The sequence below is a fragment of the Urocitellus parryii genome, chromosome 8 (genome assembly GCF_045843805.1).
Source record: "Urocitellus parryii isolate mUroPar1 chromosome 8, mUroPar1.hap1, whole genome shotgun sequence".
NCBI classification, from domain to species: Eukaryota; Metazoa; Chordata; class Mammalia; order Rodentia; family Sciuridae; genus Urocitellus; species Urocitellus parryii.
Window position 1 is genome coordinate 9,857,042 of NC_135538.1, and position 555,172 is coordinate 10,412,213.

Genomic DNA, 555,172 nt, shown 5'->3' on the forward strand with positions numbered 1-555,172 from the left:
GCGCCGTCTCTGCGTCTCTCCATCTGCAAATCCCTCTCGTCTCTCTCCCTCCGTGTACATATACACGGAGGATTCTGCCCAGATATGTATATCTGTATATATAGACATGCAGAATCTGCAGGTGAAGTTGGTTGAACTCCGGGGTTGTTTGCAGGATTTGCTGTCAATCACATCCTACGAATGATTGACACCCATCGTCTGACTGCGAGAAACTCAGCCCTTCACTGCCTGCCCATGCAGTGGTGCCTGGTTCCTGCCAGGGTCCAGTCCTACAGCTGCTGCCCTGCTGGCTGAGTAAGGGGAACAAGCCCAAGGGACAGAAGCTTCAAGAAGGGCTTTTAGCCTCGGAATGGAATGGACATTCCAGCTCTAGGCCTGGCTTGCTGAAGGCTGCCTCCCCTCAGCCCGGGCTGTGTGTGGCAGGACTCTGGACTCACCACTGTGCCTGCCCTCCGGGCCCCGCACCCACCTGAGGGAGGAGCAGGCTTCTCTTCAGGGTCTGCCTGTCCCCTTTCATCTCTGCCCAGTACTCAGGCCAGGTTGTGATAAGAAAAATGATTTTGCCCGGCGTTGAGCTGGTGGCTTCGACTTCTCTGTAGAATGCTTGCCCAGAGCACAGGAAAACCACCCACCTGGAGAGCCTGGCTGGGCAGCCCCTCAGCCCAGCACACCTTCAGTAAGAGTTTCAGAGGCAAAATTGATTCCTCCACAAGGATATTCGTGCCCGAGTCCTCCCCTTATCCCTCCAGATCCTTGATGAGTGCACACTGCCATCACTCTTCAGTAGACACACTTAGAACAATGACCGGCCTCTGCGGGCTCCCTCTGGGGCTCTGGGTCTGCCCCCAGCGCGGAGTTCTGCTTCTCCCCTCCTGTCTTCCAGGCTGCACCCCGAGATTTGGCAGGAGGTCCTCGTGGCTCCTGGGCGGCTGTGCCCCTGGGGCCCGACTTGCAGAAGGCTCCTGATTTCTTTCTGTGTTTATTCTGGGCTCACCACTCCTGGTTTCCTGTGAAATCCCTGTGGATACAATGGTGACACAGGCAGGGGGCAAACACCACCAAAGGCTGAGAGACTAGTTTAATAACTGTATCTAAAAGTGCCACATACACAGATGGGGTTCTGGGCTGGGTCTGCAGGGAGGACCCCTGGCACGCCTGTGCACTGCCCCTATGAGTGTGCCAGCTGAACTCTCCATGACCAGGGTTAGAGACATGTCAGTCCAACGGTTCAGAGTCTGGCTGGTACCACACTGCTGGGGTCAGGTCTAGCTCTGTCACCTACTGCAGAACTGCCCAGGGGGAGTTATTTACCTGCCTAGTGCCTCAGTTTGGTCATCTATATAGTGGGGACCTTGCTCGTTTCCACTTGGACACTTGGAGTTCCTGCTGGGCTTTGGCTGGGGTTACTATGGTGATGGAGGCTGTAAATACCCGGGACGGGGACGCTGGTGGATGGCCAGAGAGTGCATCTCTCCTGACTGGAAGTCTAGAGGTCGCCAGTCCAGGATGGCACAGGTGCTGGATGACTGGTTGGCATCCAGCTCCCCACTCCGCCAACCTTAGCATGCAGCTAGCTGTCCCAGGCCTGTTGCATCACCATCACAAGCCTCTGCCACACTCCGGGGGTCGCACCATCACACAAAAGCATTTGAGGCAGGGAGGTGAGGCAGAGGAGGCCTTCTTCTTAGGTCGCTTTGTCTTGAATCCATCTCACTGATCACAGCTGACCACATGCCAAGTCATGGAGCCATCTTGGAATGACGGTGATTGGCTCAGATCCGGTCCAGTGTGCCCCAGGGGGCTGCAGTTGAGGGACTACCTTCCCTTTACCTCAGCAAATCCCCGTCCCTACCAGCTGGGAAGCATGGAAGAGGGGCAGCTATTGGGTGAGCCATGAACAGTGTGGGGTGAGTGCCACCGAAACAGGAGAAAGGCCCAGAGCCTTCTCTTTCGGGAACACGATCTTGACATTTTGCAAAACCACCAGAGAGGAAAGACTCGGATGCTTGCAATGAGGAGTTCTTCGGCTAACCAAGTAGGGCCACTGGCGAAAGCCCCAAAGTCCCCGGGGTGAAGATTGCAGAGCCTGACTGGGGAACTTGAGTGCAGGCGCCTCTGCCTGTCCACTGTCTCCTTGGTCCCAGGTGCTCCTGGAATACATCCCCTGCCCCTCCCTCAGCAGATTCCTGGGCTGTGGGGAGCCATCTGAAGGTGACCTGCCTGCACCGACCCTGCGTGTGAGGGAGGCTCTTACCTGGTGCCTTCCACGCCTGTGTGCACTCACAGACGCACACCCGAAAAGTGCCCACCGCGCCCTGTGAATGCAGCAGAACAGCTGCCACCTTCTAAAATTAATTGGTTTCTGGATCATTTGCATTTTGTATAGTTTGCCAACAAAAGACAGCGAGAGGGGAGGGAATTTGTTAATGTTTGAAGAAATCTCCAGAAGGGGAAGAAGCCAGCGAGCGAGCGTTTGCTGCAAGACCCGGGGCCGCTCGCCCCCACAGGACACGCGCTGCCCGGCGGCCCCTCCAGGCGGCCCCTCCGAGGGCGGAATCCACGTGCAGCTCCGAACGCCGCCAGCTGCCGGGCGCCCAGAGGCGGCCTGGGGCTTACGGCGCTTTATCGGGGGTCTGCCTGGTGACTTGGCCGTCCTCGGAAAACACCCAGGCGATTTCGGGACTGGCTGTCACAATAGGCACACGAAAAACAAAGTCCTGGCATAGACGGATGGAGACATTGCCTAAGAGCCAGAGCGCACGCGGGCTCCCGAGACGACCCGAGCCGGTGCCGGAGGTGGGGGAGCGCGGGGAGGGGCTCCACCCGCCGACTCTGGGGTTTCCACGCTCCCCGGCGGCCGGGGAGAGCTACCTCACAGGGACAGTCAGCGCCATCGGATTCTGCGTCAGTAGCAGCCAGCGCCAGCGGGGCACCAGGGGACAAGCAGCTCCTTGTGGGGTGCGCTGACTTTTTCTTAGCTCTTCAAAGGCAGAAGTCTTCCCGGCCAATCCCTAGTTCCGAACATGCGTCTGGACAAGGAGAGGGGCAGAACAGAAGGAAGGGAGGTGGGGAATGTTTGTCATTTAGTCATGACGCTGGGAAATGGATCTCTCTGGAAAACTGGCAGGAGAAGAAAGAAACGAACCTCTGTGCTCAAAGCTCACTGCCTCATCCGGGTCGGCCTGTGCCCAGGGAGGCTCCTCCTGACCTGGGGCGTGCAGACGGCCTGCTCACCGGCTCATCACAGGGCTCTGGATGGGGCTTCTGGGCCCCTCCTTCCACACGTGGGTCAAGCCAAGCCGCCCAGCAAGAAGCAGGCAGAGAGCTGGGACGGCCCCACGGTCCTCAGGGTCTCATCGTCATGGGGGTCCCAGACTTCAGGTAATGGAATACAACAACACACACTGTTTTTATTGGAACAGCTTCTGGAATTTTCTGGAAAGTCGTTTTCTACCAAGTTTCTTGGTCTTAGGTGTTAACTGATGAAAGAATTCTTATCATAGGTTTAAGAAAATGATGGAATTTTTAGCTAAGCAGGTGAACTTGCTTCAGGATTTCTGTCTTTACAGTGGTAAAGTGTGTTGGGGATCTTATAAAAAGGATAAAGTCCACAGCATTTTCCAACTGAAGTTTTCCAATGAAATTCCCCCTTTGTTGGGCACAGTGGTACACACCTGTGATCCCAGTGGCTTGGGAGGCTGAGGCAGGAGGATGGCGAGTTCAAAGCCAGCCTTAGCAAAAGCAAGGCCCTAAGCAACTCAGTGAGACCCTGTCTCTAAATAAAATACAAAATAGGGCTGGGGATGTGGCTCAGTGGCAGAGTGCCCCTGAGTTCAATCCCTGGTACCTGCCAAAAGAATTCTCCCCTTAAACATACTGCTGGGGTGGGGTGGGGGTTGCTGAGGATGTGCTCAGGGATAGAGCACTTTTCTAGCATATGGGAGAGTCTGGGTTTCATCCCCAGCCCTGCAAAAAAGAAATAAAGAGGGAAAGAAAGAAAAAAAGAAAGAATAATATTGTATGTGGAAGGTAGAACTCTCTGGAAATATCTCCTAGATATCAGCCACACAATTTTCAGTCCATTGAATGTCCTGAAGCCAGTGCTTTCTCCTTGAGACATAAGGATGATGAGGAACACAGCTCCCTAAGATTTTGTCTAGCCAAGAACAATTTTCTTTGAAAAAGAAAACATTTTTATTATTATTTTTTCCAAGTCAGTACCCAGACCAGTATCTACAGGGGACGTGGCTTGAAGGACAGAAGGATAGTGCTGAGCTCTCCAGGTTGGGGAGGAAGGAGGGGAGAGGAGCCAGAGGTCAGCCCCCACCTTGCCTGGTGGAGAGGACTGCCCTGCCTTCCCACGTTATGCTAGGGTTTTCGCAGACATTCATCAGAAGTCAATAAAAGTTAAATAAATGAAATGCAGCTCCGAGGCAGAGACGTTTAATCATTTCATTAAGCATCCTGTTGGGTCCAGGTGCTTTGCCAAGTGTGGAGATGGTTATGGCTTCATCGGATTCCTGATGCTGGGGAAACACGGGGCCATCCTGCCGTGCTCCCCCTGCCTCTGGGCAGCCCTCCCCGGGCAGCGGCCACCGTGGGCTGGGGTTGCTTCTCCCTCCCTGCCTTCAGAGAGCAGAGGGAGCAGCTCAGCAGTCTCTTTCTGTCCAGCCTGATTGGAAAGAGGGAAGGGTGGCGGGCAGGAGGAAGGCCGGTGGTTGGAGGGCTGGGCTGGGTGGGCAGCACCCTGGGCATCCAGAGCCGTGGTCAGGGTGGGAGTGGGATCGTAGGAGTGCTCTCTGCACTTTCCAGAAAACCTGGTGCCCTCCCTCCCCCAACCCTGCCCCCCAAGTGGACCTCTGTGCACTCAGCAAGCTGTGCTCGGGCAGGGCTCACTGGACCTCAGGCTGAAGGACAGCAGCCAGGACCAGAGGGGAGAGAGGGTGGTCCTGGCTGGGGACCTCAGGGAAGGGTTCCAGGGGATGAAGACTGGAAGCAGAGACCCCCCACTTTCCTGCCCATTGTTCATGCAGGTTTATAAAATGAAGATGGAGACACTCAGGGTAGACCCACACGGAACAGATGCAGATGGACAGCTGATTTTCAGCAAAAGGGGCAAAGGTCATTCAATGCGGAAAAGATGACTTTTTCAATAAATCATACTGAATAACTGGACATCTATCTGCCAAAGATCCAACCTCCATCCAAACCTCATGTACAAAAATTAATAGGACTTCAATGTGAAATGTAAAACCATAAAACTTCTAGAAGAAAATATAACAGAGAATGTTGTAACCTTGGCTTAGGAAAAGATTTCCTAGCTCCAACCCAAACACATTATCCATAAGAGAAAAATAAAAGTGATAAATTGGATTTCACCAAAATTAAAAACTTCCACTTGAGACAATAAGAGAATCAAAAGGAATATCATGGACAGGAAGAAAATATTTGCACAATATTTATCTGACAAAGGATGTGAACCTAGGGTACAGTTTCTAAAATTCTCAAAAATCAATAAAAATGATATCAATACAATTAAAAACTGGACAGAATATTTCAGCAATTTGCCATATGGTCAGAAAGGACCAAAGAAGATATATGGATGGTAAATGATCCCCATGAAAAGATTCTCAAAATCATTAGTGACTAAGGAAATGCATATTAAAACCATGATGAGAGCTTTCCACACACACATTAGATGACTAAAAATACCATCCATGCCACGTTCTGGTGAGGTCCTGGAACAAGATCTCAACTCTGTCTTCAATTACTTTCTAGAAGTTATTTTTTGGAAGAGTGAAATAATAGTTCAAGTGGAATTTGATATTGGGAACCTAAAACTCAGCCTCCCAGGTCAACAACCCCAGGAAGAAGGTGTTCGTCCGTCCTGTTATCCCCATTTAACAGACAAGTAAACTGATGCCTGAGAACTAGGATCACAAAATGCGTTAGTGTTGAAGACCAAAAGTAATGGGCCAATTCCCAGCCCACCGCAGGATGGCTGCCTCCTGTGACCTCCGTTAGCTACATACAGCACCATAAAGGACCCCACAAGAGGAAATCCCGCATCAATGAGGGTGGAAAGAAAGATGAGTTCCCCACCCAGATTTGCAGCTAGTACCTCCGTATCCATAGAGACCCTAACCCCGACATCTGGGTTAAAAAGGAAGGTTTGGAAAGTCTGAAAAGAAAGAATATGGAGAGGAAAAACTGGGATTGGCAATGAACCCTTCTCTGTGTGGTAATTCTCTTTTTAGCTACCCTCAACCAGAAAGGAAAAAAAGTGAAATACAGACTCTTGAAATACTTTCAGACTTGGGCAAACAGACCTTAGGAAAATTGCTGAAAGTCATAGAGAAATGTGAAGAATAATCAAAATTTTGTTCATGACTCACTTAGTATCCACCTGGTCCTCTTCCATGGGTTTTTACATGAAAATTCCATTTCATCTCTCCAGAAGGGTGTTCTTAGCCTGATTTTAGAGATGATCAAACTCTTTTTTAGAGAGGTTAAGTAATTTGCCTCAGGTCACACAGCTAGTAAGTGGCAGAGTCAGGATTTGATCCCACTGTCTGATATCAATGTCTATCTTTTTCATTCTATTCACTGCCTCTATGAATAAGCATTAAAAATAGTCCTACCTGCTCAGGCATATGTCATGTCTGTATTCCCTAGGTCTTCAGTTCTTTATGTTTATGTAGTAGTAAGAGAAGTGTATTTATGATTCTCTCTGTAATGCCAAATGGCATGTCTCCCACCTGGGTTCCTCCACCGTTGTAGATACTTCCCAGGCAGGAATTCCAACAAGGGCAGATCCTACCCTCTCCTAACGCACCGACCCTAAACTTAGTAACTAGTAATAAACCTTGGGGACCACTTCAGCCCCCAGGCCAGGGAAGCTGCTCCAGCCCTAGCCCCTGAGGCCCAGGTAGGGGCCAGCAGCACCTGGGAAAACCTGGACCGCCCAGCAGAGGGGGGCTTCAGAACTTCTCTGATCAGCAGTGAAACTGAGGCCACGTTCATCAGCCAGCACCGTCCCCTGCAAGCGGCAGTCAGCGCACTTGGCAAGAAAACACAGGCTTGGAACAGGCCAGTGATTGTTTTTAATTGGATGGGCCTCCTGGCTGTAACAAAAATCAATGTATTTGTGACGCGGCTGCAGATGCACGGATCCATCCTGGCCCTGCGATTCCCGGTGGCCAGAGGAGAGGCGTGCCATGGGCAGGAGCCCCTGGACCTTCCAGACTTGCAGATCAGGGTCCCGGGGCTCCCCACATTGTAACGGTAGCACCCTGCAGGCTGAGGGCCCTGATACAGGCTGGGGCCAGGGGGGTGGGCTAGGGGACACAGGGTAGGGTGGGCCCCAGGGGGCTGGGGAGGCAGGAGGATGCAGGAGCTGTGGGAGTGGGAGTGGCTGTGAGCTCGTCACCAACAGAGTGGCCTCCTGGGCTGGGGAAGAGCGGCTCTCCCTGCAGGCCAAAGCTCTGGGAGCTGGGCTGGTTGTGTGTATGTGTGTGTGTGTGTGTGTGTGTGTGTGTGTGAGAGAGAGAGAGAGAGAGAAAGAGAGAGAGAGAGAGAGAGAGAGAGAGAAACAGAGACAGAGACAGAGACAGATACACAGAGACAGAAAGAGATACAGACAGAGGGAAAGTGGGAGTGGGGGTCGTCTAAGAGCAAAATAGAGGAGACAGGTGTTCTGTGGAGGCTTTAAAAAATGATGCTCAGAGGAAAAAGAAAAGTGATTAGATGGGATCCCCCACCCCAGGCGCCAGGAACCCTTCAACCTGGCTTAACGGTTTGTCTCCAAAGGACAGTGGCATGGCCTGCCTGGTGTCCAGCAGGGCACTTCCCCAAGCCTGGAGCCCAGGGCCAGGGTCAGGTGCAGACCACACCCGCTGCCCACAGCTGCAGTGGGAGGGGTCAGCCACCCTCGCAGGTGACATGCCTGGAGAAGTCTTGGAAGCTGCTTCTAGACACAGTGCATTTCTATAGGACAGCAAAGGGGGCTTTCCTGTAGCATCTGGGATTTTGCAGCCATTTCCAAAATGGAACCTTGTTGTCCTCCTCGTTCCCTTACTGAAGAATTCCCCCTTTCACATTCAGTAACACCAGAATGACTTAACACACCTCATGGTGAGCCCGATTGCGGTTTCCGACCTTTGTCCGTGGTGGGTGTTCAACACACACACCCACGTGAAGAGGAACCCCAGAGGCTGGACACCCCTGAGCCCTCCTGAGCTGGTTCCCTGGAGACACCTTTGACGTCTTCATTAAGAACCTGTGCAAGCTCTGATGGCAGGCTGGGCCGCATTTACTACAAAGCCTCTGGTTTTCAAAGCCACATAAGCTATTTCTCTCTCAAGGCTTTGATTTTGTGGAGAAATTTATCACATTTTTTCCTTCTGTCCAGAAGTGAATTATATATTTTTTGAAAACCTGGAGAAAATCCTTTAAGCTGTTTTGGACTTACTCAAGCGTGCACAAAGGGCATTTTCCACCCATGGTCCAGATGCTTAGCATGTTCTCAGATAGCCTAAATAATTTGAATTTAAAACTCTGAATTGGGCCTCTTTATGCAGCATCTTTAAAAGGTGCCATTTATGAAGAATAATATGGTCATGAAATAAAGGGTGGAGGGAGCGCGTGGTCCTGCTGGTTACGGTAATAGATGGAGACTCATAAATCTTAGTTTCTATTCTTGGCTCTGGAAAAAATTTAGTGTTCGCTGCATTTGGCACATGCAGGGAGTGGGAGATTGACTGGAGAACTTGGACATGAAGGGAATATCATCCTGGGGATTAAATTATAAAATCCACGCACGAGAGACCACAGCAAGCAGGTGCAGGCCCACCTCAAAGAAGCAGCACTTTGCAAGTCCCAGGGCACCTGCTAGGGAAGGGGTGGGGAGGGAGGTGGTGCGGGCCAAGCACTGTGACATTACACCCAGTGGGACACAGTAGAGCGTCCCTGGTTGAGTGGGCATCCGGATCCTGCTTGGCCAATTACCAGCTGTGTGATCCGAGCCAATTACTTAGCCCTTTGTCCATTCAAGCTGCTCTAAAGAATCACCACAGACCGGGCGGCTTGTAAACCACAGAAATTTATTTCTCACAGTGAGGGAGGCTGTAGGTCTGAGGTCAGGGTGTGAGCACGGTTGGGACCTGGGTGAGACCCATCTTCTGGGTTGCAGATGGCCCCCTTCACCGGGTGGAAAGAATGAGTGAGCTCATGGGCAGCTCTTTTATAAGGACACCAGTCCTATTCATGGGGGTCCCACTCTCGTGGCCTAATCACCTCCTAATACCGTTACTACTACCAACCCCACCGCCACCACCCCATAACCACACGGTACTGGTGGTACTGGTGTCAGTGACTAGGAGGGTGACAGTGATGGCGTTCTTGGTAATGGAGGAAGGGATCATGGTGGTGCTGGCGGTGGGGGGACTGTTAGGTTCTCAACATGTAGGATCTGTGGGGACACAAAGCTGCATTCTCCAGCACCTCCCCAGCTGTGACAGCCTCATCAGGGAAAATGGAGATGGCAGTATTTTACCCTCCGAACTGAAGGAGGACAAGATCGCTTAGCAGGTGGTAGTGGTGGTGATGATGTCCGTGCTGGTGACGGTGGCAGTGATAGTGACGGGATGTGGTCATCGTCATGGTGGAAGTGATTGTACTGGTGGTGATAGCCACGGGAATTAACGATGGATGTGGTCATGGTCGTGGTGGTAAAGGTAGGATGACTTTGGTGGTGGGCGTCTGGGTGGCAGGGATTGCGTTGGTGGTGGCAATGGAGGCAGTGGAGTGGAGGGCCGAGCCCATTGCCATTACCAGGGCCCACCAGCCAAAGTCACCAGGAACATACAGATGGTGGAATCAAGTGGGGACTTTGTGGTACTTGCAGCCACAGAGGAGGATATACATCATGGGGAGCCTTAGTAAGGGGTCTGTTGGAGCTTGTTAGAGGATTTGGGCTTCTGGATTATTTGGGGGACAGTTGCTCTAGAGTGGATATCAGAACATTGAAATTGGGCATAGTTCGGTGTCACTAATTTTGTTGAAGGATGCAAAGAAATGGGAGGAGGCTTTGCCTGTGCCTGGCCAAGGGGGGCAGGGGTGCTAAGTTCTGGGGTTCATGCAGTGGGCTTGTTTTTGTGTTTCAGTGTGATTATGGAGGGGACTTGTTTTTGTCTCTCCCCATCCTGGTCACAGAGTGACCCTGTTTGAAGTTGGTGTTCAGTGAAATTGTGTTTGTTCAACAGGCCAACGTCACGGCTGGGCTGCGAGCGCCAGGCCGGCTCCAGCTGACAGCTGTGGGGACCTTTCTCGCGTCTCTGCATCCCGCCCCGAACCCTTGCTGCGGCCCACTGCTCACCGAGCCCCTCTTTGAATGTAATTGGGCTCCCACACGGGGGCCTGCGGGGAACAATGGCCATCCAGATCTGGGTTGTCCAGATCCCCGTGGTGAGATTAATGTGGAACCCTGTGAAATTGTCATTTTGTAGGTCAAGAGAATTCAAATATCCGCCGCTTCGAACAGTTGAGCCTCAACATTTCCCACTTTTGGTCCACGAACTGTCATCCTGCAGCCCACAGCTGTCTCCCATAAGCCTGCGCGAGGGGGGGCCTCTGTCTCTGCTAGTGAGCGCCGGGTTCCTGACCCTCGGAGAGGGAGTCCGACCTTGGACTCCAGGCAGCCCTATCAAAGGAAAGCGAGGCTCTGCAGAGAAGCCATGGTGTCCCTCGCGCCTACCTGAGGGCGTGTGCGTGAACTTCAGCTAGGCTGGAAGCCAGGCCACCTGCCCACTTGTAAAATGACTCCCCAGTGACTTGGCCAAGGCTCAGGCACCGTCCACCCTGTACCCCAGGTGGGAGGGGTGGGCACATGCAGGAAAATCAAGAAGGAAGCTCGGGTGAACACCTGGGGCAGAGGTGGAGCACGAATATTTAACTTGAAAGAGGATCTTGTCCCCTTGTCCCCTCCTCCTCTGTCCATCTGGAATCGCCCTCTGCCTCTCTTGTGAGGACAGTGGTCATTTGATTGAGGGTTCACCCAGATAATCCAGGTGGTCATTTCCTCTCAAGATCTTTAACTTCACTACATCCGCAAAGACCTCTTCTCCCCAATAAGGTTTCACGCACAGGTTCTGGGGATTAGGTTGTGGACATATCCTTCTGGGGGCCACCACTCAACCGCCATTGGGAGCAGGGGGGAGGGGGCAGGTGCAGGCCCGCTCATCCTGCAGTACCTCCTGCTGTGGCCCTTCATGAAGGGCCTGGCCAGTCTCTCATGGGCTGTCACTTCAAACACAGCAGCATTCTTGATGGCAGGTCTCCTTACCCACATCCCACCCCGGAACCTGCACCTCCCAGAAACGACTCGGCACCAGGGGCTTACCTCCCCTGCAGGCTCGGCCCCCAGGATTACCCCTGAACTTGACGGGTGTGATCCCACGGGCATCTGTTCCTCCAGCCTCTGTCCCAGTGATGCTCTGCAAGGTGCTGGGGGCGGGGATGAGGGCGCCCAGCAGGCCCTGGCACAGACCCTTTCAGGGTTGGGTCGTGGGCTCCTGTCCTGTGCATACCTCCCTGTGTGCACAGGTGTGGAGGCCCTGGTCCAGCCTGGCCCGGATACGTCCATGGCTCCCGATTCCCTCGGCAGTGACTAAGCACCTTTCAGTCACAGCCTTGGCCATTAATTCCAGCACCGGCGCGGCCTGGATGTACTGTTCTCCCGTAGCGCCAAGGCTGTCCACGCAGCCGTTGATTTAAGAGACAATATCACTTGCTTCCAAGTTTATGAGGCAATAAACAGCCCCGCATATTGATGAACGCGGAGGTGTTTGCTCAGCACATTTGCCGTGTGCATTTATTACAAGGGCTGCGCTTTAAAGCCAGCCAAACTGCAAGTGTGTACATTCCCTTCGGTAGGGCCAGGCCCCTCCCCCAGACACTGTCTTCATCCATTTGATCCCTGGTCTCTCTTCCCAGGGCACTGGGACACAATCACGTAACCCAAGGAGAATGATCCCGGGTCCTTGAGACTCGCTGTTCATGTTCCCGTGGGCCTTGGGAGCCTCAAAGGGCTCAGAACATGCTACTGCGAGGCTCTGGAATTGGAAAGGGAATAAAGAGGGTCATTTTTCTGAGCCCCCCCCCCCCCCCCCCCGCCCAGGCCTTCCCTCTAGTCTCCTCATTTCTCTGGAGGAGAGCACGCACAATGACAGAGCCTAGCAACCCCCAGCCTGGACGCCCCTCGCAGAATAACACACCAAATAAAATTCCTTTTAATCTTAAGAAGCTGGGACGCCTCCAAGGCTGGGCTGCTAGTCCATAAAGATGAATCTTCAGAGCATTTACTAGCTGGAATGCCCCGTGAATCCAAACTGGTTTATGTATAAAATATTAGGAAGGTTCTGGGGAGGTGGCAAGGCTGGGCGGGAGCGAACGGGGGAGATTGATTGCAAACTTTGTGCCAACTGAGCGCTTCTATGCATGCCAAGCGCGAGAACACCACTTGACAAATGTATTAGATTATCCAAAACACAAAGCTGATTTATAGCTGCAGTAATCCCCCTCTCACCATCCATTGCGGTAATAGAGAGAGATTAGGACTGTGCTGGTGCCTTGCTGGGTCTTTCCAGCGCGGCTTCCACCCACAGCAGCCCCAGCCCCACAAGGAGTCATGCAGGAAAATCAAGAGTTTGTACTTTCCTCCAGCCTTTGTGATGGGGACGGTGATCATTTCTGAAGCATTTCTGAATCTGGGATGAAAATTGACTGGGTGAGGAATTCATTTTTAAAAATCTAATAGTATTGATTGCTTTAAGATCACAGAATTTCCAAATGAGAGAGAGGAGGTGAATTCCCCAGGAGCAAAGACTGTTAGAATGCAAGGGGCAGGTTCTGTCGAGCGGCTGTGCTCCTCTCTGGAGGCACCTGGTGCCGAGGCACAATGAGGGTCCTGAGCACATGACAATTGAGGGCACTGGCCTGGAAGGATACGCACAGAGCCTGCCTTGAGAAGGTGATGTCACCCCTCGAGTGTCACTGGCCATTTGTTCAGTAGACATTTGCCAACACACAGTATGTGCAGAACATGTGGGATGCCAGATATGGGGTCACCCCCAGCACTGTCTACTAAGTGCTTTGGGGAGGACTTTAAGGGTGCCAGTGAGGGCCCTGCCCTCCAGAGCCCTATCTTCCAATCTCAGCCAGAACTGGGGCACAGGAACAAGATGAAAAAAAAATACAGACCACACTAAAAAAACAAGAGCTGGCACTGTGCCTACTCTTGGGGTAGGGGAGAGTGCAGAGAACACTTGGGGCTCCATGATTCAGGAGCAAGGGCTCCAGGAAGAGCTGGGTGTGGAAAGTTTTGAGGTTGAACAGGGCCTGTTCTGGAAGGGACCGTGATCCCAAAAATTTGTCTTCCCAAACCCTTCTCTCTCAGGGAAATCTCATTCCCAAGTTCATTGTTCTAAAACACAGTTTGGAAAACTCTCATCTTTTTGCCCTCCATCTCTTGTGTATGCCCAAGGCCAGGGCTGTCCCAAGACTGCTCGGCCTCTCTAGAAACATCCCTGCAGAGCCGGCTGAGCCCAAGCAGGGCAGGAGAGGCTGCCTCTGGGCACATCCTCTTCTCATCCAGAGTCCTCCCGGGAGGAAGGCCCGCTCTTAGGGTTGGGGATCCACCTCCTGAATGACTACCAGCCGCCAGGGCTGCGGTGGAGAGGGTTGATTCCTCCCCAAAGAGCTGACCACAGGAGAGGGTCAGGGCATGTGCCATTGGAGGTGACCACAAGAGTATCAAAACAAATGGCACAGACAGTAGGCACAGTTATGGTAAGAGTCTGGTCATAACACTGGGACCCAGGTGCTGATAGAGAGCTTGTATGGTGACCATCATCACCACCAGCCTCATTGTCACCCCCATCACCACCAGCCCATCTCCACCAACACACATTGAAGGTGCTTGTAGGCTAAGCACTTTGTGTGTATCTGGGTTAATCCTCTCAATAATGCAGTGCCTGAGGCCCCCTCTGATCCTGGTTTATGGGTGAGGGCACTAAGGGTTGGAGAGGTTATCCAGAGCAGAAATTCCAGACCATGTGACCTGACCCTCCAGCCTGGGCATTCACCACACACCAAACTGCTTCTTTCTGAGCTTCAGGCCCCCCTAGTTGGTGCTGATTCTCCTTCCTTCCTTCCTTCCTTCTTCCCTCCCTCCCTCCCTCCCTCCTTCCGTACTGGGGTTTGAATCCAGGTGTGCTTTACCACTGAGCTACTTCTCCAGCCCCATTTTAATTCTTTTTATTTCAAGACAGGATCTCACTAAGTTGCTCTTAGGGCTTCACTAAGTTGCTGAGTCTGGCTTCAAACTTGGGATCCTCCTACTCAGCATACTAAGTGACTGGAAGTACAGGTGTGCACCACTGTGCCTGGCATTGGTACTGTTTTCTTGAAGATTTGGCCTGGGAAGATTCATCTTTTGATCAATCACTGTAGGTTATGGGTAAGCTGCAGGTGTAGCAAGAGAGATGAGATGGCCACATTCATTTATTCTGTGTCCTGCAGGATTCCCTGCTGATCAGGGTGGAGCATAAAGAGCAAGAGGAAGGCCCCCATGGAGGACCTCATCCAGGCCCCTTCAGGGATCCTGTGTGGCCACCTGGCTGCCCCTGCCTGGGAAGAACATGCAAGTTCCCTCCTTCTCCAAGAATCTCATGAAGCAAAGTGGCAGAAGGTCCTGCATCCTTCACCTGACCCCTCCTTCTCCCACCCAGGTGATGATGATACATGCACTTACACACACACACACACACACACACACACGACAAAATCCCATTCCATTCTGCCAAAGACATTTTCTGAGTTAAAATCCTGGGTAATTTAAGAGATATGTATTCATGTGCTTCATTTAAACCATCAAAGTACTTTTAAAAGAGCTACTTGAAATCTTGGGAGCGTTTTGAACCTTTAAAGTTCTTTCTTTGAAACATGGGAATCACACACTGCCAAGGATAAAGATAGTCAAATACCAAAAGGCTAGGAGTGGGTTTGAGACTCTAAATCTCTGACATTTCACTTGACAAAACTGAATTTCGCATCTTTAACACCCACTTCCAATTAGACAGCAGGCTGCCTGAAACCTCACACCTCCGCGTGCCCTCGGTGGCCAGCTAGGAAGGACTTCCCGGTCGGAGGCCTCGGAGACCACGCTCAGCCCACGCCGGAGGCAAGGGGCGCGCCCCAGCGCTGCAGGGTGCCGGCGACGGCCACCAGGTGGGGCAGGATGTGCCCTCTCCCTCCTTGGGCACTGCCAAGGAGAGCGCTGGAGTCTGCGAAGGAGCGCGGCCAAATGTCAAGGCCCGGGCTGGTTTGAAATGCGGGTGCCCAAGTCCCTGGCCCAGAGTGACGGGCTCCGAGGGCCGCCGGGCGGCGACCGCAACTTCTACCACGCCACACGCCGCGCACCGGGCCAGAGGTGGCGCCCGGGCGCTCGGGGGCCGCGGAGCCGCCTGGCACTGCCCGGGTCGCCCCCGCTCCCGCCCGCCGCCCCAGCCGCATCTCTGGTCCCTGCGGAGCTGGCCGCTCGGGAGCGAAGTGGGGCGCAGGCCGGGCGGTGGCGGGTGCTCCCCCGGTGGCCGGGTGCCGCTCCCCCGGGCGGGAGCGCGCTGTGACCGACCCCGCGCGGGAGGCCAGACGTCTGCGCGGTCGCAGACCTTTCCCAGCCGGGAGGCGAGGTCGCGGGGTGAGCCTCGGGCCACTGGGGTGGGGGGGGAGCGCTCGGCCGCGCCCGGCAGCCAGATGGGCGGCGCCCCTGAACCCAAATCAGAGAGTAGGTCCCCGCCCCAGCCCCGCCCCGCGACTTGCGGGGGACCCAGGAGGACCCAGCCGAGAGGCCTCAGCGCCGCAGGGGAGCTGTTCCCCGGCGCGTGGGGATCCCCGGGACACCTGGTGTCCCCGAGAGGTCGGGCTCCGCTCGGGGCAGCCCCCTAGACTGCCTTGGCGACACCAGAGGCGACCCCTGACTCCCCGCCCAGGATCGCCCGCCCCGCCCTGCGCCCCACCACTCCTGCGCGGTAGTGTGCGCTGGGGCGCGGGCGGCCACACCCAGCGTCTTGGCGGAACCCCATTTTCTTCCGGTACCTAAAGTCGTGCGACTGTGGCCCGCGCTCCGCGGCTGCCGCCTGCCTGCACAGTTCTGCACACCCCAGCCAGCCCCCTGGTTCCACCAAAGCCATCAGCTAAGAAATGCTTTAGAAATAAATATATAAAAGATTGTTAAGCTTCCTGGGGCCTCAGGTGCCCTTCCAGAGCAGGTTAAAATCTCCAGGAGAAAGGGAGCCCGGGGCCACGTGGCTTCCGGTTGGCCTCCCAGCCAGCCTGGTCTGCTTTGGCTTCTGCCCAGGTTGGCTCTGACCCTGTCTGACTCGCCCTGTCTGGCCCAGTTCTGACCACCAGTAACCCAGGTCACCACCAGTGGGCCTGCCTGAGTTCTCACCAGGCCCTTCCCCTGGTAACTTCAGTCACCTTCAGTGACTGTGGCACTGACAGAAGAGGTTCACCTGTCAGAAGGAAGGTGAGCACCCCTCCTCCACCCCCTTCTCAGTTTCCTTACCAGTCGCACATGGTAGTCCTGCCCCATCTGGCCCTTGGATTTCTGGAGGGCATCCTGGTCCTGGTCCCCATGGTGGTGGCTACTTGCAAAGAAATCCCAGTTCAAAAATATTAATATTTGTCTTGATTCCAGGGAGAAATCACAAGTGCATAACTTATTATGTTGTAGGGACAGACAAGGCAAGGCACCGAAGACAGCAGGAAACAGTGTTATTTGGTTGCAGCCAGGTTCAGAGGGCATAGCTTTTGCTGTAACCAATCAATCCCCTGAACCCCGAGTTCAGGGAGTTTCAGAGTTTTATACCCAGCATGTAAGGGGAGGGACTCAGAAGTTCACAGTCCGCAGAAGTTCACATAAAGTAGCTTTTTCTTTCACTGTTTTGGGCAAGTTAACCCTTCAAGGACAACACCTGAGAAGGGGAGAGCTTCTTCTCCCCTGTCTTTCCTCCCCTGCCAGCTGTTACCATGGAGCTCAATTGGTAACTTCTCTTATCTTAGAAATGTAGACGTCTCTGTGAAGCCCAGCTCAAGGCCAGAGGCCTTGTTTGCACATTTCTACAAACTACTATACTGGATACATGTTTGTGAAAAACTAGTAAGGGGTGTCCAGCACCTGGAGTGTTCATATCTTCCTGGCCAGTGGCCAAGTAAAACAAGGCAACACGAAAATAAGAAGTTTATCTACATTGAACTCTTTTGCAGAGACTCTTTTGCCGACATGGTGAAGATTTCTGGAGAAACCCAGTTAAGATTTCCTGTGAAAGGGGGTGCCACTGCAATTACAATATATTGTTACTATTGTCTATTTTCTTATTGGCTATGGTTGTTAATTTCTTACTGTGCCAAATTCATAAGCTTTATCATAAGTATGTGTGTAGAGGGAAAACATGTACTCATAGGGTTCAGTACTGTGTTCAGGGCATTCCCTGGGGTCTTGGAACATGCCCTTCATGTGTGGGGGACAAGTGTTCTACAGCCTCCCAGCACTCCAATAGGCAAGAAACCATTGCACTATTCTGACGTCTCTCTCCCTGGCTCCTTCCTACACAAATGCAGTCTGATGCAAATCCTGCCAGTCTTCTTGAAATGTCATGTTACTCAGATCCCCAAGATGGTTGTGACACTTAAAGGCAGAGTGAGAGGAAGGGCATTCCAGGGGAGGGAACTGCATGTCTAAGGGCACACAATGTTGGGAACCAGCCACGGTTCTGGAGGCCCCTACTTTTAGGCCCCGGTCACTTGGCATGTGTTTCAGAGGTTTGTTGGCCAGAACCCCTTCTGACCCCACGTCCTTCAAAAGCCCTCCTCCTGTTGGCTCTTAGTTTTCTGGAGAGCCTGTGGAGCCCCATAATAGTTTCTGTCTCCATCATTTCTCCAGGAGCAATGAGCTTCTGACGTCCATTGCTCAGGTGAATGCAGGACTCCCTGTGCTCACCGCAGAACAAACTGAGGATCTCCCTGACTCCATTGCTTTTCCACGTGGGAAACAAGCCTGTGTCCTTCAGCCTTTGAAGTTTGGAGCCAGGCTACTGCCTTTCACCACCAAAGAGGCCAACCAAACTTTCCCACCTTGGTCTTTCTTCAAAGTCCCACAGGAGACGGGTCCCCATCCTTTCACCCAGCTCTGAACCTTGACTGGGGAAGTTTTGGCTCATGGAGTAATGACAGGGTATTAGTTCAGTGTGGCTGGGCTATCTGGGGCACTGGCCAGGTAGGAAAGGAGAGCTCTCTTGGCCTCTTCATGGAGGACATTTATATTAGTTTCAAAAAACAAAGCAGTTGTGCTGTACACACCCTGACCACACCCGCCCGCCTCTTCTTGGAGCCGGCCTGGGGAAGGCCTGCCTGGGGGTTAACCTGGGCCTGTGTTCATGGGCAGTCATGCAGCATCTTCAAATGCAAGGTGCCACCTCCTGAGGACTTGAGATCGAAGAATTGCCATGAGCCCAGAGTTCTTCACTGTTGATAGCTTGTTGATAGTTTCTAGTTAAATATAGAAATTTTGGTAGCTGCCACCAGCCTTTGACAATATCACCCAGAGATAGAGAGATTTGACCTGGGACCTTGAGGGGGGTCTTCTGGTCGCCATGGAAACTGGTTGCAACTGTAAGCATGAAGCGGGTTGTTGAGCAGATGCAAGTGTTCTGAGAGACACGGTCCCTGGTGGGTTTACATCTCTGCCAGTCTGTGCCATCTCTGTCGGGCTTCATTCCTTCTGCCGGGGTGTGTGACACAGGTGAAGCTCACAGTTCTAGAATGCTTTCTCTGGGGTCTTCCAGGGGATCTCCTGCCCCCCGCCCCGGGGGGAGGAGATGCAGGAGGGGGGATAGGAGATTCTGACTGGAACCCACAGAGGAGCTAGGTAAAGCGGGAGAAGCCACCCGTTTTCCTCAGTGAAAATCGGAATGACACTCACAACGCCTGGCCTACATTGCCATCTGCTTAAAGGAGATCAAATACAGGGGAGTGACTTGTGAATTATAAAGCACCATACAAATATCAATTACCATTATGGTCCTTGACTTCCCAACAGTCCCCAGGGGCTGGAATAAGAGCCAGTAACTTACAGAATAATGAGAATAATGACTAACAATTATGCAGTACTCACAGCTCTGAGGAGCCACACTTCATGTGAAGTATTTAATTCCACGACCCTAGCGTAGATATTGTACCAGGCCTTTCGGCTCCAGGTGAGGACTGGAGGTGTGGAGGGCTTGTGGTCGGGAGTTCAAGTTTTCCCTTCAGCAAACACAAACATCCTGCTCCAGGAGGGTCCACTCTTTTGTAGTGCTGTGGTGTGGATGCGACGTGTCCCTCAAAACTCCCGTTGATGCAGGAATATTCAGAGGTGAGATGATGGCACTGTGAGACCTGTACCCTGGTCAGTCCACGCTGGTTTGAATGGACTGACTGGGTGGTTACCGTAGGCGGTGGGTGGGGCTGGAGAAGGTGGGTCGCTGGGGGCTGCCCTGGGAGGGTGCATCTTCCCTGGGGTCCCTCCCCTGCTCTCTGACCCCGTCTTGAGCAGAGCAGCCTTCCTTGTGCCCGCCTCGGGCCCAGAGTTAGGGAGTCGAGGTCTGAGTCCACGGACTGAGGCCTCTGAAACCCTGAGCCCAGATAGACGTTCCCTCCTCCAGATTGTTCTGGTTGGGTATTTTGGTCACAGCTGTACAAAGCTGACTAAAGAACATAGCGTGTCCTCATGCCGACAGTCTGCGGGGCGCATGGCCAGGCCCTTCCTCGGAGCTCCGCGCCATCTTACTCTTCTCTGGGCCCTTGATCGTCTCCCTGGCTCCCTGGGTCTTCCTCCTGCCCAGAGTTGAGGCTGGTCTCCATCTCTGAGGGTTGGGGTAAGAAGTCCGGCTCTGGGGCCTGGAAACAAGGCCCTGTCCTCGGGGGCTGAGGGGATCTCTCTGCCCAGGTATCCCGACTCCTTGATGATCTTTTGCCTTTGACCAAAATCAACCCCAGGAGAAGCACCCCAAATCTTTGGAATGTGAGCTCTTGAGTTCTGTCTTGGGCCAGCGACACCCCCCGACCCGGGGTCAGGTGCACCCCTCAGCGTAGTGCCCCTGAGGGTCTGGGGTGGGGACTGGTGGCAAAGCAGTGCCTCCATACACCCACTGTCCCTGCTGGCTCCTGCCTTCTCACCCTGACTTCCAGGCCTTTCGAGTGCTTTCTGGTCACTCTCTGGGGCCTGTTCCTGGAAGCTGCACCTGGTGTTCCAGGCCCTGACCCATCAATCAATGCCCCTTTCCATTCCCATGTCCTCCCAATTCTGACCCATCAATCAATGCCCCTTTCCATTTCCATGTCCTCCCAATTCCAGTCAGGACGCCCAGGTCAGGGAGAGGATCCCAGCTCTCATCCTACCCTCAGGCCCTGGAAACGCCCCCAGCCAACTCAGCCCAGATCCAGCAGCCGCCAGACCCACCGGGCCCACTTTGCAGGGTGCGCATATTTTTTAAAGCAAAGCCTGCCTGTCGCTCTCTTGGGCTCTAAATCAAATGCACGTTGCTGGGGCTGTCTCCGAGGAAGCCGATTGGCTGTGTTAATAGTAACAATGCACTCATAATGCTCTTTTCAATTTGAATTAATTTTTGCAGCTAATTCTAGCTACTGAATGTCTTCATTTAAAATACACATATCCATGGATTTTGTTCAGTATTTTAATTAGGCCCAAAGGAATATACTTTCAAATTTGGGCACACTTCATTTGTTATATTAATGAAAAGGCGCCTTAAATCAAGTTTCACGCTGAGGTTTCATTGTGTGTGCTGCTCTCAGACACCTCTAAAAGAGATTTACGGTCCAGGTAGTAACCACAAATACTGGCAGTGGACATGCTGTTAATTTAAAACGCAAAGTTTTCTTTTGAGGTGCAGCAAGAAAAAAGAAGGTGCAGCTAACTTCCCCGGACAGTGGCCACGCCCCACCCAGGCACGGGATCAGAGCCCTGCACCGCGGGCCTGAGCCGCAGCCACTGACTTCCTGTCCTCCGTGACCTGTGTTGGGTGACTTCACTGTGGAAGTGCTTATGATGGAAAACAGAGATTTCAGATAATAGGGTGCATCTTTTTAAAGAGGACTTTTAAATGTGCAGGCAAAATGTGTTACTCTTGGCTGGATGAGATTCATCAGGAAGAGCACTGAAGGGCTTCTTTAGGAAAAGTTCTCATAGAATACAAGAGTGTAGTATGTGAAGCGTTCCATGAAACATCTGGGATTCACATCTGGCCTGACTTTAAACATCCTACTTATTATTATACATTAATGCACAATAACAGCAGTTTGTTGAGCACTTGCTCATTGTGGCCGGGTTCATTATGCCATCAACCTACCTGCTGGCCTCTCTAGTCACACTGGCCTGGTTGCCTGAGGATCACATCAAATTCTTTACTACCTCAGGGCCTTTGCACATATGTTAACCATCTGCTCAGAATGTTCTCCCTGGGCTTGGTGTGGTAGCACCTTTCCCGTGCTCCAAGACTCCAGGAGGGCATGGCTAACCATCCCGCCGGCCCTTTGGAATGCTCTCACAGAGCATTGTTGGAATTTTTTTTCCTTCTTCCTACCAATGGCCCCAATCCTGGAGTTATATTAGTTTTGTATTTACTTGTTTTGTTTCTCTTTCACTTACAGTTGTCAGATAAAATACAGGATGCCCAGTGAAGTATGAATTTCAGATATGCGATGAATACACTATTGACATATATGATAAAAGAAGAAAATTATTGTTTACTGAAATTCAAACTTAACTGGACATCTCCTCTACTCATTTGTTAAATGTGACCCTTCCCAGGGCCCATCTCACTGGGTGCTCAAGAATTATCCACCGAACACACCTTCGCACCCTGGCAGACCCCCTAGTTGGCGCCCCTTCCAGACACCACACAGAGGACTGTTACCGACCCGGCCACTGTGTCCCACCCCTGAACACATCAGCACCTAGTCCTCCTGATCCCCAGGTCAGAACACTGGAGCCCGGAGCGGGTCAGCAGAGCTCGGTGACCATCTGAACAAGAGGCTGGGGAGCCAGTCCGGAGAGATCAAGGCAGACCTTCAGGGTGCACGGGCAATTTGGGGAAGAGGGGGCTGTGGGGCAGGGCATGGCAGGCAGGGAGGTGACAAGTCTCAGCCGAGAGGCGGCAGGCATGACCTCAGAGAAAGGCGCATCCCTGAGAGGCGCTGTCGTCATGGAGACCAGACACATGGGCCAGGGGGCTGGGGAGGCAGGAGCAGGGCAGCTGTGGGGACAGCATTCAGGGGAGCTCTGCGTGCACGGCACAGAGGGTCACTGAGCATAGAGCACCCAGACCTGTCGAGGAGGCAGGGGCTGCGACTCCAATGGACAGGAGGTGTTCTGGAAAGTTCCAGAAAGATGCCAGAGGCAGATCTTCAGGAGACAGCATCTCCTGCCAGACAGAATCCTCCAGAGGACGCACACTTTCCTCCTTCAGGGTCCACCGAGACCCAGGGTCCCTGCTGGCTGGCAGTGCTAGGTCCCCCTCCTCAACCCTGCTGCCAGGGGGACTCCTATGGATGCACCTTCCACGAGGCCATGCTCTCTGCTGCCCCTGCCTGCTGCGCCCCCCTCCCAGAGCCTCCTCTTCCCCAAGTCACCAACACACTCGGAGGGTCTCTGGCCCCTGCAGACTCCAGAGCCACGCCAGGCCAGGTCTCCTTTGACCCGAAGCAGGGTGACCCACGGATGGGGGTGGGTTGGGAGCCACCGTCTCCTGGTGGGAAGCAGGTGGCAGGCTCGGCACACAGTTCTCAGGCCCAGAGAGTGCAGCAGATACCGGGTTGCCAGTCTTGCCCTCCCAGTCTGGAGGCTGCTGCGGAGGGTTCTCTGGAGACGCCTGGCAGAGGCCTCCCCGAGGCTTCCAAGAGCAACAGCCTCTAAACCAGTGGGGCTGAGTCAGCCCTGGGCCTCCTGCTTCTTGCTCTGGATGCTATGAAGGACACAAGCCTCCAAACTCGAGGTGGGCAGGGAGAGGCTGCGGAGGGCAGGTCCTCCCCACATGGACTCCCTGTGCGGGACAACCTCCTGGACAGCTGAGCCTCTGAGCTGCACAGGCTCTGTTCCCGGGGCTCAGCGCCTCTGGCCTGCAAGGTTCGAGACCAATGCCTGCTGTGCCGCCTGGCACCCCAGTCCCTTACCCTGGGGCAGACCTCAGACAGTGGCCCCAGGGCCGTCACGCCCTCACCCCTGTCCTGAGCTCCCACCAGTGGGGCTCCTTGTGCTGCACCAGGAGGCCAGTGGTGTGCACCCTCCAGGTGGCCTCCAGGGTGGTCTGTGCCTGGGGACATCCTTATCCAAGATGCCTCCTGGAGGGGACTCTCCTGTTCAGTGCACAGGAACAAACTCGCAGCTGCTCCAGCCTCAGGGCGCCTCCTGCTCCTCCAGAGCCACAGCACCCCCCCCCCCAGGGCTTCCCCACCAGCCCCCTCTGGTCTCAGCTGATGCCACTTCCTCAGAGAAGCCCTTCCAGAGAGATCTGCCTGGGAACCTCCCCATCGTCCATCATGTGCCCTGAGTTTTTCCCTCTGTGACGTGAATTTCCACCTCCAACTGTTCACCTGTCGGTTTTGTTCCTTGTCTGTTCCTCCACGTCTCTGAAGTTGATCGACTCACACTGTATATATAGCTCCTGGTATGGAATGGACTCCTCTCTCTCATATTATGTACGTGATATTACCTAATGTATAGATCATAAATGCACCAATATGAAACCGTTCAATCTCCCCTTCCTTGGACTCCCTATGTCACTTTGTCTGTGAGTCTATAAACATATTTTGCCATGATTATAATGATTTAACCAATTGTTCTATTTCTTACTGAACATGAATCCTGCAGGGCCAGCATATTAGTTTGTTGTTACTATGACAAAATACCTGAAGCAGGTGAGTTTATAAAGAGAGGCTTATTTTGGCCCATGGTTCTGGAGGTCTGGGCCAAAGATCTGCTTCTGGTGATGGCTTTATTGCAGAGTCCCAAGGTGGAACAGGGCATCACATGACCAGAGACAAGGCGTGCAAGCATGTATGCATGTGTGTGTGTCTCCTCTGTTCTCTCCCAGTACCTGGTCTACCTTTCCTCTCTCTGTGCTCTCTACCCAGGGCAGGTGCTCAGCCTCATCCTGTTGACCTGAATGGTTTCCTCCTGGTTCATGGGCACCTGGAGAAGGAGGCGGGATTTCCTACCTGCTCACAGTTCCAGGGCTCCTGAAACCCTGCCAGGGAACGCCACAAGAACCCCCATTTCCTGGGAGATCCGGACACAATTCCTGTTTTACAAGTGAGGACGCTGTAAAGGGAAGGTGATGTGGTTTGCCTGAGGCCTCTCTGACTCCAATTGTCCCCACTCCCACTTTATCCCCAAGTCAAAGAGGAAAACTGCATTTTCTTACCTTTAAAGAATTAAGGGATGGAAACATGGACTGGACATCATGAGCCCCAGGCGGTGGCCATTCTGAATCCTGATGATGTGAGTCTCACTTTGGAAGGACCCCAGCCCAGCCAGGATGCAGGCCCTCCCAGGCCCAGCACCCCTCGCCCTCCTGGGCTGTGCCTGCGTGCAGCCCCCGAGCTCTCAGGGTGGAGACTGCCCCCCCACTTACTCTGAGGTCACTGACTCTGAGGCTGGGACATGTGCAAGGGGCTTTTGTCTGCCCCGACCCTGGCCCGGCCAGAAGGATCCCAGCTTAGGGCTCTGTTTCAGGGCGACTTGTCTGGGATCCTCGAGAAGCCAGCGCTGGGCTTCAGGGCACCAGGGCCACCGTCCTCAGGATGGCCATGGTGACAGAGGTGTGCTGTCCCATGTCCTGAGCAGAAGTGACAGGAGCCTCAGAGCTCACCCAGCTCCGAGTGCTTATCAGATGGCAGCGCTGTCCGAGTGTGGGTCCTCTCTCACTAGCCGCCCACCCTGGGCTGCAGCCTTGATCCCACCTGTCACACTAAACAGCTGTTCTCCTGGCCTGGGAGCCAGCAAGGGACTTCCAGGCCCCAGGGTACCAGAAAGCCAGCAGGTGTGTGTGTGTGTGGGGGGGAGTGGCGGGGTGGGGAAGTGCTCCATTCCTAGACCGCACTTTTGCCTGGTGACTTGGAGAAGTGGCAGTGTCATGATTTCTGCCCCAATGCTCCTGAGAATCCCTATTTGAAGAGGTTCTGACCCCAGTCCTACAGATCCACGTGGCGGCCAGTGGGAAACTCCCCTTCCAGTACGGCCCTGTGCTGCCAGCGCATGCGCAGGACCCTCCAGGGGCAGGGGGTGCTAACCTGACAATGGCAGGTGGCCTCACAGCGACTGCCTGAGAGCCACCCACCAGGAGGCAGCCCCTCAGAGGGAGAGGAGCAGAGAGATGGTGTCGCTCATTCAACCACAGTCACATTTATACAGGAAAATGCAAATTAAAAAAGAAAGAAATGTGGTACCTCCTAGTTGGTGCTTGAAGGAAGTGCTTCGGGTCACATTCTCCCTGCAGGGACCTGCTGTGTGTGTGTGGGGGGGGGGGGCTTTCGGAGCTCTGAATCTACATTTCCTGTGCACAGGTAAATTCTTTGTTGTCACAAATGTACCCTGAGGATGTCACCATGTCCTCAACCAGTCAGTGGGCAAGGTGGGCCCATGGTGTGCTTCTGCATCCCTCAGAACTGCCTGCACCCAGCCTCCTCCAGCCCCCGGAGCCTCCCAGTGGGACCCTGGGCCTGGACATCTCCTTGGCAGGGACTGGTGCCTACGCACACCGGGCAGCCTGCTTCTCAGACCCAACTTGATTCTTCAAGGGAGAAACCCAACTCAGGCGGACATGTGCGATTCCATTTTTCCTGCCCCAAGCAGCCGAGGGTGAGGAGCCCTGTGATAGCCTCAGCTGGCAACAGACAGGTCAGATGCGCGATCTCTGGATGACTCGGGGGGCCAGCAGGTTACTCGGTCCAGGGTTTCATTTTGCAGATAAAGAGACTGAGGTCTGAAACACAAAACTGAGGTCAAAAAAACAAAGGAACTAGTGATTTTTTTAAGAAAAGGATTTTTTTTTAAAGAAATGAATATAACTCAAACTGGATCAATTTTTATAAAAGATTTATATTCTGGTGGAAAAGATCCACAAAGGATACAGGCAGAAAATTTCTAAAAGACAAAATATTGAGGGGCTAAGAACATCTTTGAAAAAGTTCAAGTTTGCTGGTAAAGAAATGAAAACGTGCCTTCTGTTGTTCTCAGTAATGTGGGGGAAGGCGCCCAGCACAGGCAGGGTTCAGGTGAGATTCTTAGGTTGGACTTTTCACAGATGGGAAGTTCTCGGAGGGTAAGTAGGCTGTGTGTCCAGTCATGCCGTTAGATACACTGTCTTTACTCCTTGGAATTTGTCTTAATGAATTAATTACAGATAGTGACAAAGATTTATCTTCTGGGGTGTTCACTGCAGCATTTTTTATGATGGTTGAAAATGTGGAAAAGGCATAAATGTCCAATGAGCGGGGATTGGTGAAATAAATGGAGCCCTAGGCAGCCACTACGGCTTAAAGTTTAGAGAAATTAATGACACGAAGAGGTTCATGCCGAAATAAATTTTAAAGTTTGCTTCTAAAATTGGGTATTTTATTAAAGTAGATATTTCTTGATGCCAGAATACAGGTAATTTTTATTTTAGATTTTTATCTTTAGGCACCCCTACTTTTCAAAATTTCTACAATGGATGTGTCACCCCTTTCTTTCTTTCTTTCTTTCTTTCTTTCTTTGCATCTTCCTCTTTTCCTTTTTTGTCTTTTGTGCTGGGCTGGGCTGGAACCCAGGCCCTGGGACAAGCCGAGTCGCACTCCGCGAGCCACACTCCCCCCTGGGCCACACCCCCGCCCTGGACACACTGGGACCACTGACTCCAGGTGAAGAACAGCAGCGCTGGAAATTTGTCCTCCTGGTGCACGGTGAGACCCCAGCGCACAGCAGCGGAGGCCACCCGTGGGCCACAGTCTGGACTGGGTTCAAGCCCTGAGGGGACAGACTCAGGAGACTTGGGTGGATTCATGGTCTCTGACGCCTTTTTCTGCCATGCCTCAGACTTCTCCCTTCCTGGGTCTGTGGAGTTTTATTTTGCCGATGTCCCAGAGCACCAGGCTGTCGAAGCTTGGCTTTACCCTGGTAGACACTGCTTTCTCCTACCTGCAGTCTGTCCTGACCCCAGCTTTTTGTCCTGAGGGCAAAGAAACCAGGACATAGTGCAGATCTGCAATGCATCCCCAAGGCCCACGTGTTGGAGCCTTGGTCCTGAGTTGTTGGGGCAGTTGGAGGGTAGTGGAACCCCTAGGTGGTGAGACCTCCTGGAAGGGAGTTGCCACCAGGGCTGTGCCCCAGAAGGGGGACCCACCCTTTTCTCTTTTGCAACCAGCCATGAGGTAAGCATCTTCCTCTGTGAGTTACTCCCACCAAGACACGCCACCTTGCCACAGACCAAAGCAACAGGGCCAGTGGATCCTGGAATGGAACCTCCACAGCAGTGAGTCAAAATAAACCTTTCCTCTTTTTGAGTATCTAAGACATTTTGTTACGGTAGTGGGAAACTGACTTGCACTCCAGGTGGAAGGGGGCTTGCCAGTCCTATCCTGGAAGGGTTGTGGTAACTGGGAGGCCCCCTTGGGGAGGTCACAATGGTCAGTGGAGTAGATGCTCCTTTATCTGGGACTGCAAGGGAAGGGGAGGGTGAAGGTGAGGCACAAGCAGCAGCCTGACCCTTGGCTGGCACCAGAAGTTCCTCTCGACTCTATTGGATTCATCCCTAGAAGGTGCATAGAGAACACCCTGAAGAGACTCCGAGAAGGAGATTTCAGGGACCAGGCTAGTGGGCGTGGTGAGTTTGACAGTAGGGCCCAACTGCCCAAGGACAGATGGAAACCAGCACCCCAGGCCTGTTGGAAGCACACTCCCCAGAGGAACTAGCTGGGGAAGCATCCAGAGGGGACGGCGCTCCAGCACTTGGCCACATTAAGTGAACACCTGTGTGGGGCCCATCGGGCTCTGAAGACCCCACTGTGGAGAGCAGACCCCAGTTTGCCCCCACGAGGCTGTGCGTAAGGTTAATGGTATCAATGCCAGGGCTGTGTGACCCGACACAGATAAGGGACAGCATCAGAAAGGACACCTGCAGATGCTGGCGGCCCCTCCCTGGCTCAGGGACAGGATCAGGCAGAGGCTGGCGCCCAGGCAGCGCTCTGGCCATCACTGGGACGCAGACACTGCTTAACTGGGTCTCTCCGTTTCTAGTGGTGCCCATTTGAAGCCAGCCATCGGCTCTGTTCCTAAGAAAGTTCCAGGAGAGGGCCCTTGATTGCCCTCTGGAAGGCTAATTAGTCCCAGGGACGGCGCGGCGGTGGGGCCTGCGGGACAGGGGAGCCATCAGTCGGCGCGAATGGCAGAGACGGCAGGGGGCCACCTTCTGATGGCTTTGTGAAGGTTGCTCTGTGTTTGACTGACAAATGCCATGTGTCCCTAGTGCTGAGGGCACAGCCTGCCGAGTCTCTCTTCCCGCCTCTGAATGGGCTCCTCTTGGCTTTGCTTTCATCCTCTGGGTTTCGTCCGCCTGTTCTTCAAAGGGAGGAATCGCCAGCGTCCTGACGCCTCGCCCTGCGCAGGCCCCGATGTCCTGGTCACTCCTGGCTCTCAGGACTGTAGCAGAGTTCTTAGCGTGTGCCACCGCAGGGGCCACCGAGAGGCCTGCTGGGCCTCTCAGCTGCTCACCACTCACCCCCTCCCTGGCGGCAGCCCCCCTGCCAGGGACGAAAGGCCTTTCAGCTGCTGTAATTAGGCCCCTACGTCCCAGGGCTCATGGGACCTGAGGGAATGCTGCCTTGGTCTTCAATGGCCACATGGTGCCACGGGACCAGGGCAGGCCATCTGCACCCGTGCCATCCCCAGGGGCTGCAGCTCCCCGGCTCACTGAGCCATGGGCCATCTCCCGGAAGCCTGGACTCGAAGGGCCGCTCATGCCTGACCCCAGTCCTGGCCACGGAGATTGTTGCCCTTCCTTCCTGTGCCCTGGCCCCGGCGCCCCTCTCAACGCACAGCCGGTCCTGACGGGTGTCCGCCTCCTCCTTCCTCTCTGGCCCCAGCGGGCCTTCTCCTCTCCAGGCAATTCCGGAAACTTCTAATTGCTTTTCTCAGTCTTCTCTCCGAGAGGCACATTCAAGACGCGGGGACCTCGTTTCCTCCCAGAGCTGCTGGCTGGAGGGCTGCACCGCAGACCAAGTCGCTCTGAAGGGGAATTGGAGAAATTAGAAGACGGTAAAGCTGTCACCAAGAGCAAGTGACAAGCCCCCGGCCATGCTCTCTAATGACTGCCTAAATGTTTCCCTTTATATGGTCAAAAATAACACCCTCGCCCGCCTCCAGCACCGTCTGTCCCCAGATTCCTTCAGGACGATGACCCACTCACTGTCAGAGTCACCCTGCTCTTGCTTTCTCCCCTGGCTAAGGCCCCTCTCACTGAGCACCCTACTGGGGTCCTGAGTCCACTAGAAGCCCCCAGGTGCTGCTCGGCCATCTCCACGGAGCCCCCTTCCACTGCCTGGGAAAAGTGCCCCCTAGGGGCATGGCAGGGGCAGCCCTGGAGCCAAAGATGACGCTCCACGCACAGCCTCAGGGAGCCCCACAGTGCCAGTGCCACGCGCCACAGAGGGCTTTGTTGCTGTGCAGCTTCCACCTTGACTCTCGCTTTCTACCTCAGGGTGCCTGGGGCCTTCAGTGAAATAAAGTTAAAATACAGAGGATGAGAGTTTCCCCACTCCTTTGTGGGAGACCGAAATACTTTAATATAGTTTTCAGCCAAATCCATCTCAAATTCAAAACATCAGAGAGAAAAACAATTGGACCTACAAAAACATCTCTGGAACCCAAGATAAGGGGCTTCTGTGAGAAATCACAGCAAATATTTTGCTATGAAGTGGATCCGAACTGAGAAACAGAAATAAAACTTTATTCTCAAAGAAACTTGAGAACCATCTGAGATTTTAAAGTGTTGTGTTTTTTTTTTTTTTTTAGCTCAAAAGAACCAGTGAACAGCATGTTGGATAGTACAGATACCTAATTACTCAAGAAGAAGAAAACAAGGTGGAAATTATGAATAACAAGGAAGATAAGAGAAAGGACAGAACCCAGAGTCCCTGCTCAGGAGACTGGGCCTACAGGAGTTCCCGAAGGAAAAACTGGAACAGAGAAGTGACCAAGGAACTAAGAGAAGAAAAATGAACAGAGGTAGAAATTGCATAAGTCACAGTCCATGGCAACAGGGCCATAAAACCCAACCTATAGCAAGGGGCAAGAGCCAAGCCACTGGATAACTGAAAAAGTTCCTGGGTGGGAGGAAAAGGAGCCACACTTAGAAATACCAACCACGGCACGGCGGAAGGAAGGGCCTGAAAAACTGGCAACGTTGGACATCTGTACAAAGTCAGCCCCTGAAAAGGAATGTTCTAGTGAAGGATGAGGCAGAGCGAGGAAACGAGGGGAAGTGGAAGGGGGGCTTGGGAGGTAGCCCCGGGGGGGGGCGGCTGGTGGAAGGGGCTCTCCCGGGAGCTGGCTCTCCGAAGTGGGCAGGAGTCCAGGGAGGCCGCCCCAGTGCCAACGCGGGCAATGGACAGGAAGAGCTGGACAGTGGACCGGGCGGGCGGGGGGTGTCGCCTACTTTTGCATGCCCGTCTTTTGCATGGGAAGTAGCTTCAGAAAAGCAAAAATCTGCTTTGTCCATCTTCCCGTGAACTCTTATGAGACAAACCCCAGACCGCTGGGCCCGGCCGAGGCCCCTGGTGGCTGCTGTTCCTGGGCTGGTACATCAGGGTCTTAGGGGAGAAGTGCTGAAGGGGACCCAGGCCACACACAGCATCCAGCCTAGGCCTGTTTGTGAACTGTCCACCGGCCACGCACACCCCTACCCCACAGGGTACCCACAACATGGAGGTGAGGGGCACCATCACCTAGGTACTTACTGTAGAGTTTAGATAGGAGGTCTCCCCAAATCTTGCATGTGAGACAATGCTGGACAGTCTCGTGGTGACCTGATGGGGCTACGCTAGCCTTAGCCTAATCAGCGCATGGACCCACTGACAGGAATCAGCTGGGCGGTGTCTGTAGCAGGTAGGGTGCAGCTGGGTCACTGGGGGTTTGTCTTGGGTCTGTATTCCGTCTCCGGTGAGTGGAGCTCTCCGCTTTCTGGTTGCCGTGTCCTGACCTCCCGCCCTTTGCCATGATGCCCCACCTCTCCGTGGGCCAGAGCGCGGGAGTCGGCCATCTCCGCCCAGACCTCTGAAACTGTGCATCCAAATCACCCTTTCCTCTTCTGTGCTCTTCTTCTCTTCTTGTCAGGTCTTTTGGTCACAGTGACAAAAAAGCTGACTTCAACACTTACCTTGGGATGTTCTGGTCGCTTGGAAAAGCTGGTCTTGAGACAACAGTGACCTGGAGAAGAGACTTCTAGAGAAATTCAGGGCCAGCACAAGAGGAGGCCAGGAGTCAAAAGGGGATGTGTAAGGTCACTTGACTCACCTGGGATCCGGCCTTAGTTGGGAGCCCATGCAAATGGGGACTGGCCACCTGCCGTACGTCTTGCATTATAGACCGCTCTCCAGGCCACTGTGGGGTGGTTCCAAATCCTCTAATGTTCAGGTTGATGGACGTGACAAAGCCCGCTCCTTCTCCTAGCAGTACACCCTGCAAGTTGGGGGCTGAGCCCCACTCCTCTGATATTAACCAGAGACCTGGGAGACTTTCATGGGGTCCTCAGCCGCCCCCTCAAGCCCCTAGTCGGTTCCTCAGGCTTCAGGATTTGTGACCGCTGATGTCACAGCCCCAGTACAGAAGCTGCTGCCGGAGAACAACTTCCAAGGTTAAGAGAAAACACCACAGCGAGAGCTGAATGTCCTTCTTCATTCAACCGCTTCTGAAGAGCAAAGTAAGATTTCTTTTTCATGCATGAGAAGGAGCGAGATTGCTGGTCACTCGGGACCCCCTGAACTGCTAATCAGCTGTGTGCCCTGGGAGGGCCCAGGCCTGAGGAACAGCTTGAGGGAGGGCCCATAGAGCAGTGCTGAAGGTGGTGAAGGACAGTCCCCTCCCTGCCACTGGGACTGCCCAGAGGTCCTCAATGCTTCTGGAGACGTGGTGGCTGCCAGCGGTCCCGAGCCCCGGGCCTGCTGAGGACTGTCTCTGCCCTTGCTCCCGCCAGCCTCCTGGTACCTTCCCCTCCCTGTGTCCTCTCCCTAGTCTCCTGTTCTCTCTGGCCTCTCCCTTCATGCCCTTGTTCTGAGCCCCGTCTTCAGGTCATCACACAGCGTGCTGAGCCTCGAGGTGACCCGTGCTCATCACCCCGCACAGACCACACCCAGCTCTCCCGTCCGTGGACTCAGGAGCTGGCTCCCAGCCCTCCAACAGGCCACACGGGCCAGTCCCCAGACGGTGTGGAGCACCAACCTCACAGCTCCTGTACCACCTCATCCTTGGGGGCTGAAGACCACAGGAGTGTGGGGGCTCACGGACCTGGAGGTGGGAGTCCCACTTGGGTCTCAACCAGGCTGTTCCCCCGGGGGCTCTGGGAAGACACTTCCCCACCTTTCCTGGCCCTAGAGTGCCATTCTTTGGTGCTGGCCCACCCCCTCCACTCCCACCAGCAGTGCCCTTTTCTGTCCCTCCCGAATCTCACCTGCTTCCAGCCTCTAGGGCCCCGGATCACCATGGTCCCACCTGGACCGTTGGTGCCACTCTTGTTACCCTGCAACCCCCTGGTGAGCGTCCCTTGCCATGAGCCAGGCCTCTGCCGAGGTTCTGCACACCTAGGGAGGCCCCGATTCTGAGACAGGTCTGTCCCTGAGCCTTGCTGTCTGGTCCCCGGCTGCGCCTTCCTCAGATCTGCCCTGACTGGCCGTGCTCCTCTGTGTGGCTCTCCTTTATTGATGGGACCACTGACCTCTGAAGCCCATGCCCAGCACGCTGAGGACTGCAGTCCTTCCTCGGCCCTCCACATCCTCTGCTTGAGTCCTGCCAAACCTGATGGCCTCAGGCCCACGCCACTGCTCAAGTCCGGCTTCAGTCTGGGTGGAGGATTTTGTCCAGCATGAAAATCTTCCGCCAGCTCCCCAGTGCCAGCTGCTCAGGAGGGACAGCTGGGGCCTGTGTCTGCCCCCTTTCCAGTCTCATCTGTGCACCCCCACCCCACCTTCTGACAGCCTCAAGCCTAGAGTTGAACTCTTTGGGTTTCTTTTATTTTTGTTTCTTGGTACTGGGGAGTGAGCCCAGGGGCACTCCACCACTGAGCCACACCTGGTCCTTTTTACTGTATCTTGGGACAAGGCCTCATGAAGCTGCCCAGGCTGGTCTGGAACTTGCCTTCCTCCTGCCGCAGCCGCCCTGGTTGCTGGTGGATGTCTGCTAGAACCAGATGCCCAGGGCTCTCACATAACTGTCCCCACGACCAGTGGCCATCTTCTTTCCTCTGGCCTGGCAGCTCCACAAGCTGTGTCCCACAGGAAGCCCTCCCAGGTCACCCCTCCAAGCCCACGGGCTCCTGTCCTGCGTCCTCCCCCAGCACCCCGTGGGTATCTCTGCAATGCCACCACACAGGACGGCTCTTATTATGTGTGTGGCCCCATTAGGCATGTGCTAGGGCTCAACATTTGTTTTTGGAATGAAAGTGTCTATTAAACACCTGTCATGTGCTAGACTCGGGCTCAGACTTTGTCCACTGTGATGCTGAGGCACCAGCACCATAGGTGTGACAGTGAGCAAGCTCCGAATCGGGGCCCCTTGTCTGGGTCCTGGGGGAACCTGCTTCCTGGAAGACATAGCTGGGCCCCGCTCCCTCTAGAGTCAGGGCCTCCCGTTGGGCCCAGGTGGGCAGGTTGGAGCTCCTGCCCTGGGAGCTTCGAGGGGGGCATCTGGGTGAGTGGATGTGAGAAGCCGCTCTGATGTCCTGAGGTGGGCATGCAGGTCTCTTGCAGAGGACGGGAGCCCTGCGAAATTCCCAAGCTGGTCTGCATCCAAGCCCAGCTTCAGATACACTTTGAAGAAGATAGAAAACAACAGACTTCCCACCCCTAGCTCCACAGAGGATGCCAGGCAAGAGGCCTGGAGCAGAGGTGCTCTCCAAAAATGCAAGCTCGTAATTCCCCCCACGAGCATCAGACTGCACAATTTACAGGCACTGACAAATTTCACCATTTAACAGCAGCCATTAAAGACAGATTCTGGGTGGGTGGGAAGAGATGCCAGTTTATATCAAGGCTTGATTGCTCAGCACTCGGAGTCCCCAAGCTAATACATCAAATTTAATTTTTGAAAACAAGAGCCCACCAAGATAAACTTTCACTAATTAACAAAACCTGATTTTTTTTTTTTCCAAGATGCATTCCAATCTCCCGTCACTACCATAGCAGCCACGGAATGTTCAACATGGGGAAAGGGAATGGCACGGGAAAAAGCTGGCTGCAGAGCCTTTGCAAGGCTCCCCGGGAACAGAAACTCATCTCGATAAATCACGGTGGCTCTTTGCCATCAGGAGCCTTCTCCTTTCAGATCTTATGGCCAAGAGAAGTACCGGCCATATGTTCACACCATTTGGTGAAAAACACACGGAACCAACAACACAAGCATTGCACTTATGGGTGATTTTTAAAAAAATCATGCCAAGTGGATTCATCCTAAACATGTGAAATATACCACGTCACTCCCCTGCCATTAGGTCTATTAGGGTTTGTTTATTTTTATTTTCATGGTTCCATGGGCACAAATAACCTCTTGCATGGGACCAGCATTTTTAGAAGTCATGAACCAAATATAAGCAACTGGCATCCTATGTCCTTGTCATTTGTCATTCCTCAGGTGTCCTCTTCTAAATCACAGTGAGTGAATAAAAAGCAAGAAAGGAAGATATTATGAAATCAGAACCCTAAGGGTTGTCCACTAGGATGTCAGCGGTCATTCATCAGGAGGAATGCTCCAGCAGCCCTGGCCAGCAGAGCTTCCAGGACCAGAGTGACGTGGTGCCTGTCGGTGGCATGCCAGTTCCTAGTGATGGGCCCACTAGGATGACTACAGATTAAGCCGTGAACACAGCTAGGGCTTGGTTGTTGCTGAACTCTTAATTTCTCAGAGTATCATGGCCCCCCAAGTACTTTGTTGTGAAGAAATTTAAATTCCAGTGAAGGTTTTGTGGTGTATTTGAAGTTTCTTGTGGGGAAATAATTTGTCTGGCATGCCTTGGGAATCAGGGTCTTGGTAGAGTACCTGTGTCCAGTAGGGACTCAAGCCCACACTGCTCACCCTTTGTACACACTGCGTGGCTTAGAATGAGAAGGGAGACTGAGGAAGGCTGTAGGTCTGAGGGGTGTGCCGTGAGCTGCTTGCCCTGGGGCTGGAACCCAGGGCCTCACACAGGCTTGGCAAGTGCTCTGCACTGAACTGCACCCTCAGCTCCAATAATCTTTCTCAACACAAAACACATGGGTGAGGGGCTTGAAGATTATAAAGGCAATAATGAGAGGAGACCCTTGGAAGGCCAGAACATTGTCCGGATTCTAATTTTGGTTTGCTTTACATTGACATTTTAATAGAGGTGCAGATATATAGTGAGCATGTGACATTACATCTAAGCTCTTCCTCTGATTTGTGGTCACTATATACCATTGGAAGCCCCTGGTCTCCTCTGGGGTTTGTGACAGGCTGTGGGCACATACATATTCTGGGTCAGTTCGGGGCCAGCTCAGCACATGACTTGGTATGCAGGCCTCTGCAACTCTTTTTGAATGGTGGACAGGATAGTGTTCTGTACCAAGGCTTCTGTGGTGAACAACTAGAAGCTATGCTACTCCTTGAAGTGCAAAAAAACGTAGAGATCACCACTTACCAGGAGGCACTGGTGTGGATGCTATGGTTGTTGCTTTTAAGTGTGTGTTTGGTGAAGGATATCTTTAAGGAGCTGTATCTATATTATAGTTCCTCGATTCTTTGGGAAAACGTGGTTTGTAGAATATTCAGAACCCAGGCCAGCTAAGAGCCAACCTTGGGTGGAAGAGCAAAGCTCAGTCTCCACTCCTTCCTTGACCTTATGCTTGTGCTCAAACGGAGAGGCCTGGACTCGACTCTACAGTTCTGGAACTATGGTGCCTCTCAGCTCAGTGTGAAGATGGGCACCTTGTTTCTAGGCAAGCTCTGTGCTGTGTGTATCAGAGGAAAAGGAGTATGACGTCAAACATCGTGACCAGTCACCGTCGTATTTGACCTTTCCTGAGTGGGGGGCAGCACAAACTTATTGCATGATTGAATTTCAGACTAGCTTCCCCCAGGTATATCAAAAAGGGGGGGGGGGGTCTGCCCCGTCCCTGGATGTCTGACATCCCAAACTGACATTCAATAAAAAAGCATCAGAATCACCCTTGGCACTGAACACAGGTGAGCAACAGGCTAGGCATGGCATTCCCCAGAACACCCCTAATGACAAAGCTCACGATATTCTCCCAGGCCTTACTTTTAAAACATGCAAAACACGTTTGAGCAGCAGACAAAGGAACCAAGTGTGTGTAAGTACATTAGGACTAACGCACGCGCAACGCTCAGTAATTGCAAGGCTTTTACCTATACTGTCTCATTTAATCTTGTCAATGCTGTGAGGTGGGGGTTAGACCATTGCAGGCGAGGAAACAGGTTCAAGAATTTAAATACCTTGCTCAAGGTCACAGTGACACTCTTCTTCAGTGAGGACATCTTTCACTTTGAGAAAGGAATGCAAGGAACATGGACATTTAGGGGAAGAGTCCGACATGCTCTCTGGCTAGCCAGTGTTGTCCAAAGCTCTGCAGCATGTTTATAAGAATTATAAAAAAATAAAATAAAATAAAAAATTCCAGGCTACTTAAGTCAGGAGATGCTTGGGGTTAGGGAGCCTCCTGCCCGCAGGCCACTTTCCTCTCCACTGTGGTACGGTGGGTTATGGAGTGCCCTCAGGACAGGACACAGGGTTGTTTTGAGATCTCTTTTGTTTCTTAGAATGACTGTAGAAAGCTGGGGTAAGCCTTCAAGTGCCTGAAGTCAGATTGGAGAAAAAGTCGCATTTGTTCATAAATGTGATGATCTCCCCCACTCCCGACTCACTCTCCAAGTTCCCATTTTTAAACCCGGTAGGGAGTTACATGGGAAATTGGAGCCTGGCATTGCAGAGGGCTGTGCACTTGACGCAGGGGCTCCAGAGCTTTGTATGGGGGACTGCAGTTTCTCCCTCCACTGTCATACTCCTAGGCCCCTTAGGGGAGACTGAGCAGGGAACTTTCAGAGCTGGCAGGGGCCTCAGAGTCATCTGCAGGGCACACAGGGAGGTCTCCAGGCCACCCTGTGTGTCCAACAGCAAAACCCATTATCAATGCCAAAGTGCAGCGGGTATTGTTTTGGAAGCAAACTGCACTGAGCAGACTTGTACATTTCTATGACTGTCTGATGTGAAAGATGGAAATGCAATTAAACCAAGGCCATTATCCACTGGTGACTCCTGAGAGCCTGGACAGAGAAGGGCACCTGGTATGTGCTCAGTACCTCTGCTGAATTAATGAATGACGTGTGGCCTTAGCAGATGTACACTACCAGAAATATTTACTAGTTTTGAGAAACTTGCCTAAGCATTAAGTTAAAGTTTACTTCCAAGTTCTCCTGGGTGTGCCAGGGGCACAGGGGTGATGGACTCAGGCACTGGGCTCCCAGAAAGAGACCTCAGCCCACCCAAAAGCAATGGGTTGTCTGGCCTCCATTGTGGCTCATTTGTAATGCTTTCTTCATTCCTCATAGGGGAACAGATAGGGGAACTGGCACATGTCATCTGAGAGGAGACGAAAAACTTTCGGCAGTTTTGGAAAGGGAGGCTTTCGCAGGGGAAGCAGCATGCCTTGTATTAAAGCAGCAGAGTTTATGCTGTGTAAACTGCCCCCCTCCACTAGGAAAAAAGCATTCTTCATTACGATTTTTAAAGTTTAACAATCTTCAAACAGGCCACACTCATCAGTAAAAACCGATTCTGCTTCCTTCTCAAACCAAACACTCCAAGTAGCTATTTCTGAGCAGATGCCACCCCATAGTATCATTTATGTGACATTAAAAAAATTCACTCAAATACCAACAGATTCAACTTTATAGCACCATTCCAAAATACTAAACTTTCTTTGCACCTTTATTTTTATCTTTTTTTTTTTTTTTTGGTACACATTTAAAGTATGGGCATCCTGTAAGTTTCTGAAAAGCCTCATAGGAAAAAAAAAAAAAACAACTAATTTTTAGGACAAAGCAATAACTCAGTTTATAGGCAAGATGATCTCAAGCAGGCTGCAATTCTTCATGGGCTTCTGTGAGTCTTGATTCTGGGGTGAGAGTGGAGAAAGGATGCTAGAATCTTCCTGGAGGAGCCTAGAGACTGCGCTGCATGTTGGCCTGTGCCCACGAGCTGCTCAAAGGTCGGACTCTGGGCACTGGCTACAACTCAAAGCATGACATTCATAGTCTATGATTTTACTCTTCTGATTGACTAGAGAATTGGGACATTAGATAACTCAGAGTTCATGAAATACACCTTTTATTCATACACTATGAGAGACAAATTAGAATCATATTGAATTCCATCTTACAAACCTCCATGTTTTAAGCTTGGAGCACTAAAATCTGTTTTTAGCAAGCAGCTGTATTTAAAGTAGAATTATAAATGGGTTTTTAATTCAACATATATTTGGCTGCATTGTTATGTAAGAAGACTGTTTGACTAAGTAATGTGGGAGTTGACAGATGAGACTGCTTGCAGGAAAAAATTCTTCTTTTTTTTTTTTCCTCGTGACTACAGAGTCATGTCTTACACTGATTCTGACTGCGTGCTCCTGTCTAACTCTCCCTTATGTTACTGTGGGTAATGTGAACCAGGAAAGCAGATGTGTCAGGGACTGGGAGTGTGGAGTACACTGTGACTAGAAGAGGGGTGAGAGGTAGAGCCAGAAGAAGAAGGGGTCCACTAACAGGATGACTCTGTAACAGTTCCAGAGAAATTGATTGTTATACAATAATAGTCAACGACCCCTGGAGAAAAAGTTTAAATTAGAACTGACGAGTATTAAAGAGCTATGTGCACCAGGTAGGAAGGACTATGAGAATAATAATATGCCCTGAAATAGAAATAGTCACTTTGCACTATGTACACCACATACAATATAACATATTCTTTTTAACATTGCACAATATAAATATTATACACGGTGGAGTAAACTAAATGCAAAATAACTTTGAGGCACACAGAAGAAACATGGGATAGACTGAACTTTGATTAAAATTACGATGGACTAGTGAAAGGCAGAGTGTTACATTTCAGGCCAGTCAGCTTCGGAGTTCTCACCTCCAGTGGGTTGGCGGCCACTTCCCGTCTACGCTGAAAATTATCATACCTCAATGTCAGAGTTAATTGCTTCAAAGAAAGACTAATTAGCTAGATAATTTGAGAAAATCCAAGTGTTGCTCCCCACTCTAGAGTAGGTAACCCTCGAAAGGTGCCTTCAGACCTCAGGGCTTTGTAATTTGAGGATGCTGCTGTATTTCCCCTATTTCTTGTAAATAACTCGTCACTATGAAGCCACTTTAAGGAAACTAGGACAGTATTCAAGAACACCCATCACAGTGCTTAACAAGATTTAATGTACATTTATTCTTAACATGTGGAACATATAAAGATTTTATACTGAATAAATGATATTCATTAAGCCAGAGGAAAAGGAGGAATTTACATCAAGTTTTTTTCTTTTTTTTTTTTTTAACTACATTATCTTGAAATACAAATGTGGATTCTCGTCACTGAAAAATCTTTGAAGTTGTGTTTCTTCCTTTTAGTTGTATTTTTTCTTTTGTCTGTACTGGTAACCATTTCTAAATCAATCCATATGCAACCATTTCCACACCTTGATTTATGAAGCAAATTGTGATCAGCTGCTCTCTCGAAACAGAGCATGGCTTTATACATACAGAAACTTGTACATTACCCTCTTTTTTTTTTGTTTTTTTTTTTGTTTGTTTTTGTTTTTTGTGTTTTTTGTTTCTTTTTTATTTTTGGAGATATGGCCCTAATGAAAAAATATATAAAATAAAAATAAAAAATTATTTAAATCTACCATCACTTCGTAGTTACCACATCATGAAAAAGAAACTAAAAACTTTGTACTAAAAAAACAAAAAAAAAAAAAAAAAGAAAAAAAAGTGAGGGTATGTTTAATGTACAACTTCTATATACATCACAGCCCATAGGCAGTAAAAAAAAATATTTAAAAAATGATTAAAGGAATTGTGAAGAACTGTCATGTGGGGGGCCAAACGACAGACAGCAGACATGGCGGTAGTGGTGAGGAAGCAATTTTCATTGATCGCTATCAGGTATGTATTTTCAATTCTAACTTAAAAGACATTGTTTTTGCTCCTAGCCTAATGTAACCACCTTCCTGTGGAGAAACCAGTATCATTCATAGTTCTGACTACTGACTGACACACCTCCTTGAGCCCCTCTACCTATATCTCTAGAAGTTTCTATTGCACAGAGCTTTGGGTGATGGGATGCAACTTTTTTTTTTTTTTAACATTCTCTGAAGAATAAAATACATAGGAAACTAATAATTTTTCACCTTTTTGACTCAGTGTGGTGAAATTTTCCCATCTTAGCATCTTTTGCCAAAACCTTTTTCTTTAAAGTCAATTTGCTTCCCCCAAAATGCAATACAACATGGAAAAAAGAACATTAAAGAGAGAATCTGTGAAAAACAAAATGTGACCTTTGAATGCACTAGACAGCAACTTTGGTTAAAAAAAAAGAAATAAAAAACCCCAAAGGATGTACTTATACACACAGACAGCAAATATTAATTTTATAACTGTTCAAATTAATTATTTAATTCCCAATTGGTAAATAGTGAATGGGGCAGAGGAGCAAAGATTTTCTTTTCCTTCTTCCTACGCTGGATAAACAAGAACAGAAAACAGCCAGTTATATGTGACGCGCTAATCTTCACTCACACATGCTTGCCTTCTCACTATGTCATAACTGCCCAATCTGAAATAGTACATCACAGATGACAGAAGCAACCAGAGAGTTCAGGACAGCTGATATGGAGATATCCAGCAACCGACCCTCGTGCAAAAGGAATTCTGAGCGGTTCTCGTCCACTCTGGCCATGGCCAGTAAAGCCTTGGCCGCCCTACACATCATGTCTACGCTAGGTGGTTCCAGAGGCGGGGGCTGCATGTGTATGAGGTTATGCTGGCTCTGCTGGTACTGCGCCATCGTGACCCCGTCCTCCAGGAAGCTTATCAAGTTCCCAATGCTTCCCTTCTGCACAGCTATTGCCCTTGCTGCTAGCGCATCCCCCTGGGCAAGGTTCGATAAAAGCGCCATGGACATTTCTCGACAGACTGGGTTTTTGCGATCCCCAACGTACCTAACTAACGTAGCATAGAATTTCTCCTGACGACTAAATGGAGGGGTGGCCAAGATGAGGTCCACGTTATTGTCCTGGATGCTGAGCTTACAGAGGGTCTCCAGCACAAGTCTTTGAGGCGACAGGACTGAGTTGGGTCCCACTGTGGGAAAGGGGTCTTGCGCCTCTGCTGATGGGCACACCATCCAGTGCAGCAAGCCATCCAGGATCGGCAAGCAGATGCTTTCCGTGTAAGCGGACAAGTCTAGCTGCCCCGAGATGTTGGCCAATGTGACCAGTGTGTTGTCCCGCAAGACCTCCAGGCAGTCCCACCACCACTCATCTTTGCTGCAGGCCACCCCCTTGTCCTCGTCCTCCTCCTTCTCGTAGGTCTGCGGCGCTCGTTTTCTCTCTGGATGCTCGTGGTGAAGAAGAATCAGCTTCCCCAGGATCAGCACCAAGCCCGGATGTTTGGACATCTCAGCGTCGTTGCCAGGCACGAAAGACAAGCTGCGCACGATGTTGGACACGCAGATGCAGCGCCTGGCCAGCGAGTCTTGCCAGTGTGCGATGGTGCACAGTGGGGTCTCGTCCCGGCTCCTGGGCTCGTCTTCCAGCAGCCTGATGTTCCGGTGGCTTTTGGCCTGCTGTATACCAAAGGGAAACTTGCTGCTTTCGGTCTGGGGTCCAGGGTTTGCTTCTTCGGGCAAGGCCCCCGGCCGAGCAGACAGGACATCATCGATGGTGGCTATGATGCTTTTCTCTGGCTGCTCTTCAGAATCACCTTTGCCTTCTGGCTCTTTCTTTCTACCTGTGGAGCTTAAAGGGGGAGGTGGGCGCCTGCGAGGAGGAATCTCCATCTTACTCTCAAAGTGGGTCTGGATGTGCTCCGTGGTGTCACCGCCCCCCAGCTGCCAGTGCAGAAGCCCGCTGCTGAACTCCTGCACGCGGCCCAGCCGGTCAGAGCGGTCCACCACAAACAGGTGGTTCTTCTTGACAATCTTTATGGGCAGCTTGTCAAACTTACTGGCCTGTCTGGGCTTCTCTTTGGGGACTGTAGTGGTGTCTGGGGCACCGAGGGTGGCACTGCTCTTTGCCTCCGACTCCACCTTTTCCATGTCTTCCTCCTCTTCCTCCTCGTCCTCCTCCTCCTCGAGACCCTCAGTGTCTTCCTCCTCTTTCCCAGAATCTTCTGCCAGGGACTGGCTGTCCTCTCCCTTCACTGCACTGTGACCTAGTGCTTTCTGGCTGGGGTCTCCCACTTCATACTCCATGAGAATTCCAAAAATGTCAATCAGGCATTTTCTAAAGTATTCTACTAAAAGTTCAAGAAATCCAGACAACTAGAGGAGAGGAGAGAGAAGAGGTACAGTCATGACATCAGCTGTGACTGGAGGGGTGAAACCCTGGGACCACCTTTCTGGCTGGGTTGGACCACATGGGTGCTGGGTGAACTTCCCAAATCCCACATCATGAACCAAGCCAACACAGGCACGCCTCCCGCTGCTGCTGACTTTCAACTCCCCCAACCTGAACCTGACTTCTTGCTCCACATTGCTAATGTCATCAATGAGGGAGCGCTCGGCTCTTCTTTATCCACCTGGTTTAGATACAGCACACTCATTATTAGAAGAGTAGGAATGTGGATTTTAAAGACTCTTTCACCCAAAGTGACTCGTTCTCTTCTATTATTTATCTGAGACTTGCCTGCTGGGATTTTTATGGTTATTATTCTTAGGATTTTATGGTTATTTTTGTCTCAGGTGCCATAGGTTACCCTAATTTATATTCACTATATATCCTTTAGAGAAGATAATTTCAACTATGTAGTAGCTCATAAACACTGAAAATTAGAAACAAATCAATTTAGTCTTTGATAAATGAATTAAAATGTTTCATAAAATGCAATTTTACATTTCAGTTAGTCACAGCTCACGCTGAAAGACAAAAGCCACTAGGAGAGAGCCACCAACTGCGAGAGCAAGCTGCGATTCCTGTGAGCCCCTGAGCCTTGGAGGGCTCCAGGACCCCACTGCCAGCCCTGCCACACAAGGGCCCTCCAAGAAGTAGGTCATAACCAGGGCTCTCCTGACAGACACCGGCATCACCACACTGTCCTGTTGGCCGGCAGTGTCTTTTGGAAAGTGGTGAGAAGCACCAACTCTGGCACAGTACTTGCTTTCAGGGTCCCAAAGAAACCATTTCCAGGTAGGAGTCTGGATAACTGAAGCTTACGTTTCCCCTGGGGAAAAGGGGAAGTTAAGAAAGTGACCTGAGTGTGAGAACATGTGACTAGCACAGCTCACCTATTATAAGGATGAAAGTTAATTACTCTAGTGAAGGCCAGATACATTTTAAAAATATTTATTTTCTTTTAAAAGAGACTTTGTGTGACATTTAAGACCTTATTAATCTGCTTTCTATCAACTGAAAATCACCCTTCTGGGCCACATTACACTGAGGAATATATGAAAGAAGAAAGGGGAGGTGGGAGAGGATGGTGCTTAAGGCGTAGATCTAGACAGAGGTTTGGCCACAAGACCATGACATTTCCAGCTGGATGTAGGGTAGGGTGGTGAGGCTCACTGACCTCCTCTCTACTTCTATATACTTCATACATTTTCTGTAACATACCATTTGTTGTTATATATGTTTTGATGACCCTTTATTTTATTCATTTATATATGTGTGGTGCTGAGAATTGAATCCAGGGCCTCACACATGCTAGGCAAGCGCTCTACCACTGAGCCACAATCTCAGCCCCTATTTGTTTTTAATTAACTGAAAGACATCACATCCCCCTGAAAAGTAGGGCAATGTTCCATTGGAACTAACCATATTTTCAACCCTGATTCACTCTTAACTTTTTGTTATATTTTGACTAATATTCCCTTTGGCCTGCTAACATTCATCTAAAGATTTAACTTGGCCACACACCCCCCCCCACCCACAGTCACTGTTTTCCTGAGAAGCACAGGTATGTGTGTGTATCACCTGACTGAAGTGAGTATCACCGCAGATCACATTCTCAGGCAGCTACATATTGATCAATGTCGATTTATGACTACAATGATTAGAGAGGTTAGCTGATCACTACCAATCAACCTGGGCATCAGATCAGGTGTGTTGCACGACTGGACTTCATTTCCCAACACTCTAATCTGGCCACTGGCTGGACTGGTGCCAGCTTGCTCACCTGGGAGAGATTGAAAGTAGCAACCGTGCTGTCATCATAGAGAAGGATGTTGATAGTGTCCAGAGCCCAAGTACTTTCAGCCAAAAGCCCTGATTTAAGGGACATCATCACACGCCATGCCTCAGGGGTAACTGAAAACAGGAAAGAACAAGGATATCAGTAAAATGAACTCTATGAATGAAAGGGCAGAAAGTAACAAAAGAAAGAGAGGAAAGAAGTGGAGCATCGGGTTAAACAGATGCTCTGAGAGCTGAACATGCCCCTCTTCTAAGTTTAAATGGAGGTGACAGGTTGTGCTAAGAAACGTCTGTTGTCGAAGATCTTTTTGTTGTTTTGCTGGTGAAACATGGACCACTGGTAGCCGAGGATGGCTGGGCTAGGCACAGGGTCCTTTCTCATCTCTAACAGTCTGTAAGGATGCATTGGTTTCCAGTAAGAATGGGCCCGGAAGTGCTCCTGTCTTCTTTTGCATTCTCTGGAAGGCTGGTAAGTATGCAGGACACAAAAGGAGAATTTAAATCCCAAATAGCACATCCTCAGATACAAAGCCTTGATTTCCCCATGCTGTCTTCTTCTGTTTTTGAGCTCCTGCTCAAGAACATGCTGCTGACAAATATCAGCACTTTGATGGTTAGATTTCAGAGTGTGGTCTGAACCAAGGAATGGGAAATAAAAGGGCTGTATTTTTTCTTGTTTTCCTTATTCCTGTTCCTGAAGAAATAAAGTGATTAGATAAAGAATTATAAGATTTGCCTATGATGGGGCTGGAGAATGGACCCATTACTTTTCAATGGGAGCTGCTCAGGAGGCCCTGCAGGAGAGCATGGTGGGAGACCAGAACTGAGGAGGAGCCCTGTTCTACCTGATGTGCCTGAGCCACAGTTAGGAGGGTAGGAGGGGGTTTCTGGGCACCCATAGTACTGTGTCATGGGGGAAGGCCCTGAACTTGTTCCTCCTTTATTTTATTTAAAAAAAAATGTTTTAAGCTGTAAATGGACAAAATACCTTTATTTTTATGCAGTGCCGAAGAGTGAACCCAGTGCCTCACATGTGCTAGGCAACTACTGAGCGACAACCCCAACCCTCCTCCTTTATTTTAATTCTATTTTTCAAACTTTCTAAGATAGATAGTCATATAGTACTTTTACATTAGAAAAGTCAAACTTTTTTTTTTTTTTTTTTAATAAGGAACAAGCAACTCAGGAGACTGAGACAGGAGGATCATGAGTTCCAAGGATAGCCTCAGCCACTTAGCAAGGCCCTAAGCAACTCAGCAAGACCATGTCTGTCTGTCTGTCTCTCTCTCTCTCTCACACACACACACACACACACACACACACACACAAACAAACAAAAAAAAAAACACCACACCCAACCAAAAAACAAACAAACAAACAAACAAACCACCAGGGCAGGGGATATAGCTGGTAAAGCACCCCTGGGTTCAATCCCTGTTATCAAACAAAACAAAACAAAACACATTTTTCCCTAGGCTTCAGACAAGTACTTATATAACATATACTAAGAATTGTTAAACAATAATAAATGTTTATTTAAACATACATATGCACACATTGTGTTTATATATATTTCTATATAAAAAATGGTGTGAAAGTGTCTGCAGTTTCTCTCCCCATGTGATGCCCTCAGATATCAAAATGCCTTACTTTTTTCTCTCTACATATATATCTTCTTCATGTCCAATGACTAAAAACATCTTTAATGTATTAATTTAGAATCTTCAATTTTCTAATTGCTACAAATAATTTAAGTCAAGTGATTCTGAAATTTTTTTCTTATACAACCAACATCTATTATTTCCCTTGTGTTAAATAAATGCAGAAAAAACTGTGTACTCCCAGACATTCCAGATCTCTAATGAGCATTTACACTCTCTTGAAGGCTGAACAAGTGACATCAGCTTCAACTGAAGTAGCTCTCTGGGCCACATCTGCCAGTGCTGGGCAGATTACGTCAAGTCTACAGAGCACACAGCAGCCCGCTCCAGGTACGGTATTTACAGATGACGGCCAAATCTCCGCTTTTTCCCATGGCAATTCACAGTGTTGTTACCAAATCAGAGTGGCATGCCTTCAAATTCTCACGGTCACCCTTAGCATTTCCATGACCTCACAGTGGGTTTGTTAGCACATGATGTAGGGATTAAGTGGCTTGGTTAATGTCAAATCGTTAAGCTTGAAACACAGTATAGAATTACTGAGGATTCCCTGACCTCTTATTTATTTATTTATAATATTTATAAATAAATAAGTATTATATTTATAAAAATCTTTATTTTTTAAGATTTATTTTTATGTGGTGCTGAGGATCGAACCCAGTGCCTTGCTCACATGTGCAAGGCATGCACTCTGCCACTGAGCCACAACTTCAGCCTCTGACCTCCTATTTGAAGCTCTAATCTCCACACAACATTCACACCTAAAAATACCACATCAACTCAAGTTCTTCTCCAGCACCGTCTTAATTTGAATGGTTTCTAACTATTGCTCTTATAGAAAAGCATTCTGATAATTTGCACTCATAAGAACTTATCTTATGGGGCTGGGGATTGTGGCTCAAGTGGTAGCACGCTGGCCTGGGATGTGCGAGGCACTGGGTTCGATCCTCAGCACCACATAAAAATAAACAATAAAGATATTGTGTCCACCTAAAACAAAAATATCAATATTTTTTAAAAAACTTATCTTACTAATATCAACAAAAATTACATCAACTAAAATTAAAATTCTAGGCCAAATTATATGGTTATATTGAGTGCATATATGAATATGTAGCAATAATCCCATCATTATGTTCAACTATAATGCACTCATAAAAACAATGTGGAAAAAAAATAAAATTCTAGACTTCAACTGAAATTCATTTCCAGAACAAATCTCTGTAATTCTTACCAATATCTTTTGAGGTAATCTTTCGCCTTTGCTTCAGGACTGGTTGTGATGCTTCCACTGAGCCAGGAGGAAAGGTGATCTCCCTTCTGATTGGGGGTGGCTGGGGGGGTGGCCCAGTGACCTGGGACGTGGGGACTGTGGGCATGACCTTCTGCATCTTCATGGTGGGCAGAAAGGGAGACTTGCTTGGAGACATGCGATTCTCCAGGGAGCGCTGGAAGGACGCCGGGCTGGGCGCCCTGGAGATATGGTTTGGCAGTGACGGTGGTGTCTGGTAGGATGACTGAGGTGGGCGCGTGATGGGCTGCATGGAGGCCGAAGATGACATATAAGGCTGGCGTTGGCTGACGTGAGAAGGCCACTGGCTCTCGTGATTTATCCTCTGATCAGGTACCATCAAGTCATCCGTGCGGCTCATGCCTGGATAAGGGGGAGCCTGTGCAGGGCCGCCCGGGCCCTGCCTGTTTGGGTAGGGGTAAGGCATATCGTTACGCGCTGCCCACATGTTCTGCTGAGGCCCTTCACCGGAGGATGCCTGCATGGGGCCGCCCAGCATCTGAGGCGGGATTCCGTGGGGCTGCATCTGGCCTGGGCCCTGCATTCTCTCTCTGTTGTAGGGGTATGGATACTGGCCCTGAAGGGGCCTCCGGTCCGGGCCAGAGTAAGAACTTCCATACTGGTTGTACATCTCTTGCTGCTGGTTGCCATACTGCATGTTATACATGTCTCCCTCGTGGCGCTTGGCTGGAGGCCCGTACATGCCATCCATGTGGCGTTTATAATTCTGAAATTCATATAAAGACAAATCATGCTGGCGTGCTCTTACAGGTATAATCACGCACGCTCAAATTATGCAAAATAGTTATTACCTGGTGGTAATGTTCATTTCAAGATGAACATGGGAAGCTCCTACATAACGAGAACTAACAATTTGGGACTGTTTCCATGTCACATAATGCCTTGTGTCACACACTCCAAAGAGGGTTTCCAAAGTTTGTTTTTACATGTTGGAAATTTTCTGTGGCAGAAACAAAAGCCTCCTCTCCTTGAAGCATGGTGACAGTGCAGCCTCAGCACACAGGCGGGTGCTGGGTGGGGCTTGAAGCCACACTGAGAAACAAAAGGCTGGCCCACAGGAGAGCACCGAGGAGCCCAGGGCCACCAGAAGTCCCAGGGCCAAAGAGATGTCTTACAGAAAGTTCTCCAGACAGGATTCAGCTCCCCAGGCTGTGACATCATGTCACCCAGTGTCCAGCCCCAGCAGTACCTGTCACTAAGCTGGGAACTCTGGGGACCAGTGCTAGTCAGGGTGGGTGGGAATCTCTGGTTGGGAGGGAGTGAGATGCTGAGATTTTAATTAGTATTTGTTTTGCCTGAAAACTGTTTAAGATCAGACAGCTCAATAATACAAGTCACTGTATGTATGTGTATGTGTGTGCGCATATATAAAATACACACACATATATATACTATTATTATTACATATATCTCTCCAAAAAACCCTAATAAATGTTTAAAAGCTGCTTTGTGATAAAAATTTAAAAAAAAAATCCTCTATTTTGCAAGAGGTCTTCCATCTGAAAGGTTGTTTAGAAATAGTGAGGTCCTATGTTTCTGAAAAGCCACCCAGAGGCCCAAGCCTTAGCATCAACTCTGACAGCTGCTGGGGGTTTACACAGCTAAACAGCAATGGCCACCACCAACTTGAATATGGGGCATTAATATCTTAGTTTTCTAAAGACAAATTAACTTTTACTATATAACATTTTGAGTTGCCTTTTCTATATATTCTTCAAAACACTGACAAATTTCTGTTTTACAACAGCTTTTGACACAAGAGTATACAGTTGTCCCTTGGTATCTGCAGGGGATTGGTTCCATGACCCTTGTGGACACCAAAATCCAAGAACGCTCAAGTCTGAATATGGTGCAGTCTTTGCAAATAACCTATGTACTGCCTCCTGTATACTTTAATTCATCTTTAGATTATTTCTAATACCTATACAATGTTAATGAATGCTTTATAAATTGCTATCTCTATTGTTTGGGGAATAATGACAAAGAAGCATGTACATGTTCTGTACAGATACAATTTTTTTTTAAAGATACTTTCAAACATTTTTGGTCTGTGGCTGGCTGAATCCATGGATTTGGAACCCACAGACAAGAAGCCAACTGCACACTATGGAACCTCTTCACAACACACCTCACTCTCCATTGGTCTTGTCATCATTTGTAAGAATTAATGTATTTAACTTCATTTAATATGTTATATTTATTTCACAATATTATATAATAAGAGCTATGTTTAATTACTGACTCCCAAATCCCAGAAGTACTTTTTAGTATTAAATACATCCTGAATATTCAATAAATGCTAATCATTTTGGTTATAATTCCTAAAAATCGTCAGAAGTAACACAAGTTGAGTTTCAGATTCTCAGAGAGGAACAGAGAACACAACGACCCACACCCACTTGCCAACTCACCGGCTGCTGGGGATACAGGCCAGGCTGGTGTCCTCCATATGGCGGCTGTCCTGCCGGAGGACCTTGGCCTGGATACTGCTGCCCATAAGGTTCATGCCTGGAACAAGGCATTCAAAGGAAACTTAATGCACAAAGGATTTCGGATGAGCACAGCATGAACAGCCCATTTTGGAGACTCTACCCCCAGTGGTGCTGCCGTTCCTCTGTCACACACTGCTCCCCACAGCCTTCCTGGGCAGCAGCTGCTGCAGCTTTTAGCAAGAAGGATGGGAACACCCATTTCGGGAGTGCTGCCAAACTCCTGGTTTGGGATGTTGCTAATAGGTGTGAGAGAAATACCGGTTGAACAGGCAGCACCTGTGAGTACCTGCCCAAGCCTTTGAGGGAGAAGCTCCGCCTCCCACTGAAGCTCACCCAGGAAGGGTCACGGACGCCATGTGAGGCACCGTGACAGTCAGAAGCAGAGGAACCTGGGTCTCAAGCAGTGTTGGTAGAAGTGCTGCCACATACAAAATGGTCTACTTTTTACTTTCTCATTATGAATAAAAATGTTTAAGTTTTTAAAGGTCAAACCTAATTCCAATGATGCTGATACAGTCACAAAATTTCATAGTTCTATGACCTGAAAGTCTACGGAAAAAAAACAACAATGACTGAAATGTACTCCTATTAAATCACAACCTGGAAATAAGTAATACATTTATTTCCAACTGCAACTACACTGAGAAATTGTAAATACCATAAAAATAGTATATTCTCAAGGGCAACAAATTTGAACTCTTGAAAAATAAGTTGGTTTAAATTAGTAAATTGAATCTTATAAGAAAGAGAGTAACAAAATTGAATATATTCCTAACATAATCAAGGAATAAGAAAAAAATAAATTTTTAAATATCAACAGGTAAAAAAGACGTAGAATTTTTTTAAACTACTATGATAATCTAGAAATAAATAAATATAATTGACATGGATAAAAATCTACGTGACATTTTTCAGAAAAGCAAACTTAATGAAGTAAATCTCATGTGGTTGAACCAGAAAAGCATATGTACTGGAAATCTTTTAATAATATATGAAAATGTTCTTGTAATCTTGTTAATAAAATCAGTCAGTCAGTTTTAACTGGGCCTTAAACTCAAACCAAAATCCCGATCTGGCACACTAAACATTATAATGGCCAACTGATTGAGGCATATATATATGGCCAGGGTTAACAACTAGAAGAACAAATTCTTCAGCCACTATGAGACAGTGTTTTGCTACTTGGGCACCACATAGCTATATACTCTCAAGAACCGGTGTGCAGAAAATGTCAGGGAGAAACCTTACCTAGTAGAACAGTGATCTTCCCAACTTCCTCCCTCTGATTAAACTAAAGAGCACCCCATGTGTGGAGGGCCAGAGGGGCCATCTCAGCAGGTGGTCCCTGGGCATATGCACCCCCAGATCCTGGAGGAAGTGGCCTGAGAGCCAGCTCTGCCCTGTGAGTGGCACTCCACTCACACTCTTTGGTTGCCTCCAGTCTCTCCTCTTTTTTTCCTTTGAAGATCAAACATGACATTAAAGCCTGAGTGCCTCCCTGGATGGGAGGGAGCGGACACTCCCACAAATGGGAGGGCATATTGAACCAGGGGCACAGGGGAGGGGTCTCGTCACAAAGAAAGCTCCCCCGTGCCACTGCTGTAGGCAGTTTGTGATGACCTCTCTCTGACATCTCAATGGCTCTCTTCCTTCTGGGCTGGCCCTGTGGCCTAACTGGCCACTTCAGTGACAAGATGGCTTCCTTTAGAGAGCTCATGCAGGCCACGTGGCGGGCTTTCTCAGAACTGTTTACCAAGGAGCACTGTGCACTCTCTTTTTAGAAGGAAGAGTGGAAACATCAGAAGGAGCAACATCTGGAAGACCTTTCCGGAACGCCCGAAGTGTGACGCTACAACCCTCAGACACTCCTTAAGAAACAGAGTGGGGAGAAGAGAGCTGGTTCTTCGAAACCCAGGAGTCTGGTAGCTCCCAGAGAAGCCACACCTGCTGCAGCCGGGCCACCTCTCTGTGGTGACAGTGACCACCTCAGAGAGGGAAGTACACGCTGGGTGCAGCAGTGTGGCATGGTGTGCTGAGGAGTGGCCTTGGGTCTTGAGGTCACAGGAGAAGCCTCTAGCAGCAGCCAGAACAGCCCCGAGTATCTTATTTATGCTATGAATTTGCTTACAAAAGTACAGAGCCATCTGGTTGCCTGGGGACAAGGTCCTTCTTTGTGGTCCTGCTGTGGCTGTCCCTGAAGGCAGCCAGCTGACACTCACCTGGGGATCAGTGGCAACCAGACAGGAAGGGCCACTGTGCTGCCCTCAGTGGCTCAGCGCCAGGGCTCAGAGAGTAAGTTAGAACAGCATTTCTCCTGATTCTTCTTGTCTTCCTTTTGAAAAATACTCACCTCCGGTCATAACTGGCCCCATAGGGAAACTGCTGCCGCTGACCCATGCTCAGGTTGGACACGGCCCCTGCGGGACTCTGGCTGTACACGTCCTGCATGCTGCTGTTGGGCATCTGGCCTTGCGTCATAAAGGGCTCGCTACTTCCAGGCACTGCAATATTTGAAGAAAAGGCATAAAATGAGGCATCTGCAAGTTAACTCCTTCTAGGAGTCTGCCCCATGTCCACATGGCACACCACAATACTAATGAGAGAGCCCAGGGTCTGAAGTCAGGTGGGTCCTGGCGGGGCAGAACCCTAAGATGTCCCCAAAGACACCTCTGCCATCCCAAAGTGTACCTTAAATGACTGCCTTGCTTGGAACATGATGGAGCCTAGGAACAGCATGGGTTATGCTGTCCCTGATTATGGTGTATTAGATGCTAAAAGGGATTTCACAGGTGTAATTAAAGTCACTAATCAGCTGTGAGTTAACCATGAAGGAGAGTATCCAGGTAGCCCTTCAAATCCCTGGCTAGAGGCTGGAGATGGAGCCAGTCTGAGACCTTCAGTTGTCCTGAAGCCACTGCCCTGCTGTGGGGAGGACTGCCTTAAAGAGAGGAGGCAGGGATCAGTCAACAAGCCAGTGGTCAACCAGGCTTTAACCACAGGAACTGAATTCTGTCAACAACCTGAATGAATCTGAAAAGGACTCAGAGCCTGACTCAGAGGGAGTCCTGGCCGACACCTTGACTCCAGCCTGAGGGACCTTCACCTGTTATGCAGCAACCAGCAACCACTCGGGGCCCAGGTCCATACCAATGAGGTCTAAGTCTTATCTATACAAGAGGCCACTCAACATCTCGTGGCATAGCTGTGAGGAAGACAATGAGATGTGTACACACAGTGAGCTCCACTGTGAGGGAGAAGACCTGAAGACCGACACGACACCTGTGCACAGACTCTTCCAAAATCAGACAGAGAAAATCACCAGAGTAAGAATAGCTCCAGATGGGCTGGGCCCTGGCCATTTCTAACAGAGGTAGCCCGCCAATAAGCCCCTGCGTGCAAATCTGCATCGCTCAGCTGAGGAGATGGGACCAAGTCCAGAAACGAGCCTTCAGGCAAATTAAACATTCTAATGCAAACTTTAATTGATACATCATGCTTTCTTCATTCTATGATGGTTGTTGCTTTTATGCCGGGCGAGGCAGAAGCTGACTAAGTTCGTGAGCTCAGGCATCTGTTAGGCCGGCACTGAGGCGAACCTGAGGCCGCCTCGGGACCAAGGCCTTCACGCACCGTGCACTTCCTCCTACTTGACGGAATGGATTACTTTCCATTTTGTAGATGTGAAAACAAAAAAATCAAGTAGCATAATTAAAATTAAATAGCTTAATTCCCGGATACACAAAAAAATTTCTTAAAAACCAATAGGAAAAAAGACAAAACTGGACAAACCCATTCAAAGAAAAGGAAAAACAAATGAACAATCAACAAGTGACATGTGAAAAGATGTGGGAGCTCACTAATAATTAAAGAAATCCAAGTCAAAACGATCACAAGGCCTTTTCCCCACAGTCTGACTGGCAAACATTAGAATGACTGACATTAATCATCCCTGGTGGGGGTGGGGGACCCACTCTCTTACACATGTGCTGGGAGTACCCGGAGTTCTCAATACCTGCTAAGGGAGGCTACTCTTCCACAACCCCAAGAAGCACATCTGCCGATATTCGGCCTGTGAAGTCTCCTCCCTAGTGACTTGGAGCTGGATCACGTGATTAGTACTGGCCAGTGGGGCCAATGGGTACAAGCAAATTCTCGCAACTGGGACATGTTCTTTTGGAAGCTCCCTTTGGAGACTTATCTTCTTGAGCCCCATCTATCATGTCATGGGGACCAAGAAGTTAGGCAAAAATTTCCTATGGAGGAGTCCCCAGCCCAAAGCTCCAGGAGTCTTCTGTAGAGACTGGCCACTCAAGAGACACCACTCACAGAGCTCCCAATCTAGCTGTCAGATGCTGGTAGCCACCTCAGTGTCCTGGCTGACAACATACGGAGGCAAGAGCTAGCCAGCCTAACACAGCCACGAGACAGTGAAGACACTGCAAAGTGGTGCTGTTGAAGCCACTAAGTTTGGGGGTGGTGTGTTGGATCGTAGATTACTGAGATACTTAGTCAAGGAACAAAACAAAACAAACAAAACTTCCTGTCCTTTGAACAATCTGAGTGAGGGAAAGATTTGCAGAAACACTGTCACAAGTGCTGCTAATTCAACAGCCACTGCATCACTGTTCACAACAGGAAATATTAGGAACTAACCCTAACCTCTAGAGCATTAGGTGTATCTATCTATTCCACTACAAAAAGCAAGTAGAGCTATGTGTTCAGATATTACAGATACTCAAAATAACTACTTAAGCCACATACAAACACCATGATCACTTGTCGGGATCGGTACCTCAGGAATAAGGCAAAAGCCTGGCGCTTGGGTTCACCATGCTGCCACACCATGGGTTGTCAACTCCCACAGCAGCTGTCTCCGGGTGGCAGCCATGACAAAGAGCATGATGTCCACTGAGAGTGGTCTGATCAGCTCACTGCCAAGTTCCCTCACAGAACGAGGCAACTAAAGAATGGAAACTGCACTGAATAGGGATTGGGCTGTAAAAAAAATCTATTTCCTGTGGATTTCTATTTATCTGTTTTAATTTGGGATTAAAATACAATTTTTTCCATATTATTGTCATATTTTCAAAGTCTAAAAGTGGGATATGGACACCAAAATTTCAGCAAGTGAGCTGAAATATACTAGGGATTGTTCTAGTCATTGTCTACATAACTGATGAAGCACATTATATATCTACCTAGTGCCTGGCAAGGTAACCCCACAATCACTACCCCAACCCCCAAATTCATTTTTATACCATGAAAAGCTATAGGTATAAGGAACAAGACAAATACTACTTTAGCTAATAGCAGATAGATAGGAGAGTGAAATGGTCCACAGTAGATTTTGAGGCGAGATTTTGAATACTATTGAGTACTATTAACCGTCACTCCTACTATCACTCCTACTACTATTATTATTTTGATATTAGGGATTGAACCCAGGCACACTTTCCATCCTTAGTACTTTTTAAAATTCTGAGATAGGGTCTCAATAATTTGCTGAGGGCTTCGGTAATTTGCTAAGGCTGGCTTCAAATTTGCAATCCTCTTGCTTCAGCCTCCCCAGCTGCTGGCAATACTAGTTTTTCCCATATTGTTCTCATATTTTCAGAGTCTAAAAATGGGATACGGACACAAAAACACTGACAAAATGTTATATCTAGCCTTTAGTATCACTATGAAAAATATCTACCTTTAACATGCACCAAGCTTTTGAATTTCTGAGCCTACAGATTATTGTATGGTCTGCAAAATGTTTACTTGGAATAAGTAGCCCTGAAACCTTTGAAAGGAAAAAGTAGAGATTATCTTTGCTTTATGTTTTCTGAAATATCATACATGAAATATTCTCAGTTGTTTAATGGTATATACCCAATATTTAAATTTTGGGGCTTCTTCATTTTTCCTTTCACTAGTTCAATACTAAAAAAATTTGTACTTTAATCCCAAATTAAAACAGATAAATAGAAATCCACAGGAAATAGATTTTTTTTTTTACAGCCTATCCCTATTCAGCGCAGTTTCCATAATACTTGTGAAAACCATAAACATAAAGCTTCAAGGTTTATGTTCTTCTCTATTTAGACAATATAACAGCACAGATTTCCTTATTAAGGGATCCCAGAGTTAAGTGCTTCCATAAAAATATCATTCACTATTTCTGAAATGTTTTCCACTCATGTTTGCATCATGTCTCAATTTCACAGGACCCAGCTGTACTTGGAAGGATGACAAAAAGCAAACTTCCAGGTTTTCTGCTTGGGGCTGACATGCTGGGGGTGAGCCAGGACTTTATGTGGACGCAGCCTGGGGAGGAACCCGCCCAGCACTCCTGGCCTCCTCCAGGGGTTCGCCGAACCCTCCCGCTCTCTGACTCTCAGTCCCACAGCTACAGACTGTCCCTGTGCTCAGGATTCCAAAGTCACACCATGCACACATCGCCACTCTTCACCACCTGGACACAGTCACAGTGATGCTGGATTTCCCTCACTGTCCTGTTCCTCTCCCAGTGCCTCCAGCCACCAGCCTTTGGCTCTCAACCCCACCCTCCCAACGGACTTCTGACTCCACTCAACTTCTCTCAATACATGCACCATGAGATGGTCAGTTATTTATGTACAATTTACTTTTACCAAAAAAATCTAGTCATGTCACTTCCCATTGAACACCCCTTACATGGCAAAGAACTAAATCTATCCATCTGCCATGAAGGCGGAGGGCCTGTCCCTGTCTGACCTGGATGCCTCAACCTGCCCACATTCACTACGCCCCCGGCAGCTGCCCCCTCTACAAATATGCCCAGCAACGTCCTGAGGGGGCTCCTTCCTTGTCCTCAGATATCTGACATCTCAGAGCCTTCAGAACCACACAATCTCAGTAGCTTTCCCTCCCCTTCATTGTCCCAACCTCTTGCTATCCTTTCTTCTTTTTTTCCCCTTTCTTCTACCAATCATGATCTTATAAGCCATTTGAGGCCTAATCTCCCCCCTCTTAGGAGTGTCAGTTCCTTGAGGGTAGGGCTATACAAGATTTATCCTACCTAGCACCTAGCACTGTGCCTGGCTCAAACTAACAGAACAGCACCACTGTTGCTAGGTAGTACTGATCGTGCTTGCTTACAGGCACCCCTTATTCCTCTACAGGCTTATGTGCAGGAACTCAATTAATCCTCATGACGCCTCTGAGGCAGGTCCTATTACTTTCCCAATTTCTAGATGAGGAAAATAAGGCACTAAGATGCTTAACATTTTTCCCACAAACAGAAGGGTGGGAAAGCTGGGGCCCGCCAAACCCAGAGAGCACTCGCTTCCACCTGTTCTCAATGGACAGGTAAGTTGGCAATGGAATAGCAGTGCGAAGAGTGTCCTTAGGCCTGCTTATGGACAGAGGCCCCTCTGCATGTACCTTTTCTCATTCCACCAAAGGGGTCCTTGTTGGGTTCATAGGGCATTCTGCCCATCATGTCTGGCATGCTCATGCCCTGCTGGTATGGGGCGTTTGGAGTCATGGAGTTCCGTTTTGGGAATGATGAATCACTCACGTCGGAGAAAGGGTCGTGCACACTGATTGTACTGCTTCTGAAGAGATGCAAACAATGAAAGCTTAAAATCAGGCACAGGCAAAAATGCAAATCAAAACTACACTGAGATTTAATCTCACACCAGTCAGAATGGCAGCCATCAAAAACACAAATAATAATAAATGCTGGCAAGGATGTAGTGAAAAAGGATCACTTACAAGTTGGTGCAAGTCATCTTACTACAGTGATATATGCATACCCATGTTTATAGCTGAACTATGGAACCAGCCTAGGTGTCCATCAATGGATGAATAGATAGGGAAAATATGGACACAATGGAGTTTTATTCAACCACAAAGAAAAATGAAATTATGTCATCTGCAGGAAAATGGATGGAACTAGAGACCACTGGTGAAATAAACCAAACTTAGAAGGCTAAGGGTGAAATTTTTTTCTAATATGTAGAAGCTGGAGAAGAAAAAGGAAAAGAAAGTTGGAGGGGATCTCATGTAAATTAAAGGGAAATCAGCAAAGGAGAGAGACTGGGACGGGAGGTATGCAGGGAGGGGTGAAGTGCTGGGGAGTGATACTGGCCAAACTATGTTGCCATTGTGTGCATGTATGAATATGTAACAACGAATCCCACTATTATGTACAACTATAATGTACCAATAAAAAAAAGTGGAAAGAAAACAAAAAGTGAAAGCTTAATGATAATAGTAGGAGTTAATAAACCAATCTTGAAATTTACCAATGCAAAAACCATCCAAAATAAATTACATGAAAAAAGCTAATAATAATCAACATCTAAAAACTCACTAGAAATACTATTTCTTCATTTGGTGAAGTTTGCTCCTGAAAAATCAAAAGATAAATCTGATTCTGGATGGGTCATAGTTCTCTGAACATACCTTCCGCCTTGCATTGGGGTCATCTGTCCATGAGGAGTGGAGGCTGGGGTGGGTGGCTTCAGGTCGCCTGGAACCTCTGCCATGGAATTGCTGCCAGTTGACTGGGGGGTCTGTGGGCCTTGCAAAGATCCTGAGTTAGCTGGCGGTGGGCAAGGGAAAATGGAGAAAGAAAGCAAAGGTTGCCAAGTGGCTGGCTTTTGCTTTTTATGTACATAAAAGAAACAATTTAAAATAAGGCACATTGATTGAAATAGTATCAATAATGTACATGTATGGATATGTAACAACAAATCCTCTATTATGTATAGTTATAATGTACCAGTAAAAAAAGGAAAATAAAAAGAAACAATATCCACTGAAAACAGTCAGTAAAATTATTTGCTTCACATTGTTTATAGTGAAAATTATACTGATCCTTGGTAAGATTATTTTTGAGTAAAATATGTGGGCATATACTTCATTTTTGAGTCATAAAACATTTATACCTTTTGACTGGGTAATTGCTTTCCTAAGCATTTATCCCAAGAAAATAATAAAAAGAAGGCTTTAGGCAATGTTTATTCCAGTGTTATCTATCTAGTCTAAATGTAAATAAAGAAAAACAGGATAAAATTTTTAGTACAACAATTGGCACACTATTGTGCTACGTTAGAAAAAAAATAAGAAAACAGTTGTGAGTCTTGGGGAAATGAGAAATTTTTAACAGAAAAGAAATAAGGAATGATACAAAGTATCAATGGGCCTTCTGTTATTTTAACACCTTCCCAACACCTGGGTGTCTAAGCACAGCCCTTAACAACTCAGTTGTTTTTGGAGTTATAAAATCAGATTCATCACGAAAAAACACAAGTTATTCTGGTTTGGAGTTCTTTAATGTTGCTGCTGAAGTTCTGAGATTTTACTTTAAAGGCTCCAGCTGTATCGGGCATCATGGTCCTTAACATGCTGGATGTCGGCAGACATTGGTTCCACATATTGACTGGGCACAGGTGAGGTGCCTACTGAACTCCAGGTCTCTTCTACACCTGGGTACAGAGTGTAGCAAACTGACAGCCCTGCCCTCACGGAGCTCACAATCAGGGCGTTCACAACTGGAACCGAGGGCAGGCAGGGTGGAGCTGACTGGAAAGGACAACATTTGCTGTTACTATTTCTGCTTTCTTTCCAATGAAACTCAGGGCTCACTATGATTAGCATTATTCACATGTCCCTGCAGAGAAAACAGAGGTGAAACAAGTACCCAGATTACAGGGCACACTGTGAAGGCGGCAGAAATGGGAACGAGTAGATGATTTCTTGTTAGAAAGCCTGTCTCTAAGCACAGACCTTCTGGCCGGATTACAACTGCCTGGCCCTGGCCCTTGGTTTGACTGGTCACAGGCTGTGCTCTATGTGCCATCCACCCTGCATGCCTGGCACACAGAGACTCGAGATTTCTCGGACATGTGGGAAGACTATCTCTACTAACACGGGGATTTATTTTATTTATTTTTATGTGGTGCTGAGGCTCGAACCCAGGGCCTCACACGCACTAGGTGCACACTCGACCGCTAAGTTACAACCCTAGCCCCTAACACAGGCATTTCGAGGAAAAAAATTAATGACTGCTTACAAATAAAATTTTGGCCAAACCAGGAAATGCATATTGAGCAGGTAGGTCATAATAAAAGGGTAAGGCAGGCTTATAAATATACCAGGGCAGTCCTGCAGACCAGCCGCCCCCAGGGCTGCGGATGAGAAACCGCCTGCTCCGTAAAGCAAGCAGGCTCCCCACGGCCTTCCCTAAACCAGGCGCACAGGCTGTGATCACAGAATGACCCTTATGTACAAGTACTCACATTTACAGCTAATAAAATCAGAAAAAAAAAAAAAAAGGAAAAATTCTCTCTTGCCAGGGTTTTCCCTTTCCTTTCAGGGGGGAAAAAGCAGCTCCTTTAGGAGGAGGCAGGGCTAGCTCTCTAGGACATCCCTACCTTTTGCCAGAAGCTACAAATGTATACTCTAAAGTAAACAATGGAAAGGTTACTGAAGGTTAAGTACATTCACAGCTTCACACAGAACAGCCAGGCTCCTAGCTGGGAAGATAATTTACACAGCATGGAACTGGTGCCCTAGTTCTGGTGGGAGGGGCGTGGGGAGGAGGGTGAGGAGAACAGCAGCTGATGTGTCCCAGGTCTGGTGACTGGAGGTCAACCAGAGGGCACCTTTGTTTATACCCCAGCCCCTTTCTCATTTATCTTCCACTGAGGATTCCCTAGTTGGATCTGTGACAGGTTTTGTGACATCACCTGTCAACTAATAATAGAAATTCAGTCAGCCACCTGCCAGCAAAGATGGATGGGTTTTTGGTTACAGCCTAACTAATTGAATGTAGAGCTTCCGTGCCTGGTTCTCCATAGAGCCCTTCAGCTCCCTCCGCCCTCTGGCCTGCTGGGGCCACCTGGTTGGTGGTTCCGGTGCCTGGCTGATGTCCCCAACGGCTCTGCGATACTCTATAGGTTCAGTAATGGAGACCCCTTGGTGCCTTTAGAGATGCAGACCACAGCCCAAGGCCTTGTCCAGGTTCATGTGGGCACACCTGGGTGTCTGGTGTGCCTAAGCAATGCAGCCCCAGAGGCGAAGAGGTCATGCCTCCAGTGACCGACTATACGGATATCTTGAGCCACAGAAGCCACATCAAATCAAAACTGTACCAATGCAATGCTCTTAGGATTCAGCCAAGTGATTTAGCTTTTTGTTTTCATTTCTTTTTCTTGGTACTGGGGATTAAACCCGGGGGCACTCCACCATTGAGCCACATCCCCAGCCCTTGTGTATGTTTCTATTTAGAGGCAGGATCTCATTGATTTGCTTAAGGCCTTGTTAAACTGCTGAGGCGGGCTCTGAATTTGTGATCCTCCTGTCTCAGCCTCCCCAGACGCTGGGATTACAGGCGTACGGCTGTGATTTAGCTTTTTCATTTGGTTCAGAGACTATTTGGACAAAAATCTAGAATGCTTCTTGGGAATCATTTAGTTTAGTTTACCTGGATGTGCTGATAGGAATAAACTGGAATCATGTTCTTTTTTTTGGTACTGGGCATTGAACCAACTGTGGCTTACCCACTGAACCACATCCCCAGCCCTTTTTCATATTTTACTTAGAGATAAGGTCTCTCTGAGTTGCTTAGGGCTTGCCAAGTTGTTGAGGCTGGTTGTGAACTTGTGATCCTCCTGCCTCAGCTTCCTGAGCCTCTAAGATTACAGGTGGCGCTAGTGCATCCTGCTATAATTGTGGGTTTTTTAAAAGTATTTTAAAAAAATATATTAAAATATTTGATGGACCTTTATTTTATTTATTTGTATGGGGTGCTGAGAATCAAACCCAGTGCCTCACACATGCTAGGCAAATGCTCTACCACTGAGCCACAGCCCCAGCCCTATAATTGTGTTCTTAATGACTTCAAAGAACACTTTTTTTTTTTTTTTTTTTTTTGCTGAAAATTAGATTAAAGATTATGGAATAATCTTTTATGAGATACTGACACGGAGAATAGTTAGGAAGATTTTTAATTTCCTTCTTTGGCAATACAAATGTTTCAGAGATACTTTCCTTAGTGGTGGCATTAGGCCCAGACAGGCCACCAGACGGGTGCATGGACAACTGATGCAAGGTCTGACTTCGGATGCGAGGACGCCACTGCTCACTACTCTCTGGCCAGTCTTTGTGGGGTCCACAGAACTCAGCAGGGTGCTCTCCTGGCTGGCCACTGACTTCACAATCAAGGCCAGGAAGCTCTGTTTTCACTGCCTCCTGTGTCACAGGCAGGACCCCAGCTCCACCTGATCCAAAGGGTGCATGCACAATCTAACCTCTTTTGTGTAGCTCAAATGTAATGCCATCCTAAAGGCAGCAGTTTTAGAAAAGGGGAAGGAAAGAGCCAGCGGTTAGAACAGGCCTCCACTTTCTGGAGGATGGACTGTGGTGGGGCTTCCAGTGCTGGGCTGAGGCATGCTGGGAGAGCAATCCCCACACAAGCACAGACTGTTCAGGGACATGCTCCTTCCCTTGGATCTTTGCAGACATCACCACTTTGTTCCCTGCACCCCACTGAGTTTTTATTTTGGAAAAATAGTTTCAGAGCTGTTTGTGGCAAGCTTCTTTCATTCTGTGAACTCAATGTAACACGCAATTTAAAAAAATTAGATTTCCCAGTTTTTCAGAAACACCCTAAGTGACAAAGGCTCAGGATTTTTAAGGTGGGGTCAGAGAGGAGGATTCCTTCTTATACTTGGAACCTACAGGTCTAAATCTAGGTGTGTTTTCTACAAGTGTACTCCAGGCTGAAAAGGTTTATGTGAGACGGCTTGACTGGCAACCTTAGATACCAGCTTTGCCATCCAGACAGCAGCTGGAGGCAATCATCAAAAGGGAACAACTCCCTTCTCTGCCTTCTAGGTATCAACCATTTATCTGCTACAAAGACATTGTCATACAAGCTGAGGCATTTGGTGGGTTCAGTGAATGAGCTAGAGTCAAACACCCCAAATCTGACCTCCTGTGGCCCTGCTGCGTGGCTGTGAGGAACTTAGCTTCTTCCTGCCTTTGCTTTCTCAGGGGTATCTAACAGCATCAAGAGCCAGGACTGATAGGAAGGCAAAGTGATGAGCATGCTGAAAGCTCCTGGCCCACTGTATACAACCAGAACAGAGCGACAGCTTTGCTCAGAGCAGGCTGTGCTTACACCAGCAGTGTGTGTAGCCTCTGTCTCCTGTGTAGGGACAGGGAGCAGCACAGCAAAGTCACTGCTGAAAGTCACTGGGCTTGGAAATGTCCTCTGTAATGATGAGTGGCCAAAAACAGAATTGGTGGGATTTTCTCGGGTGGGAAGGTCACCTAGAGCAGAGCATGCTGCCAGCTTCTTCCTGCCTCAAGTACTGCATTTACTACCAAAATAAGAGACTCAGTAACTTCAAATCTGAATCCTAAGTGGGAGAATGAAGGCCAGTGGGAGAGCTGCAAAGAAGGGCAGGCTCTCCCAGGGGCTGGAGAGGCAGGCACAGGCACCCTGTCTGCCTGGAGAGCCACACGCATGCAGGGTCCTGACTCTGGACTCCGTCTAAGCTCACCACTCAGCCCCTTTCAGAAGCAGGGATGGACGGATCTTGATGGTGGTTCACGGGATTCCTGCAAAGTGAGAACCTGCTGGGTAGGGGACATCAGAAACCAAGTACGAATTTCATTTTGCTAATATACAAACCTGAACCCTGGGAAGAGGAAGGGTTGACACTAGCTAGCTGTTATACCTACAGGTGACATGGTGCAGCAGGGCTAAATTTCGGAACAGGTGAATGTGATGTTTATTTTATGCAGTTATGTGGCGTATTTAAAAATTCTTGTATAAGAAATAAAGACATATAGCTCAGAATTGCAAAGTCCATTTTGACTAAATTAGGTAAAAGCAAAAGAGTGAGGCCTTTCAAGTGCCGACCACGGAGGGCAACACCCCAAATCTTACGCTCACTTTCCTAAACACTGCCAGTGGGTCCAATTAAACAATAAAACCAAAGGAGACACCACTTCCTCTCAAAGGTCTGGAAGGCCCCTCTTCTCCTCTCTCCCTGTCCCCACAGCTGTGCAGCCTCCAGTTCTGGCCTCTAGCACCCTGGGCTTATCCTCTGCCAGCTGTAGCGCTGCCACCTACCAGGAGATGGCGGCTGGAGTTTGGGCTGCTTCTTTGTGTCCCCGGTGCTGAAGACTTCAGGTGGGGGCTCCTCCCCTCGCTCGATCTTGCACTCGAAAGCAAACAGGTACTGGATATACTGCTTTTTCAGGGAGCTCGCTGCACTGCTTGAAGTGCCAACATTTAGGTTGGTTGCCAGCTCACGCCACTTCTTGTTTTTATTAACCTAGCAGAAAAAGAAAAAAGAGAAGAAACAGCAGGATCACTGGTTTGCAGCAAAGTGACTTGTTTAAAGCCAGGAGACAAAAAAAGCACTTAATGTCTTGGTTGACTTTTTTTCATTTGCCTCTTTTAACTAATGCTCATTACTCCCACTCGCAGCGCAGACAGCGTTCACAGTTATGAAGCCATTAAGCAACCTGCTGATAGCGACATAAAGGCACGCTCACAGAGGCCTTCTCCTGGCTCCAGCTCCTGAGGCCTCGCACAGGGTCCTCCAGTGAAGGGTACTCCTGCTCACACCTATCCCACCCCATGGCCAATTAAGCAAAAAGGGCATCAAAGAATGGCTTTAAAAGTAATAGCACCGTTTTGCAATTTAAGTGTGCTTTTCTCCAACAGCCAGTAGTTCCCAAACTGAGACTGTAACTCTGGCCATGTCCATCTGTCCACTGCCCTCTCACTGGAGGATTCTTGTGGTGTGGGCAGAAGCAGCACCTATGCAAAGGCGGTGAGTCCTTGTCACCAAATGCCCCCAACTTAAAAACACGTCGTGGTGCTGTGGCTCCCTGGCTGAGGGCGTGGGTGGGGGCCTACATTTGTAAGTACTGCACAGGATGAGCCCACTCAGGCTGGAGACACCTCAACTGCAGAAGGGACGGGGACAAGTGCAGGGACAGGGCAAGACGACAAGGAGGTCCTGAAGTGCAACATAAAGATTCGGGGCACTATTTCACCTCATTCCCTCCTGGGAGCAGGTTATGAAAGGTCAGACACACAGTGAAACGTGGAGATCTACAAATGACTTGGGGCAGGATGTGCCTTTGGTGTCTGCTGTGCTAAGTAGCACTGAAGGGTCAAGGAGACAGCAGCTTTTCATGAAATGTTGAATTTCTAGAGTCCACCTTTCTTACAGGGCTCTTTACGTCCATGCATCTAGTACTGAATGACGCAGAATAAACCAACTGTGGAATGCTAAGGGAAAAGCCTCTTCTGCCACTTAACACAAGGCTGCAAACAGCAGGCCTGTGGCTGCCACAAAACCAGTCAGCATGCTGTTTGAGGCAGCCTGAGCTGGTGGGTTTGAGCTGGTCAGTGCACGGGTGCAGCTGTCCCCAGCTACATGTGAGTAACCCTCTCATTAGTAAGCTAGCAAAGATTCTTGTCTGCAGATCCAATCTGGGTATGCACTGCTGAGAGAGTCACAATAAGGTAGCCCGACAACTGCTACATGATACCAGTTTGATGGTCTTGGTGATTCTGAAGTCTCTGTCGGAAAAAGTCTAGGTGTAGGAACATGGGGAGTGGGGGAAGGTGGTGGGAAAAGGTATCTGGATCACTCTCTCTGATGACCATCACTCACATGGGTCTGTGTCACATAACTCGTATCCGATGATGCAGAGTCTTGGAAAAAGCTTTAATAGTTTCTGTCATAGGCCTTAGTCAGGTGTCCAGGTGAAAGGGTGTCCAGTGGGAAGGCCAAGAACAAAAGTCCCCTCTGTGTCCCCCAAAGTGGTAGCATGAGACACAACAGGCCCTCAGTGACAATTATGAATGAAGACTTGCCCTTGGATAGTGATCTGGTCACCTTGGTCACCAGGAATGGAGGCTGTCTTATTTCACTGGTCTGGGGTGGGACCCAGGAGATTTTCATACACAGCTGGGGTGGAGAACTACTGGGGAATCAAAAAGGCATGTTTTGGAGTCAGATCTGGCTCTGCTACCTACTGTGGGAATGTCCCTAGGCCACTATATTATTGTACTTTATCCTGTTATTAGAGTTTCTTCTTCTATTCTACCCCATCCCCTGTACTAGGTATTGAACCCAGGGCCTTACCTATGCTAGGTAAACATTCTACCACTAAGCTACTTCCCCAGCTTTTTTAATTTTTAATTTTGAGACAGGGTTTCCCTAAATTGGGCCTGTGATCCTTTTGCCTTAGCTGAGATGCTGGGATTACAGTCTTGACACATGGCCTCCTCATCTATGCTTTGGGTCTGTTGACCCTGCACCTTGTGGGCATATAGAAAGACAAAGGCCACAGTGTGACACTAGCTCATGATTTAGTACCTTCACATGTTTCTATGACAGGACATGTCCAACCAACTAGGCTCCTTACTAAAAAATGGTAGGGCTGGGGTGAGCCAAGTAGGTGCCCAGGTCATAAGATTTAGGGGACACTTATTTTGAGAGTTAAGCAGTAGCTCACCAGGACCATGAGCACCTCCTGGAGCTCTGTACCCAGGCCGCCTCCCCTGTTCCGCTCCAGCCCAGCTCTACTACAAACCACACAGCAGCCTCCTCACTGCCCAGAGGTCATGGACGTGGCTTTACCAGGATGACTTAATTTCTGTGATAAGTTGCTCTGGACAGAGGGAAACAGTGAATGTGATTTATATCTGATCCAGATAATTAATTCAGTCATTCACAAAACATTTCTAAAGTGTTTATATGAATTCATGGCAGATTCCAGAGAATTCTAGAGCTACCGAGGTCACACTGGATTGTGGCAGAGCCACCCCTTTCCCCATCAGGAAGGTGACTTTCCAACAGGTTTAGCACTTCCTTTGTGAGAGAAAAACCTGATTCCAGCCAGATGTGGTGGTGCACTCCTGTAATCGCAGTGGCTTGGTAGACTTGAGGCAGGAGAATGATGAGTTCAAAGCCAGCCTCAGCAAAAGCTACATGTGAAGCAACTCAGTGAGACCCTGTCTCTAAATAAAATACAAAATAGGGCTGGGGATGTGGCTAGTGGTCGAGTGCCTCTGAATTCAATCCCTGGTACCCCCCAAAAGAAAAACAAACAAAAAAACCCCCCGAGTCCACATATTCAATGAAAGCTTCTGTAAGATTCCGCTTGCAATGACTCCTAATTCATTCTTACCTGGGCCAAACCTCCAATCTCTTTGACACAGACATAGAGCCGGAAGAGGTCCAGGGGCTTCTTGCCCACTGCAGGCAGACTGGAGACCGGGGAGCCCCTCTCTTCCATGAACGTCAGATACCGGTCTACCCACAGCTTCCTCTCTGGCTCGTTCCCCAGCTCGTAGACCTTTGTGATCTTCTCCCCAGTGGTGGTGGATGAACTGGACTTCTAGTGCCAGAGAGAGCATGTGGAGACGGGCAGGGAGGTGGAGGGAAGAAGGTGAGGAAACAGTTGTGAGCTCACCAACAAGAAGAGACGAGAGTAAAAACTACTGCTATCACATGACAGTCAGGAATGAAGGCTACTAGTTCAGGCACAGACTACACATTCTCTTAGTTAAGATTTTACTTTGACTTTAAAGGGCCCAAACTTTCCCTTTTAGACACTTAAAAAACTAAACCAAAATAAACAGAAACCTGCTTTAACTTATAAGCGTTGAATCCCAGAAGGCAACATTCCAATGAAGTGTCATGGCATTTTTTAAAGAAAAGGTTCTAGCTCAGAGAAGGATCACAGTGAATTAAAAATATTACCTGTCACATTGCAGAGCCCCCAAACTAAATCTATTCCTATTTTTCCTTGTCACACCAAGAATGGCTAGTGTGGGGCCAGGGCTGTGGCTCAGTGGCAGAGTCCTCACCTGGCATCTGTGAGGCACTGGGTTCGATCCTCAGCACCACATAAAAATAAATAAAGGTATCCTGTCCATCTACAACTAAAAAAAATAAAAAAATAAAAAAATAAGAAATAATAATAATAAAAGAATGGCTAGTGTGTGTCTCATGAAAACCCCGAATCACTCAGAGGAGTGACAGCGGCACTTGCTGAGAAACACAAAGTCTGGCCCTGAGCTGGTGCATGTGCCGGGCCAGGGTTCAGCTCTCATGGCTCTCCCCACTCAACACTGCCCGAGCTGCTGTCAGGCGAAGGGGCTCTCAGATTCTTCTTTTAATAGCTCTCAACTCCTGCTCCAGCCACACGTGGGCCTCACCCTCAGCACATCTGTAACACATGTTCACCTTCCCTCTGGATTGTGGATCTGGGCAGGTGGCTCTCAGTTCTATGCAGCCCTATTACATTCCTTCCTATCTTTTGTCTCTATCCTTGTAATAATGTATATGTATTTATAATATCTGTAATGCTAGGGTTATTGTGTAAAACCACTGCTAAGTTCTCAATAAAGATTTCCCTGGGGGCCAGGGCTGTGGCTCAGTGGTAGAGGGCTGGCCTGGCATGTGTGAGGCACTGGGTTTGCTCCTCAGAACTACATAAAAATAAATAAATAAAAGAAGGATATTGTGTCCATCTACAACTAAAAAAATTTAAAAAAAAAAAAAGATTTCCCTGGAACAAATAATTTATTTCATTCTTTCCTGAGTATTTATTAGGCTGTCACTGGCAATATAGTCAGAGTTTGAAACAGTCCCGTTTTTTTTCTTTTTAATTTTTTTAGCATTAACATGGTTTAAAATATATAGCTGAAATTTGGTGTGTGGGGGGGGTGGTCAATAACATGACTGACACTGTGCTTGGCTGTTACACCTTATTTCTTGACATGACCCTTAGTAAAAGTCAGGCGCTGAAAAATGATGCCTGAGGACGGAACCCTCAGAGCCTCTAGAGTGGCAGCTCCCATCTGCCATGCCACTGTCCAAAGCCATCTGGCGGCAGTATTAAGCCTTCACCTTTAGAATTACTTAGGCATAAAATCTTTACATAAAATATATAATTATGGGTGACGCAGTTGATGTAGATTAAAATGTAGAATGGTAGGATAAAAAATAGTGTGAACTTTTGAGAACTGACTTTGGTGTTGATGTTAAAACTTCAACTCACTTAGAAATTATCATGATCATTGCTACTTTGTGGTACTAGGAATTGAACCTGTTGGCTTGTTACCACTGAGCCAATCTGCAGTCCTTTTTAAAAATTTTTGAAATAGGGTCTTGCTAAGTTGCTGAAGCTAACCTTGAATTTGCAATCCTCCTGCCTCAGTCTCCCAAACTGCTGGCATTAAAGGCATATGCCACCACTCGTGGCAAGAAATTATTTTAGGTAAGAACTTAAAACATACATCCATATCTATATCTATATATATATGTATGCCCACATGCATCCAGGTTATGTACACATATGTCCTTCCTTCTGTGCTATTGTACCCCAGGATTATTGGAGGTGGAAGACAAAGTGTCTACACAGCTCACACTGGACTCTTAGACTGACTGCACTGCAGGACATGGGTGTCATCAGCAGGATGCTGCTGCCAGGTACATGCTAGTACTGAGCTGCTTTTCTTTTGGGGAGACACACTAGAAAAAAATAAGTCCTGTGTTTTCCAAAAGTGAAGTTTTGAAATAATAAGAAAATGAGGAAGAAAGTATTACCTCCTGTAATCAGTTAAATTAAAAAATGTCTTCCTTCTTTCATGTCACTTTTGAAAAAATGAGAGGTAAAGTTTGAGATTAAAGATATGAGAAATAAAAGCAATCATTTCAATTTAAAATGACTAATTTTATCCTTACCCTAAATTTAAGATCCATTTGCCATCTATTTAGTTTTTAAAAAAATTTTTTTAGTTGTAGTTTGACATAATACCTTTATTTTATTTACTTATTTATATTTAGGTGGTGCTGAGGATTGAACTCAGTATCTCACATGTGCTAGGCAAGTGCTCTACCACTGGGGCACAACCCCAGACCCTCCCTCCACCTGCCATTGGTCCTCTCTAAACTGAGACTGGGGAGTGGCTAATCACGACTGGGGTGTAGACAGGTTGCTCCTGCTATCGGAAGGCAGTGATGCCTGTAACTTGGAGCGGGCCTGAGATAGGATTAGCTGCTTAGTTTGCATATATGTATTTTAACTCTTGTCACCTTTCTTTGTTAACTTGTGCTATCTCAATATGTTCTCCTAAAATTAGAAAAAATGTATAAAGATAAAAGGTTTATTTTTAATATTAAGATCTTCCCCCAAAGTACTTTTATGGCACCATAACAAAGGACACTGCACCGCACAGTTGGGCCTCCGTCTGTGTGACACCAATCCTGGGGGACTATTTGAATCTGCCAGCACTTCATGTTTCCTTTGCAGTCCTTAGTTACACAGTTGGTAAAACTGTTTGGCGTGGGCGTGCTGGTCTGACTGCACTCTTGACTAGACTTTAGGTTGAATCCACAGCACTTAGCACAGTGGCCATAATATTGATAGTCCTTATAGACATTTGTGTATGAAGGTTCCAATGGAAGGAAAGAGTGTGAAAAGTCTGGCAGCATTCAAATAAGAACCAAGAACCGATTCAAACAGCCTATCCACAGGATTTCAGTGAGAAAGGTGTGAAGTGAATGTGGATGCAATCAGCAAGACTGCAGGCTGAAAGGGCTAGGCTCATTGCTAGCATCTCACAGCTCCACACCCAAGGCCTGCTCACTAGCCAAATTATTACCAGAGCCAGGATCTGGGTGTCTGAATATAGAAAAAGGACAGGAGGAGAAACAAGGCTCAGTAGATAAAGAGCACATGTGTCATCGCTCTCGCCACTAACCAGGCTCAACACACCTCTTCTTGACTGTAGGCGTTAGCCATGGGCTAAGGATGCGGCTCAGTGGTAGAGAACTTGCCTACCATGTATAAGGCCCTGGGTTCCTTCCCTAGGACTGAAGAAAACCAAAACAAAAAAATTAATAGACTGCAAGGAAAGCTCTAGATAAAGGTCTTTACCATAGGCTCCCCTCACCATGCCCCCAGCAATGGACAAGCGATGGCCCTTCAGGAAGACCAGGTAACTTTTCCAGGTCACCAAGGAACATCTAATGCTGCTTGAGTGCTGTAAAAATTACATCCTACTGTTCTGAAACTGTTGTGGAGGCAAAAAAAGGAATGTAAATTGCTAAAAAACTACAGCAAGACATTCTTATGGTGCCACAAATGTTTTCATTGCATATACTTTAATTAAGCCTAAAAGTACATTTCCCTCAAGCCTTTTAGGCAGATTTACATTTTCACAGTCTTTACCATATGTTTGGTGATATGTATATGTGCATGTGTATGGACAAATGTTTATTTTTATTTTAGAATGTTTTGTAACAAAACAATGTTGGTCCACAGTACACTGTCAAAGCAACAGCAGGCTTATTATTTTGCCTCTTTCAGTCCTGCTGTTAGATGGGCTTTATTAGGGACATTATTAAGAACAACTGCAAGCACAAATTGAAGTGGTATCTCAGACAGAGCAGTTAAATATTCCTGAATTGCATATATTTGCAGTGATTGGATAGTGAAAATGACATGTGGTCCTTCATGATGCCCTCCTTTGGTCCCCCTTCCTGAATTACCAACTCATTAAAAAAAGTGACTATTGCGCAATATAGAGCAAGAGTATAACAACTTTCACTTTAGCAAACAGCTTCTCTAGCACCACAGCCAAAAGTTTGCTTGTAAGATTTTAAACATAAAACAATTTAGAAGACTAAGGAATGTAGAAATATTTAGTAAAAGTTAATATACAATTTCAAGTGTAATTGTATTAGAAACAGAAAATGGGGTCAAGGATTATTTGATTTTCTTACATTTAAGTAGAAAGTGGGATTTTGATGAGCTCTTCCTACAGACTTGCTGGATGGAGACAATCTGACCAGTAAGCTAGAAGTCAGTACCCACCCTCAGTCATTCTTTGTAATTCTGAGATTAGCAAGGAGACAATTTACACATGGTCTGTTTGTAGTGTCTTTTTTTTTTTTTTCAGTTGTAGACGGAAACAATACCTTTTATTTATTTATTTCTATGTGGTGCTGAGGATGGAACCCAGGGCCACACATTTGCTAGGCAGTGCTCTGCCACTGAGCCACAAACCCAGCTTTACAGTCTGCTTTTAGTAAATTATTATTCTTAATTATTGTCTGAAGTTTTAAAGGTTATTATTTTCTACCTCTGAAATTTTTCCTCTGAGCTAATGTGCGAGTGTGTTTGGAACGTTATTTGAATTTTACCTCTTCATTTAAAAGCATTACTGATCCAAAATGCCATTTCCCATATAAAGAGAGGAAAGAAAGAAGAAAGGAAGGAAGGAAGGAAGGGGGAGAGAGAGGGAGGGAGGGAGGGAAGGAGGGAGGAAGAAAAAATAACCAGGGTGGATTATGGGAAAAAAACCCCACACAATGTTGCTGCCTTCTGAGACTCAAAGCAAATAACATAGAGACACCAAAACTAAGGAGTCAACGCTCCCTGTTCTTCAGCCCTGCTTCACACATCCTGGAGGCATTGCATGTCTCATCTCAGGTTGCAATGGAAACACATCTCCAGGGAAGGCAAGAACAGAGTGCCCTTTCTTCCTCTGAAAGGGAAAACGCTGGTTGTACCAGAGCTCCATGTGAATTTCACAAACATTTACTAGAAAGACCAACTCTTCAGCCCGCCAAGCTCTATCTATTTAACCCAGTGAGCGGATAATCAATAGCAGACTCCTTCTGGGTTCTGACTAGATTGCCAGATCCCTCATAGCCAGAGTGGTCTTCCCTCTGACTCACTTTTCCTGGGCTGTGCTCTTCAATTCGTTGCCTTACAAAATTAGCCTGTTAATTAAGCCTTCTTGGCAACTAATTACTTGTTAAAGATTTTTCAAAAAGATCTTTTGATTCCCTATATGAATGTAAAACAGAGGTTACTATAGCACATTACTCTCTCTCTCTTTTTTTTTTAATGACACAGAATTAATTTCTTTAGTAGGCCCAACTCTAAGTACATTAAGGCTAAAAGAATTCCCTGATACACACAATACCATTTGTTATTTATATATCATATGGAAATCACACGTATTTCAAGATTATCAGCAGTCTTGTGCAGAACACCATTTTCAACCTCAACTGATTGCAATATAGGTACACATTATTAATCTAAAAATTCACATGCACTAACATTTCTGTAAGTTTGTTGTTAATTCAGCCATATGATTTGAAAATGAAGCAGGGCTGATGTTATGCCACACCATACCCAGGTTGTATATTTATTTATTTAGGTAGGCAGTTTTGAAATGTTTCAGATGGAACAGCCCAGGACAGACTTAGCTGGGCCAAATGTATCACTTAGTCCATAGCTGCCATCAGTTCCCATGTAAATGGAGAAACAGCTTGTTTGGAGAATGCCCCCTGAGTTCAGGCCCAGCACGTTTTGTGCGGGGGCACTTCACCAAACAGCTGTTACCAGAAACCAACTTTTACAATGCACATAAACAGTACTCATTTTATTACAAATGCAATCATTTATAAAGAAAACCTTTTCAAGGATCAATAATAAAGAAAAAGACTTATAAAACAAACCAACAAGCAAGCATTAATGTAGAATTAATTAATTATCCAAAAACCCCAAAAAACAAAAATAACAAACAACCAGAGCCACTTACAGGGCTTGATGGAGTCTTTGGCCAGCCTGGGCTGCTAATGCTATCGCTCTCATCTCCATGAAAGGAGGAGATGCTAGCAGAGCTGGGGGACATTGGGGAAGGGACTGGCAGGTTGCCGGGGGTTGGGGGCTGAGAAATACCCTGAGAGCTGTAGCTATCCTGTGGTAGAGGAATAAAAAAAAAAAATGACAAAGGTAGGGCAAACTTTATTTAAAATAACAAAAAGCACATCCAGTTTAACAGACTAATTTATATATATATATGAGATATATATATATATATAATATATATATATATATATATATAAAGACATATACAAACACACACACAAACACATGTATAAGGTATTAAAACAACATTCTTAATTAGTATGATTTGGTAAGTTTGCTGGATGCTGGATAAGGCCACAAAGCCACCATGCTTACTTCAAGCTTACATGGAATGCTAAGCATGGGTTACCCCTTATGAAAGAAAGAAAAAAAAAAAAAAGCTGTTCACCTTATTTATCAAATAAGGCAGGAAAGCAAAATATTAAGTATGTTGTTGTTGCTGGGCGGCCAAAACAGGAAGCTACAAACTGAAGGCAGAGAAAATGGCTGCAAGGATCAAAACCAGGCAAGATCCCTCACTTCTCCCCACCCCCAAAGCATTTCTCAGGTGGGTCTTGTCCCCACCCCCTCCCCCAACATGAGTTAATGCCGTAAGAACTAGTAACTTTCAGATCCACACCATGGAGGGGGTGGGGAAAGAAAAGACTACAACATGTTGCACAAAATGAAGGCATGCAGGAGAGAAGAGACCAAGAGAACAAAAAGGGTAGCCAGCACCAGGGCAGAGTAGCAGCATGGCAGCTTTGGCCAGTCAGCGCCCACACCGCGTGCAGGGGAGGAAGTACCTTCGACTTGCTCTCGGGCTGTGGAGTGCCTTCTTCTTTGCCATCTGCTTTGAGAGGCACGGGCAGTTTGGATTCACCGGGAGACATCATATCTGCAAGACCCATAGATGCTAATAGAAAACAGGAGAAAGAGTCAGGATTATACATGTGATTTGTCCGACTGTGCTGCCAGCACTATTACTGAGTAAGGCATGGGACACCTGAATTTCCCTTGAAGGAAGAAAAGAAGAGAGAAATGGTAACCGGGAGCATTCTTATTTCTGAAATGTGAATAGCACCACATTTTGGCAATCCTTCTTGTAAAAAAAAAAAAAAAAAAAAGAAAAGTGACAACCATTCTGTATGTTGAAGACCTACCCCACCAAAGGCCAACTTATTATCAACATTATTTAGTTATAACAGAGTAGGCAACAAATGGAAATAAGCAACTGTTTACATGCTCATCAGGGGTTGGGAGCAAACACTAAGTATGTATATCCATCCATTACCTGGGTGCCAGAGGGCTTAGTGACTTCTGATATCCTCAATTCAAATAATCTATAGTTTGTGAAATTATTTGAAACTTCTTAATTGCATCATTCAAATTTTTTATTTATTGCACATGGTCTAGTCTATAATAAGGGAAGATGATTAGCCAAATGACTTCAAAAACAATAATTGGAAAAGACTTTTTGCAGGGAAGGCTGTGCATTTCTTTGCAAGGTGCTGGGGTGTCCCTGCAGCCTGGCACACTGCTTCCAGTCCTCAGCCAGCTCAGATCACCACTGCAGGGGGAAAGCCACCCACGCAATGGGCTCCTTCTAGGCACCACAACTTCACCAGAGAACACTTAATTTATACACATTCATCACAGATACTAATGGACATTTTCAGGTTAAAACGATGGGTTTCAATTTCTTCCTAAAGGAAGAACAAGGATTCAGCAGGGAATTGGTATAACTATCCAGGGAATCACAGCTGAATTTCCAGAGAACCCCGCTGTGAAAACCATCTGTACAACCCTGACTGGAGGGGCTTCGAGTGAGACATCAAGCAGATGTGTGGAGAGGACAGTGAGGTGGGGAGGCGAGGGGGTGGGAGAGGGCATGAGCCTTATAAAGGAGGGGAAACCAGAAAACGCTCCCTGTCAGAATCACAGGAACCCGAGGTCTGACGGGCAGGACCCGGTTCACATGCTGCAAAGGCAAGAGTGCTGGCTCAGCCAGGCCGCACACACGGGGCACCATGTGCCAAGGGTGGGGGTGGCAGCTTTAAAAAAGACTCCACAGATTGCCCACTACAAAATGATTATTGCACATATTCATGTATTACTATGTTTTAGAAAATAATTAGTTTTAATTATAGCAGTGAGAGAGTGAGCAGGCTCTGGTGAATTAGCTGGCAAGCTCCGTGGTGCTAATTTGCTAATATCGTTAGCATCGCTGCAGGTTGAGACCATAGGTCCTGCCAAAAAAAGCCTACCGTGCCACGTGCCCACGAGTTTACATCAGCACACTCAATAATGCACTCTGAAATCCTGTATTTTCCACCATGGACACACTGGCTGGTTTTTCAAAGCCCATTCGCAGCCCAGTCAGCCCTTAAAGTCATCACAACACACACAAATCATAATTGGGATGTTTTTCTTTTTTTTCAAATTACTTTCAATACTTAGACTTTAAGAACTGGAACAAAAAGCTTTTTCAAGTGATGCAGCTGCAGAGAAAAATCTATTGGGATCAGCTAAAAATGCTGTTATTTTTGTGAATGTGTGAAACCTCAAAAAAGCAGCTGAGAGATGTTACACCAGGAAGACAGCCTTGTTCAAAGTGCTGGACTGATTTCGTGCAGTTTTATCTCTGGGGTCTAACAAAGTAAGAACCTGTACATTGAAAAACACTCCTTCCAGAAGAACAGAAGGGTCAAAAACCGGCACAAGGTGAGGAGAGGGCCCTGTGCACCACAGCTGCACAGCCCTGCTCTGTCTCTCATGAGGGTCGCAAGAACGACAGCACCCAGCTCCAGAGAACGCCAGGAGGCCGTGGCACGTGGCTTCTGCTAAGGCCTGCTTCTCCACTGGTGACGGCTTACTCACAGCTGACAGTATTTCTAAGTCATGTCTGAATATTATTTTGAAAATAGGAATAGTAATATCATATTTTATGCATTAAAGGTGTTAAAGTACACATAAGCAATTTCGAATCATAAAGAACTGGGCTAATATGTATTATGATAATTAGTGATAATTACTGACTTAAAAACCAGACTTACATGACTATAAGCATATGTTGGTTTGAAACTCCTCAAGTTTCTTCATTGTCTATTATACATTTTAAAATGGATATTTTGAATGTGCAAGTAAGATATCTGTCAAAAATTGCATTGTTCTATAATTCTGAAAGATGAATAAGGATAGAATTTAGAGTTCTAATTTTACTTAGTACTCCTGCCTCACAATGTAAATTTTATTTTACTAAGTGGATCACAAGGCATTTCCTTATGGCTTTTACACGTCTTTTTGTTGAAATGCTTATTTTGACTTCTTACCAGAATTCTCAATGAATCACGGTGATGAGCCATATGCTTCCCCAGGCAATGTACACCAGGGGCACTATTTTTTTTCCTTTCCCAGAAAAGAAAGACCACCACTGTTCTAAGGATGTGTTAAATCAGGGTACTGTTCTCTCTCCACTGACATCAGTAATCCAGCATGTGACATTCAGATGCAATGAGGGGCTGCGAGGGACCGGCCGCTGCAGAAGGCGCTGCCTGAGCGCTATTAAGTACGTTCAAGCACTAGCCTCTGGCTCTACCTTTGAAATTTAACAGCTAGAATGATTTCTTAAAGCAAGCATGGTCAAGGTCCTCCGGTAGCTATTCTGCCCTGGATTTTATGCATTCAAAAGGACATAAAGAACATGTGACACAAGTAAAACTGAACTAAACACTCATTCCTGCCTCCTCCTGTCATCCTTTACCTTCTCTCCCTGCAGGCTCGGGGGAAGCCTTTCCTTCTCACTGGATTGGCAAAGCCCAGAGAGAATCCCTCAAACATCCCGATATGAGGCCTTCCTTGGGGGTTGCCAGTGAGAACGTGCAGGCTGGGCACAAAGCCATAATTTGCATGAGTGCCTCCTCCCCATGCAGCAGCCCCAGCAAGCCTGACGTGCACGGCTGCTCCAGGAGAACAGCAAACCTCTCCTCACAACCATACTGATGCTCCAAGAAAGCCCTGCCCCTGCAGCCTGGCACATCAGCATACACTTCCCCCCAGTTTAAGAGGTCTGATTTTGATAGCTTATCACATCCTTTTTCTGGGGAAGCAGCAATTTGTCTAAAACCATCAACTTAAAGCAAGCAAGCAAGCAAACAAAATGCCTTTAAACTACTTAGATAATTAACCACCAGTAAGGGTGCAAAGGACCCAAACCTTCCTCTATGGAAGACTGTCAGGTCCCAAGAAGATAGTTGTCCAGCTGTGAGATCCCACTCTAGGCAGCTTTGCTAATGGTACACAAAGCTGGCAGCTTTTCTACAGGTGATTGCTGGGCAAAATACCTCCAAATAATCAATTCTCAAACTTTAGCATGCATACATGAAAATTGTCTGAGGAGTTTGTTAAGAATGAAGATTCCTGGACCTACCCCCAGAAATTCTGATGGGAGCTCAGCAATCTGTGGTTTTAACAGCATTCTAAAGGATCTTTAAAGTAGGTGATTCATAAATTTGGGTAGTGTGATTGACATTTTCCCCTGTAAAGGGCTATCAGAGCTGATATGCCTTGCACTGGCAGGACAGTGATGATGCTCTGCCTCTGGGATCGACCAAAGCTCAGCTGGCAGAAAGACTCACCACTGGAATTTGAGCAGGGCTCTGCAAGGAGAAGGCTCGGCGCAGTGCCTCATGGCTGCTCATCAACCATCTATAGGATCTAATGTAACTGTGCCCATGATACGTAGTTCCAATCTTTAAGTCTACGTTAGAACAGAAGCAGGAAAGACCCTGAAGAGGGAAGTCCCGACTCTCCATCCAGCTTCCCAGGTATTCCACATGAAGAAACAGTTGTCACATTTACACCTACACTGGCTCCATTTAAATAATCACTTGTTCACTGAAGCCTGTAACAGTCTGTCACTACAAGGGAGGATTTTTTTGGCCCTGTACACTGCTGTAGCATAACTGTTCGAACTCAGTGAAGAGAATGCTGGAATGTCAGTTGCTCTGGCTGCAAACCGAGGTCAGGAAATCTACCACCAGCCCTGGCTGGCATCTGAACTATCTTCACCTTCTCCCAAAGTGCACTCTGATGAAGAAGGGCTTAGTTGTCGTCATCACTGACCTCCTCTCGTGTGCCTAAACCAACGAGACAGGTACCACAAAGGGCCGCTTTGACCCATCTGTAGTCAAGTGCACCGCGTCAGCCCCAGCCCCAGCCCCAGCAGGAGCTATGCCGCTGTGTAACCCTGAACTGCTGGCTTCCCAGGGGCTGACTCAGCTCCGTAGGTTTACTGGACCTGTTAACATACATGTGGCACAAGCTAAATGGCCAAGACTCCTCGGATGTGCTGAATAATTACTCTATATCATTATAGCATTTGACTTATTCAGCAAAGGATGAAATAAAATTATATAAATGTGCAGATTAAAATTTGATAAATGTCTAAATTATTAAAAATTCAATGTCAAAATGCACAATTCAATAAAAATACACTGCTACCCATACAAAAGACTGTGAGGATAAATGGCCATTCACTGAACAGATTTTCTCTGTATGAAATAACGAATAGCAAATTATCTTAATACTAATAATAGAAAGACACCCTCTCTATGAATTCCCATTAAACTGGTTGCTTCTCAGAGATACACACTTCGTAGGCAGAGCACTGCAGATCTGTTGTAGTTGGGTAGTTTTGTGGCTCTGGGGTCTAAAGAAAAAAGGGAAAAATGAATATTGCTAATAATAGGTGAAAATTTGTGTAATTTAATGTTCTCCAAGAATTTTAATTCAGGAAGTTAGAGAAAACACAAGACTGTCACAACCCAGGTCCTCTGGTACCGGGGAAAGTGCTGGTGGGGGAAGGGAGGCTACCTGCTGTTGGCCTTTGGTCTCTAGTACAAACACCACCTTCCTGAAATGAAATATGACCTATGTGACATCAGGAAGGCTATTTTATTTATTTTAAAACCTCCACTTTTACCCATAGTTTCTGTTTTCCTCTCTCACAAGCCTCGAAAGGGAAGTAATTGGGTAATATCAGTATTAAATGAGACTAGAAATCGGTGACTTAGAAGTTCAGTCAGGGAGTGTGTGTGGCCCTTGAGATGGACAAGACAGGACTGTGGCAGAAGGCAGCACAAATGGAAAAAGGTAAACAAGGGAGCCAGGGATCTGGCTACAGTGTTTTCTTGACATGTCATAAGGTGGTGGAGGACACAGAGCTCCTAAGTCAAGTTCTGCCTTAAGTGAAGGAGCAAGTCCTGCTGCAAGGGTCTCTATCAGTCAACTCAATTCAGAGCAATTCATCATTTGGAAAGTAGCACTTGTTGCCTGGGATGTCCAGGAACCCAAAGGTCTCAGATTCTGGGAAATGGGAGATATACGGTTTGAGCCCATTGGTGATGTTTCCCACACACTGACAGAATACTGAATGCACTGATCAGACATGACTTTGTAAGAATGCAACTGTTGAGACTACAAAATGGGCTGGAAGAGCTAAACGTGACTAGACATTCATGGCAATTTCTCAATGGAGGTGACCTGCAAATAGCACTTATGAAGCAGCTGCTTCCAGGTACACATTTAGAGGGGTTTCCCCAAATGAAAAGGTGCTTCAAGCTCTCCCTGCTCTGCCCTGCAGCCATTTCCCCTGAATATGTTCTCAAAATTTATCTCTACCACTGTCAAATGCAAAGATCTTACTTTGGGATCTACCAATACTCTTTAACAATTCTCAAAGACAGAACTTAGTGTCTGTACTTAGCAATCATCAATGATATCCGAATATGTCCACATATTATACAAGCACAGAATGAATACAGTAATTTATACAGAATATGATGTAACCCTTAAGTCTCAAACAGACTGAGCCAGTTTCCCAGAAGTTGAAAAGTAGTACTATTTCCATTTTCACCAGTGGATCCATCTTCTCAAGCTGGTTGGGCAACTTCACTTGGGAAGCCTAGGAGAGGGTAGGACAGGGTATCCCTTGGGAGCCAGAGCTGCCAGGTTACCTGTGGCGCTGTTCACCATGGTGGGCGTCATGCTGTAAGGCGGTGCCTGTGTGTTCATCAGGCCAGAGCTGTTGTTCATGGGTTGGCTGTAGGGAGAGCTGGAAGCCACAAGTCCACTCTGGTTCATGCCAGGAAAGCTGCCTTGCCTATATGAAAAGAAAGCACAGGTACACATAGACTGACGGCGCACGGCACGGCACGGCACAGCAGAGTAGACGGTCCTGGTGTCAACTCTAATAGAGCACTCAGGTGAGGGGCGGGGCTGAGTTTTCATGTTTGCTAAAACCAGACTGTTTCCTGGAGAAAGAGACTGAACTCTACTACTAGGCAACTGTCCATTACAGTGTTTAAAAATTCCAAATATCATAAGTTATACAAATAAGCTACACATTCATAATTACGACACCTATTCAGAATTATTCATGTTGAGGAATGTTAGCAAGAGTAGGGAACTTGAAATAAGAACAGGAATTACAAAAGCAAGCAAAATTAATGTCTAATGTTTAATAAGATCTGACTATTAGCACTGCTTAGTATCCTCACATCAAAACCACAAGAGGTAAAAACAAACAAACAAACAAAAAAAACAAATGGGCAGTGTGGGGATATTAAAAAAGTAATTCTTTGCCCTAAATTTTCTGATATAAAAAAATGAGAGAAAGTGCTGCTAACTCTCTCCTCAACCCTTAACTTTTTGAAGTCAGGGTGTATTAAAAACACACTGATTTCCCCTTACCAAAATTGGTAGCAGACACACACCTCCACTGCTTTTTTTAAAAAAATATATATATTTTTAGTTGTAGTTGGACACAATACTTTTATTTATTTTTGTGCGGTGCTGAGGATCGAACCCAGTGCATTGCAAATGCTAGGCGAGCGCTCTATAGCTGAGCCACAACCCAAGCCCTCTCCACTGCTTTTTGGCAGGGCTTCTTCATCACAGGAGAGGACAGGTACTTAGATTAGCTCAAGTTTCCCAAATCTGCACAGTCCCTTGCCCCAAATGCTGTTGACATCATCTCTTGCTGACTTCGTTTTACTAGATTTGCCCAATGCTTGGTAAGACACAACTTCTCTTCACCCTTAAAAGACAAGGGTCCTCTATCCAGAAGAGAAAACTGTCTCACAATGTCACTTCTCTGATGGCTGGTAATGAGAGAAGAGATTTAAATGGCAAAGTGGTCACTTCTCCTAGGGGAAATTCCAAAGCAACAAGAAAGATGGTGGCAATGTAGCAAAGGCCTTAGAAGTTCTATTTCATCCTTGTAGTCAAAGCTTTTCTTATGTAAAATCTTTTAAGAAACTTTTAAAGTTTGGGGGAGTGATGCTATTCTTAGTAGTAAAGCTAAGAAGAGGGATAAAAGATGCTTTTCTTATTTCTTCCAAACTAATTATGATTATACAATCCCATTTACCACCATTAAACTATCACTTGGTGGCTCTAGATGTAAAAAAGCCAATATTTTTATGAGACCTTTAAAGAGATTAACATAAATCATTTTTTAAAATCTATATACCGATGATTTTTCTGTGTTATGTTTCCAATGGACTTAACTTTCTTGCTTGTAGGAAAAATTTAAACATGGACTATTTGAAAAATCAGAGTAATAAAGATTTAAGTTTCTTTCTCTTTCTTCTTCTTCTTTTTTTTTTTTTTAATAACAAACCATTCAGGGAATTTCTGTATCAATACTCAATGATAACTTGGCAAGAACCTTCTTAGACAAATGGTGTGGGCATGGCTTGGGGTGTTACTTTGACCTTTGGTCCTCAGCTCACTGACGGTTCACTGCTGAGGGGCATGACAGCACCTACCCCACAGGATCTGAGACCGCTCAATGGCTTTCAGTTAGCCTCTGAACCGTCAGGCGCCTGCTCCTGGACTACTACTGCACTGCAGCTTAAACATGTGCCTCCATGGTGCAGGCCTCACTTCCTCCTGTGGATGGCCGGCATCAACTTAAGCATCCTAGATTTCCTTCTGGGTGTCCTTACCCCATAAGCCGGTCCAGGGCCAGTTTTCAGAAGTGGCTCCTGTTGGGGCTGCTTTGTTTCTTAGATGAACTTGTGAAGAGCACCCTGAGCTTCTGAACAGGCTTTTTCTGGAAGATTATTTCCAAGTCAGTAACTGCTTCAACTCACTGCTGGCCTCCCTGTCTCTAGGATGTGTTCTAGTGGCGGCTTCCCACGAGGGCCACCCTTGCTCCCCCTGCAAGGGAGCCCTGCTGGCTGGCTGTGAGCTGCACCTGTGCACAGCTCCAAGCCTCTCTTGGCTGTGTTCAGGTCACCTCTGCTCATGTGGGCTCTTCTAGCGGTGCACTGAGAGGAGGATCAGGCCTACTTAACCCCTGCATGTGAAAAAGTCCTGGTAAGTGAAATGAATCGGGAGAGAATGCATTCATCACTGTAGAAAGGCATTCTAAAGTACAGTCCACAGTCAACTTTTCTAGCTTCCACTATTTCATTTCATGTGTAGACAGCTAACATGGATGGCACTAACGCCTCCTTGAGACATTTGTTTATGCTAAAGTGGAAAAGAGAACCACAATATGCAATCCATCAGGAAGATGACTAAATTAGCAGCCATCTAACCCTGATCTGTGGCTTCTCCCCCACATCTGCACAGCCCATCTTCAATCACTATGAGATGACAAAGGCACATAATAGTTTTACAGTAACAACACAATGACAAAAAAATCAAAGATTGAAAGGTCCACGTGTTGGATGTCAACTGCTTGTTATGTGGTCCTCAAGTAAACTGCAGCCGTTGTTTTAAAAGTCTGGTTAAAAAGCCAGGGATATTATTTGGGTGGGCTGTGACAATTATTAGGAACTCAAAGCCTCAAATGTGAGTTAGGGGCTGAGTCACCTCATGGGTCCCTGTCCAGGACAGCACTGACTGCTGTATCCCTTTGGATCACAGCAACCCCTGGAAGCTCCACGTGGAGTTAGGAAAATCATGAGGTAAATCCCCACTTTCTTCAAAAGAAAATTAGGAGCAACAAACCACAAACAGGCAAAAATTCACGGTGAAATGAAGGGATACATCTAGTGTAAAACCTGCCCAAATGTCAGATGAACCCAAAAGAGCAAAGTGTCCCATCTGGGGCTCCGGGGCTGTAACTACTGGGCTGTTGCTTCTTGTGGGCCCAAAGGCTTGGGCTGTTCTGTCCCCAGTCACTGTTTTCCACAGTCTGCAGATCTGAAACCCATGGTCAGGGCCGTGAGCACCCAACATCATCTCAGAGGTCTCTTCTAAGTTGATGCACACTCTGAATGGGCCTGGTGTAGCTGTTAGGTGACCAGACTGCACACTGTGAAGACAAAGAGTCAGGGGCTGCTGACCACACTGCCCGGCCCTGCCTGGCCTGCTCTGTCCGCCACACGTCTCCCTCATCCTTTCAATAGCAAACAAGATTTGTGCACAAACATGCTGACCAGAACTCGGTCTTGGGTTGAGCCCAGGTGTGTGCGAGGCCTTGTCACTCTACGGCAGAACCCGGCTCCTACTGCGCGTGCACCCCTGGCAGCGCTTGTGCTCCTGCTTCTCATTCCACGCATGCCCACAAGTGCTGTTTTGTAGATTTTCCTTTTGTTGACTTTGGAGATTTCTTTAAAAATGCACATTCACCTGCCAACAAAGGGCTGGCTTTGGGGGAAAATATGGAAGCCAACGCCAATTTTAAAGTGGCATTTCCGGCAGATCAGGGTAAAAGCAGAAAGGGGAGCACAGGTCGCAGTGCAGTTTGAATTCTGTAGGATTCATGTGTGTGCAATCCTGAGAGTGCCACATGCTTCTGAAGATCTGACTCTTACCTCAAATATGATAGAGTTTAAAATTAAATCAAGTCTATATATATGATTTTGGAGCTTTAAAGAAAACAAGACCTGCTGAGGGCAGTGGAGCATGCCTCAGTGGCTTGGGAGGCTGAGGCAGGAAGATTGCAAGTTCAAAGCCAGCCTCAGCAAAAGCGAGGTGCTAAGCAACTCAGTGAGACCCTGTCTCTAAATAAAATACAAAATAGGGCTGGGGATGTGGCTCAGTGGCCGAGTGCCCCCGAGTTCAATTCCCAGTAACCCCCTGACAAAAAAAAAAAGAAAGCAAGACCTTACCATTTTAGCAATTAACAAAATTTTTTTCTCAACAGTACAGATGAAAGTGTGAGAGTACATCTTGAAAATGAACCAACTTCTGACACAGCTCTTTGAAGAAGGGCAGGGCAGACAGAATAGGTGCCCTGGACAGCCTACACAGCGGAGCCCCCTGGAGCACTCCAGCACACCCACGGCAGACATCATTTGAGTCACGCTTAGAACGAGCATAAAGCAACGCATGCTCAGTGGGAAAGCTGAGCGTGATTGCCGCGCACACATGCCTTCATCCAGGACTGCCAGTGCAGAGTGGGTGGAGTCATGAAGCCAGCAAGGACCGCTTACTGACAAAATACCCCAGACCAGCACTGAAATTCGAGGGCACTTTGTTACTTAGACCCAACTGTTGGAACCAGAAGTTGAAACCTGTGAGACCCCAATTCCAGCAGAATCTTTTTCTGCTTGCTACTCTGTTTCCCTGGAGAGCTACGGCTATAAGAACAGAACATCCTATTGGAAATGTTTTATGACCACAGGTGTTCTTACACTACATCCAGTATCGCTGGAGAGAGATTTCTGATGGAATTACATGGTGACTCTTCCAAAGCAGCATTGAGGAGAAATCCAGCTCAGCTTATTTTAAATCTAATATCCAAAGTGAAAACCACTGTGTGTACCCCAAAAAGCACAATCAAAGCACGAAGCTCGAGTGGCTTTGTGGTGGGGCTGACCCACGAACGTGCCTGCAGCCGCTGCTGTCAGCAATGCTGGTGGCAAAGCCATGTTGCCATTTCAACAGGCCAGTGGCTCTGGCTTGACAGCATCCCTGGGAAGGCAAAGCAGCATTTGTATCACTGAACAAAGACAAACAGCAAACTCAAGAGCAGTGACATAGAAACTGGATTCCTGCAAAAATATACAGCCACGTGCTGTTTAAAAACAAAAACCAAACACACAAAACCAGCTACTCCATTTTGCTGAGGGAAACATACTAGAAATACAAATTTCAGTCAGAAATACCTTCTGCTCAGGAGTCACACTTGTGTCTGGGATGGGGTGGGCGCGAAGCAACACAACAGTGGACCAAACACACAAGAAAACAAACAACTGGAGCAGCCAGCAAGAGCTGTGGCCTTGTGTGGCATGGTAAGGTACCTGCATTTGTAAGCTTAAGGTGAGGGGGACAGAAGTGCCCTGGGGAAGGGATGGTGGCCCTTTAGATCTGAGTGTTGGACGGGAATCCACCAGATGAGGAGGCAAGAACTGCAGGTGCAGGGCCCTGTGGCGTCTGGTGTGCACAGACGGTGTGGGAAGAAGGGGCACCATGAGGCCCACGATTACGTGAGGTTCTGAACCCAAAGAGAAACAGGAAGAGACCAGGGGTTTCCAGGAGGAAGAATGGCACTGAAGATGTGTGTGGTAAGACATCACCCTTTGACTGTGAGGGGCAGGAAGAACACGTGTGGGGCCCTCAGGTGGGAGGCCACGTGTGGTGGAAGCAGGATGAAGAGCTAGCAGCATCATGGAGGTGACACAAGGATGTGGTGATGATTAAACACTGTGGGGGAAGAAGAGCAGGCGGGCATGGCTGGCAGGTGTTCCTGTGCAGAAGAGGCTGCCTGTGCAGGAGGAGAGAGCGGGAGCTTGGCTCTGGACACCTGGAGTCCGATGGGCCTCGAGTGCCAAGGTGAGGTTGCACAGGCAGGTGGACCCCTGGGCCTGGACAGGAGAGCATTGGTGTGCTGTAAGCCATCTTTCCCCCTCTGTGAGGGATGCCCCTTACTAGACTTTTTCCCAAGCTCTTTCCTCACTGGCCAATGTGATCTCTTTCAAGGCAGCCTCTTCACTCCAGGAAACTCTCAGCACGTACGACACCAACAGACTCGCCAGTTATAAGGAACCGTTGTTTTCTAGCTACACACCGGACTCCTCAAGCCCTTGGCCTCCAGGTGTGTTTAAGTTGTACCCTTTCCTTTAAGAACGGGTGGAGGGCAGTATCACATTCCAACAGCTCCGAGGAGACCCTTTCCATAGAGCAGCACCTTCTCAAGAGTGAGCTAACGCATCGGGCAGAGCACCTCTCTGTCCTGGCCTCATGACCAGGCATCTCCCACAAGCTGTCCCAAGCCACCTCCTGGCTCTCCCCATCTGTCCAAAGCACTGTATCTGACCACGCTTCCTGGCAAAGCTCCCTCAGCTGAGCCCTGGGCGGCACTGTGCTCCAGCCGGGCCTTGGAAGCCCACACCATCACAAACAGCCTGCGCTCCGCACCACTCCCCACCAGCTGCTCCTGGGTGCTAGGCCCCGACCTTCCTTTCCTCAACACGGGCCAGTTTTGTCCCTAAAGCAGCTTACTGATCCTCCCTGGTTCTCAAAGGAACCAGAACAAACAGAGTGTGAGGGGTTTCAGGAGACAGGCCTCCTCGTCCAAGTGTGAAGAAAATGCAAGAAGAGGGTCCGACTGCTTGCATCTTGGTAACTGAGGTCCAAGCTGTCTCTGCATCCTCAAAGTTGACTTAGATTGGTTCCCTCTCCTGCTTTGTGAACTGTTTACTGGCAAGAACACAGAAGTCAACTGAAATACTGATGACATTTAACACGGAGTGATTCCAGCACTTCCTTGCTGATTCCTAGCGTCCCAGTGGCCTCGAGTGCACGGCACCAGTGTGAGCCCCAGTGGGGCTGGGAGCTTGTCCTCTTTCTGCAAGAGGAGACTCTCAGACCTCTGGGGATGCTGGCACCATGCAGCATCCCCCTGGTCTAGGAAAAATGAGACCCATACTGCACCAAAGAGAAATGCAGTTGACACTGATGTGCCCCATGGAAAGTGCGCTCTCCTAACTGCACTAAACATAAAGATCTTTAAAGTTAATCTTGAGATCATAATACCATTACAGGAGTCTCAATCCCTTACCAAGAGAATTGCTCCTTTTCAGTGCTAGGTGGGTCCATATCTTTATTCAGGACATCTTTAACCTGTCACCTGGACAGGTGAGAGAGGACAGGGGGAGCAGACCATCTGGAAGTGTCCCAGCTGCCTGGGAGCCAGGAGAGTGGAGTGAAGAGTGGGGTCCTAGAGGTCTGGGAGTACCCTGCCCCTGAGGCAGAGTTCATGTGAGCTTAACAAATGCAGAGCAGATAATTAACACTCACTGGTGAACTAATCCGAGGAGAAACGCTTTAGCAACAAGATGATTAAGAACACATACCTCTTACATGCATCCATATGTATCTCTGCTACCATAATGATAATGGACCTTTCAGTTGGCTTCAAAAAAGTATTTTGGATCCTGAGTTCTCCATCTCAAATACTGTATTGTAGCATATTTTGTAAAACCCTTGATAGGGAGTGTACACATACATACATACATACACACACACACACACACACACACACACACACTTCAGATTTTTAAGAAATACTCCTAAAACTCTTACAAAATTTCCTGAGCTAAAGATGGCCTTGGGCTGTGAAGTTATCTAACGTAGTGAAACCACACACTGTTCAAAATTAGGTAGAAAATGCCTCTGGAAAAGCCTGAAGACTGAGCAAAACTGTAATCCCTTACTAGCCCCAGCCCCTGCGAGTAGTAGAGGACAGGACTCTGGTGAGTCCCCACCTGAAGGTGTCTAAGCAGCAAAGGGAACCTAGGAGTAGTGACACTCCAAGCAAGGGGCTGAGCCTTGTGGCTGGAGCTTTCATTTGGTTTGTTATTCAAATCTATGTGATGGTTGATGTGGAGTTCAAAATAAGAAAAAGAACCAGATTACGAAAAACCTCTAGGGGGTGCGCCCCACAATCCTTACTGCCACTAAACTAAGGTGCCTGTGAGCATTCAAAAAAGAATCCAGCCCCTCACTACAGATCTTTACAAGGTCACCCATGATGGTCTCCAAGCTGGACTATACGAAGTCTCAGAGCATATCAACTTCATGGCTCCCGCTGCTCCTGCTGCCTTCAGCCCCAAACACTGCTGAGGTCAAGACTGGAGAACTTTGCTGCCTCCTGGTCTCAGTCTGCAAGCCCTGCAGGTTGGCAATGCAGGTCTGCACCGCTATCTGATGCGATTGTGATGTCAGGATCCCTGCTCTTTCCTGATTAAGTGGGACTTGCGGAGCTGTGACACTGTGTGGCCATATAGTTAGTCCTAGGTGCTAGCCTCTCTAGCATGAGTGTGTGAATGTGTGGGCAGAGATGTAGGCAGGCAGGCAGGGCAGCTTGCCTTTCTCACTCAGGGCCCGGGCTTGCCATCAGTGCTGTCTTGGAGCACAAACACTAATCCTTAGGTGTAAGCTGGCTTTCTGCTCCAGAATCACCTAGAGGATTTGTTAAACATGCAGGCACACTGGCCGCGTCCCGTGCCTCCTGTGGTTGGGTGAGTGTGTGTTGAAATCTCCAAGTGGCAATTATCTGCTGGTTAGGGTAGCTCATGGCCTCTAGTCCACTGGAGGTTTGCTGTATATTTCATACTTTGAACCTCATTAAAATAAAGTAAAAAAACTTTAAGAATTAAACTTTTTTTTAAGAATTAATATCTTAGTATATTTTGATTTGAAGATTTATAAATGTAATTTAGGGCTATTATGAATAATAGTCTTGTAACTCTAAAAGATTTAATTATGAAATCATAATCTTAAAATACCAACAAAATAACATTCAAATTCCAAATTTTGAAAGGGACCAAAAATGACTGCATAGTATTCAGACAATAATGCAAGCCTTACATTTAACTGCAGAAATAAAATCTCTATTTCAGCCTTTGAGATCTTTCTTCTTTGTCTTTCAATAACATGGCTTTTCAAATCATAGCTATTATGTTAAAACCTAGTTGTCCAAAATCCAAAGGGCTGGATCTCAGTGAATGCATCATCCCCTGCTCCTCGGCACAGGGACGCCACTGTAACTGGGGCTTGACACATTCGCAAGTTTTTTGGCCCTTCTCTTTGACATTTTAATGTACTCTCTCCATTAAAGTATTTCCACATCGGTGGCTCCTTGTCCATCATTCACTGCGTCACACTGGTTTCAGAAGAAAATAACACAGAAAAAGTGCCTCATTGGCATACTGCAGCACAGCACATGAATGACAACTGAGTCTCAGTAATGAACAGTGGCTAGGGGGCATGTGGATGTGAGATTCGCATGTGGCACAGACAGCAGCAACTTGGTGTGCCTGAAAGCCAGACCAACGGATTCGCCTCTGTGAATAGATCCAGCTGTTTCCGAGCAGGGGAGACAGCTGGCCACATCCTCTTACAGAATGTACAGCTGCTTCTACACACTTTTTTTTTCGGGGGCGGTGGGACGGGGGATTGAACTCAGGGGCACTTGACCACTGGGTTACATTCCCAGCTCTATATTGTATTTTATTTAGAGACAGGTCTCCCTGAGTTGCTTAGCACCTCACTTTGGCTGAGGCTGGCTGTGATCCTCCTGTCTCAGCCTCCCAAGCTGCTGGGATTACAGGCATGCACCACCGTGCCCAACTTGCTTCTACACTTTAAACAGTTGGATTGCTACTGATCTAGGGATCCTGTGGCTAGGACCTAGTGGAGTTCATCTACTCTGTTAATGAGCAGCTAAAATGAAAAAATTAGTATTAATTAAAAATTTCAATTTCTCATTTTACTTAAACCAAAAATATTTTTAAAACTAATTTTGGTGACCCTAGTTTTTGTTGTGACGTAAGAATTAAAATGTAGGTACACATATGCATCTTAGTGGTATTTGTTAGAACAACAGTCTTCTAGTCAAGAGTATGACACTTTATACTGGTTGACTTTGCCCTTTATTTGCTCATTTTTAACATGTAGGCAGTCTGAGAGTTTCCTTTTGTCTGATGTTTGGTTACTGCACTGGGGACAGCAAAAGGATGACAGTGCCTGTCCCAGGGTACACAGGTGTCCCCTTACCCCCCACCCAGCAGGAAATGCCCTCATCCACGACTCTCCATTCTTACTTTAACAGCTGCATGCCAGCCCCAACAGTGTTAAATGCTGCTAGGCGGGGGCAATCAGATGGGGAAAACCACTGATGCACAAACCCGTCACGTGCTGGCAAGTGTGTGTGACTTCCACTGCAGGTGTCCGGCCTGAGAAGCAAACGGCCTTCTGAGCTGCTCAAGGGTTGCCAGGGTGTGTGCAGCAGCCTTTCAGTGCAGAAGAGCAGTTGGCCTCGCCCTGAGCATGAGGCAGGGTCTCCATTCAGTTGCTCATTCTTTGCTTTCTAATTGCAGGCTGCCTTTAGGCACAAAGGAAAACTCTATAATTTAGGAGTGTTTTTTTTTTAAAGAAAAATCTAGTTTAGGAACAGCATTACAGAGGGAGAAGAGAACCATAGGCCCACCTCTGCTGTGCCCTGTCTCCAAACTCAGTGGTCCTCAGTGGGCACCCACAGGTCTGTTTCCTCCACCAGAAAGTCAAGGAGCACAGGCTGGAGCAGTGTCCAGACGGATGCCTTCCAGCTCCAGGGTTCTGTCATTCCCTAACTGAAGCTCTGTGTCTTCTTGGAAGTCGTTCTTATGAAACAGAATAAAGATCCTAAAGACTGATGCCAGATTTCTCTTCCATTTTCATGTCAAAGACTTGACTCTAGTTTATATTTGTGAGGAATTAAAATCTGTTTACTCACATACTCTAGTTTAAAGATGTAGGGCTTGTTAGAACTTCTATAAATTCAGTGAAGTCATGCTTCCTGCTTGGAGCTCATTTCCAAGAAAAAAAAAAATCTGGATAATTCTGAAATATCCAGCTCTATCAATCAGTTGTTAATGGCAGAGATGCCAATTGTTGAACACTATTGCGTGCCATCTAGAAATAAGGAATGGGGTGCAAAGCACAAGAAACAACCCAGGGAATGTTAGTTGTAGACGTGTGTGTGTGTGTGTGTGTGCGCGCGCGCTTCAACCATCAAGGTTGTAGAACATAGATTCAGTCAGTCAAAAAATCTTAAGAGCTGGGAATGCATTTGAGGAGGCAGTAGCTGTGGGCTCTTCCAGGCTTCTGGCAGGCTATGGCTCTCCCATGCTCAGAATCTTCCTGTCTGATGCTATGAACATCTATCAGGATGGGCTTTTGGTAAGATCAAATAGTATTTCCAACTCTGTTTCTCAAATCTCTCAAATAACATTGCATTAACAATTATTGGCTTGATTGTTAATTAAACAGCAATGCATCTTCTGAGCAAAAGCCTGTCAGTTCTGAACAGATATTACTTATAAATCATTAACGTTGACTGGGCATCGAGATACCACTTGAACGAGATCCACCGCCTTCTATTGTGCATCCTCTAAAAAGTGAAAGGAAGAATTCTTTTATCCAATGGGTGAAAAAAATATAGCTATATGTACTTATTCAACATAGCAGGTGGATTTTTCACAGGCATGGTGCCACTCTTAGAGGAACTGATAACGTGGCTTCTGACCAGTTGGTTGTGTGTTTTCTCTGTATACCTTACACTCAACTGGCTAGAAATACCACCGACACAATCCTTCATCTTGTCACCAAGCTGTCTAACTGCAGCCTCATTCCTCACCCCCATCATCAACTTGTCCTTCCGGACTCTTCAAGGCTCCAGGCCTTCGGGACTCTAACTTCAGAGGCTCTTTAGAGGACCCTGGGAATACAGGGCCCCTGAAAGGCCCGCACCATGGCCTCCTTTCCAAAAGGAAACTGGCTTTTTCACAACTGTCTTCCAAATGACCAACTAACATTCACCTGACAGAGTTATCAATGGGGGAAGAGAGGAAAAGAAAACCAACAATGCAAGTTTTGCCACAATGTTATTAAATATGGAAAAATAAAATCTCCCAACCTGTAACACTAAAATATGGAACACACACTGTTTTTTTTTCAAATTCAATTTCTGTTTTAAAAAAGGCACAATAGGCAAAGAAACAGAAGGCAGGTTTAAAATAGAAACCAAACTTTCTTTTCTTTTCTTTTTGATAGAGAATACTGTAAACACAGTGTAAATACTGTAAAACAACAGGTGCAGGGCTACAAAGACGAGCCTTTGCCAATGTATGTGGTAAGATTTACAGAGAACAATCCAACATTTTTTTCAAAAATTTTTTTTAAAGGAGGAGGTGTTGTATTGTAAGGAAGTTATCTGGATGACACTGGCTGAAACACAGATTGGATCTTCTCCTGCTGGTTAGCTAACATTGATTTTCTGCCCCAGTGGAACAGATTTTACTGTGATGCACACCATTTAAATTCACTTTCTGCAGTTGCTTCACAGGGCTTGGCAAAGCCCAGCTAGATGAGGTTTGTGGGGGTAGACAATGCTCCTTTGAGGAGAAGGACAAGCCTGGGGTCTGAGGCTGATGACAACCACCTTCCTCCCTCACCATGATCTTCCTACTATTTCGTGAACTGACCTTGAAGGTACAAGGGAAAAAGCACAATAGAGGAAAAGACAATTTCCGAAGAATGAGAATGTTTGCCTCATTCTGTGGTTGTTATTTTACTCTGAGGATTATATTAAGAATTCTGTATTTGTTGGTCCAAATTTAGGACCACGTTCACAGAACACATAATTCTCAGTTATGAAATGATCATTTCCCCTGATGTCTAAATAAACGTAAACTGAATATAAGGCTATTAAAAAGCTCTGTCATCCACCCATAACAAACAGTGAAAGTGTAGTTTGCTAAGTTTACTCCTGAAACAAAGCTAGTTGACAAAAATCTGTTTTATGTTAACCAAAGAAAGGTATGTCTTTACCGGAAGTGTCAAGCACATTGAAGTCTACATACAACAATCTTATGATCAATATACACAAAACAGTGCCGACAGTTCACTCAGCAGTGGTGTGCTTTAAGGACATTTATTAACCTAAAAATGGTGACAGGGCCTCAGAGTGCACACCTTTTTACCTTTTTTATTGGTGCTGGGTATTGAACCCAGGGGTGCTTAACCACTGAGCCACATCCCCAGCCCTTATTTTCTCTTTTGAGACAGGGTCTCACTAAGTTGCAAGTCACTGGTACGACAGGCACCGGCCAGTGTGTAGATTTACAGAAGGAAAGAAGAGAAGTACTTTTTGTTGCTGTATGTAATTCCTGTATTTAAATTGATAAAAACATGGCTACACTGTTCAGGTAGAGAATTCTGTGTTGTTATCTGGTTGTATTTTCCTGGTGGCTTCAACATTCTAATCTCATTGGAAGGAAATATCAGAACCCTCTGGCACAGGTGCTGGCTCACTGACACCGTGAGGAAACTTCTCCTACGCCCTCTGAATGGGCCAGGCCAGCAGGGGTCTCAGGTCTCATGCCACGCCACTCTGGGTGACGGCATCTCACTGTGGTGGCAGGTGTGGTCATCACAGTCAGGAGGACAGTGCTGCACAACACAGGTAACCAGACAAAACAGGGACAGTGAAGGGGAAAGGATGTCCGAGCAGGCGACTACGCTGCTTCACGCAGATACAGGTTTCTGCACTCCCTCTCAGGCATGAAGGAAAGCAGGCATGCCAAAGCCATGCACAGACAGGACCCCAGGGCGACATGCAGGCTTCCCCCAAACTGCTGCAGTATAGATAGTGAAAAGCAAAAGGAACACAACACAGGAGGACAGACAGATGAACTGCCCCGGGTGGCTTTCCTATGAGGGCGTTTACTCTCTTGGCCTGGGCGTTCCTGCAGCCAGATGGCACGTTCCTGAATGTTTAGGAGAAAACACCCAGGTCCCGCAGAAGCCCGGGGTGTGTTGCCACCTACCCGTACTGGTCAGCCTGGTGCATCATGGGAGCCTGGGAGCTGCCATAGTTGGGGTGCTGGGAAGAAAACATGGGGCGTCCGCCAGCCCCAGACTGGCTGGGATAAGCAGGCGACCTAATGTATGGTGGCCTAAAGTGGAACAGAAGAACAGCTTCTTTGGATTTGTTCTGTAGCACAAGTTTGAATCCCTGTCTGCATGCTATTCCACATGTAGGTAGGGGGTTACAGAAGGGGACAAACAGGCAGAATACCCTGGACCATGCAGCTGCCTTGGGTAGGTCTGGATCAAATTTCTTTAAAAAAAAAAAAAAAAATGTTGGGGCGGGCAGGGCACAGGAGGGAAAAAATAAGATTCTCAGATCTAATCTGTTTACAGATGTGAAGTATAGCTTTGACTTTGGTAAAATCGAAAACTAAAATAAGCAGCCCCCTTTTAAACTCCCAGAGAGCTAAAATGGGCAGTATGTGAAGGTAAGGCTTTGGAAAGGTCTACTGATTACAAACAGAAAATAAAGACACATTGAATTCTAAAGATGACACACACACTGGCCCGGAAAGGGAACACAGCAAGACTTTCTAATCTAGCAGAATTCTGCCTTAATCTCTGTTATCCTCTCAGATCACCTTCAGAGCCTCATGACAAACGCAATCACATACTTCCTACCTAACAGAAGGAAAATAACTTGTGCTTTGAGTTCCAACAATAGACAATTCATTTAAACCTAAATCAGAACTTCAGTTGGACCAGCTGAACCAGTCTTCACAGACAGGTTTATCTAAACATCCCCACAGCCTGAGCATGTTGGCTACAAGGCAGGTGCTGGTGTTCAGAGGAGTTTAAGAGACTGTAATGGAGGTGGGGGTAAATGTGTAGGTGATTTTCATTTTAATTCCTCAAGGGAAATGTATCATTGTTTGGAGCAAACAGTGGGACTGGAGGGGTCCCCATCGTTTCGAAATAGCAGCTTTGAGGGAAAAGGAGCAAAGGGACACATTTAAACACACACACACACACACACACACACACACACTCTCTCTCTCTCTCTCTCTCTCTCTCTTTCCCTTTCACAAGACTCAGAATCTTCTTTCTTCTGAAGATAACATTGAGATAAATATCTTCTAATGTGCTTTTTACAATACAGTCATCTTTGTCTCATAAATTTCTGATTCTGTTGTTATTTATACAGGTCAAGTATTACTTTAAGAATTAATATTAAGAACTGGGGCTAAAACCAAGCAAGCTGAAACCTTGCTCCATCAGCTTAAACTTCCGGAAATACTATCTTTGCTTTGTTGACCACACTTTGGTTTGGATGTAATTATGCCCAGAAAAAAAAAAATTTTTTTTTCAGCATAAGGATACGAAGTGTACAAATCCTAGACAAATACTGTTAGGCCAGCACATGCAAAATTTCTTTTTACAAAGATTCTTATTGTAGGTTAAAAAAAAAAAGTGGGGGGCATGCATCCTTTTCAATGACTTGGATTTTAAATATTTTGCCTTTCGTGCTTCCTTCTCAAAATTTCTTTTAAATGGAACGAAGACATTTCACTATGCACCAGGATCTCGTATGCTGGTGTCAATGACTGTAATAGACATTTTTAAGACACTTTCCACAACTGATGAGCCTATTGCTCAGATTCCTTCCTCAGTGGATCATAAAACATGGTCACTCATTTCTCTGACCTTTATGGTATAGCATGTATTTGACACAAAAAGAATCGTCAAATGCAAGTGTGTTCTGCTGTTCTAGTGTCTGCTGCCTGGTCATGTGTCGGCACTGCACCTAGCTGGCTCAGCCCCAGCGGCTTACCTGCTTTGTGCTGAGTTGGCAGCAGCCTGCATCACGGCTGCAGCGGCTTCCTGTGCCTTCCGGTTCACGGTGGGCATTGGCGGCCCCATGCCTGGCCCGCCCTGCTGAGACATGCCAGGAGAGCCGGGGGTCACACTGCTCATGTTTCCAGGAAATGGTCTGTTCTGCATCCCAGCTGCCGGCATCCGTCCCAGGGGCATAGCACCACATTGCTGGCTTGGCCCTTGTCCATGCATCTGGTTGTTGGCACTGATGCCCATACCGGGCCCTGGGCCACTGTAGCTTGCACTGGGCACCCCACTATACGTTGGGGGTCTGGAGTAGTTACCTAAACAAAAAGCAAACACAGATTAAAGGTTTTAATTTAGTCCTTATACTTGTGAAAACACTCCCTGGAAATACTTTCTGTGCAACAATGTGCTCACCATAGAGTATTAATCATGATCCCCATTAGCCCTTCCTGTTGGTGTAGATGAGGCTGCCAGTCTCAAAATATGCTTTCTCTGCACATTCCCAAAGTCCTAGGGGTGAGCCCAAAGACAAAAGAATCCCCTGCCCCCAAGGCCCCTGCAATGTTGAGGAGAAAGGCAAGCTAATCTTAAAATGGAATACCAGCAATAAGCTTTGCTTTAATATTCTTAAACTGTAACCAAAATCATTGTTTGAATTTGCAAGTATTCTGATGAAGGCCACTTTGGGACTGCTCTATCACATCAGTCCTAGGCCAACAGTTACGGTAGGGCAAGTGCACTTAGGGCCAGGTTAGCCTCCAAGACGTAGGGTGGGTGGTGTCAATGTCCAACATGGCTTTTCACCAACTTTGGGAACAACTAACTATAATTTTGCCTGGGCGCCCAATGAAGTGGCTGGTTTGTGCTTAGGTCCCATTATCTTACGATTCCAAACACCAGTGTGACACTGGGCACATCAAAATGGTGGCATGAGAAGAAGCAGGCAGGGCTGGCGGCTGAAACAGGAATCACAACCTTACCTCCCAAATCTGCCCATGCTGGGGAGCTGAGGGAGCAGAGTGTAGCTGTAAGGGCTCCGACTCTTAGTGGTTTTGTTTCCTCCTTCTTCCTACCTTCTATTCTGATTGCATGTATACAAATTAAATTCTAGTAAATTAAAGGCATACATGATACCACTTCAATAACAGCAGAAGCAGATGTTAACTGTGGAACCACTGCGTGGGCTTTGCCCCACTGAATTCATTCATTTCTCCCCAATAATCATATGAAATACAGATACCACTGTTTACAAGTGAGGGAAATCAAGAGTTAGTAACCTGGAATGAAGTTCAAGCAAACAGACTCCGGAACCCATGGGTTCCATCACCCAACACATTGCATCCCAATAAAGGATGGTTGAAATAAAAAATGTAAAAAGACAGAGCTATTTGTAGAATACGGATCAGCATTTCTCAATCCTTATTACTTTCTAAAAGATTCTCCCCATCCACCTAACAATACACACATTGTATGTGACATAAAGTTGAATGATCCTGGATTCCTATACTTGGGAAGCTCACGATCTACATGCAAATGTGTTAGAGCAGGATGGGCAAAGATGAGAAAAGACTCCAAAGTCAAACCAGAGAGACTGAGGCAGGAGTGAGTCTGAGTGGGGGTTGGGCTGCCCTCTGTGATGGGGTGGTAGAGACTTCTCAGAACAAAGCAGTTCTGCCTTCCTGACCACACAGCACCCCTAGGTGGGCTGCTCTCACCTTCCTTCCTTTCTCCACCCTGTAAACAACATTCCTCTGATATCCTCCACCTGAAGGGCATCAGGACTGAACCCCAGACACAGTCAAGTCATCTGAATCTGAGCAGGAGGTGGAGGGACTGCAGCTACACAGGAGCAGGGCAAGGAGGGGAAGAGCCCCCATGGATGGGTGGCCATGAATACTGCACACGGGCAAGAGAACACTCAAGACAGTCACCAAGAGCCAGAGGGGGCTGAGTTGGGGGCAGCAGGGTAAAAAGGACAGATTGCAGGGCGCCCATGGGCTTCTATGTATGTGGTTTAACCCTGAAGATGAGGAGCTTCTCAAGGATTCCCAATGGAAAGAGAACTAGATCAACAATGATAAAAGCAAACTCTTAATATTTACCAGGCACCAGGCTCAGTTCCAGGTTCTCTGTGTTAACCCCTTGATTTCTGTGAGGCCCAAGAGTAGATGTTACTGTCAACATCATTTTGGACACGAGAACCTAAGGCACAGGTGCTAAGTAACTTGTCCCATAGCTGTAGGGCTAATAACTGGAGCCATACAGAATGCCCAGGGATGACTGCGGGAGGCTATGAGTGTGGCACCGAATCGCAGCACATCACATCTGATCCTGGCCTCTCCCAGGGTGAAGAAAGAGAATGTTTAATGAGCAATATTACCACAATTATAAAACCAGGTTTTCTCCAACTCACACACATAAAGCAGCTTCCCCTACAAATCAGCAAGGAATTCAACAGAGTTCCACTTACTGGGTGCTCAACCTTGCCAGGTACATCCTTCAGGCCTCCTGCTTGGGCTGCACGTGAATTATGTGTTATTATTCACAAATGATGAGGAGGTCAGTGTTGTGTAGACCACAAGCCAGTATACTTTTTTCTGCTAAGATCAGATAATAAATATTTTAGGCTTTGTGGGCCAGAAAGTCTATCGCTCGCTCCTCAACACTGCCACTGTAGTCCCAAAGCAGTGTCATGCCGGTTAATACAGATGGGAGGGGTCCAACCATAACGTTTACTTCAAAAACAGAGAGGGCTGAAGCAGGCCACAACATAGACTGACCGTGGGGCATGACAACAAACTGCCACGCTAGCAACAGCATGAGCCTTGTTCAAGTCAGCAGCTTCTCTAGCCTGCACATCTGGGAGGCTGAGGAGGAGGCTGAGGAGCCTGCAACAGCAGGCTCAAGGGAGACACTGGGGCTGGGGAGGGTGCACCTGGGCAGGAGGACCCCAGTGCCCCAGATGCACCATCAGGCTGTGACGGACAACCCCCGACACTGAAACCACTTCCTCAACAAAATACACTATGCTGCAGTCAGGCTGTGCAGAAATAATCAATCTTACACTGTTTTCAAGTAAAATGTTAGAGAAAACAAACTTCACCGGTTTAAGTTCCTTACAGAAAGTGCTAAAGTTGTCTTGGAATCTCCCATCCCTGGGTCACATGCAAACTCGTGGCTGGTGGCCAGGGCCACCTTGGTGGAATGCATACCTTCTGCACCCCGGTGGGCTGGGCTGTGGGGCCCTTCCTCCACCCTGATCTCATGGCCTCCCTCCCAGGTTATCTAGACTACAGTCAGTAGACTACAGTGCTCCTCTGTGGCTCTTGCTCTTATTAAAAATAATCATGCTCACTCATAGTTGGACTAAACACATAACAAATTCACACACTCATGGATGACTTGGGGCTACTCTCCTCCTTCCCCCAACCTTAGATATGTGACTCACTGGTGAGAAGCCTTTTTCAGTGAAAGCATATGTGCCTGCTGCTTTCAAAGGAAATGAAATAACACTTTAATCTGGTAGAAAACAAGCATTTAGACATAGCTATGGCAGACTACACTCCTAAAGTGGTTTTATTAGACAAAGAAGGTTCCTGATCTTGTCTGGCTCTTCTCACAGTTAGAATAGAGAAATGCTGTTACTTCCAGTTCTGTATCTCAGGTCTAACTGGCAGCCCAGGCTGTATCTCAGTGAGCAAAATGGAAGGAACAGCGAAGAGGTTTCGGTACTCTGCACTCTACTCCAGGCTCTTCCCCCTTAGGGATCAAAGAGCAAAGAGCTGTGCTTCCAATGTGGGGTATCAGGCTGTGCCTCCCAGCAGGAGACCCTGTCCTGGGGGGCAGGTGCTGGAGCATAGCCCCTGTGTCGCCCACAGGCTGTGCATATACTTCCAGGGGCCCATCTGGGGCTGGGAAGCCAGGTTATTTTTCTCCACTCAGTTGGGTTGACTCAAAAGTGCACATCCATGGAAATATTCTAACGTAGAGGCCTCACTTGAGAAGAGAAATGCAAAGCCCCCTTTTCTTTTCTTTCTTCCTTACACTCATGTGTCTGGTAAAAACATTTCCAAAAGGCTTCAAATGGCTTCTGAGGCATCGATGGATGAAACAGAGGCTTTAGGAGCAAGGTCTGAGCACCGGTGCTGACACTTCCTGGCAGTGTGACCTTCAGGAGTTATTTAACCTTTCTGCACTGCAAGCAGTACTGTCACCTGGAGACAGGTGATGCTAAGGGAACACCCAGGGTGACTAGTACAGGGCAGGCAGGGCTGCCTGAGGAGTGGCAACTGCATGTGCCATCATCAACCAGCGCGACGCTCCTCCCCACCAGCCTCAAAGATGTGTGGATGGGGCAAAAACTGACCCCCCCCACTTGATAGCATATCTTTCTTCCCAAGATAAACAGAAACCAAATATGTAAGCCAAGCAAAATATGAGAGGAAAAGCCAGGAATGAGGAGTGCGATCTTATTTCCATGTTTCTCTAATAGATTAGTAATTTGTTGGCACCAGCTTTGACAGAAAGCAGATGGATGCAGCATTAAGCACAATGAAGGCAGCAGATGCCGGGCCAGCCCACCTCAGCTGGCCTGGTCTTACAGCCAAGTCTGAGAGCACACAGTTTTCAAGTGGGTTCGTCTTGGCACACAGCTTTGGAAAATTGGTCACCAAATGAATTCAGATTTCAACCCACTAGGACTTATATTCAAGTGGGAATGCAGCAGCTAGCCTCTGTTGAAGTCGTCACCATTATTTTAGGAGGACTGCAGATCATTTTGTATCTGACTACAGAACATTTGAATTTGGTGGTCATAACCAATTTTCAAGCTTACTGTATTTATTAAGCTGCTAAGTGTTCCCACTCACACATGACATCTGTTTCTCAGTGTCAATCATTTAGCAATTATATATGAATGACTACTATGTGCAAGCTTCTGCAGCATCCCCCTCGGCAGAGGAGGATAAAAGGAGGCACACTTCAGAAGCCAGACCAGAGGAAACGCACCGTTAGTCATGCTATGACGAACATTATGAATTAGGGCTAAACATGAATTTACCTTATTTTAAAGCCAATGTCAGTTCACCATTTTTATAACAATTTACTACATGATATGGTCACATTTTTGGAGATACAATTTATATACAATAACAAACATGCAATCCCATAACCACCAGCACAACTGAGATATAGAATATTTCTGCCGAAGCAAGAAGTTCCCTCTTGTTCACTGTTGTCAGGCGTAAGTCCAAGCCTAGCCCTGAGCAGACAGTGATCTGATTTTTTCCCACGTAGTTTTGCCTCTCTATGTTAGATACATAGTCACGGGGGACAGCCATGGGCACCTGGCTATCTTCACTTAGCATCATACTTCTGAGATCATCCTCACTGCTGCACATACAATTAACTCCTCTAAAATTTAAGAAGTGATACAAATTCAATGCAGAAAACCCAGAAGCACAAACTATACACACAAAAATGAGCCTTAGTTTCACCTCCCAAAGATCAGACACCATGCATTGTAAATTACTCTTAGGCACCGAATACCCAACTCAATACCCACCACACATCCAGGCAGGGCCAGGAAGGTTTGTCAGTGTCTCTGGATTCTTCTCGTAGTAAAATTCATTCAATTAAGAAATTGTTATTAAGGGATTCTTATATACTAGAATGTATATGCCCAGCATTCAGCAGTGATAGGTCAGAGAACTTAAATTCTGGTGGCAGAGATAGGAAATTAGGAAATGAAGACAAGATCATGTGACGATGAGAACTACAAGTGAAGTGAAGCACAGACTACTGCAGTGAGTGTGGGGGACTAGGGGACACTCTGGGCAAGGGAACTGTGTCCACGTCACTGCCTCTCTCAGGAGAAGCATGGGCTCTTCAAAGACACAACAACTAAGGCTAACGTTGGACACAGATGCCAGGGACACACAGGCACAACCAGCATGTGACAGCAGAGCAGACCTGGTTCTTGCATGTGTGGCCTTTGGAAAGCTATCTGTCATTGAAGCTCAGTCTCCTCATCTATAAAGAGGATACGTAGGAGATCACCTATCTCCTAGGGTTGCTGAAGGGACAAAGCAATGACTATTTCTGGACAACTGACAAGGAATAGTCTGTAAGGAAATGACAACAATTGTTCCGATATTCATTAGTTTTTACTAGTGAACAGGAATTATCTTTGCTCTATTGTGTTAGGGTCAAACTTTACTTTCATGGTGCACACATAATAAAGTTATTCCTGAAAAAGACGTAAGTATAAAAAAGAATAAACATTGATATTAACAATTACACAAAAAGGTATTGTCTGAATGTAATAATCAACTTCAGTATACAGTAGTCATGTGCCTACTATAGGAAACTGAGTCTGGAAGGAGCCTGCGCTGGGAATTTCACTGTCACATGCTGCAGGACTGGGCTCAAAGCTGCAATGGAGAGTGTCGGGGCAAGAGGCCAGCAAGGGATACTTCCACCCACCTCACTTGGCTATCTGGGTATGTTCCTGCAGAAATGTCACCCAACAGATGGTCTTTTTTTAAGCAAACACTTTAATAAATAGCAGAGCTACGGGCCACGGGATAAGGCACTGTGCTAAGACATGTAGCAGAGCCGTGTGTCCATGTGTGGTCATCCTGACTACTGCCTGTGGCTGTCCTCATCAAGACCAGCAGCAGTGAAAGCCACCAATACAACCATAAGGTGCTCATCCTGTGGACTAGCAGAAAGGACATTGTCCTGTGTGTGCTGCTGACGTTAATTATCAAGGTAGAACAATTAGCTTTACCGAAGTCAAACTCACTCTTTTTTCTTTTTTTCCCTTTCCTAGAGATGGGGTCTCCATGAGCTGAACAGGCTAGTCTTGGATTCACATCCTCATGCTTCAGCCTTGTGAGCAGCTGGGATTACAGGGGGCACAGCAATGCCCAGCTTCCCCCCTCCCTTTCTTCTTCTTTTTTTTTTTTCCTATTTTGAGTTGATTTTCATTGTAATTTTTTTTTACTTTTTAAAAAATTCACAGGTTTTGATCAAATCATGATGATTATCAGTCTAAGAAAAATTCACACTTAAATCTTGTCACTTAAGCTAAATGTGAACATCAAAAGAAGACTTGCTTACATCAACCTTCCTTTTTCAATTAAGTGATCTAATTCCATTTGTTTTATTCTACTATTATTAACACAGGTTTAGAATATTCCTTCAATAAAACAAAACCATATAGAAAATGGATTAATCCTTTGGCTTCTGTCAATTTAAACATAAAACAGGGCTAAGGGAACAAGAAGCTATAACTCCGAAGTGTGTTATCATCCATTACCCCCACCAAAAAAAAAAAAAAAAGAAAAGAAAAGAAAAAAATGAGTGATACCAAGGAGAGCCATAGCACAGACACAGTTGAGTCCAAAAAAGAACGGCATCCACCTCTGCACCAAGGTGACCTTCGGACCCCAGCTCATAACCCAGGAAGCAGGCACCCCTGCCCCTCCCCTGTGGAAGGTAGGGAGACAAACAGGGATCCAGATTTACAAGAGTGGAGCCAGAAACTCTGGGTCAGGCAGGCCAGGGGCCCACAAGAGGGCCCGCAAAAGGGACAACTTGCAATATCTGTACCTTGCTCCTCTAGACCAAAATGGCTTCAATATTATTACTGTAGAATTCACTACTTTGGAACTGCATTCATTACAACTGAATATAATTTTGTTTTTGCTGAATTTATGAGAAAGGAATGGAAAAAGAAGATTACAGATGGCTTTTAATTTATTTTAAAGAAAAAATGTTGAGATCCTTCCGGGAAAACACCTTTTATTAAATTGAGAAGTAAACAGTTGATCAGACTTACCTACTTGTGGGTCCTCTGCTTCCTAAGACAGACACTGTAAAACGAAGGCACAACACTAGGCTATGTCAGTGTGCAACCTGCGCAGCTCCACATGGAGGACCTGCACAAACACTCAGTTGCTACTGTACAAGTGAGTGATATCTAGTCTCAGAATTGTTGTGACCCGCCTGAGGTAACACTATTTATTTGTAGCAAAACAACGGCCAGGTCCTTGCTCCTCTTTGCAATCAATGTCAAATATGCAGAGTATCTATAGATGCTCAGTGTGAGAGATGTTTTTCTAGAGAACACAAAAAACAAAATAGAATCTTTGTCCTTAAGAAATAAAAGGGCTATGAAGATAAAACTGATTTCAGTTCTTTTCCCATAAAAATCTACTTATTAATAATTAATAGTTATTTATATAAGTCTGTTTATTAAAGTGAGTCCCCATGGCCCTCTTACCTTGCAAATACTTTGCAAGGGTAGTTACTATGTGTGTTTCCTTGAAGGTAGAAAGGTACTACTTTGTAAAATAGACTGTAATTAAATATTTTTACACATTTAAGTTGGTTGCATCTCATTTGTATATTTAATAATTCAGATTTTATAGTATTTCTAACAATTCCCCCTGTAAGAATCCTCTCACCCAACCTGCTATGTGTTGCTGAACTACTGCTTACGCCCTCTTTGGTACTTTTGATGTATTTCCATGACTGGACTCCTAACACGTTCTTGGCTCCCGAAGGTGCGTGGCAAGCCTTTTGCTTTTGCTTTCTGCGTGGCCTGTGAAGGAAGGGAGTACAGCGAGGCCTGGGACGTGGTCAGCCAGTGACTGTGTGAATGGCCTCTGAGGCCACTGTCCCTGTGAGCCTGGCTCTGCCATTTAAACCTGTGGGGTTGTGGTAAGTGACCCACCTCCTCAGTTTCCTCCTCTGTGGAGCAGCATGGAAACATGACCTGCCTCACGGGGACCCAGGGCAGAGACTGCTTAACAAAAGCTCTTTATTATTAACAACGATTTTGGAGAAGCTGCTTTTGACAAAAGTAAAAACAGAGGTAAAAAGTATCTTCCCCTGAGATCTCTCAAGTACACAATCTAAGAAAAAGTCATTGAAAACAGAGGACAAAGCTCAGGACACTTGCCATTCACACATGTGCCTTTCCAAAGATATGAAAACCTAAAGTGGGAAGATGCAAGCAGAATGTTTTACTGGTAATCAGAGCAGTTAATTAAGAAGAGGAAGAAAAGGAAATATCATTTGTGTCCCTGCTTCAAAGGATCATCAAAGAGAAATGAGAAGGAAAGAGCGCTCCCCGAGTGGCAGAGTCCTGTGCACTGTGCTTCTCCTGCACCAGGTGCTGGCTGAGACCAGGCTGCCGTGTGGATTTGAACATGAGAAACCTGGGACACTAGTTTTATCCCTGGCATCAGCCTTGCCTGTGCAGGACCCTTGAAGGGATGCACCTCAGAGTGAACAGTGTGTGGGTGCCATGTGGAGAGAAGAGGGAGAAGGGCACAAAAAAGCAGGAGACTGGGGACAGAGGGACGGCCCTGGTTCATGAACACCTTCTTACAGGAGGATGGTGGGCTCGAGGCCAGCAACTTAGGCAGACCTCATCAAGGTAAAAACCCAGAGGGCTGGGGAGGAATCAGTGGGAAAGCGCCTCTCTGTCCCACGGGGATCCAGTAGCTACGCTAATATAAAACAGCCTAGAATTGAAGCAAAATTTAGGCTTGTGGAACACTGGAATTGAAAGTTATTTCCAAGGTAATAGAATCCAATTTTCTCATTTTCCAGAAGAAAAGTAACTCACAGAGGGTGTAAGCAATAGTTCAACAACACATAGCAGGTTGGGTGAGAGAATTCTTACAGGCTCAGTACTCTTAAGTGAAAAGTCTTCATAATCAATGATTCCAGAAAACTGAAGGAGGATTTTGTCAAAAAAGGAATTCATTCCATGGAAATCATCTTCCCTGCTACTGACTCCCATAGCAGAAGCTCAAGGTTTATTCACAAAGGACTTGTTGGATGGTCTGAGGCCGTCTTCTGTCACTGAGGAAGGGGCTCCAAGACTGACTTGCTGAGGAGTACAGAGACCTACGTCAAAAATCACACGAAGCCTCAAGGGTTGTAAGTTAAGGCCTAGACCTTCAGCATTCAGCAGCCAGTTCTGAAAACAGAGCCGCAACCTTGTCTCCAGGTATATTCTGAGAAAAAGTCCACATTTTCCAGGCCCACCATAATTTGCAAATTGCTTTCCAACTGTCTACAGTTTTTTTCTTTCCTTGACAGCTACAGAAACAGTAAGGGCAGCTCCCAGAATAAGTCACTCACCAGTCCTGCCTCAAGCCCTTCATGTCATCATGACCTGTGCTGACAAGGACAGGCAGACCATTACTGTCAGCCAGGAAGAGCATCCTAAGGCTTGCTGAGTTAATAACCTGGAAAACCTGTATGACGTGGCATGAAGGGAAGCACGCAAAACAGAGCCCACGCTCTGCACAGGTGCACACATGCCAAGGCAAGAAGACTCATGCGTTGGGTTTTGTTGTAGTTTCCTAGCACAGAAACAACTGCAAAGGAAACAGAACACAGCAGTACAAGGCAAGATGCAGGGCCACACTGGCAGTGCCACTCCCTTCCCAAACTGTAACTACCATAAAACAGGACGAGGAGGCTGTCTGTGAGGCGCCTGGGCCTCTGCCCCCCCCCCCCCCCCCGATGTGGCCCAGCTAAAGACACATGGCTCTCCAAGAGGCTTGTCCCATGCAGGACTGGAGGGGCCATGGAGGGATGGGCAGCCCGACACTCTCATCTTCCCTTGGAGTGTTCCTGAGATTTTCAGAGGTGAGGAAACTCTAGAAATTGTGCTAGATTATCCCATTCTCTAAATTATCCATTAATGTCTAAGTAAACAAAATATAAAGAATGTGCTAAATTCAAATGTCCTACTGCCCATAGTGACTTTCAAAAATACACACACACACATCCAGATGAGGTTAAACCTTGATGAAAGGACTCTGCATATCTGATAAAACCTGCATGAGCTCTAGGAAAGCAATCCTGGGGGGTGCATCTGGGGCAGCTTCCACTTATCCTTCCGTGCTCCCCTTTTCTTCCTGTTGGAGGATATGCACCTGTGTCAGGCTCGTGCTGTCTTCCAGGAGTCGATGGTGATGGTCGGGGAAGTGAGAAATGCCCCCACCTGCTCAGCACCCCAAAGACAGGCTGGTGGGCCATGAGCAGGGACACCCTTCTGAGTCAAGAGTCTGAGGTCCTGAAGGGGATTACTGAGAGAAAGGTCCCACAAGATGAGCCCTAATAAATCAGAACCTTCTAAGCTAAGGCTTGTGTCCTTTCTCCATAAGCACTGGAATGGCACTGAAGAGACAGGTTTGCTCCCCCATTAGTAACTGTTAACACAAGGCACACTTAGCGCTTAATTAAGGAACAGGGGCTGTGGTTCTTCCCAGCATTATGGGCAGGCAGCTCAAGGACTGTAGGTCTGCATTAACCTCACAGCCTGTGTCAGGGACCAGAGAATCTTTTTTTAATTTAATTTTTATTTTTAGTTGTAGATGAACACAATACCTTTATTTTATTCATTCTTATGTGGTGCTGAGGATGGAACCCAGTGCCTCACACATGCTAGACAAGCACTCTACCCCTGAGCCACAGCCCCAGCTCCACCAAGGGAATCTTCAAGCACACTTAAAGCATTAAGACCCAGAAGGACTAGTGTATTGAGAGACTCGCACCACTCACTGCGCCACGTTTACCTTGGGGTCCATACTGGCTCATCTGCGGGCCGTAAGTCCCACTCGAGTTGCTCTGCTGAAAGCTACTGATTCCAGGGTGCACCTGGCCCCCAGGAGAAGGATGAGGCGACATGGACGGTCCTGTCTGCTGAGGTCCGTACTGAGACATCTGAGGGTTTCTTTGTGTGCCTGCCATAAAACCTATGTGGAAAACAGATGGAATACATGAATGCAGGTGCTTTATAATCTCTGCAGGCACAGAAATGGACATGGGATTGTGCAGAGGGTCCATGGGGAGAGGGCTGGTACTGAGATTCTCCTAAGAAATATCCAAAGACATCTCAAACCCAGGTGAGGGATCTGGGAGGGTGCCATGGGGACATCCTGGTCCTAATCCAGAATTCTCATGAGAGAGTTCCCAGGAACTCAGAAGATGGTGAATTTGACCTGGAGAGAGGAAAAGAGCAAGAAAGGCAAGTCACCGTAACAGCTCTTACAGGTAAGGCCTTCATGAAAGAAAGGTACCAGGCAGAGCTGAGAAGCCTGCACCCTCACCAGGTGCACATGCTGTGCCCAGCTCCTCAGCCCCTCTGCTTACAGCACAGTCTCACGCCCCCTGCCCCCAGCGTCCCCTGCACAGAGCTGAGCTCCCAGGACAAGTGCTGTTCAACTGGACTCCTGACCCACTGGAAGCCCTTCCAGGAGCTGACTCTCACACTCCCTTTGCAGGTGAACTGCATAAAGCCCCCCAAGGCTCCCCACTGTTGGTGGGACTCACATTCAAACACCTGACCCCGTCACAGATCCTTCATGGCCCAGCAGTTGCCTTACTTCACCCCCTTTTCCTATAGCTTTCTCTTCTGCTACCCTCATGTCTGCTGGCCTTCTAGAAGTTCCAAGAAGATAACATCCGACTCTCCACTCAACAAGTCTTTCCGATCCTTTAGACATTGCTGGACCCTCCTGGTTCTCTAGGCGGCTCTCCCTGCCCCACACCCTGCAGTCTCAGCCTATTTCACACCTACCTATATTCACAGCACTTTTTGCAACCTCTAAGTATTACTGCTATTATTTTTTGGCTCGCTTTTCCTCTATTTTCCACCACTAAAACATAAGCTCCATGATGGCAAGGATCATGTCTGGACTTACTGCTGCACTGTATGTCTCACAGGAGTGTGGCACAAAGCATCAAAAACAAATCTTTTTTTTTTTTTTTTTTTTAAACGAATGAAGGTTTAATTCTTTAGGCACACAAGAGAGTGCTCAGCACAACACAGTAGGGGTTAGTGTGGTGCTTTAAATGGATAAAGAAGATGAATCTTTAAATGATGCAGAACTACAATGTCAGGTGTGTCCATGTGCTAGCAGCTGGGATGAATGCTAGTAAGCAGCATGGGCTGTCTGGACGGAGAGCCCTTGAGTCAAGCCATATTTCTAAGAAAAGCTTGTATAATCAAAGTAGCAAACCAACAAAGGGCAGTGTGAGAAATAGCTCCCAGAACCAAGTGTCAGTGCTGGTCACTGTGCCCGCGTTGCCAAGGGAAGGCTCTAACTGGGGCAAGGCAGGTTGATGCCTGCTCCAGAGGAAAACCAGGGCCGAAGTTCCCAAAGAAAATCAATTGCAGAGGTGCTGGGTGAGACAAGACCTCCATCTAAGGGCAGCTGAAACCTGGGAGGGTAAATGGTACTTTATGTTTACAAAGGCTATGGTTGACATTTCACTAAGAAAAAAAGAGAGGGAGATACTTTTAACATTGCTTCTACCTAAAGAGATATAAAAGTAGGTAGAGCTAGTCTTTATTATCCTATTTAATTTATTTATAAAGATAAGTCTTCTGAAATTGGGCTCAATTGGCAGCTCCTAGACATAAATCATCATAGAAAATGTTTGCTTTTTCAAATCTGAAAACAAACAGAAATCAGAGGACTAAAATTACTATAAGTGATTGCTTCTTAAGATGTTACATGAAATATTTATCTAAGCTTTACTATAAAATTCTCTAGAGTTTCAGATACAGCCTTGTTGAATTAAAAAAAAAAAATCCAATTCCATACAGACCGTGTCTGAGTTCTCTCCCCGACTGCTTTCCTCTTCATTAGCAAAGCACACAACCCAGGTCCATTTAGCATTCCATTTCACCTCTACCATACAGGTGTCCATGAAAGGCCTCGGAGCTCTGATGATAACCCTGGAGCCGTCAGTGGCTGCTGCTTCTGGGACCTTTCCTGCAGGCTTATGGTTTGTTCAAGTGAGTTCTAAGAATTCTCACCTGGGCAAGCTACTTCTTTATTTTAGACTATTGTTCAGTACTTAAAAACACACATCACATGAGAATTCCATGGGAATTATCCCAATGATCAAAGACATTTTGCAGAAAAATCAAGTTTGTGAAAAGACTTTAAAAGGAAGTGGAATCTGAAAGCTAATTTAAATGCAGTGCCCAGGGTGTAGCTTTATGGTGGAGCATCTGCCCAGCAGGTGAGAAGCCCTGGTTGATCCCTAGTACTGCAACATAGAGAAAGCACCATAGCATCAAATTCTGTAACTTATGGACAAGTTCTATGAGGTGTGGAATTCACCTATTCAAACAGAAATTAAAACTAGGAGTTAATTTTCTCCCCATGTATTTTCGACAGCTCCACTTACAGGAGCTTCTTAAAATCTTGTTGTCTATTTTCCAAAAGAGTTGCCCCTTTCCCTGGAACCCCCAAGACCTCAGAAGGGGAAGGTGACAACTTCCCTGCTTCTGTCTCCGCTATTGCCATCTGACACAACGGACTGCCAGAAGGTCTGGGTTACAGTTCTGTGCCTCCAGCTCAGAACAGAGGAGGCGGATGTGTAAAAAGACATCTTGCAATGCAGATTGAACCCCACTGCTGTGTGACCTTGGGCAAATGGTAATTTTTCCAAGCCTCAGTTTCCTCTATCTTGAAATGGAGATGAAGTTCCTGTAAGGATCAACTGATCCAACCCATGAAAGTGTTCTGCATACTAAAGATAAGACAGGACAATGCCAACATTCTGCTTCATAAACGACCAAGAAAACCTCTAAACTCCAGCACCCCACATGTTCACATGTAGTTTCCAGTCAGAATAAACAAGCCAGTTCTTATTTCTACATCTGTTTTATACTTAAACACATGGGATTCACATGGTCCAGCACCTGTGTAACCAGAGGGTTAAAAGGGCTCTCCTGGGGCGGGGGAGGGCGGAGGGAAAGGGCAGAAGAGGGGGGGCTGAGGTTGTGGCTTAGCAGTAGAGCGCTTGCCTAGCATGTGTGACGTCCTAGGTTCAATTCTCAGCATATAAATAAGTTAAAAAAATCATCAACAACTAATAAAAATATTTTTTAAAAAGGGCTCTCCTGGGGGTGACCCTCTGCCCCTTCTCCTGCCAGAGTCCTGCCTAAAGCCTCGATATTTCTGCGCAGCCTTGCAGAGGCATTTTATGACTCGTGGCTGTGCTGTGTATATCTCCCTGATCAGCAGTCCACATGAACAGTGTCCAGTGGATCTTTTGATTCCTGTTCTAGAGCTGTCCATGTCATCTGCCTGTCCCCACTGGCCCTGAGCACTCTCCCTCCTGTGTAGCAGGCATAGCTGCCATCACACACCAATGGATGTGCCCTGCCCTGCAGACCCATGGGAAGTTGGCCCTGAGGCTTGAGGAACACTGGCATCAGCTGTATATTGTCATAGCTGCAAAGTGACAAGATTCGGCGTACATTTTTGAAACTAGTTCTACTCTAATTGGTAGCATTCAGAAGGGGCTGAAAGGGAGTAAAGTTCAAAGTTAGAAGTCAAGTGAGAGTTAAAGTGATATCTAGTTAAATGGCCGCAGTAATCCCTCGGGAGAAGTCTTGATTTTTAAAGGCTACAGAATATTGCCATCATCTTTTAAGCAGGTTGATGAAAAATAAGGATCAACAGAAGTTAGCTGGAAAAGAGGGACTTGTACCTTCCATCCTAACTGTAGAAGCTATACGAATCTATTGTTTCCTCAAGTGCAAAATGGGGAGAGTCAACAAGGTGGATGTGAGCTCAGAAACACACTAACGTGTGGCCCAAAGCTCTCAGAAAATGTCAGCATCTACTATGGCCAGGGATTCCTGGGATCACAGGATGCCAGTCCTGGCCTTGCACTCTGCTGTGCACATTCCAGCCAGCTGCAGAGCCCTCAGGTACCTGAGTCCTTGCCTATTAAAATAGAGGTGGCACTTGATGGTAGCAGGGTCACTTTAGCTCTAGTTCTCTATGACTCTGGTCTGAACATTTTCTCTCCTAAAAAAAAAAAAAAAAAAATCTAAATTGGGTCTGTAATTCCATTTATATTTTTTTTTTTGGGGGGGAGTCCTTTAATTTGTTGTTGTTGTTTTAAACATCTTTATTTTGAACTAAATAAAGGTCTGAATATTTCCCCCAAAATGGAGGGAAAAAATCAAAGTTCAACCTCAAATTCTCTATTCATGGTCACATATTTGGATGTACTTTACTTTTAGAAAGTTATTATGAAATGGCAGCTTGTGCCGCAGTCTGACAGCTGGGAGAATGCAGCTGCAGCTTTAAAGAGCTGTGAGATTTCCTAGTCGTAAGCTGTCTGAGTTTAGAAAATCAACTTTCTAGTAAGGGAAATCTAGAAAGTATAAAACAAATTTCCTATACATTATGAAACTATAGAGTTATTAAATATACTATAGAATTATGTTATATAGTAAATATCTAACATGGGGATAAACTTTGGACAAAGTACTAAAATAGACAATTATATGTTATATATAACACTGTTTCTTAGATATTCCATATGAAAATGTATTTCATCTATAAAGTAAACAAATACAAGGGTTTTTTAAATTGAATTTACCATTTTTAAGTCCTGCATTACCTGGATAAATACCACAAAAACTAGTATTACCACACTGTAAATGAAGAGAGGCACATTTCTGGCATAAACAATAAACTGCCCTTTAGGAAAAGAATTTCAAGCAAAATCTGTTTTCTTAGAGAGAAGGTCATGTGTCAGGACAGGAGAAACACACACTCTGACCCGTCTGGAACCAGAAGAAGTGGGTTAGAGGCTGCCTCTACCGACCCTCTTGTGGGACCTGTGGGCTCTTTTGTATGAAATAGTGAAAGCACTTCTTGCCTTGGCTTACAAGATTGTTCTGAGAATTCTGTAAGAAAAGTGTATGCAAAAGCGCTTTTCCCCATGAAAATGCTATACCAAGGCATTACTATTGCTTTTCTAGCGATTCTATGAGCCCTTTATTCATTGTGAGTTCCAATTTAAGCTATCAAACTGGTAACTCAATCCACAATGTTACACAGATCTTCTTTCTACCAGCATGCCTCAATTTTACTCTAGCATTCATGGAACTATGACAAGGATAAGGAAAAAAAAACATTTTTTTTTTTTTAAGCAAAAGATGTGTCCTTGCACTCAACTTAAAACTCTGTTGAACAGAAAACAAATCTTATCCACGATGAAAAATGATAAAATTACAAAGCAACTTATAATTTTATATGAGGAAAAAACGGTAACATCTTGGTCAATGGGTGATCACTTCCCTTGGCTCTCTTTATCATTTATTTAGTGCCAGGTGCTGGGATATTAAGCAAGGAGCAAAACAGACAGTGTCTGCCCTTAGGGAGCTTCCACTCCAGTGTCCAGTAGAAAATGGACATCCAACAATTCAAAATAAATAGGTCTGAGTACAATAAAAAGGTACAGGTGGGGTCAGAGTATCTGGGGAGGGTCCACTTAAAACTGGGGAAGGCAACGGTTTCCTTGAAGTCAAATTTAGTCTTGAGTCCTAAACCACATGGAGGAACCAAAGCTCCTGTACTCCCAGAGGTCTGTGGGGTACCCTTTCATTTGGTTAGTTCTTTTCCATGCTTAGCTTAACACATTACCCCTTTCTCTCAACCCCACCCTGGCTCAGCTCCTGAAGGTCAACAAGGGAACACCCACATCCAAGAAGCAGCAAGGCCTCTTCCAACTCCTGCCTCTGGCCCCTGGGCTCCCCACCTTGCCCCACCTCCTGTTTTCCTCCTCTCAGAATGAGGTCTGCCTTGATTTGCTTCCTGGCCAGCACACACGTCTTCAACATTTGGCCCCTCCTTTCTCCTGTCTCTTCCCACTGTGCTTCTGTCCCCCGGGACGTCTGAGATCCCTACAGGTACCAGGTTGCTTTAGCCCTGCAAATCTATGCAAATCCTGCCACTTAGCAAATATTTCCAGGTAGGGTGCTATTCTCTGATCTAGGTAAACAGGTGACTCTTAATGAACATATATTGCATGCAAAAAATTGCTTATTATTAGTTCATTTAAGTTTCAAAACAACCTAGAGACATTGTGGCTCACAGAGGTGAATTTGCTGAGGTTATGTACAAACACTCGTTTTCAAACCAGTTCACAGCCAGGAAATTTCATTATTGTTGCCGTACCTGGGACTGAACCTAGGGCCTCACACATGCTAAGCTTTACCAGCAAGTTGCATTGCCAGCCCTGGGAAACATACATACATACATACATACATACATTCATTCATTCATTCATTCATTCATTCATTCATTTATAGATGGGATTTCAGATGTTGCTCAGGCTGGTCTCCAACTCCTGGGCTCAAGTGATCCTCCTGCCTTAGCCTCCCAAGTTTCTGGGACTATAGGTGTACACCACTGCATCCAACTAGGAAACATTTTATATCATGATCTAATGTGCATGTGTTTACATTTTCACATACGTCATTCAACACACATTGTGCTTCAAAAAACAAGTTTCACCCCTACTATGTCTAATGCTCTCATATTTTACATATCAATAGGGAAAGACACCCACTAATGGGAAGCATGGGGTGAAAGCAAGATGCTCTGCAGCATCCCCCACTGATCATGCCTCACAAGACTTCGCTTCCACCACAGGGATGAACTCCTGTCCTCTGCCTTCCCCAGGCTCCTGCCCACCACACTCCTTGGCCTTCCAGGAAAGCAGCCTGAAGTCAGGTGTGGTGGAGCTGTCACCACGCTATCATCTGTTAGTGTGTCTGGCTCTCTCCCAAACGGCGAGCATCTGAGTACTTAAAAGCTTCTCTTCTCATTTGTCTAAGCAAGGTGTCTGGCTTGGAGTTGGACAGATACATATGCCTTTAGGGAATAATAAGGCCACTTCATTCTGTATCCATTTACTTTTACTGTACAAAAGCAGCTTAGTAAGTCAGACTGTTGCTTCCTGTGCCACCTGTCTTCAGAGTATCACAGCTGAAGGAAGGACTGTCGAGCAGCAGCAGCAACTGACAGATGACAGCAAGGGAGGGAAGGGGAAAGAGATTCCCCCCGTCGGGCCTCCATCCACCTACACCACATCCTCCACTCTTCCCGGCCCACCGTGGGGCCTGCAGGCAGAGCCCAGAAAGTGGCTGCCCTGCTTCCAGTCAGGGAGCTTCCGGCAAGTTCAGTCAAGCCTCAGTTTCCTTTTCTGTCAAGAGCCTGTCTCATAAAATGAACTGAGGCAATGTGCAAAGCACAAGGCTCGGTCAGCCCTGTGCACCTGTCAGAGGCTCAGTGAGTGACAGCTACTATTGGTCACATGATTTTTAATATAACCCACCATGAACTTCCCGTTGGAACTACTCCAAGTTTCCAAACCAGCTTCCTATGCCAGGTTTTCCTACAAGCCATTCATCAGTAAAGACAGAAAGTGCCTCAAGGATTTGGACATTGGTCACTTCCCTGCAAGTGCAACTGCTACCCCCCTTGACACTGTGACCCATATCCTGAGGCCCTTGCCTAGGAAGTCTGTGTCTCTGGGGCTTGCCTCGCGTGGTTCACTATCAGACAGCACTGAACCTCTACAAACAGCTGCTCCAGAAATAATTGGCCAGCTATGTCATTTGGCTCAGAAAAGCTAAGCTTAGCCCCTCTATCTAGCTCTGGTAGGTACTGATTAGCTCTGGTGGCCCAAAATTCAGTGTACATCCTCCTTGGCAGAGAGTGGGAGGCCGACTGAGAGACGGAAAGATGGACAGTGGGAGGAAGAGGGAAAGAGACACTGAAATTTCTATCAAGGGTCTGAACAGACTCTTAAGGTAAAGGGCAAAGATTCTGGCCCACAGGATCTCAGGCATCACGACGATGGCTAGCTTTATAAACAACTGTGCAATGGATCAATCAATCCTTGAGGGTTTTATGTGGGGTTTACAAGAAGACCCAGGTCTGACCTAGGGGAGACCTTTCTCTTCACGGCTCTATAAGACCCTGGCCAGGACAAAGGCATTGTGCTGGCACTTTCTGGTGATCTCGCAGTTCTGGGAGAAATCTTGGGCAGCTTCTTTCCACCTTCTGATAAGAGGCTGACAATCTATATTCCAAAGGCACAGTGCTAAATTATGTATTTAATAACAACTTGGTAATTTCCAAACATCCAATAGCTAAAGACAGCACAGGGGGTGCAGGGTTGCCAGGATCTGACTGGGAGGCATTTAGTCTGCTTTTTTTTTTTTAAATAAATATTTTTTTAAATAAATAATTTGTTTTTCTGTGGTGCTGAGGATTGAACCCAGGGCCTTGCAGAAGCTAGGCCACTGAGCCATAATCCCAGCCCTAATCTACCTTTTTAAAGCACGGTTTACTTAGGGCCATTCTCCTATGGTAGCAACCTTACCATTAAGGGACAACATCAAACCAATAACCCATTCTTGTCACACGGCAGTGTAAGTAATATTTACTGCAGGTTTAGAAAAAAATGATATTTCACTCTGCATTATGGAGACCCAGTTTTAAAGATTAAGTCAATAGACATTTTTCTTTAATCAAATAAAAATCCCTTCATCACTCTGGGAAAACTGGCCTACGTGAATCAGCATTTCTAAACATTTACCTTTTTTTTTTTTTTTTTTGCATTGAACCCAGGGGTGCTTCACCACTGAGCCATATCCTCAGCACATTTTTGTATTTTATTTAGAGATAGGGTACCGCTGAGATGCTTAGGGCTTTGCCATGTTGCCGAGGCTGGCTTTGAACTTCCAATTCTCCTGTCTCAGCCTCCCAAGCTGCTGGGATAATAGGCATGTGCCACTGCAGCTGGCCTATATTTTTTTATTAGGTGAATTTTCAAGACCTTTTCAATATATTCTTTTTAAAAAAATATTTATTTTTTCAGTTATAGGTGGACACAATATCTTTATTTTATTTTCATGTGATGCTGAGGATCGAACCCAGTGCCTCACTCATGCTAGGCAAGTGCTTTACCTGTAAGCCACATCCCAGCTCCCCAACATATTCTTTAGCACTGTCCTATTAGTGATTTGTTTAATGAACATTTTCCCCAGTTTAAGAAAAATGCTATGTATGATTCTCTTATTTGTAAAAGAGAAAATCCTTACAAACAAGAATCTTAAATCTTAGTAGCCCAAAAAATGTTTAAAGCAATGGGTTTATTTATCATAAGAATTTTCCAAATAAGATATGAAATGGAATGCAGAGTGTTTCTGTACAGTAAGGATGTGAAAAATTTCTTTTCTGGATAATATAGAGATAGATACAGCTGATCTTTAGTAGCACTAAAAAGTTATCAAAAATAGAATAAAATTTCATTTAATTTTAAATAGTAAATTTAGGCCTTAAAGCACATTTGTGTTGGATTGATACAGGAAACTATCAAGAAGCTCTATGAACCCAGATCTGCAATGACAGTTTGTCAGAACTTCAAAACTGACAGCCATGGCTGAGAGTACCATTCAAGGAAAATACACTTCTGGGTTGAAGGACATTAGAAGGCAAATATAGAAGTAGCTAAATGAATAGTGAACAAATTTTCCAAAATTGAACTGAAGGGAATTTGAATATGGGTCTTGGCTGCCAACTGTGTCCTCTTTTCATCTTCATACAATACAACACATTCTGCAACATTAAGTTTTAGAGACTTTAAATCCTGTTGGAAAAAAAAAAACAAATTAAGCGCAAAGCCCAAGTCATGGTTTGTCACTACATGAGAAAGGAAATAGCAAGGAGAGAATGCCCCAGCTTATGTAGGACAGCCAGACAGAAACACCAAAATTTAATTTCTTCAGAGGTGTCTCTTCAACCAGCAGAGAGCTTTGCACTGTCAGGACATCAATAAGATACCTAAGGTTCCATAAGCCACCAAAAAGCAAAGCGTGGTTTCCCTGTGGCACATGGACAATTTATTTTCATGGTGGCGTACCGTTAAAAAAATTCACAGAATTACTGCCTTGCTTCTAAAAGCCCAGTTCAATAAAAGATGTCTCACCACATGTGTGAAATAATGGTCACACGTCACCACCTCAGCCGAGTGTCTCCAACTAGAGAGACAGGCCATTTCTCTTCCCAAATAGGTGTAAGAGTCCGGTTTGGAGAGAAAAATATATTTTAGAAACTATTCTTGGAACATTTTAATATCTTCAGTATTTATTTCCCTGCCTGCTTCTCTTCGCAACATGAATTGCTTTGAGGAAGACAGAAACTAATGACCCGTTCAAGGCTTTAACCGGGGACCCCCGTGTCTTACCAGCTGTGCTATTAGGTTAACTGGCAGAATCACTCCCTCTCTTTTCCCTGCGAATGTAGCGCCCTATGCAAGGGGGCACACACCACAGCATCGAAGCTGCCCCCCTCCACAACAGCCCTCTCAGCTACTGACTAGCCTTGAAACTTACACCATCTATCATTGAGTAAATTAGAATCAGGGGAGGAATCAAACTAAATACCAGATGGCAGATGGGGACAGAACAGCCAGCCTTTCCATGTGCACATTTTCAAAGTTTTATCTGCAAAAGTCAGCTTTAGTGCTGAGGGCAACGAGAGCCTGCATATGTCTCTGTGCTGGAAGAAGCCAAGAAACTACTTTCTATGGACTTTCTAACCGGGTCACACTTGAGCTAGATGTACCTGATGCTGATGCTCGTTATTAATATTTTTACAATGCCATGCAATTAACCAACTTGAGATACAAGATCTCATTTGACCTCTGCAATAAATTCATGGCACACTCTAATCCATATTTAAGGGAACAGAGATTTAATTAATTGTCCCAGATCACAAAACTGGATAGTGGTAAAATTTCCACCTGAACTCAGATCTTTTGACTCCAAGGTCCTGACAGATTAAAATTAGAAACAGTATATGAAATAAGAATCACTGGATTGTGACAATGAGAAAGCTCTGGTGCTCGTCCTCATGGAGTTCAAGGTGTTCTGGGCCTGGGGTGTTGCAGCTGTTCCCTGGCAGTGAGTGGGCCTTGAGCAAGCTGCCTCCTCCTAGGCACCTGACCTATAGGGGCAGCACCATGATGGGCAAGCTTTATGCATCTGCCCACCCAGCAAACTCTGCCTTGGGCCCTCCTAGGTACCAGGCCACCAAAACCTGAAGGATCAATATGCTGGGCAGGCAATACGAACCTCAGGGGGGAGAGCTGAAGTAGTATGGGGGCAAAAGCATGCCAGTTGGAGAAAGGAGTATGTAAAGGTCCTAAAAGAGGGTCAATGTGGCACGAGGACATGAGAACCACAGTGTAGTGAGAGAAGGGGAGGTAGGAGCTGGGTATGGAAGGGCCCCCACTAGCAGATCAGTGTGCCTTTCTCCAAGGCACAGGCACTGATGCAATTCTTGTCTTCTGGCATGACTGTTTGGGATGTGGCATGCAAAATAGACAGGAAAAAGAGCTGGAGGCTTCTGAAGGTGCCTAGCTGGCCTGGGGAAGACGTGGGAGAAAAAAGCATCAAGCGTGGCCTCAAGCCTGCTGGTTGGGATAAAGGGTGGCCATTCACTGAGGAAGAACACAAAAGGAGCAGGGGAGAACCTGCTGGTGTCTGTCAGTGTGTGCCATACACAGTGGCGAATTTACCCAAGATCCAGATGTTCTCAAATACTTCCACTGAAGAATAATGAGCAGGTTAAAAGTGAGTGTTAACTATTAAAAGCTTTAATCGACAATTCATAAAATTACGACATATAACAAAAGTAACAAAATTATACTTTTAAAAAATATTTTTAAAGATCAATGATTTCTCAATGAACATAAATCAGTTTTTACTGTATGTGACATATTTTCTCAGCTTTTTGATGGACATACATCTGGACAGTAGTCTGAGAAGGAACTTGATGATGAACCTCACACAGTACTTACACCACAGCTGCACCCCCTTGGGCTTGCCCACAGTCTAGCCCAAAACCAGAGGTCTGAGGCTCAAAAAATTAGAAACACCTTTCTAGAGTGAAGTCTAGATATCCTTTCTAGTATAAAACCTCCCATTTGAGTTTATTTGCATCTTTCACAGACCACACAAAAGGGATTCTCAAGAGCAGAGGCTGAATTAACTGCCACAAGGGTAAGGGTGGAATATTGATAATGCTCTTCTTACAGCAGTGGGAAAGTAAAATACCATGTCTTCAGAAAGAGAAAGAACTAACAATATGGGTTATGAAAACATTTTCTGACAATTAGCATAACCTGAGGAACATCTCAACATCAGCAGATTCACTGTCCTATTTAAAACTGAGAATTCAATAGAAAGATGAACAAAATAATTTCATAGTTTGCAAAACCAGAACAATTTTTAGTAAATAATAAATCTCACTTCCAACTCCTTAACAGTTATCTTGGTGGTCTCCTTCATTTCAGGGCCAACTTGTTAATCTGTTCTTGATGATTAAGGAGTTAGGTCAATTAAAGTATTCAGAGTAATTTTTAAAATTTCAAAATTAACTTATGGTATAAATATCACTTGAAACAAACTGGTAGTATTAAAAACTTCAAAAATTTTTAAGTATGTAATGAAATACTCTTGGGTTATAAAGAGCATGAAGATGGTGAGGGGAGGTGGTCTCTGGACATTTCACTTAGTGCTACTCTTCATATGTGAGAATTCCAGCTTAGAAGGACACTACAGCTGCCCAGCTGGAGAAACATCTAAACAGCAGCAGTGACCTAAGAGGGAGAAATACTGTATCACAGCAAATGATCTATTTTGGCAAAATGGTAAACTTTTTAAATTTGAGAACCAGAAATGTTCTAATATTTGGTTGTTCTGTGCTTTGAAAAGATCTGCGATCCTTGAATGATGTGACTAAAAATCTGATGAGAAATTCTATTCAGATTGAAAGGAAACAAAAGTACACCACTAATTGGTGGGAATAAAATTATACTAAGGCAGTGAACATTTGGGGTTAATAGTAAAAGAAAAAGAATAATGAAGACATATACTGTTCAATCAGTTTAAGTAAAATACATAAGTTGTAAATCTCAGACTACTGAAATACAGACATTCTAATTTACTATTTTTGGTAGCACACAAAGAGGACATCAAAAGGCAGGACCATACCCCATCTGAGATGTGCTCTTGTTGGACAGCAGCACTATTCATATTTATAAAAATGCAACTGCCAATAAACATCACTTTGAGAAGATCAGAAAGATGAAGTTTTTGTGATTCTGCTGACAAATAGCTGTCCAAGACCCTAAGTTTGGCTGGAAAAAATTCCAGGACATCATACAAATGCACAATTGTGCTATCTCTGTTCTCAGTCCACAGCCACAGTGGAAGCGCCACTGGTCCGGCTCCACCAACCACAGCACCATCAAGAGCCAGTTCTCCTGCAGGCACAGCCAGCCTGTATGTCGCCAGGACAGCGACTGCCTCAACACGGCAGAGGTCCACATCTGGTCAGCAAGGGGGACAACAGTGAAGGCTAGGAGAAGCTATTCAATAATTCTGGAAAACCCCACCCAGGATCCCTTCGTATGGATCTGGCAGTCAAAGAATGGTGCCAAACAAATGCCTCTGGCCACAGAATACATTTCCCAGCACATCACAGACCTGCAGCAGCATAGATTCTGTGCACTGTCTGTGTCCGAAAGGGAAAGTTCTTAGGGGCTGTGTTCCAGCATATCTCAAGGACTAATTAAATCCTCATTACTACCTTCTAATTATTCAAATACTGTGGGATTATGCTCAGGAAGTCCCTGCTGGCGCACTAGATGAAAAGGGTTAAACAATCTATGTTGATTTTGAGAATCCAGATCTAGTTCAGACCTTCAGAAAGCCACCAGCATTAACATGAATATTTAACAAGACACTACTGTGAAAATTAAAAGGGAATTCAATTAAAAGGTTTTCGAAAAATTAATTCTGACCTCTCTACATCTGTCCAAATAAATAAGTCTTCTTTCAATGTTTTCACCTAATTGCTAATCCAATAAACCAGAAGGGCAGCTGGTAGTTTCATTAAGCTTAACACACTATAGGGGTTAAAAATGTGATCACTTTAATGTTAATAATTATTATACTTATTTATCTGCTCAGATGATTACTCCATATTCCTTCCACGCCCTCTTGTAAAACAGAGCAACACAATAATAAGCTGTTTCATACTGCTCTTTTTGAATTTTTAAGACACGCATGTTAAAAGATTAAGAAACAAGGAAAAAACTAATCCACACTTGCTAGGTACAATTTTCCTGTAAAATCTATTTTAATATTTTAGGGCTACCCTAACTGTTCCTCTAATCTTAGGTAGCCTTATTTATACTACTCCATTTTTTGGTGAGGTGATTTAATAACAATTCTGAACACTGTTATATGAGGTCTATAGAGAGAAGATTTGGTTTAAAATAAAAATCAATGGCAAATATGTCACTACTGAACATCAAACTGAAGTTTGGACCTTTCTTTCTTTCTTTCTTTTTTTGAATTTATATCAGCAATAAAGTAAATACCAAAGAATCTGAACTAATTTTGTTTATTCAATTAGTAAACAGGTCCAACAGCGAAGCATCAAATCAAGTTTATATTGGAAAATGGGTGAAAACAGAGGAAATGACATTGTGTGAGAGAATAAGGAGGCTAAGAGACTTTGCCTTTCTCCCCTTTGGTAACCTAGAGTGCCAGGTTCATATTTATGCACAAATACCTGTATAGATGGAAACAAAGCTGTAGAAACTCAGGGCTATTTTCGTTTGTGTTAATGTGGGGAGATGGATTTGTCACTGTCTTTTGACAAAATTCCATACAGAACTATCAAGCACAAAAGGGTAATGAACCAGAGATGGGTTGGGGTGGGCACTGCCCTACCTTGCCAGGGTGGTTCCCATGCCCAGGGCAGCCTGAGGTTTATAAAACTCTCTTCCTGCACAGGGACATAAGCATCATGTGGGAAGGAAGGACAGCAGAGCAGGAGCTGGCCTTCTGCACCTGGAAGGACCTGGCTCCAGGGTGGTGGTGTCAGTGCTGCTGCACCTCAGGAGGACTCTGGGCAGGACCAAGAAGGGGGCACTCCACATAGGAATAGCTGTGCCAGCTCTCCCTTTGCAGACACCATGAAAGGAAACGTCCTCCTGGACACATTAAAGAAAATGGGAACGCATGGAGTCTCCCTGACATCTTTGTCTTGTTGAAATCAGCTCTGTTCTTACCTGATCTATCAGAGTCCACGGTTTCTGAGAAAAATACTTTTGAAAATAGATCCTAGATCCTAAATCATTGTTGTATTATTTCTTGCTTTTTTTCTTATTACTTCCTTGAGAGGGACATATATCAAATATAAGGTTATAAATGAAATTAAACTGCTTTTCAGTAAAGAATCAATGATAGGGAATGTTCTAGAAGGGTATTCTACGACCTTATTTTATACTGTCCACTGTTGGTGCACAACAAATGATGGAAAAGCAAAAATGAATTTTTACCATCATAGCAAATGTTATTAGGAGCTGACATCTCTTCCTAAATTTGAACAAACAATAAAGTCATTTTCTTTTGATCTTTGCTGTCCAATTTTGAGAAAATTTAACTCATGTATGGCAACGCATCATTTAACATAGTAGTCATTTTAAGAAATGAAGTTTTGCTTTTTAGGAGGTTATCTAACCAATAAAAGCACAAAAGAGAATGCAAATAGTGTCTCTAGCACAATCTTTCAGAAAAGGTTTGGGGAATATGTGCCCCCTCGAAAAAAAAAGTCAATTCAGATTTAGCATCTAAGGCAACCAGAGGAAGCGTTGACAGCTGTGGTGATTTCCCATGTTGTCACATTAACCAGGCTTCCCCATTGTCATCCTGACCTCATACTTGCTTCCCCACATTTCCTAATCTTAACACCTATCAGTTGCCAGGGTTGAGGAGATTTGACAGAATTTCTCTTTGGTCTCCTAAGTTCTACATTCCAGGATCCCACATAAGGGGCACTTACCCTGTGACATGTGATATCAACAGACTTGTGCCAGTGTAAGTGCTGCCACAGGCCCTTGTTGAGAATTAGTGAGGTGACAGCCATCTCCAGATTGGTTCTAGACCCGGCCCACAGATGCTCCATGCAGGGCTTCCTCTACCCCATCCTGTCCCCACTGCCATGCACAGAAGGTCAGCCCCCCCCCCGCCCCCTACACAGAGCAGCAAGCTCCCCACAAGTATGGCACTGGAGCATGCTCTGTCCTCGGATGTCTGTAAGGTCTTCAGGACGATGGGGCCCAAGGAGGAGCTTACACAGATGAGTAATCCTAGAGGACCTGGCTAGAGCGACATATAGCACGTCAAGAGGGCACAGAAACAAATGCTCAGGTTCGCACCATGATGAGGCCTGTTAAAGACTGTGGAGTTGCAGGCAGCGCTGCTCCAGGTGCCCCTTAGCCCTGTGCATCACAGTACCTGGAGCTTGTCAGAAATGCAGATTTTGAGTGTCTTCATCAGAAATCTGTGGTGGGCCAGCAATGGGTTTTAAGTCCTGCAACAACTCTCAAGCACGCTAAAGTTTGAGAACCATTAACTTAGTCCATGATTAACACCCTGTATTATCTTGATAAGGGAATTAAAGTATTAACTACACCTTAAACTATAATAAAAACGCTAATAAGTAAAGGTATTAGGAAATGAAAAATTCACTTTATTCCACTAAACATTCAACACAAATGATACACAGATAAGTCTAATCCATCTTTTTAATGGCACTGCTTTCTAAATTATGTGCCACTGAATTTTTAATATGTAAAATAACTTAAACCTCATAAGTCTAATTAGCAGCAAATCATCATCTCTTCAGTCCTTACAGAAATAATCATAATGTCAGGGCTCAAGCAGCCCTCTAGACATCAGCTACCTAGCCGGCAGGCAACTCCTGGCCTCCAGGCCCACATGGAACAAAGTGGCATCTCCTGTGGAACAGGGTGGACAGGTGGACAAGCTTGACCCACAGGCTGTGGGAAGTGACTGGGAACAGCAGCCCATGGTGACGTAAGCCCTGGTCTACACCAGTCTGAATTAAAATCACCACCACCACCACCACCACCACAGGAGCAGTGGCACAAAAGAGAATGCTGATTGGAGGAGGACCACCGTGCAGGGGAGGCAGAGGCACCACAGGCTGACACACAGCACTGAGTGAAGCACAGAGGCGGCGGCTTCAGGAAAAGCCCAGTCTCTAAGTAGACTCTGGGAGTGAGGAAACCACGGGCAAACGTAGTCCTCAGTTTCTTCAACTGTACACTGAGCTTTCAGGTCTGCTCCAGTTAGAAGATCTTACAATTTTATATGATAAGTTGAAATATGAGTTTAAATTTTATCATTAAATCTATTGGAACAAGTGACTAGTCAGGTCAGCACGTGTGCCTGAGTGCACGTGTGCTCACACACTTCACTTTACTAGGACTGACGTCCACATTGAGCCACTCATAGTTATCTGCACCCAGCTGGACTACGCAGACTACAATCAAACACAGACTACACTTCATGGTGTTTTGTGGACACACTGATTCTTTGGGCCTTGAATTACACTTTGGTAACATGTAATCCAATCTGCAAGAAAGAATCCCTTCTCCCCAAATTTGTTGTTACTTATAGAGTTCTGTTTATCTGATAAGCATCCTTTTAAAAAATTATCTGTAAGAAGACAAATGGGTGAGAAAACTCATATGAGCCTTCTATACTCAAAGCATGATCAGTGCGTAGGATGTGAACCGAAGACTCACCTCTTTCCTGTGGCATTGGTGACTGGCTCAAGGCAGGATGGGAACTGGATTCTGACTGGCTCCCAGGTGGCTGAGGAGGCATCTGACTGCCTGTAAAACACAGGAGGGAAAGTGGGGATGGGGGGACCATTTTCGTTAATACTGCAATTGTGCCCAAAAAAAACAACAACAAAAAAACCATACACACAAAACCCTCCCCCAAAACAAGACACAGATACATTTCTTTCTTTCTTTCTTTTTTTTTTTTAAAGAGAGAGAGAGAGAATTTTAATATTTATTTCTTAGCCTTCGGCGGACACAACATCTTTGTTTGTATGTGGTGCTGAGGATCGAACCCAGGCCTCACGCATGCCAGGCGAGCGCGCCACTGCCTGAGCCACATCCCCAGCCCCAGATACATACATTTCTTATGGTCACAAAAGGCACGGCCCACATAGAAAAAGACACAGCTGAAAAGAATGTAATATTTCGTTTGTTTCCTAAAAAATGAAGAGGAAACATGATAAAGTTCTCACCAAAAAGACCTGCTAAAAGTTCAGTTTGTTACTGAATAAGCCCCCAAACTCATGGATCAATCAACCTGTAGTTGAAGTAGCTTGATATACACTCCCTACACATTCAACAAAATTCAAAACAGTGAAGCCAAATAGGTAAGCAGATATGTAGAATGGCCAACAATTACTCATTGGTAATATCCAACTAATGCAGTAATAGTAACAGATTCCTAAAAAGTTTTGTAATCAACCCGAGAGTCAAACTCAGAAGACCTCCATTAAGAAACATAAAAAATGGTACTACACAATGGAATATGTTATTACTAAAGAAAGGAATATTATTATGCATCTCCTTTGATCTTTATTGCTTAAACAGTAACAGCATCTATGTAACTTTCAATGAGTTTGGCTTTTTCCTATATCAACGTGGGCTCCCTGGGACGGGAATCCTGTCTTTCACTCATTTAGTCCCTCCCTTAGCATAACGAATCTCTGAATGTGAACTAGAGAAAAACACACTTTTTTACTGACAAAGGAAAATGTACTTATTCCACTGATAAAGGAGGGACAGTACATCACAAGGTGGGAGACAGGATGCAGAAACGCAGGCACCACAAGGCAGGGGGTCCCCTCAGCTCCCTTTCTGGCTCAGAGGGTTAGATGCATTTCTAATACTAAAACACTAGGATTAAGAAGAATGTTGAATTCAGCACAACCCGCAGGGCATGCTCTGCTCTCTCCCCTTGCTACCACGGGTGGGAGCGAGAAGCACGTACCAACATCTCTCTCTGCACACCCTCTGGAACAGTCATGTGACAGGGCCAGCTCAACCTGACTGCTTTGCTCCTCTACGTCCTACTCTTCCATAGTTACATACACTGCTAAAAAGAAGCACAACTGTGCAGAGGAGGCAATGCCTGAAGACCACCTCTGATGCTCCCCAGCGGAGGCCATGGGGCAGGCCTGGGGATTGGGATGAACAAGTGTCATGCCTTCCATTTTTACAGCATGGGGTCTCAGGCCTGGAGTCTCTGGGGACTGCCACTCATGTCTCACTCTAATAACAGTTGTCATCTGACAGCCAGAGAGGCAGGAAGATAATTTTCAGTTTAGATAATAGGTATAAATAGCTGTTAAAAGTATCACTGTAAAACAATTCTCAAATTTTATGGTGGGTTAGGCATCTCACTTTCAGAGGTGGACATAAGCCTTAAGGCTGTACTCCTGAGTGGTCCTGGGTGTTCCACACTGCGCTCGTTCTCAGATAAAGCCAAAGCCAAACACCCAAGTTGACAGACACAGAGAAACAGGTGCCGTGAGACATGAGCTCTTCCATGAGTCCCCTCACTAGCAGCTGAAAGTCCTGACAAATGGCACAGAATCTACTTGACATTGGTTTGTCTTAGACTTTGTAGTAAATTAGTATTAATACCAACTAACTGGATATAAAGTAAAAACTAAATTCTGGACCAAAACAAATTTCAAGAGCAAGTTACTGGCTACAGATCTACAAAAGCTGCTGTGTTCACAGCAGGGTCAAACGGTTCCTAAGAAATTCCCTGCAGTCACAATCTACAGTCTACTTAGAAATTTAAAGCACTCTGCAACCAAACACGGACTTTTAAAGTTTCCCTAGGGAATCAGCTGCGGCAGGACAGTTAAGTGCTTACATTATAACGATCACTTCTGCATGACAGGCTGGATTCATAGACTCAGGACAGTAAAAACAAACAGTAATTCTGTGTTAACACAGGGCACCAGGCTTACGTTGTGCCTGCCCGAGGCGCTACTCCTTCCACACAATATATCAAGTGAAAAATAAAAAAGGATGTAAGAAGCCCATCTCACAACTCATAAAATACTGCCTCAGCCAAGCACCACTCACAGTTGTTTGGTGCAATTCTGAGAGTGATTCCCTTCAGAACATGGAGAAAAACCATGTATTAAATCCATTGTGTTGAAAAATAAACACGAATCTTTGGGTGTTAAGGATAGCTATTTCCAGGCCATTTAAAATTCCTCATTTTCTTTGATCTCTCTTTTCTCATAGTTACTTAATTACGAGGTAACTACAGTTACTAGGAGATAATTCATCCCCGAAGAGTGTTATACAGCAGGTGCTAACTCAGAAAATGGGGCTGTGAAAGGTGATATAGGAGACTCACTCATGTGCATGGTTCATACAAAGCAGAGAATTCAGATCCCTTCAAACCAGCCAAATCAAGTAAACACCTTCTGAACAACGGATTTCTGTATGGCAGGTCAGTGACAAATTCAACCTTTCAAAGAAAGTTTGGTAGTTGATTTTAAGAGAGAATATGGCCATGTAAGCAAACCAACTTTATGCGGTTCTTAAACATTCAAACTGAGTTTCTTTTAAAATGTACCCTGAACTCCCTTTGTCTGTGATGATGATGACATGATGAAGTAAAACACTGCCAGAAGAATTACTGTGAACTAGAAAATCCCACCATCTCACATCTGACTTTACTTCCCAATCACCATGTATGCATCACTGTGCAAAATCTTCATGTGACAAGTAAAGGAGGCATCAATAAGTTACCTGAATTTCTACTTTTGCTGAGTTATAATGCTCATCCTAAATCTATGTTGATTTAAAAAAACAAATGAACAAGTCCATTTATTTTTCATTAATTTTAGATTTAGAAAAAATTGTGAAGATTATCCAACAGCCCAACAGCCCACAGCCCCCTAATGGAAATATCTTATATAACCATGATACGATTATCAAGATAGGAAGTTTATCTTACAGAATTTATTTGGAGTTTGTTGAATTTTCCAGCAAACATCCTTTTATTCTGGGATCATTGTGCCCTGCATTTAGTTATTTCTCCCATGTCCTCTAGCCTATAAAAGTCCTCCTGTCTTTTCTTATGTTCTATGACCTGGCAACTTTTGAAGAGTACCCCTGAGTTACTTTGTAGAACGCTACCCAATCTGGCTTGGGCTGATCTATTTCACTGAAATACATTTTGGGACATGTTCAACAAAAATGCCACACTCTTTAGCTGGTTCTAAGGAGGTCTCAGATGCTGGCTGGCCCACTTCTGGTGATGTGTACCTTGACTACTGGGTTAGGCTGAAATCTACTTTAAAGTTCCTTGTTTCCTCTTCGAAACTGATAAATGTTAGGGGACAAATGTAAGAGTATGCAAATCCTGCATCTCCTCAAACTTTTACAAGCCAATATTCGCAACCGTTACAAAAAACTCTTGTTTAGGCATTTACTACGGAGGTGTGTGCTCCTAGTAATTCTGTTTACCTTTTTCCTTCTACATTCATTAATTGGAATTATATTCTGAGGAACAGAATCACTGTGTCCTCATTTATTTATTAGACCATTTATGTATATCCAAGTGAACTCACGGTGGCAGATACGTCCCGGGAGGGAGGACTTCCAATGAGTCACACTTTGTAATTCCCCTCTTTTCACTGAGGCAGAACCTGACTTGGCTTCTAACCAAAAAGCATGGCAAAAGGATGGACTGCCACTCCTGGAATAATGAATGATGCCTTACGAACACCTTCATGAAGAAGTGAAGGGATTCTGCAGAGGTAACTGAGGCTTCTGATCAGCCGACAGGCTGGGCCTGACTTCAACAGAGGGCTTAGACCTTCTAGAAAGTAAGCTTCTAAGGTGTGAGCTGAGTCACCAGGTGAGGACAGGAGTTCCACACAATAGGGGCTTCACTCCTTGCTATAGTTTGGATGTGGCATGTCCTCCAAAGAAAGGCCCACGTGGTGAAGTCCTGGCTCCCAGCTTGGCCCTGTTGGGAGGTGGGGTACCTGTAGGAGGCAGGGCATAGTGGGAAGTCGTGGTCATTGGGGATATGCCTATGAAGGGGACTGTGAGATTTCAGTCCCTAGTTTGTTCTTTCTTCTTCTTCTTCTTCTTCTTCTTTTTTTTTTTTGCTTCCCAGTTGCCATGAGGTGAGCAGCTTGTTCCACCACATGCTACCACCACACTGGGTTGCCTCACTATGGGCCCAAAGCAAGGGACCAACTATCACAGACTGAAGACCGAACGAAAGCTGTGAGTCAAAATAAACCTTTTACTCAGGTGATTTATCTCAGGTATTTGTTACAGTAATGGAAAGCTAATACACTCCTACAACCACAAGGAAGTGACTACTGCTACAATCTGGAAGAAACTGAAGCAGATTCTCACCCAGTTGAGTGTCCAGATTAGAACACTGACCACGAGAAGACTTTGAGTATAGCCCTGTGAGATCCTGAGCAGAAGACGGAGTTATGAAGCTGTGCCTGGACTCCTGACCCTAGGAACTAAGTGCTGTTTTAAGCTGCTAACTTTTAACAGTCTGTTACACAGCAGCAGAAAACTAATAAATGGATGGATTTATTTTATATTATGGGTAAAACAAATAAACAAAATCAAACCCAGGACTATCATTATTTTGTTGCTCCAACTGTTTTGGCTTTGGCCACTGAAGCTCCTTCCGGTTGATCCCTGAGTCCTGTTGACAAGCCTCCCTTGCTTCATTGAGCATTTTCTTCCATCTTAGAAACACCAGATGCTCCAGGCTCATCTTCTATTTGTCCTGCCCCAGCCCATATCAATCACTTCCAGAAGCCCTGGTTCCTTTTACTGGAGAGTGCCATTGTGAGACTAGGGTCAGGAACTAGCTTGGCTCACATTTACTCCTGTGCCGTGCTTCCAGCCAACGCACTGAGCAGAGGTAAGAAACACATGCACGGAAACTAACCCATGCATACACCTGCATCTATATCTATCTATTCATTTATTTATTTTTATTTTATTTATTTATTTATTTATATGCAGTGGTGAGGATCAAACCCAAACAAGGGCTCTGCCACTGAGCCACAACAGCCCTCGTACTTGTATTTTGATATGTGTGTATATATACGTATAACCACAAGTTTACATGAATACTTCGAATTCCATTTCAAAACTAAAGAGTACATTTTAGCCTTCTTACTCATACTTTTCCAACAGCGAGAAGTCCAACCCTCATTATCTAGATCAATTTACTTGTTTGATTCTATTATATGCACATAGCCATTTTAGATTACTAAGCTATATCCCTGTGAACAACACAGGGTTATCAGTGTTAGGGTTCCATTTAGGGTTCCTGCTGCATCCTGACTGGCTGTGATTACTTTGTAGCTTTGGGGGTATGTAAACACTTTGATAGCTTTAAGTCAGTTGTTTAAAAAAAAAAATGTGTGAGTGTCCCTCCCTCCTCTTCCCCTTCCCTATGCCCATTTCCTCTTCCTCCTAGCCTTTTCCTCACCGCCCTTTGTGAACGGCCAGCCTGATACTGTTTACGGTTTTCTTTCCTATATTCCTTTTTGCACAAAAGTTTGCACACTCAGGTATCTTTGGCTTTGCTTTTTTCAGTGAACAGCATGCCCTGGAAAAGTTCTTCCTGTCAGAACACAACATCTTCCTCATTAAAAATCACTCCAGAGTAGTCTTTGTGAGAGGGCTGCAAAGTGTACTCGGGACTCTCCTCTGTGAGCACATTCAGTTGTTCCAAATCCGTGGTTACATATCTGGGTAGTTTTGAGTTATATCTTTGGTTTAATTCTTCCAGGGCAGTTTCTGGATAAAAAGGTCATACATTTTCCCATTTCCCTCAGAAACTGTACCAACTTACACTGCCACAGCAGTGTTTCAGGAACCTGTATCTCCATAATGTTCCTAATAGGAGGTGCCACTCTTCTAAAAAATTTTTTCTAATATGTTTGTTTCTCTGTATGAATTTTACTGTCAACTTGTCTAATGATATAAAATACCTTCCTGATATTCTTACTGGGAATGCAATGAAACTATAAATGAATCTGGGGAGAAGAGATGACTCTTGAACTCAGGAAATCCTTTCATTTTTTCAAGTCCTCCTGAGTCCCAGTCCCTTTTGGGTATACAAAAGGCCTTGCACACTCTATTAGTATTAATAACATTTAATCTTCCTTGTTGCTATTGTAAATGTGATTTCCCCACCGTTATGTCTTCTAACTGAACATTTTGCACCAAGTTATTTTACTGTCATGAGTCAATTTATGACTGATTCTCTTAAGTTTTTCCAGGCACATTATTGTATCATCTGTAAATAGAGTTTTATTTCTTCTATACCCATTTTTATGCCTTTACTTGAGTTTTCTTGTCTAACTGCATTGCTTACAACTTCTAGTACACTGCTCTGTGATAATGGAGATAGTGGTCTTCCTTGTCTCACTGGTGTGCTTAGTGGAAATGTCTTCCAAGTCTCTCACCATATAACTAAAAGATACTCATACTGTGCCCTGTTGAGAAAGCATCTCTAAATTACTACTTACTTCCTTAAGTGTTTGATTTGGTGTTGAATTTTGTTAAAAAAGACTATTTTCCCTCCTCAGGTTTATTTTTATAGTATATAATATTAAGAGTTGTTAATGTTGAACCAACCTTGAATTCTTGGGATAAATGCCACCAGACAATGGTACATTATTTTCTTACACTTTTGGATTCTGTTTACTGTATTTTCTTTACAATTTTACACAAAGATAGGCTTAAGGGTAATCTTGCTTATTAAAAAACAGCTTTTAAGAACTCTATCAAGATAACCATGAAACTAAATTTTGGGGTCATAAGACACTGGAAGTTAGTATGTAACAGAACTGGGAGAAAATTGGCTATATGTTATGTTTTTGGTAAATTAGCCAACATCCAGTAAGTGTAACTTACAGTGTATGAACATGAACATATTATAGCCCAGCACATCATAGACCAACATGGCGGGGCAGTTGTTCAGCAACTACTAACCAGCACAGAGCTATATGCATCTTACTGTTGGACAGGATATTAACAGTCCTTGTAGTTCTCAATTTACTTCTGTGTTTATTTATCTCATTTCACTACAGTAAAAATTCCATGAGGACAGAGAGTCCTATTTTGTTCCCTGCCATACTGTGTCTCCTGAACTCAACATATAGTGTACATTCAATAAGTGTTTCTAGTTAAATGAATATGTGGCTGGTTACTCCAGGAAGTACATTTAGATTAATAGTTAATCAGACCTTTAAAAGTTATTGGTAATCACATCGTTTCATCTTATTCTAAATCAGGAGTACACAAACCTTTTCTGTCAACTGCCAGATAGAGAATATCAGCCTTTTTGGTGCCAAGTTCTCTGCTGTTCTCTGCAAGTTCTCAACTACTCAACTCAGCTACTACAGTTCAAAAGCAGCCAAACAATACATAAATGAAATAGTGTAAATATAACTTCATTTACAAAAATATGTGAAGAGCTGAATTTGTCCCACAGGCTATATTTAACTGGACCCTGTTCTAAACGATAATATCAGTACAAAAACATTCAGGAATACTTGATCAAAAGGCCAATTAATTGCAAACAGTGTTTAATAATAGCAGCAATTACATACAAACCTGCCACAGTCCCCCATATTTAACAAGGAAACTTCTATAAATGTCAATTAAAGAAAGTGGTTTCTGTGCTGGGGTAGTGTCTCAGAGGTAGAGTTTTTGCCTAGAACACTGGAGGTCCTGGGTTCAATCCTCAGCACCATATAAAACAATAATAAATAAATAAATAAATAAATAAATAAATAAATAAAGTTAAGAGAGAGAGAGAGAGAGAGAGAGAGAGAGAGAGAGAGAGAGAAAGAAAGAAGAAAGGGGTTTCTGTCCTCTGCAAGCCAGGTCTAGTGTAGCTGCCTTGGGCTCCTAAGCATTCAATGCAAGCACAGGCCTAAGACACAAATGGCAAGTCCACTAATAGGTGAAGTTCTAGAGAAGTGATTACTTGCAGTTTTATTTTTCCACCTCTTATATCAGATCAAAACAAGCAAATCAATTACTTATCAGGTGCAATCATAAAAGTCACACTTTACCACTGCTGTATTGGATGGTGAGAATAAGCATGAGAGGAACAGGTTCCCATGTTAACTATTTTTAAGGCTAAAACTTTCCTGGGTTAATTCCTCTCTATATTACTACTGCATACAACTATAAAATTAAAAATGACAAGAACACTTGCTCAGAAGTACTTACAGCCTCTAGCAAACAAACAGTTCACCCCTTTAAATAATAGTGTCCTATTCCCATATAATTCCAGTAGACCTAGAAATACTCAATTTTTATAAAAGTTGTAATGGCCAGAGAAAATGTATTTCTTCCTTTTACAGTTACAAATAAAAAGTCCACCAACCTAAGATGCAGTTAGTTATCTAAGATGGAACCCTGACATAGACAATAAAGCAAATCTGGAGTCTGTATGGCAGACACTACTTGATTTAATTTTAGTGCCAGAAATACATTCCCCTACCTGCCACAGACTCACTGGTGATCTTCTGGAGGATGTATTTCTCATGTCCTGATAACCTCGCTGTAGGAGCCATATACATTCTCTCTATGGGCTGCATTTCAAATTACTCCCTTAATTTTTGAAACATGAAGGACTGGTGAGGAGCATTTCTGATAAAGGGTAATTCTGATTTTGTTAGGCAGTGGCACTGGTGGGCTGCACGGAGGACTCCACTCTGTGGAAATCACTGACTGCCTCATCTACCTCAGTAGCAAATCAGCAGCTCTGCAATACAAGCAGCCAAGATTTCACTCGGCATTTCTTTAAATATCTGCATGTCTCGTGATGTGAACGAAAAACGTAACGTGTCTTGATAATCCGTTGTCAAATATCCTATGCTTTTCATTTACTTATACAAGTTTGAAAGTCAACAAATTATTTTGATACAGCATTCTTTTGTCCTGTGTCTTCTATTTCATTTTGCTTTAAGAAATGAAAATAAAATCTCCTATGCTCAGAATCAGGAAGCTCTTGACTAACACCACTTCCGATATGCTTCAAAGCAACACTGAAAATAGAAAGTCTTCTCAGGCTTCAGCTTAGCGGTTAGAGCTACCTGCTCGCCTGCAGAGTGTGGGTGTGTACTTAGTCGGTGTGTGCCTGAGTGCCCCATGTGTTTTAAACAGATTTTCACTCTTGCTGGGGCATGGGGGGTGGGGAGTGGCTGTGACGGGCTGTCAACACAGATCTTTATTGTGAGCTAATCCAACTTCCAATGAGAATAGTGCAAAAATAAGAAAGCAACATTCTGCCCCTGCCTCTGCCCTCCAAGATGGCATTCCCAGATTCAAGAAGCCAAGCCTGTGTCTGGGGAGATAATCCCCTCCATGTCATAGGGCTCAAAAGTCCATTTTGTTCTGAAAATAGAGAGAACTCAGTACTCCAGAGGCAGACCTGACATGTGTACACCTGAGCCAATAAGAAGAAACTTCTGATTTCCCAACCTTGACAGTTCCCCACATGCCTTTATTAGAAACCCATGCACACCTTCTTGATGAAGCTTTAACTATTCTCCCTACTGTGGTCTGAGCTTTGAGTGTATTTATATAAAACTCTGACAAGAGTACAAGATTGATTTATTACAAAGGCCTATCACTTAACAAGTAAAATCAAAGTGAATCTGATGCAGTCTAAGAATTATGCCCCACCAGAAGTCCTACAAATGTGATTTCTTCCTGCCAATTAACAAGAGAAACTTTTGACAGTCCATCATGATTCATCTAGCTTACCAGATTCAAACCGGAAATTTCCCCAGTATCTCCTTTCCTTTGATTAACTTAAATATACTAAAATTATATAATGTCATTTCATGGAAGTCAGTCAGCAGTCTGAGTAATGGATAACCATTAGAGCCCTTCCCAAGTAGATACCTTCCAAAAGAGAACTTAAGGCACAGAAACTAAAAAGGCCTCATAAGGCACATGACAAGGCAATGAGAGTGCACAAGGCCAAACACAGACTTCTGAACTTCAATGTCCAGGTCATTACAAGCTCCCAAGCAAAGGAAGTTCAATAGAAAAATAATCTACTAAATGAGAATCCAGACAGGAGTAAACAGAGCAAAAAACCAAAATGAAAGGAAACCTCAAACATATATCTATACTAATGCTGAATGTTAACAGTCTCAACTCCCCAGTTAAAAGATACAGGTTATCAGAATGGATCAAAAATTAGAATCCAGGGCTGGGGCTGTGGCTCAGTAGTAGAACACTTGCCTCACATGTGTGAGGTGCAGGGTTCAATTCTCAGCACTGCATATAAATAAATGAATAAAATAAAGGTCTACCAACAACAAAAGATTTTTTAAAAAATTTAACTTCAACTATATGCTGTTTACAGAGACTCATAGGCAAAGACATCCATAGGCTGAAGGCAAAAGGATGGGAAAAAATAGTCCATGCATATGGACCAAAAAAACAAGCATGGATAGCTATACTCATATCTCACAAAGCATATTTCAAGTTAGAATTAAACATAAGAGAAAAAATGGACGGCTACTACATCCTAGTAAAGGAAACAATCCAACAAGAAGATTTAATGATAGTAAACATGTATGCTCCAAATGTCAATACCCCCAATTACATGGAAAAAAATGTTCCATGACGTTAAATCTGACACAGACCCCAACACAATAATACTGGGTGATTTCAATATACCCTTATCACCAACAGACAGGTCATCAAAACAAAAACAATAAAGTATCTCCAACCTAAGCAACACTATAAATCAAATGGACCTAATGGACATCTACAGAACATTCCAACCCCAAACAGCTGAATTTACCTGTTTCTCAGCTGCACACTGAACTTTTTCCAAAAGAGAACATATTCTAGGCCACAAAACAAATCTTCGAAAATGAAAACAACAACAACAACAACAACAACAACAAAACACATGATACAATCCTATGTATCCCATTAGATCTTAATGAAATGAAGCAAGAAATCAACAGCAAGGAAAATTATATAAACCACATAAACACATGGAGATTGAACAATATTATCTTTAATGAAGAATGGATCAAAGAAGAACTAAGAATAGAAATCAAGAAATTCTTAGGAAAAAAATTGAGAACAGAGATACAATGTATCAAATGTATCAAACAAGCAGTGGCTAAGAGAAAAATTTATAGCACTGAGTGCCTACACAAAAAATTAGAGATTCCAAATAAATAAGCTTATGCTTCATCAAGGCCTTAGGAAAAGAACTAACCAACTCTAAAACCAGTAAAAGACAGGAAAGAATTAAGATTAGAGCAGAAATCAATGAAATTGAGAATAAGAAAACAATACACAGGATAAATGCAACATAGAGTTGGTTCTTTGAAAAGTTAAATAAGATAGACAAACCCTTAGCCAAACTAGCCAAAAGAAAGTGAAAAGGTGCAAATCACCAAGATCAGAGATTAAAAAGGAGCTATCACTACAGACCCGTCTAAAATCCAGAGGATCATCAGACTGATTTTGAAAATTTCTACTCCAATAAACTGGAAGATCTAGAAGACAGTTGTTTTATGTTTTTGATGTGCTTTTGAATGTGGTTTGCTAATATTTTATTAAGGATTTTTGTATCTCTGTTCATCAGTGCGATCATGTGTAGCTAATAAAAAAAAATACCAAATAATAAATGGGCAAAAGAACTAAACAGAGATTTCTCAAAAGAAGAAACACAAATGGCCAACAAATACATGAAAAAAATGTTCAAAATCTTTAGCAATCAGGAAAATGCAAATCAAAACCACACTCAGGGGCTGGGGATGTGGCTCAAGCAGTAGTGCACTCGCCTGGCCTGTGTGGGGTGCTGGGTTCGATCCTCAGCACCATATAAAAATAAAGATGTTGTGTCCACTGAAAACTAAAAAATAAATATTTTTTTTTTTTTTAAAAAACCACACTCAGATTTTATCTCCAGTCAGAATGGCAATGATCAAAATTACAAACAGTTAATAAAAGCTGGAGAGGTCCTGGGGGAAAAGGTTCACGTGTACATTATTGGTGGGACTGTAGATTAGTAAATCAATAGAAATCAGCATGGAGATTCCTCAAAAAATTAGGAATAGAACTACCATGATCCAGGCTATCCCACTCCTTGGTATTTTCCCAAATGAGCTAAAATTGGCTGTGATACAGTTAAATTATGGAATCAACCAGATGCCTGTCAACAGAGGAACGAAATAAGAAATCATGGTGTGTGTGTGTGTGTGTAAAACAGAGTTCTATTCAGCCATAAAACAATAATATTACAGCATTTGCTGGTAAATGGATGGAAATGGACTAAGTGAAAAAAGCCAAACTAAGAAACTCAAAGATTTTCTCTCATATGCAGAAGCTAGAGTAAAATAAAGGCAAGGATAAGATAACATAAAGAACCAATCAAATATAAATTAATAGATGAGCAACAGGAAATGTAGTAGGGTAGAGGAAGGAGAATGGGTGGGGGAGGGAAAAGAGAGAGGGAAAAGAGGGGATCATGAACTGAAATGAATCCCATGCATGTATGAATTTGTCAGGATGAGCCCAGCTACCATGTATAACTATAAAGCTCTAATAATAATAAAGAAAAAGGTAAACCAGAGTTTGAACACATTTATATACAGTAGATTCTCAGCATTAAAATGTAACATTTTTAGTCTGCTAAGTACTCTGGGGTATGGGACAAGGGTGACTTTTGGTTTTACTGTGTGGCCTGACTTTCATTTTCTTTTCTCTCTTTTTTTCCTGCAGTGCCAATGACTGAACCCAGGGCCTCATGTGCTAAGGCAAGGTTGAGGTCCACTTCCAATGCTGTCCAGCCACTGTTGACTGGCACATTCAGTGTGGCTGGGTGTGGCTGGCCACTCTGCACACCAGCTCTATTCAGTTTACATATTCTTTCCTCCCAGTAATTCTAGTAAAAGTAATAAAAACTTTCTTTCTAGAAAAACCAGCCATTAAATAAAAAACAAAACTTTAAGGAAAGTTTATCAACTTTACGTGTGAAAACAGGAAGACCAAATAAGTCATAGGAACAAACATGTGACTGGGCTGAAAGCAGAAGCCATTTCTATTTTGGGGAATCTTGAGGATCTGGGAGGGATCCCCCTTGTGAATGTCAAAGATGCCCCGACCTGCATGAACTATCATAGCAAACATTTGGCATTCTCATCAAAAGAAACCTTTTTCCATAGCTTTATAGCTCCGGTTCACAATCAAAGGTCTTTGGGTTTGGAAACATCCACTTGTGGTGAGGGGCGCCCGTGTGTTTTGACATGATATTGCTTGTCCAGGAAGTCTAGATCCGTAGCACCCTTTGTCTATGTAAAACATGGTGGGTTCTGAACCTGACTCACACAGAGCACCAGACAGAAAATGCAGCACAGCTTCCTGCTGAGTCTGTGTTAATCCCTGCTTTGATGTAAGGTAAAAGGCAGGGAGGGAAACCAAACAGAGCAGGCAGTTTGTATTTCTCTCACCAGGACAAATTAATAAAAACAAAACCTAATTTTTCCCTTCTCTTACCCATTCTTATTCCTCCTCAATATTTTTCCTCTAAGATTCTTTTTTTTTTTGTTTTGTTTGAGAAGCTTAATATTTGGCTGCCTTCTGAAGAAACGGGTATAGTGACAGATGAAAGACTTGTATTCATCGTATAATTCAGAATAAGGGAAAAAAATCGACTGCTGTGCATTTAAGATTCTAACAACCTTGCAATTTTGTATAGTCGTTTCCCCCACCCGTTCTTTTGAAGAAATCTGCTTTTATTCTGTTAATAACTAACCACAGTTGCAGCAGCATGGATCCGATTAGCAGTTCTTATGATACAAAGGGGAGAAGAAAAAAAGCTGTGAACAGGGTTGCCAATTTGTCCACCTGGGCCCCCAGGAGAAAGATTAGCTGAGCGCCTGCCTGCTTCCTTTCTTCCACTTGATGGCTGCTCTGTACTGCCGGATGGAGACGGGCCTTTGCAAAGCCCAGTCACTTTCTTCCTTTTATTTAAAAGTTTCACTTGCCACCATCCTTTGTCACAAATTTCTTATTCTAGATGCCAACATTTTACCACAACTCGGCCTGTAAACATGGTTAGCTATGAAAGTGCCACACACCAATGCTCATGCCTTTGGAGTCATTTTGCTTTCACTGAGGATACATCCTAAGACTCATGGGTATACCCTGCAGGGAGAAGGAAGGTGGTGCATGTGGTGGGTCAACAGGAATCTTTATGCTGTTTCCGGATGTGAGAGGAGGGAAGAAAGGATTTGCAGTTTGGGGAAAAAATGGGATTTGAGCAAAAAAGCACAGGATATATAAAATTGGGACCCAGGGATAAAAGCAGTAGTATTACTGGGCAACATAGTTTCTGTATGTTTAGATACAAAACTGTCAATTTATTGACATAAAATAATATACTACTTCCAAAAAGCTTTAAAAACCTCACTTTGTACTTATGCTGAATAATGAGAGCTTATTTTTGTGGTAAGATTTAAAAGTTTGAAACTCTTAGTAAAAAAAAAAAAAAAAAATTCTTTTAAAAGTAAAGAGACAAAGGGGCTGGGGTTGTGGCTCAGCAGTAGAGCATTCGCATAGCATGTGCGAGGCCCTGGGTTCGATCCTCAGCACCACATAAAAATAAATAAAATAAAGGTATTGTGTCCAACTATAACTAAAAAATAAATATTAAAAAAAAGTAAAGAGACAAAAAGCTAAAGTACTAGAAAAACACAAGGTTTCGGCACACCGTGTCCAGGATCTGAAAGATCCGGCTGACACTTCATTATTTACATTTAAAGGCACCAATAAGCATCTGTTTCACTCACTCTGACATCACGTTCACAGCATGGCATGAATTCAGGTGTTTCAGTAAGTGCATTTTTAAGAGGATGGAACCAGACTGACCGGCAACCAAACTCTTCAACAGCAGGGATCTCAGGAGGCACTAGCTAGTATGGAGGTACCCACCTGTGCTCTCAGGGACATGCCTCTTAGGAGCACATGATGGGCAGAGCCAGCACCTAATCAGGGCAGAGCCCAGGTCACCTGCATCTTCTGATACTGGGGACCATTCCAAGTGTTTCTAAGAAACACTTCCCATGTGTTTGTCACTGATTCTTTCGCTTTAAATTTTAACAATATTCAGCAAGTACACTTTTGAAATGATCATTTTCACAAGAATTTTCTTCCACTTGCCACTTAGAAATACCTGGAGTAGATTCTTAAATCCAATTGCCTATTCAAAATTCCCCTGAAGATATTTAACAAGAACCTCAAGTATGACAGAGCCAAAACCGAACTCTGGACTCCCCCTTCAAGCACTTTCTCTGTTGTCCAAAATACAGGAACTGATGGCAAAATACAGGAACTGATGGCGTAGGATCCCCCAAGGGTCCTACACTGGCCTCCAGGATGCCTTTGTCCCTTATAGTGAACTGCTCGTCGTGGCCAGAATGATCCTTTAAAACCTTGATTGAATCAGGCCATTCCCTGCCTGCTCAATCTGCCAGGTTTCCCATTACAATCACAAACTCCTGTGCACTAGTTCCCCCTTATGCACGGGGAATCCATTCCAAGACCCTTAGTGGATCCTGAAACTACAGGTAATACCAAACCCCTATATATGTTATGTTTTTCCTTACATATCAATATCTATGACAATTTTATTCACAAATTGGGTAAAGCAAGAGATTGACAAAAAATAATAATTGAAAATAGAACAGTTGTCACTATATAATCTAGTAATAAAGTTACAGAACTATGGTTTCTCCTTCTCTCTCAAAAAGTTTTGTTTTGAGAGGGCACATGTTCTTCTCTCCGACCTGCCTCACTGCCATGTAGTACCAGAGGCGATCTGCACTTCCATGTTTTCCGTCCTGGTGGCTGGCTCCCTGGCACTTCTGTGAGTGGAGGTTCTCCTGGGCATCATTCCCTAGAAAAGCCCAGTTTCATCACAACAGAGACCTGCTTTGGATGGCATCCTTCTACTTAGTCAACTTCAATTTGCCAGAAATGCAACAGGAGCTTCTTCACCAGCCAATGCAGCTTCTCCAGTGGTTTCAATATTTTTCAGTCCAAACCTATTCTTCCATCTGTGCCACTGTCCCTTCCTTGAAGTGCAAGGTCTGGGCTGCTGGTTCCAGGCAATCCCTTGCTGAAATATTTGCACAGGCTCAGTGCTTCCTGGCTCTCAGTGCTTTTCTTCTTCACTATTTCATGACAGAAGATTAATTTCTTCCACACATCTTTAGCAACCTCAATGTATGATTTTTTTTTGTCCTTCTGTAGGAAGTTGAGATCTTTCACCTTTTCACTTAAAGGAAGTAGTTTACAGCTCCTCTTTGGCATATCCAAATTGCCAGCCTTGCTACTCTTACATTTCAGGGCTACTATTAAATACAACGATAATTCAGGTTCTGAGTGGGATGGAGCCAGATAGTGAGAGAGTTCACCATGCTGCGCAGAATGCTGCAATTCAGCTCATGAACTGTTCGATTCTGGGATTTTTCCATCTATCATTTTCAGATCACAGGTAACTGAAACCTCAGAAAGCAAAACTGTATCACCAGGCCCTGGGTGATGCTCTAGTGTAACTGGCCACCAGCTCTGCCCCGTCCCCTTCACACTTTGCACAGCCTCACTGCCTCCCTGTGTGTTCCCACAGCAGGCTCCAGAGAGGTGGAGCCTGCCCTTCCTGATGGCTCTTCTTTGCCTGCCACCACTTCCTTAATCACTAACTTGCTCCTGCCCTTCCTTCTCTTCTCTTGTTCAGATATCAATTTCAAGAGACACGGTTCCTATTCACTATCTAGAGAAGCAACATGACCTTTTACCTGACAATAAAGTGTAGACTAATTTTGTATAATCCCTGTCTTTCCCAATAGAATTTAAAAAGGTCCTTCACATTAATGTTCAGTGCATTTTCCCCAGTTCCTAGATATGTGACTGCAGTACTTTGTTGAACTAATGAATGAAACAAGAGAATGTTAAATTAAGAAAGGAAGGAAAAATGAGCAATCGGGTTGGTTGGTGTTAGTTGGCCTTCAGCAGGGTATCACCTAATGTACCAATAACAAAAGTAAACATATTTCTTTCCTAAAACCATTCAATTGAAGTAATGTATTTGGAATCTTCAGCAAGGTCACACTCTTGGCATTCAGCTATATGTATTTAATGTCATTTGCAAGTACAAACTCCTGTGTCACTTTCTGTTTAGAAGGGAAAATATCAACATTAACAATTCCTGGTTATATCATTTATAAACATGAAGATCTGGATTATTAAAGATTAATGCATTTTAGGATTGGTGTCGGCATACTGTTTGTCTCTTGCCGAAACCAATTCTGTTCTTCATTAGTCAATGACAACCCACATCACCCTGTTATGGAAGAGAAATCAAAGGTGCAAGTGTGTGAATTGAGAATAAGTGATGAAACTGATTAGTAAGAGACTTAGCGGCTATAATCAATCAACACATCATAATAATCCTGGCTTCAGGGTTATCAGAAGACAGGGAAATAAACATAACACTCTATAAAATGGTTTCAATTCTTCTGCAACAGTGACCTATTCCCTTTTAGGAAACACAGCAATATATTAAAAGTTTAGAAACATCTTGGCCACAAGCACTACATTTTACCATTTTCCAAAACATAGACTAAAAGGTTTTCGAAACTTTTTCCTTGTAAGCTGAAATTAGTTTATAAAAGCTTTGAAGCCCTCCACTCTGAGTCGTCAGGACAGCAGGCCTGTGTCAACAGTCTTTCCACTGAGGCAGCACACTGCTGATTCAAGGAACAAGAAGACTAGGTTGAGCACACGTTTGTAACAGCGACAGTCTTTGCCAGAAATGAAAACCAACAGTGAACAAAGTATCTGAAGTGCCTCTTCAGAGAACAAGGCAAAGAAGCACTGGAGATGTGGCTGGACTACTGGGTCAACCAAGAAAATGCGTGGGTCGCTGCTGGGATGACACAGCAAGAGACAAGTGCACAGCGCCACCCTAGATGGAGGCACCCCTGCAGCTTCACACACAGCCCAGAGCAAGTAGGGAAGGTGATAAGAGGGCTTTACAGGAACAACATAGCTTATTTTTAATTAAGACGGAAAGAGAAGCCAAGAGGGAATGTGCATTTTGAAGAATTTCTAATGTTCTCTTATTTCTGAGTATAGAAGAAACAGGTGAGGAAAGGCTTGATTTGAAATCTACTGGAATGGATGAATTGAAAAGACCTGGGCTTTTGGAGCAGAAGTCATCCTCCCTCAATCCGGGATGCTTGGTTTGGGTAGCAAGTGCCACCTCAAGGAGGGGAGCTCAGGACATGGGTGGCTGCTTGCCAGGCTCGGTCAGGGCAGACTGCCTCCCTGCACCGACCCCCCAGCTCCCCACAACTGCAGGTAGGGCTTTTGTGCCAGGGTCAGAGTCTCAGAACCAGCATCTTGGTCGGAATTTTTATATAGCATACTCAAGGGGAGGGCTGTGCCTCACACTGCCAGCAGCAAGCCCCACAGAGCTGCACTTCATCTCTCCAAGACAAAATAGACAAAATATATCACTGCTTTCTTAACTGCTGCTAAGCATCATTTGGAAAGGATTGGAAATTACTGTTTTGTATAACACAAATATTTTACATTGTAAGGGGAAAAAATACTGGCTAAGTTCTCTTTGGTTTGTAGAACTGCTGAATTGATGTTTTCTATGCTGCCACAGATTAAAAACATGGATATATCAATGGCATTTTGTGTTTTAAAAATGTTGTTGTTGTTTTTTGCCTGTTCAGTTTGCCAATAAGCGGCATGGATCTTCCTTGAAACAAGCTGCGGCAAGATTTCCACCTCCAGAGGGGCCAGAAGGAGCATGTGATAGATGTTCTAAAAGAGGACTATCAGGCACTGTGACTGTGCAGACACCCCGTAATCAGAGCAAAGCTTCTTCAGAGTCTATTAATATTGTTCTGAAAGGACACTGCCTTAGAATGATTTACATATAGAAATGTAAATCATTACCTCTGAGTTTTATTAAGTAAGGATAAATTAAAAAGTGGAAAATTTATTTATTTAGGATGTTTTAGGCTTGAGCCTAAAATAAGATTTTAAAATACAGGGAGAATGGATTAAATGAAAGAGAGACACTGGGTTGCATCCTCTGTTGTGCATTTTATAGAAACTAATCTTGACAAATTACACCAGGAACTATCATTTCCTCTCACTAAAATCCTTCCTGTTCACTCTGGCCCATGACTAACTCTTAACTGCAATTCATTTTTCTCTTTCCCATTACAGTAGCCTTCCAGAATCTGCTTGTCTGAATGTCAAATTAAGCAAGAAAATTAGCTTTTTGACCAGAATATCTTGTTGTTTGTATTTGCAGTGACATCAGCTCATACAGCAATCTCCTTGGCTCCCACTGGGCGGGTGGGGCAGGCTCAGAATGAATCCACCAGAGTGCTGCTTGAGGAGGTACTTTCCAGATTTAGTTCAACACAAACAACCCTTTTTGGAACACACGTTTTCAGTGTCTAAGCTTTTCTTTGAGGGGTGCAAATTCATCGTGCTGGGTAGTAGGCTGGATGCATATCTCACTAACTAGGAAAGGACAAACGGAGCTTTGGAGGAGGGGCTTAAAAATGAAGGAACTGAGGCTTCATGAAAATATAAGGGCCATATCTGGCTACATTGTGGACAGGCTCTTAACATCTGGGAGCCTTTTCAAAAAGCAGTGAGTGACTGCAGGCACTTGCCAGGCAGGAATCTGTATTAGTGAAGGGGCACAGAGTGTCCCCAGGGCTGGAGATGTGGCACATGCAGCTGCTGAGGGAAAAGGAGAGCTTGTTGAGACAGGTACACATGGAGAAGGGGCCTCTAAAGAGATGAGTAAAAGATTCTTTCAACCTAGCCTGACTTTCAAGATCTGTGAGCTCCCAAACCACCTTGACTAGCCCCTCTCATTCAGCCACAATTAGTTTTGGGGGCAGGGTGGGGGGGGGAGGAATGAATGGTAAGCTACCTCAAACAGCAAAGCATATAGTAAAGCTCAGAAAACTTAAAAAGAGGAGATTTTGTCTTTATATTTGATGCAACTCTATTCTGTTTCTGTCTCTGATGACTAGGGAGATGTGTATTTGGTATCTAGTACTATGTAAGAAGAATGGATGTAAAACCAATGTCCATTTGGCAGGGTCCTAATGTAACCACCTAATTTTATGTTTTTGGTCCTATTACAAAGTGGCCTACAGTTAGACAGAAGTGATTTAACTCCACCTAAAAATGGACTTGGTATACATGTCAAATGCCAAATACAAACAACAAAAAACTTCAGAAATTTGTATTTACTACCCTTAGATCTTCATTAACAAAACCAATGAATTATCACCAGTAGTCTAAACATTTAAGGTTTTGTCAAGCTATGAACAGTTGACATCTGCTACCGTGCACATACCACCTCTGTGAAATACACGCTCTATGTTCACCCTTCTTAATATTTGACATGGTTGCTGAGTATAGCACATGCAGGAAAAAGCTGACAAAAGCCTTTGACCAGTAAAATAAAAATTTAAAAAAACCTTCAACTTATTTACATTTTTTCTTTGTTAGTAAACTGGACTGGTTGGCTCAGGAGGCAAGACAAATAAAGTGAACACCCACAGAATCTTCTGGCAACTGCATTGCATTCTGACGTTGTGCGGAGTCAGCTGCCCTGACGTACTGGGGGAATGAGGCCTAGTGTAAGACCTATCCAACATGTTCAAAACCCTGTAGGTTTTTCTCTTTAAACCAAAATACACAACCGTAGGATGTAACCCAAGACTCAGAGTAAGTACAATGTGACGAGATCATTTATTAGAGGAATGTTTAATATCAGACATTTCAGAATTAACTGCACCTGACATAAGGTTTGCTTAATTAAGTGTATACACAGCACACTACCAATGAGGAAAATGGAGATATTTCATTTCTGTCTCCAAATATAAATACATCGCTATGAAGGGAGAGAAATGAAGAGAGAATAAGTAAAAAACACGACAATCTGTATTAGCACAGGGAGAGGGAATACGTATAGTTTCTTTCTCCCTCAAAGCTAGTTTAGATTAAACAATCAGGGCTGAATTCTTTACTTTCCATCTATAGAAACCTGCAATCCTAGAGCCCAGTTCAAAGGGAGAGAATCCATGTGGATAGTAACCACAGGGAATCTCCATGTTGCTTTTTAAAAGAAAGAAGGAAGGAAAAAGCCCACTGAAGAAGGGATGTGGCAGGGCCAGTGCCTCCCATGCCCCCTGGCAGCAGCTGTTCCCAGGCTGCTCACCAGGGCTGCGAGGCAGCATGATCAGGGGGCAAACTGCAGTGGGTGGAGCAACGGTTTCACAGACAAAAATCATAATCAGCCAAATGGGATGCTTTACTGGTCTTTGTTTATCCACCTTTGTGATACTTCTCATTAGCTGTCAATTTCATTTACGAGGGCAGAGATGGAGAAAAATGATTGCTCTCTTTAACAAATGCTAGGAAAGCAATACTAGACCCCCCACAACATTTTGGCTTTACCTTATCCCAGCTCTCAGCTACACAACAGCTGTGCATTTTACAAGGAGAGACTGAATGAGCCAGTCTGTGACTCAGGGAGAGGCAGCATCAAGATACAGCAAGAGGTAAGGAGAGTGAAGCAAGGTCAGAAAAAACAAGTCAGTGCTGGAGATGAGAGGAAGGAGAGGAACAAAAGCAAGCAAAACCTACACACAGAAAGTAAAGGAACATCCCACAAAATCATGGCATTTACAGGTAAATGGATGGAGTTGGAGAAAAAACCCAAATGCCAAATGTTTTCTCTGATATAAGGAGGCTGATTCATAGTGGACGACTTGGGAGGGGGATGTGGGAGGAATAGACGAACTCTAGATAGGGCAGAGGGGTGGGAGGGGAAGGGGGCGCCTGGGGGTAGGAAAGATGGTGGAATGAGATGGACATCATTACTTTAAGTACTATATGAAGACACTCATGGTGTGAACATACTTTGCATACAACCAGGGTTATGAAAAATTGTGCTCTATATGTGTAATATGAATTGTAATGCATTCCGCTGTCATATATAACAAATTAGAATAAAAAATTTTAAAATTAAAAAAAAAAAAGAAAAGAAAGGGACAGTCCAATTGCACGTATAGCAGCAGTTTGAGAGCCCTGCTCTGGAAGGCCACGGAATCTTGACAGGACACTGCACTTCACCAGTTCCGACTCAAAGCCAAAGGAAGGAGGCTACATATTATCTTAGCATCTAATGTACAGATCAGCAAAATTTAAAAACAAGGGCTAGAGATGGGGAAAGAAGATGATACAAGGGCCCAATTTTTCAGTAAATAAAGGTGTGTTTACATTTAATTAGAAGTAAATAAAAAACAAAAACCAAATATCAACTTTCTGATCAACCCAAAGTGTGCCTTATTGCCAATGACCAAATTCACAAAAACACATAACATAATGTAAGTTGACTAACTCAACACCTCCCAGAGAATAAGGATGTGAATTTTAGGGAAATGTAATTTTTCACAAGTGTGTGTGCATATGGGAGATGGTATACAGACTAGGTAGGTAAAAATGGATTGAGAAACCTGTAATTTTTTCAACAAAATCTGTTAGGATTTTTAAACAAATCCCACTAAAATAGCACCATAACTTTTTTCATAAACACCTATCAAAGACTTAGTTTTGACTGTCCTTAGGCTTAGCTGTGGGAACAAAGAGAGGAGAAATAGGACATCTGGATTCAAGCCATGGACTATCCCCCCAAAAAGGGGATAGAGCGCCCTTTTCTGAGTTATAGAGGAGCAGGGAACCCAAGGGTTCCCTGCTCCTCTATAACTCAAAAAAGGGCACTCCATCCCAGGAGAGCAGGCTGGCTGTCAACCCTGTGTTGCTGCACAGGAAGCAGCAAGTGCCAGTGTGTGCTGGCCCTGAGTAGGACACTGCTCAGAGCTAACTGATATCATCTCTAAAAAGACAAAAAAGAGGGAGAAATAATCCAGGATTCTGAACTGCACCTAATGTTAAACTTTGCTAACCTGACGGCCCATCATACAGAAATCAACTTGCCTATGGCCTGAGTGAAGCAAGGGTTTCTGTCCCACAAAATTTTTATGTGTAGAAATAGTGGCAAAAATTCTGTTAATCTCAGGGATACAATCTTTTTATCTTTATTTTCTCAGTCCCAACCCTCAAGAAGAGCAGCTGTGACCTTTTTTTTTAAGTAAGAAGAAAAATAGATTCAACTTTGTGAAAATGTATTATGCAGTTTTATGGCTAGCAGTCCAGCTGAACAATCTCGGTAATCAGAGCTAACCATAACTTGAAACTTCATACGCACCTTGTGAACACTATTGGATAAAGAATCAGGGACTTGCTGCAAAAACCAATCGCACTGCTCTGGATGGTAATTACAAATGGATAAGTCTCCAGGTCTCAGCTTGAATAAGAACAATAACTGATGGAAACGACAATAATCAATAGGCATTAAGTGCTCACCAGGTCCTACATGTAGCATGTACCTGTCTTACATGTATATTATCTTTACAGATGCAGAAACTGAGGCTCAGGGAAGCTTAGAAGCTTGCCAAGTTTACTCAGCAAGTGGCTTGACGATAAGGAGGAGGGTTTAGCTGTTATGAAAGCCCATTCATCTAGCTCAAAAGTTCACTGCAATTCCATCTGGGAGGAAGGTGAACAAATGCCAAAATTGTCCATCAGACTTTTTAAGAGGCTCTTCCCTTTAGAACAATTCTAAGGTTAAGAAATGTTCTCTTTGTCATGTTTTATATGCTTGATCATATATGCACCTTCACACTTAGGAAAGAGTCAAGATTTACTTCAAGAGTATGTCAGTCACTAAGGGCAGGTACAGTGGTGCAGGCCTGTATTCCCAGTGACTCAGGGAGGTGAGGCAGGAGGATTGCAAGCTTGAGACCAGCCTTCACAACTTAGCTACACACTGTCTCAAAAAATAAAAAGGACTAGGGATGTAATAAAAAGGACTAGGGATGTAATAAAAAGGACTAGCTCAGTGGTAGAGCACCACTAGATTCAATCCCCAGTTTCACAAAGAACCAAACAAACAAAGTATCACTAAGAAAGGTGAAGCTTTTGCTGCCTAATTTCTTCCCTGTACTAAATATCAGTGAAAAGTTCAATCAACCAACACAGAACTCGGATGAAGCACAGCTAAGATGGGCACTGCTGATACAAGTTTAAAAAACAAGCTCTCTGCTTTCAAAAACATTTTCAAGAAAGATGACAGTTTTCGAATACAAAAGGAATTGGCAGGGAGAAATGAATAGGAATACTGGTATTCCCCTCCATGGCCACACCTGCAGCTACTGGGGAGCATGGACAGCAACTGTGCCGGTACGTGATCAATGACCAACTCTTACCCTCCAAAACACACAGCACTGGACTTGACGACCAGTTCCTCTCCTCTGTGTGCATGACCTAACAACCTAATGCCTGACCATCCAGGACCACAGGCCCAATGTGAGCTTTTCTCTTAAGGTATGTGCTCTACACTACATCAAAACCCAGTCACTGAAAACAAAGGCTCAGAAATTTCCACCTGGAAAGATAAATGTACGTAAAAACATCTTCAGATTGTCAAATACACATGTCAGGTATAAATATTCTTTATACCTCAGAAAAGTCTGTATTTAGATTAGTTATTAATTCAGAATAAAGGAGTGAGCTCTTTTTGGAGAAATACAACACTTGATATATGATTTTCCAACATTTAGATGACACCCCTCAAATACCAATCTGAAAAAAAAAAATCTGAACAGCAAAGATTGCCTTAGAAATTCTGAAGTAGGGAGTATTCAGAGTTAACACTCTTAACAATAAGTAGTCCATGTCTTATTGTAAACACTAGGAGGATAAGCAAATATTCTTGAAGGAAAGGTAACATTAAAATGCCTTAAAACTATGGCCATGATCAAATTATGGATGAATCTTAGAAACTTAACCATTAGCCAAAAAGTAAGACAAAGCAGACTACATATGGTGTGACTGGAAGCAGTATTTTCTGATTTTCCCAGGGCCTTCTTAATTTGTGCTTGTAGTTCTACTGTAATTATTGACAACATGACATTAAATAAATAGTATATATTTCTACAAAGAAATTTATCAAATAAAACTAACTCCATATACTCTGAATGCTTGTAATAAAATTCTACAAAAACAAAACAAAACAAAAAGTGATAAAAAAAATCTAGAAGTGGAGGAAAGGAACAGAGTTTGAGACAGGGATGGGACATACAGGTAAGATGTAACAGCACCAGTGACACCAATACTCAAACTGGACGGTGGACTCATGAATATTCATGATGGTCATGATTCACAATTAGCAAGTTATCTATGTTACATATATACACTATAATAAATATACAAGTATTCCATAATAAACATTTTATGAAAATACAAAATCAAATATAAATGAGACTTTATTAGCAATTCAATACCCATTCTGATACGTAGTTCAATCAAAGTGCTTTCTGACATATCCGTACTATGTTAGCAAAAGTTGCACAAAAAAAAAAACTTACACATAATTTAATAAGAAACAAAAGCTAGTTGCTTGGTGGGTTTAAATGTATGACATTTGATATAAGAAAGCTGGATCAGAGATGAAGCTATTGAAAAATAAATATTCAAATAAATAATTCATTCCAAGAACATCACTGAGTGTGTTCTGGCACTGGTCAGCGTGTGAATATGAGCAGACATGAGGAATTACAAACCCTAAAAACATTTGAGAAATAACCGTTGAGGTATACTTTGAAGAGGACAATGGAAAAACCAAGGCCAATGCTCATGAATAACCACACAGTGCACTTACCAGTAGAGGATCTTATTTAACAAAGCATTACAGAGTAAATGCTCAGAGATCAGTTTTGTGTTTCTGGCAAACTGAAAATATCAAAGTATCTGGTATTTTCTAAATGGGTGGTAGGTGGTAGACTCATTTGCTGAGACTCTTTAGGAATTGGGACTATGGTATTCTTCTTTGAGAATGCAGCTACATTCCTAAACGCATGGTGCCATCACTGGGGGATAATAAAACAAGTCATGGAGTGTGAGTGCCACCGTCGAATGTTAGAGCTGTTGTTTAACAGAGAAAAACAGTGACAATTAAGAAGGTGATACCTGGAATACTTGCAGGAGAAATTGGGCCAGATCTCGACTGGTTGCTTCCTACAGGAGAGCCAACAGGAGAAGGTGATGGCCCCCCAGGGATGCTGGAGAGATGGGGAGATGCATGTGGAGAGAAAGGTGACTGAGCTGGGTTGCTCTGGTCGCCCTGGCTGCTTGTGGACCCCGACGCGCTGACCGCGGAGCTCAGGGTTGCTTCCGTTCCCGTGGGGAGGTCATCAATGGAGCCAGACAGGTCCTAACAAAGAAAGAAAAGCATGTATTTATAGGGTAACACACTGAACCAATATCCAACTGACATACTACATGAAAATCATAACAATGTCCCCTTCAGAGCAAAATTTTCTTTTCTAAATTAACGCCCAATTCAGAGTATGGCCACTTTTTATTAGAAGATATTAATGAGTTCCCTCCTGGGATGAACCCATGAGAGTCAGCATCTCCTAAAAAAATGAGGAAAGCTGTATCTCTCTTCATAAAACCATCCTCTTTGTTTTCTTTTCTGCTGCCATGCCAAGTCCATCAGGCCCAAGCAAGGTGCCGTGCGGATACCATGGATGGGTGACTTACCATAGGAATGGAGTACCTGGCTCTAACATGAGGGCTTCCATAAGCTGAGCAACCACAGGATTTGGGTCCCTTTGTTTAGAATCAACATTATAGACTAAATTTCAAACTAGGACGTTGTAATGTAGTAATAGTCTTTTTTTGGGGGGGGTACCAGGAATTGAACCCAGTGGCACTTAACCATTGAGTCGCATTCCCAGTCCTTTTAAAAAACATTTTATTCGACACAGGGCCTTGCTAAGTTGCTGAGGCTGGGTTTGAACTCATGATCCCCCTACCTCAGCCTTGCAAGTCGCTGGGATTACAGGCATACACCACCGTGCCCAGCAACAGTCAAAAATTTAACCAAACTTTGCAGTGAAGAATTATTACATTTTAAATAACTACAAAGTACTGTTATAATAAAATAGTGATATTTGTATTTTTATGTGACATTGCGAAAATAAATTCCTTTGAACTTACGTTGGCAGAAATGAGTCCTAATGTTACAGCTTATGCCTTTATATAACAATTTGATGCTGGCAATGCTATCTAATTTGACCATAACACCCTCTGAGGAAGTTATTAAAAATCTCCATTTGACAGCTTCAGAAAACTGAAGTTCAGAGAGTCAAAGTTACTGTTGAAGGTCACATTACTGAGGACAGATGCAGGAGCTAAAGAAAATAAAGGGAAGAGGAGAAACAAAAAAGCAGCAACAGACCATACATGGTGGCTCCTTTATGCTGTGCCCCATGGCCTACACTGGGGGCCACCAAAAGATGTTCAGTACCTAGGCAAAGGCTTGAAGGAATTACTGGACTCAGATCTCCAATGCTGCAAGCCCAGACAAAGCTGGGGACTAGATGTTCAGTGAATTCTAAATGCTGAATTGCAGTATAAAACATATCTGTCCTGGTAATCCAGACTAAATACTGCAGAACAAAATCAGAAATACCTGGTTATTACTGCCTCAAGGTATATTCAGTCCTAATACATAAGCTCTAATCACTCAATTTCATTAATGTTTAACTTTGCTTGCTATGGGGACCTTTGAAACTAGGGCTTTGAAAAATGGGGGTGGAGGATGCTTTGGGTTCTAAGAATAAATCTAGCTCAGAAAATATAAAAGGGCAAGGTAAAGAGAGCTGGTCATAGCTCTTCAGCAATGACAAAATGTCACAAAGCAAACTCAAGATTAGGATCCCTGGATAGTTCATCTGCTGATCATCTGATATAACATGTAATTAACTTCTCTTTTCTCTTTTTTTCTAAACAGAGAAACTGAATTTCTTTTCTTTCTTTCTTTCTTTCTTTCTTTTTTTTTTTATTTTTAAACACTCTAGTTAGAGCTGATGAGAACCTCACAAAGAGATGAATGTTGCAGGGAAAATGTGCTAAGAATAACTTCTCAGTTATAAATAAAAGAGTTATCTTTAATGTAAAATAATTGTGTTTATGAAAAACAACAAAATGCCAACAGGGTAGATTGAAAATGTTACTACTGGAAAAAGGAATATCAAAATCCCCAAAATAAAATGAGGTAAGCTGAATCAGATTTTAGAATTCAGAGATAAAATAAACCTTTCTGCACAGGGCACAGGAGATCATGATTGTGCACACATTCAACTGGTAAGCTTTGTATTTAACTTGATTACTGGATTCAACAATAGTTCCATTTAGAGCTTCTGAATTGAATATAACCCGGAGAAGACAGGTAGAAACAGGCAGGCTACTCAGCCAGGTACATGTTATGTACAAAGCAGTCACACTTCAGTAATGAAGGCAGTTATCGGAATTCCTCAAAACAAACTTAGGTTAATAGATGTGTACATGTTCACAGACACTGATGTGTTCAAAAGGAAAATGGGAGCCGACTGTGCCTGTTCCTCCGGCACCAGCCTGCATGCTGACTTCTCCCTGGGCCCAACCCTGGAGCCTGGGAAGAGCGTGAAGCAGGGAAGAGTGGAGGACCTTAGAGGATCCTTTCAGGGTCTGTGTTCCCCTTTCTAATGGATGGAACCATCTCATGAATGTGCAAAGGGACATAACTGCAGTGGCTCTTGAAAGCAGGGTACTGCAAGCTGTGGCCTGCAGGCTGAACATGGGCCCCTTTTTTGCTCTGCCCACAAGCTATACATTTTTTAATGACTGGAAAAAAATTAGTAAGAGAAAAATATATGAAGTTCAAATTACAGTGTCCACAGCACATCCCTGAACTGGCCAGTCCATACCTTTCAGAGCTGACTTTGGCTCTGAAGGCCAACGGTGGCAGAGCAGCTAGGACAGAGAACTTATGGCTGCACAGCCAGAAGGTTTACATCTGGCTCTGGCCAAAAGAACCAGCAACACTAGTATCATCTTACTGCCTTCACCTCTTCCGTGGGAGAAAAATGTGAACTGAGAGGGGACCATAGCACACATCCTCCCAAGAGTCGGGGCTTCCTCCTCCTGAATACCTCTGAAAAATAAAGTGACAGCCAGATTATGAGTATTCTTTTAAAAATATCCTCCTAACCCTGGGAACCTATGGTGAGGCTGGGGGTGGCCTCCAGGAGCCAGGTGCTTCCTGACCTAACACTAGAGGGACAGGGGCAACCAGAGCACTGCTGGGAAAGAAGCTGGTTCCCACGCTGCTTCCCAGAACACACAGTGAGGAGATGACAGGGTAAACAACCACCTTCTATTATGCTGCATATGGGACTAACAGAGAAGACAATGCAGATTCAGTTTTTAAAAAACCATCAATTGTCTTTAAATAATCTTATGCAAATCTTTCTTCATAAAAAACCAAAATGTCACTTTGAAAAAAGAAAAAAATCTTTGTAATTCTCTGCACAATCCATAATCCCTTTCCCTGTCCTCCCTTAAAACTCCACATTATGGTTGAAAAAGTGACATGGATGGGTGTTAAGAGAGCTTCATTCAAGTTGCAAAGGCATAAAAAACATTTCTGTTATTCAACAAGCTGATCAAGGCAAGTATCAAGAGGAAAATATAAAGACGGTGGCTGTCTTCCTGCTCACGTGTCATCAGATTTCAGTGCCGACTAGACCTTGGTGCAACCGAAGAGTAATAAAAGATACAGTTTTTATATTACTGTTATACACACACGTAACTTTTATATGTAAATTATATGGAAATATTCCCGCCCTGCAGATACTTAGGGTATCCATATGTAGAACAATCTTAAAACATGCTAATAAAAGAAGTTCAACGGTGGTTTAAGCATCCAGCCTAGTTAACAAAGAAGCTCTGTAACTAATACTCCCCTGGAGGACAATTTAGTCAGCAGGGCACTGACTCCCTTCTTCTTTTATAAGTGCTGTCAGATCTGCGATGCCTGTATAGAACAGAAAGGCCTGGCTGCATCTCATTCTAGCAGAGGCACCTTCAAGCTACACTGCTTCCACTTATCTTGCTGGAGAGCTGGCAGGTAAGGGAACTAACTGCAGGGAAGATCTTTAGGGGCAGGAGTTGCCCTGCCCCACTGCATTCCTTAAACTCTTGGCTTTCCTGATGGAGTGATGAGTAGGGCAATGATTTCATGGGTTCATGCAGAGCAGAATCCTATTGTGCCATCATAATTTGCTTTGGTGAAACCAAGTTGGGTTTTCAATATCTGATGTCAATCAAAATACTGAATACTTTCCAAAACCAAAAGACTGTGACTCCTGCTATCAATGGATAATTTATTTTTTTTAAATCACTGTCTAAAAAACCTCCAAATTAACAAAATTTATTTTACTTTTGAACAATTTAAATGAATGTTTTCTGCAGCTTTTCCTCTGCAGCCATGCCTTTACCCCTTCACCCTCTTTATCCATGTACAATCTTCATTCTAATCCAAGTGACAAGGTAAAGGAATTTAACTGTGCATAGAATGACATGCCACCAGAGAGTAGTAACAATCTCAGACTTGACAAGACAAAAGTTAACATACAGCACAACAATGCTCCTGACTCAACACAGCAGGACAGGGCCAGGGATGCCAGTGACAGAAGGAATATATATATGAACAGTCTACAAAGAAGGTGTAGGGCAAGAATTTTTAAGATCTACATGTAAATAAAACAGACGCGTAACATTAGGTATAAATACTCTTGCATGTCTATACTTTGCAAATGAACATCCCCACAAATATTTTAAAATACTGCATTGTGACTCGCTACATCAAAAGACATCTTTGGCTTTGATGGTATTCAATTTAGCATTAAGTTAGCCTACTAAAAAATAAATTAATACTGGTGATGTTTAAGTATCTTAAAGAACTGGGAATAAGTTAGAAATTTTACTCCCTTACTTAATTAAATAAGTGGGTTTTTAAAAAAGAAAATGAACTTCAAAATACTCTAAGCTCTGGTTTTCAGTACAATTAGATGATGGTGTTAGGTGAGCATGGATAGTGAGCTGCCCCCAGCTGCACACATGTGGGCATCTCTTGCTCAGAAGTGCCCCAGAGAGCATGGAGATAAACACTGAGTTAGAAACAGAAAAGAGACTTTAATCAATGCAACTAGCCCAGGTCTCTTGTTTCTTCAGGTTTTAATAGGATACAGTTAATGATTTCTCACTGTGACTTCCCATGAGTTTAAAGCTTAGGTTAAAATGCCAGTTCACCGGTCTTCAAAAAAGTCTCTTCTCCAGTTTAGAGTAATAACTACCAAGAGTAGGCATACACATCTCTCTTCAACAGGCCCTAACTTTCTTGAGGATAGTGACTCCTGTGACAGGTGTGGGGGGCAAATAATGGAGGGATTTGACTATTGTCAGGCAGAAGACACTAAATTTATAAGCTCTACAGTGGAATACAGCTGCATATACCACAGGGAGTTATACAGCATGTGCAAATATTTCTAAATATTTACCACAAACCCTCTACCAAAAATTACTGACCTAGCTATTAAAACTTAGTAATGAATTTTCAGCCGTCTGTTTCTAATCCACTTTCTGAAGAGCAAGGCTTCAGCCTCATTAGGCTCTGAGCTCTCCCCAAACATACTGTGAGATGACTTCATATCTTCTAACCTTATTTTGGAACTATTGTTTTAGACATGTGATGCAAATATACCTTGAAATTGATACTATATTTGATCTTATAATTGACTGACATGAAAGAGGGGTTACCTCACAGTGACTCTGTGGGATTTCCATGATGTTTCAAGGCTTTGTCTGAACACAAGCCTGCGCTGAATGGTGTATTTCAAGATACTGCCCAAGTCCCTGATGCTCTCACTTATCTAGACAGCAGATGAATTAAAAGCTTTAGACTTCCTGTCTGAACAAGGAAAATGCAAAGAAACCAGAAAGCCAGAGTCCACAAAGAAAGTCCTTCCCCAAAAATTCCCTAGCTCTTAAAATGATAGTTTTTTTTTTCTCTTATGTAATGCATAGTCTTAAGATGTTTATGAGGTAAACTGAGGAAAAAAAAAGAGTCTGATGTTGATTTAAAATTAGTCAAAAGTTCCACAAATCTCAAAACAATAGCCAAAAGCCAGGGATGATACAAGAAAAATATATAAGGCAAAATTTATTTTAAAAGAGGCATCAAGAACCACTTTGTGGCATCTGTCACCCTCTCATTCCTTCCCAAGCAGAGATTGTATTATGGATAACTCTCATTTTAAGGGGACATCTATAGGACAATCAACTAAACTGACACTAAATCAGGATTCAGAGGTAAGCATACGATTATAAATATTAGTATAATGGTCACAATGTCTTTGTTTTTAAAAAAATCAGCACCTAAAATGAACTCTTGATATGAACTGTGCTGTGCTGCCACTCTAAATTGATAGGGGGCAGTCAACCTAAGAGATGTACATCATGGAAGGAAAAATTATTTTGGTTACACAGGCCTCCAGGGATTCCTAAAATACTGTCAAGTTTTTGAGCTCTGCCCAGGAGATTGTTAGCTCTTCCACCATCATCAACAGTCTCCAGAAGCCACATACACAGCAGGAGCAGTGTTGAACTTGAAAATTCTTTGGAGAGAAAACTTATTTATAAAATGTGTTTTGCTTGTATGGAATTTGGAATTACCCGTTATCTAGAAATGATATTGCCCTTCTCGACCAGACTCCCAGGAGCAGCCTCAGGAATGAGAGCGATGACCACTGTGACAGCGTACACTTGAGTGATTGCTCCTACTGCAATCCTGAGGCGCCCCCTCGGGGCCAAGATGGTCTGTCCCTCTCCTCCTGGGGAAACACAGCACCTCTTCAACTGTGGTTCACTCTTCCTACCAGGCAGATGTTCATTTGACTTGGTGTCCAATGTGTGAGAACCTTTCCTGACCTCAGGCTGATGCCTCAGCCAGTGCTGACAAGCTAGCCCCCCGTGTGCATGACTGTGCCCGTGAGCTGCTCCAAAGTGATGGCATCTTTAATATCAATTATACTGTCCTGGTGAAACTAAAGCTGGACAACAAAGTGAGGATAAAGAGAAACTTGCAGAAAGAGTCATGTGTAGGCACGCCCATCCCATTTAAAGTTGGTAGTTGGGTCAGTGGGTGGGAGGAGAACTGGAGAAGACAGTTTGTGCATGTGGGTGACATATTTTTTGGCTGGCCCTATCTGGGCTTATGCACTTAAATTCTTATGTCATGGAGTCTCAGTGAAGAGAGACAGACAGGTAAGTTACAGTAATGAGCATGCTGGAGCGGGAGCTGGTAACTGCTGCTGCATGCAGAATGCTGAGGATTCAGCAGGGCACTTCCAGGCTGCGCCAGGAGGCAGGCCAGGGGACAGTGAAGGATGCCTGGGATGATACAAGAAAAATATATAAGGCAAAATTATCGGAAGATGGGCATCTAGGGTGGTGGACAGCAGGCAGGGAGAGCAAGAGCTCTGGCAGGAAGGGCTCCAGCACGGCAAGACAGGCTGCCTCTGAGAGAGGATGAGGCTCAGGGAGCTGAGGAATGGCCTCACCTCCTCTGGTGCCAGGAAATAGAGTCCTGCATTTTTAGAAAATAGGGAGCCAAGAGAGATCCAGAAGGTAAATTTTAATAGTCTCATGGAAGAGAAAAAAAGTGCAGTGAGGTGACAAATAAAAAATTTTAAACTTTTTCAAGGCCAAAATAATCATATCCTCTAGTGAAGAATGAGCTAAGATCATGTTAAATGTGATTTATACTGTAGGTACTCCTTGAGAATTGGTAGAAAATTTTAAATCTATGTTTCAGCATTTTGTGAAATTAAACAACCAACAACAATCAGAATAATAAGGGTCTGAGTGACTGCACTCTAGCTGCAGTGTGCTTTCTCGACTGCAATGATCAGAAGTCTACATTCATCCTACTCATTCCAGTTCCACATAAGAATCAATGGAGAAAATGTTTGAAAACCTTAAAATAGCAGAACATCTAAAAGCTAATTATGAGTAGCATATGCCCTTAACAGAGCATGTCCTCTTAATATACTATTCCAAAGCCATTGGTGATGACTCCTGAGACATCCAGTTGTTGGAGGCCGGGGGAGGAGTTTAACCCAGTGACACGAAGGAGACTTGCGGGCCAGTACTTTGCAAATATCCTTGTCAGATATGAACCTATAAATATTAATGATCCATGTGTGCTGAAAGCAAATTGAAAAACTAACAAGATCTGTAAATATATAAGGTTTAGACTTTGTCTACTGATCCCAGTTTTTATCACTGAAAGCACACTGTAAAGTCTTCAGAACAGAAAAGCCACCTTTTGCATCTCTCATGGTAAAAAAAAATCCACTGTTTATCTTAGAAGTGTAATGCTAACCACGCAGAAACTCTGAAAATAAAACTTTAAAACAAAAGGCAGGAACCCTCAGGAGACATTTATTTCTTCAGCAGTAGAGTGGGGAAATTTTTTAAAACAGTAAGATCTACAAGAACTGCAAATAAAAAATTAGCAACTTAAGAAAACAGTAACAGCAAAACATAAAACTCACAAATTATACCAAGTCCATGTAGAATAAAGGGAAGTTTTGTTTGTAGAAAAGCACTACAACTTGGTTATTTTGATATTTTCCCCATTTACTGGAATTACACAAACATATATATTTATTCTACATCCATCCCAGAATTTTAATCACTTTTTATTTTGAAATTACTTTAAGCCAACAAAAGTGGCAAAGAGTACTGAGGGCTGCTCAGCTTCCCCAGCCCCAGGGCTTCCCGCAGCCAGAGTACACTTAGTCAAACCGTGAGGTGTTGGGACAGCACTATTAACTATATACCTGATTCACATTTGACCAGCTTTTCCATCAGCATCCTCTTTCTGTTCCAGGATTCCATCCCAGAAACCATGTCACAATGACTTGCCATGTCTCCTCAGTCTCTTCCAAGCTGTGAAAAGTTCTCAATCTCTCATTGTTTTTCATGACCCTGACATGTCTGAAGACTACTCATCAGTTATTTTCTAGAATGTTCTCCAACTGTCAGTTTGGTTTTTCTCATGATTAAACCGAGATGACAGATTTTGGGGGAAGAATACAACAGAAAAATTACCTGTGCTTCACATCTTATCACACCAGGGAGTACAGTGTCAACATGATTTACCACTGGGCCAACCACATGGCTAAGGTGGTGTGGGACAGGTTTCTCTAGGCTTCAGTAACTATGTCCCCTGCCTTCCCACAGGGAGTCACCAAATCTGGCCCACATGCAAAAGAGGGAAATGAAGCCATCTCCTGAAAAAGAGAACCAAACAACAGGTGGTCCTGTGCCCACAGAGGGGTAAACACCTGGGGTGGGGGAGAGCTGGGGCTGTCTAAGTACCTGCCTTTCCTTAAGGTTTTCTCCACTAGTTTTGCGGTCATCAGGGGGATCACTCTGGCACTCTAATGATGACTTTCTGTTTTCCCTTTTCCTTCCAGATCTACTTGTAAGGAAGAGCTGCCCCTTGTCTGTTCATTTTTACAGTCAAGACAATTATTTCTCATATATGTGGTATTTTTTTGTGCAACATGAGTTCCTTTATAAGACAATTAGGCAACACTCTTATCACCAAGTAATAGTGATACTTCAAACTGAGATGTCATGGTTATAAAACACCGATAGAGAAAAATATGTTTTATACCACCACATACTAGTAGGAATATAAATTAGTATATCCACTTTAAGCATCAGTTTGTCAGCACCTTGTAAAGTTAAAGATGTATTTACTGTATGACCAGAAATTCCACTCCTAGTTTTACCCTCCAGTGCCTGGATATAAGGAGACACATGCGAGCATGAAAAACTGTTTCCATACTGTAATAGAAAAAAACTGAAGGTAATTAGATTTTCCTGCAATATAAGATATGTAAATTGAGATGTATTCGGAAAATGGAATATGGGACAGGAGTGAAACTGAATGAGACAGAGCTAAAAATTTCAGCACAAATCACAGAATGTTGATTTAAAACAGACAAACAGCAACGCAGCCCACGTCACTCCTAGGAGGAAAGGAAGCCCGCGGTGGAGAGAGCACGGTGGTGTAGACCCAAAGTCCAGCACGAGCAGGGGCAGTAAGCAGAGCACAGGAGGAGGGTGGAGTGGGAGGCAGCACCGAGGCACAGTCGTTTCAGGGTCTTCGCATCCTCAGGTTGGCCCACCGCGCCAGCGGGCAGCTGAAGCCCTCAAGCACCTGGTCACGGGATGAAGCCCCACCTCCTCCCAGAGCCACCCACGCGGGAAGGTCTTCGGAGCTGCAGGCTCAGACCTCCAGGATCCAGGCCACCGACCTACTGCCCAGCTCCTCCCACGAGCACCAAGGAGATGCGCCACCGCTGGGGCAAGAGACTTAAATTCCAACCCTGGCCTGGCCACTGAGCAACTGCTGGACCATGGGCAGTGTCCTTTTCTCACCTATAAAATGGGGAAAATATCGGCTCCTGCTCAAAGAGTTTCGTGAAGATTAAGCGAAAAATGTAAAGGATGAGTGCAGCACGGCCCTGAGGTGGGAGCTCCTCCACTGACCGTAAGGAGAGGGGGTCGGCGCACTGCCTGAGGTCTGTGCCATGGGGACGAGCCCGAGAAATCAGTGACATCAACAGGGATGGCTCAAGGGGCAAAGACAATGTGCTGCCTCCCAGAGGCACTGACAAAGGCGCACGGGAGCAGCGGGAGGAGGTCAGGACGTGAGCAGCAGCCACGGGGTTCAAAATGGGAAGTCCTGCTACCCAAAGGTGTGGGTGACCCGCCACAGCAGTCAGGGGTGAGCTCCCTCCTGGGCAGTCAGCGCTGCCTCATTCTGTTCATGAACATGGAGGCTTTTTTGTTCTGCTTCTTTTTGTTTGTTTCTTTGGTGGTGCTGGGATTGCACCCAGGGCCTCAGGCATGCCATGCACAGGCTCCGCCCCACCCAGGAAGCCTGAGTTGTCAAGGTTACCATGACAGAGTGCTGTGAGCTCAGGAGAGAGGACTGGTTGAAAGCAGGGTTTTGAAGCTTGGCACCTTCAGTGATGAGGGTTGGGGCAAGACAATCTCATCTTTTATCAAACTGTAAAATGAGGAGTATAATGCTTATCATATCTCATCTTTTATCAAACTGTAAAATGAGGAGTATAATGCTTATCATTATAATGCTTCTCAGTGGCTCAATACAATGAATAAACAAATGGTATGGCAACTGTGTAGGTAATCAGTTTTAAAATATAAGATAGTATTATTTAAAATTTTTTTTTGGGTTGAGGATCAAACCTGCTGCCTCACAAAGTGCTCTACCTACCACTGAGCTACAACCCCAGTTAAATTACAGACATGGGATTCACATCACTCTTGTTTTAAAGAATAATGAGGAAATAGAATAACAATGAAATAAATACTAAGACCATATCAATTCAGACCCCAGTTTTCTTCCTTACTTGCTTATCTCCCTTATAATAATACCACAAAAGAAGAAAATCTACCAGTAAGAAGCACTTGATTTCACTGATAAAGATTTAAAATTACCTTTCTAAAACTGGAAAGCAATGATTGGTCTAATGACTTCTATGCATCAGAAAGCTGAAATTTTGATATTTTCATAAAAACCATCTTTATTACTTCTGAGTTCTTTGCAAAATGGGGAACCCAGAACATTTTTACACGGCAAGCTTAACTAGATTACACATGGAAATATTTTATGAAGATTATTTTTATATCTTAAAATGGAATCCAATACATGTAGTACTCCTTCAAAAGTCAAACTAAAAATCATACGTTTTTCTTATTTTCTGTAATGATTCATATACTCACTTGTGGACAAGAGGTTTCCAAAATGAGCTGTTTCCCATTTTTGTACAGGGGCAGCTGGTCACTTAACACTTTACATAATGACTTTTCCTAAGAGCATATAACCACTTTATATCATGTTACTTTAAAAACTAATGCTCAAAAGGAAGTTTCACAGAGAAACTTCCAATACTGATAATAACAATGATGAAAACGATGCTATCAACAGTGGGATGGATTAGGCCTACAAGTCCAGCACATTCCACACTCCACCACCAGACCTCCAGCCACCTGGTGATGGCACCTCACAGGGACAATCACTCTGTGGTTGGGGCCTGCTCCGAGGCCCTAAAGCAGAATAAAGGGTTTCTCCCGGGATCTTTCCTGGGCTGTGAGGAGTCTCAAAGACAACATGAACAAATTAGACTAGAGGACTCCTAAAGGCCAAGGAGTGAAATGCACATCTTGGTTACACTTGAGACTTTTGAACACCAGTGAGCCCTAAGTAACTTGACTTATGAGCCCATCACATTGCCTAATTTCAACCCAGTAAAAGTACAACTTCTGCAGTCAAGTTGGACTTGAACTCTCTGGTAATCAACCTAATCACATGGAAGATGCCATGAAGCCTCCTTCCCTTTCATTACACTTTACTTTCCTATTCTGACAAAGCCTGCTTCTAAGAAGCATGTAGATGTTAGTTCTCTTTTGAAAATCTGTATCCTCTCCCACAGTCTTCATTTGTACTGGGAGCTGGAGGTGGTCACAAGGGAACCTGGGCTCTGGTGGAAGACACCTGCCTTGAGAACCTGGCTCCTTACATGCACTCATAGAACTCATCGTGTGTAGTGTGGGAACAGTAAAATGGCTCTACCTGAGCAGCTACAGACAAACAGCACTAAGTATGATGTCTAGCACCAAAAACAGGGCCTGTTGAATATCCACTGTAACGTAGGTTTTATAGTGACAACATAGCTGTTAACTCCTCCAGCCAATTCTGGAGTAATAGCACTTTGAAGTCACATCCTGACTCTATCATTTCTTCCCCTAATATTGGACAAGTTACTTAACCTCACTGATCCTCAGCTCACCATCTGAAAATTGGGGAAATTATACTAAGCCACATGAGGATTTTGTATGGTTACAAAATGCAAAGCATACACAAGTAAACAGTTGCCATATAAAGGCATACATACACAAATAAACATTCAATTCATGCAGTGTCTTTTGATATCGTTTATAATGTGAAACATTGAGAGTTAAAGGATAAAGAATTTGTAAATGACTTCTAGAAAAATATCTCCTAAGAGATAAGTGATAGTGACATCCTTCTATTCTTCAACAAATATTTGCCAAACAATTATTTGTTAGGAAAATACATTAACTAACAATCAATATTTTTTTTTGAGAGAGAGAGAGAGAGAATGAATTTTTTAATATTTATTTTTTAGTTTTCAGTGGACACAACATCTTTATTTTATTTTTATGTGGTGCTGAGGATCGAATCCAGCACCCCGTGCATGCCAGGCGAGCGCGCTACCGCTTGGGCCACATCCCCAGCCCCAACAATCACTATTATATCAACAAATGGCCTTGGAACTTCTTTACAACCTGCAAATGCAGCAGGCCAGAGTGAACTTCCTGAGAGAGGTAACCTGCCCAGGTGGCTCAGCCTTGGTTCAAACCTTTCCTACATTGCTTCCTGGGGGGGTGACAATGGCACAGGAGTTTATATCCCTAAGCCTCTGTTTCCTCACCTATAAAATGGATCTCTGGCTCAGAGGCTGAGAGAATGAGATGAGTCAAGTCATTTACAGATATTAGCCTTCATGCTTTTGCTTTTCATTAGTTATTACATAATATGGAGATCATAGGAAAACAAGAAGTAATGTGAAAACTGGAGAGTATATGGCAGAAAGTTAGAAACCATGTAAAATCTCATTTAGAAGCAAGCTAAAAAATATAACTATTAAAACATCATATTAAAAATGTAATTTTCACCAAAAAGATTGAGTAAAAAAATCAAGTAATAGCAGAAGAAAAACATCATGATCTAATATATAAAATAGCATAAAATACATGAAGACACATGTATAAATACTCACACATAACATTTTTTAAGCCTAAGAGGTATAGACAATAAAATGTTAATGATGTTTACTTGGGGTGATCAGATCTAAGAGGATTTTTACTTTCTTCCCTGTACTTGAGAAGTTATTTATTTAACAAACACTGAAGCTTCTTTGTAAAGTAAAACGAAAGGGAACCCCGGAGATTCTAGCACATAGCCATGGAACACCTGAATAAGCAGTATTAATTTATGCCACTGCATGACAAACAACAGATGAGCTTTTTTAAAAAAAGTATCAAATATGGTAAAGAGCTGAGCAGTAGTAGCAGAAAATCATACTCATGTTTTTAGAATCAGTGTCAAAATTTAACACAAAGGCATATAATAATGAAGGGACAAGACAAAGTTGGACTGAGAAAGCAACCTTGCCATGAGGAAAACGGGTGGCAAGCACACACGAGCACTTCTAACTAAGCGGGTCCTGCAGAGCCTGTTCCCCGAAGGTGGCATCCTGAACCTGAAGACACTTGGAAAGGGCAGAAGTCACATGCCCATCTGACACTTGATGTAGACTGATGTAAACTGTCCTCCCATCACGTTGGCACCTCGAGGCAGCAGAGGCCACCACTGCTTCAGCCTTGTGATGCTCCTGTGCACGGCCCTCCTCAAAAACCATCTTGCCACCTGTCCCATTCTAAGAGTTACATGGTCAGTGTTACCAATTTCCTTTCAAGGAAAATTGTTATTTTTATGACAGCTTTCTCTGTGAATAGATGCTTTTCAAATTCTTGTTTCATTTGGAAAGAGTAGAAGGAAGCAAATGAGCTAAACAGTCTTAAAAGTCCTGAAATGGAGTCAAAATAATAACCAGAACACAACAAAATTATAACCTGAGGTCAGTCTGTCTTACTGAGCTTGCTCTTTATTCTGAGAACATGGAATCACATGAGGCTGCTCAGAAGCAGCAAGAGGCCATCAGTTTGTGGAAGGTGATATAACTCTCTATAGTCTGTTCTTGCACAAAACAGACCGGCCTCTTTCTGGTTTTCTATATTCTGCCCTCATCTGAATTTTCCTCCATACTGCTAGGTAGATGAGATACTGTACTACAGATAAAATGGATTTTGGCTGAGAAAAAAAGCAGTATCTTCTTTAAAAACACACATATAAAGATTGCTGAAAACTACTAAAAAATTAAATAAAAGCAGAGTGAAGAAAAATGTCAGTCTGCAACAAGCACAGCAATCTGTTCTGAGCTGAATGAGTGCCAGTTTGTGGGCCTTGGGGCTCCATAGGATTTCTCTGTACAGTGCCAAACTCCAACAATATTGTTATGGTTAGAAAGGAATTTCTCACAAGCACTAACAAAGGCAGAAGGTCATAAATAAACCCAGCAGGATTGCCTTGTCAGTTCTCATTATTAGCGCTGCAGGCACTTGCTTTTCTATGGGCTTCTTACAGGTTCATTTAAGTGTAAGGGTTCCTCCTAGAAAATTCACACTCATAAATAAAATAACTCTTAACTTAGCCAAGAAAAATTCTTGAAAAATAAGAAAAGAAGCAAGCAAGCAAATAAACATAAGTAACAGAACCTCAGGAGGAAACAGCAGAGCCCAGTGCTGTAGGACCAGCCCTGGCAGACCTTGACTCCTGGCCTGGCTGGTCACCCTGAGCAGTGACCAGGAAGATGCTGGGCTTCCTCACCACAATAACAGTCTGCAGAATTGTATCTGGGCAGGAAATGAAGCTGAGCTCCTAAACTGATGCTGACATGTGTTATAAACCGAGCAACGCACAGCTGTGTGATCATTACTGCAATTATGAAGTGCCATTTAGTGTTAACTTTATTTTACTGAAGATTTTTAACTAGTCACAAAAAAGGGAGGTATAAGTATATTAGGAATATGAAGGGAAGCTGACTCTTATCAATTAAAAATAGGCATGTATTACTGGGTCTTTCAAGACTGGCGCCATCCTTTGCACAAGGCAAATCTACATTTTTGAGTGCTTATCAATGCTTCTGAGAAGAACAGAAGGTTTGGTTTTTAAAACTTTAAAAAATAAGATGTAAATCTCAATGTTTTCTCAATTTTATGTTCTTGTATTCCAAGAAGAGCAGAGAATATCAAAACTCAATAATTTCAATACTGAATTTTAGCCAATGAAGAACGGATCTGCTAGATTTAACTTCATTTACTCACTCAAAATAAAAAATATATTTCATGGTGCCATTTACTTTCTAAAAAAAGAAAAAAGAAAATGGAAAATTTAAAGTAACACAGCTTATGCTTAAAAACAAAAAAACACACCAGAAAAGCTACTAAAAATCAATTTTAGTTTCACCATTCAGACCTACTAAATTCTAACCTTTAACCTTTATTTCTGTCTGGTCTTTTTCCTTAAATTCTAATATTTTGTGATATTTCCCCTTGGACTCTTTGGCTAAGCATAGCAAAATATCCACCTTGAGCATACTGTGTATACAAAAACAAGATACCAAGTAACCTACTTGTCATCCTTTAGCAAGAAATGAACATCTTATTCTATAAACAAAATGACATTCCAGTGGACTGCTGGTTTGTCAATATGAGCACATTTAAGAATGTAATTATAAATTACATCATCCCTTTAAGAGAACAATTAAAGTTTCTAAGATGAAAATGGTATTTTCACAGGGTAGGATGCTGGAACCTTGTAAGCACTCAGTTGGCCATGGAGGTTGAGCTGTTAAGTGCCGATTGTTATAGAGAAAGGTGTGTTTGTGGAATTACTTCTCATTGCAGCCTCTCATTACCTACCACTCAGGATTATTAGTGTCAAGCTGACGTTGAATTCTTCACATAGAAAACTCTTCATGTTTGCTTTAGATCCTGGCAGTTGGTCCACATTCTCAGCATTCAGATAGGATTGCCCTTAAATTACATAACATTACTGGTATAAGAAACATGAATAATTGCTGAGTGGGGGAGTTTAAATGCACAAGAGTGGTAAGATATCAAGATAGGCCTCACTTTCAGTGGTAGGGAAAGTGGGTTCTCTAGAGAGCATTTGGAAGCCGCTCCGTTACTGCATTAACTGCAACCTACCTGCAAGAAATCAGTGGTGTTTCATTTGCAAGAGGTGCCCTGCATCACATGACATTTTATTTGATGTGCAGCTTTGCAATCAGGTAGCCAATGGTTGACCAAGTTAAGCTACAGACCGTCTTCAGGACTGTGCTACTGACTATTTTGTCAATAGTGAAAAACAGTTAAAAAAAAAAAATAAGGCTCAGGTACCTGACACACTCAGGATATGAACAGTATATAAAAAATGAACTGAGCTGTATGTAGACTTTGATAGCAAACCTGTGCTGGTATTAACCAAAGCAGACCTCATCAATCCTTGGTGCTGTTTAGCAGATGTTAAAGGGATTCAACATTGAAGAACAGGAAAAAAAAAATTTAAAAAGAACAAACCCTCAGTATATTGGATAAAACATGACACAAGATAAGTATAAAATATGAAGACAGGCTAAATCTCACTTCCCTAGAAGAGAAACACAACTGGTTGTTAAGAACTGAACAAAATTTTCAAAAACTTAAAAACAAGCCACAATGAACCTTTACTTCTACTATGTATTTTAAAAAATACTATATATTTGTAAAATGTGAAATTGAGGTCCAGAGAGGCTAGGTTATTTACATCAAAACTAGGCATGGGCTGGGTATAGTGGTGCTCATCTGTAATCCCAGCTACAAGAGGCCAAGGCAGGAGAATCTCAATTCACTGCCAGCCTCCACAACTTCGTGAGGCCCTCTCTCAAAATAAAAAATAGAAAAAGCTGCGAATATAGCTCAGTGGTAGGGTCCCTGGATTTAATCCCCAGTACCTGAAACAAAATAAAACAAACTAAAAATTATGCATGGGGTCTGTGGACACAGATTACATTAGAATGCAGTTTTTCTAGTCACAGTCATTACCAACACAAGCTTGGATATTGGTTACTTCACCTAAGAGAGCAAACGGCATGTGTGTGCATGTACATGTGTGTACACATCCATGTGAGCATGCATACCTTTAACACATTTTCTAATACTTATTATTGTACACTCTGTCAGATTTAGTACAGGCATCAGGTTTTACTTAGTAAATAAGGATATGACTGTGATAAAAGGAAGATTAAGGCACAAAACTATGCAGTAGATAGATAGGTCTCAACACATACAATAGCAGAATACAGTTCATACACCTGGGGTGCTTTCAAAACAGATCTTTTATTTTCTAATTTCTACCCATTGGTGTGTCTCACACAATGTTTTCTCTCAATTTACAACAGGTTGCACATATCCCAATTTCTACTTGCTAATATATCCACTTCATTTCCTTGTGGGTGAGTCACAACAGCTGTCGCATGCAGGCCTATAAACCAAGAGACCATAAACTGATACACCCAAGGACAACTAACTCACACCATCACAGACAGAAGATACATGTCTTCTGTCTTCCCACCTGATCTGGGCAGGACGACCGGCTTTAAAAACAAAGGAATCCACAATTAAATTCAAAGGGAGTCCAACAGCAAGAAGTTTAAAAAGTTACAAGTATTTTATAATGAGTGGTAATCATTTTGTTTAAACTGATAAAGCATCAGAGTTTTTCATTTTGTCTTCTGACTCCACAGGATTCACAAGAGTAAAATATAAGAGAACCAAATTGTAGAGTCAGACTGTCTGTGAAATCATAATCCATGAAATATAGCATCTGTGATCTAGCACAGTTGTCAACCTACAATGGATCCCTGATGCAATTTGATGTGATAAATAGTTTATTTTATAGTGTTCTAAGTTCAGAAGTATCTGTAATTGTTTTAGGTCTTAAAATATGGGGTACAGCATACACTGAATTTAAATTCCTGAAAGCAGTCAACTGTGGAATTAACTTTACCTATGGAAAAGCTGGCCATGTGTTCTCACAGTAACACACAGTAGGACACAAAACAAAAAGAAAAAGCAGGATGAGAAGGGACTGGAAGAAAATGGCAACAGAAGACAGGAAAGCATAAACACTGTATAACTGCACTTTCTAGATGAATGAATTGATCCATCAACGAAGGCAGCTGTTGAGGCCAGGCTCATCAGGTAGTAGGACCCCGTCTTAAAATAAGACAAAATGGGGGGATAGGGGTTTAGCTTAGTGGTTAGACACCTCTGGGTTAAACACCCAGCACACAAAAAAAGGGTGTGGGGAGACTAAGTTCTATTATTATCCAGCAAATAATATGTACTATTGAAGACTTTAATCCATTCCTGCTCTACGGAACCCTGTGGAAAACTCCACAAGCACACATGGCCGGGAGATCCCTGGTGAGAAGCAGAAGGTGACCCTCTGGCAGCCTGTGGAGCCAGGGGCCTCTGTGGACGAAAACTGCATTCCCTTCCCTGGAATGGAGGAAGCAAGAGAGTCCAACTCTTCAGAGGGCACGGGCACCAAGTCCATCCCGAGCCACACCTGTCCTAAAGAAGCTGGCACTAGAGGCACCATCATGGTGAGCCCACCTGCCCTCAGAAAGGGTCGGCCTCACCCCTTCTGTGAGATGACGAGAGCCTGGTGCTTAGGAGCAGGGGCGTCATGGTGGACATTCAGCCTTAAACACAGGACTTCGGGAGACCTCCGTTTCTTCATTGATAAACTGTTAAGACTGTTGTTAATCTTTGTTTACAGCAATATAAAGAAAGCACTCAGAATAGTGCTTGATGATTAGGGAGAATGTAATAAATGAGAGCTACCAATATTGATTTTTTAATCCAAACCATTTTTAATGTCATTTAATCCTGCCAGCCATCTCATTAAGTAGGGACAACCAACTGCCTTGATACACAAAGGAAATGTTTGAGAGTGTGTGGGGTGGGGCCATGATTTCTGTCCAGCTCGAGGACCTCATACTCTGAGGTTACCTAGCCCACTACTCCAGCACCTGTTTCTCTCTTTCTTGCCGCTATTCCTATTCTCCCACAAGATAAAAAAAAAAAAAAAAAAAAAAAGTCCTCTATTGACATTTTTCAGGTTTGCTGTTTTTCTAGAATGAAAAGCATTTTAATAATCTAAGAGCATCTTCCTCCTCTCCAGCCAACACTTCTCAGTTCTGTTCTGGTGGAAAATAAAAACCTTCTTCTTCAATCAGCTCCCAGGTTTTCCACTGGAACAGAAAATGAAAGAATCCCATACCGATGACCTAACAGGGAACTTAATGTGCTTCCTCCTTGTGAGACAGAAGACTTCCCTGAACTCGGACAATCTGGTAATATCAGTATGAAAGCAGAATAGTGTTTTGGCCTAAATCTTTAAGATTAAGGCTTCCTAGTTGGCTGAGGTGTTGTGCATCTGTAATCTCAGAGGTCTGGGAGGCTAAACAGGAGAATCCTAAGTTCAAGGCCAGTCTGGGCAACATAGTGAGTCCTTGTCTCAAAATAAAATTAAAAAAAAAAAAAAGATGGGGTACATGTAGCTCACTGGTAGAGCACCCCTTGGTTCAATCCCACAAATAAATACACAAACAAGTCAACAAGTAAACATAAAATTAGGACTCCCTCCATGCGATATTTAGGTATTTTATGTGAAATACTTTAATAAAACTAATGTGCATATGTTCAATTTTCAGGAGACAATGTAAAATACTGAGGTTATCTACAATCCTTATAAAATAGTCGAAATAGAAGGAAAAATGGCAAAAACAAAATTGAAAGGAAATGAAGTATAATTTTTCTTTAATTTTTAATTCTTAATTGCTCTTCAACACAAAACAATACTTTCTTCTAAGATGTCTATCATTTCTAAAATTTCTTTTAATAGCTATATGAAAGAATAAAAACTGACGTTGATAGAAACTCCTTGAGTAAATTCTGTGTTTTCTTTGCATAAAACTTTTAACATGTTAACATGAAAATATAATGACTCAGGAGGATGAGGCAGGAGGATTCCATGTTCAAGAGCAGCCTCAATGACTTAGCAAGACCCTGTCAAAAACTTATATTCCTCATGACTCTGACCAGCATAGTTTCGATGGATTAGAAAGGGACTTTGAGATGTAAATTTCCCCATGTATATATTAGAAATGCTGCATAATAATCTTTCTATTAACCATGACTTATTTCCTTTCATATACATTAACAGAACTATGTACATATACTTATTTACATTTAACTTTTGTTGTTGAATGAACCCCACAGTGTATGGTGATGTTGGTGGACTTGAAGATGGAACACTATTTGAGAACTATGCTCCATTCCTAAAAAAGAAAGAATAAGAGACATGTAACTTCCTGAGGCACTGCTCATCTGTAAGATGAGAAAGGAGAGGAAAGGACAGTCACTAAAAAGGGGGAGGAGAGAAGGGGGAGGAGAGAAGAGGAGAACAGAAGTGGGGAATGAGTGAGAGGTGGCCTCTGTGAGGTGTGACACCACCCAGAGGCACAGGAACCCAGGACAAGAGCTTAGTCACCCAGGGCCCCTGCTCTGCATCTGGAGTAGGCTTGTCAGGAGATGTGTTTCGCTGGTGGCTAAGGCTTTTGGAAACCTTTTCTACAAACCCGGTGTGCACTGTGTGTTTTCTACTTTGTAATGGGTTGTAAGTATTTGTGAATGAGGAGGGCTGAAAGAGTTAAAATTAAAACAAACAAGTCTTCACTGTTCACTGTGAGCAACAGAATATTCAAAATAGAAGAAATACTAAGAAGAATGATTCCACATGGGCATAAAAAAATATACCCCCTGAATGTTTCATTTTACTCTTCAATATGACAAGTAGACACAGCTGAACAAGTGTTCTAGAGAAATGTGCTTTAGAGTCTTAAAGTTTACAAATGAATGAAAAACAATTATTACTGTTCCGCAGGTAGATGTGCAGTTACCTTAAAGATCAAGGTCACTCCTGGCTGAGCAACACCTTCCTATAGATATAATCAGACCAGATGGGCTGATTTATTAAGAAAAACTGTAACCGTCACATGAGGGCTGATCAGCCATGGAAGATCAGCAAGGTTCAATAAAACAAAGGTGCAATGGGGCATGGAGTCCAGACCCACAGCTGACCGCAGGGCTACCAAGGAACCTCTGTGGAGGAGAAGGGTCAGATGCCATGGACCTTAATTACTTAACTGCCAACGTTCTGATGCCATCCTCACCAGGTGCCCTCTTCTTGTGAGGGTCCACCCACAGGAAGATTGCTGCCTTGCCAACAGAGTGCTCAGCAAGTCCTCCCTCGGGATGGGTCCTCCAACCCTCGGTATTCTTCTGGTAAAACTGCTTCTGAGTCTTACAGAATAGAGATTCAAAACCTGCCTCCCACCCTCCCTTTTTTTTCTGGAACTGAGGATTGAACCCAGGGCCCTCTATCACTGAACCACACCTCTAGCCCTTTTTATTTTGAGATATGGCCTGGTTAAGTTGTGCAGACTGGCCTTGAACTTATGATCCTCCTGCCTCAACCTCCTGAGTTGCTGAGTTGCTGGGATTTACAGGCCCAATTTCCGTCTTAAGGATACTTGCTAGTGTCCCTCGTCATCTCTCATAAAGAACTAAAATCTCCAAGGTAGCACTGGCCATTTGGAAGTTCTACAAGAAATCGATTGTCAGGTCTGCCCAGTAGCAATAATTTTATCATACATAAGCAACCATTATAAATAAAATAAGGAAGCCTGACTTACTAGAAGTACGCTTCATTGGTGTTTTAAATTTTACACACATTTTATGTGAGAATTCACATATATCTCATAAGTTAATATATTGTTCTTCCACAGATGCAATGCACATAGGATAAGAGAATTGAACTAGCTTGTGCAGGAGCAAATCACTAAGGGCACAACCACCTAAAACATTTCTGATAAACAAGAACACTGCCCTACTATAAGCAACTCAGTGTGGAAAAAGCACCGGTCTCTTATGACGTGCCACATGCCATATGGTATCAGACACCTCACCTCTGAGCCTGCTGTCTTGTGGGTGAGAGTGGCATTACATCCCTCCTCCAAAGACAGTGTGTCAAGGAAGTACTCGGCAGTGTCTGGTATTTACTTGCTCTCAATAAATGTCAGTCCCCTCCCTTTTTCCTCTTGAGCCCCTTATATCACACTGGCATAGAAGGAAACAAACAAACAAAAACGTCGGTGGCTGTGTCATTCTCCTGTACCAGCGCCCCGTTCTTTGGCACTTGTCTGTAATTTGTTAAGATTGAAAAATGTAAGAAAGAAAAAGAAACAGAAAGATAAGAGAAAAGAAAGGCAAGGCCTCCATATGAAATATTCTTGTCTTTCCTCAAAGTCTAGGATGGCTTCTTATAGTGCTCCTGCCTTAGACTTTCCAAAAATACTCAGGGAAAGTTCTAAAACCAAAACCAGCTCCACAGCAATGGATGGCAACCGACAGGCGGAGGAGAGAGAGGATCGAAGGGGCCACAGAAAGCCATGAGCTTAACGTCCTAGATGTACTCGGGAAGCACATTCAGCACACCGTGACTGCTCTGTCAAACACTGTTATTTCCAAAAAGTGGCAGCACAGAGGTCCTCTTTGGCACCTTTCTTATTTACTGTCTTTCCCACTGCTGACTCGGTGCTCATTAGCTGCTGGAAAATCTACCTTGGTGTCTCCCAAAAAAATACTTTCTTCCTACAACATGTTGCAGGTTTAGAGAACTACAGCACACACGCTTCAGTTTAATTGTCCTTAATTGGGTTGTCTAAAACACAAAAGCAAGATTTTTATGTTGTGATAAAGTTATAAAGGGCCAAATCAGGGCTCTATTTCATTTCTATGATTTAGGGACTGGTACTCAGTAGACACTCTGTATGCACAGGTTAGTGTTGCCAGAAACAAAATAAAACAAAAACAAAAAACCTAGAATCCAGCTATATTTGTTTAACAACAAATAAATTCTTTGTTTAAGTATATGCCATGCAATATTTCAGCTTCATTGTATTCACTGTTTCTTTGAAATTCAATCTGTATATTTTCCAAAACTCTGTCAACCCTAAGATATTTTAAAGCACAAAAACTAGCAGTTTTTGTGGAACCCAATTACTAAGTGACGTTGAAAGGTGACTTCACCACTGTTGCTTCTGCCCTCTCTTTTATGAGACGGGAACACTGCCTACTACTTTGAACTAACTAATACAGCAGCAGCAGCAGCACACACAGGGGCTCTGATGTGCTGGGTACCATAAGGGCTGTCCATAAGCAATGGACTCTACCTTCACCATTTTTGAGGTTTATTGTTACTATTATTACTCCCATTTAAAATTCTATAAATCTATACCACCATTATTCAAATAGCTGACAAATGTACATTCAGATGTGGCTGGGCTCTAGATGTCACGTTCTTAATTTACTGCTGTCAAACAAAAAAAATGTGATTAAATATATGCAAAATGATACACAACTAGGAGGTGTTCTGATTACTATTAAATGATTAGAAGACTGAAACCATGGCAAAACCAAACAAGGTTGCCGTAGTTGAGGGCCCAAGATGAGTCCACCCACAGGGGACCAGCCAGACTGCGTGTCTCTGCCTATCCAGAGGTTTCTGGGGCACATGGGATAGGGAGGGGGACTCCTATGAAAAGGACCAGCAGCTCCATGGGGAAGAAGCTGTAAAAGATCATTTGTGAGTTAACTAACCATAGATGAACAAAATTAACCTTGGTGTGGACAAGGAATTTGTTGAGATGGAAAGGAAGGACAGAGCTCGGAGAAGCTGGGGGGGGGGGTTAAGGACAGAATAAAAAATGTGTAACATAAACCATAAGCAGATGTTTACTGCCATCACAGGACTGTGAAACTGTACTAAGCGTGGTGGGGCTCTTAGATGTGAGAAGAAAATGAGAGAAATGGAAAATAAGTATTTCACATTTTTCCTTAAAGAAATTAAAATGCTTTAAAAATAACTTTAAATCTATCTTGTAACCAGGTTAAAACTTTTGTTGTTGTTGTTGCTGGTGAATTAGTCTTTAATGAAAAGTACTATTTAAGAAAAACTATTAGAGCAACTGAATACTGGAAAATGACTTTTTCCTCCAATTCCTACAGACCCTGGGATTTTACATTTATTAATCAGAGTATGCAATGTTTTTGTCCACACATAAATATTTGGCATTTGATAAGTAATTATTTTTCCTCCAGGTAATTATTCTTCTTAAAAGCATATGCACATGCCTACTATGGCCCTACCCCAAAGGGGGAATAAAAAAACCTTAGAACAGACTCTGCTTCAGCACCACTGTTTCTTCTGTATTCAAAGCTGAGATGCACAATCATAATTTACTTTGAGAACTGTTTTTATCGGCCAATGAACTGTCTTTACAGATGTGGACACTTATCAGAGCTCTGTTTAGTGTTGGCATCTAGACATGGTGCTGGCAACAAAGTTCCTATTTCACTAATTACATTCTTTTCCAAAAGTTCACCCTGCCTGGGTGTCCAGGTAAGTGCAATTAAGTGAGGAATCTGGTAATTAGAAATTCAAGTGCCCTGCCAGGAACAATACACTTCCTCCTGACGTGCTGCCCACAAGAACTAATTCACTTGGAAAGGACAGAAACTGATGTGGAGCGGCACTGCAAATGTTGATTAAGCAACATACACTGCAATGATTTTCTCCCATTTGTCCTTCCTGAAACCAAATGCAGATCTCATTTAAACTCCTAGAAATCATCTTCTGAATTCTGAAACATGCAGAGAAAAGCAGAACCACTCTCTCACAGAATTCGTTCTAAGCCAGGGATTGGGCCTGGAGGTCACCAGGTCCTCCAGGCAGCAGAACTGGGGGATAAGGAAATTAAAGGTCACTGGGTCTTGCTAAGTACTGCAACTCTAGGGTTTGCCATGGGCCTAGCCCACGGAGAGCAATCAACCCATGTTGTGGGAGCTGGTTCTGGAGCCTTTCTGCTAACACTCTGATTTCAGATTTAATTCTTGTGAAATATAAGAATAAACCTTTCCTTCACTTACCCATGCATTAACTACCAGGAAGTTAATCAGACTCTATCTTTAACAACGCTTATATTCTACTGTATACCACTGAATATTTACAGAGAAATTCAGCATGTAATAAAGGCTTTGGGCAAGACAGCAAAACACAAATGTGACTTCAATACTGGCTGACTCTCATCTGATCCAAAACATTAGTTTTCTAGCTAATGGATTAATTTCAATAGTTTTTTAAATTCCCGGCATCACATAAATCTATTATGTAACAAGCTGCTATAAAAGATAGTGTAAAACCTTCGTTTATGCAATTCACAGTTTTCCATGCACTTTCATATTTTCTATTTGATTCTAAAAAGCTTAAAGATATACAACTAATCAATATATTGTCTCCACTCTATGTCAACAAATACCATACACAGTTGATAGATGGATATACCATTTACTTTAAAAAAAAAAAAAACTCATTTCCAAGTGGAACAGCCTTTGGTTATAACTCTTCACATTCAAACACCCAGGCAAGGTAGCCCTGGTCCTCCTTTTTTTTCCTCCCGCAAAGCCAAATTTGTGTTCTCGTTCTTGCCTATCTGTGAGGCTACTCTCCAGCAGAGCTCAGTCAAAGCCCTCCGGCGCCTTGCTGCCCGGCCACACTGTCCTCGCCCAGTATGTCACGGGAACCACTTCACATCTGTCATGTTCCAGCCAGCCCCACTTCTCCAACTACACTGCAGTTGACGGGAGCTGGAACCATGTCTTATTCTCCCAGGGTCCTGAGACCAGCACAGGGTGAATGAGACCTCTAGCAACAAGTTGTTTGCCCTCTGACCACAGGCTTGCTCCTACTGAATGCCACACCATCCAAGAGGTAGCCTTCACTGTCACAGAAAATACAAAACCTAGCACAGAGGTCAGGATACAGTAGTTCAAGAAATGGCTGCCCATCCTTTAGGAAAATGCCTGGTGCTACTCTGGTGGGCACCTGAGCACATCCTAACCTCTGAGCTGTACCAAGGCAAGATGAGGGGGTGGTGGGAAAGGAGGGACGGGATCAGACAATAACGGAGACTTCAGCCGGCATCTGAGGTAGGGGTCTGTCTTGCCACCATGCTGCCACTTTTCTTGAAAATTCTACATGACAGATTCCATCTTAAAGCCACAGAGATTCCCAAAGTGCAGTGGCTTCATAAAATAGTCCTTAAAACTCAAAAAAGTCCTGCAAAAGAAACAATTGATGTCAATATCAGTACTTTCTCTGGAATATTAGGAAAACCGCTCTGTTCTAGTTATAGACTAAGTTGGTGGTATTATTGATCTCATCTAAAATTAATCCTTCTAAACTTTTACTTGATTCTAGAATCAAGAGCAGTAACTCTAGTACTTTTTTAAAATTTTGATTGGTCTTCAAAAATCTGGATAATTAAAAAATCATTAGGCTTGCTTCATTTCTGCTTGCTTACATTTCTGGCTCTATGAAATTCCCCACCAAAAGAACTAAAATCAAGGACACAGAAATTCTATTTCAAATATATTATTTTTCTCTTAATTCTGAAGTGAATCAGATGTCCCGGGTACATAATAAGTAACACTGAGTTTTTAAAAGATAAAAGATAGTTGGGATTTTTTTTTTTAATGTGTTGTATTGATCTGAACATGGTGGTGTCCTCCTGTAATCCAGCAACTTGGGAGGCTGAGGCATGCCAATGTATAAAGCTAACCAGACTTAGCAGAGACTTTGTTTCCTCTTGTTAGTATTCCCACAGAGACCTGGAGCAGAACCGCACATGATGGCCTGGGACTGCAGAACCTTTCACAGATGCAGGGCACTCTCCACCCACCCTGAAGTACAGGACTGCACAGAAAGAGTGGGCGGTAAGGAATGGCTTCTTTTACTCCACACCAAAGACTCAGAAGCTAAGAGCACTGGAGTAAAAGTGCTGTAAAAGTGATGGACAGATCTGCTAAACATGCCCATCATTTATTTTCCATGTTGTTATTCAAATATGTTCTATTATATCCCTGTCATTTCTCCAAAACTGCATTTTTAAGGAAGTCAATTGTATATAGAAAGAAAACAACAACAAAACCCCTTTATATCCCTAAAATCTGATGGCAAATGTGAATCAGTATCTAGGGGAGTCAGAATTCTAAAAGGGTCTCCTACACCCCAGGCCCTGGGATATAAATCCTACATAATCTCCTCTGTGAAGTGGGAAAGGAACTATGAACATGGCAGGTGACACTCTTGCATTATGCTACTTCAGAGCAGAAATGGTTCTTCTAATCAGTCAACTTGTGATCAATAAAAGCAAATTATCCCAGATGGGCCTGATCTAAAAGGGGAGTCTTTTTAAAAAATATTTATTTTTTAGTTGTAGTTGGATACAATATCTTTAATTAATTAATTTTTTATGTGGTGCTGAGAATCGAACCCAGGGCCTTGCCTGTGTTAGGCAAATGCTCTACTGCTGAGCCACAACCCCTGCCTAAAAGGGGGGTCTTGAAGAGGTGGGAGAGATCTGCAGTACCTCCGTTCCTGTGAAGTGGTGAAGAAGGCCATGTGCAGGGACCTGCAGGTCCCCTCCAAGAGCAGAGAAAGATCCCTGTTTGGCATCAGGCTTGAAGTGGGAACCATGGAATTACAACCTGTAGCAAGTGAATTTTGCCAACCACTGAGCCTGTAGGGAGACCTCCATCTCAGATGATACCACGGCTCTGACAAGACCTTTGTCTTAACTCTGTGAGTCCTTGAGCTGTCCAGTTACTGGATCACTGACCCAAAGGAACAGTGAGATAATTAACAGGTATGGCTTTATGCTGGTGAACGTGCTGTAACCCGCTCGTTGGCAGTATGAAATCAATACATCTGCAACTTCCCTTTCCTGCAGAATCTAACCAGAAGACACCTGAAAGAAGTTTTGAATTCTCCTTTTTCTTAAAGAGCTTTCTGTCTTTACCAAGGGTATGACAGTCAAATTTAAGGAAGACAAGGGATTAGAAGAACTCTTACAGTGAGTTGTAAGGCTTGAAACATAAGATTATCTTTACATTTATGATTTCTTTTTAAAGCAAAGATTTTGATTTAGCTATCCTAAAGGGTGCTTTGTACAAATTCTACAAGTGAATTTAAACGACAAGAGCACAAACAAAAAAAGTACACTACAGGTAACAAGGAAAATGAAAACCATAAAATAAGATGAAGAAACTAGTTAACTCTAGTTAACTGATCAATCACCTGTATCTTTTCCTTTTTATCTGTTTTTCTTCCTTTTTTGACCTGTACTTTTCAATAGTGCCCACGTTACTGAAGACCTGCCCTCATGTAGAAGGAAAGGCGCTTGTTTGTTCTTTCGTAAGGAAATGACAGTTGGAAAGTAAGGCACCTGGTCTCTGTGCCCACACACAGAACTCACTTCCTGTGAAGAAGCTGTCTGCCCGTGTCCCTGCGGTGCACACCCTCCTGTGACGTTTATGTTCCATGCTTCTTCGGTATGAAAGTGAACAAAATATGGAACCAAATGATGTGAGAATGTGAGAAGAGGAAGCTGTGCCGCGGACCCGTGAACTGCGGACCCACTGCTGGAGAACAGGCACCTCTGGGATGACTGCAAAGGTGGACAGGAGGGAGGCACAGACATGTGTATGATGCCAACCCAGTAATTCACAACCTTAGAAAAGGGAAGGAGGAGGAGGAAGGAAGGAACCCACGCACCTTTAATTGAGTGGTAGGGATATTCAAAGATGCTAAAGAAATTTAAGTTAGTTTTACGCTGCCTCCTGTTACAAATCTGTTTTATGATATAGCATTTTGAAGGGGAACTTCTAAGATGAAGAATGGTGACATCATACAGTTCCTAGCCATCCAAGTGTGTAGAAGGACAACTTCATGCTATCCCAATTCAAATTTATAGTGAAATATATTACATCAGAAAGCCACAGACATGATTTTTTTTAACCATATAAAATAATGCAAAACCCTCTCAAACTAAGGACTTTAAAGCAAAGTGCAGCAGTGTCATCTTTTACCACAGTGGCCTGCATGTTAAAACACGGTACTTTCAGTTGGTCCAATTCAGGTCTGTGAAAGCTACACTTTGGTGCAGTTGTCTGATGCAGGTCACTGTGTTTGGCTTAGCTTTGTCCATTTAATTCTAAATTCTTTGAAGCCAACTGCTTCCTGCTTTCCTTTAAACTTTTATTCTGCCGTACAAGATGTTCTGTTACATAGCTACAAGAGTCTATTTTTTATTCCAAGGACCCCAAAGGAAAATATCCATAAAGAAATGTCACTTTCAGAAGAAATGCACAAAAAACAGTGCCGACTGTGTTGGAGGAAACAGATCAGATCCCAGCAAAACTTCTGGGAGCAGCAGAATGCAGTGCAGCATCCGTCCGCAGGTATAGCCAGTCCAACAGGCAGGCTTGGCTCTAGAAATATATGGACCTTTTTTTTTTTTTTTTTTTTTTTTTTTTAAAGAGAGAGTGAGAGACAGAGACAGAGAGACAGAGAGAGAAAAAAATTTTTTAATATTTATTTTTTAGTTTTCGGCGGGCACAACATCTTTGTTGGTATGTGGTGCTGAGGATCGAACCCGGGCCGCACGCATGCCAGGTGACCGCGCTACCGCTTGAGCCACATCCCCAGCCCCAATATATGGACCTTTTTTACATTAAAAACAAACAAACAAAAAAACCATGACCTTCAGAGGCCTGGCTGCAGCCTTCCCCTGCTTAGTGCTGCTGGACTGGGTGAGTCCTGCAGGCTCCAAGAAGATGGACTGCAGAAAACTCAAACACATATGAGGACCATTTTTTCTTCATTGTACAAAAAAATACAGCCTGTATTCTTGTAGTTTTATCTAAGGGACAAAGCAGCATAGTTGGGCATATTTCTCTGCTTCATCATTTGGTAAAATATGAGGTGCCTGGAAGCTGACAGTGTGTGTAAGACCTCAAGTTCAGTCTTCAACAGCCTGTTTCTGCAAATTTCCTATTAACTAATACACCAACAACATATAAATAACCATGCAGATTACAACACAGCATTTTTTATTACTTCTGGAAAATATTAATACGAGATTCTATATGGGCATGATAGTAGGAAAGAATATGAAAAGGGAAATAGAACTCTTAAATTTTTTTTCCATAAAAGTACCAACTCATTAAATTTTTTTCATAAAAATACCAACTCCTAACTGTGTGGCATATGAGGATGTACCATTGAATGACTCTACTTCTGTTACTCAGAGTTATCTGTACACTCTCCCACTAATTATATTATCACATTCTCCTAGTATTATACATATTCATATTTTCTCATCTTCCTCTACCTGCATTTGTTAAAAGATCTAGAAGCACAGGAAATCTATATGCTTCTAAACTAATATTCAAGGGTTGGGGATGTGGCTCAAGCGCCTGGCATGCGTGCGGCCTGGGTTCGATCCTCAGCACCACATACAAACAAAGATGTTGTGTCCGCCAAAAACTAAAAAATAAATATTAAAAAAAATTCTCTCTCTTCTCTTCTCTCTCTCTCTCTCTCTCTCTCTCTAATAAATAAATAAATAAATAAATAAATAAATAAATAAACTAATATTCAAAAGATACAAAGTATGGGATTCAGAGCTGCTGCATTTTTACATTTCAGTATGAGCTAAAATAGTGTGAATTTAATGTTACAAATCACAGATACTGTTATCTAAAATAAAAAAGATTCTTTTACAACTTTTTGCTTAATATGAGAATCTATCATACATTCTCATTCTGAATATTATTTACTGAACTCTAAACTGCATTTTTTGTTTGCATTTAAATTGATAAAGCAAGCTGCCTAGAAGATCTAGTTTCCTGGTGCTCACTTCTATCCGCTGCTTTAGTTTAAGACACATTTTCCTTTATTTCACTTTTCCACAAGCCATAAAAAAAAAAAAAAACTCATTTCTAATTCATCCGTTCGTTCAGCTTAACCTCTCTTCTCAGCAATTAAAGCACTGCGCATCCCTCATCTATCACACAGCCAGCTAAATAATGCATTGCGTCCCCCGCTCATCTTTTATCATCCCAAATGACAGGTATTAGCATATCTCCCCAGTCAATTACAGTGCAGCAGAATAATCACAGCATAATTGGGCGAAAGCCACTCTAATCACCAGCCCTGCAAACGCGCAGAATAAAAACTGAGTGGCAGTTCAGACAGGCCTTGCTCTCGTCCATGACTCTAGCCAACAAGCCTGGCAGATCTCCATTCCTTTCCCTGTAGAACTCATCCTTCAGGGAGGTCAACTTCTCCATACGTCCTCCATAAAAGAAGAAAATGCTCTCACAGACAAATGCAAGTATTTACTACAGGACATGTACAGACATGTGTCTCTGATTACCTGTGCTTGTGATGGTTGCATTTGCTATTAAATAGCACATCATACAAGTTTCCACTGTCAATCAGAAAACAGAAAACATCATTTCATGAGTATGAGGTCATCGGATGTTCTAATTCATGGCACACATTAACATAAGACAAAATGTTAAATTTTTAATAAAGGTACTTATTTACTATTTGAAACTTAAGTCCTTCAAGTTTCCACATGGTAAAGGATACCTTCTACATCTTTAAAAGTCAAGATTTCTCAGCTTCCTCCCCAAATACTCATTTATCTAGATAATTTTTTTTATATTGAACAACTATTGTTATACTCTAGCAGCATTAAATAAATTTTCAAAATTCATGATGATTATAAGCACAGTTAAAAACATTAAGATGACTGAAGAGCAGCTCACACTTCAGAAAGGGATTAAAAATGAAGTGAGATAAAAATAAATATATATTGTGAGAACTTTGAAAGAAGACAGTTACAAACTTGACACAATAAATTTTCTTAAAAATTCTAAGTTGTTCAAGAAATTTGTTTGAAATTATTTTTAGAACTTGTTAAAATTTTGACTTTACCGCATGTGTATATCCAATCCTATATCCAAGTCTCATTTTCAATAACATATATATTCATTGACTATTTCATTTTTCATCTCCCTTCCCCCTCAGTAAGAAACAAAAGTCATTCTGAAATGGAAAATCTAATTTGTGGAGTGGTGGGAGAAGGTGAACAGGCATTTCGTGTAAAAAATGTATGAGGCTTCTTAGGAAGCTGACAACTAAATACTTGAAACTGACATGTGTGGCCCCACAACTGAACACAGGCTGTTCACAGAGCCCCAGTCTAACATTCCAGGCACCTCCCCTCCTCTGGTCCTCAGTCCTCTCCCACATCCAGCTAAGGCCACACCACCACAAGCAGCAAACCCCAGCTACAAAAGAAGGCCACAGTGAAGGTAAGTGCTGGCCAGGAGAGAGAAGGCCTCACACTCCCTCAGCGGAAGCCCAGCATCTGCTCAGACAGCATGGCCTGCTGGACAACAAGTGAAGTCGCAGTGTCCTGGCACACCGGCCATAGGACACCGGCTTCCGCTGTACATGAAGGAATCAACGGCCCCCTGCTGAGTGATTTAATAGTGGTGACAACAGAATTCAGGAAGGTATGAGAACAGGCCATATTAGCAACAAAGCAATCAAAGTATGATATTTATTCTGTTTAGAACTGGTGAGACTTTTCAACCATATTTCTGTCATACGCTTCTGTCCTTCAATGAGCATGAATACATTAAGGCAAGAATACAAGACCCCCCCCCCAAAAAAAAAGCTGCTAAAAAGGCAGAATTTCAATAAAACAAATAGTTCCCAGACTCTTTTCTTGCTTATTATTTTTAAGTTATACTATGAAATGTTTTATTTGCATGATCACCTTAAGAACTCTGGATGTATTTTTATTGGTATATCTTTGCAAATGTGCCCACAGGGTACATTATTTGGGTTATAAAGTGATGATTTGGTTTTTAGGAATATGTTTCACAAGTATTTAGCAATGATACATATGGTATACAAGTTTTAATTCAACAGGTTCCTCCCACCCCAAGTCTGATTTTTAAAAATCTTCCCTTAATATATTCCTTAATTCATATAAATGTTCTACTTGGCTTTAAACATCTTCCAACATATTGGCTCTTTCAACGCCAGCCACTCTGACATTCTCAACTGACTGGAAAAAACTGACATGGCTTGGGAAGAAGCCAAATTTAAGTCAGGGGAAGGAGGAAGAAAGCCTTCACCATCTGAAGAAGCAGAGCTGGTCTTCTTAAAGTTTGGCACTGTAGAGATCCTAGAAGACACGCAGTCGAAACCAGCCCCCAGCTTCCCCAGGATATTTTCTTTGCTTCGAAATCTGAAGCCTTGATGATTATGAGCTTTGTGTTCAGGACTTCACAGGCAAGCCCAGAGGCAGGCCTCAAATTGTATGTGCACATCCCCAGTGAAGGAGGGCTTGAAGTCAGGACAGGGGAAGATAGGCATTTGTATTATTACTGGAAAATTAAGTACTCAAAACATAGTGCCAAAATAACGTCCCTAGAGAAAATGGAATCAGTTAAACTTCAAGTTATACAAATAAATAAGCTTGATTCTACAAGAATACCTCGTCCCTCTAAAGGACTACTTTCACAATCCATTAATACCTGAAGCCAATAATTCCGAATGTCTTTTTACAAAAATGTGCAGAATCTGACAAAAGTAGGAATGAACTGCCTGCATTGTGGTACCTTCCACTCAACTTACATATCAACACCTTCAGGGAAAGGCAAACCTTAATGCAGTGTGACCTACACACCTCAGGACAGATGCCATGTAATCAATACATCTTCCTAGTGTCTGCCAGCTAACATCACCTGACAGAATACTTGGTCTAGCAAAAATAGAGCTCCTATAGCACAAAGAAGCACTAAGTCATGACACATTTCTGTTTTTTTATATGACTAAGGATATTCTGCAAACATCAAACATCTTTTACCAGACTACCGAACTCAGGGGCACTTAACCACTGAGACACATCCGCAGTCCTTTTTATTTTTATTTTGAGACAGGAACTCAACTAAGTTGCTGAGGCTGACCTCAAACTTGCAATCCTCCTGCCATAGCCTCCTGAATTTCTGGGAACACAAGAACACACGGCCTACTGGATACGTTCATGCCAATTAAACTCCACAAATATCTTGTGATCACCTAATACTTCAAAGAGTACACACAAACCCACTTCAATTGGAATGCACGAATTTTGAAGAAAACTATTCTTTTCACTATTAAATGCAGATCTAAAACAATTTAAGAGAGTCTTAAAACATAGGGTTGAACTATATGAAACTGCCAACATTAGAGCATTTTTATACTGTAAAACTGACAGTTTTAAATTTAAAATTTAAATTCTGTAAATTTAATCTATTATGTACTTCCTAAAACTGGGAGGACTAATCACAAGCACTGTTATCACTTTGTATAGAGAGTACATGCCTGGGAAGTAGAAACTTGGGTTTCTATTCAGCTGTATCCCTAGATGGGGCTTAAAATAAGAGACTTATCTGTCAGTTTTCTACATTTTCTGGGAAAAAATTGAGATTAATATTTTTAATTACTTTCCTTCTTTGAGAAAATGATGACAAACAACTGACCAAAGCTCTAGAAATCAACTGAGACAGTGCTGCAGGAAATGTACGAAGGAAATGAAAGGTGGCAGAAAATAAAACTTCTATACTTTGTCTGACTTTTCAAATTTTTGCCTGACTTTATTTACTGGTAAGATTTGTTTGAGGAGAAACATCTCTAGGAGCTGGGGCTGTAGCTCAGTGGTAGAGCATTTGCCTAGTACACGTGAGGCACTGGGTTTGATCCTCAGTACCACATAAAAATAAATGAATAAAATCAAGGTATTGTGCGTATCTACAACTAAAAGATATTTCAAAAAACGTATCTCTACCTTTCCACAAGGTAATGAGAATACCTTAAAGTATTAAACATGAGCAGGAAAAATAATAAATGAGGACAGAGATGAAGGTTGGCCCTAGTAGACACAGCAAGCCTATCAGAATTAAAACCTATAGGGCTAGAAAGAACCTTAGTGATATCTAGGAAACCAATCTGCCAAATCTTATACTGGGACTTAAAGTAGAATACAGACAAGTCTGTTTAGCTTCCAGTCAAGTAGACTCAATTGCAAGTCACCAGGAAAAAATTCCTATTTCATATTTAATCCAAATCCAGAAATATGGTAAGATCCCAATAGCTCTCCAGTAACTCCTCATGCCATTCAAAACCTCCTACCAACAAGCTGCCTCTTTATCTCTGAATTGCATATGGTTTGGCCTTGGAGTCTTCCATCTTTCCTAAGTTCTATATTCACCTATTCCTCTAAAGTCAGAGTTGAAACAGAAGCTAAAATATCCTTTAAAAGATAACTAAACATAGTAAGCAAACCTACATCAAAACATTACAGGAGAATATAAATTTTTAAAAAATTTCCCCAAATCTTTCCTAAATAAAGATAAATAATAATAAATAAATAATAAAGCAAATTGGTTTTAAAATCAAACATGTAAGTGCCTGAAACACCAGCAGATGGCAGAAGCAGAGGCTAGGAAATTCTGGAACAAAAGGGAGCCAGTCAACATGGATCCCCCATCAGAACAGCACGGCCTTGGGCTTCATTCCTTCCTTGAGTCTATCATTTTAATTTAGATTCAAGTATCAAAATAATAAAGAATAAACTTGGTCCTCTATTTTTCTAAGGATTTATTACTAACAGACTTTAGTTACGTAAAAACACCTTAAAATGCAAAAATAAACCCTTTATAGTAAGAAGTTATGTGAGTTCATAAGATTATGAACCCCAAACTACATGTGTGCTGGCTTCATTTCAATGATAGATTTTTACCTAATCTATGGTCACACTCATTTAGAAAGTTATCCAAGTTAATTCAGGGCAAAATACATGCTGGTAAGATGGCAAAAACTGGTAAGAATCAGAGATTATGTAGCTTTACAAGGCAAACAAAAGTTTTTAAACAAAGACTAATATATGCTTTGTGGTGGTTGCATTCATAAGGGGAAGCATTATTTTAATAGGTAAAATTTTACTATGCTAGACAAAACATTCTAAATCTGAAATGAGGTATCAGTAGCCCCCAGGTACAACCCCAGGCAAATCAATGAATAAATGACCCACTGTAAGTGTCAACTCGGTAAGGGTGCCTAATTTCTTCATCCTACCTAAAACTTTTCTACTCTGGGAACCTAATGGGATGTGTCAACTTTATTTTTTGGTTTATTTATTTATTTATTTTAACAGAATACCTTCTGTTTTGTGGCACTTTTATTAGGTCAGCAAATTCCTTTTGTCCTCTACTTATCTTCTCACGTTCCCAATATTTTAGTAAATTAAAAAATGAAAATGTGTTATGCTGAAATGTTTTGTGTCACATAAACACTTGGAAACTTCATTTTCTAGACCCGAGTTCTGCCAACAAACTCACTGAGAGGTGGAAATGCTCTGTACAACCAATGTGCCAATCTGGTAGCACTAGAGCTATCTAGCTATTGAAATGAGCCTAGTCAACCTGAAGAAATGATTTTTAAATTTAACCTTAATTAACTTAAATTTACACAGCCATGTGTGAGTAGTAACTACCACACTGCACAGCAAAATGTGCAGTGAGAGCTGATTAAAATGGGAAAATCTTTAAGAAGATACTTAAAATTCAGAAATAGCTGAAAAGCGAGTGGGCTGCTCACACAGTTCAAGCTGCAGTCCTCCAGGGAGGACTAGTAGAAAGGAAGAAGGGGACCCGCCCACTTTCCCCAGGCTCCCTATTTTGGCTACAAAGGACCCACTCAGAGACTGGCTGCTAGGGTTCTGCTCTGTGTTCCCCTCAGCTGTAATGACGAATGGCTACACACTGCCTGAAAACATGTCATTTTTATATGGAGGAGAAATGTAGAGGATCTTCATGATGGTCAGACATCAAAAGACAGAAATAAGCCCCAATGTGATTTAAGTCACTGTCAAATATGTTTCTCAGGCGAGGCAATTTTTTATTTATTTAAAAATTACTTTTATTTTACTTGGAAATATACAGATGACTAATCCCTTTGTTGGTTATAGTTTTTATAAGTCAAATTAGAATCCTATTCCATTCTGTAGACAAACAGATTCAGTTTGGGCAATTATAGCATAGAATATACAATTATATGCAAAATTTATATTTTCTTGGACTTTTACCTGGCATAGTGTCATTCTAAAAGTTGTGTGTACAATGTGAGGTCAAAGGAGGCAATAACTTTTCATTCCTGCCACCACATTCCCAGTACCAGACACATAAAATGTACATGACCACAGACAGTTGTTTCAATGGAAAACAGTGGATTCCAAGTAGAATGAGTTAACGAATGTAACTGCAGAAGTTCAATAACAAACGTATTTAAGTGAAGCAAGATAACTGGAACCAACTAGTTTTTGGTGTCTATACCCACTCACCAGCTTCAGTAATTATTAATAATGAACATGTCTTTTTTCAGGTAGACACTGCAGAGTTTCAATATAAAATGCCAAGCTAACATATTAACTTAAATAATAAAGAATCAGTACAGAAAATCCCAGAATAAAAAAGAATGCAATAGTAAATATGTTAACATCTCAACTTCTTGAAGATGCAGTATATTTAGGGAACAACATTAGGTGGGGGGTAACAGGATCAGTTTAAAATTTATAATTATTTTTCTAATAATTTTTAACCAAGACATGGGTCAAAAATGAAGGGAAAGAAAATTAGGATTTACCTTGAAATCTGACTTTTAGTAACTTAAATTTAGACTTTTCTATTTTATAGCAATAAAATTTATGTGCCTCAAACAAAATTATTGCGAAAAGAAGATTAAAAGGTAAGTGGAGAGAAAAAAAAAGTAATGTATAAATTTAAAAGAAGAAGTAGAAACCATATCCAGGACATTAAACATTAGAGGAATATGAGACTACTAAAGTCCTAGTTCTGTCTAGGCTCTGGGTAGGGAGTGGCATAACTTTGGGGACAAGTGGCCCTTTGGCCATTAGCCTCTGGCTCCTCATCCAGAATATGGAAGGAGACCAGGCCACAGGATCCTGAGGCTGTCTTGGAGGATTAGCAGTCTAGGATTCTAAGAGAGGGTAGTTTAAGGAAAAGATGGAAAGAGGGAAATGTAGAAAATATGGGAAGGAAGAGGCACAGTGAAGAGTGGTTCTGAAGTACAGTTCTGGAGAAACCAACTAGTTACTGAGTTTGATGTGCATCTCCTAGGGGCCAATGTGGAAGGGCTGAGCCAAAAGGGTATGCTGGGCTTGAGGGCACTTGTCCCTAATAGGATACTATGATGATCTAAATCATGCCATCCTCCTTGTTTCTATTCTTTTTAGGACCGGCACAATATGCTTACTTTTTTTTTTTTTTGGGGGGGGGGGACCAGAGATTGAACTCAGGGACACTCGACCACTGAGCCACATACCAGCCCTATTTTGTATTTTATTTAGAGACAGGGTCTCACTGAGTTGCTTAGCGCTGTGCTTTTGCTGAGGCTGGCTTTGAACTCAAGATCTTCCTGCTTTAGCCTCCCAAGCCACTGGCATCACAGGTGTGCACCACCTCACACGGCTAATATGCATGCTCTTAATTAGCTTCATGATGCATCCTACATTGACCTTCCCACTTACATTTTAAGTAAAGCAGGCATAAAAATCAGGGTATTCTTCTTCCGAGAAACAGGACAGCCAAAACAGAAACAAAATATTTTTGGATTTGTGGGATTCTGATGGCCACTTAGAATTTAGAAGATAGATATGGAAAATGAATGAACTGGTAATGTATAATAGATATTTCTGTCCATATACCCTTCAAAGAGAGGAGTCTTTCAACATATTTTGATGATCAAATGTATTTATTGCCAACTAAGTAAACACTAAGAATTTATTCCAGAAAATTAACTGTATTGAACTAGAGATACAGGTCTTAATCTTTGTCTTGGCGATATGCATATTCATTCATTCTGCAAGATATTTAAGAACATGCCCTGGATTAGGAGGGAGAGATGCTACTGGCACATACAGCAGAGAGGACAGTCTAGGGTGGAGCCCTGATAAGGTATGATATTGCATGGCTGTGGAGAGGAAGAAAAGGCCAGTGGGACACAAGGATCAGCCAAGTGCTGTTGTGCAAGCCACAGGAAGCGAGTGGCTAAGGAAGAACAGGTCAGGAAGGTCAGATGCTGTGGAGAAGCTCCTAAAATGCACAAATGCAGGCATCATACTGTCCTGCTAGATTTAGAATCAGGGGAGACATTAGAGGGTTTAGCAACAGGAGGGGACAGAAGTGAAGGCCACCAAGAAGAGATAGGAAATGATGAAAGGAAGGCAGGTAACAGTGCACACCTCATCACTTCCAAGGACATGCAGAGAATTTAAAAAATATATAAATAAATAAATAAAAAAGACCTGCTTCAGAGGCTGCCCTTCCTGGTTCAAATCCTACTGTTAGTGATGAGCCACATGACCTTACGCAAGATACTACACTCTCCTGAGTTCCTATTTCCTTACTTGAAAACAGTGTCCACAACTCATGTAGAGTGGATTAAATAAAATCTTGCTTCTTTATAATTCTTAGTTATCCAAAAAACAACATCAAAAAAAAAAAAAGGGAAGGCGAAGGACATTCATGGCCACGGAATTTCAAAGAAATTTATATAGACTGATAAGATTGCTTAAGAAATTTCAACAGCTAAGTGCAGTGGCAGGCAGCTATAGCTCCAGGTCCTCAGGAGACTGGGGCAGAAGCAGCACCTGAGCCCAGGCGTGGGGCAATACAGTGGGGTCCCCAGGGCAAAACACACAACAGAAGCAAAAACGGAATGACTCAGGGTGTTTTGCTCACTCCTCCATCTTTTAAATTTCATGATATAAAAATCACTTTTAGACTTTTTTTTTCTGTTTAACAATATAATTACATACATATGTATTAAAATATATAATTATGTATAATTATTTTACACATATGTATAATTTCATTTGCTTGGCTGATTTATCATATCGTTATCATAGCAGCTTTACTTTGTTCACTAATGAAGGCACACTAATTCTATAAAATCTTGTAATCAGCCCATGTTGACTGCCCCTAGGACTCTTGACTTATTTTGCCACAGAATTATACATTTATGAATATGTTCAAGTCTTAATCAAAACCAACGTCAAGAACATTTGTATATAGTTTGCAGAATTTCCCTTTTCTTAATAAAAACATGTATTTACCCATTTTCTGATTCTGAAGCACCTCCTCTAGACACCACAATTCTTATTTTTTATAACTATACATAAAATCAATTAGCATTTTTTAATCAACCGGTGTAGAAAATACTGAAGAAAATAAAAATTATTTAAATTTAGAGGAACAATGGGATCCACTGGAAACAGCTGAAGTGTTTAAATTCCTCTAAATTTAATATACCTTTGGAAATAGTTCTGAGCATTTCAAATTCTAAGTTACCTTTAACTGAATAAGCCTAATAAAATAATAAATTGATACTTCCATAAAAGTAAGATTTAAGAAGTAGAAGAGCATAGATATTTCCATTAGATTAGCGTTAAAAATTTAACCTCAAATCAGTCCTAATAGTCATGATAATTTTGTGAGACTGCAAAACTGTTTTCCTGGGTTGTAGTTTCACCATACTCTATACAAAAATAGGTTGTTTGTGTCTCTGGGTCCTAAAATATGTTTAAAACCTTTTCCAGGCACTCTGAAGAAGCCTGCATCAATCTTTCTTAACACAATATTAAGCATGTAGATTTTAGTTGGCTTACAAGAAGGCAAAGCACATAGGTGGTGAAAAATTAGAAGCAAAAAGAAAAAGAAAAGGCAAAGAATGATCAAACGTTCATTGAAGATCCCCTCTGCCCCTGAAAGGATCAGAGACATCCACAGGGCAGAGTCAGAGTCCAGTAGATCAGAAGTGCCCACCAATTCACTAACATGATATTATTAATTTGTTACCAGTGAGTCAGGTATTTAAGTCACTTTTCCTAATGATTATAAAAAGTACGGGGGAAAATCAATTATGAATGTGTTCAAAATCTGACCAATTCTGAATACCTAGACCTTTTAAGAAACAAGGTAATTTTTGGAAATTGAAAATATATTGAGTGTTAACCAGATAAAGAAACAGTAAAAAAAAAATTCAAATTTCTTACTTTCAGACACATGCATACACTCTTTGCTCTAGAGCCACAAAAGTGAAAAGCATCATTCAGATGTACACAAAGTATTAACTTTCAAAATCACTGAGTTGGTTGAAAAGTTTTAAACTGTTGTTTATATACACTGAATTTAGGATTACAAAAACAGCCTGCTAGGTTCATCCCAGGTGGAATGCAAGACTTTGAACAGTAAGGTGGGTCCCAGGTGCTGGCTGCACTGATCTTCCATCTTTTTGCTGCATCCTCAGACTCAGGAAGCTGGAAGGGTTATGAAGGTGGGTTCACAAGAACTGAATAGTTGATTAAATATGCAATGGATATTCTGCAAGCATGCTGGGCATTAAATAAAAAATGAAAAATTCGGAAATTATGGCATTTGCAGGTAAATGGATAAAGTTGGAGAATATTATGCTAAGCAAAGTAAGCCAATCCCAAAAAACCAAAGGACAAATGTTTTCTTTGATAAGTGGATGCTGATCCACAATGGGGGGGCAGGGGATAGAGGAACTTTGGATTGGGCAGAGGGGACTGAGGGGAGGAAAGGGGCGGGGGTAGGAAAGATGGTAGAATGAGATGGACATTATTACCCCAAGTACAAGTATGATTGCACGAATCACATCCTGTACAACCAAAGAAATGAAAAGTTGTGCTCCAATTGTATAAAAATAATGAACAGATAAAATTCAGAAGATGACCACCTGATAAATACTATAAAATATACTGAATTAGCTCTACTAAGAATTAATAATTTCTTTTAGTAATTCCTGAAATATAGAAGCAAAACATATTAAGGTCATGAATTAGAGCTATATTAAATATTTACAAAGTATTAACCTATCTTTTTTCTCTTAACTGTCATAATGTCAATTAAGGTCTATAACTTGAGAATAGTTTTCCCTAGTATGTGTCTCTTTATAATTTACTTGCATGGATGGTATAAAAAATAGCATCTGTATAAAAGATAGTAATCATATAAAGAATACAGGACTGGAATATCAGAATTCTAAAGACTCTGAATTCTCCTCTGCTGTTCTCTGCCTTAGAGTGACATCATATATTCCCTGGTCTCACCTGAGCTGCTCCCACCAGCACACTCCACAGCTGTCTTTGTAATGATCTCTGTGCTCTTTGCTGGCACCCACCTTCCACTCTGCCAGCTCAGGCCATAATGGCTTTGACATGTTCTATTTAACTGCCTTTGATGGGTCCCAGGCAAATCCATCCTCCAAAACATGGCCTGAATTGCAAATCTGACCACTACCTGGTTTAAAATCTTTTAATAGCTTCCCATTTTTAATAGGATAAAATTATCTTTAACTCTCCAACCTAAAACCATGCCACACAGGTAGAATTTAAACATTTTTAGTTGCCTATATTATTTTTCATGGTTGTTCTCCTACCTGAAAATAATTCTCATCTCTCCCACCTTCCCTTCCAGCCTCAATCTAATCCAAGCCCTCCAAATAGCCGAGACTACCCTTCCAGAAAGCACCCCGCTCTGGACTCCACCCAGAGTCAGCCTGGGCATGACTCTAGCATGGAAAGGAGCCCACTGCAGGACAATTTCTGGGTTGATAGGCCTTTCTCTGGCAGCAGACTGTGGGCTCCTTAAAGCAATCAGTGTGAGATGGGGATGATGAAAACATGAGTCTACAAAGCTGAGCTCTGAGCTCTGAACTAACACAGTGCTGCTCACAATATTCAGCTGCTAGATTTCAAGGTCTCTAAACTGGGGAAAGTTCCGTCAATCTTACTCTGTGGCTAAATCAAATTAAAAAGTCAATTCCTGTAAATGAAATCTTTGGTTTCTCCTATCTTCCATAACAACGAGGGTCAGAAAATAATGCCATGTTTAGGCTAATTCCTAATCACAATCTAAGGGAAATCTCATGAAGATTTTAAAGCAAGCCTTCCCTGCTGAGACTTCAGAGCCACTTAGCAAATGGAAGGAGCCTGTGAGAAGAATAACCCCAGACTACACACCCTGAGTCCAAAGGCTGCATCCTTTGAGGCCAAGACTTCAACCTGAAATCGTAAGGGAAACATAATTTAGGCACTATGGAGAACTGCTGAGTCCAGCCACAGAGACCAGAGCACAGGAAGTGCCCAGGCGGGGAGTTCTGAGGACAAGGTGGGCTGCTGGCCAACAGGGCAGGAATATCTGCTCCTGGGAGGGCCATCCCATGGCTGGTGTGCTAAGGGCAGCTGCCAGAGGAATCTGCCTGCCCTCACAGGGACAAGGTTGTAGAAGTTCCTCAATGTGACCACCCTCTGACATCACACAATGCTGCACACTTTTTGAGCCTATCCTAACAGTCACTGAGGAGAAAGCAATGCTCCAGAAAGCAATTTCACTCTGCTGGCCTGATGCTAGTAGTTGCTTGTCCTGCTCAGAGCAGAGTGGGCAGTGCTGAATCTCTGGAATGTGGCAGAGCAAGAGTTCCTAAAAGAAGTGCTCTGGAAAAGGCAGGCAGAGTCCATGCAACAAGTTGTGAAATGATGGCAAACTTCAAAATTGGCTGTCAGTCTTATGCATTAGAAGACAGAGCTCATTAACATGAATTTAAAAAACTGCGTGGAACAAGACATGTATGGATAATTACTGTTTTTTAAACATAATTATTCAGTCTGGTGCATAAAGCTTTTAACTTTGACTACTACAAAGAGCCAATACATGATGGAAAAGAGAAAGAAAAAAAGGCAACAGAACAAATCTGAATGTTTAAAGAGTCCCAGGAGAGGGTCAGGTAGGGGCAATGACAGCAGGCTACAATTGGCTGCTCTGTGGGTTTTAACCCTTTTAAATTAGGTGTTGTGGGGTGTTCAAGCAGAAGGCACACAGGCCTATCCAACGACTCTTGCTATAAAACAAGACTCTTCCCTTGGGGATAGAAATTCAGAAAGGAAGATAATTCCAGGAATACTGCCATCCAGTATGAAAGTAAGGGGTTAAAGAGAAACTAACTGCCAGGGAAAGGAGCCCTCTTTCTCTCACTCTCTTTTACACACACACACACACACACACACACACACACACATACACACTCCTGATAGAGGCTGGTGCAGAGAGAAGGCAGGCTGGATTAGGAACTGAGAAGATGAGCAGCCACATTTTGATGAAAACCATATGTTGCTGATACCAAATATGATTTTAGGCTAAAGACTGAAATGTTGGATCAACTATAGTGCAAAATCATTATAAGATTCACTGACAGCATTTCTGTTTACACTCCAATTTCCAAAGCTAACTGTGTTAGATTTAGAAACAAGCCTTATTATAGACTTTTAGCTTAAGAAAACAAAACTGTGATCTGCATTTTGCATATGTTTGACTGTCCCAATCTCTGCTTTTCACAATACTAGGTTACTAACCTCAAGTATTTTCAAAATTGCATCTTTAATCAACACTGAAAAGTTTCGGTTACAAGGAAAGAAAAAACAACACATTTGCTGAACCTTACTATGAACCATGGGTGACATTTGCTTGGAATTATGCACTCAGATCCTATCAGCACACTCAACTCTGATGTAGGTATCTTAACATTCGTACAATTATTTCTAATTATATCAAATAGACAAATAGACAAAAAACATCTACAGAGTGAGTTCTGCTTATTTTAACATATTATAAAAAGTCAAAAGTAGCAAGAAAATTTAGTAGCAAATAGAAATCTATTTGAAGATAGGGCTTAGTACATTCCACAGCTAGCATTGAAAGCAGAGCAGAACTGTGATTAATGGCCAAATCTCCTCGTGGCTATCTGGGCACGGAGATGGCTATGGGCCTTGGGCAGGAGAAAGAGGTGGACCTAACCAGGACAGCCTCAACCTTCACCCCAAACTCCACTTGCTGAGCTTGTTCCAACATTACTAAGTATCATTCTTTCAAATCAATTTAACTAAAGCAACTTTATACAAATATTTACATTGTGTCCAAAAGTACTATGAGTTTAAAACATATGCACACCAGTTCACTATCCTTTGCAGATATTGTAAGATTTTAATTTCAGTACCTACAGAAAAAAAAGTTGATTTTAAAACCTTTTTTTAAAGTTGTAAATGGACACAATATCTTTTTTTCTTTATTTAAAAACATAAGATGAACATCAATTTAATATTGAAGGAATATCAATATTATACACAAAGGTTCTCATGTTGGGTCTATGAGCAGGTTTACCTATCTTGGAAGGAATCACCCTCTAGTGGGAGTAAGGGGGTATTTCAACCTTCAACTGATTTTCAGGTAGTAGTCATTATTAAATTTATCACCAGAAACTAGCCAAGCTTTTTTGTACCTTTAGACATTAATTTCAAATAAGTTGATAACTATTTTTATTTCATAAGCTCAAAAATCTATAAATCTTATATACCAACTATCAGTTCATTTGTGTTAATCCCATGGGATTTTAGTTATTAGTCAAACATCAAATTTAATTTGGTACAAAGTACTTACATTTTAAGATAAAACAAAAATGTAAAAATGGGGAAAGTTAAGTACATTCTCAGTGGAAATTCTTGTTCCTGTACTGAGAAGATATAGTGCTGATATCAAAAAGTTTAGTCTTTGCCTCCACTATAATTTGCATTTATCTAACCTAAACTTCTCAAAAGAAATATCCTCATTCTTTTATTTATGAACACTTTCTTGGCACTTATTACATACAATGTTTTGTGCTTACTGTCATAAGATAGTCGAGTGATGAATAGCACAGAAATACCTGAGTGAAATATAAGTAAACAGCCATCATAACAATTTAAAAATCCAATTTCAGAAACAATAAGATGAGATTACTCATAGTACCATTTCTCTTTTGGACTTTAGTTTGGGAAGACTTAAAATCATACAAAGTCACAAGTATTACCACAAATAAAATTTACGACATAATGGCCAATGTTCTCCTTCTCCATACATACAGATGTTATGACAGACATGAAGACAAATCTGAATGTTTTGATGAGAAACATACTTTTCAATGGGACAGAAAACTTCTCCAGGGTTTCTCCAGTACAGAAACATGGAAGGACAGGTGTAAGGCAACAAAGCAGAAACGTCCTAGCTCCAAAGACAAGGCCCTCCCTCTCCGATCAGCATGATTACTCAAAATGAGGCTGCGATCATCCCTGGACAACACAAGGGCCCAAAGGGTCAACCTATGAGGACCTCTGAAGAGCACTGAGTGCAACCTGCAAGGGAAGCCACTGCCTCCTCCCTCCCGCTGTCCTGAGCCCCCAGCCAAGAATAGCACAAACTACCATCAGCCCCGGGTCTCCCAGAAAGGAAACAGAAAACCTGAATTCACTGATGTACAAGAACTGCTTATCCTTTCCTTTTCCTTTCAAAGTACTCTTCAATTTATCTGCAAAACACAAGGTGGAAGCACAAAAAAATACTAATTCCAGAAGTATTTTCATTAAGCTCAACTGCTGCATTTTAACTTTTAAAAAATCCTAAAATCAGGATCATACTATCACAAAAGAGGAATAAAAGTGACAAATAATGCTTTTGAAATCATGTGTGCCACATGCAGTGGCACATGCCTGTAATCCCAGTGGCACAGGAGGGTTATGAGTTCAAAGCCAACCTCAGCAAAAGTAAGGTGCCAAACAACTCAGTGAGATCCTGTTTCTAAATAAAATACAAAATAGGGCTGGGGATGTGGCTCAGTTGTCAAGTGCCCCTGAGTTCAATCCCCAGTACCCACCAAAAAAAAAAAAAAAAATCATGGGCTGGGGTTGTGGCTCAGTGGTAGAGCGCTTGCCTAGCATGCGTGAGGTGCTGGGTTCAATCCTTAGCACCACATAAAAAAAGGAATAAATAAAATAAAAAGTTATTATGTCCATCTACAGCTAAAATTATATTTAAAAAAAAACTTCATTCATAACTAAAGGATTATAAATTTAAAAAGCTGCCTTATTCAATTTCTCTTGCAACAGATTACCAAGGATTAGGAAGTTGATAACTGTAACAGTTATCAACTGTTACCAAAGGATTGGGTAACTGCTCAAATCACAGTCTTACATGGCTGATGAGAATGTATATTGGAATGAAGTACAATTTGGCATTATCTACCAAAATGTAAAATGGGCTAAGTATTAACCCAACAATTCCATTGATGATCAAAGGCAAAAAATAAAGATTTGCAAGGATGTTTACTAAATTTATTTCTAACAGTGAAAAGCTAAAAACAGTCTAAATGTCCACCAACAAAGAGTTTTTTAAAATCACTACAAAACATAGAATACTATGCTGCTATTAAAAAGACAGAGGGCCAGGGGTGGTGATATGCCTCGGTAGATCCAGCTACTCATCAGACTAAGGAAAGAAGAGCATTTGAGTCTGAAGTCTGAGGCTTGCCTGGGCAAGCCTCAATCTTGCTATGGGAAAGGAAAAGGAAAAAGAGGAAGAGGAAAAAGGGGGGGGGGAATCAATATAAATCTAAGTGTTCAGAAAAGAAAAAATTTCTGTGATATTCTTTCAAGTAAAAAGAATCAAGAACAGAATTCACAGTAAGCTGGCATCTGTTTAAAACCAAGGGATAAGTCACATGCTTAATATACTTAGAATATTTCCAGAAAAAAAAATGCAGTTTTCCTTTGGGAAGGAGACTTATTTTTCATTGTATTTTGTCTTATGATGTAAAATTTCCTTTTGGTAACTACACGAGATCTTGTTAAATAAAAATTAATTAGTTAGCAGTGGCATACATCTGTAATTCCAGCAACTCAGGGAGGTAAGACAGGAGGATCTCAAGTTTGAGGCAAGTGTTAGCAATTTACCAAGGCCTTAAGTAACTTAGTAAGACCCTGTTTCAAAATAGAAAATAAAAAGGGCCGGGATGTGGCTCAGGGGTAAAGTGCCTGTGGGTTCAATCTGTGGCACCTCAATCCCTTAAATAATTAGTTAAAATAAGTCAATAATAACATTAAAAGCTATTTAATGTCAGTAATAACTATAGAAATGTAACTAATGTCTTCACTTTCTAGTTGGTAAAAACTAAAAACACAGTAGTCAATGCTTGTGTGTTCAGCCAGGTGTCCCAATGACGTGTGAAAGGTATGTAAAAAATTTCGGAGTACACCAGTATCCCCAAACTCATGCCCATTTACCCCAGAATCTACCTGCTGGAAAAATCAATTTTAAGGAAACAATTTCAGATCTATTGTTTATCTATTAAGCAAGTATACTATAGCATTGAGATATAATAAATTAGAAAAAATATATAAAATTAGGGGAGGGTTAAAAAAAGTGTGTTATAATCACATACAGAACATTAAAATCATGCAAAACTTGATTTTCAGGAAATATCTGATAACATGGGAAACACTTATTGTGTTAAAGTTGAAGTGCAGGATTAAACTCAGAAATCCACATTTTAAAATATTCAAATCTATCCATTCCTTGGCTCCATGCTTCCTGGAATTTGCACCAGGCTGGAAAATGTCTTCCCTACTATAGGATACAAAACATATTCATTCATGTCTGCTTTTAATAGATTTGACTTTACTTTTTACATTTACATATTTGATCCATATGTGATTTATTTCAAAATAACAAGGGTAGGAGGTAACTTAGTTCTAATTTTCCATTTGGATAACTGTGATGAAGAGTAATTCATTATTTTCTCCAGTGATTACAGATATCATATCTTTACCATGATTAAACATTAAAATGATATAAATTTTGCCTCTGATTCCAGGCAGGGAAAGGAAAGGCAAAATTACCCAAGTGAGCTATTCAACTCAAAAGGGGCTGGGGGTGAGGAGAAGAGATTGGTAACAATCAACAAAAACAGATTGGATTTTCAGTCACAATAATATTTCTCCCCAAGAGTATTACTAAGAATTTAGATGATCTTGGAAAAAAATAATTGTTGCCTATTTGGTATTTCAGTGTCAAAAATGTTATTCTACTTACAGTGTCTGCCTTAGTTGAGCAAAAAAGACTAATATACCATCTAGAATCTACTCCCATCAGTCATACTTTCACTACATTAAGAAAAAGCAGACGCTAACAAATTGCTTTCCAAAAGCATGTCATAGGGCTGGGGATGTGGCTCAAGCAGTAGCGCACTCGCCTGGCATGCGTGGGGCCTGGGTTCGATCCTCAGCACCACATACAAACAAAGATGTTGTGTCCGCCGAAAACTAAAAAATAAATATTAAAAAATTCTCTCTCCCTCTTCTCTTTTAAAAAAAAAAAAAAAAGCATGTCATAGAATTTAAGACAATGAGACATGAACTACAGGACAGTTGTACCGCAATCTCATTCTCTCTCTCATGCACACACAAACTGGCACACAAACAGCTCATCCTGGGTTGCAAAGTTTTAATTTTAGCAAGTAAGGATACCATCTTATCTTCCTCTTTATTATTATTTCATGAGCATTTCTGGGTTTTGTAAATGATTTAAAAATTAGAGCCCTTAAAAATAAACCATATGCAACTTTTCTAGCATGCTTCTTGTGCTTAGACACTCTTCTCTTCAGTGTGTGCAGCCCCCGTGGCAGCTCAAGGACACGCCTGCAACTGCTCAGTGTTGGTTAGCTGGCAGCAGAGAGAACATGCAAGGATGCCTCACACCATGAGATGCTGCCGAGGAGAAGAATCACTCTCAGAATGGATTTTAAACGAACTAAAAACTTTACAGGGATCAATAGATACTGGTGACAATGATAAAACACATCTGTTTGTTGATACTCCATAACCTAATTTCACAATTGTGAGTTCTCATAATTTCAGTTTTAACCTCAAGTGACATGCTCATAGCATGTTAGGATGTTAGCTGTATCTTCATACCTCAGACTCTTAGGTTTAAAACAAAAGTCATCGGCACTGTGGTCTCACTACTTCCTAATAAACTTCCCTAAGTCGATGAGAACACTGTCACTCTGGATTTCCTTAGCAACAAGGAGAGCAGTCATCAATTCATATACTATGCTCAGGCTTATGTTTTGTCTGGATCAACAGACTCCATCAGTAGAAATCACATATGCCACTCCCAAATCTAGGACACAAGAGACAAAATCCATTTCTAAACTCTTAAACTGAACCAGCCACCATGTGAATAAGACCCATTTCTGGGAGAACAAGAGACACACAGTCCTGCTACCATAGTGTGTAAAGAGTTAAGTCAGCCTGGAGAAGCAGAGCCACCCACTGAGCTCATCAGTAGCTGACTGAGCCCAGCACAAGCCTGAAGAACCACCCAGCTGAACCCAGCCCAAACATCAACTATAGACTTGAGAACTAAAAACAATGGTTGCTCTGCATGCCAAGTCATGAATGGGTTTGTCACACAGCAAAGACTAACTAATGCATTTTACAACTCTAAATAAAGAAATGCTAGGTGTCATGTGTGTATACCAGGAGAGCTCCAGGACACCTTGGGCATGAAGGGATTTCTGAAAGCACTGGAGCATCCACACAGCTGCAACCTTCCTCATCTCTCCTCCCTTGTTAAAACTTTCCAAAGGTTTCCCAGGCCATAAAATTAAATCTCAGTTCTCTACCACAATCAACAAGAAGCTAAGCAAAATGGCTCCTGCTCTCATTCACAATGTTTCGGCCACAGTGGCTTACCTCCTGTCCCTCAAGATGGCCACTACTTACCCCAGGGCCTTAGAACTTGTTATTACCTCCTCCTGAAACACTCTGGTACCAGATCATCCTACCACCACATCATCCTACTATCACATCATTCACTGTTGTCCCCCCTCTTGGTTCTTGGGATTGAAACCAGGGACACTTAGCCACTGAGCCACATCTCCAGCCCCTTTTTATATTTTTTGTAGGAACAGGGTCTTGCTGAATTGCTTAGGGCCTCACTAAGTTGCTGAAGCTGGCTATGAACTTGTAATCCTCTTACTCAGCTAGGATTATAGGTGTGGCCACTCACTCTTCAAGGGGCCGTCTCACCAGTTTACTACTGTTTGAAATGTCTTGTTATTGGTTTCCTTTCTTTCTCCTTTTGCTAAAACATAAGCAATTTCCCCATTCTTATGAAATGTATCTATAAGAATGTGTACACGAACTTCAACAGAGTATAAGTCCAATGCATGTACGTGAATGAATGTACTAAGAGCTGAGATGCGGACAGTAAAGACAAAGATGTGTGTGTGTGTGTGTGTGTGTGTGTGTGTGTATGAGTATGTGTGTGTGTATCTAAATATGACACAACTCGTTAGACATAGGTATAGATACAACAAGGTTTAAAACATGCTCAATCTGAGCCAGGCTTGGGGAGCGGGCACACACCTGTAGTCCCAGCCATCCAGGAGGCTGAGGCAAGAGAATCACATGAGCCAATGGGTTTGGGATTAACCTGGATAATATAGTAAGACCACATCTTAAAAGACATAACAAACAAAACATGCTCAACCCAACATAATTATACTGGTTAAAGTCTTATGTACCATTTAGCTGGAGACAGTCTCTCAGGGTACATACTAGTATCACAAAACCTAAACTCAAATAAAAACAATCACCAGTTTTGCTGTATTTAATGATACATATTCATTTGTTGCATTTGTCTCTCTAGCCAAAAGTAGATCTAAATTCCTTTAAAAGGATGAAGTTTATGTTGATAGAGGAAGTATGCTGTTCAGACAGTTTTTCTATCCATCCGGAATTAAGATGTAATCATTCTTTTAGATTTGTACTAAGAAATGAGTAAAGTTAGATTATGGTAAATATTTTATTAAAAACCCAGGCAGTCCACAACCCTCCCAAACTTAAATTTATCAAGAGAATCTGAGTTTTACATATAGGTTGTTTGCCCACAACACAGTAAACAGTGAGATTGTCCTGCCAGGCTATAGGTTATAACTGGCCAGTGGCCGCAATGCCACACCTAGTCCATAAGCAATCTCCTCAAGACAGTGGGATGGGAGCCTGCCAGTGTACCCCTTTCAGTAACATGATCAACATGTTTGTAGATGTGGGTAGTAAGAATCCTATACCTAAAGACACCAGGTGTAGTACTGCTATACTTCCAGTGCTTATCAAAACCTGTTGAGATATTTCAGAACACTAAGTGGTAGTTTACCTAAATTTTATCAAAAGTGAGATAATATTTAGTCATTTTCTAAATATTTATCTTGCATTATATGATCCAGTTTGGTCATAATTCATTGCTATTTTAAGCAATACTCTCCTGTTTACCTGACATTTACACAGAGTGAACTTATCAAATTTACTATACTACAGCTGGATAGGCTCAACTACTATAAAACCATAAGCCAATTCTAATTTTAATTACAGGGTAATTTCTTATTTTAAAAATATCTGGATAAAGTATCTAAAGTAATAAAAGGTGAAAACATGGCTAATGTATTTGACCATACCTAAGGATTCTCCTGGTCCTGCCCCATCACTGAAATTGGTCAGAGAAGCAAGCTGACAATTATTCTTTTCTTTTCTTTGGTACTGAGGATTGAACCCAGGGGCGCTTAACCACTAAGCCACATCCCCAGCCCTCTTTTATATTTTATTTGAAGACAGAGTCTCACTGAGTTGCTTAGGGCCTAAGTTGTGAGGGCTGGTTTTTAACTCACTATCCTCGCGACTCTGCCTCCCAAACCATTGGAATTAAGGGTATATGTCACTGTGCCTGGCGCAAAATGACAGTTATTCTGAAGTCACCAGTATGGAAGAGATGGCACTGTGGAAGTGAAACACTGCAATAAAGATGACTTGAACTGATTATATGACAATAAAATGATGTTTCAAAAACAAATGCGCACTACACTGCTATTATTGCCAGAAAATGATGGTGAGCACATACTCTGTGCAGTTGGTTTTCTTTTCTGCTTCCTTGTATCTGTCTACACACACTTGGCCCCAAGGCTGTCACCTCATTCTGGATATAAGAAAAATGTTGAATGAGGAAAACATCCTTCTTGTCCTAAAGTACTTCTACCAAACAGCGGAATAGTGGTTACAACTGAAGATCAGAGAACATCTTTTAGGTTTTTCAAAGTTTAATTTAAACTGTATAGGACAATCCTAATTGTAAAACTGGAATAGAAAGACAACTCAATAGAAGAGGAAGACTTCAACTACAAGCTTTACCCTTACCTTATGATGGATTTTTGTCTTAGATAGATGCTGCAAATCTAAGAAAGCATTCTCTGGGGGAGACCACCATTTTTAAATTATTTTCAGATTCCCCTGAAGACTGTTTGTCAAAAGAACCTTAATTGGCTACGCGCACTAGCATATCACCTCCTTTTTCCTTTCACATAACCTTATCTGCTAAGAGCATCAATACAAAATTAAATGCATAAATTGAGGGTGAGATAGGACACTCTACAAAGGGGTAAATTTAGAAATAAAAGCTGCAGGTTTCAAGGCAATGAAATATAGCACCATCCTACACTGTTCCTGTTCACTCTCCGGAACAAACATATCTTCTACAACCCCCCCAATAAATAAATATATATATATATACACACACACACACACACACACACACACACAGGAATAGAAGTCTTCAAAAATAGGTACTAGTGCTATTAAAATGTTCTGCTGCCAAGTTTATTTTAATTCCCTGAGTTCAAAATTATTCAAAATATTAATCTTCTAGAACAAAAGGCCTTAAACATTTTGTTTCTAAAGAATTCTAGAAATAGTGTTACTTCAAGAGATAGGCAGTTTAGTACAGAAAAAAGTCAGGAAGATAATTGTTAACAGTCATTTCTTCCCTAAGAAATGGGTGTCTGAGGACTCATGAAGCTCAGGCTAGAATGAATCAGTGAACAGGACCCTAGCAGCAGCAGAGCTGTGGGAAAAAGACTGGTCCAAAGGCGGCCAGGCTCCCTCCTGAGGGCACCAATCAGAAGAGCAAGCACCTAGATTCCTAACTGCCATGCTAAGGAAAATTATGTCACATGGGGATATGTATCTCGACATTACATAACAGGGTAGTTTTCTAAAATTCTGGTCCCGTGTGATTACACTGCTCCCTTGAAGAAGAAATTACCTGAACATGTAAAGAGGAGGAATCTTCTGGTTCTACCAGACAGCAGTATTACAGTAGTCCTCCTTATCAATATTTTTACCTTCCATGGTTTCAGCAATCAATGGTCAACTACGATCCAAAAATATTAAATGAAAAATTCAAGAAGCAAACAACTTATATGTTTTATATTGCACACCATTCAGAGAAGCATGAAATCTTTTTTGTTTTGGAATGAATTCTTAGATTGCCCACTCTGTCACCCTAGGACATGAATTTAACCCTTTGTCTGGGAGATCCAATGCTATGTACACTACTGGCCAGGTAGTTACTATTTAGTAGCCATCTCAGTTGTCAAATGGACTGTCAGTATATCCACAGTTCTCAGGCATCCACTGCAGATCTTGGGAAGTATTGGAGAGTATCCTCTGTGGATGGGAGGGCAGGGTGTGGGGTACTGTATTTCACAGAAGAAAACATGGTTAACTTGTTTATTTCCATGATATTAAAAAAAGGGAGTTAATGAAGAGGATGGTATTTTTAAGCTAATTTGTTCCAGCAACTTTGGAAAAGAGTTCAGTAGTTCCTTATTAAGGTACTATATGACACCTGAAAACAGAAACAATAGTCTTACCATATAAGCCAGTAATCCTACTTCTAGGTATTTATCAAGAGGAATGAAAACATGCTCATATGAAAACCTGTGTGAAAATGTTTATACAGACATAATTCATTAATTGACAAAAACTGGAAACAATCCAAATATGGCAAACGGATGAACAAAACCATGGAACAATCAATTAAATGGAAAAACTTCTCATTAATAAAAAGGAATTAACTTCTAATAGAGGCACTAACTTGGATGAACCTCAAATGCATTATTCTAAGTAAAAGAAGATAGATTAAAGGGGCTAACTACTGTGTGATTCCATTTATATGACATTTTGGAAAAGGCAAATCTATAAGAAAAGAAAACATGCATGATCATCGGGAGCTGGGTGTGGAGAAAGGAGAGACTATGAAGGGGCTGGACAACTGCTAAAGAAATGCATGATTGTTCTATTAGAATACACATTGTGTTTTGCAGTTTAGAGCAAGAAAAGTAATGCTGAGAAAATGTTAATGTTTTGCAGATATATAGATGAGAATTAAAACACTCTTAAATTTCTCATTTTCAAAATGTCTTTGTTATGGTTTAGATGTAATGTCCTCCAGAAGCTCATATGTGAGACAATGCAAGCAGGTTAGGAGAAGAAATGGTTGGGTCATAGCCTTAACCCAGTCAGTGAATGGGATAAACTGGGTGATGGCATTAACCAGGTGGGGTGTGGCTGGAGAACATGGTTCATTGGGGGCATAGCTATGGGGTATATGTTTTAGAATGGAAATCAATCTCCCTCCCCACCTCCCCTTTCTGATCATCATGGAGCTGCTTCCCTCTGCTACTCTTTTCTGCCAAGATCTTCTGCCTTACCTGGAGCCCTGAGGAATGGAGCTGGCTGTCTATGGACTGAGACATCTGAAACCAGTGAGCCCTTAGATAAAGGTTTTACTCCCCTAAACTTGTTCTGGTCAGATCTTTTAGATGCAGCATCGAAAAAGCTGACTAAAACAGTCTATAATTTTGATCATATGGTACATTTTTTGCTTTGTTTTGATAAAGTGTTCTAGATTGTAGAGTTTTAAAAATTTGCTTAATAATTTCTAAAAATTTCTCCATGATTTGGAAATTATTACATTTTTCTTTTAGGGGAGGTTGAGGTTTTTTAAATTTTTTAATTCAGTCAGAAAAAATATAGATTTTTTGAAGTTATAAAGGGACCATTTAACTAATGAAGTCTCCCTCCCTCCCTCCCTCCCTCCCTCCCTCCTTTCCTCCCTTCCTATAGTGCTAGGGATTGATTCTAGGCTCTCAGGCAAGCTCTCTACCACTGAGCTACACCCCCAGGACAATTTGTCATTTAATAGAACTGGAAATAAATTTCAACTTCAACATGAAAACCGACACATCAACAGCCAACACTAAAAGTATATATAAGTTCAGACATGAAAAGATTACAACCTTTATAACTTTTTATACTACCCTCTTCTTTAAGCCCTAAAATTTTAAAGTTTGACTTTAAAGCACTTAAGAACAACATATTTACATTTGTTTGACAGTCAGCCCCAAGCACTCAAGGAGATGCACAGAAAAATTCACACTACCAAGAAAAGCCATGAAGCTCCTCTCTACTAAGCAGCAAAAGCTTGAACTGTAGTCTCATGGAAAAAAAGCTAGATTTTTGATGTGTGAAACATGGAGTTCCAGTAAGCCCTTCCAACATTTTCATATTGAGAAGACTTGATTTTGTTCAAACGAATTCTTTGTAACCATGTTGTTGTTGTTGTTGTTGTTTAGATCCAGGGAATGAACCCAGGGGCACTTAACCACCAAGCCACATCCCAAGCCCTTTTAATTTTTATTTTATTTTTTATTACCTAGGGTGTTGCTACATTGTTGAGGCTGGCTTTGAACTTGTGATCCTACTGCCTCAGCCTCCTGAGACACTTGTTATAATATTTTAAACAAAAATGTGGTTTCTTATATAAATGATGTACAACCAACATTTTTGTTTTTAAACTTGTCCCTTAGCATTTCATTTCTGTCATGTTTTATCAACAGTTTATGAGCAACCTGGGTGAGTGGGATGAAGGCTACCTCAGTTCCTGAAACAGTGAATTCATCTTATTCTTTACATGACAGGGAGAGTAAAGAAACAAGGTTCCACAAGCAGTACTTTGGATGAATGAGGTTTAATGGTGTAGAACAAATCCTTCTTCACTGAATTCTAGCATTCAATGACCTGTCTACATTGGCAGATAAAACTATTCAAATGAAATGTAAACTCAAAGCCATATCTTATTTTAAAATATTTTGTCACCAATTAATATAAAGTCACTATTTAAAAATGTGGCAATGAATAAAAGACAAAAGTAATATATAACCTGAGATCACCACAATTTAAACGCAAATTTGAATAATTCATACACTTGCTTCAAATCTCACTTAAATGCATTATTTCTTTCCAGATTTTAGGTTTATTTCAAGAAACTGGGATAGTATAAGAATCCCAAACTCATAGGCAATAGGTAGGCAAGGCAAAGTTAGTTTGCCAAACATAAACCACACAAAAGTTTGTTACATAACATTTTCCCTTGAAGATAGAAGTGATTAAAAACTTCCAAATATATAATTCTTTTGTGCTAGTAACATTTATTTGTGTTAGGATTTTAAAATCGAAGACATTCCAAATAACTATAAAATGGTGACTCCTATAATTTCAAATCCATTTCCAGTGGGGGTCAGTGTAACAGAAAATGCTGAAAAGATGAGAAAGGAAGTTGTTTTTTATTCGCTTCATGTTACACTGTTTTCAAAACACACCATTATGTAAAATAATTTATTTGACTTTCTTTTATAAATATAAATATACTTTGAGATACACGGAAAATTAATTCTTTCCACTAATTGAATATTCACAAAGCTAGGGAGTCAAAAGCCTGTCAACCCAGCCAGCATTTGCTGAACCTACATAATCAAACAACTATTATCCAAGTTCAAAAAATGAGAGAGTCCTGCTGATGATGACCAATGAGGGTATGCCCTAAACTGGCATTTGGTCTGCTCAGAACGGGTAGGAATGACAACGGGTAGGGAATACAATAGCATATGCTGACAGACTATGCAGCCTTTTACAAAATACCCCCAATGATTTGATTTTAGTGTAGAAATCACATTACCTCTCGTGTGGGATAAGGATTTGAAAAGCAAAGAAGTCATAGTTGATTATTCCTGTGCACGTCGGGTTTAGTGGACTGTATTATGTTGTTCAGCTTATTTGAAAAGCCACCAAAGACCTCTAGACTGCAGTATCCTAATTTAAACCCCTGGAGAAGATGACCAAGGAGAGTATCCAATGAACCCGAAGTTTTCATGACAAAGGTTGAAAGGTCTAAAGGAAATATCCCCCAAAGCTGGTTAGTATTCAATTTAAAACAGGAAAGTAGAGACAGAGGATGAAATTTTACACGCTTAAGCTTTGCTCAGCCTTTAAAAAGTAACACCGAATTGGTCTTCTCGCCAAGAAAAGTAGATGAGAGCAGCACTGGGCTCCAAAACGCAGCGGTTCCTACACGGAACCCCAGGGCCCTTCTCTGCGGCCCCGCCCCGGGCACCTGGCCCCGCGAGCGCCCTCCGCCGGCCCCGCCCCGGGCACCTGGCCCCGCGAGAGCGCCCTCCGCCGGCCCCGCCCCGGGCACCTGGCCCCGCGAGAGCGCCCTCCGCCGGCCCCGCCCCGTTTCCTTTCGCCCGGCCTCGCGCTCAGCCCGAGCCCTTCCTCTGGCCTTATGCTACTCATCCCACCGAAGATGGGGTCGTGGCTGTTTCAGGGAATGGGGTAAAAGAAAGGAAGAAGGGGCAAATGAAAGCTCGGCGCCGGGCGGGGGAAGGGGAAGGCGCCGTGGAGGGCGGCGCGGCTTCGGCAGGCGGGGGAGAAGCCCGTGGCGCGGCCGCCCCGCGCCGTCCGCACGCGGGTGCGTCAGCGCTGCTGGCCCGGTGGCGCCGCGGGCCGCGCTCTCCGTGAGGCCCGGGGCATGGCCGCAAGCCGGCGAGCAGCCCGGGAGTCCGCCGGGGAGCTGTGGCGCCCGGGAACCCAGGCGTTTCCCCTTCCCGTTTGCAAAGCAGCCGGTCCTACAGGAGTGCGGAGGCCGGACGTGCAGGCGCTGAGCACGCGCCGCCCCGGGCCGCCCGCCGCCCGGGCAGGTTGTAGGTTGTATGCAATTTGCCATTTATAGCCACAGATCGCTGATCATTTCTTTTTGGGGAAAAATAAGGAATGAAATGGATCAGCAAAAGGAAATAAAGCATGGACTCGCTGTTAAGATTAAGAACCATTTTGAGTTATACCAAGACCTACGCAAGAAATATAGGCTTTGAGGGGAAAAACTGAGACAAGTAGTTTTAGACCACCGCTAAGATTTTTTTAAATCTACATTTAAGTTGGAAATGGCTAAATTAGAATTCACTTTTGTTTATGAGGTGGCATTTCTCACTCAACCCTATTTATAGTATCAAAGGTATCAATAACTGAAAAACGTTTATGGTGACACATAAACTAGGAAGTCAAACATATTCAAAACCTTCTAAAAAAGGTGGGATTAATACAAGATAATAAAACTCAAATTTATTTTAGAGTAAAAAAGCAGCAAATGAACCCGGGGCGATTAACCACAAGGCACATATCCCCAACCCCTTTTTATTTTTTGTGACAGCATTTCCCTAAGTTGCTGAGGCTGACCTCCTCCATCAACCTCCCAAGTCCCTGGGCACTCCCAACTATTTTAGAGTAAATTTTTAAGGCTCCATTTTAATTAGATAATTATACGTTTACCCAATAAAAAGATTTGCCCATGTACTTTTTAAAAATGTTTGGCTTTATGTTTAAATTACATCAAGTGTGAGTGTTAAACTTGTATCAAAGTTATAAGAGAATAACAAAATGATGCTACCCAACAAGGTTAAAAAGAATAAAGATATAACCAAATCCATTTTACACCCATCCATCAGAAGGAATGCCTGAACTTGTTTCCATCTTATTTACTTTCTAAATATATTATTAATAATATTTTTTCATAGAAACACTTTACTATATGGTGGTCAGTTTTACTTCGGAGTTTTTTAAAACCACCAACAGGATTTTTGCTAAGCAAATTTATTAGACACTATTCCCTCTCTTCCGACATTATCTGCTCTCTCCCATCCCTCTGACAGCTGTTAGCCTTTTACTCCTTTTTAGTCCTCCAAATGGTGCCAATTTGTTTTACTTAATTTATTTTTATCAGAAGGCTAGAGGTACTTCAGAGATTTTCTCAGACTACTGAGATTTTCAAATGGTTCTAGTTGTGATAAAATAATGGCTACAAATGAGGTTAAGACAAGTGTGGTCAAGATGACACCCAGATTTGCAACTTGGTGGGCTGGACAAGAGCACAGTCAAGTCATCCACAATTGGACATGCTGTGTGTGGTATGACCAAGGAAGGCATGGCCTTTGGCAGCAGGTGCAGCTGGAGGGGAACCATGAAGTGACTAGCAACTGATGACTGCTGAGCTCACCACAGGGAAGCAAGCTACTGAGCAGAGATCAGGCACCAGTTCTTGGTTCTTCCCTCCCTTGACAGAAGCAAGACCCACTAGGCTACAAATTTGAGGACTTTGGAACAGCTTTTCTTCCGTATCTAGGAATAAACAGGAAGTAAATGCGGACTCTGAAACAAGACAACACAGGGGTGAATTGGACTTCTTCTGAGCACTGGCTTTGTGTCCTTGGGCAAGTTTCTTAACATCTGTGCCTCAGAAGGATGTTCTGAGAACTGAAGGAACTTACTAGGCACTGGTTGTGAACACAACTCTATTACTCCCCAATCCTGTCTTTCAAATCCACCCCAGCCTCTGTTCCTGTTCCAGTGTCTTAGTTGACACCCTCCTCCCATCAAGTCTACAGTACTGGGAAACTGGTTTCCTTGACACCAGGCTCTATCCCATTCACTTTCCAGTACCCCCAGTGTTGTCTTTAGCAAACAAAGATTTGAATGTCATTCCACTTAAAATCCCAGAGGATACTGAAAGAACTGTGTCTAGACTGCTTACCTTGGGATAAAGGGCCATGGGGGAGTCTGTTCCTAATCTGCCATGCAGTTTCATCCCCTGAACTCATTAATGGCATGTTAATCATCCTCTGTGGTGACTTGTATGCTGAAGCTACCATTTTTTTTCAATCCCTTATCCCTTCACTTTCTCTATAATTGTGCCCTTTTAAAGTCCCCATGTTTTTTTTTTTTTCCCAAGAAGTCTTCTCTGACCCTCATCATTAGAATGCATTACCCAGTGCACACAACTGAACTGGACTCACATAATTTATTTTTTTATATGTAAACGAACGTACGTACGTACGTACGTACATACGTACACACACACACACACACACAGATCTAGTTTCCTCATTAGATCCATAAGGCCAGCTTCATCGATTGTGCATTTATGTAATTCTCCCAACTGCAACACCCCTAGAAAATATGCTACAGATTGATTTAGCTACGTAATTATGTGAATATGAGGGAGAGGATTGGAAACCCAGAAATGCTCCTACTCCAGCAATACAAGTCCTCACACTGATAAACAGGAGAGGGGCAGAGGCCTGAAGGTTCTTCCCACTTGCAGAGGGGTAACTATTAAGTAGCTATACCATAGTGTCTCCAGGAAGTAGAGAGTTTTCTTTTTCATAAAAAAGGAGGCCATTTCTAAAATCTTACTATTTGTTGTTGAGTACTTTCTTCCTATTAACAAAATTTCCACTCCAGGGATGCTTAGGCTCAGAACATTTGTGCCACAGCAGCATGAGTTGGTGCTGTTTACTTCTAACTTCAAAGCATATTCCAAAAAGCACATTCTAAATGTGAGGTTCTCTTTACTCATGGATTGTTATTCAAATGACTGACAGTGTCATTTTCAGATAAATGAGGTCTGATCTCAGAAGACACCCCCCCACCGAAAGTTAAGCAGTCAGCTAGAGAAATATGAATTTTTACTTCACTGGAATTTTTACTCATACTGCTCATTTCCTCAAAGAGCAAATATCATCTTACTACAAATCAAGTTCTAAAAAAGAAAAAAAAAATGCTAACCAACTGACTACTTTGATTCCCTTGAGAACAAAGTAGAAAGTAAATATGTATTTCATAAAATATAATAGTTGTTTTAATAGAAATTATAGCCAAAACAAACTAGAAAAAAAAATTCTCAAAAAGATGCTTGATTGAAGAATTCCTTTGGAATAGCTCAGTAAATGTCATAGTTTCTCCATTCTGGCCCTTTCCAAAACTCTTCATGACTTTAAACTTACCAGAATCCTTCAGATTGCTATAGGCTTATACACAGGGCAATGGCATTAGAAACTAGAGCAATCAATCAATAATTCGTCTACAAATGAAGATCACCATGTGAGGTGGGCTGGAGTGTAGCAGGCAGTGTCTAGAGCAACACTGACCACAATATAAAGTAAGTATATATTAAATTTACCATATTCTAGTAGTCACATTGTAAAAAGAAAAAGGAATGGGAATTTTAATTATTTTATTTGACCCAATATTCTCCAAATGTTGTCATTTCAATATTTACTCAATATAAAAATTAATGATGGGCTGGGGCTGGGGCTCCAGTGATAGAGCACTCATTTAGCGCGAGTGAGACACTGTGATTGGTCCTCAGCACCCCATAAAAATAAAATAAAGGTTATTGTGTCCACTTACAACTAAAAAAGAAAAAAAAATGAGGTATTTTGGTTTTCCCCTGCTCTGGTCTTCAAAATTCCATGCGTACTTTATACTTGCAGCACATCTCATTTTGGACTGGATTAGCCATGGTTGGTGGAAGTCCTTAGTACCCATACTGGATAAGGCGTGTGTGTGTGTGTGTGTGTGTGTGGGTGTGTGTGTGTTGGACGGGTGCACACACAAAATAAATCACCCAATTCTTGGGGTTGAGTATTGAAGTTTAAATTCACATTGTATTTTTTTAAAACTAGACTCATTGTATATTAAGGATATCAGTGATTACCTTATTGGTATGTAAATAAAGCAGAAAGCATCAAAGGAGAGCTAAAAAGATTAACTATGAAACATTCCTAATAATGCAAAAATAACAGACAATTGCATTTTGATAAATGTGAACATAAGCCAGGCTACCACCAAATGTATTAACCTGGTCCAAATGTCTTCTGGGAGTCAGAAGTGAAAGAGCAACTTCTACCAGCCCCTCCCTGGCACAAAATGAAAACATGCTTTCAAGTGTAAGAAACCATCTCCAGGGACGATCTTTTCCAGTGACATCAAGAAGCCCCAAGATAACTTTTCCAGTCTTGAAGGCATTGGAGAAGCAGGCCTCACATGAGAGCTGTCTTTCTGAGGTGGGACACATATATACCTGGGGCAAGAGTGCGGCTATGACTGACATAAAGGCAGAGCACACTTCCCACAACTGCCCCGTCTCACCAGGAGGAACAGTGAAAGCAGGACAGAATGACATCTAAGGCTCTCATGACACTCTTCCATGAGGAGACGAGCTGCTCCTAACAGAAATGGGCTGTGAATGGCTTGCTTCTGGAAAGGGGAGAGGGGTGCTGCCTTTATAATAATGTAGTTAGCTCTGGAAATATCAATTTAAAAAAGTATTACCTCCACACAGGGGTGTAGCTCAGTGGCAGAGTGCTTGGCTGGCAGTTTTGTGGCCCTAAATTTGACCTTTAGCACCTCAAAAAGAAGTATTATCTTCTCCATGGATCTTGCACAGAGCTTCCTATCACATTCAAGATCAGGATTTCGAATAAGAAACACTTTGACTAACCCTGAAACTTCACTTTCATTTTGTCGCCTTGAGCTCCAGGACTAACCAGACTTTTCCAAATGCATACTGAATAGTATCATGAGGATATCCCTAAAAAACCTTTAATTTAACAAATCAAAATTTGGTTTTGTTTCTTATTCCACTGATCTGTAAGCAACTTCTGTTGTCTCTCAGTATTTGACAAACTACCAATCTGAGCTTGAAATTTACCTGTGTCTCTTTTAATACTGCAATCACAAACCATATCATTTTCTCACTTTCCAACATTAATGCTTCAATTTAGGTTCTCTTCAGTTCTTTATTCTACAGGTACAGTTCAAAGCTATTCCACAGTCATTTCCTAAGTATCTACTATGTGCAGAACATTGTGTGAAATATGCTGAACACAAAAGATGTATATGGAATCCAAGGTCATCTCTTTACCTAGGCTGATATCCTCAATCAATTTAGCTAGTTACTCTTCAAATTACTAGATTACAGTGATCTGATTACTTGTTTTCTACTTTATCCTGTATATACCTATAAGATAGAGACTGGAATATTGTGCTATTCATTTTTTTAATTCCTGACATAACATACAGACCAAGTACAGTGTTTAGTATATAGAAGGCAACTGATAAATTCTGTTGAGCAAGTAAAACAATGCATATTTAACTTATTACTCTCTCATTTGCAAAGGAGACTTAAGGTTAGAGTTGTGATGCCACTCTAAAAGTTCCTATTTATCTGAAAACAAATGTCTCTTCAAACTTGGGATTCATAATTAATTCAACGGAACTGATAACATCCTCCCATACTATATTGCACATGGAAATTCTATCAGAAACCTAGAACTTGCATGCTAAACTTTATATCCATAAAGGTACTAGTAGCTATATTGGGTAAGATAAAAGGGGGGGGGGTTACATTTCACAGCAATGCAATTACAAATAAGTCTTAACACGTTTAAGCATACCAAGACTATCTGTCCTCAATTACCTATCAGGACCCAAGTTAACAATGATTCACAGCACAGCTCTTATTTTAAAACTTATACAGTAGCTAATTTGTGAACTGCATCAATCAGCATTCTAAGAAAGAAAAGAAATTGAGTTTGAGTTTGGTCAACTTATCGAGGAAGGTGTTATGGTTTAGATATGAGGTGCCCGCAAAAGATCATGTGTGAGAAATACAAGAATTTTCAAAGGAAAAATGATTAGCTAAGGAGAGATATAACTTAATTAGTAAATTAATATGGATGACCTGGGGGCTAAGGCTGTAGCTCAGTGGCAGAGTGCTTGCCTAGCATGTGTGAGGCACTGGGTTCGATCCTTAGCACCACATAAAAATACATAAAGGCATTCTGTTCATCTACAACTACAAAAAGAAAAATTTTAAAAATATACGGATTACCTGCGCAGTAACTGTAGGCAGGTAGGGTATGGCTGGAGGAATGTGGCACACTGAGGGTGTGCCTTTGGGGTATACATTTTGTCCCTGGTGAGTGGAGCTCCGTTTCCTGGTTGCCATGTCCTGAGCTGCTTTCCTCCACCATGATGTTATGCCTCACCTTGGGCCCAGAGCTATGACCCTGGCCAACCATGAACCGAACCTATGAAACTAAGAGCCAAAATAAACTTTTCCTCCTTTACAATGTTCTTGTCAGGTTGTTTTGGTCACAGTTAGGCAAAGCTGACTAAAACAGAAGGTAAATTCATTAAAGAGTATTGGGTTAGTTCACAGAATCGGTAGTGGAGAACCAGGGCTGTAAAAGAGGTAAGAACCAAATGAGGTGGAACAACAGAAAGCATTTCCAATAATGGACACAGAATACTGACAACACTGCTAGACCCTGATGTCTATTTGTCCAAGGCAATAGCTCATGGTTGGCCAACCCTTAGTCACATACTCCTTCAATAGTGTCTAAGAGTTGTCTCCTTGGGACTCAGTAGTGGAAAATACAATGGGGCCTTTAACCAAGACTCAAACCTTTCTTTTGCTCCCAAAGAAAGCAGGTTTATTTGCTGATCCATCTAAAGCAAAACAAAAAAACCCAGCAAATATTCAAGTATTCAATAATGCCATCACAAACTTCATGATGTCCAAAGGTTTTGTTTCTGTGCATTGGCAATGCACAGAGTCAAGACACTGATCTCAAGCAAGGTGCTGCTGAGAGTAAGATTCCCATAGTGCTGGCCGGGATTATGGAGCAGACCCATGCAGCTGACTCCTTTAATTGATTTCTCTTGTCACCTCTTTTTTGTTCAGGTCTGCCACTGAATTGTCTTTGTGCTGACACCTAATTTGCAATCAGTTTCTAGTTAGTTTAGGGGAAGGGGAAAAAAAAAAAAAGTTCATGAGACTGTGTGCAAGTACCCTTCACTCACAACACACTCAGGCAAAACCTCTATGTTGTATGTAATGTAAGTGTTGGATACCAAGCTCACTTTGAACAAAAGACATACTGGACACCCAGGACGGATCCTGCTTTCAGTGTTAACTAATGCCATGAATGTCTTGGTGACTACCCAAATGAGGCAGATGCAAAGCAGTGGTAGTGAGCCTAGCATTTATTTTTTATCACTATGCTCAAGAAAGGCCTCAACTGCAGGATGCAACAATTCAGTACTGAATCATTTTCCTACCCTCACTCCATGTCCAATGATTAATGCTAGGTAGATACTTTACAAAGTACTGGATCTAAATATTAGAGAAGGAGTGGCTAGCTCATGAAATCTCCTTAGATGGGTAACTTAAGCAGGGGTCTAGCTTTACAGGCACTGACTACTTCTCCCTGTCATACTATGTGGTCTACAAAGTTAAAACAGTGAGATGAGTTGTTCTGACACTTCGTACCTACTTAAAAACACAACCTTCTAAAGTACCATACCATACATATTACTTGGCCACATTTGTGTTTTCACTGTTATTTTGGTGATTTTAGTGATATTTGCAGGCCTGAAAGGAACACAGGATACACAGAATATAACTTCTTATTTCATGGATTAGGATTCTGGAAGCCAAATAGGTTGTGACTTGTCTGAAGTGATACGTAGTTGAGAAAATCAGATTAAAGCCCAGGGCTGTTGAGTCCAGGCTATAATTTTTGTACCATACTCTATCATTCTAATAATGTCTTCTACTCATGGGTAGCTGGAGCACAGGTGAGCTGTGCATCAGCAGCCTGTCCTTACTAGGAGGCCTTAGGTAGCCCCCAGTACACTTACCTAGCCCGCACAATGTAGCTCTAACCCCTGTCATGTATTCTCAGTCTTTAGTGACTCTGTCACTCCTCTGCTGAGAACGGAGCTCTCATAATCTGCTCTATTGGTGCTCTCATACTCCTGTTGGGAGTGCTTCAATGAGTACCAACTCCCTCTAGGAATAGAGACACTGCCACCCACTGAAGACAAGGACAACCCCTGCATAGTCAGTGGTGGTACCACGCACCCAACATGGACCCCACATTCTTAAAAACTCAAATTTTACTTCTGGGCACTTTTCTTGGAGGCCAACTCCAAGCTTCATTAACTAGCCTCTTCCTGGTCCACTCAGCTATGGCCTTTTTCCATGGATCCTTTTTTATGCAGAATAATTTGAAACCCTGATTGCCCCACCGCTTTTCACTTCTTCTCATGGTGAAATACTGCCTGTCCAAATAGTATCAGCTTAATTCTTTGTAGAGTGCATCAACAAGGAGTGGTAAGTTTAAATGGCAATAAAGAAAATTGGTTAAATATGAAAAAAACAGCCAAAGTTGGTCAATTAACAAATTTAAATAAGACAGCTAGAAATATGGAGGAAAAGTCACAGATTTATAGAAGCTTTAAAGAAAGTAACACAGTCAACTTTACTGAAGCCTGGTCCCATTTCCAGAGTTTCCAAAATTACTGATCTGTAGTGTAGCCTGGGTATGAGGTAATTTTAAAGCTCCCAGTTTGATTCCAATTTTCAACTAAGTCGAGAATTACTGCCCCAGGTAAATAAATTTGGTTGACAAATTATCCAATAGAAACGTAAGTGCAAATGTGATCCACGCAGGTAAATCTAAATTTTCCAGTAGCCATATTAAACGGAAAGAAAGAAGACATTAATTTTAATACATATTATTTGACTCTATTCAAAATATTTTAAACATGTATTTTTTTTTTTTAAAGAGAGAGTGAGAGAGAGAGGGGGACAGAGAGAGAGAGAGAATTTTAATATTTATTTATTTTTTCTTAGTTCTCGGCGGACACAACATCTTTTGTATGCGGTGCTGAGGATCGAACCCGGGCCGCACGCATGCTAGGCGAGCGCGCTACCGCTTGAGCCACATCCCCAGCCTAAACATGTATTTTTATATATAAAAATATACTAAGTATAAACAATGTCACTGACTTTTTTAATATTTATTCTTTAGTGTAGATGAATACAACACAATGCTTTTATTTTTATGTGGTGCTGAAGATCGAACCTGGGTCCTGCCCGTGACAGGCGAACGTTCTATGGTTGGGCCACAATCCCAGCCCCGTCATTGACATTTTATATTCTTTCCTAACTATATGTTATCATCAGATCTATGATTATTGAAAGCTCTTATTAAACTTCTCAGCAGTAAAGGAGGACACTGTGAGTGGGGGCTGGCTCCAGGGCAGTGGCCTCTTCTGACTGGAGTTCTTACACAACAACTAGTGTCTCTGGGATGAGCAAATGTGGATTATGGGGATTTGCATGCTCAAGGAGCCACTCCCGCCTAGTCCAAGAATTCCAATTCCTGGAGAATGGGACTCAGTTGGAAGGTATCTTCCTCCAAGCAAAGCAATGACTGGCTGTTGAGGGCTAGGAAGTCAGTGGCACCCACAAAGGTATGTTTATAACATGTAGACCTGTGCTCTTTTGTGGGAAACCAACCTTACATGTGACTGGGTCACACTCCCAGGCTGGGTGCTGAGGCGCTCAGTCGCAGAAATGTGGCAGAGCTTTCCCCACCCTTCTTGGGTGTGAGGGTCGCTGTCTGTGTGAGGGTGCATGGGTGTGTCTTGCTACAGCCCCAGGAGTGAAGCTCTGCTCACCTGTTCCTTTGTAATATAACCCCTTGCCCTGTTTAGGATAGAATCTTCCATGGAAGTGCCTTATGTGTGTCCCCTTCTCTTACTGTGCCCTTGGGTGTGGCCTACCCAGGTGTCAGTCAACCTGCTGACAGTGGACATCAATGAAGATACTCAGCCCCCTGAAACCTGGCCCCTTGCTTCATTTGAATAGCTTCCCTCAATAAAAGGGGTCATCGCATGCTCTCTCTCTCTTTCTGAGGACCCTTAAGGTCAGAGGAGCCTTCACAGAGACCCCAAAGAAGAAGGTATTGTGTCTCTTGTGTGGTTATTTTGTGCAGCCCAGTTAGCCCAGTTTAACTGGAGTGACCCCTGAGCCTTTTAGTCGCAAGAACAGAAACCCGGCACTCTTTACACACAACAGTGAAAATGCAGCTCACCAATGTTGCAAGGTCTGAAATCATGGGACAGGGTCTGAAAGATATTCTGGGTCACATTTCTCCATCCCAGGGGGGCATAACTGCTACCAGTCCTGACAGCCAAGACCTTTCTATGACTTTGGAGTAGTGCTCTCAGGCCATTTGGCTTTTCTGTCAATAACACAAAAGATCTAACAATGGGCTTTGTTAAAAGCACACCTCAAAGCCCAGCAAGGTTGCATAATCCCAACAACTCAGGAGGCTGAGGCAAGAGGATTGCAAATTCAAGGCCAGCCTGGAAATTGAGAAAGGCTCTGCTCAAGGTAAAGACTAAAAAGGGCTGAGGAGTGGTTCAGTGGTAGAGTGCCCCTGGGTTCAACTCCCAGTACCACAATACCTAAAAAAATAAGTAAACAATGAAAATTAAGCATGCCTCAGGGTATCACAGACATCTCTCCACACAGTCTTCCACACTGCTCTTTTCAACAAGAGCATTGTGTCTCAGAGAGACAACCCACATTTTAACAAAAAAGCCAAAAGGAAATCCTTCTGTTCACTTTGAAAGGAATACCTGAACAGCTAGGAAGCAACCTGTTGCGGAAGGAATGTGGGAATTTAAAGTCAAGCAAACATGGATCTGGATTTTCATCTGCCATTTGCCAGCTGTGGAACCTTGAATGGGATAATCCCTTGGAACATCTGGTTTTTAATGTGTGAAAGGGGCAATATAACACCCATGTGTGCAGAGTTGTGAGGACTGTCAATAAGAAATGAGTAAAGCAACTATCAAAACGTCTAGACCACAGCAGTGCTCATTAAAGAAGAAGTATTATTAAATTTTCAGAGTAGGGAATACAAAGATTCAGTGACAAAACATGAACATGAGCAGCATCCACAGCAATTATTCTTATGTGCCCTCATCCATGTTTTCATTTAAAATACCCATTTCACAAGATATGCACCTACCATTGCTAGAATGGAAGCAATACCTTTACAATTCATGAAACTCCTGTAGAACACTAAATAAAGCCTTCATAACTTTGAATGCACTTGGATATAGTTCTCTAAGCCAATCAATACTGTAAAAAAGTTTACAGTAGAGTTTAAGCTACTTAAGTTTTACAATTTGTGTTATGAATGTTTACAGAATTTCATAATTAAGACTGGGTCTAATGATGTTTAAAATGACAACAGCTTTGAGCTGCTTTAGTTGACAGTAGTTTGTTTGGCTTTTGGAAGATCACTATCAGACTGGTAGAATCCCATTATATTATCTTTTCTCCTCTTGGTTGCAGTTTTATAATTTTTCCAATCTTTTTATTCTTTTTTTTTTAAAGAGAGAGTGAGAGAGGAGAGAGAGAGAGAGAGAGAGAGAGAGAGAGAATTTTTAATATTTATTTTCTAGTTCTCGGCGGACACAACATCTTTGTTGGTATGTGGTGCTGAGGATCCAACCCGGGCCACACACATGCCAGGCGAGCGCTCTACCGCTTGAGCCACATCCCCAGCCCTCTTTTTATTCTTTTAATGATTTTCTTTGAAAATTTACCATACAAATTTTACCCCCCCCCCCAAAAAAAAAGCTCTCTTTGTAGACAGTAGAAGAAACTTAATTGGTTTTGCTTGCTTATTTGTTTTGTGGCACTGGGGATCAAACCCAGGTCCTTGAGCATGCTGGGCAAGTGCTCTACCACTGTGCTACATCCCTAACCCAGGAATTTAGTTGTAATCTCCATTCTTCCAAGTTATATTCTCTTTCTGAATAGCATTTCAATTCTTCTGTTTTTTATTTCATAAATTAAACAAAATTTCATTTTGAGATGTTGCCCAGAGTGGTCTCAAACCATTCTCCTGCTTCAGCCCCTAGGGTAACTGAGACTAAGGGCATACACCACTGCCTGGGATGTCACCCACACGTGCTCTTCTATGTGATATACTATACTGTTCCTGCCTCCATCCCAGACGTTCTGTTAAACCCTCTGGTTAACTTTCTTTTCCCCTAGATTAACTTCTACAGAAGTTATTTTTAGAGAAACTTAAAGGTCTTTAGTAATAAACACCTTAGTCATTATTTATCTCTAAATGTTTTACTTTTACAATAATTCTTGAATAGAACTTGAAATAATTTTGCCAAACTCTTCCTTTGTAGACATGCTTCTGCTGGATTCGATGGAACTCCAGGAGGCTGCTCATTGTGGCTATTTCTGTAAGGTGACCTCCTCTTTTTCCCTGACTGCTTTCGTGACTTGTTGGGTTTTGATGGTCTACAGTGAAGTCTAGACATAGGTTTCTTCATCAGAACTGGAATACACTATGCTTCCTGCATCTATGGGTTCTTTGTTCATAGATTGTGGGGGGAAAATAACACAGGTATAAAAAAATATAATAAAGTCAACAGTAATGAATTGTATGGTGCTTAAAACCTAAATTCATTTATAATAAAAGACAAATCATCCAATATGATCAGACATTATCACACTAAAATAAATGAACACACCTACAATTAAACTATTGGCCACTGTGTCTACTGTGGTAAAAGTTGTTCATAACACCATTCATAAAACAGTGACTTTCTGGTGACAGATAATTCTTTACTTAAAGACTTCAAAATGAATTTATATTACACTTTCCATTTTATGCTCCATCATAAAAGTTCCCATCACATAAAATAATATAATGCTTCACACCTGTTAAGCTCTTTTCAATTTTCCACACTCAGGTGACGTTAACTAATCAAAACACAACCACTACATAATTTGCTTTTGGCTCTCTTAACCAAAGCTGGAGATTTCATCCCCTCCCTCTCCACACACTTTTAACTTCTGCCCCTTCCACACCTACCCCACAGAAAACAGAAGAAACCTGAAAATGAGAGGTGTCCTGGCCTTAAAAACTTCTTCAGGCTGTAGCAAAAACCAGGTGCAATTAACCACAGAAGTGCTCTCTTATACTTTGTTAAAAAGTTAAACCAATAAATTTCCTATGTGGCTATTATTATGGATTCCAATCTATAGATTTTCTCCAGAAGTAAGGACAGTGAAGTAGCAACTTCCTAGCTAGAAACATGAGGTCACACTTCCTTGAATGAAGGATTCACCCACAGTGAGAAAAGACTTTCAGTTCCACACATGCAGGACTCAGTTTAGATAAACAGACACAAGTTGTCTTGCCTACACCGATAGGAAGCTGTGTGCATCGGAATGGTTATTTTTACGGCCAATGAAACTGAAACACATCAATGTTTACAAAATTAGGAAGGAGTCTAGAATATATGCTGGTCATTAGTAAAGACTAGCTCTGCTGTTTTCAAAGTTACCTGAGGATGGAGGGAGAAAAGCAAGAAAAGCACAAATCCTGAGTAAATACCAGAGTGAGCAGGAGGAGTAAGCTCACTTTATATTTCCCAACATTGCTGAGAAAAATCCAAACTGTTCACTCTATAGAAATTCCCTTCTCATTCCGGGTTGCTCTAACATTCTTTGAGAAGAGAAGGGAGAAGAATTGCCTGTCTCATAAATTAGACTGCCAACCAGCAGAGCGGAACCTGGTGACCATCTCAGACCCTGGACTGCGGGCTGGCTATATTCCATTGCATTCTTTGCTAAAGAGGTGGATCCAGGCATAGGCTTCGGCCTGGTGGCCTGTGTTTAAATCCTGCCCCATGGGACTGAGCTAGGAGTCACCTAACCTCTCTATGCCTTGTTTCCAACCTCTGTAAATAGAACTAATGACAGCAAAACATTTTGTAAGAGACTGCACAGATGAATGTATGTAAAACACTTAGAATAGTATGTTAACAATATTTTCATTCACAGTTAAACATTAATAGACTACCTGAGGTGATGAGACTTATATTAGGTGAAGTTTAGGAAATCATGTGTTGCTGAACCCTGTACCTAGCAAGGTAATGTACAATAAATCCTTGCTGAATGAATTTACATGTGCACAACCCCGATAGAGTGTTTCTACATAAGCCCCTCACCTATGAGAGCTATACTTTCCACACTCAGTGCAATCACCTAGTTAGAGGCCAAGTTTTCAATTACTGCATCTGTTTCCTAGCTGGCCTCCCTACCTCTGTAGCCATTTCTTCTCAGGTCACCAGGTATTGTAAGAGTTCCTGACACCTAACAGCCTTGGATACATCAGTTCTCGGCTCAACACATTAAGTAATGCTAGGTGTGGTGGTACATATAAGACCTGTTTAGTGAGACCCTGTATCAAAATGATAAATATATAACAGGGTTGGGAATATAGCTCAGTGGTGAAGCATCCTAGGGTTCAATTTCCAATACTACAAACAAACAAACAAACCTTCAGGAGTACCCCACTGCCACTGGGTGCACTCCTTTGCCTGTGCCTTCCTCCCTTGATGTGCCCTCTATTTTAATCAAAACTGTAGTGTGCTTTTTAAGTCCCGCTGTTTCTCTTCAACAAGGTGACATAGGCATCAATACTGCTATATGTCACTGCCAGATGAGGCCTCTCACCATCTCCATATAACTCAAAGTCCCCCATCTGCCCGAAATCCCTTCTCTGAAAGGGGCCACAGTCAAGGGGATAACAACCACAGCCATGAGGTGCTAGTCAGAAGACTGTGTCTGGGTTAAGCCAACAGAGCAGGGTGCAAGGCCAGGTATCTTTTTAACCTAAGTGGACCATGAACCAGATCACCCTTCTAGATTCGTGGACAAAGGCTACATTCCAAAAGAGTGAACAGTACCAACAGACCAGTGCCAGCAAGGGGTTTATTACAAAGACCAGGGAAGGCAGGGATTGAGCCCAATAAACAACAAAAGCAAACCACCACCACCACAAAAACTTAACAAAATGTGGTCCTCAAGACAGACCTGGAGCTTGGGATCTTCTTTCTGTCTACCAACCCCTCCAGGTGGGTGGCACATTATACTCTGTGCAGCCTGCTCCAGATCACATGGACACTTTCATTTCCTAAGAGCAATGCTGCTTTTCTTTCTTTTTTTTTCTTTTTTTGCCTTTTAAAATACAACTTGTCCCTGACTGCAGAACCAGTGTAAGGCTTGACTTGTTTGTATTAAGTAGACTGTAAATCTAAACAGATTCCTGCTTTCCAAGTTGGTGCACCATACCACAGCCTCGGGATGCGGAAGATAAACAGTAACTGTGGGAAAAGTGAAGAGTTTGGATAATCAATCCTTAGTGGCAGCAGGGTTTAAAAGAAAGAAAGATCATGGAGGTCCCCAGAGCAGTCAAACACAGAGGACAGAACACAGGTGGGGTTGCCAGGGGCTGGGGGAGAGTTAGGGTTCAATGGGTACAGGATATCGCCAGGGACAATGAAGAATTCTGGAGACAATGGTGGTGACGGCTGCAGAACAAGGTGAATGTGCACCCTCAAAAATGGCTAAAACAGCAAATTTTATGTGATATATATTTTATTATAATAAAAAAGAGGGGACATGGAGGAGATAAGAAAAGAATGAGAGAGGGAAGAAGAAAAGAAAAAAAAAATGAAACTAGCCGGGAATGGTGGCACACACCTGTAATCCGAGCAGCTCTGGAGACTGAGGCAAGGGGATCACGAGTTCAAAGCCAGCCTCAGCAACTTAGCAAAGTCCTAAGTAACTCAGTGACACCCTGTCTCCAAATAGAACTCAAAAAAGAGCTGTGGCTGTGGCTCAGTGCCCCTAGATTCACTCTCCAGTACCAAAAAAGAAAAAAAAGATCAACGAAACTAATATATCTCTTATTAATTATAATTATTTCCCAAACTAAATGCTTTGAAAAATTCTCAACCAACGGTTAGCAAATCACTTATAGAATCCAAACATTATGTATAACTATAATGGACCAATTAAAAAAAAAGGCACTTACAGAATGCATTGGAATCATTAATGTGCCTACAAAGAAAACTAAAGCTTTTGAGTGCCTACAATCATTAGCCCTAGTCTTGAAGCAATCTTCACTACTAAGCCACTTCAAAGCAGAAAATAATATTTTGGGATACTTTCTCTTATTATAGTAACACAAGTATAAATATGGAGAATTTAGAAAACTGGGGGAAATTCCTGACTTAAATTCAACATTAAACAAGCATTTTCCCAACTTCCTAAAAGTCTTTATAATCATTATTTTTAGGTATATAAAATTTCCACTTGAAGGGATATTGGAAATTTCATTAACTCAGTCCCTTCCATGAGTCCTCTTGGTTGTTTCTAATTTTTCACTAGTTAAAATAAAGATATTAAAAATGACCTTCTGCTTCCCCAATGTTTTGGTTCATTTCCTCTGGAAAGATGCTCAAAAAAGTGTCTACAAAGATGAAAGACAGGGTTATTTCTATGGTACCCACTAAGCTCTCTGTGTCTGTGTGAGTCTGTATACACATACACACAATTTAGATAAGCATTTCCATTTAAACAGTAGTAATTTATGATTTTTTTCTGCATGATAAAAAATTTCTGGCAAGTTAATTTTTCTTATGAATCAATTCCTCTTTTGCTACTTCTATTCTGAAATAAAATGTTGAGCCTAGAAATTGCAGCTATGTGCTGACAGTCTTCAAAGAAACAGGTAACTGCACAGGCTCCTCCTCAGACCATGATAAACACTGCCTGCTGCTCCCAGGAATGAAGGAAAACACTCTTCCTTTTGATTGCATTTTTTTTTTTTTTTTGCTGATCTCATTCAGATGTTAAAAGCCTATATATATTTCCTAATGATTACTAATTGGAATAAATTAAAAGTATGTATTTATTGGTATCTAGGTTAGTAACTAAAGATATTCTCCTAGGCATATTCAAAGGACAACTGTTAATCAGAACTGAAATTGGTACTCCCTTCCAAGGACACCTCTGTACCACCGTGGTATTTTAATTAAATAATACGTGTTGGCTTTGTGCTATAACTCTCAACATCATTTCTCTCTTCAGGATGGCAATTTTGGTGTTCAGGAGGGAGCAAGTATGGCTGGGGCAGGGGATCAGCAAGTGCCCCATGTCAGCCATGTCTTACTGCATCACTCCTCACCAGCATTTTAATAGAATGCCTGCAACACAAGGAGGTCCTGACATGACAGCGCTGATGCACAAGCCACGGGTAAGTGCACAGCAATGTGAGAGCCCCATGCAGGCTCCATGTGGTCTTTAAAATCAGAATTCTGAGGCAAGGATCTTTTTTAAGCCAACATGTGTTATAAGTTTCTGTAATATCAAGACAGGGTGCCTCTGAACTGGCCATTTAAGGGCAAAGGCTTCTGTTTTGTCTGGATCCTTCTATGGGGTGGTGATGGCAAGAATCAGAAGGGGAATGGAAGAGAGGGAAGACAAAGAATACAGGAGGAAACTCAATAAATGAAACCTCTTGACCCAACAGATAAGGTAGCTGTGACAGGGAATTCCAAAGTCTAGGAAACAAAGTTAAAGCTAATATGTAAAACAATCCTAGTGCTTTAAACTCTGGCAGTTAGGGAGTAGCAGGGAGGAAGACTGCAGAGAGAGGTGGAGGTGGAGATCAAAACTGAAAAAGCATTTTTAAAAGATCTCAAGTTCTTTTGCTAGTTTATGAACTTAAAATGCACTGTGTTAAATTCATCTGCTGAAACAACTTAGGGTGTGGGAATAAGGAGAGTGGGAACAAAGTTGGGGAGAAGCAACCACTGCTTTCAAAGCTCAGGACAGATCATGAAGATGCATCCTGGGGAGAAATAATATACTATTCTTGCTTCCCAACTCCCCCAGCCTGGGATTTTCATCTCCAGTTAAAGATAAGTATTCTTCTTGACAATCAAGTACTTACTATTATTTTAGATGAAAATAAATCTTTGTTTCAGAAATGCCACTAAATTCTTAAAATGTACACAAAACCAGCTAAGAGCACATTTTACTGTTGCATAGATATTTCTCTCCCATTCTGAGCACCCATTAGATTCTTTTTGATAGCCACTGCTGAAAATGAACATAATTAGCAAGCAGAACAGCACAAAAGCACCTGTGTTCCTGAAGACTGCCCCCGCAAGCCACAAGGAATACTCTGACATTAAGACAAGGTGCTGGGTGCATGAAGCCAAATTCAACTTCACAACTATTCTGAACACATTTCTAAAAGTAAGGTAACTGACGTTTTTCTGTGGGATTATGAAAGACACCATTTTTATCTTTTAAATTACAATTGCTTTGAATTTCTAAAATCTGTTGAATAAAATTATTATTTGATCTACTTGGTCTCAGTGTTCCTTTGAGTCCTTATGTTAAGAAATTACATTTAGTGAAATCAAGCAAAATTATGGTATTTTATCACTTAGATCTGTTTCTGACAAGTTCACAGGAGGAACAACTGAAGGGCTGCAGAGTGACTGTAAGTGCTAAACACTTAGCAAACATGCAATTTACAAGACAGTATCAGAGGTTAGAGTGTTTTGAGGGGATGTATTTAGTTTCCCAATTTGGAGAAAACTGGAGACACTTTCTATGGAAAACACAGGATCCGCCCTAATGCTCAGTTACTCTTAGATTTGTACTGATAAAAGGTGGAGTCAGAGGAGAGGCCATAAGGCTACTTCTAGGTACCACTAACAATTACTGCAGATGGTCAGTTTCTTTGCAAAATGAGAAACAAACAAAAAGTGAACTTGCTCCTTTTTCTGGGTACCCTTCTCCACTCAGAGAAGCCATGTCAGAAAACTGGGCATCTTCCCCCAAGTCCTGGTTTACTTTCAGCCATCCTTTTGAAGCCAGATTTAAAGATAGGTAGTTAGTGTAGTTAGGTAAATTGGGTCTAATATCAAGTAAAATCGAAAAATGAAGGCCATGTTGAGAATGGAGCACGGGAAGGCAGAACAGCACTCGGGAGATTGAAATGTTAATGTTCCCAAGGCCCAGAGCCCATCCCAAAGAAATGTTAATGAAACAGCTCCCAGCAAATGGGGAGGTGCTAATCAAAAGCAGGCCTCAGGCCCTTCCTGCCCAAGATTACTCCTCAGGCCCATCTGCCCCTCACCTTTTGGGTCTCCCCACCTACATTCTATCACTGCAAGATAACAGGACAAAGGACAGGAACACCCACAGAAATGCATGCAGGAAAGCTGAATGAAGACCTTAGCTGTAAAAGAGGGAAGACCTCCCCCTTCCACCTCTTGGGTCCCCTTCTTCCTCCAGGAGGAGTCTTTTCTGCTGTCCTTAATAAAGCTTCCACTTTCCACTCTACACCTGCCTCAGTGTGCTTCTCTGGAGTAGATTTACAAAGTACTTTGAAATATGGCTGCCACAGCTAACACACAGCACCTAATCAGGACAGGAGAGGGGACTCTTAGATGCATCTTCAGCATCTTCGTTCATGTGAATGTCCCATCATAAACACTGTTCAGACAAGGCAGCCACCTGGAGGCGGGAGGCTCAGCCCTCAGCTGGTGAGGCAGTGTGTAATCCATCTTCAGAACTCAGTCCATCTCCCCTGCAGAGGAACACCTGAGGGACACAGGGGAGCATCACCTCCCCTCTCCATCCCCAGGGTACACAGGCTCTGCCTTCCTAAGAGCTGAAGTGATGAGGAGTTGCTCACCAAGGACAAACAGAGGTGAGTCCTCTGTCCTCAGCTGGCATTTAAGTGCTTCTGAGCCTAGGACTATAAATGTTAATTTGCTCTCCTTACTTTATTTTTTTTTTTGGGGGGGGGCAATGTAACCAAGTATAGTTTAGAGCACTACTGCATAAAATATCAAACAAAATTCCATTTCACTGTAAATACTTAATCACAAATTTCAGCAGCCTTCTTCCCTGGCCTTCAGCAATGCAGAAGGGAGAAGATAAAGGACCTGGTTCTCAAGTCAGCGTCTTAGGCTGCTCTCCTCCTGCCAAAGGAGACCTGTTCCTTCTAGGGAAGCACATGTGACCTCAGATAAAATGTGCAAAATGAGAGCCAGGTATAATGGTGTACCCCTATCATCCCAAATAATAATGAGACTGAGGCAGGAGAATCCAAGTTCAAGGCCAGCCTAGGCAACTTAGGGAGACCCCCATGGCAAAATTAAATAAAAAGTGCTGGGGGTATAGTTCAATGGTAGAGTACTAGCCTACATGAGGCCCTGGCTGGATCCCCAGCCCCTAAATAAGTAGGTAAGTAGTACAAAATGAACCAGAATGGCGCCCAGGAAACCTGCTGGGAGGAGCCTGACAGAGACTCCAGTTTCCAGCTGGGGAAGACCCAATCCCACCTTTCCACTAGAGCACTGTGACAAACAAGGCACTTGGCGTGAGTTGCACTGCCATCTTCATCTGGAAACGAGACCATTCAAATCTGGGCTGTTGCCAAGATCAACCTTCTAAAAAGAACCTGTAACCTAAATACAGGTTTATAGCCAAGTTTGCAACACCCTCCCCATTTCCTGGTTGTGTGGCAACAGGAATGCCTTGGTCCTGAGGACCACAAAGAGAAAATGCTTTCTCAAGTATTTAACATGTCATACATAGTCTCTCACGCTAGGTGAAATAAGTCAATCCCCAAAACCAAAGGGTGCATATTCTCTCTGATGTGCAGATGTTATTCAAAATAAATGTGGGGTTGCAGGGATAGAAATTCACTGGATTAGACAAAGGGGAATGAAGAGAAGGGAGAAGAGATGGGAACAGGAAAGGCAGTCAAATGAATTGACATAACTTTCCTAGATTCGTATACAAATACACAACCAGTGAAACTCCACATCATGCAGGACCATAAAAATGGGAAGTTATACTCCATGTATGTTTGAAATGTCAAATACATTCTACATGTACAACTAAAAAGAACAAATTAAAAATTTTTAAAAAACAAAGAAATAAAATGCTATGGACTGATGTCAAGGCACACATTCCTAGTCAAATATGCTTTTATTAGAAATGGGTATTTGAAAAGAGCATAAATTCATCATAATTATTGGAGAAATCACTACTTCTCAAATATTCAACAATGGTGGGAAAACAAGGCCACCACTCCACCCCAATAGTATACCAAGTATTAAGTGAATAATGATACTCAAAATTAGGATGAAAACTCTAAAATTATTTGGGGACTGTAGCATATGACATAAAATTCCACAATATTTGTTCTCAATGTACCTTTGGGTCACAGAGAATGTTTCCACAAATACTTCACTCTTCTCAGATCACAAATAAATACACAACATTTTCTCCACCTGATAAAGTTTCCAGAGGCAAAGTAGACTGTTCACATCTATCTCACACTGATTTTTCTGGAGAATTTTTTGGGAATAGTACAGAAACTCTCAAACCACCACTGGTTTTCTAAGAACTTATTGAAGGGTAAGACTGGCCCTACCTCTCTTATTGCCTCCAGGGTTGGCCATTCCTCCATCAGAGCCTTTTCCTAAGCTATTCTACCTGGAATGTGCTCCCCGGGATCTTTGTAGAGTTGGCTCCTGGTCCTATCATTTTTTGCTTAAAAGCTATTTTCCCCCTGAGGTCTTCCCTGTGCGGCTATTCTGAATGAGCCACCTGCACCCTTACTTCATGTCCCCATACGAAATTCTGTGTATGGTTGTAATCACTTCCTGACACCCATATTGCCTGCTTCATGTATAAGTCTTCTTCCCCATGAGCACCCAGCCGGAGAGAACAGTGTGGCTGTCTTTCCATGACTGTGTCCCCAGTGCCACAGAGCATATCGGCAGCCAGGACTTGATGAACTCAGTGGCACACTCAGGCAAGGCGGACGTGGGCAGCAGCTCCCGGCCACGTGCTCTGCCGCCTGCGGTCCCTTCTACCTCCAGCACCAGCATATCGAACCAATCGTCAAAAGTAATCAAGAGAACGACCATGTCTTGAGCTGCCATGTGAGGACGACTCTCTTGAACTTGTTGACTGAAATAATGACAGCAATGACAGTGACTAAGGGGACACATTTATTGGGCACTCCAATGCTGGGCTTATTCACTGCTGCCTCAGACCCCCAAAAGAGTACTATTAGTAAGATGCTGTCACTGTGCCTTCATACCCAGATAAATCAAGAAGCCTCTGCACCTTCACTCACTAGTTGGTTGTCTTTGGCTCTGAATTGCATGCTCTCAGCCAACACAGCATGTCACTAGCATCAACAGCTCCTGTGAAGCTATTCAATGAAGCCCTAAGATACTGATGCTGCAGTAGCTTCCTCCATGCAAGCAGTGGCAGAGCCCAATGCCTGGCAGCACAGGATTCAGTGTGCGTTCAGTCTCTGGACTGCAGTGTTCTTTGTAGCACCCCCATGGCCTCCTGATTGGAAGCTACTGGTCCAGGAACTTTGTGGACATGTCACATGAGGCTAAAATCATCACTGAAGAAAGGAACATATAAAAATTCCTTCTTCTCCCATTCCAGATTTCTTCTAGGAGCTCTGCTGAAGGGCTTGGAACACACTTCACACCACTGAGCAGCACAGACTACTTAGCAATTTTTGCTGAAGAGCCAGATTCCACCACAATCGGTAAAAGATGCTTTTTTCATCTCTTTCAGGCAGAATAAATAAGCTTGGAGTTACTATTTTATCCCAGATGAGAAGAACAGAGTAGATGCAGTGGTTGGCTTTCAACAGACCAAGTTATACTTCCTCAAAGAGCCAGGCACTTCTGCTTCCATGGGTCTCCTGACTGAATGCAGAGATGCACAAAGTCTCCAGGGGCCGATGCTGCCAGTGAGCATGAGGCTGGCTACCGCAGGAGCTTCCCACCCCAGGCTCTCCAGCTGTCCTTCCTGAGCTACTCCTTTTCACCTCTTTGAATTTTTCTCAACTTCTTTTGAACAGGAAAGAGATTGGGAGAGGGAGGCAACTTGGAAAAGCTAAATCAAGGCAACTACATTTTCACAACACAAGATATTCAGAGCTGCTTTCTGTTCAGCAAGAAGCACAGCTGTGAGAATGACCACACAGGACTGGACCCGAAATTCATACTCTCTAGTACTCTGTGACCAACAGGAAGACCAAAATGACAATCTCAAGCACAATGTGATTTCTCTTAAACACTAACTGAAAGACCTAAGGACACACCCAAAAATGTTTTCCCATGATAACTTATTCACATACATTATACTAACATTTTTGAAGGATTCACAATTTTAGATAAACAACTTCCTAGGATAATGATGTCTTTATGCTTCCAGTTTATTCTGGCAAGTGCAGTCTTCTACTAAATCTTTTGGAAATTATATATTTAGAGATAAAAATAAAATGTTCACACCAATATTCTAGATATTCATATGGATTCCTTTACATTACTATAAATTTCAATGTCAAATTAGGAAATAATGGATTCTTAGGGGAAACATTATGATAAAATTGAAATAATATTCAAAATAAATTAAAATGCATGTGTTTAGGATTGGGGTTGTGGCTCAGCGGTGAAGTGCTTGCCTAGCACGTGCGAGGCCCTGGGTTTGATCCTCAGCACCACATAAAAATAAATAAATAAATAAATAAAATATAGGTATTGCAGCCAACTACAATTGAAAAATGAATATTAAAAAAATGCATGTGTTAAATCTCAGCTCCACTACTTGCCATCTGAACTTTGTAAATAAGACTTTTTCTACATTTCTTACCTTTCATATAGGAAGGATAAATATGCCTGGCATTTTTTACCTCTTGATGACTCTAAGATAAAAAGGCAGACTAATTAAAGATAAGAATTAGTGACAATGACAGGAGAAATAACTGGATTTTAACACTAACGTAAAAGACATGCCAAAAGAATATCAGCAGTCCCTGGACATTCCCATGACAGGAAACAGACTGAAAAGCTGTGCCACAGATTTAGGTTCTTGCATAGAGCATGAGAGGAAACTGGGACAAAGCAAACTGCGTGGTTATGAGGTGCACCTCACATCCAGACCCTCAAACTTTGTCCAAGAGAGAAAACATCACATTTATGCAAAATACTAACACAATGTGCACAGTGAATTACAATTTTTAAGAACATAAATTTTACACTTATTTTGATATTTGCAGGGACTACATCAATTCACGTACTTGTGAAACAAAATATTTAAGGGCATTAAAATCCAAGTCTACTGGACAACTTTACCCACTGCATATGCTGTAAAAACTACACCTGTTTCTTTTTTCCTTTCCAAGATATAGTCATATTTTCACTGTGACTTTTAAGTCATTGGAATAGCTTACAAGGGTTGTCTAGTAACATGCGCATTTCAGGCATACGTCGGATTTTTTTTTCTTTTAAGATCAATCTAGGATGCTGATTTAGTGTGGACTTAATGCGATTATAAAACCACAATTCCAATTACCAAATTTTGTTAATAACAGTTACGCAGCAAAAATCTAATTCAAGATGAGGCATAGATAAGGCTTAAAATTCAAATGTTAGAAAAACACTTGATAAAACTTCCAAAAACCAAAATGCAACTAGCAGCTTTAATACCCTTCATTTCTGAAGTACACAATTTATGAAAGTCTGTTGCATATCTTGATTTGGTTTTTACTTGTTTTGAATTCTATAACAACCCTTTGAAAGCATAAATTATCCCTATTTTACAGACTAACAAACTGAGGCCCCGGGGGCATGAAAACCTAAATCTAGTTCTCATGGCAAATGCAGGTGGGAGCCAGGACCCAGCCACAGTTGCCTCTGAGAGGCACATGCTTTCTCCCATTTCTTTCCCTGCCTCAAACCAGGCACACTGTGAAGATGGCATCTGCACAAATCCCTTAGGAGGTACTGAGTTCTTATCAAGATACCCTCACTACAGGAAAAGAAATCCTCGCCTGTGTAGGAGCCAGACTTCCAGCTAAGTCCTTCTGGTTATGCTGCCAGCTCTAGAGACAAATGAACATCATCCACACCAGTAGGAATCTCTACTCCTACCCAAGCTTCTGAACAAAATCAAGAAAACGGAAGATCATAGGGGGACAGGAAATATTCCTATTACTCACACAGTGCTTGAGTCTGCACTTAACAAAGATTAAAAATTCTGCAAAGCTAAAAACTGAGAGTCCCAGTTGGGTGTTGGGTCCTGAGACTTTCAGCAGCTCATCTAAGGGTGGGAGGCCCCTTTTCACTGCCAAAGTATACTCCTTTTTCAGATAGGGCTGCCAACGTGTTCTATGTAATGTGTTCTACGCAACGCATGGGACATGCTTAAACTATAAAATGGCTCATGGTTTAGCTGAGATCTGGGTTTCACCAATGTTGACTGCATTGCACGTGATAACCCACCTCCACGTCAGCACTGCAGGAACATATAACCAGGCTGCAGATTTTCCAACAAATGTGGTAATAGTCTAATAGTAGTTAACACAGCCTCAACACTAGCTCAATCCCCTGGTTTTCTGTCACTCAGTACATCTTCTTGGGAACCCTGGCAGGGTCCACGTAAGTGAAAACTGGAACTCCAAAGGTTAGTTCAGGAGCAGGTTGGTGGACCTAGTCACACTGCTCAGTTCCTAATCAGTCCTGGACTTGACCCAAGACAGATACGAACTCATCTATATGACCACTGCTTTTTCACTAGCAAACACTTAATCCTTGAAGTGCAGCTTGCTCTGCACAGTGACCGAAATGCTACTACGTATTTTGACAATCTCTGATCAGCTGCTTCCCATGACAGGCAACAGTATAGGTCAATCTGTAAAGTAATTACAGCTCAGCAATTTAAAATCCCCCTTGTTTCCTGGCTCCTTTTGTGCCTCACAGTTAAACAAAGTTCTTTCTGGTGAGAAATGAATAAAGAAAAAAGGGAAATGAGACTAACTTTTCATGGGTTATATGTAAATTTCCCCAGGATGACTACCTTACTACTTCAGCAGCCCCCTGGTGTGCCTGGACCTGGGAACTCCAAAGGAAAGGGTAGAGCCCTCTTCCTCTGGTACTTCTGGTAATCTCTTTTACAGAGGGTGCTGCCTGGCACAGGTCTGGGCTCTTCCTCTGTTCATAACCCTGTACAGCAAAGGGGCATCCATGGAGTGTTTACTGTAAGGTCAGCCACTTGGCCCACAGGCTTAGGTATGGCCTTAGGAATTGTCTACCTTCAGTCTCCAAGCTCAAGTGGCAAGGTAGGATGGTAAAAGTGACCCTAATGTCCCTTGCTGTAGACACTGGGGCACAACTGGGAGTGACGGTGTCTATGTGGGTGTGAGAGGACCTCTACACACTCTTTGGAGGAAGCGGTGGGGACAGATGCTAGGCAGCCTGCCTCTGAAACCACCAGTGGTCTTAGGAAGGTGAGAGGGTGGCCAAGGGTTAGAAAGAGCACATGGGCTAGGGATGTGGCTCAAGCGGTAGCGCGCTCGCCTGGCATGCGTGCGGCCCGGGTTCGATCCTCAGCACCACATACCAACAAAGATGTTGTGTCCGCCGAGAACTAAAAAAATAAATAAAAAATTCTCTCTCTCTCTCTCACTCTCTCTTAAAAAAAAAAAAAAAAAAGAAAAAAGAAAGAGCACATGACGTGACTCGTAACAGGCAGCCAGTAGCCACAGCAGAAATAGAAATGGGAATCTACCCTACATTTAAAATTTTCCTTGAAATTTTGCAAAGAATGACTTCACCTGGAAAAAGGGTTTTGTAAAGGTATTTTGATGTTTCTGTAGTTGTTTGTTTGCATCATTTCTTCTTTCTGGAGAGAGCAGACAAATAAAGGTGTCTCATGCACTCCTCAGTGAAGACCCACACACACTCAAATGGCCCCCTCACAGTGTAGATGGATGAGATGATGCTCTCCACTTAGAGCCCGTTAGAGCATTCTGCTTAAGACTATCCACAACCTTCGAGCAGTTAGTTCTGCCGAAATTCGCCTGATACAAAGACAATGTTAACCAACACAGGACAGCAGGGTGAGATGGCAACAACTAGCCTACAGTACTGACCACTCAAACCCTTCAAGTCAGCTGACTCACTGGAAGGGGGGGATATTTAATCAGTCATTATTTCTACTGTCATGGCTTCAGATATTCTCAAGCAACACTTTTGGGTAAAGGGAACAAAGAAATCCATGAAAAATGTCCGAAAGCTTTAAAACATGCACCTCCATTTCTACACCCTACATCCTGCACTGCCCTCTCTGTCGTGGCTCCCCAGCCTTTCGTTTGCCTGATACATCTGACAGAATTAAGTGTATGAGGAAGTGTCAATAATTATTTATTTAGAAAAAATGTTTCATAAAGTATAATTTTATGAAAAAGTAATACCTGAAATTTGTATTTGATTTTACAAATTTTAGAATGTACTATCCATAGGTTCATAAGTAAATGGTCACAGTCAATAGATGACTTCAAAAAGAAACAATAGTATTTTGTTACCATTTACTAAGGAGCAATACTCCTAACTTTTGTTTGTCAACAGAATAAATATTATTTCTACTGCATTCAGAAAGGTTCAAAATCAGTATAGTCACATTAGAGCAGCTTTGGCACTGTCTTTAGGTAAATTACTTCATAGTGGCATCTCTGAATAATTAATATTTCAGAGAATTTTTAAAAATATATTATTATAACCCTAAACACCTGTATACTACCTAAGCATCACGTCTATCTGAAAACTGGCATCAAATGAGGTCACACATATATCTCACTTAATAGGAAGTACCATCTGATCAGAATCTCCACCCTGCATCTAACAAAATATTTATGCTGAAAGTCTGAGGAGAAAACGAAAATTCCCTGATGGGCATGTTGGCACACGCCGGTAATGCCGGCTACTAGGGAGGCTCAGGCAGGAGGATCCCAAACCTGGCAACTGAGTGTGATCCTGTCTCAAAATGAAATTCAAAGGGCTAGGGAAGAAGCTCGGTGGAAAAGCGCTTGCCCATCATGCATGAAGCCCTTGGTTCAATCCCCAATGTTAGAAAGGAAGAAAACTTTCCATCTGTCATCACAATAAGAACACCCATCAGTGTGAGTAGTTCTCTCCCTTAATTACTATATGCATATGGTACATAACAACAAATACAAAAAATAATTTACATAATCATATACATAATATACATAAATACAATTATGGCTGAAAGTTGTTAAACTTAAGTTAGAAAGATTCAACTCCCTGAAGAGGTATTTTATTTATTTATTTACTTATTTATTGGTCCTGGGGATTTGAACCCAGGGGCGCTTTACTATGATGATACATCCGTGGTCCTTTTTTTAGATAGGGTCTCACTAAATTGCTTCTGACCTCGCAAAGTTGCTGAGACTGGCCTTGAACTCGCAATCCTCCTGCCTCAGCCTCTGGAGTTGCTGGGGTTACAGGTGTGTACTACCACTCCCTGGGGCATTTGAATCTGAGACCTACTACTAAGATGTCTTCAATTCACAGAATTTTTTAAAAATCACAGTGGCTCTAATAGGTCTCAAACTGCCATATGAATGATATGGAGCTGCTGTCCTCTGTAACCCTTTCTGTAACTGATGGTTCGTTCACAAGCCCGTACCTGACACTGACCTTTGACTACTGCACCACAGTAGCCCTGCCAGTTTCCTGGGGCTGATCTACAGCCAGGGCAGCTCCCCAAGGTCCAGTGGTCTCTGGGCACCAACCGGCTGTGCCTGCTCTGGAGAACAAGACAGCTGCTGCAAGTGTCAGCATGCCCAGGCCTGACAGATGGGAGGCCATTCTGAACACCTCCTGTTCCAGAAGGTGCGGCCCTGGTGCTAGCCTTCTGTCCTTCTGCCCCCTGAGCACTCTTTCTGATAAGGAATGGAAACAAAATCGAAACACATTTTAGAACCAGGCTATAGAATCACTGAACACAAACTAACCATCTTCTGATTCAAAGGCTGTGAAAAATAAATACAAAAGTAATATGCTTTTTAACAGAATTATGATCTTATTATGACTGTAAACAACTTGAAAGGGGCATTTAAATCATAAAATATGAATATATAATACTTTCATTTTTTTTCCTGCAAAACTTAAAACTTGGAAAGGAACAACAAAACTGTCATTGTACCAAACAGCTTTTTTAAATGAAGGGGTACACAAATACAAGTCTGTTAAAGCCTTTGTCTACACTAAGTTAATTTTTTTACAGTAGAAAATACAGAAACCCAAAAGCTAAAGTGTAAGTTCAGTGCAATTTATGTTTATATAATGTCTGACACAGTTATTATAAGCTATACATATGGTATGTAGCATTTCATGCTATGCATAAACTATTTTTACAGGAAAGAAATCGAAATTATGAAATAAGTGTCTGTGTTCAAGATTATTATTCACAACTTTATTAACTTAAAAAAACTGTTTTCTTTGTTACATTATGAATAAAACTTGCTTACATATCTTTGGCCAGTTTTCAGAATTAAGAAATATACTTGAACAAACATCTTCTTGAGAAGTAAATCCAAGTACAAAATAAAGAGCAGTTTCCAAATACTGCATTTAATTTCAATGGAACTTTTGAAGTACCAAAAACAATCGGAAAAAAATTAGAATATTTTACATATTACCTTGTTTATATTTATAAAAATATTAAGCTCAAATTATCCCAATTAAAATACATTTGAAATCAATGCCCTGACAATGTATTTATCAACATGCCTTTTAAATAATTGAAATTCAAAAATGATATAATATACAAGTATGAACTTTCCCTCTAAAATGTCTCTAATTTGAAATTATTGCAAAATGGTGGGCAATCCTAGAAATATATACCGATGCATCCCCACTTGTTAAAGGATATCATGAATGACAGCTAGCAGTTACATTTTGAAGGGCCAGTCTGCCAGGGTGTCAATTCTGTTATCTGCCATTTTTATCAGCTGTGCAACTGTGGGCAAGTTATTAATTCTACAACCTCAGGATAAAATGGGATTAATAACAGTCCTCCTAGGAATATTGTGAAAATTAAATGAGTTGATATGTGTAAAATACTTGCAAAAGTGCCTGCTCATAAGTAATGCCTCAATCAATGTTAGTTGTTGTTGCAATTATAATTATTAATCGTCTTGGCTATGAAATATGATTAACTTTCAAAAGTCATTTCTGGTATGTAATTATGATAAGTAAATGAAATAAAACAAAAAGTTTAAAAGTTAAAAAAATCTGGATGGAACTGGAGACTGCCATGCTAAGCGAAACAAGCCAATCCTATAAAACTAAGGCCAAATGTTTTCTCTGAATCAGCCGATGCTGATTCATAATTGGCAGAGGAGTGGGTATGTGTGTGCTAGGGAAGAACAGTTACTTTAGGTAGAGGAGAGTGAAGGGAGGGGAGGGGGTATGGGGGGTAGGAGAGACAACAGAATGAATCAGACATTATTACCCTATACAACCGGTGGATTCTACATCATGTACAGGCAGAAGAAGGAGAAATTATACTCCATTATATATGATGTATCAAAGTATATTCTGTCATATAACAAATTAAAACTAATTTTAAAATTTTAAAAAGTTAAGAAAATCTGCTACCTAACAAGTCCAAAGACTATAATTCATTAGACTTGTATGTCTTCAAAGGACAAACACCATCTCATATTTATGTTTGTGCTCCCAAAAGAGTAAGTCCAGTGCCTGGCAGACTGGCTTGAGGGCCTCAAGTGTGGCTGAATTTGTGTTAAATACCCTGGGGGGAGGTGTACTGGGAACTGAACCCAGGGGTTCTTTACCACTGAGCTACATCTCTAGCTCCTCCTTTTTAATTTTTTTTTTTAAGTTATAGATGGAGACAATACCTTTTTAAATTTATTTTTATGTGGTGCCAGGGATTGAACCCAGTGCTTCACGCATGCGATGCAAGCGCTCTACCGCTAAGCCTCAACCCTGGCCTTCTCCAGCCCTTTTTATTTTTTATTTTGAGTCAGGATCTAAGTTGCTAAGGCGGGCCTTGAACATGAGAGCCTCCTGTCTCAGCCTCCTGAGTCTCTGGGATTAAGGCATGTCCCACTGCCCCAGAAGTTAAAAATTTCTGTGTAAGAAATTTTACGTTATTCACTGTAAAGGTTAAAAGTTACATTCGGCAAGAACTATGTCAATGGCGTCAATTGTGCGCTTCCGTGTCTTGGATTGAATATTAGGTTGCAGTCTTCAGTCTCTCCCCACATGGCAGCAGTGGGAGGATTCCCTTTGCGTGAGAGAGCCTACTGTGTGGCGGCGGCCACTCCTGCTGCAGTGCTTGCTCAGGGCCCACTTCAGTAAGTGCTGAGCAGGCCTTCTGCCTACTGCTTCCTCACGCATCACCTTCCCTCTCCAGTGAGGACACAGGCGTTTAGGAATGGTGAGTGAAGTGGCTATAGCCACACAGCTATTACATGGCCCAACTGGGATTAAAACCCACAATGTGTGTGACCTCAGAGTTTTTAATAAACAACAGTTTACTCAAAACTTTAAACTGCAGTTTATGCCCTGGCTTTGTGCAGTTCAGCATGAAATGCAGACCGGCACAGTAAGGCTGGCCAGGTGCAGAGCTTACTCTTTTAGGAGCACAGACATCAATGGGAGTCTGTCCTTAGAAGACTCAGAAACTGAGCATCCCACAAACTGTAGGGTTGATGGACTGGTTAAACAGAAGATTTTCTCAACTTTTATTTCTGTTTTTCATTTTTCTTCTATGGTACTTACTAATCAGAATACCTTTTTACGAATTTCAGCCAATGAAGAGATTAATAATACATTATCTTTTGACTGCTAAAATATGTCATTATCTTTCCTTTTGCTTGGGATCTTCATGGGATCCTCACTTCACCTTGACCGCCAGGATACAGGATGATCCTCTATAGCAGAAACACTGATAACCATAATTTTGCAATTTTTCCCCATTAGTGTTTGGTAGAAGACAACTAGGAGAAGAGAAGCAGCACAGCTGGCATGAATTGCAGGGCAAATGTGATAGACAAATGGAGGAGTAAAAGACACAGTAAGAATACTAAGAGCTGGGGGGTGATAGAGTGCTTACCTAGCACTCGCAAGGCCTGGGTTTGACCCATCACAAAAAGGATCAAACCTGGGTTTAAGCATCACAGAAGGAGGAGGAGGAAAAGGAGGAAGAAAAAGAGGATAAAGAGGAGGAAAAAGGATAGACCAAGGCCCAGAAGTTAAATGCAAAAGGGAGCTGAAAGAAAGGGGGGAGGTGGGGCGGAGACATCCCCAGCTTTCCATGTAATAACAGCAAGGGACACAGGGTCGGGGAGAAGAGGAAGAGAAAGTGAGCATGAGGAAATGATCAACACCAACATAGAGATCGGATTGCTGTGACAGCATGGCCCTTATGTAGCCATGGTTTAAGCTAGTGGAGAATATATGTAGTGACAAAAATAAGAAATCTGCCCTACTTTTATAGCATCTTTCTCTGACTATAAGAATGACATGTCTCATTACCACTGCCTACAGTTGTCTGGTGCAGGTTAAAGCTATGGTACTATTTCCTGCTCCAAGTGCACAGTAATAAAGCCAATCACCCTCTCAATCGGATGGCTCAGAATGCCGAGTGTGTTAACAATGACTTCACCACCCCACTGAAACTAGAACTACTTAGCTATGACTAAATGTATTCAGATGCCCAAGAAATGAAGTAACCAGGGCTGGCTGGCAGGTGAGCTCGCTACACTGTTCACTTTCCAGAAGAGTCCACATGTGCTGCCCTGCTCACCAGGCAAGACATGGCAGGCTCACCATGGAAGGACTATGGGGTTGCCTCTTCCCTCCTTCCCCTCCCCTCACTGCAAAAAGAGACCAATAGACAGTCTACACACCACAAGCCCCTCGCACTGATGGAGGAAAAGCGTTGAGTCTTATTGCAACAGAAGTGTTCCCTGAAGCACTGCACAGACTGGACACAGGTAAATTGAATCCCTGGCCCAGCAGTGTGGACTGTTTGGGAGTGATTGTTCTTGAACAGTTATCATATTATTGGTCTGTTTCTTATTCTATCCCCTTAGGCTCCCTTCTCACTCTTCAAGTCCCCCCTCCCAGACTTTTTAAGAAGCAAGCCCACCTATAGTTAAATCCTTGAGCAGTAATCCCTCTATCTTCAGCACTCTCTAAAACACTGACAAGTTCAGATTTCCTGTATATCAGATTTTTTGGAGTGGGTCCTCCATATACACAAAAAGCAAGCTAGAATGAAACAAAAGATGAGCAAGTTTTGCCCATTTCCATAATATTCTATCATCACCACCATCGCTGCCACACACACACACACACACACACACACACACACACACAATCTGTTATAGATTAACTACATTAATATCACATGTGTACTGAAAAAAAAAAAAACCACAGGAAGTAGTACAGATACTATTCAACTCAAAAAAACAAGGGCTCAAAAGGAGACAACTCTGGATTCAAGGATGATACCCTGAAGAGTAAATAATGTAAGCCAGGACTAATTCGGGCCTTTCAATGACCAAGCTTATGTACTAATAATATCTCTTATCGAGCATGAGAACATATTAAGTTTGCACAGGAACCAAGAAACATTGGGCTAAGGAAATATAAGTAATGTCAAGTGGACAAAGCAGGAAACTACAGATATGTAGAAATCTGAGCAAAGGAAGAGACATTAGCTGTCTCTCTGGAATGGAAGAGAGACAGGAGCTTCTCCCTTTGTATTAGCATTTTATAAACGGCTTATGATGAATAGCCAGTTTGTGTTCAATCATTTAATCACTTTTACTACCATTTTGCTCAGAGTTAATTTTCCTTCAAAAATGGTAGCATTCACCTTAAAAAAAATATTAGATCCAGGGAAATATACTGTGGTGTGTAATAAGGATCTCAGGCTCTTTAATGACAGCAACAGCAAGCGCTTAGTGATAACTATGAGCAGACAGTGTTCGCAGCAAGTTGTATTCTAATCTGAACCTAAGACACAGGTGCTACTGCCCCATTTTACACGGGAAAAACTGAAGCACAGAGACATTTAACAGCTTATCCAGGTGAACAGTAGAGCAGGATTCCAGCCCAAGTCCCCAGTACTACTAAGGTATCTCTTGAGCTGGAGATCTTCCTCTGTAGGAGGCATAAACCTTGAATATGCTCAAAAATAGTCAACTAACCAAACTTTGGAGACTTCAAAAAACTCTTTTTATTAAACAAAACTTATAACAGAAATAAAATTTTGTGTTTAAAATTCCAAAAGGGAAAGTTAGATCTATTCTCCGGTCGTAAACCTGAAAGACCAAAGCCTTCAGGTACAGGAAATTTGCCAGAAATTAACAAAAACTAACAGAAAAATAGCAGGAGGTAAAGATGCTCTAATACCCAAACCAACCAAGTACAATGAGACACAGCATCTCCAAAAGAAAGGAGCACAGGTTTTGCTTCAGCTCTGCTCCCACTGCACACAGCAGACTCAGAAGTGAGTGTGTGGGCTCCAGGGTCTGACCCGGGTGGGAACATACTTGGAGATCAAGTTTCCAAAGACAATGTGGACTGCACCACCACACTAAAGTAGTTCTCCTCTAGTACTGTGTTCTGCAAGTATGTGCAGATGTCAAGTTTTATTATCAATATGGTTCTCATTTTCAGACTACAAAATGTATATGCCAATATATGTGTGAAAGTTTTAATAATAAGAAGAGAAATTTGATATGATAATTGTTTATCTCTGTGAGAAGAAAAATTTTACTGATGGGAAGCTGAATACTAAGGGGAAATAATAAAATAAAAAATAAACAGCCAAAGCAAAACAAAAACACAAGTTAACTGAGGTCGTTAGTGTCATTTAAATGGCAAATGATCCATTACAACCAATGTTTAAACGTGTGTCAATTAAATTTGCAGTCGTGCAATTAGAGTTTAAAGATTTACTTCTTCCAGATTCATATACTTTCATTTGAACATGAACGCTTTCTCCAAATTAAAAACCAGACTCTAAATACACTGATTTTTGCCAGCTATGTGTATTGAAGCAGGGATGTTACTATACTGATTTTAGAAAGGGACCATCCAACAGGTACTATCAATTTCAAATCTCATTTGAGCAATTCTTACAGAATCACAATATATTCTCACATCTCTTTGCTTCTCTTTTTTTTAAAAAATATCATTTTTTAGTTGTAGGTAGACACAATACCTTTATTTTATTTTTATGTGGTATTGAGGATCAAACCCAGTGGCTCAGGTAAGCGGTCTACCTCTGAGCCACAACCCCAGCTCTGCTTCTCTTTCCATAAAGTAATGTCAAAATGTAGCCATTCTTAAGAGCCACAGAGTTGAAATCCTTACTCACAAGAAAATAGTCTCTTTCCGAGATAAACTCCTTTTGCCTAAGCAAAATGTGGTGGTTCCCTTCCAGTTCACACTAGAGTCTTCCACACCGCACCCTGCCCACTACTTCAACCACAGCAGCTTTCGTCCAAAGAACTTACTGATCTCAGTTTTGCCTCCACAGTGACATCCAATCATCGAGAACACCTGCCAGCATTCCCAAGAGCCTGGAGACACCAAAAATGGCTTCTGGAGATCCAAGTCCTGATGTGGAAAGCAGCTGCCCTGGGGCACTCGCACCCACCCGGAGAGCCCCCCTTGCTTCCACAGGAATGCTCTGGAGAACACTGTGGGGTGAAAACCAGACCTGGGAAACTCTATTTTGATGAGACATTTAGGGAGAGGTTTGAAAAGGGGAAGCTGAATGAGAATCAGTTCTAATGAGTCTGAGCTAACGGCCCATCTGCCTTGGCTCACTCCCATTCTGGAGCTTTACCTTTTCTAATCTTCACGCTTTTGCCCCACACACCATGGAGATGATCGACCAATCCCCTAGGGCTCCCCACCTCCAGCCCCCTGTCTGCAATCACTTGAGGGAGGGCCTGTCAGGACCTCACCTTCCCCAACTCTTGACCTAAAGAAATGGTGAGATAATAAAATGACTGCTTTAATAAAATGAAGTTCTGAGGTGAGTTGTTAGCTGTCACAATGTTACTAACAATGTAAGCAGGTGGGAAAGCTCAAAATGAACAAAGGAAAAATCAACCAGAGAGGTGGAAGGTGGATCTTAAATGTCTGAGGAGCACAAAAAACAAGGTGTCAATCAGACACCAATCAATATAGCTGGCATCACCTGGAAACCTCAAGAAATGACAAGAGCCAGGCTAAATGCTGGGACAGTTACTGAAAGCCTAAAGCTGAGGCACTGAACTGTCCCGCTCCCACTTCCATTCAGTGAGGTAGTCTCTCCCAACACAAGGAACAAGAACTACTTCAGGCTCACAAGGGTGGGGTAGTTTGTGAAATGGTACCATATCATACTGATAGTGAGTGCTTAGCACTGAGCCTAAAATCCACTCCCTAGTCCAGCTCTGGAATGTCAACAGCCAGGCATAAACATCACTCACCACGTCCACAAACAGAAAAGTACACAGGTCTTTTCTGGATAAAGGACTCCAGAGAAAGATTCCCACACACTAATATGAGTAGTCCTGCTGGGCATGGTGACACATGCCTGTAAATCCCAGTGGCTCTGAGCCTGAGGCAGGAAGATCACAAGTTGGAGGCCAACCCCAGCAACTTAGACCCTATCTCAAAATAAAAATGAGAAGGATTGGAAATGTATATCCAAGGGTAAAGTGCTCTTGGATTCAAATCCTACTCCAAAAAAAGAAAGTGAATCCCAAAAGAAAAAGCTGCAGATCACATAAAAACCTCAAAGAACTGCCTACCAGTCCGCAAGCCCAGTTCGCAGAGAGCTTCCAATCCACATTTTAATGTGCATCACTTTTAAGCATGAACAAGATCCTCACATTTTTGAGCAAGCCACTGGCAAAAAAAGAGATTGTAACAAAGTAAAAGGAGTGATTCAGAACAAATAGAAATAATGCAAAGAAACAATTTTTAAAAATAATTCTGCTTCTCAGAGAAAAAAAGATATTGCATCCATGAAACAAAGAATGCCATGAAAAAGGAACAAAGTATAAGAGACATTTTGAAATAAAAGGTATTTAAATAAATAACAGATTAGCAGATAAAGTTAGGGTTATCTCCTAGGCTGAAGTCATAAAGGAAGGGAGAAATAGTGGAGGCAAGAAAAGATCCATCAGCCCAGTATATCCAACATTCAGGATTTCAAGAAAGTTAGATAAACAGGGAAAGAAATTATGAAATAACTCTTGCAAGGCAGATAATTGTCAAGGAATGAAGAAGAATAAACTTTAGTGTCCAACAGAGTCAAGACAGAAAGACGGAGTTGTATTTCAGAGCATCGCAGGTGAAAAATCTCAGTACCTCCCAGTGCTATGGAGGAGTAGAACATATATAAAGAGAGGGCTGGTCATCAAACAGCACCTAATTTATCAATAACATGAAACATTTGAAAGCAGTAATATTAGAAGTTGGAAAGTTTTCTTTTTTTAAATAAATTCTTAGAGAAAACTACTTCCATCCTATATTACAATATCTAGCTAAAAAAACAAAGATAATGGTTAAGGTGTTTTTAAACATACAAGTTCTTAAAAAGCTGCCTCCCATTCACACTTTCTCAGGAAGTCACTGAAGGATGTTCACAATCAAAGCAACAAGTGGTCTAGGAAACAGGAGATCTAAATATATGAGGCAAGAAGAGTCAGAAAAATAATGAAGGGGCATTCAGGGGACAGTTGCACACATCTAAAGCTTAACAGCCTCTTCAAGTTGGGCTAAGAGACTATGGAAATAGGGAAGGCTATCTCTTAAGAAAGACAGAATGGAAAAATATGTCTGACAATATGACCGTGTGAGAAACTGTCTTGCAGAGCTGTTGAAGGGTACAGGAAGAACCAGATTTTCAAAGAAAATAGAGCAAGTGGGGGGAAATGAGGCAATTGGTAAATCCAGGCAAAACTAAAAGTTATTCAACAAAGGAAATATAACTAGAGCATAGTATAATACCTCGCTTAGTAATGAACACTACTTTTAAAATGTAATAAAGAAAACAGTAATAGTCTTGACCAAAAATTTAGGATTGCATTATACTGGGAAGACCAGGAAGAATGGGAAAAAAAAAAAAAAACACAAAAACAAGTGATAACACTCATCTAACAAGAAATGAATAATGCCATAAAATAATGCCAAGATCGAAGAATTTAAAAGATAATATACAGTAATGATTGTATAAATGTGTATGTACATTTTTAAAAGAAACAGAGAGAATTCCATTGTATTTTTATATCACCTATAAATTAGATAGATATACATTTCTAAATTTTGTCTAGACTTTTTGACAACTTAGATGACCTGGATTACAATTTATCCTAGGACAAAGAGACACATGTGCCTTCAACTCCTTTTTGTTTTCCAAAGCTTCATTCCACAGACTTGATGGCTCTACATTTTCTGGTTCAGTTAATGACTTCCTATTTCCCCCTTTACTACCACCCCTCAGGAAAACAAAACATCCTTCCTGTGGAGGAAGGATCTAGAGTGTGTGTGTGTGTGTGTGTGTGTGTGTGTGTGTGTGTGTGTGTGTGTGTGTTTGATTTTGGGGGTACCAGGGGTTGAATCCAGGTGTGCTTAACCACTGAGCCACATCCCCAATGCTTTTTCATATTTTGAGACAGGCTGAGTTGATTAGGGCCTTGCTAAGTTGCTGTAAGATTCTCCTGCCTCAGCCTTCAGAGCCACTGGGATTACAGGTGTGTGGCACCACATCCAGATGTGTTGGTAATCTTACAGGAAGAGACAAACTTGGTGCTTTTTAATAGTCCAGAATGGCAGTGTGGTCACTCTCAGGATGAGACAGTGAAGGACACTTGCTGGAAGTCTCAGGAAATTAGATGCCTTTCCATTTTTTGCCAAGTCACAAATTATACAAGCCAAAACAGTATTTTAATCCAACTGTTAGGACAACAGAGATCAGACAATTCATAAAGAAATGTAATCATCAAAATAAATACTAAACAGATTTATTATAAATTTTTTTCTTCCAGTAAATTAAAATGATTTAATTTTTCTGATCCCTTGGAAACTATAAGAGGGTTTTTTTCTGAAAATACAATCCAAGATTATCCTCTGTGAAAATCACTTGCCCTTCCCCAGCATGCCAGGCTCTAGGACAACTGTGCAACCCCTCAGCTGTCTCAAAGGCCTCCCCCCACAACTCTGTAAGATCCCTGTTTGGGATCCTGCAGGGTCTCAGCCAAGACAGAAGAGGAGTTCATTGCTTGACTGTTGTATGGGGTGCCTCTGCTGCTGATCCATACACCTGCTAAAGGAAAAGCACCAAGTAACTCACCTCTATGTCCCCAGTAACTCACAGGCTGACTGGCACAGAGAATGCACTAATCAAATATAACCACATTGTGGTTATGAATCTAAGCATTACAAGAAGTTCTATGGAATTTTAAATAGAAAATACTAATGTTTTACACATTTTCTTTAAAGTCTTTTAACCTGGGGGCAAAAAGGAGAGTCCACATTGCCACCATCATTTGAAGGGAAAGACAAACTGACTGCAATAATCCTGCTTGTATTCTGTGCAACTCCCTAAGGTTTCTGAGCTGTTGCCAAGCTCAGCATCAGGTAGAACAAGTAGTAATTTCTAACACTCTTACAGCAGCACCATCCTGTCCTCCCGGCCTCCCACACCTGTCACTAGGGAGGTACTCTCTCCCCATAGCAGGACATGGAGAGTCTAAAGCTGAGTCAGTGTGCCTAACAGGATATTCTATAAAGGGAAATAGGGTTCACTGGAAGCAGATCTAGAAAGGATAGAAGTTTGCAACCAGGGATTCTTTGTGAACTGAGAACTTTCAAATGATTCTGTTGCACGATAAATATACAACTAGTAAGGACAAAATAGAAAAGTTCTTAGGTCACAACCAGGTGACATTAACAACAGTACTAATGATTGTAGGATTATTTGTTTTAAAAAGAGACATAAAGCTGAAGGCACTTTGAATCTTTCATGCAGTAAGCAATTCAATAATATTAAAATGGGTGTATTACCTTAAACTTAAGAAGTGTAAAGTATTATATGCGCTTGAGTCAGCCTCCATCTGAATATAAAACAGAGAGAATTTGAAACAGAAAGAAAAACACAGTCTGAGTCTATTATCATAAGGAGGTCTAAAAATTATGTGGTAAGAAAAAGCAATATATTCCTAGTAAATACAGTCAGTGTACTAGAAGACAAAAATTATGATTCTCTAAGGTAGTGGTTTATTTTATACTAACAAAACCCTGAAGTTATATTCTCTTTTGAATTATAAACAAAGATACTCCTACTATAGGATTAAATTGGATTTTAACTAAAGGCCCACCTACCAAAATAGCATTTTAAGAATAACTTTGTACATATTGACAAACAATAATCTCAAATAATTTTTACTAGTTAAAAAAAAAAAGGTTTTTAAAGGTGATGAGATGGAGTCTATGCTCTTAAAAGCACTTCTGTGTTTCTATATTAAGAGCTACGCTTAAATCACTGAAACCACCTCTAGCACCACCGTCTCAGATAGTTCAAAGCCTGAGTCCTTGGTGTGAGCTCAGGGCTGGCCCTTGCTTCTGCCCACACGCCCTGTGGGGTCAGTCATGAGGAAGGAACGTGTGCCCCCCACTCCTTTCTTGTGGTATTCATTCCTGTCACAAGAACAGCATTTACCCTTCCCCTTCAAACTAAACCAACTGGGAAAGGTAGGTAAGGCAACAATTTTCAAGACTCTGTACATCAGGTCATATGGACCCTGAACCCTGAGCAAACCAAGTCAAATAAGGCCATCACCCTATGACACCCTGTGACCCTATGACAGCCCCAACTCACTGCCCTGAGTGAGCTTCTGGGCTTCCAGGCTCCTGGGCAGGAAGGGAGAGCCAGGCAGTATGCAGGACTGCATAAGGAAAGGCAACGGAGGCCAAAAGGGCCAGCATGTCAGAGACAAGAAAGAAAATCAGGGAGCTGTCCAGGTAGCGTGCTCCACTCAGTGGTATTTCACATGTGTGTAAAGAAACACAGAGCACGGGGAAAGAACCACCCAAAAAGATTAGGACAAAAAATCCTCAGGGCTCATGCTGAAGAGGACCTGCAGGCAGAGGTAGAAAGCTGCACAGAGCATTTGGAAAGAATGTGCCTCTTCAGTGGGACAAAACTGGTGCTGAACAGTGTTCTGACCCCAGCTGACAAAGTTCAAGGATATTTGCAGGACTGAAGAACAATATCTAGCAATCAACAAGGTAAAATGTGCAATGTCTGGTACCCAATAAAAAATTATCAGAAATGCAACAAAGCAAGAAAATATGGCACAAATAAAAAAGAAATATCATTAAATTAAAATATATAGATAAATAACAAAGATGATGGAATTGCACACAAGAACATTACAACAGTTGTTGTATCTGTATTCTGTATGTTCAAAAAAAAGTACAGAAAATGCACATTTTAGGTAAAGATATGGAAACTATATAAAATTACCCATGTTGAACTTCTAGAGATGAAAACTTGAATGTCTCATGTAAAAAAATACATTGCATGGATTCGGCAACAGATTATATAATGCAGAAGACAAGACTAGAAAACATGAAACTGAGGGCACAATCCAGAAAAGGTGGCACAACACACAAAAAAGGTGGTCTAATACAGGTTCAATTGGAGTTTCTATGAAAGAGTGAAAAGAGAAATAGAAAGTGCCTTAAAAAAAGGGGGGGGGGGCTGAAGTTTTTCCAAATAATGTAAGCTATAAAGCACAGATCTAAAAAGCCAACAAAACCCTACACAAAAAAATAGCAGTCATATCACAATCAAATTGTCTTAAACCAATGACAGAGAAAAGCTTGAAAGGAGGCAGAGGGAAAAAAAATCATGAAGAACAACAAAAAATAAGAAAGACATCTCAGAAACAATAAAAGCCAGAAGACCATGGACACCAGTATCTTTACAAAACTGAAACGAAAATACTGTCAAACTAAAATCCTATATCCACTGAAATACCTTTCAAAAACAGGCAATCATACGTGTCACCCCCAAAGCCCAAGTAACTTCAAAAATGATGAACTAGACTTCAGCAAAACTGAAAGTATTTTTTGCTTCAAAAGACGCCTTTAAGAAGCTGAAATGATAAGCCCAAGTGTTAGAAAATATCTGAAAATCATATGCATGATAAAGAACATGATATATAAAGACTCCTAAATATCAAGAAGGCAAAATAATCCAATTTTAAAATAGGCAAAAGATGTGAATAAATATCCCACAAAAGAAGGTACACAAATGGTCAATGCACATTAAATGTGCTACACCATTAGGTATTAGGTAAATAAACAGCCAAGCCCCAGTCACGCCCTCAGAATGGCCTGTGGCCAGAGAGAGAGGACCTGTGCTGGTGAGACTGGAGAGGAACACTGCTGCTGGGAATCCATGGTACTATGGGCCCTTCCTAAAATCACTTGCAAGTTTCTTAAAATGTCAGGTAGGCAGAAATCCCACATCCTTGTAAATTCCATTGCCAGGTATCTGTTCAAGAGAAATGGAAACATTATATATACAGAAAGACTTACACACCACTGTTCCTGGATGAACTATTCATAATAACCAAAAAGTGGAAAGAGCCAGATGCAGTGGTGCACACCTGTAATTCCAGCTGCTCAGGAGGCTGAGACAGGAAGATCTCGAGTTCAACAACAGCGAGAGAGTGAGACCCTGTCTCTAAATAAAATACAAAATAGGTCTGGGGAAGTGGCTCAGTGGTTGAGTGCCCTCAGTTCAATCCTGTCATACCGACCCACCCAAAAGAGTTGAAAGAACCCAAGTAGCCATCGAATGTTGCTTAAAACAGACATGCAGTGGGATTTATAGCAGAAAGAAATGAACCCATGACAGCAATAGCAAAAAGGTGAAGCAGGTAGAAAAGGACATACGCTGCTTTCAAACTCTTCCCAGAGAAATGGCATAATAAAGCTTGAAAGTGTGCAGAGAAAAGTGAAACTTTGTGTTTTAGCAACAGTTAAGACAACACAACAGGGCTGGGGATGTGGCTCAAGCGGTAGCGCGCTCGCCTGGCATGCGTGCGGCCCGGGTTGGATCCTCAGCACCACATACCAACAAAGATGTTGTGTCCGCCGAGAACTAAAAAATAAATATTAAAAATTCTCTCTCTCTCTTAAAAAAAAAAAAAAGACAACAAATTACAGCTGACACATTCTACTGCCCAGATGCTGCTGCCCACTGAATTAAAACCAATCTGCCCCTAATCCATGAAAGGTAAGTCACAGGCTGGAGACTTGACATATGCTGTCGCTGCCATGATGGTCTGTCTTGTGGGAAGATGACTGAGGTTAACATTTAAACTTGCTTTTTATTCTATGAAGTTTTCAAGGAACAATTTAATATTTATCCTTTTCAGTCTTGGGCAAAATGGTACCTCCTTCCCCTCTGACCTCCACAGGATTAGCCTCTCAGGCAAAAGAGGAAAAGGAGGTTATTCATAGTACAACAATCTTATAGCACATGGATCTCTGTTCTCAACAAATAGAAAAGAACAGTAGTTACCAAAAGCTAGGGAGAATGGTGGAAAGAGGGAGGAGATTAGTCAATGGACACAAAATTATAATTAGGAAGAGTAAGTTTTTGTTTTTTCTTTCTCTTTGGTACTGGGGATTGATTTGGTATTGGGGTACTTAACCACTGCTTTTACTTTTTGTTTTTGAGACAGGGTCTAAGTATCTTAGGGCTTTGCTAAATTGCTGAGGTTGGCCTCAAATTTGAGATCCCCCTGCCTCAGCCTCCCCAGTCACTGGGATTACAAGCATGCACTACCATGCCTGGCTTAGAAGAGTAAATTCTGATTTCATATTATACCTAGAGTGACCACAGCTAACAATGATGTAACATATATTTTAAAACATCTGGGAGGGGTTTTGAATGATCTCATCACAAAGAAAGGATGAATGTTTCCAGTGAAAGGCATACTAATTGCCTTGATCACGCATAATGCAAGCATGCCTCAAAGCACCACACTGTACTCCATAAGTTATTATGGGTCAAAATATTTTTCTAAATAAAAGAAAGAGCATTAGGATAAAAGTAAGAGATTACAATACACCTCAGAAATGTTGTGGATTCAGTTCCAGCCCACAGTAACAAAGCAAATATCACAATAAAGTAAGCCACACAAATATTTTGTTTCCCAGTGCATATAAATGTTTACACTATACTGTAGTCTGTTAAGTATACAATAACATTGTGCCTAAAAAAGTATGCACCTTAACTTTAAATACTGTATGGCTTAAAAATACAAATAATCAAAAAAATAAAACCATTAAGTTATAACCATAACTTGGTGTTTTCAAACTCAATATGCTGCAAAAAGAAGAATCAATAATATTTCCTTTAAGAGAAACAAAAAAGTACAAATAATGATTTCACTAGTCATATGGCTTTGTTATTACAAGGTTTATAAAACTAAAGCTCCCAGAAGAGTTCATATGTTTTAAAATTCTGAAAATGTGTTGAATCTGAACTTTAGACTATAAACCTTTACTAGATACGATTAAAATATAGTCAGGAAAAAACTCAAAATTCAAAACTATACTAGTTTTCACTTCACTCTCCCAATATTCTTTTTCTGTCTCCTGAAATCCTAGGCATTGTGAATATCTGAATAAATAAAACGATGTGTTCAAGTCAGGTGCCCCCTTGGGAAATCACACCTAAATTAGCCCAGCAAAATTTTGTAGAAAAATGGTCTACAAGGAAAAACTTTTCAGAGAAAAAGAGAACCTCTATTCAGGTCACATAAAAACTAACCAGAATAATCTAGAAGTTCTAGGACAGGAAAAAACAAAAAGACCACAGCACATGTTTTCACCACACCACAAATGTATCTCTTAGTTTCCTCCTCTTCTATTCAAAGTCTTAGTGAAGACTGGTTCTGCAGGAATTGTAAAGTACATGTGATGTTTTAAGTATTGAAATAAACTGGTTAAAAACAAACTGAATCAAAACTCATTGTGGGGTGGGGTGGTCACCATTATTCATGTCAAATAAATCAAGTTTCATTTTACTCAACAGCAAGAACAGTTTTGGAAGCTAAAAATATAAACTAAAATAGAATTTCCTTTATTAATTTCATGTGCTTCCAAGTTCATAGTGGCTATTCTAAAGTGCTTAAAAATTGAGTTCTGTTGAAACCAATCAAAAAATTGGTTTCATTGCATAAAAGTAATAAGATATTATAAAGAGAGATACACAACTTAGAAACTTACAAATAAAATAACAGTGTATATGCTTTACAATGTGCTGCACTTTAAAGCAAACAATAAAGCACAGAATTTGGTAATGTGAAGGGAGGGGTTAGAGATCATACAATTACAATTTTGTGAGAGCTCATAACCATACATGCTTAGACCCACAGTTCTGGTGGCTGCTGTACTGCATAGCACAGAGCTTCGGGTAAGCTCCTCACTTGCATGATATAAAGGGAGCTGCACAGACCATGATGTGTTAACAAGTCTCAAAAACAGCAATACTGGTAACACCAAACATCAAGAATGCCAATCAAATAAATAGAAAAAAATACAGAAATAAATGATTCTTTATTTCCTTCAAAAGAAAGAAGTATCTCTGAATTGTAATCAATCCCACTTCTATTGCCCACTGGTCTTGCTGGCTATACCTGGCTGAACATGAAGAGACTGCTATAATTCATGTGGACACCTGAATTCAAAGATTACCAAGGAGAGAGTAAGGGCCTAACTGAAAAGATACGGCAGACTGCGCCTAACTAGGAAAGAGGTGTCACCACATGCTTAGAATCCTGATTTCAAACTATGGTGCCCAAATTTACATTTATGTGCTTACTAAAATATTTTAACGTTCTACTGGTAACTAAAGAAAATCTTTCACTGACATGATCTTATTAAAATAAATATTCTTCATACGATAGGTTTGCTCAATTTTATACTCAAAAAAGCAAAGGCTGTGGGATACAGGTGAAGAGATGAGTGGGCGGCTCATGGCCAGCCAGCCCTCACCACTGTGGCTGTGACCCTGGGTCAAGCACTGGACTTCCCTTGGCCCTTTGGTGGTCCCCACCCCACCCCAGTTACAATACACTTACCAGTCTAGACTATTTACCTTCTGATTTCTGAATGACACATCAAAAATGCTAATGAATGTTTGAAAACTGCTATTGTTGACTATGTACATACTGGCTAAAATTTCTTCTAGAATTTAGGTCTTTTAATTGTCATTTAGGAACTCTATGGGGTAACAGCATATCAAGTGAATAAAAGGAATTGTTTTAATTTTTTATGTATGATTTTAAAACGTTTAAATATAGATCTATATCAGCCAAGGAATGTTAAGTCCTTCAAAGTCTATTCCCACTCTGTAGTAGACGGATTCTAAGACACCCCAAGAGACCCAGCTGCTGTACACCCTGCACATCCCTCCCACCCCCTTGAGTGCAGGCAGGGCCTATGAATATATTGAGACATTACACCTATGATTAAGTTACATTATATGGCAAAGGTCAAGGGACTTGGCAGATGTAATTAAGGCCTCTAATCAGTTTACTTTCAGTTAATCTAAAGGGAAATTATCCTGGGTAGGCTGCACCTAATTAGTAGAGCTCTTTAAGTATAGAGGGTCAGAAGTCAGGTGCAGGCCTGTAACTCCTCCCAGCTACTTGGGAGGCTGAAGCAGGAGGATCAAGTTTGAGGTCAAACTGGACACTTTAGTGAGGCTGTCTCAAAATAAAAGGGCTGGGGATATAGCTAAGTGGTAGAGAAATTAACTAGTATGCACAAGGCTCTGGGTTCAATAATCGGTATGGGGGTGGTAGTGTCAGTATGGGGGTGGTAGTGTCTGGCTTTAAGGAAGGAAGGTGCCATGAGTATCTAGAGTTGCACCAAAATAAAGAGGGCCCCAACCCTCAAGATCCTAGCTTCAGCGACATACTGAGGTCAGCCTAGGAAATCTTCAGCATAGTACTCAGCTATACCATGCCCAAGTTTCTTACCCATGGAAACTGTGAAATAACAAATGGGTGTTGTTTTAAATCTCTAAATCAGTGGTGACCTGTTATGCACAATGGAAAACTCACCCATTCCTAAGCTCATCCACTGTTCACTGTCAGACATTTCTAGCTCAGATACTTTCTCTGAAAATACACAGGCACCATTTCTTTCAACAATTCCTTTATATTATGTTACATGTCAGTGTGTCCACTGTAAAGACAAGGGACTAAAGTCAAATAAGAAGGGGACACACTGACTGGCTCCTGTTGTAGTACAGCACTATGCTGAACTCTTTACTCAGCTCACGAGACCTTTTTCAATAAAGGAAGGAGGCAATTCAAAGCAAGAACAGAAACAGGGAAGGGATAGAAGGGCTCATTTAACTGGGGACACTGTAATTTAAAAGAACATAATTTTCCCCAGGATCACAAAGCAAGTAAACCAGAATGCACAGATCCAAATCTGTTAGAATTCAAATCCCCCAAATTTCTAACATTTTTTCAATTCTTCTTCCCTAAGAATGAATTACAAGACAGTTGAGATGAAAGAGGACACAGTGGTGAACCTTCCTATCTGTGACAAGCACCTAAGCTCCCCTGGCACCTAAGCTCCCCTGGAGCCAGCAGCAGAGAGAATAGTGGAGAACCAAAGGAAGCCAGAGTTCAACACTTTTACACAAAGTGTCACTGGAACAAAATTACATTCCCTACTAAAAACCCAGATGATCAAAGCCAAGCAGAAGGGAAAGCAGATCCAACAAGTAATGGTTCCTCCAAGCCAAGCACTGACAGCTGTCATTCAGAAACCACCCATCAGGGGCTGGGGATGTGGCTCAAGCGGTAGCACGCTCGCCTGGCATGCGTGTGGCCCGGATTCGATCCTCAGCACCACATACCAACAAAGATGTTGTGTCTGCCGAAAACTAAAAAATAAAATATTAAAAATTCATATTCTCTCTCTCTCTCTCTCTCTCTCTCTCCCCCCCCCCCTTTAAAAAAAAAGAAAAAAGAAAGAAACCACCCATCAGAGCAGTAAGTGCAGAGGGGGTTAAGATAGAGGGGCAAGGCAGAAGGAATACTGGACATTGAAGAATTCTGTTACCATTAGCTACACAGAGTTGTTCCATGAACCAAAAGGATGCTTCCTGTCAGTGTCAATTACAATTACAAAAGTCAATTGCAAAATTTTGGCAGCATTAATCAAATAGGGTTAAAATAGCTTAGAACAAAGGATTTGTAATACTCTAAAATTTAAAACATCATGGCAGATTCACTGAGCAATCTTGCTTAAATAGTTAGAGGATATTTCTAGTGCAATAGAAAATGGTGAGATGCCAAAAAAAATAAAGATAAAAATCAAAAGAAAATTTTAATTAAAAAAAAATTATGTAAAAATCCAAAGGTTTTATTCTTAATAATTAAATAAAAATTCTTACATTCTATAGTTCACTAATTGATGCTGAAAAGGTCAAGACTGATTTACTTTACAAATATGAATAGTTTTAACCTAGAACTGTTCCATCTGATGGCAGTCAACACACAAGGGCTTAGAGAATAAAACAAACAAGACAGAAGAAAAGAAATTATTGAGGTTTCTTAGTTATAAATCTATATCTTTTCTTCAGAATCAGAATATACTGGTGAAACATGCTATTAAGCCTTTATTTTAACAAATGTTGCACAATCTTTAAGTTCCCCTGGCCACATTACTCACTCACATGTATTAAGTCACACAACTATATTATAGATTAATTATAAACTAGTATCAGTGGACTAAGGTTGAATGTAGTTAATTAACTTGGCTTTGGAGTAACTATTATATGTAAACCAATTGTTGTATTATTATTATGAGGCTCACTGTTTTCCCGATTTTTCTCAATAAATCCAGGAAATGCTGCCTCACAATCCCTACAATGTTGAGTTCAGCAGCTTAAACAAAGTTCTGCTCTGTGTTCCCAGCACAGATTACACCCCTCTCACCAGCTAGCGTCTTAACACTCCAGCGTGCACAGGAAACCCAAACACACCAGCTCTGCTGTACGGGGACACCCCCACCCATGCAGAGGCTGCAGAGGGATGCAGCCTAGACTCATTCTGAACAGAGATTTGCATCCATATAAAATATTTTCTAGATAATTCTGTGGATATACACAAATATAAGTCTACTGAGGTATGAATAGCAGAGTATATATTTTGGTCAGTGTCCATTCCTAAAATAATTTACAAATAAATTACAATATTCATATTGTCTGGAATCTCGAATGCATTTTCCAGAAATATACCTAACTGAAATAAAATTTTTGGCCTATGAAAACTTTCAAGCAAAAAAGAACCAATCTGAGAGGAAGCTAACAATCCTTGCCAATGGGAATCCCTACCGGGCATACTAGGCACCTCCCACGTGTTTGCCCACCCCACCCCACCCCACATGCCCAATGCAGCTGCCTGGGCTCCACTCACAGGGAGTAGACCTGCTTCCAGGGCCAGCCTCCATCACTGTAAGCAGCCAGCACAGAGCCTCAAGCCAGAGTAACCTTAACTACAAAAACAGGCCACCACTCACTGAGGCACTCTATGAGCGGGTCCAAGTTACCTCATAGAGTGACCCTGTGGGAGAGCAACCTTTGTTCCCATTTTTTGCAAAACAAAAAGTGAAAATTAACAGTCAAATGAACTGCTCCTATAACAGAACTAGAATTGTTGGTATCAGGATTCAAACCTAGACCCTATAACCTCAGCAGACAATGGTTTCTAAGCAAGGGAAAGGACAAGAACATTCAGATTCTGGGGAATCCTTCATTCACCCAGGGAATGTCTAAAGTGTATACAATGGCAAAGGGCAAAAGCTAAGGATACCGGGGTATTAGGTGGGGTTCCAGGCCAGAGAGCATGATGGCGCAGAGGACAAGAGGGATGAAGATGGAAAGCAAATGTTCATTTTCATTTGCCTTCTAAACCACAATCTCCAAGGAGAATTTACTTTCTTGCTAAGAGGCAATGAATAGTTAATTAAGACAAAAGAATTTCCCTACTTATCTTCCCCAAATGTTTTATATCTTTGATTTACATTTTTCAGATAGTTTTCTCCTCACTAATACCCACTCTTAATTTCCCATTCCCCTCGGCTTTGTAAAACACTGGCAAAATGAACAAAATATTTGAATTTTTACATCAACTTACAAAAAATAGTAAAATTAAAATACTGGCTACCAAGCATCATTACCGACTAACAGCTTAAAATAATCATTTCTTGGGTGCCTTGTAGCAGTCAAGATGGGGCCAAAGTGGAGAAGACATGTGGCTGGGTGGCCACTGAAGGTGCAGCTCAGGGCACACTCCCAGGAGTCAGGGAGCAGGAGGCAGGAACTAGGAAGTGACTGTGACCCAAGGTAGAAAACAGACAGCCCATTCCCATGACACAAAAGAAAGAAATTCAGTGTCCCCAAATCTATACAGCTCTGAATTGTACATATATCTACTACAAAGATTGACTGAATTTAAATAAAACTTGAAACAGAGAATGCTACTGGATGAATCAAGTTCTATGTGAATTTTGTCTCCACTTTCAAAATCATCAGCACCCCCCAAAGAGGTTCAAATAATACCTCTTTCAGTTTTAATTACAAATTTACATTATAAGAATCATTTCAACTAAATCATCAATTTATACAATTTTAAACACATTCACAAAAGTAAAAAACTCACATTTTCACTATAATAATAATAATAATAATAATGAATGATATAGCAATTAATCCATAACAAATTGGAAAATTTTATTTCAAATGGAATATATAGGATCAATTAAAATAACTATATTTTAGCAATGGTACATGCTTGTAATCCCAGAGGCTCAGGAGGCTGAGACAGGAGGATTTTGAGTTCAAAGTCAGCCTCAGCAATGGCAAGGTACAAAGGAACTCAGTGAGACCCTATCTCTAAATAAAATATAAAATAGGGCTAGGGATGTGGCTCAGTGGGTGAGTGCCCCTTAATGCAATCCCCAGTACCAAACAAAAACTGTATTTTAAAGCAAAGAAACAAATCGTATGTACCAAATACACAAATAGACGCTGACTTATCCTTCACAAAGCATCGAAAGTTGGTCAAAACGAGGAAGAGTCAGGAAGAAACAAATCTTTAAATCATTCATTAACCTAATGGGTAAGGGCTGATTTATCTTTGTGGCCTTTTCATGTCCACCTAAAGACATTCCCAGTGGTGACTGCTGCCCTGAAACCAGTGGCAATCTTATCTGAATAATCTGTGTGTACCTACATATTTGTACATGCACACGTCTGTTCAAAACTAATCTGTACTCAGAACATGTATCTTCCAATGTTCAAACATAAGGTAGATTTTTTTAAAGTAAATGATACTATGACAATGTCATACTCCTCCCAAAAGACTAGGTTTATGCATTTCTAATGATGTTGAGCTAAAACTTCTAATTAAAGCAACTAAAACTAAGAAAATGTTATCAGCATTAACAAAGAGCAAAGACAACTTTTAAGCAAGTTGTAATAGCCTCTTCTTCTAGCTCTTTTAATAATAACTCAGCCCAAAGGTTATTAAAAGTTATCTATGTATGTACTGTAGTTTTTCCCTAAATTAAAAATCACTGCTCCTAAGTATTTACATCACCAAAATTAGAAAGTAAAGATTTTTAAAGTGTGCCTTCTCAAATATTGGAAAGCTGTGGACAGCAATACACCATTAAAGTACTATCTGCCCATTCAAAAATCTCCATGTAGATTTCAAGTTAAGCAAGAAGTGGTTAACTACAGTGTTCAGTTGTTGGACTGTCTTAGTGAATGATAAATTACCAGGATGTTACCTGTTGGGGGGTAGGAGGTGCGTGGCACAACCGATCCTAAGTGTCTTAGAGATGTTATGAGAAGTTGTTGCCCTGCCCTGAGGCCAGTCTTCTCCACATGGCTGCTATTTCACCAACAGTATATAAAAGCACAGATGATAAATATACAAAGATTACATCCTAGGGTTGAGGTTGTGGCTCAGTGGCAGAGTGCTTGCCTGGCCTGCAGGGCGCTGGGTTCAATCTTCAGCACCATATACAAATAGAAATAAAAGTATTGTGTCCAACTACAACTAAAAATATATATATATATATTTAAAAAAAGAATACATCCTAGTAATTAAACAAGTATATACTGCCCATTTTTTAAGGACAACAATTTTGAATCTATTCTGAAAATCCTCAAACTTGATGGTAAAGATAAATAAATTAAATGGTCTGCTATGAATTGCAAATACACATGTAAAAATAGTCTTGGGCAATAAAAAATTTTATAGTTCACAAAGGACATGCACCAAGTAACCAGCAAGCTACAATTCTACATTAGGTTTCAAAATTTCAAAACTGTATTTAATATTAAAGAGCTAGAAAAAGAAGCAACTAAGGGTTATTATATTACAATAACTTTCCCCCTTTGTTAATTTTAAACGTATGGGCTGAGGTTGTGGCTCAGTGGTAAAGTGCTCATCTAGCACACGTGAGACATTGGGTTTGATCATGAGCACCATCAATAAATAAATAAATGAAAGAAAAAGAAAATAAAGGTGTTCTGTCCACCTACAACTAGAAATTTTTTTAAAAATTTAAACTTAATATAATGTAAATTTAACCTATGGTTTTTACAACTAATACATGTATGTGCACTGAAGATCTCATCTATTCCAGCAATCCTGCTAAACTGGGCAGAGCAACTCACAATACCCAAGTCTCTCTCCTACCTCTTTCTTTCTTTCTTTCTTTCTTCCCTCTCTCCTTCCCTTCCTTCCTGCACTGGGGGTTGAACTACTGAGCTCAGTCCCCAGCCCTTTCATTCTTTATTTTGTGACAGGGTCACCCTAAGTAGCCCATGCTGCCCTGGAATTTGGCAATCCTCCTGCTCACAATAGCTGGGATTAAGGGTGTGCACCACCATGCCAGGCTCCAGGTCACTTTTTTTTTTAAATGCCACCCACTTTCCATGCTGTTAGGATAAAGTGGGGGCTACTGCAGAACAACTTGCTGCAAGGGTATGAAAGAGGGCGCTTCCGTGAGGCTTGTAGAAAATTTGGAAAGTAACATAACTTGTGCCACAACATTCCAGGTAAGAATCAACAAAGTATTAATGGCAGGAAAAATTCTGCCAAATAATGTTACTACTTTGAGCCTTTAAAAATATGCAGTTTTGGGCTGGGGATGTGGCTCAAGCGGTAGCGCGCTCGCCTGGCATTCGCGTGGCCCTGGGTTCGATCCTCAGCACCACATAAAAATAAAGATGCTGTGTCCACCGAACACTGAAATTTTTTTTTAAATATGCAGTTTAAAAATAAAAATAAGAAACTCTTGGTCTCAGCTGTTCCATTTCTACCACATGGGGAACAGACTATGAATGTAGCTGTATATTCAAGGAAAAAATCAACTGTTATGAAATATTCATTTGAAAAGTAATTAAGTCTTGCAATTGAAAAGCTAACCTTTCACAACACTGAAATCATCATGCAGTTTTAAGATTAACACATTCAGATGTCCTCTGGTGCTTATTTCAATTTATTTAGCACCTCATCTACATTGACACTTAGGTTGTTTATGTATTTTTCATTTCCTATAAGCTAAAATAAAAAGAATCAAAGGATGATTATCTCAAAATACTAAAGATAAAACCTCTACAAAACACATATATAAGACTTAAATATAACCTTACTAAATCTTCCTAAAATATTTATGAAAAATAAATCTTTTAAGTATGAAAAGCTATACATCAACTAAAGCTAGGGTTGTCAAAAAAAATGTTTGAAAATATCTGTTTTTGAAAATCAGTAATAATTCCAACTTTAAAATTTTCATAAAAACACACATAACATTCTATTGAGTCTACGCATAAAATTATGCTATCACAAAATAATTTAAAATCACAAACCTCTCAAATAATAGAATCCTGATTTTCCATACAGAATATTAAATTAGCCTGCCAGAAGCCTAAGAATGTAAGTATAAAGAGTTTTTTTTTTTTTTTTAAGTCACAGGAGGAAATCAGTAGGATTTTAGGTGTCAAATGCCAAAATCAACTGTTAGCTTCCATTTGGATATTAGTCTAGTAAGCAAAGTAGTGTCTAGGGTGTACCCACCAGTACCAATAAGTCCTCAAAAAGACGTGCAGCACCCGATTTTCTAATGTGGAAAGGAACAGCATGTGTGGTATATCCATCAAGTCACAAACCACTGATGTCACTGGGAGCTCTGAGAGCTAGCAGTCTGCAGGAGCCTAAACCAGAAGACGAGTTAACATGGCAGCACGAGGTTGTGGGGTAGTCAGGAACAGCAACCCACAAGTGCAGGTCACCCAGGAGTGACAGAGGTTCTGGGATGCAAACAGTCAAGTTGAGTGAAGAATTTCTCCTGCACGTGCTAATTCCAGCTCCTTTCCATAACTGGCAAGCAAAAAGGCACAAAAAACTGTTTCCAGAACCCACACAAGCCATCACATAGATCACGTTCGAGATTATGATATGCCCTCCCCAGAAGAAATACCTCATAAGCACATTAAAATGTATGTTTTACAAGATAAACATTAGACAATTTCTGTAAATAAGGAGAATTTCAAATAAACATACTGAGAAGAACTTTGTTTTTGAGAAGTCTTGTTTATAAAACAGACTAACACTTCAATGGTTTTGATTTTTTAAAGCAGTATTTTATTATTCGTAATAAATATTACTCCGAATTTTTTAAATGCCCAGGTGTCATTATGAAGACTAAAGATCAATATTACAAAAAAGATAATTTTAAAATGCAACACTTAATTGAACAGTATATTTAAGCTTGCTATTTTTTTAAATAGGCTTACTTCTTATGGATGCAATCACTGAAAAATGACTGTAATAAAACTATGTTCAAAATACCATGTTTTAATTTTTCAAGTGAATTATAAAATAGTACATAGGATATGACCATGTTTTTTCTAAAAGAAAAGAATTATTCATGAATATATGCAGAGAAAAAAAATCAATACAGAAAACAGCAATCTTCTCAATTTAATGATAAACATATATATACCATAAGATAACGACTAAAGAGAGCTATTTTTAAAGAGAAAACTTTTATCACTGAGCAAGCTTTTTTTTTCTTATTTCCTTAGTCTTCTTTAACCCTCTGTGCCCATATATTTCTGCCTCAAGCAACAGCAAATCCTAACAGTGCATGAGTAATCTTGCCTTCTGGCATAGTCTTCCAATATTCCTAATCCAAAACTGCCCACCAGGATTCCATCAAGCAGTCACTCAAGTGGAGACAGGAACCAAGATGGGGTGAAGGGCCAAGGGCACATGCTCCCCAGCAGCACACAGAGAAGGACTTGGGGCCCGGAGGTGCCAGCTTTCAGCAGGTGCCAGACCCAAGGTGTAGGCAGGACATCACTGCAGCACGAGGTGGAACAGACAAAGTCAGCATTGTGCCACTTCACAAACAGCCCGACTGGTAATTTCTTTTACTCCCTAAACTGCAGGTATCAAGTTGTGGGGGTTGCATGACCCTTTCAAACACAGTTGGAATGATCTGCACAAAGGCCTGGTCCCTGGCCGAGAATGCCAAGCGTTCGGTGCTTGGTTTGAGCTGAATGGCCCCCGTGTGCTGGGCACGGGGCCACAGGGTACACACCGCAACTGTGGAAGCACATGCCCTGTAAGACTTCCTCATCAGAGTAAGCAGCACAGGTCTCTTCAAAAGCTGAGGGGTTTGAAATCTGGGGTTTCTTTCTTTCTTTTCTAGAAAGGTAGGTCCTTTTCTGTGAGAATACATGAGTCTTCAAATTTGGAATCAACCTTCCACTTCATAATTTTTTTTTCCTTTTTAACAAAGTAAAAAGGTAGACTATTTTGCATTTTTTTTAATAGCACCCTTACTGAGACAGGAATGCAGTGCACTCTTCTCTACATACTTCCTGGTGCTCTAATTCGCAAAATGTTCAAGAAATTATGCTTTTTAACAAAGTAAATTTTCTATATTCATGCCCTGAAAAAGATGAGAAACTGTTTGTCTATAATTCTAAAACCCTGTGTGTGACTGTGCTAAATCTGGTTCCTATTCTGGTAGTTTCTCTTTCTCTTTAGGAGGAGAGAGAATAATTTGGCATTCTTCCCCATTTGAGGAATCCCTTTTAAATACTTTAAAAGACCATGCAAAGACTGCCACTCAAACAGTTGCATTAATGTTTATGTCTATAGCAAAAGCTACACACACTGTGGAAAATGACTCTATGGAATGCACAACCAAACCCTTACAAAGTAAACGCATTTGCTCATAAATAGTACTTTAAGAAAAATACTTTGTCAATAAAGCAAATTTAATGCACATTATTTTTTGGTGGTTGAAATAATATAATTACCAAATGAAAACATATTTTTGTTTACTATAAAATAGGATAAATTATTATTTTTTTAAAGAGAGAGTGAGAGAGATAGAGCAATAGAATTTTTAATATTTATTTTTTAGTTTTCAGTAGACACAACATCTTTGTTGGTATGTGGTGCTGAGGATCGAACCCGGGCCGCACGCATGCCAGGCGAGCGCGCTACCGCTTGAGCCACACTCCCAGCCCCTAGGATAAATTATTTTAAGAAGAGTAATTCTACAGCAGTATCCAGAGGTACTGTTGAGTCCCTGAAGGGTGTCCTCACACAGACTGATGCCACACCACATAGCTAAGGATTCCCCATTAAGTCAGAAATTCCTGTTGTTTTCAAGCAAAGAAAATTAGCAATTGCAAGGGTGCATGAAATACTGCTTTAAACGTTCACAAAAGTAGTTTAGGATGCACAGAATATTCTGGGTTCAATCAAGCAGTGGAGATTCTCAAGGACAACTCTGAATTAAAACTCAAACAGTAAATACAGGCAGCCACACTAGAAAACAGAAAGAGGCATGTGTGCAAACCACTCACTGCCAGGTGGGTTCAGGAAGGGGGGGCTAAATTTTAAGTTATCTGTAAAGGGAGGTAGTGAAGGATCTGTATTTTTAAAACTGATGATGTGTTTAAGAAGAACTCTAACTCCAAGTATGGCAACTTAATGCCTCAACTCTTACCCTTTTAAAAGACTTTTCATAAATTTTTAAGTAAACTACTAAAATTTTATGGAAAATATTTTAACGATAAGACATGACATCCACCTTATTAAGAGACCATTGGAACAAAACCCTAAGTACCGTGAACAACCCAAGGCCAATTCAACAGCAAGGTCATGATCATTTTCTGGCTTTCACACTTAACAGTGCAAAGTGCAGTGGCACCACATGCAGGCACCTAAGAAAGATCACCAGGTATTCTCCAAAGAGAGGACAGTCTTTCACTCTGCACACATTTCTGTGCCAGACCCACAGCCTAGCTTAATAACTTTCCCATAATCTTATTAACAAAAGTATGATAATTAAACAGCCTTTGGGGTTTGTATTTAGATGGAGACACATATGCAAAGTTAATGATTTTACTTAACTGAAAGTCCCAGTCAACAAGCAGGCTGGAAGAGGAAGGTACCTCCTTGCTCTTCAGTGCCTCTGACAGCACCCTGCTTCATTAGTGAACCAACTCCCTCTTGTTCCTGGACTCACTGTCTCCTGTGCCTTTGCTTCATTAACTGGACAACAATCACTCCTTAGTTCTCATAGAGCTTTTTAAAACAGAAATAACCCAGATTTCTGACCCTCCCTACACCAAAAAGAATAGTATTTTGCAAAAGAGAAAACTAGACTGTAATTAAAAATTATAGTTATTCAATAGAAACACCAAAGACATCTGGAGAACGTTTTAGCTATCCTTCAGTGAAATGGGTAAATGTGTGGTGTAAGCACACCTCACCATCCCAGGCACTCTTGATTCTTCAAACCAAGAACACATCCATCACGATAGCACTCCACAGAGACTGGGGAACAGCTTGGCACAATGAATTCATAAATCCACTTCTCCCACCATAAAGAAAGCAAATTAGGTTTATAGACTAAATGAGTAAGAACCAGCAATAATAAGCCATCCATCTACTTTGAAGCTGAAAATACAGTATGCCACAGAATCAAACAAACATTGAGAAACTATATTTCTCATTTCTAGTGGTTTTCCTTCTCTGTGAAGAGGAGACAGAGAAGAGCAGTTAGCAGTTTAACAATGAAAAGATTTTCCCAGCTATGGATTATAGAAAAAAATCGGTCAGTCTCTAACCTTTGGCCACCAGGAGGCAAACACTGGTAAACTGCAGTGGTTCAGTGAAAAGCATACAGACAACAAGCTGAGGTTGGATTTTGGAGGCAGGTGACAACTGAATTAGAAATTGTGGATATAGTATTTGAATTCAAATATACCCAACTACATCATTTTGTTTGTAAAATACGTCCTTACGAAAATTCTGCTGAGCACTTGACAAGCAAACCAAGGGCTTCTCCTCAATGGGAACAAAAGGCAGTACCCCATGCAAATTCCCTAACAGATAGAGCTTAGGCAGCTGCACTAGAGAGGGCTACAAGACAGTCACATGCCAGCAACACTGGCCAGCAGCTTGAGCCACAGCTCCTGTCTTTTCAGCAAACTCAGATTTCAGCCCTAAAAGTCAGGGACATGAAAAATCCTATGCTGGCCTGAGACTGCCACCTATTCCCATGCTCTATGTATGAAATTACCTAAGACACATGGGAGAAAAGATATCTCAATCTTTAAGAAAAATATCTTCATTATATCAACAGACACAATCATACACATGCAGGGACACTTGAAAGCCATGGGCTCCAAATCAACTATCTCTAAGATGGCATCTAAGTCCTGAGGCCAAGTGATAGCCTTCAGACAACCACACGCCATCACCAGGGCCCAAACATCTCGTCCCGCACCACGGTGCTGGCAGGCAGGACCTCGCCCTCCACCTGGCATGCTCTGCTCCCCATGAAGCACACCATGGCCTTGCCTTGAGTCTGTGCCCTCCTGGTAGCTAAAACTGCCCCTGACATTAGTGTGGAGGTGGGAGGGAGGAGAGGACATCCAGGAGAGATCCTTAAGGAAGCCACCTCTGTAATAAGTTTCCAATAAATTTAGAAAAATGAAATCCCAGACAAAAACAATGAAGAACAAAGATGGGCAAGCAAGGCAGCTTTCTAACCAGAAAACAGTATCAAGTGCATACATCCATTCACTGAATTCTTACTCCTAGAATCTTAGTTTTGGGCCTATGTGTCAAAACCCTGAAATACACAGAAAAAAAATTACATCTAAAATATATTTGTCCCTTCAATCTCCTATGTACTTGCACAGATGCTAGTGTACACAGTTCAAATGCTGATTCAGAATGCACTGCAGATCACGACTCGCATACCAAGAACTTGGAAGTCCTAATGCAAGCACACAGTTATTTTCACCAAAACCCAGTCTGTAATAAGATCTTGTGTATATAGCATCCATAATCTAGAACTGCACTGTAAAACACGACAGCCACTAGCCATGTGTGACTATTTAAATTTAACCAAAATTTAAAATTCAATTCCTCCCACTAGCAATAATTCAAGTGCTATGTAACAAATTGGTGAGCACTATATAGTGGTTACTGTATCAGACAGCACAGACATAGAATGTTTTCATACTTGCCAAAATTCCTATTGGACAGTGCTAATCTAGAATATCCAAAAGACCCCATTACTCAGTATCCAAGAGTTCTGCATTGGTGGATTGGATTCAACCAACCACATATGGAAAATATTTGGAAAAAAAATAAATAATTTGTCATGGATATGTAGAGACTTTTTACCTTTGTCATTATTCCCTAAATAATTCAAAATAACAACTATACAGCATTTATATTTTATTAAGTATTACAAGTAACACAGAGAGCTGGGATGGTGGTACATGACTATAATCCCAGTGACATGAGGCTGAGACAGGAGGAGAACAAGTTCAAGGCCAGTCTCAGCAACTTAGCAAGACCCTAAGCAACTCAGACTCGGTCTCAAAGTAAAAAATAAAAAGGGCTGAAGATGTGGCTCAGTGGTTAAGCACCCTTGGTTTCAATCTCAAGTAACAAAAATAAAAAATAAAGAAAGTAACCTCTAGGTAATTCAAAGTGCATGGGAAGGTATGCAGAGATTATATACAAATAAGATCATTGTTTTATTAAGGAACTGGAGCATCCAGATTCTGTTATACACGGGGAACCAATCTCCCATATTTGTCCTCCAAATGCCATAAACAGGACATAAACTCAGCAATCAAACTTCATGGAAAAGGGGTGTAAAAATATACTCAATGGGAATCTCATTAAGATTTCAGTGGAGAACCTACCCCAAAGTCAAGCCAAATCCCCTGGCCAAATAGAGAAACTTCATTGGTCACCAGTTGTAAGGGGTCTCCTGATGACCAAGGAGACGATCACTAGAGAACAAGTCTAGAGACTCTCACTCCATGAACTGATCTGAGACTTTGGTGTTTTGTGGTTTTGTTTTGTTTTTCCCCTCATCTTTGCCCATCACTAAAACTACTGTCCGCCAGGCGCAGTGGTGCACACCTGCATTCCCCTGAACTTGGGAGGCTGGGGCAGGATGACCTCAAGTTCAAGGCTGGCTCTGGCAAATTAGTGAGAATCTGTCTCAAGGGGAACTGGGCTGAAGATGTAGCTTAGTTGGTAGAGCACCCCTGGGTTCAATCTCCAGTACTCTCACCACCACCACCACCCCCCAAAAAAACACTTATTGCCAAATTTTAATTTGTAAGTCCTCTGCCTCCCAGGTATCTATTTATCCTTCAGAAGTCACTCCATCCCTGGCTTCTGAACAAAGGAAGGGGAGACAGTTAATTACAAGTCAGAGCAGAAATTATGTGTCTGTCCTCCAAAAACACACAAAGGGCCTGAGATTCATTCAAGAAAGAAGGTCTTTTCTGGATGGCCCAAGTGGGTGACCCTGCCCAAAGCAGTGATCAGCAAGAAGACTGAGAACTTTTGTTCTTCAGAAGCAGGTGCCCTCAGCAGTCTCCAGTACCAGACCCCAGTGCATGTCTTCCCCAACATTTAGATCCCAAGAAGACCAGGCCAGTTTTTACTGGTCTACTTTCTAGTACCTTCTCAGTCCTGGACAGCTACAAGGACAGTGGGTGGTAGAAGGTAAAGTACGGGCTTTTGTCAGATATACAAAAGAACACTGAGAAATGAAGAAACTGGGTAGGTCCCTATCCGCACTGTTCACACTGACAGGATAGGCCATAGACCTCAGGGACCAACAGTCCTCTTCCCTGAAATCCTGGGCCCCTCAAATGAAACTCACTAACTGCAAAGACCCCGAGACCAGGGGATAGACACCATCTTCCACCTTGACACATGACATCTAGGCTCTGTGTCCAGGGGCCACCTAGGATGGACACAGGTTCTCCTACCTTTTCTTGTTTTTCTTGGCTATCTTCCTGGGCACGGAGAGGAACTGAGGCCTATCACTTCTAACTAGGCATTCAAAATGATGTTAGAAACTAGTTGAAAGGTAGAGATTTTCTTCTTTCATAGAGAAAACTTGGTTTGATGAAAATAAAATTATCTCAATAGCAAATTTGCTTAACTTTCTACTATTAGAGAGCCTTTCTTTATACCTTTTGGAAAAGTCATATGTAACCCACCATTAATAATTTTGAAAAATAGCTCTATAAGATATATAGAACAAGACTATCATCCTAATTGCTATGAATTCCAGAATAATTCCCAGCCTCTGAAAAAGTCTCTTAGGACAGTGTTATGGCCGATATGTTTACGGCTTGGAATAGATAGTAAGCATCTCCGTATTTAATACACTTGGTGGGTGAATGGAAGTAACTGAAATGTCAAATAGTTCTGTTTTTAGCAGATTTAACTTTTTACATTAACAGGTACTCTGAAATATAAACTTATAAATGATACAAAAAGCTAGGAATCACACTAAACAAAACAGATACTGAATTAAGAATCTTAATAGATCTTCTCCAGATTGAACAATGGCCTGAAACAACTCAGACAGCAGTAAGTAAGGGAAAATGTAAAAAGCACACTTCAGTTCGGATACAGGAGGGATGAGATGCGCACCTTAGAAGTACCTTGCATCAGAGCAGCAGGAACCTGACACAGCTGCTGTAAACCCTGGCCACTCCACCTACCTTCATAAGTCACATGACGACATCTGGAGCACAGGGTGGCCGCTGGCTCTACCAACAATACTGTAGGAGTATTCAGTCTGGTAGTGGACACCATATGTAGAGGTACTTATACAAAATGAAATGTACCAAAGAATTAAGAATGGGGTAGAAGCTGGGCGTGGTGGTGCACATCTGTGGTTCCAGCTACTTGGGAGACTGAAGCAGGAGGATTGCTTGAACCAAAGCCTTTGAGGGCAAAAGAATGAGATCCTTTCTCTCTCTTTTTTTTTAAATGGGTTTTTTTTTTTTTATTGGTTGTTCACAACATTACAAAGCTCTTGATATCTCATATTTCATACATTAGAATCAAGTGGGTTATGAACTCCCATTTTTACCCCAAATACAGGTTGCAGAATTACATCGGTTACACATCCACATTTACATTTTTACATACTGCCATATTAGTGGCTGTTGTATTCTGCTACCTTTCCTATCCTCTACTATCCCCCCTCCCCTCCCCTCCCATCTTCTCTCTCTACCCCATCTACTGTAATTCATTTCCCTCCATGTTTGTTATCCCATTCCCCTCACAACCTCTTATATGTAATTTTGTATAACAATGAGGGTCTCCCTCCATTTCCATGCAATTTCCCTTTTTTTCTCCCTTTCCCTCCCACCTCATGTCTCTGTTTAATGTTAATCTTTTCTTCCTGCTCTTCCTCTCTGTTCTATTCTTAGTTGCTCTCATTATATCAAAGAAGACATTTGGTATTTGTTTTTTAGGGATTGGCTAGCTTCACTGAGCATAATCTGCTCTAGTGCCATCCATTTCCCTGCAAATTCCGTGATTTTGCCATTTTTTAGTGCTGCGTAATACTCCATGGTGTATAAATGCCACATTTTTTTTATCCATTCATCTATTGAAGGGTATCTGGGTTGATTCCACAGTCTAGCAATTGTGAATTGTGCTGCTATGAACATCGATGTGGCAGTATCCCTGTAGTGTGCTCTTTTAAGGTCTTCAGGGAATAGTCCGAGAAGGGCAAGAGCTGGGTCAAATGGTGGTTCCATTCCCAGCTTTCCCAGGAATCTCCCTTCTCTTAAAAAAAAAAAAAAAAAAATGAGGGGCTGAGATAATGGTTCAGTGGCAGAGCACTTGCCTAGCATGTGTGAGGCACTGGGTTCGATTCTCAGTACCACATATAAGTAAATTAATAAATAAAATAAAGGTCCATTGACAATTTTTTAAATATTTTTTAAAAATGAAAACAAAAAGTGAGGGATAGGGAAACTTGGAACCACATAATGGGGAAAATAGTTAAGACCTAGTTAGCATACTGAAACACAAGAAAGATTAAAAAAAAAAAAACTGTCTTCAAATATCGAAAGAGCCATCATTTAGAAAAGGGAGTTAGATTTGTGTAGTTTAAGAAAACAAAAGTAGAACCCAGGTCCAAGCAAACATTCCAATTCAATCTAAGGATGGATTTTCCAACTGAATCAGCATAACTAAGATACTTCATGAAGTGGTAAGTTCTATACCATGAGGCATTCAAAATGATATTAGAAGCAATTTATGTATCAGGTAGGCAGGGACCTGTATACACCACGTGAACCTTTAAGATGCACCACTTTTTCTAAATAAGCCATAAATCTCAAAAATCATAGGACCTGTATAAGGATCTGGTCTAAGAACACACAGATTTTAATAAGTGAGAATGTTCCCTCTAGGTACATCAACCAAACCTTCTCTAAATGTCCCACAGTTCCTATGTCTGTGATCTGTCTCTCCTTCAAGCCCTCATGTGAGGAGGGCACAGCACAGGCAAGGCGCTAACCAGGAACCTGAAAGAGGAGGGCACTTTTAATATGAAGTTACTGCTACACGTCATGGGGGAAAGACTCACGATTCAACATTACCTGGCTTTTTAAAACTTCATTTTTAATACTTTTTAAAGCACAATGCCTTAGAACTTTATCTCCTCAGAAATCGTGCGAGATCAAGCAGATAATGGGTTAAGTCCAAAAAACAAAGGAGCAACAGAGCAAATCTGACTGCATGTCTGAAAAAGCCTATAAAATGTTACAAGCAAAACAGGAAAGCCGGCGTTAATAATGCATAAACCAAAACAGAAAAGAGCTACCCATTTAGTGGAATCATGCTTTTATCCTTGCAGTTAAAATGAAATAAACCATGACTATTAATCTAGTAAGACCATGTAAAAATGTAATTTTTAAACATTTACTAAAAGCGGATAATTCAGTAACCACTCTAAAAATCAAGGCCTTGTGTACAGCAGCGTTTAAACGCTAAATACCAATCTCCTGTCTGCGGAGGCCATTACCCACCCTGTCACCATAGCAACGCTAACAGTATGCCTGACTTCAAAGACAAAGATGTAATTTCAGACTTCCAGCAGCCAGAGGGAGTGGTAAGAATATTCTACCCAGGCGGTGTCAGCTGATGATAAATTATAAAAATATCCAGGAAGGTTATGAGGCGGACTGTACCACATATTCTCCTATTCCTGGGGGAAGACTTGCATTTAGTCGAACACAGCAGGAGACAGAAAGAGCAAAACAAAAAGTAAACAAGACAGAATCTCAATGGAATCCAGTTTTGGTTTTTGTTTTTAATTACATAGTACAGAGTTCCACCTTCCTTTTTTCTTGCTCCCAGGAGAAAATAAAAATAGTTTCTACCATCTTCTTTCCCATTCAAAGTAAGAGTGACTAAAGATCGACATGAATGTTCCGTTCCAAGGGACTTGCAAAACCACCCCCTAACTGCTACTTCTGCATTTGTGAAACTCCAGCATTTGTAAGAGCATTTTAGGTACAAGGAGCTGGCTAGGTCAGCAGAATGAATCTGAGCAAGCACCGGAACTCTAGGAGCGCTGCCAGCCTGACCCTGGGCTCTTCTTTTCCACCACCCCATCCCATCTTAGCATACTCAAGCTATTTGTTAAGCCCTTGGAAGGGAAAACTCTGAAAAACAATCTGCCAATTTGTATGTTTTGGGTTTCTTTTTAAATGTCACAAATGAACACAATTGATTCAGTGTTGTTTCATAATTGTGCAGCTGAACAGTCTTCCAGAGCAGGAGCCCCATGGCTGACAGTGTCCAAACCCTGAACAAGTTACCTTCCCAAGACTATTAAACAATGAAGAGTGGAGCTGGAGTGAGAAGGTCTTTTTCAAGAGTCTCTACAAGGAAAATGACAAACTTCAAGGATATTCTTTTACTTGAAATTAGTTATGAATGACTAGACAGGCCACCAAATGAATATGATTTTACTTTATAATGTTATTTTATAAAAATAAATATAGTGTATTAGTGTATGATATAGTCTCTTTGTGTTGAATCCTACCATATGGCTTGGGGCTCAAAAAAATAAAAAATAAAAAAAAGCTATCCTTGGGACAGTATAAGAAAAGGACACAACAACTGCCCCTTTCCCAATGCTAAAGGGCAGACCCACTTCCCTCCACCCCAGGAAGACAGCTACAGATCAAATCAGGGCTGGTGTCACTTGCCCCTGTTGGGTCTCTAGCCAGCTGCTAAAGTATAAGGCAGAGCAATCAAAATACACCCAGAGGCTGAGTTCCTACATGACAAGGAGCAACAGAGCCTTAAAAGTAAGAGGTGGGAATCTAGTAGGCTCTTGTCTTCCTCCCCATGAAACTTCAAAGGAGCTAGATGGGCTATGGATTTACACTTTCTCCCTAAGGAACAGAACTGGATTTTATAATGTACCTAAGTTAAGAAGTCCGTGAAAAATAAAGCACATAAACCTTGCTGCAGGTAGAATTGCAATAGTGGCCTACTAAGCCCTTAGTGGAATACACCCACTGTAAAACTCAGGCCTTCACTGGGTTCACCAATTGATTTTGAGGTCTCATCTTATAAACAAAGAATCAGCAATCTCCTCCCATGAAAATTATGACAGAAAAATGCCAAACTACAAAATAAACATCAGCCACACACCTACCCTTGAGTACCACGCCCCGCCAACAAAAAAAAAAGGGGGGGGGGGAATCTGTTGACAGTTCAACATTTCTTAACTAAATGGGTTTTCATCCTGCTACATATGTTATGCTTATAAAGTGACTGTTTTTAAAAATTACAATGAAATGAAAATGGGACTCAATAAATGACTGCTTTGGACACAGTTGCTAGATTTATAATTTTGACAGTTAAAGCAGTTAAGCAAGTTATAGAAAAAAAAATAGTCACTCACTCATTCATTTACGTGACAGGGTCTAATTTAGGCCCTGGATAACCATCCCAAATAACATGAAGTAACTTTTTTAACACTGTATTTTTTTTTAAGAAAACCATATTTTGATATGATTATTCACTATATTTACAACAGTATTTTATGTTTCTTTATAGAATATTTCATTTTACAAGATAATAGAAGAAAAATGATATTACCTCCTTAAGAAATGACATATTTCACTTTATAGAAATCATTATGTAACCTCGATTTTTACCATGGGAGTCGGAAATGCAGCCTTAAATTTAATAATCATTCATGGCAACTGCATTATCAAGGTTTGCTTCTCTGTTTTTCAAAAAAGTTTTTAACAATTTATAATCTACTTAAGTAGTCTTTATTTATACAAATGTTTTACTATAGGTCAGCTAAAATCCTCTTAGAAGCCCCAAAGTTTCAAACCCTATATGAAAACATCACAGGACATGGAAGCACTCTACCACACAGAGTCCTGCACTAAAAGTAGCCACTGGTAAATTAAAAAATGAACAATTTATAATTCTCAGAGAAACATGTTGAAAGCAGAATTTCTCATCCAAACTGTTTTAAAATCCTTTCATAAAGGAACTTATTTTAAAATTTTGATCACTAAATTACAGAATATCTGGGTCACATTTTATATTAGAATGACACAGTATTAAAACAATTCATCAGGGAGACTGAAAAATACATGTCAGATTAGTTATATTATAATTTTTTAAAATGAGAAATTAGGTTTGTAGGTAAATTCAATAGTAAAACTGGTGTGATGACTATGATATATCAAGGAAATGATAAGACAGTCAATAAAAATGTTGAGGAAAAATAAAACGTTATTGACCCAGTGACAACTGTAAAGTCATGTGTATTTCCTCCTTAGTTTTCCCAGGAACTTTTTCACTAGCTACGATTGGGTTTTATGTACGGTTTGAACACAATAAAACTCTCTGAAAGAGCACTGTCAGAAAGCCAGGACAAGGACAAGAAACTGCAAGGTGCTGGTCCTGGCAAAATACCACTGATTTCCAACATATTTACTTAACATCATCTAATCAACTGGGATGAAAAAAAGGGAAGAATCCAAATAGGTATGTTTCCCATAATAATATAATTATATTACAGAACCTACAGAACCTTTTGAACAAAGGATGATGTTAGGTATTTAAGGACTGGGGATGAGGCTCAGGGGTACATCACTTGCTCAGCTTGCACAAGACTGTGAGGCCCATCCCCAGCACCACCAAAACAGAACAACAGAAAAAGGTATTTGACTCAAATATGCCTCTTGGGGGCCACTTCCTGGCTCACCACCTTCAGTACTCCTCTGAAGATCTGCTATCATTCACAGCAGCCTGCTCCTGGACTGCCACTATGCAACACGGCCGTCTGCCCCAGGAACCTGAAAGCTATCTGAGAAATCTAAGGACTTTATCTAAAGCAGACTTCACTGAAGGTCTTTCTGTCTGAGCGTTTGCTTTTGCCTTCTCTTAGGTGATTGTGCTACTTAGTGATAATACCACAGGTTGGAAAGCACAGGCCAAGGGGGAACACACCTGTCCAACCTTGGCATGAAGGTTGGAGCGCAGATAAGTATAAGCCAGTGACTTAGTATATGTTGGAATGACTTATTATATTTCAGTGGTTTCAAGTTAGTCATTACATGAACCCTAGAGTATGTTACCTCTTCATCTGCACTGACCCACCCATAACATTGGTTTTGGTAGTTCAGCAAATCAAACATAGCAGCAAATTACTGGAAAATTTTGTTTTATTAAAAGGTATATTTTAGCCAAACATTAAAAAATATGTCAAGATAAAATTACTGTTTTTCTAATTCTGTATCTAAAGTTAATCTTATAGTTTTAGTGACCAAATAAAGATTTTCCCCCCCTTGGAATTTTTTTTAAGGGTACATTTATATTGTTTCTTCTATGAAGAAGAAAATAAAAATCAAAATGAACACAGAAGAATCCCAGCAGTGTTCACACTAATGAACTCTGCATCCAAAGAGGTATGCAGTATGGGGTTCAACCAAGAGCAGCAGTCTAAGAGTTGATGAGGCAAAATTTCAGCCGAGAGTCGGGCATTCACATTTCCGTGACCCTTCAATGGCCTTCTGAAGAGGTTCTCTTGTTCCTAGAAAAGGAATCTGAGACTCAGTGGGATTTGATTGGACAAGCAAGCAACCCTAATAGCCCTAGAAACTAAATACAATTTCAAAAAAGGTAGAGGGCAAAACAAGAGTAAGAACAGAGCCTTACTGAGAGAGCACTTCTGTACAGGGCACGTACTAAACTGGAGAGTTTGTGTGCTATTGTTCTCCTCCAAATGCAGTGTTCAAGGCGAAGCCACTGGGCTGCAAGTGGAAACTCAGAGGTACATGTGAGGGCGCTGCCAACCATCACCTCTACATTCACATATTTTTTGCTCTATCTTGATTTTATGAAACCGGGTCTTATTATGCTGCACAGGCTGGTGTCAAACTCCTGGTCCCAGGTGTTCTGCCTCAGCCTCTAGAGCAGCTGGGATTGCAGGCAAGAGCCACCACGCTTGCTCAGCTCATACCCTCAAATGGGTCAGAATTATATCAAAGATTGGCGAGAACTTTAATATCTTATTTTCATCATTATAAAAAAAATAGGAAAGTCCAGTTAACTCGGCAAGAAAGTAGAACAAGAATGCTACGTGCTCCTGACTGGACCGCCAGGTACAGGGACATCATTCCTCCCCTGAAGTCCCGAGCACTGAAGACACACAACTGACACACCTGAAATTCGACTAAAAGGATACAACCATAATTTTGATAGTGTCATCAGAGCTCTTAGATCTTCAGTCACGATCTCCACAAAATGGCAAAGCATTTCTGTTAAGTTACAAGTGCTGCAGGTATGAATCCTGCAATATGAAGATGGTTCATAAAAAGAGAATGTTGAAATATTTTAAATAACTTGAAAATAGGCATCCTGAAAATAGATATATCTTCTTGTTGATTTCTTATTGCTAAATGTGGTATAGTTTTAAAAAAATTTAAAACTAGTGAAATAACTCAAAGTTTTTCATTTATTATCCCTACATCTAATATACAAATTTTAACATAAGAGACAATCAACACATGATTGTTAAATGTAACATGAGAACTTGTGCCTTGAACTGAAGATGTCAACATCTGGATATGCTGGGTAAAGAAAAGCATAAATGCAGATACTATAAAAAATAAAAAATATTTATAGGGGAAATTTGAACACATTTTGCTTACTCAAGAACACTGATCATTTTGACCAAAATGGGGGAAATGGCTTTATTTCAAAGGACTGAGGGTCTTAGCTTTGACTGTGAACGGGATGCTACAGAGGGAACATGTTCAGGAACAAGGACACTCAGGAGCTGTAATGAATAGAATGAGTGAGTGACAGACTCATTCCGAGATGGCCACTCCATGGCTGACCAGCTTCTAGGAAGTTTCCTCCCATGTGTGACTCTGTTTTCACACCTAGGAATTTGAGCTCCATACAAACAAACACACAAATAAAAAAACTGAATCACATTAAATACATAAAAATATACTCATGTTAAAAATTTGTTAATATTCATTTTTGTCTTTTTCCATAAATTGTCTTTGGCTACTACAATATTTCATCTTTAGCAAGGATATAATTTTAAAAAATAAAATAAAATAATAAGCCAGAAGTTTTTCTCTTCATCCCTAAAGAAAAACCTTTGCTCTCCATGTAGTGAGTAAAACAAGAATTCTTTATAAAAAATGAAGAAAAAGTGGGGAAAGGGCTTTATTTAGAAAGAGAGAACGAATGAGGGAAGGAGGGACGGGGGCCCTGTGGGAGTTCAGTGTAATCTCTCTGAGGCCCACTTTCTTTGCTGGGATTCAAATACAACACTACGCTCATCTCTACAAATTAAGAACATCTTTTGAAAAACAGATTAGTGGTAAAGTGCTTGCCTGGCATCTGGCACATGTGAAGCCCTGTAGGTTCAATTCCTAGCACTGCCCCCCCACCCTGCCCCAAAAGTGTTAGAAAGCTAGGTTTCCTGCCATGATTACCCCACACGCACATACAGTCACAAAATTTGTATGGTAGACTCATGAGCACATACTCAAAAATATTTAAAGGAAGGTAAAATTATAATGAGTAAAATTAATGAGTAAAAAAAATGAGTAAAACTAAGATAAAATTATAATTTATAATTATAAATTAAACTAAGAAATGTTCCTCCAAAATGAATTCGTATAAGAACATAGTGCTAAATCATTCAAAAGTGTGCCAAACAAAGCAATATAAAGAAGTGTCTCTGCCCAAGGCAAGGAAAATACATTGCTTCCTTTTAGGAGTCTTAGAATTTAAGGAAAGCTATTCAGAACTTGCTTTTAATGTCATAAAATCCCTGGACACTCTTTTCTCTTCTGAACCAACTTCCACCATTTCCCTGTGTTTGTCACTGACACCATCACATACACACCCTGAAAAGCATACTTAATTCACAAGCCTTCCCTTTATTTGGATAATTTCTTCCTCTGAATCTGGCTGCCACTGCTTTTTATCAGCCAGATTGAACCTCACTGGTGAGCTAACACTCTGACACTGCCTCCCTGCCTCCAGCAGTAGTAGTGGCATTTTGAAAATGAAGGATTTGCATAAGTAAACTCACTTATCTTGGTACCCTGAACGTCCCAGACATCAAACTATATGAGAACAGGGGCAGCTGGAGGGAAGCTCATGCCCCTACACCTAAGATGTCTGCAAGAACTATATTCCAGGAATATTTATTCCTTTTTTACAAGTAGTTTCCACAGTTCATTAACTGAATTTTAACTTACATAAAAGACTCTTGAAAATAATGTTCAATAACTATTGAACATTGCTATTCTGAAGTCAAATTTTCTGCACAGCTGGCATAGTTATAAAAGGCCAAGCACACATTTTCCTGGTCATCAGAAAACGTCCACAGACACTGTGCTCTTCAGCTACGAATACCCATGGAAAGTAAAGACCAGGGAAGACACCTACTTAAGTTGGAAAATTTAAAAACATCAAAGACTGCTGGAGTAGAGGTTTTGGGTAGGACAATCACTGTCCCTTTCCTGGACCCAAACTCTCAGCCTCTCTGCTTTACAGAGGACACTTACATCTGCCACTGGCCAAAGAGTTACTACCTTACTCTCTCACAAAAAAGAGTAAGATAATTAGTAACACACCACTTTACCCAAATCAAAGCCAGTGAGTGCCAAAGAAAAAAAAAGAAAAAGAAAAAGTGGGAGACACAGAAGACAAAGACTCATGCAATACACAGAAATGGGGGGGGGGGGCGCATTACCCAGGAAACTGGCGCAAGTTCCATTAAAGACAATGGCAGTTTTCATGTTGCTGAGGTGCTCAATTTCCATTCATGGTAAATCTCCCCTTTAAAAAGCACAGTGTTACTTTATAGAACAACCAAGGAAATAAACCTGGAGTGTTAGAAGTGAACAGAGATCGCAGGGCTTTCTCTACCAGCAAGAAATTAAAACCAACCACTTCATGATTATCTTGGTTCAGAAAACTCTCTCCACCTGGTGTCCTTGACATTGTGAGCCTCTGATCTGCAAAGTTTGGACTTCAGAGTCCCGCAGTTTCTTCCTGTACTTACTTTTTGACCTTCCACTTCATCAGGCACTCAAAAAGACACCTGGTACAGATGCTTTCTTCTAGACATTTCCCATGAACTCATCTCCTTTCCCCTAGATTTTCCTAGACACAAGCACATCAGGACTTCCAAACTGAATCACACAGGGAGGGGAGAGGGGACCTCTGCAGTTGCTGGATGTTAGAGAAAAAAGGAGTCCACAGAAGGTACATGGCTCTCCCATGGCCAAAGTCCTTGAACAAGTTCAAGACTCCCATTACAAAGGGGCACCCAAGATGGGAGGGTGGCCACCAAGAGGCATGAAAAGAGCCGTTTGGGGATTTTGTTTGTTTTTGTTTTTGTTTTAAGATTTCAAGGCACCTGCCTCAAAAGCAAAGTTCATTTTTATTATCAGTGCTGTTTCTTACATAATAAAGATGGCTTTTCATATAAAATTTAGCTGGAAGGTGTTTTGGGGTTCCTAAATCTAACTTAGTCAATTTTCTGAGAAGGAAAAGTCCCTTAGAAACAGAAATTGCTCAGCACCACAAGTTCAGAGGAGATGGGGCGCAGTGGCCTCGCATCACCCTCCTTAGAACAGACCTCCCAGCCAAGACAGTGTTGCCACTGCTCTCCCACTCGAGTCATGTGACTGCTCATTTTTGTGAGGAGGAAAGAAGATAAACTATGTAAACCACTTTCAACAATTTTTATAATAATATGTATAATGATAAATAATATCATAGCTAAATATTTGTCATTCTAATCTAATAATCAGATATTATTTAAATCGAGAAACCCCTAGAAAATCATCAATCAATAAGTGAATGCTAAAAATTATATATTTTAGAATTAGTATTTATTTATATAATTTAGAATTAGTATTCTTCACATGCACTGAGCATGTACTACATGCACATCAACTCCACCACAAGTGAATACTACTCTGAGGACTTTACAGAAATTCAAAGGATAATGAAATACAGTGAAAAGATGCACACATCATAGTTTTAAAAAATGGGTAAAATTTAGGTACTGTGGAAAGGCATAACAGTAGTACCTGGAAGGTGTTCTTTTTGAATAGACGCATTATGAAGAAAACTAGTTGAGAAAGCTTAGTCACTTTTTTGTGGCTTAAAGCTTTTCTCTCTTTTATTCCAGGCTTAAACAAAGTTCAGTGGGGCATCAAACTGCCTGTTTTAAATTACAGTCTGTATTTTAAAATAGAATGCATGCACGGCATGTTCCCGAAGCTAGGGGGTGGGAGTGTTATTCACGGAAAATTGAAGGCTTGTTGAGTCAATAATCTTCTTTCACACAGTAACAATTTTCAGCTAAAATTTCTTGACCCAAACAAAGGAAAACAAGACCATTCAGTTATTTTACAACAATTTAGAGAAGGCAAAAGAAAAAGATGAGAAAGAGACACCTCTAAAATCCTACATTGTGACGGGGAAGAATTGAAAATTTTGGCTCAGGCAGAACCTTTGCTAAGTGTATCTATTTCTTCTCCTCAAGTGACAGTTAATATTAAAAATGGTTACTTGCAGGCCCAAAGAAACACGAAAGCCAACAACCAGTCTTCAGACGCCGCTGCCAGCTCCCGTTGCCTATACACTCCCAGTTAGATGAAGCAGATGTGCTCCTTCCATTCCCTACAAGTGAAAATCTGTAAATTAAGAGCTATTTCCCACCAAAGAAGGAATAATATGGGGAAAAAAATGCTTTCACCACCTCCGGGTGGCCACTGCCCACCTGGCCCAGGGGAGTGGCAGTGGAGAGCCACCCTCTGAAGAGGGAAGGGCACCAGGGGCAGAAGAGTACCCAGTGCACTGGGGAGGTGGGGAATGGGGGGGAGTGTCTTCCTAAAATAAGAAAAGACCAGGAATGCTTCAGGTGTGACCCTCCTGTGAGCCTGCCATGGGAGCCAGCCTGCCTCCTGCCTCAGGCCCTCTAATGCTCCCCGATCCCGTGGTCCCTTCTCTGTCTGCTGACCAGAGGGGCATATGACAGGCATGCACAGGTGGGTGCTGAGGTAAACCTGGGAGTTGCTGGCAGCCCAGGTGTCCACAGAGTGTTCCTCTGTGGCCTCATCTAGGTCATCCCAAGAGCCCCAAGTTGGGTCAAAGCCTGTCAGGCTTCCATTTGTTGGGCAAAAAGACAGTGTACTGACTTTTTCTATTAGCTAGGTATATCTGCATTTATCATTCCTTAATGAGCCTCATTTTTCAACTACAGGTCACCATTATCCTTCTATTATCAAACTAATATCCTGCAAATCAGTTAGGTTTCAGCCTTTCTTAATCTTCAATTCTGTCTTGTGTCTATTTTTTCATAGTCTCCTTCATTAATTTTTAGGAACTAATTGATAGTCCTACAAAATGGCCTGAAATTAATTTCCCCCCATATTTAAAATAGAAGTCTTCAGAATATTACATGGAAAATTTTGTAGGGTTATGCTTAATTAAGATGTTTTTAAGATTTTTAACATTTTTTTTCTAAAGTTAATGTATTACCACTAAGCAAATGTCTCCACTACACGGAATTCAGAACTATCTCACTTTGGAGCTGGGGGTGTAACTCACTGGTAGAGTGCTTGCCCAGCATGCACGAAGACCTAGATGTGATACCATCATACCAAAAATAATAAATGTATCCAGTGATTTTACCAGGGCTGAAGATGTCAATTTGGTAACACTCTGTGTTTATATGCAAATATTAAATATTAGTTTATTCAAGGTTTTCCTTATATTTAGTCCCTTTATTTCCTGGAAGAATTTCAAACTATTGAGATTTCATTTAATGTTAATTTACAGAACAAATAAAATTCAAGTTGGCATACTGTTTTGAAAGAGACACATGCCTTCCCACATCCAAATTTGTTCAAGCTCAAGTTGTCGTCTAATTTCAAAATGACTACCACTGCCATGGATATTTCCTAGAAAATAAAGTTACAGAATATCACATCTTAACGAAATAATCCAGTTGGAAAATAAACATTTATCAGAGTCACTTTTCCCAGGTAGGGCCCTTACATGTGCTTCTTAACTTTGATTAAAAAAGAATTAATGTGGGCTGGGGTTGTGGCTCAGCGGTAGAGTGCTTGCCTAACAGGTGCGAGGCCCCGGGTTCGATCCTCAGCACCACATAAAAATAAACAAATAAAATAAAGGTATTGTGTCCAACCACAATTTAAAAAATTAAAAAAAAAGAATTAATGCTTCCATATAAAATACAACTAAAATTAGATTCCAGAACACAGGAAATCCTAAGAAACTGAAGTACTGTATGTTCCCTTTAAAATTTCCCTAAAACATCAAAACAAGTCTGTACCTTCAGTTTAAAACTTTGTAAATAACTAAGCACGTATGCAGATGTTCCAGCAGATGCAGCAGCCCTAGCCTGCAAAGGCACTCCAACCCTCGTGCCCTGAAGACTGCCATTTTATTGGGCCCAGGCTCCCTCTAGGACTCCCAGAGACCTTGCTCTTGGCACCCAGGGAGCATGACAAGCAACTTAGGTTTTCTGCTGCGCAGGTATCATTCATGCCTGAACTCTGAGAGAAGCTGGATAACAGTTGAGATTTCTCTTTCATTAGCTTTTAATATTTTAAACATTTAGAACGATTTGAGAAGGATCAATCAGTGAAAGACAGCTACACTATTAACCTTTTAATGACAGCTATTTAAATCAAGTTCAAGCTACAAATAAAAAAGTTTAAAAAGAGTTCATTCAGCAGCCATACATCTGGTAGATTTTTAACTTCTGCAAAAACCTGCCAAACTAACATAACAGGTTGAACATAGTCTCAACTTATATTTCTATGGATTACCATCTAGAATTTGATAAAAAGCAAAACCCAGTTAAAAAGTTGCTTTGCCCAGCATTTCTCAATAGTTTCCAATCAAAGCAAATCTATTAACAAATCTACAAATATTCCTATTAACATACCATCAATATTCATATCTTCCCTTTCACCAGTAACATTACAGACTAAAACAAAGAAACAAATAAAACCCCAATAGGAGTACTCCTCTTTGATTAAAGGCAAAAACTGTGTTCTTTACTGCTAATGGCTAACTCCCTGAAGATAATTCTTGGTAATAACAGTTTTCTAATCATTCTCTTTCAGGCTTCCAATATTCTGTTTAACATCTCCGTTTCAAAGAATTACCAGTATTTACCACCCCGTTCCATTCACAAAGGGCAAAAAACATTTGTTCTATCTGAAGCCCAGTATTTCCTTCCAATGACAAACTACACAAAAGTGTCATGAGCACTTTTTCCCACTTAGGTTTTCACTTAACTCGGGAAGACCCCTCTTTTCATGTCAACCTCCTTAGATATTCCCATATAGGGACGAAAGGACAGGGAAGAGGCTTTGAAAGACCTGATGGGCCTTCCAGTACAGCCAGGCTGTATAGTCAGCACACAAGTCGTAGCAGAGCACACAGCCATACCAACATGACCTGGGTGAACAGAGTTACCACCACCCATGAGATGCAAACCAGTGCCAGCTCTCTGCAAGATAAAACATATTAGTTATTTCTAAACTGGGGAATATTAACAACTCTTTCATCCCTGAAGCACTGTTTTGCTGAATATGAAAGAAAATAAAACCTTCATGTTTTACTTCCTTTTAAACATGTTTATAAGTATTCTATTAAGAACTTATCTACCTGTACTATAATTGTTGAAATTATGATTGTTTCTATCAATTTTTTACAAATAAAAAACATATCACTAAGAAAAGAATGGCTTTTGCTTTTTTTTTTTTTTAATGCGAGGGCCCTGGGTTCGATCCTCAGCACCACATAAAAATAAATAAAATAAGAGTATTGTGTTCTATAACTAAAAAAATAAATATTAAGAAAAAAAATGGTACCCTCTTGCCAGTGCTGCTATCACACCCATATTCTGGTGTCATTAGCACGCAGAGCAGGGGCTTTCCTCGTGTCAATTTAACACCATGAAAAAGATTCCTAAGCTATTAAAAGATAATTCTGAAACAAGGGGAAGAATTTATTCCAAAATAATTTTATATACATTAAGAAAATATTTACTGAATATAACACAACTAATACCAAGAAAGGATCCCAGTTTAAACCAAGGAGCCAAGATAGTTATAAAAGTAAGTAGTAAAAAGATGATTAATAAATGTCACAAGAGATGAAGATTTAACAAAACAAAGTGTACTAAATCATACTTGGGAGATATACTCAATGTTTATAAAATAAAGGAGTAAGGGGCTGGGGCTGGGGCTTAGCGGTAGCACACTTGTCTGGCATGTGTGAGGCACTGGGTTCAATTCTCAGCCCCACATATAATTAAATTTTAAAAAACAATAAAATAAAAGTCTCTCAACTAAAAAAAAATATTTTAAAAAATAAAGGAGTAAAAAAGTTACAGCATCTTTTAGAACTTCCACTGTGTATTTTGCTTAAATTTTGGCTTCATTTCCTATAATAGTAGAGGTAAAGAAAAACCACAAATTGTGCTCAAATTTAAGTGATAATTCCCTAATGTAAGGCAGCTCTTCAAGCTAATTTTCATATTATGTCCTAAATGCTAAGATTCATTAATAATGGAAATACTAAGGAATACAGACTGACCTATCTTGCTCAGCAGGGAAAGGCTGTATGTTGAGAAGGTACTGAAGTGAGTGGGCAATTCAAGCGATATTTGTTCTGAGATTAGGTCTGAGTCTGTTAAGCAAAAAGCAAACAGTACTGGTCATGGCCCAAGACAAGAGAATGCATATTAATTTATCAGTTCTTTGCTTTCTGTGGACAATATGAGAATCCAGCTAAGTCAGCTGGAAAACACAACTGCATTAGCTACTGAAGATCACAGGAACTTAAGGATATACAAAGCACACAACTTCAAGCATGGTAAGAAGAAGAACTGAGAGATCAAATTATAGATCTATTGTAAGGATATTGGAAACATCCTGATTTCTTATGAAAAGTTGACAACCATGTAACAAACATGCTGGAGGAAAAAAATATGACTGCATAGAGAAATGTTACAAAAACTATTTCAATATAAGCAAAAAAAATTATGAAATAACAATTTGGGATACATATTTGTTAAAAGTCTCATATATAATGGACACAAAATTACATATTAGAATCACTATTCTATATGTTTTAAAAGGTTAAGGCTTCTAACTTACTTAAATCCAAGTTACAAGACCAGAGGTACAAATAGCATGTGTTGTGTTTAAGTAAAATGACAAAATGTATGTGACTGGCACTTGAAAAGAAAGTACGGCTTTAAGAGTAGCTCTACTGAGGATCCAATGGCCAATCCAGCCAAGATTACAACAGCTTCCAGTCCCTGTGGAATCAATGGGGCCAAGCAAGAGAATGAAGTATTTAATAAAAGTAACACTATGAAAATACATATTAGAGCCATAAGTGAACACCAATGAATGGCTCCCGGAAGCCATAATTATCTTAAATTATGTACAGTTCATGAACAAAAAGCATACATGTAAACAAAAATAGATATGTAAACCCCATATAGAAATTTCTTGCACACGTAAAACCCTAGTGAAGAAAAATGATACACTAAAGCTCATCTAAATAAAGCCAATGTTAATCCCAGCAGACCTGGGCTTTAGATTCACTGGCTAATAATCTACAGCTTATTCTCTATGCAGTAACTGGCTAGTACCATAAATCCTGGGAACCTTGGTCTCTTAAAAAAAAAAAAAAAAAATCACTGAAATGTAATTTAAAGTGCTTTTGAGTCTATCAGCCTCCTGGTTAACTGAGTTAGAAAATAAAAGAAAATGAGAAAGAAAGAATAACACCCTAACTGGTATTTCTTATTGTAAGGACTTCATAACAAAATCTGCACCTACACGTACCCCTGAGAGGCAGGTGATCACTGTGAAGACAGTCATCATATACATGCAGACAATGAATAGAAATTCAGAAAAAATTCAATTTTTGATGAATATATTATTTTACTTCTCCAAATACTTTCATCTTCTTTTCAAGTAATTAATTTATAAAGCATCTGTCCCTGAGCCAGCCTCTTAAGTACATTTCACTGGAGCAGAGGACCTGGTTCCAACCCCAGCTACCTTGTAGAGTTAGTGGATGTCACCCATTCATTGCAAACTGAGCTAGGACAAGAACTGTATGTACACCAGGGAGAGACACTAAAGTTCTTGAATGGAAATAAACAGTAGTACATGCTGTACACCATGCTTAAGAATATGTAGAAAATTGCTACCAACTTATGATAAATTTTCCAACCTGGGGGCTGGGATTGGCTCAGTGGACGCGCGCTTGCCTAGCATGCATGACACACTGGGTTCGATTCTCAGCACCACATACAAATAAATAAAATAAAGGTCATCAACAACTAAAAAATATTAAAAAAAAATTTTTTTTCCAACCTGTGTCACAGTACCAATCAGCAGCAATGACAACCCTACAAACTTAGGTGCCAATAACAGTAAGCAACAAGTGAGGAAAAAAGTGAAATTCACTGTCCACCTGCTTCCCATGAATCAATTTAAATTTCATAAAACCACAAGCCAATTTCCAAATACTCAGCAAATGCTGAATTTACGAACAGTGTTCATGTGTTTCACACACTTTTCTACATTCTTACCAACCTATAATTATCTGCTTTGCAAAGCCTCTAGTATAAAACAGATTCCATTACCTTTTTCATTCCTTCAAAAAACCAAGTAACTAGACAATACTCCAAATTTCAAAACAAGACCATAATAAATTTTACCCCCTCCCACCAAAGAAATAAAAATCTATATAAAGATTATGATTTCAAAACCATGTGCAGCGGATGCCCAGACATGCACCTCATGCAGCCCTCACTTACCTTCTTCTAAGGCTATGTGTATAACATAAAATGGGTGCCTTATGCACGCTACATGTCACACTAACACATATGCATTACAAATGCTTGTTCTCAGATATTTGGAAAGAATATGACGAGTTTTATTTAGTGCCAAGACAGTTGAAATTCAAAATTAAAATAATAACTATCATGAACTCCCATCTCAAACAAACCTTAGCAGAAATTAAGTAGTAACAATGATTCTTCAGGTCACAATTCTTTAACAAGAAAATAAATGCAAAATATTTATTTGTACAGACTTATTTTAGTTAATAAAGAAAACCTCATTATAAATTAGGTTCTCTATTAAAAAGCAAATAAAGTAAAAATGAATTCTTTTCAGGCATCACTATGATACGTTGTATCCGCTACTCTTACTAATATACAACTCAATCACCATTTACCAGTTGCAGATGAAAATGCTTTACAAGCTGATTTGCCAAATTTTTAACTAAATTACTTTCTTTTGGGTGATGTGGCATTTACATACAAATGTAAAGTCCCAGAATAATTCAAATTAGTATCAGATGTTTATCTACCATTTATATACTTTGCACAGTGGGAATTTAAGTTTCCATCATACACAGACCCCCTACTCTGTATCTCTACCAAAAAACAACAAGCTAAACAAACAAACAAAAAACTCAATTGAACCACAGAAATACCTGCCTGCACACACACCAAACAGCCAAATAAAACCTACCCAAAAGATGTCCATTCCTACAAGTGGAATAAACTCATCCAGAACTATAGTGCTCCTAAGAATTAAGCCCTACAAAAAAATTAATAAATCATAAAATATATCTGAAACCTGGAAATTTCTGTTCCATGTGATAATATGAAGTACAAAAATAACAGTTCTTTTAAAAAATCTTTAACTCATTACATTTCCAAATCAGTAAATTAAGGTCTTACTGGTAAACTTGATGGTCTTTCTTGCTGTATTAAATTCAAGTCTTCATGATTCGGCTTTCCTGGGGCCAGAGGAGGTTGAGATCTAGTTCCGTAGCCTTCCTGAGACATGTCCTAAACAAATACAAATACAAAATATTTCATAAATATTTCAGTGAATTTTAAATTTCTTCAGTAATCAAAATGAAGCAAAAATTTTTCCCAGTATCAAGTAATATTACATTTTCGCTAATATGTAAATACATTATACCTGTGATTTCTTTAGCATTTTGTTGAAAGCAAAAAATAAAGAAACAGTGAATCAATAGCAGAACAAAATACATATATAAAATTAGCTGGTTTTTTCATTAAGCCTTATAAACTGAGCATTGCATTTGAATTTTACAGGAGGGTGACCCGTCAGTAAAAGGGGAGGAGGAAGAGTCAACTGCAGCCAAACTCTTGCAGAACAAGACCACACTGTTGCTTAATTCGGGAGTTGAGTTGTATTATTTAATTCTGATTTTGGTCAAACTGCCTTTAATATTACCTCAAAAAATTAATTAATTATGTCAAACATTAAGTAAATCTATACATTGTAAGTTTTAAGACATAGCCACAAAGGCTGCAATTGAATAAACAAGGAATAATATTTAAAGTAGTCACTTTAGGGATTATGAGACCAGCAGTTTGCCTAGGTCTGGTTAATTGACATACACCTGTTTTAAAGCCTTAATATTAAATTCAGCATATTATAGCTCTGAAATATTAGCTGACAATAACTAATGATACAATAAGTTGTATTTTTACAGGCTATAGGGTATTTATCATTTTTTTTAATAACTCTGATTTACTTAATGTTTGACTTAAATTACTTCCAAGATCCTTCATGTTCAGATAAGTGTTAATGGAAGGATGAGAACTAAGTAATGATGTTCTAGAAGACAATGTAATAAATAATGTGAGTGAGCCCTCTGCTCTGTGGTTTATGGAGAGACAAATAAATAATGTGAGTGGGCCCCTTGCTCTGTGGTTTACGGAGAGGCCTAAATGCCATGGCAATAAAATGTCTGTTACTATGGCCAAAAACAATACGTTACAATAAAATTAGGAAAAGATTAAAAATCTTCTGATAAGTGTTTGGCAAAGTAATAATAATCCAAGTTTATTGTGTTGATTGTGTTATAAGGATGATATGTTTTCTACTAATTGTGTAGTGAAGATATGTTTTCTACTAATTCTTTTTGTGTTTCAATAGCAGATTGTGATGACCTTGGACCAAGAGTCAAGTGACTGAAAGATAAAATTTCCCAGTTACATTCTTTTTGTATATTAAGAAAGGGGGAATATGTGGGAGGCCAACCTTACACATGACTGAGTTACACTCCCAGGCTGGGTGCTGAGGCGCTCAGTCGCAGAAATGTGGCACCCTTCTTGGGTGCGAGGGTCGGTGTCTTGTGCATGGGTGTGTCTTGCTACAGCCCCATGGGTGAAGCTACGCTCACCTGTTCCTTTGTAATATAATCCCTTGCCCTGTTTAGGATAGAATCTTCCATGGAAGTGCCTTGTGTGTGTCCCCTTCTCTTACTGTGCCCTTGGGTCTGCCTACCCAGGTGTCAGTCAACCTGCTGACAGTGGACATCATGAAGATACTCAGCCCCCTGAAACCTGACCCCTTGCCTCGTTTAAATAGCTTTTCTCGGGCTGGGGATGTGGCTCAAGCGGCAGTGCGCTCGCCTGGCATGCGTGCGGCCCGGGTTCGATCCTCAGCACCACATACCAACAAAGATGATGTTGTGTCTGCCGAGAACTAAAAAATAAATATTAAAAAAAAAATAGCTTTTCTCAATAAAAGGGGTCAGCACATGCTCTCGCTCTCTCTCTCTTTCTGCGGACCCTTAAGGTCAGAGGAGCCCTCATAGCGATTCCAAAGAAAAAGGTAAAAATAATAATAATAATTAATTAATTATGAAAATTTTATTATCAACTGACACTTAATGTGCTCCTTCAATTACCCACAAAAGACCATCATGGGGGTGGGGGTGATACTGGGGATTGAACCCAGAGGCACTTAACTACTGAGTCACATCCCCAGGAATTTTTTATATTTTATTTAGAGACAGGGTCTTGCTGAGTTACTTAGGGACTCACAAAGTTGCCAAGACTGGCTTTGAACTCACAATCCTCCTGCCTCAGCCTCCCCAGCTGCTGGGATTACAGGCATATGCCACCATACCCAGCAGCATCAATTATTATTAAGCTCAGGGTATCCTGGGGTTTCTACAAAACCAATAACCACTCATGCACAGAAGTCCACATGCTCATGTGGCATGGTTTTCACAAAACCACAATAAAAAATAAATCAACAATGGGGAACAAAGCAAACCCCAAAAAACCTGCAGAGGGACCAGAAACGTATTGTTTACATGGGCTTTCTGGCATCCTGTAGAATATTTTTGCAGGATGCATACTCTCAGCACTGTGCTGGAGGAGCAGTATATAATGTGATGCCACACCGCACTTCCTGTACACCAGCTCCCTAGCTACTTCTTGACGTTGGCTCAGATACTAAACATTCTACTTATCATCTGCACCTGAAGTGAAACAGAAGGCCACAAAGCTAAGGATTTATTACAGCAAGTCTCAGCTGGCACAAGGTTGAAAAACCAGTTTCTAACTGGAATTCCCCTCACCCCAAAAAAGAAAGAGAAATAAAATAAAATTTTCTCTCCTTCCCTGTCAGTTCAATCAGTGTTGGCACTAAAAAAACACCATATACAACTTCTCCTTCTCCTACTAAATTCCTAAATATTACTTGGAAAATTAAGGTTTATAAGAGAAACCCTATTAAAAAAGCTTCTGCTGCCCCACCCTTCTCTCACAGTGCATAGACTTAAATTGCATGACTTTTCTGATGCCAAGAAACTCTGCACAGAGGCTGGTACTACAAAGTATAAAAGCTGCACAAACTAGATTTAACTAGCCAATGCAAGCTCAGTGTTGGTGTGAACTGCCTTTAAGCAGACTCTGAAATAAAAAGCATGCCAACAATTCAGCATTTTCACATGCAATCCTTATTACTTTTAAAGAAATGTCCATCAAAGAAAAAAGAGAGAGAGAGAGAGAATCAGATATTTAACTAATAGACATGTAAAACACCCAGCCAGGACTGTATTTTCCTATGAGAATTCAATCACAGTTACACGGGGTTTTATTTGGTAACCACAATACCAGGAGGTGGGAGTAATCACATGCAAGCCAAGGACACTTGAACAGGCAGCTCTTCCATCTGGTTGCCAGCAGAGGGTAACAATTAGGCTTGTGGGGGACAAAAGCAAGGGCTGAGGGATTATTACCACCCTCACTGCCCTCCCCCACAAACCATGGTTTCCAGCAGATCCTAGGTTTTCACTTGTCACAGAGACTTCCCGCTGGGTGCCCTATGGTTCCCTGAGATTAACAGCCAGGATTTCAAATCAAGTGGGACACAAGGCCTCCATTCAGGGCCCTTCACCCTGTTACAGAAACAGCATAAAGGTGCAGGACAGCCTCACAATGGGCACAGAAATGAGCAGACCCTGCCCCTCTGTACGCACACGTGCGCAAACAGTTCACAGGCAGTGCCCAGGCACGTTTTAAGCAAACTCCAGTTAGGAAACAGTGCAGGCTCACATGCTCTATGCTTATTAGCCTTTTCCACTGCTCTGTATTTTCTCTCTATAGCTAAATGAAGGGCTTTTTAAAGGGGTTGAGAAAGACATTCCAACTGTAGTGGATACACACTTCAATTTAAAGTCATCCCCTCTAAAACAAGCAACACCGAACTAACAGAAAGCCATTAGAAAAATACACTCTAATTTCACGTTTCAGTTTTAAAGCTTTAAAAGTTCAAAATCTCAAATTCTACTCCTAACCACAAGAAATTTTCAATTATTAAATACAGTTGGAAATAAAACCAAATGAAATTTAGTAGGAATCACTGAAAAAAAAAAAAAAAAACATTTGTTCTGCCTCAGTTTATATTCTAGCATGAGGACTGATTAACTGAGAGCACAGAGAAAAGGCAGAGTTCCGGTGTGTGACAGTCACCTCCCATATATAATGTACAGAGGGACTCTGAGGTTAATGTCTGGCTGCTTTAATAGATCTAGAAAAGTTTTGTCCCATAACAAACTTGAGCTTTTTCACAAGCTGACTTACTTGCTTGCTTTATTTATTTTCAGCATGTACTTATTTTAATCTCAAGAAGTGTAATTAAATATAAGTAATTCAATAAACAAGAAGAGGGCAATGTCAGAACCAAAAACTACAGAACGTGGTTACCACTGCAGTTCATAAACCAGCAACAGACAAGCACAGCTTTAAATTTTAAAACATCACTGTCATCTTCGGTTATTTCTAAGTTTTAAAAAGTACACACAAGTGTGTAAACTATTATACACATATAAATAGTCACCACATGTTTCTGACATACATATTAAAGTGACGCCTCTTTTAAAAGAATACCATACTGCGGTAACACTGGAAACAATGGGAATGTGGTTTTCACCCTTCCAGAATTCTTCACCTGTGTTACTTTTCTACATCCCACATACAAATTTAACAAGGGATGGGCTCTGGTCTTAACCTTCTTTATGTTGTGAGTCAAACATAAAATAGGAAACTGTCATACCAACAACAAAAGTGTAAAAAGAGTACAGGTAGGGGTATGTACATATTTGCTTCAGAAACTTTCACTTACAAGGTGAACTAAATACTAATGGCAACATGAGACTCTACAGAAAATCTAGAATCACTAAAACATCAGGGTACTTTTAAGAAAATTAAAATGGGAAAATATTTCCATGGTATGAGTTCAAAAGACAGAGATCAACAATGAAAAGAAAGATGGCTCATTCCCAGACACTCACCCTCTAAAGGGTGCTACCACACTAACGGTTTTTCATTTATCTTTCCATAATTTTTCAATGTGTCATCAAGTACAAATGGGAATTTAAATTCTTTTTCCCTTTTACACAGCTGGAGAATATTTCCTGTAAATAACATAATTTGCAGTCCCTTACCGATGTTTTTTAGATCATTCTACATCAACAGCTCAATATCCATTTCATTCTTTCCTTACGGCTATGAAGTTCTGTATTACTGGTAAATACCTGAGCTAACCAGTCACCTACTAATGTACATTTATGTTGTTTCCAGTCTTCCCTACTTCACACAGCATTAGAGCAAGCATCCTCATGCATAATTTTCATGTGAAATTTCTCTGTAGTGTAAATCTCTACAGGTGCATTTTCTGTTAGTAGGCTGGTACGTTTAAAATTTTGATAGACACTGGCAAAGTGCTCTTAACAAAGAAAGTGTCAATTTACACTCATTGCATCATTTCGGAATAGAACAAAACTCACTCAGGATGTTTATATGTTAGCATCACAATATATCTACCTACATATAAAAAGTAGCAAAGCCAAAGCTTCGATTCTCAGCATAAATAAATTATATAAATAAATTAATAAATAAAGGTCCATCAACAAGTTTTTTAAAATGCAGTATAAAAAAAAAAAAGAAGGAACACTTCAGTCATGAACAAACAGCAACGGTATCCAGCAAGAGGTAGACGAGGTTACCTCCAGAAGCAAGCAATCTGCTTGCCTTAATAGTCCAACACCCTAGCTTTGGGTTATGACAAAAAGTAAGAGGGACCCACCCTGGCTTCTGATTCTGGCCAATTAATGATTAAAGTTGCTGAGGCTGTCTTTGAACCTTTGATCCTCCTGCCTCAGCCTCCCAAGCATCTGGGAAACAGGCATACACCATAGCACCTGCCAAGAAAAGCTTTTCAATCATCACATAAAATACAGATATGCTAGGAAACGTGTTAAGATGGTCACATGCTTGAACAATCCAAGGTGAAGGAACAGGATTTGGGTATCTCATAAAATCCTGTGCCATCCAGGTCAGAAGAGTCTCTTCCTCCTTTTCTCTCCCTGCTTCGGAAACGCCTATCATCAATTCTAACTACTACAGGAAAAACGTTGTCCTGGAATGAATGATAAAAATTTTAGCTGGGGAGAAGACAAAACCACCCCACAGAGATACACAGGACCAGGGGTTGCCAGGCCTGGAAACCATCCCTAAACTGAAGAAATCCACTGTGTTACAACTTCCCCTTCAATGCAGAGAAATGTAAAATATCCTTTCCAAAAGGAAGGGCATGTGGAAGAGTGGCACACTGACCTCCCTGCCACGCCAGGAAAGCCCTGTGGAAATATAAACCAGGACAGCTAACATTTGCAAGACGTGACTCTGTGACAAGTGCTTTGCCCAGTTATCTTAACAACAAGCCCATGAGAGAGTCCTATTGTCATCTTGCTTTTTACCAACAACACAAGAGAAACTTAAGTAACTTGCTTAGCCAGGGAATGGCACTATGTCGGGGTGTCTCAAGAAGTGAAAGACATACCTTCATTTCTACAATAAGTGTGCTTCAAAGACAACAAAGCTGGAAGCACCACTACATAACAAATGTTTAATATAACTTTAATTCTTCAAAAGATATTATCCTGGGTGTTCATGTATTCTCCTAGATTCCATTTTCAAAATTTATAAGCTTAAGGACTTTATATGTGTCAAAATCCTCAATGCCGATATCATAGATATGTAGTATTAGAATAAAAATTTCCTTTCATGAGTTTAAATGCAAAGCCACTCTCTGTGCCACTCAGTATCAGCAAACAGTTATTAAAACTCACCAGCTAACGGGAAGCAAGATAAAGGGACCCATCAAGGCTCTTCTGCTGGCTTGTCTCTCTCCGCCTGCCCCTAAAAGCAGGTGTCCTCAATGTTTGTCCCCCAAGGACTCCACGCTAACCCTCATCTGATGATTCTGCATCTCTGCTGTCAGTACCCTGTCTCCTACTGCAAAATGAGCATCTGGACCTGTAGGGAGAGGCCCTCACACTCTTCTCTCTCTTAACCATCCCCCACAAACAGGCTCCTGTTCCAGGTCCTGCCCCTCAAATGGGAGTTCTCAGAGCTGCCTCGCACATCTGCTACCTCTTCCAGGACCTCTACATGTCTGACGCATTCCCAAACCACATGGTCCTTCCAACCCACCCCCTTTCTCCTGCCCAACAGTCAGCCTCTGCTTTGGAGCTGTTCCGCACTCCAGCTTCCTGTGTGATGTGGGCATCCTCAATGCAGATGCTCTGAAAATGCCCCATGGGTACCTGGAGCATCAAGTCCAGTGTCCACGGTAGGCACAGAAGAGCTCCAGCTGCACTCCAGACTCACCTCGCCCCTCCCTGCTGCAGCATGTGATTGGTGTCCTGCAGGAGCCTGCAGCTGAGGCTCCTCCGGCCTCTCTGCTGCTGCCCCTGAGTGTTCACCTGCCTTCCCCCAAATCTACAGAGCACCTGCTGTCCTCAAGATTGCACTAGAAATGAGCTCCACTACCCTCCAAGACAACAACCTCAGACCAACTTCACACAGACTCTCCTGCAGAACTGGCACTGGTGCATTTCAGCTCGCCCTGAATCCACTTGCCATTTCTCTAGGAGAGGGCCACTGTCCCCTTGGATTCCCAGTGCCCAGCACTGACTGAGCCCCAATACAGGTCAGGCAAATGGCTACTAAATGGCTGCCAAGAAAGACCTCATGGAGATATCACAACACCAAAACAAATGCACAAACCTGGGGCTGGGTATGGATATACCTCTGTTGGTAGAGTGCTTCCCTCACAAGGCACTGGGTTTGATCCCCAACACCACCACCAAAAAAAAGAAAAAAAGAAAAGAAAAGCACAAACTCATAAAAAACACAACTTGAGCTCATGGCCAAGGGTATTGATCATGTTAACTGCTACACTGCCTGGCAGCAGTGTGCTTCAAAACACATTTTGCTGTTTGTTATGGCCGTCTTAAGGCAAAAGGACCACAGAATAATACAGTAAAACATAATGGAAATTCATAATCCGGGTGCATCAAATGTATGAAATATGATATGTCAAGAGCTTTGTAATGTTTTGAACAACTAATAATAAAAAAAAATTAAAAAGAAAAAAAATAATTCAACTAAAAAAAAAACATAATGGAAATTTTAAAAGGAGGAGAAAAAGACTGCAGACAGCAGCCATGGTGCCATTGAAAAGAGGGGAATCAAGACACTCTGCACCCAATGAGCACAACAGCAACACAGGGGGCTAGGGGAGCTTGACTGCAGATCAAATCAGTAATTTACAAAGAAATAAAAAGGACAAAGGAACATGTGAAACCGCAGTGAGTCAATCAATCAGTATATCCCAAACTGTGGAGATCTCTACTAGATAAATGACTCTGATTCTTCAACAAACAGGTGCCAGTAAAATTAAAGGAGAGTGGAAAAGAAAGAGATAGAAGGAAATCCTAGAAATGAAGAGGTTAAAATATATTAACTGAAGATTGGACTTTATTTGTATCCTGATTCAAACTACTCTCATCTAAATAAAACAAAACACTTATTCCATTTATTAGACTACTAGAAATCTGAACTACTGGATAATTGATAGGAATAAATTATACTTTAAATGTGATAACTGTATTGTGTTTCTTTTATAAGCCCTTTATCTTTGAGAGGGACATAGTAAAATACTTCCTGATTAAGTGACACAATGTCTTGAATTGACTTCAAAATAATACAAAATAATAGCTGGTGTGGCCCAGCTGTAGACCCTATGCTGGGCATGCAGGAGGCCCTGAGTTCAATCCCCAACACAAAAGCAGAGCAAAACAAACCGGTAGGCAGGGGGAGGAATGCAGGGGAGGGGTGTAGAGAAAGAAGCACAAGTGCAGGGGTCTACTTCTTTTGTGTCTAAAAATTTCCATTTAAATGAAAATGCAGTTAATGGCATGAATGACTACCTGTGAGAATCCCCAAAAGTGTGGCTGAGGTGAAGCAGGCTTTCATCTGAAAGCCACAATCACTTCTTAATTATCTTCAGCTCCTTCCTCCCCTTGAAAACATAAGTAGCATTGATATTTTCTTCTTTCAGATTTTACCTGCCCCTATTTTTATCTTTAAAGTTGTCTGCTACACTATTTAACCCTACTGTTTAGATGACTCAACAAAAACTACAAAATTCCCTCAGTCATCTTAACTGAATTAACGTATCAATTTTGTTCTTCCCTGAGATTCCCCAGGTAAAACCTGCTCTTCTTGTTGGCCCAGTGATTCTTATTCAGTCTCACCACTTGCTCTCTACAGCCTTCCTAGACCAGACCTGACAGAGGGCCTCCAAAGGACTGCTCTCTGATTTCAAGAAGACTTTTGCAGCTACAGATGTCAAGCAGAGACCTTGAACCTTTGCATCGACAAACCCAATTCAAATTTCAACTTCCCTCTTCACTAGCTAGTGTAACCCCAGACAGGGGGCAATTCCTACTCTGGTGCTGCTGGTTGAAGTGTCCCTGCAGTCTGGGGGTACCACAGACCCCCTCCACTGTCTCGAAGGCACAGGGCAGCTAAGTGGGGCTTTGGTATATATCACGATGAGTTAGTACCATGACAGTCAATCTCTTCACTTTTTTCAAGTCAATATTGATATTTTCCCGGGCGTCTGCCTTTCCCCAGCTCTTTCAGCTTGGATCAAAGTCACATGAAGTAAGCTCAAGTGTTTTTTTTTACTGCCACTAATTTCTATCGGCCAATTTAAAGCTTAAAGTAATATTCCGGATCCTATACTACATATGTTGATGAGTCCAAAACCTAGACATTCCGAATATTCCTTATTTTATATTAATTCAAAGGAATAATTGATTTCCAGATTTTTAAAGACTATTCTAAAATCAGGGACAAGCCTGTACAAGCTACCTCATGACATTTCTTACTCAAGAGCTTCCATGGTACTGACAACGGGTTTTTCAGCATGAAATGCTTGCCATCTCCAAGACCATGGCTGAGACAAGGCCCCACACTGAGGCAGGCTGTGGCCCCCTTTAAGTCTGCAGAAAATCGAAGGCTGAGGGAGCAGAGTGGTCAGGGCCCTGCAGGATGGCATTCCAGGTTTGGGAGAAGCCTTTTGTTTTGTTTTCCCTCTATTTTCACAAGAACTTCTTTCAACTGCCAGTTGGCTCAGAGTAAGAAGGGAAGCCAGCCACATGCTTGCCTAAAATGACATTTACTAAAATATCTAATAAAATATGGAGACACTCAAAAGCTAATGACCAAAATAATTAAGACTTTTAATAGTCAATTTATTTTTTAAAACTCACAAAGCTAACTAGCCCCAGTTAATGTTCGTTATCCGTACTTTATGCAGAGAAAAATAGTAATTCCTAAATGAATTACAACATCCAAGAATCTTAGCTCCGTAACTTACTACAGAAGAATTCCATGACTCGCCTACGAAACCAAGAAATAGGAACCTGCCCCCTACGAGAGAGGAGCCCGCAGTAATGGACATGATTCACCCACTGCCTTTGAGCTTTAGCACTGTGCCCAGCATATCTGAAAGCCACACTTATTGTCACTTATTGTTATTTCAACTATTTAAAACACATTAAAAGATGAGAATCAAAGTGTTAATTCAACTACTAGGACTTTATGGCTACAATAGTGATGGTGGTGACAAAGAGCGAGCGCTTCCGTACACAACATTTACTATTCGCCAGGCACCTCTCCAAGTGTTTGACTCATTCAATAAACTCTTTCAATCTTCACATCAACTCCATGAAATAAATACAGTTGTCCTTCAAGAGCTGTGCAGTACTGGTTTCCACACCACCCACCCCACTGGGCAGATTCAAAAACCCCAAATGCTCTTGTCCCTTTTATAAAGGGTGCAGTATCTACAGAGAACCTACATGCAGCCTCCTGTAAGCTTTAGATCATCTCTAAGTGACTTATCGCTGATACAACACTAGTACTATGTACATTTAGCTGCCATATTTAATTTAATGTAGGGAAAAATAACCAGAAAGAAAAGTCTGTATGTGTTTAGTAGAGACACAATTTGTTTTCTGAATACTTCTGATATGAGCATGGTTGAATCCAGACATACAGAGGGCCAACTTCATTTTACTAATGAAAAAACTGAGGTACAGAGGCTGACCTGTCCCAAAGAGAACCAATATTCTTTCCCCAGTGTCTGTGCATAATGACTTTCCTACTCCACACCCACCAGATGAGGAATAATAGCAGCTCCCTATCCTGTAGCTGACAAATCCCCACGTAAGGCTGGGTCCAGAAATTTGAATTTGTTACAAACTCTGTAAATTGTGGGATTTGTTAATTAAATACAGTGTAGTATTTTCATTAAATCATCATAACAAAAAAAAATGAGGTTTGAGGTAGTAAGCCACTACTTAGCATCTGTAGTGTGGAATTCTGCTGTGTCATTAACAAGGGTTAATTCACCAAGCCTCTGTGGATGTAAACTAGGTAGACCTGAATCTGCTCACCCACTTGGGCCAAGGATGGTCACCTAGTCTTATTGCCAATGAAAAGATTATCCCCAACTCTAAAATAAATTAAGTCTGGCATTGGCTTCTCATACCCTCTGAGTGCTGATTCTTTCTCCAACAATCTAAGCCCTCCCTCCAGACCAAGAAATCTACCACACCAGGCACAAGAGCCCAGCAGGGTCTGCATCAAGTAGAAAGCAAGGTTAAACAGGTCTTCCTACAAAGTGGAACTGCAACTCACACTGAGGGCATGCATTCTTGATCTTGGAGACAAGGCATTGAAAACTCCCCAGAAATTACAGCAAATGTGCATATGTATGTACTTTCCTGGGGGGAGAGTCCATAGTTTTCACCAGATTTCCAAACACACACACACACACATAAGGGGGATGCTAAAGGGTGATAACTGAGATAATATCAACAAGGAAACTCACCAGAACTAAGAATATCATAATTTCATTGAGATTTATATGACCAAATTAGTTATAAATAACTGCATTCAAAATTATTTTTTTTCTAAATAAATGAAATAAAAATAAAATTACTAAAATTCTCAGACCTACTAAAGAATTTTCAAACATGCTGTTTGTGTCCAAATTAAATACGAAATAAAAGGTTGCCTGAGTATCTCTGGCTGCAGAGCTATGTACACAAGTCACCTGCATTATTATGCACACACCTTAAATTAGAGGAGTAATAGGACGGATGTGAGTGACATGACAGTGACCTGCTGAAACAGAACTCATGAAACCCATATGCTGCACAAACAGGGACAGACTTTGTATCTGCCAAAAAAGAGAGAAGTGCCAGGAAGATCCTGTCCCAAGCCTGCCGTCCAACTCTCCCCAAACTGTATAGGCAGCCACTTTCACAACTTGTACAATTCCTCCTTAAAATTCCTGGAGTGAAAACTGAAAAAAAAAAAAAAAAAAAAAAAAACAGAAGAAAAAAAAAAGAAAGAAAGGAAAAGAAAAACAATGTGGCTATGGAAGAAAGTAACAGGAGAAAAAATAAAATACAAGAGCCAGCTCTTGACTGCTGTTTTGCATTGTACCAATAATACTTTCAGAATGCAAGAAGCAGAAAGGAATTTGTGGAATTTTTTACCATCAATATAATATTTAATAATTTTAAACTTTTTACAAGATGTTAAAAAGGATCATTTGATCTATTAAATTTCCCCCTGCCCAGTCATTTTTGTTTTAAGCGTACAAAAAGAAAGAACACACTCAAAAGAACTTGACATCCAGTTAGTATAATCTCCACTGGTCTTCTACAAAGTTAGATCGTAAGCATACTTCTCTCAAAAATGGTCAAAGTTCTGATTTTTTTCAGAGATGCCTTTATGATGTTTAAAAATGTACATATTCCAGTTAACTGTTGCTATAATTATAGGAAAATATTTACCGTTACGGAGTGAAGTAAATTTCTAATCGGGTAAAAAAAGAAAAGACCCTAGAAAATTGAGATTTGTCATGAATTACATCAAAGTTAAGTAAAATTTATTTCTTTAGCAATTTTCTGTTAAACACCTTCAACATTCCAAAACCAGTGAGCTTTGTGTCAATTCTGAGGTTCACCCCTATTGCTTTTCTCAAGGGAAAACAAACATGGGAGCCACTGCTCTGAAGAAAGGACACTCCACACAGTGGCAAGTGTGAACAATGAGGGGTCAGTGGAGCCCCTGCCACGCAGGGCATTAACAGGGTCCAGGAAAGAAAGGGCATGGCCTCCACACACCTCCTTTGGGCAAAGCATTTACCAAACAACTCCAAAGCACCAGACAGTTTACAGGGTAGGTCTCCAGACCTGCAGAGGCAGCAGCAATACCAGAATCACCTTGAAACTTTCTAAGTATGAGAATTAATCAGGCCCTACCCCAAACTACAGATTAGGAACTCTGGGGATGGGTCCAATAACCTGTGTCACAACACGTGTCCCAGGTGCTTCTGGATTACCAGGCAAGGCCCTTACCAAAGGCCTCCAGGCCTGACTATTCTCCTATCTCTGGAGCTAATGCATCTCTACTGTAAAAAGTAATAAAGGAGACAGCAACCCCTTTACTAACTCAGAGTTAGAATCAAACCTAAACTCACCACAAGTAATACCTACTTGCAAGTGTGACCTTCCAAGGTTACTAGCAATGAATGAGATAATTGCAGGAGCCTTGCTAGGGGTAAACTGGAAAGCTGAATCAATGCATTCTGCTCTTATACATACCTAATTAGAATAAATTTTTAAAAATTTTTTTAAAGAACTTGAAAATGGAAGGAAAAAAAAAACCGGAAAGACAGTTTAGTTTAGTACGTGGGCACTCCAGTGGCTCTCAAACTTCGCTGTGCATCCAAATTGCCTGTAAAATTAAATACACACTCCAAATTTCCCCCAAAGAGAGGGTCTGAGTGGAAGAGACCTATTTAAGTAGATACCTCAGGTAATTCTAATATAAGTACTCATCCCTCTTACTGTTTTTTTTATAAAACACAGTTGGCACAGTTATTCAATGGTCCCTTTCTTTCCTACTTCTTGACTCAATACTATGAACCCATCCCTCACTCCAAAACCTAGCACTTTGGGGAAAATAAGTGAACTGGGGCCTGTTCTTTTTTCTCCCTTCCAGGAAAAAAACCAAAAAGGTAACCAGCGAATTCCAAGAGGAACACTATGTTTCTTATATCTTAGTCTTCCTCTGGAATACTATATACACAGAGCTGTTAAATCAAAGCAATTGAGGAGGAAGACTTTACATGTAATTATATTTTATCACATTTTTTCATAATTTAACATTTCGCAATGAGCACGTAAAAGCCAAATGAAAGCAGCTGAGTTGAAAAAAAAACAACAACAATTCAGGAATAACAGACAATCCTCTGATCTCTTAATGTCAGAATGTAAATATCAAGTGAGGAAAGAACTGTACGCAAAATATAACAGCCTCCATGTGCAAGCCGACCCAGTGGCAACTGTGAAACAATGGTGGGGTCAGTGGCACCCTGGCCATCCAGGGTATTAACAGTTTCCAACTGGGAGGGCATCAGGGAGGAGAGCACAGGAGGTGTGCAGTAAGAGCCACACTAGGGGGACAGGTGCACCAGCCCTTCCCCTGGGTCTGGGGAAGCAGGACTAAGAACCAGAAAAAGAGGCTCAAGCCCTGCCTGTGCAGGAGTTCCAATCCCTTAAATCCTTCTCATTTGAAGAGACAGTGATGGAGATGGGGAGAGAAAGAGGAAGAAGGGAGGGGGAAGTTGAGAGGGCTGAGGGACGTTCCCTTGCCCTTAGAGTTGTGCTACAAAACAGGGAACGATGTGGGGCTCAGATATCTTTCAACAAAATCCTGCTCTCGATGCACCTGAAGGTTTTCTTTAGCCTTTAATGAAATTCATCTTAAATAATGTAACTCCCTTTATTTTATCCATGGTAAACAGTCATGACTCACTGATGGGCTCTCAAAAATCTTTCTAGACAGGCCCTTGCCACTAAGCTAAGCAGATGCCCACAGTCCACGTGGGAGATGCTCTAAGCCAGGAGGAGACTCCCACGTTTCAGGCCTGCCTGGGCTTTCAGATGGCTCTCCTCCGAAGGAGCCTTTCTAAATAAATTAGGTATTGAAAATACTGTCATTATATGTAATTCCTCACTTCCTCGTTGGATTTCCCTTTGATTCTGGTACTAGAGAGAAAAAATCATTTAAAACATATGTTCAACATGACCATGAATAGCACTATGAAATTATAATCCAATGCAATTAGACTCCCAGTTATACTACTAACATAAAAAGAATAACATTGAAACTTTTCCGTTAAAAGAAAACCCCTTAATAATGGGAGAGATGTGTCCAGAGCTGAGGGTTTTCTCTTGTTTTCCTCACTGCTGTGAGGTAAAAGCACAGGCCCAGGCAGGCACCTGCACCTCATAAGGGAAACACTGACCCTAGCAATTAGGCCAAAAAGACCATATGAAAGGACATTCTCACATTCGCAAAACCTTCTCCGGGAGTCTTTTAGTAGGTTCTATTTCAAACACTCAGGAATCTCACACACACACTCTCTCTCTCTCTCTCTCTCTCTCTCTCTCTCTCTCTCTCTCTCTAGGAACTGAACTGCTAAGATGGCACAGTGAGCACCCAGCTTCACTACATTGCTCTACCCCACGACAAAGGAAGGTAGCCCCTCCTCATCTCCTGATGGCCACAGGGCACCCACTGCCTCCCACCTCTCTGGTCCCACAACAGCTCCTGCAGCAGCTTTAGGGGGCAGGGACATCATGGCTCAGTTGACCATCAGAAAACAGTCAGTCTAGGGGTGTTCCCTGCTCCTCATCACAGTAACTTAAAAGTTTCCTCCTAAAGTCCTCACAAATTCCATAACCTTAATTCCCTAGCGATGGTTAAGGCTTTAGACTTTAACCACAGACTCAGGCTGCAAAAGCAGGGTAAGCAAGAAGAAAGCAGACCTAAACCCACACATCACTCAGGGCTTCACCTGGTTGCTTCCTTTAAAACAAAGAAAAATGGGTATCAACCTAATTCCAATAGTTTTCAGTATCAAATTAATCAATGGATTCCTGTGTTCATACCTAAAAGCTGAGCACTTAATGACAACTACAAGCGTCCTTATCTTTGCTGTGATAATAAAACTTGTAACAGATGAAATGTGCATGCTAGTGACTAACACAGGCTTTCTGACTTCACTTTTCTCCTAAAGAAGCAGAAGGAATGACTTGTAAATTAACTTTGTATCATACAAGTAAGAAAAAGCTCAGTGAGACCCTATCTCTAAAATAAAGTACAAAAAATAGGGCTGGTAATGTGGCTCGTGGTTGAGTGGCCCTGAGTTCAATCCCTGGTGCCCAAAAAAAGAAAAAGAAACACAGATTCAAATAAACAGTAAAACAACAAAGAAGTGTTTATAGCACACACAAGATTACAGCCTGGGGCTTAATGTGCCTCTGAACTTCAGCTCCCTCAGTGACTTGAGCGGCATGTTGCTACCAGTTTTAATTCAGAAACATTCTACCGCATTGTTAGCATATAAGAAAGTGCCTTTTCTAAGTTAAACTCGAAAAGAGTCCAACATATTATGTTGATTATGGTGGATATTTTGTATTAAATTATTCTAAAATATTTCACTCTCAAGTTCCAATGCTATTTCTTTCTTTTCAAAAAGAATGTTCATTGCCAAATAGTTTCAGTTCATGCATCTCCACTTGAAAAATTGCTGACCATGATGATGGCTAAAAAAAAAAAAAGTGATACTTTAGAAAATATAAACACCTGTGTCTTCATGGATTTAGCTCAGTTTTATTCTCTATGATCCACTGTGAGAAGTGAACTGCTAAGCAGGTGCTATTTTTTTTTTGTTTAAAAAAAATGATAATAATCTTTTACATCCTTTGATATAGCTGGGGAAAAAAGCAAGAGAAGCCACTGGTTCCCTGCATAACTGCTCCTGCTAAGCAGCCCATTAACTGATCTTCTAGTCCACAAGTTCAGCATCCTGCAGGAAAGGGCTCCCTCTACTTTCAATAACGGAGAACTCGTCCCCCTCCAAGATCAGCACTTCTCTCACCAGCAAATTCACTCCTTCCTCAAGACCTTTCAGAGACACTTCTACCAATACCGAGTTCCTGTGTCCATCAATCTGGAAAACACACCTCACTCATTGACCTGGGAGCTCCTCAGGTCAGAGGCAAGGTCTCACCAATCACCATACCCTGGTACAAGAGAGTTCCCAGGCACAGAATATTCATGGAGTGGTTTGTGTTTTGCTTTTATTAACAGTTGTGTCTTCTGTATTTTTCCCAATTGACCTGGGGTTTAAAAAACTATAAAAACAAATGACAAAGATACTTTCAGAAGTATGCATTCCCTCAGTAATCTCAGACAGCCTGGCACAATGGTGCATACCTGGGGAGACTGAGGCGAGAAGATTGCAAGTTTCATGCCAGCCTGGACAACTCAGCAAGACTATGTGACAAAATTGAAAAATAAAAAGGGCTAGGGTGTGGTCCAGTGGTAAAGTTTCCCTTGATTTGAGCCTCAATACAAAACAGAAAACAAAAATCTCAGGTGGCTTGTGGGGGTAGGAAGGGCTGTACCTTAAAAAACCAATGTTTGAAATTTTTCATTGCTTTACACTAGCTGTTTATTAAAGACCCACCATGATAAATAACTATCTAAATAAACTGTGACTGACTTCAGTGGTGTTACAACTCTGGTCTAAGAAGAGTCAGGACGTTCTGGCTATGAAAGCAGTAGTCTGGTGTGAAGCCCGTGGAGAGAGAAAGGATGGAAGAGACCGCCAAGTGTCCAGGTCCCAGAGGCAGAGTTTGGTCAGCAGAAGGCCCCCACCCCCCACCCATGTCACCGAAAAGGGAATGGCAGACAAAAAGCTACAGCCAGGCAGTTCCTTTCAGGTTCTGCTGTCCTTGACACCTAACAAGTGGCATCTGTCAGGAGGCAGCAGGGAGAAGATTCCTGGAGAAATGTGAGTTATAATGGAAAATGGGGTCTTTTCTGGAGTCTCAGGAGGGCAAGTCAGAACAGGAACTGGAGGTAAAGAAAAAACTTTCCTCATTCTATAGCTACCAAGAGGAGAAAAGGAGGTAATGAGAGTTTGCTAGAGGGGTATAGGAACTAACAACATAAACCAGGATTTGACACATCATGACCCCAAATGATGAAATGCAAAACCAGAAACTTTAAAATAAAAAATTAAAACTTATAGCATTAAAAAGTTTTTCTCTACAAAGTTTTAAATCTCCTGTAACAAAGTTTGAGGAAATAAGCTAGGATTAAAAAAAAAAAAAAACTCTCTAAAATGGAAGGAGATTCTTCAAATAGCTTGTTTGTTAAGGCATTAAAATAGATGCATTTGTAAAGAAGGGAATGTCCAGGGCTGGGGATATAACTCAGTTTGTAGACTGCTTGCTTCACATGCACAAGGCCATGGGTTCAATACCCAGCACCACAAAAAAAAAAAAAAAAAAAAAAAAGAAGAAGAAGAAGAAGAAGAAGAAGAAGAAGAAGGGAATGTTCAAGTGTTGAGTAGACATGTTGCCTGGTGAAAGTGCCCTTCACTCCTGTGGCAGTCTCTGGAACTCTCCTCCTGCCCCTAAAAGGAGCAGTAGAGAAGAAAAAGAGAAGTAATTTAAAAAGCAAACATTAATAATATATGATGTTTATGGAGCAAATCAGAAAATTACTAATGCCCCAGTTCTTCCCAATGCAATCGAATTTCCATGATCGATTTATTCCAGAATCACAATAACACACTGAACAGGTCCAGATCAAGTTCAGAATTCTATGGGGTCTCTTTTAACTTTGTTGAGGCTCAGAAAACTGTAACTATAAAGAATAATTAATAGAAATAAAATAAGAACCACTGAAAAATATACTTTTAAATTTATATTTGTGAGCTGGTGGAGGATATAATTTGTTAAAACCTTCTAAAGAGAAATTTGGAAAAACAAACGAAGACTAAACCACACTTGATTTACCAGCAAGTCCACTGGACCATGAGCTGCGTGGCAAGCCCTTCCAAAGACCAGCACAAGCCACGCCCAAAAAGAGCCAGCTGTATGTATGTATGGTCAACAAAGGCCTGTCCAGGGTACTAAGAGAAGTTACAAAATTGTAATATCCAGCAGGAAATGTTTACCTTCTTCACCACTGTAAATTCTGCTTGCAATGTGCCAGCAGAAACAGATATTTTGAACAATTAAATCAACAACACTGAACATGTAAATTATGGTTTTCCTGGGTGCCAGCATTCACCTTGGCACCAGGGAGGCCCCTCTCACAATGGTGATTTACTAATAGGAAGAATCACAGACAAAGTAAAAACCTAACAAACTACATAGTGACCTGGGCTATGGGGAAAACTAGGCAGGGTGAAAGGGAAGTGGGGAGCAGGGCTGTGACCTTGGTCAGCGTGCTGGGAAGGCCTGGGAGGGCACTCAAGGCAGCATGAGAACTAACGGGGTATAGCAGGACTCCAAACAGATGCTGGATGGACAATGAGTTTGAAACATTTCTGACCAAAATGTTAGAAGGACAGATTATATCTATTGAGCTGGAGGTGAGGGGACACAAATAGAGCAGACCTGTAGAAAAGGGACAAGGGCCAAGAGTATGGCTTTAGATGTACCAAGTTTCAGAAGCCTGTCAGACACATGAATTTGCGATATCGAGTAGGAGCTGAAGGTACAGAGATAGAAAGGCGAAGAGAGCCCGAGTTGCAGAAATGCCTTGGAAAGCTACAGGACTGCTGACACGTACAGCCATGAGACCAAAGGAGATTGCAAGGTATGGAAGGTTGTGGCTCTGACACTGAGCCCTCGTTTCAGGCCGCCACTTGGAGGACAGGGAGATACAAAGCAGAACGGAGAACAGGGAGTGGCCAACAAGGCAAGAACAGAGCCAGGAGAGAAGCTGGGAAGCCAGGAAGAAAGGAGCTTCATGGAGGAAGAGGCCCACACCACCAAATGCTTCTGACAGGTCAAAGGCGGCAGAGCAACCCTGCTTGCTGGGCAGAGTAACAGGCAAGCATTGGCAGCTTTGAAAAGTCGTGCTTCGCACCACCTCCTCTCACTGCTCCACGGAATCTAAAAGACTGGTGGCTGCCAGGGCCTAGGGCCTGAGGGAGACGCCAGGCAAAGGATGTGAGATTCCAGTTAAGAGGAAGAAGTTCAAGAGATTATTGTAAAACCTGGTGACTGTAGTTAATAAAGGACTGGACACTGTTCTTAAAAACTGCTGAGAGGGGATGTACAGTGTTTCAACCCAAAAATGAAGAGGTGAGGCAGAGAGTCACTTAGTCACTACACAATACACACATACACAATTCCAAACGGCACACTGTACACAGTAAATAGGTACAATTGTATCTGGCAATTTAAAAAGAAAAAAGTGTAGAAGATCCATTTCAGTAGAATAGTTGAAATAAAAATCTATAATGGAGTATATTCAAGGGGAAACAATAAATGGGGAATGCAAGAAAAGAGAAAAACTGGTTTGTGGTTTTGGTCAAGAAAGGTGTTTTTGTTCTGTCGGGTAAGAGAAATGGCAGCATGTTTTAATGTTAAAGGGAATGACAAAACGAGAAACCGATGGCCTGGAAGGAGGAGGGACATAGGAAAAACCAGACCCTAAGCATTCCAGGAGGGGAAGGGCCTGCAGAAGAAGAAGACAGCAAGGATGTGAGGCCCGGGCGGTGGTGACTGCCACCTCCTGACTGCTCCCATCCACGCCTTCAGCACCAGCAGCAGCAGCTGGTGGGAGAGAAGTCTAGGGGCTGGAAGCCAGCGGGGAATGTCAACCAGCTTCAGGCAAACACAGAGCAACAGGACAAGGACCCTCTGAACACAGGGTCATGAGTTTAAAGACAGATCTCCTCCCCCTCTTCCCACCGGGCTCTGAATCAGTGGGGAGCTGGGTTCCTAAGAGTGTGATGGGTATCAGAAGGAGGCACTAGGTGTGAGGACGGGGTAAGGAGGAAGAGTGGCATGAGCGAGTGAGAAACAGGACAAAATGACTGTGTTTCAGCGAATTTCAACAACTTAAACACCACTGCAGATCTTTTTTTGATGGTTTGTTTTGTACCAGGGATTGAACTCAGCCACATCACCAGCTCTATTTTGTATTTTAATTAGAGACAGAGTCTCACTGAGTTGCTTAGCGCCTCGTTTTTGCTGAGAATGGCTTTGAGCTTGCGGTCCTCCTGCCTCAGCCTCCTGAGCCACTGGGATTACAGGCATGTTCCACAGCCCCGGGGCCACTGCAGATTTCTGAGCAATAGTGCCGTTCAGAGTCTCTATACTGCAGCACTGCTGGAACTGGTACTATACTGTGTTTTTTAATCAGTGTGGTACCCTTTACACAATATTTAAATATATTACACACATGTTAATTATAGATAACTTAGAAAATACAAATAAGGTAAAAGAAACAAAAGTTTTAATAGTTGAAAATATTCTTACTTTATTTATAAACTTAGGTCATTTTCATACTTTTGGAAAACTTGCCCTTTTTTGGTAAACAATTCTGTCAGCATGTTATTTAAAATGTTCCTCTATATTTTTAATCTTATATAATTACTATTGTATGATAATCAGCCCCGTGGATTGAAAGTCTTTTTGAGGTTTTGAATTGACCACACCACACTTCTCTTCATCCTATGGGGCCCATGGTTACCACACACAAGGGGTAACCTTCTGTCTCTCACAGTCTTCTAACACAGAAGTGCCTGAGCATTTGCTTTGGAAAATGCAATTTTTTTGTTTGTTTGTTTTTAAATGAAAGACTTTCTGTTCTTTCCTAGTTTCTTTCCATGACATTTAGGGCATACTGGTGTTTAAAATTCTGTATGATAACTCATGCCATGTATGTATTTCAGAAAAACTAAGGAACCATGCAACTTTATGTATACAGACAAGATTTCAAGGGAGCAGTTTGTCACAAGGATAAAAAAATACAATGAGGCTTAGTGGGTCTATGACAGGAGTTCTGTATAATCCCATAAGGAGCAGAAGACATGGACCTAACAGATCATGCCTCCACTTGCACAAGTCTCAACATTCGTGTACAAAAAACAAACAGACCCTCCTTCTCTGAACCAGAGCAGCACCTAAATATTGAGGACATGATTTACAAACAGCTCATTATTTAAGTCTGGAAACCAGCTCCATTTCATGTGGAAGAACAGTGTTCTGAAAATCATGTTAGCATATACTGAATTTTCCAGGAATAAAATACCATGTATATTGAGAAAAGATTATGCTTTGTTTTGTTCAGAACTTTTCCAGGAGTTACTTCCCATTTTAAAAGATGGCATTGCCACTGACAACCATACTTGGGAATGTGAATTATGGATATAACACACCTGTGTCAGTCTCATCTTGCACTGTCCAGGGCACACTGATTCCACAGTCATCAAGCATTTGTCTCAGAAGTCTAATGTGACATTAGATTGGGTAGAGAGATGTCATGGGAGGGGAGGGGATGGGGAGGGGGATAGGAAGGGCAGCAGAATACAACAGACATTATTATTGCTGTATGTATATAGGTGACTGTATGACCAATGTGATTCTGCAACCTGTACAATCAGAAAAATGAGAAATTATACCCCATTTGATTCAAATGTTAAAAAAAGTCTAACGTGACCATGAGTGAGCATTTACTTAATATTTTATATAGAAAATAAAAATAATATATAATATAATAAGTCCATATCCTAATATATTTGAAATTCTATGTGTAGCTAGCTTATATTATCTATGAAGTTTCTTTTAAAATAAAGAGGCACTAGAAAAATTTCATTGTAAAATGAGTATTATCTGTATGTTTAAATTATTTGTAATAAATATTACATTTATGGAGTTTTAAATTAAAATATTAAATAAACAACTAGAAAAATTTAAGAGCCCCAGCTCCCACAGCGTGGAAACCAGATGTGCTGACTGTGTACTGACTGAATATCTCTAGTACTGGGTAAAACACTTTTTCTCACCCTTTAGGTGGGTCATGGACTTGGCATGGATGTGAATGGCCCCAAAACGTATGAGTGAATACAAGGAATGAAGCCCAAGAGCAAGAGAAACTGACTTGTGCTACAGAATTTAATTTCCGCCTGCTGTTACACAAATGACAAGAAAAGGTGTACTAACTAACTCACACACGCACACCAGGTCAGGCAGAAACGACAGTAACAAACCTCCCCGGCTCACTGGTGCGGGCAAGGAACTTGGACAAGGTGCAAAGGGGAAGGAAGGCTGCTCTGCATCCCCAGGTCTCCTGGCCTCAGCTGAAGACAGGCAGCTGGCGGCCACTGAGAAGCTGGAAGTTGGGGGCCCTTCCCACCACCTGGGTGCACAGACCCTCCTGCTCTGAACAAGAGTAGCACCTCGATACTGAGGACATGATCCACAACAACCACAGACAAGTGTTTATCTTCAAGTCCATGGGCCTACTTGCAACAGGAAATAGACGAACAAGTTCAGCCACACGAAGAGAAACAGCCAGACAAGGCCAACAATGATATAATCAAAGCCAGGACACCTGACCCAGTTTTCCCTGTCAAGGTACAAATTAAGCAGGGGAAATGGGCTGTTCTAGATCAAAAGGCTTAAAAACTAAATCAATTTATTAACCTTGTTTAAATTTTGCTTGAAACAAATGTATTCTAAGGGCATTCTGAGGACAACTGGGGATGAAAGGAATCATATTCAATTTGGCAAGGTGACAGAACTGTGGCTATATGGGAATATGCCCTCACTTTTTATAGACCTCACAGAGTGAACTATGTGGAGGTGAAATGCTATGTTACGAATCTAACTTAAAATACTTTTGAGAAAGCAGGGCATGAAAGACTGGAAGAAAAGTAGATAGATGAGGCACAAAAGCAAATATGGCAAAACATTAGTGATAGGACAGCTAAGGGACAGCACAGGTGTGCTGATTATATCACTGTGTATCTGCATGTGAAGAATTTTTGTAACAAAAACTTCACAAAAATCAAAGTTGGAACATGGCCTCAGATGACTGGCATACACAGGCAACTGGCAAATCCTCTGTCAGAAAGGAAACCCAATGAAGCCACCTTTAAACACAAAGAATTAGAGGAAATGGAATTCTTTGACTCAAGGATAACAAAAATAATGAATATCAAAAATTTTAAAGAGATTTAGAGAAAAGAGTACTTAAGAGGAAATTTTTTAGTCTCATGTTAACTTCATGAAATAAAAAGATTCAAATAAGTATTAATTTGAGTGAAAAAAGAAAAGAAAAATAAACATCAGTAAAGATGTAGCCAAGAAAAGAGCAGAACATAATTAATTTCTTAAAACCAGCACATAATAGAGAAAACAAAGACCAAAGTTGCTTTCAAAAAGCTTTTATCAAGAATAAAAAAACGAGCTGGGCGCTGTGGTGAATGCCTTTAATTCCAGCTGCTCTGGAGGCTGAGACAGGAGGAACACAGATTCAAAGCCAGCCTCAGCAAAAAGTGAGGCACTAAGCAACTCTGTGAGACCCTGTCTCCAAATAAAATACAAAATAGGCCTGAGGATGTGGCTCAGTGGTTAAGTGCCCCTGGGTTCAATCCCCAGTACGTACGTACATACATACATACATACATACATAAGTAAAGCATTATTCACTTAAATGCCTTAACTCTGGATGCTATAGAGATTAAAATATTATTATAATATAAACTTTATTAACATGAAGGTGAAAATTTTGATTTTTCAATGGATAAATTCCTCAAATATAGTACTACATATATATACACACAAAAAAAATGATTCAAGAAGAAATTTATAACCCTGTTATGCCTATAATTATATACACACACACACACAGACAAAATGAAATCATAAGTTTAAAAATCAAGGATGAAACAAAAGCTAAAAATCAAGGGCTACACCAGGGCTTTACAATCACTTCTACCAAACATTCCAACAACAGATAATTCCAATCTCACAAAAATTCTTCCAGTGAATTAGGAAAGAGACTAATCCTAAATTCAGTTTACAAAGCTCCACAGCACAGATACCAAAACCTCACAAAGTTAATTACAGCTCAATCTCATCCATGAATAACAATCCAAGAAACCTAAACAAATGTTCCTAAACTTAATCCAACAGTGTATTTCAAAAGATGACAGATCATGAGGCTTGGTTCTCTGGAATAACACTCTTTTGAACCAAAAAAAAAAAAAAGGTACTTTTACCACAGTGACAGGTTATAAGGGAAAAACAAAGTGGTTAGGGGTTAGGGTTAGGGGTTAGGGTTAATTTAGCATTCATCATAAAAAATAGATCTTAGCAAACTAGAAAAGAAGGGGACTTCCTAAGCCAACAGTAATCTGCTACAAAAAGAAGGATCCAAGAGGGAATAAACATTATTTTTAATGACAAAATGTTGAAGGCCTTCATTTTTAACCAGGGAAAATACAGGAATCGCCAGTCAGTCCTCTTAAACTGTGCAATTAATTGGAGAGGCTGGTCATGCATCAACCAAGAATGAAAAATACAAAAGTGGGAAAGTAGTGATTTATTAAGTACTTTTTTTTAAAATATGAAAAACCTAAGAAAATCAAGAAGCTATGAGAATTAGTAACATTAACAAGAACTGGCTAGACACACAAAAGGTATTACCCAGAGTCATCCCATCTGTATACAACAGCTACAAATAAAGCATACAGGAATGACCCTAATGCAAAGTAGAGCAGCTCTTTGAAGAATATTATAAAACAAATTAAAAACTACCTAAACAAATGGAGAAATAAAATGCAGTGTCATTCAGGAGGAGGAGGGATGGTGGCATGGAAATGTGGGCAATCAAGACAAGGAGGGCTGTGAGAACACACGGGCTGCAGGGGTGTCCCAGCACACCAGTGCAGAAACAGGCCAGGATGGGCACCTTCAGGCAGTGGAAAGACCTAACATCCCTGCTCCTTAACTCTTCCTTATCCCTGACAGCCTCCTCCTGCCTGACACCCAACCCTCAAAACGCCCCCTGTTCCGTGAGAGTAGCAATTTAGGACTAGCCTTCACTTCCCTAATCCTTCCTAGAACTATCTTGCACACACCAGACCCTATGAAACAGCCCCAAACCCAATCTTTCCACAAGGCTCCTGGGGACAGCACCCTTTCTAGCCTGCAACAGTCAAAGCTACATAAACCCAATTTTATGTTATGGCCTTTGGTCAATCAGCTGCAACACCACCAAAAAATCATTTGAGTAACTACCTTCATTTGTTTTACTACTTTTCTTTTACAAGTACCATCTGTTTCACTGAAAAAGGTATTACGAAAGAAAAGACCCAATTATAATAACAACAACAAGACAAAATTCTTAGGGAAAAGCATAGTAAGAAATGAAGTGTACATGAAAAAAATAAGCAACAAAACTCTGTAGAGTAATAATAAACTAATCTTATCAGATACTGAGCGATAATTAAATCAGCAAAGTACTGGTGCATTAATAGAAGGACCAATGGAAAAGAACAGAAATCCCAGAATAACCCTAAACACAACACAAAAGAAAATTCAGCGAATGATAAAAGTGACATTTCCAATCAGTTAAGGGAAGACAGCTGCAAAAGTTAATTTTGTGTGGTAATTTGGAGGGTGTTTTTGGATGGATTTAACAATTTAGAAGGGTGATTTAAGTCAAGCAGATTGTCTTCCATAATGTGAGTGGGCTTCATGCAATTATTCTGAAGACCACACTACAATAAAAAGACCTGCCTTTCTTGAGAAGAAGGATTTCAGCAGATGCCCTCTGACCTCATCTGTATCAGCAGCTCTCTGGGGTCTCCAGCCACCCAGCCACACTGCAGATTTTGGACTTGCCAGTGTTATTATAAATAACACTACATACACACACACACACACATACACACACACACACACACACACACACACACACACACACATTTTGTTTCTCTGAAGAACTCTAATACGATAATCTACATATGAAGAGATGGTTAAATAATCAAAGCCATTTAGAAAAAGCACATTAGGCTGAACCCTCTTCTCTCTTCCCAAACTGTAAGAAGTGAAACATAAACTGAATGTATGAGCCGGGCGCTGTGTCACATGCCTGTAATCCCAGCAGTTTGTGGAGGCTGAGACAGGAGAATCACGGATTCAAAGCCAGCCTCAGCAACAGTGAAGTGCTAATAAGCAACTCGGTGAGACCATGTCTTTAAATAAAATACAAAATAGGGCTGGGGATGTAGCTGGGTGGTCAAGTGCCCCTGAATTTAATCCCTGATATCCCCCCTCCAGAAAAAAAATCCAAAAAAAAAAAAAACTTAAAAAAAAAACCTGAATGTATAAAAACACTATAAAAATTATATGGGAGAGTTGCTTCATGACCCTAAAAGTGTGAGAGGTCTTTTGAGCTCCCACCATAAATAAAATCCAGACATCATGCAAGAGATTAATAACTCTGACTACATGAAAAAAAATTTTTAATTTTATTTGTTTATTTTATGTGGTGCTGAGGATCGAACCCAGTGCCTCGCACAGGCTAGGCAAGCGCTCTACCACTGAGCCACAGCCCCAGCCCACAGGAAAATTTTAAAACAAAAAACCCTTCTGCATTACAAAAAAACCTGCCATAACTAATGTCAAAAGACAAATAATATCCAATCGATAAATAAAGAATTTTCAAAAACCAATCTCAAGTGACCAGTAACTGAATTTTAAAAATCAAGATAAAAAAACAATAAATTTACAGTGCAGGAAAATTAGAAAACACAAATGCTTTTAAACAAATAAGATGACACTCATCATCACTCATAACAAGATAACTGTAAACTAAAACCCTATTATCAGATTGGCAAAAATCCAGAGGCTTTCATAAAATCACACCACATTATGTACAGAGAACAGTCCTCTCACACCTAAATAGCAGAGTGTAAACTGGCGGACTCTGTGGAGTGCAACCTGGCAATATCTTCGAGAAGAGCAAACTTTGACCCAGCAAGTTGCTTTCAGGAATTTGTCCTACAGACATTACTGTGCTTATGAAATGGCACATAATTAGTTTATCAGGGCAACATTGTTTGAATTGAAATAATCTAAATGACCATCAAAGAGAACTAGCTAAACATATGATATGTCCACAAAATGGAATAACTCTATAAAAACAAATATAAAAACTATAAACAGAGTCTGTACAGTACATTAAAATATGCTATATTTGGTATAAAAACAGGGTAAAATTAAAATATGGCATTTTGCAATCTCCAGAAAAACATACAATAAACTAATACAATGGTTATCTAGCAAAAGGGCAAGGTAGGTGGTAAAGGGGAATTAAGATGGGTAAGGCACTTTTCTCTGTATCTTTTCCTTGTACTTTTAAAATTTTTGAAAAACATGATTGTGTTGATTAACCAAAACATTAAACACATTACCAACTGGCTCAGTGGCACAAACCTATAATCCAAACTACTCAGAAGACTGAGGCAGGAGGACTGCCAAATTTGAGGCCAGCAAAAGCAACTTAGGGAAACCCTGTCTAAAAATAAAAGTTAATGGGCTGAGGTTGTGGCTCAGTGGTAGAACACTTGCCTGGCACATGTGAGGCACTGGGTTTGATCCTCAGCACCACATAAAAATAAATAAATAAATAAATTGTGTCTGCCTACAACTAAAAAAAAAAATTTTAAAGTAAATAAATATATTTAAAAAAAAAAACAAATTAAAATTAAAAGGGTTGGGAATATTGCTCAGTGTTAAGAGTCCTTGCCTAGTATGAAGTCCTAGGTTCAATCCCTAGTACTGCCCCCCTCCAAAAAAAATTTTTTTAAATACGAAGTAGGTATCTTAATGAACCCTAAAATTAGCTATTGTATACATCATTTTAACCAAAGTCATTATTTGCTGAGTGCCTTCTATGAAATCAACAGGTTTGAGAGAGAGAGAGAGAGAGAGAGAGAGAGAGAGAGAGAGAGAAAGTCTGTATGAAAGAATGTTCTTATTGTTATGAAATATTGATTGATCAAACTAAATACAGTTGAATTTACTAGGTTTTTAAATGCACATGAATTCAGTATTCTAAGTTCTTTATTAAAATTTGGCCTGGTTGTAATAATATTCTATTGGTATCTTTTATTTTGTTTTAGGATTGATTTTGGAGTATTATTTTGGTGTCAGAGATACCAACTGTATCTACAAAACTAGAACTCATTTCTTAGAGGGGAACGTCCCAGATCTTCTTGGCCTTCTAACTCCCTAGACACCAGGACTGGTCCTGTCAAATCAGACCATCTGACTAAGTCAGTTAAATATCTTCAATTTCAACCCTTTTATCCTACAGGAGTATAATAAAACTTAAAAAAAAAAACAAAAACAAACAAAACCTCAGATATTCTATAGCTCGAGTTTGAACACAAAAAAATTTAACACATTTTGAGGAATTCTGGTTTTATTCAAAATTCAGAATACATAAAAATGATCATATTCATAAGAATCATGATTCTCTAGTATTTCTTGCCATAAAATTTACTGTATTTGAATCAATAAAATAATGGTACGATCAACGCACAAGACAGCCCTCAATTTAGCACATTAAAACAGTATTCATTACAATAAGACTCTACCTGTACTGTGCTTTCAATATTTAAATGTGAAGGATATTAAATATCTAATTGCCATCTGCTGGAAGTCATCAGTGAATGCTTCATAAAGGAAGTAAATTTTGAGTTTGGTCTTGAAGGAAATGACAGGCACTCAAAATCCTTAATCAAACTGGTTTTACAATCAGAGAGTAAAATGAGTAATGTAATCTCTCTACTGAGTCCTTAAATTTTGATGACATGACAAAACATTCTATGTCTACAGATAAGTTCAATAAGTCTCTGAAAGCCCCTTGAAAAAGCCTATAACTTTTCTATGGAAACCCCAGATACCAGTCTCTTTCACTTTAAAAGAGCTGATATTTGAAGTGCTTTAAAACATTCACACACTTTAATAAAAGCTAGACCAGACAGCTCTGAGATAATGCACCTCCCTACTGATAGAGGTTCTATATAACCCTAGCTATATTACCAAAATTTTGCAAACACACACACAGAAAGAAAAATTGTACAGAATCTTGAATCTTTCCTGCGGTTTTAACATGTTTTGTTTAAAGTCATAAACTCTCTTTAGAACTCTGTAATCAAAGTCACATGGGTGCTGACTCCAACAAATCCAAGAAAATAGTTAAGAAATTCACTAAATTGACCAAAATTTAAGCTCCATGTAGTTTTAGTTTTCGCTTATGATCAACAGTCTTTTCAAGCTATAAAAGAAGCTCTTTAAAAATGAAAAAGTACACATTTTCTCTTTACTACCTCCACCCCAAAAAAGAGAGAAGTGGGGGAAAGATTAAAATGGAAAGCTGCATTTTGATGCTTATGACTGGCAGAGCTATGACAATCGCATTGTGTTCAGAGTGAAGAGTCCCTGCTCAGGACTTCACTGTACTTCACACCTATGTGACAGTCTCTAAGACAACATGGAACTCAATCACTTTACCAAATACACATGTACTATTTTTCTTAATCATATAAACTCAAATATATTGCCCAATAACATAAAGCAGTATTTTAATGAGGTTAATTTAAAGTAGAAACTTTTTACTTAACGCAGATGATTCCCATTAGTATTTTAATATATTATTACTGAAGTGATTATCTGTTTATAAGCTACATTTCCGTTTATAAGCAACATTTTCACCCAGCATCGCTTAATAATAAAACAAACCTAAATAAAAAGTCAAGATAAAAATATCACGCATGTGCCAACAAGTAGGAACAGGCAAAAACCCTTTTCCTGAACAAGCCTTACACAACAACAGAGTACTTTCTTGAAAGACTTAGAAGGCAAATGACAAATAACATGAAATGAGTGACAGTTTCTACTGTCACCAACCAGAAATGCAAGCAGCTATTAAACTAGTCACTTTTCCCACTCTTTAATCTCACACATGCAGGAAAGAATGAAGGAATAAGGAGGTGGGGAGGAGGAAAGAGGAAGGGAATTAGATTAGGCTATAGGTTTGCATGTTCTCAAAATTACCTTTGTTTTCTACTGAGAGCACAATTATTAAAATGGGACAGAAAGATTTTTCAGAGCATGATCTGCCTCTGAACACAGGCCTGGAGGAGAAAACAAGCGCTGGGGAAGGCAATGGGCTATGCTCACCTGCTGCGGCTGGTACCTCTGCTGGGACTGGGATGGCAAATACTGCGCCTGGGGCGGGAGATGTGGGGGCTGGGGCTGCTGGTTGTAATATGGCTGTTGGCCTTGTTGGCAGTAGCCACTCACACCTTGCTGTCCATACTGAGGTGGCATCTGTCAAAAAGTCAAGCAAAACAAATGAGAGAATCAAAATGTGCAATTAAATGAAATCAAATATAGTTTCAATTCAGTAACATGGTGTGAACTCTTGTAAGCAGTTGAATTCAATATTATTAATCCTCTCTTCATTACATAAATCAACATACTTCCTTCTCTTCACATACTATCAATGAAGTAAAAAATTTTTTGACTTTACCTTTAAAAACCATATTTTATCAGATAGCAAGTATTGAGAAAGCCATAAAAATCTAGTGAGAAAAAAAGCTACTAATACAGATATTTTACAAATGCCTCGGCTAAGAAAGTCAAAGAGGTATTATGTTAAGTCCATTCCCATGCAACAGTGTAAATATGGATTCACACAATCTATGTTAATTCATTGATATTTTGTAGGATGCCTGTGTTTTGAGTGTATCACACCGTGCGTGTCTGTTTCCAAGTTCAGAATAACTAAAGTTAGAACATCCCAATTACATTTCTAACACGATGTGAGCCACTTACATCAGCAATTCCACTCACTATTTTTGCTAAAAAGAAATGCATTCCTTTACCATCAAATGAAACCCTTTGAAAGCAATACCCCTTATAGTTTGGAGCTTAAATGTCCCTCAAACGCCCATGTGTTAGAGGCCTCTGTGTAAGAGAAGAGGCCTAGTGGAAGGTCTTGAAGTCACTGCAGCCATGCCCTTGAAGGGGACTGTAAGACTCCAGCACCTTTCTCACTCTCAGTCTTACTCCACCCACATGTTCCTGCCATGATGCGTTGGCCTCACCAAAACTGTGAACCAAGAGAAACCTTCACTAAGTTGATAATCTCAGGTATTTCTTCTAATGGTGGAAAACTGACCAATGCAAACACATAGAAAACAATACTGTGGGTATCAAACCACCAATTCAGGTTCCTGAAGGAAATATATTCATATCTAGTTGATAAAACAGGAAATAATAATTAATAAATAATAAAGCCCACTATAAAATAGACCAAAATGGCCCAAACAATCTTCTCCATCTCTAATTTACATGACCCTAAATATTTGTTAAAGCATTTTTCAGAGGAAAATCCTTCCTTGTGCAATCAATAGACCCTTAATAGTATTTTTCAGATTTTTTAAAATGAGAATTTTTAAGTGTTTAAAATAAGAAGTCTATTGATTTTCTTTTTCTCCTAATTAAAAGAGCAAGATAGGAAAAGAAAACCAAGAAATCAGAACAGTAAAGAACACTTCAGAGCCAAGAATGGTGAAGTCATTCTGTTAATACCACAATATGGTTCCTTTGGGAACTCCAAGAACCTGAGCCCCATAAGCCCACACACTCAAGAAATTAAGGAGTACCAGATACACGCTGAAAAGTCAAATTCAATATAGAAACACTGAATGAGGCAAAAGAAAGAATGACAAAGAAGGAAAATTTCTAAGACAAATTAGTACAGTATTTCTTTCAACGTAATCCAGATTATTTTTAAAATCTATCAGCAATTATCACAAACACCACGGCTCACAACACCTCTTATCATAAGGTGCCTGCAACATTAGAGCAGACGAGTTTGCAATGAAAAGCCATTTAACAGCACGGTTAAATTCCTTGCTTTTATTTATTTTTCAGCTTGATATTTCATAATGCATGTATGTCCCTGCCACATACCAAGCCAAAGAATTTCCATAAAATACAACTCTGCATGCTAGAACACTACACATCCTCCCGTTCAACACCCATATGTTTGATTTGATATCTAATACTATATTTCACACGAGCATCTTTGCAGTTTGATTTGAAGCAGTGAGGATAACACTTTTGCTAGTGTTAAAATGACTGTAAAGCTCAGTCAACACAGCCAGCAACTCCCCTAGGAGTTATGCTTGAATATGTTGACTTGCTGCTTTATGGAAACCCTTGCGCACAATATCAAAGTGTTCCTGGGTGGGGGGCTGCCTGCCAAGCAAGACAACAAGAGGACATATTGCAGGAACCTACTAACACCAGAACAGCCACCACTTACTAGACTCTTACTATGCATTCTAACTCTGGGATGCTTGGGGCAGGTCAGGGGGCCAGGGGGTTAGGGAAGGGCACAAGTAAATCATCCACAGAGCTACCATAACTAGCAAAACTAAGCAAACTACAGAGGTAAAACCATGCTTAGGAGCCCTAGTTGCTATCTTTAGCCATCAAAAACGATCTGCCATCCTCTAAAGTATATGGTCTAATTCATTCCTTTGGGACCAACTTCACTGACACCTCTCTCTGTGAGCCTGGGATGAGGAAACCTAAGATGATGGACAACTGGCTCTCCAGTGGATCTCGGTTAGAAATGCATGAATAGAAACCCAATTCCCACTGTCCCTTAGTTATCTGAACATGGTCAATCACAAAACTTGTCATAAATCTCCAACTGCAAAACAGGGTTATAGTATTAATTATTAATAATTTCTTTATTAATTCATACTAATAGTGTGGTCAGAAATGTAATAATCCTACCTTGAAGTTTATGCAGATACTATTACTACTTTTTAAATTTATAAATTGTAGGGCTGTCTCTAACCTGTTAAACTATTTTCTAAGAGTAACCTTTAAAAGCCCATTTCTTAATATAATAAATATCTCCTGTAGGTGCCCGAACTGAGGTCTGGTTTGTTGGTTTGTTTGTTTTGGTGCCGGGGATTGAATCCTGGGTTCCTTAATCATTGAGCTACATCTAATCTTCAACCCTTTTTATTTTGTTATTTTGAGACAGGGTCCTGCTAAGTTGCATAGGGCCTTGCTAAATTACTGAGGCTGGCTTTGAACCCATGATCCTCTAGCCTCAGCCTCTAGAGCCGCTGGAATTACAGGCATGTGCTACCATGCCCGGATTAAGGTCTGAGTCTTTAATGATTATTACTAGTTTTGTTTTAATCATTCCAGCTGCAAGGTTTTCAAAGCTCTAATGTGTACTTTTCAGACTTCTTAACCTGAACAATCTATATCACATGCATAAAATTCACAAGGAAGTCATCAGAGCCCATTGTTGGCTTGGTTAGTTCTGCCATCTTTTCACCAACAGGCCACTGCTATTCATTCTGACCTCAGCCCTCAACCCAACCCCAGTATTCTTGATATACTTCCAAGGTGCTGAGACCTGAGGAGCCCAGACACATTGTCCAAGTGACAGCAGCACAGAGGACTACTCCATGAGGAATACATGTAGGTTTGTCCCAAGCTCTGTGAGGCCTCTTCTGGCTACTCAGAGTTTCTTCATTTTTTCTTTTCTTAGTTCTAAACCACACTCAGGACAACTACAACAATCACTAGACTGTGTATTATTTATGACCACACACGCAGTAAAGCTACCAAAATTTGAATCAAAAAGGAAATCTATGTCTCTCTCTGGGAATGAAGAGGGAACAGACAAGGTGAGACTTCAGCCATGCATTTTCCTCCTTTAAAAAAAAAAAAAGACATGTAGGGGCTGGGGTTGTGGCTCAGTGGTAGAGCGCTCGCCTAGCACATGTGAGGCCCTGGGTTCGATCCTTAGCACCACATAAAAATAAATACATAAAGATATCGTGTCCAGCTAAAAAATAGATATATTTTTTTTAAAAAAAGACATGTAGCCAGGCACAGTGGTGCATATCTGTGATCCCAGCGGCTCAGGGGAGGCTGAGGCAGGGGGATCTTGATTTCAAAGCCAGCCTCAGCGACTTAGCAAGGCCCTCAGCAACTTAGCAAGATCCTGTCTCAAAATGAAAAAAAGTGCTGGGGATGTAATTCAATGGTAAAGCACCTCTGGGTTCAAACCACAGTAACACTATGCCCCCCCCCCAATAAAAGTAGGGCTGGGAGTGTGGTAGGGCATGCCTAGCATGTAACACAGATAGCAAAATCTATAATCTTAGTACAGTTGCACAAAGTGCTATATTTGTTTCTGACCTGTTCCTGTGCTTAAATTATTTCATCATTTTACATTCTAACGTAAAGATCTTGGATCCACCTTCTGCCCTTTATCACACAAAAGGAGACGCAGAGGGGAGCTAACACACACACAGGCAGGGGACCCTTCAGGATGGTCCTTTCCAGAGTGGGGCTCTGTCCACTGCTTTATTAACTAGGTCCACTCCGGTCTCAGCTCCAGAGACCCATGTCTTCTCCCTGGGAGGGATTCAGATGGAGCAAGTCACCAGTGTGTTCTCCACAAAGATGAATCTGTACAGGCTGCTACGTCTGTAACTCCAAGGACTTGAAGCCAGCATTTCCTTGTGGCTTCCATGAGGGACACTCATTTATCTCACAAAATTAGTTCTACTGTCAAAAAAGCTTGAAAAATAAGCATACTATAAAAATAAAGCAGACTACATATGTAAATTATAGGATCTGTGAATTCTTGAACAGTCAGGGGGCTGTCTGCCACAAAACCCAGGATCTCTTCACCTTCATAGGCATCCGGCCCCATCCTGTGGAGTGTGACCTCTTGGGACAGGCCTTCCTGGTTGAGGTCATCAGTGTATGCAGAATGCCTGACCTCTAGGAAAAGCTCAGTGAAATGTTTACTGACTGAACCTCCTGGAATACATACATAAATTTCACGGCCAACAAAGTAAATTTGAGAGCTTCTGCCTTGAACTCAAGAAGGGTCCACTCCAATTCTACCTCCGTGCACGAAGGCTCAGGAAGACATCCAGCATGGATCCCACCATCCTCTCTGACGTGTGCTTTTGAAGCATTAGTACTACACAACTCACTTTCCACCTGGACTTGTTGCCTCTGTACCAAGTAATCTACTTACATTAGTCTATGAACAAAAGAATAACTTGGCGTTGTCCTAAAACATGATGAAAACTCCCCACTTCTCAATTTTGACATAGTACTTTGTGATATATAATGAAATGAGCACTTCACCAGTCCAAATTTAAAGATCTACTGCTTTCTTTTTTTCACTTTGCTAAAATGTACATAAATTTACCACCTTAACAATTTTTAAGTGTGCTGTTCGGTGACATTAAGTACATTCACACCACTGTGCAACCATTACTACCACCATTCATCTTCAAACTTCATCATCCCAAACACAAGCTGTTCCCAGGAAACAGCATCTCCACCTCATTCTCCCCCATGCCTCCCCTGGCAGCAATGGTTCAACTTTCTGTCTCTATGAGTTTGTTATTCTTACTCTCGCCTAAGTGGAAAACACACACATTTGTCCTTTTGGCCGGCTTGCTTCACCTAGCACGGTGTCTTCCGAATTCAACCATGGTGTTGCATGTGTTAGAATCTCCTTCCTTTCCACGGCCACTGTATGTACATCCATTTATATTGTTTATCCATCCACCCACTGATAGACACATGGGTTGTTTCTAACTTCTGGTTATAGTGAATAATGTTGCTCTGAACATGGGTTTACAAGAAGCTGAGACTTTGCTTTCACTTCTTTGGGTATATGCCCAGGAGTACAATTGTTAGAGCATATGGTACTCCTATGTTTAAATTTTGAGGAACTGCCATACTGTCTTCCACAGCAGCTGTATCATTTTACATTCCTACCAACAGGGCACAAAGGTTCCAATTTCTCCACATCCCTAATGATACTTGTTATTTTCTATTGCCCCCTCAACCCGTAACAACCTTCCTAATGGGTGTGAAATGTTATCATCTCATCTGATTTTGATCTGCATTTCCCTACTGATCAATGAGACTGAGCATCTTTTCCTGTGCTTATTGACCAAATGTACATTTTCTGTGGAAAAGTGTCTATTCAAGTCCTTGGCCCAATTTTTAATTGGGTTGTTTGTTGTTGAATTGCAGGAGTGCCATCCTATTCCTTGGGATGCCTTCTTGCTCCCTTGATAGCATCCTTTAATGTATAGACAGTTTTAATTCTGATGTCATCCATCTCATCTATTGCTTCTTTCATTGCCTATATTTTTGTTGTCACATCCAAGAAACCTCTACCAAATCCAATTCCATGAAGGTTTCTCTTAGGAGTTTTATGGCTTTATAGTGTTTTTAGCACTTATATTTATGACTAGGGTCCAGTGAGTTAACTTTTGGACACAGTATAAGGTAAGGAATAGAATTCTATTCTTTTGAAAGACTCTATGTAATTTTTACATCAGCTTCAAATACTTTTGTTTCTATGAAGTTCAAAATCAGGTAAAATTGATTTCTTGTCATAGAGATCACAATAATAGTTGTGGGATACAGGGACTGACTGGAAAGAGGCACAAAGAAGCCTTCTGGGAATGACAGAAATATTGTAGATCTTAATTTGGATGGTGGTTTCATGGATGTGCACATCTGTCAAAACTCATCAAACTACACACTTAAAATCTGGGCATTTTATCCTATAAGTAAACTGTACCTGAACAACACTGGCAGAACATGTACATGGACTCAGTGCAGAAGCAGCATCTGGGCTGCAGCCTCACCTCCTCCACAGCCTACAACACAGGTTAATGCTTCTGCTTACATTGCGCCTGCCTTAACTGATACCTAGAGGAAATATTCCACTGGATAATGATAACTCCTCGTAGATGCTCACAGAGTTCTCACATTTTCACCTGATGCAATCCAAAACATTACACAGCAATTGGGCATTTTGAAATAATCATGGTGAATATGCATATTCAAATATTTAAGGCAAAACACAGTATTATAGATACAATACCCCTTTGCTGCAGAATTCTATTTCTGGACATTTATCTTAAGAAAAAATATGAAGCAAGTAAGTAAACATTTGTTTCAAAAATATGGAAACATTCTAAGTCCATCAATAGATTGACTGAGGAATGAGGAATTCAATAAACACTTTACAGTCATTTAAAATAATGATCACTATAGACAATATATACATAACAAAAAAAAGTTCTTTCATAGATTGCTGAGGTGGGGTGGAAGGGGAAGCAGGTATATTTATGTATGTATATGTACGTGTACTATAAAATAATGCTATTTTAAGATGAAAACATGGGTGATTTCTAAAGAATTAATAGCCTAAAAGACTACTTATCAATTATTATCATTCCTTAAGCATATCCAGAATTTTTCATGAATCCAGGAGGAAAAAAATGCAATTTAATTCAGATTTACTGCTGCTATCTAAGGATAACCAAAAAGTACATTATAATAATTTATTTCTAACAACAGAAAGCTCTGTGATTTTTATTTGTTTTTCATCATAGATTTTGGCCCTTCAAAGTAAATTCTACAAACTGGGAAGTCCAAAAAGCACAAGAAATCTTAACATTCACAACAGCTCCACTCAAATGCAGCAAATTCTGTTGGCTTCTGATTTCACAGAAAGATCAAACACTACTTTTCAAGCCTAGAAGACTGACTGAAAATTCCCCACAGCAAGAAATTCAGATGCTAAGATGATGTGTGGCCAAACCAATTGAATGAGGAAATTTTATTATGTCAACAAGTCCAGTCAAAAAAAAATATAATGTGCTAGAACGTAATAAATAAAGTTTACAAGGTCAAGCTCTTACAACTGCTCCATTCTACAGTTGCTTAAGTAAGTTCCCAACTGAGACTTCAAAACAACTTTGGCACTCCCCACCAAACATACTTTCTTATTTTAAAATGAAAAACAAATCTTATTCTTAAGTTTGTCTAAGGAAACAAATATTCCACAATTTCCTAAAAATAATTCCTCATGCTTGAAAAACAAGATAGAGTCAACAATTACACACTTTTAGCGCTTACTATGTATGTGGTGCACTAAAGTTAAGTTCCTTCCAGTTCTGCCCAGCTGCCTTTGAGCCAGGTGAAAAAGTGTCGGCAAAGTACTCAGGGCCATTTGGCATCTCACACTGACTGGATGGCGACCACAGCAACAAGCTAGGTTCAGGACCCTTTTGTCACCACGGGGCCACTGCAGCTGCTGGCTGTGCTCTAGGAACACTGTCATCTGCCAGTTATTCCTAGCAGATAACTCACACGCCACCAGCACTGTTCTCTCTTAACAGACTGACAACCAACCAACATAGCCGGGATCGCTTACCCTCCCCTAGCTTAGAATTTTTTTAAATTTCAAATCAGAAAATAAATTTACTTTTTTGATTTGTAAAACAGTGTTGAAAAGTCCTCATTTGTATCAATTATAAGTCTTTTTTAAATAATAAACTTGCTTATCAAACTTTTTTAATCAGGTACACACAATGTAAGATTTTAAAAACATAAACATGGTGAAATAATATACATATGATTTTGCTTGGATTTCTTTATAATTACTAATTGCCTACAAATTTCATTGCTTATTCTAAATTCAAGAGCTCTATATTTAGCAAATCACAACTTAAGCAAATAGTAGGTCAGACCAATGTTCTTCAGAGGGACTATTCTTTATACTGGTGGGAACTAAATGGTGGTGCCTCTCATAACCTCAATTTCAAGAAATCAGGGATATGTCCTGAGCAGCCTTTACTTCCTCTTAATAACCATTATGAGTCTATTATCCATGAATTTATTTACACCTTTCTCATATTTACATTTCCAGTCTACACTGTCTCTTTACTGTAACAAATTCTGCAACATTATTCCCAATTTGTAAAGTGATATATCCTTTAGTTTTCATAAAAACTAACTCCTTCAAGCTTCACACACAGAATCTGATAACAAACGCATGGTCAACCAGAGAGGGCAATCACAGCATCCAAGCCTTCTTTCCCCCCTCATCAAAGGTCCCTGACCAACTGCTGTCTATCTCCCTCCATCTCCTGGTCATTCTTGCTGTGCTGTGAACTGCTTTCACTTGGTTACTTTTACAGGGAAACAGCAGCTAAAGAGCACGGATGATTCCGGAGCAGCAGTAAGCCTAGCAGGGCACAGGGCAGGATTACTCTTTTCTGTTACCATTAAAAAGAAACCTCTGGTAATATTTCCTATTCTCCTCTACATCTAACTACAAATGTTTCACCTTCCTTTCCAGGTCAGCCAATTAGAGGAGATTCAGTTAAGCATTCATAAAACGCAAGCATTCATCGGCAGCAAAATGCTCTCTCATTTACAACTAGTGTTGAACTGTACACAAAATTAACACACAAGTGTATAATTGTAGTTTTATGCTCAAGTGCCCTAATTATACACTTTAAAACACCTTCTTCCCAAGGATCCATTGAGGGCATTCGATACCATGGATCTACAAAGTCTACATTGTGTTTTTAATAAAAAAAAACAAGCATAAAAGGAAAAAATGTGCAGATTCAGAGGGAAAAGTGTGTGTAACATACACTTTGATTCTAAAATTCTTAGCTAAACAAGATTGCTAATTTCCAAAGCATTTAAATTTATATGGCAGGGGAGAGGAGGTCCTGAGTAGCCAAAGAGTATTGATTCACACAGCCTACTCTTGAAGACGACAGAACCCACACCCAAAAGGTGCTCTAAGATCCTTCATAAGCCATCTTAGGGGCAAAAGAGTTCACCTATGAATTTACATGCATTATTTGTATAATAATACAAGCAGGAAAAGGATTTTGGGGTGGAGAGGCACGGTTGAACTCAGGGGCACCCGACCACTAGGAGCCACATTCCTAGCCCTATTTTATATTTTATTTAGAGACAGGGTCTCACAGAGTTGCTTAGTGCTTTGCTTTTGCTGAGGGTGGCTTTGAACTCATGAACTTCCTGTCTCAGCCTCCTGAGCTGCTGGGATTATAGGTGTCTACCACCAGGACAGGCAGGAAAAGGATTTTAATAGTGTAAGCAGTCATGCTCATTTCTAATGTAAAAGCTTTGACATCTAGATTACCAATATCTACATTTAAAAACCAAATTAAAAAATAAGTATTTTCCATACCAAATATAGGCAGTCATTTTTAAATCACAACTGTGGATATAACATCAAGATGATTTCATAAGGTACAGCTCCCATGGTGGTCACAGTCTATAGAGAGAAATCGGGGATCTCCAGGCAATCTACAACAATAAATGGGTTGGTTCTGCTCACAGAAGCAATGCTTTCCTAGAAAAGGCTACTTGAAAATAAAAAGCCTTGTGGTGCCTCCTCACAGGAATCTGGTTGTTTCCATCCAACGAAGTGCTGGCCAGAGAAAGCACACTTGTGAGATCATTTACTTGGTAATGAATACATCACACTGGAAAGCGATTTGGATTTTCCATCTTTCTTGTTTCATTATTGCCCAAACTATCACAGGTAATTTTGAATCAGCAAATATAATCAATTTTTTAAATCAAAAAAGATTACAAAATCTAAAGTCATAGTGGTGTAACAGTACTTCATGCACATTTTAGAACAGCAGGAGATTCTAATAAGACTTTAAAATAAGAAAAAGTCAGGCTACAGTATGTTCACATTTTTAAAAACCACCCACTTGGCCCTCAAACACATGGTAGGTAAGAACACCATTTACTAGAGTGAAAAACAGAAAATACACAGGACACAGAACAGGGCTGCAGAGGAGCTTCTTGCCTTTCTGTCCTTCCCACCAGACCTTTCCTGTCTTAATACAGCACAAAAGAGCCAAGAACTTCACCACTCTCCTATGTAAACCAGCTGCTAAAATGGACGCGCCAAAGGGGAATTTTAAAGAGATAACCTTTGCTGAGGCTGCAATGTCAACTTTGTAACCGCACCACTGGAAGATGTACCGGGAATGCTAGGTTAAAGAATGTTCTGAGGTAACTACTTACTAAGTAGGGCTGCGAGGTAGAGAAAAATCACAATTTGGCAAAACAGAAGTAGAACTGTTAAAGAGCCAGTGGAGAGACTGGTGATGGTACTGTGTTCAGGAGGAGCTGGATGGGGAGGGATGAGACACCACTTACTGCAGCCTGCTTTCTGCCTGGAGGATCTCACACCACACACTAAGTTGCTCATCTGGTATTTAAATACAGCCTTTGAAACTGTTTCCTTTTCAACTTTAAAATTTTTAACTGTTACATGAAAATTGTATCTATTTATAAGGTCCCATGGGTGGAGGCAGGGCTGGGGATTGAAACTGGGCCTCTTGTGTGCTAGGCAAGTACTCTGCCACTGAGTTGCATCCCAGGCCCCACTGACATTCTGATGTATAAGAAGACACTGTGAAACCTTCAAATCAGAATGGGGTTTTGGGGGGTTTTGGTTTTTTTTTTTTTTTTTTTTTTAATGAAACTCAAAGGAGCAGGGGACTGTATTGCTGCCAACCATCCAAAGTGCACTCTTTGAGGGTGAAGGGGTAGCTGCTTCTGTGTCCTTTTTATTTATATACCCTTTCTCTCCTGATCAAAAGGAAAGGACAGGAAAGGAGAGGATGAGAGAAAATGATTTTGGCAACTAAGCTGATGAAAACGGGAGAAAAACCACCTACCTCCTCAAAAATGAAAATTTAAAAACCTGAATTATTTTAAAATTAGTTTAAAAATATACAGTCTCAGTGTTCCATATGATTTTTTTAAGGGAGAAAGTATATTCATTAATCTATCAAACTCTAAATTTAAATGACATATGGAGAAAATGTATGAATGGAGAAAAACATTAACAAATGATAATGGAAGAGTCAAACTCTCCACAGACTGTGGTCAAGACCCAAACCCAGCAGCTGCTCTCTTCCTATGAAACTCTGGGAATTAAGGAGACTGCAAAGTCTAGGAACAAACAGTCCCACAGGAAGACCAGACCTAAGACCTCACTGTATGAGGTGTCCCTCTTGTTCCTCCTCCCCTGGGGGGCCTTTGTCCCCTACTATTCAGGGACAGAACAGGCTTCGTATGTGCATGCTCATGTTAATTTTTTCCCCGACTTTTGGAATGTGCTCATAACAAATGGGGAGTGAGGTTATAATAGAGAAGTCCTGGCCAATAAAAGATGTTCCTACTAGCCACCTCGGCTCACAGATGGGCAAAGGTGGAACCCAGGGAACAGCTAAGCCCCAAGAGCTGAAACACAAACGCCCTGCATTATGTTTCTGCAAACAGTTTGAGCTGGGGGTTGGGGAGAGTGGAAGGGAGAACTCTGCACATAATGCCCAATACCTATGGTCCACCGTCATCTGGATCAACACAGTGGTACCAGAAGAGGAAGAGGGGTTCATTCCCCTGTTCCTGGAAGGCTGAGCCTAATTACACCATACCAGATTGTACACTCTTAGAACTGGTGAGATTTCCAAGATCAGTTCAGCACAGTGCTTGTTAAGGTTAGGGCTAGGGAACCTGCAGTTTGGCCCACTAGTCACAATCCACTCTAATGATACTGTCATTGAATGGAAGTACTGGGGAGGGGCATGGAAGTCAAATGTGGAGATCAGCCCAAAGTCAGGGGAGAGGCAGTAGAGTAGGGAGCAGTGGACAAGACAGGAAGTCTGCACATGAGAAATGCACATGCCGTCTTCCTAGTTTTAAAAATGGAAATTTTAAGAATCTGTGTGGTTTTCATTAATTTAGAAACTACAGGTGGAGAATCCCTTATCGGAAAAGCTCATGACCAGAAGTGTTAAGTGATTGGGGAGTTCTTCATTTTTTAGGGTATCTGCATACACAATACTGGAAGAGTAACCCTGATCCAAAATCCAAATTGCAAAATGTTCCATAATCTGATATCATGTCATGGCTTAAAAAGTTTCGGATTTTGGAGCATTTGACTCCAGTTTGGGGGGTTTTTTGTTTGTTTGTTTTGTTTTGTTTTGTTTTGTTTTATTAGGGCTGCTCAACTTGACTAGAATATACAATGTTTACCAAAAGAGACATCATATACTCAAGGCAAAAGTGCAGGGGCAGGGAGTCCTTCATTTTGAATAATTTAGCACATAAATTTAACTTCTATGATGACTTATGATATTAGGTAATAGTTAAAACATGAGCTTAAGGTGGTATAAAGAAATAGTGCCTTGGATAAAATACTAACACCCCTGAAATATAAAAACATTTCAAAGAAATGTTTATGTACAAAGAGAAAAGAATTTAATTATTTCCCTTGAGAAAGATGACCTACAACTTATTTCATCAGGTAGAAAGAACCACATGTGCCAAATAGTCCCAAAAGATTGGTCAGGAAAAAACACAGGATGTTGACATTTTAAAATCATTGGTAGAAAGATACCTGGGGAGAAGCAGAATAGGAAGACAATTTGTTTATGTGGAATTTTTAACAAAGTGAACATTTCGCTTCCTTCAACCATCTCCTCTATTAACATTAACAAAACGATAAAATCAGGCATTCTAAAGTATGCATCTGAAAGTAAATAATCACAAAATCATAACTATCTCCTTCAAAACAATATATAATATTTTTATATGATCCATTCCAAACACTTTTGCAGTAGACTTTATAGAAATACAAAAGCCACTTAAGTGTTCTGCTACATTAACAGATGCAAAATAATTGATGGGGCCTACAATCCATGACCAATGAGATAACAAGGACAGAATATTTATTAGTACTGAAATTGGACTTTATTCTATTTCTACATTAGGAAAATGATTTTGTATTACAATTAGAAAGAAAATCAGATATCATAGAATATCCCACAATGATTTCACTTTCATAGATATGTTAAATTTAAAAGAAATACAGCACATTATTATAGAGAAATGTGATTTCTAATTATTCACTTGACATATTTTATTTCCTTTCAAACATGTTTCTTATAAGATCAGTGAAAATCTGTTCCAGCAGCAATCAGATGAAACAACACTGTGGTCAAGAGGAATTTTTCTGGGCTCAAGACATAGTATAAGAAATTGGGAGAGAACGGCACTATTTTCTGACCAGAGATGTTACCTTTAATACTTATAATCACCTAAAACCACAGCTATTTCTTTGTGCCAGACAAAAATGCCAATATTAGTAATCTGGTCATCTGGTGGTTCCTGAAACTCAAAACCTCTTTCCCATGTACTCCAGGAGCCATACTGGTGATAGCCCAATAAACCTAGAAACTTGCCCAGCCTCCCCACAGCAGAGTAGGGCCACCACACACAGTATCCGTACAGTACTCAGGACACACCCGCAGTCTGGGTCTGGGCAGTCCATCCTTACCCATCCTAATCCCCCTGACAGAAGGCCCACCTCCAGAAGCCCCTCCAGGTGGCTGCTTCACCTGCAGTCACCTTGGGGGGTCTACTCGGAAGTCACGCTGCTCAGGTGGTAGAGTTCTACATGGAACATAGGAGAACTGCCTTGAACCAACAAATCACATAACTGAGAACTCAATTTTCCATCAGGCTGTTCTGGAAAAGACCATGTTCTAATTCTTCTTTACCAAACTATTTAAAAGGAAAAAAAAAAAAAACTTAAATTATCATTAGAAGGGAAAGGGGAAGGGAGAATCAAAGGAGCTTAAAAATACCAAAGGTTAATTAGACCATTGGCTTTTTAACGTTTTGACTTGGAAGAAGCAACCTACTTTATACCACAACTATGAATGCACAGGACCCAGAGTCTGTTTCCTTAAACAGCTCAGAGCCCACCCTGAGGAGATGCAGAAATACACCCCCAGTACGACTTTATCGACTTTATCCCGGCCTTACTTTGTTCTCCAGCCTGATGCTACTACATACGACGTACTTATATTTTCTACTCTTCTATCAAATTCCTTCACTTTTAAAAACAAGTTACAACCTAATACATTATTTTCATGTTCTCTTTATGGACCACAATTGGCGGTTTAAAAGCATCATACTCAAGTAGGAGCTTGTGTTTGTTTACAGAGAATCTCAGGGACACTGTTCCAGTGATACTGTGGCATACATTAGTAAACCAGGCCCCAGAGCCTGCTTCCTCAAGTGCCACTCCCACAGCTGCCACTGCCAAACAACAGGATTCACTGCTGGTTCGAGCAGGTTGGCCAGCTGCAGCCGTCAGTCTGAAACACCACCACCTGAGAGAAGGCCACTCCAGCAAAACTGCCCCAGCCATCCTGGGGCAGGCAGCTGCAATGCCAGGAAGAAATCAAGAGCCCAAGCAAGAAAAGGTGAAGACAGAAGATGGAGGCGGTAAATAATCAGTACTGAGGTGGAAATAGGAAGAATGAGGTCATACACAGTGAGCAAGCAGCAAGTCCAAGGACTCAGAGCTGAGAAGGACAAATGGACCTCCAGAGGCCGAAGCAAGGAGGAAGAGATGGAAATAAATTTTTAAGAATTAAAAAGAGTGCAGGGCTGGGGATGTGGCTCAAGCGGTAGCGCGCTCGCCTGGCATGCGTGCAGCCCGGGTTCGATCCTCAGCACCACATACCAACAAAGATGTTGTGTCCGCCGAGAACTAAAAAATAAATATTAAAAATTCTCTCTCTCTCTCTCTCCTCTCTCACTCTCTCATTAAAAAAAAATAATAAATAAAAATAAAAGAGTGCAGAGAGAGCAATGACACCTTTCACTTTTCCATCCTGATCCACAAAAAAAGAAGAAAGCCTCATGGGAACTTCACCACCACCTGACACTGGGGAAGGGTGGAGGAGTCTGGGAATCCTGATCACCAAGCCTCTGCGTAACTACGAGGCTCTCTGGCCCTGAGTTCTTTGTCAGGTCCAGATGAATATGCTTTGAGAGAAGTAATTTGAAAAAATATTACAACTATTACCCAAAATTTTCATCAATGCTTCTAAGAATAAAAACGATTAATACTGAAAGCTTGAGAAAGACTGATGTAGGCAGAGAGCAACTGAGTACAGAGCTGTACATCTCATGAGGACAAGCTCCCTCCCAAAGGTTCCTTGACTAAGCGACTCACAGGGAGAAACAGCTGAGGAGATGCAGAAATGTAGCCCCAGGACAACTTTAACCCCGCCTTACTTTGTTCTCCAGCCTGATGCTTCAAGGTGAAAGCTGCTGGACCACAAAACAGTGAGATGTAGGGAGGTATAGGTTCTTTGTCTTGGGAATCCAAAGAATGAGACCCACGTGGAAGTAAGTGTAAAGCAACAAAGTTCATTCCTGAAGCAGAAAGGAAGAAGAACTCCCACAAGGGAGGGAGTCCCCAGTGGTCTGCCCTAGAAAATGGGTTGTTGCTATCTAGCAGTTTATATGGTGTCTCTTGAGGTGACCTTTAAAGCTACTGGTTAAACACTCTTAGGGAAGGGAGTTTCTACATGCAATCAGAATGAGGCACCAAGTGATCATGTGGCCCCCTGTCCAATCAGGATGTTGGTCACGTGCTGATCACGTGTTGTTCGCATGCTTGATCATGTGCTGCCTGGCTGATCTGCAATGGAGGTCCCTGCCCCGTCTTCCTATCATATTCTGGCTCCTTCTCTCAACAGCATAAAGCTAATCAGCTGATTCCTCTCCAGAAAGATCTGCTGCAGTAACTACCAGACACCTCTTTTTTTGTTGTTGATATCAGCTTCCTCCACTAAAAAATAGCACTTATGATAACAGGAATACTTTATACACTTTTTCATACTTTTTAAACTATACACAGATGATATCACTGAACCCTGTGCATTTTTAGAAAGAGGAATAGAATTAACTTCCATTCACAGAAGGAGAAAAAAAAAAAAAAAAACATGTTTAAGGGTATGTGCCCAGTTGGTGATGGCTCAGTGCGAGATTTCTGATCTCCTGATTGTAACCAGACTACTTACTGAAAGAAAAGACAGGGCAAGACTCTGGCAAACTTGGTATCTGTACCCAAGCTTTTTTCCCCCACATAGATTTCGAACACTTCTTCTACTATGATTATATCATGGGTACCGATTCAATGTTTTACTGCACAATGTTGAGTCACCAGAAGCACCCCTGGCCTTGTAAAGGTACAGAGTCCCTGCCTGCCAAGAAAACAAAAGCAGAAGACAGACACAATAACCCAAACTCAGAATCAGAAGTCTGTGAGCAGTAACACAGGCACACAGCAGAGAAAGAAACCAGCAAATTCTACTGAAGGAAATGGGGCACCAGATCCGAGAGCACTAGGCAATGATGTTCACGCCAGATATACTGGGCCTCAGCCTGGAGCACACGACTGTCCATCAGCAGAGGACAAAGAGGACTCTGTTGAGTAGCAGCAACCCTACTGGGGAAGAAGGTGATATAGAAGGGGACCTAGGACAGTTAAGGCCAGTATGAGGGAATGACAGAGGAGGATTCTAATTCCCAGAGACATGCTACACACACAACAGATGGGTAAAGAGAATATTGACTGTATGAATTGCTAACTCTGTAATACATCACAGGCACTGAGGTACCACCCAAATTCTAGTTAATTCTCGACAACTCAAATGTGGTTACTTAAGCCCATTAGGAATTTCTTATTATCAGAATATCTCCTTGCATTAGCCAAAGACACATCTCTGTCATGTTAACCAAAATAAACCATGGGCAAGGAGGTAAACATGCTATCCCACAAAATCAAACACCACATTCTAAAATCACAAGACAAATTTAAGGACTACCTGCCATTTGGAATTATTGACTTAACACTTCCATCCAACAGGGACATGTAGAACCATTGGTGCACCAATGTGCATCACTTAGACTACAATCCCAATGTGGATGTTGAAAGCAGTCAAGGCCTGAGGCATGGGAATCTGTGCAGTCCTCAGAACACTGAAAAGTGAACCCTGCAAAACTGAAGACCACACACCATATGGATGACGTTAAGAGAGAGAACCAGAACAATATTTTTTATGTGATGTTATACACAGATACACATGTACGGATATATATTTTTTAAAAGTATAAGCACAGACTATTGTCCAAAGCTTTAAAAAAATATAACTACTAAAATTATGAAACTTCCTCAAATATGCCAAAATTTGAATTATCCACCAAAATTTCAAATGCCATCTTCTAGACCACAATTTAGGTCCAGATAAGCAGCTCTACAGTTCCTCTAGTAGCATTCTGCAATTCCCCAAGTCAGCCTAGGATACATGAAATTAGCCTTCTAAGAGTCTATGTGTGGCCCACAGAGAGGCTGTTCCCAACCACAAAGTCCAGGCACGGAGGGAGGAGAGGAGAAAAGACAGTACACGTATGCACACAAGCAGGAATGCAGAGAGGGCTTGGGAGAGTGAGCACCCACTGAGCCACGCTGGCAAAGCTCTATAAACTCCTACAAGAAACACCCTTCTAATCCACTATCAAAGTAACAAGGCCAGCACATACTTCTAAACCCTCTCTTGGACAGAAATATGAGAAAATGACTAGGCAAATTATTTTCAACCATGGAAACTTAAAGTTTTTGTTTACTATACAAAATTAACAAATATGTCCTAAAATTTTAAAACTGCCATCCACCAAAAGCCATCAAATGTGTCTTTTCTTATGCAAAACTTACACAGTAAATTTTTAAAGAATTATAAACATTTCTTAATCTACATAGGGCATTATGTTCAACACTTTAACCACTATACCATGGGGTGAAGGTGTGCTCAGTGGTAAAGCATTTGCCAAATGTACATGAGGCCCTAGGTTCAATCCCTAGCACTGCAAAAATCTATATGTACATACACACTATTCCATCTTATCTAGTACCCTACAAATGCCAACACAATCACAGGATATTCCCCGCATTTTTCTTCCTCCTTCCATTACCAGAATTCTATTTTCTACCTCCTCCCTTCCTTTCTTTCTCCCTACTAATTAAAGGGTCATTCTCATTGTGAGATGCTTCTCTCCACCAGAAAAGATCTCTCTTCACCCTGGTTACTCTCTTTTTACTCCCAATCTCTCCCTCTATGTGACGTTAATCTGACCTCTCGTCCCCCTGACCCCACTATGCAGTTCAAACAGACTCTTAGGGAACATCTGGGATTGTGGAGGCCCCCAGTCCCCACAGGAACAGACTTCTGAAACCCAACACTGGAAGGGCCTCCTCCTCTGATTACAGTCTGCCATTCTGCCATCTGCCGCTTCAGAGAGTTTGAGATTTGGGTGGTTGTACAGTTTTTGCTTTACTTTTCTCTCCCCGTCATGAAAGAGCTAACTACATTTTTATGTGAAAGATCACTGATCTGGAAGACGAGAACACTAAGCACACGTGCTCATATACACACCCTTCTGCATGAGCAAACATGCATGCCGTACATTTATACGTCTCTCTGTATGTGTGCGTAAGCATTTAGTACGTTTATACACACCCTCTATATATACACACATGTAGAACATGTTTGTTTATACATACCCTCTGCATGAGCATGCGTGCATGTGGGTTTATATTTTAACTCCCATCAAGAGCTGATGTAATACTTTCTAAGAACAATAAGGCATAAACTCTGCTCCTAATCAGAAAAACTGCCCAATACTCTTAAAAATATAATTCTTAAGAGTTTGCAAAAGTGTTTAATATGATATGAAAAAGAATCCACTAGAATACCTCTTATAGTACTTGTTTTGAGGCAGCTGATTCCCCAAACACATTTTCTATTGCTATAATCTTTTAATATGCTCATCTATCTGGTTTTTACAGCAATTTGCAAGTGTGAAACAAATATACAATTCTCAGTGGGGGGAAAAGTGCAAAGACTTAATCTACTGTACTCTCATTTGCCAGTGTAGAGTTGTGGGGCACAGCCACAAAAGTGCTTACAAATTCCACTGATCTAATGAACAGATACAGTTTTCATAATTTTTATTGCTGTGTTCCACAGCTCAGTGATTGTCAGGCCAATGCCAATGTACAGGTTCCATCTGAGTGACATATGGCTGCAGTCAACCAGAGATGTTACAACATTAAACAATACAAGTAGACAGAACAAGAATACAAAATACCGAATTAGCCCTCACATAACCAGTTATGCTCATAACTGAACATCTGAGTGCTTTAGACGCAGTTTTTTGATTGCAGGTTCCTGACCCACAGCAATGTGGACAGTAGGACAGGGAGAGCGGGCAGGGGCTCCAGAATGTTGCCCTCAAATGTTACCTTTGTTAGATGGGATTGCCTCTTTATTGGACTCTTTCCTTACTCCCTTCCTGATAAAACAATATTATAGCCTATGAATCCCAGTGACTTGGGAAGCTAAGGCAGGAGGATCACAAGTTTGAGGCCGGCCTGGGCAACTTTTTGAGACAATGTCTTAAAAAAAAAAGACACAACACTGTGGGGTTGGAAGTGTAGCTGGGGAAGTCTCTGTGCTAGGCAACCCCTGGGTTCCATCCACCACCAAAACAAAATTTACAATCCTCCATTCTCCTCACTGAATGAGATAGTGATATAAAATCACAACCAAATGGTCAACCACTATGCAAACCATCATGTAATAATAAAATCTACCTCACCAATAAAAGTTTCCTGAAGTACACCCAGGCCAACTATTAAAGCTAGCAGCATGGCAAGCCAATCATCTGGATACTCAGACTTAACACCCTCCTGCGTTTGGGTAACCCCTCACATTCTGAGTCTAGGAAGAGGCAGACTCTGCTTCCCAATGGAAAAGGGGGCTCAAAAGGCAACCTTCCCAAAGCCCCTGGCAACCAGACCACTGGGAGAAGGCCCAGCCAATCAGATGCACTTGATCTTTGATTCATTGGCTAATAACACAAAGAACAAGTGAAGGAGGAATTTTCCCTGGCAATACACACAATACCCAGTTTCAGGTGTGTGTGCATGTTACCAGGATACCAGTAAGGGTGAGGAATGTGGAATGAGTTGTGGCATCACAGGCTGAGGGACAGTGGCAGGTGTCTTCTTTGTACTTGTGACCTGGTTTTGGCTTGATCTGCACAATGTGGTCTTCCTTGTTCCTGCCCTTCTCACTGATCCAACCTTTCAGCATTCCTGGCAATTCTCTGTGCTTCCCAATAACCTGTTGATATTTCTTTCTCTGCATACAGTAGCCAGACTCAGTTTTCATTGCTTACAACTAATAATTTTGGCTGATGAAGGCAGTTTCTCAAATGCTAGGAAGATAGTAGAGAAATGAAAGCACCGCGGAACCAAACAGGAGGCAGCACGTGATACTTGGCTGTCAGAGGCACAGCAAAGGGCAACCACTTGATCAAGAATGTAGAACAAACCTGAGCAAAGAATGAGATTTTCAGAAGATAATTTAGGTAACTAATCAAAGTCAAAGATAACAACAGTTAGGTGAGAAGGCCCAGAGGGCACAAGAACCCAGCTTTCAGAGTTGTACAGTTCTAATCCTTCACACTGAAGACACTAAGAAGGAGCACAAGTTCGGAAGGGACACATTCAGTAGCAACAAGTGCTTTCTATCTAGGGCAAACGCTGTCGATTGAAGTAGAAACTGAATGAATACAAAGGAGAGCCGGAAGTCAAGGAAAGCTGTGGGGAGAAAGGGCATCCAGAGCAAACAGGAGGAGGAAGGTGGGAACAGTGATTTCAGTTGGAGGGAAGAGTAACAAAAGTGAAGTGAACTAGCACATGGTGCCATTTTAGCTGCAGATATTTCAGTAACCCCGTGTCTCATTTCTCCTTAGGATGGAGGCTAGAAAGAGAAAGTAGAAAAGGAGGTCAGGAGTCAGTTCAGAGGTACCTCCATCAAATCTGGAAGGTATTTTACAACAGAATTCATTCACTAAAGAACTTTAAGAAGAAGAGTCACATCATGTTTATATTTTATTTTAGCAAGATTATCATGAAAGCACTATCAGAAAGAATAATCAAATAATAACTGTTTCTTACCCACCCAGGATTCCACAGAAACTTTGAGAATATTACTAATGAGCAGAAAAATACATCTATACACATACATAGAAATCTTAGTACTTAATTTCAAAGGATTCATAGCCTCCTGTGGTCCATGGACCTCAAAGTGAGAATAAGACACGGGTTGACAGGCTACAGCAATTGCCACACTAATGATGGCAATGACCTCCATCATGGCAAAGGCTACTGAAAAGGAAGAGAACATAAAATGTTTGGCTGAATCTTCTGGGTGTAGACAGTGAGGACAAACACCACGGATGACTTCCAGATTGGTAACTTACATGACTGACGCATGCCATGATTTTATGGGGGCAAATGACAGACCAGAGAAAGAAACACCAGTGGGACACCTGGAAGGCCACCAGCACATCCAAGTAGAGGGGCCCAGCTGGCAATCAGAAAGCAGAGTCTCCAGCTGAGCAAGACCAGCATCCAGGTAATCCCTGGAACTGGGATCAAAGAGCAGATGCTACAAAGGACATCCAGACATGTGAGAGGTCAAGGGGACAGGAACCAGGTTCTGTCCTCAGGGAAAAGTCAGGACTCGGGCTTGGACTGTAGCTCAGTGGCACAGTACTCGCCTACCATGTGTGAGGCACTGGGTTCGATCCTCAGCACCACATGAAAGTAAACAAAATAAAGGTATTCTGTCTATATACAACTACAAAAACATAAAAAATCAGGACTCAACCTGAAGTTCATAGGGCAAGAACAGGCGAGGCTGAAGAAACAGGACAGTGGGTTCAGGGTCAGTACACAACCATCATTTTACAAATATTAATACAAGTTTATTCTTTTATGCACATGATTTTTCTGCATAGTCATGTAAATGCTATCTACTCCAAAACGTAAAACCAGGACAAATTTAAGCAACTCTCTTCAGTGCCAAGCAGATACAATTAAAAAAAAAAAGAAAAAGAAAAGAAAAAAATCAGCGGTACTATCCAGAGATACAATTCTCAATCTTTTCAGAGACCCAAATTCAAGAAGACAGTGTAAACTTTGAAGATGCTTTTAAAATACTTATGCAACTTGGAATATTCTACAGTACACTTCAGTAACACTAAAATCTGGAATGGAATTTGCAATTTCAGGAAAGCAATTCTTTAACAGAAGTATTTAGCATGTTATATAAACATGTTATTCACAGAAATGTACAACATAGGGGATTTTCATCACATTTGCTACATTTGTTAGCCAAAATGTAGCACACTTGCAATCACCAACAGAGCTGCAGTAAAACCTCTATAATATTAAACAACAACAAAACATGGCAGTAAGCCATCCTTCTATTAAGAAAAAGAAAACAAAACATACTCCGTAAGTGCAGCTTTCTTTGTGACTTTTTTTCCCAAGGAACTCATTTTAAACAACAGCTTACTGGCAAAAGCATGATACTGTTTAAATCTGAGCAGAATCTGGCATCTTTGTGTAGAGAAGTTGCCAGGGAAAGAGACTATTATAATGCTAAAGTTCTATCATCCTCATGCTAAAATCAAGAGAATAAAATAAAATAACAAAACATTTAATCCAGAATACAATTCGCCTTTCATCATTGAGTATTAAAAGTGCAACTCATTTAGAATAACAGGGAAATTGTTCTATTCTTTCCTAGGAAACAAAATACAGATGGAGCAAAAGATAGACCAGATATTAGGAAAGCTTGCAATACTCCACTCAGGACTTTGTGAAGCTGTGAACCTGAACATCCTACACATACCCACAACCATTGCCTACGAAACAAAATTACTTTTCTTCCACATACTGGGTTTTCTGCTATATTACATACCACAGTACAATGGTGAAAGGCCAGTTAATGAAGGAATGAGGGAACAATGAATAAATGAATAGTTATTAGTCTCAAATGTTTATCTAGATATTACTCTGGATTTACATAAAGAGTGAATAGCCCTAATCCGAAAATCTGAATCCACAATGCTCCAACAGCTGAAACCTTTTGAACATAGATATGATGCCACAGGTGGAAAATTCCCCACCTGACCTATGTGACAGGCACAGTCAAGCACAGGTGCACTAAAAGAACTGTATAAGACTACCTTCCAGGGCTGGGGTTGTGGCTCAGTGGTAGAGTGCATGTGCGGGCCCCAGGTTTGATCCTCAGCACCACATAATAATAAATAAACAAAACAAAAGGTATTGTGTCCAACTACAGCTAAAAAATAAATATTTGAGGGGAAAAAAAGGCTTACCTTCCAGGCCATGAGTAGATGGTATGTATGTTATGCTGTATATAATGAGGTGACCCCCAAAAGCTCATGTGTGAGACAATGCAAGATAGAGGCGAAATGATTGGGTTGTGAGAGTCTTAGTAACCTAGACTGTGTACTAATCCCCTGATAGGGATTAACTGGGTGGGAACTGTAGGCAAGTAAGATGTGGCTAGAGGAGGTGCTCACTGGGGACATGACTTTGGGGTACATATCCCCACCCATCCACAGTGGTGCAGTCTGCCTGTTTCTCTCCCTCCCACCTCCCCTGCTTCCTGGTTGGTCAAGACCTGAGCTGCTTTCCTCTGCCAAGACATTCTGCCTCACCTCAGGCACGGAGCACTGGAGTTGGCCCTCTCTTCACTAAGACCTCTGAAACCTTGTATCCCAAAATAAACTTTTCATCCTCTAATTGTTCTTGTCGGGTCATTTAGTCACAGCAGCAAAAAAGCTGACTAAGATAGTATGTGCATGAACACAAATGAATTTTATATTTGCAAAATTTCAAAAAAAAGGGCTGGGATGTGGCTCAGTGGTTAAGAGCCCCTGGTTTCAATCCTCAGTACCAAAAAAAAAAAAAAAAAAATCCACAGAGTATTAAAACACTTCCAAAGGTCCCAAGCATTTTGAATAGTGAACAGTCAATCTTTATTCAAATAGGCAATTTAAGGGTGGTACTTCAAGAATATTGCAAATTTTAGCAGGTAAAGAAGATACTGAATGTCAATTAAATTCACATATTTATTTGATTAGCTACTATGGGCAGAGAATTCTGCATGCCACTACAATGAAGTCAAGTTGTTCCTGCTCTTCAGGGCATTCACAACTCAGCAGGCAACAGCCATAAGGAGATACTTAAAGCACTGCTACAGGAAGTACTTCCGGAAAGTGAGCCAAGCTTCCCAAAGGAAAATGCAGCTGAGCTTGAGAGTTTGGACCAAAGTTTCACCAGAGAGATGGGAAAAGAGATAAGGGAGTTCAAGCCACAAATAAGAGCACTGTAAAAGTGTGGGGCAGAATTCTGAGATGGCAATCTGTGTAAGAGGTATCATAAACAAGGACAGAAAGGAGCGACAGAGGTGCCGAGCATGGAAGAGGCCACACTGAAATGCGTACTGGAGGTCCGCTGTTTGATTTCAGTTTGGGAGAATGTATATACACCAGAGTACCATATATTTTTTATTTATCAAGCTATGGGCAGGAGAGATGAAATGCACCGACTCTCGCCAACTTACTACATAGAGTAAGTGGTCCCCACAGCCCAAACCCAGTGAGTCAGCCAGTCAGAAAGGGAATCAGAAGTAGAGGCCAGAGCCCCACTCTCATACATTAAAATGACCTGAACTTGAGAAAGTCATCAGTACAGGAAAAGAGGGAAAAATCAAACAGGACTCTGCATTGCCCTGAATTGGGTTCCATTAAGAACCCTAGTTATCACGGGAGCCCCAGTGTATCACAGGCCAGGAGGATGAAGGATTAGATGTTTCTGCAGAGGCTCTGGACATCTGAGGAAGCGGTCCGCAGGTAGCTGGCAAAGCAAGCCTGAGGCTGAAGGACCACTGGGGCCAGAGATCCAGAAGCCCCCAAAGTTATCAAATGCCTGGATTGTTAAAAATTGGCCAAGAATGATGAAGACAGGCCTGTCCTTCAGGAGACAATAAGGCAAACCACATCTAAGCAAAGACAACTCCTCTGAGTGCTGAAAGAGTTGCAGTACAGCTCTGCACGGTCCTGCTGCACTTACTGAGGGATCTGCACCATGCATTGCAACTCCGATGTGCAAACTCTTAGGAAGACAGACCACACAAAGCAGATCACCTGTGTATCCTAATATACTGTGCGGGATCTTCAGGAAAGCATATGCATATTCCCACCTATCCCGAGAATCACCATTTCTCCCCTTCAGAAATCAATCACTGATTTTACATCAAAGTTTACAAAAATATTATTCACACCTAAATATTTTTAAAGTTTAATGTAATAAAAGACTTGCATTAGTTGCTCTCTCCTGAAAGCATGACAACAACTTCTAGGAAGAATGTTTTTTGTTGTTGTTGGGGGAAAGGGGTGCTAAGAATTGAACTCAGGGGTGCTTTAACCACTGAGCACATCACAGCCCTCCTTTACACTTTACTTGGAGACAGGGTCTGGCTGAGTTGCTAAGTGCCTCGCTAACCTACTGAGGCTGGCTCTGAACTCACGATCCTTCTGCCTCAGCCTCCAGAGTTGCTGGGATTACAGGCGTGTGCCACTGCACCCAGAACTTACAAAATGTCAGTATCTTGAGTTGAACTACTACACAATTAATGATAGAAATTGTACCTGGTGGACTAACCCAGAACTCTCCAGTCATTAAGTAACAGGTTAGCTTTATGTGGATATCAAAACTTGTGTCCGGCCCAACTTCCTGAACCCTAAGAGCCTTCTACCTGCCAGGCATCATGCAAGTGCCTGGGACAGACATATGAAAATGCTCCCCAGCTCCGGTGAACTTATAGGCAAATAGGAAAAGGAAGAAACACAGGAAATGGCCTGTCCACATGGTCCACAGGTAGAGGCTTGGCCTACAAGTAGCTAAGGAAAAAAATGGCAAGAAGACAAAGGAGAACAGAAGAAGGCTTCAGCACGTGTACCTGCACAGTGACCTCTGCAACCCCCAGCAGAAAATCCACTGTTCACAGAAGTGAGACAACACAGACACGCTACTCATACACAGGGTAGCTGTCACACACTCTCTCGAAGACTTAGAGCAAGTAAGAATATGTAAGAAGGAGATACTCTCTAACAAGAATATTTCTTTCCCTGTGGCATCTACAAATTCGTAAGAGTAGGACAAAAGAGTGACCAGGATCAACAGTGCTGGAGGCAGGCAGACAGGGTTCTGTCTTGGTTCTGTTATTTACTACAGGGCCCTGAGCAACTTAGTCACTCCAAGAAAGCTCAGGTCCCCATTTTAGGCCTTCTCCACTACTACACATAGAATATTCAAAAGGATTTTCCAAGAGATCTCTTTCCATTCTGTCGAGGACTATTTGTTATACTGTGTAATGCCTAAATCACCAAGACCATTCAGTGGGGTTCATACTGCCCTCGTTTAACAAGTATTCATCATCTGCTACCTGTCAGGCCCTGACCTAGCACCTAGGTGCTGGATATGAGAGATGAATAAGCTGTGGTAGCACTGATCCAAAAATGTCACTTTCTATATCAGAAATTAACCCCTTACTTAGAGGGCACAAACACAGACCCACAGTGCCCGGGCTGCACAATGACCAAGAACTGTCTGTGTCTCCCACCAAGGGGTAGTGGTTCCAGATAACAAAAATGAATGGGAAAAATAATTCATATTGCAAAACTTACTGAGGTAGAGCTGTTTTTGACACAAACCTAGAAAATTTAAATGTCTTTGATATTAGAAAACAAAAATGAAGGGGCTGGGGCTGGGGCTCAGTGGTAGAGCACTCGCCTGGCACATGAGAGGCCCTGGCTTCGTCCTCAGCACCTCATCAAATAAAATATGGTGTCCACTCTAACTAAAACATATATTTTTAAAAAAATGCTAAATAATTAAAAGAAAATAAGAATGAAAACACCGGCGCTGGGAGGTGGCTCAAGCGGTAGCGCGCTCGCCTGGCATGCGTGCGGCCCGGGTTCGATCCTCAGCACCACATACCAACAAAGATGTTGTGTCCGCCGAGAACTGAAAAATAAATATTAAAAATTCTCTCTCTCTCTCTCTCTCTCTCTCTCTCTCTCTCTCTCTCTCAAAAAAAAAAGAAAGAATGAAAACACCAAATATAAAACATACACCAAGTTTACGATGATAATTTGTGAGCTGTTTTTAGGGCATTTTGTGGAAAAAGAATCATTACAAAATACTGCTACAAGATAACAAGCGGCTCAGTAAAATTCTCTAATTCTAATTGAGTCTTAAGTCCAATGCAACCTTTTTTAAAAAAATTTAAACATATAATTATGTTCAAAAAAATAATTAGTAGCTCTTTTATCTATGGTATATATATATATATTACCATTTTGAAGTATTGCTTTATAAGTATTTCTATTTCCTGGCAAATCCAGAATCCACATTTTTTTTCCCACCAGTTCTACATTACCCACAGATTCGGTCTTTGACAAGACCTAATGTAAAGCAAGCTCTTCAAAATACAGCCACCAGTGTACAGGAAAAAATTTTAAGCTACATATAAAAAAGATAATGAATGAAATCTAACCTAAATGATTTGTTAAGTGGCAAACACATCTGTTCTGTGTTATGCTAAACCCTGAAGCAAGGGCATTTTAGGTATCCGGGGCCTCTGGCATCAGGTTGGATGCTCTGTGTTCAGGGTCACACAGGGTCTTGCTATAAACAGCCATCAAAACGCTCCTGCCAGAATCCCGCCACCCATGCCAGCCAGGGTGGGCCAAGAACGGGACTAGCTAGGATCTGGGGAGGCCGGAAGCTCTCCCGGCTTCCACTGCTGTCACCCAACAGAAGGCAGCAGCGACTACCTGTGCAAGCAAGGCCACGGCAGAGAGGGTGCTCTTGCCACCAGCTTTCCTACTTTTCAAAGACACTGTAACCTAAGGTGTTACAGAGCTGGGCCCGTGAGAGGGGACAGAGCAATCCAGCAGAATCCTGAACAGGATGAGGGCTCCCTGGGAAAGGCAGACAGCAGCACCTTAGCCCATGCCCTCCCCCTGCCTCAGCCCCACTGCTGGCAGTGGGGTGGGGACCAGTGACCAGGGAATAGCAATTCCTTGTAATTATCCACTGCCTATCATGTCACTATGAACATTAAAATGTTATTGGCAATGATATTCTTAAATATTTTTAAGTACATATTTTCTGCATGTTGTCTCAAGTTGTGAAGTATGATTTTACTACTAGCTCTAAGAACCAATTTTCTCCCCTAGGAAGACATCATTTCTTTTCTTAAAGACTCTCAATGGGCATATAAAATTTGGTATATAGAAATTTACTTTATAGCTCACTTAGACAATTCATCTCTTCACACATTATCCAACATCTGTATGAATTCTTGGTGGCCTTCCACCTGCGTGGCTGCAAGTCTACTAAATTAGTACAAAGAAAAATGGCATAAAACTAGGACTTTGCATATCCCGACCCCTTAGAAGAGTTAATAGAGGTCACTGAGACTCCCCTAATTCCCTGTTTTCAAGTAAATCAAATTTGTGAAAACTAACAACTTACAAATTCATTAGCCTGAGTATAGAATGTTGCCAATACTTTCAACAGATATAGTCATCAATGTTTACCTTCAAATTACATAGATTTTTTTTCATCCAAAAATCTAGGTACGAATTTCATATTAAAAGACTATGATTCACTTTTCACAGCCAGATGCTGAGAAAATAGAAGATAAACAAACTTATTTCAATACATCCAGCCTATGAAAGACAAAAAATATTAGTCTCTTGTTTCTAGTAGAACTATCGATAGGAAAAATAGCTAAAACTATTAAACCTGTGAATATGGCCAATTCTAACACAAATTTGAAAACATACTTCCAAACCTTTCCATTCATTTTGAAAACATACATATACACTGGATATAGAGCACACCAATTAAAATGAAATCATAAGTTTCAACAAATAACATAGATAATTTAATGCATTAGAGATAGAAGACTGAATTCATTTCTTAATCAGAAAATTTCTACAAAACAAATGTCTCCTTTGAATCACTTCTAACCACAAAATTAGATACCCCCAAAATCACTAATGCTACTCTATTACCTCTTTTATATTAATCTTGTGGAATGCTTCTTCAAAATCTTTCAATTTCACAGTGATAAAATAGAAAATACCACAAGAATCATTAACCCATTATATCCCAAGTTTTCAATTCTGTGACTATTTCAATAAAATTAATATAAGTATATTAAAATAGATTGAATATCAAAATTTAGAGTTTATATTATTTTGGATATCAAAATTTAGAGTTTATATTATATTGTTACTATTATTATAATCACATTGTATGCTATAATGATTATATTACACATTGCATCAATATTTAAGTTTTTATAGGTGTTCCACATCTGGGACAAAGGGATGAATGAGTTAAAAGTTAACAATTGTCTCTAAATCCTATTTCTAAAGAGCCAATATTTAGTTTTGAGTGGTTTTGTTATGAACCACTAATTTATGGTCTTATTTCATTTTGTCTTATGTTATAGTATGAATGTTTGTGTTCCTTCAAAATTCCTATGCTGGCATCCAGCCATTCAAGGTGAGGGCAAGAGGGGGCGGGGTCTTTGTGACATTGTTAAGCAATGAGAGCAAAGCCTTCCAAATGGGATCATTGTGCTGAGGGCCCAGCTGTTCCCCTCCTCCCATGTGAGGATACACTGCCTATGAAGCAGGGACTGGTCCCTCACCTGACAATGATCTCTGATGCCCAGCCTCCAGAACTGTGAGAAATAAATTTGTTATTTTATTTACTACTGGGTCTACAGTATTTTTGTTACAGCAGCCCAAATGAACTAAGCTAAACCCTTTCAGAATTTGTTTTCTGAAGCTATTTCTTCATCAAACCAGGTATAGATCCTTAATATTTGTCCTAAGTTATCATGATATAATAAAAACACACCAAAATAATTTTCTCAATTCTCTCTCTAAAGAGAAATAATAATGAATGAGCACATTCTTTTTTTAAGTTACTCTTTACTTAAACAGTCCAACAAATGGTAAAAACCATGTGGAAAAGTGATCCAAAGTAATAAGTCAGATATTTATACATGTCTTGGTGTTGACTCGAGGATTCACCTGGCAGCTTACCGTCAGGTTTTCTCTCAGAGACACAGCATTACCAGGACACAGACCTCGATGGTGATGAAGACCACCAATGACCATAAGGCATGGTGACACCTGCGATCCACAGCAGCAACTGTGGCCATAACGTGAATGATTCATTGCTACTACCATAATGACTCATTTTGGACAATAAATTGATTCTGAAAAAGATTTACTTTTTCCATCTTTTTATAAAAGCTTATTTGATCTGTAGAGGGCTTATGTCTTGGGCTCAATGAACTGAGTGGGATTTCAAGGGGAGGGTTACAAAGAGAAGTCTGAGACCTGCAGACTACTTTTGAGAAGAAAGGCTGTTTTCAAGAAGTCATATCAAAAGTAGGTCCTTTTTCTTATGCTTAATCTGTACACCAAAGTTGTCATCAGAGTGTGCAGTAAATGACAGAAGAAGACATTCAGAAAGTCTGAAGGAAAAATAAAAGTATTCCCAAAACATTATTTTAAAACTTAAAAACAACACATTCAGAGACTGTTCACATCTATCCAAAATAAAGAAAGTAAAAATCAGATAATATTTCTGATATTGACAATACTCAAGTACTTTCTGGTATATTCAGTTCAAAAACCAAACATTGCATTGAAACAGCTAGACCAGCTTTCCACAAGCAGCAGTATGCTCCTAGCCTGCACTCGTCAGCTCAGCACGTGCACATTCCCAGCAAGCACTGCCAGCTTCTCCCACCGGCTCCCAGGAGGCACCCTCCAGCTGACACTGCTGGCCCACCCTGAGGCTACACCTTCCACGCCTACCAATTCCCCAGCCTTTTCCAGGAAGGCGTTTCGGGCCACCTTCAAACTTAAGCTTTTATATCTAGCAAGGTAATTTCTTTGTTGCTAAACTTCAGCAGGTCCAGGAATGCCACTGTACACCAAAGTTGTCATCAGAGTGTGCAGTAAATGACAGAAGAAGAGGAACCCAGAGGACTCTCCAGCACATGCTGCAGAAGTGCCACCACACAATGGCTGGGAGCACCTGAAGGAGGGAGTTAGATAGAGCATGTAAAACAGCCAGCACACTGCCTGCCGGGGGTGACAGCAGGAGAAGGCCAGCAGAATGCCTGTCGGGTCACTCAGTCACGCACACACACGGACATGTGTGTACTCCATGAGTGTAAAGGAAAACACACCTGAAACAAACAGCATTGTGACAAACTGGCATACCAGGCGGTGTTAAATGAAGTATTCACATACAAGACAGACTGCCGTCACAAGTAGTATAAACCACTCCCAAGAGACCGCAGTGTAGACAGTTCCTTATGGCTGCTAATGACATTTTAAAGTCTGTGAATATCCTGTTTATGTAATCAGACAGAGGATAACCGACAGTTATGTACATATTCTCATAAATTACAAAGTATAAAGTAGCACACAACATCAGTGGGACCTCTGAATGTAAAAGTAGCCAATTTGTTTTAATTGTATTTAACAAAACTAAAGAAAGATGTCTGTATACAGTCAATGCTTGCGTCTAGTATCAGTCCCTCCCCAAAACAAAAGCAACAGTACAACTTGCTTTTTGTTGGCCTGCTTTTTGTTTGTTTTTATAAAAACAAACCCATAAGAACAACAATGACAGAAATTTGGAAACTACAAACGAATGAACGAACAGTAGCAACTAACTTAGCCACCAAAAAGGGCTAGGGGCCAGGTGGAATCCTTGAGAGGCTCAGTACTTGGCAGCACCAGATACAACTGAGGGCAGACTGGGGTCCATGGGGTGTGTGTGCTAGGGGCTGCTGAGCAGAGGAGCTCTTGCCTAAAACTAGGAGGACCACGTGGACTAGGAAGTAGCCTCTCTCTGTTATGACCAGTTCTTCTTCCTCCATCCTAGCAGAAGCCTGGAAATTTACTCCCTGCCAAAGGGAGAAGCAGAGGTTCTCTGGAACCACAACAATGGAGTCTACTGGGCGTTGAGACCCCATGGGCAACAACCTGCCAACGGTCCTCCTCCTGTGTTCAATCCCTGCCCAACAGCATGAAAGTAAATACAGACTGGGGTGGGAGTGTCCCCCAGCTCCCCTAAGAAGCCCACCAGGAATCCACATGAGATCCAATTTCAGCAAGCCCTCCCACAGGGACTCAGACAACCAGGGATTTCTGGTAGCTCAGGAAAGCCTTAAACACAAACACAGACCAAACAAAAAGGGCAAAGTAGAAGAGAATACAATCATGAATATATCAAAGAGACATGAGAAAATGACCTGCCCTGAAATAAGGACAGGATTCTATTAAAACAAAGAATTAAGAAAAGGAAAAAGGAGGAAGGTGAAAGGGAAGAAGGAAAGAGGGGGAAGTCTGAGAAGACCAGAAAGCTCTTAGAAATAAAATAGAATACCAGAACTGAAGAATTCCTTGAGAAAAGGGGACAAGAAGACATGGAAGATAGCAGAAAAGATGATAAGCTCCAAGCCCTAGCTACTTGGGAAGTTGAGGCAGAGGATCACTTGAACCCAGGAGTTCAAGGCCAACCTGGCAACAAAGGGGGAACCCCAAAGTCCAGAACATCAGTTAAGGAAGAGTTCTAGAAAGAGTGCTGAGTAAGAATGAAGTGGGAGGGAAGATAATCAAGAGAGTTTTTGTGACTACAAGAGTAAGTGCACAGGGCAACGGAGAAAAGTAGGCTAAGACGGAAGGCAAGGGCACTGGGGGAAGGCGACATCAGGAAGTGGGAAGGGAGGGCAAGGAAACAGGTCACATGCAAAGGGCCAGGAGGCAAAAGTAAGAAGAGCTTCAGACGTCATGGTGGCATATAGCAGAGTCCACTTTGATATAATATAGAAGAATCTGGAGGAAAATTATTGCCAAAATTGTATTCCCAATCTGTAAGTCATGTATAAAAGGCATTTTCAGATGTGCAAGACCTGAGGGAGTTTTACTTCCTGTACCATTTCTGAGAAAACTATTGGAGGATGGTCTGCAACCAAAACAAGGACACAGAACACAGGAAACCAAACACCCAACTCAGAAAACTGACAGAGGTAGATTTTAGAATGACAGTAAATGGAGAACCAAGGATAAAATCTGTGCTTCAGATAGAGAAGGTACCAGAGAGACTGCAGAAAGCCAGGATGCTCTAGGAGAGAGGCCTCTAGAATATAGAATTTATAACATACCCAGTGGATCTAAATATCTCACAAGGAGAGATGGGCAGTTATCACTCCCATGCGAAAAGGTTCTAAAGTAGGATGAGCGATAAGTGTATATAGGAAGCTGAAGGAAAAAAAGACCATTGCTTATTACAAGAAAAGCAAAGAGCTGTGTAGGAAAATAATAATTAGCTACATGGATTAATGTCTTCCCAGTCTCAACTATGTAAACATAACTGTGATCAAATTGAAATTATAGCACATCTGGAGGAAAAGAGGGTAAGAAGAGTCAAAGCTTGCAGTGCAGGCAGGGTGGGAAGGAGTGCCAAGCCACCTTCCTCCACAGCGGAAAGCGACGGAAAATGCCTAGCACTGGACACGGCATCGCAAGGATGTGGCTCACAACACGAAAAGGGACTGGAGGAAGCAGCTAGAAGAATTCAACATGGCTCCTGTAGGAAAAGATTAGTTTTAAGAAAATCCAAAACTAGTTTTCCTAAGCCATTTGTAGCCTGCTGTGTGCTTCAAACACAATTTTTCCACTCTCTAGTCTAAGAAAAAAGGAAAGAAAATAAATCACCTGTTAGAGGTTGCACACTGTTTTTAAGATACTTCAAAGAACAATTTCTTTTTGTTAAATTGGTTCTTTTTAGTTATACATTAGAGTCTATTTTGATATAATTGCACAAGTATGGAATATATCTTATTCTAATTAGGATCAAAAGATAATTTCAAGATGACGGTATTCCCTCATCTGGAAACAAGGAATGTTTGAGCTGGAAAGGAAGGACCCCAAGTAACTGTCATCTCTCCTCCCCTCTCATCCAGTTTTATAGCTAAATTCTGCGCAACCTAACTGCTCAGGAGAAGTGTGAGATGTCATGAAGAGAAAAATGCACCTGCCAGCCATCCAACAGTCAAACACACGTTTTGGCAATTACAGTATTGATTAGAAAACAGAACTGGAAGATCCATTTTCCAGGGTTCTACTTCTTGTTTTGTTCTTTTGGTAAGTCACTTAATATTTTAACTCCTTGAATTTCCCCATCTGCAAAACAGAAATACAACTCTCCTGTATTTCACATAACATTTATGAGAATGGAGTATATAGGCTGCTCTAAGATTCTTAAAAGAAAAAAAATTTTAAATACTCTTCCCTTTACTCTCAAGGACAGGTACTTGTCACTTACAATGGGTTTACATCCCAATAAGCCCACTGTCAGTTGAAAATGTGTAAGTCAAAAATGCGCTTTAGCGGGTGGGGCTGAGGCTCAGTGGTGGAGCGCTTGCCTCGCATGCACGCGTAGGGCACTGGCTTCATTCCTAGGCACCACAGAAAAATGGATGAATAAATGAAGATATTGTGTCCATCTAAAACTAAAAACATATATATATATATATATATATATATATATATATATATATTTTTTTTTTTTTTTAAATGCACTTAGTAATACCAAATCACGGCTTAAACCAGCCTACTTTAACCATGCTCAGAACACTTGAATTTGCCTACGGTAGGGCCAAGTCCTCTAATACAAAACCTATTTTACAACAAAGTGTTAAATAATTCATGTAATGTACTGAACACTGTACTCAAGTGAAAAACAAAATAGTAAACTGCACAGGTTTTCACTTTACAATAAAGTAGAAAAATCACTCATCAAACCATAAGTCAGGAACCAACTGTATACACAACTAACAATTTCAAACTCAATATATCCAAAATCAAACTCATCATCCTCATCCCCAAAACTATATTCAAACTCTTGGTTAAGGCACCCACAATCTTCATTTCCATGCAAACCAGAAATCTGGAGTCAGGCAAGACCATGACAATACAGCACTCCTCCTCCTCCTCCTCCCGCTTCTTACCCAAATACAATCACCTCCATGTCCTGCTCAATTCACCTTCACAGCAGATTTAAAGCCACCCCTTTCCTTCCTAACCCAACTTCCTACCCACTCTACTGACCCCACTGGGGTCCTACCATATTCAGGTTTTTGTGTGCCTAGACTCAGAACAGACCTTCCTATCTCCAGGTTCTTTCCCTTTAAGTCCTTCTCACTCCCACAAGCCACAGTACAAAAATGACCTATCTAGAAGGCTCGTTTCAAGCCTTCTTAGTTAGAACTGAAAAAAGGGCCTTAACTGCTTACAGCGTCAGGTCAGGCTTCCCAGTAGGACTTCACAGCTCTCCATGACCTGGCACCTCCTCCAGTATCATCTCCCATGCCACGGAGGGCAGGTTCCTCTGCCACTGGCAGCTGGCTGACACCACACCCCCCACGCTGTTTTTTTCTGTCCCCCTTCTTTTCAATGACTCATCAAAAACTCGGCTCTTCATCTGTACTAAGCCTTCACCCACTCACCTGTCTCCTCACAGGACTTTTCCTGGACAGCAGAAAAGTCACTGGGTCCTAAGCACAGTGCCAGAGTCCAGCACCAGGTGAACAAGGAGCAGGCAATCGGGATCAGGAAATACTCCCTGATCTCACAGCACAGAAGTGTGTGTCACAGACCAGTCTACATTCACTGCCTCCTTCTCCTTTCCTCATTCACCCCTTAAACCACTGCAACCTGGCTCTTATTATCCAATCAGTGGGAGGCCTCCCTGACCATCCCTTCACCCTGACCCTGCTGGCCCCCTCCTCCTTTGGAGCAGCCACGGCCATCTTTCCTGGCCTTCCTGTCACTGCCCTCTTGAGAACACAGTTTCCACTCCTTGCCATACATCCCACAAGCACTGGGAGGCACGCTGTCCCAGCCTCCTCTTGGGACAGTGCGCACACACCCTCTCCTACAGCTTCTACCGGGAGCCTCCAATGATCCCTTTCAACCCTGGTTCCACAGGTTCCAGGACCCACCCAAGACCAGTTAACAGAAGATCTCTAAAGATGGGGTTCACTCCAGATAAACTCCCCAAATGATTCTAAGGGTATGCACAGCTCAGAACCACTGAGCCACACGCTTACTTTCTACCTTCAACATCCACAACTCATTGGACCCAAATTCCCAAGTACCCACGGCCCACCTCCATTCCCTGAGGGCTTGCCCCACGAAACCAAATGTGTCCGAAAGTCAAGAGCAGGAGCACACACCTGTAATCACAGAGACTCCATAGGCGCAGGCAGAAAGATCACAAGTTCAAGGTCAGCCTGGACAACAACAAGACCCTGTCTCAAAACTTAAAAAAATAAAAAAAGCTGGGGATGTTGTTCAGTGGCAGAGCACAGCAGGATTCAACATGCATTAACACACACACACACACACACAAAGTGGATTCATGCTCTGCTTCCTGCTCGGGATTCCTTTAACTCTCTACTCGATCTACCCAGCTGCCCAGGTTACACACTGGAGAGTCATCTCAGAGCCCTCCGCTGCCTACTTTCTCCTCAGTTGGTCATAAGATCCAGTTCCACCCACACAATGCCCTACCCGACACCCCTGTGACACCCTCTCACTCGCTTCCCTTCATGAGTCCAGCTGCTCCTGCACCTCTCCAGTTCTGAAGAGTCACCCCCTTGTCATCCACCTTCGTCCAGCCTTCCTGCCCAGTCCACTCTCCACATTCCAGAAATGGCCCTTCTACAGAACACTTCAAAGCTACTCCTCTTAAAAAAAAAACTTAGATGTTCTTCCCGCTGAGAGTCGCCTCCGTGTCCTGCTCCAACAGTGCTTGGAGGGACCGGCGCTGGACCCCCACCCGGCCGCCGCTCAGAGCCACCTCTTCACAGCGCCCTCGGACCGCCCAGGCCTCTCCTCAGCCGCCCGCCACGGCTACCCGTCCCCCTCCCAGGCGCCCCAGAACTACCAGCAGGACTCGGGGGCCGCCATCCACCGCAGCTCAACCTGGAGTCTAGGCCTCCCGTGTCTACCTGTCCACGTCTTACTACTTTGACCCGATGATGTGGCTTTGAAGAACTTTGCCAAATATTTTCTTCACCAATCTCATGAGGAGAAGGAACATGCTGAGAAACTGATGAAGCTGCAGAACCAACGAGCTGGCCGATTCTTCCTCCAGGATATCAAGAAACCAGACCACGATGACTGTGACAGTGGGCTCAATGCAATGGAGTGTGCTTTGCACTTGGAGAAAAGTGTGAACCAGTCACTTCTGGAACTGCACAAACTGGCCACTGACGAAAATGACCCCCACTGTGTGACTTCATTGAGACTCATTACCTGAATGAGCAGGTGAAATCCATCAAAGAATTGGGTGACCATGTAACCAACTTGCACAAGATGGGAGCCCCAGAATCGGGCATGGCAGAGTATCTCTCTGACAAGCACACCCTGGGAGACAGTGATAACCAGAGCTAAACCTCAGCCTAACTTTCCCATAGCCGTGCAAGTGACTTCCCTGGTCACCAAGGCAGTGCATGCATGTTGGGGTTACCTTTACCTTTTCTATAAGTTGTACCAAAACATCCACTTATGTTCTTTAATTTGTACCATTCCTTCAAATAAAGAAATCTGGTACCCCTCCCAAAAAAAACTCTCCATATAAAGAGAAAAAAGCTAAAAGATACAGTTCAGATTCATTGAAATCATATAAACCGCTGTCCTTCACAACCCACCTTGCAGTCTACTCTCCTAATCCAAACCTATACCATGTTCTCAGAGTTACTCTTCATCACATACCACTCAGTTATGGATCACAGAACATTGGATCATCTGTGTCCACTGTCAGAAATATGCCTGCCCCGATACATACACAGAGAGTTCTGTTATTCCTTTGTTAAAACCCAAGTCATCTGTCACCTACTGCTTTGGTTTTGAGGAGAGTCCCCCAGAGGTCCGTGTGTTAAAGGCTCAGTTCCCAGCCTGTGGGTAGGAGATGGTGAAACCTGTAGGAGGTGGGCCCAGGAAGGATTTAGGTCACTATGGATGCACCCTGAAGGATACTGGGACCGTACCTGCCCCCACCTCCACCCCAGCCTCTGCTTCCCAGATGCCACAAAGTGAGCACACAGGCCAAGCAACAGGCCAACCAACAATGCACTGAAACTTTAAAACCCATAAGCCAACATAAACCCTTCCTCTTTTTAAGTTGATTTATCCTAAGCACTTGCTATAGCAATGGAAAGCTGGCACACCCACCCTTCCCATAAGTAGAATTTGTACAATTTGCATTTGTAGAATCAGTATCTCCCTCCCTGTGATGTCATGGCACTTTTCATATTTCTCCATTCTACTACTTATCACTCTAGGTAAGGCTTTGTCCACGCCAGCTTTGTGTCTCTCCTAGTACTGTTCTCTGAGGGCCTAGAATGTATGTCTTTTTCTAAACCAAATCTTCATCACATTATAGAAATTCTAAGAATATTGATTGCACAAAATGCAAGTAACCATGGAATAAAAGGGTTTGCTTAAACAGACCTAAGACTTTTCCTAAAAGATACAGATTTTCTCAAGCTAGAAAATAGTATGGTGTATGTTCTAATCGTGAAACACACAGAATGCTCTTCCTCAAATCAATCGTCTACACCTTAATTAAGTAATATTTCATTGTAATATTACTGAAGGGTCCACCAAATACAAATTAGGACCACCATTTTACCAAGAAAAAAACAAATTCTTTTCTTCTATTGCAACCATCCCAAGTAAATGAAAAAGTAGGTGAATGTTGTCCTCAGCTGAATATGGGTGTTAGGAGGTTAACTGGCAGGGAGATCAAAATTTACAACTCTGGATGACAGTCACCCCATCCCTTTACCTTCCTACCTTTTTATTGGCATAAATCCAACTTTTTAATGGTCTTCTTGTTCCTGACTATTAGAAATTATTGGCAGTTTACACTAACAGGCTTCCGTCATTTCTCATTTCCAAATCCTGTTATGGCTGTTAATTCTAATCAAAACCAAAATAGATCAATTTTTAAGTTTAAACGAGGACATTATAAACATAAATTATGTAAGCAATTCAAAACCCTTCCAATATTATAATAAATTTGTTATACTAAATTCTGAACATCAAATAAAATTATAAAGAACTATTAAATCACTAAGTATGCCACTTTAGAAAAAGAAAAATCTGAGAATACATTATTAAAATGTTTAAGAACATGAATTCTGAATAAGAAAATGACTGTACAAGAAGAGGTGTTTCTTCATATTCATCCCACTCTGGTCCTCTCTTTGCCTGCCTGCCTCTTTCTCTCTTCAATAAGGACAATACCAAATAGTGAAATAACTCCTGCTGCATGCAATTATGTAAGTAGACAAGAAGGGTGTGAAAGTTTGAGTGAAGATATTAGAAGTGACAGCTTTTCACCTTAGTCTTTCTGTGCCCCTCCAAACTTGCAAAGAGCAGATGGTAATTTTCAAGCACATTTAGATGAGGTTTCTTGGAAGGACAACTCGGTGATAAAGAAATAACTGCACATGCAAAAAAAAAAAAACACACATGTTTTGCAACCTACAGTTTTTAATTTAGAAAAACTTTAGTTCTAGTTAACACAGAGATAGGGAAGTGCTGGGAGCATCGCTCCGTATAAAATGCTGATATATGAATTATAAGATAATTAAATTTTCAAGGTTCCTTTTCACATTTACACTATAGCATACCAGTAAACACTGGAATTTTTTTTAAACTAGAAATTTAAATACTATGCAAGTAACTGAACAATGAATATCAACCCATAAAGGAAGCAGACACTTCTCAAACTCAAACTCAGTGGCCTATGTTTCTGCCCATGTGGGAACTATGAGTGATGCTCGGCCATGCTGAGGGGGCTCGCCAGCAGAGTTTAATATCAGGGTTAAGGCCACAATTTAAAGGGTAACAAAAAGGCAAACAATTAAGACACATTTGGTACATTTATATTTCAAATGCAAAACTGACTCCTGTTCTACTTAAAAGGAACAGAAAGCTATTTGCCTGTCTCTTCCAACCAATAACAGTAGGAACTGAAAGCAGTCCCAGGCAGGGGACCAGCACCTTGGTCATGGCTCTATAGTTCTGCTTCCAACTCCAGCTCCACCTAGAATTTCCAATCCAAACAGGAATTTCACAAAAGCCTTTTTTTCCTGTGGTTAGCCCAGGGACACCAATAAATGACAATGTTCCTGGGAAAGATGGCTTTTCCAGAAGTTTCCAGAAGTTTGTACCCAGACCAGGGCCACACCAAGGCCTCTGCTTCTACCCACTGGGCCCCCTGTCCTTCCTGTCCAATGGCAAATGCCTAGCATTTCAGCTTTGAGAGGGCCTCACACTGTCTTCACACAGGAGGGGTCAGGACTCTATTAAATACTCTTCTGAAACTGCAGATGACAGAAACAGGGAATGTGGTTTTGTCATCATAAAACCAAGAATCAGCTTCTGACACTTCAAAACTATGTAATCTTGGGAATGTCAACCCTAAGCCTCAACTTCCTCATCTGGAACAGTGATCTCCCAGCACCAAAACAGGACCATTATGCTGTTCAACTGGAATTACTAATCTAAAAACACCTAGCAACCACACAAACCTCACTATTAACCAATAGTGAGTGATTTGTTGGTTTGATTTCTCATGATACTTCAAGCAAGCCCCAGACAAGAAATGCCAGTTTGTCTCAAGCAAAATCATTACCACAGGCTTCCCATAAGCCCAACCACGGCTCTTTCTGGACCCTCTGATCTTGAAGTGAAGCATAAGGCCAGAGACCATTCCAGCCTTGGACCACTAGGACCCCAACCTTCCTGCTGCCCAAGTTAGCAACTGCAGGATCATCACTTCTCCAGCTTTTTTTTCTTCCTCTTCACATTTTTATACCATAGTTTCGACAAAATACGGACAATGAATTCTGCAATTAATCAAAGGCCACAGGTTTACTAGGTCTAAGTATGTAAGTATTTTAAAAATCTGTCTTCACTTATTTTTATGCATGAAGATACATGCACACACACACACATAATGCAATAGGCCATAACACATGTACATAAACATGTGGATACAAGAGAACGAGACAAACACAAGTGTTCTTATCAGAATAAGATGAAATGATTAATGGTGAAGAGTCAGCCATAGCCCAGTGGTTAAGACAACAGTCTGGAATTATGCTGACTGGATTCAATTCCAGCTTCTCTACTAGAAACACTTGGGAAAGTTACCTAATCGTTTCCCTGCCTTAGTTTCATCACCTAAATAAAATGAGGTTAACAGCATATCCCTCATAGAATTCCTATGAAGTTGAATGATGTATATAAAAGCTAAAAGTAGCATGTGGCACACACTGGGGGCATTAGTAAGTTTATATTATCATTATTCAATGCATCTTAAAAAGTGCACGACATAGCATCATCTCACACATGTCAAAGAAAGATCGTGTGTGTGTGTGCGCGCGCGCACGCGAACACGCGCGTGCGCACGTATATGTGGTCCTATGCAATCACAGAGTAGCATGTGTTTGTTTAAACACATCTTTCCAAACAGAACCCGGAAGAGGGTGTCTGGGTGAACACCAGGCAACAAATGTTGTTCTGTGGCCTGAACACAGTCTGTCCTCACAAAATCCCTACATCAAACCCAGGACCCAGAACTCTAGAGCTCACTGTCTTCCCACTCTCCCAGCACGCAGGAACAGAGCTATTGTCACACCAGGTGAAAACAGTTTTTATATAACTAAATCTGCCCTTAAAATTTTTATCATGGAGACCAAAACGCTGTGATCTTTATTCTCATATTGGTGTTTCACTGATTGTCTTTTTCATAAAAGTGCCACAACATCTCTGAGGGACCTCTTGAAGAAGGGAGCAACCAGCTGGTTCCTATACCCCAGAGCTCCTTCTCTAATGTAAATCAACGGATTACACAGCCCCATCTTTAACTGTGGGATTTTAAACAGATGAAAACACACATACAACAGATTTGGGGCTCCATTCAAATCCATGGACTATTTTCATGAACTTAAAATTTCATTGTTTCAACCAGTTCATACAATGAACATACTGTTTGACTTGATTACAAATATTTCATCTTAATATAATTACAAAATGATTATTTTACAACTCTTGTTAGAAATGCTACCTAAACCATGATATTTTGTTAAAACAGAAAAACTAACATAAAAGCAGGCATGTCTTCTGGCACACATAGAACATAGCAGTGGACGGCCCGCCAGCCTCATGTGGCCTCACACTTTCCACCGAGACATGCCCACGCTTGGTAGAAAGTGAGCCTTTACTTCCTGGAACACAATAGCATTTTTGCAGCTAATGTCCACTTTTTTTTCATGTCATAAATGGATACAATGCCGTTATTCTATTTATCTATTTTTATGTAGCACTGAGGTCGAAAACAGTGCCTCACACATACTAGGCAAGCGCTCTACTGCTGAGGCACAACACCAGCCCCCAATGTCCATTCTTGGTGTTAAATTCTGGCTGATTTCCAAGCCTCTGAAATTCAAAGAGCGAATCCTCTTGTTAACAAGCTTTAAAAATATCTAGGGCCGGACGTGGTGGCGTATGACTATAATCCCAACAGTTCGGAAGGCTGAGGCAGGAGGATCATGAGTTCAAAGCCAGTCTCAGCAACTCAGCAAGGCCCTAAGCAACTCTGCGAGACCCTGGAGACTCTAGAGACCCTGTCTCTAAATAAAAATATAAAAAAGGCCTGGGGATGTGGCTCAGTGGTTAAGCACCCTTGGGTTCAATACCCAGTACCAAAAAAAAAAAAAAAAAAGTATCACCTAGGGCTGAAGCTCAGTGGTAGAGCACTTGCCTAGCATGTGTAAGGCACTGGGTTCGATTCTCAGCACCATACACAAATAAATAAAATAAAGGTCCATCAACAACCAGAAAAAAAATATTTTTTTAAAAAAGTGTCATCTATAACCCTTGGAAATTTATTGCTAATTCTTCAGAGTAATTTAAATATTACAAACTGGACACTTTGATACATGTTCATTGGTTCTTTGTGTTAATGTAAAATGACACTCGTGAAGTCGCTATGGCTTGGATTTTACCTTAAAAGGAATATATCCCAGTATATATGATGAGCATCTACACCATGCCCAACTATCCCAAACTGATAGTTTATTACAAAAGGTCTATCAATGGCCCAACTGGACAAAAACTGCCTAGCAATTAGCTGAAAAAATAAGCAAAACAAACAGAAACCCATGTTACAGGCTAACACATTTGTTCATTTATTCTGATGACCATGTTTTTGTTTTAATTATTTATGGTAATTAAAGCAGTTAATGTGTTACAACATTTATGCAAAAGAAATGAATCCTCAATATACTAAAACCTCCCCAAATCTTTTACTGTTTCATCTGTGCCCTATACATTTCAGATACAACAACCGAAGACTACCCTGTTAGTTGATACCCAGAGACCAATACAATTCAACATTAACTGGATCCCTGGGGTGGGAATGTATTTTTCTCACTCATTTACATCAACAGGATCTAATGCACCATGGAATAGTCTGGATCTCCTCAGTCCTGAAACAATCCTGTCAATTTTGAGAACTGCCCTAAGACGTCCCTTGGGTCCCCTGTGTCCTAGGACAGAGAGGAATAACCAAACATTCCCTCTTCCCACCCCTACCCATGCCTCCCAGCTCCCAAAGCTTCCTAAACTGCTCCGATTATGGATCCTAAAGAACCTTAATTTTCTGAATGCCACAGAAAATCCCCCAATAAAAGCCAATAGTCACTCAAAAGCAAAGAGCCATTATTTCAAGCTCATTTTAGCTCACAACAACAACTGAGCTCAATCCAAAGAGGAGGAGAAAGAAGGGGTTGGGAGTGTCTACTATTTAGCTAGTTGGTTCATAAAGAAAACTGTTAATGTCACAATTCACAACTCACTGAAGAACAATGTTTTGCAAAAACCCTCATACCATTCCCACACACACACACACACAAAATTGGGGTTTTCATTAAATTCTTTATAAGGACCATCTCATTAACCCTCATAAAAACCTATGGAGGTAAGTACTACTATCAGACCCATTTCACAGACGCAGAAACCATCTCTCAGTCGTTAAAGATGAACCTGAAACAGAAGGATCATGAGTTCAAAGTCAGTCTCAGCAACTTAGCAAAGGCATTTAGCAACTCAGTGAGATCCTGTCTCTAATAAATTACAAAAAAGAGCTTGGGGCATAGCTCAGGGTTTAAGTGGCCCTGGGTTCAATCCCCAGTACCAAAAATAATAAAAAATAAAAAGATTGAGCCTGAAAGCTCAAAAGCAAATGAAGAGTACTGTATCCTAAAATGAGAATACGGGACAAGAGAAGCCACGCAGCCAACCCAAGGAAACAAAGAGCCTTTCCCGCATCCTGCAGCCTCTTCTACCACAAAAGGCCTAAATGGAAGGAAAAGAAGTAAGCCTCCAGCAGCCTCCAGCTCTGCCCCACCCCAACTTACCGGATGTCCCTGGAGTAGACCTTGGCCTCCCGGAAAGATCAGTTCAGAGGCCTAGCCCTACCCTAGGATCTATTATCATTGCCCAAGGTGGAAATGAAGCTGTTCCTAGGAGAATCCTAGAACCCTGAGTTTAAAAATAACAAGATTGTTTTAAAGACTACAACAAAGTTTCCCAATCACCTTTGCATAGACTTTTATCTAGACTTACAGCACATTTCAATATAGGCACATGCACACTTAAGTGTTACATCCCAATGTGTCAACTGAGATTTACAGCAGAGAGTTAAGCCTACAATTCTGAAGTTCCAATTCTTAATCCAGTGCTTGAGCTCTGTAAGATTAGAAAAGCAGCACCCTGTGCCACACTCTGGCTGCTGTGAGGCACACGGTACACGCGTCAGGAAATACCACTTTCTAGGCACCGTCCCTCTTCTCATAACAGAATCCCACTCCATTTTAGGGCAAGCTCACCAGGCAAATGGGAAGGTTTGATTCTTTAAACCTGCTTGTTTGATAAACCTCTGTGTCTCCCCTAGTAAATGAGGGAGGAAGAAACAGGAAGTGTCAAAACCATACCAAAGCCAGGCATGGCGGCACACACCAGTAATCCCAGTGGCTCAGGAGGCTGAGACAGGAGGATCGCAAGTTCAAAGCCAGCCTCAGCAAAGGCAAGGCACTAAGCAACTCAGTGAGACCCTGTCTCTAAAATACAAAATAGGGCTGGGGATACGGCTCAGTAGTTGAGAGCCCCCGAGTTCAATCCCCAGTACAAAAAAAAAAAGGAAAGAAAGGATCCTACTTCCAGTCTTGTACATGGAGGGCACAGCGAAGCTCCAGAGCATGAGAAAATGTAGCACAAGTTAGGAGCTGATCACAGAGCCATCAGTGTGATTACACAGTAGTTTAATATTCTGCATAACCCTCTGAGTTGGTCTTAACAAGTTTCCTTGTGGTCAGTTTTGGACAAACACCTAGTACTGGTAAAATATGGGGTCCAGAAAAAAATGTTGAGAGCTCAAAGGAAAAATTACATCCTTCTATTTGGTAGAGAAGCAACAGGCTTAGAAGAATAATTTTTTAATGAAACTGCTGAATTAATGAAAGTCTAAATCACTGGCTGTTTTGTTTTGTTTTTGTTGTTTATTTAATTAAAAGAGATTGAAACACAAAACAACTAAAATTTATAAAGTTGTCTGCAGTTTGAACAGAATATTCTGATTCAAAGCTCTATATGCTTATGCCAGAGATATTTCTTTCCTGATTGGGGAAAGTTATGTAAATAACAAGTATCTGCACAACTGAAAGTACCCCTTTTCTAGGCCAGCCCAACAACAGTACCTCATACCTTTAAAGAATGGTAGTCTGATTCAAGCCACAGCCCACAGGGATCCATTTACTGCCTGTCAGTTTTGCTAAAGACCATTTGGCTAGCTGTATTCAAGCTCAGAATCTTTTAAAGAGACAAATCAGTTCTAAACATGCAGTGGGCTTTTTCATTATTTTAATTCTTCTATATGAAGAGCTTGACCAATAAACAGTCAAAGAAATTAACCTTGCTAGTAAAAAGTTTACTTAGTCATTTGAATGTAGGCAGTTACTTTAATGATCTTTGCAGAATTCCACATTACAATGTGCAGGCCCAGTTCAAACCCACTCCTGACACCCTATAGCCTAAAGCTTGTACATCAAAGACAGCCAGGTCTGAAACAGCAGAACAATCAACAGTTACAGCTCCAAGAAAGGGGAGACCTGTAATGACCCAGATCCACAGCCTTCACAAGGAGCACAATTCACCAACAAAGGCAGGGAAATCTTGGGGCGGGGGGCTCCTATTAAATAATGTACACTTTATTGTTACTTCCTCAATAGACAATTAAACATAGGAGTGTCCAAAGCAAACCAGCAAGTAGAGGCTGCAAAATGAGTAAGGGACAAGTTAAATCCTGCATGATTGGGCAATATATGGAGAACAAACAGGGTATCTTTTCTGTCAGTCTAGCCCTGGAGATTGCACCTCAGCTCCATGAAGACCTGGAGCGGCCCAACCCACCTGGAAGGGCCCCTGAACACTGGCAGACGCAGGTTTTCTCTGTACTCAAGTTTGCCTCATGCATGTTTTCTCTGTGTGCAGCAGGAGTGCTCAAAAAGCCAGAGCCTGTGCATTTTTTTAGTTTTCGGCGGACACAACATCTTTGTTTGTATGTGGTGCTGAGGATCGAACCCGGGCCTCACGCATGCCAGGCGAGCGCGCTACCGCTTGAGCCACATCCCCAGCCCCCCACTGACCTATTCTGCCTTACATTACTTTTCATCCATCCAGACACTCCAGTCTAAAACTCTTATCAAATCCCCAACTGCCTGAGGGCAGAAACTTCCCCATACTTTGTTAGGCACTTTGCACTTGACAGAGTTCTGTAACAATTAGCCAAAGGACATTATCTACTTTCTGAATTTAATCTGGTTATAGTTTTAACTACAAAATCCACAAGAGCTCAAAGGAAAAGAATAAGCTCAAAGAAGTTTCGTAAGATTTACAGCATGCAGATTATGAACCAAGAGGAAATAATGTTCACAACCAATGGACTGTGCTTATCATTCCATTCTATTCACCATCCATTACGAAACGCAAGCCAAGTTTAAAATGTTTAAATTCTTCAGGTTTTCCACAGGTAGATCAAAATCTAAATGAAAACATTAAATGACAAACCATTTCCAAATATAAATTAATCCCAAGAAGATTTTTCCCTCAAAATTACAGTTTTACTAGAGTCCTATTTTTTTAATGACATAGGAAAAAAGTACTTTTTAAAAGGCACGAAACTCCCTGAAATTGGATTCTTCAATTCTGATTATTTTCTCCTATTACAGGATAAGTGATCCTGACCTTCTGACCCTTCTAGAGCACTTCCAGGAATTTACCTTTAAGAAATGCTCTCACAATACCTAGAACAACCATCGGAGGGCATTTTGCAACATCATTTGACTGTCATACACTGGAATCAATCAAAACATCCCACAACCAGAAATCTGGTTAATTAAATGATAACGGATTCACACAAAGGAATAATGTGCGCATCATCTAAGTATACATAATGAAAAGTCACAAAAATATTTAATATATATTAAGTGAGCAAAGAAAGCTGCAAATATGTGTAATACTATATCATCTCATTTAAAACCTCATCAGAAAGTATATAAAGCAGACTTCTCTGAGACGTAGGATTTCTGAGAATTTTAGCCTTTTACTTTCTGTATTAGGCACTTCAATATTTTTAAATCTTTTACAAGTAGTACTTTGTAGTCAGAAAAGGGGAAGAAAATAGAATTATTCTCCCATTCCCCAACAAATGCAGAGTTCACTATTTATCTGGAAATAAATCAAGTTTGTTTATAGTTCTATGTACTTCATTTATTTAAAACAACACCATCCTATAGCACAATTTAGAGATGGTTCTTTATTTAGTACCTCAGCAACCCCCTTGAAGTTATGAATATAAAGATCTTAAAATGGGGGAGGGCGGTTTAATGTTTTTCCCATTCTACAAAATAAGGAATTCCCAATTTGTCAAAGCCACTTATATTTTAGAAACAGGTCCTCAAAAAGAGAAATATCTATATGATTTCTTGTGAAAGTTCAGTCCTAAATAAGAATGCAGGAGTACAAAAATCACCCAAAATGCCGTAATAAAAATTTACAGAAGCATATTGACCAGTTCACAAGAGTCTAATGAATTTGTCCCCAAACTCTTAAGACCTTCTACATCTCTGTCCGATCTTCTCTATTTTCGGAGAAAACGGAAGGACAGTGGACAATGTTGTGCACACACTGGTCCAGCTGCCCCCATGTCAACTTAAATTCATGTGAGCTAAACACTGCCTTGCCCCTGGTGAGCAGTCCTGTGTCAAGTTCAAAGAGAGCCATGCAAGAGGACTTCAAGCTCTAGCGGACACCACCTTGGGGAAAAATACCACTAGAGCGTTCACAAGGACAGCCGGGGGTTTCAGCAAGCACAGGGGCATAAAGGTGCCCTCACGCCTTTTTTCAATCTAGGGGAGAAAGTGAACAACTGTCCTTCAATAATCAGTGTCAGGGCCAATGATACGGTTTCCCTTCCTTGAGATCCACCCAACTGTGACAATTGGCTTACCCACTATGCTCCTTAAGAGCTTAAAAAAAAAAAAAAAAAAAAAAAAAAAACCTCCCCTCCTCTCAAAGCCCACACAAATATTTGTCTTTTTCCCCTTCCATGAGTAAGAGAGCAGAGGGAAATTTAATCTGACTGCCTGCTCTCAGGACAGAAAAACATGGAAAGACAGAAACAATTTACACAGGAGATGTTTAAACTTGACTCTTAGACCACATAAATGCAGACACCTCCCTCTATGAATTAACTATGGCTGCACTGTTGAACATTTAAAGTCAGCACTGGGTCATACATCTTGACTGACTGTAGGGCATGACCTAAAAATTATTTATAATGAAAATTCTGTAACATTATTCCTCACTTCACCAAATTCCTTAAGGACGGTTAGTAATAAAACAAAGCAATCCTACAGTTTGAGTATATAAAACAACATCCAGGAAAATGGGTAGGGAAAAAAGGAAACAAATTTGGTTTTCTAGGTACTGCTAGAGGAGGCGGGGAAAGCACTATGGTAACAAATGAATCTTTCTTCTTCCTATTCACAAGAATCTAAGCAACAATTTGAAATAAAAAATAGGACACATAATCCCAAGAAAATTCTGGACATAATTTCAGGAAATTTCCACTGGACACAAAAGACCAAAAATGAAGACTGAATGTCCCCAAATTGTTGACATTTAATAAATATGCTTCTACAGAAAGCTGGTGCTCCATTAATTAAAGTATAAATACTTAGGCCGCGAAGTTTCTCCCTAGCAGATGGTACAACAGCCTTCAAAAATAATGGGAAATTTTACTTAATAAAGTTGTGCTCCTTAGTTTTAGTCACAAATATCTTACCAAAAGATACGGGTGAAGGGTTGGCATCAGATGACTCTTACTTATCATGACAGAGCCAGGACTTGGCAAGGCAGCAGGGCCGCCCCACACTCTGGCCTACCCTGCCAGAGAAGCCCCTCTGCACCTCCCTGCGCGGAGCTCCATTCCCAGGCCAGACAAGGCTATAAAAAGCCTGGCCCCGTGCCAGCTGGCAAGACCACACACCCAGTATTTTTAACTTAAGGGGGCCTAAGGATCAGGCCACCACCAGGGCACCAAAAATGCACAAGAAAACTTAACAACCTCCAGCCAGGATGGTGGTCTCTGTGTAAGATTTGCTTCCCAGCTATCCTACTCACCAACAGGCTGGGACTCCAACGGCGAAGAAGACATAAAAGATAACACTATGAAAGCTGATAGAAGTGGGTAGATGGGTCATGAGGAAGGAGCACGCTCATTTCCAAAGACCATATGCACAGCTATGTAAACAGCAGTGTGAACGCGGAACACCGGCCAAATAAATTGGACTCTTATTTCTTATTCCTGACACATAAGGCTACAAACTTGACTTTTGCTATAATTACTCTAACAGTTTGCTGTTGTTGTTTTTAGTTTCACACTGGTCTTGGCACTTGGCCACACATAGATACCATGAAGCTGTTCCATAGATAAAACCCAAACACTGCAACATTACCACTGAATGCTGACGAGCTTAAGGATTACACTATCATGGGTAACTTAATTTTCTGGGTTAATAAGTATTAATCAAAGTTCTTTTCATTTCATCCTTTACTGCTAAAAGTTACATTTAGACATTAGTTAAATTTTCTGCCTCAAATGAATACTTCGTCTTTCTCTGAGGACTGCCAAGGCCTCCATCATGATTCTTAATATCAATTTTGAAAACACAATGCTCCCACTGCAGGACGAGGTAGAGGCCAAAAGGCAGGGCTCCAATCACAGTGCCCTTCCCTCAATCCTGTCCCATGCGCTGGGCTCTTTAGCAGATTGGGGGTGAGAGGCAGTACTGCTACCCTCAGCATCTGGAAATCAGCAGCAGGGCAGGCAGATCTACATGGACCTGCTTATAAGGCAAAACTTTTCTTTTTTAAACTAAATATGAGTTTAACATATTTTACTTCACTTGCATCTTTTTCACCCCTTAAAGGAAAGGACACTCACAAGAACCACGTCCACTATAGATATGCAATAATCACATTACAGAATGTCCACACACACAGTGGATCCTTACAATCTCAAACACTAGCATCAGCCTTGACTTCATTACCGCAGCTTTTCTCCCTGCAATCAACCTCAGAAACTGCTTCCCTCTGCTTCATGCTTCTCCACAGGGCCTCTCTCTCAGTTCCCCTTCCTGGGACTCCTCCAGACCCTGGCTGCCTTCCTCTGGGTAGAAGAGTACACTGTCCCCCTCCACTCCCACCCCCCTGCTGGCCTGCAAGCGCGCAGCTTCCTGGCTAATCTAAACAAAGGCCACCCGCCTCACAGAGCATCTCAGCCAGGTCCCTGCCAACCACAGACAGTCCAGTTGTCTGCTTCATGCCTTTATTCATAGGTTTATTTTTAGTCTACAAATTCCTTGAGCCACTGGAAACTCTAGTGAATCGCCAGGTAGCAACTGCAGAAACCCCACATTGGACAACAGGCTGGTAAGAAAGCTGCTGTATTAAAAATGTCTTTGTAGAGATTTCTACTGGACAGATTAAATACTCAAGTTTATCTCTACTCTCTCATGGAACTCCATTAAAATGACAGTGATAAATAATTTTTAAAAGCATAAATTAATAAGGACAAAGAAAACATGAGGTGAGATGGTAGCAGATAAGAATTCAAAATTTTTTTGGAAGGAGAAAAGCAGATAGACAAGTGATAATTAAAGTTTTAGTCTGTTCTAGGTGACAGGATAGAAGCAAGCTAATTAAAGCACAGAACCCCAAAGACCAGAGGGTGGCAGCGGCTGGATAAAAACTCTAAGGAGTAATTCAGATCCCCCTTTCCATCCCTCACCCCAATCTTGCCAGAAGTCAGAAGAGAAACACCACCTGGAGCAGCTGGCCAGGAGCCCAGGGAAGATGAGGGTCAACTAAGACAAATGTGTATATCAGACCATTTCCCATTTGGTCACCCAAGAGGCCCCCAAGTCCTCGCCAAGAGCAAACAGTGAGTTACTGGGGAGGGAAATACAGTCAGGTCCTCAAATGAAATGACCCAGATCTTCTCACCATCCAGCCTACCAGGGGACACAAGTGCCCAAGGACACAGGACCTTGTACCAGTTCCTAGAACTTGGTGGTCACTCATAAAGAGAAACAGAAGACACTGCAAGAAAGCCCCCAGCAGGGAACACAGGTAGAATTAAGAACACGATATGGACCACGACATACATCATTGTTTTTAAAAAAAATATTATTTTTTTTTTAGTTTTAGGTGGACTCAAGATCTATTTCTATTTCTATTTTTCTATTTATATTTCTGTATGATGCCGAGGATGGAACCCAGTGCCTCATGCATGCCAGGCGAGCACACTACAGCAGAGCCACAACCCTAGCCCCTCAACATATACCTTAAAAAAAAACCTAAACTGATTTTCAGTGAGATAAACTATAATATTCATGAAATAAAACTAAGATGACACAAAAGAAGAAACTTTAGCAAACAAAAAAATTTTTTTTGATAAGTGAAACTACAAAAACAGTATCTGCCAGGAAATAGAATAAAAACTACAACAAAGATAAACAAATGAAAAGGGATAAAATTTTTAAAAATTTAAAAATTAAAGGATTAGCCCAGGATTTATAACATTCAACAAATAAATTTCCAGACAGTCAGAACGAAGAAAATAAAGACGAGAAAATTACCGAAACTACCCCATACAACATCCAAAAGAGCAAGAACAGAGTTTAACACTGGATGGGTCTACAAAAAGAAAAGTACCAACTCCAGGTTCCAGCAACATTTTAGAAATCAGGGAAATAAAAAGTTAAAAAGTGTTTAAAGTCACCAGAAAGTTTGGGCAGGGGTTGGAGGAGTGACACAAAGAGTGAGGACCTGAACTTCTCAGCATTTGAGCACCTAGGTGCCTGAGATCCATCAACAGGGCTTTGGGAAACTCTGCCCACCTGGGGTTCCTACTCTCCACACCACTGCTGGCTCGCTCAGTGAGAGGGCTCCAAGGCAGGACTCCCGCCCCGCCTGCACCCTCTCAAAAGAGCTACTGAAGGAAGCACCCCCATCAAAATGAGGGAACACAGACAGAGGATGTGGCTTTCAGGAGGCCAGAGTAATCCCAAGAATTAAGGGATGTCTTCCCACACGTGCAGCCGGTCAGAGAAAGGGGGGAGCCCGCAGGCGGACTCCACCTCTGCCCAGGAAATAAGCAACATGCAAAGCGCTTCCCAGTCCAATGTCAAGCTAACCCAAAGAATCTACCGCAACTTATTTTATCCTCACTGTAAGAGAGGCTGTAAAATTGAGTTCTGGATTCAAAATTACAGGGGCAGAGCTTTCAAATGTGAGCATTTCCTCAAAAATAGAAAGGCTATTCAAAAGATGGTAGTCATCCATGAATGTGAAGAATATTCACTGTGCTTTGATTGGCCCCTCCTGGACATAGAGGATGGCTGGACAAAAGTATAGAGGGGGGCAGTTTCTCTTCCAAAACACACACACACACACACACACACACACACACACTCAATCAATCAATCAATCAATCAATATCCAGCTAGACTCTAGGCAGCAATTCACTATCCAAGTTGACCCATCAGAGTACCAGAATAGGGCAAAAGGAAAATTTTAGATCCCCTTCACCCTGAAAGGGGGTGTGGACACAGACACAACACTGAACTCGATTCTACCTTCATAACCTTGTGCAAAACTAGTAGATAAAGAATTCTGTAAAATTCACAGACCTTTAGAAGCTAAGTTATATGAAAAGAACCACCCCTTCCCAGAGCATATTCCCCTCCCTGGTATTCACAAGTCTTACTATGAGATCCAAGTCTAATGCCACCTCCTCCAGAAAGCCCTCTTACCTAGCCCACTCAGCTGGAGCTGCTCCAGTGTGAGTTCTACAAGCCTTTACCCAGCACTTCACACACTCCAGTCTAAGTACCTAGGAGCATTTGAGCTCCCATAGGGTTATAAATACATGTCTTATGACAAACATGTTAACAAACAAAGACCTTTAGTCCCTCAATTCAATGAACCAAAAGCAAAAGCCAATCAAACGGAAGTGTAAGTTAATGGTATCCACCTGAAAGCAAAAGATCAACTTTCACATATTCAGGCTAACACCTCCTCTAGGTCTGCCTTATCATACCACCCAGCTAACTGTCTCTCCATGTTTGCGGTAACACAAGGACAAAGACCTATACCTGAACTCATTAATCCACTATCTCTCTATAGAATGTCCCCTCCAAGGTCTTTGGGAACAAGACCTGGTTAGGGTCACCTTGATATTTCCCAGTGACTAATACAAAAGAGTGTACCCAGCAGATATTCTAATCAGTGAGTTAAACTAAAAGAAGTAAACACAACTTACAGTCTGAACTGTTTATCTCTAAAGGGAATCACTTTAATTCAAAGAATTTCATTTTAACAGAAAACTTTGTATTTAACACCATAAATATAAAACGGGTGTACCTGCCACAAAGAGAAGATAACCACAAAAATGAATACCATGAAGACAACACGACAACATTCTAACTGGAGAGTGACACTGTCCCCAACGCCCAGAAAGAAAAAGGGGTGTCAGGGGCCACAAAGTGCCAGGACGGTGCTATGCACAGCGCTGTGAATGTTAACAAATGCTGCTGGACTGGGAACTTTTAAATGGCTAATATATGTTACAAGAACTTCTCAAAGAAAACTTGCTCTAAGTGGGAGAGTAGTGAATAATATTCGATTTTCAACATGTTAAAGGTCACAAAGGGCTTTCCATGCAACTAATACTTGATGCCAAAATTAGGCTACTTGAATTATTATCAATCTTATTATTTAAAAATGCAAATGAATTCTCCTCAGTGCCGAGAAGCATTCTGGTTCCACCAGAGTCACACATCAGCACTAGCATGAGCTCAGGTTTCAGGTGCTGCAAACCTGAAATCCTTGCCCTACTACACAGCAAGCACGTGGATCTGAGCAGCCTCATCAGGCTCCCTCCCCCCTCAGTTTCCTCATCTGGGTCAGAGATGTGAACAATCCACCCGAAGACCAAGTGGGTTAATCCAAGTCAAACAGAGCTGCACACAGGCTAAGTAAGCCCTTCGTAAACATTAGCTACTATTATTATTTGCAAAATGGCCATAATAGAAGGTGCTTGGAGTAAGACCTGGCACAGAGCCTGTTATCTTTCCTGTTTACAAATAAGAAATCAGGCCCAAGAGAGGAGATATCACTACCACAATGCGGATGGTGACAGTGGCAACATCATCCACACTGAGGCACTAAATTCCTGCACTTCCTTAAAAGGGCAAATTGTTTGTCCCTCACAGATCCTCTGCCAGAGCCAAGAACACAGGGCCAGTCTTGGGAAAGAAACCTCCCCGATTCCTGCCGTCCTGAGTGCAGCCCACTCCAGGTGCAGCCACACCCTCTGCTCCTGCAGATAGGCCTGGCACAGCGTGGGCTGCACACAGCGTGTGCAGACCCACAGCCTAGTCTGCAATGCACCCTTTCTAGAAGCTAAACTTTTCAAAAATGCTCTGGCCCCATAAAGAAACTGAAAATAATGCCTGGTAAGCATGGTGAGCTGCTGAGAGCCACAGCCAAATTGGAATGGCCCCTGGCATTTTGCCAGAAGTAATGGTTGAGAGGCAGCCATTAAGATGATGCTGGATTGATTCAATTGTATATAGACCACTTTGGAGTTCCTGTTGAGTTCTCGGGGTTCCGAAAGTGAGTGCACAGGTAGCCTGGTGGAGGGAGTTTCAGCCCGGGTGGAGGGAGTTCCGGTGTGGGGTGCCGGAGAGGAGCATGGTGGTGTTCAGGAGAGTTCCCAGGGAGTGTGTGGAATTCAGGCAATAAAGTTTCCTGTTTGAACATACAAGTGCTTTGTGCTTTGTGGAGGCTCGGTGATTTGTGCCCAGCCAGACTGCGGCAGTGAGCCCAACCTAGGAACTACAAGAGAGATGAAATGTCACAGGGTAGATTGCACAGGCCGGGATGTGAACTAGCCCCTTACCAAGGAGGTCTTGCCGCTTCTCTCTCAGCCCCATTCTTGCACCACACATGTGCTCTGCCCTCCACGCTGAAGGAACTCTCTCCTCCAGGACAGCAAACTCCTACCAGAAGGGAGGGGGGAGTCTGTAGTGTCCAAATGGCTCAGGAACCTTTTGGGGGGCTTTCCTTGATACACACAGTCAACAATCAGCGCTGGGGTGGAAATCTGACCTCCCATGATGTGCAAGCCAAATCTGATTCAACCGTACTGCAGACTCTCTGCTCCGACCTGATGGATCCCACCCGCACAAGACAGAATGCTACAAATGTGACCCGCCATGAAGTGACGTGGCAGGCTCCCAATCTACCAAATGGAGGTGGTAACAGAGGTAAAGGACACACAGCACTGCACACAGTGAAATAAGACAGAGAACCACTCTGTCTGCACAGTCTCCTGGGCATCAAAACTTCACTGGGAATCTCGAGGCAGAGTTAAAAGCACAGCCCCGCAGGCACCAACAGGTTTTATGACAGAGCAGCAGAGGCACAGAGACTTCACTGGAAACAAGGGCCTGGTGAAGATCCCAGCTCACAGCTAATCAGAGGTGCAGACACACCATTAAACATACTGAAATTTTTGCAGTGTGTGGGACAAAAGTCACTGGCTAAAGTCTAAAACTCTGCAAATCCTTTCATTCATTTATTTCAAGTGTTTGCAGAGTTAGTTCAATGTCAGTTCCATCTGACAGGCTTACAGTGGGGGCAAATCCCAGAGCTTGCGTTCTAAGAGGTGAATTAGACAATGAAGATCAATACAGTTCAGTGGTAACACACAGGACGGGGGAATAAAACAGGGACAAGGGAAAGAGGGGTGCGCAGATTCATTTAAGTTGGAGAAGGCATGTTAAAGAAGTCTGTCTTGGGTGAGGGCCTGCCCAGCAGGCAAGAAGAGGGTCCTGGGGAAGGGTGAAAAGAGGGTGAAGGACAGGACAGAGGGTGGAGAGGTGGTGAAGCAGCCCCCCACCCCCGCCTGAGTGAAATGGGGAGACCCAGGAGGACAGTCAGGGTCTGGCGAAGACCCCTGAAAGGACTACTCAGGTTGCTACACTGAAAACAGATGCTGGTTCGTGAGGGTGAGTAGCAAGTCCAGTGAGAACCCATGGTGACAAGGCAAACAGGAGATGGCGGGGTTTGGCCAGGGCAGGAGCCACCGAGGCAGGGATAGGTACCTGCTTCTGCATGCCTTTTAAAGGAAGAATCAATGGGATCGTCTAACAGATTCAAAGGTTGGAAAAAGGGTAACTGGAGTTTTTGCCTGGGCACCTGAAAGATGGAGCTGCCGTTTGTTGGGGCAGAGAGACCACAGAGGAGACATGGGAGGGAAATTTTTACACAAGAGAAACACTCAACTGTCAAGAACAATGCTATGTTTTCTACAAAGACAGTAACCAAAAAGTTCTGCCTCCATAATCTAGAATTCAGAAATCAAATTCATAACCTCTCTTGCCTAGATATGCTCAGGTGACGTAAATTCGGTTAGCTAGACAAAGCATAGCAGATTTTGATTCGGAAGAAAGCACGTCACATGTTGCTGATTTCTGAATTCTGGTGGCTTTTAGCAGCAGTGTAGATTTCCGGGTCAAGCTGGCATCCTCCCAGAGCCCCCACTACATTCTCTGTTTCATACTGTATTGCGGCAGGAAAGCATCCTGTAACTCTTGGACTTACTCTAAGTGTGCTGTGACGAATATGATGTCACAAAGGCTAAGACCAATAACATCTACAGGTCACCAGTCTCCCTCAGTTTACTACTGAAGCCAGTGAGGAAGAAGAATGGGGAGAAATCAGCAAGACCCCCATGAAGAAAGAAGCACCAGCTGGCAGTCCACTGATTTCCTCACCATCAAAATCTGGACAGCTCTTGGAGAATAAGAATCCCGCAGTCTCCATGACCACTGACAAATGGCACAGGATGCGCAGGCAGGAAGAGGAAGGCTCATTTCTTCATGAAGCCCAGGACACTGAGGAGAACCTCCAAAGACTTAAACATCTAAGACAGATGGCAAGTGACTATCAGGTACATGAAAACTGTACTGGAACTTTCAAGGTAATATGCTAATTAAAGAAAAGGAAGCCTCCCCTTTTGGCCTCACATTTTAAGGAAGTGTCTTGAGGTCACAAAACCAACAGGCCAACAATGATTTACCCTCTTTCCTTTTCCCCCGTGTCTCTCTAGAATCAATAAAAACTGTGATACTGATTTTAAAAGAATATCTAATCCTTACTTTGAGACTTCAAGAGCTACTGCTTGCAGGTCTGTTCTCTGTCCTAAGTGGCTGGTGCTGGGAATCCATCCCTGTTTGGCTGCCCTTTCTGTGAGGCATCTAGACAGAGGTTCCCTTCCCAGCAGACATTTGTCCTTAAACCTCCAGGGGACCAGCTACTGCAGCTAGCTGTCCACGGGAGACTGGTTCTGCTAAGACTCAGAGCATTAATAAAACCTAATTGCCTCAATAATGACAGTTTTTTGCATTGAATTCCAATAGTTGCATATTTTTGCTATTAACATTGGTCTCACTTCATTTCTAAATGTTAAATGCTTTATAGAGCTGGATCTGGATCTTAACCTTTGACTAACCTGGAAGAGCCAATTTCATTGGCTGGTTGGTTTGGTACTCTTACTCTGAGCCAAATTCATCTCTCTTTATTGGTATTGACTAATTCTTTGGAATATGGTCTGGTTTGTATATAAACACACTTCTCCACAGAAACTAGGAAGCTGGGTAACTCACACTGTTGTAGATAAGTATCTAGGGACCAAAAGTTCGGTTTGGAGCTTTTTAGGTAGGCAAGGGACACCTGTGTTATACACACACTTCCCACATTCAAATCTTTCAGAAAGGAGAGAAGGCCTCCACAGTCAGATGGCACTGACATCAAGATCCCTGGGCACCTGGGAGCATGTCTCAAGTGCCCTAGGAGACTAGCATTCAGCAGTTTGATACTCAAAGATACACCATTTAATTGCTTCAACTTACCATTTATCATGTTGTTTAGTGTTTGGTTTTCAGGGAACATGGAAGGAATGCAGTTGGTTGATTTTACTGATGTCTATATTGTTAGCTTCATTTGAATTGTTAATATTTTAACATAAATAGCAAAATATCATTCTTAGTGTTTCTCTGGAAAAAGCAAATAAGCAAAATTTATTTATTCAAAATACACTCAAGTAATTCTAATACTACCTAAAATATGCCCTTCAGATTCACATCTCAAAAATAAAACTATAATAGAAATGCTTACAGATATTTTATGTGGAAGTCTATATATGTAGAATACATAGTAGAAACCATATTTATGAGAAAAGAGTACAAACTTCCCAGCATAGAATGGGCACCTCATGCTGTGTATCATCTTCAGGACACCCAGAATAATGTGACGCTCCAGGAAAAAGCAAGAGTATCCACATAAACTTCCTAATACAAAAGCAGCTTTCCAAACTAAAGGTGAAATCATCTCACGTTTTCTCATTAAACCTTCAAGTACAGTCTGATCTTGTCTTGTCTTTCTTTCTTTCAGGAAAAGGGCTAATTATTTAAAAATCAGTATTTAACTCAAAATGTGAGCTCCATTCTGGGTATCCTGAAGATGGTACACAGCATTCAGCCCCACAAACAATGCTACATTAAATGCTTCAAATATGTTTAAATCCAACCACAATATAAAAGGTAAATAAAACCAGTTAAGAATTCTAGAAATTTAAACTTTAAGGAACAAATAAAACTTAGCATATCTACAAATCTTTTAAAAAAATATTTTCTTGGTACAAAACTCCAACTACAGGGAACTTTGGCATCAAAGCTAGTGGCATCTGTTATCTTCTTGGAAGCAGAAATGTGAGGTGTAAATGTGTTTTGTTTGTAAACCTTAAATACCTTCCTGTTCCATGATGAACAACGGAAGAAACCAAGACAAAATGTGGCCAACAAAAGGCTATTGTTTATACAAATGTGCCATCAGCGGAAAGGACTCCAAACATTTCAGGTGCACAGGCAAAACTGTTTGGCTCCAAGTCTCTCAGTAGACAGCAGCTATTCCTGAAATGCTGTAAATAACATAGCTAATGAAATCTCACAGCATTTCTCTATTTTAATGGTCAAAATAATCACCTTCATTTCATTTAGTTGTATATCTGTATACACCTGAAATATATTTAATTACACAGAATGCCACCATCATAGGAACACTGTGTTTTATGTACACGAGTATGAGCACATGTGCACACAGACACAGGTGGTATCTCAGTGAATACAGAAGCTATCAAAAAATTAAGAGTCTGAAAGGAAAACAGATACTTAGCACTCCTCCTCCTCCCCCCAGGCCAAGCCAGTCTTCCTTCTCATCCTGTGACACTCCATCCTATTCCCTCAAAACAGGAGGGCCAAGCTCTTTTTTAGATGAAACCAAAATTCAGTCCTGACTTCTGGCTTCATGTTTATGATCCAGAAATTGAGTCTAAAACAGACATTTCAGGCCAAAATACTGACATTTTTAGGTCTAACTGGACTTTCCTCTCTCCAATCACCCGTACTTTTCAGAGATATTGTTCCAACTATATCAAAACATGATTTGAATTACATTCAAAAGAAAACCACTTTTCCCAGAATAGACCAAAAACATAAAATAACACAGGTGAGAATCCTAGAAATTGTTCAGGCACCTTAATAACCCCAAAGAAAACATTTATTTTAGCCAAACAATTGTGATGTTCATCTCCTTTTTAGAAAGATCCGCTGCCAAAACAAACATTTGCATTGGAAGAAGTGTTTTGGCTGTGAAGATGGTACCAAATAAAATGCTTATGTTCTGAAATAAATATTTCACTCAAAAATCAGAAAAGACAGGCATGGTAGCACACACCTGTAATCCCAGCAGCTCAAGAGGCTTAAGCAGGAGGATCACAGGTTCAAAGCCAGCCTCAGCAACTTAATGAAGTGCTAAGCAACTGAGCAAGAACCTGTCTCAAAATTGAAAAGGGCTGGGGGTGTGCCTCAGGTTGAGTGCCCCTGAGTTCAATCCCTAGTGCCAAGGGGGAAAAAAAAAAAAAAATGCACACACAGCAAAGATACAGCCAAAGGATACAGAAGAAAAATTACAGACACACACTAGAACACCTACTGCTTTTAAAAGTCCTCAAGATATGAATGGTCAAAAAACACAAGGAAAAAATGTTAAACATCTCTAGCAATTAAGAGAAATGCAATTAAAATTACAGTGAGAATCCATCTCACTCCAGTCAGAATGGAAATTATCAAGAATACAAGTAAGAGGCTGGGGATGTGGCTCAAGCGGTAGCGCGCTCGCCTGGCATGCGTGCGCCCGGGTTCTATCCTCAGCACCACATACCAACAAAGATGTTGTGTCCGCCAAAAATTAAAAAATAAATATTAAAATTCTCTCTCTCTCTCTCCCTCTCTAACTCTCTCTTTAAAAAAAAAAAAAAAAAGAATACAAGTAACAAAAAAATGTTGGTGAGGATATGAGAGGAAAGGTACGCTTATACATCCCTGGTGGGACTGCAAACAGGTGCAACCATTATGGAAAGCAGAATGGAGATTCCTCAGAAAACCTGGAATGGAACCACCATATGATCCACTTATCCCACTCCTTAGTCTATACCCAAAGGATTTAAAATCAGAATACTAGAGTGGTGCAGCCACATGAATGTTTATAGCAGCTCAATTCATAAGAGCCAAGCTATGGAACCAACCTAGGTGGCCTTCAACAAATGAATAGATAAAGAAAATGTGGTATATATACACATGGAATATTACTCGGCCATAAATAAAAATGAAATCACGGCATTTGCTGGTAAGTGGACAGATGGGAGAATATCATGCTAAATGAAATAAGCCAGTTCCAAAAAAACCCCAAAGACTGAACATTCTCTCTGATACCTGGATGCTAACTGACAACAAGGGAGGGTGGGGAGAGGAAGAACAGAAGTCCACTGGATTAGACAAAGGGAAGGGAGGAAGAGGGAATGGAGAGGACAGTAGAATTCATCAGACATAACTTTCCTAGCCTTGTATTTGAATACACAACCAGGGTAACTCCACATCGTGTATAACCAAAAGAATAGGATCCTAATTAGAATAAGCTATACTCCATGCAGGTGCAACATGCCAACATACATTCTACTGTCATGTATATCTAAAAAGAACAAATACAATAAAATAAATTTTTAAAGTATTCTTCAAAAGAACTTGTTTTTAATTCAGTTTTTACTTTAACTTAAAGTACTAAGTTCAGATGAGTCATCATAACAAAAATAACTAATGTCTATTTAATTTTGTCACTTTCAACAATGACCATATTCCACGTTTTGTTGCAAAGGTCTTCACAATACAGATTGTTTTACAAACTACAAATGTCACAGTTTCCTGTGATGAACCACCCATGAACTTACATGTCTGGCTTTGATTTCTTTCGCTTTCCCCATTTTATAATTCCAACAGGCACCATACTATCAGACCTCAACAACAAGGTAAGAGCAGTAAAAAACGCCAACCCCAAACTCAAGACCTCAGGGAAGAGCTCAGACTGCACCACTGAAACCAGTTGGGGACACACACACACACACCTTCTATAGCCTACTTTTCCTCGGTGTTATTTTACATAAAATTCTTCTTTGCAAGTTGGTAAGGGTCTATGTACACATTTATGATCACAGATGACAAGAAAAATGAAACAAAACACTTGTTTATCCATATCCCTGTCAGTAAAGACTACCTCTATGTCTATAAATTAAAAACTCAAAAGAGTCAAATCCCAGCAACTTTAAGGATTAAACATCTGTGTAGCTATGCACTAGATGAAGTCAACCAATGTGCTTCTGCTAACCATCCCCAGGTTTGAATTCCGGGAGCCTGGAGGCAGAACATTCTCCACAGAGGCATAGAAAATTCATTTCCCCTCTCAACTCAATAAAAACCCAAGTAGACTAGTTTTTAGGGAACCGTGCAAGACTAATCTGTTTAGGCATGTATTTGCCTGATGAGAGAGAAAAACAGCAAGTAAAAGACCACAAATCTAGTTCCAGTTAATACAGACTAAAACAATATACTATTATCACGTCATGCTTCAACGACCCAGTCATGAGTTTATTTCAAAAATAAAATTATCACCATATAAATCAAAATTCACCAAGTTAATACTAAAATCAAACACTCGGTGGCCAGTTCTTCCTGACCCTCAGAGACAAAAAATAAACAGAGATCAAATCCATGCTAAATTTCACAAAAGCACTGCAGTTGTTTTTTTTTTTTTCCCCCAACAGAATACTTATTTAAAATTCCTATCACAGGAATGGAATGCCAGCCAGGAATCAAACTGTGACCCCTGAGCCAAAGAAAACTTACCACTCAGCTGGTAAGTGGGCAACTCAATTTACAAACTTGAATTCCTACATTTTAATCCTTTGCAAAAATATATGAGCAATATTAAATGAGCTGGATTCGGCTCATTAGAGGTTCACAAACCAAACACAGAAAGCTTTGGAAGGCATCCAAAGCAAAGTCATGCCTAGGTGGTGATGTCCACTCGATAAATATTCAATGTCATAATTATCGTCCAACTCTTTCCCTCAAGAACATTAGTAGCCATAACTACAATAATGCTCATCCAATTACATTAATCCTTGGAGAAGAAGGATAGGACCAGCAGCCAATCAGTGATAGGACCTTGTCTGTGGACACATTCATAACTTCCAAAATTTACAAACAGTAACTCCATTGAAAATTCCTCAAAGAACACAGGCTAAAACTAACAAAATTAAATGCAAGTGAGTTCTCTAATAACCTTTGCTCAACCTTGTTCAATAATTCCTTCCCATTTCAAATCTACTAAGGTCACATGGATTTGGACTTGGTATTATAAAAGCTGTATGTCTTCTTTAAAATATTGCACACATTCAAAAATGTATACCCAGTTTAGTCTTTTAAATTTCAAAAAAAAATACTGTGTTTCAGAACTATTATAACTACATGAAAGGGTGAAAAAGCAGCACAGATTATTTAGATCCTAGATTATGATCAATTCAATCTGAAAGCTGGGCATTACTGCACCAGGATAGTTTCTTATCAGATCCACTATTTTCCTTTCACTATCAGAAAGATCTGAGCATTTCTTTCTGGTCAGCAGCAGTAAAATACCTGATATAAAATCTTAATTAAAATTAAGATTTGTTATAAAGGTATTCATAATATGGATCTTTCTACAAACTAAAAAATTCATGCTTTCCCATTATAAACCACTTTTGGACTTAGCTCTCTCATTTTGCTTTTTATTTACTTATTTATTTTCACTTTACCACTTAGCTGAATCCTCCGCCCTTTTTTTCTTTTCTTTTTTTTTTTAAAGGGGGGATGGTGGTTGTGGCTCAGTGGTAGAGTGCTTGCCTCGAATGTGTGAGGCACTGGTTTGATTCCCAGCACCACATATAAATAAAAAATAAAGGTCCATCAACAATAAAATGAATAAAATTTTTTTTTTAAAAAAAGACAGGGTCTCACTAAGTTGCTAAGGCTGGCCTCAAACTTGGAATCCTCCTGCCTCAACCTCCCAAGTTGCTAGACTACAGGGGTGCACCACCACAACTGGCTCATTTTGCTTTCCTTCTCTTCCCCATTTTATAATTCCAGATCCACTATTTGCTGAAATACTAGGATAATCGTCATCAATTTGCCCCTTCAAATAAATCTAAAAGTTGTTTGATTATTAAAATATAAAAGTCAGAATTGTTAAATGAAACCAAGAAGCTAAGACAAATGAGATTGCTCTATGTATCTGTGTAGGTCCTCTTTGTTTGGAAATAATAAAAAGAAATTTCCTAATAATCATGCTTCACACACTCCATTTGTGTGACTCTGACTGTGATTCTGCAAACTAAGCCAAGGTCTCAAACTTCTAAAAAGGACTTTGAAAACAACTTTCCAAGGCCACTTCAGGGGAAGTGGTGGAAAAAGAAGGCACAGACTCAAGAGGGACAGGGCAGTAGGCACTGTCTGGCAGCCCTGCCACTCCTCACAACCCTCCGCCTCTTCCCCACCCCTCCCCAGCCACCCCAGTGGCCAGAGGCTACACAGAACTGTCAATCCCAGTACAAACAGCTGTTGGCTTCTTCCCCTCACAAAAAGGCAAAGTAGCTCTAAATTAAAACAGGAGTTGGGGGGCTGCTGAGACACGGAAACCCAATCACTTTTCACATTTACAAATTACCTCCCTCTCACAATTAGCAAGCACTACTAAGGACTTTGATTCTAAGAAGCAAAATATTGCTGAAAGAAATTAATAATGTCGAGAAAATTAAGAGTACAGTTCAGTATGCAACTGAATTGACAGCATTCCCAGTAACTGATCTTTAATAACTGCAGAGTGAAATCTTCAAACAATAACTACAGGTTGTTTAAGGAATCAACAGCTAGGACTCCGGAGACTGAGCTCCTTTTATCTTCCTCCATAAAGATAAAGAGGAAAGACAGTACTCAGCCTCAAAGGGAAGGCTGGGAGGCAACTTACTGGTGAACTTTTAGTATCCAGCCCTGGACCACTGAAGTCTGAGACACCTTCCTCCACACCCACTGTAGAGAGAAAAACTAGTTCGGTCCAGCTTTTCCTCCCCCCCTGCCCTCAGCAGATTTTTGATCAAATATAGGGAAGCATGTCCTGAGAGGAAGGGTGTCAAGCCCTGGAATGGGTTCCGGGCAGCCTCCTGGAATGCCCCAATCTGCACAGCAAAACCCCAAGGGTATCAGCCTCCCCACTCCCTGGGGGCACGAGGCACAGCACAGCAATTTGGAAATACCCCTTTCTGGGGTTCCCAGAAACTAAATACCCTGACAAGTCCGAATCTACTTTAGTCTTTTCCCAATTTCATGCTCCTCGGGCCAACATAATAAGGAGTATCAGAGAGGTTGGAGGTTTAGATTGCCAGGTGACTGGTCATTTATCCTAACTTCATTGATTCTGGAGAAAAATGCAAAAATTAGATCTTTTGCTGTAGAACTCATTAAGATCTAAGACAACAGATCAAATCCTCATATGAAATACAGAAACCTTTTTTAAAAGTTATACAGGAAATGCTTTATTAAGAAATAAAAAAAAATTAAGCTGGCAATATCTTCATGGACAAGACCTTTTGAATGGCTTGAAAGGTCACCAGAAGGAAATCTGTTCACAGCTCTGAATTTGACACAGTCTGACCTCAGAAATGTAAGAATGCCAAGTTACTTTATAGAGCTCAGATCTATATAATTTTCTGAAAAATTATGATGCAGTCCATCTTTCAAATACAATCAGCACTACTAGCCTTCTACAAAACCGGGATTTTTGTCTACTTTGTTGTATAAAGTTCAACATTACAAGATTTTAAAGGTCATGATAAATTAATGATTTTTACTGTTTCATCAAGAATGATAACTAAAAGAGCAGGGAGCTGTGGCGCACTCCTATAACCCCAGCAGCTGGGGAGGCTGAGGCAGGAGGATAGTGAATTCAAAGCAAGCGTCGGCAATGGTGAGGTACTAAGCAACTCAGCGAGAGTCAGTCTACATAAAATGCAAAATAGGGCTGGGGATGTGGCTCACTGCCCCTGAGTTCAATCCCTGGTACCAAAAAAAAAAAAAAAAAAAATCAATGAAATGCCCCCTAATTCTCTTAACACCAATCTCAGGTTGACAACAAAAGACAAAGAGCAAAAAAGAGAGGCAGGGAGAAAAACCAGCACCCACCTGCTGCTGTGGGTACTGCAAGGCTCCCAGGGCCCCTGGGGCCCGGCCCTGCATGCCAAGGGGGTACCGCTGTGCGCCGGGGGGACCGTAGGAGCCTCCTGGGTACGGGCTGCTCTGCTGCGCCTGGGAATGAGGGTTGCTGCTCATCCCATACAACTGGGGCCTCTTCATCACCATTGGATCCATTGGACTCCCCTGTGAAGAATAAGCAGAGAATAAAGGTTATTCATTTACTGTTTATCACAAACGCAGAAGGTTTTGTTGTGTATTTAACACATGTGTTTAAAACACTACTGTCCTAATTTTTTAAATTTTGAAAATATGTTTAAAAATGACCTGACAGAAGTGCAGAAGAACATTAAGAAAACATCCCGATGGCTGATAATCGCACCCCCTCCCAACTTTCAGGAAAGTTTTAACAATTAAGAGTGATCAGGAGTAAATAATACAATTTAAGATTTTTCCATCCTAAGCATCTAAAATTCTATTGTGCACATAGAAAATGAACATACAGCTAACCCCACTCGGCTCCTTTTAACTTACTAGTAGTAAGGGCAAAGGATAAGAGTGATTTAGCAACACTTTAGGACTTCAAAGTGTCCTTACAACAAGGGTATTTTTTAGACCTGAGCCTGCTAGTCCTGATGAAGCATTAGTGCATCAAGAGTGTTCATTAAAAAGTGAAAGGTCAGATTTTAGATAATACAAAATGTCTAGGATAAAATTTTTCAAAGATCACCAGTAGTTGCAGACTATGAGTCATAAGCCACCTTCCCTGTTCAAGCAAGCATCTTACCAAACATAATCAGCTCAAAACTAGATTCCAGATTTTATTTTTGGTCTGGTGAGTCAGTCCTAGCCTCAGGGCCAAGGCCATCAGGGAGGGTCAGGAGTCAGCCTCAGCAGAGCCTTCTCGCCCAGGGCACAGGCAGGGCTGAGCAGTGCAGGGAATCCCTGGCCCAGGGCTATGAAGGCCAGCCGCCAGCAGCACAGACTCTTCCATCCAAGATCTGACACAGATCCCTACACAACTCTAAGGACATGGGGACTCAGGAAGGCTTGACCATTTCCCGGCTGAATGGGAATAACAGGTTCAAGGTGGGGAGGCGCTGCACCAGCCCGGCTCAGGGACACCAACTGCCTGGAGAAAATGCAAGCAGGGGTCCAAGCAAAGCAGGAGAATCAGAGAAGTGGAAGGACACAGAAGCCAGAAAAAGGGTGAGCTTTACAAGCCACTCAGATCACCTCTTATGAATGAACCACAGAGGGCTTTCCCAGAGCACCAGCATTTCCTGCGGGAAGTGGCTGACAGCAGCTCAAGGGCCTCCCTGGGCTGGGAGGCTGTGGGCCTGACCTGGCAGCTATGAAGAGGACAGGGCTTGGACTGGGGAGTGGCAAGGTATCATCTGGTGGGAAGTAGGGAGTGGAAGCCAACTCTGCTTACACATGAAAACTGAGGCTCCAGGGGGAAATCCTGATGAAAACACACACGTTTGCAGCTTGGGGACCCAAAAAATAAGTTGGGGCTCAGCAGTAGCACACTGGCCTGGCATCTGTGAGGCTCTGGGTTCGATTCTCAGCATTACATAGAAATAAATAAATAAAATAAAGATCTATCAATAACTAAGAATATTACAAAGAAAATATGTAGGGGAAACCAGCAGGGGGTTTCTCTTTTATTTACTATTATTTCTCCAGGGCAAAGTCAAAAGGTGCACTTGGCACATAGTAAATGCTTAATAAATACTGGATGAATTAACATCATGAAGCAAGCAAAACCCATTAACTTTATCCAGGAAGACCACGAGAAAAGAAAACAATGGGTAGAGAAATTCATCTTAGAGAACATCACTAATTAAGTAAAAGGGAGGAAAATGAGCCCATAGAGGGAAAAAGAATGGTGAGGAAATGTAGTCAGATTCCAGACAGTGGAGTCACGGGAGAAAAGGCAGTCACCCGTGGCAACAAAACATGCTCGTCAATGCACAGCTGGGGTCCACTGAGGTGAAGTTATAAAAGCTTTCCCTACTTGACCACAGATACTTGGGGAGCTCAGCAAGGGCATTCTCAATGCAGAGAACAGAAACTGGAGGTATAAAGAGCCCCCCCCCCCCGCAGTGAGACCCCCCCCCCCAAGCCAGGAAGCTATGAACTGCCAGTTCTGCCCCATTCACTCCTTGCCCCAAGAGGGTGTGTGGCCATTTTCCACTCCTGCATCTTGGTCACCGCTGTTCATTTTAAGGACATGACTGTGTACCGACTTCAATGACTTTATCAGTGACCATGCTCACTGTGCCGGACACTGGAAGCAGAAACACAAATGGCTTGGGTGGCTGCCTGGGCAACTACCCTGGCTTTTGCTGAAGGAGAGGGGCTTAGACCCTGAGGGAGGGAGAGACCTCCCTGGAGGCAGGCTGCCAAAGGTGCAGCTCACAGGCTCTGCAGGACACAGCTGAGCTTGACCTTGAGGGAGGCAGAGGAAGGGTCAGAAGTGACCCACCCAAGTGGACCACGTGAAAGGACACAGGGGCAACAGGTGAGCTGTCCTAGGCCCCACCTCCTCCAAAGAAAAGTTCTGCTCCAAATTCACAGTGTCAGCAGCCGAGGAAAAGTCTGTAAGGACGGAGGGCAGTGCGTGGTTCTGCTCCAGCGACACTGACTGTTGGCCTCAGATCAGACCCACACGTGACCTCCCCACGTAACTCCAGAATCCAGGACCCAAGTTCTCGAAAGTTCTCGAAAGATTTTTCAGATTAGAATAGATGCCTGAGAAAAGCAAATCTAATACCCTCCAGATTTTCTTTCAAAAGACGAGACAAAGCCTTCTATGGAGGTGTGAAGCCCAAGACTGAGCTGGTGATTTCAAAACCAGCCTGGGGTATGCGTGGCCTACCAGGAGGCTGAGAGAATTAACATTCCAGGCCCAGTGTCCACCACAGGGCCCTGCAGCAGCCCTATCTCCACGTTCAATCTGCAGAGCCCAAAGCAGAGGAAAGGTCTACTCTTTCACTTTAAGTAGTGCCAGACCAGACTGACTTAATTAAAGCAGAAATTTAGGTAGAAAAATGACTGGAATGTCTATATTTTAAGGCTATAGGCAACAGGGCAGCAAATTCATCTTATCAGTGACTAAAACTGTATTGTAATCTCTGTCTCATCTTTGCCAGCAGTTTTCCCAGTCCTGCTTAAAATTCAGTTAATTTGCGCTGTCAAACTGTTAGCTTAACCTGAGATTCCTGAAAATCAAAAGCATGAAATACAGATTATCAATACCTCTCAAAAGGCTTGAAAACAGATACTCCTCTACTGCAAATTCTTTCATTTTAACCTTCTCTTATGTTCTATTATTAAATATTTACCCATAATCCACATTCATCCCACTGCATATTCTCACTATTTTTAACATTAAATATGTAGAACTGCAATATCTCGACCCCTCCCCGACTTTTCACTACTAGCTCTTTAAAACACCAAAAAACAAATCAAATCTAAGCCTTTTCAAGAAATTCAAATGCAAGTTGTTCTTCATCTTCACATTTAAACTGAAACAATTATATATTTTTTATCATCTCTCCTCCTATCAATATATTTTCAGAGGATGACCATTGCATTTCTCACAGAAAATCTATGCTCTATCAGATATATCACCCACATTAAGAATGGTCCTAGCCAGGCACAAGTGCACACCTATAATCCCAGCTACTCAAAGGCTGAGACAAGAGGATCCCAAGTTCAAACCAGCGTGAGCAACTTAGTGAGACTCTGTATCAAAATAAAAAGGCCTAAGTGTGTTAGCTCAGTGGTGGAGCACCCCTAAGCTCAGACCTCAAATATCTACCTAAACAGGTTATTCCCAACGTGCATTCCCCAACTGCTGCAGTCTGCATTTCAATTTCATGAAGACAAGAGTTTTGAAGGCCACAGGATACAACACGATTTTCAAAGAGCTCTTGGCCCGAATAGTCTGGTTTTAGTTACTCAGCTTCTACTGCAATCTGATTTTTCCCCCCTCTTAAATATTTTTTTAGTTGTCAATGGACATTTATTTTATTTATTTATATGGGGTGCTGAGAATCGAACCCAGTGCCTCACACATGCCAGGCAAGCACACTGCCACTGAGCCACCACCTCAGCTCCCTAATTTCATTTCCTGATGAGGCCTTCTGATAATTCCTCTATATTCAAATGAGCTTTTGGACACACATACACATCCTGGCCTGTGTCTCCTTTTGGTGCTAAGTTGTTCCAAGAGCCTCAAGTTTCCAACCAAGGAAGAAGTGCAATGTGTACAGATTCTAAGCAGACAAGGTAGATTGTTAAATGGGCTCTCAGGGGCAAATCTGGGAATCCAGTTACCTTTTTAAGATTATCCAAGTTAAGCCGGACAAAGTGGCACAAAACCTGTAATCCCAGCAGCTAGGGAGGCTAAGGCAGGAGGATTCCTAGTTCAAAGCCAGCCTCAGCAACTTAGCAAGGCCCTAAGCAACTCAGCAAGACCCTGTGTCTAAATAAAATATTTTTAAATGGCTGGGGATATGACTCAGTGGTTAAGTACCTCTGGGTTCAATTCCCCTACCAAAAAAAAAAAAAAAAATGGAAAGATTATCCAAATTAAAGGACAATTTACTTACACACTTCTAATATACTTCAGATACACTTTACACTTTTTATAGTCTTTCAATATCATTCTTTTAGAGTCAAGTTATCTATATAACCATATTTGTTCCTAAACAGTGAATTAAGAAGAGTTTATTAAAAATTCCCTTAAGATTTTCTCAGCCCTATACCTTAAACTACAAATTGAAGAGAGGCTTTACAAAACTCCACAGAAAGAAGAACTACCACATCTTGTTCTGCAGTTTTATCTGCACATCTGGATTAAACAAGAACTCACAGAAAGAAACCCCTCTTCCTTTGAATCACTGGGGAAACGCTCCTTTACTGGGAACTAAAGGAAACTTTGGAAGCAATACTCCATTATCTAGAAAACAGGCAAAAACAGTCTCACCTGGTGAGAGTAAATGAATACTGGAACCAACAGGTATAAAACAGAGTCAAACTCCTTCCAACGACAACTACTGATGAGCCTCGACACCTTGTTCCCCCTGTGGCACCCCTGCTCCAGCGGGCAGGAGCTCCTCACTCAGGCACAAGTCACCAACGTGCTCTGAAGCTGGCGGACTCACAGCCTTGTATCACCACTTACTACCACTCTGTGACCTTGAATAAGAAACCTGTTTCTCGGTTTTCTTATTCACAAATGGGAAGAAACAATGTCTACCCTCACAATTATGCTGAACATCAAATTAATTAGAACTTAGTACGTAGGACCTCAGAGCTGAAAAGATCTAACATGGATCTGGAAGCCCGCAGTCATCTATTATGTGTTCAGAGAAGAAAAACCGAAAGGACCAGACTATGCAACAGTCACAGAAGTTGGGAACAAGCTGTACCAACAGAGTGGGGGTATGTAGAGACATGCAGAAGTAAGGCATATTTTTTCAATTGTGACGCACACAATTACACTTATGTGAAAACTTTGCTGAAAATGATCAGGGCTGCCACAATGACCTGTAAATAGCTGTCATATTGGGAAGCAAAGTTGACTTTTCCATAATGACATCTAAATTCAGCTCTAAAAGGCCTCCTTCCCCTAAGCACGCTACAAACACAACTCTGGCTTCCCGCAGCAGGGGAAGGGGCTGTGACCAGCTGTCTTTGTCCAGCACTTGTCTTCCTCTCCTGCACCCAGCCACCCTCTGAGGGCCTGATGGGCCCACTCCTGCCATCCTGTCCCACCAGCAACCTTCGCAACCTGTGTGCCCCTTCACTGCACCCCAGCAGCACTCCTGTTGATGGCACACCTGCCAGGGATCTCCCAGATGCCACCATGTGACAGCCTTCTAAGTTGCCTCATTTGTTATTTCACTCCTGTACCATTTTTCCATTTTTCATGTTCGACTTCTAACCTCCCAATGTCATTTGAAACCAAATTGCAAGTGTCCAGATTTTACACTTCTTTACATCTAGCGGGATCATTTGTTTACTCAGAACTGCTTGGGCATGCTGACTGACCACACCAACGTTCTCAAAAATAAAAATCCAACATCACTTACCAGCTAGACCTTGCGGGCTATACATACATGCAGCAGACACACAGATAGTTGGTCACTCTTGATCAAGTTCTTCTAAAGGCTTTAAGTCCATTTATCAAAAATGAGCAGGACGCCAAGGTTCTCTGCTTTCGTTTTTTAAAGAGCACCTGGTCTTCTTCAAGCCACAAAATACCAACGTTCTCAGCTACCACAGAGACAATGACCAGTGACTCTCATGCAGGCTGACACAAGGGCGGCTGTGAATGACAGAACCCCGGGGGGTTCACATCTGATCATCAAACAGGGACAAAAAAAAAAAAAAAATGTACAGCCCTGCATCTGAAACGGTCTGGTTTTATTTACAACTCACGACAATAGCACCTGTTTACTAAGATGGACTAGATGCCAGACCTTCCGACCTGGCATCAATATACTCTTTCTTTTGTCAACACAGGACTGTCTGCCATGTTCTCCAATGGTCCAGGAGGAAAATGAAAAGCAGTGTCCCAGGATAACAGAGAAAACAGGAAAAAGGGTTATACTGTTGGCTCTTCAAAAAACCATCAAATTATTGGTGCCCCCTAACCATGATGCCATTAGCAATGTCGAAGGAGAGGTCAATAAAGACCCCAAAATACTCATGTACTTAGAGGACCACTCTCAATTTTTTTGGTCTTAGTTTTGGTTTGCACTTAAGATATTGAGAATATATATATTTGAGGAACTGTGAATGACATTTGAAGGAAAAGGGCATGAGAAGAGAATCTTTTGTTTCAGGGAGGCATTTAGGCAATTTTTACTTTTGCAACTTTGAAATGAACATGTTTTGATGTTAATTTTAAATAAATTAGTTTTTCACATATATGTACTCATTAGACAAGTCAGAAGCAGAAGACACACAATATTTTTTCCCAGCTACATTTTAAATTTTTTCTGAGCCTAAAATAAAATACTATTGGATTCTTATTTTATAGTATTCATATTATTCATAAAATATTGTGATAACCTATGCATAAAGTAACTTTTCATAAACTACCAACTAAAAGTAACAGTCTGAGACTATCAACTGTGGGTCTTAAGTCTCAGGGATATGCTAAAAATAAATTGCATCCATGATGTTTGAATGTTCAAACTTTTATCAGTTTGATCCCCCATCTCTAGAAACTCATCCAAAGATCCTGATTTTCATTATCAAATAATGACAGTATCACCCATTTCCAAAGCACAAAGTACATTCTTTCATGATCATAATTCTTAAGACATCCTTCTTAAGAATTCAGCAATGGAACAGAACCTTAGAACTTAAAAGAACCTCACTGGTCCATACCTGAAGTATGCAAGAGTCCCCCAGTAGTGTCCACAACTTCAACGCCATGGATTCTCTCCTTCTCTCTACCTGAGTCATTTGTACCCACGAGCTTTATTTTGGTTCTCTGGGAAATCATATGAAACATGTACAGCTATTTCCTTTTTCTGAGAGAAATATGACCATCCTTACTGCTCTTCACACCAAAGCTTTATGGTGAGGTTCTTGGTTCCTTTCTTCTAGAACCTACTTTGGTACTCACGCAGCCTAAGATCTTTGCGTTCTCTAGCCAGCCCATACCACCTCAGTTGTGTCAGAACCCGCCTTCCCTACATCTCACATCAGACAATTGGGTTGTTGACCCTAGTGCAGAAGTTTGTCTTTATCTCTGCTGCTTTTCCTTTTGCTTATTTCTGGTCACTGTTTCTATCCTGATGCATTATCTATTTTTAAGATCCTCATTCTGAGATCCAACATAATAACTGCATATTCCTAGCTTGACATCAATCACCAATGAGATCAGGATACCATTTTATTCAAGTCTCCATGCACGTGACTGATACAAAAACTGTTAAGAGGTATGTAGAAAAAAACAGGGCCTTGGGCTGATCCTGAGACTCATTCACAAAGACCAACCTAAATCCTGGAATCTGCATCTCAGGGAAGACCCTCATCAGAAAGCTTCCCATCAGACCCGGCACCCCTCCCACCCTTGCACCCCTCCCGCCCCTGCCCTTCTTGTACACAAGCACAAGGACCACCACATCTGCCTCCCAGCAGCAACTCCTGCCCGTTCCACACTCCTGCACCTTCTCTAACACACAAAAGAAAGAATCCAAGAAGGTTCTAAAACAGAATGAGAGGCAAAGCATAGGAGAAAAGACACAGGACTGAGAGTTAAATAACCCCGGACATAAATCCTGCCTATGTCACTTATTAGCTAGGTAATTCATGATTTAATACAGTCATATTCACCTCGGAGTGAATTGGGGGTTAAATGAAATACCATAGAATTTTTCAATAATAAGAACTTTCTAGACCTCTTTTCTTTTCCTCTTCAAGTATTAGTGAACTGAAATCCAACCAAAATCAATAATTTAACCTATTTATTTTTTCGTCTCCCCAGCAGATTTTCATTTAAAGGTGAGAGGGTTGTCCTATTTATCTCCGCACCCCTAGCACTTAGTACAACGCCCATTACAACATTAATTAAACGATTAATGTTGAAGAGAGAAGGCAACAGCTTCCTAATACAGCATGGCCAGTTAAACAGCTGGACTTTACCTAGAATGGAGGCTTTCTTAATGGCCAGTAGGGACAAGAGACAAGGGTCTAACACTGCAGACAAACCTTCACCTTCCACAAATTCACATAGGCCATTACTTCCACTATCTCCCATGCCAGCATCTCCCAGTGTCTCCCTCGACTGGTGTCTCTGAGGCCTAGAGCTCTACACCCAACGGCCACCCGACATTCCCACTTGGACGCCCACAGGACACTCCACCTATCTGTGACCCAAGTGAAAGTACCCTGTCCAGTTCCAACTCCCTTCTCTCCTCCCACATCAACCCCCTGGACCCCCATTTCTCCATCTACAAGGTTCCCCTCAGAAAGCCCTAGCAGTGCTCTTCACAGCGCTAACCGCATTCTGCAATGGTATTTGTTTGGTGAGACTACTGCCAACCCTCCTTCTGTGACCTAAACCACCCTACAGGAACATGAATGGTGAGTGGGAAAAATAAATACCAACCCTCCTACCTTTGCACCCAGGTACCGCAGAGTAACTCCAGAAAGTGAGACCACTGTGGTTCCCCAGTGTTTGCCTGATTTTTATAAACTGACAAAAATCTATTATTAATTTAAATCCCCCAAAGCTCAGCAGCTTGTAAGTCAATTCAAAGAATAAAATACTATCTGGCTAAACTATACTTTTAAATTTAGTTTAGCAAATGTAATAATTTTATGAACAAATGAGAGTGCATATATATTGTTTACTTAAAGAGTAAATTAGATCTAAAAGGAGTATCAAAATAGCAGTAGAATATATTTCCATTTTCTCTCAAATTTGTTTTTCCCGTCACCCAAAAAATTATAAAGCTTTTATCACAGCATTACCGTTTTCTTACATTTAAACCTCTAAGCACGCCACATTGTTCATATTCGTGTGTCATTGCTGACAGTCTCATAGCAAGCTCTTACTTAAAAAAGAATGACATGGTGCATTTCCACATAAATACAGGCTTAAATCAAGAAGGGAAGATTTGTGTGCATGTGTCCAATTCCAGCCCCACCACTTGTAGCTGTGTGGGGCTGAGGAAAGCCACCAGTGAACTCATCCACACACTAAGAACACCATCACTCTTGGCAGGAACTTCTTACACAAGTGGAGATACTACATACCACTACTTGGCCCTTAATAGACATTTTTTTAAAAAATATTTATTCTTAAGTTTTAGGTGGACCCAATATCTTTATTTTACATTTATGTTGTGCTGAGAATTGAACCCAGTGCCTTGTGCATGCTAGGCGAGCACTCTACCACTAAGCCACAGCCCTAGTCCCCTTAATAGACTTTTAATAAGGACAGGTTTAAGTACCATGATTAATGGGGGGGGGTATAATTCCAGAATAGTCAATATGAGGTATGGAAACCCTCCAGTCTTCCACCAGTGCACAGAAGATGGACACTGCCAATCAGTCCTAGCATTCATTTCTGAGTCCCCAGTGAAGCTGCAAGCAGCCACTATCAGTTACCACACTTTATAGACAAGAACCCAACTTGCCATCTAGTACAATTAAAAAAAGCATTACATTTGTCATCAGAGAGGTCTGGGTTCATCTCTCTCTGATGCTCTTGACTCACCATGAAATGCTAGGTAAATTATTCAAGACCCCTAAGCCTCAGTTTCCTCATCTGTCAAGAGAAAACAATACCTCCTTCAGAGGCAAGGAGAGGCACTGGGAAGACATTAAGTGTAAGTTGCATGGAAAAACAATTCTAATCTTTTTCAAACTATTAATTTTTTTCTTTTTCTTTTCGTTTTTATGGTACTGTGGTATGCAACCATTTCACCACTGAGTTACATTCTGGCCCTCTTTTATTAAATTTTAAAATTAACAACTTTAAAACTATACTGCAGAAAATACCAATAAAAAAATATGAAAATTGGGCTGGGGATGTGGCTCAAGCGGTAGCGCGCTCGCCTGGCATGCGTGCGGCCCAGGTTCGATCCTCAGCACCACATACAAACAAAGATGTTGTGTCCACCGAGAACTAAGAAAAAATAAATAAATATTAAAATTCTCTCTCTCTCTCTCTCTCTGTCCCCCTCTCTCTCTCACTCTCTCTTTAAAAAAAAAAAATATGAAAATTACCAATCGCCTTTTCTATCTGTGGACAAAAACTATATGTCATGCTGACACACAGGCCTTAGTTTAAAAGTGCTTTTTCAGAGTATCTACTTTATCAGGAAAGTGAACTCTAATTTTAATTGGATGTTCACAGAAAAAAAAGTTAACATAACTAATTCATTATCAAATCTTACATTCTAAAAATGGAAAACTAAATGCTAAAATGATACTGAAGGAAAGACTATCGAAGCCAGGTGTTGTGGCGGAGGTGTGGTGGTACACCTGTGTAACCCCAGCAGCTTTGGAGGCTGAGGCAGGAGGATCGAGAATTCAAAGCCAGCCTCAGCAATTTTGCAATGCCCTAAGCAACTTCATGAGACCCTGTCTCTAAGTAAAAGATACAAAAAAGGTCTGGGGAATGTGGCTCAGTAGTTAAGTGCCCCTGGGTTCAATATTCAGTAACACACACACACACACACACACACACACACACACACTGCTATATAGACACTATTTAGACCAATGGACAAAATCAGAACACAGAACGTTAAGTCCAAGTATTGTACCAAAGTTAAATTTCCTGACACTGATGACTGCACTGAGGTACACAGAAACACATCTGTCCCCAGGAATTACACTTTCAAGTATTTAGGAATAAAGGCATGCAACAGACTCTCAAAACTTCTGAGAAAATACATTATTGATGAACAGAAAAGTTATAAAATTATGTGGTAAAAACAACGTATCAGAATAAAAGGCATACAAGATTTCTCTGTGCTAGCCTTATAACTTTCCCATAAATTTAAAATTATTTCAAAATCAAAGATTTAAAAAATGGGAAAAAGGGAAAGACAATGGTAACTGAGAGCCAAAATAACTAATACGCCTCACTTCTGCAAGGGATCCAAAACAACTGGGCAGTACCACTGGTGCCCTAGAGGTTTAAACCTAAGGGGGGTTGAGAGGGAGGGAGAAAACAAGGGGGAAGAAATATGGACAACTGACAAAGTCCGAAACTCTAAAAGAGGGCATTCAGATAGAAAAAAGAAGGGGGGGCGGGTTGCCTGTTAGACCAGGACGCAAGAAAAGACCACTGACTCCAATTAAAATCAAATTAAAGCAAGCTTATTATTTCGACCGGCCGGGCTGCCTTTCCCTCCCAAAAAACGGCGGGAACAAGACAGCCCCGAGGCTTCTTTGTGGCCCAGTTTTATAGCCCAAAAAGTTACACAAAGGGGGGGTTACAGATAACAACACTCTGAAGAGCATAACACAAGTTTACATTTTTGCTGGCCCCGGCATCAGAATTTATGGAGATCTTAGAGACTCAGAGAGGGTCATTGTCCAGCCAGGGAAGGCCAGAATTTATGAGGTGTCACTAAGGTTTAGGAAAGGGTTGTTATCTGGTCAGGGAAAACCGGACCTGGGTGAGTTCAGGGCACAGGCAGGCATTCCAAGTAGGTTCAGAATTTGCAGTAATTTATAGTAAGGCCGAAATTATCTTTTCATGTTTTTATGGCGAGATGCCCAATTTTAAGAAAGGTTGGGTCTATCATGCCTTTCCTAAAAGCACTGAACTTGGTAAAATATGTATTAAAAATGTATTTCTTAAAGTTCTCTTTTTAAAAGTTTTCAAGTGTAAACTACTAAAGTAGATAGATACCTGTTCCCACAAGCAAACTGTTTTAGAAGAGTCACCATATGATTTTTTTGGCTTATGGTTTTTTACTATGCTTTTGAAAGATCTCAAACCAGCCCTTAAAGTTATGTGCCCTCTTTTAACCTAGAACTTTCCCTTATTTGTTTTATATGCTTCAAGAAATGCTTCCGTGCAGGCCACCTTCCCGCTGAACCGGCTCCTCCCCTTCAGTACAGACAGGGTGAAACTCCACCCAGCCTCTGGGGGCAGTCACCCACACCAAAACACACTTGGGATTTTTAAAAGTTCAAATCAAAGAGGGAACTACCCTAAAGGTGTAGCTGACCCAATCTCAGCCAGAGGAAGTAGAAGATTCTTAGATTAAGTCGGAGACTGTCAACTCATTAGCAGTGTAAGTGCTTGCTACATAGTTGGAAGGCAGTGCCAAGGACAAGGGGGCTAGCCCGGGGCGACTCTGCTGCTCCCCGTAGAGGGCCATACAAGCTCTGGGGTAGCAGAGTAGGTCCACACAGCCGGAGTCAGGACTGCTACCCGTCCACTGCTTACTGTGCGACATTGAGCAGATTCCTACAGTTCTCGGAACTTCGGCTTCCTCTCTTGAAGAGTTAGCAGGACAATAGTGTAGCAAGTTAACAGTACCTCCTAGAACCTAGTTCTAAGTGTAAGTTAACACAAGTGTGTACCAAACACCCAGCACAACGGCAGGCCCAGCAGATGCTCAAGCAACCAAGTGATACAAACCTGTAAAACGAGCAGTTTCTTTCCTCTGAGCCTCGCAACTCCTCAGATGTGAGGGGGGACTGGAGAGATGAGCTGAGCCGAACTCCCAACAGCCCCTGTTGCTGTTCTAACATTCTGTAATTCTAGAATCATTCCTCCTCCCTGCCAGATCTTCCATCTACTGTGGTATCAAAAGGAATGTGAGAGATTTCTCAGCCAGGCACAGTGGCACACACCTGTAATCTCTACTGCTCCAGAGACTGAGGCAGGAGGATCCAAAGTCCAAGGCCAACCTTGGTAACCCTGTAAGACCCTGTCTGAAAACAAAAAATAAGGCTGGGGTATCAGTTGGTGGTAGAGCGCCCCTGGGTTAAATCCCTAAGTACAGCAAAAAGAGAGATTTCTTCTTTTTTGCCTTGTTCTTTGACCACAAATCTTACCAATAAACTACCTCAAAGAATCAAAACCCAGAAGAACAAATTCAAATAAGGTTTGCCTTACTTAGATGACACATCTGCCACCTGTCAGTCTCAGCCACCACGCACACCTCCAGGCCTTTGTCCTAAAACTTGCCCATCCCCAAGTGCAGAAGGTCAGGCCCAGAGGCCCTCTGGCTGCCCAGGACACTGGGTAGCTCTTCCAAACCCCAAAAAGCACCGCTGCACAAACCATCCTGCCTCCCAGGGCACAGCTCTCTCATTTAATACGATGTTAAATATTTACCACAACCAAGTTCAAGTCTGTTTATCCATCTCCCATCAGCCAGCAAGCTGGCTCTTCATGCAAAGTCTCCTCGCAACCCCAACTCCGACACAATTCGTGTTGCCATTATTTATTTAACAAAAAAATAAAAACAAGTAAAAGAAACCCAAGTGTAAGCCATCCTCTTCTAAATAATACTGTACTACCTTCCTAGAGGTGGCAATTAGAAATAAGGACAGAAATGGAACCTGATCCAAGGTCTGGCTTTTGATGGGCACTTAATAAATGCTTGGTGTATGAATGTTAGAAAGACATCCAGCTGTGTCTCCTATTTCAAGTGTGACTTCTGGCTTCAAATTATAATGCTCCAAACATAAGCATTTTTATTTCCATGCCATAATGTCACTCCTCCTAATTTCTTAAGACATTTTCCAAGTTGTGTTGATTACTGTTATTGTAATTAAGAATGGGACTATAAGATTCGTAACACATGTTACCATAATAAAAAGTCTAAATCATCCTATGTAGGGGTGTGGGGGGAGGGGACCTGTTTTAACTTGATTTAACTGAACCCTGTCTGGGCAACTATTTCTTAAGCAGAACACATAACAACATGAACCAGAAAGATACAAAAATGTAATGATGCCCTCCGCCTCACTGCGGACTAGGTCTAGACAATCACCTAGACTCGCTCAGACAGCTTACCTGCGGGTCCCTGTGTACAGCTAGGTAGTGCAGCCACAAGGTATGCTGGTCATATAGCCTTAGCACTTATGGCAAATTATTAATCAAGTCCCACCTGAAACAATTTGTTAAATTGATTTTAATCACTGGGCCTCTCATGTGAAGCTTTGTATAATCAGCATTTCATTTACAAAATTAATTGCCTGATTGATTCTCGGGAGGCAGTTGCTGTCATTACCCCGCTGTCATAACTTCTGAGTAGGGTGTCACAACATGAAAATCTGACAGTACGAAGAGCACTGCTATTTTAAAAATGGGTGAGGGGAAAAAAGGATAAAGGAGGAAAACCAAAGAAGTCGCAATGCCCCTTCACCTGAGAGCGAGTGGCAAGCTCAGGTGATGCCCCTCTGCCAAGTGAACCGATATCAACTGTAGGGCTCAGGTCACTTGGGTTTTGACAATCTTAAAATAATACCTAGGTGTAAAAATACAGATTCACCACTAGAGTTCAATTCTGACCTATGTTACAAAATATGCACCTTGCTCCAGCCATATCAAGCTAAAGCTCAGCACTAGCTCCACCTGGCACACTGCCAAGCACTTCAACTGCCCACTCTTCCTTCCTTTCACTTTCTAGTTTAAAAAAAAAGTCTAGAAACTTTAGGAATTTATGACTAAAATAACAAAATATATCCATTTTAAGCATGTGGGCATATATTCATTCATATTCCAAAAATATTTAAATATCAATTATTGTTAGATACATACACTCTGAGTATTTAATTTCTTGCTCACTATCTAAAAGTCCTACTGATAATTGATGAGTCTTTACCTAAAAACCTTGCCTCAAAACCAATTAACAGAGATTAGGATATAAAAGATTTTTTTCACATAAAATAAAATGATAATCAAGAACAGAACAAGGTAAGTAGTTTTTTAAGTTATTGAGAATCTCATTCTCCCAAAGTGAGACCATATGACCTATATAATCATATTTCAAATACACCCAGGTAAGCCCTACACTAGGCAAAGATCCTATTTTTCTTTACTATTAATTTGCCTTTTCAAAAAGAATACCCAATTCTTCAAAAACCCGTAAATCTCGAGGCTCCCCTCTTGCCCCTCAAGCTCACAGGTGCATTTCCCACATCCACAGCTTTCCATAAAAGTAGGGTTGACCACACCAAGCCAAATTGCTTTCAAAGGCATAAAATAACTTCCAGAGAACAGAGGGGGCTGATTTAAAACAATCCCCATTTGATGCAATCCAGTTCCAAATAGGTCCTCTTTTAAATGGGTCACTCTGAACTGAAGAGGCTTCCTCTGGAGACTAAATGTACTTTACCTTCCTTTCAGCACACTGAATTTTGATTCCTATGTACATCCTCAGAATTCCTTTAAAAAGAAAGATCACCTTACAAATTCACTCTATTATCTTGTAACCAATGGTACTTTTATTTGATGGCCTGGTAAAAGAACTAATTGGCAGATTACACCCGCCCCAACATTGCAGGCTAGCAGGATACCTCTACTGTGAGGGAACATTCAGGCACACTCGGGCCTCACAGCCCCTGGGTGGGGTTGGCAGGCAGACCCAACTCTGGGCCACATGCTCCTCCCTTTCAAGAAAGTGCTGCTTCCCAAAGTTCACCTGGCACGGATAAAGTGAAGTCTACACAAGGCTCTGAGCTTGGAGAAAGATGCACCAAGAGCGCATATCTACGGTTACTTCTTGGACTGCACACACTGATGGTTCAGAACAGGGCTCACAAAGTCAAACAGTATCAACAATCCTGGAGCCACCATACAATATCATGGAATGAAGTTTTCACCAGGTCTGACTGAGGCTCTTTTAGGAAGGCATCTGTAATGGCCATTAATTTCCTCTCCAAGCCACTCCACTAATATCCCTTGACATGAGCAAAATGCGACCAGACTGTTCTACCAGCTATGAATTGAACGGTGCCCATTCCACACTCAATTCAAAGGTTGAAGCCTTAACTCCCAAATGTGACTGTATTTGGAGTTAGGTTCTATAAAGAGGTAATAAAGGTTAAATAAGGTCATGGGGGTGGACCCAATCAGACAGGACTGATGTCCCCATGAAAAGAAAAATCAGATCAGCCAAAAGGCTGAGGCAAGAGCGTCTTAAGTTCGAGGCCAGTCTCAGCAACTCAGAGTGGCCCTCAGCAACTCAGCAAGACCCTGTCTTAAAACAAAAACTAAAAAGGGCTGTAGATGTAACTCCATGGTAGAGCACCCTGAGTTCATTCCCCAGTATCAAATTTTTTTAAAAAGTATAGACAAATATACACTCGTGTTCCCTCCCTTCCCCCCCCCACACGAACAAGACGGCCATGTCCAACAGAAAGATGGCGACCACCTCCAACTCAAGAGAAGAGGCCCCAAGTGAAAGCCACCTTGCTGGCACCTTGATCTGACTGCTGAATTCCAGAACTTTGAGAAATAAAATGTCTCTTGTTCAAACTATTCAGTCAGTGGTACTCTGTTATGACAACATGAGCAGACTAACACAAACCACTGCTGTTTCTATTAATCTGTAACATACAACACGTGGCTGGCAGAATTCTAAGATGGTTCCCTGGGATTCATCATGTCTGTTACAGTTTTGTGTGATCTCCTCTTCTTGACTTGCACCTACCTAGGAAAACAGAGCAAAGATAAAGAAACTTTGCCAATGTAAGCAAAGTTCCTAACCAGTTGACTCTGAGTTGCTCAAAACAGTGTCCTGGATGGGCCTGACCTAATCAGGTGAGCTCTTTAGCGGAGAGGGCTTTTCAAAGGTTAGTGACACTCAAGTGACAGAGACTCCCTCCTATGAAGCACTAAAGAAGCAAGTCACTGAAACTTCTGCCAACTGTCTGCAGGAGCCTTCCCTTGTTTAGAGAATGCAGCCCAGCGGGTCCCTCGACCGCAGCCTTGTGAGACCCTGGAGAGAGGACACAGGTAAGTTGTGCCTGGGGTCCTGACCCACAGAAACTGAGACAACAAAGTGTGTTCTTTTAAGCCATTAAATCTGTTATGCAGCAAAAGGAAACTGATCCACAAGGTAGTAAAAGCCATCTGCATTCCTCGCAGCTGCTCCTGGCTCCCACATCCAGCCAAGTGCTGCTTGGAGCCTCCTCCAGGCATGACCTGCTGCTGCTACTGCTGCTGCTGCTGTTGGCGTTCGGGTAGTCCACTGGCCAGAAGCTGCTGAGGGTTTCTCCACCTTCCCCAGCTCCGGGGGAACTCCTACTCACCCAGCTTGTCCTTCAGACCGCAGCTCGAGGACCCTCCGCCCTGTCCAGCTTGTCTGAAGACCACCAGGCAGAACAGGATCTCTCTCGGTTTGTCTTACAGACCCTCAGGGAAACCTCAATTGCAGCCTTCAGGAGCTCGGTGGCAGTTTCTGTTCACTAGTCTCATGGACATCAGAGGGTGAGCTAAGCAGCAAGAGCGAATCTAAGAGTTACACCAACCAAGTAATTCTATATAATGCAACAGAGACAAAGGAAAGCAGCCTCACTCTGTACGGGGACCAGAGACAGAATCCAACTCTAGCTCCTACAGCAGAATGACCAAATGGAGGTGTCTTCCTCAACATCTCCAGCCCTCCTCGGTTTTCTCCTCTAGAAAACAAGATGGGCTGCGAGGGTCCTCAGCAAATGAAAGATAATACCATGTACTTGCCATACCAGAAATTAGCACCATATATTTCATTTTAATAGGAAAATTAAAATATGCTGTGAAAGGTAAACCTAAATTCTAACTCAAAAAGCCACAGAAATAAAAGCAACAATACCAATATAGGAAATTCTTAAAAACTGAAAAGAAGGGGCTCAAAACTAACTACTGCTATTTAGAAGTGCATATCTATGTGTCACATTTCACGTGTAAGCAGGAGGTCAGAGCCACCATCCCCTGCAAACCCATTCCTTGTCTATGTGCCCCACAGGTTTCCTGAATAACTGTGTCAATCCCCAAGTTTAGGGCTATGCCACTTTGCTTTTTACATGCTACCTGACCATATAACAAAGTGCCCATCTCCAAAAAAAACTGGCTTTCCCAGTATGCTAACCTTAATTTGGAAGACCATGTCACAGCTATTGACAGCTCCATTATCTAGCTGGCCTCTACCCGAGAGAGTTGAAAAAGATATTTTGAAAACATTTTTGAACAAACCAACAAACTCAAGGGAAAAGGGACTCCTCTCACCCTTCTTTATGTGAGAACTGAAAATTTTTAAATGCTTTTGACAAGGTCACACAGATCTATCCATACATCTAAGAGTCACATCAACCAAATAATTCTATATAATGCAACTGATTTGCTATATCATCTTACAATTCTGATTAGGTTTCTCTAAAATCCTGTTTATTAAATTGCTTCCTTTAAGCATGCACAGTTACTAATTTGTTTCCAACTAAATCAGGTATCATATGAAAAGATTATATTGCAGCAGTGAAAGAGCACTCCAGGGATTACGCTTCATCTAGATCTTGAAATTAAAATGGGTCTAAAATTTCACAACTGTAAAACTTCTTTTAAAAAAGAAAGACAACAATTTATGCACAGGTTTCTGGATCAATAAAATGTCAATATTCTATTATAACATCCTGTGTACAGAATGACTGTGACTTTCACAGAGCACACGGCACGAAGGCTGGAGATTCCATGTGGACATCATATGCGGCCCGCTTTGTAACCAGCAGGCCAGCTGTGGCATGACAGCGTGCCACAGTCCTCAGAGCTCAGAGAGTCTTCTGGTGCCAGCTCCAAAACACAGATGCAGCAACATAAAGGGGCCAAAAATTAGGCACCTGATACTTTATAAAGCGAGGTTATTGGTGCTTTACTTTTAAATAATTAATAGCAAATCAACTGAGTAAAACAGATACAATGAATAAATGCCTCTAAAAGTGGTATTTCAGATTTGCTGAGCCATGTTATTTTGACTAATTCAGAGTCACTCAGATAAAGCAAACTCATATGCACAGAATTTAAGACATTTTTCCCCAAAGCTCAATGAAATTAAAAAACCCTTAACACTGTTTTTAATCAAGAAATTTAGTACTTCTAAAAATATTTGGTAATTAAAAACTTTTTTTCTTACATCAAGCAAAACCAAGGAGAGGATAGTCCCTTATATTTTAAAACCAGTAAACAGAGAATTTACAATTAATGTATAAGTCTTTATTAACAAACTAATCAGATAATGTTCTTATTTTCAATTTGCACTATAGGATACAGATTACAAAGAGGTCTTTAAGGAGAGCCAGTATACTTAATATAGCTTTAAAATTTCAACTGAAAATTTAAAATGTGCAAGTAGAAACAGAACGAAAATTAAAAATAAATAAATAAAAATAAAGGTGTAATTCCAAGGAAATCCATGGCATGGCACGTGGACCATATAACACTAACTGTTCTGGTTGGTGGTCAACTTAAACTCGGGCCACACTTGCAAAAGCACCACATGATGGACACCAGCAGGCAACAGAGGTACCTTTCTCTGATTACTGAATCTGAGAGATTACTTACAAAGTTAGAACTCCCATGTGACAAGGACATCTACTTAGTACTGTATATATAAAGGAAGGGGAACTGAAGCCATCTGCTGTCCACAGTATACCACCGCACACCCTCCTCCCTGCTCTCCCCAATTTTTAAAGCTAACCAGATACAATGAAAATAACTTGAGGGGGAAAAAAACCAGCTGATGCCTTCTAAATAGGAAATGCACTCATCTTCTCTCAATTACTTTTGAAATTTCAATTACTGAATTCAATTACTTTGAAATGTCTGCCTTTGCCTCTGCTTTGGGACACAACAGGGTGAGGGCATCACCGGTCACACAGCTTAACCACAAGATCCTGCATTTCTGTAGCCCATTCTGGGTAAGAAACTTGGTTGTGGACAGCACTCAACAATGCAGGAGGCCCAGGACTGCACCGGAGGCTGTCAAAAAAAAAGACATCACACAGTGCTCTGTCCTGAAGATCCTGCGCTGATTATCCAGGCAAGTTCTGTTGTCAACTGCCTCAGAAGGTGACATTCCAAAATGACTCAATGGTTCACAGGAGAAATGACCTTGTGGTTTTTCATTGTTCGGAGACTGCTTAGACCAATGAGAACCTCTCCTCCCCCCACACTCAAAATCACCCAAAGGAAAAAAGCAGAAGCACTGTGATATGCCTCAGAGAGGCTGCAGGGGCCGGAGAAGAACATGTATAGCAGGCTGTCACATAGCAGTACATGTGTATGTGTGACTGTGTATGTTCACATGCAGTATTTTAAAATGAAAAGTCAACTAGAAAAAAAAAGTATACTTAATGTTCCAGAAAGCAGAAGCAGTAAAAGAGATTGTGTTGAATCTTTTATAATGAAACTATTCAAATACTATGGTTTTGTAATTAAAAAAAAAAGAATAAAACTCAAAACATCAAGGAATAATAAGAAGTAACTGACAGAGTGCCTAAAACATGAATAACCTCAATTAAATGGCAAGCAGTAAAAACTAAGAAGAAAGACACTCTCTGTATGGAAAATCAAGAAGACTGTTTAAGATGTACAAATTTCTTGTTTATGAATCTGTAAAATCAGACAATCTGCTTTCCTCCCTTCTGGACCCCAGGTCCTTCATCCCAGGGATCTAAAATCCTCCCAAAGTGCTACTTATAATCCCTGAGAATAGAGAGTTGTGTAAACAAAGACTCCTAACTGGGGACGAAGTACAAGATTTGGATGGAACCTGAAATGAAGAAGTATCTCTTGACAAGCAGTTGACAGTTGACTGTGGTCCCTCAGGCAAAATCTGATCCACTTGTTTTTGTTGGGCCAACAAACTAAGAACTTTTTTTTTAACCTTTTTAAATGGTTGGGGGAAAAGGAGCAGCAAAAAAAAAAAAAAAAAGCTTTATGATATACGAATTATATAAAATTCAAATTTCAGCACTGATATTGGCATACAGCCTCCAACTCATGTCTGCTTCAGTGCTACATAAAGATAGATGAGTAGTTGAGCTGGGCATGGTGGCACACGCCTGTAATCCAAGCAGCTCAGGAGGCTGAGGCAGGTGGATCATGAGTTCAAAGACAACCTCAGCAAAAGCAAGGCCCTAAGCAACTCAGTGAGACCCTGTCTCTAAATAAAACACAAAATAGAGCTGGGGAAATAGGGCTCAGTGGTCAAGTGCCCCTGAGTTCAATCCGCAGTACCAAAAAAATTTTTTAAAAAAAGGAGGTAAGTAGTTGAAACAAATGTCATCTAGCCCACAAAGTCTAAAGTATTTACTATCTGGTACTTAGCACCACATAAAAATAAACAAAATAAAGGTCCACTGACAACTAAAAAATATTTTTTAAAAAAGACTGAGATTTCTAAATTGCAAAAAAAAGAAAAAAAATTACATCACAAGGCTTCAAAGTTGCAAAATGTATGTGACTCCTTTTCCTTCCCCAACCTCCAGGTATAGAAAGTTAAGAAATCAAAGCAAAGGACAGAAGAAGTGTTTCTAGGAACTGGAAGTGGGACAATGAACATTCTAGAGGCAATCAACACCAGCTGTTGGATAATGTTCCTCAGCAATGGCAGCACTACCAAGCACAGTTTAGAGAACACTGGCTAACTACCCCCAAACCCTAGGTACTATTGTCATCCGTTTCATAAAACACAAATGGCAGAGTGGGGGATTCCAGCTGAAGGCTGGACAGTGACAGCAGCATCTACCCCAGATGGGCCTGAAGATGCAAAACCAAGCAGTAAAGACCACACTCCAGGAACACAAGGGCTCCCCCAGAAAATCTACCTGGGCCTAGAAGATAAAGGAGGGTTGCTTTTTGTAAGCAGTCAGCAGTTAAGGGTCCATGAGCAAGGTTCTGAATTTAGCAAGATGTTGCATTTGTCAAACTCTTGTTCCAATTATATGTCACCTCATAAATATTTGCAACTAGTAATACTGCCCAGTCTTTAAGTTTCATTGTTTTAAGGGGAACAAGAGATACAGACATTAAGATATAACAGAGGCCTTCATTTTTTGTTTTGTCTTGCCAACCAAATCACATCTCCTGATAATAAAATTCTTCAGTGGTTTCTATTCATATAGAATAAGTATAATCTTCCCTTCATGATCCACAGAGCTCTCTATGATCTGCCTGCCCCTGCTTATCAATCCAGTTCAATAGAGAGAGGTATTCTTTAGAAACATTTTCATCCCATCATACCAGGAATTCCACAATACAATTTTTGCCACTGCCACTGCCACTGCTAGCATTTAACAGTGCTGTCTTATACTGTGCCGTGCATTTTACATGCATCATCTAATTTAGTCCTCAATATAATCATGTAAATTAGGTGTTGCCATCCCTATTCTGCATATGACGGCATGAGACTGAGTGTCTAGTAAATATGATGAAAAGGGCAATAGGTAACAACAGACACACTGGACAAACACCAAAGGCCAGGCATGGATCCATTCATTTGATGAATAGCTAAGAAGCGACAGGAAGAACTAGAAGAAAAGGAAAAAGAATGAAAGCAAGAAAGAACATCCCTTGAAAGCAAAACTAAACAAAAGAGAAGGGAGCAGGGAGTCATAAATAAAAACACAAGTGAAGCTTCAGTCCAGGTAAGCGCAAAACAGCTAAGTACACAGAGGGATGAAGGTGCAAGGAGATAGAGCCAGAGAGCTCACACCTATGAGTAAAGCCAAAGCGGGGAAGGAGACCATCCAGGCGCCCTCTTAGAAAGGCCAGTCCCACCCCTACAGTCTTCCCAACACTATCATTCCTCTGTGTGTGAAAACCCACGGAGCATACACATGCATTTCTGTTACGTAACTTCATAAACCCGGACTGCATTCCAGACTGGAGATGCTGATTCCTGCCAGGCGTGGTGGCACACACCGGTAATCCCAGAGGCTCCAGAGGCTGAGGCAGGAGATTTGTGAGTTCGAAGCCATCCTCAGCAACAGCAAGGCCCTAAGCAATTCAGTGAGACCCTGTCTACATAAAATATAAAATAGGACTGGGAAATGTGGCTCAGGCTCAGTGGTCAAGTGCCCCAGAGTTCAATCCCCAGGACCAAAAAAAAAAAAAAAAAGATGTTGACTCTTAAATATTCATTAAAAAGGCTCAAGAAATGTACAAGATCAGATACAAAAAAAACCTCAATTATCTCTACGTACTAGTCCATCCAGTGAGTAAGCCAGTAGAGCCTGGAAGCTGTACAATCAATTTACAATGTATCTCACAAACACCTATTTCAAGGGCAGCAAGTAAACAAAAACAATGAGGGGAACAACAGAAAACCATGTTCACAGCCAAACATGCCCCCTTAGGAGTCAAACCATACCTGCAGTGGCAGAGGCACCGTTGGCTCTTGGTGTGACCAGCTTGTGCTTTTTCTGTTTTCCACACTTGCATTTATGTTAAATAAAACTGCAATAATAGAACTGGTGATATTGCGTACAGACGCAGACACAGACACATACACATGAATTCATGTCTGCAAGATGCCAAAAATACTTATTAGTATAAAAAAAGTAACCCTTACATCTAACCATAGAAAAACAAGGCCAATTCATAATCTTTCTCCACTCAAAACCTTTCCCCTCACTCTCTGCATGGAACAACCCTTCTGGCCATTCTGCGGCCTTTGTTTGAAATTAAGAGTCCTAGTGGACTATGGGAGCTGTAACCTATTTACTACATCTTAAGAAATTCTGACCCAAGAATCTAAACAGAAGCTTCAAAATAAAAAAATGGGGCTGTAGTTGTGGCTCAGTGGTAGAGCGCTTGCCTAGCATGTGTGAAGCACTGGGTCCAATTCTCAGCACCACATTAAAAAAATAAATAAAAAATAAAGATATTGTGTCCATCTACAGCTAAAAATATTTTTTTTAAAAAAGTGAAGGAGTACTCAAAAATATGAAGTGTTCTCTAGCTATTTTTGAACTAACATTTGATATTTTGAAAGTCAAAGTCCACGATTTAAACACTACATAATATATTTCGGTTCAAGTATTATTACTAAAATTACTAAATCCAAGAAAGGAGAGCATTTTTCTCAGTAGAAATACACACTGAATGAACAGAAAAGAATCTGGGCATAAAGAATTACTGACATAACATAATCAAGCTTTCAGAGACTAAAAATGTATTTTTGCTTCATCTAATGATAATGTGAAGTAAAATGTTAACAAGCACAAGTTTACTTCCAATTCACAGCCCACACTCCCTCCTAATCATCCACATGGCAATGCAACATCTAACACTTCAGAAGGGTCTGACCCAGACCCAGGTCCTCCAGGGCAGAGCTTTGAAAGCCAGCAGGAGCTGGGAGAGTGGAGCCTCGCTAGAGCAGCGCCAGCAGCCAAAGGCACAGTGCTGCTAAAACTGGGTCTCCATCCTTGACAATGTGTTTCACGCCTCATTTGCTATGAAGAGTTAGAACATTTTAGTCAAGAAAGCAATTTGACTTTTTCCACAGCAAAATATATAACAGTATTATTCCAACTAATGCATAACTGGTATTCCAACTGCAGGCCACTGGGTGAAGTTCACACTGCAATACAGACAGAAACCAAGTGCCACTTTCAGACATGCAGCAGAAAACACTCAGCAGCCTTACATGAATTTTCCGTGGCTATAAAATAGAATCAAGTAAAAGAAGCCCTATTGTGTTGTTTTCACAATTATTTTGTTATTTGAGATCACTACAATTCATGTGTACTGATGATTACATCAAGGATAGTTTCAAAAATAATGATGAATACATTCAAGATCCTGTCCTATTTACGGCTATCCAAATCAGAAGGTCACATTCTGCATTGACAACAGAGCACAGTGCTCACGGATCTCAAGTATCTTAGATTTTACAAGATTCAAGTGAAGGCTCTAGAGTGCTGTCCCACAGAACTTCCTGCAGTGATGAGAATGTTCTAGATCTGTGCTGCACGTAGGCTACTGTACACCTATAATATGGCTACTGTAACTCAGAACTGAACTTTTAATTTGTTTAATGTTAATTTCAACAGTCACACACAGCTAGCAAGCACCACAGTGGGAGAAGTTCTAGAGTATACGTTGAATGCTCAACACTCTTTCGGCTAGAAAAAGATTCTTTACACTAATGTTCTGATCCTGAGTTTTCTTTCTCTGTGGAAAGTGGATGGTAATGAACACACTAGCCCAAGTACAAAAAGGTTCACATTCTCATCAAAAAGAAGCACCGTACTCCATATCTGCTTCGTAACAGTGGGGCAGAGGGATATGTACCGCAATGATGTCGGCCATGGGGAAACAGGGCCCCAGCACATGCCTTAGAGCTATGCCTCTCAGGACCCCTTCAAAGAAGAAAATGACCCTTGTTTCACCTGCTGGCTGAGAATCTTCCTATTGAGCAGCGATTCCACTTTGTCTCTCTTTCTAACCAAATGATGTCCCCTAGCGGGAAGGGAGATCTTTCTTCTTTCAATATCCTCACAGAATGTCAAGATACTGTAAATGCAAACAAGCAAACAAAAGAAATCCTAGTAATCCAACAACATCCGAGACATAAATTCAGACCACCTGTGAAACTGTACTCATTCCACCCACCTGAGACCAAGACAGCACGGGGTCTAAAAGGCAGAGTCAGAAGGCCCCGGTTTCTCTTCCTGGGTATTGACCTGGACTCTCCCAGGCTGGACCTTGGCCTGCTTCTCTGTAAAGCAAGAGCAAGAACAGAGCCTGCTGCAGAGAAAATATATGTAGAGTTCTTAGCGTTGTCTTGACACCTACTCACTATTCAGTAAACTGCTTTATATTTTTAATCATTTAATACTGAATATGTCAGTACAATGGCAAAACAATTGATCTCCCTTTGAGGTTTCAGGTACAATGAGGGAATCTGACCTACAACCTGTAATACTTATAAGGGGACATTTTGTGAATTGTAATTTAAACAGTGGGTTTATTATAAATACATAGTAAAAAATATATTCCTGTGTTACCAAAGATTTTTATATCAACAAATCCACACACACAGAGAGAAAAACAGGATATTTTTAGTATCCAATCCTGAGTGACCACCCTAAAATCCAAGACTTCAGAGAAGGTAAGAAGAAAACGTACAATAGTAACTTTACCCCAACTAGCCATCACCATACCTAAGATCACTACCACAGAGCTGATTCCCAAAACACAGTGATCTCTGGTGTAAGAAGTTTCTCTAGGCATTCAGAGATGTCTCCACCAGACCAGCTGATACACTGCTTCAAGGTGACCAAAGTGAAAAAGAGCACCCAAAACACACTGGTACTTCACAATATTACAAAACTTATTTTCTGGAAATGTTTATAAATTGTATTTGTGCAAATGTGGCTCTTCCCCCTCAGCCTACAGGGGAAGTGAAATGAGCAACACTCTTTAACACAGCAAAGGAGCCGCCTGCACTCTGAAATCACAGCTCAGGTCTGACTCCCAGTGCCACTGCCTGATGGCCTGGGCAAAGCACATGTGTTCCCCACCCCATCCTGCCTTCTTAGATTCTATCAAATGAGGACAGACAGCAAAATCTGTCACCTAGGATTGCTGCAAGGATTAGGTAAGAGGACTCAGATAACAAGCACAAAGAGTCCCTCCCCATGCCAGACATGACCCCAGGCACTGGAGGCACACAGAAAGACAGGCCTTCCATCCTTGCCTGAGCAGCTCCAATAAACTAGAGCAAAGGGTCAGGGGACATTTAGGGAGCCATGACAGGAGAAGCCCAAATGATGCCTGGGCACACAGAGAGCCGACGGTAAGCATGAGTTCTCTACCTCTGTCTTCCAACTAACTAAAGCTGTTAAAAAACAAACGAGAAACCCCATTTCTCATTCAACCATCCTGAAGCCCCCTTCCTCATTTCCTGTTCATTCCTGGACCTATGCAACCTGCTTCCTGCCTGATTCTTCCACTGATGTGGACACCAATGGCCACAGTGCCGCCTCCACTCTCATGGACGCTCCTCAGTGCTCAGCATGGCTGTGCCCATCTTTCCTCCAGAAGCCCCTGCTTCCCAGGCTGCCATGGACCTCCACCAGGTTCCATCTCCCTCTCACCCCTTAAATGCTACTGCTCTGCTGTCTTTTCCATGCACATGCTCCCAAAAGCAATCTCAGCAACCCCCACTTTCAAAGAACACAGAAGTACACACAGGCCCTAAGGGCCCATCCCACTCTGTGTCCCTGTTTTCTTTACACCAAATGAGCTGTCCAAAGCACATCTCAAACCCAACATGCCCAAAAGCAAGGCCTGGAATAAGCAGGTAGGCAGATCTGAAACAAGAACACCTTCAAAAATCCCATATGGCTTCTTCATACAATGCCATATGGTTTCTGCTCGTGGGGTCAGATGAGAACTCTGTCTATACCACCTTGTCCTCTCTGGCTGAGGAGACAAAGGTGGCAATGGGGACACAAGTTGTGACTTCAACCACTTACAGTGAAAATGTCACTTATGTGACGTAAGCTGTGCATGCCGAGCATTTATAAATTTCAGAAATAACTATGATAGTTCCTTTATGAATTGACTTATCACATGTTCATACATAGTCCCATTACTAAATAAACATTTTGAAAGTGTCCCATTTTTTCTCTTGTCCTATGCTTTTTTAAAGATTCCTTTTTCTTAAATGGGCCTTTATTTTGTTCATTTATTATATGTGGTGCTGAGAATTGAACCCAGTGTGTCACACATGCCAGGCAAGTGCTCTACCACTAGCCACAGCCACAGCTCCTTTTTTTGTTTAATATTTTTTTAGTTGTAGGTGGACACAGTATCTTTTTATTTTTATGTGGTGCTGAGGATCGAACCCAGTGCCTCACACATGCAAGATGGGCACTCCACCACTAAGCCACAGCCCCAGCCCAACCCCAGCTCCTCTTGACCTATGCTTTTAGGTTTCAGTTTTTCAATCCAGGAGCAAACTTTCATGGTAATCAATGCCCCCATCACACTGTCTTGTACATGGCAGTATTCCTTCCTACATCACTAAAACCCACTTGGAACAATGAGTTCTAGGCTGCAAACAAGGATGTCTATTTTGCACCTATCTATAAATGTCCTTGTCTTCATGTTAAACAATGTTCAGTTCTTGATTCCGCTGTACTGCTGCCCTATGATAAAGGCTACCACTTCCACCCATGTAGCCAGTTGGTTCTGCTATCTCTGGGATTAAATCAGTAATGATATAATATTCTAAACAATAAAGTAAAATGAAATATTAATATAAAAGAGGAAATGAGACACAAGTGACACAAGTTTTCATTTAATTCTAAGCTAAAACAGCATTATGGGGGATGTCATTTGGAACTATATCTCAGCTTCAAGTTAAGGAGTGAGCAGGAAGCAAGGAAAACAAGTTGAAAAGTCAGACAACAGAATGGAGCCAGTACTCTGATCTCTCCTCCTGCTCAGACACTTCTACAGTATTGGTTAACTGAAATTTAACTGATATTGCTTGTATAAGACAGCACTGTGAGCCAAACTGTGAGATTTGGTCATTGATAACTTTTTAAAAAGAAAGACAGGGAAGCTTTTTCCAGTACTGAGCCTGCCCATAAGACAAAATCAAAGAATGACAGAAAGAGTCTCAGCACCCACCCCAACACTTTGAGCCCAGCACCAACCGCTCTGGCTCCAAAGGGGCCATGTGGCAACAGATAATTATAATCGCATGTTATAGAACAACTCTGCCAAAGAAGCAGGGGAGTTTTCTGCGTACATCTGTTTTTGTTTGTACGCTGTGGACTAATGGCTTGATTCTTTTAATAATTTTGTGCACTAGGGGTGTAGGTCAATGGCAGAGCACCTACCTGGCATGTGCAAGTTCAGTCCCCAGCACCTGGGGGGGGGGGGGATACTGATGTTGATGTTGGTGTTTAGTTGATAATTTTCACTATCATAACAGTTCACCTTTGGGCATGTAATGAATATTACATTTTATTCTGTTGGTTTCTTACTTTACAATTCTTTCTGTTGCCTATAGTTTTTCTCCTCTCTCCAACCTTCTGGCCCCTGCCTTTCACCTGGCCTCTCTATTTTCTTGCAATCCTGTTTCTTGGGATTCACAGCCTCTGGCCTCATAACACAAGTGACCTGTGACGCTGTCCAATCTGCTATCTATTCTTTTATCCAAAGTGTCTGAGTACCTACTATGGGCTGCTCTCAATGGAGTTCCTCACTCCCCACCTGAGAAACTCCAGTAACAGCCACACTGAAATAAGTCCAGATGGAAGAGAATCTACACTTCTCTTTAAACATCAATACATTATTTTACAGTGTCCTTTGATAACTCTAAGCAATGAACTAGATTGTGGTATGCAGTTCCCCTGACGGGTGAATGTAAATTAATGCTCAGTAACACTATGGGAAAAACCCAATGGCCACCCTTGTGCCCTTGCAGCACGGCTGCTTTTCTCATCTTTGTCTGATAGTGACTGTGGAGTCTTACAATGAAACCCTGCAGTTATAACAATGTACTTTTACATGTATTAACAATGACCAAAAAGTACGCTTATTGAAGTATTACTTCCAGCTCTTCAATGGCCTTCCAGAGAAGAGGCAGACTCCGCAGCCCAATGGGGGCCTGTGAATGTCTACTCCCAAGGGTGGTCCTGATGCACAACTGGATTTGAGAAAAACTCCTTAATTCTACCAGTTTGCTCGACTATCAAACAGACTTACAAGACTGTTGGGAGATGCAGTGTGCCTGGTACACACAGTAGGTATCCAATAACTGCAGCTGTTCCTACTACGGAACACCACACTATTAGTCAAGTCTCTAAAGCTGCAATTCTTCATTTGAAAAGAAGCAAACATTTACCAGTTACCAATCATCCTGACCAGAATGAGAGGCTAAGTTCATTTCCCCATCTCAGGGCCCCAGGCAGACCACCCTTTTCAAAAATCATACAAGCCCGGCTACTGACTCACTCACACTGATATTTTTCTTGCCTCGTCTGCACCCCGCTGGCCACTCTCCTGCACTGGTGCCCTCTGCTCTCCCAGGAGGACTACCCTATGCTTGGTTACAGGCCAGCCTTGAGGATTCTCCATCCAGAGTTCCTGTCTGCCTCCTGGGGGGCTGTCACCCTCCACATCCACTCTTCCTTCAGCAGATGGGGATGTACTGCTCCATCTTTCCAGCTGCACCCAAACATGCCAGCAGCACTACAGTCCTGTCCTCCAGGGACTGTCACCTTCACATCTTCAATGAATGAAGAGCCCTGAAAGCAACACATTCTGTGCGGTCATGATCAGACACTTTTCCTAATAATCTTATTGTTCCTCACAGGAAAAAGAAGCAAGTCTTCCTCAGGTCAGAAGATGACTTCGCTTCCCCCTTAGCCCACTGCATCCATTAGGCACACGCCCCGCACAGATGTCCGAAGGAATCACGTCTTTCGTACCCCAAGGAAAGATTCCCAGCACCTGGACAGAGGCTCTGATGCCTAATAGTATTTCATTAGCCCTAGTGTACACAGAAACGCTCAGCCTGAAAGCCACACAAAAGCATTCGTAAGTTTTCAACTGCCCTAATCACCCTCCTTTTGCCAAGAAACTAGCTGGAGTACTACTTTAGACCTATTATTCTCAGAAAGAGAAATTTCCTTCTGAATACTCTGTGTATCAACCTAATCAAGTATCATGACTATTATTTATCCTGAGTTGTACTTTAATTCCAAGTGTGTACATTAACAAGGCAAAGGTAAACTTCTTTTAAAACTATTTTACCTAATAATTCTAGTTTTATCCAAAATTTCATTGTTCATCAATTACAGTTATTAATCATTACAAAACTGAGTGAGAACTCTCATGTGAGTTGAGTTCTAAGCACCAATTCATTTCAGAATTTTACAGCACAAAGCCAAAAAGAGCTGTCATACGAGTGTCAGAAACGTATCTCTGTGTTTCTTTGAAAGGTCCACCTAAATTAAATGCATCTAAGGCCACATATCTGCCCACAGTATTAAAAGTATTTAATTCTAAAGTATCATTTAAAAAATAAACAAAAATTCAAGAGATTTCAAAAACAGGCTGGAAAGGAAGAGAAAGAGTAGTCAGAACTTATTAGAAAAGCCTACAATGAGAACTTCTTTTTCTAAGTCAACACTGTCCTTCCATCTGGCTGGCTGCTGCACTGCAGGTCCTGCACCTCGGCACGTCGGTCACCCACACGCGCTGGCCCAGGGAGAAAGCCCGCCTGCCTGTCCAAACTGCCTGGGCTGTCTGTGCACGTTCCATGTGAATCCAATTTCCTTGCATTACCTCTGCCCAGGTCAGGGATGAATGGCTGTCAAATTCCCAGTGGAATAAAAAGAAAAACCCTTTCTTCCTGAGGCAGCAAGTTTCAATTCACAGAGCACATGGCTAATCTACATGTGTGAAGGTCACGGCACTTCAGTCAGAGAGGTTAAGAATGGAGCGGCTCACGTAAGGGGCTGTCTTAAACATCTTGGCATGATGCCCAACAAGTAAGATTGTTGAAAAGCAATAGATAGCTTCTGGCAACAGCAAGGGGGAAATATTTTGATCATGTGATGCTGTACACACTACCTAGTTTATTTCACATATGAAATACTTTCCCAGTCCCTAAAAAATACCACATACATAAAACAAATACAGATTTCAGCTTCACCAGTTTAGCTATGCTAGCACAAGTCCCTCTTCAAAAAATAATTTATATGAAATTTCTAGATGCACGAATAAAACTTCAACATACTGACAATTGGTTGGCTCAAATATCTTACCAGCTGACTACAACTTCTTTGCATTAGCTTTTCAATGAAGCATGAAACTACTTAGACCACAAAAGGATATTTAGGCTACAAAAATCATATTCCTTTAAGTTATTCAAGCGTCACTGTCTTAAATACAATTCCTCTTCTCCATTACCCCTCATTCTCTCCTTCTCACTAATCACGTAGCTCCATGGACATCACAGAACTTACTAAGACAAAACACAAAACTGCTTTTTGCCTCCAGTTTTCATTAACCAATTGCTGAATAAAATACTGGTGTTTAAAAGTGCTCATGGTTCTGAACAATCTCAAGTGGAGGAGGAAGGACAAGGTCTCACCATACAGGACGGACACCAGGTGAAGGGGATGAAACCCAGAACTGTGAGCGAGTCTCCAATGCAAGACCGGCCCTTCCTGCCCCATCCAATGATTAGAAGATGCTGGCTCTAAGGCAGGGAAGGGAAGGTTCTCAAGGCCAGCAAACTCCTAACCAGTGTGACTATGATTTTAACCTATTTAATACAGGGAGAAAATTAGAAGCAAAAGTCCAATTTGGAAGTTGTCTGCCTACCAACAACTTCCCTCAACTCAAAATTCAAATCACTTTGAGGCCAGAGCTGTTCAATCCATATTTCCAATTAAGTGGAATAGGAAGCAATACAAAAATCTCCCACAAACCATCTTGATTAATTTATTCACCAATATTTACTTAGTAACCTAAGGATCCCTTTATGCTAAACAGGGAACACAATGTTCAAAAGCTTACAAATATTCTCTGGATACATATTTATCTGGACAGACCAGTGCCCTACACACCTAGGTCACAAAGTATTTGTTGATAGTTTGATAAGAGCAAAGCTAAGTTCTTCAAATATCAATATTTTGAAGTTATTTTTCCTTTCTTAAAAGTATGACTATTTTCTAAGAAACATAAAAACTACAACAGACATTTTAGAAATGCTCAATAACTAACTTTGACTAGACATTTGACAAGGTAAAGAGAAACAGAGGGGCTGGACAGGGTTGCGCACCAGGCAGTCAGTCAGTACCTTATAAAGGCTACTCCTCAAAATAAAAAACACAACTCTACGAATTAACTATAGTTTCTCATTCCTATAGAAATGAGGAACTATAAAGCACAGAGAAATAAAGTAACTTGCCTGAGGTCACACAGCTAGTAACTGTCCAAACTTCCAGATCTTCTAACCTGGGTTCTGGCTCTTGAGCTTGCCCCTGCTTCCATCAGGTTAACTTCTGCTCATCAACCAAGTCTTAGCTGATCAGCAGGTGCCTTCTGTTCCTACCCCAATCCTCAACCTAGTCTATGTGAAGTGCCCCCCTAACAAAACTTCTTTACGCTGCCTCAGTGGACATGTTTACTTGTCCTTAATCATCAGGCCCTAGTCACCAAAGGACTCCACAATCAAATACAGTGCAAAACACACAGCAGGCACCACATGTGTCTGATGCCCATATTCTTGCCATGATGGCAAGAAGCCCTGACACATATAAAACTGTTCAATAACTGAAACCTGTCAATGTACTTGAAGCACCTTGTCCAGTAGATCTAATGGTTTCTTCTCACTTACTGCAGTCAATTATTCTTCTGCAGTGCTAGTTTGCCTACTAAGAATGCATACATGCCATGGCATAGACAGAAAGAAAACCTCCTCTTTGGGACACAAAATCATCACTTTGATTTTATTAACATATATACTTACAACTGGGCTTCTCTGTTTTAAATATGAATAAATTGTGATATATCCCTCTCTGTCAAAAAATAAATAAAACTGTTCAATAAGGTTAAGAAATGACCCAAATATTAAATTCTTTGTGCTAATGATAATGTGAAGTCATTTCTTTCATAAAACATCATATGGATGGCACCCAAAATAAAATCCAAATTAGGATCACTTTCTCATCAACATCACAGCACCTAAGAACAATCTGCAAGCACAGTCTGTCTGTCCAGTACAGCCTGGGCAGACTTCCTCGCAATGGCTATTGAAAATGGGTAACACAGTCTTCATAAAATATTCATTTTGGATACATAATCAACTACTCTTCAAGCATGTTTTAGATGATGCATTTTGAGGGACATAGTCTTTCTGAGTAAGAGTTGCAAAAGAAAAATGTAGTCATTTACATTAATTTCTACTTGGTAAAACACCAAGAGTTGATGATAATTCATCAGGGAGAATTATGGATCATAGGCTGTATTTACACTCTGTATCTGAAGCCCAAGAGGTGCTCAGTAAGTATTTGTTCATAATAGAATTAAATTTTGTTTTATAAATCTCATAATAAAACAAACGGAACTGTCTTTACTTGTTTGAGGCAACTCCTGGCATTCTCAGACTTGGCATTCCCCTTTTCAACTATATAACAGCAGTCCTAACCTCCAGGTGTAATAAATTACAACTCTGCTAGGGACCAAATATGAATATAGTCAGTGAAGTTGAAGCAGACACGGAAGCAAGTTATTTAACCAATAAGAAGCCAAAGTCGGGCTGGGGTTGTGGCTCAGTGGTAAAGCGCTTGCTAGCAAGTGTGAGGCACTGGGTTTGATCATCAGCACCACATAAAAATAAATTAAATAAAGGCATGCTGTCCATCTACAACTACAAAAAAAACTTAAAAATTAAAAAATAAAGGTATTGGGGCTGGAGATGTGGCTCAAGCGGTAGCGCGCTCGCCTGGCATGCGTGCGGCCCGGGTTCGATCCTCAGCACCACATACCAACAAAGATGTTGTGTCCGCCAAATACTAAAAAAAAATAAATAAATAAATATTAAAAATTCTCTCTCTCCTCTCTCACTCTCTCTTTAAAAAAAATAAAAATTAAAAAAATAAAGGTATTGTGTCCATCTACAACTAAAAAATTTAAAAAAGAAAAAGAAAAGAAATAGCCAAATTCCAGCACCCAGAAGCTTCAAATTTTAAATTTAAGATTCTAGTTTTAAATTTTTGAAATTTTGTTCCTTGGCAAAAACTAGTACTCCTGAAAAGCCAATCATTTTTGCAGGTCATTTGCTAGTGACTTTTGTAACCAGAAGAAAGAACTTAATAATTAACACTAATCCTGGAACCGTGACCAGAGTAGAAATTTGGGTATAATGACATCAGCCCACTGCAGCTCTACCGGTAACCAAATCCAAGAGTTCCGATCAGTACCAAACCACATTTCTTGGGGAAAATTACAATAGAATGCGCAAAAAGTGAGAATGCGCAAAAAGTGAGTCTTAACGCAGGCCTCGGTTTGTATTCACTGGCCGTGCCTGGAACCTGGTGCAGCTTAAGAGGCTGTGCAGTGGCGTTGAACTGATCAGGCACTCTCTGCAAACAATTCACAGTGGCACAGGATTTGGAGCAGGGAGGGTTTGGGCATCCCTAACTGTCAGAGGCAAGGGCTTGTCCTCAACCGTACCCTGAAGTGTGGCAGCACAAGGCACAGAACAAGAAACCCAGCCCCAGCCCTCTTGGGAAGGCAGGTGGGCAAAGAGGACACACCAAAGGTTTTACCTCCAAGACTTCAGCAGAGGTTTCCACAACCCAGCCTGTAGCAACATTCCAGACAAGGAAACTGGGCCCCTGCTGGATAGAAGAGTGAATAGGCACCCAAGTCCCCAAATGAGCCCATGTCTGACCACTTACTTCCAAGCCATGATCTTTCCACTGCATTGAACCCCTCATAAGACAGTCTTTTCTCTCATAAATCCTCATAATCATAAATACACTGATATTCTCTTAGGAAATAGTCTGCTTCTTCAGAAAGATACCTGCTCAGCAGTAGCAACGTTTGACATTTGTTTCCAAGGTCATCATAATTCACTGGGTAAAATGAAATTATTATTAAAAAATATTCACTGGAAACAAAATTTAAAGGATCTCACACTGGGCTTATAGCTTGATGTATGGCTAGTTCTTAATATTTCAAAAATTAGATGCCAAATTCTTGATCAATTTTGGAATTACCAATAATTTTTTAAAAATCAAGCTATGAAGTATGGCAAATAGTTGAACTTCTAAGATGCTCATCATAAAAAGAAACAGGAGATGATACTAAGAATTCCGGAACTGCCTCCACTCATCATCACTGCCTCGTTTTCTGAAAGGTTTATTTCAGGACCCAGAAGCAGTAGCTGAATTTACTCCTCAGCCAGCATACATTATCTAAACAGTTACCAAAAATACCCCAGCAATCTAAGTGTCTTCCTAAATCTGAGCAGACTGTTTAACTTTTTTCCAAGAGTCTGTGTAATGTAGAAAACTGAGAAAAAGAAAAAGGACCATTCTATATAAATTTGAAAGTGATTATATTTTCCCTTTTTTAGTTATTATTCTCTGTAGTGGATCTACATTTTGCTCTGGCACAAAGCCAATACCTGACTGGGAGAAATGGAAAAGCCACATCCTATCAAGCACAATGACTTGTGTTGCCCAAATCCACTCCCTCACCCGAAAAACTGGGCCACTAGGCTGCTGACCCACAATGCTGCTACAGACACTCTGTTAAAATGAGCTAGTTCTAACTCAATGATGCCAAAATCCGTAATCCAGGGAGCAAACACAAGCGCCAGCAGCAACCCAGACCCTAGCCACTGCCTACATCTCACTCAGGCTGGAGTGCCCATCTGATTGCTGGGAGTGGACATTTATGGAACAGACACCTGACAGCACACACAAATACTAAAATGTCTATGCCTTAAAGAAATAATTGCTGCTTCTTAAGGAGCAGTCCATTTCCTCTGTGTCCTCCATGAAATCCGGCGCTAAAAGTAAGTAATTGAAATGTGAAGAGGTGGTTACCTTTCAGCATCCACAGCAATTAAAAAACAATTCTAATATTTTATACACACTCTCTCTCTCACACACACACACACACACACACACACAGAGGTGGCTACCTTTCAGCATCCACAGCAATTAAAAAACAATTCTAATATTTTATACACACTCTCTCACACACACACACACGTGCACAAAAGGCTGTTCATAAGAAAGAAGTATCCCTTTGCAGCAGCCTTTAAAATGTAATTAAAAGGCCAACTGTCTTAGTTTAGGAATTTTTCTATGTACAGAGAATTTCTATGTATGGAGATAAAAGCTAATGACATGAGGTGGAGCACAAAACCCTACCAAAGAGGACACAGCATCACCTGGCCTGGCTGTCTGCCCTGGGCGGGTGAATGAGAAGCCCAAATACCCACAACACAGCAAGAACGGGAAAAATGACCACCATCAATGGTCTTCGATACTAGGAGAAAAACAAAACTAAATGTTTAAGAGAGGCTAAGGGCTGGGGCTACAGCTCAGTGGCAGAGTGCTTGCCTAGCATGTGTGAGGCACTGGGTTGGATCCTTAGCACTACATAAAAATAAAATAAAATAAAGGTATGCTGTCCATTCACAACTACAAAAAAAAAAATTTAAAAAGAGAGAGGCTAAAAATTCAAATGATAAGAGAACTATGAAAAGGGAAGAGTTCATGGTAAGAGCTCATTTCTATACCCTATCATCCAAACAAGTCCCAGGTTTCACTCAAAAAGAAACAAACCAAAAACACCCCAAACCTTCAAACTTCAGAAAAATTCCAAAATGCTGTATTAAACTTTCAATGACACATCTGCAATAAAACAATTAACCTAAATGATACAGCTCCAAAAAGAATCTTCGAAGATTATTATAAAGTTAGAAGGGGGAAGAAGTGATGGACTGATAAAAAAAAAAAAGAAAAGAAAAAGATTACCGGCATTTCCAGGGGCTGCAGAGGAAGACTTCATTAATAGACTAAGAAAAGGCAAAGCTGACTATCACAGAAACAAGATCACTTAGAGTACACAGCAATAGCAAGCGATTTCAAAGTCTGACATGAAGAATTCGAAGAGAAAAACACTTTAGGAAGATGAAAATGTGTTGAACTAGATGGTGGTGATGGCTGTACAGCAATGTGAACATATTTAATGCCAATGGCCTGTATGCCTCTAAACGGGTAAAATGGTAAATTTTACATTATGTGTGTTTTACCACTATAAGAAAATATACACCTGCATGTATAAATTTTTAAGCACCCCATTACCAAAAAAAAAAAAGGCGGCACAGCATTGTCCATGAAAGACTTTCTCCTCTTCAGTAAGTAGGACCTCCCCTGTAGAGTTGTCACCTAATAAGTCTTATCTAGGTTTTGAGACTCATCTTTCCTGAAGGCCAGATGAGATACTAAGAAGTGCACCCTGTAGGGTAAGAAGATCCAGATAGGCCGGGTCTCAGCTAGTTCCAAAGGACTGTCTTGCTACAATAGTCCACTCCAGATTCTGCTGCCATCTACCTGATTTTAATAATGGAAATAAGAGGGTCTACTGGTAAACCAGATAGGCTTTAGACTTTAAGGCTTTAGTCTCTTTCTCAGCAATGAACATCATTCAAGAAACAATTTAATTTCATCATTAATTCATCTGTCAAATAGTAGCCTTCTAATATTCTTGGCATTGATCCATACGTAAGTGAGTTTGAAAACTGCCTGCTGGACCCAATTCAAATAAGTAAATCTAAGGAAATATTTTTTGCTATTACTATAGGTTAAAAACTTTGAAAGTAAAATATGTTGGTTGAAAACATACTGTGGACTCATGTATGGTATTTTGATAAATTCACTTATTCAGTTAATGTGAATCATTAAAACTATAGGTTGTAAACCAATAATACAACATATGTAGATGTTACCATAGGGTAAAATAATATATGCTTATGGACATGCAGATAATGATAACAAATGATACCTAAATTACTTCCTTTACGTCAAATTTCTAAAAGAAAAAGTCACTGAAGTATACCAAAATCAGAATTAATTTACTGAATAACCCCCATTAAACCAAAAAGGACAATTTACTCTTGTGCAAATAACCTCCAAACTAGAAAAAAACAATACAGTACTGCATTCTAGGTTTGTGAAATGTAAACACACTCGTGGTGGCTACAAACTTCTGCTTGGTGCTCCTCCCCCACGCTGCAGGGAACTGGGATTTGGGATTCCTCAGCCTGGAGCAGCACACACAGCAAGTGTGCACAGCTCAGCTTTCCAGGTGCACAGAGACTCGCAAAAGCCTCCTGTTGGAGGAAAGACACCTCTAAGAAAGGACACAACTGAAAACTAGCCAAAGCCAAAAAAGCCTAAGAGGTGGGATTTGGCCACAGCATTGTAAAATGTCACAAAATTTTTATAACATCCATTTTGAAAATCTAAATATTGCAAAAAAAATTAATAAGGTTGTTTTACCAATATTAATTTCAGCCTCCATAAATCTGTGGTTTTTCAGAAACACATAACAGTTCTATCAAACAAAAATATCAACCTTAAATGAACATCTACACACAAGACAAAATGAAAGTGACACGAGTGAAATCTCAGTCCCTTTGCACAAAACATGGCTCAAAGCACACAGATCCAGGACCTGGGGATCATCAGCTAGTGTACAGTGAGAAACGCCTCCTGATCCAGGACCGGCATAACCTAAAACAGCTCTAGTCCAAATCCAGATCTGCATCACCCATCAGCCCACAAAATGAGGAGAAAAATGTCTTGAGCCTCAACCAAATGTAAATCAAACCACCCGCCTCATAGGAGAGGAACGGGTTAAGTAAACCAGCCGATCCTCACCGTTTGCAGTGAGGTCAGTTCCTATCACATCCGAAGTTGTCCTTTTAAATATACCCAACTCCAAATTATACAGGAATAAAAGCCATTAATAAAAAAACAGAGCCAAAATTTCCACCCCATTCTATTACACCTGCTTTCTTTAAAAGAAGTCCTTCTAGGGAAACTATAAAATGAGCTTATATTAAAGTCTTATTGGACATTGTCTTATTATTTTTTAAATTGGTTCTCAAACCAGAATTCATAGTATTTTTATACTGGAGTAAGGATGATTTTCTCTTCATTAAAAGTATAGTAAAGGAACAAGATTTAGAGGTTAAGTACATTAATCAAAGTGTCCAAGTATGGTCTGCATTATTTTCATATCCATAACACACTTCTGAGGCAATACAATGTTGAGAAAAATGGAACAAATATATAAAAAACCTGGTCAAAAACTCTTTCTTAAAAGCAGACAAATAAACCAAAGTAAAAAAGGATTCCTGTTTCCCACTACAGACCAAAGGTAAGAAGGTGTTGTTCCCTAGAAGGTACTCAATGATTTAGTATTAATATAAACATAAATTTAAGTGATAGCTGTCTAATGGTGGTTACCACTAAGAAAACAACAATAACAACAACAACCAAAAAAAAAAAAAAAAAAACGAAAAGATCAAGTAGCACAAAAATCAGGATTCCCAATAAAAACAATTTTAAGCCATAAATAATTTTATCCCATATAACAGAAAAACAGAAAAGTGTAAACATTTTGCTACATTTTCTTTTTAAAATGATAGGCCTTTTGTATGAATCAACAATTTCACCTATATAAACCTTCTGCGGCAAATTTAGGCCACAAAAATCTTTATAAGACTTAAAATATCAAATAACCTAAAATTTCATTGGGGAGTAAGCAGGTAATCTTAAGATACAATGTATCTTATGCACATCTTAAGGTAATCAGTAATAAGTTTGCTGATTCCTGCTTTGTAAAGCCAGCTAATCACTTCTCTTTTAATGGTAAGACTCTTTTTTATTACATTGTACTAAATTCTATAAAAATGAAAATAAAATAGCATGAATGGAATTCAACACAAACGTGGACATCATAAAATCTCTATGTCTGAGCTGACCTCAGTGTTCCTTTTAAGACTGCTCTATCTGAATATTTATCTCAAAAAAATCCAGTAACAAACTCAATCATAAAATGACTTATTTCACACTAAAGACTCCCTCCAATGTGCTTTATTCCCAATTACAAAAACATTTGCTACCCAGTATAAACTATTTCTTAAAATCAAAAATGAAACTAAATATATTCAAGCTCAAAATTTTTTTTCATTATTTAACAAAATGATTTAATAGCATTTTATGACCTATAGTCAGGTGGTAATTTAATACTTTCGACAAATGACTGTTTCTAATAATTATCATATAACAAATACTAAATAACACTAGCCTTCCAAAAAGAAAAGGGGGGAATATGAAAAAGACATTCCACATGTTTTTAGTTAGGTGCCAAAAAGAATCTGTGAATCGAGGTCGTATGTTCTGTCGTTTTCACCCTCAAAGATAAAAAGCTATTCCCAAGGATCACACTGAGGACAAAATGGACTCACTCTCATTTAAAGAAATCAAAATATTAAAAACGATTGGTATCACTATCACTAAAAAATAATACTTTAAAGTAACATGGACCTAAATATGCCTCTAACTTCATTTGTTTTCAGTTTACAAAGATGAGAATTTTAGACAACCCCTTTAAAAACAAGCTGACAAAGCAAATCTTTTTAAAATTAATTACATGGGTTTATTTATATTTCTCTTTAATATTTGTACTTGTATGAATCAAAAATAAAAACTGAAATCACAATATTTTCATCAAGAATAGGAAACACTACCATTAAAAGGAAAACTCCATTAACCAAAGATGTTAAACCAAGATTCACATGATGATTTGTTAAATTTAGGCCTTTCCTGGCTCTAACAATTCTTTCCTCTAATATACGATTATTATTTAAATACACCTTCCTAAAACAAATGAGCTAACTAAAATCATATAAACCATCACTGTTATTCCCTTTTAACAGATTAGAATTTTTAAAGATTTCATAGCATTAAGATGTCTATGAAAGAAAAATTATTTGGAAGAAACACCCAATACAACTTGTCTATAATGCAGTTTAAATAATTCACTGTGTAAGCAGTTTAAATAATGCTAACCTATTTTGTCACCTAACAAAATAATCAAAGAAAAAGATTCCTAAATTGTCCAAATCAAAAACAAATACAAAATGATTCCTATCATTTCACAGGGATATCCATAGTTTCTATTTTAACTAATTGTCCACTGCAAAAATTATGGTTTTCTCATTTCGTTCTTTTTAAATATGCCAATTCAAAGTAAAACTCCTTATCCACAAGCGTCACAATTATTAAAACACAAATCACTAAAAATGTATAGCTTTAGTCTTGTCATATTAAATACCACCAAAAGATGCTGTGTTTTGGAATATTAAAATTTTTGTTATATTATGAATGCTGATACACTCAAAAATTCTTTCACTGTTTAATTTGTAAAGAGCAGTCTTTTATAAATGCTTGGCAAATCCAAAAATTGGTACAATTTGTGGTTTAATTACTTTTTAGTGGTCCAATCTTCAGCCTACGAATAAAGTCCATGATACATGAAAATGTCCATATTGTCAAAGATCTGAGTTTTGTAAATGTTCAATACTGAACCCCAGCATAATGTTTTTCTGTATTTAATCCTCTTATTAATAACTATGATTCATAACAATTTAAGCTCTAAATAATATTCCACCTTCCATCTGCTTGTAATAGAGTTATTATTTGTGGCAAGAATTTTTGTGACTGTACTGCTCAGCACTTCTATTTACATCAGCAGTGCTAAATGCCCAATGGTGAGAGGGGAGCCAATCAGATGGCAGATTAGATGTCAACTCAGAGGCAGCTGTCTGGAGACTATTACAGCCAGTTTACCTCCACAATTCAAATTCCAAACCTTGCAAAGGAGATCAAGTCAGTCTTTAGGCTCAGCCTACTAGCAAGAAACAGCAAGAGTACAGGGCGCTTCCTAGTAGCGTTGTAGGGCTTGGGTGACAGCAAAATAAAGAAAATCCAAATAAATACGATCCAAAAAGATCCATTTTCACAGGTCTAAACTCACTAGCTATACTGAATAAAACGTATGCCTAATCCATGATCAAAAATAAGTTCAATCGATCCGGAATGTGCTCCTTTAACACAGCCTCCCTCCCGGCTGAAGGTGACTCCTTGCAGGCGGCCCGAGAGCCCGATAATGGATTTCCCCGGCCGTGCTCGGGAGCCATCGACTGCTTCCCTCCACGCCGCTGCACACTGGCCTCATTCCTGCCAGCAAACGTTCAAACTCCACGCCCGCACCGAACGCTCTGGCCGGGAAGCCCCGCTGTCACCGGGCTCCCCTCTCCAGCCTGCCCTTACCTCGGAAGCCGAGGGCGACGCAGCGGCCGGAGGAGGGAGAAAGTTCTCCCTCTCGGCCCGGTCGGGGCACGCTGCCGGCGCTGCCAGCGCGGATCCGCTCGGTACCCCAGACCCGCCGCCCCGCTCGGCTCCGCCGCGGCGGGCCTGGGATGGTGGCCCGTCCCGGGGCCTGGGCTCGCCGAGGCGGTGAGGGTGCGAGTCCGCGGCCCGGCCCGCCCGGCGCGGCCCCGCGCGGCCCGGACAGCGCGGCGGGCGCGGGGCGCGCCGAGCCGGGCGGGAGGCGGCAGCGCGAGGAAATGGCCCTGGCGCCGCGCCCCCGCCGCCCCCGCGAGAGACGCGAAAAGTACCCGGCAAAGAAAGAAACTCGGGCTCCGGCGCGCGAGGCCCCGGGCGGAAGCAGGCCCGGCCGGCGCGGGGGTTACCTGGGATCTGCCCATGGTCGGTCCGGGGGTGCCGGGGCTCATCGCCGGGTGACTCCTTTGTTGCGCGGCCGCCCAGGCCGGGCTGGCAGCGGCGTACTGGGCGCCCAGGTCCTTGCCCAAGCCCATGCCCGCGGCCGCCTGCTGGCCGCCCGCCGCCGCCCCCGCCGCCGCCGCCGCCGCCGCCTGGGACTGGGGCTGCGACGGCGGCGGCGGCGGCGCGCTGGGGCTGCTGTAGTCGGGGTAGCTGCCGCCGTAGCTCCGCATCATGGGGCTGGGCGAGGTGAGCAGCTGGTTGAGGGTCGGGGTGGCCCCCGACGGGTGCTGGTTCTGCCCGGCGAAGCGCTGGAAGCCCCCCGCCGCCGCGCCGGCGGCCGCCTTGCTGAGGCTCGCGGCCCCGCTGCCCCCGGGGCCCATCATCATGCCGCCGCCCTGCTGCCGGGGGGAGCTCAGCACCCCGTACCCCGAGGACGAGCCCCCATAGCCGCCGCCGCCGCCTCCTGCTGCTGCTGCCGCCGCCGCGGCCGCCGCCGCCACAGCTCCCGCTCCTGCTGCTGCCGCTGCTGCTGCTGCTGCTCCTCCTGCTCCTCCTCCTCCTCCTCCTCCTCCTCCTCCGCTGCCTCCTCCTCCTCCGCCGCCGCCGCCGCCGCCGCCCGCGCCAGGCCGGCTGTAGCCCGGATAATGGTTGTACTGGCTGTTGGGGTACCCTTCGTGGGAGTTCTGCAGGGGGTCCATGCTGCTGGGGGCACCGGCGGCGGCTGAGGCGGAGTGCATCATCCCCATCCCGGGGCTTTGTTGTCCGCCATGTTGATCAAAGCAAGGCCCAGCGCGGCCGCCGGGGCCGCCGCTAGCAGGGGCAGCGCTGCCATAGTAATTATTAAACTCCGAGACGGCCGCCGGGCCGCCGCCGCCGTCGCCGCCCCCGGGCACGGCGACCGGCGGCTGCTGTGCGCCCAGGGCGCCCAGGCCCGGGTGCTCGTAGCGGCCTCCCGCCGGCTCCCCCATCTTGGGCGGCGCGTCGTCCTCGTCGCCCGGCTTGCTCAGCAGAGGCTGGCCCGGGGGGTCTGCCTGGCTGCCCGCGGCACTGTCCTTGGCGCCTCCATGTTGCGGCTGCTCCATGTCGGGGCCGGGCTGAGGCGCGCCGCCGCCCGCGCCGCCCAGGCTGTTGTTGTTGGAAATGGGATGTTGCTGCTGCTGCTGCTGCTGCTGCTGTTGCTGCTGCTGCTGCTGCTGCTGGAACTGGTTTAGCTGCTGCTGTAGTGCGTGGTGGTGGTGGAGGTGGTGGGCATGGTGGTGGTGGTGGTGGGCATGGTGGTGGTGGTGGTGGTGCTGCTGGTGGGGCGGTGCGGCGGGGGCCTCGCCAACGGCTTTCAGTTTGTGGTTGGGGAGCAGCCCCGTCTCCATGGCCGAGCCCGGGCCCGACGAGGAGGAAGAGGAGGACGCCGCCGCCGCGGAGGAGGAGGAGGAGGACAGCGCGGCGGCGCTTCCACCCTCCTTGAGAGCCGCCTCGGAGCCGCCGCTCTTGGCGCTGTTAGTACTGGCGGCGGCGGCCGCGGCGCTCGCGCTATGGGCCATGTTCAGTTCGTGACGGGGGTGCAGGGGATGGTGGTGTACACTGTTCAGGCCGCCGTCGCCGCCGCCCCCCAGCATGGGTCCCGGAGCCGCCGCCGCGCCGCGCGCCCCCGCCTCCAGGTCCCGGGCCCCGGGCGCCGGCCGCGGCCCGGGGGGCGCCCGCCGCTCACCGCTGCCCGCCCGTGCCGCCGCCGCCGCTGCTGCCCGCGCGGCCATGATCGCCGCGGCGTGGCGCGGCCGGGCGGGGGGCGGGGGGAGACAATGCCCCCACTTTTTAGTCCGCGGCCCCTCCTGCGCGCATCCACGCGGCCCGCCGGGACGCCGCCGACCCCCTCCCCCTCTGCAGGCCCGCGGGAGCCGCGCGGGCACGCCTTACGGTCTGGGCCAGCTCCCGCTGTGTGCTTTCACGGTGAAAGTTTGGGGTTCAGGTTTAAATGAAACTTTTCTCTTTTCCTCCCTAACCCGGATACGGGTAAATACGCGGCCGCCCGAGCCTGCGGGCCCAGCGCGGCACGCGGGGAGCGAGCGAGCCACAACTATTATCCACTTCTCTCCGATTACTCCTGCGCACTCGCAAAACGCGGACTGGACTCGGCCCCGGGCGCCGCCGCCCGGCGCTGCCTCGCGGGGACCCACCGGCAGCCCGGGTCGGGCCGCGGCGGCGCTCGGGTCCGGCGGCGGGCGGCCGGGCTGCGCTCTGGCTCGCGCGGGCCTCCTGGCCGGAGGCGGCGGCGTCGGCGGCGGCGTTGACGTTCGCGTCTGCGAGGAGCGAGACCCAGGCGGAAAAGGAGTCTGACGAGCAGACAAAAGAGCGAGAGGGGCTGGGGACAAAGTTCTCCAATGGCCTCGGAGGTTTCGAGCAGCCGGCAGAGAAAGAAAATATTTGGGCAGTCTGAGCAAAAGCACTGTCTCTCCCAGGAGTTATGTAATTTTCCCACAGCGTTGGCCTCCGTGCCTTGAGTTTGAGCCATCAGCTAATTCTCACAACTTCTTCCAATTGCAACGTTAGGGACGACTGTAAGTGAAGGTTAGCCGTGTTCCAAGAGCTCTATGCCCTGTACACAGCAGGAGCTCAATAAATGCTTAAGATTTGACTACAACTGCCCCATAGGTAATGTTTATATAACTCTTGTTAAAGCACCTGGAGTAGGTATGAAACTCAAAGTATTCCCAGAAGAGTGTTTTTCTTACATTGCACTTTGATGTCCTCACAATGTGTAGAGTGGTGTGTCATGCACCCCACACTAACGTTTAACTACTGGTGCCCTAATAGGGACAGCTAAGTTTTATCTCATATCTTCATAAATCCACATGACCCTTTTCGTTATATTTCAGGGGTTAATATGTGCAATTAACCTCTTGATGTGAGTTCATTTCTAAATAAAACAAAATAGACATTATATTTAATAAATATAAGATCAGTAATGATAGTCAAATCTAATCCTAAACTAGATATACTCTGTGCCTTGATCTCTAAAAAAATAATCTGTTGTTTTATCACCAAATAATGTTTTGACGTTTTTTATTAAGAATCTATCACTAGCAACATTTTGAAGATCTTTAATAGCAAGACTTGTTACATAAGCACTGGCTCAGTTGTACTTAGATGGGCACCTTTGTCATTGAGAGAAAGCATTTGAGCTCCCAGAGGTCATGCTGACAGAAATAATATGTAAGATTTTAGTACAGGGTAGTTTTCCAAAATCATTTCATTCTTCAGCTTTTCATAAAACCTAGTTGATTGCAAGTACAGTGGTTGTTTGCTAGTTTAAGCTCCAATGTGTTACACAACTAAATAGAAAAGATAGATGGAAAAGGTATTGACTAATTGGTGGGGAGGGGGAATCAGGTGCACACCCAAGGGTCATTATGGAGTGTAGAAACAACAAATTGCAATTCTATGCAAACAACTGGAAAATGGGGTATATCATTTGTAAGAGAGAATAGCAGAACTGTAAGATGAATTCATGCCAAATCATTCATCAGTTTTTGCCAGGAGAATACTACATCTTTGTTAGTATGTCTGTCTGACATTTTTTTCCTGAATTTTCTCTTTTTATATATTCATATACATACTGATTATACATGTTACACCACATAACTTGAATTTTTAAAGTTTTTCATATGCAAATATAAATATACGTGTTATGTGTGTCTATACATATATTCTAAAATCGATTACACATTTATATTTTAGACATTTATAGTCAAATTATATGCATATACTCATAAAAGTGCATTTTTTCAAATTGATAAATATATCAAAAGTCAATTCATACAAGGGTAGCCATGTGTTGCCACTTATTTTCATAACAAATCCTAAAAGGGAAAGTGAGTCACCAAGTTCAGCTCTAGCCCTTTGCTTACAAATATTTTTTAAATATCAGAAAATGACAAAACTAAAAAAAAAAAAGTATGTAAGTTGAAATCTCATTTAATTCTATTGCTTCAGCAAGTCAACTGGAAGATTGCAACCAAGTGGAAAAAAAAGCCCCCACACAATGAAATCAGTCTGCTATAAAAGGGGACACATGCCAGTTTTTCCTCCCCAATGGCAGATGCCACACCCTAAAGCAGACAGAAGGCACTGCAGCCTGTAAGAGAAGCACAACACAAAGCCGGCAGGACTTGGTTTTGTCTTTTAAACCATGGAGAATGCTAAAATACCTTTTTCTAATGCATCTTTGCTCAAGATAAATAGTGGACTCATATTTATCCAACTTTTCAAACACACCTCAGGAAAACAAAATAAAAGCCTCACAATTCATTTAAAAATCCAGGGCTTAACAAACAAAACAGCAATTGTTAGGGGTCTGTTCCAAAGTGATGAAATAGGCTCATGTTTCACAAAAGGACAATTGGACAATTTCAAGTACAGTTTACAATCTCTATCATGTCTCTTGCCTCAGTTATATTACAGGGCAATTCAACCTTCTTTATGATGAAATAAGGTAACAAAATCATTGCATTTGTTTTTCTTAATGAGTTCCTTAATTTTACACCTCTTGCCTAAATTTCAAACCACAATGACAACTTTAATAAGTGACTCTAACCGCAAGGAAGCTTTGGAGGTGAAGGCTGAGAGCTGCCTATGGCCTGGGCCACTCTGCCCGCAGACCTCCCACCCACAGGACTCTCCCCAGGCCTTTTTTTAGCCAGAGGATTACCCCATTATTTTGTTAAACATTCCTTTTTGGTTACAAAAGATTTTCTTTTTCCTTTTTCTTCTTTTTTTATTATATGGAAATATTAATATTCAAATACTGCTCCTTTTGAATAAGTTTTAGAGTGCTGAATAAAAGCCTCTTCAGCTTGCCCACTGAAAGATTGAGCCAGATGGTAGTTTAAGAATTCCACAGTTCTGTTCTTTTTGCTTCTTCGTGGCCCATCATAATGTTTGCTTTCAGATTAGTCCCTTCTACTGTTCTACTTATTTACTCGATGGCTGAAGTTATCACGATTCACTGCTCATCATATTTCTCAGTATTCTTTACGTAATTTGGAAGCAATTTAGAATAAAGCCCTGTCAAGGTTTTACAAATAAGAACTATTAAAGAATAAGGCTTTGGATACTTGCTTTCCTTTTAGATTTATGAGAAATGCGATGAATGGAGCTAATGGGATTTCCCTACTGATCTTGGTCAGGGACTTTAAAAAGCACTAAACAATTGTCCTTTTCACTTCTCCGATTTAGACATTAGCAGTGAATGGTTGTGAGTCAGTGCAAGATGCGAGATACAACATTTGATCTGAAACAACTATGCAAATTATCTCGGGCCCCTAAGTTCAGAATTCAAAGCAATTAGAAGGATTCGAAGGAAAAAGGAAAAAAACAAGCAAAAACTATTTTTAAATACAAGAACTAAGACGAAAGAGTAGCTCTATTACATTAAGAAAACTATAGTGGGGGTAATAAAACACATGGGGATAAACTACATTTCATCATCAACAGATATACCTAGAGTCTACTTTGTCCCGTGTCCTGAGAATAAAATGATGAATATCACCTTGGTCCTGTCCTTAGTAGGGGAGATAAAGATGAACAATTGCACTGAAACACTGAGGTCTGCCCTCAAGGTCATGGAAGACTGGGCCAGCTTAGACTTGCCTCTCTAACCACACTTCCTGACCTGGGCCATCAGCAGACACCTGACCCTGCCCCACAAACTGCATAGCTCTGGCTTGACGCCAGGGGCCCACCATTGTTGAGCCTGGACTTCTAGAATATTGAATCAAATTCATAATCAGGCCCTAAACTTTCTCTCTGAAGCCCCTGGAAACAGTAACAGCAATAAAAATCAATGAAGAAACACCTTATTGCATTTTAAGGCATCATGCTTTTTATCTTATCATGGACTGTTCATGTCTTGAATGATGTGTAATAAAGATTTTTTTATTACAGTCCGGTTATAACTTTTCTATAACTTTGAGACAAACGTATTCAATGGCATTTCTTTTCTTTCATTTCCATTACTGTCCTCATTCATTTTGCCATTGTTGAAAATCATTAGTGAGTGCTTTTCAATATTCTCTCCCTCATTGTTTCATAATCATCTATATGGCTGCTATCATCTATGACTTGCTACGTAGGTGAAGGCACTTTATAGATAACTCCACTCTAGTTCCTCAAAAATAAACACTTGGCTGGTAAACATATTTGAATAATATGTAATAACTACATATAGAAAAAAGTCATTTGGAGGTCTAATCACCTATATTTTTGTGGAAAGGTTTCAGTGACTTATCTTGAGGGCCATCTGGGTCTTTCTCACAGATGAAATTAATTGCTTCATGGTACACGTAGACTTTGAAAATAAAACTATTTATCAAGCACAATAAATCCCAAGCAACTACAACTCATGTGCATTAATGTAGTACGTTCCTGATTTTTATTTCAGCCCAGTTATAATCAGTTGCTTTGTCCCTAATTCATGACAAGAGTCAATGGGAATCATCAAGGGTAAATCATTGACAGACATGTGATTGTTCTGATGAGGACCAAAGGACTTGGTTACATAGTTTCCTTATAGAAAATAACATCCTTTAATTGAGGAATTTGCTTATTATGCATTTTCCTAAAAGTGCCCAAGTAGTTAAGTATGGAGACCTTTTCTCACCTAACTTAGAGGAATGTTTCTCCCTGCAACATGTTAGTCTAAGACTTAAATTCAGCCTCTTGTCTTTTCATCAGGTGACCCCTTTCTCCAGCTGTTCTTTCTGTGGTGCAGTGACCCTACTCTGCATCAGCCCTATATGAGGCCCTGTGCCCATCACAGTGAACAATAAAAAAATAACTTATCACATCAAAGGTGATACTTGTTAAACATTCATCAAATGACCATACCAATCTACGTATAACTGCTCTGAAGAAGGGCACATGCTTCCACGAGGAAAATAACTGGAGAGTCTGACAGAGTCTGTGGCCCAAGGACAGGCTTCCCTCTGTCTCCCAGAATGTGACCTTGGCTAAACAAGCAATCAGTCAATCCATAAAAGAAGGGAAGAGGGTCCTGGACAGCAGGGGTCAGGGGTTGGGATTAGAGGAGGACAGGTGAGTCTGGAGTATTGCCAAGTGGGGGCTGCTATGCTCTGCCTGGCAGCCCTGATGAAGTCATAGACTGTCTCCAACAGCTTCGGAAAGAAACTGAGAGGTCTTAGAAGGAGCTTGATACCAGGTCAGGGCAGGAGCCCACTGACTGCTGGGGAATCAGCTCATTGAACCTGGAGCCAGAGTAATAGAAGTTAGATTGAAGGTCAGGTTCCAGGAGTCTAGGCTCAGGCTTCTGGGACCAAGGAGGCCTGGCCATACTCATTCAGATCAATTCTATACTGAGGTTCCTACTATATTATGATATTAAGAAATAATAGGAGGCAGGCATAAGGCACATGCCTATTATCCCATCAACTCAGGATGCCAAGGCAGGGGGATCCCAAGTTTGAGACCAGCCTCAGCAATTTAGTGAGACCTATCTCAAAATATACTTTTTTCTTTTTAAAGGACTGGGGATAAAATCCCTGGGTTCAGTCCCAAAAGAGAAAAGAAAGAAAGGAGATCCTAGAAGCTAGTTTATTTTAATGTTTGCATTCTGAAAAAACAATGTAGTTGGCCTCAAAAAATACAATGGGGGTGGCTGGGGTTGTGGCTCAGCAGTAGAGCGCTTGTATGGCACATGAGAGGTGCTAGGTTCGATCCTCAGCACCACATATAAATAAATAAAATAAAGGTATTGTGTCATCTACAACTAAAAAATATTTTTTAAAAATTCAATGTAAACAAGTGTGCTTTTCAGCTCTTTTAAGACATTTGGGGGGGGGGGCGGTTCTGGGGACTGAATTCAGGGGCACTTGGCCACTGAGCCATATCCCCAGCCCTATTTTGTGTTATTTAGAGACCGGGTCTCGCCGAGTTGCTTAGTGCCTCACCATTGCTGAGGCTGGCTTGAACTCTCGATTCTCTTGTCTTAGCCTCCCGAGAGGCTAGGATTACAGGTGTGCACCATGGTGCCCAGCTCATAGACATTTATTTTTAAATTAAGTCATAGGGCCCTATAGGCAGTGTGGACTGATAAGAGACCACAAGGTTAAAAACAAAAACTATGATAAACAGCTTTTAATTTAGTCATCATATCTTTAGGACTAGATGTACACCTTTACTTGGCAACACAAACCAAGTCTGAATTCAGAGCTCTTTGTAAATGAGAGAGCTCTCTTTATCACCTGTTACTGTCTGTTAGTCAGGCATTGTCTAAGTGAGAGAAAAGAGATGGTAGAGTTGGACAGAGTGGAAGGAATCAAGGGGATAAGTGAACTGACCCCAAAGGATTGGCCACTCAGGAATGTGCAGGTGGTGCGTTGCTCCAGGCCGAGCGAGGGTGGTGCTGGGGTTCAGCCTGAGCCTTGATTGCCACTCACTGAGCCCTGGCCCAAGACTGAGTCCTCTGGAGAACTGAGTCTGCTACTTTGCACAAAGGACTCTGGACACTGACAGTGGCCCTTCAAGGGAGAGATGGTGAGGAGATGACAATGAAGGGCTCGGGATTAGATTAGATGAGGTAAGGGGAGGGAAGGATGGTGCTCTCAGCTCTTGCCTCTTTTTCCTCTCCTCCCCTTTCTGGCCCAAACTAACAAATGAAGCAGCTGGAAAGTCCAGCTTGTATCCCCCCCGCCATCTGTTCTGCTCCACCCTATCCCTCTCTCCTTCCCAATTTTCTCTACCTAGGCCCCACTGCTCTGATGAGCCAACTTGTAGACCTAAAGGAAACTTAAGATCTAGGAAGCTGAGGACAATCCTCAAATCCATACAATGAGAGTCTTCTCTATCTTATATAGGAATCTGTGAGAATGAAATTGTGTTACTTTGCCTTCTGTCACTATAGCAAAATACCTGAGATAATAGCCTTATAAACAGAAAAAAAAAAAGGTTTATTTTGGCTCAGAGCTTTGGAGTGTGAGTCTATGATTGACTGGCCTCTTTGCTATGGGTTCAGTGGTGAGGCAGCACAGCATGGTGAGAGCTTGTGGGAGAGCAAAACTGCTTGTCTCATGACCAGAAAGCAAAAAAAGAGAGAGGAGGACACAATGCCCTTAAAGGGCACATCCATAGGCCCCAGCTCTCAAAATTTCTATCACCTCGGAGCCACTGTTCCAGTGCCACACTGGGGACAAAGCTTGTAACACATGGGCCTTGGGGCACAGGCCAGACCTGAAGTACAGCAGAGATGCTCCCTGGAAAACCCTTTCAAAACACATGAACAACGCGTCAGACACCCAACCACGAGTTACTACCAGTCCCCCTTTTCTGGGCCACCTGCCTCCATGGGTGTCACTGATAGAAACAATGCTCTGCAGTGTCACTACTTGTCTGCCCTGCTTCTTCCCATTTGCCAGAGGCCAGAGATCTCATTTGCAGTCCCTCACAGGAGGCACGAGAAGAAAGCAGTAGCCTGGGCTGGGCAGCGACTGTGCCAGCACTGGGAACTGGTGCCCAGCCTGTGCTGCTGGGGCAGGCAGCACTTCCTTCTCACCCACTCTCTCTTCAGGGATAGTGCCAGTCAGAAAGAGCTGTGTTGACTCAATGCACCAAGCCCTGGAGGCTGCGGTAGGCTTTGTAACTATTACTACTTCACATTTACTGAGTTTGATCCTATGTCCAGCACTTGGCACACAGAGGGCAGAGAAGGAGGCGCCAAATTCAGTATCTATTTTTTAGTAACAGAAGTCCCAATTTTTTTTTTTTTTTAGAGAGAAAGAGAGAGAATTTTAATATTTATTTTTTAGTTTTCGGCAGACACAACATCTTTGTTTGTATGTGGTGCTGAGGATCGAACCCGGGCCCCACGCACTACCGCTTGAGCCACATCCCCAGCCCCCAGGAGTCCCAATTTTTAGCTGAGCATATGACCATCTATTGAAAAAAGAAGACAAGACCACATTACCCAGATCTATTTGAAGGTGGAACTGCCCATGCTCTTAAGGGGTTCTTTGGGCAGCTCAGCTATTCTTCTTTCAGACTTCACTTTGAGAGCAAGAAACAAACTTCTATCTTGTTTTAGCTATGAATGGGGGGGCGGGGCTTTTATTTTCCTCCTTTTTCTTGTTCTGTTCTTTTCTCGGTAGGAGAACAAATCTAACCCTAACGGACACCTTTATCAGTTATGGTTTCTTATTTGATTCTCACCACACCCTCAAGCCATTCCTTCCTCCCATATAATACAAGAGCAGTGGCAGAGCCCACATCACTGGGTGTTGCGGACTGGAGAGAAGAAGTCCCACATCACTCTGAGCACAGTGCCTGGCGCACCATAAGTATTTGGTCACTAGTCTTTATCTTATTGAGGGCCTTCCATCTCTCTAGCTGGATTGTCAATTCTTCAGGGACAAAATCTGCATCTCCAGTCTCTCTTGTATCTTCCCCTACACTCAGAACCATCCTGACCCTACAGCAGGCTCTTAGCACTTCATTGCCAGGAGAACTTGGGGACTGAGCACAAACATGCAAATAAAATTATTGGAAGCATTTTCAAGTTGTTTCTTTCAATGCAGAGAATGGGTGTAGTTTCTCCACAATGGCTTCCTAGGTGACTGACCGCTCATTTAAAATGAAGGCAGGATTCCTGACTCGATTTTTTCATTTGCTTAAAAGATACAAGAAATTTTTCATAAAAGGGGAGGCCAATCTCTTATGGTGATAGATAGGCTAAGCTGTGTTCAGAGGGCTACTGCTGTCAGAAAACAACTCTGATTTCCCACCTTCCCGTCTAGATGTCATCACTCCGGTTGGCTAAAGGAGAATGCTATGGTCATGAGATTTGTACCTGTAGAGAGCGTGTGCTTTAAACATGCTCAGTGGTTGGCACTTCGCAGTAAGTCCTGGTCTACACGAGTTCACGTGGCACTTGTTTATCAACAACATAATTATTAGTGCCAACCATGAAAAGTTGGTTTTATATTGACCCCAAGAGAAGCAATGCAAAATAATCACCCTTTCCCAAAGCATAGTAAAACTCCTGTGGTTTTTAAAACCAGAGCCACAACACATGTAAAAAAGCCCATGGGTTATTTTAAGTGAACTTATTTTTTTAATTTCATTCACTTTTCACCATATGCTGTTTATTTTTTATATCCTACATAGGCTGAAAAGTGAAAATAGACCAGGCCACTGTGTTTCATTTTGGGCACATCATTTCAAGGATGACATACATAAACTCTGGGGAGTTCAGAGAAAAACAAAGATGATTTTTTTAAAAGACTTTTATGTATAACTTATGAAATAATATTTTTAAAGCTCTATATATTCCTTAACCAAGCAAACTGCTTTCCACTGATTCAAGAAAGTTTTACCACCAAGGGCTTCATGATCTGTAGACAGAAGTAGATTTGCATTCCCTCCCAGCTCTACATTTATAGGCTGGGGCAAGTTTTGGCAACTTACTTGACTTTGTTGTATACATGAAACATATGAAACACTAAATACACTGTCTACTCCATATGATTTGGAAGGGGGTAAGAATTCAATGAGAGACTATAAGGCACTTAACACATTTCCTGGAGTTAAATGGGTAAAGAGGGGCATGTATATGTGTTTTACTTTTTAATTTTTTTAAAGAGAGAGAGAGAATTTTTTTAATATTTATTTTTCAGTTTTCGGTGGACACAACATCTTTATTTTATTTTTATGTGGTGCTGAGGATCGAACCCAGAGCCCAGTGCATGCCAGGCGAGCGCATTACCGCTTGAGCCACATCCCCAGCCCCATGTGTTTTAATTTCTAAATATAATAGCTGTCTGTCATGTGATTTCAGGAAATCAGGCACATTCTACTCAAGCCCAGATATTTCTCCTATGTGATTAAAATTTCTCCATTAAAGATTTATGAATGTATCCCTTTCTCCAAAAGGTTTGCACTTTGTCAAAATAAAACTTTGCTTTGGAAAAGTAACACTTTGAATGTTATCAGTTATTCAGACCTTAGTATGAATATATTTCAGATCCATTCCCAAAAGCCTGATTTGATGCTGCAGAAGAGGAGGAAAGAGAAGATGTAGGTACTGGAGAAAAGAGGAGATGATGCAGGAGTGACTGTAGTGACTAGGGAGGAACCAATTCTATTCACTGAACAACATCCCCTCAGAAACAGCCCTACACATTCATGGACTGAAGGTATGAAAAGGAGCATCTACCTAAATATGACAAACCCATTCATAAAGACTGGGGTCCCAGGGTTTGTAAATTGCTAATCATATTGCAACTGAGCCTCAAAAGATGAAGATGGACACTGAGGGAATGTGGGGACTCCTTTCCAGACAGGCCCAAGATAATTCCATGGATCTTGGTGTCAGAGAACAGGAGTGGTGTGCAGCATGTTTTCCTCCCAGTGACAAGGGCTGTGAATCCTCTATGCTCCAGAAGAATGCTGGTACAGTGGCGGGGGAAAGGGTGCTGAAGGCCCCAGTCCTCCTGAGCCCATCCCTGCTGCTCAGGGCTCCACAGGTCCCTATGATTGACAAGGATTGGAGGGTGCTGGAGATTAAGAATTTACCTCCCCCCAAGAGGGGTGTCACAGAGAAGAAGAGGGGGGAGAAGGGAGGAAGAGGAAGGAAGGTGAAGCTAGAATTAATAGACAACCAACACTGTTACTAAAAACTTCAAGTCTCAAAAAAAAAAAAACACAATGTTGCGATTCATAAATTATCCTTTGATACATTTATCCTTAAGTAGTCTGGACTCATCATTGTGAGATAATTCATGGAAGTCATAGAAACCTAGGCTCAAGGTTAAAAGTGTAAAAGATGAATAGGGTATTAGCCTTCCTAATTAATAACCTTTTTGCTGACCATCCATGGGCAAATTCCTTGGATGACTGGTGCACCTGCCTCCATTTTATTTCATAATCCCAGCCAAATTCTGATTTCTAACCTCATCTGGCCACTGGGAAATTTCCATCTATGATTTCTGGCGTCCTTTTTTCTTCCAGGAAAACCCCATTCTCTTTCAGCAGCTTCCAGCTGCTTCACTTCTGCGGGAAACATATACTGACTCTCGTGAAGCAAGGTGTGCTGTAAGCATCGTTCCACTCCTACTGAGTATCCATCGAAGGGCATCATCGTGGGGTGGGATGCCTACTTAGATGAACTGAGCCCTTCAAAGTGCCAAACATGGATGAAGGGATTTGGGTGGGGGCCGGGTTACAGAGACCTCTGACAGTCTTTGACCCAAATGAACACCAGCCGGCAGAGCCTTCTGCGTGGACCCCTTGGACCCCTGATGGCTCTTTTGAGTCTAAACTTATTTTTCTCTCTCCACGACTTCCCTGAGACCATTCTTGCCGGAAGCTCCTTTGACACTGGCCCTTTTCATTTCACTAACTTTCCTCAAGCCACCAGCCCTGCAGACAGATCTTGCTCCTCTTATTTCAAGGTCACTTCCCTGGGGCCATCTGGCTCCCCACCACAGGGATCCTTGGTACAGCCACTCTCCTCTGCCCCGATCCACTGTAGCTGGTTCCTCTCTCTGTGCCTCTGTTCACGTCATTCCGCTGAATATCTAGCTACTTCTTCCAAAGTCTGACTCACGGGGGCTGGGGCTGTAGCTCAGTGATGGAGCACTTCCTAGAACATGTGAGGCCCTGGGTTCGATCCTCAGCACCACATAAAAATAAATGAATAAAATAAGGGCATTGGTCCATCTACAACTAAAAAAAAAAAAAGTCTGACTCATGACTCAACTTCTCTGGGAAGTGGTCTCTGAAGAATTCACGTCTAATTCTTTGCCCCACTAGGGTCTCATCTACCTTTTTACTTTTTTTTCCCCCAAAGCTGGTGATCAGAGCCAAGGCCTTTATTTGCCAGGCAAGAGCTCTACCACTGAACTACACCCCCAGAATACTCCTCTCAGCCCAAATATCACCCCCTTTGTGAAGCCTTCGGATCATAGTTCCCATTCCTCCAGTGAAATATGAAACCACCTGTGGATACCACTATTTTAGCCCTTATATATTGTGTTGTAAATATTTGTGAGAGGTTTTGACCCTGCTGTTGAGGGCCATAGCTGAGTTGGGATGGCATGGCATTTTGCCAGAAGGAGTGGTTAAGAGCCATTAAAATGATGTTAATTAATGGGCTGGGGATGTGGCTCAAGCGGTAGCACGCTCGCCTGGCATGCGTGCGGCCAGGTTCGATCCTCAGCACCACATACCAACAAAGATGTTGTGTCTGCCGAGAACTAAAAGATAAACATTTTAAAAAATGATGTTAATTAAGCTAAGCTGTGTATAATTGCTGGGACTGGATGCTGCTGGATTGAAACAGGCTGTGTATTGAGTTGTATATGGACCCTGCTGTCTGACAGTAGGGCGGTTCCAGGAATAGGGCGGCTCCTGCTGCCTTGGCCCCCCCCCCCCATATTTTGGAGTCCCCGTGGAGTTCGGTGAGGGGTGGGAGAGTTCCGGAAGCACATGTGGAGTGCGGGTGAGAGTTCGGGCAGTAAAGTAGTTCCTGTTTGAACCTACAAGTGCCTCATGGCGGCTAGGTTACTTTGTGCCCAGCCAGTCTGTGGCACCTGCCCCAAGAATGAGTACTCCAGGAGGGGACCCAATGTTTTTGTTTTTCCAGAGCCTAACACAGGGCCTGGTCCTCCCATGAGTGATTGACCTCTGAAGCCAGTCAGAGAGATAACCTGGCAAGGGCCCTCCCCAAACTTGGTACCAATGTGACTGGGGTGTTTGAGCTTCTCTGACAGTTTCGGAGCCACCACAGGTACCCTATTGTTGGCCAAAGTTTGGTCCTTGTCCCTGATGCCAATTCAATAATGAGGACACAGTTTTGAGAAAAAGGAAAAAGAAGGTTTATTGCCGCAGCCTGGCTGGGCACAATTCACGAGCCACTTGTCAAGCAGGAATGAACTTTATTTTTTGAATGCACACCACACCACCCCAGCTCTCCAGGAATTCCCAGAGAGCCCAACTGCCACCACCTGCTCTTCCCGCGAGCACCTCAACCGAAACCCCTAGGTCCCCAATCTTGAGGCAGATTGGCTGGGTTGTGTGGGCGGAGCCAAAAGAGTCCCCCAATGATTAGTTCGGTGGTCTGAAAGGGCGGGGAAACAGCCCAATGAGCATCACCGCAGAGGAGCCAATCAGCTGGAAGTTTCCTGGGGTCCTTTCCGCTGCTGCTCTCAACAGTTTATTGCTTTGTTAGCAAAGGAGAAACACAGGGGACTTCTGTGGTTCATCTCATCAGCAGGAACAAGGGGCATTTATAGAGGTGATTCAAAAGCTACACTCCACGTGTTCTCTGTTGGAGTTGTAATTCAATTGTTGATTTGGGGCTATGGTCATTTCTGAGATCTTCTGGAACCATCCCCAAAGTCTGGATGACTTTGTTCCTACGGTGGGTGAGTACTCAAGGAAAGAGTAAAGTGGGGAATAAAGGTAATCCTGTTTCCCCTGAGATTATGGGGGAGCAGGGAGAGAGGAAGAGAAAGAAACATGCCCATTTTAAAAATAAGTTGAAGTAGCAGCGCAGTAAGGGCTATATTCAAAGCATAAAGTGGACACTGTTATACTGTGTGTAAGAATGTGTCCATTATTCTAAGAAAATTGAGCAGAATCCTCATATCACAACATAGGTAGTGATTTTGGAAAGTGAACTTCTAGAGCTTTAGTTTGCAAGATATATGCCAGCCACTCAGCCCATCTGAACACACCTCATGGTGCTCTGAGCAGGGGCAGGATCATGAGCTAATAGCGGCCACCCTCCCACAGTAGGGTGCTGCACCAGCACCCTGCTCCCCAGTGCAGAGCCGCCTCCACATTTCTGCCACACAAAATGTGGGATTTTTGCCTTGGGGTATTCTGGAAGAAAAGTCCTCACCTCCCTTGAATGGGGGTCAAAAACTAGAAGCAGCTATCACAGATTGCTTCAATAATTTCTAGACATGAATTATGTCTGGAACAGCACAAGGGCCACAGATTTTTGTGAAGAGGAGCACAACTGTCACTTCTGGCTGGGATGCAGTAGACACAGGGGCCATCCTACATGCAGGGTTTTGTTTAATGAAAATACACCATTGGAAAAGCTTTCTCACTGTCCTGCCAAAGCGCCCAAAGTTATTAAAATCACTAGATGTAGATAGTGGACATTTCTTCACATTACTGAGAAACAAAACTATTAGCATGCTCGATCTAAAAATAGGCTCATTGCAGCTGAATTGAGATGTATTTTCCAGATGCTTTGGTTTAACATCTAATTTTTTTTTCTATACAAATATAAAATGCCACTATGGGACATGGAGTCTTGGCATCATACTAGTTTATCAGGATCTAATATGATTTTTTAAAGTTTTAAATTTAAAAGTTTCATGGAAAAATGTATAGGTGGCTTTCAGTTGAAAATTCCTCAGTGACGTCAGATATGGTGGTGGGCACCTCTAGTTCCAGCTCCTCTGAGGCTGAGGCAGGAGGAGCCCTTGAGTGCATAAGTTCAAGACTAGCCTGGGCAACATACAGGAGCTCATCTCAAACAAATGAATCAATGAAGAATCCACAGTGCTGTTGCTAAAGTGCAGTAGTCGGAGACTGGAGACGAACTTGAGCTTTCTCCAGAGCAGAGCAGCTGGGGTTCCAGCACACTCAGGAATCCATGTTGTTATTGTTGTAATTAGAAGTCAAAGAACACACTGTATGTTCAGAAAAACACGGTACAGCCAGGTGTGGTGGCACACACCTGTATGTAATCCTAACAACCTGGGAGACTGAGGCAGGAGGATCACAAGCTTGAGGCCAGTCTAGGCAACTTAGTGAACTCTGTGTCAAAATAAAAAAATACAAAGGAATGCAGCTCAGTAGTAGAAAACCTACCTTTTACACGTGAGGTCCTGGGTTGAATCACCAGCACTGCAGCCTACACATACAAAGACATTATGCCTTCTCTGGTAGTTGAATAAATCATTGTTTAAAAGATCTGAATACCAAATGAAATAGAATCAACACTTACTAAACACTGTATTGACACTTATTAAAAATGAGGTTCAGGGCTGGGGATGTGGCTCAAGCGGTAGCACGCTCGCCTGTCATGCGTGCGGCCCGGGTTCGATCCTCAGCACCACATACCAACAAAGATGTTGTGTCCGCCAATAACTAAAAAATAAATATTAAAATTCTCTCTCTCTCTCCCTCTCTCACTCTCTCTTTAAAAAAAAAATGAGGTTCAGGGATGGGGTTGTATGAGGCACTGGGTTTGATCCTCAGCACCACATAAAAATAAATAAACAAAATAAAGATATTGTGTCCATATAACTAAAAAAATACTTTTTTTTAAAATGAGGTTCATTGAAAATATCGTGGGCCACACCTCCTCATCCCTGAGCCACTCTGGTCAAGACCTCTGTAACTCTCATGGTTGTTTTTGTTCTTAGTTTGCTAATTGTAATTCACACAGATCTTTAAAAATTCTTTCCACCACATCCTGCATGTCACAGGTAATATCTGTGAGGTGGCAACCAGAGGGCTGCTGTAGGTGAGACCATGGACAGGGACATGTTCTGTGGAGTCCAGGAAGTCAACCTGGTGTTAGGGGACTCAGGGACTGGAGGGTGGCTCAGGGGCCAGAATGACCCCAGAAAGGAGAGAAGTCCACCTGTTGTCAGGACCCAGGACATCAATCAGGACTTTAATTTCCTTATCTTTCTTATCTATAGCGGCCAAATCCATCAAATCCAAAATGCTTCAGGCATGAAGATACCATAACTAAGCCTGCGTGACTAAATATATAATGGTCCGGGCTAAGATGATGTTTTTTTTTTTAAAGACAAAAGGAAAGAAGGGAGGAACAAGGACCATTCAAATAATAAAGCATTGCTTAGTGGGAGTTTTTATAAAAGTACAACTTGCCTTACATTAGACTTCAAATTTATAACCTTCCTGCCAAGCTGGCTCCAGTCCAGAAGTTTAACACCCTTTGTTGGAGAGGCTGTGGGGAACAGGCATCTCAGGTGTTGCTAGGAAGAGTGAAAAATGGATCAACTCTTTTGGAGAGATTTAATAACTAACAAAATTATCAGTAAATGTGCCCTTTGACCCAGACACTGTGCTTCTAAGTTTTTATCCTGCTATCTCTTGTAAAAGTACAAAATAACATGTGTCCCATCCCAGGCCATGTCTTGTGACATTGTAACAGCAGATTAGGAACAACCCAAGTGTTTAGCAGTAGAGACCTTATTCCAAACAACTATGAGATGCCACCCATTAAAGTATTATGTGTCCACAAAACAGAACAAAGACTCCTGCTTTATAGAAAAAATTTCTATAGTGTGGAGAGACTATAAGATATTCCAAGTCAAGAGAGAGAGAAAGAGAGAGAGAGAGAGAGAGAGAGAGAGAGAGAGAGAGAGAGAGAGAGAGAGAGAGGGAGGGAGGGGAAAGGTGATTCTCTGTTGGTGGTGATTATCTCTAGAGGGTGGAAGAGAATGAAATGGAGAGGCCTGTAGAAGCCAGACTTTCCATGTACCTCTCTATGTGATTTTTTTAAATCAAATACATATGCTATATTTTCAAAATAAATAAACAAAGGTAAAACTGAAAAATAAAATCCATAATCTTCATCAGTTTTCCCTATTTTGGCTTAGGGAGAAACAGTCAGATAATTGGGGTTAGGTAGGGGTGGTATGTGGTGGTTGTCAAACCTCAGACCAGATACTTCATAACTGGACATCAATCCATGCCCCTTTGCTGCTGTTCTTCGGTTCTGTTCTGTGCCTTGTAGCTGAAGTGCCAGTGTCACTTTGTCTACCAGTTTTGCTAGCTGCGTTCCTGTCTTATTTCCTGGAGTTGAGAGCTCGCTGTTGAATCCTGCCTGTTACTCCATCCATCTGAGCCCGGGGCTCTTTTCTGCCCCTATGCTAGGTCAGTTTTATCTGTCCACCCTCTGCTGAGAGTGGCATCTGGTCTTTCCACTCTGGGCTCATTGCTGTAGCCTGGTTACCTGTTGACAGCTGTAACTGGTGCTGCCTGCCTGCCTGGATGACCAAATATCAGCTTTCCCCTTGATGAACGCTCCCTCATGCCTACCACTTACGGGAAGTTCTACAGGAACTGCAGACAGCCGCCACTAATTGTGGGTTTGCCCCAGGACAGGGGATAGTGCAGCGACTCTACAAGCACCATATCACTTGATCTTCCTGAGGATGATAGGTGATATCTAGGCAGGAAATATTCCTGCTTCACAGATAAGAACATGGAACAATGTGGAGAAAAATAATTGGGGGAAATTATTATTATGCAATTATCATTATGCAATCAGTAAACGGAGGATCTGGAACTGGAGGTGTTTCAGTCCAAAGTGGAGGAAACTCCAGCTGGTTCACATTCCAGGGAAGTCCTGTGGCCATGGCCTTGCGCTCCAGTCCCTGGGCAATGCCTGCGTTGCTGGACCTCCCCGCTGGCCAGGGCTGAATTCAGTGTTATGATTTGGCCCCAACCATGGTTTGGGTTAATTCAGGGTCAGACACTATCAGGCTACCCTACTGTAACTGGCCCTCGCAGGCATACCCAAACCCAGCTTGTGAACTGCATGCTCACTTTGCCGAGTTAGGGACTACCAACAGTCTGGAGTGGGAAATGTTAGGCACAAAGAACACGCAGAAGTACATTCACATTTGGTAAGATTGATTGGGTTTTGTCCACCCTCCCTCCCTTCGTGCCTGCCTTCCTTGTTTTTCCTTCCTATAAGAAAAACCAAAAATAAATAAATAAATAGATAAGTAAAACCTGGGTAAGGAAGCGCATGCCTGTAATCCCCGCTACTGAGAAGACTGAGGCAGGAGGATCCCAAGTTAGAGGCCAGACTCAGCAACTTAGACCCTGTCTCAAAATAAAAATTTAAAAGGACTAGGTATAGAGCACAGTGGTAGAGCACTTGCCTAATTGTAAGAGATCCTGGTTCCATTCCCAGTATCACAAAGAAGCGAAAGAAGTAAATAAATAAAAATCTAAAGTCTCAGAAATCTATATCATCTAGAAAAGAGATGTTTATAGTCTTGAAAGTTCATTGTGAGAAACTTTTAACACATTTTATTATGTTAGCAATCTTTTATTCTATGCAGAATTTTGTTAAAATATAATTTATAGACTTTTTAAAAGAAACAAAGACCATGAGAGAAATATTCAGTTAATTCACTGGGTAAAGTTTGCTTTATATTTCTGGGAAATATCTTCTATTTCCCTTCTACTTTAGAATTGGATTTTTAAAGATCCTTGACTCAAAAAAAAATTTTAGTACACACATTGGCAGATCATTTAGAGGAAAACATTAGTTGAGTCTCAATAATTTAGAAATAATGATCATTCAGATAGGAAAAAGGCTGAAGTAAAGGTACTCATTGAAAGAGTAAGAGCATTAAAATCATTAGCAGAGACACCCTCAAATCCCCAACAGCCTCCCTCAGACACATACACATCCTCACGATGAACACATCACACACCCAGAGAGACCCAGAAACAAACATTCACAAACACCATTAGGAAATTGAAAGCACAGGCATTTGAACAGTGATCAGTCCAACTGTCTTAAGAATACTTGAATCAATAGTAATTGGTAAATATAAAGATTACGCATTAGATTTGGGGATAAGGTTTTTTTTATGTAGAAGTATAAAACAGCCAATCTGATCTATTTATTATTAGAATTTTCCTAATTGATACCACTTATCATTCCATTTATTGGATTTACCTGAAGAAATGAAAAGCCATTAAAAATATGTAGGTGAACTTAGATTCTTTTGTTACCATTTCATTGTAATGCATTCTGAAGTCAAATCTAAAGTAAGTTTAGAGCTTTTTGTTACTTTTCCTCTGCTTAAACATAGATAATAAAAAAGCAAGGGCTAGGGCTATAGCTCAGTGGCAGAGGGCTTGCCTAGCATGTGTGAGGCATTAGGTTCCATCTTTAGCAACACATAAAAATAAATTAAAATAAAATAAAGGCATTCTATCCATGTACAACTACAAAACAAAGTTTAAGGCAGGGCACAGTGGCACATGTCTATAATCCCAGCAGCTCAGGAGGCTGAGACAGGAGGATCATGAGTTCACAGCCAGTCTCAGCAACTGTAAGGCTTTAAGCAACTCAGTGAGACCCTGACTTTAAATAAAATACAAAATAGGGCTGGGGATGTGGCTTAGTGGTTGAGTCCCCTGAGTTCAATCCCTGGTACTTCCCCCCCCCAAAAAAAATTTTTTTTTTTAAAAGCAAAATAATTTCTAAACTATGTGATACCCTAATCCAGTTTTTATTAAAGTTTTTGTTCGACATTGAAATTATTTTGTTTTTCCAAATAACAAAAGTATTACATATTAATTGTATAAAGTTCAAACACTAAAAGGAAGGCTAATAAAAAATCAAAATCAGCTGTAGTTACACCAATGGAGAATATTTATTTTAAAAAATTCTACCACATCTGACTTTAGCAACAAGGGACTAACAGACACACTCTTGTGATAAATATGTATATGTGTATGATGGTGACTTACTTGGTTTCTGCTCTCTTTAGCATTTTTTTTTTTTATCCTTCCTTTGCTAGTTGGGGTTTGAACCAAGGGCCTTTCACTTGCTAGGCAAGTGCTCTACCACTGAGGCACATCCCCAGCCATTGTTAATTTGTTTTGAGATTTGTTTTCCTACTTTGTCTGGCCTTGAGCTTGCAATCCTTCTGATCCTTCTCGATCCTTCGGCCTTGGCCTCCTGAGTCACTGGGATTACAGGCATGTGCCACTGTAAACTGGCTGTATGGTGTTCTTTATCCTGTTTTCTTTGTGTATTTTCCTATTGTTCTTTCTTTAACTTTCCAATTTGGAAACAGTTTTCTTGGCCTTTAAACATTAAGGCTCTAAATTTTTCTCAGAGTACCATTTTCCTACACTCTACAATGTATCTTTTATATAGTAAGTGAGATGGAAGACAAGAATAATATATGTGTAAAATCAATACTGATAAGATACTAAGAATAAATAGAATTGGGACCCATACATCACATCACACACAAAAGTCAATCCTAGGTGGATTGTGAGTTATGTGTGAAATACAAATTCATAAAAATTTTAGAAGCCAATTTGGGAGAATCTTACAACCCCAGAGATATAAACATTTTCTTATATAGGAAATAAATATTAAAATCCACAAAGGAGGGCTGAGGTTGTAGCTCAGTGGTAGAGCGCTTGCCTCGAACATGTGAGGACTTGGGTTCAATCTTTAGCACCATATATAAATAAATAAAAACAAAGATGTTGTATCCATCTACAATTAAAAAATGCATTTTTTATATATTTATTTTTTAGTTATAGGTGGACACAGTATCTTTATTTTATTTGTATGTGGTGCTGGGGATCGAACCGAGTGCCTCACTCATGGTAGGCAAGCGCTCTACCTCTGAGCCACAGCCCCAACCCCTAAAAAATATTTTTTAAAAATACACAAAGGAGGGGCTGAGGCTCAGCAGTAGCGCGCTTGTCTGGAATGTGTGAGGCACTGGGTTCAATCCTCAGCACCACATATAAATAAATAATTTTTTAAAAAAATATTTAAAATACACAAAGGAAAAATGGACAGATTGGGCTATACTAAAAATAACAGCATCCATTTATCAAGAGACACCATGATGAAAAGGAGGTGACAAGTCCCAGACTTGGAGATATTTACTAAATATAAAATCATTAAAAAATTTTATCCTGAACATGTAAAAAAAAATTATGAATCAATAAGAAAAAGACAAATTATATTTTTAAAATGCTCAAAAGAATTATATGAGAATTTTATGTAAATGAAAGCAAATGGCCAATAGGTATACAAAATATCTCTGAATCTCATTAGCAAACAGGAAAATACAAATTCATTTTACAACATACTCACAAAATTGGTGAAAACTGAAGTCTGATACTAACATGCAGTAACATGGATGAGGGCAAGGCAATCTCTCATATTCTGCTGGTATGTGTATAAATTAGTAGAGTCCCTTTGGAGACCAACTTTGCTTAATGAAGATGCCTGGACATGGCGATGACCTTGCAATTCCACTCCTAGGTATAAACTCTAGAGAAATATTCTTGTTGGAGGAGGCACTTATGAAAGTGCTTAGAACATCACTATTCCCACTAGGAAAAAAAAAAAAAACAGAAGCAAATCAGCATCCACTAACAGAATATAGAAGAGAGAGTTGATGGAATAGTATACAGGAGTGAGGATGAGTAAATTATAGCTGAGTTCAACCATATAAAGAAATCTCTGGAACATAATTTTGAGTGGAAGAAACAAATTGAAGAACAGATCTAGCATTAGGTCAATGATGCATAGTTTAAAAACATACACAACAGTATATTTTCTTTGTGAAACTACAAAAAAGACAAATGCTAAATATCAAGTTTAAGACAGTGGTGGAAATAGGTGAGGGGAGTGAGTCACAAGGGAAGTCAAAGTGGGAATGTTGCTCTCTTTGTCCTTTTCCTACACTCCGTGGTGAGGACACAGGTGTATTATTACACCTTTTTGGAATTTTTTCCCCATTATCTTTTATATCTTAGATATTTTAAAAATATCTGAGTATTTATTTTACATCTGTCCCATATTTATTTTTTAAAAAAAACAATTTAAAAAATAGAAGGAGTGACACTATTCAAGATTGAAAAAGTGCATAAATCCTCAGACTGTGGAAGTACACCTAGACCCTTGGGGTTAGATAAAAACAACTTCAAACCTAAGTCATGGAGAGTAAGATTGCAGAGCACCCAAGACAAGGAGAAGAAAGAGTTTGCCTTCAAAGAAACAGGTCCATTTCTCTGTTGCAATGACACATTCCAGAAGTAACTAAACAAATAAACAAACAAACAAAAAAAAACACGCAACAGAGTCAGGTCCAACTTTTGTAGGATGTTAAGCTTTAATAACTGTAGAGACCAGGGCTGGGGTTGTGGCTCAGTGGTTGAGTGCTTGCCTAGCACATGCAAGACCTGGGTTTGATCCTCAGTACCACATAAAAATAAAAAATAAAATAAAGGTATTGTGTCCAACTACAACTAAAGAATATATATTTTAAAAAAATAATTGGAGAAATTATTTGAAACAAAAAGTACCAAGTTACTAATAGATAATTAGGTACAAAAGTTTAGGTTTACTCAGCAAGATAATAGAAATCACAACAGATAAAACTTGAAGTTAAATACTACAAAATCCTGAAATGTAATATAATCTTTAATTATTTTCATCATAATTTATATATCTCCTCAAATATATTTTGTTCCCTACCTTCTTTGGCCACATGTTTGATCTCCTCTTACTGTGATAATGACTTCTGAGTATAGTCTTCTACAAAGAAAATAGAAAGATCAGTCAGTCTTCTAAACATAAATTAGTCTTTTAGCCCAGTTTAATCCACTTGGTTAAAAAAATCATCAGTCATAATGGAGAAAAGTTTATTTTAGCTTCTCAATTCACTACTGGTCGTGGTGAGAGAGTCCTCCGATAACTCCAGCCCTTTGATCTTACCGTCAGGGCATGTTGGTCAAGGTTGACTGGATTTCACTGCACCCAACATCCCTCCCACCCCTACCTTGCCAGAGCTGTTCTCAGCAGTAAGGTGTGCCAAGGGCACAGCAGAGCCAAGTCACATGGCCCGCGACCTGGGAGCAGAGCCATGCACCAGATGGATTCTTCTCCTTGAGGAAGATGCTGATGTTCCATGGGGTCCCCCAAAAGCAGGTTCTCCATGGGAACTGGTGGTCCTAGAGCTGCAGAGTGTTGGGAGATTGGCACCTGCAAGACGGGTGACTCTGGCTGGTAGGACTCCACTCCTCTAACTCTCCCGTGACTGTTGCTCCTTCCTAGATCTTGAAAGGATCCATACAAATTATGGTTTCTGAAGCTGCAACATTGATTGTGGCAAGCTGGACTGGGCAGGGACTACAGAGGAAAGGCACTAACAAGACAGCAATAATAGAAGAACAATGATTTACCTTAACTTCTCCTCTGCAAGGCAGGGCCATGGAAAAGTGAAGCAGAAGGACTTCCACTGGTTGGCTCTGCCCTGGTCTTCTCTCTCCGTTACCTCTGCCTGTTCCTGTGCTCTTGTCTGACCTGGGTGAGGTGTAAGCAGCAGCTCACTGAGGAGACTCTCTCCTTTCCTCGGTGCCACAGCAGGACTAAGTCCATGTAACTCAAGAGCAAAGTATCAGCAAGCCCATCTGTCCACAGATCTAAAAGCTCTTTCTCCAGTCAGACTTATCTGAAATAAAGCCAATATTGTATTTTAATTTTCAATACCTTATTTCTACTTCTTCCCACATTGATTCTGAATTTTAAAAAGGAAGAGAAATACTAGATATGATATATTCTAAACCCTTATAATAAAAGCTCACTTGGGGAGATTTTTAAAAGTAGGTGAAACAAACTCTACAACAAAGCATGGGAGAACAGAGAATAGAACGATTGTTTAATTTTAGTCTTTTTAAATATAAGTGAGGTATATTTGAAACTTGGGAAATCTCCAAAATAAAACTCTTCCAAAATACCCGAAGGACCAAAAAAGGTAACAACTTGAAGTAGATATCAGGGAAAAAACCTCTCCCAAATAATAAGAAAAAAAGTATGGTAAACAAAAAACATAAAATAACATGGTAGAAAGAAGTTCAAAATCAACAATTCTAATAAAGGTGAACATTGTATTCACCTGTTACAACATAGAGATTATCTGAATTGAAATACAAATTCCACCCATGGCCCTTAAAATTCCAGGTAAATACTAAGCAAATAAACATGTTAATACAATATTAATGATATTAAATAGAATTTAATGCAATAATATTCAGTATATAGAGGGACATTGTTTAATCATAAGAAGAAAAATTAGGGCGCTGAGGATGTGGTTCAAGCGGTAGCGCGCTCGTCTGGCATGCTAGCGGCCCGGGTTCGATCCTCAGCACCACATACCAACAAAGATGTTTCCGCCGAAAATTAAATAAATAAATATTTAAAAAAGAAGAAAAATTAGCAAGAAAACATAACAATCCCAAACTTACATAACCCAACAACATAGCCTCAAAAATACACAAATAATGATTTTTAAAAAATAAATTATTAAGTACCCAGTCATAGTAGTTATTTTTAATGCACATTTCTCATAAACTAACATATTAAGCCAATAAATAATTAGGCAATATGAAATGTCTTCAACAACACACTTCAAAGGTGCTTTCTAATGGATGTATATGGAATCTTTCCTTGAATAATTAGGAAAAAAAAATTGATTACAATCTAGTCACAATGAATACATCTACAAATATAAAGCATTCATTACATACAGTGCATGTTTCACATCACAATGCAATACAGCAGGAATTTTAAAAATAAAAATATATTTTAGAAATTCTATCACCTTAGAAACTAAAAAACACTTTGTGATAGAGTATATGATAAAAGGACAGCTAGATAAATAAGAGATGATAAGATCACACTATAAAAGCAATTTCAACTGCATTTGTCACTTAAAACTATATTGTACATTTCTTTCCATATCAATAACCATAGATCCACATCATCAATTTAACAAGTGTATGGTATTTCATTGTTCAAATGTACCATAATTTATTTGCTGTTGAACCATTTCAGTCAACACTATGCTATGTGGCAGAGACTGCTGGCCATCCTTTTATCCTTTCTTCCCTTATTTCATAGTAATAAGATTTCTGGTTTTGAGCTGGCAGATGCTGTTGGGAATAGGCTTATTTCCCAGATTCCTTTGCAGTTAGTTGTGGCCATGTGATAAATTGAAATGTGGTATGAAACTTTCAGGAATATTCTTTTTTTAAAAAAATCTTTATTCTGTTTATTTATTTTTATGTGGTGCTGAGGATCAAACTCAGTACCTCACATGCTCGAGGCAAGCACTCTGTCACTGAGCCACAAACCCAGCCCCTCAGGAGACATTCGTAAAGAGAAATGTGCCTTTATTTTCCCCAGTCCCCCTCAGTGATGGATGAGACATTTGGAGATCAAGTTAATATCTTGGGCCACAAGGTTGGGTCCTTGTGGTGAAGAGACGAGGACCCAAGCCAGAGGCACTGGGTTGTGGTTGACCCAAGAGTGCCATGTTTGCCATGGAGTCTTATGTTTATTTACACAGCCATGGAATAGATTTCTACCTCATTTAAGTTATTTGGGATTCTCCTGGATAATGCCTGTTTTCCCAAGTATTTTGCTATAGTGATCACCTGCTGTAAGCACTCTTGTGTGCACATATTTCCCTACTTCTTCAAAAGGAACATAGAAGTGAAAGAATATATTCTTCTAAAGATTTTTGAGATTATTGTCAAATTTCACTTTCTAATATTATACCACTTCACTCTTCCATGAGGAGAGTATAAAATGTTTCCACTTTTCCTTTCCCACTTAACCCTAGATATTATTCTTTCCAGCTTTTGTCACAAAGATATGATTACAGTTTTTTCTTTTTAAAAATATTTTTTAGTTGTTGATGGACCTTTATCTTATTTATTTGTATGTGGTGCTGGGAATCGAACCAAGTGCCTCACGCATACTAGGCAAGTGTGCTACCACTCAGCCACCACCCCAGCCCCATGTTGGCATTTTTTGATAGCTAATATGGCTAAACATTTTTTTAAATATGTCTATTTGCTATTTGTGTATTTTTTAAGCTCCTTGCTCATTTTTATATCGTCATTCATTTTTTCTAATTGGTTTTGAAAGACTATGTGTTGAGTATTTGACCTTCTGTCTGTCTTACTATTAAACATTTTCTTCACCCAGTTCATTGTTCATTGTTCTGCTTTATGACATTTTTGTCATTATTATAATTATCAACACATGAATTCTTTTATTTTTTTTTAGTTGTAGTTGGACACAATACCTTTGTTTCACTTATTTATTTTTATGTGGTGCTGAGGATCGAACCCAGGGTCTCACATATGCAAGGTGAGTGCTCTACCACTGAGCCCCAACCCTAGCCCTATTTTTAAAAGTTTTTTAACACATCAATTTTATCTCTGGTGTTTATCTGGCGGTTCATCTGTGGGGTTTTCACGCATGCACAAGTAGGGTTTTGATCATGTTTGCCCTCCCTTTGTCCTTTCCCTCTCATTCTCTTCCCCTTTCTTCTGACCCCTCTAATCCCTAGTAGTCCCTCTTCTACTTACAGGTTTTTTGTGTGTGTGTATGTGTGTGTGTGGGGGGGGATTGTTTTTTCTACATATGAAAAACCATGTGACACTTGTCTTTTTGTGTCTCATTTATTTTGGTTAATATAATGTCTTCCAGTTCCACCCGTTTTCCTGTAAATACTGGATTTCATTCTTCTTTATCCATTCATCTGCTGATGGGCACCTAGACTGATTCTGTGTCTCAGCTATTCTGAATAATGCTTCATTAAACACAGGTATGCAGGTGTCTCTTTTGTATACTGACTTCATTTCCTTCAGATATATACGTAGGGGTGGTAAAGTGGGTTACACTGTATTTCTGTTTTTAGTTTTCTGAGGACCCTCCATACTGTTTTCCACAATGCTGTAGTGATTTACATTTATATCAACACTGTACGTAAGGGTTCTTTTTCTCTAAACCTTCATCAGCCCTTGTCATTATTATTAATTTATCAGCTTTTGTGACTGAGGTGAGATCGAATCTCAATTTAGTTTTGATCGCTTTTCCCTGATGGCTAAAGATATCAAGCATTTTTCCACGTGTTTATTGGCCATTTGTTCTTCCTCTTTTATGAAATCTATTCAGATCATTTGCCCATTTATTAATTGAATTATTTAATTTTTTGTCATTATTAAGTTTTTTCCTTATATCTTATGAATATTAATCCTTTTCCAGATACATGGCTGGCAAGGATTTTCTCCCAGTCTATGAGCTGTCTCTTCACTCTGTTGATAGTTTCCTTTGCTGTGCAAAATATTTTTTTTTCCTTTTGTGATACTTAGAATTGAACCCAGGCCTCTTACATGTAGGCAAGTGCTGTACCACTGAACTACACCTCAGCCTTTATTTATCTATAGTTTGAGACACAGTCTTGTCCAAAGCTGGCCTGAACTTGTGATCACCCTGTCTCAGTCTCATGAGTATCTGGGATTATGGGTACGGCCACCAAGCCCAGCATGTGCAGACACTTTTTAGTTTGATATAAACCCATTTGTTAATTGTTGTTTTGGTTTCTTGGACTATTGGAGACCTATCCAGGAAATTATTGCCTGGGCCAATATCTTGGAGCATTTTTTTCCAATATTTTCAAGTCTTACTTTAATATCTTTGATACATTTTGAATTGATTTTTGCATAGGATGAGAGGTAGGGGTCTAGGTTCAATCTCCTATGTGTGACTATCCAGTTTTCCCAGCCCCATTCAGTGCAACGTTGGCTATGGATTTGTCTTACAGCTTTTATCATGTTGAGGCCTGATCCTTCTATACCTAATTTTTTCAGGGCTCTATCATCAAGGGATATTGAATTTTATCCAAAGCTTTTAGCATCTGTTGAGATGATCCTGTCATTTTTATCCTTGAGTCTATTCTGTATTATGTTTATTGATTTGCATATGTTGAACTGTCCTTTCATTGATGGAATAAAACAAGTTTGATCATGGTGTATGCTCTTTTTAACATGCTGTTGAATTTAATTTGCAAGTGTTTTACTGGTGGTTTTTGCATTATATTCATCACAGAGTCTCTCTTGGTTCTTGTTGTGTCTGTGTCAGGTATTGGTAGCATGATAACTTTGGCTTTGCAGAATGAGTTTGGGAGGGTTCCTTCCTTTTCCATTAGATGGAACGGATGGAGAAGCATCAGTATGAGTTCTTCTTTAAAAGCCTGGTAAAATTCTGCAGTGAATCCATGCATACCCCAGGTTTTTGTTTTTTGTTTTTTTGGTTAGGAGGCTTTTGGTTATTGCTTCATTTTCACTACTTGTTATTGATCTTTTTTGTTTTTTCATATCCTCTTGGTTCGATTGTGTTAGATCATAGATCATATGTTCCAGAAATTTGGGCATTTCTTCTAGATTTTACAATTTATTTACATTATTCCATATATTTTTCAGGATATTCCCTAATGATCCTTTGATTTTAGTGGTGTCTGTTGTAATGTCTCCCTTTTCACCTCTGATTTGTTTATTTATGTATTTATTTATTTTAATATTTATTTTTTAGTTGTGGTTGGACACAATGCCTCTATTTCACTCATTTATTTTTATGTGGTGCTGAGGATCGAACCCAGGGTCTCGCACGTGCGAGGCGAGGGTTCTACACTGAGCCACAACCCTGGCCCCACCTCTGATTTATTTATTTGGGTCTTCTCTTTCTTTTGGTTAGCTTAGCTAAAGTTTTGCCCATTTATCTTTTAAAAGACCAACTCGTGGTTGCATTGATCCTTTGTACTGATCTGTTAGTCTCCACATCATTTTTTTTTTCTGATCTTTTGTGCAGAATTTTGAAAAATTTTTAAGTATTCTTATTCTTTTTTATTTTCTCTCATTGGTATCAACTTTAGAAAGTCCTCTTCTTTTAACTATTGTAAGAAATATTTACCTATAATATCTATCAGTACCTGTATTTATTATTTTATTTTTATTTGACTGACTTTGGTGTTGTCTACTCATTTGGTGTTTGTTTTGCTATATGTAGGGTTCTAAACTTTTCTTCTTCCAATTGGTTGACCAAATGCACTCTTCAATATGCTATCTTTTACCTCCTGATTCAAAATGTCGTCTTTAGGAAACTTCAAACTCTCCTTATATATGTAGATCATTTTTGAATTCTCAATTATACTCCAATGATCTATATATATATATATATATATATATATATATATATATATATATATATATATACAGCTTTTCCTTTACCAATTACTATATTATTACTTGTGTTCTTTAATAGCATATAATAACTGGTATGATATATTACCCCTAATAAATCAAAAATAAAAATTATCTCTTATAAATAGTAATTTACCACCCAAGATGAATTTTAGAAAGCATTTGAACAAAGCAATGAAAAACATCAATCCACTACAACTGGGATTTTGATTTGAATTTTGGTAGAATTTTAGATTAATTTGCAAATATTTAACACTTTTTCTTCATTGACTCTTCCTATCAATCTATTTCTTTTTACTTTTAAATTAAGTCACTTTCATCTTTATGTGCAATGTTATTAAGTCCTTGAAATTAACTACATCATGAAGTTTCTTGTAGATGTTGATGGTTTTAGTGAGAATGAGAAAGTCATAAAACACCTTTACCATCCAATGTGCTCAGAGTTCAACAAAGACAATTAAGAGAGTTGACATAAAATCCAAGTTGACAAAATCCTAGAATTAAACTCTCCAATGCTTTAGTACTGTAAATACACTGCCTGTACTTGCATCTCACGAAATTGGCTGGAAGGACAAGTGACAATAAAAGCAGAATGGAATTGATCTGGAATGGTGAAAGAGAAGCTGAGAGGCATTGCAGATGGCAGAAGCGGATTTGGACTGCAGAAGCAAATTATGAGGCAAATCCACATGTGCCCTAGGCTAGTGAGGATAAGATGAATGTGCGATAATTTTAAAAAGGGAAATTAGGGAGAAGGAAATCAATTGTTTTTTAAAAAAACAAAACCTTTCAATTCATCATGAATCAGTAACACAGATTTTTATATGAGCAAAAACTTGGACCAATTATAAGCTCTAAAAATGTTTCTGACGTAAAAGTGATATTTAAAACAATAATTCTTGATGTAATAAGCAGACAAGTTTAGAGTAAAGAGGTAATTACCAGTTTGTTTAAGGAATTGATGCAGTGATTTATTTAGAAATTTAATGTATTTACATATACTTTTTTTTGTAAAATAGTATTTATTATGTGCCTAGCATTGTGCTGCGTAAAGATGACTGTGTTTGCATCTAAAAATCTATTTTTACAAGGCCTTCATGACAGATGTCTCATGACACCACTTACAAAGAGGGAGACGTTCCCCAGGTACTTCTGTACTTTGTTCAACAGAAATTTAACTGCCCAAGTGGATGCTTGATTGATGTTATTCGATGATTAATGCAGCAAACTCCCTACTTTACCCTCTGTGGCAGAAATCTCCATTTAAGCCCTTGGGATATGTAAGTGCCTCATTTCTTAAGAAACTACAGTGAGATTAAGGAGAAGGGAAGGCTTCACAAAGCAATTAAGAAGAGGGCAGTTTAATCCATCCTCCTCCTTATTGAAAAGCTGCTTCAACCAAGGTATTGCCTGCTAAAATAAACTTTAATCTGCAAAGGAGTTTACAAGAAAATTTAGTCAAATAAAAAAATAAGAGGAATAAATAAAACAGCTATCAGGACAACCTTTCTCTCTCTCTCTCTCTCTCTCTCTCTCTCTCTCTCTCTAGTCCCTTTTCAGTGCATTAAGTCTAATACCAGAAAATGTCATCGAAATAAGCATTTCTAAGTGTATCACAGATACTTTTCAGCCTGTAAAAGCCACTCTCCTGTAGCATGAATATTTCATTTTTTCTCAACTTCTAACTGACATCTACATGATGTGAAGCAAAATACTTTTGATTCATGTTGTTGCTGCTATTTAGAATTAGAAGCGTTGTTGGAATTGGATCTACCCTGCAAAAGAGAGTTTCAGAATACTTACTTAATTTTGTGCCTTCCAGTCTTCTCTGCCTTCCCCTACTTATAATTAATGGCTGCAAAGAGGGACAATGTGAGATGAGAGGAAAAGGGAAAAAAATGCACAAACGCAACACACATACACACATACACACATACATATATGTACATACACATTGAACTTTTGTTTTTAAAGCAGACTTTGGCCTTCAGACCTGGTGGTGATGTAGATTCCCTAATGCATCTTCTCCCACCTTGGAGTCACCTTAATCTCTCTAATCAAGTCTTAAAAGGAGTCTCTCCACCAGAGATGCCGCGAAGGAGAAAAAAAAAAAAAAGGCTCTGAGGTTATTCCTAGTCTTGTTCTTGATCTTGTAGAAAGCAATAGAAGGTGTGTTGCTGTGAAGATTTCAGGATATTGAAAGAAAATCGCGTCTGCATATAGTTAAGAAGGATATTCATCACTAGCTATAAGTTATTATAAAATAATCCATTCTCCTAGCATCTGACACACAAGCAAACAAAACAGAGCAACCAAAGCAAAATGAAAGAAGAATGGTTCAGACCAGAATAATGTACAAAGTAAAAGTACTTCTGACTCTCCCACTAACTAGCTAAATATTTATTCATTTTAGACAAAACTATTTCTTTTTAGCACAGAACAAGTATCGTGGACATCTTTCCCTACAGCACACATAGCTCTGTTTGCCTTTTCTAAGCATCTGAGTGCAAACACAGATGTGTATTACATGGAAGAGACCAGATCCTTACTGATGAGACTTCAGCTGGTTTTGGCTATTTACAACAATATAGCAAGGATTTTTTTTTTTTTATCAAGTGTGTAAAAAAAAAGTATAGGAGAAAATTCTAAATGGCACTGGAAGATCAAAGGATGTGTTATTTAAATTTGCAAGTAAAATGTATGTGTTAAAGTTTAATACATCCTGCCAAATTACTCTCTAAAAAGGTTGTATCAATTTACACTCTTACTGAAGGTACCTGAGAGGGCAGATTTCCAAAACACAACAAATGTTTTCATCTTTGGTAATATGAAAGAGAAAAATTCATTTCTCAATTTTAGAAATTTTCATTTCTTCTATTATAAATGAGTTTGAACTTTGTATAAGTTCATTGGTCAGCTTCCTCTCCACCCCACCACAAACAGAACTCTATTATTTTTAAATTGGTTTGTTTACTTTTTTATCAATATGCAAGAACATTTGGATATTAAGGAAATAACACCTTGTCATATGTATGAAAAATGTTTTTCCAAGAATATGTAATAAATATCTACTTAAAAGAATGTTTCTAGTTTTGCCAGTAGACCCCTTATCCAGGATGAATTTGATTTAAAATCATTTCTATTTAAATCTCTCATTAGGGAAACCAAATTTAATCAATTTTTCCAAAGAAAGTGCATTCTTCTATTTGATTTAATCTTCAGATAGTTGTTTGATGTAACTTTAATACATAGTCATTACCTCAAAAATAGATTTATATTTCAAAAAGAAGAAAAAATTAGGAAAGAACAATGAAAAGTCAGAGAATAATGATGACCATCTTCATGTCTCATGAAACCTTTAGAATAAAATAAATTAAGAATATGAGGCATAGAACATTCATGCAGATTTCAAGCTTTGCTCAGAACTTTGTCCTTAATTACTTTGCTAATTTTTTTTTATTGTCTCTTCATAGTGTCCTCTTTGAAAGACATATTCTTCATTCCCTCTCTTTATCTATACCCTCTTTCCCAAATTATCTTATGTATCTTCTGAAATGTTGTGTTTTTTTTTTTGAGGGGACTAAGGCTTGACGTAAGACATAATCACTATTTGATCATGCACAATTTCATAGAAAGCCTCTGCTGACATTCAGATCATTGGGAACACAGTTTATTTGCAGTCAAAGTATTTGTTTTTGGTGCTGGGGGTGGAACCCAGGCCCTCACACAAGCTAGGCAAGTGCTCTGCCTCTGAACTAGGTCTACAGCCCAGAGGCTGTTTTAACTTTGATCTAGCTTCAACCTTGAACTCATGCTCAGTAAAGTGTCATCTCTGAAATAGCTAGAATAGGAAAATCAGTAGCAATGGCGCTGGATAAAGTACTCAGTGCTAGTTTGTAGAAAATAAAATTATTTGATTTTTCTAATACTCTGAAATCATATCATGCTTGAATTTAGATCTTAAAGTCCTATGAATTTATGATTCTAGAATTATAAAAGGATATAACTGTGTTTGCAAATCATTGTTTCAGGTTCAAATTGTTTTAGATGCTCAAGGTTTACTTTTTTTTTTAACTCATCAATTAGTTAATTCGTTGAATAACTTAAATAAATAATTCCTCAGGCTAAAGAAGCTATATAATTGCCAACATAATAATGAGGTGAGGAGACTAAATATAATATAATTAAAGAGAGACAGAGAAAGTAACATTGATAGGTTACCATTTTTAGTTTATTTTTAAATATAAATGAAGTAAGATTACTTCAAACATTACTTAATAGTTTAAAGTAGATTTATTATAAAGTATTATGTATTTTATTTATATTTATTTTTCCTTCTTGTTTATGCCCTTGTAGATCAATGTGTTTTGTTTTTGACTAAGTAAAGAGAAAGGCACACTATTGGTTCAAGGAGCAAACAGGTGACAACATATACAGTCTCCTCACTTATTAAACAAATACTGATTGGGCATCTGTTGAGATTCATTATGAGAACTGCATTAAAAAGCATTTGAAATCTGAGCAAAATGATACCAGACTTTCTAAAGACTGCAGAAACTTGGTTTCACTGAGCTTTGAAACTGCTCAGAACCCCCATGTCCAAGGAGATTTAATCCTGAAGTTTCTTATACCTTAAAATAAATTCAAATTCTAATCATGGTATGTTTAACAGATTGGGAGTAAAACCAATCTGTTGCTTGATGATTGTCTTTATTTTGAAATTACCCCATTTACATTTTCATTTAGTCATAACACAAAGATGGCTTTGGGGGAACATGTCAGTACAGGTAGTTTAATAAAAAAAAATCTATTTTTTGATTTTCATAGGTAACAGAATTCTTATAGTTGTGGACCACATTTCTCTGTGACGATAAATTCTCTTTTTTTTCAACATTTTTTTTAAAGTTGTAGATGGACACAATACCTTTATTTATTTATTTATTTAAATTTTTATTTATTTATTTTTAGTTGTAGATGGATACAATATCTTTATTTATTTTTATGTGGTGCTGAGGATCGAACCCAGGGCCTCACATATGCTAAGCCAAAATCCTAGCTCCAAGATAAGTGCTTGCAGGTGGAAGGCCTCCATTTACTAGCTTCTGGGGTAAGAAAAGGTAAGGTTGGATGACTAAATTGCTCTGCTTAACAGGACGATGATGAAGAGCAGCTGGAGAAAGTTCTGGAGGAAGAAGAATGGAGATCTTCCAGGGGAGGCTGTGTTGCAGCTGATAGCCAGGGACCCAGGGGAGAGATGTTCAGTGGGACTTGGGGGGAATGTTTGCTTGGTTGGAAGGTAGCCCTTTAGGATCCCACCATTAATCTCCAGTGAATCTTTAAGGACATTGAACTCATTGGATTTCTGTGGAAAGGATTTATGTCAAGGTAGGCTTCAGAAATAGGTGGATCCCTGTCAATGAAAAGGGCAGCTGACATCTCAATAACATATCAAACAACAAAAATAAATAATTGAGAGAATTATTTGTGGAATGCTTTGTCCGTTGGTTGTGCCTGACTTGGAAATGCTGTTGGGCCTTTGAAACACTTACTTGCTCCTGGCATAACAACCAGAATTTAACTACAAGCATGTTCAGAGATGAAAATCCTCCCAAAGCACACCTGAGAGGGTTATTAATTAAAGAAACTGCAAGAACATAATCCTCATCAGTTTACCTTTTAAACAGAAAAATTATCAGTTTTAAAATTAATCAATAACATGAAAAAGTCATAAATGCTTAAAAGTCTGTTTAATTTTCATAGATTTTTAAGGGGGAAGAAGATTTTTCTACTTATGTGTTCTCTGCATATTCCATTATCAAATATTTAGGACTACTCAGACTGAGTTTTTCTTAAATCAACGAATCAACAAATCTGTTTTGAAATATATCTAATACTTAATACCAGTGGGAGAATAATGTCTTCCAGCTCCTCAGTCCTCTTAATGTCAGTAATTTTCCACTGTAAGACTATGCTCACTGGGATACTTGAATGAAGTTTCTATATGCTGTTACAGGAAGTAAAAATCACTTGGCAAGAAATTTCTGACTCAAGCGGTATTTGTTCATTTGCATACTGTTAAGTGATTTGCATGCTAGTTAAGTTAAGGATGTCACAAAGGCATCTCTCATTTACATTACCAAGAGGGGAATTAGATGATCTGACAGGATATATGTGAAAGCACTTTCTAAAGTACCAACAAAAAATAGTCTTCTAGTATCAATATCAGACAGGAGCCAAGGAAAGTCTCAGGAATAACCTTGAGGCAAAGGAAAATTATCTACTTATAAAACCAGAACTATAAAAAAATCAGGTAAAACTATACACCAAATATCTTAAAAGTTTGTTTTCTCATATATATCAAGGTAAAGAAATAGTTAAGGAGATTCCATGTATGCTTTAATATAGATGTCTCTCCACTTACAAAGGGGTTATAGCCAAATAAACTCATTATAGAGTGGAAAAAGTGGAATCACATAAGTTGCGGACTATGTGTGTTTTTCAGATTTTTTTTTTTATTGAGAGTATAGTCATTTTCATTTTCCTATCAGTTAATATTTTGTTATTTCTAATTTGACTGCATTATAAACAGATAAAGTGTTCTATATAAAAACCGGTTATTATGTTATTTATTAAGATTTCCTTTGTGGGAAACATTGGGATTGTTGAAATTTTCTCAAACTAAGTATATAATTATCTTTGTTTTTCCTGCTTTGGAACCAGTGTACTTATACAAGTTTTAGATTCTTCTATATTTCACTATTGAAAATGATCATTAATTTTCTTTTCGATTATTGCCTATTTCCTACTTTCTTTCTAATTCTCTCCTAGTACCTCTAATCCTATTTTCCTCATCTCTGGACACTCTTTCATCTCTTCCATCTCATTCTGTACTTCATCACAGGTGATTTCCTCATACTAACTTCCAGTTCTCTAATTTTCTCTTTGGGTGTGTCTATCATGCTATTTAAACTGCCCACCAAGAGGTTAAGGACTATATTTCCACTTTTAGGCATTCTTCATTTCTTTTCAAATTTGCCTGTTCCTTGTTTCCATAGTGTTATATGGTTTCATTAGTTTTCATTTAAAAAAATCTCTTTACATATTTTAATTATATTTATTTTAGAGTGTCTCTTTGTTCTATTGTCTGTAGTTGTTTTGGTATTAGTTCTCTTGATTTTCGCCTCTGATCACGATCACTTCCTTTTACAAAAGTTTCATTCCTCCTGTATTTTAACATTTTGTGTGATTGTTACATATTCATCTTCGGTGGATTCAGTTGTTTTCCAAAGTCTTCTATTACAAACTGAATTGTGTCCTATCCACCCCATTTATATGTTAAGGCTTGTGACAGTTAATTTTATGTGTTAATTTGATTTGGCTAGGGATACCCAAATGGCTAATTTAACTTGGTTTTTAAGTGTGTTTGTATATATATCTCCTACTGGATGAGTGAGGGTTTCCAGAAAAGATCAGCATCTGAATTGGTGAACTCAGTAAAGCAGAGGGCCACTCATTGTGAGCAATCATCAACAAATTTTTTGAGGTCCTGAAGAGAAAAAAAAAAAAAAGTGGAGGAAGATTGGATTCTCTCTACCTGATTGCTTTAACTGGCATATCAATTCCAGCCTTTGGTATTCCTGGTTCTCAGGCCTTTGAACTTGAACTGGAATGTACACTTGGGTTCTTCAACTCTCAGGCACTCGAACTATACACTATTCTTCCTGGTTCTCCTGGTGAACAGGTGGCAGGTTGTAGGATTTCTCAATCTCCATAATCACATGGATCAGTGCTTTACAATAAATTTATTTGCATCTATATCTCCTATTGGATGAGTGGATGGATAGCTAGATGGGGGGAGAGAGAGAGAGGGAGAAGGAAAAAGAGGGATAGATGGATAGATAAATTGCCGACTGTTTCTATTTCTTGGAGGATCCTGCCTAATCTAATACAAAGCCATAATAGTCCATGTAACTGAACTTGGAAAAGAGCCCTAAAAGAAGTAATTGAGGTCAAATGAGGTTTTAAGGGTGATGTCCTAATCCAACATGACATGGTGTCCTTATAAAAAGATAATACACATAAGGTGCTCACGCACAGAGAAAAGGCCATGTGAAATACAGCAAAGTGTACTCTAAGTAGGAAAGTCCTCAGGAGAAACCAGACCCGCTGACATCTTGATCTTGGCCTTCCTAGCTTCCAAGTGTTGAGGGCCACAGCCAAGTCGGGATGACGCATGGCATTTTTGCCAGAAGTAGTGGTTGAGAGGTGATGCTAGCGAGCCATTAAGATGATGGCTTTTGAGTTCTCGCGGAGTTCCCATTGAGTTCCTCTTGAGCTCTCGCGGGGATTCCCGGAGAGTTCCCATTGGTTGGGGAAGTGCCGGAGGAGGGATATTTCTGGTTGCTGGTTCCTGGAGGAGCCGCGTGGTGTTCGGGGGAGTTCCTGGGAGCATGTGTGGAGTGTGCTGGTGGAGTTCAGAAATAAATTTTGTTCCTGCGTCAGTGACTCGTGATTTGTGCCCAGCCAGACTGCGGCATCCAAGGCTCTGGGAAAATAAGTTCCTACATTGTTTTAGTCATCCAGTCTATGGTATTTTTGTTATGGCAGCTTCTAATCCCAAAGGTTGTGAAAGTGACCTCCCAGAATACTTTTACATTTAATTCTATGGATCCTTATGAGTTTCAAACTTGTATACCTTTTGAAAAACCTATCTTTATGTTAATTTGTTCCAAGAAAATGGACTTAGGGTCAGCTTGTCAAGAGAATAGTATAAATCCAGAGCTGGATTGGCCCAGTCTGGTGTCAGTTGCCCTTAGACTTCCCCAACCTGTGTCTGCCCTAGGGCTCAGTGAACAGCAAACTTCCTTCCTTGGGTTCCGATGGTTTCAGGGAGTCTATTTATCTCCGTGCCACCCCCCATCCCCCTCCTTTATCCCCTGCTGCACCCCAGGGGTCGCAGAGCATGAGCACTTCCTGTTTCAGCTGTGCCAACCCACCTTACTGCTGACCTGTGGGCAGGTGGTTAGGTTGCTTTATCCATCCCTTCAAGCACTTGAAGTAGGAAGGGAGTCTCATTCACATTCTTTACCATGTACACTCTCGGGTTGTGTGTCCTGGCAGGGAGAGAGATTTTAATCCTTTTTTTTTTTCTCTAGAAAGTTTTAATTAATAAAGTAAACAGCACAAACAGTAAAATTAATAGATTATGCCTAAAATAAAACAATTCTCAAGTGTGGAAATATTAACCTCATGCTCAGAAAACAGAATTTATGTATGAGGGGCAAGGTAAGAACCAGGGAATAGAAATAAAATTTGCTTTTTGAGATTTTTCTTAACATAAATGTTTCATGCTCCCAAAGAACCCAATGATGGAACAATAAAAATTATCTCATATTCTCTTTCACTTTAAAATACAGAGATATTTTAATTAAAATATAGAAGTAACTTTGTCTTCTAAGAGTAGGCCAAGTAAATTACGTGAGGAAAGAGTTAATAAACCCATCACAACTATTTTTTTTAAAGACTATGTTGTAAAGTGGGAGAATAAATCCATTTTAGAATGAATAGCCTTCAATAATGTTATGAAATGGTCAGCAGGGATCTTATTTCCAGACATAAGGACATCAGTGTGATATATGTGTGTATTCTGGCTTCAGAGACAACAGACTTAACACACACTTCCATATACACACAGATAGATATTAAGATGCTTATATAATGTTGTATATGTATGCATATGCATATATACACATTATATAGGTGTACCATATATATATATATATATATATATGTATATTACTTCAGTATACTTTTAGAGATATAACATTCACCATACCTACATTAACTTTTTAAAAAAATTTTTAAATTGTAGTGGGACACAATACCTTTATTTTATATATTTATTTATTTTTATGTGGTACTGAGGATTGAACCCAGTTCCTCACACATGCTAGGTGAGCACTCTACCCACTGAGTCACAACCCCAGCCTCCCCCATATCAACTTTTAATGCACATACTGTCCATATAGTTTTCCTATTGTTTGTTCAAGTAAGTGTATGTGTTTCAGTTTTATGCTATTCCTACAGACCTATCAGATAAATAAGAATAAGTGATAGACTGTGATCACCTCAAGTTCAGAGTATTTAGCAAGGAGTTAAGTTTCTGAAGTACATTTTCCTCATTTAAAGCTCTTCCAACTCGAATGCACTCTTAATTATTCAAAGCAATTCAATGTTCTCCTTCCTATTCAGCTATCTGAGGTCTGATTAAGATTAATGCATTCAAGAGCCCAGAACACCAGACTTCAGGCTGAGGGGTGTCAGATGATCCTCCTGGTATAGAACCACCAATAAATCGCATGTCCTGGCACAGACCTGAATGGACAAGGTGTGCACACCCTGTGATCCTTACAGTGCTCTCTTCACAGCTGGTCTGTGGGTGGATGAAGGAGGAGACACACAAAGCTCTCTCTGCCAAGGCCCTGTGAATCCAAGTAGTGAAGCCAACTGGACAGACAGCAAGTCTCCAAGTTTTCTTGTGCCCTCCAATAACTATGACTACGAAGAAGGGAGGGACTGAAGGAGGCCACTCAGGAAGCGCCATGGAATCAGATTTCCTGCCTTTCCACGCAGTTTCATTTTAGCTTCAGCCTCACTGGTGATTACCGTTGTCCTTAAGGGAGTCCTTGAAATTCTGCATTTGCTTTCTCTCCATTTCCGTTTATAGAGCAAATGGCTTGGGTTTTGTTATACTGATGCGATTCAGTTTCCTAAAATGATGAGCCTCGCGTGAGTGAACTTAGCTCTGATGAAAGAAATTCCTGCATGTTATCGCTGTCTTCAGAGGTCTGCCGCACAGAGCAGAGGTGGCACTTAGTGTCTGTGACACTGGAGCCTCCTCATCCAGGCATCTTCAGCATGGTCATGAGTCTTTATCAGTTCCAAACTTTGACTAACTAAGTTACACTGTATTGTTCAGAGTTCTTTTCAAAGAGTGGTCCTGAGTCAGCAGAAGGGGAATCTTCTGGGAGCTTCTCCAGTGCAGCCTGGTGGGCGCCACCCCAGAGCCTCTGAATCAGAGTCTGCAACTCATTTAGATCCTGAGAATGCACAGACACCTTGGAGCTGGAGAAGCCAGAGTGCTGTGCTCTCCACTGATGCAGAGTTTCCTCTTTTGACTGGTTAATGATACCTAAGGAACAAGATGAAGATTTTTCCCATCAGCCTACCTAGCATTGCATTTGGGTATTCTACTAACAATTTAGAATTCAGTAGGATCTCTTTTTTCCATATATAAGAAAACCTAATACTTAAGTTTGTAAACAAATCAGGAAAATTGTTTGCATTTTGATTTACTGTGACTACAGTCTTGCTCACAAGTGCCAAATTAGAAGCAAGGTGCTGTCCCCTGTGAGATTAATGGGTTTCCCCTCATCAAGAGGTTCTTCTGTCATATAACCCAGACTTGCCTCCACTTACTTGCTTTTTTATAACTGGTCTTCTTTTGATAGGACCATTCATCCTTCCAATATTAGAAGCAATTAGACTCACCTCATGGTGCGTCATATCAAGTCAATCTGGGACTGACAGAGCAGGGTGATCCTAGTCTTGTCTCAGTAACAAACTTTGACAACCAAAACAAAGTAGCAGGCAGAATACACGAAGAGAATTAACAATAAAGGATCACAAATGATGAGAGCTTCCGGAACATCACGGCTGCTTCTGCCTACTCCACCCACTTGGAAATAATGGCGTCCATTCTATTAGGTCTATTGAGATGAGGACATGGCCTTAAATTACATTTTTTGGAGAACTCTTAAAATAAGACTACTTAAAAGTCTTCAAAATAGCATTTTCTTTCCAAATCTAATCTATTTAATTTTTATTGGAAAACATTTACATAGTTCATCAGCAAACTCCCTAGTATTGAGTAATATTTAGTATGCTGTAATCATGGGAAGGAGAGATTTAGATTAAATGCTGCTTTTTATTACTATTCAATCATCATAAGTTGTTCTACTTTTTATCTTTTTAGTCAACAGATTTCAAAGGTGGGAAAATATCTTCATTTGCAAGCATACCTGTATTTATCTCCTATTATATTTTCCATTAGTGTCCACATGAGATTTATTCCTGGTGATTTCCAACAAAGTAAATGTGAATCTCCTCACACCAGATGCTAATAATAAAGACAAATGCATCCTATCTCTTAGAGATGTTATGAAAATAAATTAGATAATATTTATAGGGGAATTTGACTGTACCAGAGATAGTATATAACTAAAATGGTCTTTAAACAGAATTTAAAGAACAAAAAATTCCACTCAATTTTAGCCAGATTGACTTGACAGTTCCAAATTATGTTCTGAGTAAAGAAAACAGTCCTACTAATAGCAGATCTGCTGGTCGTGGATAATTGCCAAATGCTGACGATGGGTTCCAGGTCTGGGCTGAAACCTCAGGCATCAGTTGGGATGTGCAAAATTAGCTCTTTGCTTTTCTGTATGTTTACATTTGCTAAACTTGGGATACTGGTAAAGCCTTGCATATGTTGGGGTTAATCATCTAAATTATTTTAAACCTCTTTCTGTATTTGGTAACATGAGGACTGTAAATAGAGAGGACTTTACTACATAAAGTTGTTGATGTAAACAGAGATTTCAAGGACATATGGAAAACTTGTACACCTAAACAAACTGCTTTTACATTTATATTGTGTAGAAAAGATGGAGCTTTTAGTGGGACAGTGGGTAAACAGGGAATCATCATTTCTACATACTGAAGGCCAAGTTGTCTTCTCAGGTGTCGGGTAGCTGCCGGTTATATTCTCAGCACTGTTTGTGGGACACTGGGAAGGCTCTCATTCCCACATATTTTTCAAACATTCTTCCACACAGACCTCTACTACTTTAAGGTCTTCTGAGTTAAGCAAGTGGCTGCATATTCATGAAAAAAGGAAAGAGTAAAAATCATAGGAAGCTGACATGCAACGAGGCAATAAACCAACACTTACTGCGTATCTACGATGTGCCACATACAACTCTAGTGCCTACCAACACTGTCTCATTTAATTCCCACCTCAACTCTGCAAAATAGGTAGTATTATTATTCCATCCTTATAGACGTAGTGCCAGGCATAAAGAGGTTAAAAAGCCTGCCTGAGGTCACACTACTCCTAAGGGGCAGGGCTGACTTTTCCAGTCCCCACTGCATCTTCTGACCATTGTGCTTTCCTACCTCCTATATAAGTGTGTAAGCACCATATAACAGAGTACTGTGAAAAATACCCCCAAACAAATAAGATGTACATGTCAATGTTTAATAGAAAGAAAAATGTGAACATTTTAGATTGTGGCTGAACAAGTCCATTTTTCAAGGAAAGCCAAGATTATTATATTAAGGCAGTCTCCATTTTCCATTTCAAACAGTGCTGGTCTCATGAACAGCAAATATTCATAGCACAATCATACAGTGTAGAGACTGTTCACCAAGAAGGAACAATAGATGACATGCCAACTGGACAGCTGTCTTGAGCCCACAGACCTTCAGATGGATATAAGAAATGCAACACAGAGATGAATTTTGAGATGGAAATACCAGAAGAGGGTCAGTAATACAGTGTGAGTTATTGACACCTATACTATTATCATTAGCGTTTGCAGTGAGAGGCAGCCATGGATCTTAGGAGACAAAATAACTTCTTGACATATACAATAGAAATAGGCCTTTAATTTTTTCCCCTATTGTCTGAAATATGTGCTATACATGGTTTTCCTTTTGTTTTATCCCATAATGGCTTCCCTGACCCCAACAGAACACTGTAAAGTGGCTAAGTGGAAACTTTTCCATAGCAACAGACATTTTATCTCAGACATAACCTGTGTGTCTCCCCTAAAGAAAGCTGTAAAGTTGTAACAAATTCAAAATAAAGCCCATGATCCCATCACCCCAAAGCCTGCTTCCCCCAAGAGCTCCAGAATGGATACATTGACAAATGACTCACTGTGGCTTCCTATTGCTCACTTCTTCGCTTGCCTCTGTCTTTTAATGCCCTTCAGCCTTAATAGTTAAAGGTTTCAAGAGAAAGGACTAGCGCCACCTGAAACAGAAAGACCCAGAATCCAATACAATCCTGGCCTGTCGAAGTCCAGCCCTGGGCCTACTGAGTGGCATTGGGAGCTGGTGGATTTTCCACTCGGATGCTGAAGGCCTTCATTCTCCTACCCTTTGCCGTTTTCTTTCGTGCATTTTCACTCTGTGAATATTACTACTGGCTACTTGAGCGTGAACCCTAGCAACTTGGTTGGCTACAATTCTAAAACAGTTATTTCACAGAGGAGAAAGGGTAACTGCAGGGACAATACCTTGCAATATTTTCCTAAATACCTATCAAAACATGACATTAGGCGATTGGAAGCAGTGGCTAATGCAGGGGCAAAACTGGATTTGAGCACACATTGCCTGTGCAAACCATAATTAGATTCTGCAATCGTGCTCCAGCCTGGCGGATGCCTCCCTTCGCTTACCCCAATTAGGCAGGAGGCGCTGCTCAGGGCTGGAGAGGAACCCACTCACTATTGTCTCAGTGTGGGGAGGAGAAGGGAGCTCTGTTCCGCGCAGCCACCACACTTTGTTTTTAGCATGCAGAGCTGGGCTTGCAGACGCTATTGATCACACTCAGGCGAGAGGGAGTTAATGGTATGTTGTGATGTGTGCACTGTTTCCTCCCTGCTCGTGTTTAAGCAGCACCTTCTTCCAAATCTTCTTCTCTGAAGGTTGCATGTTGAAGAAGTGAAGCAGATGGGCCAGTTTTATATTTCTTTTCCTTTAGATTTTCTTCTACAGCTCGGGGACCTTGGTCTTCTGGGATCTCAAATTATATTTCAGCCCATTATATGTATATCGGTTTTGATACTAAGATGGTGTGAAGAATTATTCAAAATCCACAAGGCTGCAGCCTTCACTGGCTCTTAGCGTGCCATGTGCTGTTCATTTTAATTGAAAATATTCTAAAAGCAAGATTGATGTGTTTTCTATCCCTCTAAAATAGAAACAGGTTCTGGGCTCATAATTGAGCACTCATAAGCCCCCTTTTCTTATTAACATGCCCCCTCTAATTTGTGCCTCTGTTTGCACAATATAAATGGCCTTTAACAGCCCTTCATTCATACAATGGTCTCAGTAACCCAAAGAAAATTAGTAGCAGGCAAAAGCCTATTTTAACTGACACAGAGACAAAAATGCTAATTACCTTAAAATATTCTCAAGTGTATATCTTTGGCATTCTTCCAGGTGAGGCTCAGAAAGTTGTTTTTTTCCCCCTCCTGTTATTTAATAGTAATAGGGGATGGTGTTTTGGGTTTACATTCAGGCTTATCCATAAGTAAGTGTGTATTTATAATTTAAAATCTTTTATCTTGGTTCCAAAGTACTGGTGATAGCTAAGGTATATGGTTTGCTTTCTCCCTACTCTTGGGTACATTTGAGAAAGTTGTCCATTTGTGATTCATTATACTATGACCATTTTTCTTAAGGCACTCAGGGACATTTGTAGGAAAACAAACAGGGCCTGAAAACTGAATTTATTTTATTTAAGCCTATTAATTACCATAAATTTTAATGTATCTTTGGAATTCCTTTTAACTCTTCTCTGATAATTAAATATGTTTGTCCAAGTTAATACTCCAAAACACTCCTTTATCCTGAAAATAGTTGGAACGTTAAAGCCACTGATGTACAAAATAAGCAAAAAAAAAACAAAACAAAAACAAAACAAAATCAATGAAACTTACTAAATTGTGAAACCAGGTGCTCTAAGTATTTACATAGACACTAGCTTTTTAAAAATCATGTGTGCCAAATATTTTTTGAAGATGTACTATTTCCAGAGTATTTTGTTAGATTTGGTTTATAAAAAAATATATGCAAGGTAAAAGTACTCTTCCACAGGAAGTTTAAAAATCATGTTTGGGAAAAGAAAATATATGTATCATAGAAGTTATATAACAGTATAGAAATGAGCAACGTGGAAGGCAGCAGAAAGAGAAAATCCAAGTCAGTATCAGGTAAGGTGGCAGTTAATGGTTAAAAAAAAAAAATAAGTCGTGTCTAACTCAATAATAAGGCAGTTTTAACTACAAGGGAAAGATTGGAATAGCATTTCAGCAAAGAAGATAAACTAACAGCAAAATTCCACACGAGAAGATGTTCAATATCACTAGTTATTAGGGAAATGCAAATCAAAGCCACAATGTGATACCACGAGGATGGCTGTAATCAAAAAGACAGATAACACCCAGTGTTGGTGAGCATGTGGAGAGCCTGGAGGACCTGGATCCTGGAACCTGCACACATTGCTGGTAAGAATGCAGAATGATAGCTCCACTGTGGATAACTGACTGGCAGTTGCTGAAAAAGTAAAACATGAACTTACCATAAACTTACAGTTCACTCCTAGGAATCTACCCGAGAGAAATGAAAACACATGTTCAAACCAAGGTAAGTACAAGATTGTCCATAACAGCATTATTCATGAGAGCCCCAAACTGGAAACAACCTACATTTTCATCTGCTGGTGAATGGATAAACAAAATGTGATATACTCTTACAACTGAATATTATGCAGCAATAATGGGAACCAAGACTGACACCTGAATCTCAAAAACATACACTAAATAAAAGAAGACAGATTTGAAAGGTCACCTTTGCATGACTTCATTATGCAATGTCCAGAAAAGGCTAATTTGCGAAGATAGAAGACACTGCTCTTACCCCCACTTGGGGTGGGGGTAAGAGCAGGGATCAAGTGCAAATGAGCATGAGAGAAACTTCTAAGGTTATGGGTATGTTCTAAAACTGGAATCTAGTGATGACTGAATATCTGAATACATTTACTAAAAATGAATAGATTTGTGTTACGAAAATTATACTTCAATAAAGATGCTAAAGAAAAAGCATGGAAGCGGGTTGAAGTAGTCATCTGAACGGTTCATGTTTACTTCAATGCTAAAATGTAATTCAAAGATCTATCTCTATCCATAGATGTGAACAGTTCAGAGTTTGCAATGTCCTTTACAACTTTCAAATTTATTTGATCCTCACATCAATTCTGTGAGGTAAGTTGAGCAAGCATTATGATATACACATATATCCTTTTAGCTGTGTTCTGAGGGGACTTCAAATACTGTATAGATCATATAGTTTTAAAATCAAGGACATCCTGGATACTATAATTTGAATAAACCAGATAGAAAATATTACCATTGCCCCAAGTATCCCAGATATTTTGACAAAGATAAATATCTTCCATTTGCCAAATGATACTAAAGGACATATAAGCCCTCAATTAGAGACTCATTAAAGGACCCAGGAGAGACTGGAGACTCGGTTGGGTAACCCCACCCATGGACACGCCCACTTCTTCTTGTCCTCTTTTAAGCCTATGGGGGTCTCTCATACTAAAGCATTTGCATCTACAAACAATGAGACACGGGTAATATAATATAAATTATATATTCAATTCAGTGTACAATGACTTACATTTCAGGAGCAAATATTCTCTAACAGAATCAAAGCTGCCAGAAAACCAAAATGAAAATTAGTGTTTTAATTTGATTCATGGCAAATTCTCGTCTAGTATTTCTCTTGAAAGCTCAAAAGAACTTGAACAATTCCAAGTTAGTTAAATGAGAACATTCTGATGTTTAAAGACATGTGACTTATAAAGTGTCCACTTATGCAATTTTAAACTGTATGTGGCATACAAACAAACACTTGTGTACTAAATAAAACCACAAGAAAACCTCCTTTATTTTGATTATAAATACACAAAACAGGCCAAAATCACAGTTCTTTCCATTTATCCCAAAATGTAATGCTCTGGATTTTTTAAAAATATTTTTTTTAATTGTAGGTGGATACAATATCTTTATTTTTTATTTATGTGGTGCTGAGGATCGAACCCAGGGCCTCACACTTGCGAGACGAGTGCTCTACCACTGAGGCCCAGTCCCAGTCCATGCTCTGGATTTTTAAAAAAGGTCAGTTTCTAGGATTAACTCACCCCAATTCCTGCTCTTGGGGTTAGGTGGGAAAATTGCTCTCCAAAGGTGGAAAATGTCAGACTCCTATAGACCCAAGTTGCAGCCTTGTATAACTCAGCCTCACGTTGGCTTATTTGTTTACATGTCTACGTATTTGACCTCTGCTTTACAAAGGCATGAACGCATATGTGCTTTATGCTGGGCTCCCTGGATGGCATCTTCTACACATCTAACCCTGTAAGGATGTTTAGGTCATCTTCAATCTGACACAATCCGTGATTCCTGACTCTGATTGAAATGTGTTCCAGACTGGATTAACTTGAACAAATGTAGAAATACTCAATTTATTTCATTCAATAGTCAATTTTGGTATTTTCAAGTATTGTAAAAACATCACTATTTATACAAAGCAGTACATAAGCAGAGGGAAAAGCATGTGCCTCATTTTCGAGATAACCGTGTTCTGGCCTAGCACCATCAAGGTGACCTTGTGACATCCCTCTACTTCCAGGAACTTGGTGTTCTTGGCTGGAAAAAACAATCAGAGTTTTGGATGAAATAGTCTCTAGAATCCCAATCACAATTTGGCAATCATTTATTAAGATGCTACTGTTATTCTACAATATAGAGGAGTATTTATCTAATAATTTTACCCAGGTCACATGTATTTTTGTCTAGCATCCCCTTTAGTCTTTTAACAGTCAACTATTAGGATTAAAAAAAAATCTAAATTTGAAACTTATAGACAAAGAACTGTGTATTGCACAAACATAAAATGCCACAAAAGTTAACAACTTGAAAGTATGCATGATAAAGATAAGAATCAGATATTATTGAATGATATTTCATAAACATACACAAAAACACACTATACATCTATAGATGAAAGAGTGAAGTATGGCCAGGTATGATGGCTCACACCTGTAATCTCAGGGACTCCTGAGACAGGAGGATTACAAGTTCAAGGCCAGCCTCAGCAACTTAATGAGATCCTGTCTCAAAAAATAAAAAGGGCTGGGGAATGTAGCTCAGTGGTAAAGTGTCCCTGGGTTAGATTCCCAGTACCAAAACCAAATAAATAAATAAAAAGTATGTCATCTATCAAATAGTGCCTTTTTAAATTTTTAGTAAACATTATAATATTTTAAACTTCCTAGAACACTGGTGTCCTCAAAAATGGCTTTTGTAGCCCTCTACAGAGTTGAGATTGCAAACCTTTCTGCTCCCACAACACCTGTTTTCATTGATTCGATTTTTATTTAATATTTTGGGAAAGAGTCCTTGGATAAGTGCAGTCTGAAAACCACTATTCTATGTAATATGAGTTTTTGTTAAAATGCTGTGCTTCTAACAAGCATTGCTTTTATTATACATACCACTTAAAATATGTCATCAAACCAAAGGCTAGATAAAATTAAAAAAAAATTTTTTTTCATAGTTATAGATGGACAGCATGCCTTTATTTTGTTTCATTTTTATTGGTGCCAAGGATTGAAGCAGTACCTCAAACATGCTAGGAAGCGTTCTGCCACTGGGCTACAGCCCCAGCCCTAGACAAATAATTTTTATTTATACTCTTTTCTAACACTAAAAATTGGCATATTAGAGTTCATCTTACAGAATCACACCATCAAATACTTTAATAACTATACAAATATTAATATTTGATACACAGGATCTCCTAAGTTGTGGCATAAACATAACTGGATTGATAGGGTGCTAAGTGGGAAAATCCTGTTTAGACAGTTGTACAAGAAGGGAAGCGTTTAGCGAGACAAGTTTGATCGTCTTGTCATCATAAAATGGATAGCTATTTGGCATAATTTAATCTTTGCCAAAAAAGAATTTTGAGAAAAGAAACAATCAGAAACTTGGGTTAATTGCTTACACTTACCCTTCAGTCCAATTCATCCATCTCTTATTCTGTGAATGGTCCTTTGACCTGCTGGTTACAGCAAATTATCTTTTTTACACCATAATCTAAGTAACTAAGAGTTGTTTTTAAAAAATTTTAAGGGCATATGTCAATGTTGATTTATAAGAATGCAAGTAAAGGCTATCCACTTTAATATTACTGATTTTCTAAACGGACTCAGATAATAAAAGGGGAAAGGCAAATGTAATCTTGGAATAATTTTCCATAACTTTTTTATGTTTATTTTTTAGTTGTAGTTGGACACAATACCTTTATTTTATTTATTTACTTTTATGTGGTGCTGAGGATCAAACCCAGGGCCTGGCACATGCTAGGCAAGTGTTCTACCGCTGAGCCACAACCACAGCCCCATTTTCCATAACTTTCAATCTGTTCACAACCCAGAAGGGTTCACTATGTTGGTGAGAGACTCAATGAATAAAGAGCAAATTATACCAGCCAAAGAATTTCCCCATCTTAGTTACCCACATGCCTCTAATCTTCCCCCAGTAATGAATGGAGACAGTTCCTCAGCAAAGTGCTTTGGGACCAGTAAGAGGAAGTACTACCAGAAGGGCCTGGTTCTGCAGGAGAAGTGCTGGTGTCACCATGCTCCACGATTCTCAGCTTCCTCTCATCCTGGGGGCTGACATTATCCTCACCATTTTGGGCTTGAACATGTTTTGGGCCTCTCTTTTCATCAGTTTAGATCACTTTACAAAGCAGAGTGAGAAAGCCTTCCTGTAGCTTGAGAAAGAGGTTCACTTTCTCTGTTTTCTTCCTGGAAGGAAGTCTCTGTCCTCTACCTGCCATCTTTCCATGGTGTGTTCTCTCTCTCTCTCTCTCTCTCTCTCTCTCTCTCTCTCTCTCAGACAGACAGACAGACACACACACACACACACACACACACACACACACACATTACTTTTTCCTTGTTGTTGGTTTAGCTCTTTGTCTTTTGGCCCTGGGAACCTTGGACGGTCTCCCAGAGTAGGATTGTGGTGTGGTTTGGGGGCAACCCAGGGGTTGGGAACAAAGCCAGTTTAAGAGATCTTCTTTCTGTCCAAGTTCCCACCTGTGTCCCCCACATACAACGTTCCAAGGTCTTTACATTGTCCCTGGGGAAAACGTGAGAGCCACCTGGAAACTACACCAAATGTCACGGATTCAAAAGCTTGTTACTTGCTATGGCAGCTGGGGATACGCAGGTAGACAGGGTTCTGGGGGAGAAACCAAACACTTGATACTATATATATATATTTCTCTCTCTCTCTTTTTAACCTTTAAAAACTCTTTGTGGGGCTGGAGTTGTAGCTCAGTGATAGAGCGTGCCTAGTATGTGGGAGGCACTGGGATCCATTCTCAGCACTGCATATAAATAAAATGAAGGTCCATTAACAACTCAAAATATACATAGATATTAAAAAATCACTCTGTTCATTATAGTTTGATACTAAAATTTTAAAATAAGTCTTAGAAAGAAACAACTTGTTTTGTTGGGAATGTGAAAAATCTTAGAGACCTAGGACAAACGCATGATTCTACATAGAGACAAAGGAAAGAGAAGGGTGGGAATTGCTTGCTTTATTTAGGATCAGCTCCGCTCTGAGCATTAGCCAGCGGCCTTCTGAAGACGGCGCTGGCCCACTTCCTCATTCACGGGCTGGCCAGGAACACCGGTTCGTGTTTCGGGGCTTGCGTAACAAAGGCAGGTCGACACCAACTCCCTCCAGTGACAAGCCTGCCCGATCTCTCCCGAGAGACTCTGGCATATGCCGCAGAGGAGGAGAAAGGTCCACAAACAACCCCAGATCCCTCCACCCAGGTCTCCTTACACCTGGTTTCTCAAGAGCCAGGTTGCTGAGCCAACTCCAATAACCCCAGAGGACCGCCGGGGCAGGGGGCCGGGCTCCAGCTACCTTTGCCCTAATTTATTGAGGGCTTTAAAAGTAGAAAATAAAAACTTTGAACTCAACTCATCTGAAGCTTTACAATTTAGGTGTGCGCCTAGCCTTCAGGAGCACCCAAGATTATTGAAGTTAAAGCACAGAAAAAAAAAGTTCTGGGAGCCGTGGAACCGAAAACGTGCCCAGACCCGCCGCAGCTGGTTCTCGTAGCTGATTAACTGGGCGGAGGGGTGAGCGCGGAAGTCCCCGGCTCTGCCCTTGGGTCTAATGGACAGGACTTCCCCGGGCACGGGCCTTCCAGAATCTAGAAGCTAGTAACCGGTGTCAGGAAGAGGTAGAAAGAGCGGGAGAGCAAAGTAGGAAAAGGAAGAAGTGAAAAGGCCCTTGGGAAGTGGAGGGGGAGAACAGGGGTCACGGCGAAGTCAGATTAACTCACCCACCGTGGGATCTTGGAGTTTATTAGCCCTGCCACGAGCCACCCCGCGTGACTCGAGACAAAGTGCACCGCCTGCACAAGCTTTTGTCCTTATCTTGCTATGGAGAATCCAGGGAGTCTCGGTGGGGGTACCCGCCTAGTAAGGGGCTTTGTCCTCGTGGGTATGGAATTTAGCTCTGGAACCGAGACTCCACTATCATCGACTGGAAAACAATTTAGCAATCTCAGTGTTCGATGCGGCCCTTTCGGTAACAGGGAAACCAGGCCCAAAAGGAAGGATCGGTTTTTTTTTTTTTTCTACTTAGTCCAAGGGGACGCGCACTGCTTTCTCGCGCCCTCGAAAATGGAAGCTTCCTGGCATTTCCAGAGGCAGATTTTTCTCTTCTCCCTAAGGAGGGCCTAGAGCAAGGCTGCTTTGGGATTTCTTCCCGCTGCGTTCTGCTACTAAGGACTTCCATGGAAGAGTGTATTTGAGTACAGAGAACGTGTGCGCTGAGGCGGGGCCGGCTGGGCTGGGCCACCACCTCGCTCCCGGGGCCTCATTACGCACGCAGACATTCCGCGCGCGGCACCGCGGCGGGCCCAGCGGGCCGAGGCTGGCTGTCTTCCCCGCTCGGCTGCTCTCGGCCCGGCCCTCCTCTGCCAGATCCCGGGGTGGCTGACACATGAACTAGTTTCGCTCGCCCGCAGCACCTCCTCCAGCCGGGAGCGCGGCGGGGTGGGGAGAGGTGAGGTTGAGCAACAGGCCTTCCCGGCCAGGGCCCGCCCCCCGCAGGCCGCTCCTCCCCAGCGCCGGGAAGCGCCCCGCAGGCCCGCGCTCAGGCCTCTCCCGGGGCGTGCGGCTGCGAACCGGATTGTGGTCGAGCAAGTTGCGTCTTAAAGGCGCGAAGGGGGTTTGCGAGCTCCGGGAAGCCACGGTGGGGTTCAAGTCAGTTTGCGGGAGCGTGCCCCTCCACGCAGGCTCTGACCCGTCCAGCTCTGGTCTCTGTTCCTTCTGCCCCGCGTGATCCTGCATCCCCACACTCCAGCTCTGCCCCGTCTCGGCTCAGCAGGCGGAGAGTTTTATACACTGGAGCTTTGACCCAAAGATTGTGGTGGGTGGGTGACAGAAGAGACAAGGACATCCCAGCGCTCTCCAGCCCTCAGCACAGCAGGGCCTTGACACTTGCCTGCCATCCTCCTAGGGCGCGCCCCCCGGGGGGGCACACCCTTGGGGACGGTTGCTCCTTATTTATCCCAGAAGAGACAAATACATTTCACTGGAGGGGTGGGGGGGCGTAGTGATTCATGTGCACAATTTCAGTGGTGTTTCGAAGCCCTGAGGAATGCAAAATACAGCCTGACTGGCAGGTACAGTATACTTAAGGGAAAATGTGGAATGCACCGGAATGTTTTCTTTTCCTTTTTTTAAGCTAGTTTAAATCCATTTCCCTGACGAAACTGTTTAACCATGTGCAAATGTGTAACTCTGCCTCCTGGCACAGGCAGCGAGGGCTGTGCAGGCCTGGGCTGGAAGCACCCCATTGTCACCCAGGGCCCTGCTCTGAGATTTGCATTCCCCCTAAATTTAGAATACTAATACCAGTACCGCTTTTTAACAGATCCAATAGCTTTCTCTAGGCCCCTCTTAAATAATGCATTTTTTTTTCCGAGTGGATATAGTTTAAATTTTAAACAAAATTGGGAAATAATTATAGTAAAATACTCTCATTAGAAAATTGTTTGTTTGGGGGAAATTGAATTTTCTGGTTTGAAAAAATCTGGTTTTGACAAAAACTTTAAAAAATGAACATATTTTAAAGTTATTCCAAAGGTTTATGATTCAATTAATTACAACATATCCAGTGACTCACTTAACTTTAGATTTTTATTTCCTTATCTGGGTTTTACATTTCATTATTAGACGTTTCAGGCATACAAAAAACCTCCAGAGAAATATCTGTACTTCTCTACCTGGCCCAAGAGATAAAGTATTAGAGATGTAACTGATGTGTGTCCCTCTTTCTAATCCCAGTTCCCTTCTTTGCATTCCAGAGATAACCATTACCTTGCATTTGTTTATCATTCCCATACATTTAAAAAAATTAAGCTAGATATGTACACACACAATTCATCATGTAGTGTTGTTTTACATGTTTCTGATCTTTATATAAACGTATCATATTGTGGTTAAGTTTATGCAATTGGCAGATTCATCACTATACATCATATTTTTGTGATATATTCACATTGATTAAAGTATCTGTCTGCCTGGCTCGGTGGCTCACCCCTGTAATCCCAGTGTCTTGGGAGGCTGAGGCCTCAGGAGGATCATGAGTTCAAAGCCAGCCTCAGAAAAAGCAGGGTGCTAAGCAACTTAGTGAGACTCTGTCTCTAAGTAAAATACAAAATAGGAATGAGGATGTGGCTCAGTGGTCCAGTGCCCCTGAGTTCAATCCCTGGTGCCCCCCCCCCCAAAAAAAGAAGTAGCTTTCCTTCCTATTAATTGATGTCTATATATCCTTTGTCTAGATAAGTTTCTGTTAATGGATGTAGGTGGTTTTTACCTTTTCTCTCTCATAAACAATGTCAGTATGAACCTTCTTGTATGTTTCATTGTGCACATGTCAGGATTTTCACCCAGGAAAGGAAATGTTTCAGAATTGTAGGTCTACAATCTTCAACATTTTTAGATGCTGCCAAATTGTTCTCCAGATCCAGACTGGAAATATAAGAAAATACAGCTTATGGAAGAGGGGGAGGAAAAAGGGCAAAACCCATTCCTCATTTCTCCACAAGAAATCCACCTTTAACTTTTTTAAAAATGTGGTATATAGATTTCAGGTTTATTCTATGATATAAATGTATATATATAAATTCAGTTACCACATATGCAAATGTATTATTATAGGTGTATATACATATATCATGTGTACATTCATGTGTATTATACATGCATATATGTGGTATATAGATTTCAGGTTTATTCTGTGATATAAATGTTTATATATATATATATATATATATATATATATATATACAGTTACCACATATGCAAATGTATTATTATAGGTGTATATATACATATATCATGTGTACATTCATGTGTATTATACATGCATATATGTAGGCATACAAATATACACATATAGGCTGGGGCTGTAGTTCAGTGGTAGAGCACTTGCCTTGCAGGTTGTGAGACCCTGGGTTTGATCCTCAGCACCACATAAAAATAAATAAATAAATAAAGATATTGTGTCCATCTACAACTAAAAACAATTTTTAAAAAATACACGTATGTATGTATAACTAAAACTTAAGATTTATTTTTTCTTTTCTTGGTGGTGCACTTTACCTTTAAGCTGTACACCCCCCCCTCCTGGGTGGATCCTCCCTCCCTCCCTTTCTTTCCTTCCCTTCCCCTCCCTTTCCCTCCCCTCCCCTCCACTTCCCTCCTCTTCCCTCCAGAGATAACCAATCCCTTCCCCTCTCTCCCCTCCCCCTCCCCTCCTTTTTCCCTCCCTCCCTCCCTCCCTCCCTCCCTCCCTCCCTCCCTCCCTCCCTCCCTCCCTCCCTCCCTCCCTCCCTTCCTTCCTTCCTTCCTTCCTTCCTTCCTTCCTTCCTTCCTTCCTTCCTTCCTTCCTTCCTTCCAGTATTGAGGATTGACTCCAGAGGTACTCCACCATCCAGCTATAACCATAGTACTCTTTACTCAATTTTTTAAAAATTTTGAGACAAGGTCTCAGTAAATTATGTAAGGCCTTGCTAAATTGCTGAGGCTGGCCTTGAACTTGAGATCCTTCTGCCTCAGCCTACTGAGTTGCAGAGATTAAAGCGTGTACCTCCGTGCCTGCCCTGGATCCTCTATGTTTAGATTTAACACTATATAGTGAATATTCCACCACATCGCTAAACATTCATTTTAAAACACTGTTTTCATGGCTGCAAATGAGTCCACTGTAGGAATATTTCTTTGGTTTATAACTGCTATTTCTTTGGTTTATTCACCTGTTAAATATCTAGACAGTAATTTCTCACTCTTAGCAGAAGTGCTATGAAGAAGTACAATGTGGTTTTAAACCAAAACATTTTTTGATTTATCTTCTTCATGGTAGTTTTAGTGTCTTAATTGGTCCTTTTGTTGCTGGAGCAGTTAAAATCTTTCAGGATAAAATGGAAGCCTTTAATTTAATTTATTTTAAAAATATTCTTCCTGTTAGTGCATCTTACGGCTGCACAGCATTCTACTGTAGTAAAGTTCCAGAACTCAGTCATCTGTCTACAGGTGATGGGATTGTTTGTTTTGTCTCAGGTGTTACAGAGGCTGCTGGTGAGCATAGCCATGAGTTTTCTTCTGCTGGGGAGCAAGCTTCCCACACTCCTCCTCATCTAGGGCCCACCACCAACAGCCAGTTAGTGACCCAACAAGTTACTTCACCTACATCAGAATTTACATCATCTGCAAAGTGGAGCTAACAGAGGTAGGACTGAATGTTATGGAAGCCTGTAACAAAGCAGCAGCAGCTTTAAGTACTTTACTTGAATTACTTCATGTAACACTCAGAACATTTTGTGCCTACAACTGTTACTCCCATTTTATAGATGATTAAATGGAGGTAGAGACAGCTTAAATAGATTCCCCGGGTTGCAAATCAGTAATTGGCAGAGCTTTGATTCAAATTTACAGATGTTACTACACCCAGAAACACCTAGGGTGAGGGATGGGGTGGGGTCTGGGAGTCTAGGTTGCACCATCAACCATGCAGAAATATTCAAACTGGTAGGAAAGTAGGTTTGATTCAAAGCCAGCTTTGAAGGAAGACAGAAGAAACTCATTGCCTCTCTCCAATTTGATCAAACTGCATAAAGTTCATTTTTCCTTTTTCCATCTTTTGCCTAGTTTTTATGCAGGCAGGTGGCTGAATCCAGACAGACTGGATCCAGGCAGGGTCCTTGGGCTAGGCTGCCAGTAACAAGGCTCTGTGACAGAGCCTGCCCCAACAGTTTATCATTTTATCACATTAGCTGTCTCCTCCCCACCCCCAACTCGTCGGTGTGTGTTTTGCTCACCCATTTTAAAGTTGTACACATCTTGTCATTTCACTCCTAAATATGTCAAAATTACCAACTTAAGAAAATTATCACTGATTTTAACATGTAGTCCATTTTGTGTGTGTGTGTGTGTACGTGTACACAGCAACTTTACTAGGCAATACAAGTTATTTTTCAATACATGTTCCCCTTCCAGACACCTCCCCCTTGTCCTAGTTTGAGAATTTCTGTAGTTTGACATCCTCATCAACACTTGGTATTGTCAGACTCCAACTTTTTGCTAATCTGATGAGGTGTGAAATGGTGTCTCGTTGTGGTTTTAATTTGCATTTTCCTGATTATTTATGAGGTTGAACTTATGAGACTGTTCTTTTTTTCTCTTGTGTGAAATGCCTGTTCATTTCTGTTACCCATTAAAAAAAAAAAAAAAGGTTTGTTTGTCTTGAAGACTTTTCTCTTTAATATGGAAACTGGCATGATGAATTCTTACTGTAACCTTTGGTTACCCAGTGGCTCAGCACCAGAGACGAATGGTCCATGGAGAATGAAGCTCAAAATAGAGGAATGCTTTCCTAAAAGTGATTACTTGGAAATTTGGATTTCGAAGGTGGAAATGAAGCATGGACAGCTTCATGCTGAATAGCAAAATACACCAACACTCATAAAACCTCTCACGATAAGTAACAGAAATAGTCGCAGTGCTATATTTAAGTAAGAGAGAGGAGTTGAATTCCGTGTCCTATTTCCCGGCATTGGAATCTAAGTTATGAGAATGGTTGTAGGAGGAGCTTGGGTGCCTTCTCTGCCTTAGTACCTGTCCTGTACACAGTGAGTGGACTTTGGTCATCACTGCTGCAAGTCAGTCCATTTTCCCCAGTACTCAGCAGAGAAAATCAATAGTAGGATCGTTTAATAATGCTCCAAAGACTTGAAAAGAGCCTATTAAGAGAGGTTTAAACCAAAATAAAGGAACTTCAGAGTGAGATGTTCCTGTTTTTGTTGTTATTTTCCTTTGACTTAGAGCTATTTGTAGCTATGAACCCCTGTGGCTGCAGTGGAATTCGGTCTAGGCTGTTAATCCAGATTTTTTAGATAGGACACAAGATAAACTATGTCAATTTATTCATGTGGCAGTATAAGAAAACTTGAAAAGAAAATAAAGCATGATTAATCACCTTTTTCAGTGTATAAATGTTAAGATTTAGTACAAATCACTATATGGTGATTTATGGCATTTGCTGTTTCTTATCTAAGAGACCATGGAAAATGGAACTATTCTTAAAGACGGGTATGGTATATTGTTTACTACACTGTATCTCATTAGCTTCAAGTCTTGGGTGATATTTCTGAGATTTCCAATACAAGATCTGGAAATAGAAGAAGTTATTGTGTTTCATGGCTATTGGTTCCGTCCAGATCATAAAGTCTTTACAAAAATGATTGTACTTGGCTGGGTATCTTGCCTGAGATGCATGTGTGGTTTCACCAAACTTAATAGAATTGCACTAAGGAACGTGCATTTTCCAATATGTAAATTACACTTCAATAAAAAGGAATTCTGTGAGAAAGTGACATTTCAGAATCTCTCTGGCCGAAGTGACAGAGATCATCTAGTCAGGCAAGTCCTCTAAGTATTCAGGGGGACCCTCCTGGATTCTGTGAAGCGTTCTACAGCAATGGCCAGAGATGTCAGGTATGGTGGCCTTGGTGTCTGGGTGAAAAATCTTTCTCATCGCTTTGAGTTAAGAACAAAGGGGGCTATATTTTTAGCTACCATAAACTTGACGATAAAAGCCAGAAGCGGTTTCCCTCCGATTCTGTCTCGGTGACCAGTTTCAACTGAAAGAGGCATAATTGTACTCCACTTTCTTTTTACTCTGGCCAAGGTAAGGGAGACGGAATATCTGAAAAAACTGTGGGGAGGAGAGATGTAGAGAGCTATCACATTTGAAATTTAGTCCAGTTCCTTTTGCAACCAACCCTTGGCCTTCGTGAGATATGACAGGGAGCTGGTGGTAGGTGAGTAGATTACACAGTTTCCTACCTGATTCCCTCTTACCTTTCCTTCTCTTCAGGGTGATGGCAAATAGCAGTGGGTGGGGGAACCTGTCAGCCCCAGACTTTAGCTACTGCAAATATAGGGGGGTGGTCTTTCACTGGGTCAATGCTGCAACTTTTTTACCCAGATTTTTGCAGAGCAACACTTCAGAGGGCCAGTGATCTAAGTGTACCATTTTTGCCTTCAGAGAGAGGTTTTTGTTAAATTAGTTGAATTATTTTTATTCGTAAACATTTTAAGGAAAATGACTCTTCTGAAACATACACACTAACCTCTATTGAAGGTTAAAAAATCCTTAAGAGTCATATAATCCTTCCTTTGCTCTAATATTAATCTTTTCTTTTGCAAATGAAATCCACTTTCTCTCCCAGAAACCTCTGCAGTTAGAATGCTAATGCCAATACCAGTAACTAAAGACAAAACTGTTCACATCATTCTTCATATATGTTATTTTGTTCTTATTCTCGCTTTATCTGTTTCTGTTTTTAATTTGTTGAGGAAGCAGTTTTTTTGAGTTGCCTGTTTGTGTAGAATTACTCTTGTTGGATTGAATGGCTCATCATTTATCTTTCTTTCTGTTTCACATTATTATAAAAATTGTGAAGGAGCCTGGAAGCCCCTTTGTACCTGTTTTTAATTCCCATCTCCTCCTTTCCCCTCTAGAAGTGGCCACTTTTTTGAAATTGGTGACTCTCCCATATGTTTTAATATTTTCTTCATGTACCTGTCCTCTAATAATCATTTATTCATGATTTAAAATGCAACATATGATCATATTTTTCCCATTGCTCCAGTTCCTGCCTTTTACTGGATTGTTAGTATCGCAACTTCCTTTTTTATTTTTATTTTTGGCAGTTCTGGGGATTGAACCCAGTGCTCACCCATACTCAGCAAGCATTCTGAGCCAAACCCCCAGCCCAAGTTCTTTCTTTCTTTTGTTGTTATTGTTTTAATTTCTTTATTCTCTGTTAATTTAGAAAGGGCACATTATAATTCTAGTCCTTTCATGTTTATCATTAAAATTCTTTTTAGATATTAAAAATTATTTATTATGGTTTTTCTTTGGTGTGTGTGTGTGTGTGCATGTGTACTGGGGATCAAACCCATGATCTCACTTATGCTAAGCATATGCTATATTGCAGAGCTACATCCTTAAAAATTCTCAAAGAATGTAAAGTTACTCTCTCTATTCTCGGGACCAGTAGAGGTCCTTATGTATCTTTTTTTATTTTTATTTTTAAGTGTTTTCATTAGTTATACATGACAGTAGAATGTACTTTGATACATCACATATAATGGAGTATAATTTCTCAATCTTCTGGTTGTACATAAAGTAGAATCACACAGGTCATATAGTAATATATGCACATAGGAAATAATGTCTGACTAATTCTATTATCCTTCCTACCCCCATACCTGCTACCCCCCCTTCACTCCCCTCTACCTAATCTAAGGCAACTCTATTCTTCCTTAGGCATCCCCCACCCCGCATTGTGAATTAGCATCCACATATCAGAGAAAACATTCAGCTTTTGTTTTGGGGGGATTGGCTTATTTCACTTAGTATGATATTCTCTAAAGTGGTATGGAGATTCCTCAGAAAACTTGGAATGGAACCATCATTTGACCCCGCTATCCCACTTCTTGGTTTATGCCCAAAGTACTTAAAATCAGCATATTACAGTGACAGTGACACAACCACATCAATATTTATAGCAGCTCAATTCACAATAGCTAAACTAAGGAACCAACCTAGGTCCCTTCAACAGATGAATGGATATATATATATATATATATATATATATATATATATCTTTTAAAAAAGAAAAAAAATTTTTTAGTTGTAGATGGACATAATATGTTTACTTTATTTACTTTTTATACAGCACTGAACCCAGTGCCTCATATATGCTAGGCAAGTGTTTTACCACTGAGCCACTGCCCTAGCCCTACCTCAGGTATCTTTAACTCAGATTTCTTTGCACATTGATGTTGCTTGGTATCTTAGCATCACCTGATTTTTAAAGTCCTCTCAAGTTAGTCAATCAGTATTCATCATTCACAGTAAATTATTAATTTTGACAATAAGTTTTAAAACTTCCTTATTTACCCTTGGGTTTTGCCCTATACTTCTTCTTTCTAGATTCAATTGTTTTTCTTACTGAAGTAAACCATTTGGTAGGTCTTTTGGAAAGGGTTACTGAGTGATAAATTAAAAACTCAATGAATAGGATAATTAATAGATAAGACACATGTGGAAAGAATTCATAAACTAGAAGATGAATTTGAGGAAATTTCTTAAAATTATTGGGTTGAAATGTTTTTATTTACTCTTGGTCTTTAGTGAAAATTTAGCTGGGTATAGAAAAAGAATGATCAAAGATGAGAATTATTTTCCCTTGGCACCTTGAGAGAATGCCCTTTGTTTCTAACATACATCTCCTGTGACTTAGGACAAGTTTCATGATGGTCTAGTTGGATTTTTTTGCTTTTTGTTTTTAAGGGATGTGCTTTTAAACTTTGGTTACTTTTAAGATTTTTCTACTTATCATTGACAGTAAAGTTTGACCATCGTGTATCAAGTTGTGAAATTTTAATTTTTAAATTTTTATGCCCTGGCTAGATGACTCATTTATGATTTTCTTTAGTTCTTGAAAAATATCAGCTGTTATGTTCTTAAATTTTGTACCCCCTTCTCCATTCTGGCTGGAATGTCTACCTGATGTATACTGAATGTTCTTTACCTATTTCTCAAGGTTTTTAGCCACACTTTCATAGCTAATCTCTGTTGTGCACTCTGAGAAAACTCCTCAAATCTGTATTCTGGTTTATAGTTCTTTCTTCACTTTTGTCATATCTATTCATTATCATTGAGGTTTTTTTTATTTCAATGACTATGTTTTTCATTTCTAAAGACTCAATTTTGTTCTTTTCCAAAGCTGTTGCATTTTTATATTGTCTTCCTTTATCGTCATCATTTAGTTAGGGTTAGGGTTAGGGTTGTTTATATCTCTAATCATGCTATAGTTATTCCATACTTCCCTCAGAGTGTTTTATAGGTAGCTCTCTATTGATGAAGGTTGTAATTTACCTTTTGTTTTTCTTCCTAGAAGACGTAAAAGTGTTCCCATGGAGTGGTGTGCATTTTTACTGGTAGGGCTCTAGAGATTTCAAATGTCTTGGCTTGATTTTTAATTTAGTGTCATTTTTCAACTCAGGATTCCTGAACCCAGCAGATTATTATAAATTCAGACCTCATACGCATCTGTATTTCAGGCCTGGACTTTCCATTTTCCCCTACATTTTTCTTCCACCTAAGTTCCCAGATATACAGTTCATCATTCAGGGACAGCCAAACCTTGCCCTAGAGGAGTGGCCTGACTCGGTGGAGTGCTGTGGGTGGAACCCAGGGCCTCCTGCATACTAGGCCAGTAATCTTACCACTGAATGTTTCAAACGGAACAAGAAAGTTTTAAGTGCAGCAAGGCAGTAAAACTGTCCTCCGTGTCTTTTTCTCAAGCTCCTAATATATCCCTACCCTCTAACCTCAAGGCCTTTATCTTTGGTTGCTCTATGGCGGTGAGCTGGCTGCTCACTCTGGCCTCACGGATTCAATCAGATGGGGAAAGGAAGCAGGAAGCCTCAAGGACATCTCCCTGTCAGGAAAATCAAGCATCCCCAGAACTCCAACTTACACTTTAGTCTTATCAACTAGAACTGTGACCCATGGTGGTCCTTAGCAGTGGGGTGGGCTGTACCCTGCCTTTGATATTTCTTCTCATCTCTGCCAACTGGAGATCTCCTTTCCTCTCCTCTCCAAATTGAGTATTAAAACACATTTTGGTTGGGTTTATGTAATCCAGAATATCTATATATTTTCTTAATCTGTAGTGTTGCCTAATGAGTTATTATTCATTTGTCCACAAAATATAAACTCCATTCATTCACTAAAGCGGATATGAAGTATCTGTTTCATGCATACTCTGTGCTTGGGTCTGGGGAGATGGTGGTGAACAGAGTACACTTTAGGGGTACTGCTGAAGCTATAACCATTTTCTCCCTTGAGTCAAAGCTAGCAGACTGTGTTTTGTTTCTCTAGCATCAAAGATAGAAACCAAACTTACTTTCTAAACCAAGAGCAATACTTCAAAAGGCTCAAAATACATAGAAAATATGTCAGGGGCCCAGGCTTTAGTTAGTTACCTTGATTATTTGCTCCCCTATCTATGTAAGCTCCCCATATCTGCTGAGCTTCGGGATCCCTGGGAAGAATGGTTCCCATCTCCATAGCAGTCCTCCCCACGCTTACTGTGGTTATGGTTTCCTCTGGCTTATCCCTCAATAGGATTCCATCTGCTATCTTGTCTCTCATCATTTTTTCAAGTTTTCCAGTTGGCTGTTGGCACCTTTTCTTATTTATGAACTCATATGAAAGTATTAGTTTTGGGGTATCATTGTTTCAATGGGATTTTGGGAAGTAGGCTAAGTAAATGCTTATGTGCAATTTGCAACCTTGAAACAGAAGCTCCAGTTATGCGGTCACCTTTGCTTAGCACTGTCTTTGGAACCAAGAAAGATACAAGGGAATATAATATAAGATACAATCCTGAGTTCTAGAGGTGTACTACCACTGGCTTGTACCAACTTGCAAGAATTGGATGTTAAATTTCAAGAATTTTGAGTTGGTTGGCTTCACTTTGGTATCTTAAAATTAGGAGAATTCATAACCAATGAAATCAGCAAACTCTGAAACTAAGCTCCCTCCCCTCCTTGAGGACTGGTTGTTAGACTTACCAGCACACCACTAGTCTTTACTCTTGAGTGACTTGAGTGGTAAGACATATACTGAAGAAAAAGTAAAATAAGTAAACAGACATAGAGAACAAAGCAGAATAGAACAGACTCTCCAACAGCTGAGAAATTGAGACAGCAGAAATCCATGTCCACTGCAGTAGTTGTGAAAGTCTGGCAAGATGGGAGCAGGGCAAACAGCCTTCCTGCCCTGGTCAGGGTAAGGGGTGCGAGGTGCTCTGCAGCCAGCTTCAATTTTAAGTCTTTAACTTTCTGCCGTGTTATCTGTGAAAATGACTCAATCTCTCTAATAAGCATAACGACAGCCAACATTGATTGAATCCTTAAGATGGGAAGGCACTGTTCTAGGTGCTTTACATAAATTAACTTAATCTCATCATCTGCAAAATGTTGCTTACCTCAAAGGGCTATTCTGAGCATTAAAGGAGAGAATTCATATGAAGAACTTGCATAGCAAAACCTCCAAAAAATTAGTTTTTTTTTTCTTACTGGCAAACTTCTTTTAGAAAGTTAAAAATTTCTACTTCAGACAAAGGGAAGATAGAGGGAGGAACAAATAGCAGCAGGCACAGGGAGGGGAAAAATTTGTTCTGCCCCCATCCAGAGAAGCAGAGGAAAAGTTTACTCTGGAAGTAGTTAAAACCTTGGAATAAGTCAAATGGGGACAGATTGGGGAAAGTCCTGTGTTCCCCAATAAAGTGAAGAACTTTATTTCTCATGTGATGAGAAATATGGGGCCATTGTCAGTTCTTGAAAAGGCAGATATGTGATTAAAACAGGATTTTAGGAATGGGATTCTGGCAGGCTGCTGCTTATGCAAAATGAATTGGAAAGGGGCAGAGACTGAGGCATGAGGCAAGGGCATTGTGTCTGAGGGGGTTGGCATGGAAGAGAGGAAAGGCTGGGTCTCCAAGACAGTGTGGAAGAGGGATTCATTAGACAAAGAATTTTGAAAAAAACACAATGAGAATCAGATTCTTTTATAAATGAATAAGCTAGAAATATGTAGCCACAGTATTTGTAAGAGTAACCTGAACCAGAAATTAAGAAAAATAAGAAGGGAGGATTCTTTCCCCATCCCAAAATAAAATTTCTCCAAATTGAAACTAAGACTATGTACTGTGTTTTTTTTTTTTTAAAATTAGTAGAAAGTCATTTCGTTCTTTTTTACATTGTGTGTGGGTTTGGGGTATGTTCTTTCATTAAATTATATTAAATTAATGTGAATACACTTGTTGAGTTTGCTTAATGTTGTAACTGAATATCATGGTATCTGTAATTATTTTTATTTTTCTAACTATCCATAAAATGATGTTTAAAAATGGTCTTATCAGTCAGGTGTGGGGTGCACACTTGTAATCCCAGCAGCTTGGGAGGCTGAGACAGGACAATCATGAGTTCAAAGCCAGTGTCAGCAATAGCAAGGCTTTAAGCAACTCAGTGAGACTTTGTCTCTAAATAAAATACAAAATAGGGCTGGGGATATGGCTCAGTGGTTGTGTGCCCCCGAGTTCAAGCCCAGGTAACACCCTTATCCCTCACAAAAAATTATGTTTTTTCATGGTTTGGGGCCATGCAATGAGTGCAGGAAGCAGGCAGGGCCCTTCCTGTCTGTATGGTAGGCTCTCGTCAGGAGACCCTGTTGGAAGATGGGCCCACAGAGATTGGTCCTCCTGTGGGGACACTGTGCACTAGGTACCCAGGCCTTTCACTCAAACTTGTCCTGTGCCACAGCTCGCGGGTTTGTGGCAGGCTGTGTGGCACCATCCCAGTGGACTTCTGCCTCATGTTCTGGTAACAGCCAGCTTAGGCAGAACCACTAGTGACCTTCATGGTACCATGTCCAGTGTAGATTTTTGGATTCTCATTTTTCTTGGGTTTTAAGCAGGCTTGACAGGGTCGACGCCTATCCTTCTGAAAGCCACTGTTGTCTTCTGGAGCTTCTGAGACACCAGGTTCTCCTGATTCTCTTTCCTCCTCTTTTGCTGGTGGTTGTTCCTCCTCTTCCTCCTCCTCCTCCTCCTCCTCCTCCTTCTCTTATTCTTATTCTTTAATTATTTATTTGTTCTGCATAGTTGTGCATGAAAGCAGAATGCATTTCAATTCATCATACACGAATGGAGTCCAACATTTCAATTCTCTGGTTGTACACGGTTTAGAGACACAGCATTTGTGCAATCATACATGTACCTGGAGTAATGATGTCCATCTCATTCCACCATCTTTCCTACCCCCATAACTCCTCCCCACCCTCACCTTTGCCCAATCCAAAGTCCCTCCATTCTTCCCATGCCTTCCCATCATAGATCAGCATCCACTAATCAGAGAAAACATTTGGCTTTTAGTTTTTTGGGATTGACTTTTCACTTAGCATAATATTCTCCAACTCCATCCATTTATCTGCAAATGCCGTAATTTTATTCTCTTTTAATGCTGAGTAATATTCCATTGTGTATATATAGCACAGTTTCTTTATCCATTCACCTATTGAAGGGCATCTAGGTGGGTTCCACAGTTTAGCTATTGTGAATTGAGCTGCTATAAACATTGGTGTGGCTATGTCACTGTGGTATGCAATTTTAAGTCCTTTGGGTATAGACCGAAGAGTGGGATAGCTAGGTCAAATGGTGGTTCCATTCTAAGTTTTCCAAGGAATCTCCCCACTGCTTTCCAAAGTGGTTGCACCAATTTGCAGTCTCATCAACAATGTATGAGTATACTTTTTCCCCACATCCTCTCTAAAACTTTCTTAAAGTGAGGAAGTGTATCCCTCGGATGTTGACTGTAGGAGTTTCTTAACACTAGTCAGGAAATCTCCCTCATCTCTTGTATTCTACTGTCTTGCTGCTACCTGTGGTTGCCACCTGTCTGTGTCATGCTTCCTTCAGTTTTGATCTAACCTGACCTTTCCTTTGAGTCCTACACTGTGGAACTGCCCACTCAGATCTCTTGACCGTCTCAAAATCACCTCAGATTTAACACGTTAAACTAATTTTATGATCGTCTTCCTTGAGCCCTTCTTAAGTTTAACCCATTTCATCATAATTCACTAGTATCCATCTGAAATGTAGCCAGAAACATGGGCATTGCCCTGTATACCTCCATTTCTCCATCCTCCTATCCTTCCAGAAGAATCCAAATCCATCACCAAGTCCTGAAAATTTTACCAAAAAATATTTAGCTTTTGGATATATCTACCTCTTTTTGATACTGAAGATTGAATCCAGGAGTGTTTTATCACTGAGCCACATCCCTAGCCCTTTTAATTTTATGTAGAGGCATGGTCTCGCTAAGTTGCTTAGTGCTTCCCTAAGTTGTTGAGCTGACCTTGAACTCGTGATCCTCCTGCCTCAGCCTCCTGAGAGGCTGAGATTGCAGGCACCAGGCCCAGGTCTATCTACTTCCCTCTAGTTCTGTGCTCACTATTGTCTATTTGACTGTTATCTCTTACTTACATTATTATAATAACTACCTAGTTTGTTTTCCAGAATTTACTTTTGTTTCCTTTCAGTCTGCTTTCTGAATGCAGTTACTTATCTTTTTAAAACACAAATTTCATCATTCTCCTAGATGGCTGTGGTTGGGATAAGTGTCCCCCCACAGGCTCATATGTTGAAGACAGTCCCTAGCCCATGATGCTACTGGGAAGCACTGGAACCTTCAGGGGGTGGGGCCTGATGGAGAGAGGTTAGGTCATTGTGGGACCCTGGCTTTTCCCCTCTCGCTTTCTTGCTTCCTGGCTGCAGTGAGGTGACAGCTTTGCTCTACCACATGCTCCCCATCATGGTGGTCTGCCTTGCCACAGATCAAAAAACAATGGGGCCAAGCAATACAGACTGAAATCTCTGAAACTGTGAGTTAAAATAAACCTTTCATCTTTTTAAGTTGACCATCTCAGGTATTTTGTTAAAGTAATGGAAAAGTAACCAACACAGGGACTGAATGTTTGTGTTCCCCCATAATTCACACGTTGAAAGCTTAACTCCAAGGTGATACTGTTTGGAGGTGGGGCCTTTGGAGGTGATTAAGTCACAAGGGTGAGGGCTTTGTGAATGGGACTGGTGCCTTTATAAGAAGAGACTTCCTCTCTCCGTTCTCCACCATGGGAGGACACAGTGAGAAGACAGTCATCTGAAAACCAGGAAGTGGCCCTCACAGACACCAGATCTGCTGGCACCTTGATCTTGGTCTTCCCAGCCTCTGAGAACAGAAGAAATATGAGAAGTAACTTTCTGTTGCTTAGACCACCTAGCCTGTGGCATTGGACTCAGGTAGTCGTGTTCCCCCGAGCTTCATAACATTCCTTATTTATGTCTGGGTTAGTGAGGTCATACTTCAGCAACCAGTGTCCCGGGGACATCTCCTTAGCTTTGTCTGCAGCATCCTCTTGCTCACTCAGTGTGTTGGCGGCTCTGTTTCATGGAGACTCCGATTTGGAATTGAGGCTGGAAGAGCCGCCTCTCCTGGAACATTGCTGGTCGTGGTGGAGAGGAGAGGAAGGATCTCCTGCGTGCTGGCCCATAAAGCCTCGCCTGGAAGGGACACATATCTCTCCTGCCACGTTTCATTGGCCAATGCCAGTCACAAAGCCTCTTCTGTTGGGCAGGGAAGAGGTGTGTGGTCCTCCCAGGGAGTTCCTATTGTTTTGAAGATGAAAGTCAAAGCCCATAAGACCTACAAGGCTCCTGATCAGGTTCTGTCTGCTAAGCTCCCTACCTTGACCTCTCCCCCGTTGAGCCTCTCCCCCATGCCATGGGGCTACTCTTCCCGGGTCTGGACATGTCGTCCCCTCCTGTCCTCTTTCCCAACTTAGTCCTGGCACTTGTTCACATCGCAGGGTCTTTGTCATGGGCTTGCACTGAATGGCCAGTCTCCTTCGTTGGGCTCGTCTGAGCTTTCTGTGGTCCCTGCAGTAGGGTGATTCCACCATACACGGCTGTCTCCCTGTCCTGATGGACAGCGCACAATGCTGCAGTAGGAGTTGGTCAAATGAAAGAAAGAGAAGAAGCTGAAGTGCAGAACAACCCCTGGAGGAATGGAGAGTATTTGAGTAGAAGACAGTCCTGGCAGGGGACAGGGTCAGGGGCTGTGCGTATTTATTTTTCATTCCTTCCCAGAGTATATTTAAAGCCAAAGTTTGAAAGTTAGAGGTGATGAATTAATTTTGGGTCGCTGTAATACTGAACTTCCTGACAGTGTGAGCATGCATATTAGAAATGTTCTGTTCTCTGTACCTGCTCCAGCAGAGACCGATGACAGAGATGGGAAGTGTCAATGGGCATTTTGGATAGCAGGGGTGGTGGAAGAGAGGCACGAGGCTCCATCCCTCAGACTTCAAAGTGGTATGGTTCCACTACAAAACAGAGACCCGAAAAAACAAAAAATGGCACAGCCCCTGGGTACCATGCTGATGTCCCTGTCTTGGCTTGTGATTTGAGAACTGTTACAAGAGCATCTTGAGGTAGGTTATCCTCTAATCTATGGCCTTCATATGTAATTGCTGAAATAAACTGATTATAGATTCTTTACTCATTGCACTTTATAGATTATTGATTATCTCTTTGGAGGTTCACAAGAGTTATATACATGAAGAATCTTAGAAAACTAAAAATTCCAACTCCATAAAATGGCATGTTAAATGGTGGATAAAGATGCTGACGGTGTAGATCCTTGGAACGGCCTGTACTTAACATGTGCGAGTCTTTACGTTCAGTTCCCAAGACCAAACAAATTAATACATGAAAATAGTATTTAAGTTATGGTAAAGGTAAACCTTTCTACATAATATAAAAACATGCACACTACTTTCATTTTCTAATACTGTAACATACCTGTGTACTTTTGAAAAAAAAACTTCCTCCTTTTATAGTTTTGTTAAAGTAACAGATGCATGATTTATTTTGCATGGTAAAAATTTAAAAATTGTATGGATGAAATTATAGTATACTACATCCAGTGGATATAAATCAACTTTATAATAAACAAGACTATTTTCGAAATTATTAGCTCCAAAGGAGACTCACATTACATTGGAATAGTTAAAAATTCTTGACTGGGAGAAGTGGTATACGCCCGTAATCCCAGCTACTCAGGAGATTGAAGCAGGAGGATCACAAATTCAAGGAGAACTTGGGCAACTTAATGAGGCTCTGCCTCAAAATAAAAACTAAAAAGAGCTGGAGATGTGGCTCAGTGGTAGACAACCCTGGGTTCAATCCCCAGCACCACCCCACCAAATTTTTTTTTTAATATTTATTTCTTTTAGTTGCACACAATGCCTTTATTTTTATTTATTTACTTTTATGTGGTGCTGAGGATCGAACCCAGGGCCTTGCATGCGCCAGGCGAGTGCTCTAACACTGAGCCACAACACCAGCCCCCCAAAATTGTTTTCTTGAAGGAGGACCTTGGATAAGTGCCTAAATAATGGAGTAGATTTTCATAGATGGGTGGACAGGAAGAAATGCCTACTTCTAGATCTTCTGGACTGTTTTGATTTTGAATATAACCCTGGCTATACACATGCAGTCATAATTGCTAGAGTGAGTGTCCCACTTTAGAAGAGGAGGTCACCTAGCAATGGGGCGGGTGAGGAGGCACACAGTGTCAACACCCTTCCCCAGCCTCCAGCTTGCTCTCCCCTTTATGTTCCTTCTCCAAGAACAAACCCACACAACATCCCGATGTCCCAGAGGGAGAAACATTTGCAACGGCTGGGAATGGGATAGAACCAGGAACATGCAATCAGCACTCGCAATCGGCTGCAGCGATTGTGCAATGACAGTCACGGTTCTATTTGTTCTGTGACAGGATAAAACTGCCAATCTTTTCCGAGATAGGAACTGGAGCCTGAGACCCGAGCACCACTTCCTGCAGTGTGCTGCCAGGTCACATTTTGCAATCTCGCCCCTCCTTCCCCCTTCCCCCAGACCAATATTTTTTGAGCCAGTGTCTGGCCTGGGACCCAGAGCACAGGCTTGGGAGGGCAGTGCAGCTTGGTGAGATTCTGCACAAATGCCAGAAGCATCTTGTTTTTCTCTGCTGTTCTCGTGGTGAGCAGCAGAGATGCAGGAGTGAAGGGAGGGCGGCAATTGCTGAGGAGGAGGAACGAAAAGCAAATAGAGTTTTCAATTTTTTGTTTCTCCTGACAATGAGTAAAATGCTTCTGAACAAAGAAAAAGGTGCCCATAAAATACATAAAATGTAAATAGCACCAATCTATTCGGAGGAAGGATCTCCTTAGAATGAGAATTGTATTTCATCGTTTTTTAACTTTTCTTGGGCCCAAATTTCATCATAATAGCTGAAAAAAAAATGCCGTGCTTTTTTTTTTTTTATAAAACAGGAGTGTTTATGAGGAGCTACATAAATGTCTGAGTAATACGGCAAGATTCATTGTGTTGCTTTTCATTTGTTGATTCTTACTTAAATCTCTTCTTTTTATTATTTTAACTTACCCGGAGTCCTGCTTGGATGAGGCAAACTCAGAGTGCCTTCTACATGGTCGAATCTCAAGGCCAAGAGATTGGCAGCACACGGAGTCCTGTTGCCCCTGTTACACTACAAAATACCATGCACGGAACTGGATCCATAAATATGAATTCTCCTCTCAGTAGCATGTTTAATCTCCCTAAGGCTTCCGTTTTAGAATTTCCTAGGTTCCTAAAATCTCCACATCAAATTAAAATAAGGATCTGCAAAAGATGATGAGGACTTCTTTTCTGTCACTGCTGTTTCTTTCAGCAGATTCAGCTGTCAACTTTAGCCCAGAGCAGCTTTGAACATGGTCACATCATTCATTAGCATTTAGAAGGGGGCTCCATCTTGACCAGTAACATAGTGTTGCAAACACATTGTGGAAAACATTTAAAAACCATCTTGTAGCTTTGCTCTGTGCTCACAGAAAGCCCCACCTGTAAGGAACTTATAAACAGCTAATATCTTAATCCATGAGGACACTTATCTATTAATTATCTATTAATGAATGTATTCAGTTTTGTTTTTTTACTTAGTACTAAACACATTTATTTATTGATTATTGGTACCAGGGGTTGAACCCAAGGCCTTGCACATGCTAGGCAAGTACTCTACTACTAAGCTACATCCCAACCCTTTTTATTTTATTTTGAAACAGGATTTCCCTAAGGTGCCCAAGTTGGTCTTGAATTTGGGATCTTAATGCCTTACCTCCCAAGAAGCTGGGATTATAGGTGTGTACCACTGTGCTGTGCTCAGAAATTTTGTCTTTAATTTGGTGATAAAGTCAGCTTCATCTGGGTGGGAGGGAAATGAGAGGTGCCAACACCACCAGCTTTGGGAATAGGACTTTCCATCCTGAGTTTGGGGCTGCAGAAGTCAGTGATTCCTCAGCTACCACCCTAATTTCACCATGAAGTCAAATGATATTAAGAAATGTTAAAACAATTGTACTAGTTATAACAATGGATTGAATAAATATCACCGATGAAGACAATGTTCTAGCGTAAAATTCATGTAGCAAAGTTTGGTCTATACTAAGGAATTTTACTATTCCTAGTTAGACATACCAGACACAGTTGAGACAATCCATTTTGACTTGTTGCATTTTTACGACTTCTTTTAAAGCTTGGCCCCTGGAATTCTTGATTCAAGAACATTTATTGGGTGTCTGTAGTATGCCGGGCAATCCTGACCATGTTGTTCAACCTTGTTTTCTAACTCACCTTTTTCTCATTCTCTTTTTCCTCCTCTTCCTGATTTTTCTTCTTTCTCTAACACCTCTTAAATTTTCTTACTCAGATTTGTCGTGAAATTTGTTCTTTACTTTTTTTTAAATCATCACTTAGATGTGGAATTTTCCCTTAAAAATCAGGGTTTTTCCTTGCTTAATCTCTCTTGGAAGGGAACAGTCTTCCACTGGAAAAGTGGAAAATATCCATGAGTTTTAACCCATTGAGTCCCAAATTTTCAATCTTGTGAATATTTCAATGAAGTTGACACAGCTGCATTAAAATAGTCCTGAAATCATCATCTAGGTCTTATATATGTGACATTAATTACTATTATCATATTCTAATTACATTCTTAATGCTATTATGTAATTATATTCTACATTATAGTTAAGTTTTTATATATGTTCCACATTGGGATGATGGTACAAAATGGGCTAAACATAAAAATAACTATGGAGCTGGGCACGGTGGTATACACCTGTAATCCTAGCTGTTCAGGAGGCTTGGGAAGAAGGATAGCAAGTTTGATGCCAGCCTCAGCAATTTAGCGAGGCCATAAGTGACTTAGAGAAAACTTGTCTCAGTGATTAAGTGCCCCAAGGTTCAATCCCTGGTACCAACACCCCCCCCCAAAAAAAAAAACCCTAAAAAACAAAAAACCACCACCAACCAAAACCTGTGATATCATCATCATGATATCAATGACCCAGTCATTGTTTTGTTTATTCAGTATGTGTCCTGGCTTTTCAGGGAAGTCTGTCCATTTTGAGGACCATCGTTTTTGTATTCCTTACTCAGTAGAATAAGACGAAGTAATTTAGCTAAGAGTGAAATAATTTCAGCAAGCATGAAATTCTGTAAGAACGTGGCCAACAGAAAGCCTTTATTCTTCTGTGTTTACACTGGTACTGATCTTTAATGGCATGCTGTTAACAGGACACAGAGCTAGGCTTTTAAAAACAATTCAGGTTCAAGGGCATCCATTACAACCAATCATGTTTCAGGCCTATAAAGTATTTGTAATAACAATCCAAACTGGCATATAGGTTAAGGCTCACCCTAGGCACCTTAAATTTACGCGATTAGCCTGGGACTTGCTCATCCCATAGCATCAGGAAGAACAACCTCGTGATCAAGTGCAATTCACATCTCACAATCCTAGGAATCGATGTACATGGATACACTATTATATTATTATTAAATCCAATTGCTTTGCAATTAACCCAATATGACACCTATACAAATGACTCAAATAAAGAGCCTCGTGTTTCACAGGGACAATCAATACAATGAAATCACAGCTACTGACAATGCTGGCAACTTGGCTCGTTTCTACTCTGCTACTGCACATTTCTCAGGTCGGCACTGCTATTCCTTCTTCTGAATTATAGCTACCATAACTTTCAGCTATTGACAGTGCCCACACGTCACAAAAGCATAATATTCAAACATTGGCCATTCCTAACCCATCTTAGCTGGGTCATGAAAAGTTATGCCCTGTCCATAATGTGCTAATCATAAGTCTTCCTTCTTTGCTCTCCACATGAAATTAGAACTATTTTCTTCAGGTAAGGTTCCTAATGGCAAAACCTCAAACAGTTGAATTTATTGATAGATAAAAGAAGTTTCTAGGAAAAAATAATTCTTGCACAAAGCCTCATGATTCGATGTCTGAAAGCAAAATCAAATGACAAACATATCTTTTTCGACTATCACTATTGTTACTATTCTGTAGCTTTATCATCTCTGTTTTAATTAAATAAAACACTTCACAGTTATAACCACATCAAAAAACATTACAATTGTCATTTTACATCACGTGCTTGCAGCAGATTTTGCCAGTGTGCTTCTCTGTCAAATGACTTACTTGCTTAGAGAATCTACTTCTTGAGGGCAGGGAATGTGGGTTTTCTTTGGAGATCTCTGTGGAGCTGTGGGCAATGCCACTTTGTCAAGATCTCCTAACTCATTATTTTAAAGCAGACTAGACTTGACCTTAATAAGGATCATTAAGGACAGGCACTCATCAAAAATGTATCTTTTCATTCTCTCTCTCTCTCTCTCTCTCTCTCATTCTCTCTCATTTCCAAACAGACCGGTCAATCAGGATGTGCTTCTGGGGAGACCATTTCCATCTCTGGAAATGGGGCAGATAGATCATCAAGAATGTAAAATGCCTCTTTTTAAAAATACCATGTGGACGACTAAGGACCATGGCTTATTTAATAGGTTAGGCAGTCCGTTCTCCATGAATCACACTGTATACATAACGGTGATGAAAATGTTCAGTTTGACATTTCTTCCTGGCCAGGGAGGAAATCATGGGGGTGAATCATGGTTTTAGTGATGACTGTCCTGGGGAAGCTAAATTGGGAAGCCACAGGTTAAAAAAGGAGTGAGGAGTGAGTCTGTAGCAGGAAAGCAATGGTCAGACACTCCAGGAAAGCAACAGACACCTCCTAACACCTGGGCAGACCCTGCAGAAAAAAGAGCTGTGGCCCTTCGTGGAGGGAGGGACCCTGAAAGAAAAGGAAACCAAACACACCATTGAGTTACTCGTGGACTAGGAAAAGAAATAGGACCTCTAGTTGGGGAAGAGAGATAAATGGCTGCCTGTAAAGAGAAGCACAACTGAACACACTCACTCAAGTGAATAAAATTCGTTTAAGAGCAATTGGATTAGAGATGGAGATTTACATGGATGACTTTAAAGAAGAGTTGCTGCAAGAGACAGGACAGATGTTCATCAGTCATTTGCTGCAAAACTGTAAACAGTGTTGCTGACTTAGGATACAGTGTAAGGTGGAAAAATGGGCCCCTAAATTGTAATTAAACTGTGATTGTAACTATGCAAAATAGGTGTGCTATGGACAAAGACTGGTAAAACACAGAAATGAACATACTATTGTGTTAATTGTTGATGTTATTTGTTTTCCATTGCTGAATTGTGTGGTGTGAATATGGGGGGTGGGGTGGGAGAGAATAAATATAGAGTCTAGCTGTAAGACCACTTTTCGAAAAATCAGAAAGCCTTGTCTGAGTTTCACAGGGCCTCGCCAGCTGTGAACTTAACCTCTCTGAGCCTCAGTGTCCATTTATAGAAATTGAGAACAATAACACCTGCCCTGTACTAATGGGGTAGTGAAAGTACTTTGCAAATTTGAAATATTGTAGGAGATTGTATGAGGAATTAAGGTTGGAGTGGTATATAGGTTAAAAGTTTAAGAAGTCCAGAGCTCAGAACATTGTCCTGACTCTTTTTTTCTCTGTCACCATGGAAGCTGCAGAACATGTGTTATTTTAGTTCATAATAATCAAATTATAAACCCTGGGCATCTATTAATTGCTTCACTAATTAGGTCTTCCAGTACCATTTATACAACAAACTAATTTTCCTCCTTTGATTTGTAAAACTTTTTCTACACCTGAGTTTATTTCTGAACAGTACAAGTTTACTGCTCATCATTCTGTTTTAATTATTGTAGATTGATAATATTTTTAATCAGGTCAGCCAATGTTTTATAGTTGTTGTTTATTTCATTTAAAAACAGTTCAGAGCAGAGAGGGAGCTACTAAGTAGATAACCAGTCGGGTGTGGAGGCACACACCTGTAATCCCAGCAACTTGGGAGGCTAAGGCCAGCCTGGGCAACTTAACAAGCCCCTCAGCAACTTAATGAGACTCTGACTCAAAAATAAAAAGAACTGGGGCTAGAGTTGTGGCTCAATGGTAGAGTGCTTACCTGGCATGTGTGAGGCCCTGGGTTTGATTTTCAGCACTGCATCTAAATACATTTTTTAAAAACGATCTACTGACAACTAAAAAACAAATAAAAACAAATAAAAAATAAATAAAAAGAACTGGTAGAGTGCCCCTGGGTTCAATCCCTAGGAGCAGGGTGGGGGAGAACCAGCTTGGGTCCACAAAGAGCCTTGGGAATCAGAGGAGCTTGGTTCAAATTCTGGTTTATTACTCACTGGGGTGACCCAAAGTACATTGCTTAATTTCTCCAACCTCCTTCTTCACCTGTAACTTGAGGACCATATCAGCTATCTCAAAATGTCATTGTGTGGATTCAATTCCAAAACAATGTGAGCTTCCCTAGCATGGTGCCTGGAATCCAGCTTTTCGCCCATCCTTCCCTTCCTTTAAAAAAATTCCAAGTAAAAAAGACATGACTTCCCTTTCTTAGGTCTTCTTGCATCAGCAAAAAGGGAAGAAGAGCAAAGAATTATCACCGACTTCTATATAGCCCACTGAAGGCCTGTCTCACTGCATAGACCCTTGATGAATGGATGGTGGGAAAAAAGGCATTTAGGTTGATTTTATGTATTTGCCCTTCCCTGAACATGGACAAGCAGGAGATATTGCATGTTATAGAATTCATAAATGTGCTGTCATTTTAAAGACAAGACAATGGATGTCACACAGGTAGGAAGGAACGCCAGGCAATGCATGGCTGTCAGACCTTGAGGGGACCCGGCACAGAGAGAGGGGAAATTGTCCAGGGCATGAGAACAGGTTGGGGAACAGGTGCAGAATCATGGGGCCTCTCTTTACTCTTCTTCTCTGAGGAGTTTGGACTTTAGGTGATTTGAGGGCAGGGATCACACCTATTACTTCTCTTCCCGTAATTTCTAAGAGATTGTTGAGTAATATTAAAATGTTTAATGATTAGACTGAAGAAATGTCACATAGGGCCTCAGAGCAGCCCTCTGCCTCCACAGGCGGCCAGGATGACTTTGGAGGGAAGGCTCCGACATGTTCTGTCCTTGGGAAATGATGGATGGAGTCTGATCACAGTTAATTTTAATAGACTTGATGTGCTGTGATAGAGTCTTGGCTATTCGAATGAAAGAGGCCCAAGCAGCCAATTTGGACAAAAATAATCTCACTTCTGTCTGTCCATTGGCTTTAGAACAAGTCAAGTCTAATTAAGAAGTACTTACTGAGTGATTTTGTGTCTAGTACCACAGAAAGGCATATGGAAGAAGGATTCTCACTGGCACTCGCTGTCTGAATTGGAAAGACAAGAAACAATAAAATGTGCTCTTAGGGTTTAGATGTGGTGTCCCCCAAAAGCTTACATGTGAGACATGCAAGAAGGTTTGGAGGAGAAATGATTGGGTCATAGCAGTAACCTAATCATCAAATTAATCCCTGATGGGATTCATTGAGTGGTGACTGGAGGCAGGTGGGGTGTGGCTGGAGGAATTGGTCCATTGGAGGTGTGGCTATGGGGTATATATTTTGTAAGTGTAGAGTCTCTCTCTCTCTCTCTCTCTCTCTCTCTCTCTCTCTCTCTCTCTCTCTCTCTTTCTCTTTCTCTTTCTCTTTCTCTTTTTTTCTCTCTCTCTGCTTCTTAATCATCATGTGAGCTGCTTCCCTCTGCCTTACCTCAAGCCCTGAGGAATGGAGCCGGCCTTCTGTGGACTAAAACCTCTAAAACCATGAGCATTTAAATAAATTTCTCTTCCCTAAAATTGTTCTGGTCAGATCTTTTAAGTCATAGCAATGGAAAAAACTGACTAAAACATGTGCCATTTGCTGAGACCTGGAAATGTGCTGTTGCATGACTTGTGTGCTCAGGGTACCTTATCTCTGATTCATTAATTAATTCATTCCACAAGTGCTTCTTGACTATCTATGATGTTCCAAGCATTCTGGGTGTTGGGAGTACTATAGGGCACAAGGTGGAAAAAGTCCCTGCCTTTGGGGAACATTCTAGCATGCTAGTATTTATAAGCAAATGAACACAGACTATCATTTTGAGCAACGATAAATGCTATGAAGAACAACAGAGAGGGGTGAAGGACAGAGGGACTGGGGTGCAGTTAGTGGGGAGTTTAGAGTAGGCCTCTGGGGAGGTGACCTGAGGAATGAAATGAGCAAGGCAAAGTGTCCCAGGTAAAGTGCATAGCAAGTGTAGAGGCCATGAGGTGAAATGATCTTGGGATCTTCAAGGCCAAGGTGGCTGGGATGGGGCAGAAGCAGCAGCAGGAGAGACAGGCAAGTGCCTAAGCCTTGCAGGGCCTTGTGGGAAATGACAAGCATTTGGGGTTTCATTCTGAAGACAACTGGGAGCTCCAGAAAGCTCTAAGCAGGGGAGATCCACATGCAGGAGATGAATGTGTCACTCCTCCCGGATCATGGGTTTGGGATGACCCTCAGAGTCTTCCTGAATTGAGACGAGAGGGTTGTACCTTATGAACTGGCATCAAGTTGCTGTCCCCTGAGAAGGTTATGAACCTGGACCAGGCAGCTCGCTTGTCAGCCATATGGGAGAGAAAGGAAGCTGTGGGCCACTGCCCGTCAACACCCCCAGCAGCTGGGGCCATGATGCTGCTCGTGAAGGGGGACCCGGGGTCACCATCCACCTCAGGTCTGCTTGTGTTTTCATTTTCATATGGAACTTCAAAGTGAGGTGTTTGAATTTCCTTCTGATAGGAGGAAACAGGCTTGGAGAGCTCAGGCAACCGCTCAAAGTCACGTACCCAGGAGATACTGATTTGAACCTCGTTCTCTCTGAATCCAAAGGCTGTACACTTAAAAGATTGTGATAAAACAAACATAAAGAAAGTTTTTGCCATCATGCTGTCTCAGAAAGAAATCAAAGATTTCAAGTGAACATCTAATTCTATCATTCCATTTGTGGGTGAAAATTGTGGTCATTCTTGGTCCAAGACCCTAAAGGAGTTAATGCCCCTAGATTCCTAGGGAGCTCAGAAGACCACATTCTGACTATTCCCTAAGATATCCAGACTGAAGAACAAAACAAAATTGGCAATATATGCTGAACCAGTCTTTAAAGTTTTTGCTCAAGGACTCTAAAATCACTTAGGGAAATATGTTCTCCTTTACACATGTTAGAATTGATATCTTTAATTTGATCATAAATTTAAATATAGGTTCAAATACTGTACTTTCTAGTATTTTGTAAATATTGCTACTTTAAAATAAAACACTGACATCATTCTTTAAATGTCTCTAAATGAAATGAAATCTAAATCCCATCACAGTTTATTATCTCTATCATCTATTTTAGAAATTCATAAACAAGCTCATCTTCAGCAAGCAAAAATTATATTTTGCCTTTTCTTCAGAACTTTATTTTCATTCTACTTCCATTTCAAATTTTTATACTAATGTAATGTAATTATGATACAGTCTTGTACTGAATATTGTGTGGTACTTTGATCTATCAAACATATGTATAAAAATTAAAATTTATACACTTTAGGATTCCTGTGACTTAAGACTTTCAGTGTTTTCTGGATTGAGTTATCTTTACAATTACTAGTATTACACAATTGATCAAAACAACCTCAATGAATAGCAAATTTTGATAAATGCTTACATAAAAAGTAAAGTTTTATTGGAAGTTTGCATTTTTAATAAGAAAAATGATGCTGTCCCTTTTTACAAATGTTATATGATTGTGGATAAATATTACTTATTGCTGGATTGCTAGGATGACAAAGTATGTGCTATCACTTCCATTTCTATTTTTCGTTTTTGGACTTGAGCAATTCTTGTTATTATACATAAGGAGATGGTATGGAAAGACTTTTATTATAAAAACATCCTTCAGTTTTTGGAACTGCTCTGACTCATTTGCCCTAAATCACATGGTAACCTATTATCAATTTTTTTTTTTTTGGTACAGGGTTTTGAACTCAGGGGCACTCGACCACTGAGCCACATCTTCAGCCCTATTTTGTGAGCTCACTGAGTTGTTTAGTGCCTTGCTTTTTGTTGAACTTGCCATCCTCCTGCCTCAGCTTCCCCAGCTGCTGGGATTACAGGCATGTGCCACCATGCCTGGCCTCAAAGATTATTATTTAGTTGTTAATAGACCTTTATTTATTTATACACGGTGCTGAGAATCGAACCCAGTGCCTCACACATGCCGGGCAAGTGCACTGCTGCTGAGCCCCAGCCCCAGCCCCTCAAAAATTATTTTTAATGATCAATAAGCTGACAACTTTTCTAGAGCTTTCTATCTTTTATTTTTAATTTTTTTAGTTGTAGATGGACATAATATCTTTATTTATCCATATTTATGTGGTGCTGAGGATCAAACCCAGTGCCTCACAAGTACGAGGCAGGTGCTCTACCACTGAGCTGCAGCCCCAGTCCTAGATCCTTCTTTTAATTTTAATGAAATTAAAGTATTGAAAAGCGAAGGCTTTGCTACCTAATCTGTTATGGGCTGAATTGTGTACCCCTCTCCAAATTCATATATTGAAGTCCTACCTCCATGTATCAGAAAGTGGCCTTCTTTGGAAATGGGGTCTTTGTGGATGTAAATAGTCAGAGTGGCACTATTGCACTGTGACTGGTGTTCTTACAAAGAAGGGCAATTTGGATTCAGAGATCACACAGAGAGAGGGAAGATGAAGCAAAGAGACACAGAGAGGGTAGTCACCTACATGCCAAGGACAGTCTGGAGCAGATTCCTTCTGGTGGTCTTCAGAAGCAACAACACTGCTGACACCTTGATTAGACTTCTAGTCCCCAGCCTGAGGTACCTTGATACAGCACTCTTGCACACTAATACACAGCCCTTAGAACCATTCACTTCTCCTATACCTACACCAATATTTTCCATTTTTTCTTTATGTGGTGCTCAGATAGATTTTTAAAACACCATAGCAATGCAGCACAGTAGGACAGAAATGAATGAGAGGGAAACTTTTTTTTTTTCTTTTTTAAGGGCCATTTTGAAAGAAGGGTGGGGTGTTTAATAAAAAGCAAATGCTGAACTTGAAGATCTGCATGTTGCTTTCCTTCAAAATACCCTTGTTAGTGGGACTCTTTGGAAGTTTTAGCCTCCAGGACATGGGTGCACCTAGCTTAAAGAGGGCTGAGCCAAATTATAAAACAGCTTTTGTAATTCAGGGAGGCAGAAAAAACTTTACCAGCTGGAGGTGTCGATGATGACAACATTTTTCATGCAGGATAAGACATCTACTGGCTTCATGTAGAATGTGTAGGGTTCTGATTTGGGGTCAGGAGAAAGAAGGGCATTGCAGTCAGTGAGGAAGCCATTTGGAAATAGACTTAGATTAGATTAGGAGTTGCTAGGTGGGACCAGCCACAGGGGTCCTGCATTCAAGGGTTTAGGAGTTTGTATTTTTGTACTAGGATTTTTTTTTTTTTTTGTGAGCAAGTGACATGATAAAAATGGTGTTTAGGAAAGTCAGCTGGGATTCAATATGGAGGATGGGTGGGCAGGTGGACAGACAGGAAGGAATCCAGGGGTGTGGCCATTAATGCCTGGATCTGGGTATCTGCTAGAGATAACAGGCAGCTGTCTGCTGGTTGTGCTGGAAATAGAAATTCCCGTACTGTGGCTAAACTGTGTGCCCCCTGCCCAATGACCTTCATTTCAGATGATCTTCCAAATCCCAGAACTAAATCCCTGCCTTTGCTACCTACCACTTACTCTATACTGGTGGAGTACTTGAATTCTAGAAGACTCCATGCTTTCAGTGTGTCAAATAGAGGTACAATAGAGGTACAGTGTGTCAAATACATGTCCTGTCAAATAGAGGTACAGTGTGTCAAATACATGTCCTGTTACTTGGCTGGTCCTTGCATTGTTAGGGTGAAATGAGTAACTTTGTGAAAACTCTTGGTTGAGTCTGAAGTCCCCTGCAGATGTACAGAGATGACTGTTCAATGCTCATTACTCGTATTGTGATGCTACTCCTTAAAGGCAGTGAAGAGGTTTTCTGAGTGCCCCATTTACCGTTAGCTTCAAGGAACTGGAATCCAGGTAATCAGAGGCTCCATTGTGCTTCAACTGAGACTTTCCTGGGGCTTATGTCCCTTTCTAGGTTGGGATGCTGCTGCAATACACCTGGCTGAACCCACTGGGAGAACAGCTACTCTTTGCTCTCCTCCTGGATTCTCTGAAGTGTCTGGCCTCGTGCCTAAGCTCCCTCAGAGGACTGCTCATTTTCTGTCAGAATCGTGAGGCTTCTTGGTTATGCAGCAATGGAAACAAAGCTTTCCTGTGTCCTGAAAACCATTTTTTTTTTTAATGGTCACATGCCCTTCCTTCTTAGTCTAAGTAAGGAAGCACACAGACCATGACTTTTTCCTGGATTGGAGACCACTGTGCTTCAAGACTCTGAGAGGATAAGAACACTGGGTTTATTCTAGAAGAAACTGGAGCTCATTATTCTTATAGACATCTCCCTAAATCACACACTCTTGGTGGAACCCAGAGTCAGCGGAGCCTTCTGGTGTCCTTAGCTCTCCAGAGTGCTCTCTTGGCCATCATGGTGGGACATACCCTGTGCATAGCCATGTGGCTGTTGGCTCCCCAAGGACTTGGACATTTTGCATTTCTTTGAAGGCTGAAAGGAGATTATCAGTAAGATCTCCATGAGTGTTCTTTCCTATCTTGACTCTGCCATTTTATCCCTCTTTCAGTGTCTCTATTTATTTGGTTGCAGTACAAGCACATCCAGTGGGAAGGAAAAGGGACGGGCATCAGCACTGATGTGTGCTACCATTTAATGGGTGGGGAAAGAAGCTGTGGTGGTGAGATGTCAGTAGCCCCTGTTGCTTTGTGTGTACTCACCTGGTGCCAGGAGGTGCCAGGCAGTGCCGGGCACTTCAGATATTTGCTTCTTTTCTCCTCCGATCCTATGGAGTGGCAACACCACACCCACATTTTAAGGGGGATGTGATGGCTGCCTGGAGAGGGCAAGTAACTTTCTCAAGGTCTCAGAACTAGGCAGTGGCCTTGTCTATCAGGATGAGTTAGACTGGCTTTGTTAACCAAGAGCTCCCAGTTCCTGTGCCTTACCTTAAAGAATGACTCCTCCTTCATGCTACACATCTATCCAGGGGCTCTGGAGGCTCTGCTTCCTCAGTCCTGGACCCTGGGATACTCCCCAGGCACTGATGGTTGTTGTAGCAGATGGAAAGGAGAACCTGGAACAGTGTTCATGGGTCACATATGTTACTTTTGTTCATGTTGGTGACCAGAGCCTGTCACATGGCCACCCCTAATTTTAAAGGGTGAGGAAGTACAGTCTCACAATTGGAGAGGGAAGGAGAAATATTTGTGGGCAGCCTAAAGAATGTCACAACTGCAGAGGACGGATCTGCTAAGAAAGGTTTTCTCTAAAGCCTAGGCTCTTTGCTTCCCAAGAAGGCCTCCCCTGGCTCAGCCCTGAGTGCCTCTGGGTGCAGGCACCAAGCATTTCACAGATGTTATTTCTGGTCTTCACAACATCCTGTTAGGTAGCTATTATTATTATTACCTTCATTTCACAGATGAGGTTATTGAGGCCCACAAAGGTCTTGAAGTAGCTTGAGCCAAATGGCACAGAGAATAAAAAATAACGCCCGTGCAGCCCTCAGGTCAGCCTGACTCTGGAGACTGTGTTATTTCTCTTTGCCAGGAGGAATTCCACTTTAGTTTTACAACAAAAGAAACACATACAGTTTCAAAAGATTAAAACTTGGCTTATATTTATTTACTTATTTTATAAGTATATGCTTATATTTACTTACTTATTTTCTCATCAGAAAGGTAATTGGTCATTGTAAAAAATTCAGACAGCACTTAAGGGATGAAGGAGAAAGTGAAAAAGCATTTGTAATGCAAACATCTCGAGGGAGTCATTCCAGGTAATCATCTCTTCACATGATAATATGCTGTATACATCTTTTCAATAAATGCTCTGTGTTTGTAATCACTCCTTAACATTCTATTGTTTGATCAGCTACAAATTTATTTAAAATTCCTTGAAGATGGACATTTATCTAGTATTCAATGTATCACTGTTCTCTTGTTATTTTTTAGTTCCATCTCTACATCTAATATAGTTTGCCATGTCTCTAAATCAACCTGTGCCAATGAGAAACACCATAATGGTCAAAGATCTTTAATCAAAACATTAGTTCCATTGTGACCTCTTTTCTTTCCCTCTTCCATAGACACATTCCCTCCCCTGCTTGCCCAAATGCTATTTAAATGTTTTGTTCCTGGAGTCTCAGGCCAGGGGTTTTCCTTGACATTTCTTTTTGGTTTCATTTAATTTTTCTGAAATTCCCCATTAAGTTGTCCTTTTAGTTTTCTTTTTTGCTTTGGTCTCTCTTCCTTTCTGTATATCCATATTCCTCTTTTTTTTTTTTTTGCTTTCGGGGATGGGGGGCTACCCAGGATTGAACTCAAAGGCACTTAGCTTCTGATCCACATCCCCAGCCCTATTTTGTATTTTATTTAGAGACAGGGTCTCACTGAGTTGCTAGAGCTTCGCTTTTGCTAAGTCTGGCTTTGGTCTTTCAGTCTCCCCAGCCTCTGAGATTATAGGCCTGCGCTACCGCACATACTCCCTGTTTTATTGTATATATGCCTGTCCATATTCCAGAACTACTAAGAAAGGTTTTGTGCTTTTTCTGACCATGACATTGTGGCCAGGCATTCGGTCCTTCCAACTCCAGCCTCTTAGCTTCCTTTTCCAAGGCCCCAACTAATCCCCCCGCTCAGACCTACCACTTTCCTACCCCACTGCACATTCCGAACCCTAGTGCACATTCCGTCAACATGGACAGGTCTGCACAGTCATCCTGGTTGCTCTCCAGGGTCCAGCTCAAATGCCCGGCCTCTCACCAAGCCTTGTCTGCTCTGTTCCTTAAATTTAAGTTAATTGTTCTTGAATCTGTGCTTCGCAGCACTCATTATCTATCTCCAATAGATAGTCATTTAGGAAAACATTTAGTGCCTGTGGTGAGCTCTAAAGGGTCAGGGCAGGTACAAAAAACCCTAGGCTTTGGTACCTTCGCTCTAGGACTCCTCAGTCTTTGAGAGATGGACAAGAACACACTTAATTGCAATATAGGATGGTAATGCTGAAATGGTGGTAAACACGAGGTCCCAAGGGAATACCACTCCTGGGCCTGCACTGGTTGACCTTCATTTGATGTGTGTTTTCCCTTTGTGAAAGTCCAGATCTTGAGAGTTAAGTGAGCCATTTTAAATTCACCTTCCCACCCCCATCTCGGTGCTGAATTTGCAGGGACTATTTACACTGACCCCCTCCACGCTTTATGCTAATGAATCCACAATTCAGGTTCGAAGGAAAGGCCCAGAGGATGGACACCAGCCCTAGGTCCAACCCCATTGCCCACATTTCCCGGAGTCCAGTCTACTTTTCACATTTTTTTTCCCCTCCCTGAAATAGATGCACGCTCGCCTCCAGATTTAGAATAGAAGTAATGACTATTTCACGAAAGCCTGGAAAATATGACTTTTCCAGAAATGGTTTGGGTCGGTCATAGATCTTCAGGCTCCTGGCAACCGAGGGACGTGGCTGTGCCCTAATTGGATCCGTTTCCTCTCAGGCCTGATGGGGAATCTCGCCCCGGCCTGGCGGGCTACACGCCTCGGGCCCCGGGGGCGACGCAGGAGGGGGCCTCTCCCACTCGGCGCGCTCTCCGCCCGGGGCGCGGGCTCCTCCAGCTCTCCGCGCCGCCGCGCGCTGCCTCCCAAACTCCGTGGCGCCGCCCGATCCGCGCGTCGCTCCGGCCCGGGTTTTGCGGCCCGCCCACCGCCGCGCTAGCCGAGCCGGAGGCTGGCGCCGCCGAGGCCGCCGCGGCCGGGGCGTGGGGGCCGCTCCGCGCACGCGCGCCCGCGGGGTCGACGGCCGACTGCGCCCCGACTCCGCGCGGCCGGAACCCTCGCGCCGCCGCCCCGCCCGGAGCCGCCCGGAGCCGCGCGGGACCCGGACCTGCGCCCGTGCCCGGCCGGGCGGGGGCTGTTTCCTCCGCCGTGCCCTCGCCCGGCGGCCGGGGAGGAACATTCCTGGCTCTCCCCGCCCGGCTGCGCCCGTTCCCGCTCCTCCCCCGCCGCGTGTTTTCCGCCCCAGTAAAGACCGTGCCACACAAATAAGCCTTGGATGCCCTTTGCCGAGCGGGCGGAGGGCGGCGAGCGCGGCGCCCGGGCGGGCCATTTTCAGGGCGCGTCTCCCCAGCCGCGCAAAGTCTTGTTTTCTCCCCAAAGTGGAAGGTGTGGGGGGCGGGGGCGGCGCGGGGCCGCTTCCAACTGCTACACACGCTCGAATAGTTGTCAGTAAAATCAAACTGACGTCAGCCCCGGGGAAAAAGATAGGTCTCTTTTGTTCTCGTGTTCTCCCCGGTCCCCTCCCTCGCGATCAAAGGCAAAAAAACATTTTTTGGAGGTGGGGGAAAGACAAAAAGGAAAAAAAAAAATTGCAGTGCAAAGAGATAGCTTCCATTAGAGCTCCTGCCCGGGCGATGGGAATGTTTAATGAATGCATCAAGTCTTTTGATCACCCTCGCTCGGCTGGGTTCAGTAGTGCCGGAAGGTTAGTTGCATATCCTGTGGCTGATCTGAAATTCGATCAGCAGAGGGGGCAAAGAAAAGAAAAGCATTTTAATGGGAATCAATAGAGGATCATAGGTCCTGGAAGGAAATACGTGTTGATTAAAAATGCCACAAGATTAAAAAAAAAATGTTCACGACTGGTTTTAAAAAAGAGGAAAAAGCAAGGGAGAGAGAGAGAGAAAAAAAAAAAAAGAGGAGAGAGGAGGAGTGGGGGAGGAGGAGGAGGAGGGGAAAAAACCCTTAGCAATCTATTTTCTGTGTGTGTTGCTGCCAGAGAGGCAGTCAGCAGACCAACAGTTTGTGTAATGCTTCAAGCTACAGCGGGCAAATTTAAAGCTGTATGCTCAGAACAACATAATAAATACTTATTGGAAATGCATTTCTATTTCTAAGCGGGGTTCACTCATGCATTATACAAAACACCTAGGGCTGCAGTAGCGAGACACAAGGGGACAAATAAGGTGTACTGAGGCTCAAGTTCTTGGAACTAGGGCTTCTAATAGTCAAGAGCAAGAACGTATACGCTTTTTTTTTTTTTTTTAAGTTAGGACTAGTACTTTGGAAAGATATGAGATTAAATTGTCTGAAACTTTAAAAAAGTTGTAATTTAAAAAAAATCTGGTAATGGTGAGGATGAGGAGAAGAGTAGGGAGGGGAGTTAACAGCGGTAGATAGCATATTGATTGGGTTACAGAGTGGAAAATTATTGCCCTGTAGGTAGGGAAGGTGATCAGCAACGTGATAAAATGGTTGAGGGTTTTATGACTCTCCCGCCTACTACAGTAGGAACTGAGAAAAAGCCTTTTTAAACCCACTCTTTGTCGCAAAAACAACAACTACACACTCTGTTTGCATGGCCTTTTGGAAAATAATAGCATTTAAATTTTCATACATTAAACAAGTTCCTTCATTATTGAAGGCATTCAGAAGGCAATGGCAGTAGAATATTTTGGGGGCCCCTCCGTGGGCTGCTGAGTTCTAGTCCTTACCCCTAACCATACCTTCCTTATTCTTACCTTTCAGTCTCTGAAGAACATAGACAGTATCAAGGAGCCTTTTTAGGGCAATTTCCCTTGGATATTCCCAGTACAGTTGTGCCTCAGTATCAACAGGAGATTTGTTCCAGGACCCCCATGGATACCAAAATCCTCATATGCTCATGTCCCTTATATAACTTGTCATGAGAATTTGCATATAATGTATGAATATCCTCCTGTATACTTTAATCATCTCTTATAATACCTAATCCAATCTAAATATTATGTAAATAGTAATAAAACTATATTGTTTAGGGAATAATGACCCCCCACAAGTCTGTACATATTCAGTAGAGGCACAATTACAATTTTTGCCCCTCTCAATCCTTCCCTGGTCGAATTCATGGATGCAGAAGCCTTGTGGAGGGCTGGAAGGTTGACAGTATTTAATTTCAATAGTTTTGAAAGAGGAAAATCTGTCAAAATTAAGGGTTTTTTTTAATTTTATTTTTTTTATTTTGCCACAAATTTTCTAACCTCAATTTTTTTTATGTTCACTGGATTATAAAATCCTGAAGGTGGGGCATGTACCTTCTTTCTCATTCATATTTCCAGTCCTGGTCCTGGAAACAAAATCTTGCCCCTGGAAAGTAGAAGAGACCTGGTTGAGTGCTGTGGGTTAATAGTGGCAGATGGCACATTGACTGGATTTCTGAGGGGAGAAGTATTGCCAGGTAATCTCAGACAAGTGACTTAGTTTCTCTGAGCTCCAGGCTTCTTATTTGTAAAATGTGAACACTTATGTCTACATATCAAAACTCACTTTTGTGAATGAATAATGTATGTGATGCATACCATCTAATGTTTGGAAACCTGTTTGTATATTCTATGAAAGTTATGCATATCATATGTTACTAATAACTATCTATTTTGTTCTTTCTGCAAAGATTCTCCACCCAGGGGCCATGGCTTCTTTGGTTGCAGTTCTGTGAAGTCCCTCCTTGGATTGGGAAAGCTGTATGATTTTCCAAGACTGGATTATAAGAGTCTTGCTGCTTCTACCTGGATTCTTAAATGCTGTCTTTTGTGACACTCTCTCAGGACCCAGCTGTAATCTTCAAGAATGGGGACTGGTGTGCAGGTAAGATCACACACAGGTAGATAGGCTGATAATGTGCAAAGAACTCCCAGCCATGCTGTCCCAGCCAACAGGTCACACCAACTGCTTCAGCCATTGTGGGTGTCCAGGCCTGTTGTACCTTCGCATGACTCCTGCCCCAGCTGCTCCCTGACTGCAGCTGCATGAGAGAACACAAGCACGGACTACCTAGTTGAGCTCGCTCAACCGGAGAGAAGTAATAAATAAGAGATACATTAAGTGAGCAAATGCCTGTGCTGTGGTTAGAGTGTGTTCTCCAAATTTCATGTGTTGGAAACTTAATTCCCCAAGTCATATGCTAATGGTATGTAAGAGGTAGGACCCTTGGGAGGTGGTTCGTGGAGTAATGGGTTGTAGGGGAGTGGTGCTATTATAAAAGGGAGCTCTCTCTGACACACATGCTCTGTCTTGGCTTTGTGCTGATGCAGTAAGAAGGCCCTCCCCAGGAGTTGAGCAGATGTGGCAGCTTGGTCTTGGACTTCCAGCCTCTAGAACCATGAGTTTTAAATTACCTTCTTTTCTTTATAAACTACCTGGTCTGAGGTATTCAAGAATAGCTTCAAGAAAACCACTGAGACTGCTAGCTTTTATTGATATCTTTATCATAGCTGGAATGAAACCCGTTTGTTTAATAAACATAAATGAAATAAGCCAGCTGCTAGGCAGTCTCTTCCTTAACCCTGCCCTCCTGCCTGGTATTCTTCAGCACTCACAAAGTATGTCAGCTCTAGTCCCTAAGGCCGGTGAGGCAGGTGTTGACTACACAAAGAATTTTGCGTGCCCTTTTCCCTAAGAAAAGGGAGGCTTAGAGCCTAATGGGGAGAAAAGATCTTTTCCCAAGAAAGGGAGGCCATCCATGCTCGGCTAGGCCCTGGCATAGACTAAGGAGTGTTGAACCATCTGTTGTTAAGTGAAAATATTGTTTATTTTCTATAATAATGGCAATATAACTCACTCTGATAGGAGGGAAAAGAAACTGTCTGTATTTGAGCTTCTTTTGATGTAGTTCTCTCTCTCTCTTTTTTTTTCCTGGAATTTTCAAAGTGTAGGAGGGTGCATTTCCACCAGTTTAGGAGCTATCAAAATGAGCAGCTCTAGTATCTCACTTAATTTTAGCATTTATGCCACTGAATGTTCACTTGAAATCTCAAAAAGTGCATTAGAGTCTGTGGGAAATTGGTTCTAGGAGCCCGTATGGCTATCAACATCCACAGATGCTAGAGTCCTTTATATAAAATGGCACAGTATTTTCAAATAATCTATGTGCATCCTCCACAATGAGAAAAAGTTCTCTCTGTGTTCTGTGTCTTTGGACATGGAGGGCTGGTGGTGCACCTATGGTTTGTAAGGCACAAGTCAGAGCCGGTTGGTGCTTGCTGGAGCTTGGACGTTGGTTTTCCTGTGGAAGGCTGCACTTGCTGTGCTCTTCATTTGCTGGAGTTGTGATGTTCAGGAGAGGCTATTCTCTGCCCAGAAACAGGGTGTGGGAGGAGGAGGTGGGGCCAGGAAATCAGTTGAGGTTCACAAATGATTAAAGTACAACTCTAGTTTTCTTATTTTTGAAAGAGAACTTACCAATTTATTTTGAAAATTAAATAAGTATGGATAAAAAGAAAATCATGTGTGAATCTCAGTGACGGTGATTTAAAGGCAGACATGGGCATGTGGAGGAGGAAGGTGAATGCGTGCAGTGTGGATACAAGGGGATTAGGTAGCTTGATGGATCCCAGCAAGCCACTGTTTCTTTTTTTTTTTAATATTTCTTTTAGTTGTACACAATACCTTTGTTTTTATTTATTTATTTTTATGTGGTGCTGAGGATTGAACCCAGGGCCTTGCACATGCTAGGTGAGTGCTCTACCGCTGAGCCACAACCCCAGCCCCAAGCCACTGTTACTTTAGTATTTAGTTGAATTAGAGGTAAGATATTATGGGGGTGTCTATGTTGTTGCTGTGTTTTGTGGTACTGCATATTATACCCAGGGGCGCTTTACCACCGAGCTATGTTGTCAGCCCTTTTCATTTTTGAGACAAGGTCTCACTAAGTTGTTGAGGCTGACCTTGAACTTTTGATCCTCCTGCCTCAACCTTCTGAGTCTCTGGGAATATCTTTTGTTGTATATTTTTCTTTCTTTCTTTCTTTCTTTTTTTTTGTGTGTGTTTTCTTACACTTACAATCAGATGTTTACATAGATAAAACACAAAGCCTTTAAAAAATTTGGTTGATATAAATCATGCACATAATAAGCATAGTGAAGAATATTTTTCATGAACAAATGGGTCAGCTACTCTTCATAGCTCTTCAAAGCCTCTTTAAACATTATATTCTGAATGTGATCTAATGGAAATTGTTTTCGGGAATGCACCAGTTAGGGAGTGTCACGTGCTTTCACATGGTATTGGCCTCTTGCTGCTCTCTGTGACATGGTTTGTTTCCTCTGTGTGGTGGCTAATAATACTTCTTTCCAATAGGATGATTGAGTTCCCATGTCAGTCTTTGTGTCTGAGCATGCCTCTTGAAACTGGGTACTCTTATGAAGCTTGATTCATGTGTTCCATTCATTCAGTGTTTTATCTGTCTTCTGTGGGCAAACAATGTGTGTACTAAGAACTGTGGAATCACAGAATCGCAGCCTTCTGACAGCTGCCAGGATGGAAGGACCCACAGGTCATCAAGCAAACATTGGTGGGAAAAGTGGAGCCATTCTGACATTCTAAAGAAGCCTTCAGAGAATTTCGGGAAAGGGGCCAGGTGTCCTCAGAGGGCCCAAGTTGAGACCTAGGAAAATGGCTGGGAATCAGCCTGAGCATGGGAAAGGTAATAGGAAGAGAGGTTGGAATTGTAAGTATTTTGAGATGTTGTGTCTATGCAACTAATTGTGCCCAGGGCTCTTCAAGACACCTAGATACTGAGAGGCTTAAGCTAGTCCTGACCTTTAAAATGCTTGAACTAAGCGACTAATGGAAGACTCAGTCACCTTTTAAGTGATGAGCTGTTTTGCAGCCCCCACGTGCCCCCCTTGACTTGTGTCTCTCAACAATGCCAACTGAGTCTCACAGACTTGATTAAGCAGAGTGTCACCTGTATTGGTGGTACTGAATTTAGGGAAAGTGATTTTTTTCTTTTGCTTTTCTGGGTGTACTTTAATGTCATCATTGATACTGATCGTGTCCTGTAAATGTAAACATTAGTTGCTTTCTTTTGTACCTACAGACATTCTGAGATGTTTGCATTCATTTTGTCGTTGCAGTATTTTATTTACATTTTACTTTTTAAATTGTGGTGAAATATAGCATAGAAGTAACCACTTAACCATTTTTAAGAGTACAGTTTATTTATTTATTTTTGTGGTGTTGGTGATCCAACCCAGGGCGGTGGGCATGCTGGGTAAGTGCTGTAACCCTACACTCCTAACCCAAGAGCAGGTTAGTGGCATTAAATAATTTCAGTGTGCCATCAGCAGCAGCCATCCTTCTCCAGCAAATCCCTGTTTTCCTCCCCTCCATCCCCTGGAAACCACCATTCTACTTTCTATGAATTTGATACCCTTGGTACCTTATGCAATCATTTTATATTTTAAGCCTCTTGGCAAAAAAGGCTACCAGATTTTAAATGGTACTGAAGAAAGATTTTACAGCATAATTTACTGAAATTTGTAACTCATTTAGGTGTTACGCACATGGATTTTTAATTTTCTGTGAATGTGATTTATTCTGAAGCTGGTTATGTTAGTGTGTCTCAAGTCATCAATGAGGGTCAAAACTTTTGGCCTGATAAAGACTAATGAACAATTAGTAGCCATAATAGTACTATGAATTATGTCATGAAGTTCTGTCTATCTGATTTGATAGCTGCCTTCTTCTATATCTAAAATTAAGTGTTCTCTAGTTGGAACAATCTTATTCAGTATTCCTCACTACAACTTTGTTAGTAGCTCCCTTAATGTATAAAAGAAGATGATAAATATTATGATGTATTTTTATAATCATTTGTTTTATACATTTCTGGAGATAGTAAACATAACATTTTGTTTCAGTCACAAATATATTTTTTTTACTTTTTTTATTGTTGGTTGTTCAAAACATTACATAGTTCTTGATATATCATATTTCACACTTTGATTCAAGTGGGTTATGAACTCCCATTTTTACCCCGTATACAGATTGCAGAATCACATCAGTTACACTTCCATTGATTTACATATTGCCATACTAGTGTCTGTTGTATTCTGCTGCCTTTCCTATCCTCTACTATCCCCCTCAGTCACAAATATTTGAGAAACAACACTTTATACTCTAATGTATAAAAATTTCTTAATTTAAATAGTAAAAGTGACTCTGAGAAATAAAGATAGGAAACTACAGCTTATATTGCCCCAAACCTTTGCAAAAAAATTCACAGTAAGATTATAGGCACATACTTAGATTAAAAATAATTTTATTGCCAAGTTATCTATGTGAAAATTTAATTAATATAAATTATATGTTGCAATAAAAATGATCTCTGTAATGGCAAAGTGTAGCTTTTATAGCTTTTTGCTTTCAGTGTGATGTCATCTTTGCCAGAATGATTCGAAAAAGGCTTTTACTCTTAGAACTAATTTCTTTATAGGAATTCCAGTTCTTAGGTTGCAGTAAAGACAGAGGAACCTCATTAATTCTCACTTTGCTAATCCATAAACCCTATAATTTCCACAAAAAAATTCCTCAGCAATATCATTTTACTTCACAGGAAACATTTTATAGCTAGGAGCTCTAGGCAAATCTCAAATCACTAAGAATTCATTACTTTCCCCAAATATACTACAGACCATTCACTAGCTGACTATCATAAAGTATTATGACTCAACTACATTTCTCTAAATAAGCTAGGGAAGCATCAGGATTCTACACTCAGATGTTAAAAAAAAATCATGTTGTGCACAAATTCACATATTTCCATACATAAAAAGTTATATAAAATGATGGTAAGTTGTTACAATATTAGCCCCTAATGAATCAGACTTGCCTGTTCCCGAGATTCTTTGTCACTCTTTCAACCAGTAGAAGATGTACATTTCCATTCTTTGATTATGGGCTCATTTTGTGACTTGATTTGACCTGTACAATATGGCTAGAGGGACACTGGCCAGAGGCTATAGAGCCTCTGCCTTTGCTGTCTTGTCACCTCAGGATGGCCAGGCTGTGGATCATTATGCTCAGGGTGAAAACTTGGAGGGAAAGGCCCAGGTGAGCCCATCCCTCACCAACCTGCCAACTAATGGCACCCAGGCCCGACCTGCAAAAGAATCCCCCAGCCAGCCCACAGGATCAGGAGAAATAAGAAATAGTTATTTTGTACTATTAAGTTTTGGGCTGTTTCATGGAGTGGTAATGAGTAAGTGATATAAAATCGGTGGCTGGGAGTGGACATGAGCATAGCAAAATCACATGTGACATGGGCTTGGAGGCTGCATACCAGGCAGAGGCCACCATGCAGCAAGGGGTCTGTTAACAGAGACTGGAAGAAAGAGGGGAGACTGCTCTTGTAGTCTGTGAATGGCAGCTGATGCTGTGTGGTGGCAAGCTTGTGACCATATCACTTTGGAGAGAGAAAATGACCTTGTGACCCAACAGCTTGTGACCTTGGTTAAGGAGATTTCTGGGCAGAACAGTGAAAGTGCTAGATGGACCTTTTCTTTTCTTTTTTTTAAAGCTGGGAACAAAGAGTGAAATGTTTGTTTATAAATTAGAATTTACAAGGACTACATAAGAGCCAAGACATTTTGAATTAGAAAATAAAGACTTTTTGAAATTTGTCTTCCCTCCAGTTGGCAGGAGATTCTCAAAGTAAGAAATGGCCTCAAGGTGAACACTGCCTCTAAGCTGTGGCCATTGAGTTTTTAGAGGAATTTAAGAGGTTACCCAATAGATTTTTGTCACCTAGACATTGTTCTATAGCAGCTTCAGGTGTCCAAAGTACAGGTAGGTGTGGAGAGAAAGTGTGAAATTCACAGGAAACCCTCAAAGGTTTTTGAGAGTATTGTATTTATAAGAGCTTCAGTTTGGACTGAAATAAAGAGTTAGAGAGTTCAAGGTCAAAAAGCAGCCTCTGAGCTCCAACCTCCTATGGGCAGAAAGAAAACTGAGAAGGTACCTCAGCTGCAAACAGGGATCATTTCTTGTGATCAATAAGAGGCGTCTCAGAAGGTGAAGCCATGAGCCCCAGGGCAAGGCAAGATCTGGGAAAATAATAACCAAGGAACCCACCATGGGAAGCAGAATTGGTTCCCCAATAAAGAAACGTTCTTTATTCCCAGGAAAGAAGGCCTGAAACACGGGCCCAGCTGGGTTTCAGAATTGTTATGGTCCAGTGACCATTCTGTGTCTCCGTTTCTCCCATGTGAACGGGAGTATCTATTCCAATCATTTTGTCCCTGTTTTCCTACTGAACTCTTGATGTGTATAAAGACAGGTAACAGTTTTCTAAGTGAACAGATTTCTAGACTAAGAGTGGCTGTACCAAAGAATGGCACATACGTATAGCTTGACGAGTTGTGTGAACCTGGGTTATGAGGCTGAGGCTGGCATTGGGTGATTTGAAGGAATGTGAGTCACTGGGGCCAAAGGGAAGACTGTGGTAGAGCAATATGTGCAGTGAGCCCTGCCTCCCTCCATTCATGCCACTGACAACATGACTTTGCTGCTACTCCCAGCAGCAGTTCCTGAGCTCTCCTACGGATTGGTTGTGGTTTTGCTCTGGCCAATGGAATACAGCAGAAGCAATATCGTGCCACTTCTTGAAGCTAGGGCCCATGGTGCTCGATGCCTCTGCTCTTGCATTCTTGGACTTCACCATGTTGTAGGAAAAGCCCAACATAGAAGACCCTGTGGAGAAAGAGGCCCTAGAGCACAGAGCCAGCTGGATGTGGCTTGGCTGTGAGTCAGCCCCCAAAAGAGCAGAAGAACTGCCTGGCTAACCCACAAAATCATGAGTAATAATAAATCATTGTTGTTGTAAGACATGGGGGTTTATTGTACAGCAAGATAGCTGGTACAAATTAGAATTTAACAGTGACTGGTGTAAAGGATTTCCTTAATGATTTTTGCCTGCATGTAGTAATAGAGGTTTTTTTTTTTAATTTTAAAAATTTGTTATTTTTAGTTATACATGACAGTAAAGTATATTTTGACATATTATACATACATGGAGTATGACTTCCCATTCTTGTGGTTGTACATGAGGTGGAGTTACACTGGTTGTGTATTCATATATGAAAATAGGAAGGTTCTGTTGATTCATTCTACTGTCTTTCCTATTTCCCATCCCCCCTCCCTTCCCTTTGTTCCCCTTTGTCTAATCCAATGAACTTATACCCCCCCCCCCACCTCACTGTTGTTGTGTGTTAGCATCCACATATCAGAGAGAACATTTGTCTTTTATTTTTTGGTGGGGGATTGGCTTATTTCACTTAGCATAATAGTGTCCATTTCATTCTTCTTTATGACTGAATAATAGTCCAAATAGTCCATGTGTGTGTATATATATATATATATATATATATATCACATTTTCTTTATCCATTCATCTGTTGAAGGGCACTTGGGTTGGTTTCATAGCTTAGCTATTGTGAATTGAGCTGCTATAAACATTGATGTGGCCATGTCACTGTAGTATGCTGATTTTAAGTCCTTTGGGTATATGCTGAGGAGTGGGGATAACAGGGTCAAATGGTGATTCCCTCCAGGTTTTCTGAGGAATCTCCATACTGGTTTCCAGAGAGGTCTTAATGTGTGTTTTGGTTGACAGTATGATCTTCTTGGCTGTTGGAAGTTACAGCTGGGAAAACTTAAGAAGAAAGGGCTGAAAACCACAATGTGCTACAGGGTCTAATTCAGTTGCTCAGGGTCAGCTCTTTAATCTCAGAGGCTGTTGGTATTACCAAATTAAGCGAAGGTTTTGGAGTTGAATCTACCTGACATCAAATTCCAACTCTTAGGCTTACTTTTTTTTAATATTTATTTTTTAGTTGTAGTTGGACACAATATCTTTATTTTATTATTATGTGGTGCTGAGGATCGAACCCAGGGCCCCACACATGCTAGGCGAGCACTCTACCGCTGAGCCACAACCCCAGCCCCACAACCCCAGCCCCTTAGGCTTCTTTTTAAAAGAAGTTTGCAAACTGGTTTTTAGAGAGTTTTAGGTTCACTGAAAAATCTAATTGAAAGTACATGAGTCTCCATCTTCCTCCCTTTCCCACACGGGCATGTCCTTGCCCGCTGACACCACTCTACAGTGGTGGACTGTCACTTTCAGTGAACCTGCATGGTACACTGTTATCATCCAAGGACCCTGGCTTACCTTGGGCTTCACTCTTGGTGTTTACACTTTTGGCAAATGTGTAGTGACATGTATCTACCTTTGCCATATCTCACTGAGTAGCTGAGTCACCTAAAAATCCTCTGTGCTCTGCCTGTTCATTTCTTCCTCCTCCCTAATCTGTGGCAACCACTAATCTTTTTACTGTCTCTCTTGTTTTGCCTTTTCCAGAATGTCATGGAGTTGGAAGCATTCAACATGTGGCCTTTTCAGATTGGCTTCTTTCTCTTAGTAACGTGCATTCTAGGTGCCTCCCTGTCTTTTCATGGCTTGCTAGCTCATTTATTTTTGCTGTTGTATAATATTCCATTATCTGGATGTATGTATGCTCCATAGTTATCTATTTACCTACTGCAGGGTATCCTGGTTGCTTCCAACTTGGGGCAATAAACTTCCAACTTTATGAATAAAGCTGCTATAAACATTTATGTGCAGGTTTTTTGTGTAGATAGAAGTTTTCACTTCATTTGGGTAAGTACCAAGGATTGCTAGATCATATGATAAGAGTATGTTTAGTTTTGTAAGAAACTGCCAGACTGTCTTCTAGAGTATATTATTTTGCATTTTTACCACCAAAAAAAAAAAAAAAAAAAGAGAGAGAGAGAGTTTGGGCTGGGGTTGTGGCTCAGCTGTAGAGCTCTCACCTAGCAAGTGAGAGGCCCTGGGTTCCATCCTCAGCACCACATAAAAATAAATAAATAAAGGTATTGTGTCCAACTAGAAAATGAATTAAAAAAAAAAGTTTCTGTTGCTCCATGTCCTTGTTAGCACTTGGTGTCAGTATTTTGTATTTTGGCCATTTTAATAAATATGCAATAGAATCTCATGTTTTTGTTTAGACTTAAAAATTCTGTAATGACATATGATGTTGGTCATTTTTATATATGCTTACTGCCACTATATGTCTTCTCTGTGAAGTATCCATTCAGGTCTTTTACCCATTTTAATATCTGATTGTTCATTTTCTTACTGTTGAATTTTAAGTGTCCTTCATATAATTTGGATAAGAGTCTTCTTTTCATATATATATATATATATATATATATATATATATATATATATATATATGTAATATTTTCACCTGGTGTAGTTTGTCTTCTCATTCTCTTAATATTATCTTTCCCAGAGCAGAAAATTTAAATTTCAATACAGTTCAGCTTATCAATTCTTTCTCTCATGGATAATAATTTGGATTGTATTTAAAAAATCATTGTCATGGGGCTGGGGTTGTGGCTCAGAGGTAGACTGCTTGCCTAGCATGTATGAGGCACTGGGCTCCATCCTCAGCACCACATAAAAATAAAATGAAGATATTGTGACCACCTATAACGAAAAAATAAATTATTAAAAATGTCATTGCCATATCCAAGATTGCCTAGGTATTCTCCTGTTATTTTGTAGGAGTTTTATATTTTGCATTTTATAGTTATTATTATTATTATTATTTGTTCTACTTAGTTGTACATGGCTCGAATGCATTTTAATTCATTGTACACAAACGGAGTGCAACATTTCAATTCTCTGGTTGTAAACGATTTAGGGACACAGCATTCATGCAATCATACATGTACCTGGAGTAATGATGTCCATCTCATTCCATCATCTTTCCTACCCCCATAACCTCTCCCACCCTCACCTTTGCCCAATCCAAAGTCCCTCCATTCTTCCCATGCTTTCCCATCATAGATCAGCATCCACTAATCAGAGAAAACATTCAGTCTTTAGCTCTTTGGGATTGGCTTACTTCACTTGGCATAATATTCTCCAACTCTATCCATTTATCTGCAAATGCCATAATTTTATTCTCTTTTAAAGCTGAGTAATATTTCATTGTGTATATATATACCACAGTTTCTTTATCCATTCATCTATTGATGGGCATCTAGGTGGGTTCCACAGTTCACTATTGTGAATTCAGCTGCTATAAACACTGGTGTGGCTATGTCACTATAGTATGCTGATTTTAAGTCCTTTGGGTATAGACTGAGGAGTGGGATAATTGGGTCAAATGGTAGTTCCATTCCAAGTTTTCTGAGGAATCTCCACACTGCTTTCCAAAGTGGTTGCACCAATTTGCAGTCACACCAGCAATGAATGAGTGTACCTTTTCCCCCCACGTCCTCACCAACACTTATTATTGCTAGTATTCTTGATTACTGCGATTCTGACTGGGGTGAGATAAAAATCTTAAGAGTAGTTTTGATTTGCATTTCTCTAATTACTAAAGAAGTTGACACTTTTTCATATATTTGTAGATGACTTGTATATCATCTTTTGAGAGGTGTCTGTTCAGTTTCTTAGCCCATTTATTGATTGGGTTGTTTGTTTTTTTGGTATTAAGTTTTTTGAGTTCTTTATATATCCTGGAGATTAGCACTCTATCTGATGTGTGTGGTAAAGTTTGTCCCCATACTGTAGGCTCTCTCCTCAATGATTGCTTCTTTCACTGAGAAGAAGCTTTTAGTTTTAATCCATCCCATTATTTACTCTTGATTTTATTTCTTGTGCTTTAGGAGTCTTGTTAAGGATGTTGGGGCCTAATCCGACAAGATGAAGATTTGGACCTACTTTTTCTTCTATTAGGTGCAGGGTTTCTGGTCTAATTCCTAAGTCCTTGATCCACTTTGAGTTGAGTTTTATGCATGGTGAGAGACAGAGGTTTAATTTCATTTTGCTACATATGGATTTCCAGTTTTCCCAGCACCATTTGTTGAAGAGGCTATCCTTTCTCCAATATATGTTTTTGGCACCTTTGTCTAGTATAAGATAACTTTTACAGTCATTTTTGATCCATTTCTGGTTTGTTTTGGTGAAGGGTGTGAGGTTTGTGTCTATGTTATTTACGTATTTCTTTTTCAGAGGGTGTCCAGTTGTTGTGACGAGCATCTCTGCTCCACTGTGTTGTTTTGCTCGGTCACAGACCAGGTCTGTTTCTGGGCTCCTTATTCTGTTGATCTAGTTGTCTGTCTCTTCACTAGTTCCACATTGGTCGTGGTCACCGTAGCTCTATAGTTAGTCTTGAAGTTGGATAAATGTCTATTCTCTGACCTTGTTCTTTTCTTTCAATATTGAATTAGCTATTCTGGACTTTTTGCCTCTCTATAATCAGTCATTGATTCTATGGAGTCATCACCCTATAACTTGCTGGGATTTTTATTTGGATTGTATTTTTTTTTATGTAGCCGAGTTGCATTGTTTATTACCATATCAGTTGAGATACTCTTTAATCCTGGGAAGCCATGAATTATTGGGATTAACAGGAGATCTTGGTAAGTAATAAATAAAGAAAAAAAGAAGAACAAATATTCACATATACCAGTATCCTTTCCAGCTTAATATAATTTGACCTTTTCATAACAACAAAAGTCATATGTGTATTTTATTCCTCACATGGAACCCCCTGTTAACCACTGACATCTTTCTCCCTATCTCACGTACTTTTCTCCCTGGGAATCTGTGAGTCAACAGAAAAATAGAGGTAGAGGTCAGAGAGGTGGCCCATGGATCGTAAATATTCACAAACCCGGGTGGTGAAGAAAAGTCAGCTGAATGTGTTCATTCCACTTCCAAAGGGATGGAGGTGGAAGGAAAGACACAGGAGGCCCTCTGTTCACTACATACACTCTCTCTGGTTGTCAGAAGAACTTTTGACACTAAAGAAAGGCTCTCTGAGGATCAGTTTCCAGGGTCTCTAGGTGCTATTCACTGAGCACCTACCGAGTCACCCTGGGACTAGGAAGCCAACAGCCTGTGCCAGGGGACCTTGTTACATGAGGGGCACATTCACCAGATGACATGGGTTTGTGCTCTGGGAGTCTTGAGGCAGTTTTCACTGTAAGTAGGAACAGCAATGACTTAGTTGTCGGGTATTATTTTATTTTTTTTATTGTTGGTTGTTCAAAACATTACATAGTTCTTGATATATCATATTTCACACTTTGATTCAAGTGGGTTATGAACTCTCATTTTTACCCCGTATACAGATTGCAGAATCACATCAGTTACACTTCCATTGATTTACATATTGCCATACTCATGTCTGTTGTATTCTGCTGCCTTTCCTATCCTCTACTATCCCCCTCCCCTCCCCTCTTCTCTCTCTACCCCCTCCACTGTAATTCATTTCTCCCCCTTGTTTTTTTTCCCCTTTCCCCTCACTTCCTCTTGTATGTAATTTTGTATAACCCTGAGGGTCTCTTTCCATTTCCATGCAATTTCCCTTCTCTCTCCCTTTCCCTCCCACCTCTCATCCCTGTTTAATGTTAATCTTCTTCTCATGCTCTTCGTCCCTACTCTGTCCTTAGTTACTCCCCTTATATCAAAGAAGACATTTGGCATTTGTTTTTTAGGGATTGGCTAGCTTCACTTAGCATAATCTGCTCTAATGCCATCCATTTCCCTCCAAATTCTATGATTTTGTCATTTTTTAATGCAGAGTAATACTCCATTGTGTATAAATGCCACATTTTTTTTTATCCATTCGTCTATTGAAGGGCATCTAGATTCGTTCCACAGTCTTGCTATTGTGAATTGTGCTGCTATGAACATCGATGTAGCAGTGTCCCTGTAGCATGCTCTTTTTAGGTCTTCAGGGAATAGACTGAGAAGGGGAATAGCTGGGTCAAATGGTGGTTCCATTCCCAGCTTTCCAAGAAATCTCCATACTGCTTTCCAAATTGGCCGCACCAATTTGCAGTCCCACCAGCAATGTACAAGTGTACCCTTTTCCCCACATCCTCGCCAGCACTTGTTGTTGTTTGACTTCCTAATGGCTGCCAATCTTACTGGAGTGAGATGGTATCTTAGGGTGGTTTTGATTTTCATTTCTCTGACTGCTAGAGATGGTGAGCATTTTTTCATGTACTTGTTGATTGATTATATGTCCTCCTCTGAGAAGTGTCTGTTCAGGTCCTTGGCCCATTTGTTCATTGGGTTATTTGTTATCTTATTGTCTAATTTTTTGAGTTCTTTGTATACTCTGGATACTAGGGCTCTATCTGAAGTGTGAGGAGTAAAGATTTGTTCCCAGGATGTAGGCTCCCTATTTACCTCTCTTATTGTTTCTCTTACTGAGAAAAAACTTTTTAGTTTGAGTAAGTCCCATTTGTTGATTCTAGTTATTAACTCTTGTGCTATGGGTGTCCTATTGAGGAATTTGGAGCCTGACCCCACAGTATGTAAGTCGTAGCCAACTTTTTCTTCTATCAGACGCCGTGTCTCTGATTTGATATCAAGCTCCTTGATCCATTTTGAGTTAACTTTTGTGCATGGCGAGATAAAGGGATTCAGTTTCATTTTGTTGCATATGGATTTCCAGTTTTCCCAGCACCATTTGTTGAAGATGCTATCCTTCCTCCATTGCATGCTTTTAGCCCCTTTATCAAATATAAGATAGTTGTAGTTTTGTGGATTGGTTTCTGTGTCCTCTATTCTGAACCATTGGTCCACCCGCCTGTTTTGGTACCAGTACCATGCTGTTTTTGTTACTATTGCTCTGTAGTATAGTTTGAAGTCTGGTATCGCTATACCGCCTGATTCACACTTCCTGCTTAGCATTGTTTTTGCTATTCTGGGTCTTTTATTTTTGCATATGAATTTCATGATTGCTTTCTCTATTTCTACAAGAAATGCCGTTGGGATTTTGATTGGCATTGCATTAAACCTATAGAGAACTTTTGGTAATATCGCCATTTTGATGATGTTAGTTCTGCCTATCCATGAACAGGGTATACTTTTCCATCTTCTAAGATCTTCTTCTATCTCTCTCTTTAGGGTTCTGTAGTTTTCATTGTATAAGTCTTTCACCTCTTTTGTTAGGTTGATTCCCAAGTATTTTATTTTTTTTGAGGATATTGTGAATGGAGTGGTTGTCCTCATTTCCATTTCAGAGGATTTGTCACTGATATACAGGAATGCCTTTGATTTATGCGTGTTGATTTTATATCCTGCCACTTTGCTGAATTCATTTATTAGCTCTAATAGTTTCTTTGTAGACCCTTTGGGTCTGCTAGGTATAGAATAATGTCATCTGAAAATAGTGATAATTTAAGTTCTCCTTTTCCTATTTTTATGCCTTTAATTTCTGTTGTCTGTCTAATTGCTCTGGCCAGTGTCTCGAGAACTATGTTGAACAGAAGTGGTGAGAGAGGGCATCCCTGTCTTGTTCCAAATTTTAGAGGGAATGCCTTCAATTTTTCTCCATTCAGAATGATGCTAGCCTGAGGCTTAGCATAGATTGCTTTTACAATGTTGAGGTATGTTCCTGTTATCCCTAGTTTTTCTAGAGTTTTGAACATAAAGGGATGCTGTACTTTGTCGAATGCTTTTTCTGCATCTATCGAGATGATCATATGGTTTTTATTTTTAAGTCTATTGATGTGGTGAATAGCATTTATTGATTTCCGTGTATTGAACCAGCCTTGCATCCCAGGGATGAATCCTACTTGATCATGGTGCACAATTTTTTTGATATGTTTTTGAATCCGATTCACCAGAATTTTATTGAGGATTCTTGCATCTAGGTTCTTTAGAGATATTGGTCTGTAGTTTTCTTTCTTTGAAGTGTCTTTGTCTGGTTTAGGAATCAGGGTGATGTTGGCCTCGTAGAATGAATTTGGAAGTTTTCCCTCTTTTTCTATTTCCTGAAATAGCTATTAGTTCCTCTTTAAGGTTTTGTAAAACTCTGCTGTATACCCATCTGGTCCTGGGCTTTTCTTAGTTGGTAGTCTTTTGATGGTTTCTTCTATTTCCTCTATTGTTATTGGTCTGTTTAGGTTGTCTATATCCTCCTGGCTCAATCTGGGCAGATCATAGGACTCAAGGAATTTATCTATGCCTTCACTATCTTCTATTTTATTGGAGTATAAGGATTCAAAGTAATTTCTGATTATCTTCTGTATTTCTGAAGTGTCTGTTGTGATATTGCCTTTTTCATCCTGTATGCTAGTAATTTGAGTTCTCTCTCTTCTTCTCTTCATTAGCATGGCTAAGGGTCTGTTGATTTTATTTATTTTTTCAATGAACCAACTTTCAGTTTTGTCAATTTTTTAAATTGTTTCTTTTGTTTTGATTTCATTAATTTCAGCTCTGATTTTAATTATTTCTTGCCTTCTACTTCTTTTGCTGTTGTTTTGCTCTTCTTTTTCTAGGATTTTGAGATAAAGTATGAGATCATTTATTTGTTGGTTTATTCTTTTTTTAAGGAATGAACTCCAAGCAATGAATTTTCCTCTTAGAACTGCTTTCAATGTGTTCCATAGATTCCGATATGTTGTGTCTGTGTTTTCATTTATCTCTAAGAATTTTTTAATTTCCTCCTTGATGTCTTCTATAACCCATTGATCATTCAGGAACCTATTGTTCATTATCCAAGTGATGCATGATTTTTCCTTCCTTCTTTTATCATTGATTTTCAGTTTCATTCCATTATGATCAGATAAGATGCATGGTATTATCTCTATGTCAATTAAGTCTAGGTTATTAATTGTGTTATTGAGTTCTATAGTTTCCTTATTCAACTTTTGTTTGGAAGATCTGTCCAGTGGTGAGAGAGGTGTGTTGAAGTCTCCCATGATTATTGTATGGTGGTCTATTAGACTCTTGAACTTGAGAAGAGTTTGCTTGATGAACATAGCTGCACCATTGTTTGGGGCATATATATTTATGATTGTTATGTCTTGTTGGTGTATGGTTCCCTTGAGCAGTATGTAGTGTCCCTCTTTATCCCTTTTGATTAACTTTGGCTTGAAATCTATTTTATTTGATATGAGTATGGACACTCCTGCTTGTTTCCGAAGTCCATATGAGTGATATGATTTTTCCCAACCTTTCACCTTCAGTCTATGTATGTCTTTTCCTATCAAATGCGTCTCCTGTAGGCAGAATATTGTTGGGTCTTGTTTTGTCATCCATTCTACTAGCCTGTGTCTCTTAATTGGTGAGTTTAAGCCATTAACATTTAGGGTTATTATTGAGATATGGGTTGTTCTTCCAGCCATATTTGTTTATTTATGTTACTAAACATGGTTTGTTTTCCTCTTTGATTATTTTCCCCCACTTTACTGTCCTACCTCCCACTGTTGGTTTTCATTGTTATTTTCCATTTCCTCTTCCTGTAATGTTTTGCCAAGGATGTTTTGAAGAGATGGTTTTCTAGCTGCAAATTCTTTTAACTTTTGTTTATTGTGGAAGGTTTTAATTTCATCTTCCATCCTGAAGCTTAATTTTACTGGATACATGATTCTTGATTGGAACCCATTTTCTTTCAGTGTTTGAAATATGTTATTCCAGGATCTTCTAGCTTTTAGAGTCTGTGTTGAAAGATCAGCTGTTATCCTGATTGGTTTACCCCTAAATGTAATCTGCTTCCTTTATCTTGTAGCTTTTAAAATTCTCTCCTTATTTTGTATGTTGGGCATCTTCATTATAATATGTCTAGGTGTGGATCTCTTATGATTTTGCACATTCGGCATCCTGTAGGCTTCTAGGATTTGGGATTCTGTCTCATTCTTCAAGTCTGGGAAGTTTTCTCGTATTATTTCATTGAATAGATTGCTCATTCCTTTGGTTTGGACCTCTATACCTTCCTGTATCCCAATGACTCTTAAGTTGGTCTCTTTATTTTATCCCATATTTCTTGGATGTTCTACTCATGGTTTCTTAATAGTCTTGCTGAGCTCTCTATGTTCTTTTCAAGTTGAAATACTTTGTCTTCATTGTCTGATGTTCTATCTTCTAAGTGTTCTACTCTGCTGGTAGTATTCTCAATTGAGTTTTTAAGTTGGTTTATTGCTTCCTGTATTTCTAGGATTTCTGTTTGTTTGTTTTTTATAACCTCTATCTCCCTGTATAGTTTATCTTTTGCTTCTTGGATTTGTTTATGTAATTCATTGTCGAAGTGATCTTTCATTGTCTGATTTTGCTGTCTAATGTCTTCCTTGAGACTCCAGATCATCTGAAGCATGTGTATCCTGAATTCTTTATCTGACTTTCCATCTGCTGCAGCTATTACCTCTTCTAAAGTTGAGTTGACCTGCATTGCTTGTGGTTCTTTCTTTCCTTGTCTTTTCATACTGCTTGTGTTTCTTTCTGCTTGGTGAAATTTTTGTGTTTTTGAAATTTTCCCCCTATATATTTATATTTATAGTTGAAAAGTCTCCCTTGCAGGGGCAGGCGGCGGCTGTGCTCCTCCTCCAATTGGGGTGATCTGTCTACCACGCTGGCGGGCCGCTGGGTCTGTTCTGCCGATCAGTCACAGGCCTGCCTACCTTGCGGGCGCGGGTGGCGGCTCTGCTCTGCCCCTACTCCAATTGAGGTGTCGTGACTACCACGCCGGCAGGTCGTTGGGCCTGTTCTGGGCGCGGGCGAAGGCTCTGCTCTGCCCCTACTCCAATTGGGGAGACGTGACTACCACTCAGCAGGCTGCTGGGCCTGTTCTGCCGGTCGGTCGCAGGTCTGCCTACCTTGTGGGCTCGGGCGGCGGCTCTGCTCGGCCCCTACTCCAGTTGGGGTGACGTGATACCACGCCGGCGGGTCCCTGGGCCTGTTCCGGGCGCAGGCGGCGGCTCTGCTCTGCCCCTACTCCAATTGGGGTGATGTGACTACCATGCCGGCGGGTCGCTGGGCCTTTTCCGGGCGCAGGCGGCGGCTCTGCTCTGCCCCTCTGGCTTGATGACAAAGTGAGAGAGACTCGGGTGTATGTGACTCACTTTCTTTACCAGGAGACCAACTGTTTCCGTTGCCGCTGGTATCGATGAAGTTATCTCCTCCGCCGCTTTCTGATGACATCAGATCTCTGCCATGTTGGTATCCCATGCAAATGGCAGCATTTCGTTCCCTTTGCCGGGTGACCAAAGCATCGGGTGAGTCCTGACCGGCCCTCACAAGCCCCGTCTCAATTCTGTTGCCACTGCCTATGAAGGCTCGGTTGGTATTTACCTCCACAGTATTCAGCAGGACCCGGACCAAGAAGCAGTTCCACGGGTTCTTTAGCCCTGGGCCAGAGCAGTTCTGGGAGCCAGAATTCGGCTGCTCTGGGCTTGGTGTATGTTCTGATAGGAGCAGGCTCCAAGAAGCAGTTTCTGTGGGTTCTTTAGCACTGAGCCTAAGTAATTTGTCTGCGAGACGCAGGTGAAAGGCAACCTGAAATTACCTGTTCTATAGCTGAATGAGCAGTCGAAAACAGGGATGGTGACATCAGCTCTCCAAGATGGTGGCCGCTGGCTTCCTCTGTGGTCTGACCGGTGTGGAGAACCGAATTGGACCGCTTCCTTCCCCCGTCTCAAACCCAGAATTCAGCACTGAGTACAGTGATTGCACAGCTGGCAGGAGCCCACAGAATCTGCAGCGCTGTGTCTTTGCGTTGTTATCTCGTCGTTTCCCAGCGGGCGCCGCAGACTCTAGCCGCGGGGCGATTTGCTGAATAAGCAGCGTGACCCTCCGTGCGGACAAATCGCTTGTGTTTGAGCCCCTGAGCCCCCGTAGCTGACCCTCATGTGATGAAAGTCCTTCCTCTTTTGGAGCACCCCAATTTTGCTGGAAATTCCTAACAAGATAGCTTTTAGCCGTTCTAAATCGTCATTCTCCTGCACAGTGATGCAGTACACGGGGGTGATGCACTCTCTTCGCTGCCATCTTCCGGAAACGGGTTTTTCTTGGATTGTATTTAAGTTTGGAAGAACTGGCTTCTTGGTAAGATTGAGTCATTCTTTTCATGAACGTGGAATATATCTTTAATTATTTAGTTCTTTGATATTTTTCATCATTGTTTTATAGTTTTTTTATATATATTTTGTACGTATTTTGTTAGGTTTATACCTAAGTAATTTTTTTGAGGTGCTAATGTAATGGCAATGTGTTGTTAATGCAAAAGTCCATGTGTTCATTGCTGGTGTCTGATAAGTTGATTGGCTTTTAGATATCTATCTTATATCCTGCAACCTTGCTATAATTGCTTAATTGTTCCAGAATTTTGTTTTTGTCAATTCACTTGAATTTTCCACCTAGATGATCATGTCATCTGCAAACACAGTTTTATTTTGTCTTTCTCCATCCTAATACCTTTTCCTTTTTCCTCCCTCCCTCCCTTCCTCTCTTTCTTTTTAATCTTATTGTATTGGGAGGATTTCCAGTACAGTGTTGAAAGCAGGGGTGACAGGGGACATCTTGCCTTGCTCCTGAGGAGCTTTGAGTTTCTCATCATTAAGTATGGTGTTAGCCGCAGATTTTCTGTAGATGTTTTCTCAAGTTGAGGAACTTTCCTTTCTTCCTAGTTGGCCGACAGTTTTTACCATGAATGGATGTTGTATTTTGTTGAATGCTTTTAGTATCCATTGATATAATTATGTGATTTTTCTTCTTTAACCTGTTGATGTAGAGGATGACATAAATTGATTTTGGAATGTTCAACAAGCTTTACTTACCTGGGATAAATTCCACTTAGTTGTTGTGTATAATTCTTTTTTATACACTGTGGGATTTGATTTGTGAAAATTTTGTTGAGGATTTTTGCATATATGCTCAAGAGTGATATTGGTCTGTAGATTTCTTGTAATGTCTTTGATTTTGGTAATAATACTGACCTCATTGAATGAGTTAGGAAGTGTTCTCTCTGGTTCTTTTTGAAGAGGTTATAGAGAATTGGTATAAGTTTTCTATTCTTTCCTCTCTTTTCCTTTAAAATATTTAAAAACTTCTTTTGAGATTTCTTCTTTGACCCATGTATTACATAGATGTACTTGTAATCTCCAGGTATGTGGAGATTTTCCAGTTATCTTTCTGTTACTGATTTTTAGTTACTCTACTGCCTTTGAAGAGCCTAGTTTGTATGATTTCTCTTTTTTTAAATTTGCTAGGTTGTGTTTCATGGCCCAGAATGTGGTCTGTCTTGGTGAATATTCTTTGTGAGCTTGAGAAGAATGTGTAATGTGATGCAGCTAGATGAAGTAGTTTATAGATTTCAATTACATAGAGTTGCCCCCATGATGCCATTGAGTCAGCTGTATCTTTACTGATTTTATATCTGTTGGATATGACCATTTCTAACAGAGGATAGTAAAGTCTCCAAATAGTGCTTTTGTCTTTCTTCTTGCAATTTGATCAGTTTTTGTCTTATGTATTTTGATGTTGTGTTGTTAGGCCATACACTTAAGGGTTGTTAAATCTTTTTGGAGAATTGACCCCTTTATCACATGTTATGCCCTTTTTTATCCTTGATAACCTTCCTTGCTCTGAAATCTGTTCTGTATGAAATTAATATAACTACTACCATCTTCTTTTGGTTAATGTTGGCTTACTATATCTTTCTTCATTCTATTTTTTTTTTTTTTTTGTATTTGGCACTTAACCACTGAGACACATTTCCAGCCCTCTTGGTTTTTTATTTTGAGACAAGGTCCTGCTCAGTTGCTTAGGGCTCTGCTAAGTTGCTGAGGTTGGCTTTGGACTTGTGATCCTCCTGACTTGCTGGGATTATGGATGTGTGCCACTGTATTTGGCACACCTTTAATATGTTTGTGTCTTTATATTTAAAGTGGGTTTTTTTGTAGAAAATGTATAGTAGGGTTGTGTTTTTTGATCCACTCTGACCATTTTGATTTTAATTGTTGTATTTAGATCATTGATATTTTAAGTGATTATTGATGTAGCTGGGTTAACACCTGTCATTTTAAATTATTTGCTATTTATTGCTATTCACTGTTCCTATTTTTGTCTTCCAGAATTTTTCTGTCTTTTGTGGTTTTATTTGAGCATTTCATATGATTTTGTTTTCTTTCCTTTCTTAGCATATAGATCATACTTAAAAAAGAAAAAACAACAGTTTGAGAGTTTGTAATGTATACATTTTCAACTAATCCAAGTCTACTTTCAAATAACTCTATGTTGCTTCATGGATACTGCAGATACCTTATAACAAAGATTTCTAATTCCTCTCTCCTTTCCATTATATTATTGCTGTCATCCATTCCATTTATACATAAATATGCAGAAAACTATGTATATATGTATATATGCATACATAAGCATATGTATGTACACAAAAAACACATATCATCAAAGTCATTGCTTGTTATTTTAAAGAAACTGTTATCTTTCAGATCCATTAAAATGAGTAAAGTGAGTTTTTATTTTGCTTTCACTTATTTCTTTGTCAACAGTCTTCTTTCTATTATGTGGTTTCTTACCTATAACACTTGCTTTGTCTCTGAAGGCTTCTTTTAATTTTTTTTTTTTTTTTTTTTTTTTGCAAAATAGGTTCACTGGCAACAGTTTCCCTCAAGTTTTGTCTGGAGACATCTTTATTTCGTCTTCACTTTTGAATGATAATTTCACAAGGCAGAGTTGTTTTTTCCCCCCCTCTTAACCCTTTAAATGTTTTATTCTACTCTCTTCTCATTTCCCTCTTGCATGGTTTTTGAAGAGAAGCCAGATGTAAGTTTTAGTTTTTTCCCCTCTGGGTTTTTTCAAGATTTAAAAATTTATTTTAGATTTTTGTGAAGTTTCAACATGACACACCTAAGTATAGGGTTTTTTGGTGTGTGTGTTCTCCTCCTCCTCCTCGTCCTCCCCCCACCCCCCCAGTTTTTGTCTTATGTATTTTTTTAAATTTTAATATTTATTTTTTAGTTTTCCGCAGACACAACATCTTGTGGTGCTGAGGATGGAACCCGGGCCACACGCATGCCAGGCGAGCGCGCTACTGCTTGAGCCACATCCCCAGCCCCTGTCTTTATGTATTTTGATGCTGTCATGGCAAAGACTCTAAAGTTTCTGGATCTGTGGTTTAGTGTCTTACATTACTTTGGGGGAAATTCACAGTTATTATTGCTTCAAATATTGCTTCTGTTCCTTTCTCTCTCTTTCCCTTTCTGTTGTTCCCTTTATGCAAGTGTTACACCATTTCCAGTTGTCCCATAGTCTTGGATCTTTGGTTCAAGTTTTTTTTTTAGCTCAGAAATTCCTATTATCATATCCTCCAACTCAGAGTCTTTCCTCAGCCCTGCCCAGTGGACTCTTGAGCCTGTCAAACAAGGATTAACTTTTGTTAATCTTTTGTTAACTTCACTTTTGTCATAGTGTTCTGATCTCTGATTTGTTCATGAGTCCTTAGAATTCCACCTCTAAGTACCTATCTGTCTGTTCTTGCATATGGTTTACATTTTGACCAGTGCCCTTGGCATAATCATAGTTTGAAAACATTCTCGGTTTTGTAATTCCACACTTCTGCCATCTCTGACTCTGTTCTGTTGTGGCTCAGTTTTCATCCTTGTGACTTCTGCCTTTTGGAGTGCCTTGGAATGCTTTGCTAGAAGGCGGACTGGGTAAAAGGAACTGGCCTATGAAGCTGGTCAGGTGTGGGAGGGTGACATCCTGAAACCTGCAGTTAGTGTTGATTGTGTGTCATCAGTGCTTCTCAGGTGTGTTTTGCTTTGTTGCCCCCCACCGCCCAGGTGGGAGGAGACGTCCCTCTTAGGCTCTAAAACACATCCAGCACGATAGACTCTGGCAGTAGAGCTTCTCCTGACAGCAGGCCTTCTTAAGAAGAAGGAAGGCTCTGGCAGATTTCAGACGGTTCCTTTCTCCTCCCCCTGCTGGAAGCTCAGTGGGACTGTTCTTTGCTGTTTACTGAGAGGACCTGGCAGAGCTCCTCAAGGTATGACTCACAAACTGTGCAGTTCCCTCTGTGACTGGTGCCCCTGGAACTTCCACCTCTCATTTGTCCACAGCAGTTGGTCAGGTACAATTCCGTTGTTGTTTTTTTTTTTTTTTTTTTACCTGGTCCTGGTTTCCATGGCGGTCTCTGCTCAGGGAGATTGCGATTCTTGGTGGCCACCTGCCTGCGTCTCCAGTTCTGGAGGCAGTAGTTGGACCTCAGTTCCTGTGGTGGGGCTGGGAAGGGCTATTGATATTTCAGCTTGTTCAGCTTTTGCTCGTGGTTGGAATGAAATAGTGTCTTTCAACATTCTTAGACGCTGGACCACAAACCTGAAGCTCTTCTTTTTTTTTAAGTTAGATTTTTTTAAATATTTATTTTTTAGTTGTAGTTGGACACAATACCTTTATTGTATTTATTTTATGTGGTGCTGAGGATCAAACCCAGGGCCTTGCACTTGCTAGGGGAGTGCTCTACTGCTGAGCCACAACCCCAGCCCCCTGAAGCTCTTCTTATTAACCTTTTGACCTTTGACAAATTAACAATTAACTCAATTGTTCTCAACCTCAGTTTCCTCATGTGTGAATGAGGATTATAATTCTGTTGTGGCACGGCTGCGTGAGGATTAAATCCATGATGCGTGCACCTCTCATGCTGTTGGTGCTTGCTGAACGGGAGCTCTGGTAGGTGCCTCTGGGTGGGCAGGGCTGTGGGGCTGCGGCCTGTCTCTTCTCTCTACTCAGTGCCCATGTTATTGTCATGCTCCACCGTATCCAATACTCTCACTATTTCCTGGGTTACTGGAGGGTAGGAGACTGGGAATGGCCCCCAAGCCTCTCATTGAAGCATCAACTTTTGCCAAACCAGAGCCATGAGCGGATCATCCTACAGTGGGCAGGAAGGCATGAGCTCCCACCCTTTGGACCAAACCTTCAGGTTCACCCTGAATCTGAACAGCAGAGCAACAAAGAGTGACATGACAGCAGCAAACTAAGGAATACTTTATGGATCATGGCAGAGACTCTAAAGTTCCCCATTGGTATTTAAGCCACATCCCAAGGCTCATAGAAAAATCACTGTCAGGCCCATTATCTTTGACTACAAAGGACAACAAAATATAATACTGTCTGCAGCTCACTCCAACATTCTTGTCCGGTTGTAACATTTCAGTTTTTTATTCTTCTCACTACTTGACAATATTATGATTTCTTCCTACAGGGGATGAAAGTACAAGCCCTGCCTATTTCCCTGCTTGGCTATTATTTGAGTTTCTATTATAAGCCTCTAGAAGACTGCAGACATATAACCCCTTTTTTAAAAGGCTATACACGTGGTACTCAGTCTCCATTCATCTTTCGTCCACTCTGGTCAGGGAGGGTGCTGAGGCCAGACTGTAAGATCTTAGTAATCTTGGGAATTAGGTTGCGGTTTCAGACCTCATGATCGCAGAGTCAAATCCTGCAGACTTGGCAAAGCTGTCCCTGCCAAGTGCCCCTATTATCCGAATTAAAAACGAGGTGCCTGATTCCAAGCTGCAGACTCATTCCAAAACTCCTAGGCTTTCTGGCATCGTTTAACTCTTGGGTCATCGGAGTTGAAAAATGCAGTTTTTTGTGTTTTCCTTTTAACACCTAATGATAAGACTCTGTCATTTTGGAAAAGCACTGTCAATTTTACAATATTTTGTATTTTGAAAATTAACAAAACAAACCCCCAAACTGACTATTTTCTCCTAAACAAGCTAGGAGCAAGCAGGCAAGAGCTAATGTTTATGTGTGTGTTACTATAACATGAATTTTAAGTTAAAGTATCTTTCAAGGTAAAAATGCATTTTGATTGTGAGTTTTTTCCTGTGGACCATTTTGTACTTCGCCTTGGTTTTTGGTTGGCCACCGAAGGAGGTGTGACTTGGGGCTTCCATAGGGGGCATGGGTTAACAAAGGCTGGAGACACTGTGTGGGTTTCTGTTTTAGTATGAATTCACCGCTCATTTAAAGTGATTTTTACCCATCTATGTCTTCTTCCAAAGAGAAGCCAAGGTGCAGGCAGGCAGGTTTATTAGAGAGAAACACAGTACATTGAAAAACTCTTTTTTTAATATATTGATTTGGCCAAATTTTTGGGTTTGGAGGGAACTGGCAGTGGGCTGTGGTGCTTGCAGAGCCCAGTGTACTCGGCTGTGGTGCTGGGCCCCACCCACTGGGTTTGTTTGAAGTAGTCACTGAGTGGGTGAGGGGTGGCCTGGCTGGTGCTGCAGCACGGTGCTCCTAAGTGGCAGTGACAGCTCATTCAGCTGCAGTATGACCTTCGGGAGAATGTCTGCCACTCGCCCACTTGGGAGAATCCCAGACTTTCAGGCAAACAGACTCCTCGCCTATAAAATGAGGGATTTGGATGAGATGATTTGCAAGGTCTCTTTCTGTTCTGAAATGCTATGATTCTATGAAATTAAGCCCATTTGATCTAAAATTGGAACTGAAAACCTTCTGGGTGTGTGCATGGTGAGGAATGGACTGCACTGCAGATAAGACAAAGCCTTCCCTTCAGCTTTATTTAGTTCTTTCCTCCTTTTAAAGCTTCTATCCCCCACCCCCAGGTCAGTGCCTACTCTGTTCTGAGTAGGTTCAGAAAAATGTCAGCCACACTCCTTTCCTTGGGTGCTTTAGCATTTCCTGAAGGGAGTGACTAACCTGTGGAGTGATCACAGCACAGAGTCACCTAGACGGGTGCGGAACAGAACTGAGAGGAGGCCTGAGGTTTGCCTTGTTCAGGGGCTGAGCCCGACTCCTTTGCCTACTGCAGCTTCACCCCGCGCTTCCCAGGTCTTCTCACCCTTACCCCGCTCCTTGCTGCTTCCTCTGTTTTTGTTTACGTATCCACCTCCTGTACCCAGATCAGTGCCTCAGCAAGTTGGTAGGCTCTTAATCAGTCTTGTTGAGTGAAGGAATAAATGATGACCCGGGTCGGGGGTGGAAAAGTCTTGGAGAGGCATGGTTAGAGAGGCCTGGGAGGTGGGCACGTTAGCCTCCGCAGGGAGGATGTGAGGCCTCCTGCAAAAAGCAGGCCTCCTTCCACTGTTGTCAGTGAGTCTGTCCTGGGCCCTGCTTGACAAGATGAAGGTCCAGGGGAAGTCTGCACACTCTGTTCTGCATGTTCTTCGTGGACACAGCAAGCCCTTGTGGAGGCCATTTTGATGGTGACTGAATTTTTTTCCTTTGGACAGTGAGACCTCACTGGGTGAGTCAGCCACCTGCGGCTTTCTTTCTCTCCAAGACAAGCCATGTGTCTCTCTCAGTCGCTCAGAGGGCACCAGCTGCTCCTGGGTGCATTGTGGGGCTTGCAGAGGGAAGTGAGGTTTGCTCTGAGGGATCTGAGGATCCTCCAATCTGGTGGCTCCCTAGTGTTGGCTGCAATTAGGATTCCCCGGGGAGCTTTTAAAAAATACTAAGGCTTGGGCCTCCACCCCTCTCACCCAGATTCTCACTTAATTGGTCTGGGAAGGAGAGGCCCAGGCACCAGAGTTGGTTTACAAGTTCCCCAGGTGATTCTAGTATGCAGCCAGAGTTAGAGTCACCAACTAATCTAGCAGGCCCAGAGAAATCCAGCAGCTTGCTCAAAAGCGACAGGCTGTGTTGCCTCCAGATGTACACAGAGGAGCTGCAAAGAATGTCTCTGGGTGCACGGTTTCAGTTGCTCTGATTCTGTGATGAACTGAATTAATCTGGCTACATAAGTAAGTCATAGCTACCACCCCGATGCTAGAGAAGTGGAGGCTCCTCTCTGGCTGATAGGAGACTGGTGAAGAGGCTCCTGAGGCCATGTGTCCCAGGGACCCACCGTGTCATGGAGACCACAGCACAGCATGGAGTCCTCGATGGGCCAAGCACGGACAAGAAGGTTGAAAACGACCCACGCTGCAGGCCACTCAACTGTCTCTGTTGCTACCTGGAGGCCTTTGTGACAGAGCCTCTGGTCTTTCTGTGCTCTGCTCCGGGTGTCCCCACCCTGTCAGAATGCGGGACTTCTCCTGCTTCCAGGAGGGGCTCCCTGAGTGTGTTCTTGAAGGAGGGCCATGTCTATGCAGGAGATATGCCCAGGAGTGCTTTTTCACTAGGTGCTCAAAATCAGGCCAGGAAAAAGGAGTGAACCAGCAACCCTCGCTACCAGTCTGCTGTTCCCAGACAGATGCATCGTGGAAGAACGAGCTGTCACTGCCACTTAGGACAACTGAAGCTCCGCACAGAGCCTTTGTAGCACAGTCAGTGATGCTTGAAAACCCGACTCCAAGTGATGTGGACAAGCAGAGGATAAAGCCTCCTGGGAGTCCAGGGGTCAGAGGAGAGGTCACTCCCAGAGTTCTGTCCCTTTGGAGTGAAGGGGACATCAAGAGTGGCTCTGTCTTGAAGTCAGGAGGATATGTGGCTGAGCTTCTGTCACTCTCAGCTTTAGCAGCTCCCAAGTCCTCTGGCTGTTTTGTGGAGGGAATGTGGCCGCCCCTGAGGAAGGCAGTGTCCTGAAAGAGAACTGTGGACACTGGTTAGCCCCATCAATATTTCAGGCCACCTGGGGGATGCTGAGCCTTGGAGAAGATGTGTAAGAGGTTGTGTCTTGGGTAGAAGAGACGTTTATCAAGTTCTTATGTTAGATTCTGCTACCTTTGGGGAGAGGGAAGAGGGTGTTTTAGACACAGGAAATAAAACCCAAAAGCAGTGAGCTGGACGGAAGAGGATAATAAAATGCATTTCTTTTTTCTTCTCTGCTTGTGGAAATAATTATTGGGAAAGAAAGCCCTATCTAAGAATTTAATCTGGGCCAAAGAACATGGAAACTGCAATTTTGTAGTTGGGTTTTCTCTGTGGAGAGAAGTGGTTAGGGACAGGTGAGTGCCGTTGCTGAAGGACAGTTCTAGGATAGCGCAGGCCTGTTCTCACAGAGCTTGCCGCCTGGAGGGAGATGCAGGACACACAGATGACACATGGCTCGCACACACACTCGCACACTCCGTATGGGTGCCTGCAGGTTCCAGGAAGGAGCGTAAGGGGGGAGGCTGGAGGATGTCTAGGTGGGTGCTGGGAAGGCTCTCTGAGGATGTGACATCTGGACAGAAGCTGAAGGAGGTGAGGGATTTGGCCACACGGAGTCTGAGGGAGCATGTGAGGCAGGGGAATGGCAATAGCGAGGACCCTGAAGGGGGAAGGACAGCCATATGGCTTCTACTCCATGAGCAAGAGAAGACTGTGGTGCCCCGCAGTCACCTTTGGCTGGGAGCTCAAGGAGGAGTCGGTGGAGGTGGCATCTGGACCAAGCCTTGGAGGAGTCACAGGGTTTCAGAAGGCCAGGTTCTAAGCACCGAGGGAAGACTGACACCCTGATGTTCCCAAGGCCTTACACTTGGGAGCTGGTCAATAATATTTGTGGATAAGTGGACAGTTGGAGAGGAGGGAGGCACGACAGGCCCAGGGAGGGCTGTGAGTAAAGATGTCCAACTGGGAATGCGGCCGAGTGTGTTTGGAATGTTGGTGAGAAAAATGGTGTGAAAATGTCATGCTGTGAATAGGTTGAGGTAATGATAAAAAAAAAAGGGCAAAAATACTAAATGCTGAAGTTTGGGCTTCGTTTTGTAGTTAAGGAGGAACCGGGTGGTTTTTGTCGGTGGAACTGCACACACCAACAGAACATATGCTAAGGAGAATCAGCTGGGGGCTGGGGGAGCGCGGTAGAGACATGGTTGGCACAGATTTTGAGACTGATTGGATGGAAGGGGAGAGAGGTGGGGTCCGGGGTATCTGATGTTCTATGTCCAATTGACCAGGAAGATGATGGGATTACTGACAGGGAGACAGGAAAATGACATGGAATGATTTTGCGATGACAGTAGTGCACCAGGTATCTAATGCTAGCTAACGGAAGAGCAGGGTGATGCTCAGAGAGAGGGAGGTTGGATCTCTGTCTAGGGGAAACATGGGTATTTGGAACTCAAGAACAGGGTGTTTTAGGAAATGAGATGAGAATCTCACATTTGGGTTGAGAAAGAAAAGGAACCCAGAAGGAGGGCCAGAGGAGTGCAGAGAGCAGAAGTGCCCAGGGCCAGGGATGCCAGGACTGGAAGTGTCAGGGGGAAGGTGGCCAGGAGAGTCAGGTGCTGTGACTCCTGTCACAGGAGTCCTGGTGATTTCTGGGAGGTGTGTTCGTTGTGGACTGGACCTTTCTCCAGCAGGGCCAGCCGACTCTCACTCATGGGGCTCTCCGTCTATGAACTAGAAGAAAGTTAGGAGCTGGTTGCGGGGCCACAGCTCTCAGGCGAGACAGTTCAAGTCAGATTTCTGCTTGTCAGACTTAGTGGGCACACATCTGTTCTGTCCTAGAAACACCAGCGGTCTCTGTGGGTCAGCCATTCTGATTGCTGCCTTGCTCGGCTGCCCATTTCAGTGACTGTGCCAACCATGTCTCTGTGATGAAGATCCCCTGCCACCCGGCACTCCTGTCCTGAAGAATTTGATAGTCCAGTCCCGTGGCAGAAGTTCCCACTGTTCTCCTGGCCTGCAGAGGAGAGCCACCATAAAGATGTTCCAGAAGCCAGGTCTGTCCTTATCCTCTCATTTCTCACAGGCCTGGAGGCACAGGTAGGCAGTGGCTGAACAGGTCTGTGTAACGGGTTTACTCTACAGTTTGGATCCCCCTAAGCCGCTGGTTATCTTAAGGTTCTCCAATGAGGTCGGCAT

The 555,172-nt window shown here is 41.7% G+C and overlaps 1 protein-coding gene and 1 pseudogene across 5 annotated transcripts; one reads left to right on the top strand and one right to left on the bottom strand.

The window, feature by feature from the left end:
* Positions 1-39,907: 39,907 nt before the first annotated feature.
* On the bottom strand, positions 39,908-437,092 carry Arid1b (AT-rich interaction domain 1B). Of its 5 annotated transcripts, XM_077802070.1 has the most exons (21): positions 435,089-437,092; positions 391,260-391,454; positions 324,124-324,273; positions 293,009-293,119; positions 152,703-152,946; positions 126,198-126,287; positions 108,248-108,427; positions 96,631-96,958; positions 94,817-94,945; positions 80,999-81,144; positions 74,789-74,898; positions 73,894-74,052; positions 67,458-67,667; positions 64,375-64,579; positions 58,692-58,830; positions 57,666-57,838; positions 52,609-52,759; positions 50,178-50,274; positions 47,689-48,472; positions 44,777-44,907; positions 39,908-42,923 (listed from the first exon to the last, which is right to left on the bottom strand). In XM_077802070.1, the coding sequence occupies exons 1-21, from the start codon at positions 436,871-436,873 to the stop codon at positions 41,202-41,204; spliced, it is 7,239 nt and encodes a 2,412-aa protein (XP_077658196.1). In that variant the 5' UTR covers positions 436,874-437,092; the 3' UTR covers positions 39,908-41,201. The 5 variants fall into 5 exon arrangements, with proteins under 5 accessions (XP_077658196.1, XP_077658193.1, XP_026249642.1 ...); XM_077802067.1 differs by lacking the exon at positions 94,817-94,945; XM_026393857.2 differs by lacking the exons at positions 94,817-94,945; positions 435,089-437,092 and adding an exon at positions 434,667-434,826.
* LOC113186384 (ferritin heavy chain pseudogene) lies at positions 330,634-362,280 on the top strand (annotated as a pseudogene).
* Positions 437,093-555,172: the final 118,080 nt, after the last annotated feature.

Excerpts from the sequence above, each read along its gene's own strand:
- Arid1b (XM_077802070.1), bottom strand. The coding sequence starts at position 436,873 with ATGGCCGCGCGGGCAGCAGCGGCGGCGGCGGCACGGGCGGGCAGCGGT. Across the intron at positions 64,580-67,457 it reads AGATTGGAGGTTTGGCCCAG|GTTAATAAAAACAAGAAGTG; the intron begins GTAAGAATGAAT and ends TTTTTCTGCTAG. Across the intron at positions 44,908-47,688 it reads GATTACCTCAAAAGATATTG|TTACCCCTGAGGCATGGCGT; the intron begins GTAAGAATTACA and ends TCCTGTTTTCAG.